The sequence below is a fragment of the Xiphophorus hellerii genome, chromosome 20, assembly GCF_003331165.1.
Source record: "Xiphophorus hellerii strain 12219 chromosome 20, Xiphophorus_hellerii-4.1, whole genome shotgun sequence".
NCBI classification, from domain to species: Eukaryota; Metazoa; Chordata; class Actinopteri; order Cyprinodontiformes; family Poeciliidae; genus Xiphophorus; species Xiphophorus hellerii.
Genome location: NC_045691.1, coordinates 34,204,556 through 34,781,271, shown reverse-complemented (window position 1 = coordinate 34,781,271; position 576,716 = coordinate 34,204,556). Strand labels below are relative to the sequence as shown.

At 39.5% G+C, this 576,716-nt stretch overlaps 6 protein-coding genes and 5 long non-coding RNA genes across 20 annotated transcripts; 5 read left to right on the top strand and 6 right to left on the bottom strand.

The window, feature by feature from the left end:
* Positions 1–17,137: 17,137 nt before the first annotated feature.
* Positions 17,138–18,002, top strand: LOC116709772 (uncharacterized). The gene is made up of 3 exons (XR_004336958.1): positions 17,138–17,563; positions 17,641–17,829; positions 17,911–18,002. It is a non-coding gene; the product is annotated as an uncharacterized LOC116709772 (long non-coding RNA).
* A 73,435-nt stretch (positions 18,003–91,437) lies between these two features.
* LOC116711121 (uncharacterized) lies at positions 91,438–91,934 on the bottom strand. Its single transcript, XR_004337166.1, has 2 exons — positions 91,745–91,934; positions 91,438–91,538 (listed from the first exon to the last, which is right to left on the bottom strand). It is a non-coding gene; the product is annotated as an uncharacterized LOC116711121 (long non-coding RNA).
* A 19,507-nt stretch (positions 91,935–111,441) lies between these two features.
* Positions 111,442–129,787, bottom strand: LOC116710140 (uncharacterized). The gene is made up of 2 exons (XR_004337047.1): positions 129,417–129,787; positions 111,442–111,575 (listed from the first exon to the last, which is right to left on the bottom strand). It is a non-coding gene; the product is annotated as an uncharacterized LOC116710140 (long non-coding RNA).
* An 8,727-nt stretch (positions 129,788–138,514) lies between these two features.
* foxp1b (forkhead box P1b) lies at positions 138,515–448,174 on the bottom strand. 9 transcript variants are annotated; one of them, XM_032548975.1, is made up of 20 exons: positions 447,912–448,174; positions 410,114–410,171; positions 385,565–385,608; positions 348,723–348,788; positions 301,103–301,266; positions 241,966–242,088; positions 214,337–214,474; positions 213,509–213,604; positions 204,211–204,355; positions 191,706–191,898; positions 182,437–182,544; positions 173,653–173,740; positions 171,898–171,981; positions 155,565–155,769; positions 153,762–153,838; positions 153,122–153,223; positions 149,636–149,757; positions 148,682–148,751; positions 148,314–148,480; positions 142,747–142,891 (listed from the first exon to the last, which is right to left on the bottom strand). In XM_032548975.1, the coding sequence occupies exons 5-20, from the start codon at positions 301,253–301,255 to the stop codon at positions 142,747–142,749; spliced, it is 2,016 nt and encodes a 671-aa protein (XP_032404866.1). In that variant the 5' UTR covers positions 301,256–301,266; positions 348,723–348,788; positions 385,565–385,608; positions 410,114–410,171; positions 447,912–448,174. The 9 variants fall into 9 exon arrangements, with proteins under 9 accessions (XP_032404861.1, XP_032404866.1, XP_032404862.1 ...); XM_032548971.1 differs by having other exon boundaries at positions 204,211–204,358; positions 447,912–448,169; XM_032548974.1 differs by having other exon boundaries at positions 204,211–204,358; positions 213,509–213,601; positions 447,912–448,169.
* Positions 164,363–189,814, top strand: LOC116710137 (uncharacterized). Its single transcript, XR_004337044.1, has 3 exons — positions 164,363–165,266; positions 179,206–179,214; positions 189,804–189,814. It is a non-coding gene; the product is annotated as an uncharacterized LOC116710137 (long non-coding RNA).
* LOC116710138 (uncharacterized) lies at positions 226,229–234,429 on the top strand. The gene is made up of 3 exons (XR_004337045.1): positions 226,229–226,454; positions 234,361–234,365; positions 234,417–234,429. It is a non-coding gene; the product is annotated as an uncharacterized LOC116710138 (long non-coding RNA).
* On the top strand, positions 310,294–380,456 carry LOC116710442 (uncharacterized). Its single transcript, XM_032549461.1, has 3 exons — positions 310,294–312,115; positions 312,839–313,665; positions 380,325–380,456. The coding sequence occupies exons 1-3, from the start codon at positions 310,294–310,296 to the stop codon at positions 380,454–380,456; spliced, it is 2,781 nt and encodes a 926-aa protein (XP_032405352.1).
* Positions 448,175–453,796: 5,622 nt separating the features above from the next.
* LOC116710136 (eukaryotic translation initiation factor 4E type 3) lies at positions 453,797–462,530 on the bottom strand. The gene is made up of 7 exons (XM_032548987.1): positions 462,207–462,530; positions 458,620–458,692; positions 457,074–457,168; positions 456,876–456,936; positions 456,729–456,795; positions 456,478–456,633; positions 453,797–455,089 (listed from the first exon to the last, which is right to left on the bottom strand). Exons 1-7 carry the CDS (start codon positions 462,389–462,391, stop codon positions 455,043–455,045), a joined length of 684 nt encoding a protein of 227 aa, XP_032404878.1. The 5' UTR covers positions 462,392–462,530; the 3' UTR covers positions 453,797–455,042.
* Positions 462,531–469,024: 6,494 nt separating this feature from the next.
* gpr27 (G protein-coupled receptor 27) lies at positions 469,025–474,913 on the top strand. The gene has a single exon (XM_032548984.1). The coding sequence runs from the start codon at positions 470,273–470,275 to the stop codon at positions 471,386–471,388; it is 1,116 nt and encodes a 371-aa protein (XP_032404875.1). The 5' UTR covers positions 469,025–470,272; the 3' UTR covers positions 471,389–474,913.
* Positions 474,914–481,863: 6,950 nt separating this feature from the next.
* prok2 (prokineticin 2) lies at positions 481,864–491,055 on the bottom strand. Its single transcript, XM_032549460.1, has 4 exons — positions 491,001–491,055; positions 485,264–485,319; positions 484,068–484,193; positions 481,864–483,140 (listed from the first exon to the last, which is right to left on the bottom strand). Exons 1-4 carry the CDS (start codon positions 491,053–491,055, stop codon positions 483,015–483,017), a joined length of 363 nt encoding a protein of 120 aa, XP_032405351.1. The 3' UTR covers positions 481,864–483,014.
* A 40,598-nt stretch (positions 491,056–531,653) lies between these two features.
* On the bottom strand, positions 531,654–563,820 carry rybpb (RING1 and YY1 binding protein b). Of its 2 annotated transcripts, none has more exons than XM_032548985.1 (5): positions 563,656–563,820; positions 562,896–563,021; positions 540,549–540,866; positions 539,788–539,886; positions 531,654–534,872 (listed from the first exon to the last, which is right to left on the bottom strand). In XM_032548985.1, the coding sequence occupies exons 1-5, from the start codon at positions 563,679–563,681 to the stop codon at positions 534,623–534,625; spliced, it is 819 nt and encodes a 272-aa protein (XP_032404876.1). In that variant the 5' UTR covers positions 563,682–563,820; the 3' UTR covers positions 531,654–534,622. The 2 variants fall into 2 exon arrangements, with proteins under 2 accessions (XP_032404876.1, XP_032404877.1); XM_032548986.1 differs by having other exon boundaries at positions 540,561–540,866.
* Positions 563,821–576,716: the final 12,896 nt, after the last annotated feature.

The window sequence follows — 576,716 nt, the reverse complement described above, 5'->3', positions numbered from 1 at the left end:
CTGACTGGACCACAGATTTTGGCCAAGAAGAAGTCAGAAAAGCCTCCACAGACACCTTAAAAAACAGGCACTGCTCTGCCGTTTATCTTTGAGTCATTATTTTAATTGGTCGTGCGCGTGATGCAGTAGATTTTCTAGGCTTTTAAGGAGAAAAAATGTTTCTCTATGTTTAATTGATCCTCCCAAAGTTCTGCTGTAAGCGCTGTTTGGCGGCGTGAAAAATGACATTATTCATCGCATTAATGATAACTACAGCCGCGACAGAAATTAATGCATCCGCTGAGAGCATTTATTTACACACGGGAAAGAATATGCTGAATTACTTTTTTATTTTATTTTATTTTAAAGAAAAATGTCTCTGTAAAACGATTCTTTTTTCGTTTCTGCCCCTGTACTGCGCGGGGAATTATGAGGTGTAATGTCTGGTATCTAGCCTTAAAATGCTACTTAGAAATTACTTGGAACAGTGGCACCTTGCAGGATATTCACAGTATGTGTGTTTTTGCAGAGGAAGTAACAGTGCCTCGACAAAACAGAAAAGTAAATGCAGCTCAACTGCAGAACTGTGTTTTTGCTGGGATTGTACATGATAAACCAGCTCACAAAATTACGTTGAAAATACAGTTAAGCTGCATAGTGAGCTTCCATGAACATCAATTTTCAAGTCTTGCCACAAATTTTCAATTGTATTTAAGAGTATCAAAGTAAACGGACTAAACATAACACACGCAACATCTTTCAGATATTCCATTTTCATTTCACTCCACGGCGCTTTTTAATGCTCCAATCCTCTAAAAAAAATCAGGTGTATTTTAGTGTTGTAAAGTGTCAAAACATGGAATAAACAGTTTGAGTGTGAGTACGTTGATTGTATCTGCAGAGGGCTCCTCCTCTCATTGATTGCGGGGCCCCCACTGTTCTGGAATGTGTAAATTAATTAGACCATTTGTGTAATGGACTCCGACACATAAAGACAAGCGGGGTTCGGCGGAGCGGCCGATCCCATTGTCCTTGAGGAACTCTCATCCAGGTGTTCAAAGGGATTGGGAGGTGACCCCTTGACGTGCTCCTAATTATCATCTGAATGACAACACTGCTCCGGATCAATAGTTCCCAGTCGCAGTTTGAAGATCGCAGATAAAAAGCCACCTTGTTGTCAAGTGAGAAAATGCTAATGTAATTAACGTCCAATAATCCTCTGGCAAAAGAATCCGAGTGTGGATCTTGGGAAAGAAGGGTGGGAGCGGGGAAGAGGGGATATTTACAGCAAACACAAGGAGAAGGGGGTGTGGAGAACAACGCAATAACAACGCAACCTGGTTCCTTCTTTTTTTCTGGAACTTGTTCCAGATTGTTTGCGCCGACTCGCTGCTGGTCATGATAAATTGACGCAGGAGCAGCTTCCTGCCGAGGCTGCGACTACTGACGAGGTCAATGGAACTCTTTAGAGAGGTGTCGGACTCTCTCGCTAACCTTCGCCGCGCTGAGGGGTGCGCGTGTGTGGCCGGCCGCCGCAGGCCTCCCCGCTTCCATCACACACACACACACTCACCACCACACGCACACAAATTACATTTCATCATGGCGACATAATGTGCGTTGCTGGAGTTTCTATAACCCTTTTCCCCGACAAATTGTTTTTCTTATTTTGCAGGCGCCTTCATTTAAAAGCAGTGCGGGTTTTTGTCTTTTGTCATATTTGTTTTTAAGTCTTGCTTATTCTGTAGATTTATAAGTTTATGTGACCGAATTTTCTTTTATACGGTGAAATAGTGTTGAGTCGATACATGTGGAGAACAATTTCAGCCAAAATTAGCATATGATTAATTGGCTTCTTTATTTAATCACTTTTGCAATAATTGCGCTCTCTCTCTCTCTCTCTCTCTCTCTCTCTCTCTCTCTCTCTCTCTCTCTCCATATATATATATATATATATATATATATATATATATATATATATATATATGAAAGTCCAACGTCAAATGTTCGGACTTTACGTATATTTTTGACAATCTATTTTTGTCTATTTAGAATGTCTAAAAAGACATTCTAAAATGTATTTTTAATTTTTAGAATGTTCTTGTACCTTTGAACACTCTCAAAGATAGGATGTTCAGAATGTCAGAACGAACGTTCTGTAAGTGGTCTGAACGTCCGTGTGTGACGTTTGTATAAAATACAGTTACTAACTTCAATACCACATTTAGGCACTAGGGGGCTCCACGCCCGGCTAAACCTTATCCTCTCCAGTCAAATAACGGTTTTAAATCCGATTTTTCTTATGAGGGGCCGTTTAGGACAAAAACTATGTTTTGTCTCTCACACACTACTAAAAACTCATACACACACAAAATACTAAAATTGCACATATACACTATTAAAATGTCACGCACGCATACAATTTTTTTTCTCACGCGTAGGCTACACACAAAAGACTAAGATTGCGCATATAGGCCTACACTATTAAAATATCACACATATAATTTTTTTTATCTCACACACACATACCCAGCTGGCAAGCAAATATTAAGACAAAGTCCGTCGAAAGTACTCTGAAAGTCGAACGTCAACTGTTCGGACTTAACATTCGCCGAACGTTGTCTGAACGTTCACTCCGAACTTTTGCGCATTATGGGAAAATATATATATATATATATTTGCTGTAATTTATTTAATCAATTTTAATACTTTTAAAACCTTTATGGTGGTCAATATTTTTGACAAAATCTTTATTTTTTATCCTTTTAGAAAGTCTTCATCTCTGAATGTTGTCTGAACGTCCGTGTGCGACGTTTCTATAAAATGCTGTTACTAACTTCAATACCATATTTAAGCAGTAGTGGGCTCCACGCTCGGCCAAACATTACCCTCTCCATTCAAATGATGGTTATAAATCCGATTTTTCTCATTCCCTTTCCTGCATAATCTGCATTGCATTTATTCTAATGTATTATTCTAACGCATTGCATTTATTCTAACGTATTACTCTCCTTTGTATTTCAAAGGAGAGTAATACTTAAATAAAAGTCCAAGAAGTACTTTCATTCACTTCCCAACCCGGGTTGTATTCGGATTTCTGCAGTCAAGAAACAACGCTTCTGTATTTCAAATGAAACCGATGGGATCTACCTTGTTCGGTAAGTTATTAGTTTCCATACTTATTTATATTATATTCTGACCAAGCACGTGGTTAGAGCGTAAAAACCCATATAGCTTGCTACCGACGCCTTTTGTGTTTGTATAACGCCAAACTTCGTACTCCTTCGTATCGAGCACGTGGCGCCATTATCTTATGACTTCTCAACTTTTATTATAAAGTTTGACGCGGCCACACATATTTTTCTGCGTGAAATGTCCTGCTCTTTTTCCCTTAATACTGTAGTTTCCTGAACCACAGTGTCAACATAGTTAAGCTGTACGTCCGCGAACTCTCCTGATGCTTACCAGTTGGTAGTTCGCGGACGTACAGCTTCGTTCATAGACTGAGGGCCTTAGAGAAAAAAAAAAAACAAACAAACATCAAGGCGTCAGTCCGCATGTCTAGTCAGGCGGAGTGAAGCTGCTGGTTAACAGTACAAATGATGGGAGAAACTGAATGCGAATTGGCTTTTTCAGCGCATCAAATGGTAACATTTATGTTTGAGATGTACATTGTCCTTTTTAAAACGCCAGGTTAAAGAAAATAAATGCATTTATACTTTATACTGCCAAATGTGCAAGGCTTGCTGACATTTTCGAACACAGCCATAAGAATCGGCAGCTGCTAATGGAAGTTACAACATTTAATTTTCCTTTGGGATCAATTAAATATTTTGGAATTTAATAATTTTTCACCCATAGGTGAAATCTAACTAACAGCAGAATCTACAAGACCAGTAAGCACTGAAGTGGACTAGTTTCTGTAAACTAGTTAATGGTTGTGGATGAACAAAAAATCTAAATGTTCAGTCTGATCCATAATAGCATGTTGTTTAGCCTGTGGTTTACTGTGTGACCTACTGTCCCCTCAGTAAACAGTCTGTCTTTTCCTTCTCTCTGGATCATCAGTTATGAAATAATATGCAGCTGGACATATTAATGCCACATTAGTTGGTATCACAGTACAAAGTACTAAATGATGTTCTGCTTAAAGCCAGTTGTAGTTAAATTACCAATTAGATATAATGTTTATCTCATTATTTCAAGGTCCTTCAAAGAGTTGCTGTTGATGCTGATGGCTCTGAGCAGGAAGGATCTCCTGTAGCAGTCTGTGTTACATCCTCTGACTGAAGACACTGTTTTTCTATGACAGTCTCATGAAGAGGACTCTCAGGGTTGGTCATACTTTTCCTTAATGAACATTATTGGTGTTTCATAATAACTGTTTGAATGTTTGCGTTAATAGATTTGATTAAAGTAACTGTTTTTTTCTGATATGTAAATTCTGGTGACAACTTGAAAGTAAGACAGAAATGTCGCCTGTCTGAAGATGTCAAATCTCAAAAGCAGAAGCCCAGGAGGATCAGGGTTAAAAGTTTTTGTATGGCAGTAATTTGGATTATTAGCTGCAAAGAGAGAGAGTTGTTCATGGCTTCCTTCAGCTTGATCCCTTTATGTTGCTTCAACATGATTAGGAGTTTTAAAAATCACTGGCCTTTACTACAGTATTACAGACCACTTAGAAATCAAGTATTAAGGGCTAAAACTTGCCTAAATTAAATAAATTACGCAGATGTTTATGCAGGTTTTTAATTAAATAATTTTGTTACAGGTGACCTGAGATCTATTAAGATTCTGAGGAAAAGCCACAGATTCAGAGAATCTCCCCCATGACCAGCAGCTCCATGCAGCCACAGCCTCCCACATGTTCTCCACCCTCACCATCTCATCCACCTCTGTGTTCTGTGTTCACCTGTAGCTGTTTAATCCACCCAGTAATTCCAGTAACCAACTCCCTTCAGCTGGAAACTCCTATATTAGGTAAATTTAACCAACATGTTAAAAACAGTGACTACACTTTGTGTATCATCATATTTTTATTTAATTATTTATAGACGCAAGGCATTTTTGGATTTGATTAGCTGACAACCTGACGCCATGAATAAGAGAGTTAAATGCAGATAAAGGTTTAGGGTTTGTGTGGTGGGAGTTTTGTCTGTTTTAGGAGTTTTCCTGCGATAATCCAGGTGAGCTCCAGCATAGACTCATCTAAAGCAAGACAGAGGGTCCTGACCTCCAGGACTGAAGACCCCAAGCCTACATTGTTTTCTTAGGGGTAATAAATGATTAGAGTTATTTTACATTACTGAGTTTTTTAATCATTCTTTGCAGACTTTAGCATTCAGTGTAACATCTTCAAAGCCTTGACAAAGTGAAGGAGACGGCCTTGGAAAACTGGGGTTTTCCAAGGATGCTGTGAGCTGTTCTGACCCAACTTAACAGTCCCTTGTTCTGCTGAAGAGATGAACTCCCTGGATGAGCCTTCCAGCCTCCACCACAGAAAAATTAGAAGTCCTAAACCAAAAAACATGAAAACAGTAAGTATGGGCCCAGCTTGGCTTTTCTTCTACAATTTATTACAACATTGTATTAATATGTCTTGGAAATGGAAGGCAACTGTTCCACATGTAAACCTTGCATTCCAATGAAATTGCTGCTATATTAGCAGCAATTTCATTGGAAATTGCTGTAGCATTTCAGTGGAAATGCTGTAGCATTTTATTTTCACCTACTGCTAATGTCCGCCGAAAGTTGTCAGCAAACTTTCGGCGGACCTATCAACTGAAAGTCTGCCGAAAGTCTAATGCTGGTTAATTTTGAGTCCAGAAAATTTCCACACGAACGTCTGGCGGATGTTCAACTGAAAGTCCTCCGGACGTCTAATGGCGTTTCATTTTGACATTTGGAAAGCGTAGTCGGCGGACGTTGAAGACAACATTCAGCGAACGTCCTCTGAACATTCAATGCTAGCTGGGTACAGACTAAGATTGTGCATATACACTACTAAAACATCACACACACATACAATTTTTCTATTTCACACACACACACAAAAGACTAAAATTGCATAAGCACATTATCTTGCACAAAAGACATCCTTGCATACACACAAGGCATACAGACATATTATTCTGAATGATAGGTCGAAAATGTATTTGTGTCTGTGTGATGGCCAAATTCATGGCCACACTCTGATGTCGGTAACTCTTTTTTTATGCACAGTTTATTTTTTCATATAAACACTTTAGTTTCAATAAAAACATTTATTAGTTGATTTGAATGCATTAGTTCTATTTGTTAGCGCGCACATTTAGTTAGCATATGTATTTATATCAACTTAAAGTTAATTTTGTTTGCTTAAGATTAATTCTGTTTGTTTTCCCACCGGTACTTACCTGCCTTGGAGTTGCCAAACAAAGGATGGGGGCAAGGGCTCAGCAGGCTTAAATGCTGATTGGACTGCACCACTAGTTCCTGCTGGCAGGGGAAATTGTAGTTTCTTTGTTTAGATAAGTTTTGTATTTAAGTAAATATTAGTATGTAAAGTTTAATATTTTTGATTTTCATTTTTGGGTCTTTAGTTTACCCAAACTTAGCTGTACTGTTATTTGTTTTGTGTTATTTGTAATTGTATTCTGTTTAGTTACCCTATTGTGTCTTAATTGGTCTGATCAGCCAGTATATAACCCCTGTGTGTCATTTCTTTGTTAGGTCAGTTATGTTTGTTTGTGCAGCCAGTTTGTTTACATTTTTTTGCCTGAGTTCAGTTTTGTTTCTTTGACCTCTTTTATGAGCTCAGTTTATCTTTTGTTATTTATAATCTTTGGGTTAAAATAAAAACCCTATTTTTCTAATATGTCCTGTGACGATTCCTGTTTTTAACTCGGTCCATCACAGTCTGAACTAACACTAGGCTGAATGAATGACAATCAATGAATGAATGGGGACGAGACTTGTATTTGTATGTGTGAGAGGCTCGTATTTGTCTGTATAAGAATTGTCATGGAAGAGGCGGGGCATAATCTGGAGATCAGATCGAGCATGCGTTGATACCGCAGAGCTTTGGAACCAACGTCATTGCTTATGACGTTTACGTCTGGTGTGGTCGCTCGGTGCCATCTTTAAAGGCCACAGACCAAAACAAACTTTATTGCGGTGTTTTTATTGTGTGACCGACCACAGTGAAGTTGTTTCCAAGTTGGATATTGGATATTCGCGCTCCGCAGAGCAAGCGTTTAGGTCAGGGTTGATCTGATTTATGAACACTAATTTCGGCCTGTTCTCTACCGCTCCCTCTTCAAGCACTTGGAGGTTAGCTTAGGGACCGTCAACAAATTTCCGAACCAAACACTCCTGACAAACAAATGTAAATAAATGCCTTGCCTTGTGACCAACTGACACAAAAAAGTGGTAGTTCATGCTATTACATGAGACACTCTATCCTCTATTAAAATTTTAAGTCATATTCAATATTTTAAATAATTTTAATATGAAATAATATAATGTTTTCTTCAATAACCTCCAAATCATGTGCTTCAACATATTTTTACTCAAGTAAAAGCTAAAAGTAGATGTCCAAGAAATTACTCAAGTAAGAGTAAAAAGGTATTTGGTAAAAAGTCTATTCAAGTACTGAGTAACTGATAAACTTATAATTTAATATTTAAAAATTACATAATCAAACTGACCAAAAATATAAAATTAAGTGAAAATGTTGGTATTTTTAGGACAAAATGACAATACATATAGATAACAAAATCAGTTTCCTTCAATTAAAAAACTTCTAAAACTTTAACAAAAACTGCAGGTCTATGTCTGGTGAATTTTTGGTTAAAACATGTTTATCATCCAGTAGGTATAGAATCCAGAGAAGAGTTGGGCCAAACATCAGAGAAAATAAATGCTGTTGTGCTCAAACAAAGCCTCTTTTCTTAAACCAACTCACCATGTTGTAGTTTGCATGGTAAAAACCTCTGCCAACTTAACTTTTACTGAAACCAGGGGTGGAAATTAGCAAAGTATGAAGTGAGTGAGTCCGGGAGGGGAAAGCCAACCATCAGCTAGCAGCCAGTCAGAAAAACACTGGAATGACACAGGAATGACGACGGCCCATGGAATTAATAATGAACACTTTTTGAAATATTTTAGTAATAAGAATAATTGTTAATTTCAAGAGAAAACATAATAACTAAGAGAAAACAAATAAAACAATAGGAAAACAGCTATTGATACCCTTTAAAAATGACTAGACACATCTTCAGTAAATACTACCTGGGGGAGTTGTAGCCAAAATGTGGAAATGCTTAACATAGAAAATGATTGCAAGAATGTTCGGGTTGTGTAGTTAAAGTCTGCTGTTAGTAATTACTTCAAGTGAACTTATTGCACTACACCTCTGCTAAGGTATTCATGCTTTGTTATGTTAAATTAGTCCGTATGAGTATGGTAAACTTATTGTCAGTAAATCGGTTTTCATAGAGTTAAGAATAAATCATATTTTATATAATTTGCTTGTACTGGTGGGGTTTGTGATCAAAAGAAAAAAAGTTTCTCCACCAGGCTGGTGGAGAAAATTTTTTAAATTAATGTGTCCTCAGTGCATTCGGTCCATGTGTTCCCTGCTCCAGAAAGGTGAAGGTCTCAGGACATCCTGAAGTTGTGAACCCACTGTGAGTCCAGGAAGGAAGTCACTGAGACAGACTCTCGGTGTCTGCAGGATGGTTTGCTGTGACAGTTTACAAACATCTGAAAAAATACACAATAGGAATATTAATTAATGTGCATCGCCAACATGTCATACTTCTGACAAAAACAAAATAAAACAAGATTTCATAGTATTGTCATATTGAATAAATTAGAATGAGTTCCAAAGAACCTTGTATGTTAGATTAAAAGTACTTTTTGAAAATAACCTTGAAGCAGGTATTATACATATCTTTCGCTGCTGATGTAATATTCTAATCTTAAGTGCCAAGAAACCATCCATCCATCCATCCATCCATCTTCTTATTCTTAGCCAGAATCGGGTCGTGGGGGTAGCAGCCTAAGTAAGGCAGTCCCCAGCCAGCTGGGCCAGCTCCTCAGGGGAATCCCGAGGCTTTCTCAGGCCAGCCGAAAAACCTAGTCCCTCTATGTCCTGGGCCCTTCCCTGGGTTTTCTCCCTGTGGGTCGTACCCGGAACGTCTCACCAGGGAGGAGTACAGGAGGGATCCTCCTAAATGGATGCCCGAGCCACCTTAACCGGCTCCTCTCGAGGTGAAGGAGCAGTGGCTCTACTCTGAGTCCCTCTTGGATGACTGAGCTTCTCACTCTATCTCTAAGGGTGAGAGATAGGGTGAGATCTCTCACCTTACTCTCTATGGAGAAAACTAATATCGGCCGCTTGTATCGCAACCTTGTTCTTTCGGTCATGACCCAAAGTTCATGACCATAGATGTGGGTAGGAAAGTAGATCAACTGGATCAAGAGCTTCACTTTTTGACTCTGCTCTCTCTTCACCACGACAGACCGGTACAGAACCCACTTCACTGCAGACACTGTGCCAATCCGCCTGTCGATCTCCCACTCCATTTTTTCTTTATTTGTGAAGAAGAAAGAGAGATACTTAAACTCCTCCTCTTGGGGCAGGACATCCTCCCTGACACAGAGAAGGCACTCTTCCCTTTTTCAGCTGAAGACCATAGTCTTGGATTTGGAGGCACTAATACTCAGCCTGGCTGCAAACTGCTCCAGTGACAGCTTTCGATCATGACCTGATGAAGCCAGTAGAATCACATCATCTACAACAATCAGAAATGCGATCCTAAAGCCAGCAAAATGGATCCCCTCAACATCAGGCCTACACCTACAAATTCTGTCTATACAAGTAATGAACCAACCAGACTCTGATACCAGTTCTACAGGGACCTACCAGCCTGTATCAAAGGGCCCGGTACCCCATACTCCCAGAGCACCCGCAACAGGCTCACCAACGCCTTCTGCAAGTCCACAAAACACATGTAGACTGGTTGGGTGAACTCACATGCACCCTCCAAGGGTGTAGCACTGGTCCAGGGTTCCACGACCAGGACAAAAACCACTCTGCTCTTCCAGTATCTGAGGTTTGACTATCCAACGGATCTTTCTCTCACAACTCTACAACATTCAGAGCCTTAAGGAGCTCCAGGCGAGTCTCATCAGCTGCTTCTGGGGTCCCACAGACCAAAAAGACCCGGTAGGACTCCTTCAGCCTGACACCATCCCTCAATGAAGGGGTCCACCAGCAGATTTGAGGGTTGTCCAACTGCAAGGTACAGACAACTTTGAGGCCATAGCTCTGATGAGTCGCCTCAACAATTTCCCCTAGAACATGTTTAAAGTTTTCCCAGAGGTGGGAGTTAAAACTACATCTCACGGGAGACTCTATCAGATGTTCCCAGCATAATATCTTTGGGCCTGCCAGGTCTGACTGGTATCCTCTCCCACCACCAGAGCCAACTCACCACCAGGTAGTGGTCAGTGGACAGCTCTGCATCTCTTCACCCACTTGTCCAAGACATGTGTCCGCAGATCCGATGAGATGACAACAAAGTTGATCATCGAACTGCAGCATAGGGTGTCCTGGTGCCAACAGCACATATGGATATCCTTATGCCTGAACATGGTGTACGTTATGGACAATTAATGATGAGCACAGAAATCCAACAGAACACTGCTTGGGGGGGGCTTTCCTCCCAACCAGGTCTCATTGTCATTGTCCACCTCAGCCTTGAAATCTCCCAGCAGAACAAGGAAATCCCCGGAGAGACACTCTCCAGTACCCCTTACAAAGGCTCAAAAGGTCAGTCAGAATCTGTCCCCCAGTAGTAGGCCACCTCTTCTCTTCAGACTGTGCCCAACTGGACTGCATAGGTTAAAACCTGGCCACCAGGCGCTCACTAACATGCTCCACTTCCAGGCTTGGCCCCGGTGACCCACATACGGATGAAGGAACACTGTTTCCAATGGGTGTATTAATCATAATGTTTCTTTGGGCTGCACTTTCTCTGGTGCCTTTGGTGACCTTACCAGGGACATTAATTAAATAAATAAGCCAGTTCATCATGTGATTATTTATTCATTTATTTAACTTTAGCTGATATGGCTCTCCATATTTTCAATTTCCTCACTTAAAAGTTTGTGAATCTCCTGCTTAACAGGCCTCATTTGTTCTAATAAGGATAGGCTTTTGTTAATCAAATGCAGCTGCTCCAGTCTTTTTAAATTTTCCTGCAAGTCTGTTAGTTTTTCCTCTCTAATCTTCCTCAAATTAGCACATTTTGCAATTATTTTACCCCTAATATATGCTTTAGCCGCATCCCACAGAATTGTAGGACTAACTGTCCCATTATCATTAAATTTTAAGTAACTTTTAAGCTCCTCTTTCATTTCTGTTTTCAATGCAGTACTATTTAATAAACTTGTGTTGAGCCTCCATAAAGTGTTTTTAGGATCTCTAGTTAAATTAATTAATTTTCATATTTAAACCAGAGTGATCAGAAATGTCTCTTTGGCCTATTATACAATCTTTCACTCTGTGTAGGTCCTTATTGAACATAAAAAAATAATCAATTCTAGTATGTATATTATGCCTAGTAGAGTAAAAAGTAAATTCACTGTCATGTGAATTTACAGAGTCATACACCCATTGGAAATATCTCCATATATCTGTGAGTCCCAATTCTTGAAGGATTTTATTGAATTGCTTTTCTAAGTGAGTCCTTCTTCTCTCTCTGCTAGTTGTATCCATTTTTGGGTTTAGGAGTAAATTAAAATAGCCTGCACATATACATGTGTCGTCTGCTTCTGCGGCCACAAGACTAAATACCTCCTTAAAGAAATCTGTACTACTACCGGGGGGAGCATATATATTACATAGGGTGATCTTTTCCTGTTCCAACTTCCCCTATAACAACAATACAATACAAATCTGCCTTCTTTATCTTTATGTTCTGAAATCAAATCAAATCTGATATTGTTTGATTTAAGAATGGGTAGATGACCATGCCGGAGTCAAAGTGAACGCGCATTTTGGCCATCAGGGTTTGGAACCGGATAGCATTTTCTTTGAGTACTTTCTAACAGAGCATACTCTCTCCTCTTCAGTTGTATGTTTTCAGCATAATCGTGGTCGAAGAATATGCGTTTTTCCTGTATATATATAGGCTTCTTCCACGCCACGCGGAGAATTTGTTCTTTAACGTTAAATTTCAGGAAGCGCACCACTGTGGACTGAGGTGGAGCACCCGCTGGAGGCTGCGTACCCAGTGCTCTGTGGGCTCTCTCTATCCCCAGATTCTTCTCACTGCCTAGATCCAAACTGTCCCCAAGTTCAGTTTTAAGCATGTTTTCCACGTACCTCTGCATTGAAGTACCTTCTGCATTTTCAGGGATGCCATATACCCGCAAATTATTCCGGCGTGAGCGTCCTTCCAAATCCGTGATCTTCTCCCGAAGTAATTTCTGGTCATTTTAGCAGCTGGACGATAGCGTCTGTCACTCCAATGTCCCAACTCTCTTTCTCTGCCATGCTCTTCTCCATTTCTCCAAGGTGCTTACCCATCTCCTTGGTCTTGTTGATAGCGGCGCTAACAAGTTGATTTATTTCGTTTGTCAGCTCGTTCAATAGGACTTTAATTTCCTCCTTTAAGCTCATTCTCAGTTGCGCTAACTCCTTCTTCATTTCTGATTTGAGATCCTGCATGCCCTCCGCCATTACTTCACCCACCACCTTTCTTAGTGAGCTAATTGTAGCAGGCAAGGCCTCATCCGCCATCTTCTCTCCTTTCTCGACCGCGTGTGTTCCGCAGGCTTTGCTTTCGTGTCGCATTTACGAGTTCCGAGACTGGACTCGTCCCTTCTTGTTTTTATCCCCACCCGTTCTTCTTGAGAGAGAGTAACTTTTAACCCCTAACACCTTGGATTTAGGGGGGGGGGGGGTTATATCTAGCAATGCATGACCTCTTTTCTATGCTGCCACACTGTTCGCCATGACACCGGAAGTCCCAGTTGTTGACATTGTTGAAAAATACTCTGCATGGATCATTGGTGGAATGAAACTTGTTAAAAAACTGAAAGGTGATGCTAGACTAACAGGTATGCTAATATTACTTAATGCATTCCTTATGTAGATAAGGATGCTGTTGTGGATTATAGGTCCATATATTATAGATTATAATATAGATTATTATAGCTTTTAACTCCATCAACTCCTGACAAACTGGTGGAGAGGTTAGAGTCACTGGTACTAGGAGCAAGATTCTGCTGGTGAATCAGGGATTTTTTAACCAACATATCCCTGCATGTCCAAATCGACTCCCATACCTTCTCCACAGTCACACTCAGCACATTTATGCCTCAAGCCTGTGTCCTCGGCCCCATCCTCTTACTCCTTGTTTACCCATGACTTCAATGCTACCCAGAAACCAGTACTGTCTTGTTCAAATATGTAGATGATGCAACTGTTGTCTGCGACAACAAAGAGTGAGCCTATCGAAGAGTTTCAAAAACATGGTAAGCAATAGTGAAGGCAGAATGACTTTACCCTGAATACCAAGAAGACAAATAAGATAATCCTCAACTTCAGGATAAAGAGGACAATCCATCCAGGGCTGAGCACAGATGATGAGCAAGTAGAGAGGGTCAGCAGCTTCAGATTTTTGGGAGTCCACATCTCAGAGAATCTCACGTGGAGCTTCAAGACCAAAAACCAAGCAGAGAGTTATGTTTTCTGAGAACTCTTTGTTTGGTGTGGTCTGTCTAAGGAGTTGCTGACCAGATTCTGTCACTGTACACTGACTTACTGCTGTACAGTGTAGGTAGTCCAACTGTACAGAAGCAGACAAGAAGAGGGTTACCAAAAGAGCACAGTAGATCATTAGATCCTATTTGCCCATTAAAGGCATCCTATTAAAGGCATCTACTAAGCTCACCTGTTCAAGTGGGCAAAGAGCATCCAAAAAGACCCTTTTCACCCAGGATGTTGCTGCACTTCTCCATGCTACAGTATGTAACTTTTACAAAAAATATATTTTTTTACAAATTTGCTAAAATTGCCACCATGTCATGATAGTGTAATATGAGACAATCTATGAAAAATAAAGCTCTTCCACCTCCTCCGTGAGCTACCATTGCTATTATTATTTGAGTCAGTTCCTGCATTTCAGCTACAGAAGGAAACAAACAGGAACTGAACTTAACCTTCAGCCCTAGGTGCAACACGCCTGTGACTCAAAAGAACAGAAGAAGCAGCAACGCTATGTAATTAACTCAAGATAACAGAATAAGCTATGTAACTAGGGACTGCCCTAAGGAAATAAAAAGAGAGGGTGCTGCAGAACGTGCCTTAGAACAGTGGGAGACTGTAACTGAAGCACGCTCCTGTCCGTTCTCCTTGCAAGTAAAAAAACTCTTGTCTTTCTCCTTTGTGTGGTGTGTGAATGTTTTAGGTCTGCGGTTTTCAAAGTGTGAGGCACGCCTCCCCTAGGGGGCGCCAGAGCACTTTAGGGGAGGTGCGGTGCGAGGGAAAAAATAAACCGGAAAAGAAGCTATCTGCTTGCTGTCTACTGATGTGAGAGAAAGAATGGACACATTTTTAGTAAAGAGAAAGGCAGGGGAGACGAGCTCTGGCGTAAGTAGAAAAAAGAGGAAGTATGACCACGACTACTTAAAGTTTGGATTTTCCTGGACTGCTCCCGATGATGCTCCAAGGCCGCAATGTGTAATCTGCAAGGAGGTTATGGCTAATGATAGCATGAGACCCTGTAAGCTCCGGCGTCACATTGAAACAAAGCACCCAAGTTTAGTGACCAAGCCGCGGGAGTTTTTTGAGAGGAAGCTGAAGGAGCTGTGCACACAGAAAAAAACAAATGAAAAAAAATGAGTTTGGGGCTGTTCTTGTCAGGATCGGTGTTTTGTTTTGTTTTTTGTGGAAGCCTGCTGCTTCCCACTTCCTCCACCAGATGCCGCCTAGGAGCAGAGCCCCTGGAGAGGCGTGGGGTCGAACCCGGGGACACACCTGTGGCGCATTGTCTGACTGAGGCTGGGAGTATTTAAGAAGCGGCGAGCGACACTTCCTTGCCTGAGTGTTTGTTTACCTCGGTAACAAATCGTTCCTGAGTAGGCCCTCTGAGCATTTCCCAAGATAATCGCCTCCTGTGTTTTTTCCCTGTTGTCAGGTTTACCTGGATTCCTCCGGAGTTTTCCGAGAGGAGAGTTCTGTGGGTCGTTTGTCCCGGACTCCGACCAGCCGTCAGTTCGCTCCTCCGCTCAGTCTGACTTACCTGTCCGCCCTCCAACGGTTCGCTGCCTCTCCACGCCGCCCCTGGGTCCGTTGTTGCTCCAAAGGAAACATCCATCCGCTCCTAGTAAGCCTTTCCCTGCGTCAACATACACATTCATCCACCTTCCTGGATTCGTTTATTCTAACAGCTTCTCCTCGTTGACAGTGGCTGAACTGGTTGCCCCTTCCAGACTCCTGCTCCGTGTTTTCTCCCCAACCCTATTCCCTCTTGTCAATAAACTCCATTATTGTTTTGCACACGCGTCTCCTGATTGTGTTCGTGCATGTGGGTTCGAAAACTGGAACCAAACATGACAGAACACTCAGGCCAACAGTCTACCCCTGCAGACGCAATTAGGAGAGCCTTGGCTGAACAACAATCTCTCATTCAGTCTCATGACGCAGCCCTGCGAGAGCTAGGTAGCCGGCAAGCAGAAACTAACCGCCGGTTAGCCGAAATATCCAATTTCCTCCAGGGATCCGCCCAACCGGACCCGAGCGCACCGCCAGCGACAGCTCAAGCTCCGGATCCATCTAGCCACGCCACGTTTTCGGAGGTACGACCGCCAGCACCTGAGAAATTCTGTGGTGAGGTGAGGAAGTGTAAAGGCTTTATTTTACAATGTGGAATCATTTTCAACCACTCACCTCAGAGTTTTCGCCATGATAATGCCAAAATAGCTTATATGTTATCCTTGCTAACTGGACGTGCTCTGGAGTGGGCTGAGGCTAGGTTTCCCTCCCCCACCAATTTTGGGTGCACATTTTCTGAGTTTGTGAAGGAATTTAAGCAGGTTTTTTGTCGTGACACCGACAAGACTTCAGTTTCCCGAGAGCTGTGGACTCTCAAGCAGGGTCAAAGAACAGTTTCTGAGTTCGCTATTGACTTTAGAATTAAAGCTGCAGCATCTGGTTGGGACGCAGCTGCGCTAAAGAGCGCTTATTTCCACGCTCTGAGTGAGCAGGTAAAGGATGAACTAGCCACTTTAGATGAACCAGAGACTTTAGAAGATTTCATTAAACTCACCATAAAGATAGATAACCGCATCAGATCACGTGCTAAAGAACGAAACCGTCGTGACTCACCTTTTAGATCTCATTTTCAGAACCTACCTGCTATTTCTCCTGTATCCCCTGCATCAACACCTCTTCCCGAGCCTGAACCCATGCAGCTGGGGCGAACTCACTTAACCCCGGAGGAGAGACGTAGGAGGTTACATTCACGTCTTTGCCTGTACTGTGGTGAGTCCGGCCACTTCATTGCCAACTGTCAAGTCCGTTTAAACCCCCAGATCCGACAGTAACGACGAGGATGAACCAGGAGATGGAGGCTACCTTACGCTGCATCTCCTCCTCCAACCCCGAAGACTGGGCTCAGCATCTCCCTTGGGTCGAGTACGCCCACAATAGCCACATCTCTTCTGCTACAGGGTTGTCTCCGTTCGAGGTCTCCCTGGGGTACCAACCACCTTTATTATCCGTTGACGAGGGCGAGATTTCGGTAACCTCAGTTCAGCATCATATCCGCCGTTGCAATAAGATATGGAGGGAGACTGTAACCGCACACAGCCGCACGAAACAAACGTCTGGCCGACCGCAGGAGGACGCCGGCTCCAGTCTATACAGCTGGTCAGAAGGTTTGGCTGTCCACTAAGGATATTCCCCTAAAGTCATTGTCCAGGAAGTTGTCACCTAAATTTATTGGTCCGTTTGAGATTTTGTCGGTTGTCAGTCCGACGGCTCTACGACTTCATCTGCCCCCCTCCTTACGTATTCACGCCACCTTCCATGTCTCCCAGATCAAACCGGTCCGGTCGAGCCCCCTTTGCCCTCCGGCCAAACCCCCTCCTCCCGCCCGTGATGTTGACGGTCACCCGGCATACTCCGTCCGCCGGATTGTGGACTCCCGTCGGCGAGGTCGTGGGTTTCAGTACCTCATCGACTGGGAGGGCTACGGCCCGGAGGACCGTTCCTGGGTTCCCCGTTCTTTTATTCTTGACCCCTCTTTGATAAGGGACTACGCCGCCTCTCTGCCGTCCACCTCTTCTCGGCCGCCAGGGGGCGTCCGTTGAGGGGGGGGTACTGTCAGGATCGGTGTTTTGTTTTGTTTTTTGTGGAAGCCTGCTGCTTCCCACTTCCTCCACCAGATGCCGCCTAGGAGCAGAGCCCCTGGAGAGGCGTGGGGTCGAACCCGGGGACACACCTGTGGCGCATTGTCTGACTGAGGCTGGGAGTATTTAAGAAGCGGCGAGCGACACTTCCTTGCCTGAGTGTTTGTTTACCTCGGTAACAAATCGTTCCTGAGTAGGCCCTCTGAGCATTTCCCAAGATAATCGCCTCCTGTGTTTTTTCCCTGTTGTCAGGTTTACCTGGATTCCTCCGGAGTTTTCCGAGAGGAGAGTTCTGTGGGTCGTTTGTCCCGGACTCCGACCAGCCGTCAGTTCGCTCCTCCGCTCAGTCTGACTTACCTGTCCGCCCTCCAACGGTTCGCTGCCTCTCCACGCCGCCCCTGGGTCCGTTGTTGCTCCAAAGGAAACATCCATCCGCTCCTAGTAAGCCTTTCCCTGCGTCAACATACACATTCATCCACCTTCCTGGATTCGTTTATTCTAACAGCTTCTCCTCGTTGACAGTGGCTGAACTGGTTGCCCCTTCCAGACTCCTGCTCCGTGTTTTCTCCCCAACCCTATTCCCTCTTGTCAATAAACTCCATTATTGTTTTGCACACGCGTCTCCTGATTGTGTTCGTGCATGTGGGTTCGAAAACTGGAACCAAACATGACAGTTCTTATCATTAGAAAAATGAAAAAAGGGCGTATTTGCCATACAAAGGCCCTGATAAAATAATTAAAATGGGAGGAAATGTTTTAAAATGTTCATGTGTTAAATTTCATTCAGATAAAGTGTCATTTTAAAAGATGAGATGGTTCTAAAATAAAAGCAATTAGAAGGTGTTTTGTAGTGGCATTTGTTTGTGTGTGGGTTGATTATTGGGGGGGGGAGGGCGCAGCAGGGATTGTGCTCCTTGGAAGGGGGCTCACCCTTTCATACTTTGAAAACCCCTGTTTTAGGTTATTTGAACCTGACAATATTATCGTAATTTTTTTACCTCAGAATTTCTCATTTGGTATCATATCTCTATGTGATCATCATGGGCTACACAATGGTAGCCCGGGATGGAAAACTCACAAAATCTGATAAATAGGTCTATGTACAGCATTATAAAGTTAAATGTAAGTGTAAATTTCTACTATTGCTGATTTTATAACTAGAAAATTAGACACGTGTGACACCCTACACAGTGTTCTCCAAAAACCCCCATATATTAACTAGAGACATGTAACCTTTCAAAAAATATGGATAGACTTTGCTACCTTGAAATGAACAAAAATTTGTCTGGCCCATGAACTTGGAGAAAAGAATGCCATAAATATGTAAAATTAGTGTTCTGTCTTTCCTCAATCATCTTGACAGAAAAACTTTCCTAAGTCAAGGCTGGTTCTGCTAGTCATGATCAACACATTCAAGTAAATGACTTTTTGGGCATATTGATTTTTGCAGGGTGTGAAAACATTTTTTAAAAAACATTTTGCTAAACAATACAGCACAAACCACTATTACGCAAATGTTTTGTGTATTGTTATCTAAGTCAACGGAATTGCTGCATACACAAAAAATTGCGGAGATAAAAATACAGTGAACCCTCTGTATATCGCGGTTCACCTTTCGCGGTCTTGCTGCTTCGCGGATTTGCATCGTGCATTGTGTTCTGCATTCTGATTGTTAAACTGTCTATCCGTTTCTTCTCTACCTGTGTGTCAACAACGTTGCAGTTTAATATGTACACGTACTTAAAACAGCTTGCCAGATTTAACATAATCGATGGTGGCATGTCGGTATATAAAAATATTTTTGCCCAGAAGAAAAAAGAGCGATCTACCGATACATCTAAACATCTACCGATAACTATGTTCTCTCGAAAAAACACACCTGCACTGCGGGCTTTAGAAGAAAAAAAAACCCGCTACAGAGCGGAGTCAGGATGCAGCGGCTCAGTCAGAAGAGCAGTGAAATACACCTGTCCTACTGTACTTTATTTTGTTTTTTTTCATAATCATTTTTTATTTTCTCCCGTTCTAATCCAATGACTCAGGTCGCGGTGGGGGGATTGCTGATCTCCGCAATTTGGGCACGGGAATCCGCCTTCAGTTCGTATTAAAATTATTATTTTACAGTACAGTAGTTATTTGTAAAAAAAAAATGTTTATACAGTACTTTTTATTTGTTAAACAAATGTTTGGGCCTGTAAAAAGGTTTTGTTCTTTGGTTTCAATGTATTATGGAGTATTTCATTGTTTAATAATTGTAAAAAAAATAAAGGTTGCTACTTCACGGATTTCGCCTATCGCGGGTTCTTTTTGGAACGTAACCCCCTCAAAAAATGAGGGTTCACTGTAATCCAATATGTAACCGAGTGTTGGATGCACAGCTCCTCCAGGTGTTTGTTTATTGCTGCTGACTACAGTAGTTTGAAGGAGCTGTGTGGGTGAGTCACTGCTCTATGAGGTGGAAGCATGGAAGCTTGGAAACTGCATCTCTGAGTAGTTGTGATTTCATTCCTTACTTTCATATAAATATTTGGTTATGCTTCAAAAGCAAAAGCTTGTTTAACAAGATGTTAAACAAGGATAGTGAGCAACCAGCTACAAAGAATTTTCTTCAAGTTATAAAAATGTAAAATGTGAATGTACAATCTTTGAATCATGCAGTTCACTTTGTATCAAAAGAACCTGAACAATTTGTGAGCGAGTGTGCCTTAATACCAGAGTTGGATTTCTGTTTATTTTTTTTGCAGAAAATCTTATTGTTCATCGGCTCACTTCTTCTGCTGCTAATGACAATGACCTCCTGACAACACAAACATGCAGAAGTGTTCTTTCCCGCTGTTCTCCCCTTTAAGGTGTTCATTTCGCAAGCCCTGAACAACTGAGCTCATGATTAACTTGGTAGGGTTTTTTTTATCTCTAGATCCACAGCTTCCCACTGAGCCAGTAAGAATTTCTCTGGGCAAGTTTCACTCTTCATGATTCAAAATCATGAACACAGCAGGAATCACAGGTGATCCTACTCGTTTTTCATGCAAGGATGAATAAAACAGGTTCTCTGGATGAATAAAACAAGTGACAACTTACAAGAAATTGTTGCTGTAAAATAACAACAGTTTCTATGGAGAGTTTCCCAAGTTTCATGATCTAAAGCAGTACTTCTCAAATAGTGGGAGGAGGGGCCAGGGGGCAGGTCCAAGAAGCAAGACTGTATAATTGTTCCCTTTATTCATGCTTCACTGATAAACAAGCCTCTGGTCACTAGGTGGCATCAACAGGGTGGCTGTTCAAGCCAGTAGAAGAAGAAACCTACACAGACAACACTAGTGTTAACAGAGCTGAGGATCAAGCGCGGATGTTTTGAAATATATCTACCACCATAGAAGGGAGATGGAAAAGTTTGTGACAGTGAAAAGAAAAACAACAGCAGAGTTTGGTAAAGAAAGTATGATGGAGTTTTATGGCCAGACTAAAAGATTTTTTTTTAAATACAAGAATAAAGCCATAATATTGCGAGAACAAAGTTTTCGTAATATTCTGATAATTCTCGTAATATCATGGCACACACACTCACAAATTGCTCAGGCTCTTTCACTGCAAAGTGAACTGCATGATTCAAAGAGTGTACATGCACATTTTACATTTTTACAACTAATTAGGAGATTAGTTATACAGTTATAGCATCTTTATAGAATAAAGACACTACAGAAGAAAGTTGTTAAATTATGAGTAATAAGTAATTTTAATAAGAAAAAAGGTTTTGATAGAGTTACCTGTGATGTAAGTCTCACCAAGTCTGCTTCTTGCTTTGAAATAAACAATTGTTGATTTATACAATCATTTCAGCAGATAATTTGATTCTGAGGTGTCAAAAGATTTCCTTATTTCAAAAAACAATACCAACTATAACTTCACAAATGCTCAGCATGCCTTATTTTAGCGCAGTGTGATGTAGAGTTATCATAAAAGACCACTCAGGTCTTCTGGTTCTGGTCTGCTCTGCATCCCCAGAACCAGAACCAAATGAGGAGCAGCAGCTTTCAGCATCTATGCACCACAAATTTGGAACAAACTTCCAGAAAACTGTAAAACAGCTGGAACACTGACTTCTTTTAAATCTCGACTAAAACCCCACCTGTTTAGAATTGTATTTGAAATGTAATCAATTACAAATTTATTGATGGAACTTTACTTAATGCTGTGTTTTGATTGTTGATTCTATCTTGCATTGTGTTTCTGTGTTTGTAATGATGTAAAGCACTTTGAAATGCCTTGCTGCTGAAATGTGCTATACAAATAAAATTTGATTTGGGTAAAATTACAACTTTATTCTTGCACAACTTATCTCATATTTAAATCAAACAAGTAAAAAAACCTTTAGTCTGACCCAAGTAACTGTAGCTTGCAGAAAAAGGCCAGAACATAGATGAATCCTACCTACTTACTGTTGATGCCAAATGTTAGTCATTTTTCATCTCTTTTGATAAGCTGAAATATAAGCATTATTGTTGCAAATTTTGCACAATAAATGTTAAACTATATACTTTTTGAAAAACAATAAGTTGAAGAAGCAGACAAGTGATCACTGATTACAGTTTTAAAAAGTTTTACTGTGTTAAGTCTAAAAATATTATCTGAATAAAAAGCAGTGAATCATTTGCATTTTTTATCTTTCAGACTTCATAGTCTTGATAAAATGTTACTGATTGAGCTAATGAACTGAACTTTGAAAATCTTTTGAGATTTAAAACAATAAAACAACTGTTTTGATAATCAGGAAGGCTGGAGCCAGTGATTTGTACAAATAAATTAATAAATGTGATCAGATTTGCAGTAGTATTGTACTTCAGAGGAAGGAAGGGCACTGGGGAGCATGAAAAAATTTATCATCCCTGGCTGGCATGACAAAAAACAATTGAGAAACACTTATCCAAAGGAAGGAATGGTAGAATGTTTATGTGTCAGAGGAAGAGTTCATTTCAAAGATGGAGAAATATAATTTATTCCTTGTGCAAGGTAAGGACTCACCATTAACAAAGCAGAATGCCAACACAGGTGGCAAATTAAGTAATCCATGAACACATGAGCAATGTGGGACAATCCACTAACATCCAGTGTTCCTTTGCCACATCAAACCACTTGCAACTCTCCTACCTCTCGACATCATTTCAGATTAGACCAGAGAACATTATTGCATTGTGATTTGAAACTGTGTCTGTGGTGGAAAATATTCTGCTCGCAGCCCCAAACTAATGATTCCAGAGAGATGAGCTCATTTTAAACATTCACGTCGCCTGTCACCCTCTTCAGAGCAGTTACTTTGGCTTTAGCTTAATATTTAGTTTGAGAACGGAAGGTTTGTTTTAAGCGTTTTTTGGGTTTTTTTTACACTTTCTTAAATGACATTAATTTGATGAATTTTAATTGAATGAATGACAGGCATGTATCAGTTTATGAGTTAACAAGATTATAGTTAGCCACTTAATTTTAACCGCTAACAGTACAAAAAGGGATTCAAGATGATTTTAAATATTACCTATTAAAGATGGTATTTTTATAATGCAATGTTGAGTTTTGGTTAAATTCCATTTTTATTAGAATAAATTGAAGTTATTGGTTTAGTAAAGTTAGCTTATTTTGTTGAGTGGTGCTGTCACTCAACAACACCACTGTTGGTGAAAACAGTAAGGCTAATATGTTTAAGTGCTGCAGAATAAATTAATAAACTTAGTAAGAGATAATAAGTAAAGAACAGTTATATGAATTTTGGGATATAAAGTTTTTTTGTTGGGGCAAGATTTTAACTTAGTATCCAGCTTTAGCTAGCTTAGCAGCGAAGCTAAACTAGCTAATTCTGCTAGCCAGCTGAACTTATCCCTGTTGCTAAACGTGGGCATGTCTTACCTCTGGTTTCCTGGAAAAAATATGTAGTTGTCTTAGAATAGATTTAAAGGACTTGTTACTACTTCAGTCACTTCATATACCAGTTGGACGAAAGCAAAATTGCGTCACTCATTAGTTTGAATCGATTTAGTTTGACTAAAGTCCATTTACGCTAGGAATTTAACTGATGATTTTATATTTCTGGTTTTAACACAGTCATAGTCTGTAAAAATGCATTCCGAGAAGGCTCGTTGGTCAAATTAAAAGTACCTTTTGAAAATAACATGTAAGCGGTTATTAAACATACATGTCATTAGGTACACATTTCTATATAAAAATGCTTTAATTGGTCTGTAATATTCTAAATTAAGTGTAGTGTTTCCATTGTGATGAAAATCATCTTAACAGAAATAAAGACTTGAAAACATCAATCTGTAATTAATTTATATAATGTGTTTCACTTAGTGAACTGAGTTATCGACATATATAAACTTCTCAATAATATTCTAATTTAATTGTACAAATTGGTTAAATAAATTGTAGCCTACACATTATATTTGGCTAGATTTTATTCCACTTTTCTACAATTAAAAGATCCAAAAATTCCAATTCTTCTCTGTGGCAGTGAATGCAAATGGATATACAGTGAACCCTCGTTTTTCGCGGGGGTTGCGTTCTGAAAAGAACCCGTGATAGGCGAAATCTGTGAAGTAGTTACCTTTATTTTTTACAATTATTATACAGCATAATGAAATACTCTACAGTGAAACCAAAGAACAAAGCCTGTCTTCAGGCCTAAGCAATTTTTTTTTAACAAATAGAACGCTTTCTTACAAATAACTACAGTAAAATAATCATTTTAATCATCAATACGAAGTACAATAGGACAAATTGTGACTCGCGTCACTTGGATCTGGGTATTCTATCACTGTTCCTCTGACTGTGACGCTGCGGCCTGACTCCGCTGTCTAGTGTCTTTTTTTTTTTGAAGCCTGTAATGCAGGTGTGTTTTTTCGAAAGAAGAACATAGTTATCGGTAGTTGTTGTCGCTGTTTTTTTCTTCTGGGCAAAAACATTTTTAAAAATTTGCTGTATTACGTATTTTTAAATACCGCAACATTATTGGCACACAGGTAGAGAAGATGCTCGGAGAATGTTTAGCCAATCAGCACGCAGAATACAATGCTCTGTGAAAAAAATCTGCACAAAAAATCCGCGAAGCAGCGAGTTCATGAAAGGTGAACCACTCTGAAACACACCTTTAATATATATATATATATATATATGTATATATATATATATATTTTTTTTTTTTTCAAAGTGTGAATGTTTCTCCCACAATAAAGTTCAAGTCGTCCCTCTGCATCACACGCAGGAGCTTTAACGCGCCCATGTTCTGTGTTTGGGTAAACTGCATAACAAATTGGAGAGAAAAGGCTTGAGCCAGAGACAGAGAGTAAACTCTCTGTTGGACAATTCCTTCCTGTATTATTAATGAAGCAGCACTGGTCCTGGTGTGGTACCCTGCAAAAGATGGAGGGAACATGCTCATTGATGATATCAAGGTGACTGAGCACACGCACACCAGCGAGCCAGCTGCTGTTCAGGCAGCACGATGGAACTCATGCTGTGGACTAGGTGCTTGACTGCATAATTGGAAATTATTAAACAAGGTTCTTGCAGTGAGGTGATCATGAAATTGTATTTTCAGTCTTGAGGGACAGAAGCAAGAATTAAAATGTTGTCGTATGTTAGGAAGTGAGGACAAAAAAAAAAAATTCAAGACTCTTGTTTTAAAACATCCAATAACTGTTTATTTTTAAGGAAACAATGGAAATACATTTGGACATACAGGGGAGATAGATGATACAAAAGGCTGTTGTAATTTGTATGTTGCTATTGATCACAATATATATAAATATTTCAACAGCGAGTCATCCAACATGATGAAATACGACAAATACGTTTTTCTGCAAGTGAGACAACCAAACTTGTCCTCCAAAATAAACTAAGAGGAAAATTAAAGAAAAGCATCAAACAGACAGCAATTTTAGAAATGATTATTTTAAAATTGTAAGTTGTATAGAAGAAATATTAAGTTGTATTTATTCCAGATTCTTGAGGGTTTATGTGCTAAGGGTCTAACTAAATGTTAGAAAATGAAAAAAGTACAAATAACAAAATATGATGAGACTCTTGAATTTCATGTTATGATATTTACATGCAATTTTTAAATAAAAATAAATAACATGACTTAATACTCAAACAAAAGCACAAACTATTCCTACAGAAACTTTATGCCATTTAACTTTGTCCTTAAATACATGTAAGATCATTTTATTCAGATTTGTTTGAAAATTATAATTTTGATTTATAGATTGGTATAGATAGCTTGGTATATGTCTTAAACGACCTAATTTACGAGAAAACGAGATTTCGCTGTTTTTGATTTGTCTCTGGAGTTGAATCATGGATCTAAAAAGTAACATCATATCCACGTGGGGGGGGGGCATTCTACGCTACATGTTGTTGTGGTGCTTACTACTATTACCAATAAAAGATTGGTAATAGTAGTATGTAGTAGCTTGTGTTGTCATGGTTATGACAATACAAGCAATGCAAGCTAGTATTTAGGTTGACAAATAGAGTTCTCATAGGAATGTCATTACTATAATATGGGAAATTTAAGGGAAAATGCTAATATGGGAGCACGGCAGGAAAGAGGGGTAAAATATGGTAGTTTCCCGGCCATAACGGGAGACTTGACAGGCATCCATTACACTGCACATTTACAATGTACAAATTGAGCAAAATCTCATTTCAGGGCTCCAAAATAATCATAAATTAATAAAAACATGAAAACTAGTAAGAAAAAAAAAAGTATGTATGTCTTTGCTCTGTGTGACTGCATATCCACATGGGGACAAAGCTACTTTAGCAACTTCCTAACATTTAAAACATGACTTTAAGTTATGCCACCTGGCATGGTTAGTTGTGATAGAAATGTGAGTTGCACTCACTCAGAAACATCAAAGTGTTGGTCCGTTCTTCAGCTAATTTGCTGCACTAATCAGCTGCCTTCTTCTACATGTAGTCACATAAGGGTTTACCAATACTATATAGTTTGTCCTGTTGGTCTGCCATTTTGGCAAAATACTTTCAATTAACTCTTTTGCTTTTACCTTTTCAAATAAAGATCCCAAACTTTTCTACTGGAAACTTGCTGTGCAGCAGGAATATGAAATTTCAATCAACAGCTCATTGTTTTGATTCACAGCCAGTAGTTGAAGCTGCTGCTAGCGAAAAGACAAGCTTAGTTACTATGAATTTACAGATACTATCACAATATCAATTATGATACGATATATATGTAGCTCTACTAAAGCATGCGTTTGCTCCTTCCCCGTCCCTGTTCCCCCCTCTGAACAGCTCAGAATGTTTGAGAGGCAGGAGGCAGCAGCAGAGTCAGAAACTCCTTTTGAAATTAGGTAAAATGGTCTGTCAGGAATGTTGCTATTAGGCCTGTCACGATAGCAAATTTTGCTGAGCGATTAATTGTCTCAAAAATTATTGCGATAAACGATAATATTGTTTGAAGATCTTTTTACACTGATTTAATGGAAATGATGTAATAATGCATGCAATTTCCTGCCAAAGATAAATACACTTTATTTTCAAAAGAACACTAAACACTGGAACTGATAAACAAAATAAACAAAACAACCAAAAACAAAAATAAAATGGATTCTCAGTCTCCATTAACAAAAAACTGACTTGGAAAAAAAAACTAAACAACATAAAGCCAAAGTGGAAATAAATACTGCATTCAACCAAAAGAATGCAGATTATGAAGTCTGTATACTATGTTGCCCTTCAGTAATAATTAGATTTAAATAGAGAAGATGGGCACATCGACTACCTGATGCAATAGTTCACACTACATGATTTTTTGCTCCTATTTTTCCCCTTACAACAATCTTAGATCGTTGGTCTTTCTAAGATTGTGTGGTGTGTTACGGTAGATCGTCGTTGCCGCTCCGATCTAAATCAGGGGTTTTCACCGACTGGGATCTTAACGCAGCCTGTTGAATGTGACAGGCAGCCAATCAGAAAGCGCGGATTCTCCTCCGTGTTTTCTGATGGGAAATTACGTCGGGGAATCCCAAACAGCTGACACGGCGCAACCCGAAGTCCAGCGGACATTGGAGATGATATGTGGAAACAACATTAATGTTTATTCAACATGCAAAGAATATAGAAATGACAAGAGGAGGAGTTGGAGCGAAACTGCTACCGCAGTTGATAAACCCGGTAACTTTTCAGCTGTTCTTCGTTAACGTGATGTTAACGAAGAACATCACGTTAACGAAGAACGGTTATAATGATTTTCATTCGGTCAGGACTTTACGCTGACACTAGCCACATACATTGCAGGTAGATTGTAGTAAAGCATTGATTAATGCCTGGTTTTAAAATTAGTTCACTGGACTTGCAGCCATTATTTTGTGCCCATTGTTGGACACCACACGGCAGGACCGAACCGGATCGAACCGTTTCACCTAGGATTTCTGTCGGCTAATGTGTGGTCTCTCAGATTTTGAAAATGAGCCGACAATCGGCTGGCAGCTCTAAGATCGTGCAGTGTGCGCTGGGCTTTACACTAAGGAAATGAGGAAGGGAGGCACCGGAGTTGAGCCTTTTTTCATAGCTGAAAGAGAAAAAGGTTGGAAGAGACGATAGTGCCGATAATTAAAATGACGTCGATAGCTTTAATTTATCGTACGATTAATCGATTTATCGTTTATTGCGACAGGCCTAGTTGCTATGAATATTGCTTGTTTATAACATCTTGTCATTTTACTTTCATATATAGGAACCAAATCTTTTTGGTTAAGTCATTTTAGTTCTAGAGTAATGACACATCCAATATTTTACTCTTAACCTTTGACTAAAAGTTAGATACTCTAGCCACAATGTTTAGTTATTTTCTTACAATGAAACTGAAACAGCAGCAAAATGGCCCTTTTTGTTGTTGTTTGAAGTGTAACGTCAGGGTTAGGAATGTCTACACAACACCTGACCCATATATCTAATCATCACTACTACTCTAGCAGTGCTATATATATATATATATATATATATATATATATATATACACTGCTCAAAAAAATAAAGGGAACACTTAAACAACACAATATAACTCCAAGTAAATCAAACTTCTGTGAAATCAAACTGTCCACTTAGGAAGCAACACTGATTGACAATCAATTTCACCTGCTGTTGTGCAAATGGAATAGACAACAGGTGGAAATTATTGGCAATTAGCAAGACACACTCAATAAAGGAGTGGTTCTGCAGTTGGGACCACAGACCACTTCTCAGTACCTATGCTGTCTGGCTGATGTTTTGGTCAGTTTTGAATGTTGGTGGTGCTTTCACACTCGTGGTAGCATGAGACGGACTCCACAACCCACACAAGTGGCTCAGGTAGTGCAGCTCATCCAGGATGGCACATCAATGCGAGCTGTGGCAAGAAGGTTTGCTGTGTCTGTCAGCGTAGTGTCCAGAGGCTGGAGGCGCTACCAGGAGACAGGCCAGTACACCAGGAGACGTGGAGGAGGCCGTAGGAGGGCAACAACCCAGCAGCAGGACCGCTACCTCCGCCTTTGTGCAAGAAGGAACAGGAGGAGCACTGCCAGAGCCCTGCAAAATGACCTCCAGCAGGCCACAAATGTGCATGTGTCTGCACAAACGGTTAGAAACCGACTCCATGAGGATGGTATGAGGGCCCGACGTCCACAGATGGGGGTTGTGCTCACAGCCCAACACCGTGCAGGACGCTTGGCATTTGCCAGAGAACACCAGGATTGGCAAATTCGCCACTGGCGCCTTGTGCTCTTCACAGATGAAAGCAGGTTCACACTGAGCACATGTGACAGACGTGACAGAGTCTGGAGACGCCGTGGAGAGCGGTCTGCTGCCTGCAACATCCTTCAGCATGACCGGTTTGGCAGTGGGTCAGTAATGGTGTGGGGTGGCATTTCTTTGGAGGGCCGCACAGCCCTCCATGTGCTCACCAGAGGTAGCCTGACTACCATTAGATGAGATGAGATCCTCAGACCCCTTGTGAGACCATATGCTGGTGCGGTTGGCCCTGGGTTCCTCCTAATGCAGGACAATGCTAGACCTCATGTGGCGGGAGTGTGTCAGCAGTTCCTGCAAGATGAAGGCATTGAAGCTATGGACTGGCCAGCCCGTTCCCCAGACCTGAATCCGATTGAGCACATCTGGGACATCATGTCTCGCTCCATCCACCAACGTCACGTTGCACCACAGGTGCACGTTGGACTGTCCAGGAGTTGGCGGATGCTTTAGTCCAGGTCTGGGAGGAGATCCCTCAGGAGACCATCTGCCACCTCATCAGGAGCATGCCCAGGCGTTGTAGGGAGGTCATACAGGCACGTGGAGGCCACACACAATACTGAGCCTCATTTTGACTTGTTTTAAGGACATTACATTAAAGTTGGATCAGCGTGTAGTGTTATTTCACTTTAATTTTGTGTGTGGCTCCAAATCCAGGCCTCCATTGGTTAATAAATTTGATTTCCATTGATGATTTTTGTGTGATTTTGTTGTCAGCACATTCAACTTTGTACAGAACAAAGTATTCAATGAGAATATTTCTTTCATTCAGATCTAGGATGTGTTATTTGAGTGTTCCCTTTATTTTTTCGAGAAGTGTATATATATGCTGTATATATACTGTATATAGTACAGACCAAAAGTTTGGACACACCCTTCTAATTCAATGGGTTTTCTTTATTTTCATGATTATTTATAAGGCAAGAAATTCCAGTTATTAACCTGACAGGGCACACCTATGAAGTGAAAACCATTTCAGGTGACTACCTCTTGAAGCTCATCGAGAAAATGCAGAGTGTGTGCAAAGCAGTAATCACAGCAAAAGGTTGCTACTTTGAAGAAACTAGAATATAAGGGGTATTTTCAGTTGTTTTACACTTTTTTGTTTAGTGCATATTTCCACATGTGTTATTCATAGTTTTGATGCCTTCAGTGTGAATCTACAATATCAATAGTCATGAAAATAAAGGAAACTCATTGAATTAAAATGTGTGTCCAAACCTTTGGTCTGTACTGTGTATATATATATATATATATATATATATATATATATATATATATATATATATATATATATATATATATATATATACTTGAAGGTTCGCTTTGCTGGATCACCAAAGGGTATTTTTTGGTTTCTGGGGGTGAGTGGTTGATACGGTGTTGTTCCTCTATTTTGGCTGCCATTCGCACCCCTTGCACTGTCTGGAGCCGGTGCTGGAGGGGGTCGACCATTACCACCACCTCCCTGAACACGTAGAGGTGACTGTTGTTCAGCCATAGTCACCACTCCATTTTCTGCAACGGACTGGGCTGTGCTCCCTGGCAAATCTGGTGACTTCAGTCCTTGTACACTCACTCGTCTCATGCCTTCGTTGTTGGCGGCCACAAGTCCCCGTTCGAGCCCTTGCCAAATCTTCTTTCGGTAGTCCTAGAGATCCTCACCTTTCTTGTAGGCTTCAACTGGGACCAGGATAACCGCGCCGTAGGTGAGATTGTAGCCGTTTATCACAACTACTTCCCTGCTGGCCACTCCATCAACAGCGGCCAGCAACTTTGTATCTTGTTGGTAACCCTGTCCGGCTTTAAACTTGAGGTCTGCTTGCTACCGTTGTGGATCTTGTATTTATTGTTGGTAAACACTATCAGTCCATCGCCTTTGATGTCCCATGGCTCCCCAGTGAACCGATGAACTTTATGTCTGGTCTGCATCGTGATGCTGATGGTTCCCGGTGGTAGTGGTGCCAGTTCTTGGGCCATCTTTCGGGAACATGATTTCTGGGTCTTTTTTCTGGACCCCCAGCCCTCACCTTTTCTCGTCCGAGTTGTTTCTTTCGTCATCTGAGCTGCTCTCAGCCTGGTGTCCTGGGGGAGCTGGCTGCTTTTTTCTGTACTGCGGACCGTTGGGTGGAACCCGGATCGTTGGGTCCGCTGAGCGGACTAATCCTCGGCAGCTTCTTTCAACTGCTGCCCCAGGATTATACGGAGTGCTTTCTCGGCTTCCTCCGTGGATGTTCTTGGGGAACTTTCTTGGTCCTGCGATGGGTTTACAGTTAGATCTACGACGATGTCCATGTCCGACGGCACACGCAGTCCCTTGGGTGTTCCCGACCTGCTAGGGCACTGGGTAGGGGGCTCGTTCGTTTCTGAATCATCCTGGTCCATTCCCAGTCTTGGTGCTTGTTCTTTCTCTTTGCCCTTCTTGTAGGCAGCAAGCCGCTTCAGCACTTCAACACATTTGTGGTAGTGGTTGGTCCTTCTGGCCTCCTGGTTCACCAGGATCCCATCTATCCCAGTGGCCAGGGTCGCTGTCTTGACTATGCTGTCATACTTTTCAGAGCAGCAGAGGGGCTGCAGATGGTTTTTATTTTAGTGTCCGTCCAGTTCTCAAGCAGGTCAGCCAACCACTCCAGCCATACTTCGACCTGGCTCCTCTTGCTGACCTCTACTGGGCATGAAACAACACCCAAATGAACACCGCCGTAGAATCTGGAGCAATAGTAGATGCCTTTGTTTCTTATCATAGCATCCATTGATGCTTGTAGGTTCGCTTCTTTGTCAGTGAAGTAATGGTTGATTCACTTTCGTCCAGGAGTCGAATCCTTCCCCGAGCTGCAGCAACATCACTGGAGTCCTCTGCATTAGGGACGTGGAGGGAGCAGACTGTCCTCGCATTCCACTCCATCCGCGGCTGGAGCAACTCCACAAGGTAATGACCTTGTGGAGTTGCTTGCATCTGTTTGACAAATGAGTATGCCTCTTCTCTGGCATTCATATCCGTCTTTGTCCTCGAGTTGCCTGTCCCCAAAGCCTCTCGTAACGTTATTGAGTAGCGATGGGTCCAGGCTGCTTTGGCTATTGGATTCACTGTCTGGATCTGGTCAAGTATCCTCAGTAAAAGCTTTCCCTCAACTGTACGCCATACATTTGCGGCAAGGGTTGTGACTGATGGCCTAGTCACCACTAACTCTACTTCCTTAGAGTTATCACACTAAGTGAGCTATTCAGGATCGAACTCCTGTTTTTACACACTTAGAACATAGGGCCCTCTTACTTTCATTCGGAACCGCCCCACGTTGGGCGCCAAATTTGTCGTTACGCAATAGCCAGCCCCGCCCTAAACCTCACATCATCCAGGGACTAACTACTGACCAACTCTCCGTCTAACGGGTCTGGAAAACCTCTAAACCTTCGAGTATTACCCTGAAGCAAGTCTAGTAGAGATAATCTATTCAAGCTGGTGTCGAGGGAGACTCAACTAGATTTTAACTACCTACGATCCAAGAGCTACGACGTTTTTCAGTTAAGAAGCAGTCAGCTGAGTAGCCCTCACAACCGCATAGCTTCAATAACCTCTCCTGTTAACGGTAGCTCTCCCTCTATTAACAACAAGCACTTGTTACAGAGTAGTCTATTTTTAGTGCTCAGCATGAGCCCCAAGGTCATTATTTTACCAACACTAAAGGAATTTCTGAAGCCACCACATTCCTAGAAACATTTTTCATTAACTAGAAGAATCATTAAATGACAACTGACTCAATTAATTTCAATGTCCACAATCCTTATTAGAATTTTTGATGCATCTTTATTAAGCAAGCGTTTAGCAGGGGTAAATGACAGACAGTTTAATTATCAACGATTACAAAATAAAAGTAAAAATCAATTCGAATATAATCACCTTAATAATTTTCTAACTTCTTTCCCTAATATGTGTCACTAATTTACTGAAAGAGGCTTTGGGGGGCAGTTCAACTCATACCCAGATGGATAATGATCTCAGCAACGGAAGGTTCCAATGTCCTTGGTCAGGTCCTTGTCTTTGTATGGAAAAATCCTCTTTAGAATAGAAGCAAAGCAGAACTGGCTGTTATCCTCCGAACACTCAGATCTTTGTCACTCGGTGACCTTTGTCTTTCCTCCAAGTCCGTTGCTGCAACTTTGAGATCTTTGGGTTGAGGCAGAGTAGGCAGTTGAATCAGGAACCAGGGCTGAGGGTCGAGGGGTCTTGTCCCTTCTGGCGGTGCAGAGTCTCAACTTCCCCGTGGCTCCAGGGTGCGGTCCTCTGCTGGTCTTCTATCTGCGTCCTCTTGTTGACTCGTCTTCAGCACCACGGCTAAGAACGTCTCTTCTTGTTCTTCCTGGCCTTTCATACCCTTTCAACCCATGCGTTTCAACCCATAAGGCGTATGTGACTTCTCAAGTATTCACTTACTTCATGGAAAAACCCCATCATCCACATTTTGGCCAACGCCAAAATTATGAAAATTATTGAAAATAAAAAAGTCAGTTAATAATGCTTACTCATTTGAAAATTTATCTGTATTTATTCTTACTTGTGCCAGTTGTAGTCCTCCATATGAAGAAAGTACAATCAGAATGTTTCACAATTCATCTCTTAATATATGCTTTATTAAATGTTATAGAAAACTGTCTTTTTAGAAAAATTGAAAGTTTTCTTCAATGTGGCTTTTTGCCCCTGCAAATCAAATGTTTTATTTAGCTTAATTTTTTCAGTCTTATGCTCCTACAATAAATGATTAATTCATTTCACACATTTTTAATATGAGTGTCAATAACTTTTCACACACCACATCAGCTAGTTATAGCCTTAGGTCAGATGATTTGATGCATTTTCCCTCAGCAGGAATCCTGTGCTTTTTGTTTCTTGGAAGCATGTTTCTGTCTGTCCTGAGAAAATCTGCCTGATGGCACTCAGCAGGACTCTGAGTGCCATCAGGCAAGTAGTGTTGGGAAGAGTTGACTGCACACCATGGCGGCTGCACTGTGACACAGAACAAGAAGTTCTGTGCCACCGCTGTAGCCTTCAATTGCTCTGAAAAAGTGCATGCCTGAGATGTTGGAGAAATTGTTAGCCTCAACCAAAAAGGAAACCAGGCTCTCCACGTCTGACACTGGCAGGTTTTCTAAGCGTGTGTGCAACACAAGCCCAAGATCAACAGCAGAGAAGGGGAAACCACCTGGGTGTTGGCAGACTGTTGGGCCTGTCGCCAAGGGAGTAAATCCCATCTCATTATTGGGGTGGAAACAAGGAAATTTCTTAAGCATAATTTTGGGGGGGTCAAAAAAGTTACAGTGAAATGTAGCGTGGTTTAAAAAGTTCTTAATGTGATCAAGCTGCAGGACCAAAAATGACTAGTCAGTGGTAATGTACAACAAATGTGTGTTTTTCTCAGTAAACAAACGGTTGAGACCCATAGAAGTCAAAATAAAATTCAAATGTTGCTTAGATATGAGCTTGGTTCAGTGTCACCGATCTAATCTCTGCTACACCTTTACAACAATTTAAGACTCTAAATAAAAAGTTTTAATGAGTGACTCCACTTAATAAAATTCTTCATAAATATTGATTTATTATAGTGGCTTTCAATACAAGTTATGTGTTATTTAAATTTTCCCATGTTCTAGATGGCAAGTACCAGGGTTTTTATGAAAAAATGTTCATTTTTTATTGTGTGATTTTAAAGGCTCTAAGTCAGGCATGTCCAAAGTCCGGCCCGGGGGCCAATCATGGCCCGCGGTCAGATTTCATACGGCCCGTAGCTTCGGTCTTATAATGTATTATTTATGGCCCGCCTGCACTGTCAAACAGAATAAATAAATCATAAAACTTGAAACTGTAATTCCTCCTTTCACCAAATGGTGGCAGCACCACTTTAATACTATCAGTCTGCCTTCGTGCAGCGAACCCCTCTCCACTCATTTCTGCCATGGCCACTGCAAAGAAAACAAGTTAACAGTGAGGGCCGCCGCTTTCAAGAGAGATGGGAATTACAATACTTCTTCACTGAAAATCAAGGCAATTGTGCTTGTCTAATTTGTGAGACGGTTGCCTTGTTCAACGTAAAGAGACACTAGCAGACTAAACATGCTAACGCATACAACAAGCTAACAGGGAGTGACCGTGCTGAAAAAGTGAAGCAGCTCCAAGCTGCACTGGCATCACAACAGCGATTCTTCACGCAGACCTGAGTCAAAAGAAAATACCACCAAAGCAAGCTACGAAGTGGCCATGTTAATAGCTAAACATGGCAAACCTTTTACTGAAGATACTTTTATCAAAGACTGTGTTATGAAAATGGTGGAGAACATTTGCCCTGAGAAGAAGCAAGAATTTGCGAATGTTTGCCTGGCACGTAACAGTGTGGCACGGAGAGTTGAGGACATGAAATTGAGTATTTTGAACGATAACCGTCTGTCACTATCAACAGTGAAAAGCCAAAAGAACATTTATGCACTTGGATTTATGGCCCTTATTTTTATTAAACTCTTGAGTAAGATTTGGTTATTACTGTTGATGTTATGAACCTGTAGATGTGACACAAACTATTACTTTCTGAAAGATATTCTAAATGACAAGAGCAAAATTAACTTGTTTTAAGATTTAATAATAACAGACAACTTTGCATTACTTATAACTCCTGTTTAAGATGTTCTTGAGGCAAAGATATTTTTAAACTCATGTAAATTTAAGGTATTTCATACAGTTTGTTCAATGTTATCTGACTCTCCAGATATGAAAGAAAAGCAGAATTTGTGTTTTTAGAGTTGTTCTCATCTGCCTGAGTGGCTTATATTTGGTTTTTTTGTCATTTGAAAGATAAAGATAATTGTGACAATGAAAATTGTTTTATAACAGAGTGTATTTGCATGAAACTTTTGTAGTTAAAAAATGTCCGAACAAACTATTGGCCCCCGGGCATCTTCACTTGATCAAATCTGGCCCTCTTTGCAAAAAGTTTGGACACCCCTGCTCTAAGTTGAATGTAGTAAGAAATAAAGGCATACTTTATTTTTTTAACTGTCAGCTGCTCTGCAATATCACCCCTCTGCTCTCGGCTTCCACCGAGCTGACGGCTAGTAGTAACGCTCAGCCGTTCCTGCCTGTTTCAAACTCTTAACGTAAGAGTTAAAGGGCTAAATATAATTGAGATATTTTCTACCTTTAAAAAAAAAGAGCTAAGTCTATCAAAGCAATGTAGCCAGTTTAGTTTTAAGGAATAACAATGCAGTTTATCATGATTCAGCCAGTAATGACATTAACAAACTAAATTAAAAACATAGCTAATATGGTGTGATCTGGAAAAAGCTTTGATGCAGGAACTTTACAAATAAGCCCCTGTATGCCATATGGTTTGCATTCATCCCCTAATTTATTTCCTATAAATGTCTGTTGAATGTTATGCAGAGCCAACACGTGTTTTAACCAGACTTGGAGAAACAGAAGGCTAGGGACAGCAGTTTGTGGCAAAGCATAACTTTTATAATGTATCTGTTTTTGGGAGATGGGGGTTTTCTTCCCCTCTTCTTCCAGTGTGATAGAGGGGCGGGTGTTTTTATGCCCAGAGCCGCTCCACAGCAAGCAAATAAAACAAGTTCCAAACACTCTTCGTCCCTGCAGCACTGAACTCTTCTTACAGATGCCAGGGCCCCGAATCAAACCATCTTCCACTGAGAAAGCAATTAAAAAGCAATGATTGTAAGCTTCATGGTGACTCAACTGACAGATTTTTGTCCCCCATTAAGTTGGATATTCAATTACCACCGAAGGGGAAGTCTACCGACAGCGGTGGATGACATGTGGAAGTGAAGACATCTAAAAAAGGCAGCCGACTTTTCCTATAACCGCTTCCAGCAGGCTGGAGATCTAAACCTGCTTTCCACGATCCGAAATTGACCAGCAGCTGCTGTTGTAGGCGTCTGCTTCACAAAACATGTTTTGTTCTTTTATTAGTTGTCTGCATGAAAAAAACAAACAAAAACATCTCACCAAGGATGTCAAAAGTTTACTTTTAAGCAACAACAAATTTACCTATGTAAATTTACCTATTTACATAGGTAAATTTTTCACTTGCTGCAAATGTTTAACATCTGCAGCTGTATGGAGACAGACAGGAAGTGAGTGGGGTGTTTCGTGAACTCCTCCAAGTGAGTTTCGTTTTCTGCTCGCTGATATTCTGTGAGCCGCAGTAGAAGTAATAACCAGGGTGTGAAAATATCACACCTTGACCTTTGTAACATTTTATTACCTCCAAACCACAAACAACGTAGGCCAACACAAAGTAGCATTAGATGAGTTTCACAAAGAAAATAATTTCTTTTAACACTTTTGTTTATGGGGATAATCAAAGAAACATCAAACAATTTAGATTTTCACTTTTATAGAATGTGAAATGACAAAGATTCTTTGTCTATTTATTTTTTAAAGTTTTTATATTAGTCAGAAGAAGTCTGCACCCTTATATGTGTATAATACACGTTTCCAACACATCTTACTACTGTTGATGCAAAGATGATAAAATGTTCTTTCTCTATTATGCTGTGTTAGTTTATAAGAAGTTCTGCTGCACCTCAGTCAGAAGATTTTAACAAATGTTTTCGGGATAATCAAGATGTTTTTCTGGTAAGTGAGACAGGTGCTCAATAGTGGTTTTTGTCTCAAAACCGTTATTAATGCAATTTTTGCTGAATTAGTCTTGTTGAATCATGAACTCTGACTTTAAATGACTTTGCAATCTTTTCCAGATTGGTTGATTATGATTCCAAAAATTTAGAAGTTCCTTCAATTTTTGGAACTTCCTTAGAACATCTTTTTAACCTACTTCATTTAGAGGTCTAAAAGTCCATCCATCCATCCATCCATTTTCTGTTCACCCTTTGTCCCTAATGGGGTCGGGAGGGTTGCTGGTGCCCATCTCCAGCTACGTTCCAGGCGGGAGGCGGGGTACACCCTGGACAGGTCGCCAGTCTGTCGCAGGGCAACACAAAGACATACAGGACAAACAACCATTCACACACACACACACCCCTAGGGAGAATTTAGATAGACCAATTAACCTAACAGTCATGTTTTTGGACTGTGGGAGGAAGCCGGAGTACCCGGAGAGAACCCACGCATGCACAGGGAGAACATGCAAACTCCATGCAGAAAGACCCCGGCCGGGAATCGAACCCAGGACCTTCTTGCTGCAAGGCAACAGTGCTACCAACTGCGCCACTGTGCAGCCCCAGGTCTAAAAGTAATCAGTTAAATATAAAAATACTTTATGGACCCTAGAGAGAAATTAAGTCAGGCCTGGTTGAGAGCAACACTGTTCTCTTGACTGCTCTCTAGCCATATTTTGGATAAGTTGGCTACTGAATTTAGCCAAAATATTTGGTGGATTACAGATTATAAATAATATAACAAAAGAGCAATAACTTATTCAAGGGTCAGGGTAGTGTTGGATAGCCTCCTTTAATAAATGTAATGTATTTTTATTCATTTAGGTGGTCTTTGCTTAACATAAATATTGTTTGATGATCTGAAAAATTCCAAGTTAAAAAAAGCAAAACAAAAAAATCTTTAAGGGTGTTCTTTTCATAGCACTGTAAGAGTTGGAATATAATATAAAATCCCAATAAAAAACCTTAAAACATATTTTCCTAACTTTCTAACTGGAGCAAAATGGGTAAACCTGCTATGGGCTTGAATACTTACAGTACATGGCCATTAGTTTTGACTTTTCTCTTAAGAAGGCGATTAGTGCCAACAGTGCTTGTGCTGGACAAATTTGCTTTGAAAAATGTCATGTGGCATTCTGTTAAGTCGCCAAAACCAAAATCCGATATTTTAATCAGATCAGTCTTCTGGCGTTTTTAGTACAGTACAGTGTAGTACACAGCCCAGCAGTCTATAAAAGGTTCCACTTAATATTTTGTAGCACTTAGATATGCACTACAGCGAATATTCATGTCTATCCCAGTGGTCCCATCGAATGTAGTTTAGTGGAGTCCTGTATTTACTTTCAGCCGGCTGAGGGGAGAAGAGGCTATAATCACAGAATAAAATGTAAATGTGAGGGATCTAAGTGAAGTATTGAAGCCGACCAGAGCACAGAGTGGAGATATAAATTACAATCTGTCTGATAAATTTTTCTCATCTGACATTATGTAAATGGACGTGAAGTGACTGGTAGAATTGGAAAGAGAAATCAGTGCATGAGTCGATAAGTGAGAGTGGCTGAAAGAGTGGTTCAGATACACTGAATTTAGGGGTTGATAATTTGATCATGCAAAATATATTCATTACATAAGTGTCTGTGTTTACTAATAGAAGACAGTGTGTTATATAAAGTTAATATTTACTGAAAGTGAATAAGAGCTGGAAGTGAATTTTTGATTCATGGGATGCTTTTTGTTCTTGCTTTCAGGATAAATTAAAAGTGTATTCTATGCGATTGGCTTCTGGTTTGGTCAATATTGGAAGTAGAACATTTCAGTGGCTTAAATAATATTACAATATAACATGTAAGTGTGCCCGTGGTTCTCCACACTAGATCTTGCCAGTGGATATTGACAGGTGGAAATGGATTGCAGAGATTGTAAAGAAACTGCTTTTACAACCCCATTAGGCGTATACAAGTTTGATCGGATGCCGTTCGGGCTTTGTAATGTCCCTCCCACATTCCAGCGCTTAATGCAGCAGCACTTAAGTAGCCACCTTTCTGAATCTGTGTTGGTCTACTTGGATGATATAATAACGGACTCACCTGATTTCTCTACCCATCTGCAGCATCTGGAGAGTGTCTTGCAGAAGCTGTGGCAACACATGTTGAAACTGAGGCTGGATAAATGCAAACTGTTCCAACAAGTGAAGTTCCTCAGACATCATGTTGACCGGGAGGGGGTGAAACCAAATCCAGAGAAAATCCAGGCAGTCTAGGACTGGCCTGTTCCATCTACCACCCATCAGGTCAGAGCCTTCCAAGTGCTGACTGGCTACTATAGACGATTTGTCCCTGGATTTTCTAAATTAGCTTAGCCTTTAAATAACCTTTTAAATGGAAGTTCCAACCATCCACCAAACATGCAGGTCCATGGTCCACAGAATGTCAGGAAGCATTTGAACATCTGAAACATGCTCTCATTGAACCCCCTGTTTTGGCCTTTGCAGATTTTTCAAAACGATTTGTGCTCTACACTGATGTCAGTAAGTTTGGGTGCTGTGCTGGTCCAGGTACAAGATTGCCAAGAACATGTAATTTCATATGCCAGCAGGAGTTTACATCCAATCGAGCAGAATGACAAGAACTACAGTTCCTTCAAATTGGAACTTTTAGCCCTTAGATGTAAAGCCGTGGAGGAGACTTCAACTTCATGAGAAGATGCTGTGCAGAGAGGTAATAGACTCAAAGACACATGAAATCCACTTTCAAATCCTATGTCCTACAGAAAGAAGCAAGGAGGTGTGGCAGAGGTACCACAAGGTGGCTGCTCTAGCCGGGGTGGAGAGCACTCTGTCCAGGATATGCTGTTTCTTTTATTGGCTCAGTATGAAAGTTGAGGTGCGTGGATTCCAGCTAGGTTGCGCTGTCTGTAGCCTGCGAAATATAGATGGGCCCAGACCTCCTTTGCATCCCATTAAAGTGTCATATCCCCTCGAGGTTGTAGCTTTGAACTTTCTTATGTTTGGGAGGCCCACAGACAGGTATCAGAACAGGTTATGACAGACCTTTTCACAACTGCACAAACTGCAGTGCATGCCATATGGGCTCATGTTATCCAGACATTTGACTGTCCTGGTAGGCTACACTCAGATAGAAGAGCTAGTTTTGAGTCAGCTTTGATGTACCAATTATGCAGGGGCTATAGTATTACAAAAAGTAAAACTACACCATATCATCCTGCTGGAAACCATGGGGTCGAGCGGTTGAGCCAGACCCTGTTGCATATGCTTTGTGCTCTTGAGGACGAGAAACCACAGAGGTGGCCAGAATTTGTTCCAGAGCTGTTACAGGCATACAATAACACTGTCCATAGTGCTACAGGGGATGCACCGTCATACTTAATGTTTAGGAGGCATTTGAGACAGCCAGTGAACCTGAGTGTTGACCAGGAATCCTTCTGCTATGGTGGGTTAGGGACCACCGTCAAAAGTTATCGTTTGCCTATGAAACAGCCAAGAAAAACATGAGTGCAGCAGCTAGCCAAAACAAAAGGGTTTATGACAAAAAGCCCAAGCCCTGCCTTTAGTGCCTGGGGACAGGGTGTGGATAACGGACAGGAACAGGAAGGGGCAAGGAAAGCTCCATCAAGATTGGAGTTCAAACCACATGTTGTATTAGAATGTGTTGGTGATACAGGTGTGGTGTATAAGATGTATCCACAAAAGAGGGTCCCCTATTGGAATGCATTAAAGTTGTGTATTACCCAGAGGTCAGGCTAGACTTTTTTGTTCTCTGTCATTTTGACCGACAGCATTAAAAAAAATCGGTCATATACTATTTTTACCCATCCAATTCTAATCATATTAACATTAGGCTTAGTTAATAGTCACCTTGTTGAACCGTGAATGCAGATCCATCATCACACATAAAGCACATGAACACATCTAACTTTTTCTCCACAGTGACAAAAATCACTGACTGTGGCCCCAATAACATATAATAAATTAAATTAAATGACTCCACTTAAATTACACCGCTGGTGAAGTGCTGGTAAATACCTCATAAATTCCTCCTGGTTCGCATCTACAGAAAAATCTGTGCTAGTTCATCAGTCAGTTGGATCTGTCTGATCCAAACCGATCAATTGAACTCTGAGCTTTTTACCCTGTATGGTCCAGAAATTCGCTTTTACGATTATCTTTTTGCGTGGTTTCGCTTCCCTGAAATGGACAGGTGTTACGTCTGCCGCGCTCCTCCCGAGCCCCGCTCTCCTTTTGTGCTAGGGAAGGTAATGTCTTCCAGCTCCATTGTTAAAACCGCAGGGTGAGTTAAGCTTAATTCTTTGCTGCACATTAGCTGTGCAGCGGACTATGCATGTTACGGTCTAATTAACTTCTGCACCTTTATTTATATTCTCAAGATAAACTGCAGATTCCTCTGTTAAGTCTATAAATGGATTAACACAACATTTCATTGTCTTTAGTTTTCTCTGTTCTGTATGTACTGGAGACTGGAATTAAACGAGCCATTTCTACCAAAGGATTGGAATGCGCCTCTGAACCAGACGCACTCCACAGCGTCCAGTCCATAACTCTTCAACACGCTGTCAGCTCCCGGTCAGACAAAGGCATTTAGTTCAGTGTCCATGACATGATATTCAGAAAGGATTTTTTTATTGATTGATTTTAGTTGCCTCTACGATGAACTCTTTGCTTAAAGTCTATAATACCTGCCCATGTGCAACAGTCAAGAGTGTTAATTATAACCTGTTAAAATGACCGACGGGCTTCAAATGTTCCCGGTCAAATACAGAAAATATTCGGTATTTTCCGTATTTACCCCTGCAACAGACAACCACTCACCTACAGCCGAGGTTAACTATGAGGGGCAGATGACAGTTGAACCGCCATTTTATTGTTTCATGCATAGTGTTCCACCTCTGCCTGAAGGTCTACCAGAGCTGCAAGGCTCAACAAAGTCAAATCTTGGCCAGTCCCCTGTACGGCATAGACCAGGTGTCGGCAACTGAACATGTTGAAAAAGCCATTTTGGACCAAAAAAATAACAAAAACAAATCTGTCTGGAGCCGCAAGAAATTAAAAGCCTTATATAAGGTTTATAATGAAGGCAAAACAGACTTTAAGTGTTTATATTAGCTATTTTAGCTTATTATCAAAACGATAACGTCCATAATTAGTATTCATGATTAAATGTTTATTTTCCCTGCAGTGCGTCCTGGACGGAATGATGCACCATGCAGGGCCGTGCAGAGACCTTTGGAGGGGCAGGGGCTCAAATTTAAAAAGGGGGCACATTGAACAAAAACTCCATACAACAACATAGCAACAACCCATATTAATCAAGAATGTAATTGGATCCTATTATATCAATGCCATCATGCGGGGAAATGCAAAGCAAATATAGTGTACATTTTCCCCAATAGGTATAAAGTTGCTGTTTCTGCTGTTGACAGTCCTGGAGGTCTGAGATGATCTGAGACTGTAGCTGTTAAACAGAGGAGAGAAGGTCTCTGGTTATAAAGTTACGAAATAAGCTAATTTGCTGCCATTTTACTAATTAAGCCCTAATAATATCTATTTAACCTGTAGAACAACATGACTGCAGACTGATTTATAGATCCAAAAAGCTCAAAGGGACACTCTATATAATAGTTTGATGTTAGCACCTCTGAGACCTAGAATTATAAGACTAGAACATCAAGGCAAAGAAAACTCAGTAGCTGCTGGTAGGGGCCATTCAGGGGCCTCCAGACATTCAGGGGCCCCTAGAAATGGTTTAATTGTAACACAGACCATAGATCTAAACCTGTGGCATCATTTATAGAGAATGTCAATGTTATTACATTTTATTTAATGCAGTCAGCTGAGAAAAAATGTTACATTTAGGATTTAATTAGGACGTTTACTTTGTCAAAGTTTAAAGAATCACCTTGATAGTTTGATTGTTGTGTTACCATGGCTACATTATGGTGTAATCTTTGTGTTTGAATTGGGTTTGTTCACAAATGCATCACAGCAAATAACCAATAATCAGTGATTGATTTTAAACTCAGCCAATAAACCTGGTCTTGTCATGTTTTGGTTTACTTGATTAACCCACATGCGCAGAACACACTAGAGAGACCAAGGTAAGATCAGTGGTTTATTATAAACACGGTGTAAAATGTGAAAGACGTCCAGGATGGGACACTCGGGAGGGCGGAACCGGACCAATGGTCTTCCTGAAGAGGAACACAGAAGTGAGAACAGAATGCCGGGAGGGAAACGGAAGTGCAGCGGTTCGAGGCCTTACTTGCTGGTGGATAAAGCGGAGCTGAGAGGGATAGGCAGCACGGTGGATCAGGGGTTGGAGCAGAGAGGACGGGCGACGGTGGCGTTGGAGGGCGGACAGGTGAGACAGGCTCTTCGGGAAACAAGGAGGATCAGGTTGTGTGGTCTCGATGATTCCTCCGGCCACAGGGAATCCGGACGGACAGGATGCCGGCAGCTCCGCGGCAACGAAAACCTGAGGCGAGGCCACAAGAGCAGAATATTAGACTAGAGCAGGTGGTCTGAGGTCAGCAATAAAACTGGATCTACCATTTACGAGCTAACACTCTGGCACAAGAGTGTTGACGATGTCCTCCTGAAATACTCCTCCCAACAAGGTAAGTGGCAGCAGGTGTGCCGGCAGGATCCGCCGACCACGCCCACCACGAAGTTCCTGAACGCCCCCTGGTGGAGAAGGCCGCAGGAACCTCCTCCAGTCCTCCGGAGATCCACAACAGGTCTCCCTCTCACATACTTCACCTTATCTATATTTAAACATATTAGCGATGCTAAAGTTCTTAGTAGGACGGGTTCTGGGGGTAGTGGGGTTCTGTCTAAGGCCCCATATTACCTTGGGCAGGCCCTGCATGAACAGCCGCTGCGATGAGCATCTCAGGAATCTACCTGAAATCTACCTGGAATCTACCTTTAATCACCCGGTGGCCCCTGTCAGTCCCCCGATGCTTTGGAGACATTTTGATTCATTTCATTGTGGCATGTTTGGCTTTTTGCTGTGGTTCTAATTATTGCTACAATATTTTCTCTGATGTTTATTTTGTGAACTCTAAATGCTCTGGGCCGAATCTTTGTTTAACACTGGAGGTTCTGCAATAGCTTCTATTTACAGCCGAGAACCTCCAGCCCAGATCCCCTCAGCAGAGGCTTTAACCCGCCTGGTAGAAACGTTAAGGAGAAGCAGAGCGAACAGAGAGCAGGTGGTACCAGGTGGTACTGGGGCTTTAAGCTGTGTTGCGACTCGCGGTGACAGTCGCAGTACCGTGTCTTATATCAGGATGTCTGATGTAAAGACAGATATTCTTTATATCTGTCAGTGGGACCGACTCAGACTGCCTGTAGCGAACCGGGCATTTAGCAGGAGGATGAAGTTAAAGTCAGAAGTTTTCTCTGGAGCCGAAACATTTCAGGTGAGAGGCGGGTTTTGTCCCACTATTGCAAGAACGATTATGAAAATATAAATAGAAACAGTTTTTCTAACGTCAACATCAGACCTACGTCTTTATTCACAAACCAGTGTATGAAAAATATTCTTGTCCATAATTTGATAGTTAGAGGACACAGATCCGCCCCTTCCTCCTCACCATGGTCCCGGAGTCTGAACAACTGTCATGTTCTGTGTTTTCTGTGTATTTATTTAGAGTTTTCTGTGTCCCCGAGTCTTCGTGTTGTCCTGTCTTCCCCTTGATTGTTTCCCAGGTGTGTCTCGTTTCTGTGATTACCCTCCCGTATATTTAATGTCACCTGTGTCTCAGCGTCTCTGTCGGGTCCTCGTCTATTGTGCGTTCTGTCCTCCGTGTTGTCCAGTCGTTTTCACGGTTGCTATCGGTGTCGAGCCCTGGCTTCCGCTCGGCTGTTATTAAAATCATTTATTCATCTTACCTGGGTCTAAAGCGTCTGCCTCACCACCTCTCACCACCAATTCCTGACAGAAGGACCCGACCAGACCGAACGGTGAGGCACGCTACCTTGTCGTTATGGACCCAGGAATTCTGTGGAGTACGATCGAGGACTATGTGGCAATTGTGGCAAGCCCGTATTCGGCTCATCGGCGACTGAATATAGCCACGCGCATGGTCATTTTGCTGGACTACTGGATCCCGTGACTTCCGCACCTGGGGCTGGCGGAGTTGCAGGAGGAGGCAGAGTGGGAGCGCCTGACGGCGGTTGCCGTTCTGAAAGGCAACACTCTGCCTCCCAAGCCGCACGGTCTCTCCGCCAGTCCAGCTCCATCATCTCCGGGACCAGCAACTCCAGCCGGCGTTCCAGCCGGCGCACCCGAGCCCGTTCCAGCCAGCGCATCCGAGCCCACAGCCGCTGCTTCTCCGCCCCTCGCAGCCACTGTGGTCTCCGCGCCACCGGAGCTTCCAACGCCCGAGCCCGCAGCACCTCTGGAGCTTCCGCGGCCAGAGCCCCTAGCAGCCCGCGCTCCAGAGACTGCTCCAGCCACTGTGGTGCCTGCGCATCCTGCCCCAGTAAGAGGGTCTCCTGCCCCATTTAGTGGGTTCTCTGCCCCAGTTAGTGGGTTCTCTGCTCCATCAGACTTTCCCAGTGTTCCTCCAGAGCCCCCCAGTGTTCCTCCAGAGCCCCCCAGTGTTCCTCCAGAGCCTCCCAGTGTTCCTCCCGAGACCCCGCCTCTCAGTGCTCCTCCCGAGACCCCGCCCCTCAGTGTTCCTGAGTCTCCGCCCCTCAGTGTTCCTGAGTCTCCGCCCGTTAGTGTTCCTGAGTCTCAGCCTCTTAGTGCTCCTCCTGAGACCCTGCCTCTTAGTGCTCCTTGTCGTCGCCGCCTCTGTGCGGCCCCCGGGACTCCTTGTCGTCGTCGCCGCCTCTGGGCGGCCCCCGGGACTCCTCGTTGTCACCTCCTGCGCCGCGGATGGCCGCCGGACCACCTCCGTGGTTCCCGCTTCCTGCGCCGCGGACGGCCGCCGGACCACCTCCGTGGTTCCCGCCTCCAGCGCCGCGGACGGCCGCCGGACCACCTCCGTGGTTCCCGCCTCCTTTACCTCTGCCCACCCTGTGGGTAGTTTTTTGTTTGTTTTTGGACTCTTGGCCCTTCCTGTGCCTCCGCCCACTCCGTTGGGTTGTTTTTTGTTGTTTTGAACTCTTAGTGTTCCCTGTGTTTCCGCCCACAATGGTGGGTTGTTTTTTGTTGTTTCTGGACTCTGGCCCCCCGTCCAGCGCCCCTCCGCCCACCCTTGTTGTGTGTTTTGGGCGTCTCGTAGCCGCCCTTGAGTGGGGGGGTACTGTCATGTTCTGTGTTTTCTGTGTATTTATTTAGAGTTTTCTGTGTCCCCGAGTCTTCGTGTTGTCCTGTCTTCCCCTTGATTGATTCCCAGGTGTGTCTCGTTTCTGTGATTACCCTCCCGTATATTTAATGTCACCTGTGTCGGGTCCTCGTCTAATGTGCGTGCTGTCAGTCGTGTTGTCCATTCGCGTTAACGGTTGCTACCGGCGTCGAGCCCTGGCTTCTGCTCGGCCGTGCTGCCCGTTGATTGGACAGTGTTTGCTTTATTAAAATCATTTATTCATCTTACCTGGGTCTACAGCGTCTGCCTCACCACCTCTCACCCTACACCGCACCGCTTCGTGACAACAACATGGAGGCTCTAAGAGTCATTATTTGACTGAGGGCAGCCAGACTAGTTTATTTTTACTAAATTATTATATTTAGCTAAATATTATTGCTGAGCAGCACAAACAGGCCTTCTGACATACAGATAAACCCCCCCCCAAAAAAACTCAAAAAGGGCATTAGGGGCATCAAGGATAAAAGGGGCAGGGGCTCAAGCCCCCTTCGCCCCTGCCTCTGCACAGGCCTGGCACCACGTGACTACTCTTCTGTACAATGGTGCTTTAAGTTTACCTTCTGTTACAATATTATTGTGTTTTGTTGCATTGATAAAATTAAAGAAATGCAATAAAGAAATCTGATTTTTGGTGTCATTTTTATTCTGAGGATCAACAGGGAAAGGATCTTTTTTTTTTCCTTTTGGAACTTTGCTCCCAAATGCAATTTGCTCCCAAATGCAGTTTGCATAGTGATCACTCTTTGTAAATAATCACCGTTAAATGTGTGATCGAAAAAACAATTACAAAACGGAACGTGCATAACATGCCCCTTATCTGGGTAACAAATGGAGTACAATAAAACGCAACCTGCAGTTATAAAAATGAAGCAGTTGCTTTTTGAAAAGGTAAAATATATAAAATGAAATTAATACAGTTTAAGTTTGATTTCCGTGCAAATGCCAAGCAAGTCAGTGCATTGGTAAAACATAGCAGCATCCTCTTCTCTTTTGACAGGCAACCATCCTCGGACTTGAGCAACAAAACACAATAAGCTTAGTGTTAAGCTAAGTGTCATTCTAAATACAGTACAGACCAAAAGTTTGGACACACCTTCTAATTCAATGGGTTTTCTTTATTTTCATGACTATTTTACAGGCAAGAAATCCCACTTATTAACCTGACAGGGCACACCTATGAAGTGAAAACCATTTCAGGTGACTACCTCTTGAAGCTCATCAAGAAAATGCAGTGTGTGCAAAGCAGTAATCACAGGAAAAGGTTGCTACTTTGAAGAAACTAGAATATAAGGGGTATTTTCAGTTGTTTTACACTTTTTTGTTTAGTGCATATTTCCACATGTGTTATTCATAGTTTTGATGCCTTCAGTGTGAATCTACAATGTCAATAGTCATGAAAATAAAGGAAACTCATTGAATTAAAAGGTGTGTCCAAACTTTTGGTCTGTACTGTATATACTGATAAAAATCACTAATCAATTTATAAAAACAACCACTACGTTACTAAATATATCTGCCTATGGCAGAGATTGTGTTCTTACATGTTTTATGTGATTCTAACTGCAGTAATTCCAGCTTTTCAAGAGTCCTTTAGCTGAAGATGGAGAACTATTGTACCTGGGACTGAGGACGTTTTGGGACTATTTTACTGTACAGTTTTTAACAAAAGAGAACATTACTTTTCATTCCTTTGGTGCTCCCGGTGGGAATAAAATTGTTTTTATTTATACCCTTACTGGTCTCTGTCTCCCTGGATTCTGACTCATTGGCTCCCCCTTGTTGTCATTGAACTTGTTGGCGTGACAGTAGGTCATATTAGCCTGGTGCCTAGAATGAAAACACATGAAAATCTATGTGATTAATCAAAATTAACATGTTGTTGTTTACATCTGGAAATTTTGCATATGCGCACAATGCTGGAGAGCTAAAAGAATATTCCTTATCTATGCCATCAAGAGCTGAGCTACCATGGTAGAACAATTTTGTCACCAAAATGGGTATTATTGCAGGTGTATGTATTATTAATTTAGTACAGTGCAACACAACGAAGGGAAAAATAACAGAAAAATTAAAGAAGAATTCAAAACCACCCTTATTCTTTTTTTCTGGCTCTCGCTGCACACAGACTCGTTGCCAACGTAAATGCCACTATGTATCTGGTTTCAAACACAAACACTCAAACATTTCCGACACAAAGCACACAACATTCAGCCCCGTTACAGTATTATGTTTTTTGGTTTGATGTTTATTTTGTGATTATTAAAAAGTGACTGCAGTGGTAAATTAGCTGCTATTAGGTAATTTAATACTGCGGTGGTTTATTATCTAAATACCTGCTCTAGTGATGGTCAAAGTTGGTGTGAGGGTCGCATTTTTTTATACTGTAACTGAAATTCCACAGCAGTGTTTGTCAACATAAACATAGACACCCCATGGACCGCTCTTTCCTATTGTCGCCTACGTGACATCTTGGAGTGGTCAACCACTCCACTCGGTGCTATATGTTTGGTAGGCGCAGTAAAGTATCCATGCATTTAATTTATTGTATCCCGCTAAATACCAAACAGATTTTCATGCCTTTTTGCTGGAAACGTTTATGAAACAGCTATTACAGCTACATGTACAAGGACATTTTTAAAAGTATTTTTAAATTGGACTGATACATGGTTCGGAATATTTTATTATTCTTAGTGGTGAACACAGAATAGAATAGGAATAGAAGATTCTGATTTGATGTATGATGAGCATTTTACAAAGCACACAGCCACTCATACATTATATATATATATATATATATATATATATTTATATTTAGTAATGCACATATTTATATACAAATACAACACATAATACAATACAATACAATAGTATAGAATAGAATAGAAGTACTTTATTCATCCCAGCAGGGAAATTACTTCGCAGTTACAGCATAGAGAAAAGACACAATAACAACTACCACTGAGTAGTAGTTGTAGATAAAATAAAAAATAAAAATAAAAAATAAAATATAAAATGCTGTTAATATAAGAAACAACTTAAGAGCAGTCCTTGCAAGGATTCAAAAAATGCAGATATGTATATGTAAATATATGTACAGCAAGTGTGCCACAGTGCAGTTGTGCAAAATTGGACTGATTAGTGCAGACAATGATTTAGCTTTTATTGTACAGTGAGATGGCATGTGGCAGGAAGAATTTCCTGTATCTGTCCCTACGACAGCGGAGCTGGAGCAGTCTATGTGAGAAGGTGCTCCGCTGTCTGTCCACTATGTGGTGGAGAGGGTGCTGTTTATTGTCCATAATAGACAGAACCTTCTTCAGTGTCCTCCTCTCCACCACAGTTTCCAGGGACTCCAGCCTTAGTCCCAGTACAGGCCAGCTTTCCTGATGATTTTGTCCAGTCTATTAGAGTCGCTGGCTCTGATGCTGCTTCCCCAACACACAGCAGCAAAGAAGATGGCATCGGCAACAACACTGTGATAAAAGGTCTCCAACATCTTGCTGCACACATTGAAGGATCTCAGCTTCCTTAAAAAATAGAGTCTGCTCATCCCCTTCTTGCACACAGCGTCAGTGTTAGATGCCCAGTCCAGTCTGTTGCCGATTACAACTCCCAGGTATTTGTAATCCTCCACCTCCTCCACCACTTCCCCTTTGATCTTCAGTGGCCGTGAAGATGTCTTCTTCCTTCTGAAGTCAATCACCATCTCTCTGGTCTTACTAATGTTGAGCCTCAGGTGATTCTGCTGAGACCACTCCACAAAGCCGTCCACCAGTGTCCTGTACTCCCCCTCCCCTCCATCCCCTATACACCAGACAACCGCTGAGTCATCAGAAAACTTCTGTAGGTGACATGACTCAGAGTTGTACTGGAAATCAGTGGTGTACAGGGTGAAGAGAAAGGGAGAAAGCACAGTTCCCTGTGGAGCTCCTACGTCACTGACCACCACATCAGACAGGACACTGCCCAGACGGACAAACTGTGGCCTGCCTGTCAAGTAGTCAGTAACCCAGGAGATCACTGAGTCGTTGACACCCATCCTCCGCAGCTTCTCACCCAGTAGCAGAGACTGGATGGTGTTGAAGGCACTGGAGAAATCAAAGAATGTGATTCTCACAGTGTCTCCTCCACCATCCAGGTGCGAAAGTGCTCGTTGCAGCAGGAAGATGATGGCATCGTCAACTCCTAAGTGGGGCTGGTAGGCAAATTGCAGGGGGTCTAGAAACGTCCTCACCCGAGGCCTCAGCTGGGCCAGGACCAGTCTCTCCATGACCTTCATCACATGAGATGTGAGAGCAACTGGTCTGTAGTCCTCTGGGTCGGATGGCCTTGGCTTCTTGGGAACAGGAACCACATGTGATGTCTTCCACCGCAGCGGGACTCTCTCCAGCCTCTAGCTCAGGTTGTACATGTGTGCCAGTACGGTGCACAGCTGGCCGGAGCAGGTCTTCAGGATCCGTGGTGTAATGCCATCAGGTCCTGCAGCCTTCCCCTGGTGTAATCACTCCAACTGTCTCTTAACCTGGCCTGTAGTCACCGTTAGCTGGGGGTAGGTGTTGTTGTCTGCAGTGGAGATGGGGGAGGAAGGTGGGGGGGGGGGGATGGGGGGATGAAGGAGAGGTGGTGTGCAGGAGAATGCGGTAGGTGGGTTGAACAACTTGGGACAGTGTGGATGTGTGCTATTATGGTGGTGGTAGGGGAGTAGCAGGAGGTGAGCTAAACCTGTTGAAAAACTGGTTAAACTGGTTTGCTCTATCCAGGCTCCCAGATGTCTGTGTGTCTTTCCCCTTCATCCCAGCGATGTGCTTCATTCCTTTCCACACATCTTTCACACTGTTCTGCTCGAGTCTGGACTCAAGCTTCCTCCTGTAGTTGACCTTGCATGTCCTCAGTGTCTCTCTGAGTTCACGCTGGACTCTCCTCTGCTCCTCCTTATCTCCAGGCCTGAAAGCCATCTTCTTTTTGTTTAGAAGTGCCTTCAGGTCACTGGTAATCCAGGGTTTGTTGTTGGAGAAGCAACGCACGGTCCGGGCTGGCATGACAGTCTCCTCACAGAATCTGATGTAATCCGTGATGCAGTCAGACATGTTGTCGATGTCCTCCCCATGAGGCCCACAGAGCACATCCCAGTCTGTCAACCCAAAGCAGTCCTGCAGTGCCTCAGCTGCCTTCTGTGTCCACCTCCTCACCGTCCTGATGCGCACAGGCTGCCTACTCACTAGAGGGACATACTTGGGAGTCATCCTTACCAAGATGTGGTCCGACCTGCCAAGGGGCGGCAGGGCTGTGGCGCTGTATGCATCTTTGGCATTAGCATACAGGAGATCCAGCATTTTGTTTTCCCTGGTGGGACAGTCAACATACTGCCGGAAGTTGTGTAGAGTTTTATCCAATGAGGCATGGTTAAAGTCACCTGTGATGACCATGAAGGCGTCCAGTTGTTGAGTCTGGAGTTTGGCTGCGGTAGAGCTGATGACGTCACAGGCCACCGCTGCATCAGCTGATGGGGGAATGTAAACAGCGATCAAAATGGTGGACGTAAACTCCCTCGGTAAATAATACGGTCGCATTCCCACAGCCAGAAGTTCAATGTCCGGGCTACAAATCTGTTCCTTCACGTTAACATGACCGGGATTACACCACCTCTCACTCACATAAAGTGCAATCCCGCCGCCCTTCTTCTTCCGACTCTTGGAAAAGTCCCTGTCCCCCCGCACCAAGGAAAATCCAGGGACCTCCACGCTGTAGTCCGGAATAAGCGAGTGTAGCCAGGTTTCCGTGAAGCAGAAGATACTGCACTCCCTGTACTCCTTCTGGGTCCTAACCAGCGCCGTGAGTTCGTCAGTCTTATTCCCCAAAGACCTCACGTTCCCCATAATAATCGCCGGTACCGCTGGTTTGTGCCGTCTCCTCTTCTCCCTCCATTTAACTCCAGACCTGCAGCCCCGTCGTCTCCTCCGTAGCTCCTCTGGGACCACAGGCCTGTCTCAGGGCAGCAGCAGAGGCTTACACAGCGCAATCAGCTGTTTCACGCGAGTAAACAATGCCGCTACTCCGTTCAGCAAGGTTCTCCGTAACAAAGAGTATAAAAAGTAGCAGAAGAACGCGGAGAACAGCGACAGAACCACATCCAGCCATTGTGGGAAGCTTAACTGATGATCTATGGGTTCTTTAAGCACGGATCCTTAATCGGTTACAGCAAATATACACAGATTAACACACACGACGGGAGCTGCGCAGCCAGCTGCGCCGGCGCCAAAAAAAAAAAAAAAAAAAGAAAAAAAAAGAGAAACAAAGATGATTCAATAATGATTAATACAGAATATTATGAGAGCTGAACTACTTGTCTTTCCCTCGCTATTTGTTTCTTATTGAAAACTTTTTTTTATCCTTGTTATCTAGCTGTCGTAGTGTTGACAATTAGTAGCAAAACACTGCATTGCTTTTTCTTTCATGTATCACACATATACTTAAGATTTTGCACATTATGTAAAAAATGGGTCAAACCAATGGTTGTCATCGTCAGCGAGCAGCTTTTTGCTCTCCAGCAGAGATGGCGGTCAGACCATTGTTCCCAACAGCCCGTCATCTGAGAGCAACATTTGTGTCAATTTATCCCAAACCGTCTCCCTCTGTTTTTCTACAGCAAATTTATGAAAAGCATGATCACAACATGAGGACCCTCTTATTTTATTATTGCCGGGTGTTGTTAGAAAAGTATTTCAAACAATATGTCTCATGGGACCAAACATCATTTACAAACCACTAATGACTTGCAAACACTCGTCTAGCCTCCAGTGTTGATCAGCACCTCTGCTCACTTCTCTGCGGAGATGCTTCCCGAATCCCACCGTACCCTATTACTTCGGCTCAGGCCTTGCAAACAATAATTCTTAAAAGTTGTCCCATTTATACCTGTCATTACCATCTGATGGTTTTTAGGTGTGTTTGCTGCCCATATTCAAATGAGACACTATGATGTGCACATATTCTTCACAGAGATGGATTAGGTTTGGAGTATTAATAATTAACCAGGTAATATTATTATTACACTCTGCATCCTCCGTGTGGATCAAACTCACCTCACCGTGGGACAGCTAATGATGAGTCATCAATAAAACATTTTCATAATGTCAGAGACACGTGTGTAGATGCGGCATCTAATTTTACATGGGGCCGACTTGGTCATTAGTTCACTGCAGCATGAACACGCTACCACCATCATACATGGAGGAGGTTACAGAGGTGGCCTGATGTGGCCTGACAGTTGGCCTCAAACCGCTTACTCCTTCATTAATGTTAATCATTTTAGTACTGCGAATAAACCAATTCAGTGCACCTATATGCAAATACCCTACATTTTATTTTTTAATGGAAAATGTGTTTTTGTTTCCAGTACTGTAATTTGCATAGTAACCAGGTCTATAGTGTTACGTTTCCTTAATCTCAGTCTGGCCTGGATGAACAGCAGATAAGTCGACCGTTCTTGGAGCTGTGCACACAAAAAGTAAATATGGTAAAGTTGCAGAAAGGAAAAAAATGAATATGTGAAAGTTTTCCCTCTTCTAATCGGAAATCATGCTGGCTTTTGGATTTGGAAGCCTCAAAAGTGTTTGATGAGCTGTAATGAGGAGCTAAGAAAAGCACCTACCAGAGGCAGAGACAGGCAACTTTATTGCCACCCAGACATAATAACTTAATGCAAATTGTAACTAGTTAAGCAAAGCAAAAATAATATGATAACATTGTCAGAGGCAGATTGGTATTATAATGTTAGCTTGTGCAAATAATCACATTTTGGAGCTGATACAATTACATTATTTGTTCTGCTTGTATCATACACCAATAAAAAGCAAACATCATATTAGGATTCATGGCACTTTTCGCATTGCGTTATCAATATGTGGAAATAATTGTCTGCTGAGAGATGAAATTACATTATTGTGTATCTTTTTCATGCCTAATAAATAATGATGGATGGCTCTTATTTTCATCACCACCTGCAACCATTTTGTCTTCTTCTTCCCCTCACCCCCGCAAGTTAAAAATGAAAGCCTAAATAAAGGAATAAGAGGGGAGAGCGAAGAACCCCGAGCGACATGGCTCCTGAGGCACTCTGAGATAAAGTTTCAGCATCTGATGAAGGAGGGGGAAAAACTGCACCAATAAGCTACACAGTTATCAACAAAAGTTGACTGTTTGCTTACTGTTTGTTTTCAGGTAAGTATGACTAGGAGGAGCAGCCTGACAAGCAAAGTGTTCCATAAGAGATTTTACTGTGACTGTAAATGTTTGTCTTACAAAAGTAATATTGTTTTCTAGCACTGAGATGTCAAAAATGCCTTTATAAAAGTCAAATTGTAACAATAATAAATTGTAAGTGCTTAATATGATCTAGAGATTGTAATAAATTCTATAACAGAATGCATTGAAAAGCTTTAAAATAAAGAAATATATCTTCTGAAAAAAGTCTAATATTTTGTGTAAATATTTCTCCCTTTTTGGGTTGAATTTCATTTACAAAATTTTGGAAAGTTCACCAAAATTCACAGTAGTTTTTACGGCTGTAAATCAAACTGGAGTTAAAAAAAATCTAATTTTGAATCTGTTCCCCACCCAAAAAATCTCAATGCAACACAAATGTAATTTGAGAAAAAAATATCAAACTTTAATGTAAAAACTGAGGTGATCCCATCCAACCACCGCTAGACCATATCTTGATGTAAGATATGGTGGATGTACAAAAGAGTGTATCGCCATGAATTACATTAAATTTAACAGTCACATACTCACATTGTTGTCGTAGTTTGTTGCTTCCATACAGTCTGAGTGCAGTGAACCCTTTAGCGTAATTTTTTCTCACCCCTGACAAATGTCAGGGTGGAGCAGGCAGAAACCTCATGCTCCTCCAGCTATTTTTTAGTACTGCCTTAATTTCAGCCACTTCATTTGCACCTTAAGAGATAACAGAATTGATTAGCGGCTGCTGCCTTCATATAGACCGTTTTTCCCTCAAGCTACCACCAATCTCAGCTGTCAATACACTCCTCAGTTCAGTTGCCTTAGTTTCGTTATATCGCAGCGAAACAAGGTGAGGACATTAACACCCACACACACACACCTGCCAGTTAAATGGCATCAGAGAAATTTCTCAATAACTTCATAACTTCTTAAGTAATGCCTTGTGCACAGCTTGATGTACCAGCTAGTAGAAATTTACATTTTAATGAAATATTTGAATAAGCACTAGAAATTCACTCTGGCAGGTCTTCTGGTTCTAAAACCAACATTTCATGTTTGTGCTTTGAATGGCAGCATCAGGGAAATTATAATGCCACTCATCCAGATTACAGGAGCATCAGCGTAAAGTCACAGGATTCCTTAATCAAGCTCCGCTGCAGGTAAACATCAGCCATGACATGTTTAACTGGTTTTTCACTTTATTTTAAGAGTAAAGGGACTGAGGATAGGCATCAAAGTAATACTATTCAAATATAAATACAAAGGCAGTCAAGCTAAACAGTAGCTTGACTTTAGTCTGCAGACAGATTTAGTCTGTAGACTAAAGTCTTGTTTGTTTGGATACTTACAGATAAAACTGTCACAAATTTTAAATAATGAGTAATTAATAAAATAGACAAACAAAAACAGCATACCCCGCAGGACTGAATCCATAAGTCTCTGGCTAAGCAAACTAAGCTGCTAAGGGTGCTGGACAGGGAGCAGATTTTTTTTATAGGAATAATTTTTATATGAGTGATAGTAATAATTTTCATTATAAACTTGAGATGTTTTTTACAATAATATATATTTTGTCATGTAGAAAACATTGTTTATATGGGCAAAAGGAAAAACTAAATTGCTCTTGTGGTCCCCTTAGTGGCCGCAAGAGCACTAAGAGCGATGTGCGCATATCCAAACCTCCAAAGCAGTGGTGACATAAATTATATGTAAGTGTAGCAGGATGAAGCCTGAACTCCAGGATTGAGGATACCTGGCATCCAATTAACTCACAACAGGGGTGTGAGTATAAAAGGAGGCTCTTTCACCTGTCTCTTTATGGCCAGACATGGTCACGCTTCAGCATGAGTGTAAGCTTGTTTGATTTGTATTGGTCATAACTTGACTAACTCCAGTAAGTATTGTTTCTCCTGCATAAGATCTGAGATGGCAGTTGTTTAATTCAAATTGTTTGTGGATTTAGAAACTGCTTGGAGTCTCCTGCTTGCACTGGGGTGTGGTGGTAATTTCACCTCCCCAGTTGATCATAGCAACATAAAAGGAGTATGTACTGTTCCGTCCATATAGTTCAATAGTACAAAAACCCTGACAACTGTTTGTACATAGAAATCACTGGCAAGCTGATCCTCCTCCTGCTGTTCGGACAGAAGGAGCTTTCTGGTTGGGGTAGAGTCATCCAGCTATGGTAGGTGAAAGCTGCTTCTCCCTCTGCATGCTACCATTTGCCTAAACCACCATATTAAAATGTCTTTTCTTTTCAGATAAAAAGCTGCCGCAGCTTGTTGAAGATTGTAGCAGCTGTAATTGTGTAGTGTCTCTTTAAGATACTCTAGTATCGCTAATGTTACAAGTATGCGCCACTGCTTCTCTGTAGAGAGCGTGGGAGAAACGTGCTACAGATGGACACAAGAACTGAAACGGACATGTTAGCTCCCTAACTTTTAGTAACGTTACGGGTTGTTTGGACTCTGCTCATTTTCATGTTAATATAGCAGTCGTTCAACCGGGCTTTGTAAGGTTGGTGAAGAGTGTGTTAATTAAAGGACAACGCTGTGGAATTCCCAGTACCAGTGTGGTGAGTTTTTGACCGTCCTGACGAGTCTGCGGCCTCCTCTCCTCAATTAAACACAACCCAGGCGTTACAAGATCTTGCTGCTTTGTTTTCCCAGTTTTGTGATTTTGTCTTGTTTGCTTTGGGTTATATTCTGTATGGGATTGTTCTGTGTGGCCTCTGGCCTTGCTGCTGTAGCAGCTTTGGGTTTAGATCTAAGAAACTAAATTGAGCAAAAGTCAATAACAAACAAATGAATTAGGTTCACAGAAAAATAACAAATCTGGTTGTTACAACCAGGGTTGTTGAATAGATGGAAGCAAAAATTCACATTTTTGCTTGTATGGTGCCATATATGTTCTGAGATTTTTTATTTTTTTTGGTAGAGTCTTGTATAGAAGAAAACTATTTAGTCTATCAAGGTGGAAATTTTCCTTAGACTTTAAAACTATAAAATAAAACATATTCATAGAACCACAATGTAAACAATTTGTGCATTGAGTAAAACACTTTGGATGCGATAGGTAAATGTTATCATTTAGTTTGGTTAAAAATTATTGCACTGTCAATAAATGACTTCTAATCAATGTTCTTAGGTACCAAAGGGAAATGGTAACCCCTTCTTAAAGGTAGATTCAGACTGCTTTAGTGGCAATCCACCAACATATAACCCAACCAAAGGTCAAACTCGCACCTCTGACTGCATGCAGCGACTGGTGTAGCAGCCGACGCCTGGAGAACCAACAACTTGGCGTGCACACCCGGTGCCCATATATACTAATGAGCCAGGCAACGCTGCAACCCGGCAGTGAAGGTGGGGCAACGGGGCATGGAGTGTTCATAGGCCCAACACAGGTGGGAATTTCCAGCCACTTCTGCAATAGCCCTGTTTGAGTAAAACAACCCGGTTACACAAGAATCACCGGAAATGAACCAGGACATTTGGTCCATGGTGGCTTACCCATGGCTAGAGCAGGAGCCAAACCTGGAGAGTACATTCGATCTCCAATGTAGCATGATCAGCTGATAAACCGACCAAAGTTGATAAAGATTTCTGGAGAAAATCCACAAGCGGAGTGACATCCTCTGCTTTCTCTGGTAGATTAGTGATTTTCAAGTTTTTACACATACCACAGTTCTCCAAGTCGTCAATTTTTAGCTGTTGATGTTCCACTGACTTCTCCATGGTGGCTATGTCTGCCCTGTGGGCACTGAAACTGTCCTCTTGTCTCTCCCCTCGGCCTCCTTCATACATTTTTCCAAATCTGCCACTCTATTAGAAAGCAATGATAAGGCTCTCCACTGAGCTAACAGAAGCTCACAGGTTGCCCAGTGCAACATCAATAGTGTCCAGTCGAGTACTGATTGATACATCCATGTCAATCGGTGTAAAGTCGGTGATCCCATCCGACTTTACACCAAACAACAGTTGTTTGGTTGGTTGGCGTTAGCTCTGAAATGTTAGCACTAGCTTTGGCCTGACTAGTCTCCTTCAGAGAGGTTTTCTCCTTAGTGGAGGAACTCAACTGGAAAAAAATGGGGAAATCTTTTTCACGCTGCGGCCTAGGCATCGCCAGAGTGTTTCCAAACTGACAAGGACGTTTTCGACTGGAGGAAAGTATATGAATATTTTAAGCCTGGAGCAAAGAAGAGACTCAAGCATCCATCTTGATCTGGACCACATGATCTCTCCTCCTATTTTAAAAGTTTTATTTGGATGCACTGGGGATAAAAATATCGCTGTTCTAACCTGACCAGGCTATGTTGTAAATAGAGTTGCCGTATTCTAAAGATGGAAACTGTTGAGTCCTTCCTTAATGAGTCCCAACAAACACCCGGTGCACCTTTGCTTGTGCTTCCCATTTCCCTCCCTCCCTGAGATGATTTGGCACAGAATACATCATGTCTTTGTGAATTTTGTGAATAGAGAACCATGCCTTTGCTCTGACACTATGTTGCCTTGTATTTTTATGACATGAACCAGCGGCCCGGAGATCAATAGGCCCCCACAGTGATTGTGAACAACACTCCCGGGGCCTTATCGGTCCTCACTGCCAATCTGTGGCAAGCGAAGCCTGCACTTTCCCTGGATACACCATTGGTCTTTGAAATTAAAGTTGACGCCTGTAATCCAGGGAAATGGTCCCTCTATTCTCTCTTAGCGCCGGTTTAGTTTCACCCAGTTGATGATAAAGCATGACAGAAATACAGAACACTATCTTCTGGCGGGGAGCTGATGGGTTCTGCCAGCTTATCGAGACACAGCCAGCTAACCTTCTTCAACTTGGCCTATGGACAAAACTAAAGAGTCAATTTTCACAAAAAAGCCACGCAGGGTAGCTTGTAAATAAAACCATTCTGTTTTCTTCCTGGTGGAGAAACTCAAAGAAAATAACATTTTTTTTATTTTTTTTTTACCTCTCCCAAAACTGAGCGAATGTATAACACAGGAGGCTAAGCGTTACTGATAGAGTATTCATGTAAATCCACCCAGGCACTGCTGCAGGAAATTGACAGGGATCTACTGAAGCGCTTTGCCTGTAAAGGGTGGGATTTACATGCCTAACTAGGGCTTACCCATCCTCCCTTGAGTTTACCTGTAACTCTCCAGCCTGTGCAAAGTTTGGAATGCTTATTCCTAAAGCCGTTTCATCCCCCTCATATCTGTCAGTCTCAGAGATGAACTTATAAACTCCACCTGGGCTATTCCAAGTAGCAAAAAAAATCAATTTGGTGCACAAAACAGCAGGAGTTTTGTTTGCTTCTTTTCAAAGCTGTGAAAATTTTATTGCTGTCTTACCTTTATTTATAAAAGAAGTCCATGTGCCGCTTATTCTGCATAAGTTAAATTATGGAAAATCAGTTCATATATTAAATGTTTTTAACCATTTTATTGGTGATGTACAGACAGGAGGAACATGCTCTCCTCGAATGGAAGCCAGCACAGTTAGAAAGGGATTACCCTAGATTGTAAAATGGGAAGCTATTCCGGTAGCAAATTGTATGAGCACTGGCAGCTTTATTTTTGAAAAGACGTCAGATCCTTTGCAAAACAGTGTTTAACTTCCTGTTTGGAAATTTTGATTTTGATTTGAATTTAGTGTGTTACGAATGTAAATGTGAATTATTATCTTTTACATAATGAATTCATGGATTGTTTTGAGTGTCAGTTTGGAATTTCAAAAGACAAGTTTAACGGATCATACCATTACAGTCAGGGCCGGATTTGGGAGGGTGTGGGCCCCTGGGCTTGAGCCAAAGTGCAGGCCCTACTTAAACATGGTTATACAATTGGATATTAACATGCACAAACATACACTGGAGGCTAAAACCTGATTTCCTTCCCTTTGGGTGGTCGGTGGTTGGCCGTGACTTACTTGTGGAACCTGTCCTATCCATCAACGTTATCTACCTACAAGGTCACAAAAATCAACCACTGTCCACCATGAGAGAGGGCTGATGGACAGTACCACCCACCATGCAAGGTTTACAACAGTCACCCCATGGTTGCTAACTTAGTGACTTTTTTCGCTATATTTTGTACACACACAAAAAAAATGTCAGGTTTTTTCAAGATCGGTGATCGGCTGGAAAATTGCCATCAGTGCACTGCTGCTTACTTTTAAAAATTTTAAAATGTCTGTAGAACAGTTGATTAATCAATGTAAAGACCATTATTACAAACAAAATATATTTAGTAGTTATTAAAGAAGTATTTAAACATCTTGAATATGTCTACATATTTGACAGAACATTCCTAAGGAAGAAAAACTTGACATTGTTCTCTATCCATCCTCTATGTACTGTATTTATTTATCCTTCTTCATTTCTATCTTTTTCTGTTTCCCCCCCGTCTTTCAATTTTTATCAACTGAATCTTTCTCTCTAATTATGAGGTTCATAATCCCACAGTCTTAGAGCGAATCTCAGGAAGAGTGCAGTAGATGTCATGATCAGCCAAACGGGTGATCTGGCAGCTTTTTAGTTTGCAAAACCACAAAAAAAGCTACTAAACCAGTGACCCACCAGGAACATACAATGATAATGACACTGTAAAAAGCTTAGACTTTTTACAGTGTGTGTGTGAGGCCCAGTTATTGGGGCCTTCCTCATGCAAATGCATGACAGACACATAATAAGGTGTCACTTAATTTATTTTTCTTCCACCTCTCTTAAAACTACATGAGGGTATAAACTCCAGATTATCCATTTTTAAGTAGCTTCACTACATAGTCAAATTTAGCTTACAGAAAGAGTTAGGAGGGGCGAGAGGGCCGAGATCCATTCATATGTTGATTTTCATGGCGCGTCATGCATATTGATTCTGCAGATTTGGTACCAATATAATAATAAAGCTCACAAACTAATCTTTGTTTTTAATACCCATTTTGTGGGGTTTATTTTTTATAATTCATTGACTATTTGACGATTTGTTCAGAGGTTTTGATTCTTTTATGATTTACAAAAAAGTAAATCATAAAATCTGGTATGTTTAGAAAGCATATGATTTACATATGATTTACAGCTGAATGTGACATCAGGGTTGGCTCAATTGGTTATTTCCTCACAATGCGCAATGTCCAAGAAAATCGGTGCCAGGAGGGGCTCGAATTAGCATAAACCAGGGATGCCCAAACTTTTTGAGACCAAGATCTACTTTTTCTCTCCTCAGCCGGCTGAGATCATGACACGAAGATATAAAAATTGTAAATGAAACTCTATTGACTTATTTTATATGCGAATATACATCAGTTATAGCAGACATATTAAAGTTTCTCAGTTAAAAGCTGATTGCAAACCTGAGGCCAGCAGGTATCAATCAGTTATGGTAGATCTGAAATTTGGTTTGATGACCTCAGTATGAGAAATTTCAGACTGATAGAAGGAACCAAAGAGCACTGTTAAGTTAAAACCACATCTTTTGAAGTTGGGATATTTTTCCTCCAACAGCAGATTCCAGAGGTGTCACCTCAAACCAGATGTTGGACTGGATTTTATTTCAATGTCATTTGTGAATGTCAGCTCTTCATTTTCAACAGTGGAGCTATACAGGTTGAAAAAGCTTGTCATTTTGGAGAAAGTCTCATCAACATCAATATTTCCACTAAATAAGACACAAAAGCATGTTTGATAGAGAAAAAGCCAGGAAGGTGCTTCTCACACTCCGTGCTCAAAGCAAGATGCCAGAGAGCACAAAACAATTTTTAAAAAAAATATTAAACAAGTAATTTAATTTGATATAATTGTTGCGGTAGGAGCCATTTGTTTGTTAAATACTTAATGAAATATATTTGTCCTATTTGATGTTTGTTGTAAATGAGGTATACTTGCAAACAAACATTGGTAATTGCCAATTACTAATTGGTAACCAATTACCAATTTGGTAATTAGTCCAATTTTGTCGTTTATTGAATGTTCGGAAATTACAGTGAATGGAATGCACCACAGCAAAGGTAAACAAAGGTAAAATAATCCAAACAGGTGATCAACTCAAAACCACTCCTATCTTTTTGTTCTCTCTCTTTGTCATTTAAGTATACCCGTTGCCGTTGCAACCACCTGCCAAGTAGAGATTACGTTGAAACATGACATTCAGTCCGTTACATATTAAGTTTCCAAGCTTGATATTTATTTTGCAATTATTAATAAGCACTTTCCTGAACACAGCGGTAGTTGATTAGCTAATTTAAACTCCTGCTCTGCTAGTCAGAGATTCGGTCTTTGAATTGCCTTTTTTTCGGTGATGGAACTGAAACGTACAGAATTGTTGAAAGAATAATTACTGAGATAATTATTTTTGTTGGGTCAATAATTTGGACACGTTTTAATGATTTTGTTGTTCTTTAATAAAGTTACAAACGTTTTGGATCTTAGTGAATATTTTTGATAAGCTCTCCAGAAGAGGATGTGCTGGTCTTAGCCTCTTGGCTGCGTTCAATTTGTCACTTACTGCCAAGATTAAAGGTTCTATTGGGAAATTTAAAGTGTTTTATTAGCTTCAACATATCTTCATATCATTATCTTTCATTAGAGCCCTCATTGATGACTGGATGTTGAAGCACTGAGGAGTTAGTCATTTGAAGTTTTTATATCAGATGTTGTCCACTTGGACAACACCTGTACATCCTCAGAAATAAACATGTCCAAAATGACATTTCTTTTTTGTGCTATTTTGATCGGTCTTGAAATCCACGAGCAGAATACTTTATTCTACAGATTTATTGTATTTTCTAGTCCATATATTCAACACTCAATGTGCATTTACAAAAGATAAAAATAAAAAGTCTGGATGAAGCAAAATTTTTCAATTTCTTTTGTGTTACAAATGTAATAGCTATGAACTACTTACAGTTAATGTATTTTTGACTGCAAAAATAGAAAATTTAGCTTGTCATCTTCATAAAGAGACCAAGCTTTTGCATGTACTCCAAATTGTTCAAGAACAGCTGATTTAATTTGGGTATACCTTTTCAGGCGTTTTTGGTGATTTAGGGGGTAAGGGTTAAGGGGTTAGGAATTTATTTCCAACAGACTAGCACTACTGCAAATGGACCTCACACGTGTGACAACTCCAATACAAGATTGCCACATCCGACTCGTCCATCTGTGAGATTGGCCAAGACCAGCAACACACACAGTTGCTTAGTCTGCACAACAAATGCATCACGTCTCAGACTGTCCGTAACCGCCTACGAGAAGCTGTCGGGTCTATTTTAGTTCCCCAACCTGCAGTTTTTTTTAAATTAGTCTGTCTCCTCAACCACCAGTGGAACTGCCTCTCATTGTCTGCTTGCAGTTTTATGATTACTGCTGACCAAAAGAGAGCTGGAGAAACTTCACTCTGGGAAATTCCAGGTCCAGACAATATCAGCCCAAAGGTCCTTATGGCATGTGTTCTGATTCTCTGCCTGCTCTGTTTTCCTCCTCAGCTCTCACCTCTGAAATCAAGATCACCTGATCCACCTGCATGCCGCTGCAGTACAATCAGGCTCATGTCATCCACCTGTTCACCACCAGTTACATTCAGCTCTCAGACAAGCAGACAATACCAGATTTTTGGAAGCCCACATGTGAGTAGATAGCCAATGTTTCCTTCTTTGCCTGATCACGACCATGTTTTGCTTTTTGGATTTCCCTGACTTGCCTTGCCTACATTGGATACTCCACTGACTTCTAGTGATGGTGAAATGAAGCTTCATGAAGCACTCTATCCAATTGTTTGACTTGCCACAGCACTTCATTTGCTCTACTGTGACAAAGTAAAACATGAAGCCTTACAATGAGTTAACAAGTAAATGTTTGTGATTATGATACATAAATCCTGATTATAGTCTCAATATGTTTAAATGAAACAATGGCTGGATCAAAGAAAACAAATAGGAAGCAAATAGGGGAAAGAGTTGTAAGTGACTTGTTACCTTAGCCCAGTGTTTCTCAATTCTGGTCATCAAGCCCCCCGTGCCTTGCATGTTTTAGGTGTTTCCCTTTTGCCACACACCTGGATTGAATCTGTGGGTGATTAACAGCCTTCTGCAGTACTTGATGGTTGCAGGAGTGGTCATAGAGGCTTATCTAAAACATGCAGAGCAGGGGGGCATCAGGACTGGAATTGGGAAGCACTGCCCTAACAAAACTATGTCGCTAAGAACAAAATTGCATTATTTACTTAAAAATAAAAACTTTCACTGTGCTCTGGTTTAGGTGATTCTCTGTTTTGAGATGATTCCATTTGCTACACAAAATATCCATGCTCAAAGAACATGGATGAAACGCTTCATCTGCACTCTGTGAGTGTAGGTGAAGCAAGACACTCATCAGCAGGTTTATAGAAGTTGTGATAAAACATTTTATCACCTTCCCAATGTTCAAGTAGATGTATGTATTCTCATCTTTGCATCCTAAAATGACTTGGCTTTGCTTGGCCTACCTGATTACTATCCTTGTCTTTCTGCAGAGTTCAATAATGCCTCAGCAGAGTTGAGGTTTTTTATATACATCATTAAAGTTCATTTGGACATGACACTTGTCCTTTTAAAACATTAGAAATTAGAACACAGGATCCACTGTGTTGATGTTTTTTGACATTATAGGCAATGGTTTATTATCACTGTGTGAAACTAGAATAGAATAGAATAGAATTCAACTTTATTGTCATTGCACTGTCACAAGTACAAGCAACGAGATGTAGTTTGCATCTATCCAGAAGTGCTCTATGAGATATAAATATTTATTTACAGATGTACAAGACTACGTACAGTATGTATGGACTATAAGGGATATGAAATATCTATATCTCTTTGACTATATCAAAGAGATATAGATATTTGACTATATCAAAGAGATATAGATATTGTGTATAAATATAAATATGGGAGCTATATGCACAGATTATACAGATTATACAGAATATACAAGAATGTTAGGGAATGGATTATAGATAAATAATGGCAGATAAAATTTACAGGTTGTATGTGTGTGTGAAGAAAACAGTCCGTGATGTGTGTGTGTGTGAGGATAGTCCATGTGTTATTGTTGTATGAGAGGATAGGGGAGTACAGTCCTTATAGTTTATGTTTTATGTCAGGAGGCGTTCAAAAGCGTGACAGCTGTGGGAAAGAAGCTGTTCCGGTGCCTGGTGGTTCTGGTCCGTAGGCTTCTGTAACGCCTCCCAGAGGGCAGGAGGGAAAAGAGTGTGTGTGCTGGGTGAGTGGAGTCCTTTGTGATTTTTCCGGCCCTTTTCAAACACCGCTTCCTGTAGATGTCCTTGATGGCAGGGAGCGGTGCCCCGGCGATATACTGGGCAGTTTTCACCACCCTCTGCAGCGCCTGCCGGTCGGAGACAGAGCAGTTCCCGTACCAAGCTGTAATACAGTTGGTGAGGATGCTCTCAATGGTGCAGCGGTAGAAGTTCATGAGGATCTCTGAGGACAGGTGGTTCTTCCTCAGGTTCCTCATGAAGAAGAGGCGCTGATCAAAATCAAATCAAATCAAATTTTATTTGTATAGCACATTTCAGCAGCAAGGCATTTCAAAGTGCTTTACATCATTACAAACACAGAATCACAATGCAATATAGAATCAATCATTAAGTCAAGTTCCATCAATAAATTTGTAATTGATTACATTTCAAATACAATTCTAAACAGGTGGGTTTTCAGTTGAGATTTAAAAGAAGTCAGTGTTTCAGCTGTTTTACAGTTTTCTGCAAGTTTGTTCCAAATTTGTGGTGCATAGATGCTGAAAGCTGCTTCTCCTCGTTTGGTTCTGGTTCTGGGGATGCAGAGCAGACCAGAACCGGAAGACCTGAGAGGTCTGGAAGGTTGATACAATAAAAGCAGATCTTTAATGTATTGTGGTGCTAAGCCGTTCAGTAATTTATAAACTAACAACAGTATTTTAAAGTCTATTCTTTGAGCTACAGGGAGCCAGTGTAGGGACTTTAAAACTGGTGTTATGTGCTCTATCTTCCTGGTTTTAGTGAGAACGCGAGCAGCAGCCTTCTGGATCAGCTGCAGCTGTTTGATTGATTTGTTGGACAGACCTGTGAAGACGCTGTTGCAATAATCAATACAACTGAAGATGAACGCATGGATGAGTTTCTCTAGATCTTGCTGAGACATTAGTCCTTTAATCCTGGAAATGTTCTTCAGGTGATAGAAGGCCGACTTTGTAACTGTCTTTATGTGGCTCTGGAGGTTCAGGTCAGAGTCCATCACTACTCCCAGGTTTCGGGCCTGATCGCTGGTTTTCAGTTGTAATAACTGAAGCTGTGCATTGACTCTAGATCGTTCCTCTTTAGGTCCAAAAATAATAACTTCAGTTTTGTTTCTGTTCAGCTGGAGAAAGTTTTGGCACATCCACACATTTATCTGTTCTAAGCATCTGTTCAGTGACTGGATGGGCTCTGAGTCACCTGGTGACATCGTAATGTAGAGCTGTGTGTCATCTGCATAGTTATGGTAGCTAATATTATTTCCTGTTATAACCTGAGCTAGTGGGAGCATATAAATATTGAATAAAAGGGGCCCTAGGATTGAACCTTGGGGTAACCCACATGTGACCTTTGACCTCTTTGATGAAAAGTTTTCAATTGAAACAAAGAAATCCCTGTTCTTTATGTAGGATTCAAACCAGTTTAGCACTGGACCGGAGAGTCCGACCCAACTCTCCAGTCAATTCAGTAATATGTCATGGTCAACAGTGTCAACAGCTGCACTGAGGTCCAACAGAACCAGCACTGTGGTTCTGCCACAGTCCGTATTTATATGGATGTCATTGAACACTTTTACGAGGGCGGTCTCTGTGCTGTGGTGAGCACGAAAACCAGACTGGAAGGAGTCAAAAAGGTTGGTTATAGTTAGGAAGCTAGTTAATTGTTTACACACAGCTTTTTCAATAACTTTGCTGATGAATGGGATGTTGGAGATTGGCCTGTAATTCTGCATTAGTGATTTGTCCAGATTGTTCTTTTTTATCAGTGGTTTGATTACTGCTGTTTTCAAAGCCTGGGGGAAAACGCCTGACAAGAGCGATGAGTTTACTATTTGGATCAGATCAGCAGCAATAACAGGCAGGACTTTCTTAAAGAAATGTGTGGGTAAAACATCCAGACAGCAGGAACTGGAGCTTAGTTGACTTATAATTTCCTGTAGGGTTTTATAATTAAGTAGTTGAAATTGGGTCATTTTTCCTGTATTTGTTTTGTTTGGGCACAGCATTGGTACTGACTTTATAGTGGATGTACAGATTAATGCTCTGATTTTTTGAATTTTCTCTGAAAAGAAGCTGGAAAACTGGTTGCAGGAGGCAATACCTTGGAATTCAGGCGGTAACGTCACAGGAGAGTTTGTGATTCTGTCAACTGTTGCAAATAAATCTCGAGCATTGTTAATGTTTTTGTTTATGACATCTGCAAAGAAAGCCTCTCTTGCATGTTTTAGTGTTAAATGATAGTTATGTAGTCTTTCTTTATAGATGTCACAATGAACGTGGAGTTGAGTTTTACACCATTTTCGTTCTGCCCTACGGCAGAGTTGTCTTGCAGATCTAACTGTTTGTGCATTTCTCCATGGAGGTTTCTTTTTACCAAACAAAACCTTCATTTTAATTGGGGCAATGGAATCAATAATATCTGAGACTTTAGACTGAAAATCATTTACCAACTTATCTACATCATTACAGCTTAAGGGTGAGGAAGAAGAGTAGATTTGATTAAAAGTTTCTGCTGTGTTTTCAGTGAGAGAACGTTTTGTGATGGTTGCTGTTTGTCCAAATGAGTTAAAAGATAAAGAACTTTAAAAGATAACAGCGAAGTGATCCGACAATGCGACATCAGTTACAGAGACATTGGAAATATTCACACCCTTACTGATAACCAGGCCCAGTGTGTGTCCTTGAGTGTGTGTTGCTTGTTTGACATGTTGTGTTAGACCAAAATTCTCTAAAATATTAGCGAGCTTTTTTGCCCCTCTGGCTTGGGGGTTGTCAACATGAATGTTGAAATCACCGACAATTAATAAACAATCATAATCAATACATATGAGAGATAGAAGTTCATTCAAGTCAGTAAAGAAATTTTCCACAAAAGTTGGAGTTTTGTATAGAGTTACTGTCAAAGTTCGTTTGTGGCCTTTAACCTCAATTCCAAGATACTCAAAAGAGGTGAAGTGACCCAAAGAGATTTTACTACAATTTATGGTATTCTTAAATATTGAAGCCACGCCTCCTCCTTTTTTGTGTTTTCTATTCTCACTGAAGAAATTGTAGTTAGGAGGCGCAGATTCCATTAGTACGATCGATTCATTATTATCATTCAACCATGTTTCTGTCAGAAACATAACATCGATGTCATGCTCAGTGATGAAATCATTAATTAATAGCGCTTTAGCACAGAGAAATCTTGTATTTAAAAGAGCTAGTTTAAGTGACTTGGAGGCCAAGAGTTCTTCAGTCTGGGGTTCCTTTAGGCAGGGGAACAGTCTGATGTTTGAATTAGGTCCCCTGTATTTTATGTTTCTGTTTCTTGTAAATTTTCTTGTAGTTATCCAGACAGGTAATGTCCTGTTCTGCAGTGCCGAGGGGCCAGACACATTCTGGAGCAAGAAGGGTGTAAAGATAAACTCTGGACCCCGGCCTCAGACCTCAGAAACGCAGAGTGATGGATCCTCTGGGACGTTAGAGTCAGGTGGCTTAAATGAAGGGAGGTCTGCTACGTGAGCGCTAAGGAGAGACGTCCCAAGTACAACCTGTTGATTCATTCCATCTGTAAATTTAAGAAACTCCGGTCCAGAAGACATTTCTCCATGTGTATTTTGTGAATCCTGTGAATGAGTGGGTGAGCAGAGAGGGGGGGGGAAAGGAGGAAGGGAACCAGTCGCTCCGTCTCCAGTCGATGTTCTATCAGCTGCTTTTGAAACTGTTCCTGATAAGCCGACGGTTTCTTCCTAGTCAGAAATCCTTGAGCCTGTTCTTCTGAAGCGATGATCACGTTGCTGTCCTTGTTGATAAAGTGAAAAAGATTTGCAGTGAGCAGCTTTATCCCATGCTTATTAAGATTGCGTCCGCTTCTTCCAAAAAGGTGAAAGCGCTGCCAATAGATCCAGAGGTTATCGATGAAGGTCACTGAACTGGCGAGCAGCTTTTAATCAGCCATTTGTTTATCATGTCCAGCCTGGAGTGTTTTTCGTCTCCCCATTGAGGTGATGGAATTGGACCACTGAGAAATAACTTCATTTTTAACTTTCCCATAGTGTTCAGAAGAATATTAAAGTCCATTTTCAGAATCTCAGATTTCTGCTTTGCCACATCGTTGGCTCCAACATGCACAACTAAGGACTCAATATCTGGCTGATCAGCGGTTAGCGAAAGAACTTTACGAGTTAAATCAGATACAGTGTCACCAGGAAAAGAAAACACTCTCGTTTTCTTGGGATTGCAAACGTGACTGATTCCATTTACTGCCTCATCTCCAACAATAAGCACTCTTGGCATACCTTTCGTTTTCCTGGTAGCCGCTTTGTCCTTTGGAGCTTTGGGGGGTGGATGTGTTGGACTTGCCTCATTGTTGATGTTTGAAAGCGAGGTTTCACTCAGAGGCTCAGGCTGGAGTACAGAAAATCTGTTTTTCAGTGGGATTCCCACAGAGTCAGAATGTTTTGAGGCTCGGGCTGGTCGCTTTGTCCTTGGGTGCGGGGTCGGTGGAACCGTTTTGGTTGCAGCTGCTTGTTTGTTTTTCTTTGGTGGAGCAGGTGTTGAGGTTGAAGGTGGGTTTCGGCTCAGAGCCGGCCACGCTGATTCGTCCAGGTGAGGGGTTCTCCCTGTCAGTCGCCTCATCGGATCTGCGGTGTGAGACTTTTGCTTTGGCTGGCACCCAGAGCGTTCCAGGGTGAGCTGCTTGATGCGAGGCGTACAACCTCTCCGTTGATTTGAGGAAGAGTTGTCTGATTTCCACAGTTAGCGTTGATTTCAAAGTTCACCTCCAGCTGTTTGATCTTCATTTCTATAGACTGAAGTCGTTGTATAATACTGCTAATGTCTTTGGGGTCGGCCGGAGGCATTTTGTCCTGGTTCAACTTGGAGATGAAGAAAAGTAAGGTAAAAATAAAAGTAAGAAAATCCCCCAGTCCTTAGGTTTGTAGTAATCCAGTTATGATGTTGAAAATGTGAATATAACTATAAAAACTGTCACTTTAAAAACAGCTCAGGCAAAGTTATCAGCAAAGACGGGAGAGAGCAGGACAAGCTGTTCGTCCTTCAGCTTCTGTTGAGGCTGATGCGTCTTCTTAATGAGTCTGGAGCAGCTGGTCGTCCAAGTCAGGTCCTCGGAGATGTGGACTCCCAGGAACTTAAAGGTGTCCACACACTCCACCACTGTTCCCTTAATGTGGATGGGTGGATGTGGGTCAGCGTTCCTCCTGAAGTCCACGATAAGCTCCTTGGTCTTCTCGGTGTTCAGCTGCAGGTTGTTTTTGTCGCACCACTCAGCCAGACGGTCTACCTCCTCCCTGTAAGCGGCCTCGTCATTATCTCTGATGAGGCCGATCACCGTGGTGTCGTCTGCGAACTTGATGATGGCGTTAGAGCCATGGACAGGTCTGCAGTCGTAGGTGAAGAGGGAGTAGAGGAAGGGACTCATCACACAGCCTTGTGGCACTCCGGTGTTTATGATGATGGTGGATGAGAAGTGGTTGTCCAGCCAGAGATGTTGAGGTCAACTGGTCAGGAAGTCGAGCAACCAGTTACACATGAGTGGACTGATGCCGAGGTCTGTGAGTTTGGTAATGAGTTGTGATGGGATGACAGTGTTGAATGCTGAACTAAAATCTAAGAAAAGCAGTCTGGCGTAAGTGTTCTTACTGTCCAGGTGAGAAAGGACAGAGTCCAGCGCTATAGAGACTGCATCCTCTGTACTCCTGTTCTGCCTGTATGCAAATTGGTGGGGGGGTCTAGTGTGGGGGGGAGACAGGATCTGAGGTGTGCTAGGACCAGCCGCTCCAAGCACTTGGTAATGATGGGGGTAAGGGCTACCGGGCGGTAGTCATTGAGTCTGGTTGGGTTGGGATTCTTGGGGATTGGGACGATGGAGGTAGACTTGAAGCAGGTTGGTACCACAGCGCGGGCCAGGGACAGGTTGAAGATGTCCGTCAGCACTCCTGCCAGCTCCCCAGAGCACGTTCTGAGGACACGTCCAGGTATGCCATCAGGACCCGTAGCCTTGTGGGATTTAATCCTGCTCAGAGCCGCTCCTACATCAGTGGGGAGGAAAGTCAGTGGCTGTTGGCCTGGGGTGGTAGCTGCTTTGGTTGCAGTTGTGGTATTCCCTTTCTCAAAACGAGCATAGAAGTTGTTAAGTTTGTTGAGGAAGGAGACATCAGTAGAAGTGGGGGTGGTATTGGGGTTCTTGTAGTCTGTGAGAATCTGAAGGCCTTGCCACATACGTCGGGGGTTGGAGTTAGAAAAATGATCCTCCACCTTCCTTTTGTAGTGGTGTTTGGCCTTCTTGATTCCCTTCTTCAGCTCAGCCCTGGCTGCACTGTAAGTCTGTGCATCCCCTGACCTGAAGACAATGTTGCAGGCCTTCAGCAGGAGACGAACGTCTCGGTTCATCCAGGGTTTCTGGTTGGGGTACATGGTAATGCGTTTGCAGGTGGTGACACGTTCTATGGTGGTGGAAATATGGTTCAGTACAGATGAGGTGTACTGATCCAAGTCTGTATGGTGGAAAACAGTCCAATCTGTATTCCTGAACCAGTCCTGGAGCACAGCGTCTGAGCCCTCTGGCCACACCTTTACTGTCCTCACGGTAGGTTTCACACGTTGGATGAGTGGTAAGTACCGAGGTGTGAGGAATAGGGAGAGATGGTCTGATTGTCCGATGTTGGGGAGGGGTGTCGCATTGTAAGCTCCAGCCAGATTGGAGTAGACGTGGTCCAGGGTCTTGTCTCCTCTGGTGTGGCAGGAGACATGTTGGTGGAATCTGGGAAGAACTGTCTTCAAGTTGGAGTGATTGAAATCACCCGCAACAATAAAAGCAGCCTCGGGGTATTTGGTTTGGTGTTTGCTAATAGCCGCATAGAGTTCTTTCATGGCTAGCTTGGCATTAGCATCCGGGGGGGTGTACACGGCAGTGAGGATGATCGAGGTGAATTCCCTTGGGAGGTAATAAGGTCTGCATTTGACCATTAAAAACTCCACATTCTGTGAGCAGTGACTCTCGGTAGTAGCAGAGTCTGTGCACCAAGCTTTATTAATATAAATGCACAAACCTCCACCTCTGGTCTTGCCGGAGTCATCTGCTGTCCTGTCGGCTCGGTGTGTGTGGCGTCCACTTAGCTGGATAGCATTGTCCGGGCAGCTGTTGTTTAGCCATGTTTCGGTGAAAAACATGACATTTGAGTCCATAATCCGTCTGTCACTCGTGATGGATAGTCGTAACTCGTCCATTTTATTAGCCAGAGAACGGACATTGGAGAGGAAAATGCTGGGTAAAGGGAGCCGGTGTGGTGTTAGCTTTAGCCTAGCTCGCACCCCTCCACGCTTACCCCGCCTTTGTTTACATTCTCGTCACGGCCTGCGTACACTTCCACCTAGCCGGGAGAAGTGAGCAGCCTCTGGTGTTCTGGAGATCTCTGGGATGAGTCGGAGATCGGCGATCATAGAGTCAAAATTGTAGCTCCAAAGGTCCAGAAGTTCATGTCTGCTGTAGCGCAGCAACGCTGTGCAATTCTGAAAAAAAAGTCCAGTAATGAAAAGATAAAAAAACCACTAAAGAGCAGATTCTGGAGAGACGCTGAGCCTCGCGTTGTTCACGCGCCGCCATCTTGGACTATTTGGAGAGATTGAAATGTTGCCAGATGGGGGAAAATTTGGTCCATCGGAAAAAAGATGCTCCAATGAATTGCAAATGCACACCCAATAAAATCCTAAAACAAGAAAATGTGATGGAAGATACAGCAGCGTTTTGCCATTTATTTCAATCCGCAAGCAAACTGACAAACCAGTTCCTGAATCAGTCACATGGTATGGCCCACTTGCAAGGCTTCTAGTGTCACAACCTGCTCCACCAACACAAGCTTTTATACACATTTCATGTATATTTTGTATGTATCTATGTATAATTTAATGAAATTTTGTTTCCTCTAGAGCTGTGTGTTTTAAATGTTGGCAATATCTTTAACAATATATTGAGCGATATGTGTGTCTTTAAGGCTGTCACTGCTAATGGTTATTTATTGCATATTTATTTACTTATTTTAAATTTTTGTTGTGTGCTATGCTGGGACAAACAAATTTCCTCCTTCGGGGATCAATAGAGTAAAGCCACATTATCTTGTGGCTTTCTTTCAACAATTTTTCTCGTCTTCTTTCCAAGCACGCCAAGGTTTGTATAGTGGTTGACTACCAGTTCTCCCATTGACATATTCTTCCACCTGAGCTGTGGCACTCAATTTTTTGTGAAGACGGTGCAACACAAAGCTAAGCATAAGCAAAACAAGAGCATTCATGTGCAAAATGTCTGAGTAAGAAGTCAAAGGTGAGCGTCTATTGTGGCATGTGTGCAGTATGGTGCATTGTGTACTGGGGCATGCGAGCCTCTTCAAACAGGTTTCTTTCCATATGCCATTTGGTGCTCTGAGGGGGTCAATTTGCAGCACAAATCTGAAGTGCGTGTATAGGGTGTGTTTCTGCCCATTGTCTGTCCACAGGGCCTGCGGAGAGAGCCTACTGCTTTCAGGACATCACCGCCAGTCCCTAATAAGACAAATGAATGCATGAGTGAATACAAGGGTGAATAACTGAATGAATAACCAAAGAGGATTTACATAATTGCACGTGGAATGTGTGTTTTCTAACGTTTGGAGCAGACATTTGCATATGCACACTTTCTATAGAAGTTATTTAGTCAATACAAAAGATCTATCATGTAAATACAACTCCTTTGAAATAACAGGAAAACATGGGTTAAAAAAAGTAACTTGTATAATAATCCTGTTAATGATGTTCCGTGCCCCAAGAGAAGCTCTTGCTTCAGCCTCCAGAGCAATTACTGTCAGACCGAGTGGAGTGATCCGAACAAGCTCTACTGTTACATGCTTGCTCATTATCAGGTAAATATAAGGTAGAGTGGGTGGAGAAAAAAAAAAACAAACAAAAAAAACAATCTTTAGTGTAGTTTTTTTCATCTTTGTTTTTTCCTCTTCTAGGCCCGCAGCAGTGATCTACGTTCAAACAAACCATCCATTTCACCTGTCAAGGAGGTCTTTCTTTTACACATGTGATCAGTTTGCAAAAAAAAAAAAACTCCCTGCAAATTGTCACCACTGTCTTGTTACATCATTTGAAGAGCTATTTTCCTTCATGTCACCCCTCTTTGTGGTCAGGACAGACACTGGGAGGGACTTGAGCACGGGAACGTCTTTTCAACTATTCAGAACAGCTATTCCGTTATCACTCCACAGTTCCTTTTGTTGTCGATTGAGGTGGACTAAGAGGCCCGAGTTAACCCTTGCGTTGTCCGCGAAAGATAACAAATGCAGGTTGTGGTGTCGGACAGAAGGTGTTGAAGTGAAAGAGTGGCAGATGAAAAGGGACATGGAAGGGAAACAGAGTTAACCAGAGTATTGTTGTGACCCACTCATACCCTTCACCTTTTGTCTCGCAGTGTGGTGCTGCTATGAGTGCCGGAGGAAGGGGGGAAGAACCGGACTCTGGCCAAGAAAACGCCGGCCTGTCACCTGGGTTTTTACCTCTTTATGTTGTTGCCCCTCAGCTATGAGCACATATTTTTACCCATTAGAGTGGGAGTGGTGGGGGGGTTTGTGGTGAAGGTGGTGGATTCAAATATTCTCCAGCTACATAGAATATTTTTCTAGCAAAATCAACCTTCAGTAGTTGATGCTGCATATTTCATATATGTCTTAAAAAAAACTTGACTTCATAATTTAAGAACTCTGCCTCTAACAAACTCCTGCTCTTTCTGAAACTCTTTCTGAAACTTTTTCAGGAAGTCATCACAACATGGCTCCTCTATTAATCCTTTCACAACATTTTTACCAGCGTTGTTCTGAGAAGTAGCTCGTACAATGACCTCAGGAGATGTGTAGCTCCACCAGGGGTTTGCTAATTGCTGCTGGCTGGTCTGAAGGAGCTGAGGGCGGTGAGTTGCAGGGAGGGGAGATCTGTAATACGGAAGCTAAGAAGACTGTAAACTGCAACTCTGAGGAGGAGCTGTGTCCTCGAAAGTGATGCTGCCATGGGAGATTAAAGGATTTCTTAAACTCAACACTTAAAACTTCAACACTCAACACAACAAGCTCAAAAAAGTTGATTTTACATAATACTGCCAATTTCAAACAATGAGTAACTGAAAGTTACCTCCCTCTGTCGCTGAAGGCTGTAGTTGATTGGAGGTCTTTAAATCCTCGATTTGCTTGTTGTACTCAAGTTTGTCATAATTCAATGTCTCATGCATTAGTCATGAGAGTAACTGCTTTGTTTTGCAGGCGTTAAACTGCTAAAAATTCCCTTTTTGACTGTTTTTGTCATGCACATACTGGGTGGCTGGTGAAAACATAAAGGCATAGAGCCACTGTGGATCTTCACAGTCATGTCCTTAAAATGAGTGAGTTGATGGGGGAGAAAGTGTTGCAAATGAGATGGCCTGAGGGAAGCGGAAGGCACTGATCACTGTCCAGCACATTAGGCACCACTCATTCTCTCACATACAATCATCTCATAATATGCAAAACAGCAACTTTCTACGGTGGAAAAGCAAAAACATTGGTTTTAATGCAATTCTGAAGACAGAGCCATTTGGTAAAGATGAATGTGGTACTTGAAAAGGGATTATGGTTAAATGTGGTTTAAAATAACTAGTTTGGTATTTCCTTGAAATTTTTATTATTTAAGTTGTCTTTATTATTTGAGTCTCTGAGTTTTAAGAGGTACAGGCTTTAAGTCATCTGAACACACTTTGTTTCATCGGTGCTTCCGATGGATGAATGGGTGGGTGGCTCGATGGGATGTTCTTGGTGTTACAGACCCTGAACCACCGGAGCCTTTTTTTGTAAATAATCACTTCATAAAATGTCTTAAAGCAGCATTTGTATTGACTATAGAAACAACTGGCAAAAGACTGACAAAGACTATGACAAATTTTACATAATTTAAAGTAACCAAGTTCAGCTTTGATGATGTACTCTAAAGCTGGAGTTTAATATGTCATGTATGGCAGTGGTCCCCAACCACCGGGCCGCGGACCGATACTGGTCCGCGCAAGAAATAATGAACTACTTACGAAACTTTTATTTTGAAAATCCTAAACCGGATTTTACCGGTTACGTCTTGCGCGTCAAAATTGAGCCAACTTGAATGAGTAACAAAACAACATCGCCCCCCCTGGTCCGCAGCAAAATAGCGAAGGGCTGACCGTTCCGCGAGACTAAAAAGGTTGGGGACCGCTGATGTATGGTTTCCATGTAGGTCTAATCCTAAAAGTCCTGAAGAGACTCCTGTTGGCCCACCTGAGTAAACCAACAAGAACACATCCAGGCTCCTATAGAACACCACATAGGATGCTATTCTCCTTCATATCCCCTTGGCATGTCATTGAAGCTTAGGTCCGACCAGTTCTTTGGAGATGTGACCATCACAAGTTAGCATAACTATGTACACATCTCTACACTACAATATCACCAGAAGACTGAACAAGTTCTTTGAACAAATCAATGTGTGGAGGTGCCAAAGCTTTCTCCAGCTAAACAGAAACAAAACCTAAGTAATTATTAACAATCTAGAGTCAGCACACTGCTTTAGTTATTATAGCTAGACACTAGTGATTGGGCATAAAATCTGGACTCAGATCTGAGCCTTCATAGACACTGTACCTGTAAAGACAGGTTACAAAGTCGGTCTTCTATCACATGATGAACATTTCCAGGATTAAACAACTAATGTCCCAGAAAGATAAAAAGAAATTCACCCTGTGTTTATCTTTAATCACATTGATTACTGAGTATCGTAACAAAACAAAACAAAAAATCAGACTACTGCAATTGATTCAAACCAGGAAGATGCAGCTCACCCCACTTCCACTGTAACTCAGAGAATAGACTTTAAAATACTTCTGTTAGTTTATAAATCACTGGATGGCTTAGTACCAAAATACATTGAAGACATGTTGTTGTCATAGCAAGCTTCCAGACCACTCTGGTCTTCTGGTTTTGGTCTGCTCTGTATCCCAAGAACCAGAACCAAACATGGAGAAGCAGCATTCAGCTTCTACAAATCTGGAACAAATTTACTGAAAACGACAAAACAGTCAAAACACTGAGTTCCTTTAAATCAAGGCTAAAAATCCACCCTGTTTAAGAGCTGCCTTTAATAAGTCGAACATTAATCAATGTTTTATGTGTATTTGCTTCATGATTTTGATGATGTCATTTCACAAAATGTTATGTTTATTGCTTGTTTCATCATTTTATGATGAAACATACAATGTTTCATTATAACATTTTATGTTTATTTTTTATGATGTAAAGCACTTTGAACTGCCTTGTTGCTTAAAATGGGTTATACAAATAAACTTGACTATTTAAAGAAAGTGACAATATGAATAATATGTTGAGAATACACGGTTCCTTTACAAAACAATACCCCTTATGAATTATGGAACCATATATTTAGATTACTATCAGTGTCTGCTGATAGTAGACACTTCCTGAACTTATTTGTCAATAGAATTGACTTTTGACAATTGACACCAGAAGAGCTTGTGCGGAGGTCTTGCAGGCTCCCTACCAGACTTAAGTTAGCACAAAAGGTCTCGACACTGTAGCAGAAAGAAAGCAGAACATAAACTCCTACTTCTGTCAAAGACGAAAGAAACAAAAATTAACAACGCTCTCCTCGTTCAACCCAGCAAATATCAGCAGAGGTTGTTTACAGCCGCTGCGAGTTCTGCCATGGTTAACACATTTGTACTCCCTGAATGCTTCATTTATTAAACTGCGCAAGTGCAATTTGTTCACTTAGCTACATGCCCACCTATTTGTTCCTTTACATGACAGGATAGAACTTCCTGTCAAGAGTGGTTTTATTTTTCTCTCGGTGTGCTTCCAGCATTCAAATGTGCTGAACACACAAAGTGCATTGGGGCAGAAGAGGAAGAAAAAAGCAGCAAGACTAAGCAGAGTGCAGTAAACAACGCTTTGGGTCCTTAAATAAAACATTTGTTTGTGATTGAGGCTTCGAGTTGTGAACAGCGTGACCTGTTTTACTGAGAGTCTCCAAACAGCCAGCCTCGTCGCCCTCACAGAAACAGATCCCAGCCCTCCATTTGAAGTCTACGGGCATATTTATATTGCATGAGAACAAAATTTTTTTGACAACTTGAGTGATAGATTCATACGAGGCCTAAATGTTTTCATTTTAAGCACAGGGGGCTGGTCGGAGTCACACAAATGGCTATTAAAAAAAAATTTAACAATACACAGCAAATGAGCTTTTTCTGTTAACATGGCTTTGAGCAGGAGAAAATGGTGCCTGTTTGGAGATGGGGAATGGGGTGAGAAGGCTTCCAGGGAATACAAGCAGCTGTCTGAGTCAACATTTGAAGTAAGTTGTGGAGGAAATGCAGCATGCAGCACTGAGTCCTGCGGAACAATGGGAGCTTATGCATTGCTACCAATGGGAAACACGCAATCAGCACACCTAACCATCCACCATGACAATTTCTAATTGTTAAAATGCCTACTGTTAAAACAAGAAAAATTAAACCCTGACCCAAGTACCTTAAGATTTGCTAACATTTCTGACTATGCAGCAACAGCAACAAACATAGTATAAATCATTTGTTTTAGTATTATGTGTTTTCCAGGCAAATAATTCTACAGAAACACTCGAAAATTTGTGAAGAAATTTAAAAGCCTGACAAAGCATGCGTATCGGTTGCAGGCAGATTGGATTTTGGGGGGTCTTCAGCCCCTACCTCTTTAATCCTTAATGCTCCGGGTGACATTTTTGCGTTTTTTCAAATTTATTTATTTATTTGTTTATTTTTTCTACCTGTGCGTCAGGAGGCCTGCTTGAGCCACTCAACAATAGTATTAAACCCAAAAATAACAATTCAGCTAAATAAATTATTTTGGCTGCCCTTGGTCTAATAATGAGTGAACGGTTCTCAGTGCCTCCCAGTAAATCTACAAATATCTATATAAAGTAACGGCACCACGACTGTCACCACGGCGCACCTCAAAGCCCCAGAACTGCCTGCTCACTGTTCGCTCTCTGCTTCACCTTAACCCAGGGGTGGTCAATCCTGGTCCTCGAGGCCCGGTGTCTTGCAACTCTTAGATGTCTCCCAGGTCTAACACACTTGAATCCAACAGCTGAATCACTTCCTAAGTGCAGTCAAGTTCTCCAGAGTCCTGCTAATGACCTCATTATTTGACTCATGTGTGTTGAAGTAGAGATACATCTAAAGGTTGCAGGAGACCGGCCCTCCAGGCCTGGAGTTGCCCACCCCTGCCTTAACCTAACTTTACTACCAGACGGGTTTGCACAGCTGCTGACAGGATCTGGGTTCGAGGTGAGCATCTAACAGATATGCAGTGGAGCAGCTCAAGCTCTTCATGCAGGGCCGGCTCAAGACAATTGGGGCCTTAGGCAGAATCTAATTTAGCCTCCCACCCCTCTTCCTACCAATAACATCGGTAGGCCTGTCACGATAGCAAATTTTGCTGAACAATTTGCTGAATTGTCTCAAAAAATTATTGCGATAAACGATAATATTGTTTGAAGACCTTTTTACACTGATGTAGTGGAAATGACGTAATAATGCATGCGATTTCCTGCCAAAGATAGATACACTTTATTTTCAAAATAATATTTAACACTGGAACTAATAAACAAAATAAACAAAACAATCAAAAACAAAATGGATTCTCAGTCTCCATTAACAAAAAATGTACTTGATAAAAACTAAACAACATAAAGCCAAAGTGGAAATAAATACTGCATTCAACCTAAAGACTGCAGATTATGAAGTCTGTATACTATATTGCCCTTCAGTAATAATTAGATTTAAATAGAGAAGATGGGCACATCGACTACCTGTGTAGTTCACACTACACAATTTTTTGCTCCTTTTTTCCCCTTACAACAATCTTAGAACATTGGTCTTTCTAAGATTGTGTGGTGTGTTATGGTAGATCGTCGTTGCCGCTCCGATCTAAATTAGGGTTTTTCCCCGACTGGGATCGTTAACGCAGCCTGTTGAATGTGACAGGCAGCCAATCAGAAAGCGCGGATTCTCCTCCGCGCTTTCTGAGGGTAAATTACGTCGGGAATCCCAAACAGCTGACACGGCGCAACCCGAAGTCCAGCGGACATTGGAGATGATATGTGGAAACAACATTAATGTTTATTCAACATGCAAAGAATATAGAAATGACAAGAGGAGGAGTTGGAGCGAAATTGCTACCGCAGTTGATAAACCTGGTAACTTTTCAGCTGTTCTTCGTTAACATGACGTACATAGGTTCTAATGATTTTCATTCAGTCAGGACTGACACTAGCCACATGCATTGCAGGTAGATTGTAGTAAAGCACTGATTAATGCCTGGTTTTAAAATTAGTTCACTGGACTTGTAGCCATTATTTTGTCCCCATTGTTGGACACCACACGGCAGGACCGAACCCGATCGAACCGTTATACCTAGGATTTCTGTCGGCTGTGTGGTCTGTCAGGTTTTGAAAATGGGCCGACAATCGGCCGAGAGCTCTAAGATCGTGTAGTGTGCGCTGGGCATTACACTAAGGAAATGAGGAAGGAGGGTCAATGGAGAGCACCGGAGTTGAGCCTTTTTTCATTCGGTGTCATCAACAGAAAGAGAAAAAGGCCGGAAGAGACGATAATGCCGATAATTGAAATGACGTCGACAGTTTTAATTTATCGTACGATTAATTGATTTATCGTTTATCGCGACAGGCCTAAACATCGGCATTACTAACAGTGTTTAAAATAGATTTAAGGCACTTTTCCACTAGACCAACTCTATCCGGCACAGTCTCGGTCCGCCTCGGCCAGATTTGCTTTCCACGAGCTCAGCCCGGCTGTTCTCAGAATTTAGTACCTACTTCAGGGGTAGTACTAGCAGGACTGAGCCAGGTGCCACACCAAAACCATTTGATTGACAGCTGACTGCATTCATTGATTGGCTCACGGTTTATGTCACTGACAACTTCAAAACGACCTTTAGCGTTTAGAATTTAATTTTAGATGTGGACCTCGGACATGCTAGCTGAGAGCTGTATATTCAGGAGCAGCAGCAGGAATACATGCAGAATGACCGTGAATTAGCAGCGCTGCTAGCAGATTGTTTCTCTGAAACACAGACAGAACTAGAAAGCGTGCAATTCCTATGAAAATGCAAGTGTGAATGCTGAATGCTTATGGTGAAAATGGCAAAAGCGTTTGAAGTCAATTGCAACGAATACCAAGTGTTAAAGCAGGCATTAGGAGAGCAAGCTGAATAGTATGAAAGTTGAATGGTGAAAATAGCACAAAAGTATGCATGAGAAGAAGCACAGTGCAACCAGAAAACAGGAACTCAATAGTGTGAATGCTGCGTCGTAAGTATCGAGTCCGATGCTGTCGTGGGGGGGGGGATGTTGTTTTGTTACTCATTCTGCTGCAAATTGGCTCAATTTTGACGCGCGAGACATAACCGGTAAAATCTGGTTTAGGATTTTCAAAATAAAAGTTCCAGAAGTAGTTCATTATTTCTTGCGCGGCCTGGTACCAATTGGTCCGCGGCCCGGTGGTTGGGGACCACTGCTGTAAACCACATATGTGCAACCTCCAGATTCCAGGTTAATTGGCCGAGCTTAAAATCAATCACTGATTATTGGGCATTATTTGCAATAATGTGAACAAACCCAGCGCAAACACAAAGATTGCAGATAACACCATATTGTAGCCATGTTAACACAATAAGAAAACTATCAATATGATTCGTTGCACTTTTACAAAGTAAACTTCCTAATTCAATCTTAAATGTACAATTTATTATTGTATTTTATCTCTGCTGAACCCATTAAATAAAATGTAATAACATCGTCATTCTCAATAAATGAATGTTAAAGTTTTAGATCCATGGTCTCTGTTACAACGCAGTTATAAATAGGGGCCCCAGAATGTCTGGAGGGGCCTAACAGCAGCTACTGAGTTTTCTTTGCCAACATCAAAAAATTATATAGAGTTAACCCCTCTGAGCTTTTTTGATCTTTAAAACAGTCTGCAGCCAAGTTGATACGGAAGTTAAACAGTCAGATATTATTAGGGTTTATTTAGTAAAATGGCGACAAATTTGCTTATTTCATACCATACTTCGCAACCAGTGACCTTTTCTACTATGGTCTGTTTAAAACCTACAGTCTCAGATCAACACAGAAAACCCTCATTATATTTATTGGGGAAAACATAGACTACATTTGCTTTGCATTGCCCCCACATGATGACAATGATATAGTATGATCTGATTAAATATTAGATTTTTGATTAATATGGGTTGTTGCTATGTTGCTGTATCTTGTGTATCTTGTTTTAAGATCTTGTGCAATAAACTTTTTAGCAGAGAGACGCAAATTTATGATGATCAGATTATGCTTGACTCTGCATGGTCCTGGTCGATTGGAACCCAGTGTTCTGATCTGATCCGAATCATTATTGTGTTGAATAACATGGACTTTCTCCATTCAATATGCTAATATTAGTTTATAAACGAATATTATCCAAAATGCTATGATTAGCTTAAATGTTGTCAGAAGCATGCGGGGTATCGCCAGCATGTCGACTTATATTGACTTTCTCCATTAAATATGATAAACATAGCTAATAAATAAAAAAATAGCTAAAATGCATATTTTAGGTACTAAGCTAATGTTACCATAAGGTCTATCACTAGCATATTGAGTCACTAGAATGTTGATGCTACCAAATGTGAATTAGGTGCGATTTGTTTGGAGTGAAGCAACTAGGCTATGCAAAGCATAATTTTGTCAGGTGTGTTTGATGTTACAGCAGTAATAACCAGGAAGTAAAGGTTGCAAAGGTTCACACACATCTCAAGAAGATGGAAAGAGGTCTTCAGAAACATGTTGCTACTTCAACACATAGTTTTCCATAAAAAACTATGGAAATATGGCTACTAATGCAGACTAAATTTCCCCAACATGTGCAGTTGGATAATTATATTTTGAAGCTGTTGGTTCACTTGCAGTAAAGGTGTTATAAATTTAACTGCATCTAGATCTGCTTGGTTGGATAAACCACAGCATGAAAGCAAAATGACAAAATTGTCATTTTCAGTAAGGCAAAAATTGCTATACCTAATTATGCAATTGTATAAACATTTTCTATTTACTACCAAAATAGAACAACTATAAGTAGTGGCAAAAAATATTGCAGTTATTTCATTGAGAAGCCTCTAACTAACTAACTAACTAACTAAGATTACTCTTTTTAGTTGTCTTGTCACTATTTTTAACCCAAAACATTGGTTTTAAAAATTGGTGATTTTTGTTTACCCATTTTTTGACCCAAAGCAATATCAGCAGTTCACTTCCTTACTGCAGTTTGACAAATTTGAGTTTGTACCTTTTCTTTACTAGCAAAGAAACATTAAAAATAATTTTGATTTTCTCAAATTTGCGTCCCCATTTTGCAACAGCACAAAGCACCTGTGTATACAGGATTATCCAGCTGTCAGGTGTGTTTGATTTCTATGAGTTCACTACATAACATTTGGTTTTTCAAGTTTTCAAAGTAAAGGTCTTTCTCTTTCATTTTTATTTAGTTTTGATTCAGGGCTCATTAAAGGCTGTCTGTTCACACACAGTCACCAGCCAGAATTCCACAGTTACCTCTCCATCTCCCCTTTCTGCATTTTGTGCTGAAATAATTGACTGTGCCTGTTTGGAGGCGGATTTACAATTGTCTAATTGTAGCGAGCGTCGTCATGGGGACTGTCAGCCCATCAGTGAATAGCCCTACTTGGCAATGTTTGGCTAAAACAGGGCTTTGTGCAGAGAGACACAAATTTATTATGGTGAATCAGATTATGTTTGGCAGAAAAATCAATAGGCTGACCACCACTCAGGACTGGATGCTTATTTTGATAAACAGCTCTGTGGAAGTAACCTGCTCTGATGCGTATTTACTCTGAATTAATGAACGAAAGTTTACTTTCCAGGGGATCACAGCTGGGTTCAACTTCAATACCCTCAAAATTGCAAAGTTTTCATACAAACAACCTTAGAATTTCAACACAATTTGTCAATATGGCTTTCATTCATTAGTAGCTCAACAGGAACATAAATAGAGAAAGAGTGAGAAGACAATAAATGTACTATGTCTGAGAATCAAACTCAGGACAGCTGCATCACAGACTGTAGCCTCTGCATATGGTACACATAATAATAATTTATTGATTTTGTTTTGTTTTACATGCTTGTTTAGAAGCAATAAGTTTTTCTTTACCGTTACATTCTAGAGTGTGAAGAGAACCTTTTTCTTTGCGAAATGTTTGTTACCTTGTGGGTGTGTCATTTGTAGCAGCCATCTTGGGAACCTGCTAAGAAGGAGGCCTGGCTCAAACCCAGCTCCTCTATCAAAATAGCAGTGCTAAGACCTGGAGTTTAATTGGCTCCAGGGGTAAATTGAGAAGGCAAGGTTAACCAGTACATAAGTGGACTTCTGGATGTAGCAGAAGGACTGCTGGCAGGACTGCCATTTTGAACTCTGCTGTGTTGCTGGAGTCTTAATAATTCAGCTTTGTTTGCAGTACAGCCAAGTTTGCTGACTTATTTTTTCCCTCACACTATCCCTGTGTAGTTTAGGTTCTCTGTTTATGATTTTGTTCCATTTGCAATTTCACTTGACTCCTGTAAAGTGTGTTTAGAAAAGCGCAATACAAATCAAATTTACTATTATTATTATTATCTGGGAATACATATCCATTTATATGTGTTTTGGCCAATCATACACACCAAAACTCAATTTTATGTCACTAAAAACGATTACTTATAAAAACTCCAAATAAATGGAATCATATAAATGTAACATTTGCTACATTATTGAGAATATCAATGCTGCTAAATGTGAATCCGTTTTACAAAGTTAGTGTTAATGGTTTCAACATACATAAGTTAAAAGATTTGTTTAACATTTAAATTTAAGATTTTAAGCTTACTTTGTAGAAGTTTAAAGAACAATCTTTATAATTAAGATTGTTTTGTTACCACAGCTACAATCTGATACTGTGATTGTATCTTCTGGTTTTAGCTCTGTTTGCTCACGAATATATTTCAGTAAACTACAATTGTCACTGTTGGCCAATTAAACTATGGCATTCTCCCAGAATTTACTAAATCCATGTTCAAATGAATTTTTTAGTGGTGCTGATGTTCTTAGCAGCAAAAGGGACCCCTAAATCAAATTCCGCTCAAGGCCTCATACAACCTTGGACTTGTCTTGAGCTCTGCACTGCACATCTCTGCTGGATGTAGAGCGGCAAATGGAGAGATTTAATTTATGTGGCTCTTCCATTTCGTGTCTGTTGAGTTTTTAATAATTGCCACAGAGACTATTTTGGTTGCCCAAGCTTTATGGGATGAGTTTTTCTGATTAAGTAGACAAAGCATTTGATATTTGATCCATCATGTAACTGGAAAATTAGTAAGGAAAAATAAGAAAATAAAATAAAACCAGCGGGATGGGTGACTGCGAGGGGGGCGCGAAAGCTCCTCCACTCAACCGCTTAATCACTAGCCAACCGGACCACATACATAAACCTTATCAGCGCAGGCTGAGCCACGCACTGGGCAACGTGTTGAGATGTAAACGCACACGCCGCACATAATTCTTTGTTCACAAAGATAAATCATTTTGAGTCGCTCAACCCGCAACTCTGAATGTGTGACTAAAGATTATACCATAGAGCTGCATAAGCAGAGCAAACGTGGTGGTAGGCCTGTCACGATAGCAAATTTTGCTGAGCGATTAATTGTCTCAAAAATTATTGCGATAAACGATAATATTGTTTGAAGACCTTTTTACACTGATTTAATGGAAATGACATAATAATCCATGCGATTTCTTGCCAAAGATAGATACACTTTATTTTCAAAAGAACACTAAACACTGGAACTGATAAACAAAATAAACAAAACAACCAAAAACAAAAATAAAATGGTCTCCATTAACAAAAAACTCACTTGAAAAAAAAAACTAAACAACATAAAGTAAAAGTGGAAATAAATACTGCATTCAACCAAAAGAGTGCAGATTATGAAGTCTGTATATTATGTTGCCCTTCAGTAATAATTAGATTTAAATAGAGAAGATGGGCACATCGACTACCTGATGCAATAGTTCACACTATAAGATTTTTGCTCCTATTTTTCCCTTTACAACAATCTTAAAACGTTGATCTTTCTAAGATTGTGTGGTGTGTTACGGTAGATCGTCCTCCGATCTAAATCAGGGATTTTCCCCGACTGGGCGCTTTAATGCAGCCTGTTGAATGTGACAGGCAGCCAATCAGAAAGCATGGATTCTCCTCCACACTTTCTGAGGGGAAATTACAGAGGGGAATCCCAAACAGCTGAACGGCGCAACCCAAAGTCCAGCGGACATTGGAGATGATATGTGGAAACAACATTAATGTTTATTCAACATGCAAAGAATATAGAAATGACAAGAGGAGGAGTTGGAGCGAAATTGCTACCACAGTTGATAAACCCGGTAACTTTTCAGCTGTTCTTCGTTAACGTGACGTAAATAGGTTATAATGATTTTCATTCAGTCAGGACTTTACGCTGACACTAGCCACATTCATTGCAGGTAGATTGTAGTAAAGCATTGATTAATGCCTGGTTTTAAAATTAGTTCACTGGACTTGTAGCCATTATTTTGTCCCCATTGTTGGACACCACACGAACCGATCGAACCGTTATACCTAGGATTTCTGTCGGCTAATGTGTGATCTGTCAGGTTTTGAAAATGGGCCGACAATCGGCCGACAGCTCTAAAATCGTGTGCGCTGGGCTTTACACTAAGGAAATGAGAAAGGGAGGAGTCAGTGGAGAGCACTGGAGCTGAGCCTTTTTTTCATTCAGTGTCATTAACAGAAAGAGAAAAAGGCCGGAAGAGACGATAATGCCGATAATTAAAATGACGTCGATAGTTTTAATTTATCGTACGATTAATCGATTTATCGTTTATCGCGACAGGCCTTTTAAACTTGACTCCTACCTTGAAAAACTCTGCAGAGAAACATAAGTCTTCACAGGGGACTGATGTAGATATTCATAAAGGTCTTTCTGTGTCCAGTTTAAGTCAAAGGAAGTGATCAACGTCGAGGTAAACTGTAACGGGTACCAGGGTTCCAGACCCGTCAGCAGCAGATGAAGGTGAAAAATGTAAATGGAAATGAGCACATGGGAGACGCAGTCTGTGTTACTCCAATTTCTCTCATCTTATTTATTGAACAAACCAGCTCATTTAACTGTCAATACAGCCCAATTTATAGTTCGGTAATTTACTGTACAAATTACACATATTCATCATTGACATAAACATCAACATTTGCTTTCCTTAAACCAGAAATAATCAAATAACATCATATTTTGTCCCAATTCCCTCAGGTAACATGTACCTTCCATTCACTGCACTTTATATGTATATTTAATCACACACAGTGACATATTTAATGGGAATGCATCTTAAAGTTATTGTAAACTGGCATAACTATATTAGGATTCAAACTACTTTAATTAAGTGAATGCATTACATCACAATTTAACCTTTCAACATTGTTCAGAACACAAATAAACCCTGGAGTCTGATCTACATATCCCAATAGCCTATTATCTGCCGCTACAGTGTGCTAACCAACTAGCATCACGGCATGTTAGCTACTCCCTCTAGCCACTGCTGGCTCCGAAATACAACAAAACTCTTTCGATATCTTTACACTTTGACGCATTTCCTTAAACATTTCTCTAACGGTACCAAATAATAAAAAAGTACTTTCTTAAAACGAACTTGAAGGTTATTCTCACCTGAAAAATGTATGGAAATGAGCACATGGGAGACGCAGTCTGTGTTACTCCAATTTCTCTCAGCTTATGAGAAAACGGCAGAGCAACAGGCAGCTCAGAGCCTCCATGCGCCACCTACTGGTGAAACACCATTACTACACCCATCGTCAAAGAAATGCATGCTCCTTTTTTCCTATTGTGAGCACACACCCGTGGGCATCACAAAACGTTAGACATCAAGCAGCAACGGTGCACGATGCAAGGTGCATATAGGCGACCGTGGTGTGATTGGTATGCGCTCCAGGCGTTGTGGCTATTCTATGTAGTGATGATGTTGGTAAGAGGGGCATGAGTTTATTTGAACAACTGCATACATGAGTGACATAGTGTTCGACATCACTCTGTATATTTGGCCAATAGCAGATTACATAGGCATAACTTCCTTAAAGACTGGTGTGGACGTCTCCCCACCAACTTTGGCCTGACGAGGACAGTCCGCACCAATATTTCCTGCACCTTCTTTTCTTTATATGCCTGCATCTAGTGCGTACAGTAATGTTGTTTAAAGCATAAACAGCCAGTTAATGCTTTTTAAAATTCCTTTGTAAAATGTAAATGGCAAGTTCGCTCAGTGATCTAGTGGATTGGACATCACGTGACTTACTGTGCGCCGTGGCAATGCGCCACATGCGCTGCTGCTTTGCATTGAGTCAGGAATATCGTGGTCGGAGAAATGACACAATGGACCTTACCAGAGGGGCCGCGTTTCTTTGGCTGATGCCCATTCTACATGGTCACGTGCGTGGCCGTCTCACAAACACACTTAGCTTCCCGTTAGCTAAGTACAGCATAATGGCAGTAGCTACTGATACAACTTCTACACCTTGAAGCCTGTCTGCTACACAGTCTTACGTTAGCTAAACAGATGTGTACTGTATCTGACATACACTAAAGATTTTATTTTAGCAGAAAAGGCTTTGGACTAAACTGTTACTTGTGTTAGCCACTCTGGCACCAAGTACAGCTAGTCAATCAACCTGCGCTGATTAATAGTCGAGAAATAAATATCAAGCCTGGAAACTTGATATCGTAACGGACTGAATGTTATGTTTTTAACGTAATCTTTGCCCCTCTTGCGGGGCGCAGGCAGTTGTCACGGTAACAGGTGTGCTTAAACTACAAGGAGAGAGAGAGAGTAAAAAGGACGAGTGGTTTTGAGTTGATCACCTGTTCGGGTTGTTTTACCTTTGTTTACCTTTGCTGTGGCGCATTACAGCAGCTGTAGTTTTTAAACGTTGGACTAATTACCTCGTTCGTTTGTGAGTATACGTCATTCACAACAAACATCAAATAGAACAAATATTTCATAAAATTTTAACAAACAAATGGCTTCTACCGTGGTAATTATGTGAAATTAAATTAATTATATCCCAGCTTCTTAAGATTTGCCTTTACCTTTACAGAGCACTTTGGTTCCTCCTATCAGTCTGTAGCTTCTCTTATTGAGGTCATCAAACCAAATTTCAGATCTACCATAACTGACTGACACCTGCTGGCCTCAAGTTTACAACCAGCTTGTGACTGAGAAACCAGTAACCTCCTCCAGATGATGACATGAACTTGTTAGTTCCTCTATCCATTGAAGTAGCTGATATATTGTGAAAATCCGGTAGAAATGATGCACTAATCGAGTCATGTTTATGTAACCGGTGTATACCATTAGTGTTCTTTACTGATCACTTGGTCTTATACAGTCGGTTAACCTTGATGTGTTCTGCGTTGTGTTCAGATGAAGAAGGGAGTCAGACCACAGGAGTTGTTGGTTGTTCTTTAATGCAGGTTGCTGGCAGAGGCCTGCACAAATAGAAATAAAAATGCCCTTTAACATGCAGCTCTTCCATTCACAGGAGTCGGAATTCCCCTAGCAGACAAACACATGGAGAAATCCTGTGACTAACTAACAACAATATCTGCTCTAACATTTAAGAAAAATGTTTTTAACTTGTTCAAAAGAATACTCCTCTGTATGGATTTAAACAAATTAACATTCACAGCTGCATGTACTTACAATTATTTTATATATTTCATAAAACGTGAGCGTAACCTAAAGCAAAGAAATGTTCCTACCTCTTCTCAGGCAGCCTAGCGCCAACTGAAGGTAGTACAGTGCTGATGTCATAAGACACTCTCTTAAAGTGACAGTACAGGTACTAGTGCTTATCAAAATAAGTAACATAATAAAATTCTTAAAATATAACAAAGAAATAGGATTCTTCAGTGTTAATCAGGATTTGGTGAAATTTCAAACATTATAATAATAAAAAATAAAGCACATTTTCTAAAGTTGTTACATTTACATAGAAACAACCAGCGGCGAGGCTTTGCTTGTGAGACGTGCAGTCACGTGGGTCGGTTGTGGGCGGAGCTTGGTAAGGTCCATCAAGCAAAGAATCTGAAAAAGGGACGCAAAGTTTTGATATTGTCAACACTATTATAGCAAGACAACAAGGTCCAAAGGGATCACATTTCACAGGTTAGTAAAAAGTTTTAATAAAAAAAAAAAAAATATATATATATATATATATATATATATATATATATATATATATGTATAGAGAGAGAGAGAGAAAGTAGGTTACCTATGCTAGCCTAACTTTTATCACCTTAACATGTACTCTTGCCGCACAGTTCGGAGTATTTCGGTTCAATAAACACAAAAACAAGGCGACCTACATAGATTTTGTGACAGATAATCAGGACAGCAGGTGTTTAAGTTAGCTAATCAACCACCGCTAGTGTTCAGGCTATCCCTTGCTAATGATCGCAAAATGGAAATTCAAAAACATAAATCTGCAACCGATATAAGGTTCCGTTTGGTGTTTTTTTTTTTTTTTTACATACTTTTTTGTGTGATGCACTTGAACTAATCTGTGCTCTGCGCTCCCGAGGCTTTTGTTTACTGGTTGCCATGGCAACGAGTCTGGGTGACGTTACCTCGTCACCGACTCAGAAAAAAATAACACAGTCACTGTTTTACTGCATTTTTCCCTGGACAAATTGCATCATTTGTTTGGAGAACGTGGACATATTCAGAGCAATCATCAAATAGGATGAAATATTTCATAAAGCATATAGGAGTCAAAGTTTGTTACATTTTAAACCATGACTCAGACAGCGACAATTAAGTAAAATTAAATTATTGGCCAATATAAAAGAGAAATTAGTTTTGTTCTGTCTTGTATCTTTACAGAACTGACAGAAACCAAACTATTTATAGAGTTTTATGCAGAGAGAATATATATATTTTTACATATCCAAACATCAGCATCTCAGCTTTAAGCCACATTTTATAGAATCCAGTAATATTGATGGTCACTCAATTGATGCCCCAACCAAACCCAAAAAAGGTTTTGCGTGTTTAATTTTAAAGACACATCATATCTCATCTGCTATGTGTGAGTCAGCAGGACAAAAGGTTTTGCCAACCAACTCAGGGACAGCTGTGGAGTCAGAATCACATAATTGAAAAATACAAAGTTTGCACAAACAATGATTAATTTGGTTTACACAGAAGTTACTTCTGCTTTTGAAATGTTTAATAACATTTTGATTGTTACAGAATCTCATGTTGTTTGTTATTAGCACTTGATAAAATCAGACAATAAAAAGCAACTATGTGATAATTTTTCACAAAAAATATTGATGAATTGTGAAACTGTTTAACTGTAGGCAAGCAAATATACAGACTTATTCCATAAATTAGAATATGACTGAAAAGTTTCTCTCTCAGCAATTCCATCACCAAGTGAAAGACTTTATATAGATTAATTAAATTACTTCAGTTTTAATATTTATATTTCGTAGTATGTTTAATACCTGCTAAAAGGTTATTTTTGAAAGGTACTATTAATCTGACAAGCCTGATCAGGATGCATATCCTAATTTATTGAATAAGACTGCCTGTCATTCACATGTAAGTTTTGGCCTTATTCTTAGCACTAAAAAGAAAAGGTCTTCCAGTGGGTGCATCAGCCTGCCTCGCCTCTCCTCTCCCCCGGGGCTCCTCCTCCTCCCCACCAAGTTGCAACACAAAGTTACACCCTTGAGCAGATATCTCTGATGAGATGCAACACCCTCTCAACTCTGAGATAACCCATCTCCTCATGAAGCTCCTTAAAAACAAGTGCATGATACTTATTTGGAAGGAGGAGTTGGGAGCGACTTGCTGTTTTGCGGTGGAGTAATTCATTTTCATCCATATATAATCTGTGTTTTTGTCTTATCAGAGCAGCAGTCCCCCTGTTCATCTTGTGCCAGCCACCTTTTGGCTTTTTCTGTGCAGTAACACATCTCAATACTTAACTAATCACTGGATCATCCTGTTGAACTTGTCTTGGAGCCATTCTACTGATGTCTTTGTGTTGCTGGGTAGTTTCAGACTCCTGAAACTGAACAGCAATTGTTTGAATAACACGTTTCCTCACCTCTGGATGTACGATATTTGTGCAGGTTTGCATGTGTACTCCTCCATGCTGAGTGACATCGGGGAGAGACCATCTGCATCTCCATTTACTTTGCTGAACTGGAAATCAGCCAGTTCAGCAACCCATTGATGAGTGGCTATAATCAGTTTAGCTGTGGAAAGCACCAGTAACGTGCGGTCAGGGGAGGCAGGTGTCATCATGGAAGAATAATATAATAAGATAATTTATATTGCTATTTTCATGCTGTGTTTTGTACTGTACCGTATTTATTTTTCATTTAACTTTACCAATTTTGTCTCTCCTTTTCCACATTTTCCACTTCTTCCTCACATCGTTGCCTCTATGAAACCTTCAAAACAAAAACGGGAGCCATCTTACTTTTGACAGAGTGAAAGAATTACAAAATTACAAAATCTCGGTTAGCCTTTATACGGGGGCTGAACTCCGGTATTACACCAACCACTATAGCTAATATCAGCTGGTATTTTGCCGGTGGACATAAATACAGTATAGTTATCGCGTTACTATTTCAAATCCAGTAATCAGATTAAAGTTACTTACCCAAATCTCTGTGCGTTACCATTTTCTTTTGTAATGTAATTTTATTTCCTCTACACGTCGAGTGAGCGCCATTTCTATGCGACAGCAGCACCTGATCGCCGTGACAGAAATGTAAACAGTGGAAAAAGAGAGAGATGCGCATTTTGTTGCTGGAAAAACAGTAACTATTTTGAGTTTCTGTCGCCAAGTCCAATTATTACAAGCAGTTTTGGGCTTGTTGTTTATAAAATCACTTGCAAATTTAATGAGTCGTGGTTGCGCTTTTTTGGGCTTGTTTTTGAATGTGAAGTTGCTTATTTGGGTTTTGAAATAAGTAGAGGCACATAAAAAGCCCCATAATTTGTCTGACATCCATTTAGTTTTAGTCAGGCTCTCCCTGTCCATCATTTCCCGGATGGTCCATTCCGCTGTATCATTCTTAATGTCAAGTTAATATATTTGCTGTGAATGACATCGAACTTCGCATTGCGCTTCAAAAAACTGCAAACGTCGAGACTAATATGAACAGCACAATAAACGTGAAAACAGCCACAAATGAACGTGCCCAACTAGAGGCCATTATAATCATTTAAATTAAGATAAGTGTCACAAATCTATGCAGCGGGCTATCTGAGTTGTGTAGCCACAGGAGGATCACTGAGTTCCGCTTGTTGAGGAAAAATGATTATTTTTAGTGCTTAATACAGTTAATCTTACTGCATGTGTAAAAGGTATATTGAACATTCTTATTTTGAACAAATTTCTTAATTTTGAACAGGTTTGTGTTAAGGATTTAAAACTAAACTATTGATGGGTAAGTATTCAAAGTACAGGAACCAAATGCAGATCAAAGGGGATCTCTCAATGAGGCTCCTGTTGTGTTATCAGAGGACAGGAGGCCATAAAATTAGCATCTCCTGGAGGGCAGTATCACTTGAGCCTGGAGGAGAGAAGTCTGTTTGGTTCACAGAAGATCAAAAGTCTTCCAGAACCAACATCTGGGATGGTGTAAAACTGAATACAACATAGAATGTTGAAACCACTAACATTTAATTTCTAAGACATTTTTCTAAGTACTAATAGGATGTTTTTAACGAAGATTGTATTATCTAATTCTAGAACTACTAATCTAGTAAATGATGAATGTATTTGAAAATTGTACTATCTGTGACAATATCAGAATCAAATGGAAATTGTTTGAATGAAAATGTTTTGTTTAGTATTAGAAAATTGCTCAGGATTTATGCTAAATGGGGTTTTGGAAAATGATTGTGTTAACTTGTATACTTAGGATTGAATATTATGTTTCATAGGTTAGAAAAGGAATTATACCTCATTTTGTTCTGTTGATTTTATGTGTTATTTTTGGCAAGACTCAATCTTTTGAGGTGCTGGGTGCAGAGGAGCAAAACTGGGTTTTGTGAAGATAACCTTTCCTTGAACCAAATTACTGGATTTAAGTTTGTCCTGAGAATTTATGTAAGGAGAGATAACGGGAGAGACTCCGGATTCCACAGGTATCTGTGAAATCTTATCTTATGTTTTTCTTTACCCAAAACAGTTCTTTAGAGGGAACTGAGGTTGAGGTCGTGGACTCCTACAAATATCTTGGGCTGTGGCTGGACAGTAAACTGGATTGGTCAAAACACACTAGCCACCTGTATGGGAAAGTGCAGAGCAGGATGTACTTCCTGAGGAGACTGCGGTCCTTTAACATCTGCAGCAAACTGCTCTGGATGTTCTACCAGTCTGTGATTGCCAGTGTCCTCTTCTACACCGTGGTGTGCTGGGGAGGCAGCATATCCAAGAAGGACACGTCCAGACTGGACAAACTGACCAGGCGTGCCGGCTCTGTGGTCGGCATGAAGCTGGACTCTCTGGTGACGGTGGCAGAGGCGAGGACACTGAACAAACTGCTGGACATCATGAACGATAGCAGCCACCCTCTACACGTCGTCATCAGCAGCCAGAGGAGCCTGTTCAGTGACAGACTGCTGCTTCCAAGTGCCGGACCAATAGATTTAAGAACTCTTTTGTCCCCCATGCCTTCAGACTGTACAATTCCTCATTGGGGGGGGGGGGGGGGGGGGGGGGGGGGTGACACAGGACAGAGGATGGAAGGAGTAGTGACCCCTTGTATTTTTCTCCATACTTATCAGGTCAAACCACATAGTGCAATACGATATCACTGGTCAATCTATCCGCCAAATTCTTATATATTTTTTTGTGTTGTATTTATATTTACTTATATTCTTATATTCTATATTCTTATTCCTTGTTTCTTGCATAATTTAAGGTTTTTCTTGCATAATTTAAGGTTTTGGTTACTCACATTTGGTGTGTACCTTAGTATTTAATTTGTATTTTGTATTCTTTTGCACTTTTGCTTACTGTGTGTTAACTTTGTTTTTTTGCCTGGGAGCTGCTGGTAACTTCAATTTCCTGAGGGAGTCTTCCCAAGGGATCAATAAAGTACAAGTCTAAGTCTAAATGACCGTAGAACCCAGAAGGCCAGGATGCAGCTGTTTGCTCTTTTGTTGAACCAGAGAGCAAATGGCCTTTGATCTTTGGCGTAAATTAGGGGGAGTTCTAAGTTTTTCTGAGTGTCCAAGGTAGCTTCCAGTTGGTCAACCAGAGGTACGCCTTAATTGAATATATTAAAAAGGAAAGACACACCTTCAGTATAAGAGTTTGTGCACAGGAGTAATAATTCAGATAGCTGCCACTATTTTGCTTTTTTGCATCAGCTCTCTCCAAAGACGCATCTTTGCCTTTTCTTTGTCTTTTCTTTCTCTATTTTTTTGCTGTCTCAGGTAATGAATGTATATCTCTGTTCCTCTGCGGTTTTGTTGTTAATTCATACGTTGCTTTGTATGGGATTAAACTCTGTAATTCTGTGACGTCAACACGCATTGTTGTTTTCCTTGTGGCCGCACGTCGCCCGCTGAGAGGACCTGGGATCCAGAGGAAGAGAGAGCCAAACTGTTTTTCCAAAGTTAATTTATAAATTATTCTTCCTTAACACGCTAAAACATCAATCGCAGGGCAGTAACACAGAACCTGGAGGTTGGGGCAGGGAGGGAGGAGACTCTAAAATCCTACTTGTAGAGTTTTCTAGACAATAGTGGATTACACAAAAACATGCAAAATTACTTTTTTTTGTACTGTGGTAACCATTAAACAATCTCCCCTTCAGTTCAACCTTATAAATAGACACATAATTGATGTTACCATTATAAAATAATTTGCAATTAAGTACTGGCAAAGCTCAATGTAATTTTGACAGGTGGTGGAACATTATTGTCAACAGCTGCTGAAAATAACTAAAAAAGTTACTTTTAATGTAACTTAGTTACTTTCCAAATCGAGTAATCAGTAATCTAAGTTGCTTTTTCAAGAGTAATCAGTAATCTGATTAAAATTCCTTTTTCAAACTAACCCTGCCATCACTGCTGAGATCTAGGTTTCAGGTGGATCAGAGTTCACTCTTTTTCGTCCGCATCATTTTTGAGTGTTGATTTCATACCTCCCCAATTTAATGCAACTTTCCACTCAAGCAAACTAGAGTTTAATTAAAGCAAACTAATCAAGGCTGGTGTAAATGCGCCCTTAAACAAAGAAATGTTGGAGCCTCTTGCTGGTCTCTTGACCCTCTTTATATGACTCCCAGTATCACCTAATTACAGTTTGTGTTTTGAATGGGGCTGAAGAAAATAAGCTGCAACACAAATAGAGAAATTACCTTTATTTCATCTTTTAAATATGGATATTACTGGCTTTGAACACAGCGGGAGTCCAGGAGCCCTGCACTCTTTCTATTCATTATGCCGTGGTACCTCAGCAACGGCCTATAGTGCCCTGAAATAAAAGACCAATGAACGATGCACATCCTGTATTGGTTTGCTTGCTGAATACCAGAGTGAATTTTCAAATGTATTTATAATGGCCTTATTAAAGCCTCCTTTGATCTGAAGAATGCAACAATAACAGAATCGTCTATGTTGTTTGCAGCTAAAACCCACAGTGGTAAGAAATGGCAATATTAACTGATTCTTTTCAGGGGTATTAACTTCTTATTTTCTTTTAATCATGAAAGGTAATCTGTATCAAAGGTGAGAAATGAAGGGAGGAGGGCTATTGCAGTTATTCTTTTCTATCATTGATGTAAAGCTGTTTCTTTGTAAATGTAATATTCTATTTGAAATACAAACAGCTTTAATTATTGAAACTGACACTTCATCCCACTCGGAGAAACCGCCAGCTGTTGACTTTGAATAAAGGAACGAGTATTCGAGAGGATTTCTGTGCTCAACACTGATGATGAAGATGGTATTTGGAAGTGGCTCATCTGTGGTTAAGAGATACTGAAACAGGCAGAGACAAAGACAAGTGATCTGATGAAGTCATGATTAATGTGAGAGGGTTTTATTGTAAGGCTGAGCGTCCACCGTTTCTGTGCTTGATTTTTAAATTATGTTTGAGTTTAGTTAGATGGAAGAACAAACAATCAGGACAATATCAGATAAATCTCAGGGTCATTAGGAAAGTGTTGCATGTTGAGATGTTACAAATAAACAGGAAGAAAAAACAATGCAGATAACTTATTTGCAAAACTACAGATTCAAAGAAAAAAGCAAAAACAATATATAAATCTAAACATCTGTCCTTTGTTTCCATGTCACAGGAAGATATGATAATAGGAGGAAATAACTCCTAATTCTGTAGGAAACAGTTTGACAACCACATAAACCAGACTACCATGACTTTATGTGAGTGTAAAATAAATTCTATCATAACATTTCACTGTATGCAATGTAGATACTTCACTCACCACAACATGCTTGATGCTCAAAACTACAAGCGAAACTGGTGGCTCTGGACAATTCAGCTCGAGTCAGGGGATGCGACTTCAAGTATTCAGATTTAACCCTCACTTATAAAGCATTGACTTTTCATTCAGTTAGCCTGTTGATCCTTAAATACACAACAGTACCTAAAGGAGTGTTTTGCACCTGACGCAGCGAAACACTATGAATTCCACACCCTTAATCCTAGTGCATACATGGATTACATCAATAGACATACACAATTTTCAAAAACATGACATGTCTCAAAATATTTTAATTTTAATTTCAATTTATTTTTAAATTTTAATTTTAATTTCACTGCTCTGTTAGACTCATGAGCCAATGCACTCTGGTGCTTCATTTGCTCTACTGCGCCATCAAGTGGACAACATATGTAAAATAGGCAACGTGAACATTTATCTTTTCTTGTGCTTATTGCCACCAGAGGGCGTATTTCGTTTTGAGTTCTGAGTGTGTCTGAAGGGGGTTGGGTTATTTAAGGTCAAGTGTGATTCTGTTCAGGTGTTGCTAATGGGAAGAGGCAAACAGTTTTCTTCTGTGCTTGATTTTGATTTATGCCAGATTTATATGGAAAATGGCAAGACAAAGGACATTGTTCTGATAATAAATGACTTTATTATAAGTCAAAGTGAAGAACAGCAGGACGAACCTTAACTGAATGCACGTAAAACCAATGCCTACCAGGAACAGCAATCAGTAGCCTAAAATATAGGATTTTAGCCGCTACAGTGAAAACAACATGAAGCCTTACAATTAATAAACAAGTTTTCCTCTGCTCCATTCCTACACACCTGCTTGCTCTGTCTTATGTGCTGCTTTTTTCACACATCCTCCGAATCTACAATTTCTGGATCTGGTTGTTGACCATTTCTCTGGTCAACTGCATCTCTCAATGCAATTGATCAAATTTTCTGGGCGAAGGATAGCCCACTTGTCCTGCGGGGACATACCTGGCGGGATACATCCTGGATTTATTTGGATTCATGATAACAGGATTTCTGCTATTTGAAGTTAGCGGATACCTGGCATATCGACAAATTTGTGATGAACTGGGCCGGCTAACAAACAGACTGACATGCTGTGGGACAGAGGTGCAAGTTGGATGTGATTCTTGCCAAGATTCGCAGGCAAGCTGTGAACCCTAGAACTGACTAGTGGGATGAATCGATCTTGGAGAAATTACCAGTTTTGGTCCAGTGGGAAAGGCCACACTTATTGGGATGACTGGAATCAACAGAGATGTTCTGGTGAGACTGTAGGGCAGATTGAAATTTAAAAACTACCTGACATAAAGCATATTGTCTGTATTTGAACTGGGTCCCCTGTCTCAGCCTTGGCTGGCTGACCATCTCAGATCTCCTGGAAGATATATAAACAGAGACACTCATGCTTGAACTATTTGAATCTTGCTGCATGTGCCTGTTTTTCCTGACCTCATTTCTTATCATTTCTTTGCCCTGTCTGCTTAGTTTGTTAATTTTTGAAATTGTGAAGTACTCATTACTTTAGACCAACAATTAGCTTTACACTTTTTAGTTGATTACTTTTATAAACTGTGGAGCACTTATTACTTTAGAGCAACATTTAGCTTTATACTTTTAATGTCGGAGCAAGACCTAGAGAAACACTGATTAGTTTACAAATCTAGAACAAACTTAGAAAATGCCATCTATTTAACAACCCAGAATAAGAACCAAACATGGATCACCAACATATATCTTTAAACTGCACAAATCTAGAACTCAGCCCAGAACAACTGGAACCAACATTTTTCAGAACAAGAATCCAGAGAAACCCCTACTAATTTATAAATTATGGACTACTTATTCTTATTAAATATGTAACCAGTATGTAGTTTTACACTTTTGGTTTTTTGTCTTTCCTTTGGCTTTTGTGTTTTGTATGCATTTCCTTCTAATTCATGTTAAGGACTTTGAACTGCCGTGTTGCTAAAGATGTGCTAAATAAATAAAATTACTCAGGAACATTCTTGAGATCCCGAGAAACTATCTTGAGATCCCTACTTACTTCCTTGAGATCCAAAAGGTCAGAGATTGTCAAGTGTTCTACAACGTCATGGCTTCCCACAATTGAAAAAGGAGGACTTGAAGAGGCTTCAGGATTTCACTCAATCTTTATTTACACTGGTGAACGGGAATCAATGAAGAGGTGAAAAACCTGCAAAACATATACAAAATTTTTAAACATACATTTTAGACATTTGATTTAAAGTTAATTTATCTTAATTACCAATTCCATTATTAACTTCAGACATACATTTCTTTCACAGTTTTAACCATGGATTCAAGAATTAAATGATTGAATCCTTTGTTTGGTTGAATCAAACAAATCCTACATGAGGTAAAACATTTTGCTAAATCAGAATTAAACTTTTCTTTTCCTCATGACATAAGTTTTTACATTAATTACATATTTTAAATATGCATTTAATCAAGCTGTAACAACCAGCAGTGCAAACTGTTCCTTCAATAAATTCTACATTTCTTTTATTCAAATGCAAAACCAAAGTCAGATGTCATTTTCAACTGAGTCCAATGAAAGGCTTACCGATGGTCCTTATTTAAGCTAAGTCCTTTCCCCATGAATTTGATCTGTTTGACTTTGTCTGCCTTCGGCTCTTTTGCAAAACCAGCCAAATAGTTGGTGGAGTCCTTATATTACCCAAATTTATGGTGCTGCTGATTGGACCAGATTTTTTCCACCTGCTGAGAAGTGCTGCAGAATGGCACATAGATGTGTGTGTTTATGCACCAACATCTGCACCCATAAGCAGATCTTCCACTCGATCTTGTAAGGTTTTACCTGGGAAGAAGCGAGCTGGTCCCCTCTGCTAGTGATGGTCAAATGAAGCCTCGTGAAGCAATAAAGCTTCCCAACCCATTGCTTTGCCCAAAGGTTCATTACTCGGTGGTTCATTCATTTCTCACTAGTGACATCTGCTGTTGAAACTGTGGCAGCCTTGTCACTCAGATAGACATATTTTAAAAAAAATTAGTAAATGCAATATTGTCACAAAGTTTTTGTCAAACTTATGTTTAGTAACAGGAGAGTCAATTAAATCCTATTTAACTAATCTTTTTAAGTTATTAAAATTATTTTTAGCCAATCCTGATATACTGTATGTTGACTGTCAGTGGCTGTTTTCTTTTGTCATTGACTGATTTGACAATAGACATTTGTTTTAGTGTATTCGGAGTGCAGTGCTTGTTGGGGCAGACAGTATTCTTTGAGTTTTGATTTGCCTCTTGAAAAACTAAAATTCTTCAAAAATTCTCTTTTCCTTGGATTTCTAGTTGGCTCTCTGATCCCTTATATTTTTACTCATCAGGCCAGAAATTTACTCTTCCAACAGCTTTAAGTCTGTGTCTGCTGTGCAAGACTGATATATCTTTGCAGAACAAGTTCAAGAAGGTGAGAATTTTGGAGGTGAAGGGGTTAATTATTTTTATTTAAGAATCTTGTGAGTGATCATCTCAAGTCTTCCCAGATGTCAGATTTTTTCTTCTTGCTGGCTCCATTTCAATCAAGTTTATTTGCGTAGCACATTTCAGCAACAATGCAGTTTCAAAGTACTTTACATAATAAAAAACACACAAATATAAAGTCATAAAATATACCATAATCAGCAATTGAGAAAACCGGTAACAAACATTACATTTTGATGAGTGCCATCATCAAAATTGTTAATACACATGAACTATAAAAGGTTATTTTTATTTCGTCCACTGCTGAAGACAAATACTCATCTGATGCGCGAATCAAATACAATAACCCATGCCATGAAGCTGCACGGCTCATCACGCTTTTATTTTGAAAACCGACACGCAAAAGGAAGTAGTAACGTGATCCATACAATGCGAGGCATCGTTTGTTGCCAGTCACGTGGTTTTCAGCAAGACGACACAAGCATCGAAGTGGGGCTTCATCTGACATGCCCCCTCTTTACTCTGTACACGCCTCGATGCCTGGCTTCAGATGGCCCATCACTACCCTCTGCTTGGTCTTCTGCTGGATTGGCGCATTCACCAATCCAGAACATTTCATAGGAGGTTTTGGCGTGTTCCCCAAAATATACCCACTTGGAGAAATTTTCACATAAACATCCCAGACTATGCCTTTGCAATCAGGATTCACAGCAACAACTCTACCTATCTTGAATTGCCCCCTTAGAGCATTTTGGTTGGAGAGCCAGACTACATCTCCAATAGCAACATGTCTTTCAGCAGTATGCCATTTGCTATGGACAAACAAGTTGGAACCTGCAAGTTGACTCAAGTCAAGTTGTAAATGCAACAAAGACTATTGCTGCCTCCAGTTGTTGGAGGCAATAGTCAACTTGAGTTTGTATTTCTTGCAGCCTTTTAAAGGGATAAGTGGTATACTTGAATGTCTTGAAATCTACACTTTGTGTATCTTGACTGAGCAACAGGGTGTTTGGAGTTATATACTGGATTCGGTCTTCATGGCTCTGTACTCTAGCATCAATAGGTCTTTCGTTGGCTAGATTAATCGTCGAAAGGAACTCACTGAAGGTAAGGTCTTCCTATGGAAGTAAATATGTGCCATCAGAATTTGAATAAAAAATGCCTCTGAAATTTGAATGTTGTATATTAGTGCTTACTTTTTCAGTGTTAAAATAAATTCAGAATATATTTTTAACCTAAAAAAAATTCAGTGTCATTATTTGTACATGGTTGCAATTTTCATTTATTAAAAAGATTCACATTCCTATTTCAAAGTGATCAAATTTTCAATATACATATTTTTCACAGTTTAAATTTTCAGTGTTAAAAAACTACTAGGACTGGAGTTTGAGACCCCTGTCCTACAGGGATGTTTCATTGAAAAGTTATCTGAAAATCTCCAATCAGACATTGGTAACATTACCATTTGCAATTAACTGTTTCAGATATCCTGAAATGCGGCATCTGGTTTCCTTTGAGCAGTCATCATCTTCATCACTTCCGTCATCTGTTTCTGGCCAAGTGATACGCTGAAGTACCACCTAAGTTTAGTAGAAAAAACTAATTGCGTTGTGTTTAACAGAAGTTTGCAAAGAAAATGTTTTATATAAAAGGCATTTCATTAAAACAACAACAGATGCAACACCATAATTCCAGTTATTTAAATATACCTCTGGACACAGGGATGCTTCCTCCCTTGGAAAAAGCAGCGGTACAGCATCAGGCCGCCGAGTTACCAGTGACCATTGTTGTTGCGCAACACCCCCCCCCCCCCCCCCCCCCCCTTCTGTCTCTACTGTCTCACTCTCTGCTTCCTCTTCTGAGAGGGGAGATGTGCTACCAGCTCTCCTTCTAACGGGTTAATTGAGTTTCCTAAATCTGCTGGGATTTACCCTGCCCCGAACTGAAGTAAACTCTGTTTAAGCTGGTTTCGAGAAACAATTCGCCTGGTTTCTGACGGCCAACATCCAGGTGTCCCACCCTTCTTCCCCCTGTGAATTAGCCAGACTGAGCAGCCTACAGCCAACTAGTTTCACAGAGCACACCTGTTAACGGTCGCTCGTTCTCTATTTTACAACTTGCATTTGTTATTGAACCAGGTAGGTTTTAGTGACTCGGGCGAGTCCCAAGGATGACGTTTTACATTTGGGCTACCAGCAACTTAAAAACATTTTAAACTTTTTCCTCTCCAGAATCAAACATCACAGCTATTTTACAACCATCAAAGAACTTTAAGGTGACTCATTAACTGAATGTCCACAACATCTTTTAGATTTTCTTTATACTAAATATTTTATTAGAAAGGCATTTTTGCAAGGGTCAGGACAGCTTAATTCAGTAGCAGAAATAATCAAATAAGTAAAATCAATCATCTAGTCTATCTTTCCCTACTGCTGATACTGAGAACTAAAAAAGAGAACCTTTGAGAGAGACGGACGGAGTTTGGTGTTTCGAACCCCAGACCTGGCCTGATGATGAAGAAGGTGTTGCAGCAGGAGGAAGATGTTGATCGGCGAAGGCAGGAATCTCTGTAGGTCTGATGAGCTTCTTCTCCGCATGGATGGTGAGGTCACACAGGACTTGGTGCTGGCAGGAAAAAAGGCACCAGTTCTTCTTCTTTGTCTTTGCCTTTGTCTTTGTCTTCATCTTTGTCTTTGGGGTCTGAACCCAGCCGATGAGAGAAGTGCGATTTGAAGCCACATGTTGTAGGCCAGACGGGTTGGTCCCCATGGCAGGACAGTCTTCGCCTCCGTGGCCCCGGCTCTTCTTCAGCTGCAGAGTTCTTTGTCCATCTCTTGGCTCGAAGCTGCCCGGAGGATCCAACAAAAGGTTCCTCTTTTGCACCCACCTTTTATAGGGTTTCTGACTGCTCAGACAGATGATCTCATATCCATCACTGTCTTACAGACATTTCCTGATGTCTGTGCTAATGTCAGGGTTGCTCAACCTCCTATGTCCATTGCCTGCACAACCTTTTACCTAAATAAGGCGTTGATCATCTCTGCTCTCCTGTTAGTTCCCCTTTTTCCCTTCCTTTCACCTTTCACCTACTCTCTACCTCCAACATATCAGTGATGTTTAATTGCAGTTACACCTTTTACACCATTTCAAGTTCAATGTCAAAATCACATTTATATCACATTTATTTGCTTTAGCTTCTCTGATTTAGCATTCATTTATAATTTTATAACCATAACTTATATCACATTTATTTTCTTCAGCTTCTCTGATTTATCATTCATTTATGATTTTATAACCATAACTTATTAATTATCCTTATTATAATCCTAATGTGAGTTATTACAGATGTTCTTCTGAAAAGAAACCAAGAATAATCCATGATTCTAATTATTTGATGCCAAAGTTACAGTTACTTGTTTTTCTTGTAAGTGTTCCCACAAATGTACGTGTAAATATTATTACAAGTAAACCAATATTAATATAAGTATTTTACTTTGAATCTTATCAAATTACCAAAATGTTTAGATTTAATTCTTTAAAACTTTCATGCTTCAAAATAATGAATAGTCTCAGCTATTTTTATAAATCTACAGGCTGAAAACTTCCTCTTTTTCCAGGAAACCTGCTTTTCCTGTTTAATGACTCTCTCTGTCTGACTATGATTTCTTATGATTAGATAGAAAAAAGTAGAATTAAAGCAAAGTTTGCTGGAGACAAAAACAACACACACAACCAGATTTATTTTATTGACACCTAAGTCTACTGTTGGGCCTAGATGTCACTTGAGTGATTCATTTTAAAGATAACTTTATTTATTATTACTGTTAAACTAAAATCTCCAGCATGGGGAAGTGGGATGAGCTCGGATTTTCTTGACACCATATTGGGGTTTCTTTCAAGCCTCGTCTAAGCTGCTTTATTTGTCTTGCGACACGTCCAAGAACCTATTTTAGAAAATGGTAATAGTTTATTTCTAAACAACTCATTTCATTACAGTCATTGTGCTGCTCTGGTAATCAAAACTAATAACAGGGATCAAAGCAGTATACAGTAAAACAAATGTATATAAAAAAAAATGTAATTCATGTGACACTGAAGATATGACAATCTTTACAATTAACAACTAATGTAAAAAGATTAATCTTTAAAAGTGAATCACTTGAGTTTTGCAAGACCTCAGAGAAAGTATGAGACTGTTCCTCAGGATAGGAGCGTAAGCTTAAAAAGCTATCATTTGTCTGAGGCAATCTAAAGAAATTGAAATAAAACAATTTGTTTGAAAGATTCTACCTGTTACCTTTGATTATGTTTATAGAAAATACTTAAGATAAATTGGTGCCAGACTATTTCAAAAATGTTAAAACAATGGCAAACCTGCACAATTCTTTATCCTTCTGTGTATCAAAATTGGATTTTAAATAAAATGTCATTTAAAACATAAGTTAAAGAAAAAAATACATGCAGTAGAAATGAATGCTGACTCACTGCATGAAGTAACAGCTTCTCAAAAAGCCACTTCCTATTGTTCTCTGTGGGGCAAAGAAGGTCCCATGAATATGCCAAGCTCTGTACTCTTTCCATTTGAGTATCAGAGAGCCTGGATTCTCCTTTGAGCTGCAAAAGACATCACAAATGACTCAGAGGGGGAAAAAGCAAGAAAGAAAAGAATGTAAATTAATATTGTATATCAAGAGAAGCAGTGTTTTGGATGATGTTATACTGACAATAAATTTATTAATTAATTCATAAATGAAGTCACCTGAACAATACAGTAGCTGAACAGAATGGGGTTGTGGTTATAATTAATGTCGGTAGTGTTCACAGCCCCTCCTTGAAGCATACAAGGCAGCCATATTAGCTTAGTACATTAGCGGTAGCATCTCCTGAAAAATTACACTTTACTAAGACTGCCTGTCTCAGTCTCACCTAAGACAACATACAAACAACCCAGAAAGTCGCCACCCATCAGTTCTCTTTCAAGATTCTAGACTTGGCGCAAGTGGTATTTCTTTTTAAATAAAACGGGGTAAATTGGGTGTGGGAGAGCGGAGAGGGGCTGGGGGGGCTAGGAGGTAGCGAGAAGTAATATGCTAGCACTACATGGTGTAAGATTAACAACGGCCCAACCCGTGTTTTAAATCAAGATTTAAGATAATGTATCAAACTTCATGCGCAAAATAAAATATACTACAGAAATATGAAAGCATTAAACTCACCGTTGGGTTTGCGTTCGCCTCCATGGTCGCCAGCCTCGGTGACGCTGGTATTTCTTCAATATGACGGTTGTGTCACGTGATTAGCTGGGAGCTGGAATCTGACATCCATTGCTAATGTCTGTGACCTGAAGTAACCTCGCCATTTTTACAGCAAATTTTTAGACGTTGAATTTGAGACAGCGAATTTGAGCAAGTTGAATTGGAGGACACTGAAAATATTGCATTCGAATTTTGAAAAGTTGAATTTTTTTATATGCTGAATTTTTTAACACTGAAAATTTAAACTGTGAAAAATATGTATATTGAAAATTTGATCACTGTGAATCTTTTTAATAAATGAAAATTGCAACCATGTACAAATAATGACACTGAATTTTTTTTTCATGTACAAATAATGACACTGAATTTTTTTTAGGTTAAAAATATATTCTGAATTTATTTTAACACTGAAAAAGTAAGCACTAATAAAGCACTACACATTCAAATTTCAGAGGCATTTTTATTCAAATTCTGATGGCACATATTTACTTCCATATCTTCCACTCTGCCAAGACTTTGGAGCGCTCTCTTAGTGGTCTTGAAAGCAGCTTCAACTGCGATGTGGAGAATTGGCTGGAAGAATTTTCAATTTCCAGTAAGTCCCATTTTTTGCAGGATACTCTTCAAGTGAGAATTTGTCTTGCTGTGTCAGGTAAGCATATATTTCTTGTAGAATGAGTTGTGTGCCCCATTAAAGTTTGTACCTCGTCAGACCACACCTTCTTGGGATGACCTCTGATAGGCATGTAAGAAGCTCTATAGATAGTGTGTTTGCCAGTTCAACGTGAATGGCTCTGCTTGACATGAAATGGTGCACTTGGACTAGACCTTTCTTCAGGCAAATTCCCCATTATTTGCTGACAGGTTTTTGCTTTTGCCTTTACACTTTACACTATACACTTATCAACAACTTTTCGGGCAATGATTCGTCCTCTGATGACCCATAAGCAACAAAGTCCCTGCCACTCCATCATGTCCTTCACTGTGTGCTGCCCAGGCTAGAAGAGTGGAGATCCAAGCCTGGAAAGGTAACAAAGGAATGGCTCTGTGGTCCTCCTTAAAAGTCTGAACCCTGCCTCGACACATCAGGAGCCTGCTTGTTTCATCTTTGTAGACAACCAGTCTATCAGTCGTTGTATTCAGAAATTGTAAACCTTCTTGTGCTGCCAGGCATAGGTCTCTGAACACATCCTCTCTTTCGTCAACTGTAATGACACCAGATGAGTGCCCTCCACTTTCCTTAATCACTTTCTAATCACTTTATTCTGGACTGATTGGATTTTGTTCCTTCAGCTGACTTTGGGTAAGTACAGCAATAAATGTTTTCTTCTGTATTTTTATAACATTATCTCATAAGCAAGAGATGATGTTTTAAAAATGATCTCAAGCAAGAGATAGTGTTATAAAAATGCAGAAGAAAACATTTGTTGCTATACTTGTATTTGTTGCACAGCAACATCATTTTCAGATTTTTCTGGCCACTCATTTTCAGAAAATTGAAGGAAACTTGGACCCAACTGCCTCTTTGGTTAAGTAAGCAGGACTTGCCCCTCTGATGATAATATCAGCAATATTTGCTGATCCTGGAATCCACCACCAGTCTTGGACATTAGTGCTGCTCTGGATCTCACCAACTCGGTTTGCGAAGAAGGTCTGATATCCATAACTCTCTCGCTGTAAACGACTGTCAACGAGATGGAACCACTGCTCAACTTTCATTCAGCAATGTTTCTGGAAATAGGTCTTTAGCCAGGTTGCAAAAACTGCTCCGCATATCTCCACTTTCATGGGGCCACCGTTGCGGTTCAGAGAAGTCAGTTTGGCTTTGGACTCAACCAACCTCACAATGTCACCATTAGTGCAATTCCATCGTAGGTACAACACAGCCTGCTGGTAGCATATGGTGCTGTGCTTACTGCCATCAGAAAATGTGATGGCAATTGAACCTGCATGTGGGTCTGGTCGTGTCAGGTATCTGATGAATCTGAGTTGGCTCAGGTCAGCATATTCTTCTAGAATCTTCATGGCATCCTTTCAGAGTTCTTTGGACAGAGCAGCATCCCAGGTGTCTTTTGTGCAGTATATTAGCTTTGCTTCTTGAAAAGGCATTCGAACCAGAATGGCTCCTTCTGCTTTGCAGGAGTCACAAGACAAAGTGGATCATAGAGGGCAGAGACTTGACTTAACAGTTCTCTTCTGGTAAGAGGATTTGGGGTTTGTCCTTTTACTTCTTCTATCAGCAGGTCCTGACCAAGGCGCAATTTTTTCTTCCTCTTGGAAAAGTTCACTGCAAGCATGAGTGGTGTAACTCAGACCGAGGGCTTAGTTATCTTTTTCAGTGAGCTGGTTAGGCAAGATCATGGTATTTAACTCCATGTTAACTTCTCTTGACTCTTCCCTCCTGGAGTAAACCCAGGGCTTCATGAAAAATTCTCCAGCTTTAAGGATTTGCTCAATGTTGGATGTGAGGAGTTTCAGGTGGTCAAGGTTGTTGTGAGATGTGAAGATGTTGTCGACATAGACATCTTCCTCCAGCACACGTTTCTCCTTTTTGAATTGTGTGAATGGAGTTAGGATGGCAGTATCCTGCATGGCGACTTGGGATATAGAGCCAGCAGGTTTATCTACGATATTGACCCTTGTTATGTCAAAATCTTCTATTTCAGCATCCTTACTGTCATGCCACAGAAACCTATGCAAATGAACCTCTTTCTCCTCCAACCAAACAGAGTTGTAAATTTTTTGGATGTCACCAAGGGCAGCAAAGACGCCTGCTTGGAACCTCAGGAGGACAGCTTTGATCAGATTTAAGACATCAGGACCTTTAATCAACAAGTCATATGGAATGTGGATTAGTGCAATCAGATGACTTATATACCATACTGGCCCAATCCAGCTTTGTAGTACTTCTTTGGATAGTTTCACTGCAGCTTTGTCATCGACCATTCAATGGACTAGTGTAGCATAAGCCAATCTCCACTCTGGATCCGTTGCCAACTGTTTTTGAGGAATGTAGTGTCTACTGCTCTCCTATTGTTGGTAAACTATCGACTAGTAATATGTCCAAGGTATACCGCTATCTCTATGTGCACTAATGCACCATATTAATTAATTAATCAGAACTACCTGTTAAATATGTGTGTTTATATTGGTGCATTAAAACCCTGCATCAGAATATCCTTTGGTAGTTCAGTTAGTGTAATAAAGCTACAATAAATGAATTTCTAACGATTTCTAAGAATGAAAACAAGTTTTTATTTAAATTAAACAGACATCTGATCCCCACAAACTCTTTTTACACATTAATATGTGTCTGGCAGTCTTCATAGGCCACCAGGTCACTGGAACTGCACAGGTCACTGCATCTGAAATGACAGGGTAAAGTTTATTAATATGCTGCTTATTAATATATATATATATATATATATACAGTACAGACCAAAAGTTTGGACACACCTTCTAAATTCAATGAGTTTCCTTTATTATCATGACTATTGAAATTGTAGATTCACACTGAAGGCATCAAAACTATGAATAACACATGTGGAAATATGCACTAAACAAAAAAGTGTAAAACAACTGAAAATACCCCTTATATTCTAGTTTCTTCAAAGTAGCAACCTTTTGCTGTGATTACTGCTTTGCACACACTCTGCATTTTCTTGATGAGCTTCAAGAGGTAGTCACCTGAAATGGTTTTCACTTCATAGGTGTGCCCTGTCAGGTTAATAAGTGGGATTTATTGCCTTATAAATAGTCATGAAAATAAAGAAAACCCATTGAATTAGAAGGTGTGTCCAAACTTTTGGTCTGTACTGTATATATACACACACACACACACACACAGAAGGTGACTCTATATATACACAGCTTCAATCACCAGCTGCTCTTCCAAGCATTTGAATTGAAAAGTGCAAAAATTCTGCAATTTGGAAGAGAAAATAATCAACATTGGCTAAGCTAAATGAAAAGTAAATACTTTATAGTACAAACCACAGGGTGAATATAGCAATATAAATTATTGCTATATATTATTTTTCCATGACCTCATGTCACTATTGTACAGTTCAGTGAAGTGCTTCTTCTTTTCGTCCTTTTTACTCAGATAGAATTGGGGTGAGAGGACTCTCCTTCACTCTGCTCTGTTTTCCTGGAACTTGCTAGAGGAAACTTTGACATTGATTGAATTGATCTCTTTTTCTCCTTTCTTTTTCATCTCTGTGTCCATTACATTTGAAGTAAACCCATACCAATTTCTAATAAAGTTGGAGCATCATGGTGAAAGCCGTAATGCTCCGCTGGTGGGCCTCATCTTGACACAACAATTGTGAATGGCACACTGCTGGGTAGGACAGAAAAATAAATGAAGTTTGAATAAAATAAAAATTCTCTTTTCGCAAACGACCCTTACTGAGTTGGTTAGTATGCTCCCATTAATAAACAAAAACATTGGAAAACTGCTAAAATTATATGACATTCTAAAACATTTATTTTTTTTCTCCCCTCCAGGGAGGGCTCTAGTGTCCCTGATATGATATGATTTCCCCCTTTCCTGATAGGAAAGGGGGAAAGACATGCGGCAAATGTCGCCAGGTCCTGGAATCAAACCCGCGACAGGCCTCCAAGGCCTCCAAATGTGGGTCGCGCTATCCCCTACGCCACCACAGCACACCCTTTTCTAAAACATTTATAAAGCAAAAATGCAGAAAACTGTAAGGGACAACCACTTTCTCATTGATTAAGGAGCCCAAAAATGACAGGTTGTGATCAGCATCTCACAAAGAAGTTAGGTGTGATACCTGTTGCAGGATGGATTTATGGGCAACAGGTAGCTTTAATATCTATCTGTGTTCTTCCTGAGGAGAACAAGGTGCAAGTCTTTTCTTTTCTGACAGGATGTGGCTTTGGGGCAGTTAGGGATGGAGGGCATAGCTCCTGGGCTCCAGAGCCCTCAGCTGAATCTCAGTCCCTCCAGGCAGATTTTGCAGACAGCTGAGAGCACTTTACAGTAAGCAGGGAAAAAAACTGTTTGGCTTTCTTTTTTTCTGTCCCCTTTCTTTTATAAGTAATACATAGAGCACACAGCAGCAGCAGACCTGATGCCAGAGCAGGCCTAACAAAAACATGTTTCCCTAGTGTTTTGTTTTTCTCCTTAGCTAAGATCCTTGGAAATAATTAAAACAACACAAAATACGTCCATCAGTTCTATTAAAGCATGCATCTGGGCACAGGAACTGAGCCCAGATGCAATGAGTTCACACACCCTCCCCCCACCCTTTCTGTGTTTTGTATCCCTCCCACCCCCTTCAAAACAATGATTTTTCAAAACAGGAGCCGCCAGGAATAAAATTAATGGGAAACTTGTAGAGTCCATGCCGGAAGTGAGCTTTTAAATAAACACATTGTTTCCAAACTAATGCACACCCTATTGTTTACAGATGGGGGAACTGGGCTGGGTGCAGACCGGTCCACCCCAGCGCCGCCTCATGCAAAGGCCACTTAATTTCTAAACACAGCAGGAAAAAGATAAAACTGTCGAACAGGAGTCTGTTTTGAAGTTATTTTAGGGGCAGCGTCTGAATCTGTTTCTGTGGTTATTCTATGTTCATTTACATTTTGCCATGAATTGATTTCATTTATATCAGACAAATTCAGATGAACTCTGTAGAAAACCTTTCTAAACCTTCCAGCTCCTGCCAAAGGGTGGCAGGAGCTGGAAGTACCTCATCAGTGTGTAACACACACTGGAAGACATTTTATTGTTTCAATGACAATAGATCCCCCTTGCAGCATGACATCACATATGTGTGAGTCAGCGTCTCAAACTGAGGTGAAAAAAGTAGAAAAGGTTCCAACTCATGGATCTGCAATCTGTGACTCCGGAGCCACAAGTGGTTCATTTGATTCGTCAAATCAAATGAAATTGGTGTCAAAATGTATAATCTGGTAGTTTCTGTCACTCTTTAATCAAGTTTAATAGATTAAAACGCCCTAGCCAAATAAATAATCGATCTTTATCACATTGACCATCTGTTTTTATTACGTCAAACACTCAGTGGCCATTTTATTAGGTATAGCTTACTAGTACCGGGTTGGACCCCTTTTGCCTTCAGAATTGCCTTAATCCTTTGCATAGATTCAACAAGGTACTGGAAACATTCCTCAGAGTCTGGTCATATTGTCATGACAGCATCACACAGTTGCTCCAGATTTGTCGGATGCACATCCATGATTCGAATCTCTCATTCCCCCACACCCCAAAGGGGCTCTATTGGATTGAGTTCTGTTAACTGTGGAGGCCATTGAGTTCAGTGAGCTCATCGTTGTGTTCAAGAAACCAGTCTGAGATGATTCACATGATTTATGACATGGGGCGTTATCCTGCTGGAAGTAGCCATCAGAAGATGGGTACACTGTGGTCATAAAGGGATGGACATGGTCAGCAACAATACTGAGGTGGCATTGACACGATGCTCAATTAGTACTAATGGACCCAAAGTTTGCCAGGAAAATATCCCCCACACCATTTTACCACCACCAGCCTGAACCGTGGATACAAGGCAGGATGGATCCATGCTTTCATGTTACTGATGCCAAATTCTGACCCTACCATCCAAATGTTGCAGCAGAAATTGAGACTCATCAGAACAGGCAACTTTTTTCCAATCTTCTATTGTCCATTTTTGGTGAGCCTGTGCAAACTGCAGCCTCAGTTTCCTGTTCTTAGCTGACAGGAGTGGCACCTGGCAGTGATGTGCGGTCAGGAGAGGCAGGTGAGGCAGAGGCACTTGTCATCATGGAAAAATAATATATAATGATAATTTATATTGCTATATTCAGCCTGGTGGTTTGTATTATAAAGTATGTAATTTTTCATTTAGCGTAACCAATTTTGGTTGTTTTTTTTTTCAAAATCGCAGAATTTTTACAATTTCCCATTCAAAAGATCGGAAGCGCAGCTGGTGAGGCAGCAGTAAGCTGAGTCTCACCTGAGATTGCTCAACCTCTCACTAACTTTGGTGACTGCCATTCGATGAGAGCATGTTCCTCCTGTCTGTACGTCGCCAGTAAAATGGTAAAAAATATTTAATATATTAACTGATTTTCCGTATGTATATAATGTACAGTGTTTTTTGTCACCAACTGTGTGTGCAACGTGTTTCATGTGCAGAAGAGTGATCATAAACGGCAGAGAACAGATTCGAGGTGAGGCAGGCAGTTTTCTTGCCTCATGGCAGGGGGCGCTCATGATCCCAGACATTGGTCTTGTGACTGTTGGAAACCAGGGTTTGGCTCTTTGTGGGGATTTTCTGTTGTCTGCTGCTTCCCTCTTCATGCACTTGATGGTGCCTAGAGGCTGAACTACCTGGAGGGCGTGCCTACTGACTGGTGTCAGCACACCTGTGATTAATTACCTCATCATCTAGGAGTATATGAGGGACAGACTGCCAGCACTTCGACGCCTGAGTGCAAGGGCATAAATCCCATCTCATTTTTTGGGGGGACCATAAACAGGAAAATTTCTTAAGAGCAATTTTGGGGGGGTCGGCGAAGTTACAGTGAAATGTAATGTAAGATATGGTTTAAAAAGTTTTTAAACCACATATAAGCTGCAGGACCAAAAATGACTAGTAATGCACATCAAACATGTTTTTCTCAGTAAACAAACTATTGAGAAATAAAAGTAAAATTCAAATGTTGCTTCTATGCAAGTTTTGTTCAGTCTGACTGATCTAATCTCTGCTACACCTTTACAAAAAATTAAGGTTCTAAATAAAAAAGCTTTAATGAGTAACTGCTCTTAATTAAATTCCACTTTAATATTGATTTATTGAAACCCGCTGTTTTCAAGCAGAGTGCCGTATACAAAAAAAGGCAGGCTTTGTCAGGTTAGCTAATAGCAGCAGTAGCTATTATCTACAACAGCGATTAATAATTGCCAAATTAACAGTAGGCCTAAAAAAGTGGTTTTGAGTTGTACGTACTTCAATGGTTGTTCCCTTTGCTGTTGATCATAGCGCTAAATTAATAATACATACATTTCCAAGAGCCAACAGCTTGATTGCAGAGCAATAATGTGATTTTCCTTCAAGAAATGAGTCCTTGGGGAACAGGCTACAGCAGTGGTACAGATTTCATAAAATGCTGAGGACTAGAGCTGCTGAAATTAAGGGATTATTTGACACTGAACCAGCTGCTCTGGAGACCCCTCCCCCAAAGATGGCCATTGACCAACAGACTGAAATGGTGGAGAAAAATCACAAAAGGAGGAGGTGCCATTCTAGACTCCGAACAATTACGTGGCGCTGGCTCCACCCCTATACTTTAGTTGAGCAACCTTCAAACAGTATTGAAATGGTAGTATACATAGAAACAAACTTACGTTGGTTTCAGTAATAGTTATTTTATCAATTTTATTGCGACTTTTATGATTATTACTATATCAATCATTCAGCTTCATGTTATAACTGCATGGAGGCTGTTTGTTGCGACTTGATATAAAGTGATTCTTCATAAACCTAACCTGGTTTTAATTAAGCTCAGTATGCCAAAGAGACTTTGATATTGTGAGGCTGTTGTTATAACTCGTTCATCATTGTTTTTATCTTCAACATATTTTTGCAGTCTAAGCAAATGAAGTTGAAAGAGGAAGCCAGGGATCAGGAATTAGAAAACCTAAAGACTTTCCTGTCTCAGTAAAGGCTCTGGCTCCACCAGATCACCAACCAGTTCTAAGGATGAACCTCCACATCATCTTCATGGTGGAAGGATGTTTTTTTGTTTTTGTTTTTTTTTACCAAGCAGCGGGCCAGTTTTAACAGCAAAAACTGGTGTGTTTCCAACACAAAGTGCTTAATAAACATGATTTAATTTGAAAATAATTGGACAGAATTTATTCCCCTTGTTAATCTACCATTTCTCTTTCATATATTTTATTCTTTGTTAGCTTTGAGGGCCCTGTGATGGACTGGTGACCTGTCCAGGGTGAACCCCGCCTCTCATCTGATGACTGCTGGAGATGGGCACTGCCAGTCCCCTCACCACCCTGCAGGGATCAGCGTGTTTAGATCATGGATGGAAAGATTTTAAGGTAGTTTGTCTCTCTTAAGTCCACACTTTAAACAGTTTCATAACTGATTCTATGATATTAGTGACTATTTTTTCTACTTCTAACATAAACAGGCAAAGAAGACACTCAGAAATGTTTTTCACTCCAGGCATCTGGTCCCAATCATCATCAGTTCTGAAGTATGCTAAAATTTAACATACTTAGTATATTTATTTTTCACTAGGGTACATTTTAGAAGATCCCTATTCTAGTGCCTTATTGCTCACCATTTCAGTCTTATTTGGAGGGACTTATTTGGAGCTGATCTTTCTGAGAACAAATTGCCTTAATACTGCTCCAGCACAGGCTTTTCCAAGCAGGCCAAAGGTTGTAACTCCTACCATGTAGCCTACCATGGTAGACTACTTCCTGGAGGACATGGGATGGGAGTCAAAGCTGAGGAGCTCCTTAAACTGCTCTTGCCACCCACCAGCCATCCTCTGAACCACTGCCTGGAATAGTTCCTACTGATTGCTTTTCCAGAGTATAAATATTTTTTGCCAATGCAGCCACAGAAGCCATAGCCCTCCTGTTCGCTCTTTCTAGAACTCCCAAAGCAAACCATAACCTTAAACTTAGCAGTGACAATAGCTATCTTTTTAGTTATATGAGCTAATTTTCATCTGTAGTTCCTGCAGGTTGATGTTATGAAACACAACTAAAGCAAAAGATTTATACAGCTTACAATAACTTGTAAGGAATTTAGTTGTTTTTGCAAACTTCCTCCCCATCATTATCACCAGATTGTGGTTCATTGTTGCCATTTATCAGAAGAGATAGTGCTAACATTCACCCATGCTCCACACCTCCACCCCACTCCATGGACATAAGACAAATCAGTCACACTTCGAAAGCCCCCCCCACATATGAGAATATGATTGCAAAAACAGACATGGCCGAATGCTGCTTGTTTCCTTCTAATTAAAGTGCTGCGCAGCCTCATCCATTCACACAAGAGCTGCAGTGAAATAGTCAAAGCTGGCAAACTCCCAAACTTTTCAGTGTGCAAATTAGCAGTCCTGCGGTGTTTGTTATTCATGGTTTGATGTAACAATTTGTTTATTAAGATGGGCTGCAGGCGGTACTGTGCAGCAAACCTGCTTGTAATTAGATTCCAATTATTTGTCTGTTTCTGATATTGTAAACTGGCACTTACCACATCAGTTAAATTGACACAGTGCACTGCTTGGTTTACTCTGTAATTAAAACGTGTTCTGTTAATTAGATGATGACCACTTTATTCCAGGGCTCTTGTGTTTGGGCTCCTCGGTGGCGTGCTGTTTGGATCATGAGCTGCCAGACGTTTCCCTAATCAGCCCTTGTTTTGTTTCAATTACCACCTGCTGTTCAAAGGCATGCCTCGCTGGCCTCTGCCTCCACATACACATACACACCCACACACACACACCCACACACACACACGCCCCTACACACCCCTGCACGCAGACATACACACCCCTACACAACAATATGGCGAGGCCTTCCAGCTGCAACACAATCTCATCTGGGCCTGCTTTCTTCTTTCAGTACCGCTCAGTTTCAAAGAGGAGAAGCAATTAAAAAGGTAACTAAAAGAAGATGAAAGCATAATGGTGCTTATCACATCAGTTAGCAAGGCCAGTGGTAATGATGCTCATTGAGTAAATAGCTTAGATATCTCCTTTGCTTGGAAAAAAAGAGGGTGAAGGTTGGGGAAGATGTTGGATCAATGAGAGGATTACTAAGTTGAGTTGACTTCTAATACAATGGAAGTGCTGGGATGAACTTAAAGGTGAACTTTGTGTTACAACACAAAGGACCAACAGTCTTGGAGGCTCTGTTTCTAAATCAGCAAACTCTGATGCGTTGGTCATCTCTCCTCTCTTTTTAGTTCCTCCTTTCCTTAACCTATCACCTACCATCTACCTCCAATACAACATCAGTGATCTTTAATTGCAGTTACACATTTTACACTATTTCAAGATCAATGTCAAAATCACATCTATAACCTCTTTAACTTCTCTGATTTAGCATTCATTTATAATATTATAATCATAACTTATTACTCTTATTATAATCATAATATGAGTTATTACATTAACTCTCATTACCATCACCAAGAGTCATTCAATATTCTAATTCTTGACCAAGGGAGTAAAGTGGGGCTTTAAATTTTCAATTGAAAAGACAAAAGTAATGTTTTTCACAAATAAAAAAATAGGGGTTGAAAAAAAAGTTGTGTTTATATGGGAAAGAGTTAGAAAGGGTTGATTGGTTTCGTTTTTTGGGAATAGTTTTTGATAAGAAACTAACTTGGGGACATCATATAGAACATATTATGGAGAAGAATAAAAAGGTTCTAAACATTATGAGGTGTTTAGCTGGGTTGACATGGGGTGCAAATTTCGATTCCCTTAAAAATATATATGTGTCTCTAATTAGATCAAGAATAGATTATGGGAGTGTGGTGTATGGATCAGCAGCTAAAACTAGGTTAAAAAAGTTAGATGTTATTCAAGCCAGAGCAATGAGAATATGTTTAGGGGCAGTTAAATCAACACCAATATGTGCATTACAAGTAGAGTCAGGAGAAATGCCATTAAGCATTAGAAGACAGCAGCTAATGGTCAATTATTGGATAAGTTTAAAAGGACATAATGCAGATCACCCAGTTAAGAAAGTATTAGGAGAGTGTTGGGAAAGAGGAAAGAAACAAATTGATAGCTTTGGGTGGGTTGGGGATGATAGAGCGAAAATTTTTAATGTATATTATAAGGAATTTAGTCCAACTGTATTGTGGCCTTTGAGACCGACATGGACTTGGAAATATATTAATGTAGACAGAACACTAACAAATATTAGGAAAAGGAACACATTAGATACTTGCCAAGAATTTTATAATCAAATGCAGAATAAATATAATGAATATTTGCAAATTTATACGGATGGGTTGAAAGACCCTAAAAGTGAAGCAACCAGTATAGCCGTAGTGATTCCTGAATTAAAGATTAGTATTTCAAAAAGAACATCTGATTATTTGAGTGTATTCGCGGTAGAACTAGGTGCTATTTTAGTAGCTTTAGAATGGGTGGAGGAAACTGATAGGAATAAAATAATAGTTTGTAGTGACTCTCTATCTGCGTTGATGAGTATCGGAAAGGGACGTACAAAAAATCATCAAAATATTTTATATGAGATTATGGCGGTTCATCATAGGATATGTGAACAAAATAAAAATGTTGTATTATTCTGGACTCCTGCTCATGTAGGTATTATGGGGAATGAAAGAGGGGACAGGCTGGCTAAGGAGACAATTAAAAAAGATGATATTGATATGCAAATAAAGTTATCTAAATCTGAAGGCAAAAGTATAATTTGGAAAGAAAGCAAGAAGATATGGGAAGCTAGGTGGGTAAATGAAATAAATGGAAGACATTTATTTAGAATACAAAATACAGTTGATGTAGAAAGGATCAGAGGATTAAACAGGAGGGAAGAGATAATTATAAATAGAATAAGAACTGGGCATAGTTTCCTAAACGGAACTCTTTTTAAGATGGGGAAACACCTTACTGGTTTATGTAGATGATGTGATGAAGTAGAAACAGTGGAACATGTTTTGATTAAATGTAGGAAATACGCAAGTCAAAGAAGATTATTAAAAACAGAACTAGGTGTTAGTAGGGAATTGAAATTTGAGAAGGTGATCGATCAGCTGAATAGTATTGAGGGGAAAAATAAGATTTTTCGTTTTTTAAAAAACACTGGGATTTTTAAGAGAATTTGAGGTGTAGGTGGTAGGAGTCAATAGAGGGCAGTAGTGCAACGTAAATGGATGCAAGCTGCCGTTAAAATCTGAAGAAGAAGAAGAATTCTTGACCAAGATGGCGGCGCGTGAACAACGCGAGGCTCAGCGTCTCTCCAGAATCTGCTCTTTAGTGGGTTTTTTTATCTATTCATGACTGGACTTTTTTTTCGGAATTGCACAGCGTTGCTGCACTACAGCAGACACGAACTTCTGGACCTTTGGAGCTACAATTTTGACTCTATGATCGCCGATCTCCGACTCATCCCAGAGATCTCCAGAACACCAGAGGCTGCTCAATTCTCCTAGCCGGGTGGAAGGGTACGCAGGCCGCGACGAGAACGTAAACAAAAGCGGGGTAAGCGTGGAGGGGTGCGAGCTAGGCTAAAGCTAACACCACATCGGCTCCCTTTACCCAGCATTTTCCTCGCCAATGTCCGTTCTCTGGCTAATAAAATGGACGAGTTACGACTATCCATCACGAGTGACAGACGGATTATGGACTCAAATGTCATGTTTTTCACCGAAACATGGCTAAACAACAGCTGTCCGGACAATGCTATCCAGCTAAGTGGACGCCACACACACCGAGCCGACAGGACAGCAGATGACTCCCGCAAGACCAGAGGCGGAGGTTTGTGCATTTATATTAACAAAGCTTGGCGCACAGACTCTGCTACTACAGAGAGTCACTGCTCACAGAATGTGGAGTTTTTAATGGTCAAATGCAGACCTTATTACCTCCCAAGGGAATTCACCTCCATTATCCTCACTGCCGTCCCCCACCCCGATGCTAATGCCAAGCTAGCCATGAAAGAACTCTATGCGGCTATTAGCAAACACCAAACCAAATACCCCGAGGCTGCTTTTATTGTTGCAGGTGATTTCAATCACTCCAACTTGAAGACAGTTCTTCCCAGATTCCACCAACATGTCTCCTGCCACACCAGAGGAGACAAGACCCTGGACCATGTCTACTCCAATCTGGCTGGAGCCTACAATGTGACACCCCTCCCCAACATCGGACAATCAGACCATCTCTCCCTGTTCCTCACACCTCGGTACTTACCACTCATCCAACGTGTGAAACCTACCGTGAGGACAGTAAAGGTGTGGCCAGAGGGCTCAGACGCTGTGCTCCAGGACCGGTTCAGGAATACAGATTGGACTATTTTCCACCATACAGACTTGAATCAGTACGCCTCATCTGTACTGAACCATATTTCCACCACCATAGAACGTGTCACCACCTGCAAACGCATTACCATGTACCCCAACCAGAAACCCTGGATGAACCGAGACGTTCGTCTCCTGCTGAAGGCCCGCAACATCGCCTTCAGGTCAGGGGATGCACAGACTTACAGTGCAGCCAGGGCTGAGCTGAAGAAGGGAATCAAGAAGGCCAAACACCACTACAAAAGGAAGGTGGAGGATCATTTTTCTAACGCCAACCCCCGACGTATGTGGCAAGGCCTTCAGATTCTAACAGACTACAAGAACCCCAATACCACCCCCGCTTCTACTGATGTCTCCTTCCTCAACGAACTTAACAACTTCTATGCTCGTTTTGAGAGAGGGAATACCACAGCTGCAACCAAAGCAGCTACCACCCCAGGCCAACAGCCGCTGACTTTCCTCCCCACTGATGTAGGAGCGGCTCTGAGCAGGATTAAATCCCACAAGGCTGCGGGTCCTGATGGCATACCTGGACGTGTCCTCAGAACGTGCTCTGGGGAGCTGGCAGGAGTGCTGACGGACATCTTCAACCTGTCCCTGGCCCGCGCTGTGGTACCAACCTGCTTCAAGTCTACCTCCATCGTCCCAATCCCCAAGAATCCCAACCCAACCAGACTCAATGACTACCGCCCGGTAGCCCTTACCCCTATCATTACCAAGTGCTTGGAGCGGCTGGTCCTAGCACACCTCAGATCCTGTCTCCCCCCCCACACTAGACCCCCCCACCAATTTGCATACAGGCAGAACAGGAGTACAGAGGATGCAGTCTCTATAGCGCTGGACTCTGTCCTTTCTCACCTGGACAGTAAGAACACTTACGCCAGACTGCTTTTCTTAGATTTTAGTTCAGCATTCAACACTGTCATCCCATCACAACTCATTACCAAACTCACAGACCTCGACATCAGTCCACTCATGTGTAACTGGTTGCTCGACTTCCTGACCAGTTGACCTCAACATCTCTGGCTGGACAACCACTTCTCATCCACCATCATCATAAACACCGGAGTGCCACAAGGCTGTGTGATGAGTCCCTTCCTCTACTCCCTCTTCACCTACGACTGCAGACCTGTCCATGGCTCTAACGCCATCATCAAGTTCGCAGACGACACCACGGTGATCGGCCTCATCAGAGATAATGACGAGGCCGCTTACAGGGAGGAGGTAGACCGTCTGGCTGAGTGGTGCGACAAAAACAACCTGCAGCTGAACACCGAGAAGACCAAGGAGCTTATCGTGGACTTCAGGAGGAACGCTGACCCACATCCACCCATCCACATTAAGGGGACAGTGGTGGAGTGTGTGGACACCTTTAAGTTCCTGGGAGTCCACATCTCCGAGGACCTGACTTGGACGACCAGCTGCTCCAAACTCATTAAGAAGGCGCATCAGCGCCTCTTCTTCATGAGGACCCTGAGGAAGAACCACCTGTCCTCAGAGATCCTCACGAACTTCTACCGCTGCACCATTGAGAGCATCCTCACCAACTGTATTACAGCTTGGTACGGGAACTGCTCTGTCTCCGACCGGCAGGCGCTGCAGAGGGTGGTGAAAACTGCCCTGTATATCGCCGGGGCACAGCTCCCTGCCATCAAGGACATCTACAGGAAGCGGTGTTTGAAAAGGGCCGGGAAAATCACAAAGGACCCCACTCACCCAGCACACACACTCTTTTCCCTCCTGCCCTCTGGGAGGCGTTACAGAAGCCTTCGGACCAGAACCACCAGGCACCGGAACAGCTTCTTTCCCACAGCTGTCAGGCTTTTGAACGCCTCCTGACATAAAACATAAACTATAAGGACTGTACTCCCCTATCCTCTCATACAACAATAACACATGGACTATCCTCACTCACACACACATCACAGACTGTTTTCTTCACACACATACAACCTGTAAATTTTATCTGCCATTATTTATCTATAATCCATTCCCTAACATTCTTGTATATTCTGTATAATCTGTATAATCTGTGCATATAGCTCCCATATTTATATTTATACACAATATCTATATCTCTTGCTATAGCCCCTTATAGTCCATACATACATAGTCTTGTACATCTGTAAATAAATATTTATATCTCGTAGAGCACTTCTGGATAGATGCAAACTACATCTCGTTGCTTGTACTTGTGACAGTGCAATGACAATAAAGTTGAATTCTATTCTATTGTATTCTAATTATTTGATATCAAAGTTAGTTATTTGTTTTACTTATAAGTATCCCCACAAGTGTGTTTTACTCTTATGAGTAAAACAATATTAATACAAGTATTTTACTTGCAGCTGTCCAGCTGTCATAGGCCTATATGAATTAGTTCATAAATTTGTTTTTCATCAGACTGATTTTAATATCAACCAAGAACAACTGGAGTTGATTAACAACACAGCAGTAGTGGGACGCATCATGAACAGTGATGAGAAGGTGGAACACTTGGTGCAGTGGTGCAGAGACAATAATCTCTGCATCAATGTGAAGACCAAGGTGATGGATTTCAGAAGGGACAAGGATCCGTCTTCATCCCCTATACATCAAAGGAGCAGCTGGGAAGGTGGTCTCCAGCTACAGGTACTTCTGGATGGACTATGACTGTGTGCATATCTCCAGTCACCTGCTCCGGAAAGCGCCCACCAGCTCTCTACAGAGAGCTGAGTTTCCTCATAGACTGAGGTCTGTTGGTCAGGAAATCCAGAATCCAGTTTCCCAGTGTGGGACTCAAGAGAGGAGAGCTACTGCACCAGGGTCTGTGGGATGAAGCCTTGGAGAACTGCATTGAAGGCTATCTGTCCAGCACCCTGACATCCACAGACAAATCCAGAAATGTGAGGAACTTCAAACACCGAGTAAAAATAACACGAGATGAAAACTTTTAAAGTTGTCTACATTACAGACTGTTATAAAGGACATTATCAGTGTCCTTTATAACTTTTAGATGTGTCTGTTCTAGAACACCTGATACAAATACTAGCCTTACCTCATCCATTCCATCCAGTACTCCAGAAGCAATGGATGGATCAGCCATTTATTCAGGCCAGGTGTGTGGCAGAAAGGAGACACCAAAAACATGCAGAACAGGCCAACTTGAGGATCAGGATTGAGTGGTTTAAAATGGTGTTTCCCAACCCTGGGCCTCAAGGCACACTACTCTTCATGTTTTAGATGTTTCATTGCTTCAGCCCAGCTGATTTCAATTGATGACTAATCAGTCCAACAGGCATTTGCTGAACTGCAATCATCTGAATCATGTAGATCACAGGTGTCAAACTCCAGTCCTCAAGGGCCGGTGTCCTGCAGTTTTTAGATGTGCCACAGGTACAAAACATTGGAATCAAATGGCTTAATGACCTCCTCCTTGTGTAGATCAGTTCTCCAGAGTCTTAATGACCTAATTATTCTATTCAGGTGTGGTGCAGCAGAGGCACATCTAAAAATTGCAGGACTCCGGCCCTTGAGGACTGGAGTTTGACACCCCTGATGTAGATAGTAAAGTTTGCAGATGGCACAGCAGTGGGACACATCATGAACAGTGATGAGTTCAAATGCAGAGAGGAGGTGGAACACCTGGTGCAGTGGTGCAGAGAAAATAACCTCTGTATCAATGTGAAAAGACCAAAGATTCAGATGGGAGAAGGGACAAGGTTCTCTTCAGTCCTGTACACTGGAGGAGCAGCTGTGGAGGTGGTCTCCAGCTACAGGTACCGTGCATATCTCCAGTGCCAACAACTCCCATCTGGTCAGGAAGGCCCACCAACATCTCTACTTTCTCAGGAAGCTCTGAAGAGCTGGACTTCGGGGCTCAGTCCTGAGGAGCTTCTATCACTTTGTGGTGGAGGGTGTGTGATAGTGCATCCCACTATCACCAGATAGAGATAAATCTGTCCTCTCAGCAGATGCACTGCTGCTGAGAGGACTGTGGGGAGCAGTCTTCCCTCCACCATGGATCTCTACAAATCATGATGCAGGAGGACAGCGCTCCTCATCATGAAGGACTCCGTTCATCCTGCACACAGACGGTTCCAGCCGCTTCCCTCAGGCAGGAGGCTGAGGAGCGCTCAGTTTCTTCCCTTCAGTCATCAGACTGTTTAACTCAAACTGCACTTATTTCAGCTACATCTTACTGTTTTAAATTTATTTATTCAATTTATTTAGTCATGTATATATTATAGACCATTATCTGGGATCTGAATTTGAATTTTGTACCACAAGCAAACAATTGCGAAAAGGTATGACAATAAAAATCTTTCAGTTGTAAAGGAAGAAACATGTAAAACATGCAAGCCAGGTCCTCTTTAAAATGAAACCTGGATCTCTATGGGGTTTTACCTGGTTAGATAAAGGAAATAACTAAACAAAAAATTCCAAATGAAGACATGCATAAGTGAACATATGCATTATTCAATAAATCAAACAGTTTGAAATAACAGGTTTGCTATTAAAAAAAAAACAAATTTCATGTTTGTTCATTTCTACCTTGTGCTGCTTACTGTTTAGCTATCTTGTTGGAGAATCATCAGTGTAATATAATTTTCCCTTTGATATCAATAAAGTACTTTAAATTTGAATTTTAAAAAAATAAATAAAATGGGTCCAAAACGTTCAATCATTAGAGCTAATGACTGAAAGTTTTGTATTCTATTTTGCTAACCTTGTTCAGTGAGTATTATGTTTAAACAGTTTTAAGCCCCAAACGATCCGTTTTAGTGACTCTGGCATATGTGAAAACATGGGAGATTTGATTAAATTAAAACTACACCGTTTAAAAGGAACACAGCTGCATTAGAAGCTGATCAGATTAATCATAATAAAACATTTAGTTCCTTCAAACCAATAATATATAGGTTGTTCTTGCATGTCAATGCTATAAGAACATAAGTCAGATTTTTTTAAATTAATGTGTCATCAGTGCATTCGGTCCATGTGTTCTGATGTGTTTTTCCATGTGTTTTTAAGGGGATTTCTGACCATTCTTCCAGAAGCACATTTGTGAGTTAGACAAGAAGGCCTGGGCAATAGTCTCCCCTCTAATTCATCCTAAATGTGTTCTATCGGGTTGAGGTCAGGACTCTGTGCAGGCAGCCAAGTTCACCCACATCAGACTCTTCCCTCCATGTCTTTAAGGACATGTTGGCGAAGAAAGAGCCAGCTCCAAACTGTCCCCAAAAAATTGGGAGCATGGAATTGTCAGAGTTCATTTCTCTAGAACTAACGGGACAAGCCCAGCTCCTGAAAAACAATTCCACATCATCATACCCCCTCCTTCAAACGATACACTTGGCACAATGCAGTCACAGAAGTACCGTTCTCCTGGCAACCGCCAAACCCAGACGCTTCCATCAGATTGCTAGATGGATGCGCCTCAACTTCTACTGCATCCGACGCTTTGCATCACTTGTATGGCTTGGATGTAATTGCTCCACCATGGAAACCAATTTCTGCACACTGTTCTTGATCTAATCTAAAGCCCGCATGAAGTTTGGAGGTCTGTAGTTACTGACTCTGCAGAAAGTTGGTGACGTCTTAACACTATGTGCTTCAGCATCTGCTGAGCCCGCTCTGTCAGTTTACATGACCTACCACTTCATGGCTGAGTTACTGTTGTTTCCATCCATCCATCCATCCATCCATCCATCCATCCAGCCATCCATCCATCCATCCATCCATCCATCCATCCATTCATTTTCTTACACTCTTCTCTCGTTGGGGTCAGGAGTGTCTATCTCCAGCTGTCAACGGGTGAGAGGTGGGGTACACCCTGGAAAGGTCGCCAGTTCATCGCACACACACACACACACCTAAGGAGAATCTAGGTGTGAGTGTGTTAACAATTAACAGTCATGTTTTTGGACTGTGGGAGGAAGCCTGAGAGGACCCACACATGCACATGCAAACTCCATGCAGAAAGAACCTGAAATGGGAATCAAACCCAAGACCTTCTTGCTGCAAGGCAATAGTGCTACTGTGCATCACCCCCCAAAATACTTCCATTTTATTATAATACAGATGACAGTTGACTGTAGAATATGAAACCCGTAGAATAATACAAGATTAACAGTCCCGCCACGACAAATTTAAGATGTGGGATTAATGTATTTAAGACATTTTAAGACCTTAATTTTATTTAAGTGTGCATGGACACCCTGCTTACAGACAAGTTAAGGAGTTTGATTAAGTTTTAGCTTAAATGCAAAGCCCCATGCTTTGCTATCAGATAGTTTCCAAGTGATCAGTGAAAACTGTTTGCAGAAGAACAAAGATGCTCTGACTTCTGTTTCTAGGTAAGCTGCTAATAACAGAAAAGGAAAGGAATGCGTACATGAATTACTCCTATCATATGAGGGGCCGTTTAGGACAAAAACTATGTTTTGTCTCTCACACACTACTAACGACTCATACACACAAAAAAATATTAAAATTGCACATACTATTAAAATGTCACACGTGCATAAAATTTTTCTCACACACACGCAAAATACTAAGATTGCACACATACACTAATAAAATACACACCTAAATTATTTTAGTTTAATTACACTCTTTTTTTATTGTTAAACTTTTCTTAATAGATGTTAGCGATACTATGTAGGATTGAAGCTGTGTAACAGCCGTGTAATATTAGTGTATATTAATCATATCCTATGTTAGAATAATTATGTTTTGTTATCATTCTTACATAAGTAGTTACCAGTTTGCTTTTCATTCATAGGTTTAGTATTCACACCCCAGAGAGGAGGAATTTGTTAAACCATGTGAAAGACAAAACTTGCTTTTTCCCTAAACCTTGAAGGTGCAGCTGTTTCTTATCTTGGGATACTCCTTAAACTGCTTGTGTGTAGAATGTAGTTCTTCCTTGTTTAGAATAGGCCCCCCTTGATTTATTACCTCCACATTCCACTCTTGACTCCTTTCTTTCTTTCTCCTGCTTAATAAAAGACAGGCTCTGCTGCAGGGAATCAGAACGCATGGTAAACACCTTGGAGAAGTGGTTTGCTATATTTTCTCCTTCTGCAGAAGCTTGGTTGAAAACTCATAAATGTTGTCTATGGTTCTTTCTTTGTATTTAGGTAAACAAAATACCTATCATTTTGGTGCCGTGACCCGATCTCAACATATCCGTTTGTTGACAGGCGAAGAACGACGCGCTGAACAGTGCACGGCCAGACTTGGAAGCAAAGTCCCGGGAAGTAACTTCTTCGCTGGGCCAGCGCCTAGGTCCGACTTCGTTTGTCAGCAGCGGATTGAAGAGATTCGACTGGACAAGATGAACCGACAGAAACGTGAGTTGATAAGCGCTTTTAACTTAGGGTTGAAGTCCCAACAATATAAAATAAATAAAAGGAGGGTTGGAGTCCCATCCGTAATTGGGTTCAAGTCCCAATTTGATTGAAAATAACATCAAATAAGAGACAGGAGCGGGTTTGAGTCCCCTCCTTTTTGGAGCCGGCACGATGTTTTGTGTGTGTGTGCGGGTGTGGGTTGGTGTGTGTGTGAATGATGTAAGCAGAGAATTAAGATTCTCTGATAAACTTTCTGTCATTGGAATTAGAATCCAAAGTGAAGAACCAGGTCAAAATTAGTTTAACCTAGAAGACTTCTTCTTCAAAGTACACTAAGCGCTCACTTGGAGTACTTTCTTTGAAGAAAAAGCACAAAATGTTTATATTAAGCTAAATCGCAGAGTACTAAAATTATGGGAATATAGTGGATGGTTTTTTAGCATTTCTACACCTTCAAAGAAAGAAAGTCAGTGGAGAGACGTCTCACTGAGATAAATATATATGTGTGTATGTGTATAAATATACTGTATATATGTATATAGGAACGACTATTTTGCATGCTCAAAGTGGAATCATGACTTTCCTAAAAAGGGAAGTTTAAGTGTAAATGAATTTTAACAGGTGCAAAAACAACTTGATGAGAAGTGAAATGAGACTGTGATGGACCGAGCAGTTAAGGAACAGCCAGGCACCCGTTTAAAGTCAAAATAGTTGTTTTTTATTTAACCCAAAACAAAACTTGGGTAAATAATAGAAAAAATGACAAAATTTGGGCCCATAAAAGAGGTCAAAGTAACAGACATCCACTCAGACTAACTCAAAAAACAGACCTCCCAAACAGAGACAAAAGGGGACTTAAATACTGGCTGATCAGGCCACATACAAAACACAAAGGGGAAAATACACAGAAACCTAACTGAAACTAACATAGCAAATCCCATTCCCCCCCTCTGGATGATGAGTAATGGTGTGAACCAATTTGCAGTCTCAGCTGGCTTGCTCCACCCCTTCTCCACCTCTCTGCTCTCCTAAGGATTGGGCAGCCAGCACTTAAACTCAGAAACAAAACAAAGATTAAATCAAGCAAAACACAACAATGTAAACTAAAATGTGCGCACTTATTCTAGAATACACTGTGATGTGTTGCTTTCTAAACAAAACCAGTTATTCTGTAAATTAAATCCTAAACTTAAAGAAATCCAAATATAAGTGAAATGAACTTATTGCGTGTGGTGAGAGTGAATATTACCACATTTGTGTGGCTGTAACTGCAGCCATCACAGAGACAATAAAAAAAAGAACATTTTTCTCAGAGAACAATGTTTTTTAATGTATTGATTACTGGATAGAATAATTACAAAAGTTTAAAACACCAACTTGGTGCTATGCTCCTTTTTGGTTGTATATCTGGAGGGGTCAGCGAACAGAGTTTGCTACCGACCTGGACTGTATCCAGCCTCATATCTCACTTAAGTTCCAAATGAGAGGAGGGCTGTTCGCTGGCTTCACAGCCTCAGCATTAAGGATCAACAAACTTAAAGTAATTCATTGGTCTCTGATAAGATGTTCACTCAGACTAAGTTAACTTAAACTTAAATTAACTTACATTCTACATTTTAAAATCTAACATGGCAAGGGGATAAAAGGGACTACGGGTTTTAACATGTTTCATGTTTATATGTGTTCTAAATGATTTATAATTATAAAATATAAACAATGTTGGGTAATAAGTGGCTAAAACTATACAATCAAAAAAGAGAAAAGATATATGAAATATATATATTTAAAAATAAAAAACACAGAAAGAAAGACAAACCCTAATCAACTTCTGTTTGCTTCTTTCCTTTTCCTCTGTCTGAGCCTTGCTGCGGTGCATCTGACCTCTGACCTCAACTCAAACCTGTCCTGCCATGGATCAGATGAAGTCCCTCCTTCGTCACTAGCTAATGACGGGAATCAAGAAGACAAAGACGAGTTCCATAACCTCCAGACACTAAAGTATCTGCTGATTTTAATTCCTTGACATCTGGGAACTGCCATTCAGCAAACTACTGCATGGTGTCTTGCTGGACATTGGACTGAAACTACATTCCTGTGTTTGGATGCAACTGAACTCTTACAACCTCCGCTGATCTACTCCCTGACATCAGCGTGGAGAATGGAAGAATAATGTGCTTCAGAGACGAAGAAAACAAACGGAACTATTTGATGCTTGTTTCATTTGTGGACAAGATGGACATTGACTGAGGGACAGTCTGGACAGCTCAAAGATCCAACATCAGAGACGGGGGGCTGGAGGAGAGAGAGGGGGGAGGATTACACTGCAGCGACGCCAGCACCAGGAAGAAGAGGGAGAAGTGAGACAGAAAGAACATCCAAAGATAAGTGTATCACACACACACAGCTGTTATACACTGCTATTGCAATGGAGACTTGCTTGCTTACTAACCCTGTTCCAGAAAATAAAGTCTTAGAGGCTTTTATGTTCAATGATAGACAAATTTTCTCAGTTTGTCCCTGTTAACTCTGAGTCCTGAACAGCAGGACCACTGCTAAGGATCCTCTTAGGGTCCACGAACCATAGGTTGGGAAACCTGAAGGGAAGACTGCAATCACTAAAAGTTCAGCAAGGAACTAATAAACACTTATGCCTCTGAATTACACCAACTAAAAATGATCAAAGAGTCTAAGCTAATAATGATTTGCAAAAGCTTTCTTTTCCTTTTTAAAAGAACTATCCTGGTAATACATTTTAGTTTGGAATTAAATTAAATATCTCCAAGTGTTGAAAATAATTGATACTGCAGTGTTTATATACCATAACGTATTTGTTGCATTTAAACTGAACAATTAATTTAGAATTTAATTCTATAAATGAATTTACATTTTATTAAAATGGGTGAAGTGTTCTAGCAACAGGAAGTCCAGTTACTGCTGGTTTCTAACACATGTCTGAGATAGATCTTTTAAAATGTGCATGTTACCTAAAACAGGATCCTGACAACTAAAGATAAATATTAACACATTAAAAATGTTGTTAACAAATATTGGAAAATTCTTGAAGCTTCAGAAAATTTTATAACTTGAGCACGGAAAAACAATGAAAACAGACTGAAAATTTGTGACTAACTGAAAATCTGATCGATTTTTCTGTTTCTGTTTTTGTCGCTTTGCGTTGATGAAAATGAGTGTGATTATGAGAATAAACAAACTGTATTTAAGAACTGAGTAGCTGATCAAGTTACTAAGTATTTATTATTATTAATAATAATAATAATAATAATAATAATAATAAACATTTTGTCAGCTGTTGAAAATGCAAGGTTAAAAGAAACTTTGACATTTTAAGTAACTGGTTACTCCAAACTGATGAGTGTGAATAAGAGTAATATTTTCTAGACTAAAGTTTCAAACCTTTTATCTAGGTTTGATTGATTGTTGATCATTAAATTCATAAAGAAATATTGAATTAGAGGATTTGAGATTTTGGTTTAATTTCAGGATGGTCATTTTTGTATAAAAAGAGTAAAAAACAATGTTGTGCAGAAGAGCCAACTCTGGGTTATGCCATCTGTCAGGAGTAAGACAGAAGTGTTCCACCTTGATGAATCTAACAACATCCACATGTAAGATCTCTAATACATTGCCTCTTTGCTAACAGCTCTCCTACAAACAATATAACTGCCAGCTAAAACTAGCAGTTTGTAAGTGTGCAGCGCACACCACAGGAAAGGATAAGGTTTTATAATGAAAACGGGTCAGCTGATCAAATGTTAAATAAAAGAAGCAGCAAAGCAACAGGATAACATAGAACTGGAAACTTCCTAAAATAAGATGAAAAAGAACAAATAATAGATAAAATTGTTCTAGCTGACATGCAGAATAATGCTCCAACAGCAAGGAAACAAAAGAGAACAATTAAAGGGGCAAAACTGAATGATGATCAAATTTTTCAAGTAAATAGACAAACCTATTCTACCAAAATCCCTGTAAGGCAGCTGCAATTTTGACACATGGATATTGGTCAATGTGTCAACAGGGAGGAAAATTACTATCTTACTACCAAATATGGATTAAAATTATGTATTAAAAATGAAATTCCTACTTAAAATTTTTGTACTGCATGACCAGTCTATGTTAAAAACAATCCTCAAGGAAACATGAGGCCAAAAAGAGGAAGTTTCCCAAAACTTCCTCTTTCAGATGGAGTAGAGAGACAGGGGAGACTATGGGAGGGTACTAGCAGAGAAACTATCATCCTATCATTTCAGGAACACAATGACCTGCGCAGTTCGGTGGACACATTGTGGCTGCGCTGCATTTGATAGTCTGTCATACAACGTATTAATACGCAAAAAAGAGCTGCAGTGATCTGTATTTGTCTGTGTTTAATTTAATTCCAATAAAAACTTGTTTCCCCTGTTTGATACTGTTTTATTCTTACAAACACCTTTGTATTTAAAATATTTTTTAACAGGTAGGATATTCTAGTAAAATGATTAGTGCATACATCCAAGGCTTTTCATTTTAAACGGGTAGAATATTCAGATAATATTAGTAGTATAATTCTAGTAGTGTATATGTGCAATTTTAGTCTTGTGTGTGTGCAAGAGAGAAAACAAAATGCATGCACGTGCAATATTAGTTTATATGTGCAATCTTAATCTTTTATGTATGCGTGAGAAAGAAAAATTGTATGCGCTTGTGATATTTTAATAGTGTATATGCGCAATTTTAGTATTTTGTGTATGTGTATGAGTCTTTAGTAGTGTATGTGAGACAAAACATAGCCAACGGCCCCTCATACTATCAAGTGCCACACATCTTCACTAATTCCAGGGCTCTACCTCAACATGGGGTTTCATCTTGGCAGGGGAAACGTATACAGACAAATTTTTCCTCAGTGTGTGCATAAACAGGATACTGTGCCTGGAAAATCCTTTCCCACACAGGAGCAAAACTCAAGTTGATTAAAAAAAAAAAAAAAGCCAAATACTCTTCATGACAACATCCACATCGTAGCACCAGACACTAGAACGAGTGTCCAGATAAGCAATTTATTTGTCTTAGTACTAACTAACAAGACAAATAAAGGATGCTAAAGTATGTGACAAATTTGCTGAAATCAGAAGTTTATTTCAAAAAACATTTCTGTCATAGTCCGTATTCAGGCCTAAATGCAAAATTGAAACTATTGTATTAACATTCTGTCAATAAAGCCAGATTTTTCATTGTGGGATCAGTTTTTACTTATTGCATGAGAATTTCTCATCCCATATTTCAGCCATCTTTATGGAGCAAGGAGGACCCAAATATTGGAGGTCAGTGTGAAAGTTTTTCTGGTTCCTACAGACTGAAGCAAGTAAAACCTGGGACTGAGTCTAAACTTGAACACAAAGCACAAATACAATAACAACCACGTTACTTGATCCCACATGTTTGTGCTCACTTTAGCTTTATAGGATGGGATCAGTTTGTGATCACATTCATGAAAACAACATGGATATAAAAGAACCGGCGTTTTCTGTGAAATATTACCCACAGAAAAAATGCTTGGGATTTTATATCTTTTACGTTCAATCTTGTCCTCTCACAGGTCTTTTTTAATAACACACTTGACATTTATATTTTCCAGCAAGAAGCTAAGCAAGAAACGATTTATGTCACCAAAAGCTTTTGAACAAATCAATGCAACTATTTGTAATTGCTTGTCTCATAAGATTAAAAGTGCTTAGACTTGATCTCTGTCTTCTGTTTAGTGGCTAATGTGACCTCACACCTCTGTCATTAAAAAATAAAAAATCCTCATGTCAACATAAGCTTCCAGCTTCGTGTTGAATTTCTGGGATTTTAATGCAGTTACAATTTACAGCTTATCAAAGGCAGTTACCTAAATTGCTGTTCAGGAAAGATAGTTAAACTGTCTTTTTAAAATGATAATTTAAGGATAAATTATAATTTATCCTTAAATTAAGTTATTACCGTAAGGTTGTCAGTGCCTGTCGCGGTGGCAACCCTCGAACCCGTTGGTGGACACCTTCGGTGAGGGATGCCGTCAGGCTGAAGAAGGAGTCCTATCGGGCCTTTTTGGCCCGTGGGACCCCGGAAGCAGCTGATGGGTACTGGCGGGCGAAGCGGCATGCGGCTCGGGTGGTTGCTGAGGCAAAAACTCGGGCGTGGGAGGAGTTTGGGGAGGCCATGGAGAAAGACTTCAGTACAGCTTCGAGGCGATTCTGGTCCACCATCCGGCATCTCGGGGCGGGGGGGGGGGGCGTCTCAGCAGTACGGCACCAACACTCTTTATAGTGGGGATGGTGTGCTGCTGACCTCTACTCGGGACATTGTGGGCAGAATACTTCGAAGACCTCCTCAATCCCACCAACATGCCTTCCATTGAGGAAGCTGAGCCTGGGGACTCTGGGTTGGGTTCTCCAATCTCTGGGGACGAGGTCACCGAGGTGGTTAAAAGCTCCTCGGTGGCAAGGCCCTGGGGGTGGATCAGATCCGCCGGAGTTCCTTAAGGCTCTGGATGTTGTAGGGTTGTGTTGGTTGACGCGACTCTGCAATATCGCATGGACATCGGGGGCAGTTCCCCTGGATTGGCAGACTGGGGTGGTGGTCCCCCTGTTCAAAAGGGGGACCGGAGGGTGTGCTCCAATTATAGAGGGGTCACACTCTTAAGCCTCCCTGGCAAGGTCTATTCAGGCGTCCTGGAGAGGAGGGTCCATTGGATAGTCGAACCTCGGATTCAGGAAGAGCAGTTTGGTTTTCGTCCTGGTCGTGGAACACTGGACCAGCTCTACATCCTCGGCAGGGTCCTGGAGGGTGCATGGGAGTTCGCCCAACCAGTCTACATGTGTTTTGTGGACTTGGAGAAGGCATTCGACCGTGTCCCTCGGGGAGCTTTGTGGGGGGTTCTCTGGGAGTATGGGATACCGGGCTCTTTGATACGGGCTGTCAGGTCCCTGTATGACCGGTGTCAGAGTCTGGTCCGCATTGCCGGCAGTAAGTCGGGCTCATTTCCGGTGAGAGTTGGACTCCGCCAGGGCTGCCCTTTGTCACCGATTCTGTTCATCACTTTCATGGACAGAATTTCTAGGCGCAGCCAAGGTGTTGAGGGGATCTGATTTGGTGGCCTTAGGATCTCATCTCTGCTTTTTGCAGACAATGTGGTCCTTTTGGCTTCATCAGGTCATGATCTGCAGCTCTCGCTGGAGCGGTTCGCAGCCAAGTGTGAAGCGGCCGGGATGAGGATCAGTGCCTCCAAATCCGAGGCCATGGTCTTGAGCCGGAAAAGGGTAGAGTGCCTTCTCCGGGTCAGGGGGGGTGTCCTGCCCCAAGTGGAGGAGTTTAAGTATCTTGGGATCTTGTTCACGAATGGGGGAAGAAGGGAGCGGGAGATCGACAGGCGGATTGGCGCAGCGTCTGCCATCAAGCAGGCGCTGTACCGGTCCGTCGCAGTGAAGAGAGAGCTGAGTCAAAAAGCGAAGCTCTCGATTTATCGGTCGATCTACATTCCCACCCTCATCTATGGTCATGAGCTTTGGCTCATGACCGAAAGAACGAGATCGCGGATACAAGCGGCCGAAATGGGTTTTCTCCGTAGGGTGTCTGGGCTCTCCCTTAGAGATAGGGTGAGAAGCTCAGTCATCCGGGAGGGACTCAGAGTAGAGCCACTGCTCCTTCACATCGAGAGGAGCCAGTTGAGGTGGCTCGGGCATCTGGTCAGGATGCCTCCTGGACGCCTCCCTGGTGAGGTGTTCCGGGCACGTCCCACCGGGAGGAGGCCCTGGGGAAGACCCAGGACACGCTGGAGGGACTATGTCTCTCAGCTGGCCTGGGAATGCCTTGGGATTCCCCCAGAAGAGCTGGAAGAAGTGGCCGGGGAGAGGGAAGTCTGGGCCTCCCTTCTGAAGCTGCTACCCCCGCGACCCAACCCCGGATAAGCGGAAGAAGATGGATGGATGGATGGAATTTAAGGACTTTTAGGCTTAGAGAAGCAACGAACACAAAGCTACATAGAAGGGAAAAAATTTTGAACAAAACAGAACTGAGTGGACTTTATGGTCAGAACTTTAAATTGTTGTTACCTTATGTCTGTTATTTAAAAAAATATATTTTTAAAGTACCTACAAATACATTTACTACGTTGTACTATGTCCACTTAGTCTGAAGATTTAGGGAAAAATCTAATTCTTCTGGGTTCAAGTTCAAAGATTGAGAACCAGCTGATATGGTAATTGACAGGACTAGCTGCTGCCAGTACAAGTTAAACAATTGCTTTGTAAAGTTTTTTTTTTCAGTTGAGTTTCAGAAGGGGGTCATATTGGACTTTGAGATCAGAGTGAGAAACTTACAACATTCTCATTGTCTGACTTATGGAATCTTTCAGTTAATTTTTAACTTCAAACCTGGGAGATTTTAATTTCCAAAATTTAACCCATATTTGTACTGCATTGTACAACAAACTACTAAGTGCATTCTTTTTCTCCTTTTCTATGATTTGTCCATTTTTTATAATATTACATATTCATGTGTTGGAATGCAGCAGAAAAACATCAGTATTTTTTGTAATTTAATACAACATTCATAGATAATATCACAGTTTTCCTAATATTATGGCCCCTTACTTAAAATGTGACAAAATGCAAATAGATTAAAGCTGGCTGCTAAGGTATTCACACTGCTTGTTTCAAGTAAACATTGTTTTACCATTGAACTTTTTTATTTCAACTAAATGTTTCAACATTTAATTGAAACAAATTACACTTCAGGTTTGGCAACAGCTAAGAATGAAAAGGCGATACCATATTAAAATGTGAAGGCAGTGTAAAAGTTCTTCTTATTAATTAGACTCAAACAGGACTTAAAAATCAACCAAAGCAAACCAGGAGGCACAATTTCAACAACCAGCATTTTATTGCATGTTTAGAATGCTCACGTCAGTCATTGCCACTGACTACAACAAAGTGGCCTACGTCCAGCAGACAAGGAATGATGAGTTTACAGACTCATGGAAGTGATGAATAATCATATTTCTCTGTTTAAAAAAAGCATATGAGAGGGGAAAAGAAAAAAAGAAAAACTACACAAAATGTCTAAAAAAAAAAAGAAACCAAGAATAGAAACTGAACACCTTCTGCAGGATGAGAACACCACAACAGTTCCTGGGTTAGTGCTCACAACCCCGCCTCTCCTTGCTCCTGCGCTTCTCTTTCTTAAAAGAAACAAAAGCGTGATGTGAGAACTGGAGAAATGTGGGGGGACGGAATGATGGCAGGTTGGATGTTGGTGAAGGATGAAGTGATGACATTTTTAGTAGGGGGGTGTGTGTGCGTGTGCATGTGTGAGAGAGAGATATTTAGAGGATGGACTGTTAGCAGGGCGTTTGTAAATCCTGTGACATGCCTGCTGTGCTTGGAGTTTGACTCTGGAAATGACCAGATTAGGGAAATTGAATGAAAAAAAATTTGCTTAATCAACACGACATGAGCGAGAACACATATTTGATGTGTGGGGGCTGAAAAAGAAACATGAAAAAAAAAAAAGTTGTTAATATTTTTTACACCTTGGCACTGCATATTTTTCTTACTTTTTTTTCTAATAATTTCATAGAAAATATCATTAGATAGTGCACCCTTAATAGTAATGATATGACCTTCCCCACAAAATCTCTGTGACCCTGGGTTTAGTCATGCAATGTACCTCCGCCTTGGAGCGGAAACACGCCTTCTCTAACATACGACCCACAGAAGGCAGTGGTTGGACCGTTGAAAGGAAGTATAAAAAACAGCTCAACACAAACAGGGAAGGAAAACTGTACAAAATGCTCAGGTCAGTGACAGAGAAAAAAATCTGTTTTTCTACAATATACAATTTGAAAATCCAAAATCTGGCCCATTCCCACCCACAAGGATTTTTTTCCCCTTTCATTTTGATGTAAAGCAAGGATTACTACATAACACATTTGCAGCAATCTCCTATTCTGACACATACAGCAGTTTCTTTTTTCTATTTCGTACTTGATGCAAAAGCAGACGAACGAATGTGACCTCAGAGAGAGAAAAGCAAAACTGGAATTTTGAGCTCCCTTCAAACAGAGCCATCAGCCCAGAGAGGAAAAATCACTGGACAGGGGAGACACCGCCACACGCAGCTGGGTGATGTACTTCACATTAAGTCATGGTTTTAAAAAGTTCAAAGAAAAAGAAGCTCTGATTTCTGTCCTTTTTACTTCGTTTCTCTATACATGCAAGCCGCACAGCTAAGCGAGGCTGAGTAAAATGTTTATTTTTCTCGCCGAACCTAATCGCTCCCTGTAGGTTTGAGCCGAGGTATGCATCCTAACTGTTTTCTCATGCTGTTATCTTTAGTAATGTTGAGCTACACATGCTGAGAGTGATCTAATCTACCAGTGCTTCCTTTTACCCCTCCCCCCGTTGTTACAAATACCAAACAAACTTGGAGTCCGAAGGCCGAGGTTCTGTGGATCAGCTCGGCCCCATTCTCACGATCCCAGCCCGGCTGGAAGCGACCCGGTCATCCCACAGCTGCCTGGATATTAAATATGTCTTCTGGAAAACCACAGATCAACTTTCTTCAGGTTTTTTCAGTTAATGAGGACAAAAAGCAATAACTGCCATAAAAGTACCTTGTACCCAGCTTATTAGTTGACAGGAGTGTTTTTTTAATATAAAAAGCAGTAAGTTGACAAAAACTAAACACAATCATAAAGTCTTGACCAAAAAATCCAAAACAAAATTAAAAAAAAGTGAGAGTGATATACAATCATTTTAAAGGATACGAACACAGGAAAGAATAAAAGAAGAGAATCATGGTGTGGTCCAGCTGAAGCACATGAATTTGTTCACATTGTTTTTCCATGGACCAAAATACTTTTTGTTCCCACATAATTGGCTCCAAAGACAAAAGATTTCTCTGTTTTGGTCATCATGTAGTCAAGCCTGCCAGCTCCTCCCATTCACTTTTGGACTGCAAAGCGTTACCGCAGCTCTCCTGTTTGAATCAACCCCCTTTGGTTTAAACTAATAAGAATAAAAAAAGAGTGAAAACACCACTTTGAGAAGTGTTTTGTTTTGATTTTGTAGGCTGGCAGAATGAATGGCGAATATTTGGCCTTATTTGATATTGCATCAAACGAGGCATGGGCTGGTGTGAGATATAATGGTGTGAAGCTACCACTATATCCTGGAACTTAAAAAATGCCTAATGTCATACATTTTTTGCCTGTCATTTAAAATGGAAAACTAAAAATATTTACAACATCAAATATTTCCAAATAGCTGAATTTGTCTTTTGCGCGACATCACCTTTGTTCTGTATTTCATTAAAAGAACTTTACACCATTTGAATGTTACGACGGAAACATAATTTGCTTTTAAAAACCTCAGTATATGTTGAAACCAGCAACCTGCCCATGCCTACATGGAACACACAACATTTACTTTGTAGTTTATCTTTGGTAGTCACATGACAAGATATCAAAACACACTGACACAAAAAAAGCCAGAGGTGACCCAAAATAAACCTAAAACTAAGAATAAATAAAAGATTTAAAGTGGTTCATTGCAGTCTTGAAATTAACAATCTCCTATATGTCTAATTTACACGGATGAAATTTATTTTTGCTGCATCACAAATCCACTAATTCTCATTTCTGGGGGCTGAACAGAGAGTCATCGGTGTACAGCTTTATATTTGCTGTCAGATGCTGGAATGTGAAACGTTCGCCGACGCCGGGATCATTACTCTCCGTGTTCCATCTGAGGTTGCGTATTATTAACGCTCGAGACTAGTCGTGCACGTGATATGTAAAAACAATGGGAAACAGGCGCGTGAAACACTTGCACAGGGGGAAGCAGATGCATTTGATTAACAACAGTGGCTGTGTTCAGAAATCACAATTAGTTGGTCTATATCATTATCTTTGCCAGTGCACACCTGACATTTTCATCATTTTCATTTGGCTTAAAAAGAAGAGAAAAAGAAAAAAAGACACCTTGTAAGTGATCAAAAATTGTGTTGCAGCTCAGCACAATGTGCTATGAGGGGCAGTTTTAAAGAATAATTTCATAAGGATAAATCATAACCTGCATGATTTCTCTGTCATTCATTCGCATCTTAAATTAAACTTCATTGAAGCATGGAGAGAGCCTTCATTACGAGTAGTGCATTGCTGATGGACTTCACAAGCAGGAGGGACAGAGACGCAGAGGAGGGCAGCTTTTCTTCTTCTGTTCTTTTCTTTTTTTTATGTTGTTTGGAAAGAAACTGGAATAAATGACAGAAAAATACTACTTGGTATCTACCATTCTGCTTAATGTGTGTAGATTTTTTCTTTTTTTAAAGAACAGCATGAGAAGAAATTAAAAACATTCATCATCAAGTGGCGACCGCACAGAATCTCCACAGCACGGGCATGAGGTCTGATCAGTTTCAAAAAATAATCACAAATAAAGATGCAATATGTGAAACAGCATTGAATAAATTGACATTTTAGAACCCTTCCTCTTAAAACCAACAAAGGACCCTCCCACCTCCCAAAGAAAGAAAAAGGTCCCTCCCATTTTTGATGGAATTAAACATGATGAAGGCAGTGACAATGAACTCATTCGCTCTCCTTCACACACACAAATACACACGCACGCGTGGGTGCACGCCCACACACACACACGCCCATACACCGTGAAAATAAATGTCTTGTCTTTATTTCTCTCTCTTCAGTTTATGGTCACATGTGTTTCTGAGAGTAGGGTGGCAGAGTGTGGTGTTGGGAGGAGGGGAGTAAAGAGACCCTCTCACAGTCCGCTGAGTGCAGTCCGTCATGGCTGCCCAGCGAGGGTTTGACCTCAAACACTTTCGTCCCCGCCCCCTCCCCGGTACCAAGCCGATCCATCCACAACGTTTGTCTTCACTTTTTAAGAGGTTACTGAAGTCAAAAGGTAGAAAGCAATCTGAACTCAAAAGACCCCCCCCTCCATTTTTCCCACATTTTTACTTTCTTGCTATGTTTTGTAATGGCACTAAAACGTCAGTCTGCTTGGAGAGACACTTGAGAGACTGAAGTCCAGCATTTCCGTCTTCCAGAAGGTCCGCATCCGTCCCTGGCCTTACAGCATGTCGTTATGGCCCACGTCATCATCGTAATCTCTGTGGTGGTCGAAGTCCGGACTGTGATTGGCGGTTGTGACCAGGGAGAGGGGTCCGTCGTGGTCTTCAGGGTCCAGTGGTTCCTCCTTAACGCTGATGTGATGCCTACCGGAGAGGTAGGAGGAGAGTAGTGAAAGTGGTTAGTGTCTGACACACAGTCTAATGGTTATTATGCCGTATTGAGTTTAGAATTTGTTAGAAACATTTCCAAGGTAAGTAAGAAACACTTTTGCTTTGTAAAAGGACAAAAATGGATTCGTTTTAACATTGATTTCTTGTTGAAATAACAACTTATCTTTGATTTACCATGTCACATTTTACCCATCAGTATTTTAACTGATTTTATGAGGGCCATTTGATTTAATTTGGGAACACTAGAAAACTTTAAATTCAGATTGAACTAGACTTACATTTAACACCTAACCAAGGACTAATGCCTTCTTTTCCACAGACGCTTTGTTATGCTATTTTGTCTACTTCCATTGTAAAAGTGGAAATAAAACTGACCCGTACTGTGCAGTTCCTGGGCTGGTATGGGTACCATTCCACAATGGTACGATACGGTTAGAATGGAGCTACTTATGTCACACAACACAGTCCATTGACTGGGTGACAAAAAAACATCACTGCTTTTGACAATCACGAGAAATACTAGTACATCACATTTGTCGCTGCATTAGTATGACACCTCATTGGGAGGCCCAGTGAGAAATGCTATATGGAATATGCCGGACCAGAAATTAGCATAAAGAACTTCACTAATCCAATGGAAACAATGAATATAATGGCCACTTTTGTATTTTTATGTAGCCATGTTCACAAACTAAAAAATCTGCATGTAGTCTAGTATTTTACAACCTTTATTTGACCTTTCATGAAAGAGATGGGTTCTTCATGTCACAGAAAAGCAAAATACTTTGTGAAGATGCTGACTGATGCATCTTTGCTAGAGATTCTCAATATTAGGTGGACTGAGAACCGTACGTGTTAGGCTGAAAGGCCACTCAGGCATTTACCAAATAAAAATAAAAAAGTGAATGCATTCAGGGAAGAGGCGTGGGTTATTTTTGGCATTTAGCAAATAGAAATAATTCTGGTAATTATTTCTTTTCCCATAAAACAGGAAAAAGGTTAGCCTGATTTAATGTCAAAAAAGTGTTTTGTCTTTTTATAGACTATGTAAATATATGATTTCAAATGTATTTTAGCCCAGGGGATAATAATCAGAATGCCTTCATTGTCATTGTGCAAAAGCACAACGGAATTTCATTTCAATGCAGCCCGTCCAAAAAACCTGTGAAATGGCTAGGGGTGCACTGCTTGCAGTTTTCTGTCCGATTGTCTATCTTTAAAAAGCCTCAACTGCTCGATATGGTTTTTGCCTGTATGCCAATACCTATTTTTTGGTGTAAAAAGTCTCTAAATGTAGTGAGAAAGTAACTGGAGGAGTGACTTCACTGTGACCAGATATGAGCTGGTGGTTGGGGGCAGAAAGTAGCAGATTTTCAGATCTTTGGGGAGGTAGATCGGTTTCTCACGCAAGTATTGGCTGATCTCCCAAAATTACACTTAGAAAATTTCCTGTTCTAAACTCTGGAAACTAAAGGCCAATTCCAGTATTGTGCTTAAAGAATAATAGTTTGAAATTAAAAGCCCAGAATATTCTAAAATCACCATGAAAAAAAATAGAAATTTAAGTCCCGACAAGTGTACGCTTTTGAAAGCGGGAATATTTATAATGCTGACACCGGGTCTAAGTGATACCTGTGTTGATTCTCTATATAGACGAAGAGGCAGGGGAACAAAAACAAATGTGTGGCTTTTGTGGAAAAGAGGTGGGAGGACACTGGGGAGGAGGTTTGCTGGAACTGATGATAATTTCAAGCTTTCTTTTGAGGTATTCCAATCCCCAGCAAAAAAAGCTGCAGGCTTTTTGTTTTCCACTTCCATGGCAAGCGACAACAGAGTATTCACTTACGAATTGATAAATGAGGAGGATTAACAACGCGATGCGAGCAGAGTGGGTGGCAAATGGACTCTGCCGTTGTCAGCCTCCTGGTGGTGGAGGATCAGCTGCACACTGTGTGTTGGCCCTACCCCTTCCACCTCCTCCTTCCTGTTCGTTAAAATGCACAACCTGCAAGGCGGGTCTCAGGAGGACAACCCCGAGCCAGGCTTCTATCATTAATCAACTTCAAGCAAAAATACAGCAACCAGACACTGGCGTACATGCTTTAAACTCCGGAATTAATGCATATTTTCAACAGCGTGTCAATAAAGGCAGGATGAGGGGGAAAGAAAAGGCGCACGAGTACGCCGCACAACATGGTGATAAGAAACAGAGCCTTTATGAGAATAATAACGCTGTCACTTGTAAACAAGGCAAAAAGCACGAACCGCCTCCCTCTACCTTATCGTTGTCGTCGCCTAGGAAAAAGAGACACTGAAGAGATGAGATCTGCCAAATTTCTCATTACAGAAACAGAGCAGGAATAAAGCGCAGGGGGAAGAGGAGGCCTGGTGGTGGCAGAGAGAGAAAGAAAAAAAAAATATGAGCAGCTGCAGGGGACTGGCTTGAGGCCTGTGGTGCCAAGATGCTAACAGAGGAGGCTGAGCGGTGTCAGGATGAAGTGCCGGGCTCATTTACTACAGCAACAAGGGACAACTGGCACCTCGCTCTTCACAAAAGCCCATATTTGATTCTCATTTTTAAAAATGTTTGTTTTCACACCAGGATGCCTTGTGTTGATTTGAGACTATTGTGATGGAGGCACTCATATGCAAATGAGCTGCCATATTTTGGTGTTAAATTATGAAAAGGAGGGCAAAAAGTAAAGTCAGCTTTTCTATCATTTTCACATCAAAGTAACTCCACAAGTGCCGTAGCCTCGGGTCTGACTGTTAGCTGCGGGGCAGACATGAAATTGTTATTATTATTCTATTGAACTGCGTGCTGAGTCTACACTTTACTCATAATTAGCTTTCTCTGGATAGTTTCTTTTTTTTAGCCAGTTGTTTAGAAGTGTGGAACCTGCAACACTTTGAAACGGCCCCATAGGTACACAACAAAAACACATGGTGCAGATTAACTGGAGTTGTTCAAGGTAAAGTGAGTCAAAGACATGAAGAGAAATATTTTCCCTGTTTATTGGATCTTGTTTACAGCAGACTGTGTCATATGAAATTATTTGTACACCTTAACCTTTTCAATACTTTGTCACTCAGTTGCAAACTTTCATGCTGGAAACTAACACAAAGTGGTGCCTAATACTCTGCATTCCCCAGAACCGGAACCAAACATGGAGAAGCAGCATTCAGTTTCCATGCTCCACAAATCTGGAACAAACTTCAAGAAAACTACAAAACTGCCAAAACACTAAGTTCTTTTAAATCAATGCATTCACTAACAACTTTCCAAGTTTCAAACGTGTCCTGTATTTAGCTCCTACCATCTTTGTATCATCTCTGACCTGCCTTTATGTCTCTGCTAGAGACAAACCCTTCCACAGCATGACGCTGCCATCACAGTGTCTTTTCTCAACTAATTTCCACCCCACATACCACTTCAAATATTGGTCAAAAAACTGGCCCAAATTACCTTTGTCAAGTCGAGTCAAGTTTATTTTGTATTATTTAATTCTTCTATGGGATCAATAAAATAGTTTTGAATTGAATTGTATAGAACATTTCAGCAATAAGGCTTACAGTGCAAAAGCATAATATAGTAACCTCTAAACAGGTGGGGTTTTAGCCTTGATTTAAAGGAACTCAGTGTTTTTGTCATTTTTACAGTTTGTTCCAAATTGTTGAAGTATATAAACAGAATGTTGCTTCAACAAGTTTGTTTCTGGGTCCTATTGCTGCAGAGCAGATGAGAACCAACCTTGCTGTATCACAACTGACAGCATCAGATGTTATTTATAAAAAACGCAAATCATTTTCCTTCCACATTACTTTCCTTTGCAAGCACTTTAATTTCTTTTCATTCTTTTCCCAATCCCAATCCATAACAGAAAGTTAATTTCTTCATAGAGAAAGGTTGTGAGCTTCTAAAGGCTGTATCAGCCTAAACATAGCATAGCAGCAGAGGGGCAGATGCAGAGCAGGCTGCCTTCAGGCCAGCACACCCATCCTGTCTCTGCCTTTCCTGTTTCACAGCTATGCTCAGAGCTGTGTTCATAGTGATTAAGGTTGGCACTTTCCCCCATTTGGCCATGAGCTTATTACTGTACCTATCTCTATCTCTTTTTTTTTGTTTTCAGGCAGAATTTTCCCCCCTGAGCTCTTACATTTCATCCCTCAGTCTACCCGTGCTGCTCATCGGTGGTCCGCCCCTCCACCCCCACATCTGGAAACGATGCAGCGTGTGGGTTGTTATTTTAGGCTTGAAGCAACTTAGCAGTAACTCCTATGCAACAAGCAAATGGGGGAGCTGTGGTTTCCAGGCCCACCGCAGCTTTTCCTACAAGACAATCTTGGTAGCTGTCTTTTGTGTTTTTTTTTTTTTTTCAGAGGTGTTTCTGGACGCAACACAGCTCAGGTTCGTCTGTGCTGCGTCGGAGGCCAGGCCGCTTCGTCACTGTACATTCTCAGATTTTGTAAATTTTTGAACAAACTGGGCTGATGATGTGGTTGAGTCTCTGACAGTCAGCGGGATGCATGAAGCAAAGTTCATAACTTGCTGTTAGAATAACAGAGGGTGTGGGGGCGTCCTGTCTTCTCTTCCTGGCTGTTCTAGCTATGAAAAGGTGGAGTTTCCTTTTTCTGCTGGGAGGCCTGCCACCACAGTGCTGGCCGTGACCCGACACACACCACTAATACAAATCCTCTCCCTTAAATTTATTGGCACTCTGACGGTGCGCTTTCTGTCTGATCTATTGCCACAGATCAGGATTATTTAGAGAACTCTGCATGGACAATAAAAGTGTTTTACCTACAGTGCCTTCCAAAAATATTCACATGCGCTCTGACTACTTCACATTTTGCCATGTTACATATACAAACTTTATTGTATTTTATTATGATTTTATGTGACATACAGAGAAAAAGCAGTGCAGGATTGAGAAGCACTACTGGATGATTATATTCTAGTAATTTAACAAAAATGTTCATAGGCTGACACTAATTCTAAATTGTATAACTCATAGAAGGGATGATTAAAATGAAAGCCATTTTTTGAAAATATTTTTCAAAAAGTATAATTAGTATGAAAAAAGGCAGAGATTTTATTTTTAAGCCATATCTAAACCTAGTCTGTATTTGTGTTGCACTCTTTCCATTTTTGGATGATGTATTGCACTGGACTTTACTTGTGGATACCAGTGTAAAGAGGGCTGAAGAAAAATGCTAAACTTTTCAGTATTTTTCCCATATATAACCCGAATAAAAAATACACTATCAGATGTTGTAACTAAATGTGAAAAACATTAAAGACTTTTTCAATGCAGCTAGATTTCATTTTTTCTTTCGTCACACCTGGATTTGTTCTGCTAGTAAAAAAAAAACAAAAAAAGTGCATGTCACTCACATAGCTGGCAGGGGCGAGCGTCCCGGGCTGCTGTCACTCCCGTTGCTGTTTTCATGGTCCATCGCTCCATTCATCTCCTCGCGGATGGCGTTGGCCAGGGAGTTGAGTGTGGGACTTCCAATGGATGCAGTAGTGTATAGAGGTATGTTGTTTTCTGCCATTGAAGCCTGGAGATAAAAAAAAAAACACAACAAAAGAAAAAAGCGTAAAATGTGAAATGGAAGATGGTTGTCAACGATTTCACAGCTGCTCATCACTCTTGGAAACCTAAAACACAAAGCTTGTGTGGACAAGACAGAGGAAGACTTCTTTCTCTCCATTTTTGAAGTTTTGAAGCAGCATGAGATGAAGTCACTTATTATTTTTACCTGGAAGGCAGCAGAGAGAGTTGGACCATAGCCCAGGCTGGTCTGAATGTTCTTCACTAGGGCCGGACTTCTGTGAACAAAGAAAAATTAAGTTATGACCCGCAGACTCATGTCTCACCTAGCATACAGGATCTTGTTTCATAAAGAGAAATCGATGCACTTTAAACTAAACACATTTACTGATGTAGTAATGTGGATATCAAGGCTATAGTTCTGAGATGTTCAATCACTTTACAATGCCACACTACTGCTTTTCAAAGTTTAGCTTTTCATGGGAAGGAAGATGAGGGCTTGTGAAAGCACGATGGCTGATGAGCTCAACACAAAAAGCATGATAGCAATATTGAGAAAGAGGGAGGAAAGCATGCAGGGTGGGAAGGCACCAGGGTGGGGGGTGCTTACTGTACAAGCAGCTCCTCAAAGTTCTCATCGGGGGCGCATTTCCGAGGGCGGCCGTGCTGAAAGTGTCGGCCGCTTTTAAACTCCTTGTCGTCAACGGTCCAAAAGGACCCAAACTCATCCTCTACTCGCACAAAACACTTATGCAGGGAAAGGTTGGTGCGAATGGCACCCTGGGAAAGCAAGCCAGCATGGAGTTGAAGGAAAGTGGGTGAAGGTGGTGGTGGGAGAAGGGGGGAAAGGGCGAGCGATGCAGCCAGATGCAGATGCAGGGCGGCAGAGATGAAAGACAAACACACAAACAGACACAAGGAGGAAGGGAAAAGGATCACAATGAAAATGAGCCATTTTGAGTCATGAGGCATCACCAAAAGGGCTTCCAAAAGCATAAGTGGCAAGGATGAGGTGAGGTGAGAGGGTGGGCACGCCAAAATAAGAAGGGACTTTGCACATTATGGCACACAAACAATAAAATTGAGCAGCAGCGGGCCGGCGGTAGCTCCCCCCCAATTCTGTCAGTCATCTGACGAGACAAGTCACAGAGGCCAAACATACCCACTGATTTTTTGAGGCCGTCTCTTTTGGAACTCTATTTCGTCGACTGTCCACACTGCCCCTTTAACGTTTTCTACTCGCACAAAACACTTGTGAAGACTAAGATTATGCCGGACTGCATTCTGCGGTTGATGTAAAGAAAACAAAAAAAGAACAACAGGGATACAACAGTATATTAAAACATTTTGACAGAAAACTGATCAAACATATATCAGAAAAATAAAGATACAAAACAAAAACTTGTAGAGGGTGGTCCTTAAAGTTCTTATTAGCAGTGAGAAATTAGCTGGTCGCTCAAACCAGCTAATTTCAAACCAGGTTTGCTCAAATCAGCAAACCAACTGATCAGCCAAGAAAAGATCAGCTTGGCCGATCTTTCCTTGATCCTTAAACGCACATATATAAGCACTGCCAGTCTTTCCACAACTTACTACACCAAAGATAATAAAAATTGATAGAACATTAGAAGCCTCTAGCAGAACTTGGCTCTTGACTAAAGGCTCTCCCTACTTCATCTTATGTATTGAGATCAGCTGCAATTGATGAAAATTGCAGCATCTTGTTTATAGGAAGGCATCACTGGCCCAAGTTGAACTAATTTGCGCAGAGCTCTATGCGTTGTGTTGTGTGATTGGTAATAAGTTCAGGGTTTCCTCCAGTGTATTATAAGCCTGGCTGCCTGCCATGCTTTACTAGCCCCCCGCCAGGCTAAGCATTGCTTGTTTTTATTTTTAGGAAAATAATAATCTAAAAAAAAAAAAATTGCGTAATTTATTTATTTTTTTTGCCAGAATGCAAGCGTCTCTGTTGCTCTGAGCGTTTCACTGGTGGAACAGATTTGTTCCTAAAAGTTATGTTTATAGAAGATAGGTTTATAGTTTATGCATTTAAAGCTGGACCAATCACACCGTTGGCAGCGCTGCAGCAGCTGAATGTCTGAAGTTTAACTAAGCTCAGATCGCATGCGCCTACTTTCACTCAAACTGGACACAGGCTGACCTGTACAGATATTTACATCAACCTCCTTTGTGGAATTATGTTTCTTTGGAGTAGCCTACTCCACATCAAGGTAGGAGTTTAAACCCCGCCGCGTTAGCTCTGGTTGTGAACCGCAGGAATAACTTGTAGTCGCGCTTTCTGTGGTGCACCTTGAGCGAGAGGTGAGTTTGACTAATCTTTGTGAACTAAGGATTATGTTGGGCGTTTACATCCCAACACGCTCTGTTTGTGATGATAAAGTTTATTTATGTGTACGGTTGGCCGGTGTGTTAGTGACTAAAGAACCCGCGCTAACCTCATCATGCAGGTTCAGCCCGGTGAGGAGCTTTCGCGCTCTCCTCATAGTCACGCATCACGCTGGTTTTATATTATTTTATTATCATTTTTCCGGTTACACGAAGCATCAAACCTTATCAAATGCTTTGTCTACTTAGTCAGCCAGAGTTAATGCATTCGGCCACGTGGAGATCAAATATTTCCTGGTTCGTTAACTTGAGTTAAACTTCAGACATTCAGCTGCTGCAGCACAAGCGACACGGGGTGATTGGTCCAGCTTTAAATGCATCAATTATAAACCTATCTTCTATAAACATAACTTTTAGGAACAAATCTGTTCCGCCAGTGAAACGCTCAGAGCAACAGAGACGCTTTCAATCTGGCAAAAAATAAAATAAATAAATAAAATAAAATTACGCGAATTAAAAAAAAAGTATTATTTTCCTAAAAACAAAAACAAGCAACGCTTAGCCTGGCAGGGGGCTAGTAAAGCATGGTGGGGCGCCAGGCTTATAATACACTGGAGGAAACCCTGGTCTGTTAAAATATTAGCATATATGGGGCCCTCAAGCCCTGGGAGCCTTATGGAGCCGCTGACATAATTTGGATTAAACAGAAGCGCAAACAATTAATATTCATTTTAATTGTATTTTTTTATTTGTTATTTTTAAGACTGGTTGTGGGTTTAGACAGCAATTCACTGGCGATGTCTTCCAGTAACACCAAGTAACATTTTTACATTTCCTGCTTACTTAACATCTTTTAATACAAAAACACGGTGTAGCACTGGTGGAACACCTCGGCGCCCCGACCACTGGGCTTAGCAAGTTTTATGGGGGAAACCCTGAAGTTTGTTACTGTATTTTATGCAGCCATATGCTCTGACAACAATGTTGATATTTCGCTTCAACTAATCCAATTCCATCATCTGGTTTTTGTATCCGGAGGAATGCTTTTCAGACATTGTGAGGAATTACATACATTTGTAAAATTCTTCACAAAATGCCTACAAAGATTGTGAAATGGCTAAAAACTGGTCTGGCCCAGTTGGTCTGTGCTATTGTATGAAAGATGTGGGCGAATAACGAATGTCCCACAACCACGTTACTGCGCGGCAACCGTTTTGTTTTGGGTGAAGTACAGGAGAGTTGCACATACTGTGCAAATCACTATCATAAGATGCTCAGCAAGTTTAAAATTTGTTTTGAAATAATAGAAAAAAATAGTTTTTTATGGGGAACCGCTCACTTTCTCTTGCACAGTGTGATGTCACCCTCATTTTTGTAATAAAACAGTTCATGGCCAGCTGGTTGGTTATTAGATATGTTTTGGATGATGTTCTTATATCTTGTTACCTTATAGAGAAACTGGCAGGTCAAAGTCTCCAAAATATGTTGCTTATTTCACAGCACAACAGGGAATAGGCAGGAATAGGCATAATCCTGCCACCATAATTCTGCCTATTCTGGCGGCAATTAGACCTAAAATCCCAAACATGTTACGCAAAATATTCTTACTGACCAGAACACGTTGGGGTCATTTTGGTTTCCTTACCGTAGTGCCAGGAAGAGCAATCATAACCTAAAGGTTCAGCAAAAATAAATAATGAAAGGAGATGTTCATAAATCATCCTTTTGTTATTCCAGAAGCAGGAGAGTGGGGAAAGAATCCAGTGTTTATAACGCCAGCACGCCCCTATGGAAGTGCTGTCAGCAACTGTGAGCTGACGGAGGACACGGGTGGAGCGGGGTGGTCTGTGTGTGTCAGAATGTATTTATGTTTGAGGTGTGGTTCAAGCTGCTTGTGACTGATCAGTCTTGGCTCAGGTGGTTGTGGGGTGGGGGGGATATTTCAGTGTTTCATCAGTGCTTTTCTACTCGGTACGGTGAGTGTTTGGGGCCAATGAGGAGCGCCACCTTCTAAAGAAGAGTGCAAGGGGCTCAGCCAAGGCTTGTTGGCAGTGAAGCGTCATGTTTGGCCAATGCCACCCACCGACAGCACATCCAGGAACACATTACCAGACGACTGTTTCTTTTTCTTCCTCTTTTTTCCCCTACATGCTGGTTGTTTTTCTATTTGATTTTGTATTTGTACAAAGGGTGGTTCCCCTGGACGGAATAGGTGGTGCACTGTTAGAATCTGAGTAAACTCTTTTTCTTTAGCCTTCATTGGTTCACATTCAAAAAAAGATTAAAGACATAAATGTTTTACCTTCCATGTTGCTGCGTTGCGCCTAAAATATGCAAACATTCGCGTGAACCAGTTGTAGATTTCGTTTAGAGTTAGCTGCTTTTCCGGAGATTCAAGGATTGCCTGGATGAGGAGCAAGCAAAAAAGACAAACATTTTATGCTTTATGCCTGCTTCACAAAAAAAACCCCCACAAACCTAAAAAAACATTAAGAACTTTGAGAAAAGTTGAGCAATGCACGTACGAGATGCCCTTTTGAGGAAAAACAAACAACACAGATTGGGAGTGTGAGGAACTTTTAATTTCAAAAGTCTTTGAATACAAATCTGCCATTTTCCTTTTGTGGGTGCACATGAAGGGGCGAGCAAAAACCATTTCTTAGGCAGATTACAGGACGGCAATTATGGACGGCTCAGATTAATTCCTGAGATCCCAGATTACTTGGTTGGGCGATAATTGACTGGCATCTTAAAGCAGGTTGCATAAAATGCACTTGGTGGCAATTGCCCTGGCTAAAATGTCCTAATCAAAGTAAGTCATCAGATATCTCTGTTATGGCTAAACTGTGCTCAAATATGAGAAAAAAGGGTGGATTCAACTGAGCTAATGTAGGGTGTAAACAATTTCAGTTATTTAAGAAAGAAACAAGTGGACTACTTACCTGTCTTATTAGTGAGGCATAGGTGAATGGTGGCCTAACATCTGCATTCATGTAAAACTCCTTGTTCTGACTGATATCTGTACACATTAAACAAGATCAAAACATTGTGAAATACACAAGAGAACAAGGTAATTTTATGTATTTTATTGCCTCTGAACTTTTGACGTTTTGGTGCGTTATTTGGCGTTAATGTCATGTTTTCAGTCACATGAAAAAGTTCCTAGTTATGAGGTGGAAGGAAACCAATAAATGGCTTTTAAAATCTTTATATGAGAAGTGAATTTTAATGCTTTGTACAATTATTTATTGCTGCAATCACAGCTGCACGTCAAATTTTTAGTTTTGGACGTTGATATTAGAGTGAGTATTTACCATTTATCACTTATCATAAAAAAATTCTTACAAGGATTTTGACAGTTTGTCATAATAAATTTCAATTAGACTTAGGCTTATTTTACTGTCATTGCACACAAAAAACATAAGTGAAATTGGCAATGAAATGTCATCGCTTATTATAAATTAATTAAATATTGATGATTAATAATAAACACTGACAGTATGATCAGAGATGTTATTTTTGCTAGTTTTTCTGCTGTTCCAAGAAAGCATAAATTAATATATGACCAGAAATATGATTATTGACATAGATAACACCTTTTTAAGCAAGTGACGTTCTGAAGAAGCCTATAGCCTATTCATGTTTTTCAAGAACAATATTTGCCACACATTTACTTAATCTTCATCGTAACACAATATGTCAAATTTGTCAATGTCAATATCAAATTTATTTATATAGCACTTTAAAAGCAGGTATAAAACTGCACCAAAGTGCTGTACAAGAACGACAGTAACACAAATTAATAAAAACAGAGTTATTAAAACACTACTTTAAATAAATGCCAAAGAATAAAAATGAGTTTTAAGAAGCGATTTAAAATGATCCAGGCTGTGGGCAGATCTAATTTGGAAACGTAGATTGTTCCATAAAGTAGGACCAACAACAGAAAAAGCCCAATATCCTTTCCTCTTAAGTCGGATCCAAGGAACTGAAGCTGATTATTTGAACGTAGGGTTCTGGACACAGACTGAAATTTTAAAAGGTCCTGAAGATAAGGGGGAGCTAATCCATTTAAAACTTTATAAGTTAATAACAGAATCTTAATAGTACCACAAGATATTGCAATAAAATTATAAGTCCATATTACTTGCCGCTACTTTGGCTAGGGCTTTTCTAACAGGTGAATGTGCTTTGATCTAAACCATTTGACATTCTCTGGCTGTATGTTCAGTCAGAGGTTAACCTGCACATCAGTCTGCAGTATTCAGCAGGCTGTAACACTTTTCTTCAGTATTACTCTGTATTTATTTCCATCCATTTTCCCCATTGACTAGCTTTCCACCACATATAAATGGGAACATTCGGAATATGGTTGAATTAGATAAATGTACTTTAATTGTCCCATTATTTAGCTCAATTTAACACAAGTAGATTTACTAATTAGGTGACTTGTAATGGTAGTTAGTTGCACTAGATGTTGTTGAGCGACATCACCGTAAAGGAAGCTTAATATAAATGAATCACACTTTTGAGATTTTCACCTGTTAAAAAAACCCTATATACCCTACCTTAAAGCTAACCCTATATACATTTTTAACCTTTTCCTTATACCTCAAAATCTGATGCTAACTTTTCTTGGTTTCTCACATAAAACCCAACAAAAACATTCAAGTTTGAAGTTGCAACTTGACAAATGTAAAAAAGCAAAAGCAAACGATACTTTGTTTTGCAAAAATCCGCCATACCTGGGGAGATGGGCATGTTGTACTTTTCTGAGTAGCGTCGTCGCATCGGCCCCACACTGTGGAGGCTGTTGGCTGTGATGACGGAGTGAGTCTGGGAGAGGGGCGTGAGGGGCGCTGTGGGCGTGGTGGGGGTCTGCGGGAGGCTCAGGGGTGGAGAGGCCTCGGGTGCTGACTTGGACAATGTGACGTTGGACACGAGGTTGAGCTGAGGAAAGGAAAACCAGACAAAGCAGAGACCTTTGAGATTAAAACACCATTATTGACCTTTCAGCAGCATTGTTCAATTGAATTTGATTTAGGTGCGGGCCTTTATCGTATCGTTTATCATTTAATGTGATAAATTTGGTTCTCTCGCCACTGCCTTCACCTCATATCCAAATATTTGAAATCCCCCAAAATTGTCTGAAATGTCTGCATCGCTTGTTTTACTATCCACTGTTTGTTTAATGAGAGTATTCTATCAATAACTGTAAAGATATGATTTAATGCAGTTACTGTGTATAGTCTAATAACAATAATCACTTTATTTGTGAGACTGATAAAAAATTGTTCTTATCGTCACTTTTACCATTTTCACAGCAGTATCACAAAATATTCTGATAAAGCTGTAAAGAGGGAGTCGTGTTTTCCAACCACATAATGCCATTTTATAGCACAGTAACTATGTTTCCTTGAGTTGCTATAAATATGCTATATAGGCCTATATCAAATATGGCTTAAATTTGACTTTGTAATTTAACGTCTTGAAATTGGGCCTCTGTCTCTTTCTCTTTCTGATGCTCCACCTTCAGGAAGTCAGCACAACATGGCTCCTCTATTAACTCTTTAACAATGTTTGGACCAAAATTGCACTGAGATGTACTGTAGCTTGCATAATGCTACATCTGCTGAATTAGCAAAAATCTGCTGAGATTTTTGCTAATTGTTGCTGGTTAGTCTAAAGGAGCTGAGTGGAGGAGCACGGGGGAGGGATGCTCTGTAAAGCTGAAGCTCTGAGGCTTCGAAACTGCAGCCCTGAAGAGGAGCTTCGTCCTAGAAGGTGATGCTAAGTCCACACAGGCATTTTGCACAACTATATGGTTGCCTTGGAGATTAAAGGATTTTTCAAACATGCATGAAAGAATTAAGGTAACCCTGCAGGTGTGTCTTTGATGAGGAAATAACATAGCATGACATAAAACTCAATAAAAGTCAATTTTACATAATACCGCCCCTTTAAGTCTGGACAACTCATCCTGATTCTCTCCTATTGCTTAATAAGAACACCAGAGGAAGAAGCCAATCTGGGCTAATTACAAGCTGAAATTGTATTGTGAGGACTCTAATTAGGAGGTGCTTACAGAGGTGATGTGATGATTAACTACTGGGCCTTAGCGTCCTCCATCATTAGGTCCATGATGGCCATTGTTAAGAAGAACCTATAGTGTCTTCAGAGGCAGTACTTTGAAGAGAGTCTTTGGTTACAGCGCCGAGCAGGGATGGGTCAGGTCAGCCAAGGCGAAAGAGGGATTTAAGAAATAATGGCTACAAGGTAAACTAATTATGGCAAGTGCTCCAAAGGTACAACATGTTTTTCTTTTTTCCCCTTCTCCTTCTGATAGCCGCAGCAGCAGCCCTGAGAGCTAAGCCTCTGTACTGGAGCAGTCAAGTGGAAAATTCTTGCCTGACCCCATGCTCCAGCTATTAATTGGCAGGAAAACTAATGACACATATACATATTCTTGCAAAATTGTTCTAATTGCTAATTTGCTTAAGGAGGCCAGTTTCCAAATTAAACATGATTTAAGACAGAGAGAGGAAAAAGGAGAAAATAATGAATGTGAAATGAAAAGAAAGCAGGCTTCAAGAATCTTACATGTTGATTGTAAGGGATTGGAAGTTGGATTTTTACACATAATCAGGGTGAAAAGAAAACAATTTTTGATACCTGACACTAGTGGGTAAAAATGTGTCACAAGAAGAGACGATATAGCTTTGACAAGAATGAGATAAGACAAGGATTAGCAATATTTTGGGGAAAATGAAGAGTTCTGATTATTTTGTTTACTCGGCCTTGACAATTTTTAAAAATTCTACAACCAGTGAACAATAATTCAATCCATTTCTGACTTATCTTAATAAACTTGAGAAACAGTGAATCAATGTAGAATCTGCTCTAAAGCAGATACAAACTTTAGAGTCACTATCAGATAACGGTTCATTTTTGGAAGGTTTCATATCTCGTCTGTATGTCCACTGTTTTTTCTTTATTCTGTGGAGAACCCCAGATGAACAATTTCAAACTGGTGGGCACTTCTTCACTGCTGTTGGGCAGCTCGACGAGCAATGGGATCAAATTGTGTTGATCCAAATTAACAAGGCAGAAACTACTTCCTTTCTAACTTCAAAGTACGAGTCTAAACCCTTCCCGAGGTACCAACAGGGTTTCAAGCATAAATGACGAGTCTCGAACTCGTAATAGTCACCATCCAAATTTAGGGGATACATCTTTTGAAGGCCGCATTTGAAGCATGATTGCGCCACACTACGTAAAGCAGTTGTGTTGCTAGGCTTTTATTATTTGCCGTAGGCATGTTTTTCATTAATTTAATCAATTAAAAAGGCTTAAATATGCAATAATATTTTTTTAAAATCAGCAAGATTACGAGCTCCAATTTTATCAGTTTAGAACACTCAGTTGCTAGGTGACATACATCAATGAAAGGACAGAAATAGATCTGGGGCTAAACTGTCCCATTTCATAGTTACCCTCTATGTTTCTTTGATGCCTATGTTGACCAGGATCCTTCGGATGGAAACACACCTTTATACGTACCGTCTGGATTAATGGGTGTTTAACGGGGGCTCCAAATGTCATCAACTAATGTTAATCTTTATTAGAACAAATTCTTTACACCGGTGGCGGATCTACAAACATATCTATATCTATCTATCCATCGATCGATAGATCAGTGACGTGCGGTGAGGTTCATAGCTGGTGAGGCACTGACTTAATCATAATGATATTTACAAATATAGACCCCCTGCATGTCATTGTTTACATGAAAAAATTCCTCGCATGCGGACAATGCTGGAGGGCAGAAACACTATTCTTTTACATATCATCCATAGCAGCGCTGCTGCAGTAGAATAATTCCGTTAACTCAATCACACTTGGAAATAGATATTATTAATTTCGTGCTGTGCTCCACAGCAAGGGGAAAAACCGTTAACAGTGGAAGTACCAGAGAAGGGTCATTTGGCATTTCTACCTTTGGACCCCAGAGATGGGTCGATTGACCTGAAGGATTTTATCTAGCAGGTGCTTTTGTTCTGTAAATAAGGCCATTACCTTATAAGTACCCTGGTAATGGCCTCAACGCATCTCACAGTTGCACAATTGTTCCTTAGACTTGGACTTAGACTGACTTTGTTGTCATTTTGCATGCACAGGGTGTATACAGAATGAAATTTCGTTGCATACGGCTCAGGACAATGTTTGAGGTTCCAATGTTGTGAGTAAAATAAAATACAGTATAAAATATGAATATAAATCTAAATATAAAATATAAAGTGCAGGACTGACAGTAAAATAGAAGTTATTTAGCTCTGTACATGTGCAAGGTATAAAGTGGAGACCAGTTTTTGAGTGCAGTCCAGTTAAGAGTTCAGCAGTCTGGTGGCAAGTGGGAAAAAGCTGTTTCGGAACCAGGTGGACCTGCACCGGATGCTGCGGAACCTCTTTCCAGAGGGCAGCAGGGAGAACAGTCCATGGTGGGGGTGTGAGGGGTCACTGATGATGTTTCGGCCTCAGGACACGCATCCTGCATCGATGGTTGACCTGACACTTCGCCCTTTTGCCTGAGCTGGGTGTGGAAGGTTTTTGCCGAAGCAGTTTCTCCTTGTGTGCCTTCTTCTCACTCACATGAGAGTTACCGAACTCTTTTGCAAGCTCAACCAGGAAGTCCACCCGTCTCTCCTGCACCCCAATGCATGCCTGATAAAGCACATGTGCATTCAGTGCTGCCATGTCAATCATGTTTGCCAGGTTTGCTGACCAGCTGTCACATAGTGATGGAACCTTGGTCACCCCCCGCAAGATAATGACTGAAATAAATGCCATTAGTTCTTGTGAACTAAATAGGTGAAGCAGTCACCTATTTATCCTCCACAGCACAAAAGGCTGCATGCAAATTTGCATGTGCAAAGTCTCCCAGATTTCTTTTGCTTACACTTTTTGCATGATTTTTTTGAGGTGGATCAACACAATTAATTTGGTTAGTTTATTTCTAAACTGTCATTTTAAACCCACTTAGCTTTATTTAAAAGAAAAACATTACTAATTTCTTTTAGAAAAACCTTTGCATATTTCTTGAAACAGATTGTATGTTTTGCAAACTCTATGTACATTTGGCAAAATGACCTGGATAATGCAGCACAACATCATGGATCAGCTGCAAAAGGTCACATCTCTCCAAAAACACTTCATGTATGCTTCAAAACTAAACTGAAGAGTATCATAGATACCATCATAGATCGCACCCACCCCCAACATGGACTATTCACACTCCTACCTTCTGGCCTGACTGTCAATGGCCATATTTACAATTGAAGAAGGGATGCTAATTTGAGCCATCAGAGTCGTCAGTTTGGACTCAAGGTCTTTTGACCCTGTTTCGGTAAGTCAGGGGAGAGGTCGAAAACCCTGGTACTCCCAGTGCACAAATCAAAACCATGTCTTTCTCGCTCTCTGTATCAGCACAGCTACGCGTAGACTCGTTGCTATACCAACTGACAACAACGCCACATAAAAAACACTCAGATATTTCTCACACAAAGAAGTGAAAATTCAGTCTGTTGCAGTAGCATATTTTTAGGCTTAATGTTTATTTTGCGATTATTAAGTGATTGCTGTGGTAAGAGGAGAAAACTATAAATATATCGCTGCACTTGACTTACTGTATGGCTAGCTCGCTGTTACTGTCTCTTACTCTGAAGTTGTGGAGTCACAATATCTGGATCATGAGCGCCAGCTGCTATGAGGCAAGAGAACCGCCTGCATCACCTCGAATCTGTTCTCTGCCGTTTATGATCGCTTCTCCGCACACGAAACACGTTACACACAGTTAGTGACAAAAAACACTGTGTATACATAAGCTAAATTATGGAAAATCAGTTCATACATTAAATGTTTTTTAACCATTTTATTGGCGGCGTACAGACAGGAGGAGCATGCTCTCATAGAATGGCAGCCAGCGCAGTTAGCGAGAGATTGCGCAATCCAAGGTGAAGCTCAGCTCGCTGCTGCTTCACCTGCTGCATTTCCGAGGATTTGAATGGAAAAATGCGAAAATTCAATGATTATGAAGAAAAAATAATCAGAATTGGTTAAGCTAAATGAAAAATAGGTACTTTATAGTACAAACCACAGGGTGAAAATAGCGATAGAAATTATTTTATCATTATATATTATTTTTCCATGATGAGGCAGATGAGGCAGTGCCTCACCTGCCTCATCACTGATATATATATATATATATACAGTATATATTCTGCTGCTAATTGATATGTATTACTGGATTGGACAGCGCCTATTAGTTGCTATGTGATGCATTGACTCCAGAAAACCATTCTATCCCAATGCAGGACGAGCAGAAATCTATCACAAAAATATTAGTAGCGCCATCTTTTATTATCAGATATACAGTATCTATTAAATGCGACTTAAAATAAAGCTGAGAAAACTGATGTTTGATACATAAATTCTCTGTGATACAAATCTATAAACAGTTTGGTTTCTGTTAATTATGTCAAGATGCAAGAAGGGGAAAATTTCTCTTATATTGGTCAATCGTTTTATTTTAAATATGCCGTAGGAGCCGTAGTTTGATGACTGTTATAAATATCGGCACGATTTACAAACAAAGAAGGGAATTAGTTTGGTTTTTGTCACTTGTCTAACTTTTAGGAATTGCAACGGCTGCAGTACGCCACAATAAAGGTGCAATAAAGTTGAAGAACAAAACTAGACAAAAACACTTCTATTCTGCTGTTTCTCGCTCTGTTGGCATTACCCTACATGCTGATCCATTGCCATGGCAACCGACAGACAACTCAACGAGCAGGTAGAGCAGAGATTAGATTCAAGCCTATGAAGAGGAATCAACACCTAAAACAAACCTTTCCCACACAAAAAAGTTTGTAAAAACACCAAAACAGAACATCAAATCCATTACATTATGTTGTCAGGCTTGATGTCTATATTGTGATTATTAATACATTTTCGCCTGAGCACAGAAGTGGTTGATTAGCTGATTTAAACACCTCCTCTACTGATGACTTGGTGTGTGGGTTGTCTTATTTTAGTGCTGATGGAACAAAATACACCGAACTGCCCAGCACATGTTACGGTTGCCAAAGTCAATAGCAGGCTAGCAACAGTTAGGTTGGCATAACTGACTCATTGCTTAGACTTAGACTTAGACTGACTTTATTATCATTTTGCATGCACAGGGTGTATACAGAACGAATTTCGTTGCATACGGCTCAGGACAATGTTTTGAGGTTCCAATGTTATGAGGTTACTCCAGAATAAAATAAAATACAATATAAAATATGAATATAAATATAAGTATAAAATATAAAGTGCAGGAATGACAGTAAAATAGAAGTTATTTAGCTATGTATATGTGCAAGGTATGAAGTGGAGACCAGTTTTTGAGTGCAGTCCAGTTAAGAGTTCAGCAGTCTGATGGCAAGTGGGAAAAAGCTGTTTCGGAACCTGGTGGACCTGCACTGGATGCTGCGGAACCTCTTTCCAGAGGGCAGCAGGGAGAACAGTCCATGGTGGGGATGTGAGGGGTCACTGACGATGTTTCGGCCTCGGGACACGCAGCGCTGGGATGAAATGTCCTGAATGGAGGGAAGGGGGGCCCCGATGATCCTCTCTGCTGTCCGCACCACTCTTCTCACGTTCTTCCAGTCGGAGGCGCTGCAGCCTCCACACCACACAGAGAGGCAGCTGGTGAGAATGCTCTCTATGGTGCTTCTGTAGAACGTCTTGAGGATGGGCGGGGGCAGGTGTGCTCTTCTCATCCTCCGCAGGAAATACAAGCGTTTCTGTGCCCTCTTGACCAGAGACGTGGTGTTCACAGTCCAGGTGAGGTCGTTTGTGATGTACACCCCCAGGAATTTAGTGCTGCTGACCACCTCCAAAGCCGAGCTGTGGATGAGCAGTGGAGCGTGGCTGGGCCAGTTCTTCCTGAAGTCGACGATCATCTCCTTCGTCTTGTCAATGTTCAGGATCAGGCTGTTGTCTCTGCACCAGTCCACCAGCTGCTCCACCTCCTCTCTGTAGTCCAGGTCGTTGTCGTCTCTGATGAGGCCCACCACCGTTGTGTCGTCCGCGAACTTCACGATGTGATTGGTGGCAAACCTGGGGGCACAGTCGTGTGTCATCAGAGTGAACAGCAGAGGGCTCAGGACGCGGCCCGAGGGGAGCCTGTGCTGAGGGTGATGACATCGGAGGTGTGTTGTCCGATCCGGACTGACTGAGGTCTGTCGGTGAGGAAGTCTAGCAGCCAGTTTCGCAGGGGGGTGCTGAAGCCCAGGTGTCCCAGTTTTCCTGCCAGATGATGTGGGATGATTATGTTGAACGCTGAGCTGAAGTCCAGGAACAACATCCGCACATGAGTGTTCTTCTCCTCCAGGTGAGCCAGGCTCAGGTGTAGGGCGGAGGAGATGGCGTCCTCAGTGGAGAGGTTTCGGCGGTAGGCAAACTGGAACGGGTCGAATGTGGAGGGGAGTCTGGAGACGATGTGTTCTTTTACCAGCCTTTCAAAGCACTTCATCATGATGGGAGTCAGTGCCACAGGCCGGTAATCGTTGAAAGAGGTGACTTGAGGTTTCTTTGGCACCGGAATGATGGAGGCAGTTTTGAGACAGGCTGGCACTGTGGCTTGGTCCAGTGAGGTGTTAAAAATGTCTGATAGGACACCAGCCAGCTGACCTGCGCATTCCCTGAACACCCGCCCAGGTATGTTGTCGGGGCCTGGGGCCTTCCGTGGGTTGACTCTTTTCAGAGTCTTCAACACATCGGCTGTGTCCAGGCAGAGTGCCTCCTCTTCCTGGTGGGGAACAGTTTTCTTTGCCGGAGTACTGTTCAGTGCCTCGAACCTCCCAAAAAAGTTATTGAGTCCATTGAGAAAGTCAGCATCAACTTCGCCCACTGGGGGGAAGGATGGATTGTAATCTGTGATCGCCCGTATGCCTTGCCACATACTCCTGGTGTTGCTGGTGTCGTGGAAGAACTCCTGTATTTTCTGACTGTGGGTTCGCTTTGCTAACCTGATAGCACGGTTCAAGTTAGCTCTCGCTGTCCTCAGTGCCTCCTTGTCGCCAGACTTGAAGGCTGAGTTCCATGCTTTTAGCATTTCCCGTACCTCCTTAGTCATCCAGGGTTGTTGGTTGGCCCGGGTGATAATGTTCTTAGTGATGCTGACGTCCTCTGTGCACTTGTTGATGTAGGCTGACACAGTCATTGCGTACTCATCGATGTTGATCTGGTCGTTGTAAGTGGCTGCTGCCTTGAACATCTCCCAGTCAGAGCACTCAAAACAGTCCTGGAGTGCCTCCATGGCCCCCTCAGTCCACACCATCACCTGCTTCACTGTAGGTTTTGTACTGATCAGCAGGGGCTTGTATGCAGGAATTAGCATGACAGATAGGTGGTCTGAAGAGCCAAGGTGGGGGAGGGGGGCTGCTCTGAATGCTTCTTTGATGTTGGTGTAGGCCAAGTCTAGAGTATTCACTCCCCTGGTTGGAAAATCCACAAACTGGTTGAAGTGAGGGAGAACAGTCTTCATGTTGGCCTGGTTAAAATCCCCAGCAATGATGAAAACGCCCTCTGTGTGTGAGGATTGCAACTCACTGATGGTCCAGTAGAGAACACTCATAGCCTCTTTAGTGTTAGCACTGGGGGGCACATACACAGCAGTGATGCTAACAACAGTAAACTCCCTGGGCAGGTAGAATGGTCTGCAGTTAACAGTCAGAAGCTCGATGTCCGGGGAGCAGTAACTGGCGACAGTCATGGCATTTTTACACCAGTTGTTGTTGATGTAAATACACAGCCCCCCTCCTCGGGTTTTACCGCTGAGAGCGCTGCTCCTGTCTGCGCGGAATGTAGCGAGCCCCTCCAGGCTAATAACGTTGTCCGGTATGGACGAGTTGAGCCATGTCTCTGTCAGAATGAGAGCGCAGCAGTTCCTCAACTCTCTCTTTGAAGACAGTTCCAGTTGCAGATGGTCTATTTTGTTGTCCAGAGAGCGGACGTTGGAGAGGAGGATGGACGGAAGGGGCGAACTGTGGGGGTTAGCGTTTAGCTTAGATGTTAGTCCACTTCGACAGCCGCGCTTCCGCTGCCGGTCGCACCGCCTTCGCTTGCTCCTCCTCCGACTAGTGCTGCTAGGCGAGTCCGCTGCGCTGTGGGCCGCTGGGTCTTGCCTCCGTAGCACTCCAAGGTCACGTAAACACTCCAGAGTAGTCGTATTTATGAGTCCAAAATCACTTGATGATCGTAATTCCAGCAGACGCTGGCGATCATATGCTAACTTACTGAGTGGATGCAAAGTTTGTAGTGTTTTAGGCGGCGTATTTTGCTCAAATACTCGCAAGTTGTCGAGAGCCCATGCAGCCGCAGCCATACAGGGCGCCGCCATATTGGTCAAACCAATGAAATTGGTTACTTTTTCAATATTTTCTTTAAACTAAAACTTTTTCCTCACCTGTTAAATGTGAAACCCTTGAACCTTGTTATCTATGGCTGTCATAAGGTTGAATTAACCGCTAAACATTGAGTCCTTTTTTTCAGATTCTTTCCATGATTGTGGTATTTCCCTGACCAGCGATATTCCCGACTCAATGGACAACAATGGTGCATGTGTGGAGCACAATAAGTCATGGAATGTCTAATCCAGTAATATATATCCATCCATATATATCAATGCTGCTGCCTCGCCTTCTGTCGTTGCAGCTTCTTGCCGCTACTTAGCAGTAGGTGTCAGGTTAAATTGCATTGCAGTCAATGTTGTCAGAAAAAAAGAGATTCATGCGCTTAATGTCCGATTTGCCATGACTATTTATTGAATTCATAGTTGCCAGCTGGGGTGGCAACAGGGGTGGTAAGGCTCTCAGTTGGGGTGGCAACTGCCACCCCCTGACAACTCCATTAGATCCGCCCCTGCTTCACACTTTACATTGCTAATCCCTAACCAGAACCAGAATCTTTTTCGATGACACGACATTAACACTGGCCTCCCAGGATTTAGACAAATTGCGACATCTTTGTTCTTAAAAGTATTTATCTGATTTTATTTCCTCCTGTCTCCAAAATTAGTGACAACTGTGTTCTGTGAATTCCCTCCTGCCCCCACCTTTTCATGTCCAAACCCTCAGGATGTCTATTTACATTCCGCAGATCGAACGTTGCCTTTTTTTTGGCAAGAGTCTGCTCAAATAATTTGGGATTTTGGCAGCTCTGCACACATGCAGGCAAATGGCAGCAGACAACATATTATTCTGGAGAGAAAAAAATATGAAGAAAATAAATTACTCTTGGGTTTGTGTGTTTCTGACACAATGCTATCAATAGAAGGAGGCTGTCATGTTGACTTCTCTTCCTGTGGATTAGCGGGCTTTGTTTCATGTTTCATCCATATTCCCTGGCCATAAACACAGAGAGCTCCAACAATAGGCCCGACAGGCTGGTAATAGCCTTGCCTTTGTTTGCCTTACCATTTGGGCTCACTCCAGTTCCCAGACAAAATGAGACTTCAAACTGAAATTAATTAAATGGTAATTGGTGATCTAATTATACTGGCTTTGACTCGCAAGCTGCTAAAGAAAATAAACAAAAAGTCCCTCCTTAATTATGTATGGCGAAAAAGGTCAGATTTCTGACAAAAATGCTTGGTGACACCCGCCCACTCACGCTGAGACAAAAACAAATACACACACAGAAACATGCATTGCTAATGTGGCACATTTAGTTTTCATCTTCTGCCCGCCCTTATCCAAATCTGATCCTGTTATAATTTATGAGCACGCTGTATTAGTTACATTTTGCCAGCAGAGCACAAATATATCCAGTTGCTGAGAGGAGTCGCTTCCTTATATTTTGGGGAAAACTAGGAAATCAGCTTTGACCATTACGTATAATAGGTTTTTTATGCTCCCAATTGTAGGGTTGTCATCACACCTTTCTGTTTTAACAAACATATTAAAGCTTTAATTAATCTGTGTTACATGATACTTGGGCTGCGTAAACAATCTGGTTCAAATCTGACCAGACAGAACCCAGAGTCACAGTTATTAAGAGAAATTTTGCAATAGAAATTTTTTCCTTTTTTTTTTTTTAAATGGCTCCCTGGACTCAAATAAATTTTTTTTGTAATTTATGCTCTGCTACGGTGGCCATTTCCTTCATATGCAATTCTCATCTCCTTTCAGTATTCCATTGATTCCATTGAAGTGGATTCCACCAATCAGCAAACAGAAGGAGAAGTTGTGAAAGATGACTTCATACTTCCGAATATTGAACTATCATGAACTCTGTCTCGTTCGGATCTGCAATTCTCTCTCCACAGTGGAGGATTGTTGTTTACAGCACTGGCAATTTCCAGTTGACGTTAACTGTAGCAAAATTCAAAAGAAAATCCTGAGCTTTGCTTGCTTTTATTTATCTTTTTTTTTTTTCCACTTTTTTCTCCGAAGAGTTTTTGCGGCGCTAGTGGCTCGTATTTTATTTTTTTTTGCGACAGTAGGCAGACAGGAAAGAGGGCGAGGAGAGCGGGGAAGACATGCGGGAAAGGTCGCCGGGACCGGGAGTCGAACCCGCGACGTCCGCGTCGACGACTAAGGCCTCCAAACGTGGGGCATGCTAACCCCCCCCGCCACGCCACCACAGCACACCCCCTATTTTAAAAAAAAAAAATTCACGTGCCCAAAGAGCACTTGTATGTATGCATAGTCACACATAGTTTTTCAATATTTTTTCTATGTACTCCAGTAGCCAAGCAACAAAATTCTGTTGCCAATTTCACTATTGTGCATTTTGTAATGACAATAAAGTAAGTATACATGTAAGTCTGTTGAAGATTCTCCAAACATAATGTCATCCTTTGTAGCCTTTCTTCTCAGGAATCACTGAAAAACTGCAAAATAGCCCAAAGCAGTTGCTAACTTTAGCATCTATCAGCTAACAGTTAGCAAGCCTTGGAGAGTGGTAATGGCTTTTTCAATGTAACTAAATGTCATCAGTTCAGAAGTCATTATTAGCTCATTTTGTCAACACAACAGAGAAGCTCAGAACTCAATTGCTTTCTTACTTCAAAATAAGAAAGATATCAAATCTTTGTTAACAAGCGCAAATGTTGATAATACACAATTTCACAATTGTGATGTTCCTGGTAAGTATGAAATGCAACTAAAATTACATGTTACACAGGTGTTGGAGCAACAGCTTTTTAAACTTGCGAGAGGCTACGATTTTGCAGAAGAGGGATGGATTCAACACATTGGAATGACAACTTTTTACAAACTGTGCAATGCTGAGAGAGCTCTGGTGGAGCCAGCTGCACTTTGTCTTAAAAATTACAAAACCATCATCCTCCTACTACTTTCTGTCGTCTTATTCGTCATTTCCGCCAGTAGTAGCATACCTTTGTTATGTTAGAGACTAGTGTGATGCACTAGTCACTAACAATGCTTAAAGCCCATACCCTCATATAACAGCGTAGAGCTACAAGCTAGTGTTCAACGAGACAAGACAGATTTCACTTTAACAGGAAATATTGTGGTGTTATGACAACGTGAGATCTCTTCCTACAAATTCTATCTAAATGCTTTGCTGTGATGTTCCTCAAACATCGTTTATACATAAATTTCTAACACCAAAGGAGAAGCTGCAGCAGCATGTACAAGAATGACTCATCTATATTCTTCAAAAGGGATCTATTTCAGGTCATCTCTGGAGATGATTTCACTCTGCGTCCTATCTGTACGTTCCTCTGATGCAGTCTCCTTGAAGCCTCAATGGGACCACCAACCTTGACCTGTGGAAGTCCTCCTCCACTCACCCAGCCAAACACAAGACACTTTCATCATCACAGCAGCTCAGAGCAGGCAGAGCTGCCCCAGAGAACAGGAGTCTATTTATTTGAATAATAAAGAGGAAAAAAAGAAAAAAAAATCCCAGCTTGCCCCCTCGAGAGCATTAATGCTGACACCCATTCTACCGGGGGCCCAGAGAGAGACGAGAGGTAGCAAACTTGAGATGCTATCTGCCACCCCAACCACTTTTTGTACACAAATGTCCCCCTGTGTCAGAGCCCTCGTTTGACGCCCCAATCTACACAATCGCACAGGTGCTGCTTAAACAGACAGCTTATTGTCAGTGAGAGTCCCCAGAGTGCTTACCGTCGACTAGGTGCATCAAAAGCGCGCGTGAGTGGTCTCTGGATGTCAATAGTCTCCTCACTGACTAAAAAAATGATCCAAATGGCACATGGACAAGACTCCTGCATGTTTATGTCCATTCGCGTGCATTTGTGAGCGGGACTTCACATTTATGCCCCGCAGTAAAATTATATCTGCTCATTTGGCTGGCTGAATGAACTGTCATATGGACTGAAATATGACAGTGAGGCTCCCCTTCCCCCATCTTAAATATGACAAAACAGAGCCAACACTTAAATGCCACATGCCCCTTAGCCCTGTAGGATAGGGATTGAGAAGAGAACCTTATGGTGGAAAATAAGAAGTAGAATGTTTGTAAAAATTTAGTTTTTTTGCTTCCTGAATGAAAATATTCTGGTTCCTTTTTTGTCATTTACATGTTTTACATGTTGTACATGTAGAGATGGAACTAAAACTAAATATTTTCAGGATTCTTTTTTTTCCTAGAAGAAATTACTACGGTCTAGAACAGGGGTGCCCAAACTTTTTGAGACCAAGATCTACTTTTTCTCTCACCAGCCGACTGAGATCTACCACGACACAAAGATATAAAAATTGTAAATTGAAACTATGTTGACTTATTTTATAGGCGAATATACATCAATTTAGCAGACATATTAAAGTGATAGAAAACCTAATCCAGTTTCTTCCTCAGTGAGATTCTGAAACTGGGAGGTTTCTCAGTCAGACGCTGGTTGCAAATCTTGGACCAGCAGGTATCAATCAGTTATGGTAAATCTGCCATTTGGTTTGATGACCTCAATATGAGAAATTTCAGACTGATAGGAGGAACCAAAGAGCACTGTTAAGTTAAAACCACATCTTTTGAAGTTGGGATATTTTTCCTCCAACAGCAGATTCCAGAGGTGTCACCTGAAACCAGATGTTGGACTGGATTTTATTTCAATGTCATTTGTGAATGTCAGCTCTTCATTTTCAACAGCAGAGCTATACAGGTTGAAAAAGCTTGTCATTTTGGAGAAAGTCTCATCAACATCAATATTTCCACTAAATAAGAGACAAAAATAAATATCATGTTTGATAGAGGAAAAGCCTCTCAGACTCTGTGCTCAAAGCAAGATACCAGAGAACAGCAAATATATATTTTTTAATGTTAGACAATTTCATTTCATATAATTGTCATGTTAGGAGCCATTTGTTTGTTAAATATTTTAAGAAATATATTTGTCCTATTTAATGCTTGTTGTGAATGACGTATTCTCGCAAATGAATGAGGTAATTAGTCCAAGTTTATTGTTATTGAATGTTCAGAAATTACAGCAGCTGTAATCCACCACAGCAAAGGTAAAAATAAGGTAAAATAATCAACTCAAAACCACCCATACCTTTTTACTTTCTCTCTCTCTTCCTCTCTCCCCCATCTCCCTCTCTCCCTCTCTCTCTCTCTGTTTCTCTCTTAAGCACACCCATTGCTGTGGCAACCACCTGCGCCCTGCAAATTGGGCAAGCCACCCAGAGATTACATTAAAAACATAACATTCGGTCCGTTACGATATTAGGTTTTCAAGCTTGATATTTATAAACGCTCCCCTGAACACAGCGGTGGTTGATTAACTAAATTTAAACTTTTGCTGTGCTAGTCAGAGAGTCAGTCTTTGAATTGCCTTTTTTTTTAAAAAATTTTATTTTGGTAATGGAATGCACAGAATTGCACCTTGTTGAAACAATAATTACTATGATTATTATTTTTGTTGGGTCATTTTGAACACATTTTGCTGATTTTTTTATTATTTAATAAAGTTACAAATGTTTTGGATCTTAGTGAATATTTTAGTAAGAGCGTCAGAAGAGGACGGGCTGGTCTCAGCCTCCTGGCGGCGTTCTGTTTGTCACCTCTTGCCGAGATCAACTCAAAACCTTCGACCGGTCGATCAACGTCTTAAGCCCCCCTGATCTAGAACTAGTCTTTTCTGAACATGCTTTAACTGTGCCACTTTTTTATTGCTTTCAAAAAACAATGAGCTTTTCTACAAACATCCCATTTGTATTTATAAGAAATTTGATATAAATGCTAAACATGCTCAACTTTTTACTTATTTTTGTTAACATTTTTTAACCCCACTGTAAAAACACTAACTCTTACTAAATCTTAGTAAATATACTTACTAAGTATTTTTGGTCTAGTTCTACTGTATCTTAATACTCTGGAAAAAACCAAAACTAACAAGAAACTTTTCAGCAAAAATATAGGAGCTTATTTTAAATTACAAATTTGTTAATATTAATTTAAAAAGTACTAGTCCCACTGGCATATTTTTTTCACTTATAACAAAACATTTTCCCCATTTTACAAGTGAAATAATCTGCGAGTGAAACTAATACTTTTTTTTATTAATATTAAGGAACTATTGACTTAAAGCTCCTATATGTGGCTTAAAAGTTACTTGTAAGTTTGATTTGTCTTATTTCAAGTGTACTGAGATACCAGAAACTAGACTGAAAATACTTGGTAAGATTTTGATTTCACATGTTTTTGTTTTTCTAAAAACATAACATCTCTTCATTACTAATTTTTTCGGTGCCGTTTCTCAGTTTTTTTCCCTCTGTATATTTCTCTGGGGGTAGGTATTGAGACGGGGTTGGGGGTTGGGGGTGTTATACTGCACATCCAGTTCATCACAGAGACACCAAATTGAATCTCAGATGTCAGCAGATGTGCTCCAAACTACATTTACTGCTTCCCTCAACAAACAGCTGTTTTTATTTAGCAGATAAATAAGAAGATGGAGGAAGGGATTAATGAATACATGTGTCCCAATTAAGACAAACAAAAGGAATGGGGAGTGGGAGGAGGATATATGACAGGGTTGCTGCTCACCGGCTGCAGGGTGGCTTTGGGCTCTGTGGACTTGACATGAAGATGCGTCATCATGGCTTGCAGACGCTCTTTGTCCTTCGCTAGCTATTAGAAGAAAAGACAAAAGCACAACGATTTTATAAACAAACACACACACACAAATCTTTAGATATCATTTTAAACTGCATCGTCTTTGACTTAAAATGCTTATTTGAGCTGTGAGTAAGACTCCATTACAAAATAAGGAGTTTTATTCTGATTCCTACTAAAAACCCAGGTCCCTTCTCCCTGTCTGAAAGTCAAAATAGTTTTAGCTGCCAGCTTAAATTATGGTGACAGGCTGCATGCGGAAGAAGCCTGTGTGTGGTAAAGCCTCACCGATCCCTTTTGGATAATGAACCAGCAGATGAGAAAAAACAAGATGTTGGCATGGTGAAAAGTATGAGCAACTGAAATATCATTGTTTTAGGTTAACTTCTTCTAAACCAGAACTGTTTTCTAACAATTGTCAGGCATTTTGGGGGCAATTATGTCACTGAAGTGTGAACCGCAAGTGAAAAAAGCCCCAAACGTCTAGAACACATCATTTGCTTTTAGGCTGTTGCACATGCTAAAACGTTCAACAAGGATTAGTAAGATTTTTAGTGAATGACTGTAAAAGTATTTTTGGATAGTCATTAAAATGATTGAAATTTTCATTTTGAACAAAATATGATCTTGTAAAAAGTAATGTCATGGTGATTGAAATCTGACAGCATTAGATACTTTATTTTAGTAACAAATTCCATTTGACCATTTTAAATACATTTGTGGGGTTTAGCCAAAAATGGTAAAGTTGATATATTAATATAGATTTTATTATGTCTAAATGTATCAGCTTAGTAAAACACAAGAACCTTTGCAATACGTGGAGTTGATAAAGGTTTTGTTACGCTAAAGTCCCATTTGCCAGCATGCTGGGAAGTTGCTCACTAGTTAGATGAACTTTTAAACCTTTTTGGTTCTTGTTAACAACATGTTACTTGTTCCCATTCCATCTTTATGATACTTAAAAATATTTTTATTTCACCAATAGTGAAGTGTTTATGTTTGTTTTATGTTAAGATGCTGTTAATCTAGAATTTCAAAACTAGAATTTCACTTATTCAAATGAGTTTCTTTTATCTGCTAAGCTTACATAATTTCTGATTCAAATATACCTGAATACATGTATTCAGATTGTTACACCAGTTGTATCAATTCTCTGTTTTATAAGTGAAAGACGACATTAGAGAAACAATTATCTTTGTATGTATATTTGCATTGATTTTTATGGAAAATCAGCATTATATTAGATAAAAAAGTAATACTAAGAGCAGCAATAACTTTTTCGGTTCCTCTAACTCACTAACCAATGACTGTCTGTCCACACTATGCAGTTAAGTCATTTCACAAGTGTTATATTGTTGGTGCCAAACAGTTAAAGTCATAAATAACTTTAAAATCCTGTAAAATTTAAAATGCAGTTATCTTCTCTACTTAGCCCCAGGCTATTCATATATCTTTTCCTGGCTGTCATGCATACATAACACATTTTTAATGACTGGTTACTAGTAAATGCACAAAAGCATTTAATTCTACTGAACACCCCCACCTCCCCCTTCCACCTCTCTCCTCTGCTGGTGACCCACGGTTCGAGTCAGACAGACTGGTGGAAGGCGTTCGGCAGACACAGAGGAAGTGTCAGCAGGAGACAGAGCGTAAATATTTTGATTAAAACAAGAGACGTGACAATACCTGGAGCTCGAGTTGCTGGACGACCTGCATTTGCACCCGACACTGGGCCGTGCTCCTGTCGTCCAGGGCATGCTCGTTGTTGAGATGCCTGGAAACCACAGAAAGAGAAGATGCATACAAAGATTAGATTTATTTTCATTTCTTTAAAGATTGTTTATCGTAGCTGAACAGAACATCATAATTCCAGCATCAAAATTCAATCATTTTCCAAATAATTCCTATCCAATCCTCGAGAGCTTGGTACAATTAAGCCCAAAACTATTTACACCCTTTTTAGGATAAAATTTTCTGTTTACTTTCTTATGTTCTCAAACAATGAAATAAAGGAGATGGCTTGTTTGTGCCACCAACAGTAAAACAACAGCGATGCTCTGCTACTTGCTTTATTTACTTTTTCTACTTCTTGTTCCACATGAACATCACTATCTTTCTGAAAAGAAAGGAAGCCTAAAAGACTCAAAATCATATTCTTACTAATAAGCAAAACTAAACAGAAACCCAAACTAAGGATTCAGATCTTTAGATTTAACTACATTTTACTATAAACAAAGATTACACCGTTAGCAGATTTAGGCTAAAATTGATAAATTTTAATTTGACCAAGAAATGATATTACATTTTTGCAGTGACCCAGTCAGAATCCACCCATCTGTGAGATGAGCTAAAAATTAGGGTGATGACAAAGAGGCCTTCCAAATCTGAAGACTTGGAGCTCACTATCAAAGAAATAATCTGAAATCCAGTGGAAACATGCAAAAAGATGCTATATCTGACAATAAAACAGCAATTTTTATTGTCAGATAAAAATTTATAAAAGTGTCAAAAGTGACACTCGTTTTGCCAAGGAGTGTCAATTTTGCCAAAATTGACATTCCTTACACATTGCTTTATAATCTTGAGAGATTGTAAAAAAAAAAAAAAACAATGTAAAAGGATGTCACTTTAAAAAAAAAAATTCTGTAACAAATTTAAAAAGAAAAATAAATCTGCCAGCTGTCTAAATAATTCTGGGTTTTAAGTGGAGATGTGCTATGTTAACATCTGTCAGTATTTGCCTGTTTTCAAACAAATAAGAGTTCTATCATGTTCTCTCATGTGGCTTCAGTCCCATTGCTGGTCATTGGATCAATAAGGTAAGTGAGTGTGGAGCCCCTGTAATAACATTTATGTTAATAGCGTCACATATTACAGTGATTGCAAAATGTCTCCAGAACAAAGGAATACTTTTTTATGTGAAAGAATGACAGTCAATATTTCATGCTGATCATGCCTGCTCTCCCAGCTCACTGATAACAGGGAATGATTGAAGAATTTCAGGTTGGATTCTCTTTGCTAAATTATGAACCGGCACCCTAACGCCATGCCTTCCTGCTGCTGCTCCACTCTGCCTTGCTGTGTTGACTTTGCCACCCTTTTTTGCTGTTTGCATTGTTCATTTTTATCATCAGAATTAAGGGGAATTCAAATAGAGCCGGACCAAACGTAGAGGACAACAGGACGAGGAGATGGGGATCTGTCCCAGGCTTGAATTATGGATATAATTACGTGCAATTATTTTATTCAGGAAAGACGTTCTCTTTTCATGCACATTTATTACTAATCTAAAGTAGCTTGCTCGGGTACGTCCTTTTTTTTTGATTTATATAAAATGGTGGAGATAAGGCTCATGAGTGAAGGAAATATGATTGGAGGAATTTTATCAGTTGCCGCATGAATTACTGTTTGAAAATGCTTATGCAGGGGCATTTCATTAATCATTTAATCATAATCCGAGCAGGATGTTTGAACTGATTTCACAAATACCCTTTCATTTCACTACTTCATTATGCTCGTTAATGGATCCAATATATTATATATATCATAAATTATATCACATCTGCAGTGACCATGTAGGTCACTGTCATCAGGCATGTCTGTGTGTGTGCAGGAAGATGGGAGAAAGGTGTTTTAGTTTTTATATGTATACACCGTTTCTGCTGTGTGCTGCAAATCAAAACGAGCCACCGCCAACTTGCAAATGCACAACGATGGCTTCAGTGCCATTACTTTATGTTCAGACAACAACGCTTGCGTAATAAACACCATATTTACAGTCCAAATAAAAAAAAGAAAGACATCAGAACACAGTTGGAAATATGAAGGCTCCTATTCTTATTCTTCAAGTACTACCTGAACCGGACATTAGAAACAGCTTACAGTGGCAGTAACCCAGAGCTTGACTTTTGGGGGTGCATCAAAGGTCTTTATTTATTTTTTAAGTGAATGCATTTTTTGCAAAGAATTGTAAAAACTCATAGGCCCAAATTAGGTGAGTTGTATTAATATTTTGGGATCAATACGAATATAAACACAGGGGCAGTAACCCAGGGCCCACTTTTTGGGGGCACTCCTGGGGTTTTTAAAAATTTATTTCATGAGTGAATGTTTTGCAAAAAATGTACTTCATATAAAACTCATAGGTCCAAATTAGGTGACTTGCACTAATATTTTGGGATTTATATTATTGTAAGCTAACCCTAACCCTAACCCCAGGTCCAAATTTGTGGGGCACCCAAAAGGCTTTTATTTTTTTTTTTTTATTTAATTTTTAAATGAACACATTTTGCAAAAAAAACCAAAAACAAAGCAAAACGTGTTCATATATGCCCACATCATTGTAAATCTAGCCCTGGCTACTTCCAACCTTGAGAAGAACAAAAATGTTTTCAGGGTTGTGTTTCCGTAAGACACGCTTCAGGTCGACTGAGGTGCACATTAATCACTTGAAATTAATTGTTGTTGCGAAAGACAAAATTAAAGAGGAATATGTATATATATATATTAAAAAAAAAGCATGACTGAGAACCCTATTTGTCAAAATTAATAGAGACTTCTCTCTGGGCCTTCCATTTGTTTGAATCATATAAGAGCCAATTTAATTAAGTGGGTTGGAAAATGAAACCAGTAAACATTTCAGGACATCTTACTATATGTCAAAGAGGAAAATAATAGGTAAAGACATTTCAACTTCAATTTAACCAGCCCCCAGTCTGAATCATCAATGAAGGGGCTGGGGGGAGTTTGGCCTACGTGAGCAGCTTTGGAATCTCTCGGCTCGTACGAGACATGTGCCCCGCTTCTTTTCATCCTTTGTTACATTCCACTTTATTTCTTCTAATGACATGGAGAGTCACAGTGCATAATTAATAGGAAATGAAATATTCAAATGGCCCCTAATGCAGCCTTGAGAGGAGTGCATGGACACGGGGAGCAGAGGGGATGAGGGAGGGGTGACATCGAGGGAGGCTGTGAACGTTGGCATGTGTCACTTTCTGGAATTCAAATGAAGCCACTTTTAAAAGCTCTCTGGCAGGATGACGGAGCCTAATGTAGATTGTCACAATAAAACAAGTTAACCAGATATTCACACAGCCTGACTTTTTTCCCCTTCTCTCTCTATCTCTGAGTGAATTGCGGAGTGAATGGAGCTCAAGACGGGAGTGTCAGAGTGAGTGGATTTTTGGGTCTTTTTCTACATTTTCTGCAAGGTGTTTTGAACACATTTCTGTTACTTGATCTTAAGTTTAGTTTTGGTTGTTCCAGTCTGATCCAGTAGTTTTTTGGCTGTATTTCTTCTGCAAAAATAAACTGGAGAAAAAGTGAGGCTATAACTGTTGGAAGTCGGTTGGGGGATCAACTCAGTCTGCCTGGAGGCCTAGTGTGGAAAAAAAGTGAGTTAAAATATTTAGGCGTGTTTTTAGGTAATGAAACTGTTGTGCAAAAAGATTGGGAAAATGTATTGGATAATGTGAAGGGAAGACTTTTGAAATGGAAGTGGATTTTACCTAAAATGTCATATACTGTACATCTTGTCATTAATAATCTAGTTTCTGCCGCCATGTGGCACCGGCATGTGTTGATCCTCCAGTTTCTCTTTTATCAAATATTCAAAGGGTTCTGGTGGACGTTTTTTGGGATAAACTTCACTGGATTCCTCAAAGTATTCTCTTTCTGCCGAGAGAAGATGGTGGACAAGGCCTGGTCCATTTGGCCAGCAAAGATGCTGCTTTTCGTTTTCAGTTTATTCAGAAACTGCTCACAGGATCCACAGATCTGGTGTGGAGGAGTATATCATACTGCATTCTTTGAAGATTTGGTGGCATGGGTCTGGATTTGTCTCTCTTTCTGATGGATTCCACAGGTTTTCAGTATCTATAGTGTTCCCTTTTGGCTGATTATTATGAAAGTACTATGTTACCAAATCACCTGGACTCTTTTCCATCCATCAGACTGTTTCCTGGGATAAAGAACTGCTCTGGTCGTTTATTGAATTTGGTAGACAGTAAAGGAATCTCCATAGAAGGAGTTTCTGGAAAAATTATCTATAGACTGATTGTAAAAACTCTCAATCAAAACAAATTGAATCGATGCAGTGACAGTATGGAGAATTCATCTCTTGTTAACACCTGAAATCAAACCTGAATGGAAATCTTTATATAAGCCTCCTCCAATGAAAAAAAACATGCAGATTCACAATGGATAATCCTTCTTGGTATTGTAGCTGTAAACTCTTTATTTTCTGTTATTAATCCTGCTGTGGAGGAAAAATGTCCATTCTATGAACAGAGAGAAACACTGTTTCATTGTTTTTCTGACTGTGTTCATCTGTCATCTCTTTTCGTGCTTTTGAGAACGATCTCTAACAGATGTGCGGAAGCTTTCACTAACCATATATTTATTTGTGGTTTTAAATTTACATGCAGTGAAAGAGTAAATGTCAATTGATAAACTTTTATTAGATAGGCTAAAACGGCCATGTACATAAGCAGAAAGAGAGGTGGAGAAAGAGTTGAATATTGATGTGGTTTCTTTATTTGTTAACATGGTGAAGTCTAGGCTATTGCTTGAATTTAATTTTTATAGATCAGTCTCAGACTTAGATACACTGTCACATCTGGAGTTATAGAGAAGTAATTTGTAGTGTGATAAAAGGAGAACTAATTTTTGGATGGATGTTAATGTGATTTATTCTATGGTGTAGTATACTTTTTTGATTTTTGTTCTATTTTCTGTTACATAGGCTGTGATACGTACTTACTGAAAAATGAATTAAAAATCAAAAAATCTGTCTCTCTCCTCTCTCTCATATGAGCCAGAGCGTCGGGTTTGAAGCCATCTCTGAAGAATGTTTTTATCTTCCTTACTGCTGACTGGCTGGGACTTAAATTACATGCACACAAGTATACAGAGGTATTAGATTTTAAATGCATCAGAATTTCCTTTTTAAAATGTTTTTTAAAAGTTTTTGTTTTGATCTGGGTTTATTTAGATTTTTTTTCAAAGAGATGTTAGGCTGAAAAAGCTCAAAGGTTTTGAATTGGGAAGTTTTTATGTGGTTCACATCACTAGAGGGCACTGTAGTGTTTCTCTGACCTCTAACTGGACGTTAAAGAGAAAAGGGGTCTTGACCTTCAACATAAACCCCACTGGGTTCGGATCCCCATCCCCTCCCACCTGGAACATAGAGGGCTGGGGGTGTGGACGGATTTAGAGCTTTCATTTTTATCAAGATAGTCAGCATAGGTATGTCATGTTTTTCTTCACAGATAAAACAAATACACATGCTGTTTAAAACAACATTCGGTTCCAGTGTTGGTTGTTGCTGTTGGCGTGCGCACTGAAATCTGCTCCACGTTAGGAGCTCCTCCTCATCTTTCCATCTCCACAGCGTTCCGCTGACTCTGCGCCGCCGTGGTCTCTCTCCGGTCGGACTTCCAACCTTGAGAGACTTCTGAAGCAGCATTAGAAAGTCTGATGTACTCCTTTTTTTGTTTTTGATTTGGAATCCTTTTTTTTGTGTCAGAGGCCTGCAGAGGTGTCGGTTGCCAGGTTTCATGTGGAAGTGCTTAAGGTTTTGAGCGTTAACACCTTGGTGAGCCACTCATACTGCCGAACAAAGGCAGCTTTGTGGAGACTCTCCTCCCAAATGTTTTCTTAACATGTTCCAAGCAGTTTGAGCAGGCAACTAAAGTAAACAAGATGTTGCCATGATAAAAACACTTGTAAAAACAAGAGCTGAGTGCACTTAAGAGTTTTTTTTTCAGGCAGAGCTCTGCCGGGCACACCAACTTTAATTCTCCCTTAGTTCTATAAACAAAGGGTGAGGCAATGTCAGAATACAATAAATACTGATAGATTTAAACCGACACTCCCTGATTTTAAGTGTGCCTGTCTTTGTGGGAAAATATGAGCACATGCTTTAATAACTATGTATTGCAGGATGTTTATTAAATGAAAGTAAGAACACATAGCAGACAGATTTTTCCCTGAGACAGGAACTGAGGCGATTGTACATTCTGACGTGATAAGGAGGTTCAAAGAGGATTTATGAAAACGATTAAAAGAAGATTCAAGATGTTGAGGAAGTTCAAGCATTTTTTTTGCCACCCGAAAAAACTTTCTCTATGAGCTGACAGTTTGTTTTTGGATAACAGAATCATGTCATGTTTTGCTTAAAGCGCAACTAATACCAGGTGACAGCGAGCCATTGATCTGCTGCCACTGGTGCAGATGTTTTCACCCTGTGCTGTAACCATGTAACTGTTGTGTATTGGGTTACCAGGTTGATCAGTAAACCAGGAACTAGGCAGGCATGTTAGGCTTGACAGAGTCGCATAACTCTGTTAAGCCTAACATCTACAGTACAGATTGCAAAGATGCTAACAGATTCGACTATAGCTCTGTGTGTACAAGTTTAGTGTATTTTTCGGGGGGATTATATGCAATATGCCAACACAAAGTGCTGTATAATTGCTTAAAGAAAGGATTAGTTATATAGGCAGGCGTGTCATGTTAACAAATTAAGGACAATAAATTGTCCAGCAAATGTAATATGCGATAGTATGCAATAAACAACACTGTTTTTGTTTTGAGACCATTTTCAAGTACTACAATGGAAATGACATAATAATGCTTGTTGCTCTTCTCTTGAAGAAGGATCAACATTTCTAACAAACATTTAACTCTGGCAATAGAAGACATTTTAAATATCCAAAATAAATAAAGCAAAAACACCAGAAACAATAAATAAAATAGAAACTCTGTAAATAAAATTGTCTTTCAAAAAAGGGACTAGTTGAGACCAATACACCAGACTGAATCAATGACTTTCTCTCTTTAGTAGAAAGGAGAGACACGAGAAAAACAATCACACAAACAGTCGTAAATTAAATTGTTTTAATTTAAGCATATTGAGAGTGCAGTGAGAATGACTTTGTGAACAAGGAATTATGTGGTGTGTGCGTTTACATCTCACATGCTGCCTAGCGCATGTCTCTGTGTCTTGATAAAAGTTTATATATGTGTTTCCGGTTAGACAGTGCGTTAGTGAGCTGGTGGTTCAGCCAGTGGAGGAGCTTTCGCGTTCGCCTCGTAGTCCTTCAGCACACTGGTTTTTATTGTTTTATCATTAGTTTTGTCATTTTTGCAGCAACACGATGCATCAAAAGGCGTCATATCAAATGCTTTGTGTACTTACAGTCAGGTAGAGTTGCGGCACGTGGAGATCACACAAAAAAGCTCGAGCAACCTAAACAGTCTCTGTGGCCCTTATTAAAAACTCAACAGACACAAATTGGAAGAGCTACTAAAACCATATAAATTAAATCTCTCCATTTGTCCCTCTGTATCTGGCAGAGGTGTACAGTACAGTACAGATTTAGCTCATCATGCAGGGCAAGTCCAGGGTTGTGAGGCCTTGAGCAGAATTTGATGTATGAGCCCCTTTTGCTGCTAAGAGCATCAGCACCACCAACAGCATTTCACCATGGATTTAGTGAAATCTGAGACATGGGAGCGTTGTTTAATTGGCCAATCTTAAAAGCAATCAGTAATAACTGTAATTTGCTGAGATGTATTTGTGAGCAAACAGAGCTCAAACTCAAAAGTTAAACTGACAGCGTAAAATGGTTGCTATGGTAACAAAACAATCCAACTATGAAGATTGTTTTTTGAACTTTTACAAAGCAAACTTGCCAGCTCCTTAAAATCTTAAATTTTAATGTTAAACCATTTAAAATTTTTTAATTTATCTATGCTGAAACAGCATAGATAACAGCATTGATATTCTCATTAAACAAATGTTACATTTCCATATCTGTGGTCCGTGTTTAAATTGTATTTTTTTGATTTGTTGTTTAAAAGACTCTTGTCTGCAATATCTTCCAGTAGCATAATTATCCAGTAATATTTTTACATTTCCTGTCAACTTAACATCTTCTAATACAAAGACACTGCGGCCCACTTCTGGACCGCCTCAGCGCCAGGACCTGCTAAGCCCCAGGCAAACCCTGGTTTGGTATTGTGAAAAAAAAAACAGAAAGAAAACTTAAGGCACAGATGGAAGGCAGGAGATTCATGAGCCAAACAAAGGGCAAACTAAAAGAAAAATTTGGAAAGCACTCCCTCTGACCGGTGACAAGGGCAAACAGGCAGGGCTCCCTGAGCGCAAGCTGCCACAGATAAACATCCCACCGTTGTTTGTTTGGGAAAAATGGCCCCTGGTCACCATGGGAACTGCACTTATCACAGGAATTAGAGGCCCATGCAGTTCCCAGAAGGAGTCCCCACTGCATTGCCCTTTTCAAGAGCAGGCTAACACAGACTGAGGAATAACAACCGGCTGCACCTGCAGTGCATCTGCGTAGCCAGGGGTCACAAAACATGTAATCGACCCCCCCACTCCCTAAAAAAAAGACAAACAAACTGAGACAGAAAACATACCTCTGACCGCGGCGCTTTACTTACTTGAGGAATGACTGGAAATCATCAAAAACAGCCTCGCACCCGGGCCACTTGCAGACGCCATGGCCGTAGAGAGGGTGACTGTGGGGGGATGGCTCCTCCAGCACCGACCTGCAAGACAGAAACTTCTGATTGAAAAAAAAGGAAAACAATCTCAATTTCTTTTCACTCAGAGGTTGAGAAAAAAAAAGACAAAATGTCAAAGATGACAGTTTCTCTTGTTAATCCAAATCTTCTCTGTGTGTACTCTGTCTTGTTTTCACTGAAAAAGAATTGACTTCTACTTCATCTGTGAACTTTGGCCTTTGCCAGAATCAGCTTACCTGTGCGATCATTACTCTTCCCTGCTTTAAAACAGGGTGACACTCATTGTGTGAGCCTGACTGGATCAATACATAGTGATTCAGAATCACTGAACCACATTGCAATTCTCTTTAATCGGGACGGTCTTTTCCCTGCTGTGTCACATCCAAGACCCCCCCACCTGGCGGAGGCCTGAGACACAATCCGGACCCTTCCACAAGGCAGGGAAGATGTAAACATCCCCACCTGGAACCAATTTATCTCCCGACCCAATTCATGACACCTGGGGGGGCTGACAAGAATAGGTCTACTGGGATAGATTGGTACTATCAGTCTAAATAGTGGGAATGTCGCTGAAAAACAAACATTACAACATCTACCATATGGCGCAGAGGTGCGGAACCACAGCTAACCACGATCAGAACTGAGAGGAGAAGCAGCGGTGTCTGCTAGAAAGGGGGGACAGGCGGCCATATGGACACAAGACACACAACTTTCAAATACAAGAGCCTGGGGGACTGGCCTACATTGCTGCCACCTGTGCTTCTGGTGGATGGCAAGTGAGCCAGAAGCACACTGCTGCTGCTTCTTCTCCAGCATGAGCCCGTGCTTTAAGACAGAAGGAGAAGATAAGGAGATTCATGGCACAACAAACTGTTGTGTTCCCCACATGAGAATAACCCTACCTCATTGATATGCATGTATTCAATAAGAAATAATGCCCAATTTGTGCTGAACCACTTTGGTGGATTAGCTTTTGGAACATGATTCATGTGGCATGGTTTAAAAAAAAAAAAGATCTAAAAACAAATCGGCAGATAAAATAAAAGTGGAAAGATTTGCTTATTTGGCGGGATTAAACACGCATTTAAATTAAAGCATCATTTGGGTCAGTGTTCGCAAAGCTGTACGTCAAGGAGGAAATTTTAGAGGTCAGCTCAGGTTTCCTTGGGTTATAATTACTTACTTAAGAGTTCACATTGTTCATTACATGCAATAATTGTGTAGCAATTAGGAAGCAGTCGAGCATTCATAAACCCAGTTAGTGAAATTTTTTTCACCCTCTTTCAAAAATCTGATTTTCTTTATTCAATTATGAATTATGCATTCACATTAAGACTTCTGTCTTGATACAACTGATAAATAGATGGCAGACAACCAATTATAATGAGTTTTTAACAAGGAAATGTGCGGCCTGGTGCAGGTGATGCTGTTTTTAATTTAAAAAGATCAATTATTTTTCCATTCTTTGAGAGAGAGGCTTGTTTGTTAATTCTGTATTAACAAAATATTAAAATGCAAAGTGTGCAAGGAATCAGAGAGCACAAAGTGCTGTGATTGGCTGGTGGTAGAAGAGACTTTTTGAACTGCGGCTGCCTAAATAGTGATAATATACCAGAATTTATATGAAATGAGCTACAGTACATTACTGTAATCGGAGAAGAGTGCAGCGTACACAGGGGCTCCTGTCATTACAATCCAACCAGAAGAAAGACATAATTAACCGCTGTTTTTTCAGGGTTTTGTAGTTGACCTGTGGTAGCAACATAACAGATCAACTACAACAGGTTGATATTAATAGCGCTCAAACCGACGTACCAATTAAAAATGTAATCCTTACAGACCAAATAGCAGGTATTATAACATCCTGAATATTTAGTGAAGAACATTCATCTTGAAAATGTGTTCACTCAAGTCAAGTTTTAATACTACAATGTTTCACAAATCAGAAAGCAACAAAACGCTGAGGTAGCTTCTGATTCCATAGTTTGGTACAAGGATGTTTTACTGTTTTCTTGTTACACTTCAATGTTTTTAATACTTAAGTCTTCTCAAATATCTAAATGTGCAGTTTGTGAGCTTTACCTTTAATCTGTTTGGAAAGATGAAGAAAGATGAAGAATGTTTCTATTCGAAACATTGTGTTTCGAATAGAAACAGAAGGCTTGACAAACAGTGGCAGTTTGTGTATGTTTCAAACTGCCACTGACATCTAAGAACTATTCTTAATTTAGTTCCTACATTAAGAATAGTTCCATTCTTAATGTAGGAACTATGGTTTTGGTGGTATAGGATCAGATTAAATCAGGGTTTTCAACTAAATTGGATCACTTTTGAAATGTTAAATACTGAGCATTTATTTTTATGTTCTTAGCAGGAGACTCAAAAATCAAACTAATGTTAAAGTTAATCTGAAAGGTGGCAAATAAAAATTTAGTGTTGTTATTTAAATTTTTATTAATTTACTTATATAGCTTATACAGCCCAATATATTGAGTTCGTGAGAAAGTTTAAACAAAGTTTTAGAGAAAACTTATTTGGTTTTCCAAAACAGAGTAAAGGTTTTACAGAGCCCAAGTTTGATTAGTCTAAGTAAGGTGGACTACCCTGTAGTAACGAAAACAAACACCTGTTAGCTATTAAAATAGGTAGTTATAAGCATTTTTAAAAGTGCTGTGAAGTATTTCACTACTTCAGCTATTTACCGGAGGCGGCAGACCCTAACCCCGAGAATATTGGAAGTCTACTGTAAATTTGGTTTTGAGCTAGAGTGTTAAAAAATAGCACTTTTTTGTACCAAAAAATGCTGCCACACAAACAATTCAAAAGAAGTGGAGGTTTTTCCAAAAGGCTTTGCTAACTACACAACAGGGCAACTCAAGAACATTCCTCTCTTACTTCAAAATAAGACTCTGAAACTTGGAAATTACATTAAAGAAAACTATCAAATTTCAATGTTTACTTTTTTACACCTTTGCTTAAAACAATGATGAAGGGAAAGTTAAAGGAAGAGTTCCCACATGGAACAGAGTGTCAGACTGACTAGATGACCCTCCATTAGACCAGACTTTGTTTTGACGAGAAACATTTCAACATTTCAATATTGCAAGAACTCATTACACCCTCATTACAGGTAATTGTTTTCCCCCAAATTCTGTTCATTTCTCTTTTTTCCTCCAAATGTTGAAATTCAATCAAATTCCACACCATGAAACATTAAATAGTAATCCTCTATTCTCTTATTTTAAAGCATCTTTGTTCAAAAATACTCTAATGACGAAAGCAGTGAGGTTTAACCTTTCATTGCCTTCAGCTTCCTTTAGAGGACCAGGATGTCCACATAGACTCTGACAAGGTGCAAAAGCTTCCAGGGGGAAAGAAGAGGATGTACTAAGACGATTCCGACAGCTGGAGGCCAGTTGTTTTCATGCCCACTTACTTTGAATGGACAATTTGGGCCATAGATAAGTCAAGATCTACGGCCTCCCATCTGACGGACTCAACCCGCCAGGTTGAAGTCAGATAGAGGGCCCTGTCAATACAGCAGTGTCAGGTTTATATTCTTCCCCCTCCGGTTCACTCCCTCTTTAATGTTCCAGATCTTTCCTGGATTCTTCCCTCCTTCTGGTACCACTGCAAGCTTTACCCTAAATGATTTAATTAGCTTTTTTTTCCTTGTGTAAGACAAATGAAAGGCATGAGAGAGAGAGATGGGAAGCGCTGCCAAATCTGATTATTTATCTCCTTAACAGACTGCTGTGTTACAGTCCCTGAGCTGTTGTTACTGATGGTTGTTGGGAAGTAAAGTGGGCCAAGTGCTTTGTGAAGATACCCCTCCCTTTTTACCTCCCTCTTTGCAAAGCCATTGCAGCTCTGGATTGGGAATTGGTGTCATATACAGATCAGGCATTTGATTTAAATAAGCAAATCAGCGAATAAAGATGACCCCGATCACTGGGGTATATCGCCATCTATGCATCATGCATTCATTGACATGGAAACAACACCGCCTGACAGATAAAGTGACTCGGGCTCTGGGTCGTATCAGGGACGTTATTTAGACAAACACACCTCCCCGCCTCCCGCCTCTCTCGGCATGTTCCTAGCAACAACTGGAAGCAGGAGGAACACATACCTTGTCTTCAGTGTGTCAAGTCGAGCTGTGATTGAATTTCTCTGTCTTCCTTAAGACGGAAGTGCAAAGCCCCGTGAGTGATTCCTGTGGATGCACTTAAAGGTTTTAGTTGCAGGCGTCGTTGTGCCTGGGCAGATTTTTATATGACACATGAAACTAAGTACATGGTACTTAGGGCCTGCTGTAAACTAATCTGAAGTCAGTCAGGGAAGGAAAAACCAGGGGCCCCTGTCTTGCAGAAAAGCTTGTTTCTGTTGCATGACAAAGGGACTCACGCAAAACCGCATAAATTAAAAGTTCATTAAGTTCAGTGCAGGGAGGATGAGTGGATGTTCTCTATTTACGCCCAGGATCGGCCCAGCCCCATTATCTTCAACCTGATTATTCAAATCCCAGGATTATAACACAGACGTTCTTCTCAGAGCCTTGCTTAGAATAATCATACTTAATAATATTTCATTCTTCCTCCCATGGAGTTTGATTAGAACTGAGCACGCATCATCAAAAGAGAGCCAGGACGCTTCTGATACTTGCGTGATATATGCGTTGCCAAAATTAAAACGAGAAAGGATTATTGGTTGTGCATGGATCTAAATTAGCATCATGCGGCACTTAATGGGGGAATGTTTTGTAGCTCACTTTATTCCAGCACAGCTTTCCTGGTAATTTGAGCATTTTGAAAGTCCGCATGGGTAATTTGCTTCCGTGAACAGATGGGGTGTGGGGAGAATCACCTGCTCTTTTTTTTATGACAGATCTAAAGATGCTACGAAAATATTCAGACCAAGACTGCCTTCTTCACTTAATCTCGTGTTAAACTGCCACTGACATCTTCTTTAATCTCTGACAGTCGGCGCGAGGCAGCGATGCTGCCGGCTCTTGCATTATGTCTTTTCTTATGTTTCATGGAGCCTTCAAATTCGGGTTGCTTCCTGCCTTTTGCTGCCATCAAGGCTCACCTTGCTTTTGCGACACTGTGTGATGGAGTTAGTGAGTCAATATCGTCCTCAAGCGATTTGTCAAAACACAGACATTCAGTTTGACAATGAAGGGCCGGAACCCTGTGGGTTTATTGATGCAACAATGAATGCTTAGATTTGACTTTACTGCAGTTTAGACCTCAAAGAGCAGCAAATAATAGAAATCTGCCAGAGCTGTTGTAATACTACACATAGCATTTACAAGATTGGAGAATCACAGAGATGATTCCTGTTTGAATTATTAGGGATGCACTGATTGCAGCTGGTCACTGATCTCTAAGAAACCTGACATGTCAGCATGTCAAATATGAATCTGACATGCCGATTCAGATTTTGGCCGATACAATTTTTGTATGGACAGCTTTTTTTAGTCTGAATAGTTGAAATGACTAAGTTGGAAACAACTTAGATACTTTAGTTAACTGCTTGTAGGTGCTGCTTGTAGGCCCCTACAAAGCCTACAAGGCAGCTTTTTAACTGCCTACAAGCTGCAATTCCATTGACCACATAATTGGGCAATTTAACATTACAATAATATGTTTGCTTCGTGGAAACATGCTAAATTGGAAAATAAATTGTACCATTTTTGGCCAAAAACGTCTTGGCACTATGGTAGGTGTTTTTTTGGCCTTATCAAAATTTGTTTTAGGTCACAAAACTGCAATGGAAATACTTTTGTCACATAACACAAGTTACGTGACATCTGGTTGTTGATCTGGTGTTGTTGATCTGGTGATCAACATCTGGCGTAAACCACAAAGAAGAGGACGACAAAAAGTGGTAGGAGGATGATGACGTTTTTTTAATGACAAGTGAACAAACTTAACGTTTTTCTTATTTAATAGAAACACCACAATTTTGAAATTGTATTTTTTTTTTGACAAAAAGAAGGTATCGGCACAGGTAGATAAGAATGGTTTGACATGTAAGTATTGGCCCTGTGATGAACTGGTGACCTGTCCATGGTGTATCCCGCCCCTCGCCTGTTGACTGGAGATAGGCACCAGCGCCCCTCCTGACCCAATGGGTTAAGCGCGTAAGAAAATGGATGGATGGATCGATGTAAGTATTGGTCAATTGCTAGTCTTCCAAAATGAAGTAAATCAGGGGCAATGTATTGGTGCACTCCTTTTTTTCTTTAGAATGTAGGTCTGAGAACTGAGATTTCCATGGAAAAAATTCCTTTATGTAATGATTTGACCATATGTTCTGTACTAAAACCTTTTTGAAAGAACTAAGACCTTAAATTTTCTGTTTAAGGTAGTACCATCAAATTTGCACTTTATTTTGTAGCACTTCATAATGTCCTCCAAGGAGATTTTTAAGGTCTTTTAGAGAAAAACAGGCCCACAGAATTATACGTCTTCCAAAGTACTTGCAAATTTGACTTGTATATGTATATGAGTACTTGTGTATGAGCCGCTTAGACCTAAGAAAATCTTTCACTCCTGTTCATAATATGTGTTCCTCAACCAAACAACCACACTTTCAGCCTCTTAGGGGATGATAAAGCACTAGTTTGTACAAAGATCATTCAGAAAAGAAGCAGAAGTTGAAAAACTCATTGTGCACCCCACACAGCAATTATGAATTAGGCTGTAAGAACTGACATGAGAGGCGATCACACTGATGCACTTTTTCTTTCATTGCTGAGAAGTTCAATCTTGACAAACTACAAAGTTACAGTAAGAAGAAAACTCTACACGTTTACGTTTTCGATTGTAGGACACAAGTCTTTTTCCTAATAAGACCTGGTTGCTTACTGCTAACAGCTAATAGTTTTGATGAATATAGCTGGCTTTGGACATTTTTAGCCCTTATCCTTGATGTGATGATGGCACTAGTGTCACATATTATTTATTCCCACAGAAAGTCATGGATTGTTCATTTGAAGTTGCTAGAAAGTATTAAAAAACTTAAAAATGTATAAATTAAAAATACTTTTGTGAGGCTTATGTTCAAATGGAATTTCAGAGGCAGCAGCGATTCTTGCAAAAACAGATATTTCTGATTATTTTTTTCTCCCAAATGAATACAATTACACAAAGGATGTAACTTTAATTTTTTTAGATGAAACAAAAAAAGTCAAGTAATTTCAAGGCTTTTCACAATCTCTTTAATCCCTTACCATGCAGCAGAATGCCCGTGTGCCGTTTCTCCATTGTGTGGAGGTGTGAATAAATATGACCGGCATCGTTTTTTATTTTATTTTTCTCCCTTGGCTATTCAGAGAACATCGTCTTGATGATCACTCCCCACCAGCATCCCCCAACCTCTTCACCTCCACAGGCCACCTGACTTACTTTGCTAAATATGTTTTCATCTGCATCACTTTCATACTGACACTTAGTTTTGATCACTGAAGCACAAGTCAGATGTACAGCGGTGAGCTCATGGTGCCTGGAGGCTCCTAGCTGACAGTTCAAAGATCACTCTTGTGTGCAAGAAAACAAGCAAACGTGTAAATGCCAAATTAATTCCTTCCTTAAAGACACATTTTCTCTCCTCTTTCTCACATACACACTCTACTCAGAATCAAATATCTCTCATAGATGATTTATCTGTGTTTGAATGTTACAATGCGTGCCAAGTTTGTTTTATCCTTCAGCCATATGATAGTTTTCTGTTCTCGTTATGTTTAATTTAAAACAGAAACTAACAATATGTGTCTGCAAGTCAGCAAATTCTTGAGATATGAGGAAATGTGTGTTTTTTTTTTCTTTTCTGACAAGACTGGGGCAAGTGAATGCAAAGTGAAAAAGGAAATTAATATTAAGTCAAAGTCTTTCTTGTTAGTAAGCATTTCAGCTGTGTATGTTCTGCTAGAGGACTTTATTTTCACCAGGAGTTGAAACAAAACCACCAAGTGCAAAAGAACAGAAAATGACTGTCAATCCTTGAAAAAAAAACAAACATACACACAGTTGCATAACTGAGAAGTCTCTGAACATATGAGGATTATGGTGATTGGGGACCAAAATTGCAACATTTGTTACATTTTTAGCTGGTGCGGTTTGCTTTCATATTGTACTGTGTCAAACAAACCAAATCCTTTGAGAAACCCGTTCCTCTCCTCACCTGGGGGGCATTGCACCAAGAACCACAGAAGAAAACAAAACAAAACAAACAACAATAAAAAAAAAAAAAATAGACACTGAGAACAACGTCCTTTGCAAAATGTAAAAAAAATGGAGTGGCTGTCACTGCACGATGCATAGTGTTGGCTCATTTCTGCATGTGCTAAAGGAAATACTTACATTGATTTGGCACAGTTTAATGGGGTCTGAATACTTTCTCTACCCACTGTACACTATTAGTTAATCTCATAAGAGCTGTAATTATTATAAAAATAAGGTCTTTTTTTGTCCATGATGAGCCCGGCAGAGGACATGTTGATGACATAAATAGCTAACAGTCCGGTAAATTTTTGAATGAATTATAATCTTTAAACTAAATTATGACAATTATTATCCATTAAGAGAATTATAACATTTTCCAAGAATACAGATTATCTTATAACATGTAGTATTTTATTTAATATGAACTTTACACTTTACATTTTAGGAATAATGCCGAATTATTTCTTCAGTGTATGCATAAATGAGTCAACAGTACACATCGTGCTTCAAGTACAAATTGGGCAATGATAGTAGTGTTTGATTTTAGCAGTTGGAGAATTTCTCTATTGTTTTGTAAAATACCACAAGACATTTCTTCCACTAGCGCTAAGACTAGAGCGTTTTTATTTTTTTTTGTTGTATTTGGTTGTATTTATCCAGAATGCCCTGCGCTATGCCACTTCCTGATTTTGGGGCAGGCTCTGGTTTGCTTGGCGTTCAGATATGTGGTTGAACCGCACCAGAGTTCACTTCAAACTGAACAGAAACCTAGGTTTTTAGGCAGACCACAGTTCCCCAAACAAACCGGACTTTCTAGGCAAACAAACTAGAGTCCAGTTAAAGCAGACTAAAAAGGGTGAGTGTGAATGCATCCTCAGAAAGAATCTATAAAAGAATATGTTTTAGTATTAAAGAACTCCACCACCTAACATTGTAGTCACAAACGAGACTCACCCATCTCTTTTGTGACTCATGTACTGGCCGTTGGTGGCAGCATGCTGGTTGAGGACCGGGTTCTTTGGTGCCGCCGAGGAAGACAAGTCGAGGCCCCGGTGGCCATTGTTGCTGCTGCCATTGTTGTGCTCCTCCTTTACGTGGGCATTCGTCACCTCTTTCCACAGTTGCTGGAGCTCTGCTGGAATCATGCCTGAGACAAACAAATTGGATAATTAAATCAATTAGCAGCTAATCCAATGCTCTTCTTCATCGCCTAATTAAATCAAAGCGTCTGTAAACAAAGCTGGAGTATTAATTAGGAAATACTCCACTACAGGGTACAACAAGAATCTCAACAGCCCTCCCATCCATTGCCTTCATCTCTCTTTCCATTTTCTTTTTCAATGTGATTCAAAGAGTGTTTGTATACACAAATCCCTGGCATTCACGCACATTTCATGCCTAGAGTAAATTAACATCCAGACAAGGCATGAAATCTGAATAATCATCGTCACTGTCTCCCAACAACAGAGATGTGAAGAAGAAAAAACAAAAAGACTTTCAGAATAGCAACACTGGAAAACATTCCAGCCTCTGTCTCCTTGAAAAACAGGACCCGGGGGTAATATTCTCAAAAGCGCATTAATGTGCAAAATACTTAAGGCTCTGCACCGCCTCCAATTGACACAGACGACTTAAACCTCATTTAACGAGTCAAGCACGCTGTGGCACTCGCACTGCTTTGAACAAAAAAAAAAAAAGTAAAAATCACCTGAAGACAGGGAGGAATTTTTCTGTTTGCTGGAAAGGTGTCAACAGGATGTATGTATTCAATGCCTGCAAGTGATGGCGGACGCTCAGGCTAAGACCAAGAATTGAGATGAGATAATTCTGTGTTTATTCAAATGACTTTCCGTGTCATGAAGACAGGAGACCCAGTTGTCAGATGCGTCCGTCTTGTGAATGTCTGATTCTCCGACTTAGAACGTTACAGAAAGGAGGATAAAGTTGATACAAAGAATGAGGTAAGGTCTTTTTGTTCAAACAAAAAAAAATTCAGAAGTGACTAGGAGGATCCAGTGCAAAAGTATTCATACACGTTGAGGTTTTCTGCAGTTTGTCAAGTTATACCACACATTTTGGGGTAAAGATTCTGTACTTTTTACTATCATACCATTGAATAAAGTCCATTGCAGCCTGGAACTAGGTAAATATTACACAACAACCTTTTTTCCTCTTTTTTTTTATTCCAGCTTTCAGTCAAACCTCTACACAAAACCAAAATTCTTGGTTTTAATTGCTAGCAGGAGTTTTTGTTTAAGGATCTGTTTAGAAGAATATAGTGAGATATGAGAACCATATATTGGCATCTGCATTGGTGTCGGCCAATGTTGGTTATTTTTAACATTTTGGTACTGGTTCAATAAGTAAAACTGGTATCAACAAATGATTTTTATTTCTACCTTGACATTGATATTGGCCTAAATTTTCATATCAGTGCATCCATAGTGGAAAATCTGCTATGCAAACCTCCCTGACCTCATGCTAACCACTAAGAAACAAGGTAGTGGGAACATTATGCTATTGGGATTCTTTTCTTCAGTGGACAAAAAGAAACTGGTCGGAATTAATATTACTGAAGGCAATACCGGAAAAAGAGCCGAGACTAAAAATGCAAGGAACTGGAGTTTAGGACCCCTAAACAAAGATACAATTTAAATAGTTTGTATTAAAAAAAAAAATTATGAATGAGACTCGTCTAGTTAAAGTTCAATTAACGAAATTTGAAAATTGATCAGACACTCTCCATTCACTCTGACAGCAATTAAGTAATTTTGAATAAAAGACTGGAGCGTAATTTAAGTTTCTAGATATTTGAAGCTTATGCACACATATGCAGACTTGCCGCTGTTAGTTAAACAAAACGTGGTTCTATTAAGTGCTAAATCAGAGGGGCTGGGTGTAAATGCAACCTAAAACTTTCAGATCTTTATTCGCAAAAGAATTCTGACAAAGTGGATCCTTCACTTTTGCACAATTATACCCAATTCAATGTCTTCAATGTTTAAAACACACAGACATCTGAGGTTGGAACGGGACAAAACATGGAAAGGCTTCCAAGGGTTTGAATACTTCTGTGAGGCTCTGTGTCTGGATTGTTGTTTTTTTTAAATCTGTAAAGCAAGCCACATATTTTCGGTGTGGTGAAGGAAGCCTGCGGATGTGTGGTTGGTTGAACCGCAAAGTAAATGGGAGAGACCATTCATCTAGAATTACAATTAATTAAAGTCATTCTCAAAATGAGCACTGCCAAATGAATGATTTGCACATGATCCCCCTTTTACCCATGCCCCCACTTCTCATCAACATCCCTACAGATAGCAGAAGTGCTCCTTTCAAGCGCCAGATTGTTAATACATTGTGTGCAAAATGCTTAGTCTTAATTTATTCCTGTTGTGAAAAATAACTGAGGTGAAGATCTCAATGCGATCAGCAGAAAAATATTTTTAATATGATAAGCTACTAAAGATTTTAATTACACTGGTAATAGAGAACATTGGCCTAATGAGGCGCAGGACTCCGAAGAGACGTGAGGGGCTAAGAACTGTGAAATGATTCTGATAGGATTGCTGTAAACTCACACTAGATCGTTTGCATATCAAAGAGCAGGAACTGATTGCAGGACAAATCAATAACCTTTCCACGTTCCAAGGAGCGTCTTTCCTCATCCCCGTATCTTGCCGCTCTCGCTCTATTCTGTCTGACTGTATTCGCCCTTATTCGCCTCAATGCCTTGATGTGCCTTAATCGAAGCGCACGTCTATGACAGGCTAAACATGCTTAACATTGCTGCCTGTGTTATGGCATACTAATACACTGCTTGTTGATTTCCAGCTGCAATATTTATAGATCCCTCATTGTTTTTGGTGATGTAAAGACATTTGGGAGTAGAAGTTGGTTTTTCCTTCAAAGGGTTTCGAAGGGGAAGGTCAACACTGACGTGAGTGTCCAATGCTCTGACAGCGGGGGCAATCATTTCCTCCCCACACCTACTCAATTCTCGGTGACAGTGGGTGATGTATTTTTAGCCGGTTTGCTTGACGGGGCAGCCCAACATCAGCTCAATTACCCAGCAGTCCAGGTGACCCCCTCCGACTCCGCTGTTTTGTCAGATGAAACCAAGGCGGATCGACCAGTGTGATGAGAGAGGTAACGGACTGAGACCAACGTGCCACCGGCTTTATTACTCTTTGTTCGCACCAATCTAACCCCCTAACCTCCTGAAACCCCAACAACAGCTATACCTCATGATTCCTCATAAATGACAATAAAAGATCATTACACAAATGTCTCCCCGGGTATTATATTTTTCGTTTCCTTACATCTGATTACTGCAGGACAACATAATGACATTGGAGTGCAGAATCTTTTTCTTCGCTGCCCAGTGTTGTGCAGATTGGTTTATCTTTCTTCTTTCCATTTTTCAACACAACTCTTCCGGCCTATTACGACTGGGAAATACGGACAAGCACTTTAAAAAATGTATGTCGTTGGGACACTTGATTGATCACCGCCCCAGCAACTCAATTTTACCTCTGCAGGTAGCTCTGGCACAGAGACAGGCCGAGCTCTTCAACCTTTTCCTGTCCTTGTCCTTGGGTACCCAGGTGACCATGTTCAAGCAAGCAGAAAGTTGATTTAGGGTTCATAATGACATCAGTTGCAGGCCATCATCCCCCAAAATAAAAAATGGCCCCCCAGTGCATTGGGCTCTTTGAACCGCACTGTTACTTCTCGCATGTGGAGCATCAGTACCATGGCGGGGAGGACAGTGACACCGCAATTAGTTTATTGTTCCAGCCGACTGGGACCTTTACTGCACCCCTGTTTATGTTACCGTAATCACCGGCCTGCTGATACTCACCCCTTTGCTCTGAAATATGTCCTGTCTTCGTGCGGCAGGAAGTATTACCAGCAGCCCAGTGTTGGACGTATCCATCACTGACAGGTCAGCCGCATTACCCGACACGGTCCCCAACGTGCCGCTACTCTGAGCACTTCATGGCTTGCCACATTCTTTGCTTTCGTCCTACCAGCAAATTTGTCTTGTCACTGTTCTCGAGCGACTTGAATGATATACAGGTAGAGGAACTCTCTCTCTAGTGGTGTAACCTCTGAAGGTGTATTTAAAACACTTTGTGAAACACGTGACACATGGACAGAGATGTAGAAAAAAGTATTCAGAAAAAATATTTACCCCTTTTCGGATTTGGTGTGTTTTTCTTTTTTGGCACACTTCAGGAATGCCCCGATTAAAAAAAGATAACAGATTGGAAATAAAGTAACTTCTTTCAGTCTCAAGCAGAAGTTTAAAAGCCATCTCTAAGGGTTTAGGACTTCTGTGAATTATAGTGAGAGCCATTATATACAACTTGTGAAAAGATGAAATAGTGTTGTACGTTCCCAGGTACAACTCATCCAGACAGTAATAAAAGGACCCAAAAATAGTTTGGTTAAAAGTTACTAAACTGGTGCTGTGGTGGCGCAAGGGGTTAAGCACAACCCACCTAAGGAGGTCTTAGTCCTCGACGTTGCCTTCGCAGGTTCGATTCCCAGCCTGGTGACCTTAGCCGCATGTCTTCCCTTTCTTTCATTACCCTACTTTCCTGTCATAGCAGTTTCAAATAAAGGCCATTAGAGCCACAAAAAAAAACTTAAAAAAAAAAAATAAATTTACTAAACTGGACTAAACAAACCTCAGAGAGTGTTGTTTGCAGACATTCAGCAAACGTTGGCTGTACGTTTGTTAGACAGTCGCTGAATCTCTGTTTAATGGCATTTTATTTTGACATTCGCTAAACGTTCATAGCCATGTTCAGGGGACATGGTCTGAACATTAAATTGGTTAAATGCAGAACGGAGCGCTCCAGAATATCCTTCCTCCCACCGCCTGTCAAAACTCTATAACCATCACTGATCCTAAGAAACTCAATAAGTGTTTACATCCTGGATGTTATTTGGACAGTTTCACTCATCTTAAATATCATTTCTGCCATTATTTGAACATCTCTGTTGATTGCATTTTTTTTTTTTTTTCATAAATTCTAAATAATCTGTTGTCTTTTAACAGACAAGGCATTGTTATATGAATGTGTATAACATTATTCTTATTTAGGCCCAAGCAACGACATCTGGTCTCATTCTTTTAGTTTAGTGATGACTACTCACTCTTTTGTGTTCATTTAACTTAAAAGTAAAAAAAAATGTACTTAAAGGAACTTTTTAGGTTGACTTGAATGCCTCATTCGTATCCTACGTCTGACTTCACGATGCAAGTTTTTATTAAATTATAAATAATTAAAAATAACTATCCATCTCTTTATGCATGACATTAACATTTGTTGAATGAACTCAAATACTTAAATGTGACAAAAAAGACTAAAATACTTTTCAACTTCTGTACAAACCACAAAAACTCACTTACCAGGCCAACAGGATGAGCTTTTGAGAGGTGAGGGAAAAGGGTGTGTGTGGAGAGGCTGGGTGTGTGAAGGGGTACTGCTCAGACCAAATTCATATTTATGAGAGTTACATTCTAACCAGCACACTGCAGTAATTTATAACAGATACCGTTAATGTTCAACACTTTGACCATTAATGTCAAAGGAATTTACAACAAGAGAGACAAATTATACATCTGATAAAGTGAGCAATTGTTTTTCACTCAAAACCTGCTATCTATAAGTTTATACTTAATTAGTGCTATCTGTGTTTTTGAAAAGCTAATTCCAATGCTCTCTTTTGGACCAATGCTTCGGCAGAACAATTGCTGTAATTTGTCTCAGCCAAGAAAGAAATAAAACAAAAGGAATCAAACTGTTCTGCAAATAGCATCACAGGCACTAAAAAGCACACCTAATTTCTTAATTAGTGTACTACAGCGAATTTTAGTTTGTAAACCTTTTGATGCTTCCATTTTCTCAGCTTTAAAAAAAGAAAATCCCAGTGACTCTGATTACATGCATTAACAGTGGCCTTTTCAAATAATTACACTGATATCCACATTTCTCAAATGAGAGAAATAAAAATAATCGGCTAAAAAGTCATGGCAATTTACTGCCCCCAAATTAGAATCCATAATCACTGGGACACAAATGGAGCAGATCAACCCATCACTTCCGAGACAGTGCCAACAGCTATCTGCAAACCGTAGATTAGATCTTAGCACTGTGGGCCCGACCCGGTGAAGCGTGAAAGGGTTTAGTGATGTGGAAAACAGAAAGGTCATCAATAACTTCAAACAGTCAAGCAGAAAATGTTTAGAATAAAAGGACAAACTGGGGGCCGGGAGCACTAACCTGAGTGTTGTAACAGCTGTCAGACGGAGACACACAGTTAAATATCAGCAAAAAACAAGCCGGCTGGACATAATGGAACAACCTGGAATGATGGCCTAATCATTTAGGGGACAAGCCGGTACCTCATCCTTGCGACTAAAAAGAAGTGTCATTCAGTTTTTTTAACAACGAGAAAATTTTACTTGCAGTGTCTTGTAAAAAAGGATTAGTTTTTACATTAAAACTGCAAGCCTCACTGATTTTGTATTGGCATCTGCCCAACAAGGAGAAAATGTAACTGAAAAGCAGCTATCGTTACCAGGAAAAAGGTGGTTTGATCAGTTAGTATCAAACCACATTTTGTTGCCCTATATGACGGAAAACCAACCCGGACCATCCCTATGGCGAAACATGGAGGTGACAGCACCATGCTGTGGGGATACTACTCTGACAGTGACAACGAAACTGGACAGAGTAATTGGATTAGAGATGCAAGTAAAAATAGGACAATCTTGGAAGGATACCTGTTTAACAGGAAAACAACGCTAAACATTCAGTCAGATCTAAACCAGGGGGATCAGCAAGTTTCAGGAAGCCGAATTTAAGACTTTTAAGACCTTTTTAATACTACCTTAAGTTAAATTTAAGACAAATAAATGGTGAAGTTTCTGGGGTCTGTTTGTGGCTCTTGGCAGCAGCTTTGTGATTCTAAGACTGTACATGGCTTTCTACAGCCAAGCTTGTGGAGTTACAGCCCCTTTGCCCCACAAACTTGTTATTCAGAATGCACATAGCATTCTATAGTGCTATGAATAGCATTTTATATGAGTTGCCACAGAAACAATCTGATGGCATAAGCAAACATTGTCAAGCCAACTGGCAAAAAAGTTGAACTTATCTCATGATTTGTGTAAAAAGCTCATCATAATCCTCTTCTGTCCCCAGCCAAACAGATATCCCACTTACCTCTGACTAACAGTTTTCCTCTCAAACCTCATTTGAGAGGAATGAGGTTCCACCTCTATCTTCCACCTCAGTTCCATGCCTGAAGACAAACTGAAGATTTAGTTGGTTAAAGACAAACTTGTGGAAGCAGAAGTGCTTCTCCTCATTACTTTCATGGAGAGAATTTCTAGGCACAGCCAAGATGTTGAGGGGATCCGTTTTGGTGGCCTTGGGATCCCATCTCTGCAAAAAGCAGAGATGGGGTTCTACTGCTCCATCAGGTTGTGATCTACAGGTCTCACTGGAACGGTTCGCAGCCGAGTGTGAAGCGGCCGAGATGAGGATCGGTGTCTCTACATCAGAGGCCATGGTCTTGAGCCGGGAAAAGGTAGGTTGCCTTCTCCGGGTCGAGGGGTTGTCCTGTACCTCGGGATCTTGTTCACGAATGAGGGAAGAAGGAAGTGGAAGATCGACAAACGGATTGGTGCAGCGTCTGCAGTGAAGCAGGCGCTGAACGGGTCTGTCGTGGTGAAGAGAGAGCTGAGTCAAAAAACGAAACTCTTCTACAAATTTTTTGTTGAGAGCGCCATCTCTTCTGCCATAATCTGTCGGTGTAGCACCATAAGAGCCAGAGACCTAAAACGTCTGAACAATTTGATAAAGAAGGCCAGTTCTATTCTGAGGACAGCCATGGGACCTTTGGAGATGATGATGCAAAGAAATATTCTTCATAAGGTCAAGAAACTATAGACAACCCTGACCATCCTCTTTATGAGACTGTCTTGGGAAGACAGAGTGTCTTCAGTCTGAGGCTTCTTCAAATTCACTATAACACAGACCGCTACAAGAGATCTTCCCTGCCAAATTCGTCACAGTCTACAATTACTTATTGAAGAATCTGAATTAAAGAGTTACAACAACATTTAATTTCCCTTTGGGATCAATAAAGTCTTTTTGAATTTGGATTGTTGTAGCATTAACTGCCTCAATCACAGAATGCAACGACAAAGTCGGCACATACAAGAATATGCAATATAAACTAGTCCTTCCACTGCTAAATTTAAGACCTGATATTAATGCATATAAAGCCAACTTTAAAAAAAGAGTTTTAGAAGTTTTAAGACATTACATTTTAGAAACATGAAAGTAAGAATTTTTAAAAATGTGCCAACATCCTATAAACTGATTTAGATCAAATCACTTAGTCCTTGAAGGATCCAGTCAAAGTTCAGATCTGAATCCAGTTACAACCATGAAATTGATTATCCTAGATGCTAGTCAGCCACTATGACTTGAGCTATTTTGTAAAGGAGAATGGGCAAACATTTCTGTGCACAGCTGGAAGAGATAGACCCCGCAAAACACCTACAAATCCCAAATTGTCAGATTTCATTTGATTTATTATTAAAAACAATGCATAATTTCCCCTCCGCAACTCCCAAAATATACTCTTGAAATTTGCTTTAATTTTTGAGAGTATGAACCCCTTGAAAGTTTCTTCTAAACCTGACTGCTGTATTAAAAATAGGAAGAAGCTACAGAATGTTTTTACATCTGACTTTCCTTTAATTTTTGACCGCATATTTTTATGTAAGTTACTGGTGGCCAAACTGAACTATATTGATCAAAAACTTCTGTACATTTTATTGTCTGGGAGTAAAAATACCCTTACAAAAATGGCTCAAACGTGAATGTCCAACAATTGAATACTGGGTTAACGTAATGAAAGAGATCTATGTACTGGAGAAACTGTACTTTTCTGTCAAAGTGCAGAGGGACATTTTCTACAAGATACGGTCAAAGTGGATAGATTTTGTCAAGCCTGATAGGTCTGAGTTTTTGTGAACCTTACTGTCATTCAGATTGATGCTTTGATTTGAAATGTAATTTCAATGATTGAATATACTAGCTACCCCACCAACCCTGTCCAAGTTCTGGTTTTTGTTTTGTTTGTTACTTTTTTCTTGAAAAACAAAGAGCAAAAAATGAGTAAAAAAGAAATATAATTATATTATTGCCATGTAATGTCCTTTTTCAATAAAAAGGTTAAATAAAAAAACAGAATAAGAAGAAGCATCTTTATTTCAGACCTCCATAATTCATACTTAGCTGTTTGACAACTTTAAGGATGGAGTCCTGATAAATCAAACAGTTGTATCAAAAAACAATGGTGTGAAATGAAGAAACAGGACAGGACAAGCATCTGATGTCTCAGAGGTATTTGGAGATAAGACTGAATAAACAGGATGTTCTGAGCCTGTTGTGAAATCCATCAAAAGTACCTGACCTTATCACTCATATGTGCTTTACTCATGGGGTGTGTGAGTGTTCGCCAGGCGTCTAACACACACACATGCAGCGATTCAACAAAGTGCAATTGGAACAACAGCAAGAACCCCACCCCTGTGCCTTTGGCAATCGTCTACAGGCTGATAACTGATTCCATGGCCAGTCCAAACAATAACACCACTGTACAAACCCTGTTTGTGTTTGCCTATTACCTAAGTACACTCCCCTCCCCCTATAACCTTCTGTTTTATCTTGTTATTTCAAAACTGTTTGTCTTAGCTGGGGAATGAATAGTCAATGTCATGCTCTTAAACCCTTATGACGGCGTCTTTGTCACGAGAGAGCCACTCCTTCGTAAAACATAAATAAAGAAATAAACTTTACGGCCAAACAGGACCGACTGCCGATCGAGTAACAGTTTCATGAAAACAAGTTCACAGGCAGTTTAGGAACAATAAACTTCTTTGATAAAGGAAGCCAATCACAGGTAAAGTGTGGATCGTCCCTTTCTTAGGTGATAATCAGCAGCGGGTTTAAAAAGCTAAAGTGATTTAAGACAGTAGGAGAAGTTGCATAAGATCTACTGAATTATTTATAACAACTCACAATATACTGTAGTAAAATGGTTAATTATTAACTGGAGATTTTCAAGTTAGGTGAGTTTTTGAATATTATAAGGCCCCCAAGAAGCCAATTCATTTGACGGAAGAATTGTAATAAAAAGAAGAAACAGTATGATTACAATAGGCCGTTGCGGCGCTTTCGCTGCTCAGGCCTAATAAATAGAACTTTCTCTTCAGTTTATCCCTTTCTTACATGAAAACAGCCAGACTGAGCCCTCACGCTTTGTTCCTATATTTAACTCAAACAATCTAGACACGAATCATGTTATCGTTTACATTCAGAAATTTTACACATGCGCACAACTCTAGAGGGCAAAAATATGATTCTTTTACTTGTCATCCATTAACTGTTAACAAAATGAAACCTGGAGATGTAGGTATTATTCGAATTTATTGCAATGCACCATGTAAAGGGACAAATAACTCAAAACCACTCATATTATTCTTTTTTATTGATCTCTGTGTTGGCTATGCTACACACAGACCATTGCCCTAGCAACTGACTGACAACAGATCCACAAGCTCATTAGAATTCAACACATCAACATTTTCCACAAAAAGAACATAACATTCAGTCCATTACATTTTTATGTTTTCAGACTTATGTTTATTTTGCAATTACTAATAAGTCATTGTCTGAACACATCAATGGTTGACTAGCTAATTTAAAGACCTGCAATACTGACGATCTGTCAGAACTGGATCTTCCCTTTCTGTGGTGTCAGGTCATCTGCAAGTCATTTAGTACCACGTTCTCCGCAAACATGCGTAAACAGAGAGGGGTGACCATCATCCAGCCACAACCCAACTCAGCCCAGTCACGAATGGCTCTCTTCACTGGCCAAAGCCGATAATAAGAGACCAACTAAAGTGATGCGGCGATATGGTATTGTTTCGTCAAGGCGGGATTTTGACTTAGAGGTGTTAAGTCATAATCCCACAGATGGTAGCTTCGCCCCATTGGCTCCACAGCCAAGCACATACGCCAAATGTCTGAACCTGTGGTTCCTTTTGTACTGAGCAGGATTACTATTGTAACAACACATTATCAATAGGGTAAAACTAACATCTCTCACAACGGTCTAAACCCGGTTCATGTCCCCTATTAGTAGGTGAACAATCCATTGCTTGGTGAGTTCTGCTTCACAATGATAGGAAGAGCCAACATTGAAGGATCAAAAAGCGACGTCACTATGAACGCTTGGCCGCCACAAGCCAGTTATCCCTGTGGTAACTTTTCTGACACCTCCTGCTTAAAACCCAAAAAGTCAGAAGGATCGTGAGGCCCCGCTTTTAGGGTCTGTATTCATACTGAAAATCAAGATCAAGTGAGCTTTTGCTAATGAAAAAACAGGGTCGCTTTAATTTTTTTTAATTGAACCAAAAGACACCAAATTCTACAGCACATCTATGTGCCAAGGTTGTCAAAGTCATGCTAGCATAACTGACCTACTTCCCTTTCCCTCACAAATTTATTTTTATTCAAACTCTTTTCTGAAGTGTGTCCCCTCCTATATAGCATGCATTTAAAATTTAGCTGACAACTTCACAGCTGAAACAAATGCCGTCGTTGTCAGCAGCCCCGGCTCCATATGAGTTTAACCGGGGGGGCATCAACTTATTTGGGGGGGGCAAAATGAATCTACGTAGCTGAACATAAACAACAACACCAGTAGCCTACAGGCTACTTGTTAACAAGCTTAAGGTGCTGTATTGGTAATAGCTAGTCATCATTTAGCTAACATTACCTGTATTGAACAGCATTACTCAACTCACTGTTAGTTTGGGGGGTAAAATGTGCCAAGTTCTTTTCATTTTGCTGGTTTGCTGCCATAATTCTAACACACACCTGCGCAGCAGGTCTCCGCACAGGTATAATCCAGCGCAAGCGTCTCAGCGTTCATGTTGCGTTTAAAGATGGCTTGGAAAGACAGGTTACGACGTGTTAACAATTAAACAGTTTTAACTGCTGAAAAAAATAGTGACAGAGGACAAAGATATGGGAAGTGCGGAAGTCTATATTGTATCAAATTGATATAGGAATAACAGAGAGTTGGCCACTCTGAGGTAAAAACAACAAACAGCTTCCAGTCCAGGGGGGGCACAGCTGAATCTGTGGGCAGGCAATGCCCCCCAATGCCCGCCCATGCTGCCGGGCCTGGTTGTCGGAAAGCAATTTTATTTTTTATTTTTTTTGTGGGATCTTGCATGCATGATGTCACAGTTCAACATGATGATACTTTAGTTGAGCTACTGTGCACTGGTGGAGAGGTACATGGTTGAGCTACTGTGCACTGGTGGAGAGGCAGATGTAAAAGTGGTACTAACCCTGAGTGAGCGAGTGCAGCGGCAGGCTGGTCTGTCCTGGCTGGATGGTGAGCAGCCCTTGTCTCTGAAGGTTGAGGAGATGTTGCTGCTGAACCTGCTGGACCTGTAGGAGCTGCTGCTGGAAGGCCAACTGCTGCGGTGACACCTGCTGCAGGAGGCACAAATGAAAAACATCTACCATAAGCCAACAAACACACACTGTATTCTATACAATCCACGTGTCCTCTCTTCCACTTTGGTCTTTCTTCGGTCCGGGCTATAAACGTGTCACTTTGGAGTCCTAACGCTGATTCATAAAAAAGCAGTTTAGGCCTTCTCACACAACGGAGCAATACAACTTTTATAGATTTCGTCTTAAGAGGGAGTCTTTTTCTGGGCCCACTTAAGACAGGTAGGTCTCTGCTTTTCTCTCTTTTAATTAACGCCAGTCAGGAGGCAAATGACAAAGAATGAAACAACACAGTTAATCATTCATAATTAGAGCCACAGGAATTTAATTACAGCCATTCATAATTCAGCAAACAATGTACGACTAAATCAAAGTGCTTAATAACCACCCTAGAAACTCACAAGTCTCCCAGGCATGGTGCTGAGCTCGGGGATATGCGCTTCCCCCAGCCAGCCAACCAGCGCAGCAAGCTGCATTCAATCACACATTGACGGGAGGAGAGAGTTGTTTGCTTCATCTCGCTGGGGTACATAAGACATGTTGTAAGTCTTACTCATTATTTATTTATTAGACTTCTTGATCTGGGACCTGAGTTCAAATTTTGTACCATAAGCAAAAATTGTGAAATGGTAGGACAATAAAAATCCTGGAATCCTTGAATAAGATTTTTTTATTTGTCATTATGTTTCTAGAACACAACGAAATTGGAGTGGTACCCTCAGTGATAAATAGATAAATAAATACAATTTTAATCAGTCCTCGGGGTGCAGCATAAGGGTGTGGGTGTCTGCAGGGGTGCAGAGAGGATGGAAAGTGGAAATTAATTCCACAGCTCTTGGGAAAAAGCTGTTTCTTAGCCAAAAGGTTGTGTGCTGTATATATTTGTACATTGTCCCTGACGGCAGCGGTACAAACACTTTGTACTTTGCCCTCGGTGGGTGGGATCAGTGGCAATACAACTGGCCTTCCTTTGCAGTCTGCCTCATATATTAGGTCCAGGTTTGGTAACTGACTCCCCACGATCTACTGGGCAGTTTTCACCATCCTGGCCAATTTCCTGAGGAAGAAGAGTCTTTGTCGGGCCATCTTCATCAGAAGAGGTGTTCAGTGGCCAGGTCAGGTTAGAGGTGATGTGGATACCCAGGAATTTGATTTTGTCCATGTGCTCCACCTCTTTCCCTTGAATTGTAAAGCTGGGCACACTGTCCTCCTGGATCTCCCATAGTCCACTATGACCTCTTTGGTCTTGCTGGTGTTGAGCACCAGGTTATTTGATTAACACCACTGGGACAGGTTCTGGATCTTCTCTTTATACAGGGTCTCATCATCATTTGTTATCAGACCCACAATGGTGATATCATCTGCAAACATTAGAGCCCTGTTAGAGGAGTGGATGGCTACACAGTCGTGGTCGGACAGAGAAGATTGTGAAGAAAAGAACCAGACTAAGCATACAGCCCTGTGGGATGCTTGTATTGAAGACGAGGGTGGATGGAGTTTGGTTCCCTATTCTCCAAACCTGAGGCCGATGAGAAAGTCCCTGATCCAAAGGCACATTGATGTTAAAAGTCCCAGATCATTGAGATTCACTATCAGCTTCTCCAGGACGGTGATGTTAAATGCTGAACTGATGTCAACAAATAGCATCCTAACATCAGTGTGTTAGGATGCTCCAGATGTGTCAGGGCTGTGTGTAGTTCCATGGAGACAGCATCCTCTGTGGACAGGTTCCTCCTATAGGCAAACCGGTGCCTGTCCAGACCAGCAGGAAGGTTATCCTTGATGTGTTTTAGGATGATCCTCTCAAGCACTTCCTAATGACTGGAGTTAGTGTGACTGGGTGGTAGTCATTTAGGCCAGTCACAGCAGATTTTTTGGTACAGCAGCTGCTTAACTTCTGTAAGTTAACTTGAAAAAGTGAAACGTGTGAACTTTGCTCATATGAAAAAGTAATATGAACAGAAGGAAATTATCTAATATCACTCAAAACTTGTAGGAGTCAAAACAAATGAGAGGTTCTATTTAGCTAACAGGGCCACAGAAGGGCCCTGTTAGCTGGACTCCCTGGTCAGGGTCATTTCCTTGAGACAGAAAATTGCTGTTTTGAAGGCTCTGCAAATTTTAGCTACATTTAAGACTTTAAAAATGATATTTAATTTATGCAAGTTAAATATAATTTTGGTTTTTCAAATCTAGTGTTAATTTAGCTATTTTTACACACACAGTATACAGTAAGCTTCATAACTGTTGTAATGGATTTAAGTCAAGTCATTACACAGCGCAGCAAGAAAGTGTTTGGCTCCTCATGGAATTAATCTGTTTTGATGTATTTGTCAAACTTCAATCTTTCTGATCAACAAACAAATTTAAATGTCAGTCAAAGATGAGCTAATAAACACAAAATAAGGGAAAACAAAACGCTGTCCAAACTAATGTGGACCTTTCTGAAAAAGTAATTGCACCTAAAACCTCTTTTTGTCTTGGCGGAACCTATGGATGCCATTTTCACCCAGTCTCATTGGGGCCTGCCATAACAATGCATAGGAGATGCAATGCCTGGACTTCACTATTTTTCTTCACTTCAAAATAACTGCCACTTCCTTTCACCGTTTGTGTGGCCCAAATGGCAGCGTGCACCCCTACAATATATCAAAATGTGCGGCTTGATCCTGTGAAGTGTGCTAATACTTCTGTTGGCATTTCAAGTAACCATGGTGACGTAATTAGTGAAAAACGAGCCAAAATCAAATCAAAACAAACTGTTTTTTCTTTTCTAACTGAAAAGAAAAAAAACTGAATTCTGTCTGTTTTTTTTAGATGAGATTTAGTTTGATGAGATTTAGAGATGACAATAAATCTCATCAAACTGAGATTTAGGGGCATCTCAGTTTGATGCCCATAACTGAGAGACACAATGGACTTTCAATATAAGACCAACACACCAAAAGGGTTTTGAGTGTCAGGCGTGTCTGGGTTACATTCAAAGTCTATGTGGAATCATGTCGAGGGTCGTTGAGGTGTGTTACGAGCATCTAGCGCAGCGTCATTTAACCCATTTGGAGCGACCGACACTCCGAATAGACTTTCAATGTAAACGAGACGCGCTTGACTCTCAAAACCCGTTTGATGTGAACACACCAAAAGTGCACACGCGTTGATTTTGAAGCATCAGACAAGTCTTTGACACGCATAACGCATTTGGTGTGAACGCACCATTAGGGCTATGAAAACGCCATCTTAGTTGGAACCCTTGCTACTGAGGAGGGCAGGGCTAGAGATTAGAACTATGAAGATGCCATCTTAGCAGAAAACTAACTGCAGGCAGGATGGCAGAAGACCAAAGTAAATTCAATTTAACCTATGAAACTTGATGCCCCTAAACTAAGAGACACAATGGACTTTCAATACAAGACCAACACATACCCTACAAAATAAGAGCCTTAATATTTTAAACAGAAGTTAATTACTGTTTAAGGCTTTCATATGACTTGTATTGACTCTTTGTACGTGATGTTACACTCTCCAGAACTCCGGCCACTCCGCCACGATGAACATCAAAACAGCCAATATGCTCTTTTAAAGCCAATCTACAACCAAACATCTGTAACCTAATATTGCTTGTATTTAGTTGATTTCACTTTAAAAATTGTGATAGGGTGCTACACGAATGGCTGCACAAACAACGATGCAAACCACACTTGTCATTTTATTTTATAGCTTTTAATGAGGAAAGATAAGGTGGCGATGGATAACAGCCATGAATCATAATGACTCGCAGCTGTCAATGATAATGACAGGCAGCCCTCAGCGTAATCGCGGAGTTGCAGTTAACACTTTTTATAAGGTAAAAAGACTAACAGTCATAGATTTATAAGTATATGAAACATATCAAATATCGCATTATGGAAAATAGGGTGTCGCGATACAATAATCACACGATATTCTACTCACTATACGATATATATCATGATATTCGGCAAACAATACGAATATCGATTTAATACACTTTTATGATTTTCTGGAAGATTTTAGAGGGACAGAGTGATTTTGGTGACATTTTGCGTACCATAGACTTGGATTTAATTAACTGAAAACTGATTAAAAGCCCCAACTACACAATACCTCGCTCCAATGGGACAGAGACGTAAGAGTCTACAGCTGGACAAAATGAATCAAAGATGCAGTGAGAAAATTAGTTTAGTCATGGGAAATAGGCTTTTCTACCTTGACTCCCGAAGTTAGCCGTGGCTGCAAGCTGTTTACTGCTAGCTGCTGGGGGAGTGGCTCTGCCTCACCCCGTAGTGATCGACTCCTTGCAGCTGCGCAGCGCCACCATTCCCCTTCTTGGATCTCTGAGTAGCTGCCTCTCAAACTGCCAGGATCTCATCGTACTCTCCTTCTCTGATACTCTTTGTCAGTTGCTAATAAGAATAATCAATCAACCATCGTCATCATGGCAGTGTGCGCAGACTCTGGCTGCGGGTTTCCCCTCTTCGTCTTCCGGCTCAAAACAGACCGCCACTACCTGCTGCGTGTTCATTCTTCAGGTAATCCTTTATATACAGAACAGAAACCACTAAGCTAAAAACAAATCATGAAGTGGATGCCACCACTTCACGATCGCTCCAATTTAAATAAAAACCCTGTTTACTTATTTTAGCATAACTCTGGTTTTACTTGGCCTATTAACACAATTTAAAAACTGGTGTGTAGTTTATAATATGTACTTTCAGCACAAGCTTAAAGTAAGACTAGGGGAGGCGGAGTCTTGCTGCTACGCCGTCACAAATCAGACATGTTAAAGAGACGTGTATAAGCCTATGGACCCCTATGGTTTAAAGTATCGATACTTGCGAATAAAAAATCGATACCTTCCAAGGGGGAAAAATTTATAAATATCATAGTATTGATTTAATTATACAGCCCTAATGGAAAAGGTATGTGTCTAACCATTAGTGACCTTACAAACAGTGGCGCACCGTCATGTAACCTAACATGTGTGGAAAAAACTTTTTAGCGTCTCGTCTTTCGTATTTTTAAGGCTGCTCCTGTGTAAGGAGAAATGCGGTTTATGACAGTGATATAAATCACATAGTGTGAATTCAGGCAAAGTCGACAATTTGATCAACAGGGAGGGAGAATGTAGGGTTCGGTTCCTAAACTAGCTATTTACAACTTTTGTAAATACCACAGTCTATGAGCCTCGCCCAGGTGTGTTACCTTCGCAGATAAATGAGCTCAAACAAGTAGAAGCCATGAATAAACTGGCAAAAACTTTGGAAAACAATTTCAATCGCTCTGTTCTAACTTCCAATGTCTATCAAAGCACCTAGAATGATTAAGAGACGTGGTTGCAAAAGGTCAATATCCCAACCAGTGTTACACATAGGATTTGTGTGGCCTTTTAAAATAAAGCTAACTGAAAATTTCCAAATTAAAGCCTCATTGTTCCTTACCTACTACCTACATATTAAGCTGAGAAATGCAGAAACTTGAAAGGTTTATAAAAAAAAAACTTGATGAACTTTCAAACTGAAGACGCAACTAAATGTAAATTAAAAAAAATACTATCAATTTAAGACTTTTATGAGCTAAAACTGAAATAATTGAAGTCAAGACTTCTTCCAACCTGGCAGAAATACCGGTTTTAACTATGAAATGAACTGAAAAACCATCACTACGTTCGCACAGTTAAAGTCAAAATAAGTCTGACTGAGACCCAACAGGATACTTGGTCTGTTTATGAGTACACAAGACCAGTTGTCAAATCGGGTGTGGAGCGGGGGAGGGAACAGGGCACTAAAAGCATTGCCGGGGCTGCCAGGCTGTGCACCGCACCCTTTTACCAAACACAGGACACACCACTCTGTTTACTTCTCACAATTGAGCGAGTACAGAAAAAAAAATCTCTGTGCAGCATGGTAGACAGGTCACAGACTGGCGGCTCTGAAACCACTGAATCAGCCAGATAAAATGGGTCCCCCCTCCGCAGTCACTGTTTGCTCTGTCAAAAGGGTCTCAATGGTGTTCCCCTGCCTCACGCCCAGCTCAGGCTAACTGGAAACGTTGTTTTATTTCCCCTGGATTCACAAGCGACATCTCACACAGGTCGACCCGGGATCTCATCTGATCTTTCCTAGTCGGTTATTTTTCTGAAGTTTTTCTGTGTCTGCAGTTGTTCATTTTTCATCACCTCTCTTCCCTGACAGCCCCTCGGATGGAGATAATAGTGCTTACGGGGGCAGGACTTCACATGGAACAATGTCTTTCATCAGAAACATTAAATAAATAGAAGGCGTCTCGGCGGAAAGAAAAAGAAAATTGAGCACGGCGAAGATGAATTTAACCCTCTCCCCTTCACAATTTTTCCCCTCTCTCTTTTAGTCCCATCAGCTGACAGCGGCTCCTGTGAGCTCCCAGCATGAAGGCACATTAACCCCTCCTCTACCCCACTGCTCCACCCCACCCTAAACCCACTAGACCAAATAAGAGGTTAACAAGAAGTGGCACGAGGGAGAGAAAAATACAGTCTCTGACAAATGATAAAGAGTGGCAGTGGCAGGCCCCTTTATTGTCGAGTTTCAAATATAAAGTTAAAGATCTTTGAAAAACAAAATTTTGATGTCTTTAAAATAAGAGGGGGCACAAAGCAACAACAGGGGGTTATTGTCTGGCAGCCACAGGGGAGTCGCTGCATAATTCCCCATTCTGTCTTTTGATGGCTGCTGGAAAAAGTGGGCAAAAAAAGAAGAAGAAAAAAAGAAGCAAGCAAGCTGGCGCGTGGGGAAGAGAAAGAAAAGAGAATCTCTTAAGACGGCATTCATTTCCTGTGATCATACATAATATGGTTAAAAAGTAGACTTTCTTTTCTTCCTCTTTCTTCTCATGCTCCATTCAACTGATCAATGCATCCCCCCTCCTCGTTCCCTTCTTTTGCTGCACTAATGTTTACATCAGATGTGAGTTTGGTGACAGGTCTTATCTGAGGCCGAAGAGCGCCGCTGTCATGTTGATTTATGGGAGCATCACACTACAACTTGTCCAAACTGAAGCCCGCAGTTCATTAATTAGGGAACTAGAACTTTGAAGTTTGTCGATAGGGGAGGGCAAGATGCTTTTCGACAGCATGTGCATTGAGCAGCGCGAGAGGCTAGGCTTAATTTTTTTCGTCATCCCCCCAACACGCCAGTTTTTACTCTCCAAATACCAAATTCAACGGGGACAGGAGCGTAAAAAAATTCCAGTTTGTCTTTGAACTTCTTCTGACCATGGACTAATAATTTACTTTGTCCAAAGTGACGTCCATATCCGCCCGTCGTTAACAAATATTAAGCCGTTTGGCTTTGAGCAAGTCCCGTCACAAGATGGAGAGGTTATTGGCGTAGGGGGTAGAGGAGAGAATTCAAGAAAAAAAAGAAGCTGGGAGCGCTCTTTGCGCTGATATCTCACAATTACATGCCTTTTCTCCCTCTGCATTTCCATGTTAATTACCAAGAAAAACCTCTCTGATTTATATGCGCCCTGTTATTTTTCTTTTCCGTTTAGCCTTTCATTTTGTCCTACACACAGTTCACAAGAGCGGTCATCTTTTTTGTTTCAGACAACACGTGTACTGGACAAAAGGGTCAGTCTTCTCTTATAAAATTTGTCTGTCATCAGCTTTAGCATCTTAGTTAATAAAATATTTAACAGGTGTGTGTAGTAAGGGGTAGTAATTTTGGTCTAGTTTCTTCTCTTGAAATAAGACAATTCTAGCTTACAAATAACTTTTCAGCAAGATACAGAAGCTTGTTGTAAGTGAATAATTCCTTAATATTGCTAAAAAAAAAAAAGGTGGTAGTTCCACTGGCAGATTATTTCACTTGTAACATGGGAAAAATGTCTTGTTATAAGTGCAATAAAATGCCAGTGGAACTACCACTTTTTAAAATCAATATTAAGGAATTATTGACTTAAAACAAGCGTCTGTATTTTGCGGAAAAGTTACTTCTGCAAGACAGTATATAAGTTACAGATAACTTAATGCACTAAAATCTGCACTAGAAACTAGACTAAAAATAAAATAGATTTTGTGTTTTTGTTACTAACCCCTCAAAGTTTGAACGAGATTCTTAAGGAGTGGAGCCAGTGACCTCAGAAAAATCCTCCCCTATTAAGGAGAAAAATGACTAAACTGTGATACAAAATTCAGATTAAACTTAACTCTTTAATTACAGGAACCCTATCATAGAAAATCTATGGCATATCATTAAAAGGAAGATAAGAGACACCAAAGTAACCTGCACTTCCTTAACATGTTTGATGCACTATTCCATGCAATAGGAAGCCTGGCCAAATCCTGAGTGCATATTCTGTGCAGGTGTGTAAATATACTAATACATAACTGTTTTAAAGGGTTTTTTTTTTACATCAATGACAAACATGCAGCAATTGTCGCTACATGATCGTCGAGGAAGAGTGAATGCTGCAAATCAATGACTCAATGCAATGTGCTGGATTTCCTAGATAGAAACTTTTGATTAAATATCTAACTGAGCATACTGTCATGTTTGAGATCAATAAGAATGTCTGTGTGTGTGATGGAATTGAACATATTTTTTCAAAAGTGCCTTGTGAAGAGAGTTGAAATTTGGCGATATGTAAATAAACTGAACTGAACTCAATTTTGGGCTTTTCCAACAAAATTTACAGGAACAAGCCATTGAAATATATCACTGTAATTAACAAACCTACATACTATACCAGCTTTCCTTTTTTGAATTGAGTCATTTGAAATTGGTGAACCTGTACAATAAATTTTTGACTCTACCAGAAGAAACCCCCTCACCCCCCTAAAAAAATTGGGAAATAATCCATATTTCACAGGGAGACAATTTCACAACTAGAGGCACCGTATTCTTAGCACAGTATCAGTCAGTTGTTAACATTTACCCAGCAATTCTGACATGCTAATCAGAAGCATGAGTGCACTTGATTCCCTCCCTCTCTCCTTCCTCGTCAGTCTGCGCTCTAAACCATAGTCTGAAAGACTGATGGAGTTCAGGGAGAACACACACATGCCTTCCATGCTCTCTCCATCTGGCCAGTCATTTTGGAAAAGGCAGGCGGTCAGAGTGATGTCAGCCTTACCTCTTTGCTCTGCTTACTGCCTGCATGTTGCTGCTGCTGGAGGAGCTGGAGATGGAGCTGTTCCTGCTGCTTTTTGTAAAACTCTTGAAGTTGCTGCTGCAGAGGAAATGAGAAGGATGACCGAAAGAGTCAATGTTTTGCTCGCTTTGACGGGAAAAAAAAAAATCGAAGTTATTGCAGTTAACTAAAACAAACAAAATAACAAAAACATTGAGAAAACATTTTTGTTAACTGAAGTAAACAAAAAATTTAATTAATGTGGTAAAACTATAACTACCTGGAAATCTGTCATGTGCTTATAAAGCTAAAACATATTGAAATAGGGGTATGACACCCTTTGTTTTTGTGACTATATAAGCTTTTCAAACTGATGTGAGTTTCATTTATTTTTTCCCCACACAAGTAGTTTACGCCAGCAAATTACGGCACACCATAATCCTCCTTACACTGAAAGTTGTGACAAAACACCAGTCAGTAGGTTGCTTAACAATAATTGAATATATTTTTGAAAGTGGTACTTTCTGTTGCGTATTCATTACCCAATCGATGTGTACCGTACATAATCACAACTCAATACTTTGACCTTTTTGAATTCTGCACCTAAAAATTAAACAAAGTCTGAAAAAAACTAAAATTACAACTAATGAAATCTAAACTGAAATTAAACAATATTTACTTAATAAAAGCTAGCACACTCTGAAAACTAATTAAAACTAACTCAATCAGTCAAACAAAAAGTCACAAAAAAAATAAAGCTAAACTACAATGAAAAACCCAGAACTATTGTGTCTGAAAGAAGTGAGTCAGCGACAGAGTGGCACATTTTACCTGCTGTAGCATGAGGGCCTGCTGCTGCTGGAGGAGGACCTGGAGCTGCTGAGGGCTCAGGACTTGCTGCTGAAGAATCTGCTGCATTTGCTGTGGAGTTATCACTTGAGGTGTCATCATAGCCACTGACACTGGAACCTGCACAGACAAGTTGCAGTGAGGGGAAAAAAAATAAGCAAAAGCCAACTTACATTGTCTAAGGATACTAAATACTGAGTTACCAAATCCGGCCCACCACAGCTATTTCTGTGGCCCTCTAAACCTCTGAGAACATCAAGATAACAGTTGTGCTTAAATATAATTTAATAAATCAAATCAGTTTTGATTGATATGGCCAAATGGCATCAATGTGAAAAGATGTCAAATAGTATTTAATCTTAAGGAGTACAAATCGAACGCAGAGAAAGATATATTTTAATAATTTGTCAGTTCAGCCTGTCACAAAAAGCAATTAAACAATTAATTGTACAATTTTCATTTTGATGATTAATAAATTTTGACGGGCAACTTTGTTTACAGAGAGTTCACAATGGATTTTATTTATGATTTTGCTTGTGGTTTTTTTTTCTGTTTCATTTATTGTTTTTGGTTGATTGATGTTTTATTTTAGATATTTAAAATGTTGCCCATTTCTAGTATTAAGTGTTCTGTACAAAATTATGGTTCACTAGTGTTTAAGGCAGTGAACTTGCATTATTAGCTGTTATAAACATATCACTTAAAAAAGGTCTCAAATCAACAGAATTGTCCTATTATAATAATAGGATAATGATAATTATATCGTCCAGCAAAATTTAAGATTGTGCAACCCTGTCGTTAATAGGTAGTTTTATCAAAACGTTCTGCCATAACCGGCTCTTTGAAATTGAGTTTGCCATTCCTGGTGCAGAGGGATCCTTTGACTAAATCATGAGTCATATCCATTCCCTATCTTCACAAGTCAATCATTAAAAACAGAAATGTACTGTACATAGTCAAAAATACAGTCAACAAATAACAGTTTCAATGACTACTTGATCTGAAATCCCATCTTTAGACCCCTCTTTCTCACTCTCCATTTATTCGATAAGATCTGTTTTTGTTGTAGTACCCTCTGAGATTGCTCTTTAAGCTACAGTAAATGGACTGAAGTTAAATTGTGCTTTTTGTCACAGTCGCTCCGTTGAAACTCACAAAGGCACACAGATTCATACACACATATACAAATCTATGAGAAAACTGGGGTTAAGTGCCTTTCTGGGGGAAACCCAACACTTTCCTAATGCAAAACAACTTCTCTTCCCATTGATAAAGCACGGTGGCAGCAGCGTCATGCTATGGGAATGTGCTTGAGGTTGAGTTATGAACAGAAATGGACTCCATTTATAAGCCAGGCAACTCCTGAAAGCAGCTAGGTGGACTAGGTGTTTATTTAGTATAAATAAGCATTGATGAAGTTGCTGTTTCAGTTAACCTCCCCACAATGCTTTGCTACATCACTGTCACTTTCACATGAACAAACCTGCTCCACTTCCCAAACGGCAACAAGTTGGAAATAAATATTGGTTGTTAATATAAGCCTGGTTTTATTTACCAGATCAATTTTGATATGTTAATAATAGACTAATATTGAACCAATACTGATCAGTTAAAAAATTACTAACATCGGCCGATATCCATATCAGTACCACTATATTGTTCTTCCCTAATTTAGGTGGATCAGTTCGTCATGTAAAGCATGATCATGGTTTAGAAAATTAAACAGCAGTCATTCTAAATATGAACTTGTTATACTTTACTATATGCAGAGCAGGCAAAAGATCCTAAATGCTATAAAATGGACAAACAAAAGGAAAAAGGAAAATACTACTGAATTAAAATACAGATCAAAACAACAAAAATAACAGTATAGATTAGATCATTATGACTGTATTAAACAACATGTTTTTTTCTATTACGTTTTTAAATTAAAAGTGTTCTCACCATGTTGTATATTTGTGTCAATATCTTAAAACTGTGTGTGTGTGCTTTTTTAAGCATTTTGTGAGTTCCCACTGAGGATGTGAAAGACTGCATCCAAAACTCCTGTGGTTCACTCGCTGCACCCACTCGCCGTGTCATGTCCGACTATCTCATTAGAGACGCTGTCAGCGGTGATGTGCTGTTTTAAAGATGCAGATAGCCCCAAGGAGGAGCAAGAAAGGGAGGACTAGGAGGAACCGCGGCAGCAAAAAACTCTAGAGGGCCTCTAATTCTTACAGGAAAGGTGTAAGTGCATGACTCCTCCAAACAAGTGATTTGTTGTGACAATGAGAGAGTGTCCACAGTTGTCAGAGAGCCTTAATTGCTCCGATGACACGAGGCAGTCGGAGTGTGTCAGGGAACGCCGCCACTCGCCTCTGTGATGTGAAACGCCATTAAAATCCCCTTACCTTAACATTCAGATGACAAACAGCGAGGCACTGCGCTGGATGTTGTGTCTATTGTGCTTTTTTTGCGCGAAGACAGCGACAAGGAATACACAAGCACATCTCTGCTCCTGTCAACAGTCCATGCTGATGCTGACACCCCATCGTCACAAAGGAAGCCACATTTCCGAGCCTCTCAGAGCTAATGACAGCCCTTTGAATTTTTCATGTGTTTCTGAATGTAATTTAGCTGTTTAAGACTTTTTTTTTGGACATCCGTATAAGCTTAATTATTTTTCTTAGCATAGCGTCTAAACAAAAACAAAGCCGTGCCATAGTCAGCAGAAGAAAGGAGCTGTGATATGAAATGAAGAAGCAGCTTTGATGCTCTCCGCTAAGTTTTTTGAGCTGGACTACGGGGCCAGGGCCCCACCCAGGACCAACGGCTCCACTTTTCTCATTTCCAGCATCGAAGCGCAGGGAACAAAATGCAATATTAATTCCCCCCCGTGTTCCGTCTTAATATGCAGTTCATCTTGTCTTGTTATTTGCGTAGCCACATCCCCCCCATTTCCTAATTTCACAGCCATTATCCACTGAAGTCCTTTTTTTCCCAAGCATCACTAATTTTGATGAACATTTTGAAGGTCAACGGAGAAGCCCCCGTCTTGCTGAGATGCGAGTCCAATATGTCCCATTACTATTATTAATGGATGCCTAGAGGATTAGAAATACTACCTGATTTTTTTTAGGTGTTTAATTCTACTGCATGTTTGTCTTTTTTTTAAGCAGGAAAAAGTTGCACATATTTGATGTGTATTTGCCTCATGATTTTGATGATGGTATGTAACAAAATGTAATGTTTACTGCTCGTTTCATAATTGATGAATGCATAATGTTATGATATAAAGCAATTTGAACTGCCTTGTTGCTGAAATGTGAAATACAAATAAAATTTTCCAAAAAAATATACATATTTTAGGGGGCACCAACTGCAGTAGGTGGCTCATTTAAATAGCCTGGCACGCCAATTTTTACCAATACCAATTTATTTATTTTTTTAATAACTGATAATCTTAGTTAATTGAAAAACATTAAAAAATATCTGGGAAGGACTGGGTTTGTAAATCAAGCTGTGACTAATAAACCATCATACAAAACCATGCCTGATTTGGTTTTATCATGTCCTTGATGAAATACACTGGAATTGAATTGAAATATCTGAAAAGTTAGCCAAACTAATAAATTAACTAAACTAACCTAAAAACAATCTGTTCCTTTAGTCTTTAATTTTTCAAATTTGGAAAACAAACCAAACTTGTACAACAAGGTCTGTCTATCAGTCCTTTCTCACAGCAGATGGAAAAGGAATAGTGTCTCATTTTCAGAAAGTTGCAGATGTAGATAAGATTGGTCGATAATAACATGCAAGTATCGTCTGTGCAAAATCAGGAAAATCGGTTCACTCCTACATTTGTTTTCTTGTAACTCCACAATAATGCATAGCTCAGTAGGAGAAAATGATAATAAAACTCAAAGGTAACAGATGCTTTACAATCCTAGGCGATAGTCCATCCTTCAGCGTAACAGTGTGAATTCATGGTTTCACACTTTGTTTTTGTCAGGCTCATAGTAACTACAGCAAGAGCAGCTTCCTCTCTATGCAGAGGCTATTACAGACCCCCATTTTATTACCCATTACTACTGAGGTCATTAGCAGCAAGAGGGATTGTGTGCTTCTTAACCTATTGATCAATGTAACTACTATCATTTAATCCTGTGCTAAAGGAGTGAAAATCTCTCTGAAAGGAGGGCAACGCGGGGGGAGGAAACTATTGAGTAGAATGTCCAGGGGCGGGGGTGACATGGGTGGGGATGGGCCAAAGGGGGAGAGGGTACTTTAACTGTTAAATACTGGCTTGGCCACTGTATCGTGCCCATTTAACGCAAAAAACACACAACGCCAGTCGCCATTTAGAGCACTCCCTCACAGTGCCCCCACCCCTAAAAAACAGGATCAGAAGCGGGCTAATAACTGGAGGAATACACGGAGCCTAGCTCTACGAGAGGTGTGTGTGTGTGTGTGTGTGTGTGGGAAAAAGAGGACACTCCGAGGATGCCAGAAATAGCTGACGTTTATGAATTTCACGAAGGTGTGGCACTCTCCAGGTGCCTCCCCGTACGTAAACATTCAAAAGAGCTGGAACATTCTCACACAGCTGCAGAGTAACTGGAGGCAAAATACTGTACCAGCACGGGCCTGCTGGCCAAACATACACACACACGCAGATAGAAACAGATGCACAAATGTAAACTGTGGTATGTTCGCAGCAACCAGTACATACAGACATTTGCAGCTCATAAAATACTGCATAGCAAAAGAATATAGGAAACATATGTTGTATTTTGACTTATATATATATATATATATATATGTAAATCCACTATACTTTCCCTACTTAAAAAAAACAACAAAACACTTAGAGAAAACAAATTCAGCTATTTGGAAATAAGTCCACAATCAAAACTAGAGCTGGCAAGCTATAAGTGGTGGAACAATCCACTAATTAGAAACCTATTAGCATTTTTTTAAATAAGGTTGAGTGATCAGTGTAATAAATTCCCCTTCAATAAGCTGCTAGCAAATCTAGAAAGTGCTTTTGCTATGAATTCCATCAAAGTAGCAACAATGAGTCTTATAGATAATAATTTCATAGCTATAAAACCACATTTATATTTATAACAATACGTGTAAATCTATAGACATAACTATAATAGCTCATATGTTGAATCATTTTGGCAACAGAAGGAATTTTAGTTGTACTTTGATCATTTTTGCTTTCATAACTTATCAAATATATGTGTTAATACAGGGATGCCATCATATATTTTTCAGGGTTATAACACTGGGAGAACCTCATGGATGTCTATGCTTAATCGCAAGCCAGAGGCCAAACTAGGTGTGAAGGAACAGCGGAAAGAGCTACGTGACAGTCGCTGTCAATACGCACATATGCACGCACACATTAAATGAAGGAAAAGAAGGTGAACATCAGTGAGACAGTCTCCTGCACTGGTCAAAAAGGTACAGCAAGGCTGATACAGAAGTAAAAAGAGAAAAAAAAATGTATCAAATTTTCTTTCACGCTCCCTGGGGTCATCTTGTTTTCTGGGTGGGGGGAATTAATCAAATAGAATGGAAAAGAGAGGGAAAAAAAACCCTCTCCCCCAAAAGAAACAAATAAGCCCTGAAGAAATCAGACCGGAGTCCGTTCGTCTGTTGTTTTTTTTTTTCTACCTTGGCCGACTGTAGCGCGACAGGAAGGGGGTCGTGGGGAAGAAACGGCTTCCCATGCCGACTATGATCTCCTGCGTGGAAACATTGCCAAAATGAGGATTTCACGGCAGCTATTGTATTCAAGTGATGTGTGAACATAATTAGCCGCTGACAAGACTGGAAGGACTAATTCCATATTAGCCATTCAGGTTGATTGAAATCTCTCATGTGGAGAGCATTTTCTTCCCTCAGACAGACACTGCAGATTTTTACAGTACAATAATAGCGTTTTTTTGTTAAACGGAATACAGAATATTGAAAATTCTTCAGCAGGACAATCATTTCTAATTAGAACAACGAGTTTAAAAACAATAAAAAATGAGAGAGCAAAGCAAAGCAATTTGTCAGCTCACCTCATCTGAGGGGTGTTTGCTTTTTCCTCGTCATCCACAATCAGGAAGTTTGGTAAATATTTACAGCCAAAATAATCGGGGTGTTCACAGCCACGTTTAGTTTAGTTGCGCTGTATATTCTGGGTTTTATTTCTAGAGGCCAATGGGGCCACAAAATATCAACGGCAACTGTAAAAATAAAAAGCTTCAAACTGCATTTTAATTAACGTGTCAATTATAAATAAACAAGTTCTTCTAGCAGAGCCCCCCAAACCCAACGTTCGGTTTAAACAAACTCCAGAGTGAAACGAGTCAGCCAGCAATATTGAAAGCAATACTGAAGGCAGGTGACTTTTTTGACACACACATTTTGTCCCTAACATGAAGAAAATTTTATATATTACAATATTACATTGACATGTTTCTTAAAACTAAGCATATTTTATTGAATTTAAACTAAAAAATGAGAAGTTCTGACTAAATCTGATGCACTGATTAATTTAAACTTGAATTGTTTTAGAAGTGTCCTGTTATTTTTTATTTTTCAGGCCATTCTTCCAGGTATGTATTTCACACCTTTTAGATAAATATAAGATTTAGCTAATATATTCAGTCTGACTGTTTCTACACACACACCGCTGCTCACCGTCTTCACCTTTGCACTGTCGCCGTAATCTGCGTGCCCGTATTCCACAGTTCACCACCTCGGCATGGTCGCAAAGTGCCACACGCTTTCAGAGGCATTGTTTGAGTGGGTTGAGATTTAATTATGATGGCAGCCCCTAAAAAAATCCTCCTCATCTGGAACTGTAGTCAAAGCCTCATACAAGGCGGATACATCCCTCGTATGGATTGTTTCTATTTTCTGCCGGCTAATCCTCGTTTCCATGACAGCAGACGCAAGTTTTTCCGCTTCTTTCCAAGTTTCTTTATGCCGTTCATATTAAAATTTTATTGAAATATGCAAACAGCAACTTAAAAAGTGTAAAAGTGAATAATTTTCTCTCTAACATGTCAACAACCTGACATCCTCATAACTTTGGATGAGAGATAAAAGCAAATTTCCTCATTGTGTTATCTTATTGTCATTTGGCATCTCGACCTTTTCAGGCATATGTCAGCTCGAGTGTAAAGTTAATGGCCTTTTTTGTGAAAGAGAGATGTGCATACTTCAAGCGCAACAGAAAAGGAAGGTGTGGGGGAAGCCATTTCCAAGTGAAAACACGTTTGTTTTCACTTGGAAATACCAGCGAGTAACAGAAGACGGCAGCTGGTGATTCCCTATATCACTTCCAAACTATTCCCTTGTCTGGAAGGGACTGCTTTGTACTGACAGGGGGTCAGTACAAAGCAGACCCAGTAAGTTAAATGGGTGGGGGTGCATCCCACCACCCCTTCTTTTTCTTTCTTTGGGTACACAGCTAATATTTGATTCCCTATGTGGTGGTTTTAGAAATGACAGGTGCTGCAACTACACATGTAACTCTCTTGCCTGAAAGGGCTAATGCACTACTAATGAACAATAAATCAACTTTGATTACAAACTGTCAACCCAATCAGCTCGCAGTCCAACATTCCCCTTTTTACTTGCCCCCCCCCCAAGTAAACTTCGCTAGTCCCGGCCACACGGCATTACGGCGAGAATGCTGCAGCTCCTCCGTTCTCCATCCCACATCTTTTTTTTTTTTTTTGTTAACTGATGCAAGGAGTTGAAACTTTATAAAAAACAAAATAAAGCAGAAACAACGTTAAATGTAAATGGACAATAAACAACAACACTTTTCTTAGTTTTGTTTGGAAGAGAAGTAGTGAAAAAGTTTTTTTTTAAGGGAGAGAAATCTCAAAGAAAAGCTTCATGCACTCTAAACTTTACAGCGGGATGACATGTGGAGTGACAACATAGTTTGTGGTGACTGTGTCAAATATAGAGCTGTCTCCAACCTCTGTTTTAATTCACTCTGGCACCCTGAAGAGAGTGAGAATTAGCCAGTACTGCAGCTGGGAGTGAGAAAAATATATGTATACAATCCTCACAAATGCACACTGAAGAAACCCCAGAGGAAAACATGTTTCAAGGTTTTACCCTTGAGGATTTTCTTCAACAAGAAGTGAAGAATTAATAGTAATAATAATAATAATGAAAAGTTACGTGTAAAAAACACATCGCAACCCATTCCCTGTTTTTCTAAGAACTTTCCGTAATTCAAAGAGGCAGCAGACCACCAGATCCTAGAACTGGTTGACTGTCAGCAAAGTAAATAAAACTAATCAAACACTGCCAGAAGTTCATAGAAAAGCTTGTATAAAGCTTTTCCATAAAGAGCATATGTTTTTTAACTTTCAATAAAAACATTCACTTCCATCAAGCAATAAAACAGCAGCGCAAACAAGTAAACAAAAACATCTGGATGAAATTTTCTAAAAAGCAGCACATGCACATTCAGTTTCCGTGTAGAACCCGGCCCAACACAATACGATGATATCACATCTGCTATCATCTTTCTCTTACTGGTCTCTGTGACAAACTAAATCCCGGGATAACTCCTCTGCTTCTACGAAATGGCATGACAGAAACAAGCAGTTACTATGACATAATGTCAGCAGCGGACAGACAACAAAGCTCCTTCCTCCTTCACATCCTCCGGTCAAATTAAATTGTCAAGTTCTTTTTTTTTTGTTAAACACAAGAAAGCTGGCAAAAATCAGACAAATCAATCATATTGACAAACCTGACAAACTCCATTTAGCTGGCAGGGTAAACAAGAGTGCCGGGCCACGCGGTGCGGAGTGAAGCAGAGCGGAGAACTCAGCGGAGAGCGAAAGAGAGAGAGTGAGACAGTGAGCGAGCGAGAGAGCGAGTGAGAGAGAGAGACAGAGAGTGAGTGAGAGAGGCGCTCAGTCGGGCTTGGAGAGCAGGGCAGGTTGAGGAGAGGCGCTGCCGAGACTCCAGCCTTACTCGGGATACGGACAGATTGCACGCGCGAGGTTGTTCCCCGGCTGACAAGATACAAAACTACCCAATCAACCACGCCCTTCTCAACCAATCACAAGCAGCCCTCTCTAAACATAATCAATTCAAATCGGGGTGAAAAAAAGGCATGTGGGGGTGGGGGTTTGGGGGGTATTGCAGGTGAAACTGTGTCTTTGTGAGGGGGCCCCTTTAAAAAAAAGAGAGCAATGAAAGAAAGAGAGAGGGAAGAGAAGGGTGTGTGTGGGGGGGGGGGACGGAGGAGGGGGGGGGGGGGAGTCACAGTTGATGGCTGTTAACCCTTTGACCCTTTTCCTGGGACTCTGGCCGTGCCACTGAAACAATGGAGGCTTAAAGAAAACAGGCCTTTAATTAAAGAGTAGATAAGTAAACACAGCTATGCGGTAGAAAGAAAAAAACCGGCAGCCGCTATCAGTGCCTTTATTGTTCGTTTAAATGGTAATGTTTACACAGCCGCAACAAAATCACGACTCATTTGAACACAGCAACTACACACAGCAACTTCATAAAATTCTCACAAGAGACAATACACTATTTATCTTAACAAACAAAACATAGCATATGTACTTCTGAAAACTTTGTTTAAAATGCAACGTTTTGAGTAGTCAGCAAAAAAAAAAAAAAAAAACTTTAGTATTTTTGCAGTTTTTTAAACTTATCCTGCAGTTTGCCTTCAGAAAAGCTTAAACCCATTTACATTAACAGCTAAGGGTAGAGCAGCTACAGTGCAATCCATCTAATTCCACCCCCAATGAGAGCAATTAACTGTCATGATATCATCACACTCTCCAACACCCCATGTGCACTCAGCTAGGGTAAGAAAACAAGACCCTGCCACCTACTGGGGATCTTGCTGAACTCACCTTGAGGCATGAGTGAGCACCCCCTCCCTTTACTCCCCCCATCATTTCCTTTGATGACGCTGAGCATCTCCGAAGGGTCACATTTGTTCCCATCCTAATAAATTTAAGTAAAAAAAAAAGGAACAATCCTCTAATGAGGTGTTACGGAGTCTGAGCGAATTGAACTTAAAGAAGTAAAGATAAGATTAACACCTTGCGTTGTTCATAATCGTGACAAACACAGAGCGGAACATAACCCCTCACACCTCCCCGGCTCACGTTGAGAGCCATAAACTTCTCTTTTTGGCCAAGGATGAAGGAATGTTCCTGGGATACAATCCAGTCAGCAAACACCGCTGGTAAAATAAACAAAAGTGTCTGCTTGAGAAGCCACCACTCTCCTATGCTAATAACTTACAATAAGCTCAGGGAAAGATGGCTTGACCTATATAAATTATTGACTACTACGCCTTCAAGTGTCAAAAAGTGACAATTTCAATAGTCGTCATATGGAATAATTAAATGGAGGGGGCGGGGGCTTTTATTTTCTATATAACAAGCAAAGAAAAAAAAAGACAACTGACGCACTCACACTCACACAAAGTGGTTTAAGCTGCGGCCATACTCCTCTCCCCCAGCGTCCTCCCTGGGGTGGCATGTCGGCGTATTCTCAATAAAACACCTTCTTAGCAGTAATAGGCCACTGTTCTCATTTCAATGCTCCCAAAGGCCTCATGATAAATTTAGCAGACATACAGTTCAAGCTTCTCCTCTCACACACCGTCTTTCTAATCCATTTCCTCTGTGTCTGTGCCGTGTAAAATAATTACATGTATGTGACGATGTGATACACACGTTGTATAGATTTCTTCTTCTTTTTAACACGGAGTGAAAAATCAATATTCCTGAGGCTTGAACCAGCGTCCCTAGTGATAGTTTACACAAGGGAGCTGAGCGATTGCATTCATGACAGAGTGGATGACATTATAAAATACTCCCATTTCCTGCTTGAGTTAGAGTGAAAGTATGAGTTAATGTCTGGTCTGGCCCGGGCCGCACTCTGCTAAGATAACGACTCGGCTCCGGTTACAAAAGACCTTTCCCAAAAAACAAACACAGGCCGGTGAATAAGCCACACCGGTATGCTAGCTTATGTGTCACGGCTGCTTAGGGAAAGGAAAGAAAAGGAAGAAAAAAGAAAAGGAAAGAAAAAGGAAGCAAAGAAAGTGGTGTAAAAGAAAAAAATGTGAGACTGTAACTGCTGCTTTTGTAGGAAAGCCCTGGTGACCGGGTCATTGTCAAGAGAGAACAAACACAAGCTGTTTCTAAGTGCCTTTTCGAGTAAATGACTGTTTACTAGCAGAGAGAGTCAAGCAGGGCAGGTGTGGGACCTTCATAAATAACACCTGCTCTACATAAAATTGCCAAGGTAAAAATACTGCCTAGTTCTGCTATTTTTTATAAGGTGCTTAAAATATAAAAGATTTAACTCAAATAATTCAGGAAACATTTAGGAGGCAAAATTCAACTTGCACAGAGGCAACACTTGAGTGGGTTGCTTTGTCCATATTAGGCATGAGGCAGTCAATGTAGATCAGCTGTTTTTTTATTTCAAAACGAACATTGTTTTTATCATAACGTAACTGCAGTTAAAAAGTTTGTAATAAGATTACAAAGAAAGTTTCCAAATCTGTGCTAGTGCTTAAACGTGTAAAGTGCTGAGGAATACAGTGTTATCTTCTTTGGCTAGTAGCTAGCATAGGTATTTAATATCAAACCAAGAATTTAAAAAGATTTTTGCTACTTTGGTACTGGCTGCACAGATTAAACCTACTTTAAATGAAATTCCAGAGAAATTCCTTCAATATGTTCCTTCATGGTTTATGTAGAATGGTACATAATATTAGCTTGTTTTGCTAATAGTAGTTAACCTGGTCATGAAACATCAAAAGTTACAAAATAGCTAAAAGATTTATGTTTATACTCTGGCTGGACAACAAAAAAGTCAGCACCAAAAAATAAATATTTTGTTGGACTGCCTTTTGTCTTGACTACAGCACACATTCGCTGTGGCATTGTTTTAATAAGCTTCTGCAATGTTAGAAGATTTATTTACAGCCATTCACCAAGATCTTCCATTGATGATGGTAGATTCTGACTGCTGTGCAAAGCCTTCTGCAGCACATCCCAAAGATTCTCATTGGGGCAAGGTCTGGACTCTGTGGTGGCCAGTGATGTCGTGTTACCGACCACTTTCGTGAGTAATGAGTAATCGAACGCGTTACTATTTCAAATCCAGTAATCAGATTAAAGTTACTAATCCAAATCACTGTGCGTTACTATTTTCTTTTGTAATCTTATATTATTTCCTCTGTGTGTCTTTGGGAGCAACCACCGTTTCTATGCGACAGTCAGCAGCAGATCGCACATAGCGACAGAAATGTAAACAATGGAGGGAGGTGAGAGATGCGCATTTTGTTGCTGGAAAAGCAGGAACTATTTTGAGTTTCGGTCGCCAAGTCCAATTATTATAAGTGACTTTGGCCTTGTTTTTTTCTAAAGTAGCTTGCAAATGTAATGAGTCATGGCCTGCATTTTTTGGCTTGTTTTTGAACGTGAAGTTGCTTATTTGGGCTTGGAAATAAGCAGAGACCCATAAAAAGCCCCAGAATTTGTCTGACATCCAGGTAGTTTTAGTCAGGCTCTGCTGTTCTTCTATTCCTGGATGATCCGTCCCGCCGTGTCTTTGTTAATGTCAAGTTAATATATTTACTGTGAATGACGTCGAGATTTGCGTTGCACTCCAGAAAACTGCAAACATCGAGACTACCATAATATGAACAGCGCAATAAATGTGAAAACAGCCACAAATGAACGTGTCTGTAAAGTTGCACAAATAAATGGCATTATAACTATTAATATTAAGATAAGTGGCACACATCTGTGCAGCCATTTGAGTGGTGGACCTGCAGGAGGATCGCTGTGCGCTGGGCTCTGACAGCAAATGCAGAGCCGTAACACAGAACCTGGAGGTTAGGGGTTGGGGAAGAGGCTCTAAAATCCTATTTAGAGCTTTCTAGACAATAGTGAACTGCAAAAAAACACACAGAAATTACTAAAGTTTTTTTTTTTTTGGACTGTTGAAACCATTAAACAATCTCCCCTTCATTCAATCTTACAAGTGGAGACACATTTTTGATGTTACCATTATAAAATAACTTGCAATTACGTAAGTATTGGCAAAGCTCAATGTAATTTTTACAGGTGGCAGATGGTTGTTGTAAGCAGCTGCTGAAAGTAACTAAAAAAGTAACTTGTAATCTAACTTAGTTACTTTCCAAAGCAAGTAATCAGTAATCTAACTAAATTACTTTTCAAGGAGTAATTAGTAATCTGATTAAAATGACTTTTTCAAAGTAACTATGCCATCACTGGTGGTGGCCAATCTATGTGTGATTCTTTGATCACAAACTGTTGCTAAACCTAAACCTGACCAGCTGCTGGAACCTCAGATGATAGGACTTTCCCCCACAGTCTTGTACAGTAGACATTAGGATGAGTAATGACTTCACCTGCCTCTCGTCTTACCCTGATGCACCCATCACCTGGAACTCTGGGTAGATCTGGACTCATCAGATTATATGACCTTCTTCCATTGCTCCACAGTCCAATCTTTGTGCTGCCTAGTAAATTGAAGCCTTTTTTTGGGGGTCAGCCTCACTGATTTGTGGTTTTCTTAAGGCTACACATTGGTTCAGTCTTAATCCCTTGAGTGAAAGTAAGAGCACACAATATGCTCTTACTTTCACTATTAAACATAGCCCAGAGTTCTACTGTTGTCTTTATTCAATTTGATTTCACCAAGCGTTTAAGTAATCGCTGATCACGATCATTCAGGATTTTTTTCTGGCCACATTTCTTCCTCGAAGTCAATGGGTCCCCACCATCCTTCCGGTTTTTAATAATGTATTGGACAATTCTTAAAACAATTAGCAGTTTCTGCAGTATCCTAAGATGTTTTTCTGTGCTTGATGCATGCCGATGATTTGACCATTTGCAAACAGACTGACATTTTTTCCACGACCGCAGTATACGTCTTTCGACATGGTTGTTTAAGAAATGACAAGGAACTTATTGCACCAATTGTGGTTAAATAACTTGTTTCCAGCTAAAACATAATCGCTGATACAGTAATTATCCAATAGGAGGCACGAGCCTAACCTACTTGCTTAGCTAAATCCAGGTGGTGACTTTTTTTTTGGTCAGGCAGATTATTATTTCTACAATTTAAAGTTTGTTTACTGATATATAAGAAAAAGTGACCAGAGTTTTCTCAAGCTGTATGGAGCATAAAGTTGCCTCCCCAACCTGTCACTGTGCACTGCAAGTAAGCTGGATGAAATATGAGTACTAGAGTTTTGCAAAACTTACAAGAAAGTCAAGTTTGGCCATTTGGAAATATTTCTTTTTCTAAAAAACATGAAAATTCATGATGTGGAAGCTACAGCCATACAAGCAGTTAGTCTCATTAAGTTAATGCTCTTTTAAAATTACAGCTAGCAAGCTAGTGGCATTTGGTGCTGGCTGACTACTAAAGCAGACCTAATAAGTGTCTGCTTCACTACATTACCAGGCAACATTCTAACTGTGTCCATCCTCCTCTCTTTATCCAGGAAAACTTCAATGACTGACAAACAGCTTTCAATTCCATCAGCAAGTCCTTCTCTATCTGATCTATGCTGTATTCCTGGATAATCCCAGTCATTTAATCTGCAATGCTCTCCAGAATCTGTAAGTAGTATCGCTAATGACTAAGATCCCCAGTCTTTACGACTTACAGTCTTTTAGAAAAAGTCCGTCGTGAAATTGACTTTTTAAATATTCCTGAGATCAAATCAATTTTTCCATCTCTGTCATTATATATATATATATATATATATATACATACAGTACAGACCAAAAGTTTGGACACACAGTTGTGTCCAAACTTTTGGTCTGTACTGTATATATATATATATATTTTTTTTTTCAAATATTAGTATGAGCACCATACTCTAAAAGCTGATTGGTCAAAAGCACCATTCCTCTGCTATATTGTTTAGTTAGTATACACCTGCAGTACCTATTCTGATCACCCTGGGCAGATTTGACCTCCCTTGGAAACACATAGATACTGAAATCTGATTGGACGGAACATCAATAATTCACACAATGTATGGGAAGAGGCAAGAGAAATGTTATAAAAAAAGAGAATAGACTATTGGAAGTAATTTAATAACATTTAACTGAACAAATATTATAAATTAGGTTGTTGATATATGTTAGTGATTTTGATTGTGCTTAGGCCTGCAGTGAAGGTTTTGCAGGCCCATATTGATATGACAGTGTGATATTTTTAACTCTCAGTTATCACACAATGAGAGGCCCATGCCTAAACCATACTGCCAGAAAGAACCTTTTCAAGGTGTGTTTGTTTACCATTCAATGATAACCGAACAAATGGTATCATGTTTTTTCAGGTTAAGGGTATTGCATAATATTGAATATTGCTTCTGCATTAAATGTTTATATTGATTTAACAAGGCAGATTTTTATCTGTTTGCGTGGTGGTTTAGCAAGCATTAGTAAAATAAAACCTCATGTTCATGCTATGATTTGCCATGACAAGACAGCAAATCTATGCAGTCAGCCAATCCGCCTGCAGATACCTAGAATAAGTCATATTTATTGTGAACAAAGTTATCACCCGAAGCAGAGTGGAGTTACAGTAAGTCATGGCTGACTCACTCTCTTCCTCCTGGTCTGTTTAAATGGGTTTGGTTATTTACTTTTAATTTCAGCGTTCAGGAACGCATTGTTTAGTCAGCACATGTGAACTCTGTATTTGCAAAATATTTCCTGAGGTAATATGCCAACCAGAGTATAACGAAGCTTGGTTTCACCGTGCACTGCCTTTGCTGTGGTTTTTCACTTAGTCAAAACAAGAGCACTCATGGCTTCGAGAAAGCATCGATTTAAGGTAGGTGGGGGAATTTCTGCCAAGTCTTGTTCGGCAATTGATTCACCTCTGATTTAAATCGAAAACTAAATTAAAACAAAGAAACCCTGTGCTGAATATTTTAGAAAGGCAACAACACTGATTGTAGGGTGTATGGGGAGATAAAAATAACTAATTTTTTAAATCTGAAGCTTTATTTAAGCTTACATAAAAATAGCATAATAAGTAGCTCTTACATCTCTCACTATTGACCAGACTAGAGTAGAAATCTAGAAACATATTTGTCTGGGGGTGGCTCATGTCATCACTTTTAAAAGAAGGAGGTTTTGTAAACCTACAGCACAACTAACCACTATGATTAATTGCTTAGCTAACCTTTTTTACTGTATTTGTAAGCTTGTCCCATTTCCAACAATAACCAGAGGAACCCAGCAGAAATATTCCAAAAATAATTTACAGACGGGTTCTCGTTCGGAGCATTACTTCCTTTATTTCTGAGGATTTATTTTATTTTATTTTTTGATTTTCACAGAATGATAACTTTGAGTAAAAAATAACATGATTTTATTGTTGTATCATCAATGCAAACAGAAATGAAAGGTGCCTGACTATGAAAATAAATACAATTCAGATTATTTTTGTCATTAAGGAGATCAAAATTATTTTGACTGATAATTATTCAATTATTATTATTCAAGATTGGAAAAAATATATAGGTATTGCAACTGAAAAACAATAAATTGCAATACCTATATCTTTCCCCTGATAATTCCATTTACAAACCTTGAAGTTATTTAATATTTATTTATTTTTGTATACAATTAACATTGCCTATTTGAACAAACTGAAAACACCCAAAAGAAATAGTGATTTGTTTTATTGCAGTAAATTGTTTTAGCCAAAAACAATTTTATATTTACGGTATTAAATATTTATAATAACATCAGAAGCACCTGATATTTTTCATAAAAATTTGCTGGATTTTCTTTGGGAAAAAAGAAAAGAAAAGAAAAAAACTCTGCAAGAGGTGTGTGAAAAATAGTCAGTTTTTCAAAAGTCATTGACCCTCAAAAAAGGCAAAAGAATGCAGAAGTTTGGATACATTTATAAATAAGACCATACCTATCGAGAAAATATACCAAATCGTAATGTAAAGAGAAAGTTTATATGTTATTTTTGTGACCTCAAAGTCAAATTAAATAATACATTTTAACAACTTAACAAAAACAATGTTAAGTTGTGCTTGCTAGCCAGGTAGTAGTTTGCTAACACTATTTTGAAAAACATGACTTAAAAATAAGAGTGAATCATGGTGCACAGTGTGAACACACACTGTGTGTTCACAATATTCAGTGAACACACACTGAACATTGTGTGTTCAGTTTCCACACAATGACTTTCCTCATACTTTTCACTGAAAAATTTGTAATTTGTAAGAAGAATGTATTAGCTTTCTTTCAGCCAGCTGAGTGGCAGTCAGCAGCAGCAGGTGACGGAGGGGCAGTACCATACAGAAAACTCAAGAGTATCTGGTCCTTGCCTTTGCAACTCATTAAAAAATTTACTTGTAAGAACAGCACAGTAAATCTAAGCGATTTAATATTTTAGAACTTTCCTATACCGTCACACAGATGGCCAGCTTGTCCTTACTATAGAAATCCCAATATAAAACAAAAAAAAAGCCAAACCAATTGTTTGTTTTCTCTAAAGTTTTACTAAAAAAATAAAAAATGTTTAACAAAAAACAAAAGTTAACAGTTTTCTCTCCTTCGAACAAAAGTGAAAATAGACTTAAGAGTTGCCAAGCTGCCAAAAATGTGTAGTGACACCCCAGGAGAAATTGCTTTGTGAGCTAATGCTGACTTGACTGCACCTTGCATAGCTGTTAGTGTTTATTAATGCCATGCCTGACTGTGCTCCCATCCATCCTTCCACCCCTCGGCAAAGGGCGTGTGAATCACTCTAAACAACACATGCCTGACATCAAGATATAATGCCAGAGCATGACATGGAGATAAAACAAAATTTTAAAAGGGGAAGTGTGTGCCTGTGTGTTGCAGCGCAGATCATTCAGTAACGGAGGTGGGGAGTAAGGGGAGGATGGGGGAGGTTGTGGCTTGAGAGGCTTTGCTGCTTGAAGGGAAACATCGGACCTCCAATAAAAAGAGGGTCTTGAATATGGCAGAGTTGCTCCCAGCGCTGTGACTCTGGTCAATTAGAAAGTTATCGTCTTGGCTGGGAGGAAGCTCCAAACGCAACTGGCATTACTGCCGAGACTCAGCTTGCCTGCGTGGGATAGGTGACTCCTTCCTGACAGGATTCATCCCAAACCTGGTTTTAATCCGTACCTTTCAAATGATGCATTTTTACAACGTGACGAGGAAAACAAGCGGCAGAAGAGACAGCTGGCTGTTGGGCTAGACCAGGACTGACAAATTGCATCGCCTCAGAGCAATGCAGACGCATTCATGTGATTTCATTACGGCCTCCCATGAAGACATTTTACGATCACAAAGAGCTCAGGTTCTTGTGGGGCTTGTGTAAAACCAATAGTATAGAACTGCAGGATTAATACATGACACCTTGAGAATTTTCTTTTCCTTAAAAGGGGCGGTATTATGTATTTTTCCAGGCATATATATATATATATATCTATATCTATATATATACTGCATGCGACAGACTGGCGACCTGTCCAGGGTGACCCTGCCTCTCGCCCAAAACATTCGCTGGAGATAGGTACCAGGACCCCTCCCGACCCCACTAGGGACAAGGATGTACAGAAAATGGATGGATGGATGGATATATATACTGCAAGTCTCTCTTGTGCGGTGAACATTTTACTGGCAGGGCAGAATTATCCCTGAAAGAAAGATGGGTTTTAATAGTTGATTAAATAATTGAATTGAAAAGGGAGCACGCACCAATCAGACCGCTGGCGCCTCTGCGGGTTTGCTGCTTTGCGCACACTGTCGTGGCTTTATCTCTGAAGTTTACTTCGGCACGGATCGCTCATATAGACTCACTTATATGGGCATGTATATCAACCCCCCATGAGGATGAGGATACATGTTTCTTTGAAGAATTCATCAAGGTAGGAGTCCTGTATAAATCCACCGCGTTTGTTCTTCTCGCGCAGCTCAATGTGAACCGCAAATGTTCAGATTGAGCTGTGCTCAAAGCCCACGGGTGCACATTTAGAGGTGCGCATTGAGTGTGCAGTGAGAATGATATATCTTTATGAGCAAAGTATTATATGCGACATGTGCATTTACGTCTCCACATGCTGACTCTGTTTGCCTTTTATAAGGCTTGACTTCCCAGTTAGCTGGTGCGTTTTGGACCGGTGGTTCAGCCCGCAGAGGAGCTTTCGCGCTTGCCTCATGACTAGTGCAGCACGCTGGTTTATTTTTATTTTATATTTTATTTTTTGCGGCAACACAATGCATATCAAATGCATTGTTTACTTAAAGTCAGGTAAAGTTAAAAGTAAAGTTACAAACTCCTTAAACTGTTAAATTGAATGTTAAACAATTGATAATCTTTTAATTTATCTATCAAATGTAACAGAATTGATATTCTCTTAGTTCATTAATGCCATGGCCCGGTTCTAAATGTGATCAACATTACATTATGTTTTTAGATTCACTAACTGATGATTTAATTTGGATTTAACAGAAGTACAGAACAGAAACCCAGTGGACCGCGTCGGGGGACCACCGGACTTAATAAGTTTTCTGGGGGCAACCCTGTATATATTATATATATATATACTTTCTATTGACTTCCATTCATTTCTATAGCCTAAACCTTACCCTTAAACCTTACCCTTTACCCTAACCCTACCCATTACATACCTAACCCTAACTCAATTCACACCTTAGTCTTAAATCTGACCCCTGACCCAAAAACAGTGTTTCCCCTTGTGGGGACCAGGCTTCAGTCCTCACAAGGAGCAGTATGTCCCCACAACATAGTATACGCCAGGAAAATGGTCTCCACAAGGTATTAGATTATTATTATTATTAGATTATTATTTATTATTATGCATTTTTTTGTTCTTTGTCATTTCTGTACAATAAAACTACTGCTCTAGAACATTACCCATGTTTTTGTCCCATATTTGTATGACATTGAAGCTCCAGTCAAACTCAAACTATCACCATATTGTTACAGTTTAATATGAGTCAGATAGTCTGTGAAAAGATCAAGCTCTTATGTATGTCTACAGAAATGCACCACTCCCAGTCAAAACCAACCAATCAGAGCCAGGAGGAGGGTCCTGACGCTGTCAATGAAGCTAGTGAACAGGCTGTTGTAGTTGGTGCTGGGAGCACTGCGAGGAGATGGAGGAGTTAAAATTTTTTCACAGATTATCTGTGTCATATTATCACAACATAGTGATAGTTTTAGAAAGTTTGTAAAAAAAACATATTTTTATAAAAGTTAAATACTGCAGCTTTAAGAAGAGTACTGGCAGTTATTTTTTCCACTTGAAGCACTGAATATATGTGTGAAGAAGCTAGGCTAGACAGGAATCAGCTTTTTCTCTTCATGACAACCACTTCTGTCTGAACCATTTCATGTTGTGTTTATGATAATAATCTGAACTAAATCCGATGTATGTTAAAATATCATGTCTCAAAGAACTGAAAACATTGATCCAGAGTTGTGTCATCTGTCGCTGTCATTTGGGGCCCTTGAAGGCACCTTAGAAGGCCGCCCGGGATCTGCCTGCAGCCAGGACTGAGCTCCAGATGACAGGTCCCGGCCTAGCGCTTTAATGACTTACACATTGGAACTCCGTGGTGTACATGTGTCAGGATGATTTCATGGGCCTGCAGCAAAAACAGTGGGAGAGGAGGGAAAAAAGAGATGGCAGCTACTTCTCCCCCGTTCTGTCACTGAAGGCTTGGCCCCTGGATTGTATCATATCACGCTTGGCCCCCAACAGACTACAAATGAAGGATGTGAAGAAGAGCAAACGCAAGGAGGAGGGAAGCTCTAAAAGACTTTCATCTTGTAAGCTACAAAACCATTAACTTTTGACCTGGTGATGCCCTCTGTGAGAGGTGGACACTAAGGTTTTAAAAAAAGAAATGGGTTTGCATACAGGATGCAAGTAAGAGGGGCTGTTTAGGACAAAAACTATGTTTTGTCTTTCACACACTACTAAACACCCCTACACACAAAAAATACTAAAATTGCACATATATACTATTAAAATGTCGCACACACATACAATATTTTTTCTCACACGCATACATAAAAGACTAAGATTGCACATATAAACTAGTATTGCACGCGCATGCATTTTTTCTCTCTCGCGCACACACAAGACTAAAATTGCACATATACACTACTAAAATATCACACACATACACACAAAGCATACAGACATACTATTCTGAACGATAGGTCGAAAATGTATGTGTGTGTGTGAACTAACACTAGGCTGTATGAATGAATGAATGAATGGGGATGAGACTTGTATTTTTCTGTGTGAGAGGTGTCACGGTAGAGGCGGGGCATAATTTGGAGATCAGATCTAGCATGCATTGATACCACAGTGAAGTTAGCTTCAAGTTGGATATTGGAGCTCTGCGGAGCAAGCTGCGTTTAGCTCAAGGTTGATCTGATTTATGAACGCTAATTTCAGCCAGCCGTTCTTTACCACTCCCTCCTCAAGCACTCAGAGGTTCACTTAGGCTCTAAGTAAGTGAGCCGGAGTAGGCGGCTTTAGTAGTGTGTGAGAGACAAAACATAGTTTTTGTCTTAAAAGGCCCCTCATTTACAAGTACTCCTGTATATATATGCTGGGGTGGACTAAATGCTGGAATGAAGTGCTTCTATCAGTGTACTTAAATTGGAAATTTTTGATGCAGTTCAATATAATCCAATACTCATGTTTGGTTGATATCGGTCCGATTTCCTATATCAATATTACATCAGAACACCCCTAACAAACATCTGTAATATGAATCTGTGCTAATTCAAAATTTCTTAGCGTTCTTGGACTGTTAAAAGAAGCTGGAGTACCTGCAGGGAATTTTCACATGCATGAGGAGAACATGAAAACTCCAACCCCTGGCAGGGTGGAAGAAAGGCTCCACTCCCTTCCCCCCTCCTCCTCCCATCCTTGTATTCTTCTCTGTTAATCGTTTTCTAATAGATGACTGCGTGTTTTTTAAAAACTCAATTGTTTGTAAAAGTTTTGTGTTTCTTTTTCTTTTTAAGTTCAGAAAGACCCCTATCTGGAAATTGAAACTAGAACTCTCTTGGTGCTGCGTTTCCATTACAAATGTGCTCTAAACATTGTGGACATTTAACTAATGTCAAAAAAACACAATTCTGCAATTGTGTTGTTTCCATTAAATAAGAAACACAATTAAAATCATACCTATGTATGTTAATACAAGTCATTGTCCTATTACCACCACCTGTCTTCTTTGTCATTTCCACCAGCAGTAACTTCTGGTTGTTGATCACGTGACTTGTGTGATGCAAAAAATTTGTTTCCATTGCAGTTTTGTGAAAAACAAATTTTGATACAGCTGGAAAAAACACAAAAACGTTTTATCGAAAAATGTGTTTTTTCAAAATTGCTGCATTTCCATTAAGCAAATTATTTTTCACAATTCCAATTTGTGCAAATGGAAACATAGCAAGTGTTAACCATTGTAGGCCCAGTCGTTCATACAGTAAAATTCAAACCGTATCTGCAGGGGACAAACTTCTTCTCTGCAGCAGTGCCATGTACATAAAATTCTGTCCAATGAATGAGGAACAAGTATAATCTGGTAGCATAGACATCATGTTGAAACAACATCTAGGCCCAGCTGAGGGTCACATAACCCCCTGTAGGGGGTCGATGCATACCTTGGATCCCTTGCAAAAGAGCTGTGGTTAACCAGCCTTTACAGCGTGCAACGCCACAGAATAGCAGAAACTCCCCTTGTGTGCCCCCCACTCACCCGTCTCTCCCTCCAACCCTGATGTTGGTGAACTATCAAGCGAGGGTCCGACAGTGTTCTTCCTAATTACCTATTTCTTCACTCCTGATCCTGCGGCTGGCATAATTAGTTACCTGGGGCTGCAATCCAATTTGAAGTGATGACAAGAAAGTGATCCATGAAAAAGTAATAAGTTAAATCCAATTTCAGCCTGCCTCTAATTAAATGCACATGGAACTAATGAGTCAAACCCTACCATTTCACTGATAATGGTAATTAGCGGGGTGGGAGTAGCTGGCTCTCTTCACTGTGCCACTGTAGGTGCGAGCACGAAAGTAAAAAAAAGAAAGAGCTAAAGCAGCATGGATTCTTTTAATTACACGTGTCATTCTGTCGATGTAATTTACTGTTTTTTTGACCAGTCAAGTATGTTTAGCTGCTTTCCAGCTGCTAGCATCTCTGCTCTGATTAGAAGGCCTTTGAGCTGCTGAGTGTACGGCATCTTCATCCAAGGCAGCAGTGGGCCGAGGGGAGACCCCAGTCGAAGACATAATACCAAAGAGCCATTTAACACTGATCAAGGATGCCGAGGTTTGTTTGACTCATAATTTTTCCCCCCTTCTGTACTCTATGCAGGTCATTTTTTTTCTATCTCTAACCAGATGTTTCATATATAATGTGCTTCATTATATATTTCTTTGACTTGAATGAATTGGAAATGAGTCACATCTCAGAATGAGTAAAAAAAGTCTTCCAGCACAGCTCCTCGTTCATGCCTAATAGGAAGACGGCTGAGATGAATGGAGCTCCGTTTGCAGATCAAGTGCTTTTATGAGTTGCTCTCTTTACTATGGTCTCATAATTGTTGGATCGTGTCTTTTGATGTCCCGGTCCACCTCGAGAGAGAATAATTATGCAGGCCTGTGTGATGGGGGTAAAATATGTTCCATGTATGTATGTTTGTGTGTGCAAATGGGGATCCTGTGAGCTCAGTTTTTATAAAGGGGAACTGAGATAAAACTGACTGCTGCTTTTAATTCTCCTCTTTGCCAATTCACATCTGTAAACAAATATAAATTTGTTTACAGATTTTGATTTTTAGTTGTAGTAATGTCATGAATTATGAAGATATTTTAGTCATAACTCAAATTTTATGTAGCGTTTAAGTAGGGCTGGAAAATAAAAAAAAATATCTGTATATGTTGCAATAGGCAGGTGATCAATATCAACAGATGGTACATCTGATAGAATATTCAATAATTTCACTGAACTCTGATCCAGTACAGCACAGCATTCTGGGGGATGTAGGCATAGGAAAGGCTTTAGCTGCTCAACCTCTCCCAGCCAGCTAAGGTAGGTTGGTGGCATCAAAGAACTCGCTTGGTCTTTGGTTACCTAGGAACAACCTGTTGAGTAGCTTGCACAGCAGCAGTTCCATGTTTTGTTACAGTGTTTCATAACTGCTCAACAAAACAAAACATAAACAAAAAAACAACAAGTATAAAAAAAACTGGATAAAACAGGAAAAGTCATGTCACTAGTTTGGTAATATTTCAGATATTTAAAATAACAAACTAATCAATAATTATCAATATTGACTGATATGAAATACTTAAATCATATGTTTTTCAGTAATAATGTCCAGCCCAAGTAATTTAATTGTACTACTAATATTCTGTCAATTTATAACCATAGCTTATAAAATTTTCAAAAATTCTTCCTTGTATTGTTTCTATGCCTTCAAGACTTTTTTACGAGATGCTAGAGAAATTACTGGAGTGAGCAGTTTTCTCTGTATCTCATCTGTTGCTATGCACTGCTTGTCAGCTGGCTGAAAGAAAATTACAACACTTTTTCCCTCACAAAAAATTGTCTGGTTGTAAAAAACAAGCCCAGTAATAATGTGGAAGTGAAAGTAGCATCATTCATCACTCTAATTAAGGTAACTGTTTTCAAACTACAGCTTTTTGGCTAAGAGCTGTATGTCAATCAAGCATAATATAAGCTATGACCACTATACCATGTCTATAAATTGCAAGGTAGCAAAAACATGTGAAATTTTACACATCAGTATATTTATACTAAGCCTAAGTAGTTTATCCTCAAGTCTGTTTAAATCAATATAAGAAATATAATAAGTTGCAGCAGTCAAAAAATGTGTCTTGAAAAAGAAAAAAACATGATTAGTTGCACCTGACTACAAATTGCAGGACCAGTTAAACTATGAAGAAAGGGCAAATTAGGGTGGATTCACACCAGCCCTGCTTAGTTTGTTTTAATTGATCTGTAGTTTGCTTGCCTAGGAAGTCTGGTTCATTTGGTGAGGTGTGAATGCGTAATCAAACTGATATGAACCAAAAAAGCAAACTCTGGTCTGCATACAAACCTGCGTCTCAGTTTGGTTGAAGTGAAGTCTAGGGCGGTATGAGTGCACATGTGAAAGCAAGCAGATCAGAGACTAATCAAGAAGCACAAAGCGGAATTAAGCACAAGGCATTCTGGGTAAACACTACTAAAACAAACGTGCTAGCGCTAATGGGAGAAATGACTGGTCCTTTATCAAATACAAAAGAGAAATCCTACAAACTCCAAAATTTAAAGCCACTCCATTCTTGTTTACATTTCTTGAAGAAGGAAGTTGAGCTCAGTATCTTCTTCAGATCTTTTTGTGTCTCTTCCTTCAGTAGCTCTTGGTGGAGCACCATCACAGACAAAGAAGTGAACATGTCTTTCAAAGGATTTGCTTTGTTTGACACAGCGCAGTGTAAAGTAGAATGGCACCAGCTGAAAATGCAACAAATGTTCCAGTTTTGGTCTCAAATCAAATCGAGTCTAACGGACTATCAGAAAAATCCCTTATTTTCCAGAAAATACAGCAAATACCATAAAACCCCAATGTTTTTTCTTAAGAATGTCATAGTGCCTGGTGTAGAGTACAAAAAAATCCCATTAAGTCGCTGAATGTCAAAGTATGTAGGGAACGCCCCCACAGAACTGTCAGTACATGACATTATGTGGCAGAGAGCTCCATCTTGTCCCTGAGTTTTTTGCAGACACGAACTGCAAACATAAGAAAAACGTGAAGAGACGAAACAACCAGCAGCGGAGACAATCTAACCACCATGAAGAACAACAGAAACACAAACGAGGCGTAACACATCCTCAGAACGACACTGATGTTTATTCATGAATGCTTTGGCCTACGTGTGTATGGTTGTGGGGTGTATTTAATTAGCAGAATACATCATTCAGAGATCAACAAATACTTGTTTGAACCTGTGGCTTTTCTTTTTTTTGCGTAATGTCAACAAAATGCAACTCACGGCATTAGAGAGCAGGCAATTTGCAACATTCAATAAGACACTCCGGCAAGACTGAGCTCTACCGCACGAGAAGTGTACTGAGGTGGGGAGTGAAACAAGGGGGAGGGAGAGCGAGCCAGACTCTCTCTCTCTTCAATAGCTGAGTGACAGCTTGGTCGAGCTCTCTGTATACATTAATAAATTAGAATTTTAATTTAGTCTTTGTCTGCAGGAGATGCTCTGGGGCTCCACTATGTACCAACAACTGGCTGTACGCTGGAATCCGCTGCTGCCGCGGTCCCCTCTGCCGACCTCCACCACACCGTCCAGGGGAAAAAAAATACTTCAGTTTGATCCTTTCAACTTTTTTTGGAATCCTGACAAATATGCACACCACTGAAAGATTATTGCAGTCATATTTCATCCTCCGGAGCAATTTCCAAGACATTTGCACAACAAAGGGGCTTTTCCACAACCTGACTTTAGACCCAGCTACAACAATAGCTCGTTAAAAAAAAAAGTCTGCCCCTGATGGGATAATAAGAGGTATTAAATATTATATATATCCACATGTGTGTGCACGCAGAGAATGAGGGCCTCTGTACGAATTACCAAGTCCCTAAAGTCACTTGTAATTTCGCACTGGAGCAAACAAGCGCTCCTTTCTTAAACATAGATATACATCTTTGAAGGCAAGTGATCTGAAATTAAGGTAAATATTGCATCACAGACGTGGCAATGTTGGAATTAAAATCAAATGAGATTAAGCCAATTTATGGAAAAGGATTCTTTTTTCTTTAACTCTTTATGTTTCTCTGTAACTCACTTGACTGTTACGGTTTTCTGCATCTATCCCTGCTTTTACTTGAAGCCCCCACAATCTGGAACATCTACCCCACCAGACGGGCTGCTCTGTTGCACCTCCTGCTGCTGGTGGCAGAAAGCTGCCACTTCCTATAATCCTACTGATTGTGATGAAAAGCGGGAAGGATGAGCACAGGCTGACTTATTTCTTTGCTTTTTTTTCTTTGCACAGACTTTTTTCTTTGCTTCTTCCCTTTTTTAAAAAAACAAAAAACAAAATTTCTTCTCCTTAAACTCAAACTTATGTCCTGTCTGAAAAGATTTGTTGATGATTTTGGCTGGAATTTTGTTATGTCTAAAAACCGGATTTTCACACACAATTTCTGCTTCACATCTTTTTTCTCACATCGGCGTGTGCATGTGTGTGTTATACTAAATCACACATAATGTAGCAAATACATAACTGCACATGTTGCACAGCTACTTCTAATTTCCTGTTTGTGAACTTAACCCTGTGCTGTACTCTTTTTTTTTGCACACTGTGTTCTTGCTACAAAAGTTCACTAGATTGTTTTTTTTTCCGAATTCAGCAAACCACAAAGTAAAATAAGCAAAACCACCTGATAACACCATGTTAATACAGAGGAGATTGTCTTTGAAGCTGATGGCGCTTTTGACAGGTTACCTGTAGCTGGCTCTGCTGCTTGTCACTGAGTTTGGGAGATTTGCGCCCAGGGTTCAGTCGAGTCTGCAGCTGCACCTGAGACTGCTGCTGCTGGAGGAGAATCTGCCGAGCGACTTGGAAGGCCTGTCAGAGTGAAAACCCCCCCAACAACAATGGGTTAAAAATGTGCTAAAGAAAAGTATTAAGTAGATAGTCTGGCAATATCTTCCAACTACAACTTTTTAAAGCCATCTTCTTACACTTTGTCACTTTGCAGCCACAACCATTCTTGTGTTTTACTTGTATTTTATTAAATAATTGTGAAAAACTAACACTGTACATAACTTTAACCACACAATCACCACTGTGAAACAAAAACATGGTGGTGATGGCAGCATCATACTTTGGGGAAACATTTTTTTTTCTATAGGAGGATGATGGAAAGTGTTAATTGAGCTAAATACAAGGGAATCCAGGAAACCAGCTTGGACTATAACAGGAAGTTGAGATTAGTGATGTATAATATATTAGGGTTAGGGTTAGTTTTCTTTTGCTATTGGCCAATGTAATTTATTTTTTTATATCGGTATCAGCCCGATGTTAGATTTCTTTTTTAAATATTGGTATCAGTATGCTAACAGTTGATGTGTATTCCATCTATTTGTTGTTTGTGTTTCAGGAGGATGAGGAGGTTGGTCATGTGACAGTGAAAGTGATGCAGCGAAGGATTATAGGGTGGCGATTATATGGACCTGAAATTTTATCATGATATTTTGTAGTAACTATTGTGACAACAAAATGATCATAAAATATATTTATTATTTCTTTTTTAGCTAACTGTATGACAGTAACTGCATGACACAGCATTCATAATGACATAAGCACAAACGCTGTTCTTGAAAAACATACCTATTTGAAATCAGATTCTTTAGGACACCAGTCACATATAGAAGTGTGATTTATATCACTAAACTGCTCTTAGAGACTATATTCAATTAGGCCTGAGCAGTTAATCGCTGCTAAGACCTACTGAATTTGAAGGATTTCTTCTTTTTAAAAAAACCCCCCAAAAAACAACATTTCTTTGCCACTTCACATGGCTCTTAGGAGGCCTTAATATATTGGAAAGCTCACCAAAATTGTCCGCCACACAAGATTTTTGGATTTCAATGAAATCAAAAGCAGGTATGGCCAAACTGCTCTGCAGCACCGAAAGTGAGATAGAACAAACAGTACATAGTACAGATCTGAAATTCAGTACGTAGGTATAACACCTAAAATGTACAGGGAGTCATCTATTTTGGGCCAAAGGTCACATTTTGGCCATTTTTGACATTTACACACCTCAAACTTTAACAAGCTCCTTCTAGGTATTTTCACCTGTTCAATTTCGGTCAGTATGCAGTTATGGGATGGGGGATTAAAAGCTATTAAAATAATTAGTTCTTTTAGCACGTTTAGGATACATGGCCAAGCGGTGGACCTGGCTTACTCGCCATCGCAAACAAAACACTGTAACTTTCACATGCAAAGGTCAAACTGTACCAAATTTGGTCATCCTTGTTGGATTTCCCAATAATTCAATGTGGACTATGTCATTTAAGACCTGCCTCCTCAGAACAGGAAGTCGCTTTTTTTTCTTGGAAAGTTCCATCTCTGATCCCCTTGACCTAATCAAGTTTATCTTGTCTCAGAAGACAGATAACATGTTCGTATCACTTGCTTTAAAACACAGTTTTTGCTGGAGGGCATGGCACAGCAAAGTCAGAGGTCACACAGTTGCCATACATTTGGCTTTAAATTACACATGTTTTAGCTGAGCTGCACCAATCTCACTGTGACCAATCTTAATCTGCCCCCCCAACAAGAATACAGTGTAATATTTGGTAGGTGTGGTCTAATTCCTCCACAGTGCCCTATGAAAATCTTTTAAAAAATTAGCCCCAATTGCCCCAATTTGGTACACATATCTTCTAAGGACAAACCAAAAGGTCTCCTGAAGCCATGGTCCAAACTCAACAAGAAGTCAACCATTTTGGATCAAAGCTGCCATTGAGTCTTTTTTACACATGTTGTATCTGAGCGAACTCTTCCTGCAGCTTTTGACATACAGACGTCAGAATCAGTCAGCAGAGTCTTGAGGGATGGAAGGTCAAAGTTATCTACATCAAAGCGTGTGCCTCAAAATCTGGTTACTGGCCATAAAAAAATAAGGTGGAATAACTTCCACACACAAGCTCCTGGCTGCATAAAACTTTCTTTCTGTTATAACAGACCAGAGCTCATCACATTCACATGGTCAAATGGTGACATCACCTTATCTCTACCCCCTTTCAACAGGAAGCCACCTGTTTTTCTGCTGGTTTTCTTCCTTTTAATCTTTGATTTATGGAGATATAAACCTGTTTAATGACATAGAACATGACAGTAAATCCTGCTCTCAACACTAGTTGATGGCTGAACCATGTGGGAGTGGTTAAATGGCAAATTCTAATTCCTCGACTTTTGCATATGGTTGGCTCTAAATCACACATGCATCATCCAATTTTCACAAAACTTGATATGATTGACCTTTGTTAATCTCCCGTGGTCACCAGGAGGCCAGAGGTGTGCTGAGCTATGAGGGCAGTAGAGTTGAAAGTGCTTATTGCTCCATGTCCTAAATCAGATAGTCCTTAAAAAAAAAAAAATCATATTTCACACATTGTTGGTAAAGCGGTGAAATCAGCACTGCATGGGATGGGGGCTACAAACAATAACACAGAGATGTCCATCACAGATGGAAGAAATGAAAATAAGCAAAGTTCCAGATCATTAGGAAGTGTGCACAAGCTTTTATGTACGATATATATTTTGTCGTTGAGCATTTTTAAAAGTAAGATATCCTTTTATATTAAAACACGATTCTTAGTTTTGTACATTATTGCAATTTTTTAAAATATGAGTACTTTTAAACATCTTGTAAAACGAATGTACTGCTGAAGCACAACAGTTAGTTTAATTTTGTATTTAAGTATTTAATTCCATTTGGTAGCTGATTTCAGACTGCTTTTGTTAAATTACTTTACATTACATTTATTTTGTATTTTCCTTATCATGTTAAGCATACTGTGTGATTTTGTACATATTTTTATATGAATATTTTTAATGTAGTGACTTTATAAATACCTCCTCATCCTCCCAAAACAAAGAAAAAGCAGAACATGTGGAATATTATTTGTGATATAGTTATCAAGGTATTGAAAATACATGTCATCATATCATTTTTTGGCAATATCACCAAACCCCTAGATCAAACCATATTTATTCATTAGAATGCCCCAGTCAGTGTTCAAGCATAACAAATAATCTGTAAATAAAATCCCTGAAATTTGATATTTATTTACAGTCAGATTTATTTACTTTAGACATTTTTTTAGCCACTTTTAAAGAAGAAACAAATGTCTTTAGATGTTAATGTCAGCAAAACATGAATGGGCACAACTTCATGCAATTTCTGACCTTTATTTGCAAAAAACAACAAAAGAAAATAAATGAAAATCATAAATCTTTTTTTCTTTATCTTCAAAATGCATGCATCACTTTATTGTGGTTTGTTACATAACATACCAAAATGATGTATAAATATGATAAAAAATGAAAAGGTTCTAGGGTTATGCATATTTTCAGACATCACAGAAACATCTACATGCTCTCCTGTTCATGTAAGGCAGGCATAAACAACCAAGAGATGTCCAAACAATTTCATTGGGACGAGAAAAGCCATCCAGATTAAATATTTGTCTGTTGAAAAGTTGCACCTACAGCAAAAACACACCATCAGAGATGCTAATCTGAACTTTTTGATCCTCCTTCCACTCGGCCCAACTCCCCCACTAGAAAGCAAACAAAAGACTTTATGGTCACTTCAAAAATCTGCTAAAGGACACAGCCTTTTTGGTGGAAAACAAAATACAGCGCAGTCACATGTTTATTGCTCCAGCTACTCCCTTTTTTCCCTTATGATAAATAATCAAACATGCCATCCAGAGCAAACAAAGCTGGAGAGCACCGGGGAGAGAAACAGAGTGGTCTCAAAAAATAGCTGGCGATACCAAGAAAAGCAAAGCGTTGTGTTCCCACAGTGTGCTGGCCGGCCCTCACACCTCCACCAGTAAACCATCTGAGTAAATAAGCTGCCTCATTCTTTCCGTGTTCCCCCAAGAAGATCGCCTACAACCAAACTCATCAACCACATAAGATCATCTCTACCTCTTCTTTTCAATTATTCGTTGACTTTTAACAATTGGTTCAAAAAACAAACAAACAAAAAAAAACGCTCATTGGAACATTTTTTTTAACGGTAAGAAAAGCCGGCAGAGAGGTGAAAGAGCGACATGTGAAAAAGGGAGTGAAACCCGTTAAAGACTGTGTGAAAGTAAGTTATCAACAAGGAAACAGAAAAAAAGGTTGGGGTGAGCGCAGACAAAAACAGATACAGGCGAGGGCTTGGTGCCAGTAAAAGTTTAGAGGCACAGAGGCAGTTGAAACCAACAGCTGTGTGGTGGCCTGTGTGTGGGTTGTGCAGACTGACCCCTCCCAGACACACGGCGGTGGGATGATATCATGAGGCACAAATACAACCGCAGGCTACAGAGAGAGGCCACGCTGCGTTTGACCAAACTTAACTCAGAAGCAGCAGAAAAAAAAAAACAAAAAAGCAACTTCTCTTTCTGCCTCAGTCTGGATGTGTCTCATGCAGGGACAAACACATTTTGTTCTGCATACCTAATTGTGTTGTTTTGCATTGAAATTCGCTGGGGAAACTCCCCTTCAAAGCACGGACACTCATATAGAAAGTCTTCAGATTCAAAGTAAGAAGTTTGTGAGCAAGTTTCACTCCCACGCCAGGGCCAATATTTACATCTTACATTTCAGGTACTGGGTTTTTACTCCGAAAAACAACTTTAAATGTGACAGAAAAACTGGAAGTATCCATACAATTAAGATGTTGGGCAGAGGAGAGTGGGAAATTATGAAAAACGGGTGATATTATAGTGTTTGAATGTTTTCATTTAGAATCATCTTTTTAAGTGAATACATTTCACATATAAATAATGACCTAAGTACATTTTTTGCCAAAAGATGATTTAGACAAAAATATCACTTTTGGCAAAAAATAAATGATTAGTTTAGGAAGGTAACAATAACATGAAGTTTGAACTAAGAAAATAAATTGATTCCTTTAATTAGAAAGATCTACATACAGAAATAATTGCAAACAATATGTAAAACAACAAGTTATAATAGTGTACATTTGGGAAAGGTGGTAATCATCTTAAAGTGGCCAAAATAATAATAATAATAATAATAATAATAATAATAATAATAATAATAATAACAATAATAATAATCAAAAACATCTTACAAATGTAATCCCACAAGTTCTGGCAAACTATTATAATGAATAAAAATAAGAAAGAAACACACACAGCCACAATATCGTTTAGTACACCCAAAGGTGGCTGGTGTTGCCTGGTGTAGCTTGAGTGTTTACTTGTATCTTTTTTTCCACTATCTGATGACACATGCAGTAAAATGTGTGTCTGTGTGTGCTTGTGCATCTGAGTTTACAGTCAAGGGTGTTCGAACACAGAGTTGAGTCAACAAGCTATGGTAGGAAATTCAGACAGTAATGAATGAAAAGATCCATTTCTGGGAAGTCTTTCTCCACAGTTGTCAATATAAAAGAAACGTAGAGAACACTGTATGAAAAGGTTTGTTGCTATGGCCAATTTTAACAGTTTTTAAAAGTACTTTCCACCAAGAAACATTGTAAAATAAGTACATGGATAAAAGACTGTTGGCGAAAGAGTTTCTGTCATCTAGAGATGCAGAGAGATACCCTCAGAATATCGGAATATGACAAATTTCACAATGACCAGCTGCTTTGAGGGGCTTGAAAATGAGATATTTTTCAAATCAGTCAGCATAAGGTAAGCCCCACCAGGTTTAACTGAAAACAACACTCCTCACTGTCTAAGTACTTACTGAGGGAAAAAGATGCTTCACTCCATTTCTCTCTATTTTGATCTTTTGCCACATTGGACATTTGAGTATATAAATTATTTGGGTATAAAAAAAGGAATATGGAACCATGATGTTAGTCTTTATCATACTTATCCAGTGACAGCAATCGATCAATGGAGGAAAAGAAAAAAAAGTCTCAGACACTGAAAGTGTCCTAAGTTAAGCCCTGAATTATTCCCAGTGCTCCGACATGAAACTATAATCCTGGTTTGCAAATTTGTTGTGGTTCAGAAAGTGATGGATTTTCAAAAATGCCTTGTGAAATGTCTTGCTCTGCAATAACCTGCAGCAGTTGCATATTGTTATACTTTTAATTCAAACGGGCTATGGCACATAGATAGCTAATCTTTTTGTTGCTAATATTACAAACAGAGTTAAACATTCTAGCTGTTTTTGTTAAACCCAGATCACTTCAAGAGAACTCTCAAAAAGGAAAAAACACAGTGAGTCACTGGAAACAACTGTAAAGGTTAAGAGACGTGCTTCTTAAGTCCTTGACAAACAAAATTTTATTTTTAGTAGTGTTGGTTGATTGGCTGGATTTTGAACAGCAATCGACGCGAGTCACACACAGAAAGAAACTGTACACGTTCTTGAAGCAGATGATCCGATATTGCCACAACACTTGCAATAGTGCATTTGTTACTGATTCTAATATACAGTGATTTGAAATGCTGAAAAAGCACAAAAAGGCGCAAAGATCGAGTCGAGATGATAGCTACGTTTAATACTGCTTATAATATTGAAGGAAGAACTTTCCTTCACTAAGTTGAGGTCAGAAATATTTCTTTATGAATGTAATAAAATGCTCAGATATTTAGCTCTTAAATTATTTGCACATTTTAATTTGATTTTCTTCTATTTTATCACTTCATTTTATTTATCCCAACAGTGTTTTTAAGTTTCAGCTCATTGAAGTACTTTAAGCACTTTTTCAATAATTACCTATCTTGAACAATTCTGCTTCAAATTAAGAACTTCATGCTTACTAAATTATTAATTAATAATTTACATCTCAATATTGACTTGATTGACATCGATTTTAAAAAAATAGTATACCTATAATTCTGTGATTTTAAGTAAAAAATGTGGGTACACATAACGTTTGTGTTTGCCTATCTAAGGAAAAGAATTTCACTGTAAAAACACAAAATCTCAACAAGTATTTTTGGTCTAGTTTCAAGTCCAAATATAGTATCACACTTCAAATTGCATAAAAATAATTGACAAGTACCTTTTCAGTAAGATGTAGGAGCTTGTTTTAAGTCAATAACTCCTTAATATTAATGAAAAAGTATTAGTTTCACTGACAGATTATTTCACTTATAACTAGGGACAAATGCCAAGTTATAAGTGGAATAATATGCCAAACGTAGCTTTGCACAATCTGAGTTCCATAGCTGTATAAAAAGTCAACACTCATCTCATTGATACATAAACAAAAACACCGTCATGTGAGCATATTTAAATTTCTGGTGGGCCTGACTTGGAATGCCGCCGTCAAGCTTGTGTTTTTAAAAAGAGCAGTGGAAGTGACATACCTTCAAGAGGCCTAATACTGGGCAACAATAACACTTTGTGAAGAATTACATGAGTGCTTAGGAAGAAAGCCACTCTTCTGTTTCAGAGCGTTCTGCTTCCTCCTCCGTCACCTCTGAATATGGTCTGCTTTGATCTAACATTCAATAGGTTCAGGACACCTGGTACAGATTTCAAAACTGCAGTGTGATCAAATGGAAATGAACATATGTTAGGTTTAAATAAACAGTAGGAAATTTTTGAGTTTCTACTTGTTATTCCTCTGACCTTAAAGCTTACTTGACATAGCTAAAATGTAGTTTGCTAACTTGTGAGATACAGTTTTTTGAAATACTATTTTAAAATACAGTGTTTCAAATGCAGTTTAGGTGGACTGTTTCAAAAAACTGCTTTTTGAAACACTGAGGCTTGATCCAAATCAAGTCACTGCAGTTCTGGTTGTGCTGTTTTCATGCGTTTCACCGTTTCCTCATTCTACAATGAGACACTCCTGGTTTTACTGTTTCCAATTTATTGATGCTAAGCAATACATACATGACTGACATGAAATCAAAAATTAGAAATTAGGTTTTACTTATATATGTATTCAAACCTGGGAATAAATACTTTATAAGACAACATTTCAACATAGTTAGAGTGGCCAGTCTTTTGGGGGTGCTGTACATTTATTATCATTCTTTACATAATAGCTCACGCTCAGACTGAATGGAAACCATCAGTTTTTATGTTTGGCCACATATTTTCAATCTGATTTAGATCTGGACTTAAATGAATATTCTTTAATCTAAACCAAGCCACTGCAGTTCTGATTGTGCTTTTTGAGGGTCAATGACCTGCTGGAAGGTGAACCACCACCTCAGTATTTTACACTTCTAATAGGTGGTAATGCCATCACCAGGTTTCGGTATGAGGATGGTAGGGTCAGAGTGATTTGCGATTTAGTTTTCCTTCATAAATTACATTTTGCGTGTAGGTTATAGATGTCAACTTTCATCTAATTTGACCACAGTTCATTCTTCCACAAATTTTGCTGTACCATTGGTGCAGTAAACAAGTACTACTTAGTATGGTAGCTAATTCTCTCTTTGCTCAGCCAATGAGTTTAGGTGGACAGTCATCTCTTAGAATGTTTGCATGGATTCTATAGTATATTTTCAAATTAACAACTTAGTGCTTTAAGAGATTTTCAAAACTTGGGATATTAACAATCTAATTCTTCTTTAAACATCTCTACAACATTATCCTCAGTCTATCTGCAGTTTCCTTCGCTCATTATTGTATAGTTTGATATCTGATGTTCTTTAACAAACATCTGAGGCTTCCACTAAACAACTTTAGTTATTCTGAGGTTACATTGCACAAAACAGAACTCTACTTATTCATCAGGTTACTTTTAAAGGTAACTGCTTGCACAGGCTTTTATGTAGGGTTTTAGATTATTGGAGTGGCTGAGAAAAATTACATTTATGGTTTTAACATGACAAAATGTGAAAATGTTCAACTTCTTCCATTCATCAACATTATTATCTTTTTTTTAATTTTTTTTACTTAAACTGAAACACGGGCTTGAACTACTGATGAATCATTTTTACAGTGGACCACCAGTATTTGTCATCCAGCAATAGCTAATATTTGCAATTGTTGGAATAAGTGAGATCACCTCTAAAATTGCTTGGAACTGACTATTTTAATCAATCAAGTTTATTTGTATAGACCATTTCAACACAAAAATGCAATGCAAAATAGAACACAATAAACAATTAAAACACTACATGTTGCCAAGTGTCATCATTACAAATCAAAATGTTGGTTAGTGTTTCATTTATTATGGTTTAAAAAAACTAATACATGAAATGTGGGTTTTTAGTCTAGATTTAAAGGTGCTCAGTGTTTTGGCTGTTTTAACAAATTTCTGTATGTTTGTCCCAGATTTATGGTGCATAGAAGCTGAATGCTGGTTCTCCATGTTTGAGTCTGCAGAGGAGACCAGAACCAAAAGACCTGAGAGGTCTGGAAGGTTGATAACAACAACAACAACAACAGATCTTTAATGTATCCTGTTGCTTAGCTGTTCAGCTATTTATAAAGTAAAAACAGCATTTTAAAATTTATCCTCTGAGCTCCAGGAAGCCAATGGAAGACTTTAGAACTGGGATGATGTGCTCTATATTTCTGGTTTTAGTGAGAACGTGAGCAGCATCATTCCAGATTAGCTGCAGCTTGAGGATTATTTTTTTTAGGCAGACTTGTGAAGACAATGTTGCAGTAATCAATGCAACTAAAGATAAACGCATGGATGAGTTTCTTTAGATCTTGCTGAGACATTAGTCCTCTAATCCTGTAAATGTTCTTCAGGTGATAGAAGGCCAACTTTGTAATAGTCTTTTTGTGGCTCTGAAGGATCAGGTCAGAGTCCATCACCACACCCAGATTTCTGGCCTGATTGCTAGTTTCCAGCTATAATAACTGAAGCTGTGTGTTGACTTTAAAAACAACAAAGCGGTTGGTTATTGCTAGGAAGCTATTTAACTGTTTTTAAAGCTCAATTGATAAAATATACTTTATTATGGATTAATATGCACAGTGGAAGCCTTTTTGGTACTAGTGCAGAAGCTAACTTCCACAGCCTTCCCTATCTGCTTTTGGAGGTAAAGGCAAACAGCTTCAAGGGAATTAAAAGCCACTGGAATAGTTGCTGTGCTAATGCTAGCCAATAATGTGTCAAGTAGTATTGTGCCAAAGTATTTCAGTATCCAAAGTGTATTTTCTGTCAAATATGTTAATTATAGCCTATGGAAAAATTCAGCAAACAGTTAAATCTTCTGCAAATAATTTCTAGTCATGTCCCACAGAAATATCTGCCAATAGATGGATTTCTGTTGTACATTTTTTAAATTTTTATTTCGTTTTCTGTAAAAAAAGTATTTTTCTCAAGACACAAATTAAGACATATTGGCTTCATGAGCACAATAGCACATAAGTTATCAATGATATGTAATATCATTGATAACTTATGTGTTACTGATAACTTATGTGTTACTGCAGTTACTGCAGGCAGTAAGAGGTAAGAAAAACAAATACATTTATATTCTGCAGTGGCGAATGTAAAAACTTCTACATGGGTGGGGCGGCAATGCTAAACATCATAGGTATGTACGTAAATAGAGACAACAAAAAGTCTGTGAAAATGCTAAAAGATCTATTTATTGTGTCAATGTCTCTTGGAAGAAAACAAAGACAAGTTTAAGATATCATCAGAGTGCCTGAACAGGAAGTTATGAGCAAATTCTGGTATTTTAAAGACAAAAAACAATAATGCAAATAAAAAACAATTACAAAATATTCAAGTGACATGGGATATTTATTCCATTACTAAATATTAAATCAGGTGTATTTCCAACATTTACTTTTTTTGCTCTTGGGTATTTTCTTGAGCAGCTACCTTTTTCTTTTACCTGAGAAAAAATTGGTCACAGTATTACTACTTCAACTCAGTTACAATATTTTGTTTATCTATCTACCTCTTTTATAATTCTACCTACAATTATATATTTTTGGTTAATTAGTATTTAATTTGAAGGCTAAAAGAGGCTTCGAGACAAAAGAGATTTTGTAAGTATGACTTTAAGGATAAAAGTTTGAGTGGGGGGAGGGGAGGTAACACTGTACTACAGGAGGGGGCAATTGGCCCCCTTTGCCTCCCTGTAGATCTGCTCCTGATATTCTGTTATTACAGAAACAGATGACAAGGTATGTGCACCAAGTATTGCAGTTTGGTATCCATGTCATTTGTAATCTTCTTTTTTATTTTCTACAGTTAAAATGTGTTCAAAGATCACATCCTCCCCTCCCCATGTTAACACTTCCTCAATAAACAACACACATTTTTATCTGTATCTACTTTCATACCACATTAGTGAACAGAGGCCAGAGCGTCTCTTATGTCCCCGAGGCTATCACTGTGTGATAAGTGAACTGCTAAGTACTGGATGCCTTTATGCGCAGTCTGCACATGTGGATTATTTACAGGCTTTGGGGTTTCCTGCTGCTAAAGCCAGCTCTGGGTGTCTTATAAATCCCAGCTCAGAGCGTCGCCACACAGTCAGGTCTGATTTCAGTTGAATCCTTCGCTTCATCTTTTCCTCCACCCAAACTGCAACCGAGATGCTCTTTTTCTGTTCAGCTTTCATCGAATTTACCTGATGTAACATGGGGATACAAGCGCTTCTGTAGGTTTCACCAACTCAACCCTAAGACTTTTTAAAACCTTTATGAATGTAATTTAAGACCTATATCTCCAGAGAAATGTACAAACATCATCCAGCCAACCGCAGCGATAAATTTGCACTTACCCATAACAGATGCAAAAAGGTAAGCTAAGTAGCTAACCTTTTTTTCCTAGCTATCTATTCTCGCAAGCTAGCTAACCTTAGCTGAGTTTTTGGTGGCCTCAACCATAGAAATAAGTTTATTTATCATTTAACTATAATGTCAGTGGCTTCACAGAACGCAATGTAGATCCCTGCATGTTACTCACACTTTTGCCTGACATAAAAGTCCCACTGAAAAAAAAAAAAAATAGAATTTACAAAAATAAATAGTTATGTCAAGACTAAATTTAAGACCTGTGATTAATATATTCAAGGATTTTTATTGTCACACTATTTTGCAATTGCTTGAGGTACAAAATATTAAGACTAACTTACTTTTTAAAAACAAGTTTAAGACATTTTAAGGCCTTAATTTTAGATACATGAATTTAAGACATTTTATAATGTAATATAATCCCTGAATAAGATGTAAATATAAACTATAAGTTAAAATTTGACAGAACACACAGTAAGAGGGTGAGACTTTCATGAGGTGAAAGGGTGGTCCAAATGGTTTTCCACTTGGACCCGCTTCCTTCAAGGATGTCTCTAGCTAGCACTCACTGAGAGCGTCTGTAATCAGAACTGTAACTATAATAATAATAATAATAATAATAATAATAATAATAATAATAATAATAATAATAATAATAATGGAGAAAGGGGGTTGAGGTCTAAGAGAGAAATTCAAATGATTAATTTATTATTTTTTTTTTTTGCAATGCGGTCAGCTTTATTGGAGCTGATCGCTCCAACTCCATACTTAGGACAGGGGTGTCCAAAGTGCGGCCCGGGGGCCATTTGTGGACCTCAGAGTTATTTTTTGTAGTCCCTCCGATTGCATGTGAATAATTCTTCATTTAATTCTTACAATGTAAAATGTTAAGTATTTGTGATTATATAACCAAGCTTTTATAATCATTACAAGCACAAGTTTCCAGAGGCCTTGACTGAACAGCTAATTTCAATATGCCAAAATCATTTTTTAAATGTATTTAACTAGTTGAAACCAAATCCTGCTTTTCTAACTAGAATACATTTGATTCCAAAAGATTTTAAAAACTCAATGTCTTTCTGTTAAGGGGAAATGTGCAAAATCCTTTGACGTTTTGAACAACATCTAATAAGCCGGACACCAGGGAAGTATGGGGCCAGCGGTAGTTTACCAATACACATCAACAGTGTGTGTCTCTTTGTGTGTCAGGGTCTTCTTGTTACGGCTGGGGAAGTCTTTGAACGTGCACTGGTTTCAAGCAGATTGCTCCTAATTGCTAGAAGATGTGCAAGCAGGTGTAACTGGATCCCTGTGGCCACCGAGAGATGAGGAGAAGGAATGAGATGTGCATCTGTTGGTGTGCGTGTGTGTGTGTTTGTGTGTGGATTCTTCTCTGTTTACTCCGCAATCGTGTTTCTCCAGGCTTTATTAGGCTGGAAAACATGGCTCAGACAGACAGAAACAAAACGATTAATAGGTTAGCTCTTAATGTAGTACAGCTCACAAGATAGCAGGCCTTCTCGTCTTTCTCTGCAGCCTCTTGGGTTGAGGGGGTGCTCAGAACTGGCGGCCTAAATGTCAAGGTTATCTGCCTGACTTTCTAACTGACTGTGCATCTCAAACTTACCTGACATTTAGAACTTATGCTCTTCCTTTTACAAAGCCACAGACCTCTGTTCCTGAGCAGAAACCAAGCTCATCTGTTGTTATACACATCTGCCAGACCCAATGCTCCCAATACTTATCAATAATAGTTTTAGAATAGCTCTACCTTCATTAGACAAGGTATAATAATAGATGTGTCATTGGTGGACAATTGTCCCAGAAGTTATTGTGATAAACTATATTATTTTGTTACCATTTTCAAGTAATATAATGGTAATGGCATAACAATGCAAGACCTCTGTCTCCAGGATCAGTAAGCTTTAATTTCTAATGAACGTTTCATTCTGGAAATGGAAAACATTTTAAATATTAAAAAAACACCCAAACAACAAACAAAATCTTTGTACACAAAACTGTCCTTCAAAAAAAGAAGAGAGACCAATGCATTAGACTGAAGAGTTTTGTTAGCCAGTCTTTGGTAGAAAAACAATCAAGCATATGGAAATTAGGTTTATTGAAATAATGCAGTTAATTGATTTATTACTTATAGCGATAGGCTTATATGATGCTTCAATTGTTTAAAAACCATAGCTCTCCATTGTTTTTTGCAATCTTAAATATTTAACAACTTAATTTTAGAAATCAAGGTGCAAGTATAGGAGTCTCTTTTCGGCCAATTAACTGGCACTGTACAGCAACGTGTGGGAGAGGGGCAGCACTGCTATACTCTATGCTCAGTGCAACTGGATAGAACTACTGAATTTTCTCTGGCACCTTACAAAATGACTTTAATCTGTGTACAGTTTTCAATGAAAGAGGATTAGAGCAACAGAAAAAGAAATCTGATTTTTTTTCTTTTTCTCAGAATTTACCAGAATTATTCTGACTTTAATCTTCTAAGATCAAAAGTCAGATTTCAGGGAGGAAGGCTAAATCAAAATTCTTAGAAAAAAGTCCGAATTCTGTGTAAGAACTCATAATTCTGAGAATTCTGAGGAAAAATAAAGATTTCTGAGCAAAAAAATAAATTCTCAGAAAAAAATTCAGAATTCTGGAAAAAAGGGCCAGAATTTAAGAAAAAAAAAGTCAAAATATTGATTAAAAAAAAGAGTCACAATTCTAACATGTTTTCTCAAAATTCTTACTTTTGACATCAGAAAACTAAAGCCAATTTATTTTTATTTATCTTGTGGTAATAATCTTCTTCCATAGTTTTCATATGTGTTCTGCCAAATTACATCAGTGTGAAATGAAACACATGGAGGAAGAGAATAACAGTGGCAAGCAGAAGAAAGGAGGGAGGCAGGGATGGGAAATACGAGAATGTGGCAGAGAAGAGGCGAAAGTTTCGGGAGGTGCAGAGGGGAGAGTAAACAGTGCCCCAACAAGGCGGTTCGAGGCACTTGGAGCCTGGTACAGGGGAGTGAACACCCCTCCACCCCTTCCCTTACACTCCCCATAACCCAGCGAGGTCAGCTCAGCTATGCGGACCTGACAGCTTCCGTTTGCTGTGTGTTCAGAGTTTGTTTGGATTACCCCAGTCTTGCTTAGCCAGCAGCTTAACAACAGATGGCTAAAGAGAAGGGCTCTATTCAGAGTTGTCTGGATCAGAAAAATCACACCAAGAAAAGTAAAGAAGCTGCAAACAAAACACACAGGCGTCCTGAGAGCACACACATGCAAATTACATGGATTGGAAGAGTTGCACATGCTGCAAAAAAAAAAAAAGAAATATGAGGGGAAAAAAGAGAATAAAGGAAATTGAGGGAATAAAGAGAAATATGACTCAAAGGACAGTTGGACCAAGATATGCCAACTACAAAGGAAAACTACGTGGTCTAATACAGTATATGGCGAGAGTTCAGTTGGAAGAACACAAGTACACCTAGCTACTGTCTCCAACAGTAGGATAGGTGGGGGTGATAGGTGGGGGGAGTTTTTATTACTGTGCTAAACTTTGTTGATACTACAAATGTTAAAAAAAACACAACATTGGCAGATTGAGGCTACTCTCTTGTTCACCGAGGTGAACCTCAGTGTACAGGCGCCAAGATGGGGGTCAACAAGTTTGCCCACTAATGCCCGGTGCCTCTCATCAGGTACAAATCCAGAGCGGAAGAGTGTCCAACACTTCTCAAGGAGACTAGTTCCAGAATCAGGTGACCCAAGTCTGGGCAAGGGAACACTGTTTCAAATGATTGTATTCATCATAAGGGGTCTTTGGGCTGCACTTTGTGTGGTTTGTAATCAATTAATCATCAACTGGAGTAAACAGACACTAGAAAGGCCATTTGCTGGAAGAATTACACAGTCAGAACAGTAATTAAACCAAAACTGTACAAATAATATATACATTTTGCTTTTAAGATATAAAAATACTTTATCTGTGATTATGTTTTACCCATAAGTCCTCAAGTGGCAGTTTTAGTATCACCTAGTTCAAATCGTATATTAAAAAAATACTCCTATCAAGCACCTTTTGCTATCCAATTATTGATTGGTTAATAGATTACAAAAAATAATAAACAGATCAGCTATACACTGCATAAATGTTAAGTCACGCAGATAGGGCTGAACTTTTCACATGTTGATGTTAAAGATTTTTTTTTTCTCTTTAGCAAACATTTTACTGCCTAAAATGTTTTTTTCCTGATTTAAAAAATGAATTGAATCGTTTATTTGCATCTTTTAATGTATTTCTAATATTATATAAAAGGCTTAAGTGGTTAAATAAAAAATCTGTACAATGTTCCAAATTTTTTATCCGATCCATCATCAGAATAATTGACTGATAAATCGTCAGACTAATTGATTACTAAAATAATCACTAGTTGCAGTGCTAGTTACAAATAAGAAAACTAGCACCATAACATGGTGGAAATGCAGTCTCCTATCACTGATGACCGGATAAACAAAATATATGTCACAGAAAAAATGTCTTTCTCCCTCAGGATGCAGTGAGTACCTGAAACCATCAAATTTCCTTTAATAATTCAATTCAGTACTCAAAACCTTTGCCTTATGATTGATGGTATGTTTCCTTTGACTGTTGTGTGTTGATGTACGTTTGATATCAGATGCTGAAAACACGACAATGTAAAATATCAAAAAATGCAGGCAAACACAACATATGCAGTCTGACGCAGTGAACAACTTCCTGAGACGGTCCCATAACTGGGGGACATCTCGCCCAAACAATGCCGTTCCCCCTATACTCCTGTCATTATTAAGTGAATGCCGCGTTCATTACAGCTTTAGTGCGGTGTAAACTCATAAACACCCTCCTCGAGTACAAGAGGAGCTGTCAACTAAATATTGTTTCTCTCAGGAGTCGCTCTTCCACCTCAATTACGCCTTTCAACTTCACGGCCTCAGCGTGATAAAGTGGCAGTTAAAATCATTCACATTAATACGCCATTGTGCATCTGCTGCTAAAGGTAATTAAAGAAGTAAATGACTCATAAGAATAGACGTATTAGCCAAAAAATGAACAGCAACTGGGCTGCCTGGTGAAAATATGTACCATTAAGATACTGCATTTTCATATTGAGGTAATCAGCTCCACTAGTCTGATGATGATTTAATCCACTCCAGTGGAAAGTCTATCAGCGCACAGCCGCGTGTCACTGTCTCTTATTCTTGCTTGCCAAGCAGGGGTGGATCTAGAGAAATATCTATGCGGTGGCAAGAGGGGGGCAATTTTTTCAGGGGTGGCAGCACATGCCAGTGTATTTAGGAATGTTCATATATATATATATATATATATATATATATATATATATAAAACATTTGAGACATCATCAAACACACACACACACACATATATATATGTGTATATATACGTATGTGTGTGTGTGTATGTTTGATGATGTCTGATGTCTGTGTTTAGCTTACACAGACCTAACATTGGTCAAGACTTAATTTGCTTGATTTACTTGTTGCAAAATATTGTTTTTAACTTTCAAAATCAGCTTCATGTAGCACTGAGGATTAAATATAATTTCTTAATGCAGTATAGTTAATTATTTTTATGTCTTTCTACTGCAGCTAATTGATATGAATTACTGGATTGGACAGTGCCTATTAGTCGCTATGTGATGCATTGAGTTATGCCCAGAAAACCATTTTATCCCAATGCACGATGAGCAGAAATCTATCACAAAAATATTAGTAGCGCCATCTTTTATTATCAGATATCTCTATTAAATGCGACTTAAAATAAAGCTGAGAAAACTAATTTTTGATACATAAATTCTCTGTGATACAAATCTATAAAATGTTTGGTTTATGTTAGTTCTGTCAAGATGCAAGAAAGGGCAAATTTGTCTAATATTGGTCAATAGGTTTATTTTAAATATGCTGTAAGAGCCGTAGTTTGATGACTGTTATAAATATCACCACGTTCTATGAACAAAGGAGGGAATTAGTTCAGTGTTCTCTGTGTGTCAGCATTACCCTACAGTTGATCCGTTGCCATGGCAACCGACAGACAACAGGTCAACAAGTAGATAGAGCAGAGATTACGTTCCAGCCCATGAGGGAGAATCAACACCAAAAACAAACCTTTCCCACACAAAAAAGTTCATAAAAACACCAAAACAGAACATCCAATCCATTACATTATGTTGTCAGGCTTGATGTCTATATTGTGATTATTAATACATTTTTCACCTGAGCACAGCAGTGGTTGATTAGCTGATTTATACACCTGCTCTACTGATGACTTGGTGTGTGGGTTGTCTTATTTATTATTATTATTATCCGTGCTAACAGGACCAAAACACAATGAACTGCGCAGCACATAGGTTATCAAAGTCAATAGCAGGCTAGCAACAGTTAGGTTAGCATAACTGACTCATTGCTAATTTTTTCTTTGAACTAAAACTTTTTCCTCACCTGTGAAATGGTAAACCCTTGAACCTTGTTATCTATGGCTGTCATAAGGTTGAATTAACCGCTCAACATTGAGTCCTTTTTTCAGATTCTTTCCATGATTGTGGTATTTTCCTGACCACCGATATTCCTGACTCACGATAAGTCATGGAATGTCTAATCCAGTAATATATATCCATCCGTATATATCAATGCTGCTGCCCTCTGTCCTTCCAGCTTCTCTCACACTTCCTGCTACTCAGGAGTAGGTGTCACGTTACACTGTGTTGCATTCAATGTTGCCAGAAAAAAGAGAATCATGCTCTTAATGTCCAATTTGCCATAACTATTTCTTGAATTCATAGTTGCCAGCTGGGGTGGAAACAGGGGTGGCTAGGCTCTCAGTTGGGGTGGCAACTGCCACCCCCTACCACCCTAGTAGATCCACCCTTGTTGTCAATACATTCTACTTCAGCACCGGCTGTGAAAAAAATAAGAAAAGGGGAAAGAGGAGGGCACATGGGAGTCACACGCAGGTAAGTTTGCTGGAAGAACCCAGAATTCTTACGTGTCATTTAGTCTGATTGAGAGGAGCACAAGAGCAAAAAAGGGGCAATAAAAAACGAGAGCTCAAAAGAGCAGAGGAAGAAGCCGAATGATCTGGGAACTCTGCAGCGGCAAGATCTCAGCCGCTCATCTTCCTCTCTCCCTGACCTCAGCTTTTTTTTTTTTTGTTGCCCTGAGCACACAACGCCTCAGGATGCCCAGCCACTGAATATGCCCGCTAATATCCATCAAGTTGATAAAGCGAGAGAAAGCAGGCAGAGGCAGGCCAACTGCGTTTGGGTACTTACGGCGGACTGTTAGGAAATGCACACTCCTTGTGATTGCATCTTCAGTTGGAAGTGTTGCATCAGTTTTCTGTAGTGGGGAGTGTTGTGCTTGGGAAAGTGTGTGCTTCCAAAGACCCAGCATGAGAGCTGGGATACTGCAAGAAAGATTTTATCATGCGTTGACGATATTGTCTAGAATGGGAAGATCAGTCTGCCTGGGTCTCAAAGACGGCGGACTCAGCGTTATCAGTACGGCTTGAGACTTCTGGATATGACCAGTAAAACCCTTAAACCTTCCCAATTTGGCTGGCATTGAATATAGATGAATGTTTTTTTCCACACAGATATGAGGGGAAGGGAGGAGAAGGCTGAGTGTAAGCCCTGGTCTGAGAGCGTCACAATGCTTGGGTAGGAAGGGTTGGCCTGTGTTGTTGGCTCATCATTATGCCACAGGGCATGTTGATTAACTCAGCATAGATGCAAAAGTATCTCATGTAGATGAATAAAGCCACTAATCAGTAAAGCAGAAATCAAACCTGATGCCTCCAAGAGCTTGTTTTGGCTGTTCTTTTAGATATGGATTGAAAATGACATCGGACCAAAGAGCAAAGTCATCAGAATCAGTTTTGAGACTAAAACATTTCTTCAGGTGTTGTGCATGAGACAACTTTTCCAGAGCACAAAGTGGAAAGCTAAAAAGAGATTAAATAAATAATTGGTGGGATGAACAGAAGGAAATGTTAAATAAGAATTTTTAGATTTTATGATTTTTGCCAATGATTCACCAAAATGATAGCCTGGTAAAATAAAAAAGAAAACAGCTCCTTGTTCTACACTTTGTTCCATACTTATGATTCGGACCCTTAACTATTGAAAAACAATTGCTTCCATAAGGCATGAACTTTGTTGAAGTTTAAAATTTAACCAATTGTCCTTGTGCAACTTTTAATTGACTTAAAAGTATAAATAAATGCAAACTCAACCAACTCGAGGTTACAAGTCTCATCAAAATATTATTTTGGGGATAAACTGAAGGGTTCAGTCAATGCTTCATCGTCAACTTTTGGCAATTTGCTAGTCTAGAACATTCAGCTGTATATTATGTGAAACCCATATTAAAAGATGACAAACAGCGGAAGTTAGTGACACATTGTCACAGATTTTTTTTATTTTTTTTTATCTTGTAACCAGGTTGCTATGTATTGCAAATTTTTTGCCCAGGTCCCTCTTGAAAATGAGATCTAGACCTCAACGGGGTTTACCTGGTTAAATAAAGGATTAATAATAATAATAATAATAAAAATTGTCCTGTAATTCCATGCAGAAAATGTGATTAAAATATAGCTAAAAAAATCAAGTACAACCTTTCAAGAAGCCAATTCTTATAGAACAGAAAAGATTTTATGGACATTGAATCAACAATCGTAAATATTTCTTAATCATGTGGCTTTGGAAAGCAGTTCACACAACGCTTTGGATTTTCACTAGAAACAAAAGACTGCTGGTTTACAACTATACACAATTTTGTGTTGATCTATTACATAAACGCAACAAAACATGCAAATGTTTGTGGTTGTAATGCTAAAGAATAGAGAATTCAAGGATTATGACTATTTTTGCAAGACAACTTAGGTCTAAATTGAAGAAAATAAGATTGGGTAGAGGTATGCTATTAAAGTAGCCGGTCGATTGATTTTCTTAATTTTGATCTGCCGATACATGTGAAAAAGATCTTATCCACCAATTTTATTTTACCTTCACAAAACGTTTGAAAATAAACCATTGTCCCATTTTGCTGAGGGCTGACTGAAGTTATAGAAGAATAGTTATTGTCAAAAATCGGAATCAGCAGGTTAGACTTTTTAAAGACCAGAGACTGGCCAGAAAACTGTAATCAGTGCACTGCTGGAAATGGGTTTAATTTGAGACTGACGTAAGTTAAGAGGTTCAGTTTCTTTAACTGACTCATGTAGTTCATCGATACAATGAGAAAAAAAATCCCATGATTCATTTCAACAAATAAATATTCTTTAAATATTTATTTGAAGGATAAACATTCTTCAAATAAATATTACTGCTCTTTTCAAATGCAATACTTTCATTTGATTTATAATGGAATAATCAATAGAATAACTAATACTGACTTCCAGTGTGGGTGTGTGTGTGTGTGCTGTAGCAAGAGATCCTCAAAAGAAGAGGATATTCTATAAATCACAGGCCAGTCCAATTGGGTATGGATTGAGTTGCACCGGGGAGAGACAGCTCCCTGGGAATAACAGCGTCTCTGCTGAAGTCATTCCAAGATGGGTAATATGATACCGGACTGGCAGATATAAAGAAAGGGAAGAAGAAAAGCGGGAGGGGAGAAGAAATCTGATTGCACTGGTCATAAAGAGGAGTGATTTCCAGCAGTGTCCAGACACATCACCCGTCACACCTGACCGTAACGCATTACAGTCTCACAGGCAGATTTTGTGTCACATGGAGTGCTGGACATTTTTTTTGTTGCTTCAATTATTCCAGGTATTACTAAACCTGACTGAACAGGCAGAAAGTTGCAGCAGTTCACAAAATGCAGGCTGGGAAAACCAGGAGAAGTATTTAAATTAGCTGCTAGCAACAGGTTTTCAATTAGTCCAACCAGAATATTTACAATTATGATGCATCTAGTGGCATGTAACCTTTCAGGTCACGCTGAAGAACTCATTCACAGCTCTGATTTACAAATCCCATTTCATTTAAGCCTTTCTCTGATGTGTTTATGGGCTAACAAGTCATTTTGCCTCTTTCAGTGTAAGTACTTTCGCGTTAGATCACCTTAAGCTTAATTAACATGCAGAGAGCAATGTGGTGACAGAATTGGTCGGCGTCAATCTGCCTCAGCCACCTTCGACTTTAGCCGCTGAGACCTGCAGGCTCCAGTAACTGTCGGAGAAGGAGATGATCACAACTCAAATTAAGCTGGAGAGCTTATAACGTGTGGTGATGGAAATATTAAACAGAAGGAAATAAGAAGAGTGGGTGTCTAACACGCAAACCGTCAGTTGGACGTTTACATATGACCACCATGAACACGAACAGGACAATATCTTTGTGCTTTTAATGATGCAGTTAAACTGTTGGATTTTTTTAATGGTAGAATGATGATACGACATAATTTAAAGTTAAAATTATATGTAGATGCTCAAAAATGTATTTGTATCCTCAAAATATCTGGTTAAACTCAATTCAATTCAAAAACATACTATTCACAACGGAAAATTAAACGTTGGAACTCATATTATCCATGTTCATACGAGCTTATCCATGTGTTTGAGATCACGTTAACTCTAACCCTACCCACCATTAAAATAGGCAACTAAAATTTGCACCTACCCCTACCCATATAGGTGTAGCTGCATTTTGAGACTGCTTAACGTCCAGACAAAACACACAATGAGCTATTTTGAAACAATTATCAAAATGTATTAGTAGAAAGCTTTCAAACCAATGAGCACAGTATCAACTGGCAAACATGGTAGTGGAAGTATCATGCAGAGGGATCAGTAGTTTTTTGCACATTTTACGAATAGGACTGAATGATGAAGGACAACTACCTGAAAGTTCTCCAAATTCCCCTTAAATCTTAAGTCAGTCAAAGCACACAATATACAGTAATTGGTCATGAAATAGACAAAGCAGGCTTTTATTAAGCCTTAACAGCCCCAAATTTAATCTTTCCCCTTAAAATTCAAGGAAGTGCCACAAAACTAATCAAATTTAATAAACCTTTTCCTGTTTGATAGGAAAATGTTACTAATATCTAGACAGGATTATGCCTGGACCAAATACTGGTCAAGACGCATGTACATATTGCAGTCTGTATGTATTGGACTAGAGACAAAATTCATACCTTTGTCAACAGTAAAAACAATTACAAGTTGTTTGTTGTATGATCAATCTACTCCAAAAAAAATAATGGTTCCAAAAATTATGTGAAAGTCAAAAGCTAGAACACTACCAATGATGGGTGTATTTGCAGGTTTCACCAACTCAAGCTCAAGACTTTCTAAGACTACTATGAAATTATTTTAAGACCTTTGATTTAATCGTGTGACAGAAAAGTCTCGTAATTAACATATTTAGGGTAAGTTCACATTTTTTCCAACAAATTTAAGACATTTTAAGGCCATACTTTTATAATAACTAAATTAAGACTGTTTCAGACTTTTAAATTCTAATGTAAACCTCTCATCAGAAATCTTGTATAAATACAAATCAGATTTTAATTTGTACAAAAATCAGTCAGGTTGGCAAAAAAATGTGAATGTCTTGCACCTGTGATCAACATCTTTAAGCCCAACTTACAGTTTTCTAGTAAAATTTAAGACACTAAGGCCTTGATTTTTAACTGAATTCAAAGCTTTTTAAGGACAAGGACATCCTGATGTAAACCACCAAATCCAGAAATCTTGAATAAATCAAAATCTGATTGATTCTGGGGGTGGGTGGGGACAAAAAAATCTGAAAGAATATCAAGCATAAATGTGAGGGAGACAGAAGAAGCCCAAACAAAAAGCACAGCAGGAACCAAGGGCATGTGGGCTATAGAGCTGCTGGGGTTGGTGGGCAGAGGGGATGACAGACTGCTGTTCAACTCCATTAGCTGCTATGTGAGAGGGGTGCATCTAGCAGCATACGACCTGTGAAGAATCTTAGATCTCACTCTACCTCAAAATGGGGACTGCCGCATTAATTCTAGGAAACTGTAATCTCTCAAGCAAATCAAATTACTCTCATTAAGCGCAAGAAGAAAACTGCCTCTGTAATAAGTATGTATAAAAAGTATTTATTACCAATAATCACCTCTTTAATATGAGTTGGCTTACAATGGCTTTATTTTTGCTGATTAAGTTTAAAAAACGAGGGGAAACAAGGAAGGGCATGGATTCATGGACACTTACACACACACACCCCTAATGGCGAAGCCACACTCATACACAGCTCATGGAGTTTATGAGAGTGGTTGATACAGTGATTAAAGGGGAGGGCAGAGGGATACAGTGCTTGAGGGCCTTGGAGAGGACATGCCTCACCTAGTCATAAAAACACACCTCTCTCTTTAAGGCAGCACCAGAATCGCTCTCTGTGGGTTCACTCGGAGGTGAATCACTGAAAAATTTACATGCAAAGCAGCACATGTCATCACCCAGCCACACATCGCTGTACCGTAACCTGGCGTGTGCTGACCACTGAACGTTTGAGAGGAAAGTAAGTGAGAAGTTATGTTGTCACATATGATCTCTGTAAACAATAACATTTCAGGTGTAGTAGCCAAAGTGAGGTGTCGTTGCTTAGCCTCCTCTTCCAGGATATGACATCACTCAGCAAAGTTCAAGCTGCCACATTTAATTGCCCTGCCAATAAATGGAGCAGCTTTTCATCTTTCCCTTGTTTTTCAGTCTTTATTCGCATAACCAATTAATTACAGCTAAAGTAAAAAAAAAGAGAAAAAAACTAATAAAAAACCCCACCATTTAACAAAACACATTAAAAAAAAACAAGAAAGAAGACTACATCTGCCTCAACAAAATCAATTAGGACAGAGGGTCAATGGGTCATTCATTTACTGGTTCAGCATAATTACCTGTTTTCTTCTCCTCATTTACTTCTTTACTCATCTGGGGACGCAGATGTCCCCGCAAACCCAAAACGAAACACACTTTTTTTGTGTGTGATTATTCAAATTAAACGTCGACTCCTGAGAGAAAACGTCTGTCAAACTACAATGGGGCACAGCTAATGTGCTCTGAAAACAAACTTCCCCCGGAGCAAAATGTGGGAATTCTATTAGACATCAGCCTACATACAGTAAAATTTCAATTTAACCAGCTCAGTTTGGTAATAAACAAACATGGAGGGTGGCTGGGAGAGAAGGAATAAAACAAAAAAGCAAAATTAGACATACAAATCCCAACAATTTGTTTTCTAAGACAATAAATTAGGAAGTAAATATGCTGTAACACCTGGATTTATGCATTTATTTGATGTGTGCTTGGCAAGAAGACAGGCTGCAGCAGCTCTGTTGCCCTGTGGCTACAAATCACTGCTGGTGCTTCTTTATCTGTCTGTCAATGAGGCTGCATCTGCTCCACTATGATTCACCAGACAGACGGAGGCGGCGAGAGAGAGCAAGCAGGAGGATCAGAGCTTGCTGTCGAATTTCTTCCCCGTTTGTTTTTTTTAGCGAACATCATAAAACAGTGCCAAGCAGTAGTATTCATACCGCAGAGCTCAATGTGTCTACTGGGGATTTTATGTGACAGAGCAACAAGGGTCTTTAAGCAGTCATCCATTTCTGTGATCATCATTTTCTTAGTTAGATTTCAGTCTGGCCTTTGACTAGACTATTTTAACACATTAATATGTGACTCAATCCTTAACGCCATCACTACTCCACATTCATCTCCATCAATCTTTCCATCTAATCTGACCAACTTCAATATCCCTGCTGAAGAAAGGCATTCCCACAGCACAAAGCTGACACAACCATGTTTCACCAAAGTAGTTCATAAGTACGTTTTTCATCATACGTAGTGTACTTGCAGATAAGCCAGACAGGTTCTCATCTGATCAAAGAACAGGACAAAGCATAAACCCAAAATTATAAATACCCCAAGATTTGGTTTTGATCCAGGATTAGACATGTTGGCCTAAATATTTTGTAATTTTCCTATTAACTTAAAAATTGCTGTCTGTAGTATGCCAAAACTTATAATTACATAAAAGAAATATATCTTTCATTATATTTTTTACAAATGGAGGTCACCATTTTTTCACCCAGTGGGTTGATGACACGTTTTGGTTGATTCTGTGCATAAATCTACAGAGTAAACACAGGGAGGTTAACTTTACCTGAGTTTTTGTTTACCATATTGTGTTTGCCTGGTGTAATTTTATGTAATTGACACATTATTGACAGTGTGTCTATAATGACACACTGTGTTATTATTGGCTGTAATTAAAAATAAATAAATAAATAAATAAATAACTGAGGTGAATCTATACAATTTCCCACATGAAAAAAAGAGTGGGAGAGAGCCGTAGCCGAGCACAACTTCCGAAAGACTTACATTTGTGTCCAAAACATTTATCTCCAGAGGACTTTGAGTCATTTGTACGAGCAAAACTGATGAAGGCTCAAACAGGTGATTGTTACCTTTACAAGCTAAAAATAAATGCAGCCATGCTGTGCTGAGATAGGCAGAGCTGGAAGCTTTTTGAAATGCTAAAAGAGCTTTACTGCCACCAGTACCGAGTATGAAACCACTGATCCAACCAGACCAAGACTAGACCCTATAGCTTTTGACTGGACTCAAAGCTATAGAACTACTTACCGGATCACACAGTCCGACCAGAGGTACAGTACAGACCTCTGTACTGTACAGAGGTACAGTACAGAGGTCTGTACTGTACCTCTGTACTGTACAGACCTCTGTACAGTACAGAGGTCTGTACAGAGGCCTCTGTACAGACCTCTGTACAGACCTCTGTACTGTACAGAGGTCTGTACAGTACAGAGGTACAGTACAGACCTCTGTACTGACCTGTACAGTACAGAGGTCTGTACAGGTCAGTACAGACCTCTGTACTGACCTGTACAGAGGTCTGTACCTCTGTACTCTGTACAGAGGTACAGAGGTACCTCTGTACCCAGAGGTACAGAGGTACAGAGGTAAACCCAGGTTGATGTGCAAAAATGATGGTTTTAAGGATGATGATAAACAAGGTGTACAGAAATCCAGGCAGCACAGGTGAAAAATTAGATTAGGAAGTCAGACACTGGCAGCACTGGAAACACGACTGGAACAGACATCAGGCAAGGATCCAAGGGAGCAGGGGACCTGGGTCCCCTGATCTGGGTCCCCTGGGTCCCCTGATCCAGGGGACCCAGGGGACCAGGGGGGAGTAGGGGACCTGGGTCCCCTGCTCCCTTGGATCAGGGGGCCTCCCTATTATTAGGGAGATAATCAGGGGAAACAAGAAACAGCTGGAATCAATCAGGGCAGACAAGACGATATAGGGACTAAATTAACTAGCAAGAGACAAAAATCCACATCTTCGCATCTTCTTCCATTTGGTCCTCCTCATCTTCATTACCTTTTATGATTTCTACATTTCCACCAATTTCAACACACTCCAGTTCAAATTTAAAAAGGTTTAATGATGTAACTTATTGCTGTTTTTCCTGGATGGAGCTAGTGCAGTTGGACAGAATGCATTGCAGTGTGAACAACATGGCGATGTTCGTGTGACAATAGTTTTATTAAAATTTATAAAAACCAAACAAACTGCAGTATTATTACTGCATTGTATTTACATCCAAAATAAATATTTCTAAAATAAAGTCTATTGTTACACCTAATCAAGGATCCCTGTAAAGTAGTGTTTTATTTTTACCAACATGTTTCTTCTCATTGTGAGTAATGGAGTAATTGGAGTACTTCAGCCAGAGTTAAATGGGAACTAAAGATTACTGTGATGGTAAGGGCTAAGAACTTATCAACAAACATAAATCATCAAAATCAAAGTAGAAACATGCTAAAAAGATGATTGGCAGTTTAAAAAGTTTGGTTTTTGAAGGGTGTAACTATTTTGTTATGCAACTTTTTACTTGTTTTTCTCAAAATTGATACTTATTTAAGATTGTTTTAATACCTTTGGAGAGATGACTGTCTCACTTTCTATCACAGACAAAATTGTTGACTAAAGCAACATATCTTATACATTTAATTTAGGAGTGGGACTCAGTTAAAATTTTGAGTAGAGTTATAGGCAGCGTCTGTAGTTAATTAAGCAAAATTAATTGCATTTCAACTGAAGCCCATATTTATTGACAAAATAAGCAACATTCTCAACTCCAAAACCCTATTGGCTGCTAGATTATTGAATAAATAGACACAAGAGCTCAGCAAAAGATAGATATTGTCTGAATCTGATATTTATGGTATTTAACCATCAGACTGGAGCAAAATGTTATTCTATCCATTTACCTTTCCAGTGTTTCAAGAGCCTCTTATTGATGTAATTTCTTTAGAAATGTGGGCAGCTTTAGTATTGGGGACATCTGTGCTGCTGCTATATGTTTAGCATTGAGATGCTATTTCAGGCTTGAATAGCTCTGGTGACAGGCTAATTCCTTTTAACACAACTTGAACACAACAATAGTCTTTTCAAGCGTCCCACCAGATCGATTAGAAGCAGAAATTAGCCGCCAGTGGAAAATCGCCTATTGCTGCTGTTTGTAGAAGTCGTTTGTGTGTCAGAAAGGTTCTGATGGAAGTGTTGTGATTAATTGCGAATAACATTTTTAACATGTTAAAAATTATGTGATTAATTGATCAAAATTAATGTGTTAATGTACTGTCCTTAATTAAAATTTGCAATAAGTATAAATAATATTGAGCTTAATTGTATTTGCTAATTATATTATTTCTGAAAGTAAGTAATGGTGAATTGTGCATTTTTTCAGAACTATGCACTATTTTCCTCCCGATTTCCAATTATGCAACACTTTGTGTTGGTCTATCACATTAAAATCCAGTTGAATACATTGGAGTTTGTGGTTGTAAATTTGACCATATTTGATGCTAAATGGTGTGAATACTTTTGATAACCAGGGTAGATCTTTAGCCACATCTTAAGCCACATGTAAATTAAAGTTGTTAGTCTTTTTAATAGACAGGAGTGTTTATCACATTTAGCACATAAAACCGACTCAATTAGTCCGCCTCAAAATATTACATTAACACTTTGTAAACATCCACTCATAAAGATAATTATTTTGATTTCAGGAGCCTAGTGAGGTTTTCCTTCCCTCCTCAACATCTGGTTAAAATATGGGGCAAGTGTTGACTTCTTGGCTTCAGCTCAGGTGGTTAAAATGGACTGCACACACACACACACCCCTACATGTACACAGAGAGAGTTTTTTTTTCTTGTTTTTCTTTACTTGCGGTAAGTCAGAAAAAAAGAAAAAGAAAAAGGCAATACCTGAGGCTCCCTACATCGCACCTGCCAGGAAGTGATCATTTTCTCTTCAGCCAGAAAAAGAGAGAGAGAGGTAGCTGGGACATGCCTGGACATGCAGCTGCAGCGTGGGCATCGGCCTCCACGCTCTCCCAGGAAGGGCACAGATAGACATGAAGGCACATGCAGCAGTTTTTCCCCCTTCATTACCAGCCAGCAAAGCCAAACATTTCTTTGGGCGATGTTCTTGACTCTTTAAGGAGAGAATGTATGAAACATTTGCTCATGCTAGAGGAGAGAAGGCCTCACCTCTCTGGCGGAACACAGCGTGAGAGATTGTGATAATTGACCAAGATGAGTCCCCCGTCCCCCTTCACCTCCAAATCCCCTCAGTGCCGTTTTCAATTTAACACAGCACTTGGGCAGATTTCACTCATTGTGAGACTAAGACACATCTTTGACACTTTTACATTAGAAGCCCAGCTTTGTGCTGATTAAAAGAAAAAAGTATATCTCTCTGTCTCTTTCTCCTGATGTACAACAGAGGGGGGGTAATGTGAGAGGGGTGTCCATTTCCTGTCCCTCCTTCTCTCCTCCACAACAGCCACAAATAACTCTCAGCCTCCTGTGCCTATCTTGATTTCATTCCATGAGATAAGGACACCATTTATTGTTTTCATTGAGCTTAGAGTGTTAAGACAGAGAGCACCAAATTACTCTCAGATTGAGATAAATGCGCCATAAATTGCTAATTCAATCCATCTTCGATGCTGGTGATGTTTTGAAGAGAGTGAAATATCAAAAGATCACACTGTGAAACCGGAATCTGGTGGTATGATAGCAGCTAGATACCTCATCAAATCGGGGGAAGAAGAAAAAAACTAACTGTAACCTGAGTTAGATTTCCTCTGGAGATGCAGAGATGGCACTACATTTTTGTAATAAAAACGAAGCACAATCCTTCAGAGGTATGAGTGAAAAATACATTTTGTATCCCAATTTGCATTAAGATGTTTATGACTGAAAATGGATACGTCTGCAGGAGCATCTTTGAGTATTTACAGATGTGGTTATCTTGTGCTGTGACAGGGGGGATCACTCCATCACCCTGGAGATGGCCCGGCTGGAGAAACCATTACGCACAAACATCAGAATACTTTCGGAGGGAAGGTGTCAGCTGAGCCAAATCTGACCTGCAAATGTAGTTCTTCTGTGCTGCAGCTATCTCAGATGATGATGATGACTTTAACTGGAAGTGATGGAGATGGCGTTAGGAGAAAACTGAGGAAGACACAAAAAAGAACCTGAAAGAGGAATGTCGTCTGAGATCCTGCTGCTTGTCTTGCTCTACTGGGAAGTAATGCTAAATCTTTAGTAATGCTAAAGATACAGCTCATTTTGACTTACATACGTCTGTCCAATAAAATATATGAAAGTACAATTTAAACCATGCGATCCTTACCTGTTAGAAAGTGGTCGCTCCAAATTCTGGCATTGTTAGTTTCCGCATATCCTATTTTTAACAGTAGATTATTGATCCAGTTTTCTTGTCTTTTTTCTGTAAATTTTTTTAAATTAACTCCCTTGAGACCAACTACATTTGGAACATGAAAATAACGTTCATCTTTCTCTCTATTATAATGGTTGAATTACAACCATACAGAACACAGACTTTAGAAGGAAACAGGCTGCATTTACTTCCAGAACCCCATCTGCATTGGGTGACATCAGTGCAGATGCTCATTAAGTATTTAGCTTAGTAAATTCACAAACAGTATTTAAATTTTATTTTATAATTATTGTTGTGTATGGGTTTTTATTCAATGTATTTTTCACTTGTTTTTAATAGCAGGTTTTAATATTGTCATGAAGTGCGGGTGTGAGGTGGTGAGGCAGACGCTGTAGACCCAGATGAGATGAATAATGGAAGTTTAATGATGAAAGTAGGCTCAAAAAATCCAAAAACCTGGCAGCACAGTTGAGCAGAAGGCTAGGGCTCAGCACTGGTAGCAACAGGCTACACGACTGGACAACCTACATTGACAATGACAAGACATAGACGAGGACCCGACGAGGAACAAGGAACACAGGTGGAGTTAAATAGGGAGGGTAATCACAGAAACGAGACACACCTGGGAACAATCAAGGGGAGGACAGGACAACGAAGAGACTTAAGGACACAGAAAAACACAGATCCTGACAAATATTTTCAATGGTGCTAATTCAGTTCATGGTGCTGCTATCGATGTAAAGTGCTTTTGTATTGGCATTGCTTAGGAATTTTCTTGCTGTTCTGAGTAGGTCAGAGCTAATGTGTGCTTCCAATCCACATTCTGATGTTAGATCATTATAGTGTCGTAGATGTACAACAACACTATAATGTTGTACATCCACATCAGTAAATCTGATACATCAGTGTTAGCTGAGTTGTTAGGTGATGTGTTTGTAATATGAAACTGTGATAACTTGAAACATGTTGTTGTACAACATGGGGAAACTTAGATAACAGAGGTCTGGACTCGAGTCACATGACTTGGACTCTAGTCAGACTCGAGTCATTAAAATCAAGATTTGACTTGAAAAAATGCACAAAGTCAAGTCCCAAGTCCCATTGACTTGGGACTTGACTTGACTTGAAGCTGTTTACTTGAAAAGACTTGGTATTTCACTCAAAGTCTTAAAATTTAAAACACATTATTTATAATGTGGCCCCATTAATTCATTTCACTCATTCCGTATTAACAGGCGCAAACCGTCTCTCTGTTTTTCCACACTCCGTATGTATAATGCATAAGCTGCAGCACAACCAACCAAATTAACAGGATTTAAAAATAACAACGGGGGAAAAAAACGAGAGACGGAAAAATGCTCAAAGCAGATATGCTCCTGTGAGTAATTTCTTTTGGGTACATCAATCATGAAATATCCAACTAAAAACAGAGTGAAACATGCAAAACCTGCAAGACCTGCAAGATCCTTCTGAGATCCTGGTCTTCCAACTGTTCGGCATTTGAAGTTGCACAAAGAGGTAAGCGGTACTTTTCTTTTACTATAAGACAACTGACTAGCTAACATCGTGTTAGCAACTCTGGGTTACGTTGGTGATACCGCTTACTTTTCACTTGTCTGCTATGTTTAGTCATGCTGTATAAATCCGGTGCTTCAAACGTATCCACATTAATGTGCACCGTGTTGGTTCAGGAAGCCGGTGGATCGTGAGCGGGGCTCTGGATCAGAAAGAAGGTTCTGGACCTCAAGTCAGGGAAGAGAGTTTCTCTCTGTCCCATCATAATGATGAACCGGGTCCAGTTCCATCACAGGATGGATAGCGTATTCATAAGGGAAACTACGTTTTCGTACATGCCTTTCCCACCCTGCTCCCGTATTAGTATCCCATAAATATCCCCTCCTCCCCCCACGGCTCTTACATTAGTTTTACCCCCCCCCCCCCCCGACAGTAGCACCGGACAGAGACATTTCCTATATTCTCAAATCCAAAATTTGACAGGTGTGAGTGTATTTGCAGACATCTATGTTGGGAAATTATATTGACAATAAATAAATCGTTTACTGCAGTCAGTGCATTAAGTCTACTGTTTTTTCAGTTATAACTCTTCAAATGGCGAAGTGATGGCCGTTGCACAGAACCCATTTCCAAGTTGTATATTTTTGCTAGAAAAACAAATCAAAATCCAATAATTTTGCTATCCTTCAGAAATTGCTGTAAAAGTAAAAAATTGTACAATTGTAAGGATCCTGAACGTAACACAGTGGGGTAGTTCTGAGTGTTTCTGGATGAGAATGCAGCACATTATTTTGTGTCTTGGTTAGTGATTCTGGCAAGTTTGATTCAGGCAACATGTTTTTATCAATACTGAGATGTGAAATTGACTGTAGATTTAACCCCACTTGGACTGACAGATATTTATTTTACCATCACATAAAAATTCAAAACCACTGTGCTTTATTTGCAATGAGTGCATTGCGTGTTTGATTTTAAAAAGAACACATGGTCTATTATTTACATTTCACATAATTGGAACATTGTTAAAAAAAAGAAAAACACGACTCGAAAGGACTTGAAATTCCAAGCTCCTGACTTGAGACTTGACTCGACTTTTGCCTGTCTTGAGACTTGCAAAACATTGACTTGGTCCCACCTCTGTTAGGTAATGACTAAGGACCTCTTTAAATTGTAACTTTAAGCTAATGGATATTAGCATCCTGTATTTTAAGTTGCTTTACTCTGGCCTTGTTCCAGGTCAGATTTTTTTCGTAGTAATTCAGAGACAACAGGATCACCTTTCCAGAACTGGATGGCGAGCCCAGCCCAAAGTATCAAATACATTGAACAAAATGACTCTTTGGATGAACATAAAAAAATTATGGAAAGGATTTCCACCTGATTACTTTGCTTTATTTCAGCACCATGTGATTCTGTTACTCCTATTTAAATCAAACATGTTGGCTCAACTTAATATATTATGGTTATTCTAATTTAAATAAAATGAGTTGGCTCAACTTAATTTATTATGGTTATTCAAATTTAAAGCAAATGTGTTGGCTCAATTTAACTTATTAAGGTTGATTCAACTCATTTAGTTGGACCCAATGTACCGGTAATTTAAAAGAGCCAGCCCAACTAATTTGCAATGTTTTGGACCAAATAATTTACTTTACTCGATTAAGATTAATGCAAATTTAGAAAATTGCATTAGTTGAAACCAACTTTTTTTTTTTTCCTTTTTTTTCTCCGAAGAGTTTTTGCGGCGCTAGTGGCTCGTATTTTTTTGTGACAGTAGGCAGACAGGAAAGAGGGCGAGGACATGCGGCAAAGGTCGCCGGGAGTCGAACCAGCGACGTCCGCATCGAGGACTAAGGCATCCAAACTTGGGGCGTGCTAACCCCACAACACGCCCGAGAAACCAACTTATGGTACGTACCTTCACACTACTTAATTAAGTTGATCCAACTCATGAAAATTAAGTTAGCTCAACAAACATGCTTCATGCTGAAAGAAAGCTATTTAATCGTGTGGAAATCCTTTCCATGATTTAAGTACGTTAATTCAAAGACATTTTTTTAAGTTACATTACATTAAGTGTTTTAAGTCACTTGTGAAAGGGTAGAAAGAACACTCAACAATTAGAAAAGGTACAACTGTATTTTCAAAACCCAGCCACCTTACTGTATTTTCATGCTGTAGTTTTTACAGAAATTTGTTACAGTGCAGTTCTTAAATGCCAATAGTGCCCTGCAGAGAAAAACAAATATCTATAGTTTAATGTGTAACTAAAACCGCTTTGAAGTTTTCCCAGGCGCAAAACAGTTATGTCGCGTGATCTTCCGTAATCTAGAGTGATCCCCTGATCCTCCTCGGAGAGAGATCAATCTGACTAAATTGAATCACGTTATCTCAATTTGAATACATTTTATTCAAGTTGAGACAAAAAACAATTGTCTTGCGTGGTCTCGTGTGATATCCCGTGATTTCCAATGATCTTGCGTGATATCCCGTGATCTCACTCGTCGTGTTCAGCACAAGATCAACCTGACTATAATGAATCATGTTATCTCAACATGATTAAATTTCATAAACGTTAAGTTGTTGAATTTCTTGTTTATCCAACATGATTTTATCACATTTTCGTTTCAAACATAAAATTATTGTGTTAAAAGTACATGATATTCTTTTGTTAATGTAATAACCCCCGACGTTCATTTTTTTCGGCGGGAGATCAATCTGACTAAATTGTATCACGTCATCTCAACTTGAATACATTTTATTCAAGTTGAGACCAAAAAACAATTGTCTCGCGTGGTCTCATGTGATATTCTGTGATATCCCATGATCTCGGTCGTCGCCTTCAGCACAATATCAGACTGACTATAATGAATCATGCTATCTCAACATGATTACATTTCATAAATGGTAAGTTGTTGAATTTCTTGTCTATACAACATGATTGTATCACATTTTAGTTTGAAACATGAAATTATTTAGTTAAAAGTACATGATATTCTTTTGTTAATGTAATAACCCCCTAAGTTCATTTTTTTTCAGTGTACACTGGCAAATTGTGACCCAACTGGTCGGTAACAATGAGACTGAATGAACATTTGACAGACACATAGAAAAGACTTTAAAGATTTGGTTATTTTCTTTTTTTAAAAAGCATGCAAATTTTGTTAATTTGTAAACTTGTATCCATAATGTTTCATATAGTAAACTCTACTCTTAAACTCTGTGTGCCTTCCTTTGTTGTTGCTCACAAATAGGCTCCCATGAATTCAGAATCTTCTGATCAGGCCCAACATCCTTTTTTGTGGATGTTGGAATTAGTGTATTGGAATTAGTCATTAAAGCAGCTTATCTACCTGCTATCTACTAACTTCAAATATCAAGAGTATTTGAAGTAACCTTACTTGTGGGTTACACATGGGTAATTATGTGGAGAAAAGTGAGACATACGCAACTACTGCATGTCTCACCTTTTTAAACTATGCTGTTTTGGTGTCAGATTTGCTGAAAGGAATGTATCTTCCTGTACATTCCTGTACAGAGTAACAACATGTGTCAGAAATGAATGCAGCTCGAAACACTGCTGGTAAATTACAGGCAAAATGAGCTTGTTAAGAGAATTTTTAAATTCTTTCATTGGGTACCAGTGTGTTATGTCTCCTAGCTAATCCTCTCAAGTAACACTTCTCCAGACATCTCCTCATTGGTGAAATCCATATAAATGAACCTAAGTTTAAGCAGGAGGTTTTATTATGCTTTAAGTGGAAACTGTTATGCAGTGTTAAGCAAGTTCAGTGTTTTGAGTGTACCATAAAAACTGTGCCAGCTTTTGTGTTTGTGCTTGCTTTTTTCTTGTATTTAAAATTAAAATGTTTTAATTTTTGTATATAAAGGAATTAAGCTATCCTGAGCAACAAGTTTGAAAAGGAAAAGCTATAAAAAGTAAGTGTCCTTCAAGGAATGTCTGCCCACATAACTAACAAATTAAAAACACAATAAAGATGACATTTTAAATGAGACATATTATACATGTTATTTAAAAGTTAAAGAAAATGCATTAATGTATGATTTAAAAAAATCCAGTGTTGAGTGTGCAGACAAGAACTCTGTAATTAGGAGGAGGCATCGCAGTGGTGGAAAACATTTGAAGAATAAACCTGGAATAGTTTGGTTTTTTCTCTGTTGCCCTACAGATATTTTACATTATTCAATCCAAAATATCATCTTTCAGATGCTAACTTTTCTTTTGCTTGTTAATGTTTAATAGGAGCCCTTGGCTATCCATGAGCACAATTATTAGATATCCTCGGAGAGAAATTGAAAAATTAATCATACTCTAAATTTTCTACTTCTCTCATCCATTGGAAGTAGGTTCAAGAGAGGAGGGTTGTGTGATGTCAAGGCCTCAATCTAAACACAATCAAGCCTCTGCCAGAAATGTGTTGCTTGTGCAAAAGAAAAATAGCTTTAATACGCTAAACAATTGATTATTTATATGTTGGTACTTGTGCTGATGATTTTACACACTGATAACAAGACTGCTGATTGTTACGTAAATGTTTCTCCCAAGCACTGTTTAAGAATACTGATTGTTTAGACGTCGAAAACACTACAAAATGGAGCATTGGGGCAGAGTCAAACATCTATAGTATCATCCCATCTATCACTGGCATATGAAAATACTGTCCAAACTATGCATGGAGTTTAGTATTTACCAAAAAGATATCTTTCTTTGATTTGTGTTCAATTATCCTTATGCTGACCCTTAACATCACTACAAGCACTTTATGCATATTTATTCTCAATATTAGGAGTGACCAATGTGGATTTAAAATATCTTTACAATATTTTGTGCTACTATTGTGATACTGATAAAAGTGACTATAAGAACTATTTATTACTTATTTTTTAGGCAGCTCTAATGTGCAGCTGTTACTGCACGGCACAGAATTCATAGCGTCACAAACACAAATGCTGCTCTTGAAAAACATTCCCATTTGTAATATGTTTCTTTGGGACACCAGTCAAATAAATAAAGTGTGATTTGTATCACTAAAATGCACACAGTAAATGCATTTGATCATATTTAAAAAATTATTGATATACCTTTATTGAATAAGCAATGGAGAAAATATAGACAGTTTTAGAGGCTATTTAACATCACTAATTGTAATTTATCATGGCAACAATAAAGCACAATATCACCATGAGAAATTTATAAAATTATTAATTTTATAATTATTAATTTTATATAATATTTTATATTAATGACCAATGTTTACCTCCATCTTGTTGGTAACTATGTATGTATTTCAGGAGGGGGTTGGCCATGTGGAATTTGTTCAGTCATGTGACAGGGACAGGAAGGTGTTTAACTAAAGCAGTAAACAATGTAGACTGTACACTTTTACACGTTGTAGAAAGTGCAGGGGAAAATATATACACTGCTCAAAAAAATAAAGGGAACACTCAAATAACACATCCTAGATCTGAATGAAAGAAATATTCTCATTGAATACTTTGTTCTGTACAAAGTTGAATGTGCTGACAACAAAATCACACAAAAATCATCAATGGAAATCAAATTTATTAACCAATGGAGGCCTGGATTTGGAGCCACACACAAAATTAAAGTGAAATAACACTACACGCTGATCCAACTTTAATGTAATGTCCTTAAAACAAGTCAAAATGAGGCTCAGTATTGTGTGTGGCCTCCACGTGCCTGTATGACCTCCCTACAATGCCTGGGCATGCTCCTGATGAGGTGGCGGATGGTCTCCTGAGGGATCTCCTCCCAGACCTGGACTAAAGCATCCGCCAACTCCTGGACAGTCTGTGGTGCAACGTGACGTTGGTGGATGGAGCGAGACATGATGTCCCAGATGTGCTCAATCGGATTCAGGTCTGGGGAACGGGCTGGCCAGTCCATAGCTTCAATGCCTTCATCTTGCAGGAACTGCTGACACACTCCAGCCACATGAGGTCTAGCATTGTCCTGCATTAGGAGGAACCCAGGGTCAACCGCACCAGCATATGGTCTCACAAGGGGTCTGAGGATCTCATCTCGGTACCTAATGGCAGTCAGGCTACCTCTGGTGAGCACATGGAGGGCTGTGCGGCCCTCCAAAGAAATGCCACCCCACACCATTACTGACCCACTGCCAAACCGGTCATGCTGAAGGATGTTGCAGGCAGCAGACCGCTCTCCACGGCATCTCCAGACTCTGTCACGTCTGTCACATGTGCTCAGTGTGAACCTGCTTTCATCTGTGAAGAGCACAAGGCGCCAGTGGCGAATTTGCCAATCCTGGTGTTCTCTGGCAAATGCCAAGCGTCCTGCACGGTGTTGGGCTGTGAGCACAACCCCCATCTGTGGACGTCGGGCCCTCATACCATCCTCATGGAGTCGGTTTCTAACCGTTTGTGCAGACACATGCACATTTGTGGCCTGCTGGAGGTCATTTTGCAGGGCTCTGGCAGTGCTCCTCCTGTTCCTTCTTGCACAAAGGCGGAGGTAGCGGTCCTGCTGCTGGGTTGTTGCCCTCCTACGGCCTTCTCCACGTCTCCTGGTGTACTGGCCTGTCTCCTGGTAGCGCCTCCAGCCTCTGGACACTACGCTGACAGACACAGCAAACCTTCTTGCCACAGCTCGCATTGATGTGCCATCCTGGATGAGCTGCACTACCTGAGCCACTTGTGTGGGTTGTGGAGTCCGTCTCATGCTACCACGAGTGTGAAAGCACCACCAACATTCAAAACTGACCAAAACATCAGCCAGACAGCATAGGTACTGAGAAGTGGTCTGTGGTCCCAACTGCAGAACCACTCCTTTATTGAGTGTGTCTTGCTAATTGCCAATAATTTCCACCTGTTGTCTATTCCATTTCCACAACAGCAGGTGAAATTGATTGTCAATCAGTGTTGCTTCCTAAGTGGACAGTTTGATTTCACAGAAGTTTGATTTACTTGGAGTTATATTGTGTTGTTTAAGTGTTCCCTTTATTTTTTTGAGCAGTGTATATATACAGTACAGACCAAAAGTTTGGACACGCCTTCTCATTGAATTCAATGAGAAAGTGTGTCCAAACATTTGGTCTGTACTATATATATATATATATATATTTGGTCTGTACTATATATATATAGTACATTTGGTCATTTTGGTCTGTACTATATATATATATATATATATATATATATATATATATATATATATATATATATATATATATATATATATATATATATATATAGTACAGACCAAATGTTTGGACACAACTGTGTGTCCAAACTTTTGTATATATATATATATATATATATATATATATATATATATATATATATATATATGTATATACACTGCCTGGCCAAAAAAAAAGTCGCCACCTGGATTTAACTAAGCAAATAGGTACAAGCCTCCTATTGGATAAGTACTGCATAGGCTGGCAACAAGTTATTTAACCCCAACTGATGCAATGAGTAACTCCTCATTTCTTAAACAACCATGGCAAAAGACACATCCTGTGGTCGTGGAAAAGACGTTAGTCTGTTTAAGAAGGGTCAAATCATTGGCATGCATCAAGCAGAGAAAACATCTAAGGAGATTGCAGAAACTACTAGAATTGGGTTAAGTACTGTCCAATGCATCATTAAAAACTGGAAGGATGGTGGGGAACCATCGTCTTCCAGGAAGAAATGTGGTCGGAAAAAAATCCTGAGTGATCGTGATCGGCGATTACTTAAACGTTTGGTCAAATCAAATCAAAGAAAAACAACAGCAGAACTCAGGAGTATGTTTAATTGTGAACGCAAAAGCATTTCCACACGCACAAAGCGAAGGGAACTCAAGGGGTTGGGATTGAACAGCTGTGTAGCTGTAAGAAAACCTCTAATCAGTAAGGCTAACCAGAAAAAAAGGCTTCAGTTTGCTAGGGAGCATAAAGATTGGACTCTGGAGGAATGGAAGAGGGTCATGTGGTCTGATGAGTCCAGATTTACCCTGTTCCAGAGTGATGGGCGCATCAGGGTAAGAAGAGAGGCAGGTGAAGTGATGCACCCATCATGCCTAGTGCCTACTGTACAAGCCTGTGGGGGCAGTGCTATGATCTGGGGTTGCTGCAGTTGGTCAGGTCTAGGTTCAGCAACATTGTGTGCCCAAAGAATGAGGTCAGCTGACTACCAGAATATACTGAATGACCAGGTTATTCCATCAATGGATTTTGTCTTCCCAAATGGAACGGGCATATTCCAAGATGACAATGCCAGGATTCATCGGGCTCACATTGTGAAAGAGTGGTTCAGGGAGCATGAGACATCTTTTTCACACATGGATTGGCCACCACAGAGTCCAGACCTTAACCCCATTGAGAATCTTTGGGATGTGCTGGAGAAGGCTTTGCGCAGTGGTCAGACTCTCCCATCATCAATACAAGATCTTGGTGAAAGATTAATGCAACACTGGATGGAAATAAATCTTGTGACACTGCAGAAGTTTATTGAAACAATGCCACAGCGAATGCGGACTGTAATCAAAGCTAAAGGCGGTCCAACAAAATATTAGAGAGTGTGACCATTTTTTGGTGGCGACTTTTTTTTTGGCCAGGCAGTGTATATATATATATATATATATATATATAGTACAGACCAAAAGTTTGGACACACCTTTTAATTCAATGAGTTTCCTTTATTTTCATGACTATTGACATTGTAGATTCACACTGAAGGCATCAAAACTATGAATAACACATGTGGAAATATGCACTAAACAAAAAAGTGTAAAACAACTGAAAATACCCCTTATATTCTAGTTTCTTCAAAGTAGCAACCTTTTGCTGTGATTACTGCTTTGCACACACTCTGCATTTTCTTGATGAGCTTCAAAAGGTAGTCACCTGAAATGGTTTTCACTTCATAGGTGTGCCCTGTCAGGTTAATAAGTGGGATTTCTTGCCTTATAAATAGTCATGAAAATAAAGAAAACCCATTGAAATTAGAAGGTGTGTCCAAACCTTTGGTCTGTACTGTATATATAACCATATATACAGTATATAACCCTATACATATACTGTATATACAAAATTTTTGGAATTTTAATATAGTCAAATATTGGTTATCGGTCATAACAGCAGCAATAATGTCGGATCTCGGTCCAAATTTTCGTATCGGTGCATCTCTACAATATACATAAAATATATGCATTAATTTAAGTTTATGTTCTACCCATTACAAAATTGGCTCTTTGAATCAGTTTTGCTGAGCAAGTTTCATTATATGATAAGTACACAGAAAAGCTAGCATTATGAGCAAGCAAACAAGTCACAGCAAAGAATCCAAACAGTAGTCTGCTTGAAAAAAACAAACAAGAAAACTGCAGTCACATGACTGGGATGACAAGTTCAGCTGAAATATATTGTTCTGTCAAGAAATGAAGCCTAGGCGCAAATTCAAACTGGAAGACTCTTTTATCTCCACCGGGACCCGTTAATTGAAGCGACCAGCCCACAATCGTCGACCTATCAACGCTGGACCAAGCCACGTCACGTCCAATCATCGACCAAGCCCCAGCTGATAAGGACCTTCATTCATGGTGTCCTTCGCTCTCCAGCCGAGCTCAACCCACCACCACCCCTTCTCCTCCATTCGCCCGGTCCTGAGGCCCGCACCCTTCTTCAACCTCCACCACCAGTGCCGGGCCCGGGGGATGACGTTCCTAACAGCATCGGGAATGCTCATCTGAAGCCTATCGCTAACGCTGCGATAACCGTAATCCCCAGCCGGGGCCCGAGCGCCAAAGACTTTAAATTCTGTTTGTCAATAAACTCTTGTAATTGTCTTCTTATCTCTGTCTGAGTCTCTCCAGATTGAATAGAAAGTATGTACATAATCATTGTTTTGCTTTCTAAAAATATGCATGTTTGCTTTTTTTGGACAGCAGACAAATTGTCCAAAAAACAAGCCACAGCTCAATTAGTGCTTTAATAATCTCACTTAGCATCTGCTAGTAAGTGTGTTGCTCCTCCCGCTGAGTCCTGTTGGTCTCAACACTCCCCACCACACTCCATACTAGATCACTCCATCTTCCTCTCTCACATACACACACAATCTTTCAAACAGCATTCACTCCTTAAACATCTCTTTCTGTAACGTGCCCAGAGGCAGCAACGCTGCCTTTTGTCCACTCACTGCCTCCTAGGCATGTCATCCAGCTCTAATCAAGCTGAAAACGGTCATAAATATTTCTTTATGCTAGATTTCACATTCGCATTTCATACAGGGACATGATATTTGCACCCTCTGCCCGCCCCTCCCTCTACCTGCAGGGAGTACTTAATGCAAAAAACAGTTACTTATATTCAAGGCTCGTGTTCCTTCAGTCAAATGCAGAACATATTCCTGTGTACAGGGGAAAGAGAAAATACAGAAAAAAATAAAATAAAGAAGCAGAGATACGGGGAAGACAAAAGGGACTGTCTTATTTTCTGTGCCATTTAATAGCTAGTATTTCCACAGCAATCCCATTACATCATGTCAAAAACAGTAAACAAGTAAATAACATTGTATCAGAAGCCAAAGAGAGAAACACAGAGAGAGAGTGAGTGAGCAGCACATAATGTTCTGGAGGTAAAAAAGCCTTGTTTTCATTATTCATTTAAAATACACCATATGGGAATCTATATGAATTGCTGTCTCTGGTGTGGCCAAGTATTTATGGCACATGTCGTTCATGCCGCCGTTATTTATCATCAGCCAGCCCATCACGGCATATCATTCTCTAAATGGTACACAGCAATTCAGCGGCAAACACTGACCCATGCCATTTTTCTCTCAAATAGAGGCCGTGTCACCGCTGAACGCACACTGGGTTGTTATTAATCACTGATATATACTTTGAAGGGTGAAAATATGTCAAACAATCAACTTCACTCGAACAGACCCCACACACGCTGCGACTGTCCGTGCATATTTACTTCAGTGAAGGCTCATTTGATCACCAGAACTGGTGCTTTATCATATTGCACGCCAAATGCCAAAATAGGAGCTGTCACTGTTCTTTAATGCACATATATATAAATATCGATGAAACAAGTACACACTGTATGTCGGTCCACTGATTTAAGACTGCTGCACAGTGATATATCTCTCTCTCTTCCTATATATAATATTATAGACATTTTATATATATATATATATATATATATATATATATATATATATATATATATATATATATATATATATATATACACTGCCTGGCCAAAAAAAAAGTCGCCACCTGGATTTAACTAAGCAAATAGGTACAAGCCTCCTATTGGATAAGTACTGCATAGGCGATTATCTTTCAGCTGGCAACAAGTTATTTAACCCCAGCTGATGCAATGAGTAACTCCTCATTTCTTAAACAACCATGGCAAAAGACACATCCTGTGGTCGTGGAAAAGACGTTAGTCTGTTTAAGAAGGGTCAAATCATTGGCATGCATCAAGCAGAGAAAACATGTAAGGAGATTGCAGAAACTACTAGAATTGGGTTAAGAACTGTCCAATGCATCATTAAAAACTGGAAGGATGGTGGGGAACCATCGTCTTCCAGGAAGAAATGTGGTCAGAAAAAAATCCTGAGTGATCGTGATCGGCGATTACTTAAACGTTTGGTCAAATCAAATCAAAGAAAAACAACAGCAGAACTCAGGAGTATGTTTAATTGTGAACGCAAAAGCATTTCCACATGCACAATGTGAAGGGAACTCAAGGGGTTGGGATTGAACAGCTGTGTAGCTGTAAGAAAACCTCTCATCAGTAAGGCTAACCAGAAAAAAAGGCTTCAGTTTGCTAGGGAGCATAAAGATTGGACTCTGGAGGAATGGAAGAGGGTCATGTGGTCTGATGAGTCCAGATTTACCCTGTTCCAGAGTGATGGGCGCATCAGGGTAAGAAGAGAGGCAGGTGAAGTGATGCACCCATCATGCCTAGTGCCTACTGTACAAGCCTGTGGGGGCAGTGCTATGATCTGGGGTTGCTGCAGTTGGTCAGGTCTAGGTTCAGCAACATTGTGTGCCCAAAGAATGAGGTCAGCTGACTACCAGAATATACTGAATGACCAGGTTATTCCATCAATGGATTTTGTCTTCCCAAATGGAACGGGCATATTCCAAGATGACAATGCCAGGATTCATCGGGCTCACATTGTGAAAGAGTGGTTCAGGGAGCATGAGACATCTTTTTCACACATGGATTGGCCACCACAGAGTCCAGACCTTAACCCCATTGAGAATCTTTGGGATGTGCTGGAGAAGGCTTTGCGCAGTGGTCAGACTCTCCCATCATCAATACAAGATCTTGGTGAAAGATTAATGCAACACTGGATGGAAATAAATCTTGTGACACTGCAGAAGCTTATTGAAACAATGCCACAGCGAATGCGGGCTGTAATCAAAGCTAAAGGCGGTCCAACAAAATATTAGAGAGTGTGACCATTTTTTGGTGGCGACTTTTTTTTTGGCCAGGCAGTGTATATATATAGGACGAGAGAGAGAAAGATCACTATGCAGTAGTTTTAAAGCAGTGCAGCAGTGTATATATGTATATACAATGCCTTGCGAAAGTATTTGGGCTCCTTGAGCTTTTCAACCTTTTGCCGCTTTTCAAGCTTCAAACATAAATATCTAAAATTTGTATTATTTTGTGAAAAATCAACAAGTGGGACACAATCGTGAGGCGGAACAAAATTTATGGGATATTTTTAACTTTCTTAACAAATGAACTGCAAAGTTGGGCGTGCAATATTATTCTGACCCCTTGCGTTAATACTTTGTAGCGCCACCTTTTGCTGCGAATACAGCTGCATGTTGCTTGGGGTATATCTATCAGTTTTGCACATGGAAAGTCTGAAATTCTTGCCCATTCTTCCTTGCAAAACAGCTTGAGCTCAGTGAGGTTGGATGGAGAATGCTTGTGAACAGCAGTTTTCAGCTCTTTCCACAGATTCTCAATTGAATTCAGGTCTGGACATTGACTTGGCCATTTTAACACCTCAATATGTTTATTTGTGAACCATTCCATTGTAGATTCTGCTTTATGTTTGGGATCATTGTCTTGTTGGAAGGTAAATCTCCGTCCCAGTCGCAGGTCTTTTGTAAACTCCAACAGGTTTTCTCCCAGAATGGTTCTGTATTTGGCTCCTTCAGTTTTAACCATCTTAAAACTGATGGTTAAAACTGTTTTAAGATGTTTTAACCACCTTAAAACATCTTAAAGATGTTTTCTTGCTTTTCTTCTCCCCGATGAAGAAAAGCAGGCCCAAACCATGACAACAGTATCCACAACCGTATCTTGGGCCTGTGTGGTGTGTTCCTTGTTCTTCATGAGAGCACTCTGCGCTTTAAACACAACCCTGAGACCATAGGCATAACTTTCTGAAGGACTGGTGTGGACATGTCCCCACCAACTCTGGCATGAAGAGGACAGTCCTCATCAATATTTCCTGCACTTTTTTTTCTTTATGTGCCTTCATCTATGTACCTCGGCATAGATGCCCAGTTACATAGATGTGATCTACACTCAGTGATCTAGTGGTCTGGACATCACGTGACTTACTGTGCGCTGGGCAGCAGTGCGCCACATGCGCTGCTGCTTTGCATTGAGTCAGGAATATTGTGGTCGTAGAAATGACACAATCAAGCAAAGAATCTGAAAAAGGGATGCAAAGTTTTGATATTGTCAACACTACTATAGCAAGACAACAAGGTCCAAAGGGATCACATTTCACAAGTTAGTAAAAAGCTTTAATTAAAAAAAAGTATATAAAAAAGTGGAGAGTAGGTTAGCTATGCTAGCTTAACTTTTATAACCTTAACATGTACTCTTGCTGAGCAGTTCAGAGTATTTCGGTTCAGTTAACACAAAAACAAGGCGACCTACATACATTTTCTGATAGATAATCAGAAGTGCAGATGTTTAAGTTAGCTAATCAACCACCGCTAGTGTTCAGGCGATCACTTCCTAAAGATCGCAAAATGGAAATTCAGAAACATAAATCTGCAACAGATTGTTCTGTTTGGTGCTTGTACGTCCGTTTTTGTGTGGTAAATGTTTTTGTGGGTTTTTTTTAGTCTTAATTCCTGATGCTTTTGAAAAGTAATCTTTACTCTGCACTCCCGAGGCTGTTGTTTATTGGTTGCCATGGCAATGAGTCTGTGACATTAAGCTGATAAACTGAGAAAAAAAATAATATAACCACCTGTTTTTCTGCACTTTTCCCTGGACAAATTGCATCATTTGTTCATAGAACATGGCAATATTCAGAGCAATCCTCAAATAGGATGAAACATTTTATAAAGCATAGGAGTCAATGTTTGTTAAATTTTAGATAATCTATTAAGTAAAATTAAATTATGGGCCATTATAAAGAGAAATTCGCTTTGTTCTCTCTTGTTTCTAGAACTGACAGGAACCAAACTATAGCTTTATTAGCAGAGAGAATATATATTTTACATATCCACACATCAGCATCTCAGCTTTAAGCCACATTTTATAGAATACAGTAATAACTCTATTCACCAGCTGCCACAACCAGACCCAAAAATAGTTTTGCGTCTTTATTATTTACTATATTAAAGACACATCATATCATAATTTATTGAATAAGACTGTCTGGCATTCACATGTAAGTTTGGGCTTTATTCTTAGCACTAGAAAAGAAAAGGCCTTCCAGTGACTGTGGGTGCATCAGCACCCTAACCCCTCCTTCACAGGTGGATTCTATTTATCATCATCAGTCACTTAGGACAACATTGGCTCATTCAGAGTTCCTCACTGAACGTCTGGAGTGAGTTTGCTGCACTGAAAGTAAAGGGGTCGAATAATATTGCAAGCCCCACTTTGCAGGTTTTTGTTTGTTAAAAAAGTTTAAAATATCCCATAAATTTTGTTCCATCTTATGATTGTGTCCCACTTGTTGATTCTTAACAAAATACTAAAAATTTTAGATCTTTATGTTAGAAGCCTGAAAAGTGGCAAAAATTTGAAAAGTTCAAGAGGGCCGAATACTTTTGCAAGGCACTACTGTGGAGAATTATCCTTCTCCATGCTAAGTTCTTGATGTATGAGGTTGAAGAAGAGCCAGTGAGTTGAATTTATGAATTCCATTTATTAATATGGACCAATTAGAATGGACAAAAATGCAGCTGGTCCGTTCTGATATTCTACCTTTGGGAGCTAACAGACAAAATGGCATCAAACAAAGGTTTTTCATTCTCTTTGTATTAAAGGTTCATTTTGTTAGTTTTAAAAGTTGTGCAACATAGTTGCCTGCCTGCTGCCCTTTTGTCATGTCATCAAAAGGGGAGAGGGACTTGGGAGAGGACTTGGAGCAGGCAGCCGATATGGTTATACTCTGTTGTTCTCATCAGGATAAACGTAGAAACCACCAATTTAAAAGAAAAAAGGTGTCAGGACCTAATCATTTAGCAAAATCAGCACAATCCATAAAAGAATCGGGTTACACATTCGTCTGTTTCACTTCCACTCTACTGAAAATTGCGTTTTATACAAGGTGGTTGCAAGACTTGCCCAATGTGATAATTAACAATATCCACCCCATTTGTAACTCATCATTTAAAACATGAATGGATCAATCCACTTTTTTCACCGATACTGATATCTCAGATTTAGTATTGGCCGATACCAACCTGATACATAAAAACAGTGCTAAACTGACTTTGAACATTTAATCTTTTAAAACACGGACATAAATGTACTGAATTACAAATTTGACACATCTGCAGCAGTCCAGCACACTTGTTTACACCAGTAGCTTCACAAGTTTATTCAAACATGAAAGAACAATACAACTTTACAATGTTACCAAACAAACCTTCTTTCAAATGGGTCAGAAAATGCAATCCTGAATTCTAAATATAATGTAAAATACATAAGAAGTCATGCAATTGCTCCAAGCATAAAGCATAGAATTAGATTGAAGAAATCTGCCCTTATTAATTAGGCACTTTGTCACCGATACCCGATTTAGAATTATTTTCAATATCGGGACCAATGCCTATTAATATCAGATCGGTGCATCTGTAATCCAGACCGTCAAAGAGAAAGCTTTAACACATGTGCTTCGTTTTACATCCACGGATACAAAGTTGAATCTTGTTTTGCTTAAATTTGTGACCAACATTAGCTTAAACTTATGCTAATAGGCATTATTCGCAGACATTGATAGCATGAAAATGTGCTAATAGACATTTGAAGGTGTTTTCACACCAGATATTCTGGTAGACTTGGTTTGATTGGGGACCAAAATTACATTTGTTACATTTTCAGTAGGTGTGGTTCACTTTCACACCGCACTGTGTAAAACTACGTATTTTGAGAAACCTGTTTACCTTCTTGTCTGTGGTGGCGCTACTCCAAGAACCACTGAAGACGACACTGAGTGCAACTTCCTTCTTCATTAAATATTAGTAAAATGGAGTGGCATCTGATTTTAGTGGTTGTAGCTTCTCTTCTTTGTCTTTAACAATATGATCTGAAATAATCTGGAAACCTTCCCTTTTTTATTTCTGATCATTTAAAACTTGCAAATTGCTGAGAAAATAACAAGATTCCCTTAATAACCAGTCAGCTGTACTGAATAATTAATTAATTAACTTTTGACAGGTATGAATGTGCAGCAAGAAGAAACAAAAGCAGAGTCCGGCTGGGACCGACAGCCGGGTCGAGGAGTAAGGCCTTCATACATGGGTTGTGCTTTACCCCTGCACCACCATAGCACCCTTCTCTCCCACTTCACAGAATTACTAATTACATCAAATATTTGAAAAAGAAAAAAATCAAAATCAAATAAACAAAAAATAGTTTGTCTGATAAAATTTACAATAAAGATTAATTCACTCTCACTCTCGACCGTCACTGTTGTTTGCAGGTGTTGCTTGTTCGTCAAATTTACAGGAATACTAGAAACATAATACAAAGATTCCAGCTTGGGACTTTTGCATGTAAAAAAATTGCAATTAATTATTAATGACCTCCAAAAAAACCCATTAAGTTTGTTGACTGTGACCATAACGCTAATCTTAGGTCAATAAACAGTGGTAGTCCTGTCTCTGACAAGCACAGTGTGTCGTTGGCAACTAAAGTTAGCATAGTACTGACAGCCTAGCTTAAGATAAGATGACACATGGACACTTGTTCTGATGTTCTGCTATGTGAATGCGCCCCTGTTTATGGAAACGCTGGGATTATCTCTCATCTGACTCATGAATATTAAATATCATGAGTCAGATGAGATAATTTACTGTCTCCAGAAAAGAAAAAAAAAACTAAAATAAAGCATTTGTAGTTGGATGCATGCAGTATTGAGTCAAAGTACTTGAAAAAATGCACAAGCAAATACTTGCTTTTTTTTAATTAATCCAGCTCAAGTATGAGTTGAAGAAACTTATCAACCACAGATTCCAAATAACTTACAAAAAGTGAGTGTGACCGCAATTTGAAGGAAACCGATTTAAGTCAAATTACTATTTTTAATTAAATACCATGTTTGCGTTTACAGTGTTCCTCTGGACAGGACAGGAGTAAAGATGGAAATGAAAAACACTGACCTGTGTCAAGAACTTTAATCCGGTAAGTCCGATGCTTTACCATTAGATTATAAATAAGATATAAAAGCCTGGCTCACTACAGGGTTTTCACATTAGCCTTTCTTTGTAGGTAATATTCTCCCTACAGACATGTCTGCTGTGCTCATGTGCTCTTGCACTTCAACACATATGAACAAGATTCTTTTTTTAAGGCGCCTCTACCTTTGCACCCGTACATAAAATCAGCTTCTAGCAGCAACGTGTACCAAGCTTACGGAAACAAATACTTGTTTGAAATGGGAGAGACGGTCCCAGTTTCAATTTCAATAGCTCATTTAACCCTTATCTGTCCAAATCCTTGGGGTCTATTCTATGTTAATTGGATCTACATTGCACTGGCGTTGGGGGGGTGTTAACAAGCACAGCCTATGAATATTAATTACCCTGAAGTTTTCTGCACAGGAAAATACTTCACTGATACATATTAATTCAGTGAAGTTTTTTTTTAAGTAGTGCTCTCATTAAAAATGAATGGACACTGCTCTTGAATGTTTTCCCAGGAGGAGCTGTGCATCCTTAAGTCTATCCTTAATAAATTGGGTCAGATTGGAAATGCTTAACGAAAAAACTTCACCCTAAAATGGCATCATTATTATTATTATTATTATTATTATTATTATTATTATTATTATTCAGCTAAATGTAAACATTACAATATGTTGAAAAAAGCCTCTAATTTCGTTTGACAATGGCCATTAAAGGAAAGTCATGTGTAAGTGTGTGTTTTCCCAACTCTCTCCTCTTCCCCATGAGGTCTGTTAAAACGGTTACTTATTTACAACTCTAAACACACAAGTTGCTCAGCTAAACAGCACAAAAATTACTTGTGTTCTGTGTGTGCTTTTGGAAAGGCAGCTCCTGACATTGCTTTAAATAAAACATTGAAGATGCATTAGTCCTCTGGCTAGCCGAGGCCTCCCTCTAAGCCATTTAATACAGAGCCGACGCAGACGCGGTTCCCTGGCTGCCTCCAACCAGCTGCCTCAGACACCTGCTCCAAGTTTAGAGTTTAGCCCAGTTCAGCACAAAACATGCAGCGCCATGGTCATCAAAGACCATCTGCGAAACGCACGATGAGAGCCACTTCACTCTGGCTAATGATACCAGCATACGCACGTAGCATTCAAATGGGAGGTGTTTGTTCGCTGGGTAAACCCATTCATGGGGGTTTAGCATTAGAGGCCCTTTGATGGAGAATAATGTCGCTTATAAAAAAGTAAATGAATATGAGAAATGGCTTTAGGTAAGCATTAATTTCCCTGAACATCATAGCTAAGAGATGTTGCAATTAATGGTAGATTTGGGTAAGTTAGCTTAGTATTTTGATGAATGTTGGAGATAAATAGTCTTAGAGAGGAAATGTTATAATCAAATAACTGTTACCTTAAGTTTTTATAAAAATGTATAACATATGACTTAGAGAAAAATTCACTGTAATTTAACGCCTTGAAATTGAGCCTCTGTGTCTTTGAAATCAACATATCAAAAACTCTCCAAACTTCACCCAAAATTGTCCCCCACATAAAATATTCAGATACCAGTGGAAACACAAAGTGGGCGTGGACAAACGGCTCTAGAGTGCCTCCTAATGTGAGATAGGACAAACTGTATGTTATAGAGATCTGAAATACAGTACATAGGTAGATCCTCCTGAATCAAGAAAAAAAAAAAAAAAAGTTTATTAGAGGTATGCCCTAAAATGTATAGGGAGGTGACCATTTTGGGTCAAAGTTCAAATTTTGGCCAGTTTTCACATTTACATACCTCAAACTCCTCCTAGGAATTTTCACCTGCCGGGTTCATTCATGCACTTAAGTTATCAAAATTGTGAGTTTTTGAGCATGTTTAGGACCCATGGCCAAGAGGCGACCTTGGTTACGGGTTAAACAAACTAAATAACTTTCACATACAAAGGTTAAATTGCACCAAATTTGGTATGAGTCAGCCATGTTTGATGTCCAACAATTCTGTGGGGTCATGTGAGGATATTAACTAAGCCCCGCCCCCTCAGAACCTGAAGTCTCTTTTTTTCTTGGAAAGCTCTATCTCTGACCCCCTTAGAGTCCAAAGTAACCTAACCAAAGTAATCTTGAGTCAGAAGACAGATAAGAAGTTGGTCTCACTTGCTTTAAAGTGTAAACAGTTTGGATCAAAATGACTTTTTTACACATATTGTATCTGAGCAAACTCGTTCTGCAGCTTTTGACATACAGACTTCAGAATCACTCAGCAGAGTCCTGAGGGATTGAAGGTCAAAGTTGTCAAAATCTTTTTCCTACGTCAAAGTGTGTGGGCATGGCTAAACCTCAAAATCTGGTCACTGGCCCATAAAACAATAAGGTGGAATAACTTCCACACACAAGCTCCTGGCTGCATAAAACTTTCCTTCTGTTATAACAGACCAGAGCTCATCACATTCACATGGTCAAATGGTGACATCACCGTATCCCTACCCCCTTTCAACAGGAAGTCACCTTCTTCCTGATGGTTTTCTTCCTTTTACTGTTTGAATCATAAAGATATAAACCTGTGTTTAATGGCAAAGAACTTGAAAGTAAATCCTGCTCTCAACACTGGTTGATGGCTGAACCATGTGGGAGTGGTTGAATGGCGAATTCTAATCCCTCGCCGTCTGCATATGGTTGGCTCTAAATCACAAATGTGTCATCCAATTTGCACCAAACTCTAAAGACACCAATGGCAATAAATTGGAGTTTGATGCCTCTGTGCCCCCTAGATTATTCCAGCAGCTATGTCTCCCTCAACTGTCATTAACCAGATCTTCTGTTCATCATTGGGGAGTACTGCTGAACACCTTGATGTGTATCGCCTTGTGGTCTATTACAAAAACTGTATGAGAGTGTTGACGATGGCGAGTGGGTGGCGTTGATGGATGTCAATGCTGCTTGCAGCTTTAATTTTTTTTTGTCCATGAAAAGAAATCAGGATCAGCTACACCTTGGTATTACCAGAAATCGTAAACCGGTTACTACTCTAACTGATTCATCTCTAGTGGGGTAGTATCCTTTAATCTTGATACAGAAACGTTTTGTACAAAAAGTTGTATATTTTATGTTGAGAAACATAGTTATTTATTCAGAGAGGGCACCTGGCAGATTTTCCAGCTTTGGTAGGAGATGTTTGAGTGTGAGCATGTGTCCACTTTGATTATGGCAGAGTAACACAATTCTTGTAATGCCCCTCCTGCCGCCCACATCAGCGGGGTGTGTAAACAGGATGTCAACCTAAGCAACACAATATTTTAAACTAGGGGCTTCGGCACACATGCAGCCTGTGCTCCGTCTCTTTTCAGCTGGAAAGATAGACTCAACAAAACGGATGAGTTCATAGGCAGGGTTCTATAAGACAAAGCAGAGGTGTTGGGAACTCACTAACAAAAACGGAGAGAGAAATAGATCACAACAACATAAAAAAGACTCCCATATTTAAAAATGAATGTATGTCACGATATAGAAGAAAGTAAACCGCCATATTTTCACTGACAGAAAAGGTTTTTTTCCCCACTTCCTTTAATAATGATCCCTCCCGCCCCCAACATGGCGACGCAGCACTGTTCAATTTTCACCTCCATCTGTGTGATTATTAATCAGATCACACATCAATTGCCAGAACCAGCACAGAAATCCAGCCTGTAATAAAACTGTCATGTGCTGTGGTATAAAGACAGATGTTGCCAGTTGTGTGATAACATAATTAAACTGTTCTGTGAGGGATTCCATAAAATTATTCAAATTGGACCAGCACTATCATTTTACCAATAAGCAATTTAGGGCAATATGCAGTGTCATAACACTGATGTTATCCTCTCTCCCAGCTTTTTCCAATAAGCCAGAGCCTCGGCTTGGAAATCCTGTGGCAATATGAACGTGGTGCGTGATGATACCTGAGCACTGGTGGAGGAGTTATGAAAAGAAAGACATTGGAGGATTCTTTTAGCAGGATGTGCTGCTAGTAGGTACACAAACCTATAATAAATGTTACCTACAAATTGAACTACGCTTATGTATTGAAATGTATGTTCAATTTGGTATTTCATTTGCCCTCATCTGGACCAGAAAAACAATATAAAGTCCTTGCTAGCTGGTAGTGCATTCAATCTGACTATTAGCCAACAAAAGGAGACTTTGTGCCAAAGACTGGCAAAAACTGTACTTGAGTGGTTGATCTTCAAGCATCTCTTGGATACCTCAAAATGCTCACTGCATATCTGTGAGTTCCTGTCAGGAAGGATTTGATGATAAATCACCTTATAAGATAAAACATGGAGAGGTTTTAGGAAAATGTTGGGGAAATTCCTCTGAATCCCCCTTTTGTTTGTTCTTACAAATGGAGTAAAGGTTTGACAATAAAAGTTGTGTTTTCAAAGAATATGTTATTACAGTAATATATTAAGCCTGAGCAATCTATAGATAGTTTTTTAATGTATTTCTAATTCTAAAGTAGCTCTAATACTAATAAAAAGTGCTTAGCTTGTGTTTCGCAAGTAAGTAAAGGCTTTATCAATCTCTAGCCAAGTCTAAAGAGCATCTCTTCAATGAAGAGATATTCAGTCCAGGATTTTAGTCTGAGTATTTTAGATGATCATATCCGATCCAGACACGCTAGGTATTGCTAAATCTGGCAAGTTGATTTATACTTGGGTATCATATTTTATTAGTTCCAAGTCGGAAATAATACAAATGTACTCTGACATAATACTGTTGTGTTATTATACTGTATATATTAATATTATATACATTATTATATATCTTGTTACATCCTTACTCGTCAGTGTTCTCTCTACTGTTCTATTCTGTAATCTCTAAAGAATAGAGCTGTTGGTGAATTAAAAAAAAACAGCATTTCCACCTTGTGAAGCCTCCGCAGGGGACGGTCTGTTGCATTATGCAAACGGGAAATATGGGCCCACTCAGCTCTTTGTGCAGCCACAGTAATGCGTGTCACTCTGTCCTCTCTTTACACGCAACAGGACCAACACCTCAACCAGAACAAGAGAAGAAAAAAAATGCCCACAACTGAATGGTTCACTGTCAAAACAGAACAAAACTGAGTGAATAACCCAACAAAATGAAAATTATATTTTCTTGTTTTGCATTTTCAGAATCACACAGTAAATAAGAGCAACTTCGGATCATCAAAACATGAAAAAAGAAACATCCAAAATACAGGATGTTAAAGTTTAATCCTCTGTCCGCTGAAATCGGGTGTGATTTAACAATGAGCATGAATAAACAGGTATGACAAAGCTGAGCATAAATCACAGGAAATACTGGGAGGAATATCCTGAGAGCTGCAGCTTCAGAGTCGACTAAAACGGCCAGATATCGTTACTGTCATCACCGTGAGTGTCGCAACATGTTTATCTGACAGCTGCAGCTTCACAACACAACTTCCCGTTACAAAATCATTTAAATCACAAAACAGGCTATTGCAAAAGCGCCATGTGTTCAGACAATTGGGGTTTTGGCATTTTATTCCTCCCCTTTCAGTATCTTCACTTCCTCATGTGAATAACGTTAAAACCACAACTTCTGCGGCGCAAACAACTACTGAGAGAAAATAAATACTCAGATTCTGTGGCAGGCGAGAGGATAAGGGAGAGAGAAAAAACTGTGGTCTGAAAACTGCTTGCAGACACTTTGTGTGATATTAAAAATAATAAGATGTATGAAAATATTTATAAGCACACTTAAATATCAAAGCATTACAACACAACCGATGGCACGCCAAGTTCCTTTTACAGTGAGATTGGTGTAATTTCAACAGCAGTAAAAAAAACAAAACAGAAAACAGACACCCCTCTCCTGCCCCCCCTTACTCTTGATTCTTAACAAACAGTATTTGACTAACTAATAAAGATGCTTATATCGACCTTATGGTCCACTTCCCCCAAATCTGACTAGTCCAACAAGATGAATTCCCCTGTCAGAATCAAGATGATCAAACAGATTACAATTATTTCATCCCCCGTCTTTATTAATGAGGACTGTCTTTCATAGTTATTTTCTCTAATAAGAATAAATGATATGCCACCACCAGGTTTGTTGTTCCCACTTACTCAAGGGACTCTCAGACATTTCCACTTTGAATCGAAGGAACGTTTGAGATTGATTTCTGGATCACGCTTGGATGTTTTTGAGGAGAACAAAGACACACAAAAAAGGAAGCAAAAAGCCTCTTTTGTGTTGGTTAAAGCTGTATGAGAGAAAGGCCGCAAATGAAACTTAAAAGAAAAGACAGTGAGTTGCCAGGGAAGTGGAAAGTTATCAAGCGATTATGAAAGGATCATAACTCCCCAAGGACAATTAACATGGTTTGTTGTGCAGGAATGAGAACCCTGATACACTGACTGTCTGCAGCCAAAGAAGCCAAACAAAGTATTGTGACAGGAGCTGAGAGAGACATCTCATCTTTTGTCTCCATCATTGTCATTTACCACCTCCATTCAGATTGACATGCTGCCCTTTATTTCAAATCCAGGCCAAGGAAATGAACAATTAGATCCTTTCTAGATGTAAAATGGAAGGAGTGTGAGTACAAATCAGAGGGCAGAAAATGTGACCCCTAGCAACAGAGGCATGCTATAGAGTACTTGCCCTTTTTCCTGTTGACAAAAAGTGCTCTTCTGAAATCATCTTCTCTTTAATTGTAAAACAGTGTTAGTGGGTGGACCAAGGTAGACCTATTTCTGGATTTAAAAACCTACACATTTTGTTATTTTTGCCCAATAAAATGGCAAAATTCTGTACTGTTGTGTTGCTATACTTTGCTCAGTAGTTGCCAATTTGATTGTTAAATAACCCAACCTGTAGAGTGTTGAACATTATTAAACATTTGCATCAGACCTCTATATAAATACATCATGTTTAAGATGTGTCTAATAAATCTCATACTTCTAAGGCAGCCAGTGGTTTGATCGTTCAAAATATTGTGCTTTTGTTACTAGAGTTGGTCCCGATTTAAATAAGGGAGAAACATAAAATCCATGTATTTTATTAAAGTTTTAAATTGTGGCAACAGAAATATCAGAACCAACCAAATGCATCCAAGCAGAACATTGCAAAGCAGATGCTACTTACCAACTTTAGCAGCTAACTGTTAGTGTTAGTGAGTTTTACTGTCCTCACAATACTAACAAGTCGCATGCATCTTGTATTTATTGCCACCCAACAATTTAAAAGTCCCAAAAACTTAATGAAAAGACATCGTAGTTAGAACAAAAAGGCAAATAAAAAACTAATTCCTTTCTTACTTCAACATACGAGTCTCAAACATAGATAGCTTAGAAGAACTCACTCTGGGATCATAAAAACACATTTTCTGTCAGGTCCTGACAGACAAATCTTGAGAGAGATTGTCACATATTGATTAAAATGTATTAACTTCAACTTAAAAAGATGTTTTTTTAAATTATTTTAAATGCTGTCAGGGCACCAATATTTACACCACTAAACAACTGGCAGCATTGTAGCCCAAATGGCTCTACTCTAGTACTGATGCCTTGTTTCCATCTTGTGGATGTGTCAAGTACGCATCCACGCCACTTTGAAATCCCCTTCTTTGTCCATCCGCCTCCCTGCCTCACATTTATCAAACTTGTAACCCCATTGTCTTTACGGAGCATATTAGAGAAGAGCCCCTGGCAAAGAATGAAGGAAAAGTCAACAGGAATTAGATTTCAGTGCAACTGTTTACTCAACTGTGGCCTGCAGTTATTGAAATTTTATCCATGGTTTTGTGTGACTACTGCGGTAATGCATTCAGTATGGTTGTGCTTTTCTCACTGACAACTGGAGCTGGAGAAAAAGGGATATGTGGGAGGTGAGATCAAGGATTGGGATCTAAGAGGGGATGGGAGGAGTTCAGGAGGATCCCAAGGAGCTGGACACACACTGACCCATCCTTGTTACAAAAAGCTTCCCATGCTCCAAGACAGACAATGTGACTAACAGGAAAATGTTTTTCTTGAGATTGTGTGATTGTACATTAGAAAATCACCTGCTGGCTGCTATGATGCAGATCAAAATGAGTCAATGAATGATTTCCATATAAAAATCCAAGGGAAAAAGAGTAGTAGAACACATTGTAGTCTTTATATAAGCTGACCCACACTCTACTGAATGTTTCACTAAAGGCGCTTTTCCACTAGACCGCTGTAAACTATGGTGAACTAGTTTACAGCGGGGTCTGATTTTCTTCCAAAGGCCGTGGGAATGTTTTTGGCATCATTAACACTTTGAAATCCAAGATTTAAAATCTACCTTTCATAGCTTCTTTATTTTTTTTTTTACGATTCTGTTTAACATGGAATATTTTTAAGCAAGAAATAAATGCAGCCCTAACCAGGGGCCAATAATCACACAGGGTGCTGTATCTATCATCATCAAAATACCAAAATTGCTCTCCTGGAACTTGATAAATGATAACACTAAGTCACTGCTCTGCTCCATATTCACCACTACCATCCCCCCTCCTCCATGTTCTGTGCTGCAGGACTGTTACACACACTGATGGATGTGCTGTGACAACAGACAACAGCAGAGAGCCTGTGCATCATCACCAAACAGTTCCTGACAACAACCCAAGTTGTGACTATATCGGAGACCAAGATAGCAGAAGACACACTGATCTTTTCTGTGCTGTTTCCTTAAACACACTGTCGTGTGCCACATATAACATTGACACCAACAGAAAGAGCTTGTCTATGTGTCTTAAGTCTGCCATTTGAGCTTCAGCTTCAACGACACCATGGGTCTCCACACTGCGTCTGAGAGTGTGAGGCTTGTTTACAACGAGCCAGAGGAAAAAGGCTGTCATCCTATTGGATGTGATCATTTCATAACTGTCTACAGAATCCTGTAGCACCTACAAGCTTAAAATATGTCTGAACATGATGATAAATATTTGATTAAGATGCAGATGCTCCGAGCAAGGATAAACACACTGGCAACCAAACAATCACACAGAAAAGAGCACTTCCCCTTCCTAAAATATTCAAAACGGGCCTCGATATACATAAATAATAATAATAATGTGTTTACGTGCCGGATGTACTGGGAGGTGGGATTAATTATTAAGTGGCACTTTAAGCAATAGGTTGGGCCTGCTGTTGACATGGCTTAATAAAGTGAAGACAGGTGTGAAAACAGAAGGGGTGGGGCTGTGCATAGGGTGTACCTGGTGCTGCTGGAGATGCAGGAGGTCTGCAGCCGTCACGTCCACCAAAGGTGTGGCACTTTTAGGCGTTCCCTCCTGTAGTACGCCATCCATGTTTGCACTTCCATTTTGATTGGCTGGTCCCACCGTTTCAGTGGTGGAGTCTTGCATCATGACTTAAAAACCTGCAAGGAAAGAAGAGGAGAGGAGACAGTCGTTATAATGGGAAGTTGTGAAGCAAAATCCGAAATAACACAGAGCAGTTATCGCTATGGAGATAAAAAGTTAAGCTTTTAAAGCAATGTTTTCAGTTTTCCTGAGTGACCAGAGTTTGTCTCTAGATCCTTCACCAATTGCTGCAAACTGGTGCAGGCAGAGACACTTTCCCTTGTCTACAAAAAAAGACTAATTAATCCCTTAGACAAATTGGAGGCTCACATTTTTCTTGTTTTTATGTTTCAAATGTATGCAATAAACTAACTTGTATTGAACGTATGGGATACTCGTTCTTATTTTCATCCATCCCACAGTTTTACCTTTTTAATTTTCCCTAGAGAACAAGAACAGGCTAATTTTTAATTTTGATCAGCCCTGACTGGCCAGTGGGAAACTCATAAATTCAACATTTGTCTTATATCTGATAGCAACACACTGATAATAGTGCTTTTAAAGGAGCGATATTATGTTTTAATATTGCCCCTTGTGCTATAAAATATGACATGTTATAGCACAATGAAACCGTCAAATGTTATAAAAATGCTATATACACCAAATATAACTTAAACAAATTTTTACTTTGACACTTAATGCCTTGAAATTGGGCCTCTGAAACTCTGCCTTCAGAAAGTCATCAAAACAGCGCTCCTCTATTAAAACTTTAACAATGTTTTTACCAGCATTGCTCTGAGAAGTAGCTTCTATAATAAACCCAGCAGATGTGCAATTCCACCAAGTGTTTGCTAATTGCTGCTGGTTAGTCTGAAGGAGCTGAGAGGGGGAGTGTAGCTCACAGAGCTTCCACCTCTGAAGTTCATGTTCATTAAATGGCAGCTCTCAGGAGGAGCTTCACCTCAGAGGCGGAGCAAACCCCACCCAGGAGTTTTGCACAAGTGAATAGTTACCAAGGGAAATTGAAGGATTTCTCAAACATGCATGAAAGAGTCAAGACAACAGTCTAAGTATGTTTTTAATGAGTAAATAACATTATAATCATGTTATAATGTAAAGCTCAGAAAAGTAAATTCTTCATGATACTGTCTCTTTAATGTGGAGACAGTGACAAAGAGAAAAACACTCAGTTACTCCTTACAAATTGAGTCAGAAAAAGCACAGACTTTTTAAAAATGTTTTTCTCGGAGTGGGAATAAAATCAGATACTGACAGCATTAGACCGATTTACAAATGTTAAAACTCAATCATTTTTGTGTTAAGAACCCAGAATGTGGAATTTGCAAGCTTGTAACTGCAGAACCCAGAAAGTCTATAGTGAACACAAAACCAACTCACAAGTAGACCGATGAGTAAGAACCTTGATGTTATGATATTACAGTTCTCCAAGAGAAACCTTATTTGGCTGAAATTAATATTGGCTTTACAAAAATTTAATCCACAAAGCTCCAATCAGTTGATTTTTATTGTATTTTTTTAAGGTTTTATTGGCCCTAGTGGTCGTTATTTGATAGTGAATTGAAAGGAAAGTGGGTAATGAGAGAAATGCGACAAATGTCACTAGGCCAGGAATCGAACCTGCAGCAGCCACTTCCAGGACTAAGGCCTCCACATGTGGGTTGTGTTTAACCCCTGCACCACCACAGCAACACCCAGTTGATTTCAAAATTCAAACTTTCTGTATGTTATGTAGGGGTGTACTGAATGCAGTTTCCTGGCCAGTCACAGGTCAGGCTGTTTAGAAAGCCTGACCTGCAGATTTCAATTTTGGCTGATACCAGTTTTTTGTCTAAAAAATCGTTAAGTTGCTAAGTTGACTACTGTTAACCGCACATGTGCAGACGTGACCTGTCAGTCAGCCCTATCTTATAGCAGAGCAAAAGAGGACAGTGGTGTCATGAAGCGGCTTTGTGATGATGAGGACTGACGCTGTCAGACCCAGGATGAAGTCGAGAAATGGGTTTAATGTTGTCCACAAAGTGCACAAAGCCAGGAACCACAGGTGAGCAACGAGACACAAACAGGATCTCAGGTCAGCACACAATGGTAGAATCAAGACAACTATGATAACGACAAGGAACCAGGGGGAACGGAGGAGACAGGTAAGTCTAAATACACAGGGGAAATAATCAAGGGAACAAGATTAAATAATAAATTAACTAATAATCACACACAAAACCTAAATCCACACAAGTGGCTGATTTTCAGACCTTTGCAGAGGTAGAAGAGGTCAGTTTCTCATGAACAGAGCCTTTCCAAAAAAAATGTAATATCTTGAAAAAGTTGTTTAAGTCCCATAATTCCACTCAAAAAGTTAAACTTTCACAAGTTATAGATTCAGGGGGCACAGTTTAAACGATTTCAAGTACTTGTTTGTTTATTGTTACATAATTATGGCTTTCAGCTCATAAAACCTACAAAAACAGGAATTCAAAAAATTACAATACTGTGAAGAAATCAGCCCAAATATTAGAGGGCATAGATGTTGTAAATTGAGTGTGACACACTAATCATCTACTGAGCTCAAAGCAAGGAGGCTGGCTGTGCACAGAGTGCTGTGTCCAAGTATATCAATGGAAAGTCCAGTGGAAGAGCAAAATGTGGCAGGAGAAGATGCACCAGCAAAAGAGATGACTGTGGACTTCAATGGATTATCAAGCTGAGAAGATTCAAGAATCTGGCAGAGATCCAGAAAGGGTGGAATGAGGAGGGGAGTCCCAACTTCAAAACCCACCACAATCAGACTCTACACTACTGTATTAGGTTCCCCAGGTCAAGCTGCTTCTGAACTTGTGCCAACATAGGAAGCTTCTCAACTGGGCCAAGGAGAAGAAGGGCGAGGCCATTGGCCAAGGGTTTGGAGGAGGACAGGTGAAGAACTGAACCCAAACTGCTTGAGGTCCATTGTGAAACATCCACAGTCAGTTATAGTTTGGGGCGCAGTGTCCGCTGCAGGTGTTGGTAAACTCTGCTTTCTTAAATCCAAGATCACTGCAACAGTCTAACACAATATTTTAGAGCACTACATGATTCCTTCTGCTGAGGATCTGTATGGAGATGCAGATTTCATCAACCAGCAGGAACTGGCCCCTGCCCATGCCACCAGAAGCACCAAAGCCTGGTTTGGTTAATAAGGCATTGACACACACTCACATTGCCTCTAAAAAGTAAATTAAATGGCTGTTTTTCTTTGCAAATCCTGTTCACAGTGAGACTGACACATTCAAGTGGGACTCAGGTTTTGTTTGTGTTCTTCATAACAGAGTCCTGGCAGGGCTGTATTGGTGGTGGAGAGGGGCTATAGCTCACATCACAGAAGAACCCAACCTGAGTTGAGGGAGAGCAGAGGAGCCCAAGAAAACACTGCAGCTCCAAAAACTAAACACTTTCTATGGAAATGGATATATTTACCCGCATGGCTCCCAGAAGAACCGCGGTAGAATGGCTTTTTAATGGGAAACAGGGCCACTGTGTGAGGCCTGCCAAAGGATCTCCTTGAGAAACATCCAATCTGTAGCCACGTGAAAAACATGCCGAGTCCAGGAGGGGTGCTCAATTAACAGCAAAAATAAAAAGTCAAAATATTAAGTAACCCTTGATGAGTAGGAAGAAATGTTGTCTTCCATAATTTAATCCAACTCCAGAGGATCACACATAAACACTAGCCATGTAGTTTTAAGCGTAAATGAATGCAATATGTAGAAAATGTGCCAGGAGTTATGAGTGTTAAAAGAGAATGTAGAGATATTTGTTACATCCTGTGATGTCTTTTGGATACATAGAAAAGCCAGACAGACACTCCTCCCTGTTCATTGCCTGGGGAAAGTGCCAGTGACACCAGCGTATGTATTTCTGCGCCTGCGTTCCTAAAATCAGCGGGATGATTTACAGCTATTGTGTGCCGGTCGCAGACCTTATTCACTGCAGCGCATCTAGCCTCCCCAATTTCAGGACAGTTAATGAAGCTGATCAAGTCAGGCAGAAGCAAATTAACTCAACTGATTAATTATTTATATGAAGCAGAATAAATGCCCTTAAAATACTGGACCTCATCATGTGAGAGTGTGAAAATGGCGCTAAACACAAATTTCTGAGTTTCAAAACACTCATGTACAGATCTGATCAGATCAGGTCTGAACAAGATGAAGGCCTCCACTCTTCTAGACACCACAGGGACCCACACTCAGACTGACAGACAGGAAATTGAGGTTGACAACTTGTCACACTAGAATATTTACAGAGCATATGTGAGACAAGAGACCTTGATGTAAAACTAACAAAAGAAATCAACCTGATAAAGAGGTGTTTACATCCTTGTTCAGTTTCCCAGCTCTGAACCATGTTATAAATAAAATGATTCTGTGTCCTTCCTCTGTCTCCTTTATCTGCTTATATGCACACTGCTGCAAGCTTGCATACCCATAACATATAAGACTGGTGACAGTCACAAATAAACAAAAACTGATTAAGCAGGCCAAACCCCTTAGAGAGGGTGCAGAATGAGGAGAATAAAAGCAGAACTCACTCTACAATCTTTGCTTCATTTGGTGTCAACATGGTGTGCTAAGTGGAGCCCAGCGCAGGATGGTGAGTGTCGCTCTGTATCTATTCCATTTGTATGACTTGTAACATTTTATCATTTTCGGCATTAAAAGTCTGTTTTATACTTAACCAAATCTCATTATTTCTCAAGGTAATAACACTGAGGGGTTCTGGTCGGGTCCTGAAACTGGTCAACGGATGTGGCTGATGCACAGAAGGGGAAATGGCTGAACTACAACAACCATTTCTAGTGGTTTTACACAAACAAACTGTCTTCAAATAAAAACTCATAGCTAAAGAGCATAGTGGTTTACATCTCCGTTACATTATAAGAACCCCTTGCAAGAAGGAGAACCAAATGAGTCATCTGACACTATGGCCTGTGCCGGTTCAGCTGTGTGTCATGACACCCCCTGCACTTTTGGGGCCTGTCTGTGCAACTCAGATTCATCCCACAGGTCCCGGTTTCTGGGATGGTCTTCGTTCACCCACCCACCCAATCTCACCCTCCTCCTTCCCACCCCAGACAGATGTTGATCCAATTCACCCCTCTCGTCTGGCACAGCCTCGCTTCGAAATGAGACAAAAACAAAGCAAAAAAACAAAGGGAGCAGCTGGAATACAAGCCTTTGCATGACCAATTAGAAAAACACATGCATCCTGGTAAAATAAAATCCATTTCAAATGGACCATGTACCTGCACTTACTTTTTCAAATAAATGCAAAAAGAGAGAAAAAAGACAGGGCCTCCCTTTTTTTCAGAAGGTACAGAAAAGAGCCAAAAGCAATGGTTATTATACATGCACTGTCGTTTTGTGCAGGGAGTTTTTCATAATTGTAACGGAAAGGTGTAAATGCACAGCATCTCCAAAAGTAATCAAGAGAATGAGCCGCGGGGCTATTTTAATGTATGCAAAAACTAGTGACCCACAATGAAGGAGAGAACGGCTCCAATGAATGCAAAGTAATGCATGCGAGCTTGGAAGCGGCACTGATGAGGGGACGGCTAAAATTAACACCCAATTAATTTTTGAATTGACAAACAAATGAAACCCATAAATCTACTTTCTCATTAATTTCACCACAGAATAATTCAAAGCTGCAATATTACAAATGAAAAAAATTTGAAGAAAAAAAAAGAAAATGAAAATGGAAAAAGGGCATTATCCATCATAAATATCAAGCAGATAGGAAAGAGCCTTATTAGAGAGCTGTGCTGATAATGGTGTTAATCTGTGAAGCACTGAGGCGAGGGGGGGCATTCTGAGCTGAGGGGCAGTTTGACCATGTGACGTTTGTTTATCTGCCTATTTATTTTCACTTCAGTTCAGTGCATATTCTTGTATTTGATGACTCAAAAGGCTCTAAAATTTTTCCATCTGATCTGTTTTAACAACACGCTTACATTAAGCAATAATTATGGGTCAAGCGGTCTGTGTAAAAGAGGGTGCAGTTGCTGGGGTGACAAAACATACATTGCGCACAAACATTTGAAAACAGCACAATGCACAAAGGGAGACATTTATTATTATTAATGGTGTATGTCTGTTTTTTTTCTTTTTGGGTGGAGAAAATATATAGCCTTTGCCAGATATATTGGCATGCTGGAAGGATGTGTAAATAGTTGAAAAATAACTCTAGTGGCAATAATGTAGTGGCATAATCTCAAACTGAAACTTTTGTTAAATCCGTAGTCAATGGGAGGAAAAGAAAATCCCCATATTAATAAATATTAGTTTCAAGAAAACTTGCCAGTGGAGCTTTCATTGGTATATTGGAATCTCTTCAAAATAAATGTAATAGAAGCATTTTTTTATTCATACTGTACTTTTTAAATTTCTCAAACTATTTAAGGGTTTGAGAACCCTTTCTCAATGTATCAATATGATATAACACAAACACCTGCTTTTCTCTATCATGTTTTCAAAGCCACATCATCAGGATGCCAAGTCCCTCAGCCTATCACCCAGCTTTCATGACACCAAACCCTAAAGTTTCTTCCTAAAGATCTAGTCTATGTTGTGGTCTGTCAGTCATCAAGATCATTGAGGCACTCTTTATCTTACCACTTCAATTAACCGTGTTTGTAACAGTAAACCCTACCAGAAGCCAAATCCCCCAGAGAGCAGGATCATAGGAGAACTGAACCTCTAAACCACATTAAGGTAGTGATTCAAGAAAGTTTGTAGGTCTTAAGCCACGGTTCTGAACTAAAAAAATTAAGGTTACTTTCTCAGGGTCAGGGACCAGTCTCTGTCTCAAGTGGAGCAGTTCAAATATCTTGGTGTCACTTGCTAGGATGCAATGGAAGAGACTGGGGTGTTATGTACAGTGTACAATAGTACTACAGTGTGACAAGGTGAAATTTGCTGGTCTTTCTATAGTCACTCACCTGTATTAAGGGATATGAATCAACAGTAAATTGAAAGAATGACATCTCTAATAAAACTGACTAAAACAAGCTTGGTCATCCAGTGGTAGTGTGGAGTCAGAGATTTAAGTCAAGTTTATCTCTATAGCCCAGTTCAGCAACAAAGCAGTTCAGAGTGCTTTACAACATGAAAATATCAGTCATCATGGATGAAATAATCAAATACATATCAAATATGTTGATCCGTGTTTCACTTATTACTAATCAAGGGCAACTCTAACCATGTGGGGTGTCACAAATTGTGGATTGTTTGAGGTGATGTAGAGAGGCGATGAACCCAGGTTATGGTGAAAATGGTGACAACCAAGAGTACAGAAATCCAGGCAGCACAGTTGAAGGATGAGGCTAGGAACTCACACACTGGTAGCACTGGAGGAACTCAACAGAGACATGACACACGACTCCAAAGACAAATGGCATAAGACAAGGATCCGACAGGGTGCAGGGGACACAGTTGAAGTTAAATACACATGGATATAATCAGGAGAAACAAGGGACAGCTGAAAACAATCAAAGCACATAGACTCAATGGGCTCTCAGCTTCCGCGTTCGGGGAAAAGCAGCTCAATCCTTTCTGATCTATTGAAAAAGGCTCTTTACACTGGGTGTTTGCAGGGCTTGTCCAAGGTAACAATTAATGATGTACATCGATCCGAAGCCCCGACAAGTAGCTGGAGAAAGGTTTTAAGATGTTCGCCTCTTTATACACAGACACGAAGGTGAGTTTTACTTTCATTAAACTTTGTGGCTAACATTAGCTTTAGCTTATGCTAGACATTTTTCTTGTAAAAATGTCCTATTTAAGTATCTAAACATTTTTCATCATTCATTAACGGACAATGTTTTTACCTTATGTTCAAGTATATTATGTGTGTTTATTGTCGTTAGTGTCAGAGACCAAGTAACGGGGGATTTTACGGTTCAGGCTTTTTGCTTCTGAAGCCTGAGGAACAACAAGCCCATAGCTTAACAATAGAGCAGCTCTGGTGTCAGAGTTCTAGTTCAGCTGACTGTTCAGGTTCAGAGTTGTTGCTTTTAGAAAAATATGGCCGTGTACCTTAAGGTCTCCGTGTTACTTCGCTTTATTAGTTTTGCATGCTTCTTGTGAAGCAGGATGGTGTTTACAGCAGTGTGTACAGGCGGATCAGTTGCTCGGCTGTCTGGCTCTGGTCTGCTCTCTCGTTCCCATAAACTCGCTCTTTCAGGCTGAATACAGAAGTGATTCCATGGAAATAACACAGGAGGCTCCTTTACCTTCTTCTTTAGGCTGAAGAAGTTGATCAGGAGTGAAGTGAAGGCTGTAAACTTTGCTGTGCGGAGTTAGCTTTAACTGGTAGCGACGGATATTTACAAGCCACCGTCTTCTTAATTCAGGATCGCTTGGAAATCCATGAAAACTTAAAAGCCCATTATATTAGGAAGACAGCAATGTTCATAGTATTGTTTTATTTGCGTCTGAAATAAGACTTTGTCTTTTCTAGCTGTCATGGTAACTGTGAGGGATTTACCCCCCCTCAACAGGTGTTGTTGTTTTTTGTGCTTCCTGTATTGTTGCCTTATTTAATATTTTGTTTTGATCATCCTCTCTTTCCTTTGAGGTCATGTGCTGCCATGGAGGCACGCCCATGAGCAGTGATGCCTAGGACCTGGTGTTTCCAATTTACCTTACTGGGAAGGTCCATTCTTTGAGAAGGAGAGATGTTTGTTTTATTTTTTGTTTGGTACCAGCTTATTTTTGTTTGTGTTAAATTGTTAGTTGTAATTCTGTGAATATTTGTTTAGGAATATTGTTTAGCACAAATGTTTGTTCTTTTGTTTACCTGGAAATGTAATTGTTGTCTCCGCCCCTTAATTAGTCCTGGCCATGCTTTAAAAGCCAGGTGGTTTGAATCAGAGGGGTGGCTCCCTCTTGTTTGGAATGTTTGTCAGTTTGTCATGTAATGTGCAAAGAACGGATATAAAGAAAAGTTTAGAGCTCTATAATGGCGGGACTTGTCTGATTTTGGATCGCAAACCAACATTGTGGTGTCAGAAGTGGGATGCGACGCTGATGTCCAGATAAGAGCTAATTATGGGTCCAAAGCAGCAGACAAAAGACCTCAAAGTGGCAGAAGCAGCTCCAGTGGAGGATGCAGAGCAGGATGGAGCTACAGGCCAGCCGACTTTGCAGTGCAGTGTTGAAACTGCGTCTGTGGACATGAACAGTATTTCTGCCATGTTGGAAAGATGTCTTCAGTTCCAGAATGACTTTGTTGACAGATGGGACAAAGAAGAGTGTAAGCAAGAAAGGAGATGGCACCAGATGCAGGTTGAAATTAACAATTTAAGAGATGATTTGGAGAAGCAGCAGAAAGCTGAAGCTCAATCAGGCCCCTCATCAGAAGCAGATGGCGAGCCAGCTTCTGGGCATCAATCTAGAGGTGAGCCAGTACAAAGAGCATGGACTCAATCTGATATTCCAAAGTTTGAGGAGGGAGATGACATTGAACAATACCTAACAACCTTTGAAAGGTTAGCAATGGCATACCAGTGGCCCGAGAGGGACTGGGCAGTAAGGCTGGTACCTCATCTTACCGGCAGGGCCCGAGCAGCATATGTGGCCATGGCTGCAGAGGATTCCTGTGAATATGTTGAAGTAAAAGCAGCAATCTTGACACAGTATGAGATTAATGAAGAAGTTTACCGACAACGATTTAGAGAACCAGAGGTTCGTGTGAATGAAACCCCTCGAGAGTTCTACAACCGTCTGAAAGACCTTTACCTGAAGTGGATGCAACCTCGGAGGAGAAGAAAGGAGGACATTGGGGAGATTCTCATCCTGGAACAGTTCTACAGTTCTTTGTCACCGGAGCTGAGAGTATGGGTCAAAGAGAGGAACCCAGCATCGGCACAAGAAGCAGCAGAACTTGTTGAGAACTTCCTGGCTGCAAGGCGGGGACCAAAAACCTTCCGATACAACCTGCAACAGAAGTCCGGCTTAATGCAGGGTAAGTCTGTGGGGTTTGGTTTGGGTGGTGGTCCAGGTCAGATGGCAGGTGTAGAGAAGCAAAGGGGGAAAATATTCTCATCTAAGCCTAAGTCAGAAACAAAACCTATTGTCTGCTATTTCTGTGGTCAAGAGGGTCATATAAAACCAGAGTGCCCATTGAGAAAAGCTAAATCAGCATATTTTTGCACTGTACCAAGGCCAGTATTTGCAGAAGACCAATTTCAGGGTAAGAAACAAGTCATGGAGGTTAAAGTAAATGGAAAGCCAGCCATTGCTCTTTTAGATACAGGAAGCGTACAGACCTTAGTCCACCCTGCTATTCTGAAAAATCAATGCTATCTAGGGGGCCCAGGCCTTGATATTTCCTGTGTGCATGGTGATCATAAAACTTACCCCACTGCTGCAGTCTATTTAGAGGTGGCAAACCAAACTTATCTATTAAGTGTTGGTGTAGTGGAAGGTCTTGCCTATAAAGTCATTTTGGGTCAGGATATTCCAGTTTTACCAGAACTGATCCAGGCCTGTAAGCCAGTGTATGTTGTAACCAGATCACAAACACAAGCTAAACAGTTAGCTGGCGATGAGGATTCCGAGCCTATACCTGAGGCTGTGGAGACAGGCCAACAAATAAACTCTGAGCCTACTGATGAGCCGAATCCTCTGCAAGAACTGCCCTTCTTTAATTTTAATATTCCGTCCGAGAGTGTGGTTAAGGTGAGGAAAAGCAAACAGCAAAGAAGGCTTCATAAAATGGCAGGCACAGTTAGGCAAATATCATTGGGATTGCCAGATCTTGATGGGAACATTGTGGGTTCACAAATTGACTTCAAGAGATTACAACAGTCTGATGAATCACTGAAGGGTCTTTTTGATCAAGCAATTCCTATCATTGATGGAGAAATTGGTAAACATCCTGATGGGGGGAATTATATCCTTAGAAATGGGTTGCTTTACCTTCATGGGGGGAAAACAGGATCTGAGAAACTGGTGGTTCCACAAAGTCTAAGGGAACAAGTGCTAAAGTTGGGTCATGGTGCTCCCTGGGCAGGACATTTGGGTTTTAAAAAGACCTATGACAGGATTTATGCCAGGTTTTATTGGCCAGGTCTCTATAATCAAATAAAAGAGTACTGCCAATCATGTTCAGTGTGTCAACTGTCAGGAGGAAAGAATGTCTCAAAATATCCACTGCAGTCATTACCTATTATTGATGTTCCTTTCAGCAGAATAGGTATGGATATCGTGGGACCACTTGAACGGACCCAGGCAGGAAATCGGTTTATCCTGGTTGTATGCGATTATAGCACTCGCTATCCAGAGGCTTTTCCCCTTAGAGATATAACAGCTAAACAGATAGCATATGCTTTACTCCAGTTGTTCTCTAGGGTGGGGATTCCATCAGAGGTACTTACTGACCAAGGTACTAACTTTTTGTCAAACAATCTTAAGCAGGTCTACAGATTGTTGGGCATAAAGGGTATTCGGACCACCCCCTACCACCCACAGACTGATGGGCTGGTGGAGAGGTACAACAGGACATTAAAGAGTATGCTGAAGAAGTTTATCTCTGTCAATGGCAAAGACTGGGATAAGTGGTTACCCTATCTTCTGTTTGCTTATCGTGAAGTTCCACAGGCGTCTACTGGCTTTTCGCCATTTGAACTTCTTTATGGCAGGCAGCTGAGGGGTCCTCTGGATGTTCTTCAAGAGTCCTGGGTTGGCAAGAAGGATCAGTCAACGAACGTCATTAGCTACGTTTTAAATATGAGACAGAAGATGGAGGAGACAACCAACCTCGTCAGAAGGCACCTGGAGAAGATTCAGCAGCAGCAACAGATCTGGTATGATAAAACGGCCAGATGCAGATCCTTCAAACCAGGTCAGAAGGTTCTCTTACTACTTCCAACATCTGACAATAAACTTTTAGCAAAATGGCAGGGACCATACACTGTTGTAAAGAAGCTAAGTGCTACCACCTATGAGATTGAGATGCCTGAGAGAAGGAACACAAAGCAAACCTTTCATATCAATCTGCTTAAGGAGTGGAAATCCCGGGCTCCGCCCCTTAGTCAGCAGTGCTTTGTGCGTGCTGTGGAAGAGGAAGATGATGATGAGGGTGAGTTGCCAACTGTAAAAGACTCTATTTCACTTGACGTCTCTCATCTGACCCTCACCCAGCAACAGGAGTTAGAGACCATTATTCCTTCAGATCTCTTCAAGGAACAACCAGGTTCAACAGACTTGGTGGAACATGATATTCGTCTGAAGGCCAGTGGCCCCATCCGGCAACGAATGTATCGTATCCCGGAGAAGATGGCTCCTGTGTTAAAGGAGGAAATTGAGGTCATGTTGAAGCTCGGCGTGATTGAACCATCCACCAGTGAATGGAGCAACCCAGTGGTTTTGGTAATCAAGAAGGATGGGAGCATCCGTTTTTGCATTGACTTTAGAAAGGTAAATGCTCAATCAGATTTTGATGCCTACCCATTACCAAGGTTGGATGATCTTATTGAATGTGTGGGCCAGGCTAAATATATAAGTACTTTAGATCTCTGCAAGGGATACTGGCAGGTTCCTCTGACAGATGCTGCCAAGCCTCTCACTGCCTTCAGGACCCCGCAGGGATTATGGCAGTTTACGAAGATGCCTTTTGGACTTCATGGTGCACCTGCCACATTTCAAAGACTGATGAATAAGGTATTGTCAGGTATGGAGTCATTTACTGCAGCTTACCTTGACAATATTGTCATTTACAGCAACTCATGGCAAGAACACCTGATTCATCTGAGACGGGTGCTGCAGTCCATTAAGCGAGCCGGCCTGACTATTCATCCTAAGAAATGCTCATTGGCAAAGAAGGAGCTCCAATATTTAGGCCATATCCTGGGTGGAGGAGTCATAAAGTCAGTGAAAGACAAGGTGGAGGCAATCAAAGCAGCAGAAAGACCAACAACCAGAAGACAAGTCAGGTCCTTTTTGGGCCTGGTAGGTTGGTACCGTCGATTTATTAAAAACTTTTCTGCTAGAGCAGCTCCTCTTTCTGACCTCACTGGGACATCAAAGGTAAAAATTGTGTGGGGAGAAGAACAGGAGAGGGCCTTCCAGGATTTGAAGCAGGCACTGTGTCAAGAACCTGTACTACAGAGCCCAAACTTCACTTTACCCTTCACAGTTCAGACCGATGCATCTGCCAGGGGAATTGGTGGGGTTCTTTTGCAGGGAGAAGCAGAGAAGAAACCAGTTGCCTACATTAGTAGGAAGTTGTTTCCGCGAGAGACCAGATATTCGGCAGTGGAACTGGAGTGTCTGGCTATCAAATGGACAATTGACTCTCCCAGATATTATCTTTTGGGGCGAGAGTTCACTCTTGAGACTGACCATCGGGCACTGAAATGGTTGGAAGCCATGAAAGACACAAACAGTCGCATAACATGATGGTTCCTGTCTCTTCAACCTTATCGATTTAAGATGGGGTACATTCCAGGAAAAGAGAACACAGTTGCAGACTTTTTGTCTCGCTGTGAACCACAGCGAGTCTCCTGAAGGGGAGAGAAGTGTGAGGGATTTACCCCCCCTCAACAGGTGTTGTTGTTTTTTGTGCTTCCTGTATTGTTGCCTTATTTAATATTTTGTTTTGATCATCCTCTCTTTCCTTTGAGGTCATGTGCTGCCATGGAGGCGCGCCCATGAGCAGTGATGCCTAGGACCTGGTGTTTCCAATTTACCTTACTGGGAAGGTCCATTCTTTGAGAAGGAGAGATGTTTGTTTTATTTTTTGTTTGGTACCAGCTTATTTTTGTTTGTGTTAAATTGTTAGTTGTAATTCTGTGAATATTTGTTTAGGAATATTGTTTAGCACAAATGTTTGTTCTTTTGTTTACCTGGAAATGTAATTGTTGTCTCCGCCCCTTAATTAGTCCTGGCCATGCTTTAAAAGCCAGGTGGTTTGAATCAGAGGGGTGGCTCCCTCTTGTTTGGAATGTTTGTCAGTTTGTCATGTAATGTGCAAAGAACGGATATAAAGAAAAGTTTAGAGCTCTATAATGGTGGGACTTGTCTGATTTTGGATCGCAAACCAACAGTAACTCAAAGCGGAAAAAAGAGAGCCGCATTTGCGCATGCCGTTGTGACGTCAGCGCAGCAGGTACAAAGAGCCCATTAACTGAAACAATACACACAAAATCCAAATCCTCACATGGGGTCTTAGGAATGCAGTGTTTCAGATGTTTTGAAGCTTTCTGAAAGTTTGTTCCAAATTTGCGGTGCATAGAATGCTGCCTCTCAATGTTTGGTTCTGCAGTGCAAAGCAGAACCAGAAGACCTGAATGGTCTATAAGGTTGATACAGCGACAGTAGATCTTTATTATATTTTTGTGCTTTATAAACTAGTTATAAAGTGGTGATTTATTTTAAAGTCTATTCTCTGAGCTATTGCTTTAGAACTTGAGTGATGTGCTCTATCTTCCTGGTTTTAGTGAGAATGCTAGCATTCTGGATCAGCTGCCTAGTCAATTTTTTAAGCAGACCTGTTAAGACACTGCTGTTGCAGTAATCAATGTGACTAAAGATAAACGCATGGATGAGTTTCTCCAGATCTCGCAGCGACAATCCTTGGAAGTGAGGTGTTTCAAGCTCATCCATGCTGATTAGGATTCCTCTAAGATGCCTCCATCTGGAGGTGGTCAATGCACATCCCACTGGGAGACAAACCCCAAAGCAGATCCATAACCAGCTTTTGGAAGCGAATATGGCTTTGGGACATTGGAACGCCAAGCGATTCCAAAAGGCCAGACAGAGTCTTTGGGGAGATGGGCATCAGTTTATTCAATCTTGGAATAACAAACACTTTAACCGGAACCACATGCTTTCATCAGCAACACTCTGAGTGGCTTTGGTGCGAATCAAAGGGTGAAAATATGGAAAAGTACCTCATGTCTAGCAAAGGATCTGTGCAACACATTCTCACTCCCGACTCGTCATATATTGACGAGTTAGGACAATTTCTGACCATGCGTCACATATTGACGACTTGGGCAGGGTCCTTCAGCGTCACATGTTGACGATTTGGGCAGGTCACATGTTTTACGTGGATTTTTCACGCGAAGGGTTCTCGTAACCGCTGCCGAACCTTCAAAACCCAACGATTTGGTTAGGTTTAGGGCAAAAATTACGGTAAGGCATAGTGTAAAACACCTCGCGTCACGTACCCTGCGACGAGGACGGACCGTCCCATGCGTCAATATATGACGAGTTGGGAGTGAGAATGGGTTGATCTGTGATGCTAAAGGCTATGGGAATCTTGTGTATGGTCTTCTAAACTATTTGAAATACCAAGATTTTACATGAAATACTGATGTCCTCTACCAACAAGCTAAAAATGGTTCTCCTTTTTGTGTTTCAGGAAGATAATTAACCAAAACAGAAAAAAAACAATAAAATCAACTTTCTTTCAATACTATTCCTTGTGAAATGGTATTGAATGAACTAAAACCTATTAGTAACAAAGGTTTTACTAAATATTCACAGGACTATTACTAATAACCTTTGCCATTTCTAACTTGAAAAATAAAAACAAAAAAGTGGAAGTCATGTTTCAAACAACATTTCTCCTGTTGTAGAAATAGAAAAACTGGCTGTGCTGCTGATTATTAGATGCCTCTCTGCTCTTTGGGGGGAACTAGCTGCAAAATGGAACAAGCATTTGGAACAAACACTGAAAAACAAAAAAAGGGGCAAGAGTTTCTGTTTGTTTACTGCTTGTTTTCTCCTGCTCTGCCTCAAATTGGGGCGAGTACAGTACAAACAAGAGTCACATGTGTTTCCCACCTGAGCAGACAGGTTGAAGGTTAAGAACACCCGGCGGCCAGAGCTCATCAGTCAACCCCTCACTGGAAATCTAATGCTGGTCTCCCTGTCGTCATGCTCACTTGAAATTCGACAACTCAAACAAGTCAGTGGTTGAATCAAGGTAAGGTCGGCCCGTGCAGCTGTGCTTTGACCCTTCTCCGTGTTCTGGTTTTCTGTAATGCTCATGACGATTAAGCCTCAGCAGCCACCTGCTTCTACTTACCAAGTTCTCACACGGCTTGTTTACACAAGCTCACAACAAAAGCACAACATTTCTTGGGTCGGAGATAAAGACACAAAAGAACAAACAATGGGGAGAGGTTCACTTTAGAGATGTTTAGGTTCAGCTTGGTTGCTAGACTAGACAAGACATTGGCGTGTACCAAAGGTGCAACAACATAATTCTTCTCAAGGTTTTTTAAGACTCTTATCTGTTACCTTATTTTGGCTCCTGAATCCGGAGAGGGAAGAAGAAAGAAAGAAAAACAGAAACTGCATGTTTTAAAAAAAACTGATATCACAGCCCTCATCAGTGACAACAAACTGCTTTTAGGATTAATCTTTAAAGTTTTATGCTAAACAACAGATGCAGGATTTGTTCCAAGCTGTTCCAAATTTTTTTTTTTTGGAAATCATCTGCAAAAGGATTCTTCTGTAGAGTTAGAACCACCCTGAGGTAAACATAAAAATGCTGATTGTGGACCACCTTACCATTCCTCTATTGGCATTTTCACACCACATCTGTTTGGTTAGCCTTATCATTCTACTCAGGTTGCCATTTTTAGGTAGACAGGGATATAATCAGGCATCATCGAAACTCTACCACAGGATGAAATGTTTCATCCTGACATTAGTATAACAATGCTAATATCAGTGGGTTGTGTTAGTTCACACCACAGAACTAGTTTGTTCATTTAAGCTAACAGTAGCCTTTTAGCTATGGTCACGAAGTCAACAAAGACTTGCTGTATTTATGCAGTGCTGTGGTGGCGCAGGGGTAAAGGACAACCCATAAATGGAGGTCTTAGTCCTTGACATAGCCCTCTCAGCCCCAAAACTGAGTCATTTTTAAACTCAACACCTTTAAGAGTGTTGTGACAGATAGCATCATTTCCAAACTCCTAGGAGACTAAAGTAACCCATTCCTCTCCTTCACACTCTGCAGGTATCGTCACAATATATGTGACTGCACAAACCAAAGCAAAACAAACAAAAAAACAAGAGGAACTGAAGTTTTGAGTTTTTCCCAGACTCCTCACGATGTGTTAGCAGACCATTCACAGTGGCAAACACAGCAGCTGTTTGTTTAATAAGTGACAGCTGCCATGGCTACAATAAACAAAAGGAGCTGTCGTTCGTGTTTATGAACAAACATGTCTTTGCATGAGCCGTTTAATATTAACCAGGTGGAATGATCAGCCGATTTCCTAGGTGACACTCAGGGCAAGCACAGAGTAAACAAATTCCAGGAGGGTGCGGGGGCAGGGAATCAATGTTGATGCAAATACAGCTTTGACTAGAATAAACAACAAGACAAATGTCACTATAAACAAAAAGTCATTTTTTTCTGACAGATACACCACTGCTGCATTGTAGCTGCTGAGCAGGACCCCCGTCAATGGGCGGACTGGTCGTCATGGTGGTCTCCAACAGAAACGTGTCGCTGTCGAGCGAAGCAGCTGTGTGTCTTGTTTTCCTCCACCTGACAAACAGTGGTGCCTCACAACAGCACAGAGAGGAACTCGTAAAAACATGTTAAACATTTACCTCCTTCAATTATTCAGTAACTGTGTTTGTGGAAGAAGCTAAGGATGTCTCCAGGCTCAGAGAAACGGCAACAGAAATGTCATGTTCCTGGTTTAAAAACAAAACAAAACTGAAATTAATGAAACTGATTTTTTTTAATCACCAGATGTTGGAAGATCAAACGAAAAATGTCGCTGTCAAAAATCAATGTACATGTCAACTTGACTACGAATTCTTTTATTGAAACAACAACTTGCCATCTGCAGATGTAACTTGCCTACCTCAAATCCATCGTAGTTTTTAAAAAAAAAATCTAATCCCCTCATCTAATCCAGTCTCCAAAACACAGCAAGCATGCACAAAACACATATTTATAGCACATCAGGATGACTGCAGTGTGAAATCTAGACCTGAACCTATTACTTAACACTCTGACATAGTTGACTATGATGCTTTATGTGAATAACAAACTATTATCACGCTACAGGCTTTGATAAATTAGCAAGGAAAGTGGAAGGAAGGTCTCCAGGAGAGAATCTGAGTAGCTGCATAATTTCGGAAAATATACAAACCCTCCTGCCTCCTCTCCTTAGCTGCAGCTCGGAGTGAAGGCCTGCTGTGCACAGACAATGACAGAATGTGCCAAAGTAAGGCAGGCCATGGTATTTTTAGTACAAGCGGGGCCCGATGGAGACTGAGTAAATAGAGAAGTCTAATGAGTTTAAATCTGGTTGTGCATGAATGGAATAGTAATTCTGGGATGTGCAGCCTCTTTTAGGAGTGGTTCGCCACACATTTCCTCTGTGACTGTCCTTCATCTGACTTTGATGGTCTTGCTCACATGTGGCTCGTTGGCCATTAACACTGCAGTGAGAGGACAGATACCGGGAGACGAGAAGGAGCGGGGGGCGTTTTCCTGACCACAGGCTCAACCCTGTTGCATTGCTTTGCTCAGGCTCATCTTACCAATTAGATCTGTCACACATGTACACCCAAAGAAACACACAGGACAGCATCCTATGTATCCCATGGGAGTGGTTAAAGCACCTACAGATGATCCACTAATTAAACTGTGCTGTATCTGTTTAATAGTTTTCTTAAAGAGAGAATGTAAAGATGGTGGAGGAAACGGATCATGCTATGATTAATGAATTTGTGTAATAAATGTTGCTATTCTTTACAACAGAGGACTATAATGATAAATTTACACCTTTTTGGTCGGAATCATTTTTCAGGTAAAAAAGATTTGCAGATTTGTTGAGTCATTGGGACAGATGTGTGGTAAACTACACCTCTCTGCACAAAATGAACCACTACTTATAGTAGAGTAAGTCCTCAACTCTGACATACATCTTATGTTTCTTTCCCCGCTGTGGTAACTGGAATCAGTTGTATGGTTTGGTCTTTATGTAATTAGAAATTGTGTTAAAAGGGTTTTCCTTCAGAAATAACTTTTCATAGATGCCATTTTTCAATGAGAATTAAAGAGCAAGTGTAATAAATCAAACAGTAGAGGTGCACCAAGAAACCTGTAGGTGACAGGAATTGGGCCAATTTTTTTGATGTTTGGGAGCTCACAAACAAACAAAACATCCTGTCTTTTGTGCTGCAAACCTAAAAAGTTGTCAGGCTGACAACAACCCTCTTCAGTGAGGAAGCAGTTACAAAAAGAAGAATAAAAACAGCCTGTTATTAATATTAGGAATGTGTTTTTGATAAAGAAGCTAAAGAAATGAGGAAAAGAGAGTTAACGTAGGTTGTATTTTTAAGCAGAAGGTGGAAGGTCAGCAAGTAAAACAAAGGTCAAATGTTCCAAATCAATCAATCAATCAAATTTTATTTGTATAGCACATTTCAGCAGCAAGGCATTTCAAAGTGCTTTACATCATAACAAACACAGAATCACAATGCAATATAGAATCAATCATTAAGTCAAGTTACATCAATAAATTTGTAATTGATTACATTTCAAATACAATTCTAAACAGGTGGGTTTTCAGTTGAGATTTAAAAGAAGTCAGTGTTTCAGCTGTTTTACAGTTTTCTGGAAGTTTGTTCCAAATTCGTGGTGCATAGATGCTGAAAGCTGCTTCTCCTCGTTTGGTTCTGGTTCTGGGGATGCAGAGCAGACCAGAACCGGAAGACCTGAGAGGTCTGGAAGGTTGATACAATAAAAGCAGATCTTTAATGTATTGTGGTGCTAAGCCGTTCAGTGATTTATAAACTAACAACAGTATTTTAAAGTCTATTCTTTGAGCTACAGGGAGCCAGTGGAGGGACTTTAGAACTGGTGTTATGTGCTCTATCTTCCTGGTTTTAGTGAGAACGCGAGCAGCAGCGTTCTGGATCAGCTGCAGCTGTTTGATTGATTTGTTGGACAGACCTGTGAAGACGCTGTTGCAATAATCAATACGACTGAAGATGAACGCATGGACGAGTTTCTCTAGATCTGGCTGAGAAATGTTGCCCTGTTTAATCGTTTTGATAATCTGTGGTTCATTCAAGCTGTGAGAAAGTGAAAGAAAGCAGAACTTAAAGCTGACAACGGGAACCCTGCACTGAATAAAACATTCTTTGGGTGGAAATGTTGTATTAAAGTAGAAGTCTACATTTTTAAGTAAGCATAGACAGAGACAGGTATTTACAGCTACTTACGCTAATATAGATAATAAATAACTTCCCATGACAAAAGAGGAAGAAAGAATATTCTTGGAAGGTTGCTAATAATAGTTCCTAAAGTGAAAATTTGTAATGCAACACAAAGGTTGAGAAAAAAAGCATAACATTCAGATTGGTACACTTGGTGAAAGAGTGGCAATAAGAAACTAATTGTTGACAGAGAGCCAAAAGTCGTCCAGTTATTTGTTTGTCACAAGCCCTACTGCATACAGAAAACACATAGAAGAAACTCTGCTGAGATGAGACAAATCTGACTGATTGTGATATAGAAAAATCCATTAATCTATTAATAATGAGAAGAAGAAGCTTAATAAAACTGTTTAAGAAGAATAAGGATGTATTTTCTGTCATGATTACATGATCCCAGACGCCAAAAAATCCAAGAAGAAGAACAACCTGACGTCATCGCCATCCAGTTGCACCCCTTTGAGTGCGTAGTGTGTCCGAATTCTCCACATGCAGTCTTCCCCCCCAACCCTTTTGGGTCCTATTTCTGCACTTTTGCTAAGTCCTGATCCCGGCAAGTACGACGTATGCTACCCACAATTCATAGCTGCATGTAATGCTTTGAGGCACTTTTTATGCCTTTCAAAAAATTAGAATAGACTCATCATCTTTGTTGCTAGGTCGTCAAATTCCGATGCTTACAGAGCGCTACAGCATTCAATGAGAGAATCCTGAACGTCAACTAATGACGAGAAGGGGGTACCCGATGTGTCAACATGTGATGTAGAGGGAACCTGACCAAGCGTCCAAATATGATGAGTAGGGAGTGAGAATGTGTTGCACAGACACATGCACTAACCCCTTCTATCGGGGTCATTCAAGCCTGAAAAGCCTCTTATGATCCTATAGAGAGAGGAGCGAAGGGGTTAAAAAGGAATGGAAATTTGTGATTTCCATTACACAGTTAAAGTGAAGATAAAAGGCAGGGGAGCTAAAATCCAAATACCTTACATGAATTTCAGCAGTTTAATGGACTCAGGTTTAAACAACTCCTATTTTTTGGGGGGGGGGCAGTGGGTTAAATACAACCCATGTCAGAATGATGCGTCCCACTCATAAAGCAGCACAATGACGACGTACAGTGGCACTAATACAAGGATATAGTTCATCATGACATTTTCTGCAATTCCCAACTGATTAGGGTCATTATGTTGGAGGCCTGATTTATGTTGTCATTTCCTCTCACCAATCCTGCATCAATGAATCTTAATGAATTGGTAAATAAGGGTGAAGATTATACCATGTGACACTGCAACATTTCTCACCCTCAGCGGCCCAGGATTTATGTAACCAATTAGAGACCAACAGAGAAAATTGGCTGGCAGCAAAAATAATATTCTTTATGACAGGAGCATTCTCTAGTGAACGCATTGTCGGCGTTAAAAGAACCATAAAGCATCCTCCTCTGGTAAGCCACCTTCAAAAAGCTGAAAAGCCAAAGTGCACACCTTCCTACCTTGCAGTCTCTAACATTCAGCACGGCCCGCCTCGCGTGTTTGATCAGCGTAAATACGGCCGGTATGACAAACATGTTTACCTTCTCACTGCAAAACATCAGACAATCGGGACACCGCTGAGTGCTACTTCTCTAATGAAGACACAGGAGCCTTTATCAAGGCCAGCCATGCCAGAAACATGCTCCTTTTATACGCACATCAAAAAAAAAGTGGACAAAGAGGCCAATTTATTTGTGCTAAACATACAATAAGGAAATGTTTTTAATTAGATTTTTTTAAAGAATATAAATATTTAATAAAAAAAGAAGCAGAGAAAAACCCTTCATCTTTTTTTCAAAGTGGGGATATCAAAACACAACCACCTCTTTGAGAGATATCTGATCAGCACATGAACAAAGATATATACAATCTGATTAGGAGCCCTTTAACAATTCCCCAGTACATCATTATTACAAGCGTGATAGTTTTTATTTCTTACAGGCACATTAAGGAGCCCTGAAGATGATTATGGTGAAGGGAAAAGAAAAAAACTGTTTTTGTGCATCACTATGAAGCACAAAAAGCTTGCCTGCTTATTAACAGTAACTTCTTAAAAGAGCACTTAGAGTTATAATGAGAGCCTTTATGTATTACATATTGTGACGGCGTGATTTAGTGCGAGGAAGCGGCTCTCCACATCAAACAAGCCGGCTTGCTATTAGGCGCAGGGAGCTGAGGGACGTCGTGTGAAAAGGAGTGGAAAATTAAAGCTGAAGCAACGCAGGAAAGGGCTTAATTTACTGGCATGTACAGTATGCAAATGAGATTACTCTCAGCTTAACTGCATCATTTATGTCCATAATAACAGCATCATCATTACAGGGCTCAAATTAAATTACACCATAATTAGCATATCAAAGTGATTGGTTAAAGTTTAAAACAAATATGCAATTTTGTTAATGAATTTCCACGGAGAGTCAGGAGTGAAAACATCCAAAATAAATATGTGTGTATTCAGAGATGGGGTTGGTGTGGTGGTGGGGCAGAGGGATGGGGGGGTAATCAAAAATCCGCACGTCAGTCTGGGGCCGCACGCGCTGTGCAGATGCACTGTGTAGGAGGGGCTGGGGGGGTGATCCACCTGGAGAGCTCCACGCACTCAGGATATATTTTCTCCAAACTCCAGGAGATCAAAGATCCAATTTCCCACAGTTGCCACTTCAGGAGCTCATCAATAAAATACTAATCACTTCACGGCTGATTCTGACACCAGAGCCTCAGTAAAAGGCTTGGAGAGGCTTCCAAAAATCACAAAGAAACACCGCCTCTCTGACTGCTGTTTAATGTGCACACTCTTCTGCACAGCCTCAATTTATTTTTATATACATGTGTGCACAGTCACAATTTATATATACTGTATATATACAGTACAGACCAAAAGTTTGGACACACCTTCTAATTCAATGGGTTTTCTTTATTTTCATGACTATTTATAGAGCAAGAAATCCCACTTATTAACCTGACAGGGCTCACCTATGAAGTGAAAACCATTTCAGGTGACTACCTCTTGAAGCTCATCAAGAAAATGCAGAGTGTGTGCAAAGCAGTAATCACAGCAAAAGGTTGCTACTTTGAAGAAACTAGAATATAAGGGGTATTTTCAGTTGTTTTACACTTTTTTGTTTAGTGCATATTTCCACATGTGTTATTCATAGTTTTGATGCCTTCAGTTTGAATCTACAATGTCAATAGTCATGAAAATAAAGGAAACTCATTGAATTAAAAGGTGTGTCCAAACTTTTGGTCTGTACTGTATATATACAGTATATATACTATGTACAGTATATATACTGTATATATATATATATATATACAATCTAGGAAAGTTAGAAATAATATTGTGAATACTCTAAAACACAAACTCAAGGTCCAGAAGTCAAATGTGGCTTGCCATAACTTTTTATGTTGCTATCCATATAGATGGATACATAAATAGACAAGAGTTGTGTGCCTAAATGTTATTTCATTAATCAAACCCAGAAGAATTTTTTATCTGTTTACTGCCTGATTACATAAATGTGAAAGATGTTCAATATTACTTAACTTTAAGGAGTGCTTACTGAATGGTGACACAGCTATTTATTAATATTTTAAGTACCCTAGAGGGTTTTATTAACACATTATGCCACAAGCAACCCTTTCAGGACATTCCCAATCTTGATGTGACCCTGAAATGAAAATGAGTTGGATACCTCCTGCTCTAAAAGATTAATCTAAATCAATGTAAATTTTTAAATATTGAAATGAGTTCTGTTTATAATGGATTTTATGTTTTCATGATGTAAAGCACTTTGAATTGCTGTGTTGCTGAAATGTGCTGTATAGCACATAAGCTTGATTGATTGAAATAGATTTAAACTTAAAAATATTGCATATTGTTGTTTATTTTCATTTTGTGAACTTCCATTAAAATACATCCAAAGAAGACCACAAATCCTTCCAACAAGCTTTGTTTTTCACTCTCTACTCCATTTTCCCCCTGCATTGTCAAAAATGCTCTTGTCAAATTTTCAAAAATTGCCATCTTATTTTATTAATTAAGAAATCCATTAAAACGCCTTACTTCTTGCAAGTATGTAAAAGATGTGCCTTTCAAGGTAGAGACAGGGCAAATCCACTCCATCAGCTAATGACGGTACTCATTATGCGAAGAAGCCGGTTAATGAAGGTGCGGTGGCCGGCCGATACCCCTCGCCCAGCGTAAAGCCCTATGAAATGCTAATATCTCACTTCTAATTAAAGCACACTATAAGTAAAAATGCACCTTCATGGCCAGTGGCTGGCAACATAAATTTTATTTTTCAACACTACACTACACCCAGAGATGAGCCTGAGCAACATTCCATTAATCCATATTTAATGCCCCTCACTAGTCCTGGTTTCATTTCTCTCTTCGATCAGCTTTACTTTAGCTGCTTTCACACATGAGACGCTCAGGAGAACGTGGCAATTTTTATTTTTTTTTTTTGCTGTTGTTGGTCAGAAGATTTAGAATAAGAAGATGGACTCCATCACAACAAGAAACATGAAGGAAAACTTTATTTTGCAGTAGGATGAGAATAATGGGGAGAGGTTCATTGATGACTATTTTGTTATTGGTATTATTCCAAGAATCAGAAAGAGTAGAAAGATTTCTCTCCATATTTTGGTTGCTGAAGCATCTTGTGTGGGATGGAAGTCACTTTTTGCCTGGTCCACACACCAATTTAAAAAAAAAATGTTGCCAGTTAATTTTCAAAACACAAGAGATGGCACACATGACACTTAAAAAACAAGGAACAAGTTTGGTCATACAGTGTGTGACACCAACTACAACACACCAGACACAGACAGATTTCACTCAAACATTCAGACGGTAAATCTTGAGTTGATCAAACGTGAGTTAAGAGTAAACAAACAAGGCCAAAGAGGAAAATGTGCAATCACGATAGTTTGTGGACTATTGTTAAGAGACTTCCTGGTGCGCCGTGGTAGTTGTTTTGTATTTTTAATTCCTCTCCATGTTTCCATCACTTCATTTTCTGACTGGCTACATGGCACATTCAATAAGCTCATTTGTCTTCTGGGTACACCATACTCTGTGATATCGGGCAAAAATTATCCAACATATGATCGACATCCTTCTAGATTAGATCACACCACAAATGGCAAGAATAGCTCAAGATTATCTTTAGAACCATCATGATAATCAGAGAGTCCTTAAGATTGTTGGAAGGGGAAAGTGGAGTCAAATATTGGCAAAAAATATATTGCCTTGCGAAGTAAGCTTTATGGTCTGGAAAGCCATCAGCTGAAGAATAAATCACAAACCCTAACCCTAAACAAACAAAAAGGCAAATGTTTTCTTTACATTTTGTCTACAAGATTCACTAGAACAGCAAGAAAGCAACAACCCAAACATGATGTAACCATATTAAAAGATCAGGGGCCCCATGTATAAAAGTGTGCACTGCTTTCACACTAAAAATTGGTGTTCGGATAAATTTAGAAAAGAGTGGTGCACTAAAAAATTCAGATGAATAAAGCCCTTCGTACGCACATACCTGCGCACCATTCTTTTTTAGATCCCAATTTGAAGGAAATGAAGCCTAGCCGTAAAGATGGGAGGCTATTGGCATCATCCAATTACCATGCCTCTGCCTCAGCCAACCAGCATTGGATCGTTGCTCCGCCTTAGCCAATCATCATGCAAGAGCTCCTTCAAAAGGCCAACCAACCACGCATCCACCTGCTTTTTAGCCGTGCTTGCACAAGCTTGAAGCTTGTGTGCGTGCTTTCCTTCCTCTCTGACTTGAAATAGAAAGCAGCTGCTAGTCCGACCTGTTGCCAGCCATAAATACATATGTAAATTAATATAAATACACGGAAGGCTGCCACCACATGAAGTAATAATCATGGCAACGTCCTTGTTTGTAGCAGTGTAAGTATTTATAATAATAATAATTACATATTTTATTAGCCATCAGGTCCAAAGTGTTCCAAGATTATGCGGCATACCTTTGCGCAGCTACTTATATACGTGTGATTGTCTACACGCCTTGTTCATCTTAAAAATGATCAAACCTGACCTGTTTGGAGTTAGCCTGCTGTTCCAACTCCATTTTCTTTTTCAGTGAGCATGAAAGGATTCCACAGATAACATGCATTTTATGCACTTCGGCGCACAGACGCGTTACATCTTTACATTTGAGTAAGGTTTTCCTTTTATTCTTAATTTATTTTTTTGTGTTATGTTATTATCTGAGGATAAATGTGGTTCAGTTTCAAAGTTTTAAGCTTAAACAATAAAATATTAAAATAAAAAAAAACTTTGGGTTCGATGCTTTTTGGTCTAAATCAGGGGTCTCAAACTCCAGTCCTCGAGGGCCGCAGTCCTGCAACTTTTAGATGAGCCTCTGCTGCACCACACCTGAATATAATAATTAGGTCATTAGCAAGGCTCGAGAACTGATCTACACAAGGAGGAGGTAATTAAGCCATTCCATTCCAGTGTTTTGTACCTGTGGCACATCTAAAAACTGTAGGACAGCGGCCCTCGAAGACTGGAGTTTGAGACCCCTGGTCTAAATAAAACTGAATGGACTCAGGTTTCTGTGTAGTTAGGTGAGTTTGGGTGCTTTGTAGTTTGTTTTGTACACTACAAAAAATTTGCGTGGCTGACCTCGTTCTTTTGGTCATGACCCAAAGCTCATGACCATAAATGAGGGTAGGAACGTAGATCGACCGGTAAATCGAGAGCTTCGCTTTTTGACTCAGCTCTCTCTTCACCAAGAAGGACCGGTACAGCGCCCGCTTCACTGCAGACGCTGCGCCAATCCGTCTCTCGATCTCCCACTCCCTTTTTACCTCATTCGAGAACAAGATCCCAAGATACCCCCCACTTGGGGCAGGAAATTCCCCCGAGCTGGAGAAGGCACTCTACCCTTTTCCTGGTCAAGGTCCCCAAATAGTGGGGTCCCCAGGCTCAGCTTCCTCAATGGAAGGCATGTTGGTGGGATTGAGGAGGTCTTCAAAGTATTCTGCCCGCTGGCCCACAACATCCAGAGTCAGCAGCAGCACACCATCCCCACTACAAACAGTGTTGGTGCTGTACTGCTTCCCCCTCAATGTCCTGCACCTCCTCCGGTATGTGGTCAAAGCTCTGCCGGATATGGCAGAGTTATAGCTCCATCTCACAGGAGACTCTGCCAGATGTTCCCAGCAGACCCTCACAACAGGTTTGGGCCTGCCAGGTCTGACCTACATCCTCCCCCACCACCGGAGTCAACTCACCCCCAGTGGACAGCTCAGGACTTCTCTTCACCTGAGTGTCCAAGACATGTGATCGCAGATCTGATGAGACAATGACAAAGTCGATCATTGAACTGCGGCCTAGGGTGTCCTGGTGCCAAGTGCACATATGGACACCATTATGCCTGATCGTGGTGTTTGTTACAGACAATCCATGATGAACACAGTAGTGCAACAGACAACCACTCGAGTTCAGATCAGTGGGGCCATTCCTCCCAACCACGCCCCTCCAGGTCTCACCATCATTGCCCATGTTAGCGTTGAAGTCCCCCAGCAGAACAAGAGAGTCCCCAGGAGGGGCACTCTCCAGTACCACCTCCAAGGACTCCAAAAAGGGTGGATAATCTGAACTGTTGTTCGGCCCGTAAGCACAAACAACAGTCAGAACACATCCCCTCGCCCATAGGCGGAGAGAGGCTACCCTCTCGTTCACCAGGGTAAACCCCAATGTACAGGCACTGAGATGGAGAGCTCACTCTTGCCCAGTGCCTCTCACCATGGGCAACTCCAGAGTGGAAGTATGTCCAGCCCCTCTCAAGGAGACTGGTTCCAGAACCAGAGCCATGCAGTGAGGTGAGACCGACTATTTCTAGCTGGAAGCTCTCAACCTCACACATTAGCTCAGGCTTTTTCCCCACCAGAGAGGTGACATTCCACATCCCAAGAGCCAGCTTCTGCAATCTAGGATCAGATTGCCAGGGACCCCTCTCTCGGCCACCACCGATCCCACACAGCACCTGACCCCTTTGGCCCCTTCCACAGGTGGTGAGGAGCCCATGGGAAGGAAGACTCATGTCTCCTCTTCAGGCTGAGCCCAGCTGGGCTCCATGGGTAAAAGCCCAGCCACCAGGCGCTCGCCAATGTGCCCCATCTCCAGTCCGAGCTCCAAGGTGGTGCCCCAGTGACCTGCGACCGGGGTCTTCGGGCTGCTCTTTGTCTGGTTCCTCACCTAGGACCTGTCTGCCTTGGCAGCAAAGCTCCTAGGATCAGTGGGACACTCAAACCCCTCCACCACTCTAAAATTTGACATTGGTCCATCCTTTGCAGCTAGAACAGCTCTTATGGAGTGGCTGTCCACAAGGTTTTGGAGTGTGTTTTTGGGGATATTTGACCATTCCTCCAGTAGTGCATTTGTGAGGTCACATACTGATGTTGGACAAGAAGACCTGGACAAGAATCTTCCCTCTAATTCACCCTAAATGTGTTCTATCGGGTTGAGGTCAGGACTCTGTGCAGGCCAGCCAAGTTCACACACATCAGACTCTTCCATCCATGTCTTTAAGGACCTTGCTTTGTGCACTGGTGCACAGTCATGTTGAAAGAGGAAGTACCCAGCTCCAAACTGTTCCCACAAAATTGGGAGCATGGAATTGTCTAAAATGTCGTGGTATGCTGAGGCATTCAATTTTGTTCACTGGAACTAATGGGCCAAGCCCAGCTCCTGAAAAACAACTCCACACCATAATCCCCCCTCCACCAAACTTTACACTTGGCACGATGCAGTCACACAAGTACCGTTCTCCTGCCAACCGCCAAACCCAGACTCGCCCATCAGATTACCAGCAGGAGACTCATGATTTGTCACTCTAGAGCAGGGGTCTCAAACTCGCGGCCCACGGGCCAACTGCGGCCCTCGGGACGATAGTTTGTGGCCCCCGCCTTAATATGAAAGTTTAATGTTAGTGAGGCCCGCGAGTTTGATATAATTGGCACTGTTCAGTGTTGTGTGAAGAGCTGAACGAACTTACCAATCACGGTGGAGTATATTGCTCTGGGGGGCGGGACATCGGCCGGGCCTATTTGATTTTCTTTTTTTTAAAGGTTTTATTGGCTCTAGTGGCCTTTATTTGATAGTTAATTGACAGGAAAGTGGGTAATGAGAGAAGGGGGAAGACATGCGGCAAAGGTCGCCAGGCCGGGAATCGAACCTGCGACAGCCGCGACGAGGACTAAGGCCTCCTTGTGTGGGTTGTGCTTAACCCCTGCGCCACCACAGCACATTCCTATTTGCATTTTCTATTTGTCATTATTTGCATGCGGTACATGCACAATTTCCGCGGCCGCTCCCGCTTCACGTGCTTCAGCATCCAGTCTAGACCCGGAAGTTGCTGATCAATGTAACGTAATTAAGGTTAGGTGCTGTAACGCTTGGGTTGTGTTTAAGGGAGGAGAGGAGGCGGCAGATTCGTCAGGACGGTCAAAAACTCACAACCACACTGGTATTGGGAATTCCACAGTGTTGTCCTTTAATAAATACGCTCTTCACCAACCTTACAAAGCCCGGTTGACCGGCTGCTATATTATCAGACATGAAAATTGAGCAGCGTCCAAACAATCCGTAACATTACTAAAAAGTTAGGGAGCTAACATGTCCGTCTAGCACCTTTCTTCCATGCTCTCTACAGAGAAGCCGTGGCGCATACTTCTGACATCATTAGCAATACTAGAGTATCTTTTTTTTTTCTCCATTTTTTTCTTTGAAGAGTTTTTGCGGCACTAGTGGCTCGTATTTTTTCTACAGTAGGCAGACAGGAAGGAGGGTGAGGAGAGGGGGGAAGACATGCGGCAAAGGTCGTCGGGACCGGGAGTCGAACCCGCGACGTCCGCATCGAGGATTAAGGCCTCCAAACGTGGGGCGTGCTAACCCCCTGCGCCACCACAGCACGCCCCAATACTAGAGTATCTTAAAGAGACACTACACAATTACGGCTGTTACAGCACCTGACTACGGCCAAATGGTAATAGGCAATCAGAAAGGTTCGGCTGAGGAGACCGTGTGTGTGAATGCGGCCCAGCCTCACCCAGACTCTACCTCCAGCGGCCCCCGGGTAAATTGAGTTTGAGACCCCTGCTCTAGAGGATGTGTTCCACTGCTCTAGAGTCCAGTGGCGGTGTGTTTTACACCACTGAATCAGATGCTTTGTATCATTTGGTGATGTATGGCTTGGATGCAGTTGCACCACCATGGAAACCCATTCCATGAAGCTCTCTGTGCACTGTTCTTGAATTAATCTGAAGACCACATGAAATTTAGAGGTCTGTAGTGATTGACTCTGAAGAAAGTTGGCAACCTCCTCACACTATGTGTTTCAGCATCCACTGATCCCACTCTGTCAGTCTACGTGGCCTACCTCTTTGTGGCTGAGTTGCTGTCGTTCCCAAACATTTCCATCTTCTCATAATATAGCTGACAGTTGACTGTGGCATATTTAGGAGCAAGGAAATTTCAGAACTGGATTTGTTGCACAGGTGACATTCTATCACAGTTCCACACTGGAATTCACTGAGCTCCTGAGAGTGACCCATTCTTTCACAAATGTTTGCAAAAACAGTTTGCATGCCTAGGTGCTTCATTTTATACACCTGAGGTCATGGAAGTAATTGGAACGCCTGATTCCGATCATTTGGATGGGTGAGCAAAGACCTTTGTCAATATTGTGCATCTTCGACGATAATCCGGAAACTTTTTGCACACAACAGAAAGCACTCACATATAAAAAAATAAATTGATTAAAAAAAAACCTTTTTCTGATAAGGTGCAATATTTTTACTTGCCAAATTGTTTGGCAGATCTATTTTCACCGCCAAAGCAGTGGAAGACAAACTTTAAAGGCCGGTGTTAAAAACATATCACATGATGACTTATTTTCATGTGAAAGGAAGGATTGTGTGGCTCTGCACTGAGCAAATCACATGAGCTGACTTTCCACATTCCTTATGTTCTGTCCTCCCATTCATCCACAGGCCCAGATAATACTAGGTAAATATCACAAACGTGACGATTTTAGGATTGAGGTGAGGCTTTCATCATCTTCTGCCAAATGGGGTGAGAAAAAGAAAATAGGTCTATGCATCTCAAAGAAGCCTTTTTCTAGCTCATGCCATTCTTGTCTGTGATGAAGTTATCCGACTCTCAAAGAATTTGTTGTTGTTTCTTGGATTTCAATAACTATACATCCCAAGTTAGTGACATAGGATGTTAGCTCTGGGTGCACCAATAAATAAACACCAATTTCCTTAATTTTGGGAGATTGGTGATCAGCTGATACTTACATGACTTGTCCACCTCTGCAAAATTCTAAAACTCAGCCACTGTTCTCCTTTGCTCTGATGTGAGACTGACAGAAACGACCACCAGATTATGTCTGCCTGTAACCTGCCAGCTTAGTAACTTTACTGCTATATTTTGCGACTTTTGAGACAAAAAGTCTATATCAGCCAAAATTGGAATTGTTAGGTAAGGCTTTTTAAAGATTGGTGATCAGAGATTGGCCAGAAAACTGCAATTGGAGCACCCCTAATTTATACCGCTTTGGGAATAAGTAAGTGTTTTTCTGTTGACTGCAAAACATCCTGTTTCAAACACCTCTAAATTGTTGCATCACAATTTTTTACCTAACAACCCCAAGCCAAGCCCAGCCCCTAAACTGGCAACCCAAGTGGAGCTCCATCAACTTTATTAAAAAAGACACTAAATTTATTTTGCTGGATACGCTGCACAATGACTGCTGAAAAAGGAAAATATTTTGGTGTAGTCTGGAATACAGACCATGTGTCCATGCATTTCCTCCCAGTCACGGAAAACAGAGCTGTGTGGCTTCATTCATGTCCCTATGATATTGCCAAAGAAAGTTGTAGTTTGCACAGATGATTTTATTAAGAAGTCTTTATAGTCTACATTGAGAAGATGCAGTGTTTGTGGAAAAAAAACTGCACACTTGGACATTATCGACATTGCCTGAAATTTTTTTATTTTTATATTTTACATGTTGAGAAAAGTGCTTCTCCTATAACCTTGCAAATGTATGTTTAAGAAAAATAGGTTGCATTTGAGAAAAAATCTTTTTTTGTGCTGGTGTCAGCTGCTGGACTTCATATCATGGCACACAGCCCCGAAGCAAAGCAGAATCCTCAGAGTTTTAACTAATAACAATATAAATGTGCGTCAGATCCACAGCCTTTAATCCTTCTGTGGTTGTGGCTTGATAGTTGTTCAGGAGGCTCTACTACTTCTGCTTCTTGGTCAAAGATGTATGGCTGTGCCACTGTTCATCTGTTTGTAGCCACTTTCACGTGTCTGAGGTAACAATGTAAACACTGAGTTTAAACGGTTTGGACAAGAGCAGCTCATTTGCATAATCGTGACATAGTGCTAAACCAGCACATTCCTTCATGAGCTAAAAACAGGCAGAACTTATCAGGTGAAATCTCAATATCTGAGAATAACTTTGTGGAATAAATCTAATGAACATGTTTTATATAGTCCACAGAGGTATCCCATAGCTTGTTCAAGAAAGCATACTCACAGAATTTTACTATAAGACCAACATTAGTTCACTATAACTAGAAAACCTTTCCATGTCTATTGTACACAAGCTGCTTGTGTTTATTTAAACAAACTAACACCTCAATCTACAACAAACCATCCCTGTTATGACACAAGGTGATAGCAGGAGGTCACAACTGAAGATGGATGGAGGTAAAAATAGGGAAAACCTGGAAGAAAAGCTGCTTGAACCTGCAGAAGACTTTAGCAAGTGATGGGGGTTTAACCTTCCAGCAGGATGACCTACGGTGGCCAACAGGTGCAAATGCGCAGCAAAAGAGAAACATGCAAACAAAAAAAAAAAACACGCGCACAAATTAAATGCGGCAAGCAAAAAGCGAATAAAATGCAGCAAACAAAAAGAGAGACGCAAACAAAAAAGAAGACACCCCCGAATGAAATGCAGCAAACAAAAAGAGAGACGCAAACACCCCCGAATGAAATGCAGCAAACAAAAAGAGAGACGCAAACACCCCCGAATGAAATGCAGCAAACAAAAAGAGAGACGCAAACACCCCCGAATGAAATGCAGCAAACAAAAAGTGTTGAAAACGGAAGTGCTCCAGACCACTAGGGGGAGTCAAAGAAAATAGTATTCATTTCTATGGGACCAGATGCAAGATTCAGAGAAAGAAATTTGAAAGAAAGTAAAGGTATCTCTCTGAATCTTGCATCTGGAAAGTGATTATTGTGAGAAGTCTGAAACAATAGAGCATGTTATTTTAGAGTGTTGTAAGTATGAAGAAGAGAGAAGATGCATGCTGAGAGAGTGTGTAGGTATTAAAGAAAGGTTTAATTTAATAAAATTTTTGAGGAGAGATTTCGGGAGTAGACATATTCAAATAATTATTCGGTATCTTAAAAAAACAAAGCTATTTCATAGGATATGAGTAGAGCAAGTTGGGTGTGAGTGTGTAAAGAATATCAAAGAGGGGTATATAAAGCTATAAGCAAGTTGGATAATATAAGCAGGTGTGTATGTGTGGGGGTATGTTTAATCAGGAGTTAATGGAGGGAAAAGGTAGAAAGTGAAAGTTTATAGACCATCTCGAACCACACTCCATACTGGTAAGTGGCGGTAATGCTACTGTAAGTTTGTTGCCAACCGCCAATAAATACCAAGAAGAAGAAGAATCTTGCATCTGGTCCCATAGAAATGAATACTATTTTCTTTGACTCCCCCTAGTGGTCTGGAGCACTTCCGTTTTCAACACTTTTTGTTTGCTGCATTTCATTCGGGGGTGTTTGCGTCTCTCTTTTTGTTTGCTGCATTTCATTCGGGGGTGTCTTCTTTTTTGTTTGCGTCTCTCTTTTTGTTTGCTGCATTTTATTTGCTTTTTGCTTGCCGCATTTAATTTGTGCGCGTGTTTTTTTTTTTGTTTGCATGTTTCTCTTTTGCTGCGCATTTGCACCTGTCGGCCACCGTAATGACCCCAAGCACAGAAGCAGAGCTACAAGCAGAACAAGCAAAAAGAAAATCTAAGTCCAGTAGAGAATCTGTGGCAAGATTTTGAAAATAGAAATTTACCAATATTTTTTAAAATCAGTCTGATCTTTAGCCAGCTTCAGGTTGGAAGGTAGAAGAGTAAAGATGGACGACACATAAAATTGCAAAAACATAAAATCTTACAGAGTATTTTCGTCCCAGTTTCTAGTGCAAATATCTTAGTACTTCTGAAATAACACAAAATTAACTTACAAGTAACTTTTTAGCAGTTTGCCTTAAGTCAGTAATTCAGAGTTGCACCATAATAAATGAAACATTAACCAACATTTTGATGTGTTAATGACAGCACTTAACAAAATGTAATGTTTACTGGTTTTCTCAATTGTTGACTGTGTGGTGTCTTCTATGACTTTGTGTTTTTATGATGTAAAGCACATTGAACTGCTTTGCTGAAATGTGCTATACCATAGGCATAACTTCCTTAAAGACTGGTGTGGACATCTCCCCACCAGCTTTGGCCTGACGGGGACAGTCCCCACCAATATTTCCTGCACCTTCTTTTCTTTATGTGCCTGCATCTATTTGTGTACAGTAACTCGGCAGCAGCTGCACGCTGTATTCAAAGCATTAACAACCAGTCAATGTTTTTAAAATTCCTTTGTAAAACTTAAATGGTAAGTCCGCTCAGTGATCTAGTGGATTGGACATTATATATATAAAGAAAATGGAGAGTGGTTTAGCTATGCTAGCTTAACTTTCTGTTTTTGAAATGTTTAATAACATTTTGATTGTTACAGAATCTCATGATGTTTATGTTTTTAGCATATGATAAAATCAGACAATAAAAGGCAACTATGTGATAATTCTTCACAAAAAATATTGATGAATTGTGAAACTGTTTTCAACTGTAGGCAAGTATTGAGCAAATATACAGACTTAAAATATCACTGAAAAGTTCCTTTTGTCAGCAATTCCAACACCAAGTGAAAGACTTTATATAGATTAATTAGATTACTTATGTTTTAACATATTTATATTTTGTAGTATGTTTAATACTTGCTAAAAGGTTTTTCAAAAAGTATTATTAATCTGACAAGCCTGATTAGGACATCTGTTCTAATTTATTGAATAAGAATGTCTGGCATTCACATGTAAGTTTTGGCCTTATTCTTACCACTAAAAACAAAAAGGTCTTCCAGTAACTGTGGGTGCATCAGCGCCTCCACGGCTCCTCCTCGTCCCCACCAACTTGCAACACAAAGTTACACCCTTGTGCTATACAAATAAACTTGATTGATTGATTGATTAATACTGATAAAAAAGTTGTTTTCTTACGACATGGGAAAAATGTCTTGTTTTAAGTGAAATAATCTGTCAGTTTTTAAAATCAATATTAAGGAAATATTTACTTATAACAAGCTTCTATATCTTGCTGAAAAGTTAATTGTTAGTTTTGTCTTATTTCAAAACAAATAGAACAAAATATTGAGTGTATGCAGTAGAAAATAGACCAAAACTATTTTTTTTGTTTTTGCAGTGTGCCCTAAAATATTAAGAGCTCAAAAAGACCAGATACAAATATGTTTATGTATTAGTTGTAAACATTTTTGAAAGTACACTGTAGGTTTTGAAATCCTTCTAATTCACAATTCTATCCAACTTTTTGTTGGTTTGTCATAGTAACACAACAAAATGAGAAAAAGGTTAAAGATTATAAAAGTATTAAAATAAAATAAAAAATGCATACTCCTCCTCTGCAGCACTTCAGCTTGGTTTTTTTTCTTCTCTCAGCTTGTGTATTCTTGATTTAATTATTATAAATGGCCTCTAAGCGTCACTAGGATATCTGCAGACCAAACGTGACAGGGCGTGACCTGCAGCTGAACCGGCCTCTGCTCAGCCCCTCCAAACACACACACACACACAACCGTCTCCCCCAAATCCCTGATAAAGAACTTCACACAGCAAACAGAGGCACATACGTCAGAGTGCACATAGTTAACAACAGGACTAGGACAGAGATTGATGGAGAGATACAGACAAATAAAGCAAGACAGGGAGAAGAGAGCAAGAGGGGACTGAAAAGGAAGATGGTGTTGAGGTGGGGGGGCATATTGTGAGGGCATCCAACACCGGAGAGAAGATAAAAATCACACAGGCAGAGCCAAGCGGTAGAGAAGGCCAAGTACCGTAGGCCTATGAAAGGCGGTCTGTGCAGCTGAGCTGTGACATTTGTTTCTTATTGTCTAAATGGCAGCTGCAAGCGCCACCCGGCCCCCAGCTTTGCTCCTATCCGCCTTGACAGGGAGAGAACCATATTAGGATGTGTATGGTAAAGTAAACAATAACATAGTTGCAATAAGATGGAAACTTTCAGCTAATGGTGTTTGTCATTCCTGTTTTCATAGCACCGAGCACTGTTTTTTGTTTCTTTTTTTTGCTGTTCGGCTAGAGAGACTTTGTTTCTGAAAACAACACAGGAGCCAAGGCTAAACTCAGAGCGCAGAGGGAGAAGAAAAAAAGGGACAAAAATATAAATAAATATCAGCTTTTTTTAAAAAAGCCCTCACTTGTGTCATTTGATTAAACAAATAAACCCACATTTGGCTAGAAAGAGTTTTTTGCTGGCTTTTGTAAATTTCAGGCCACGTCCATGCTGCTGCAGGCCAAGTTTGAAGCTTTTTTTCCCCCCATCGATGTTCCCATAAACTTGAGCTGAGTAACAACAAGAAATAAAAAGAATGATGTCAACAAAAAATATTATATAAGTTTTCACTGCCCCATAAAAAGTGATTGTGGGAGTAGATTGTTGGAGGGAAAGAAAAAAAAGCAGTTTTACTTTTCAATCCTCCCATAACATGATACTGGATATTCTAAACTTCATGCCCTGTAAAAATTCTTTATTTATCTCTTTCTGACCTTTACGCAAACCACAATGGTGGGTCAAGTTCGGATGAAACCTAAAGCTGGCGTAAAACGACTGGTGCATTCCCTCTAAGAGCCCAACAACAGGAAGTGAAACCACACCCATGCTTTTCAGCTCGACTTTCAGTTCAAAACTATTTAACTTTAAAAATTTGGACCAATGACCAGCAGTAAATTATCTGGATAAGTGCTGACCTTTGAGAGAACCACAGAAGAAACCACAAAGATGTGTCACAATGTACAACATTCCTAAAATAGAAAAAAAAATCATCTTAAAAAAAGAAAGAAGGAGGATGCATTTTCTAGATATGAACAAAATAATTTATTATATAAGCCAGAGCAAGAGAAATCAAGACTTTTTATTTTAAAAAATGTGACCAATATACATTGCCTGGGCAAAAAAAAAGTCGCCACCTGGATTTAACTAAGCAAATAGGTACAAGCCTCCTATTGGATAAGTACTGCATAGGCGATTATCTTTCAGCTGGCAACAAGTTATTTAACCCCAGCTGATGCAATGAGTAACTCCTCATTTCTTAAACAACCATGGCAAAAGACACATCCTGTGGTCGTGGAAAAGACGTTAGTCTGTTTAAGAAGGGTCAAATCATTGGCATGCATCAAGCAGAGAAAACATTTAAGGAGATTGCAGAAACTACTAGAATTGGGTTAAGAACTGTCCAACGCATCATTAAAAACTGGAAGGATGGTGGGGAACCATCGTCTTCCAGGAAGAAATGTGGTTGGAAAAAAATCCTGAATGATCGTGATCGGCGATTACTTAAACGTTTGGTCAAATCAAATCGAAGAAAAACAACAGCAGAACTCAGGAGTATGTTTAATTGTGAACGCAAAAGCATTTCCACACGCACAATGCGAAGGGAACTCAAGGGGTTGGGATTGAACAGCTGTGTAGCCGTAAGAAAACCTCTAATCAGTAAGGCTAACCAGAAAAAAAGGCTTCAGTTTGCTAGGGAGCATAAAGATTGGACTCTGGAGGAATGGAAGAGGGTCATGTGGTCTGATGAGTCCAGATTTACCCTGTTCCAGAGTGATGGGCGCATCAGGGTAAGAAGAGAGGCAGGTGAAGTGATGCACCCATCATGCCTAGTGCCTACTGTACAAGCCTGTGGGGGCAGTGCTATGATCTGGGGTTGCTGCAGTTGGTCAGGTCTAGGTTCAGCAACATTGTGTGCCCAAAGAATGAGGTCAGCTGACTACCAGAATATACTGAATGACCAGGTTATTCCATCAATGGATTTTGTCTTCCCAAATGGAACGGGCATATTCCAAGATGACAATGCCAGGATTCATCGGGCTCACATTGTGAAAGAGTGGTTCAGGGAGCATGAGACATCTTTTTCACACATGGATTGGCCACCACAGAGTCCAGACCTTAACCCCATTGAGAATCTTTGGGATGTGCTGGAGAAGGCTTTGCGCAGTGGTCAGACTCTCCCATCATCAATACAAGATCTTGGTGAAAGATTAATGCAACACTGGATGGAAATAAATCTTGTGACACTGCAGAAGCTTATTGAAACAATGCCACAGCGAATGCGGGCTGTAATCAAAGCTAAAGGCGGTCCAACAAAATATTAGAGAGTGTGACCATTTTTTGGTGGCGACTTTTTTTTTGGCCAGGCAGTGTAGAATAATCCAGTTATGGTGTAACTTATCCATATGCTATGGATTTTCTATTAATTTTGTGAAATAGCCTTTAGTGGCTATTTCATTAGCAGCTAAATGTTAGTCAATATGTTTACAATACTTCCAAATTATTTGTTCAGTTTCGTTTAGACTGTCAAAATATATTATTTTCCACTGCTCAGTATGCTGCCCAGTGAACAATTTAAAAGTAACAGCGGCTCACTACCCACCTCACAAAAAACGCCTTTAGTTATGACCTCTACCAGTGCAATTTGGGGACCACTTCTTTCCCTGCTTCAAAATATTAGTCTGAATTTCTAAATAGATTATCAAACTTAAAACTTAAAATACCAGAGGAAATTACACACTTAAAGCAATTATACTACAAAACACAAAATCTTACCAAGTATTTTTGGTCTACTTTTTAGTGCAAATATCTTAGTACACTTGAAATAAAATAAAACTAACTTACAAGTAACTTTTGTGCAAGATATAGGAGCTTGTTTTAAAAGTACTAGTTTCACTGGCAGATTATTTCACTAATAAGAAAAAAAAGTGAAACAATCTGTCAATGAAACTAGTACTTTTTTCCATTGTTAAGGAATTATTTACTTAAAACAAGCTCCAATATCTTGCAGAAAGGTTTCTTGTAAGTTAATTTTGTGTTATTTCAAATCTATTACAATATTTGCACTAGAAACTAGACCATAAATACTTGGCAAGATTTTGTATTTCTGCAGTAAGTAGCACATTGCCAGACATACTTGACTTTCCAAAAAATATTTTGTTTAGTAATAGTTCTGCTTATTTTTCTTTATTAACAGTAAAAAGAGCAACTGACCAGGAAGAGAAGAGGGAGAAATATAAAGCAAAGGTCAATTTTTTTTTTCAATGATATTTTTAGAGTGAAAGAAAAACAAAAAATCTAACAGCAGTAGAATATTTAAAGTAGCATTAGAGCACCGTCTCTGTGACTAATTCTTATCTTTAAGTGTTTACATAAAGCAGAGGTTAAGTATTTCAATAGGTGGTACATTTCACAAGAAGAATCTACAAATATACCATCATTATCTGAATGGTACTAAAAATAACTTCAGCCATCCCCTTCCCAAATCAACTAACGTGTTACGATCAAAGACTGCAATTGTGCAAAAATAAAAAGTGATTTATAGGTGGTAACTCCATTCTTTTGTCTTTAAATTCAATTCAACTTCACCTCAAGCTTCTTTTTCAGAAATGTCTCCTCCAAACAGTTTAATGTTTCACTGATCCCTTGTTTTCCTAACTGTTCACTCCCTAGACTTTCTTCGCCTTATCATTTATTTCCATGACTGCCTGTTTGTGTGTGTGCAGCTGAAAACAAAGTTTATGTTTTTTTCCTCTCTCCTTTTGAGTTACCAGAGCTGATTCACAGGCTAGGCCATTAAAAACAAACTTTTACCTTAGCACAACGGTGAAAATGAATAATTCCTCACTGTGTTCACTAAAGCAGAAAGCAGCCCTCTCCCACTTATGTCTACTCCACATGTTGACTTCTTTTGTTTGGTGTTCAGCCACTTTTCTCCAGCTCTCGCGCTCTCTCTTTCAGCCTCATTCTTAATCTCGCAGTGAAAAACGCACGCAGTTTATTTGCGAACGGCTGAAAGCCATAGTCCATTGGACAGCCGCCACCAGGTAACTTATTCCTAAAAAGGGATTTGTTTTATAAAATAAACAGAAGGAAAATAAGTCCCACACTGATATTTAGAATGTCATGAAAAGAGTTCCAACAAAGTCAAATTATCCAAATTGGAATGGCTGCAACTCATAAGAAACTTCCTTAACCCATCACAACATACCAAGAAACCTCAGTGGTAATACTTTTGTACACCGCAAGAACATAAATTCTTACAAAGTAATTTTTTGGTCTAGTTTCAAGTACAAATACCATAGTACAATTGAAATAAGACAAAACTAACTTACAAGTACAGGAGACTGTTTAAGCAAGTCATGTTGAGGAAAACACCCAAAACACTTTGCCTATTGAAAAGCTAACTAACTAGAGCTAAAAGCAGAATCAACGATCTCTAAAAAGGGGGCAGTTGATTCAATCTTTCAATTGAGAATCTGTAGCAAGATTTGAAATGTGGTATTCACCAGCAATTTTTTTACATTTATTTAAAAAATATATATCTTAAGCTATTTTATGGAGGAAAATGTTCAAGCTGTAGATTATGAATAATATAAATATTAATAAAATATCTACTTCTAAGATGAATAAAGATGGAGGACACATACACTACAAAAATCCTAAATTTTATAAAGTATTTTTGGTCTAGTTTCTTGTGTGGACAAAAGTAACTTTTCAGGAATACATATAAGAGCTTGTCTTCAGTCAATAACTCCTTAATATAGACTTTAAAAACTACTAGTTCCACTAGCAGATTATTTCACTTATTAGAAGACATTTTTACAAGACAGGAAATCTGTCTTGTAATGTGTGAAATAAAACTATTAATATTAAAAAATTACTGACTTAACTTTCTGTATCTTGCTGGAAAGTCACTTGTGAGTTAATTTTGTCTCATTTTATGTGTACTAAGATATTCACACTAGAAAAGAGACTAAAACTATATTTTGTGTTTTTGCAGTATGTAATATACTTTCAGTTGTAACTGCAGCAGCAAATATTTGTCAATAAAATATCAATCAAATTTTATTTGTATAGCACATTTCAGCAGCAAGACATTTCAGCAGCAAGGCAGCAAGGCGTTTGTAATGATGTTTGTACATCATTACAAACACAGAAACACAATACAACATAGAATCAATAATCAAAACACAGCATTAAGCCAGGTTAAATTTGTAATTGATTACATTTCAAATACAATCCTAAACAGGTGGGTTTTCAGTTGAGATTTAAAAGAAGTCAGTGTTTCAGCTGTTTTACAGTTTTCTGGAAGTTTGTTCCAAATTTGTGGTGCGTAGATGCTGAAAGCTGCTTCTCCTCGTTTGGTTCTGGTTCTGGGGATGCAGAGCAGACCAGAACCGGAAGACCTCAGAGGTCTGGAAGGTTGATACAATAAAAGCAGATCTTTAATGTATTGTGGTGCTAAGCCGTTCAGTGATTTATAAACTAACAACAGTATTTTAAAGTCTATTCTTTGAGCTACAGGGAGCCAGTGGAGGGACTTTAAAACTGGTGTTATGTGCTCTACCTTCCTGGTTTTAGTGAGAACGCGAGCAGCAGCCTTCTGGATCAGCTGCAGCTGTTTGATTGATTTGTTGGACAGACCTGTGAAGACGCTGTTGCAATAATCAATACAACTGAAGATGAACGCATGGATGAGTTTCTCTAGATCTTGCTGAGACATTAGTCCTTTAATCCTGAAAATGTTCTTCAGGTGATAGAAGGCCGACTTTGTAACTGTCTTTATGTGGCTCTGGAGGTTCAGGTCAGAGTCCATCACTACTCCCAGGTTTCGGGCCTGATCGCTGGTTTTCAGTTGTAATAACTGAAGCTGTGCATTGACTCTAGATCGTTCCTCTTTAGGTCCAAAAATAATAACTTCAGTTTTGTTTCTGTTCAGCTGGAGAAAGTTTTGGCACATCCACACATTTATCTGTTCTAAGCATCTGTTCAGTGATTGGATGGGCTCTGAGTCACCTGGTGACATCGTAATGTAGAGCTGTGTGTCATCTGCATAGTTATGGTAGCTAATATTATTTCCTGTTATAACCTTGTATCTATTTTTATTTGTAAACATTTTTTTTGTATAAAATCCCAACAAAAATAGTTTCATCATAACAAGACAAAGTGACAAAAAGGTGACGGAGTATAAAAATATTTTAAAAATTATTATTTTTTTAATCTGCAAGTGAAAGTTGTACTGGTGTGCATGCGTGCGTGCGTGGGCGTGTGTGTGTGTGCGTAGGTGTGTTTGTGTCTACAAAAACACACATATGCAACATTGTGCAGTTATTTGACTCCAAAGACAAAAAATCAAACCCAGAACTGAAGCAAAACTAAAAAGAATTTATCACTTTTTTCTTTTCCTTCTGTCATATTCTTCTCATCTTGCTGGAAAAAGCTCATCTGCAGATGGATTTTTGCTTACTTTTGTCACTTCGGTCAATCTCACGACGCAGCTCTGGCATGTTAACTGTCTGCACCTGCTAGCTGACTGACACTATCAAAAGCCAGACCGCACTCTATGAATGTGTCAATACATTTCTGACCAGGAGAAGACGTGCCTGTTTGTCACTGATAGAAAAATAGATTGAAACTTGACACACATTTTGTTTTTCTCCCTCCTTGGAGGTATTTTAAGTAATCTGAGATCACAGTATTATCAGCTCACTTCCACCCACCTCATCAACAGAAGATTGCCCTGCTGTGTAACTTTTTTTATTGTTGTTATTTAACCTTTATTTTACCAGGATAAAAACCCACTGAGATTAAAAACGTCTTTTTCAAGGGAGTTCTGGCCAAGATACTGTATTCAGCATGTAGGAATGCATTTAAAAGTGTGTAACCTGTTTAAGTCAAACAACAACAGTTGAGCAGGGCGATCTGCCAGAGCAGCGTCCTGATAGTGGCTGATGCGAGCAGTGGGAGCGCGGCATCAGATACAGACAGCAGACGGCAGCCAGGTGAGAGGGTGTTTAGAATCCTCAAACACATCCTGTGATCTCAATCAAAAGGGAAAAAAAGGGCTAAAAGAAGTAACAGCGTCGCTTTGTGTCACACGATCGTACGAGGATGATAATTTTTCATTTTCACGCCGCCCCGCGTCTATTCCGCCTGACACTGTTTGTAGCCAAGGCAGATAAGCTCGAAGAGTAGATTATGGTGCTTACGGCGCATGAAAAACACAGCAACTAAACTGCCAGTGACAGAAGCGTTTAACTCTCTAGCTGGAAACCTCTCTCCCTCGATCCCCCCCAACCATGTGGCACTTTTTCTACAGCGAGTTGTTTATTATGTTCCGAGCTACTCGCAAGTGATTAAAGGAGCTCTTAAGAATCAAAGTGTTATAAATGCATGGAAACACAGCCGGCTGTAAATGCCACAGAATTAGAGGCTTACCACGCCTAATTCTAATACATGGCAATTTTCAGCTTGATGCTGATATAAAGAAATTACTTTTTTTTAAAGTAACCAATAAATGCAGTGAGGGAAAATATTACAGAGGGCCTATTTTTCATACCAGTATAAAGCTGAACGTGCCCTTTCTGAGCGTCCAGCTGTTTGTTTATTCATAACACTTCCATAAAAAGTGGATCAGACAAATGGAACTTCAATATTAAGAAGGAGAGCAGCAGAAAAAAAGGAAATACCGCAAATATAAAAAAAACTTCTGGTGTACTGGTATCAAGCGATACAGAGGTTTAAAAAATATATGTATAGTTCAGTATTTCAGATATCAGTTTTAAAAAGACGGTTCAATTATGGAAAAAAATTAGTTTGACTGGATTTGACGTTCTTTCTTGATATGTTCTTAAGAGCTTGAGTCAGCAACAGTTTGCATCAGTTTTTAAATACATGGTTTTTGCATGCTTATTACACTGCAAAACACAGAACCTTACCAAGTATTTTTGGTCTAGTTTTTAGAGCAAATGTCTTAGTACACTTAAAATAGGACAAAGCTTACTGACAAGTAACTTCCAGCAAGATATAGGAGCTTGTTTTAAATCAATAATTCATTGATATTGATTAAAACGTATTAGTTATAAGTGAAATAACCTGCCTGTGGCACAACATTTTAACTTAGCATACGGAAAAAATGTTGTTCCACTGTCAGACTACTTCCCTTACAATTAGTATTTTGTCATCAATATTAAGGAATTATTGACTTATACCAAGCTCCGCCAATTTACTGAAAAGTTACTTATCAGTTAGTTGTGTGTTATTTCAAGTGTGCCAAGAGATTTGCACCAAATTTTAGTAAGAGTTTGTATTTTTGCAGCGAAGAAGTCATTGTATGTATATTTATAAATACTCCCTCCTGTGTTTTTCCACTTATTAAACCTCCTCTCTCTGGTGGGCTAGTTCAAGTCTTATTTTTTTGTACATTTTTATCAAACAGAGAGTAAAGTGGTAAGTTGAGCCACCCCTTACTGCTAGGAAACAGAAAAAACACTGATCATGTGACCAAATAGCTGGAAGAAAGGCAAAGTTAATTAAATTTGTGAAAGTAAGAACCTCAGGGGTAAAGTTGTTAGACTTATTTTGTAACAAATATTCACTCTTAAAAGTGAATTTAGTTTATAATAAGTTCCATAAGAAATGTGTTTAAACCAAAATATATATTTTTATGGAAGGAGTAAGTTGAACCCAGCTCAACCTACCCCTTACACAGACCGTTTTAATAAATTTGATGACTGTGAAGACCATTTATTTCAAGTGAGACATTATATAGATTAATTAGAGAATGGCTGATATTTTATCACCTTTATTTCTCTTAATCAATATGATTTTCTTCTAACAGCTAAAAAAACTCAACATTTAAAATTAAAATGTTACACCAGACCAATAAAGTATATTTTTAAAAACAGAAATGTGGGCTTAATGAAAAGTATGTTTCATACTTGCTTAAAGGTGTTTTTTTTTTTCAAATGGAACTTTTAATCTGACAAAAGAGACTCATTGGGGAGTATATTCTGATTTATTGAATATGACTGTGTACTGTCAAATATTTGACAGTACACAGTACACAATATTTGACAATAAATTAGAAGTCATGTTCTGGAAACTAGAGAGTGCCACCAATCCATCCATCCATCCATTTTCTTTACACCCTTGTCCCTAGTGGGATCAGGAGGGGTCTATCTCCAGCTAACGTTCAGGGCGACAGGCGGGGTCACCCTGGACAGGTCGCCAGTCTGTCGCAGGGCAACACAGAGACAGACAGGACAGTGCCACCAATCATTATTGTTAAAATAACATTAGGAGCTAATTTCAGGCTGCCAGTATTAGTGTGTAAAAGGCAGAGTTACTGTATACGTCAGAACAAAAAGGTTCCACATATATATGGCTAATAAATTGTTCATAGAAATGTTATTAATTAATTTCTAGGCACTTTATAAATCATTAGTGACTGCTTATTATGCACAAATTACGGGTGAAAAGGAGACAAAATCTCCCCATTTCTTGCCATATAATGAGCCATGTCTGTTCGCTTAAATATTATATCTAGAGTTGTTATGCTAAACATTAGCATAGCAAATCTTGTGAAAACAATAATCATTTGTAAATATTATTTTAATAGCAGTTGTTTTTTATTTAAATTCTAAAATAAAACTATACTGTGTTAAGCATCTTAGATTATATTTTCTTTTGTAAATACTGTGAGTATTTATACTCTGAGCGGATTTTTTACTCAAGGTTATCATACTATCACAGCCCAAGCTTACATTGTACAATGGGCTGTTTTGTTTATATAAATTCAGAACATCTAAATAAAGTTAATTGCCCTCAAAATAAAAAAAATATGACATCTGATGGATGAACCAGCCTCTATCACCCATAAACGCTCCACATATCTGGATCAAAACTTTTATCAGGCTGTTTCTGCAAGCCCTTTGTTCTCCCATATGGAGCAAAATCCCTGTCTGTGTTTCTCCCTTCTGACTCTGTTGTACTTAAAGATGCTTTTCACAACAAGACTAATGAATCATGTAAGCTGCCATGGGGATTTCTGCACAATCTCAAAAATCACATTGGGGCAATAATTAAACTGATTTGACCACATTAACATTAATTAGGCGATCGTTTGGAAGATTTCGGCACTGATCCTTCATCTGGAGCAAGCGGTTGAGAGACCCCAGTGAAGCCAACCTGGGTATGTGGAGAATGTGCTGCAGACAAACTGCACTGACCAAACTGAGATATCACACTTTCTGAAACTGTTGCACAGGACCAGAGCTGAGGGAAAACTAAGTCAATTTCAGAGAGATCCTGATCATGTCTTTATTTCTACACTTAAAATACTGAGAAAGGAAAGGAAACAGAAGGAATTATTCCAAAACACAGTGTAAATAGTGACACTGAACTGAAGGAAAAAAATATGACTCAACAAGGACGATCCTCTGCGTCTCTGAGTATTAACGCTGTCACACAGCTCACTTCCCTCAAACTTTCACGGCAGCACAGCTGATCATCAAAAGTTCCCATACAAAGCGGTGATGGGCGTGAAGACCTGATCAGAGCGGCAAAAAGAAACTAGCTGCGGCTACAAAGCAATCCCTTCTTGTTTAGCAAATAGGTAATTAACATACTTCAAACTTCCCCAAACTGAGCAGCTCTCCACATTTCCTTGCGACTCCTTCCTCTGCTCAACTTTGAGCTATGATTACGCTGCCAATCAGTACCTAACCTCTGTCCCTTCACTGCTCACCATGCCGAGTTCAGAACGGCGGCTTGTCCGTGCCCCCAATGGTGCACCTGTTCAATTCCCCAACTCACCCACCCGCAAATACACACAAAAAATACAGTTAAAAAACATGAGAAAAAACCCCACACACATACAGCGTTTCAGTTAATTATTAAGCCAATTCAATAGAGCATTCACACACACCTGTGCGAAAGCTGCAGTCTGGTGAATGATTGTGTGTTTACCTTTTGCAAAGACTTGCTTATTGAAAGCAGTCTCCAGTTCCAGCGGTAGTAAAGTGCCTCCTCACCCTGCGGAAAAAAAGACAACAGAGAATTATCCAGAGTTGGGCGAAATAAATTATAGCAATAATATTTGTTGTCAGAGGACTTAAGAGGCAGAAACGGCGAGCGCACGAAAAGCAAAACAGTCCCCAACGAGGCCAGCGGTTGATATTGATAAGACTGTGTGACGTGCACAAACCTGTCTGATATGTTCTGAGAAATCATCAGCGCAACTCTACCCTCTGGATTCCTGGGCTGTTTGCCTTTTCCCCCACTCTGTACCGGCCGCTAAGAATGGGAGCAATATCACCTGAGGTCTGTCCCAGTGCTACAGCATCCCTCGCATTCCCATCTGTCAGTTAACTAAAACTACACACCCACTGAAGATAACACGTGAACAATGAGCCCAGTCTGTGACTGAATGGTTTATTTGCAAGACAAAAACCATTCACATTAGTAGATGCTCCTTTGTCACCCCACTCCTCCCCTCATCCCCCCCCAACTAGTTTCTGCTCAACATCCTGTATCTTTACCTGCTCTACCCTGATTCAACTTCCTTGGGTTGGCCCTGATCTGCATGCACCAAGCTTCCCAAAAAGGAGCACTCAACCCAGGAGATGAAATACAAAAGAAAGAGAGAAGGAAACAAAATCTTATTCTTATGGTAAACCTAAAAGTGACTCTGGGGCTCTATAACAGGTGAATTTGAATAAAGGCATTAAAGCATATCCAAATATGTAAGAGAGAAAAAACCTCTCTCTCACTGTTCTTTTGGCCGTTTACATTTGACAGTCAAAATTGTGGCCAAGCGTTTTGCCCCAGTGTTTATCTAAGATAAGAGTAAAGCGAGGTTAATAATAAAAAAAATACCACAGTACACACTGTCCAGTTCTAGTTTAAAGCTAACAGGTTGACTGTTCTGTGAAATCCATCAGACTCCCTTCAGGTGCAGTGTGTTACCTACAGAACACTTTAGAAAATTTGAACAAATAAATCTAAAGAAAAATAATCAGCGGTTGGTGGAATTTTCAACCTGATCAGCCATGATTAGCTGACGAGAAACTCGAAGAACAAATCTTTTGCAATCAGGTATGAAAACATATGCTACCAGGAATAGATGAAATGGGTGTAGAAAGTATTTAGACCCCTTTAAATTTTTCATTCTTGGTTTTATTGCAGCCGTTTGCTAAAATCAATAAAATCATATTTTTTATGAATGTACAATCAGCATCCCATCTTGACAGAAAAAAAATTAAATTGAGTCATTATTGCAAATTTATTAAAAAAGAAAAACTGAAATATCACATGGTCATAAGTATTCAGTCCCTTTGCTGTGACATTCATTTCGATATTCATATTTCCTCTGATCCTCATTGAGATAGTTCTACTGCTTCATTAGAGTTCAGCTGTGTTTAATTAACCTGATTAGACTTGATTAGGAAAGGCACACACCTGTGTATATAAGGCCTCACAGCTCACAGTTCATGTCAGAGCAAATGAGAATCATGAGGTGGAAGGAACTGCCCAAGGAACTCAGAGAATGAATCGTGATAAGGCACAGATCAGGCCAAGGTTAGGTTGCAGCACTCAAGGTTCCTAAAGAGCACAGTGGCCTCCATAATCCTTAAATGGAAGAACTCTTCCTAGACCTGGCCATCCAGATAAACTGAGCAATCCTGACAAAAGAGCCTTTGTGAAAGAGGTAAAGAACAACCCAAAGATTACTGTGGCTGAGCTCCAGAGATGCAGTAGGGAGATAGGAGAAAGTTCCACAAAGTCAACTATCACTGCATCCCTCCACCAGCTTTATGGCAGAGTGGTCCGACGGAAGCCTCTCCTCAGTGCAAGATGTATGAAAGCTCGTATTGAGTTAGCCAAAAAACACAAGAAAGACTCCCACACTGAGAAATAAGATTCTCTGGTCTGATGAGACAAATATTGAACATTTTGGTGTTAATTCTAAGCGGTATGTGGAGAAAAACAGGCACTGTTCATCACCTGTCCAATACAATACCAACAGTGAAACATGGTGATGGCAGCATTATGCTAGGAGGGTATTTTTCAGCTGCAATTGAAGGAAAGATGAATGTGGCCAAGTACAGAGATATCCTGGAAGAAAACCTCCCCCAGAGAGCTCAGGCCCTCAGACTGGGCCGAAATTTCACCTTCCAGCAAGACAATGACCCGAAGCACACAACTAAAATAACAAAGGAGTGGCTTCGGAACAACTCTGTGACTGGTCCAGCCAGAGCCCAGAGCTAAACCCAGCTGAGCATCTCTGGAGAGACCTGAAACTGGCTCCACCAACGTTCACCATCCAACCTGACAGAACTGGAGACGATCTGAAGGGAGGATAGCAGAGGATCTCCAAAACCAGGTGTGAAAAACTTGTTGTGTCAAAAGGAGTCTTCTCCTTTTGACACATTTTGAGCTTTATCAGCTCAAAAGGTGCTTCTACTCAATACTGAGCGATTTCACACAGTCATACATATGACCATGTGATATTTCAGTTTCTCATTTTTAATCTGCAAAAATTTCCACAATTCTGTTTATTCTGTGAAGATGGGATGCTGAGTGTACAGTCATGAGAAATATTATGAATTTATTTATTTAGCAAATGGCTGCAATGAAACAGAATGAAAAATTTAAATGGGTCTACTTTCCATATTCACTGTATGTGTCTGGTAGCATATACATGCTACCAGACACAAGCAGATTTTATCTACTGTTCGATAAATCTATTTAACAATAGATTTTATTGTCATTAATAAAGTCTTTTTTTTATTTCAGCATCAGTGGGATACTTAAATGAAGTCAGTACAGAGACCACATGAAGTTATTTAAAAGAAACTGTTTCCTCAAACAAATTACTGTTTCTGTAATTTATTTGGGCTGTGAAGCAGCGATAGAGAGCAAAACTTTCAGGAGATTAAAAAAAACTCAATATATTACACCAAAGCTGTCTGTTTAATCTGTCTGAGCTTTCAAAGATTTTCAAGAATACTAAATTTGGAAGAATTGAATAATCTTAAAGTTAAGGTGATTAAATAATTACTTTCTCAAGGAAGTACAAGATTCTAGGATCTTTTATTCTCATACCAGCTTTTCTTGTTTGTGGTATGAAATTCGGACTTGGGTTCCAGATTAAGAAATATAATAAATAAATACACTCTACAATGCAATACCAATTCTTACTTAAATTATGTTTGTTATGCTTTACTTAAGTCTCACTAAACTGTATGGGGGAATTTTTCTGCCATAATTCAAGAGCACACATTTTCGGTTTGAAAGCAGGATTCATGTCTGTCTTCTCAAAACTTGTAAGCTTGTATTCAAAACTTCTGTTCTCTTTCAAATATTCACTGTTCTTTCTCAAACCTTTGTCCTTGTGCTCAAAACTTGTCTCTGCTCAGATCAAATCTCTGCTTGCAAACCTCTCTGTTCGCTTGTGAAAGAGGTGTCATCGAAGCTTCATTGCTGTTAGCACACAGCGGGATGTAAACAATGGTAACAAAAACCACAGTAAACTCTCGTGGTTAGAAATACGTCAACATTTCACTGTCATACGTTATATGGCCTCAGAGCAGCAGCATTTTATCAGTCTACAGTTAGTAATGAATATAACTTTTTCCTGCAGTGAAAAAAAACACATGCTGACTGTGGTCCCATTAACTGCATATAAATGATAAAATTAAATGATTGCACCTATGGGCTATCCATCTGCGGTAGCCTGTATATATAATCTCACATCTTCCTGGTCTGCATCTGTTGTACATAATCAAATATCTCAGGATTTTGAAGTTGATCTGGAGGATGAATCTATGCTACACTGGGATTACAAGCATAATTTCAGCCAAAGATTAACGGTAAATGTAAATAACATTCTTCCAAATGAATCTATTAGAAGTCAGCAAGATGGTGAACAAGGGGATTTCCGCGTCTCATGTCGCTCAAGTAGAGGAAATCCAGCAAGCCGCCATGGTAGTTCAGCAGGACCAAGCGCAAGTTCAGCTCAGAAAGAACACTCAGATGAGAATTATTTTTTAGCTTATGGTAAAACTGAGGTAAATGCTTCAGAATCAACTGGACAGGAAAACCAAGAGCAAAACTGCTCCACGGTTTTTGAGGAGATCACCTCGGCAGCTTTAGCAGTAATTTGATTAACAAGACAGTCCCATCCACCTTTGATGTTGTACTCCACTGAATGCAAAACCTCCAGGCCCAAAGTACAATAGAACCAGATTTAAGGGGGCCGGGCTCTGATTAGTTGTTTCTAGACAGTACTGGAAGAAGACAGAGGAGATATAATTTTTCTCATATTATTTGTCTCAAAGCATACTGTCTTGACATAATGACAGTTTCAACAAATATGTAAAAAAAATTATTAAAGTTACATACTGCAGCTTTAATTTTGATTTAAAAAAAAACAGCTCACATTCATGACTAGCACTATTAATTAGGGTCATGTTGAAAACATGAGTCAACACATAGCTCACTGAGAACTCTACTAAGGCTGGAACAATCTGCAGAAATGGACCATTCCCACATAACTACCCTATTATTGTGATTCATTACATTTCAATTAACTTATCATCAATGGAACCGTAAATCAATGGCGAGTGGTGACAAATGACAGATATTTTCAGCTTCAAACTACCAAACATCATTAATTCCCATCACCTGAAAGAGCCCCAGGAGCTAAATGAGTTTACCCAATGCATAACATCCATTTAGATAAATGTTCCATCATTTTAATGACGGAACAGTAGAATTGGTGAGAAAAAAGGCAAAAGCAGAATCCAGGTAGCAGCTCTATGCTTTTTCTTCTGGTAATATAAACGCCCATCTTGTAATATCTAAACAGATAATTGTCTCCATTTCCAACAGCACCAGGCGGTAATATTGCCATTCAGAGCTGTGGGAGTGCAGAGATCGCAGGCTGAGAATAAACAACCGCACGCTGCTTTACCCGGCTGGGAAAACCAAGCCCATCACACACTCCTACATCGAGATTTTAAGGAATAGAACAACTCCTGGTTGAGATAATTATCCTCCTAGGTGGGTTAAGTGCATACTCAGTGCGATGCCTGAGCTAGGAATATGATTCAAAATGTGACAATTTCAGATGACAAAGGAAGCTGAGAAGCATTTTTTTTGCAAACTTTTCTTGTAAGGACCGGATCTAATGTTGTGTTTCTGCTGCATTAAACAAGGTGGAAAATAGAAAAGTAAGTGATGTTTGACAAAAGAAACATATTCAAGCAACAAATACCCAGCCATTAGAGAGTTTCACAAGATCGGCTGAAGCAAACACATAGAGACGTCTTTAGATTTTTCACTCTTCGTTTCATTGCAGTCGTTTGCTAAAATCCAAAAAATCATATTTTCCTGATTATACACTCAGCATCCCATCTTGACAGAAAAAACAGAAATTTAGAAATTTTTGCTAAGTTATTAAAAAAGAAAAACTGAAATATCGCATGGTCATAAATATTCAGTCTCTTTGCTGTGACATTCATTTCTATATTCATATTTGCCGTCTGTTACAAAAAAGTTACAAAAGAATTTCTGCAGCACTCAAGGTTCCTAAGAGCACAGTGGCCTCCATAATCCTTACATGGATTATTATGGGTGCTTCTACTCAATACTGAGCAAAGGGTCTGAATACTTATGATCAAGTGATATTTCAGTTTTTCTTTTCTAATGAATTTGCAAAAGATTTTACATTTTTGTTTATTCCGTCAAGATGGGATGCTGAGTGTACATTACAATACAATACAAAAAACCCCAATACTGCTTAACTGGAAAAATAGGAAAATATCAGCACCTCACAATGCAACAGATACCAATGGAACAACAATCAGCAATAGATACAAATCCATTTGAATATGTCAATAAAATATACTCCATGGTTCTAAATGCCATTTCATTGAAGGTGAATTAGTGTCACTGCGGAAGCAAAGACCAGGAGAGATAAGAGAGATTTTTTAAGTTATTCTTTATTTATTTACTCCGTGTTTGGCATATACTTTTATTTATGCTTACTTTCTTTTTCTCTTTCTTTTCCACTTCTACTCAAAAATATCTTAAATCAAGCAATATTAGAGGACAGAAAAATAATTCAAATAAGAAAATAACTGCCAAGATTAGAAGAAAAAAGTATACCCTAATCCACATTGAACGATTTCGTTGTTTTTGTTGCGACACCAATTGATTATGTTCCATGTTTTGTTTTTGTTTTGAATGTATTTATTTATTTTTCCCTGTGTGTGTTTATTTTTAATTGCTGTTATTTGTTCTTTTGTCCTGTCAATTATTTTGTAGATCAAGACCGCTTTTTTCCTTTTTGTCAGTCTGTTTGTTGTATATACACTAACTGGTGAATAATAATAATAACAATAATAATAATAATAATAACAATAAATTTGCAAAAAATTCTACATTTGTTTTTTTCTGTCAAGATGCTGAGTGTACGTTCAAGAGAAATGACCTATTTGATTTCAGCAAATGAAACAAAGAGTGAAAAATTTTAAAAGTTCTGAATATTTTCCGTACCCACAGTATCTCTGTTCTTTATGCAGAGCAATGTACAGTACGCTGCTACAGTGACATTTTCTGCAAGTGTCAACATAGCAACAGCGGGGTGAGGGAAAACACATCCAAATGGCCTATTTTCATTTAAAATGTATAATCAGAAGTGTTTTTTTTTATTATTATTACTTTTTTTTGCGGTAATGAAATACAGTGGTTACATTCAATCATGAATAGAGACTCATTGTATTCCATCCACAAACCAGTGAAGTGGACTTGCCTATTTGCAGAAGGGGTCACAGCTTCACAATATGCTCTCTAGAGAACCCAGGTATGTTATCATGCCTTTGGCTTTGTTCAAAGATTGTATCCTCAAAATATGAATTAATACCTCTTCTCCACCTCCCCCACCGCCCATCCCCTGAAACCAGCTCTTCAGCTCCTCTAATGGACGGGCCAGCCTCTCTCTTCACACCAAGCGGACAAAAAAAAAAAAAAATCATGAGGGCCTCCTGAATATTTACTGCTAAGTTAAGTAAAGTTATTCCATTAATTACTCCAAGCAGGCCTAATACTGTATCTGTGGGTACTTGTGTGGTGGCTCGTTAACAAACCCTTCACATGTCATTATCATATTAATTAACTGTCATGAATAGAGTTCCTTTCCAGCCCATCACGGATGTTTTGAACCACTCAGTGTACTGGATAAATTTGAGGCATCTATTTATTTACCATGCCCGCACTCATGGTGTGTTTTGAGTACAACAAAAAAACAAAGTTGTGATCCTGGCTCAACACACTTCAGGACTTATGGATCTCTATTAACAGCCTTGTGCAAATAAATGTTAAAAAAGAGGACGTAGGGAGGCTGTGTAAAGTTGGCGATATCAATACGTGGGGTTATTGCTATTTGTTTTTAGGGAGTGTGCAAGGTATTTTCCGAGTAAGCATCTGCGCTCCAAAAAACATGGGAAAACCTAAAGCATGACTCACTTCTCAGCAAAAGCAGCTTCTGCTTCACTGTGCAATAAGATGACAGTAAAGTAACATTTAGGGGTTTTTTTCTCCGCTAAAAAGAATTGACAAAAATGAAAAGCATGAAAAACTCTCAGAAAGATGAAAAGCTTGTATTTGTATGAAAAACTGAGCAAAGAGACATTTTTTCGTTTTTTTTTCTTCTGATGTGATTGGCAGCATCTTTGGAGTAATATTGTAAAACCAAAACAGACTGTAAACCACATTTCTTTCTGAAGTGCAGACAGGCTCAGAACTCACCATTTAAACCCATTCAGTGCGCCTTTATTCTTACAAGTTTTTTTTTTCTTTTCAAATGCGATATTTTTCTGAGGTCAGAGTGAAACAGCACAGACTGCCCCATTTTCTGCGGGCATTCCATTGTGTTTTGCTGAGCAAAGGCAGTTTTGTTGGCTTATTGCTAAACCAGCAAATATTATGTTTCTTTATCCCATTAAAACAAGATCAATAAGTAAAATTGGCTTATTCAAATCAACAGAAAAACACATTTTACTGCCAAGAGTCATTGAAAGGTCAGTTCAGAGGAAAGAGTCTCAATCAATTATCCTCTTAAGGTACTGTCCATATTGACTCACTGTAACCACTTACTATCTACATAAACACATCATTCCATTATTTATGCAATTAGTAATGTTAATATTATCCATTTGGATTCTAAACAGTTTTAAGCAGCAGTTTATCTCTAGCATTTATGATCTCTGATTATTTAGAAATTGTGCTTTCAAAAGCAAAAATAGAAAGCAGTGGTATTAAGGAAGATATAACAGTTTTAGATTTATAGTTTACAGAAAAAAATTAAACATTAAAGAATTAAGTTTAAATTGCATTTCTAACAACTGTCATCTCTGGCCTAGTGGCAACAGTGATATAGACACTCCAGCCCAGTAGGTGCCAGCAATGCATTTCAGGTTTATTTGGCAGCTGTGAAGAAAATCAACAGGTTGCATAGCCATAGCCTTGAAGCTTGTCTCCAAACTCCAGAACAGTCCTGGTATATGTTCAGAGACAAAATAAATCTATGCCTGATGTGACTCGTAAGTTTATGATTACTGTTTGTTTATACACTGCCTGGCCAAAAAAAAAAGTCGCCACCAAAAAATGGTCACACTCTCTAATATTTTGTTGGACCGCCTTTAGCTTTGATTACAGCCAGCATTCGCTGTGGCATTGTTTCAATAAGCTTCTGCAGTGTCACAAGATTTATTTCCATCCAGTGTTGCATTAATCTTTCACCAAGATCTTGTATTGATGATGGGAGAGTCTGACCACTGCGCAAAGCCTTCTCCAGCACATCCCAAAGATTCTCCATGGGGTTAAGGTCTGGACTCTGTGGTGGCCAATCCATGTGTGAAAAAGATGTCTCATGCTCCCTGAACCACTCTTTCACAATGTGAGCCCAATGAATCCTGGCATTGTCATCTTGGAATATGCCCGTTCCATTTGGGAAGACAAAATCCATTGATGGAATAACCTGGTCATTCAGTATATTCTGGTAGTCAGCTGACCTCATTCTTTGGGCACACAATGTTGCTGAACCTAGACCTGACCAACTGCAGCAACCCCAGATCATAGCACTGCCCCCACAGGCTTGTACAGTAGGCACTAGGCATGATGGGTGCATCACTTCACCTGCCTCTCTTCTTACCCTGATGCGCCCATCACTCTGGAACAGGGTAAATCTGGACTCATCAGACCACATGACCCTCTTCCATTCCTCCAGAGTCCAATCTTTATGCTCCCTAGCAAACTGAAGCCTTTTTTTCTGGTTAGCCTTACTGATGAGAGGTTTTCTTACGGCTACACAGCTGTTCAATCCCAACCCTTTGAGTTCCCTTCGCATTGTGCGTGTGGAAATGCTTTTGCGTTCACAATTAAACATACTCCTGAGTTCTGCTGTTGTTTTTCTTCGATTTGATTTGACCAAACATTTAAGTAATCGCCGATCACGATCATTCAGGATTTTTTTCCGACCACATTTCTTCCTGGAAGACGATGGTTCCCCACCATCCTTCCAGTTTTTAATGATGCATTGGACAGTTCTTAACCCAATTCTAGTAGTTTCTGCAATCTCCTTAGATGTTTTCTCTGCTTGATGCATGCCAATGATTTGACCCTTCTTAAACAGACTAACGTCTTTTCCACGACCACAGGATGTGTCTTTGCCATGGTTGTTTAAGAAATGAGGAGTTACTCATTGCATCAGCTGGGGTTAAATAACTTGTTGCCAGCTGAAAGATAATCGCCTATGCAGTACTTATCCAATAGGAGGCTTGTACCTATTGGCTTAGTTAAATCCAGGTGGCGACTTTTTTTTTGGCCAGGCAGTGTATATTGACATCATTTTTAATCAAAATCTCTTTGAATTGAAATACTTGTATCTGCTGTGTCAAAAATTGTCATTTGAAAAATATGGGACTCAGTGATCTTGGGTTATTCAGGTGCTAACCCAATTGATTTGGATTATTCTAAAAAATGTGATCGTTCTAGAATACAAAGTTTCTAGTTCATTTATTTTCAATTGCTTAGCATCAAACAAGACTAGTATTTTTATGAAAAACTAAGTTATAACTGGGGGTGTATGATTTATTGGCCAGTGTCTTTATCAGTGCCAATTTCCTTAATTTTCAGAGATTGATGATTGGTGATCGGCTGATACTTACATGAGAAGCTGATCTTATCCCCCAATCTTAACTGTCTCGGCAAAGGTCTAAAAATCAGCAACTGTCCTCTTCTGCTTCCTTGTGAGAGAGGTTTGACTGACAGACCGGCCCACCAGGTCATGTCTGCACGTTTGCAGTTAATAGTTACCAAGCTGTTGCCAACTCAATGACTTTCTTGCTGTATTTAGACACATTTCAGACAAAAAAAAATTGGTATTGGCCAAAATTGGAACTGGTAGGTCGGGCTATTTAAAAATTGGTAATTAGCAAACGGCCAGAAAACCGCAATCGGTGCACACCTTATAACTAGTAAAATATTTAGATCAGTGTATATGCAAGTGTCTCATCCCCCTTCATTTTCAACAGTGCAATTGAAAAAAATCTCAGTTTGAAGAGCCAAATAGCACAACCCCACCGCCCTCCTTTAAAAACTCTTATTGCCCATTTGAAGGCACCAAGCACAGCGGTCATACTATAAAAGAAAGGTTAAAACAAGATTTGGAAGACCATCAGATGGGACTAAAAATTACCGTTGAAAGACTAGATGACCACTATGACATTATGGCCATAAGTAAAGAAACACTTTATGTTTGCAAAACAGAGAGATGTTCAGCCAACGGGGAAATGCTGTTGTGTCTTAATGTCACCTTTAACATTGCAGCAAAGAAAAAAACAAAAAAACATGCAGAAAAACTTGAACATTCTTTAATGCACATGCAGGCACCCTTACAACTCCTATTCTACTTGTATGCATACTTACTAAACAACCTGCTGAACGACTAGCTGTGGCAGTCAGCACTTTGCTCTCTACACCCGGAACACGCATTCAGTTGTGTGCAAAAGATAAACTCACATTCACCCCTGCTCTTATGAACAGCTTCTTAGGAGGAAAGAAAGAATGGTGGGGATATGTGGAAGAGGTCATGAAATCTTTAGACTTACTAATAAGCACAAACTTTAGACTGTTTCAGAAACTCTGCAGGTGCCTACTATTTGAAATCCACTTTTGAAGAAGAGGGGAAAGCAGCAGTCATAAGTAGCTGAAGTTATGTGTGATAGTTGAGTGTGTTTCACATGTGCATGTGTATGAAAGAGAGCAAGAGAAAGTGAGTGGTGAGAGAAAGGGGAGATTTGAGCCCAGACTGTGTTGCTGAGAGGAACCAGAGGGACGTTGTCAAAACAAACAAACAAAAATAAACAATTTCTCAATGCTGAAAAATACGCCAAACGACAGAGGAAGAACATGAATAACAAAGGTTAAGGGAGATTTTTTACACTGCTGCAATTGTGCTTATTTCACATAAGAAGAGTGTTTAATAGAAAGCAATTTGCTAATGGCAAGTTTTTCATCCTTTAAAACAAAATAAACAGCAAATTGTAGTGGCCGCTTCCTCTCATTGTCCATCAGGTATGAACAACCAGTCTTCAGTGAAGGAGAGAGAGTTTGTGCTAACAGCAGCTAAAACACAAGCATAAAATTTTAAGGCGTTCAAAAAACAAATTGCTACATTTACAAAGCAGGAGAACTTGTCTGCATAGGCATAACTGGAAGTACGCTGAATTATCAATGAGTCATATGAAAAGTCTATGCTAGGTCAGCATTAGCCTAGCATAGCAGCAAACTGCTCTGGTTGAAAACATCGTCAGCAGGAGCAAGGCGGGGTTTTAAGACTGAAGCTGACGTTTTGTTAGGACACTATGGACACGTTGCATGTTATTGTTTACATCTGGAAATTTCACAACATTTACAACACTGGAGAGCAAAAAGACAATTTTTATATGCAATCCATAGCTGCGCTGCTGTGGTAGAACAATTCCGTCAATTGACAAAAAGAAACCTGGAGATGTAGGTGACGTAGGCTATGCGCCATAGCAAAGGGAAAATAATGCAGAAAAATTGTAGAACTGTCACTTTTTTTTCTCGTCGCTACACAAGGACTTGTTGCCATAGCAACTGACAACAATGCCACTATAGAGGAATTATTTATTTGTAAACACAGTGGACAAATGTGTAACTTGACTTCAGAAAGAGCTGGGTCATCATTAATCGCTCACTGGTTACCCATATCAATCTTGCTGTTCTAACATCAGCTAACATGTTGTCGGTGTATCTCAAATGTTTAACGCAGCATGATAAAATAAGTTATTCTACCAAATAAAAAATAGTGAATGAGAGACGTCTTAATGACCTATTATCATTAAATGCAGGTGGCATAAATGACGAGAGGATATGGCACAAACGTCGAATACTACTTACTAGCAATATTAAAGCAATTTGTTCACAGTAAAATCATCAGCTCTCAGATATGTCGAGTCCCTATAAATAAGACAAACGTATACATGATGAGCAAAAAGGACACCGGAATAGGGTTTTCCTAAAATGTAAGTTTTTATAAAAAAGAAAGAAACAGAATTCATATTTAGCATGCTGACACAATGCGACATCGACTGATGATCAAGGTCACAGGATTCAGTACCAAAAAACACTCAAACATTTCCCACACAAAGGACAGAACATTCAGTCCTTTACATTATTATATTTTTAGCATTGATGTTTATTTTGCGATTATTAATAAGTAATCACTGTGGTAAATTAGCAGCTGATGCTCTTAGCTAATCTAACACTGTGGTGGTTGATTAGCTAATTTAAACTACTGGCAAACTTATGATCTGTCAGAAAGTTGTTGTGGGTCAGTTTCTTTTAATTGACCCACTTAACTTAACTGAAACACAGAATTTTACATCACATCTACATTATGGACAAAGTCAAGCAAGCATAACTGATCTACTTCCCTTTCCCTTGCTATTTTTTTCTTAATTCAAACTTTTTCTTGACCTAGTTATCTAGATGTTGTAGTGTTGACGATTAGTAAAAAAACACTGCGTCCCTTTTTTCTTTTATATATCACGCATACATTTAAGATTTTGCGTGCTATATTGACAACTTAACAGCTAAACCAATGAAGTCATTGTGGCCAAGCAGATTTTGCCCTGCATCAGGGAGATGGGAGCAGGATCTTATATTAATTAGGTATTTGGGGGGTTATTATTTCTAATCATTCCCTTACCTGTAGCAAAAAGTAGGTAGCTGTGAGTTTGCTGAAAGTGAAACTAAATCCAAAGAGTGGTGGACGCTAACAGCTAGTCTGACATACACTTAAAGTTTTAGCTCACTTTAGCCATTCAAAACAAGTCAAACAGACAATTTTCATGTCAGTTGGTTACAACAAAGTTAGCAAATATTAAAAGTACCATTGCCCCAAAAGATGATTTGATGCCATTTTCAACGTTCATTTTTCTTCATGAAGTTACGTGGTTGAGTCTGCCATCAATACCAGATTAAATAATCATAGCTCTACGACAAATGAAGTAAACTTCTGGAAGCTGCATCATATATCAGTTGTGCAACAGCGTCAAAGATTGTATGAGCCATTCTTTTTCCAGTTTGAAAATCACTTAGCAAGCTTAGTGTTAGCTGCCAGTTTCACTTTATTTGTGTTATATATATATTGGCTATCTTTCAATACATAAACTATTAATGGTTTGGATTGCATGCTGTATTAAGAATTTTTAATAGTAAGGTGCTCTATCTTAAATAACCTGGATCATAAAAAGCAACCAAAAGGTGTGACTAAGACATTGCCAGCATTAAAGATTCTTAATTGCCATGTAAAACACTAATTAAAACTTTAAATATTACATTTAATTAACTTATGTAGGTCATTTTTTGGTGCTGGCTTTCATTAGATGGGATTCAACTTTAAAACAAAGTATGTCTAGTGATTCCTTCACTCATTCTTTTATATCCTTCTGTTTAGCACACCATAAAAGATGAGGCATTTCTACCAACATCTATTATCCAACAACCTTCTTTCTAAAGATTCCCCACTCCCACTCCTCTGTTCTTCTCATCCATCTGTTTTTTCTTTCTTTTCAGTGAGGAATGCAGAGCAATACCAAGTGGTGGGGAAAACACTGCCAGTCAGAGTCTAAAAAAAAGAAAAAAAAAATAGGAGAGAATGGGAACAAAGTCCATCCAGAAAATCTAGAGGGAGTGACACGTACTGAGGTGGCTAGTCAGAGATGTAATTTTCATGTGAAACCCTCTCAGATGGATCGGGGTTGGGGGAAAGCGAGAGGTAGAGGGAGTGAGAGGGGTGAGGTGACACTGGCTGACAGGGTTAGGGGGAGAGAGAATGAAAAAAATCCAGGGGTGAAATAGGGAGGAAGAAAAAGTAGAGTAGGAATGAGCTCTTTGGAAAATAAACAGGGTGTACGGTTTCAAAGGCAAGGGGGGACACAGGCATTCCATTGTTCAGACCAATTATCAGTGGAAAATAATAACAACAGATGGATCCAGAGCGGCCAACTTGTGCACTGGCGCTGGAGAACAGATGATGAAATTTTAGAGTGCTGTTGGATATCAAGGGGTAGGGAAGGAGGTGGGAACGCAACCCTTCACTCACACTAACACATGCTCACCCCCATACACCAGATGTGAACTTCCACAAGGACAGCTTAATACATGCACTCTGGCCGACACTTGTGCAGCTCTCCAGACAGACACCTTGGTTGGATCATACATATGTCTCTCCCTTGTTGTCGTGTAATAAACTCTGAACCACGCATTCCTTTCGTGTTCAACAAAGCGGAGGGGGTTACTTAATGTTTTTACAATGCAGTAAATGTTTGCCAATTGGAATTAAGTCACATTTCCTCCTCTATTTCTGGCCTGGATTCCCCTCACCCCAACCCCCCTTCTCTCTTCCTTTATTGAAATTAGCACACATCCCTGATGACCCTGTTTGATGTCTTCCAGCATGCCAAATGTTCACGGACAGGCATACGCAATAGTGCAGCAGAGACAAAACCTCACTGACTCTGGCTTCATTCACAGGGTCCTCTCATATCAGCTGCAGACTGACAGGCAGCAGAGGGTGGTAGAAGTGGAGGGTTAGGGAGGGGGGTGGACTGCAACCTTAAAACAAAAAACCCAAGTCTCTGTGCGCCTTGTCAAGAATGGGAGATGTCTACAGATACCAGTACAAATGATATGCCTCTTTCTTTTCACAAGAAAAGTTTTCGTTTCATTAACTTCTTTCTAAAGCATAATTATCTCCCCATAGACCCTAATCACCAACAGAAAAGATAACAGAACAAAAAAGCTGTTTCTTCCTCCGTTGTTAAAGTTTTCCCCCTTTTTTAAAGTTGTTGTCTTTTTATTCTCTACACTTTACTTGAGTTGATCAAATAATGCAAAAAGATGAATAGGGTCGCAAATGAAAATCTTTTCAGCTTTCTGTATCTTTTTTATCTGCACATTTGACCCGCTTGACCAACAAGCGAGGGAAAACGCTGTTCTTTGCCTTTTGCTGGTTTGCTGCCATTATTCTAACACAGCTTTGTGAAGGTCTCCGTCGCAGCAGCACAAGTGAAAAACTGGTGTGAGCATCTTAGCACTCATGCTGAGTTTAAAGGCGGCTCAAAAAAACACGTTACAACATGTTAATGAATTAAACAGTTATAGTTGTAACAATTGAAAAACTGCGGAAGTCCCTACTGTATCACATCAAGATAAAAATAATAGAAAGTTAGCCACTCTGAGGTAAAAATTAAAAAAAATGCTTCCAGTCCAGGAAGTCACAGATGTAGAAATGTTTACAAATTTATTAAAAAAGAAAAACTGAAATATCACATGGTCATAAGTATTCAGTCCCTTTGCTGTAACATTCATTTCGATATTCATATTTGCCGTCTGTTACAAAAAAGTTACAAAAGAATTTCTGCAGCACTCAAGGTTCCTAAAGAGCACAGTGGCCTCCATAATCCTTAAAAGGAAGAAGTTTGGGACAACCAGAACTCTTCCTAGACCTGGCCATCCAGATAAACTGAGCAATCGTGAGAAAAGAGCCTTTGTGAAAGAGGTAAAGAACAACCCAAAGATTACTGTGGCTGAGCTCCAGAGATGCAGTAGGGAGATAGGAGAAAGTTCCACAAAGTCAACTATCACTGCATCCCTCCACCAGCTTTATGGCAGAGTGGTCCGACGGAAGCCTCTCCTCAGTGCAAGATGTATGAAAGCTCGTATTGAGTTAGCCAAAAAACACAAGAAAGACTCGCACACTGAGAAATAAGATTCTCTGGTCTGATGAGACAAATATTGAACATTTTGGTGTTAATTCTAAGCGGTATGTGGAGAAAAACAGGCACTGTTCATCACCTGTCCAATACAATACCAACAGTGAAACATGGTGATGGCAGCATTATGCTAGGAGGGTATTTTTCAGCTGCAATTGAAGGAAAGATGAATGTGGCCAAGTACAGAGATATCCTGGAAGAAAACCTCCCCCAGATAGCTCAGGCCCTCAGACTGGGCCGAAATTTCACCTTCCAGCAAGACAATGACCCGAAGCACACAACTAAAATAACAAAGGAGTGGCTTCGGAACAACTCTGTGACTGGTCCAGCCAGAGCCCAGAGCTAAACCCAGCTGAGCATCTCTGGAGAGACCTGAAACTGGCTCCACCAACGTTCACCATCCAACCTGACAGAACTGGAGACGATCTGAAGGGAGGATAGCAGAGGATCTCCAAAACCAGGTGTGAAAAACTTGTTGTATCATTCCCAAGAAGACTCGTGGCTGTATCAGCTCATAAGGTGCTTCTACTCAATACTGGGCAATATCACATGGTCATATTTATCTTTTTTTAATAAATTTGCAAAAATGTCTACATTTCTGTCAAGATGTACACAGCCCTCTAGAGGAATGGGGAAAATTTTTCTTTTGCGTTGCCTCGCAAAACTTTTGTGAACTTTTGTGAAGCAATATCCCTCACAATAAGTTTTGTGTTCCCTTGCAATGTGCTTACTGCGATATTTGCTGGTCTACTTTGTATACAGTCACAAATGTCAATTTAAAAATTTAAATATATACACATTTAAAGAGCCTCATTGAAAACTGCACATGAAAACAGCCCTATAAACCACTGAGACTATCAACACAAAAGAGACACAATCAAAACTATCAGATGACTTATTGCCACACGATAATAACTCAAATAGTCCAAATAGTTTGGATGTATTCATTCTTTTCTTTCTTTCCTACTAATTTTAAAGTTTATGTTCATATCATAGGTTTGTGGTGCATTTCTATCCTAAAGTAAAAGATATTAAACTTCAGGTATTTCACAACAAAATATAAAGATACATGGGAAAACCTCACGAGAACCTTATACAATAGCAGAAAGTATGAAGGCCATCACGAGAAAGGCTTGCAGTATTCAATTATGCCGCATGAACTTGCAAGAGAACGCAAAACCTATTTCGAGGTAACGCAAAAATACTGCAAAAGAAAAAAAATCCCCATGTCTTCTAGAGGGCTCCATAAAGATGGGATGCTGAGTGTACATCCATTCATCCATCCATCCATCCATCCATCTTCTTCCGCTTATCCGAGGTCGGGTCGTGGGGGTAGCAGCTTCAGAAGGGAGGCCCAGACTTCCCTCTCCCTGGCCACTTCTTCTAGCTCTTCCGGGGGAATCCCGAGGCGTTCCCAGGCCAGCCGAGAGACATAGTCCCTCCAGCGTGTCCTGGGTCTTTCCCGGGGCCTCCTCCCGGTGGGACGTGCCCGGAACACCTCACCAGGGAGGCGTCCAGGAGGCATCCTGATGCTGAGTGTACATTCATGAGAAATAATATGAACTTTTTTATTTTCGCAAATGGCTGCAATGAAACAAAGAGTGAAACATTTAAAGGTGTTTGAATACTTTCCGCACCCACTGTAATCTGAATCCTCCAACATTGCTTGGAGGAACTTGTGATAATATAGTCCAAATGACAAATCCCTGGAGGACTGCGAAGAAGGATTTCAACTTTTTTTTTCTATTTCTTGCCGGAGATTTAATTAGCTTAGGTGAAATAATTGCCATTAACAAGTCCTGTCAAATGGGGTTGAGACGTTTTTCAAGAGGAAAAAAAAAAAACATTTTTGGGCGATGAAGAGACAAAGAATTTTGAAACAGAAACTGGCAGGCCATCAGCCGTTTAGTGAGCTGACACCGAGGTTGAGTTAATTAGACTATTGTCATTTTAATCAGGACAGCTCAACGTCCATCACTTCCTGGACTTTTTTCTTGGTGTGTGTGTACTGTATATGTGTGTGTACATGTGTGAGCCTCAGGTGTCATCCAGTCATGTGTTACAGAGAATTGGTCTGGTTCATGACATGCTTACAACAGTAATGAGCTGGAGACACATGGAGGAAACACAGGAGCCCAGAGGATCGCCGGGGGAAACGGTTTCACTCATGTCTCTGTTCATTTGAAAATAATTTAAATATCAAATATTTGAAATTATTTGCTACTCCCTGACTATCAGATTTTGAATAGAGTCTATTTCATGTCTTTGTCAATATATTCTTTACTGGCATTAGCATTGAGAACATTATTATGCATCTATATTTCCAAGGGGCTCAGTGTTATATGTTGGAATAATGGCTTACTGTTTTAACTCTGATTTCCACATTTTATACACACACGCACGTACCCACGCACAAACACGCACCCCTACACACACACACCCCCACACACAGGGAAGACAATTACTACAAAATAAACACTGGATTAAACTTCATAAAATCTTTAACTTTGAAGTGCACAGAGAAATCAACCAGTGAATGAAATCATTTAATTTTCAGCACATCATCATATTCAGTTACTGACCCGCTGGAAAATAGGAAATCTCTCCGGTGTGGATGTTATTAATGCGTCAAGAATTTTTAAAGTCACTTTTTTATTTTTTAATCTCAGTGAAGTGTTAAAAAATGAAGATGGAAGTAAAACTCAGGTTTGAGAAGCATCTACAAAGGCGTTTAGAATATGTTGCTACATTTTCTTTTTGCGGTATTTTGTGTTTCATATGTTTAGCTTTTTTTTTCTTTCCTAATATAAAAAAATATATATAAATGCCCTTGTACAAGTCGCTATGATAGCTGTTTGAATAAGGTTTCCAGCAAAAAGGGTGAGAATCTGTTTAGCATTTAGCGAATTATGATTAATGAAACACGCCGATACTTCATTGTGCCTGCCAAACATAACGCTGAATGGAGCGGTGGACCGCTACAAGATGGCGGCCCTACGTCACGTCAGCGACAATAGGCAAGAGCGCTGCATGAAGCGTCTACTCTTTATTATGTCTACGAATTGAGGCCACCAACCAAGCTTGGCTCACAGTGAGAGGTTGAGTGGCTAAAGCCTTTTCTTGGCCTACATCCCTCAGAATGCTGCACAGTTCTGGATCGGAGTTCAATGAAATTCTATTGAACGTATTTTTGGTTAACATTGATCATGTGTCTACCGCAATATATATTGTTACTGATTTACTGCCCAGCCCTACTCCTACTTCCTATATAAATAATTGATGAACAAGTTAAATCTTTTAATCCTCTTTCAGCATCTTAAAGAAAAATAAATATTAGCCATAATTGGTGGTATTTTTCAAGTCAAAGCTTCACAAAAACTAGGGATTGGAAATTGAAAATTGTGATTTCTGCATCTCGATTTTAAAGATTTCTAATGAAAACGGTATTGTATTAAAAGTACTGACTTTGTCTCACATGATGAAACTCATTACAGTTTTTAAAAAATGAAAAGAAAGAGTATCAAAGGCCATGCCAGTGTTATTTTAGACAGTAGCCGCAAGCAGTAAAAGCAACATTTGGGAGGGGTGGCTGCCAGTGGAGCTCTGCCAATCACCAGAGGTGATAAAGGGACCAACTCAATATTAATCTAAAAACATCTTTTGCAGCTTTTCCCCATGACCACAGTTCAGGTCATCTGTGGACAAGGTGACAAAGGGAACCTGGAAGCAAATGCTGGCGAACCCTTCTCCCCTTCATTCCCTGTTGCGCCACAATCATCAGCCTGAGGGCAGGACTGGCCGGCAGACGTTAGAAGAACAAAGTAGGCTTCAGCAATATTTCATATTCAGTCACCTCAAAAGAAGGCGCGTTAAAAGAGGCCGCAGCAGCCCTGTTGTATTTGACAGGACGCCAATGCTGCTGTGTCTGTTTGTGATTAAATTAATGATTCTTTAAGATCATCATTTTAAAAATTAACCATAAATATTTTATAGTGATTTAATATTAATCTGATCAGAAATTATCTTCCTTCAATAATTCAATGTGCATATTAATAATTTAAAAAAAAGAATGTTATGCACAGCTGAAGGGGGAAGAGGTTGAGTAATACTTGAGACATTTAATCAGTTTGTGAGAAAATGAAATTGGAAACATTCCATTAATATCCTGATGTGACTGAAAAAAACAGTACATGAGCAACTAAAGAGAGCTAAAATGGACTGAGCATCTAAATAAGGACAACACATGTTGTAAAAACCAAACCCTGCCCAAGTTCCTCTACAAGTGATTTGTGGGGATTAAATGCTGAACTAAAGCCCTGATCTTTATTTGACAGGGAAGGTGGTCTCGGACTTCCTCACCAACCCCTTGTAGTAGGCCCCACTCTCTCACAGCCCACTTTCACTGCTGGACATCTCAGGCTTATTTAAAATCTACAACCAGGTTGCGTATTGTGATCCATATGAGGTCTAGACATAATGATCATTCAAACACTACAAAAATGTCATTGAATTAAAGTGTACAGTGGCACATAGCTTTTAAGACCTAGAGGATTAATGAGGTCCTTTATTTGGGTACAGCCCTCCCTCTACGGAGGGACACTTTGATGGTTTTGTCCTTTCATTTATCCCACTCTTTATCATCAAACAGTACACACGAGGCAGTCAGTGACACATATTTTTAAGGTATTTTAAGATGCAGAGTTCAAACTGTTAAGCCTTGAAACATCCCTCTCTTATTTAAATGATTCATCTTAACAAGATGTTACTGGACAGAAAGAGGAACTCCAAAACAACTACAGAAAATGTCCTTTTGGACTTCACAGTCTTTGGGCATGAAGGCAAAATTTAGCTGTTCAGTGTTGCTAACTCTACAACCGTATGGATGCTACAAACAATGAGCCGTAAACAGTCCCCTGAACAGTGAGGAGAGACTCTGCCTCTCGAACAGCGCTCCATTAAAGTGGAAAAAATGTCATCAAAGTTATCAAAATGAACATGATGAAATTCACCAAAAGTGGAATTTCACTCTTGTTGAAGAGACCAATGGTCTGTGCTTTGTCCAATGAGAGCAATGATTGTAACCTACATGGCTTTGTTTACAAGGTATAGTTCACTTGCAAAAAGTACAATGTGAAATACAACCTTAAAGGAAGAGGGAGGTATTATGTATTTTCCAGGAACATAGTACCATTTTATAGGACAATCAAGCTACTCAGTTACCTTCAGTTGTTATGAAAATGTTGTATTCATCAAAAACAATTTAACAGAAATTTGACTTTGCATCCGATGCCTGAAAATTGGCCTCTGTCTCTTTAAGAATGTCCCACCCTTGCTGACACTCCTTATTCAGCACATCAATACAACAATGTTTCTGCATGCTGTTCATTGATGCCATTTCTAACTGTTCTCAGATAATCACAGCAGACTGGTTCCATCAGGTGTTTGCTAATTGCTGCTGCTACTAGTTTGGAGGAGCTAAGTGGGCAAGGCAAAGGTAAGGCCCAGGAGCTCCTATTTCTGTGCAAATAAGTTTTGAGTACTTATTTACCCAAAACTCCAAGACGGAGCTTTGGGTAAATAGGTGGCGCATTGTATGAACAGGTTAATGGTTGCCATGGGAGATTCAAGGATTTCACAAGCATACATGAATGGGTCAAAGCAACATTCCAGGTATTTGTTAGATGAGGGAATAACATTATAACAAGTTATAAAGAACTAAAAAGCGATAGCAAAAACAGTGACAAAAGATGAATAATTTTAAACTTTATTGTGTAGTGTCGACAGCCCGCATGTGCACTTCTATGTGTATGACCTAGAAATTTCACATGTACAAAATATGCAGAAGTGAAGCAACTGTCGCCTCACCGCGCAAACTCCATAGAAATGAGTGGAGAGGGAGCAGCGCTGACTCCCGTCACCGTGTGACCATTACCTGAGTTACCTGTCAGGCTCCTGGTCTCCTACCACAGAGCATAACAAAAAGCCCAGTGAGGAAGAGCGGGCCAAGGAAACGCTGCTTTAAAAGCCGAACGTGACAGTTGCAGTATGGGAGCGCTTTGGATTCAAACTAAATAACCGTGGTGAACCACTGAACCAGTGGAGTGGCTGTGTTGTAAAACAGTAACAACAAAACAATACAACGAACATATCTGCACCTAAAACGCACCTATGTATGTTTCCTTGCTTAGGGACCATCCTACTGACAATCACTGAGGTGCAGTGGCGGTTTCTGATATGGGTGACATGGCCAACCACCCAGAGAGGCTTTTTGTGGGTGGCAGCTCCCTCTGCCATGAACGAGAGGATCTGAATGTGAACAGTGCCTAATGCAAACCCTCCAACCCCTCTCCCAATTTTTTATATTTAAAAGGTTTTCCAGTTCCAGTGCTAAATGTATGTTCAAAATTTGTTTATTGGCCTATGAGAGAGTGTATTTGCATTGTTATGCAATTTTTATGCTATTAGCTAACAATGGTTTCAAAATGACAATATTATAGTTTATCGCAATTTCTGGGACAATTAATTGCCCAGTAAAATTTGTTATCGTGACAGGTCTACATACTGTACATGTGGACCAAATTCCAACTGAAATTCCTTATTATGTTTAAGCCAGGCCAGGCTGAGTCCAAAACATCTTCCTGTCCTACAGTGTCCAACAAGAAGAACAAGAGTTACAATGTCTTGTAAAAGTATTTGTACCACTTAAACTTTTGTCAATAATTTTATTTTGTGATAACTACCATATGTGTTATTGAGGTTTATGTTACAGATGAACATTAAATATTACATAACTCTAGAGCAGTGTTTCTCAAACTTTTTCAGGCTGAGGTCCACTTAGCCCATTTAACCACCTAACCTGAAATTGCCCATGCGATAACACATCTTAATATATGATGCAACCTGAAAGGAACATATTTGTCTCTTAACTCACACATTGTTGTCTTCTTTGTTAATCTTAATGAGAAGAGTGATGCTGTTTGGTAAATGTGACTGGCCATGACAAACAATGAACAGGTCTACTTGGGCATTTTGACTTATTTACATATTCTGGAAGTGTCTAAACTTTCCAATGATGTCAAACACATGGAAATACAAAATAAATTGTTCTATACTACCAAGTGTTATGTGTAACGCACATAACATTTAGGGCTAGACCAGGAGTGGGCAATCCTGGTCCTCGAGGGCCGGTGTCCTGCAACTCTTAGATGTCTTCCTTATTCAACACACTTGAATTTAACAGCTATATCACCTCCTAAGTGCAGTCAAGTTCTCCAGAGTCCTGCTAATGACCTCATTATTTGACTCAGGTGTGTTGAAGTAGAGATACATCTAAAATTTGCAGGAGACCGGCCCTCGAGGCCTGGAGTTGCCCACACCTGGGCTAGACGCACAACTAAAGAAAAACTCACTTAAGTTGCTTTAACAGGAACAAAGGAATCCAATCACTAGTGAACAATCAGTCACTTATCCATTATTATTTTTAACACAATCGTTTGGTATGCAGATGGTAGCGTTGCACTTTGAGCTCACATCACGGCAAAATAAATGGTTGTTTACATGCAGTACCTTACAGACTCACCAGTGGTCACACACATTCATTTCCAACATCAAAAATGGTTTTAATTAAAACTAATTCATCTGCTAATATGGTCCACCGGATCCAAGGCCAACTAAAAATCAGCATTCAAAGAAGCTCTTCATTGAATCTGGCACAGCTATGTAAAACTGCAAAAAAAGTACATGCATCGATCTGATATTGCGATCTGTATCTGTATGCCTGAAAAATCAAAGGATGCCAAGGAGGTGCAGAGAGGTAAGAGAGTGATTTTGGAGTAGTCAAAAGAGACTTGGATGCTTGTCAAAGAGTGGAAAATCAGAGAGTTTGTCAGGGTGCCGTGAGGGTCAGTTGTCTGACTGAAAAGGTCCCGTCATTGTGTGCTTGCCGAGGTGTTGAGAGGGCCTGTGAAGACATCAGGTGTTTGTCGAGGGTGTTGATAGAAAAGATGGAGATGTAATGCCTGCCAAGGCATGAAAGGGCTTGCATAATATTCAGGTGCCCGCAAAGGCATTGATAAAGAAAGACGAAAAGAATGCCTGCCAAGGCGTAGAGGGCCTGCGTGGGCACGGGGTGCCTGCAAGGGCGTTGGTAAAGAAAGATGAAGATAGAATGCCTGCCAAGGCATGGAGGGCCTGTGTGGGCATGGAAAGAGAAAGACGAGAATGCCTGCCAAGATGTTGAGAGGTGCCTGCAAGGGCGTCGGGTGGCATTGATGGCAGGTGAAAAGAGACAATAAGAGAAAAATAACAGAGGAGAGTAAAGTCATGCCTGATAAATGGAAATAGCAGGACTAGCCGGCTTGACTGCTTAAAGGGGAAATGTAGGGACTGTCAACTTGAACAGAGGAAAAAGGTAATCGACAAAAACACCACCACCAGTTATTTGTCGACATGGGCTTACCTAAAAAAAGAGAGTATGTTGAGCAGAAAGCGTGGAGGAGCAATCTGGATGAATGTACAATGAAAAAGCCGAGGACAACAAATGACCGAGTTGCTGGAAGGAGACCAAGAAAAGCTGCTGTCACGACTCCACCAATCTGAAATGAGTGGTCAGAGAAATAACTAGGGGACAGTTGCATTCAGCTAGGGTTTGACGAAGAAATTTGATAAACCATGCAGCGGTCATGGAGAGCCTTCTGGTGTGAGGAGCAGGGGTGCGGAATGAGAACTTATCTTTTGACATTTGAGTGCGAATTTAAACATGGCAAGGAAGGGGCAGAATTGGCAATTAGAACCAGGACGGGACCTTTCCCTTTGGCGTGCTTGAGAGAGAAATGGTAATTTGGATAGAATGGATAGAATGTAAGGTCAAAGAAAGCTAAATCTCTTGAGCGATTGAATATGTTGTTCAGAGAAGTGAATTCACCAAGCTTAAGGAATCCAAAACAGGCAAGGAGAAAAGAGCTAGAGTGAAGAGATTTGACATAGGATTTTTTTAAAAGCAGCAAGGTGATAGGTTTCCTAGGGTCAAGTTGAGATATCGAGTTTCAGATGTCTTGATCGAGTGATTTGCGAACAAACTAAACGAGAAATCAGGTTGGAGACATTTGGCAATAAATTAATACTGGCGAGCAGCCTGCGAATGTAGGGAGATTTAAAGTGTTCATAGCAAAATGTGGGGAAAGCTATAATGGTGCTAATAAGCACAGGGATGAAAGGAATATGATGAGCAGTGCAAAATTTAGAGTATGAATGCTACTCTGAAAACCGTATGAATGCTACTCTGAAAACCTACATGAGTGTAGGTTGCTAAACCTGTCTTCATATAGAATGAAGCAGACTAAATTAGAAAATCCTGAGATGGAATGATTAATGTAGCAGCAGATCCTCGAATGGAAGAATGAGGGTAAGATGAATGTCTGCTGATGGACACATTCAGCAAAACACCTGGAATTCAGAACGAGACAAATAATGGTAATAGAGTAACAGGGGACGTGATGAACTGTAATGATAAAATTGTGAGTGACTGATAAAGCAATGAAGAAAAGGCATGATTGACTTGGATGAAGATTGGCCTTAGTTAATGGCTTCAATGACTGCGATGTCGCATAGCTCGGCAAAGCGCTTACGTTTTCAGAGCTAATCCCACAGGCAGCAAGCTACAGTGATGGGGATGATTTTGTAAAAAGCGGATGACTCAATGGAAGGAAAGAAAGGAGGACAAGCTTCGGCAAACCATCGTCCCTAAAAAAAACATCCAAAAGCTGAGGATGGGGCAGCATCTGTGTAAAACTGAATGGAATCAGCTGAGCTAACAATGTCATCATAAAAAAGAGATACCATTCCAGTCGTTGAGGAGCTTAGACCAGAAGGCAAGAACGAAACAGCACCCTTTGTCCAGGGTAACCGGGTTGAGCAGGGAAGGGACAAAATTGGCAAGGTCAAGCAAGTGGGAGATGAAAATGTGGCCCTGGGGAATGATGCGCATGGCAATGTTGAGGTGGCCTAAAAGGGACAGGAGTTGACATTTGGAAAGAACAAAAGAAGAGATATGAGACTGAAAGACTTTGCGAATGAGGGACAGTTTGTCCCCAGGGAGTGAAGCTATCATGGAATTGGAGTCTAGAGTGATTATCGAGAAACTAGGGCCGTTTGGCTGGGCCAATGGTTTTCTCCTCGGATCAAGGGACAGTGAAACAATTGCTGGAGAATACCTAAAGAAGGGCTGGGGGAAGTAAAAGGCTGATCAATGACAAGAAAGTAGTCAAGCAGGTGGAGGACTGAGGCGAGGATGGAGACATTGAGCAGAATCCAACAGGGTACTTCGGAGAGTTTGTTGAAGAGGCAAGGACTACTCCTTCACCTGATGGTGAGCCTGACTGCAAAGTAAAAATGGTTTTCCCATTTTGCTCCCAGCAGGTGCCACTGAGAAGGGTGCACAGGCATGACCTTAAAGGTATCATTAAAATCAGCCTTTTTGAGCCAAGCACCTTGACCCTAAATTTTTATGAAGGAAATGGCATGATTTATGGAAGCATAATACAAAATGAATGAGGGTGTATGAATGAGAGAGTTAATGCTTGGCTACAGGCCAGAATGAGGGGCTGACAAATCGAGGATGAGGCATTTCTTTCCAGAGTGAGTAGCGATGAGTAGCTATACTTGTGCGTAGCAATGCAGTCTGAGAAAGAACATGCGACGGGCATCGCATGCGTAGCGATGCCCATCGCATGTTCTTCCTCTTATAACATGAAAGAGGAAGAAAGGAGAAGACTTACAAGGACCAATTATATAACGTTGGGAAACTTTCCGCTGAAGTAACCGGGTCACAACCTCCGGCTTACAGAGCGCAGACTGGAGATTGGGGCAGAAAAGGGTGAAAGTGGGGGAGGAAATGCTGATATAGAAACCCTGAGACAACCCTTTGAGTAGGAACTTGACAAAGGAACGATCCGGATGGCGCCCGAGTAGAAAAGTTAATTCCAGCATCATAATTGCGGTTGCCAGGAAATGGAAAATCAGGTCCTGGATCCAGAATGGCCCTTGGATGGACAGCGTGGACAGATTGACTTGGAATGTGCTTCCTTGCACATCCCAAGATATGGAGACAATTACAAAGTGGAAATGAACAGGTGCTTTCGTTAAAGTTATTACAAATAGCAGTGTTATTAAAGACTTGTACTCTCCTACATGGTGATCCATGAGTTGATAGATAGAAGGGGCCGGAAATCAATGTCGGACGGGACTGGTTGGAAGCAGTGGCATGAAGGGGCAGAGCAAACTTTGAAAGCTGACAGAGCCGCAAGATGAACAGGAAAAAGCTTGGGTGTGCATGATAAGAATTTTGGTATCAAGGATGGACCAATCTAAGCAAATACTGGATTGAGATAGGACCAAAGCTGCTGTGGGAGCAACAGCCTTGTGGTAATGATAAAAAACGGAACACCTGTACTTAAGACGAAGGTCTGCAATTAGAGGCAAATAAGCATCAATCTTGACTCTACAATCCGGAAACACAGAGCAAATGACGTCCCTTTAAATGCTATAAGCGGCTACGAACTCTCTGATAGAAAGATCTTTAGCAAACCGAGGATCTGAGGACTTGAAAATGGGAGGGAGGTCAAATCAACATAAAGACCTCGAAGGATTTTAAAATGAAGTCTAGGAAAAATTCCTGCCAATCAGCATATGGAAGAGGGAGAGGGTTGATCCAGACAGATGGCCAAACGAGGTGATTCCTGTGAGGTGGAGGTGAAAGAAAGAGACCGTGATCCTCCATGACAAAATAGTCGGAATCCAAGTCGGACATGGCAGCAGACAAGGAATGGTCAAAGCTCGGTCAAGAAAGCGGGTGAAGACGGGATGCTGGACCTTATTAAGGGTGCGATGCTTTATGATTGGAGGAGATGAGGAAAAGACCAGCACCGATAGGCTGTGATTGAGGCGCATGATGACGTGATTGGCTGAAATGAATAGCGTCTTCCAGTTTGAATATACAGTATGCCTAGGCTTCATTTTGCACATTATATCCCAATGTTGTGAACTATTTAAAAGGTGGCTGTCACTTCCACAAATAAGCCATCTTATTAGATTATTTAATAAGATCGAAACACATGGATCCAAACATTTAAATACACTCAATATACTTCCTTGAAGAAAAGATTTTTTAAATGTGTCACTGCCGCTCCAGATAACTGATTAATCTGTGTCATTTTATGATGTGGTCTTTTCTAGGGGTGCACCACCTTATCGGCCAGCCTATTTGTCGGTACCAATTTTCTTAATTTTTTGGAGATTGGTGATCAGTTGATATATTTATATGTGAAGCCAATCTTATCTACCTCAGCGAAGGTCTTAAAATTTACCACTGTCCTCTTCTCCTCTTCCATAAGAGAGGTTTGACTGATAGATTGGCCCACCAGGTCATGTCTGCATGTTTGTAGTTATCAATAGTCACCCCACTGATGTACACTTAACTTTCTTGCTATTATTTAGCAACATTTCAGACAAAAAAAATTGACATCGGCCAAAATCGGAATTGGCAGTTCAGGTTTGTTAAAGATTGGTAATCAGCGATCGGTCAGAAAACTGCGATTGGAACCTAGTCTGTTCTGATAATGACTAAATTATTAGCACGTTTTTATTAATGAATGTTTGCTTGTTTTTAAATGTCATTTTTAAATAGAAAAGACAGCAACAACACTTAAACCCTTCTGTACCGTTAGTTTTTTTAAAAGAAGCACCACAAACAGATGTGCAATAGAAAGTGCTTTTCCTCTTTAATTGGACTGGTGTTGTAATATCTATAAATGTTTAAACTGAACGGGACAGTTATCACATGTCATTTCCTTACAACCAAAAGACAAAAGCTTTGTTTGTGTGCTCCACATCCTCCACGTAGTCTCTCTCTCTCTCTTTCTTCCAGCTCAGCAGCAGCAAACAGAGTTGTATGCAAATACTAAAAGCCATAATGCACTATATTGTTTGGTGTTAACATTTGAATATTTAAATGCTGCGCTTTAGATCTAGATATTCTCATTTCAATTTCCATACAGTGCTGCTGAATGCATACAGTTAAGCTTACCAGCCCGGCAGGTTGAAAACTTTCTATTTGCATTTTCCCAGCTTGATATGGTTTCAACAGTGTTTTTCGCAATTATGTGTCTTCCTGAGTACTTAGTTGTTAAGAACACGAGTTGCCGGTGGTTTAATAAATGACAAAGGCGTGTATGGCCTTGTGTCACAGCCACCCGAGTTGGATGTGTGAATCACCCACGCTGGTGTCACTTAACCAAATTGGTAAAGCTGATAAGCTGTATTTACATAGCAGTGTTGCTGGGCGTGATTACTATCAGTCAAACGTCCCTCCCCACCTCCACAAGCTTTAATGGAAAGTTGGAACATAACTTAGTCAGGCTGCCCTCAGGAAAATAGCTCAATTATACCTGTGGGTATAAACACTCGTGTGGCTGGCAGATAGATAAACAGATGTGCAGTGATGGCCTGCAGTAGTCAAGCAGCTGCTGCTCCGCCTTCATTCAGTCACTTGTCCTGATGGTGGATTCCTGTTTCTCTCCCCTGCAGCCACACTATTTGTGGCGGTTAACAAAAGCAGATTAGGGCTGAAACAATTATTCGGATTAATTGTGATTAATCAATTATTGGAATAACTGTCCACTAATTTTGGAATTGACACATAGGGATGCACTGAACCCTTCTTTACTACTTCCGATGCTGAGACAGATTTAATATCAGCCAATACAGAAACCGTGCTGAAATGACTTAAACATTTATTTATTTTATTTTTTTAAAAGACATAAATGTGCCGACTTACAAATGTATTTGAAAACTCTGCACCAGTACAGCAACAAATACACCAAAAACTTCACAAGTTTGGTCAAACATGTAAAACCAACACAATTTTAATTTGCTTACTCAGTGCAATTAGGAGTATAGCAACCGATGTAAAATAAATAATAAAGAAACTTACAAAAAAAAAAAGACAGGTTGACTACCTTGGTCAAACATGTAAAAAAAATAAGCTGCAACATACCTTTCAAATGGTTCAGAAAGTGCAACTAGAAATTCTAAACATAGTGCAAAATAAATAATAAACCATGTCCTCAAAACACAAAGCAGAGACTTGATCCGCCCTTTAGAATCAGGTACATTGTCAACATCGAGACCAATTCAGATATTCAGACAGATTCAAAAAAGGCCTTTTGCTGAAAAAACCCAACACCTCTGGGAAGTAATTAAGCCAAAACTGCAGGAAAATATATACGTTTAGCAATTACGCTGAAAGAAATGAAATAAAATAATCTGTAAACATGTCCCACCCAAAGTTCCTCCAGTGGTGGTTTTAGCTTCACCCAGTTCAAATTCTGTAAAAAATAAATAAATCTATTAAGCACCTTTTCCTGTCCAATTAATAATCAGAAAATAATCAATTGTGTTAATGTTAAGTCAAGCAAAAAAGGTTGAATTTTTCAAATGTTTTGAAAAGGTTAGATGCTAGAAATATATTTCCAGCAGCAGATCCATCCTTTGCTACAAATGATCCAGTGTTCACTAAATGAATGCAGTGTTATGGCATTTTCTTCCTATTTGATTAAAAAAATGGTTTGTTTATTTATATGTTTCAAAGTATTTCTAATATTATATATATAAAAAGTTCCAAGTGTTTGAATGAAATATCTGCAGAATATGCCCATTTTTAAAATCAAATTAGTCATCAGAATAATCTATAGAATAATCGATTACTAAAATGATTGTCAGTTGGAGTCCTAGAGAATATCTTTAATGCGTAAAGGTACTCTCTTAATGGTCGGTTTACGAGGCGTAGACATCAAAAGAGAACGGTCGCTGCCTTTTAGCTTCTCCCTTTCCGAACTTTCCTTTTCTAGTATTACAATATTCTTTCCACACTGACTAAAAAAGACAACATGAGAGCATTCAGAATGATGTCAAATGATGTTATTTTGTCTCAGTGCACTGTGCATTTGAGCTTGCACTTGTATTGAAAAGGACATCCCCCTCTGGCTGTTGTCTCATTGAGAGCCTACCTGTCACGAGGCTGATATGACGCTCTTTGAATGCAATGTGTACGTATGATCCGAGCTGTGGCGAGCCGATCCAGATGACAGAGTGACTGGAGTGTCAAAAGCGGCCCCACAAACAGACATGTCCCTTTTTTCCCCAGACAGGAAGCTGGGAGCAGCAGAGGCTCTGCCTTGTCTCATCTGCCAGCAGTCCTTGCTGCCTCTACACCCCCAACTCCACCCTCCGCCTCAACATGTCTGATGGTGTGCAGGAGTCCATGCTGGACGGCTGATTTGATTTCAGCCAGTGTGACACATCTGTTGCTTGTCATGTTGTGTTGTGCCAGTCTGTGAGGCGAGCAAATGGGGAGAACAGGCGTCTGATCGCTGCTTTCATGTTTACAAACAGGGGGCTCAGGATTACGTGCTGGCTGCAGCATGGTAGGAAGGTCAAGAGGTGTGGAGCGAGTACAACATACATCTGTGTAGTCCATATGCCACGAGCCATCACTTCTCCTGACCAAAGCTCTGTATTGAAATATTGTATGATGAGATGCACCGATCAGGCCTTTTCGGGCTGATACCCATTTCTGTTCTTCTTTAAGGCCTGACATGCTAATTCAGTTTTTTTTAAATTACAAAGACAGGGGCGTGCCGTGGTGGCGTAGGGGTTAGCGCGAACCATATTTGGAGGCCTTGAGTCCTCGACGCGGCTGTCGCGGGTTCGACTCCCGGACCCGACGATATTTGCCGCATGTCTTCCCCCCTCTTCTTCCCCGTTTCCTGTCAGCCTACTGTCATATAAGGGACACTAGAGCCCACAAAAGACCCCTAGACGGGTAAAAAAAAATTAAAATTACAAAGACAGTAGGAGTGCACAGGTTGCCATTTTCTGGCCCATCGGTGAACTTTAAAAAGCTTGACCAGGGCGCAGCAGTGGCACAGAGGATAGAGCATGGACTAGGCATGTCACGATAACAAATTCTGCTGGACATTAAATTGTCAGCATAAGTAATTGCAATAAATGATAATATTATTGTTTTGAGACTATTTTGAAGAAATATAATGGTAATAGCAAAATAATGCAATTACACATCCTCAAAGATCAATAAACTTTAAATTCTAATGAACATTTAACTCTGGAATTGGGAGATATTTTAAATATCCAAAATAAGTAAACAAATCAACAGAAACAACAAATAAAATGAAAACTAATGTCTCTGTGGACAAAATTTTACTTCAGAAAAAGCTTAGACCAGAAAGCAGAACGTATATATATATATATATATATATATATATATATATATAATATATGTGTGTGTGTGTATATCAGTGATGTGAGGTACATAGCTGGTGAGGCACTGACTTAATCATAATCATATTTACAAATATAGACCCCAACTCAAAACCACGTCTTTCTCGCTCTCTGCAGGCTACACACAGACTCGTTCCCATAGCAACTGACAACCACGCCCCTTAAAGAGCACTGAAATATTTCCCACACAAAGAGCAGAACATTAAGTCTGTTGCAGTAGTATGGTTTTAGGCTTAATGTTTATTTTGTGATTATTAATACGTGATTGCTGTGGTAAGAGGAGAAAAATATATTACTGCACTTGACTTTACTTTCACTCACTGTTACTGTCTTACTCTGCAGTTGATCATGAGGCAAGAGAACTCACCTCGTGTGTGTGTGTGTGTATATATATATATATATATATATATATATATATATATATATATATATACAGTACAGACCAAAAGTTTGGACACAACTGTGTGTCCAAACTTTTGGTCTGTACTCAGTTCAGACCAAAAGTTTGGACACACTTTCTCATTGAATTCAATGAGAAAGTGTGTCCAAACTTTTGGTCTGTACTGTGTATATATATATATATATATATATATATATATATATATATATATATATATTATTATATAAAATGGCACTATGTGTTTGGGTAATTCTACCAAAATGTAAGGAATTACAAAATTATCGCGAAGTATCAACATAGTTTTCTTATCTATGTTGTCTTTGAGATATGAAATACAAAACTGGAGAAAACAGCAAGTCTCTCCTCATATTTCATAAAAACAAGAATTTCTGTTTTTCTTCTTCCAATTATGATCTTATCTGCTGTGTCTTTGGCGCCACCCTCTGCCTGATTATTGCCCCTTTCGGTGCAATCACAAAAATCTGGAATTAGCGCACGCTACTCGGCAGGTATAGATAACCTCATTTACATCCCACAGGTTTCAAAAAGTGAAATTAATTAGGCATTAATATATCACAGCACATTTTAAAGGACCTAACTGATGAGAGCCAATCAAGGTAAAAATTGGCCAGTGCCAATCCCCAGCTGAGAGATTAGTGCACCTCCAACTGAGACACACTGGAACTCTTGGGGGGAGTTAAAACGCATAAAGGGCTGAAAGTGGAAAAAAAGAAAAGCAAAAAACAGTATGAATCTAGGTTCCACTAAAAGGTTTCTCTTTTCCTTTACATTACCTACAGAAGATCAATTACTTCTCTCTGATTTGCTACAGCTGTAAATCAAATTTGCATCAACATTCTTCACAGTGTCCTCTTTATGGACTTTAAAGTACGATGAACAATACAAAAAAAAATCTAAAAACCTACAAAAATTAAGGCTATGGTCTAAGCAAGACTTCTTCAGTCAGCTTCAACACACGAGCAACGACTAAGGCTAATTGGAAACATCCAGTTCATTCTCCTATGAAGTACACATGCTATATCAGCAAAAATCAAATGACAGTATTTCAGCCGGTGAAAGTAGCCCCACCACTAAAGAAGCAGAAAGGAATTTATTAGCGGGAATGGAGCGGTAAGTTAGGAGGTTACATCTCTGTGTCCTTGTCTGGGCAATAAATATTCAAAAGTGCCATGTAATTACGAGTTTAGGATTCATATCTATGCGCTGAGCTGCTCTAACTGTAAATTACTTGGAAAAAGTTCAGAGGGAGTTTTTTTTTTTGTTGTTGTTTTGCTTATTCCTAACTAGAATTCACAAATTATATTTAAATATTTTTGATTACCATACTGTTTTGATCAAAAAAGAAAAAAATTGCAATATGTAAATGCCATCCCTCTTCAGAGGGTGGGGGAAAAAATGTTCAGAGGGCTCATTTACATTGTCAAATGACTCAACACTCAATACTTTCCACTTGCTATCAAACTTTGCTCCTGAAGACGTATTGACCTGGAAATGATCACAGATTCTCAAAACATACATGACATAGAAGAACAGAAAGAAGAAAGGCTCGAACATAGTATCAAACACTGTGACAATTGGGGGCTCGTCCAACCACGAGTCAACACTTTCATGGCGCAGCATGGGGTGGAGGGGAGGGCTCGGTGCTTCTAATTTATTCAAAGAGGGATCATTTGCTTAGGGCTCTAATCCAAGGATCAGTCTGTCCTTCATTAGCCTCAATCTGACATAGATGTGAACAGCATGTAAGCTTGCCACATGAACGCTGCCCCTCCCTCCTCTCTTTCTCTGTATCTGTTCCCCCTCCCTTCTTGGAAAGGAGGGGGAACAGTAATGTTCAACCGTTGGAAATATCACAGGTTGTTAGCATTCCAGAGAGAATTTTACATGAGTGTACATTCGGGCTTTAATTAGAGACTATTTGATCATTCAGCAGCTGGGCTTTATTTAAAAAAACACAGGTTCATGTCGGTGTACGGTGACTGTTGGCACTGTGCTAAACAGTTAGCATGAAGACGATTTTATGAAAGAAGAGTCAGTATACAACTGAATGTAAAGGGAGAATGTGAGAAAGTATTCCAGCTTTATTTATTACATACAATGTTCAACCGTTGTAAACAATTCGGGTGAAAATGGATCATTTGGATGCTGATCGAAAGCTTTTTGTCTGTAAACTCTCATACTGAGCCTAGTAAAAAGTATTTTCAATGCTGGACTCTTTGAATGTTATTTTATAACCCTGAATCTAAATATGTTTCATTGAGACTATATAATAGACCAACACAAAGTGGTGCATAATTGTGAAGTGAAGATTTTCCATCTTTCCATCTGCTTCTTCAGCAGAGCTTTTTTATGTTCTCTGCTGAAGAAAAGCATCCTTGCACCATGCTGTTGCCAAAACCATATTTCACAGCGGTGACCATAACTTCCACACTTTCTTTTACAAATGTAAAAAAATCTGAAATTTGGGGCGCATATGTCTTCGACTCCTTTTGTTTGATACCCAAAATTAAATCCATAAAAATTTAAGCAAACAATCTATCAGAGTCTGTAAAAGACATCTACCTTGTTGGGTTTTAAAAGCTACATTTTTCACAAACCATGAGGTTCACTTCAGATTTACTAAAGAGGCAAAGAACACTGTTCAATAATTTATTTGTTAGAACAACATAAGCCCTAATAATAAGTTTGAAATCTGTGTTTGGCACCAAAAAAATTTTAAAAAGCTGATCTAAGGTGATCTAGAGCCCAAAGCAGAATGAATTAGAGCATTTTGTATTGTTGACAAAGACTTCAATGATCTTTGAACTCTCAGTAACTCAAAAAGCTTAACAAAACTAAGTTTTGATATATAACAAATCGGAAATAAAAAAAAATCTAACATAAATTCAAGTACAAAGCATTCTATGTTTTCAAAAATCAGATTTTATTTCCATCTTTTAGCTAATAGAATAAAGAACTGAAAACCGTTCTCCATTTTCTTTTTTTCTCACTTAACCAGACCTACAAACTGATTCAAGCAAACTTCTCTGCACAGGAACTCTTAATATCAAGAAATATGAAGAAGTTCAAGTATAACTACTGTTAGGTGCTGTACATGTAAACAACAACCTGGAACCCTAAATGTCAACACAGAACCACGTGGACCTAAAAAAACGAGCGAGATGAAAATCCGACCTGACCAAGGTCAAAAGGGGATGATAAAACAAACAGCAGGTTTAAGGTGAAGTCTTCCCTGCGTGAAGGTTAGCCGTGTTCTGTGTTTACACTACATCCCAGGCTTTGAAATTGTTTTGCTTTGTGGAGGCTCTGCCTTGGGGTCACGGTTTGTTTTTGACGTGTTTATACACCACATAAGGAGTCATGACTTCTAGGATAGTCCAGTGAAGGGGAGGTTGAGCGATGCAGACATGAGCGAGCAACAATCTGCAATTTCTTGCGCCTGTCAGGTTCATGGTTAACCTTTAACTCCCAGCTGCCCGGCCTGCGTCACTGTCTGCAGGACTCCAGCAGTCACAGCTGATGTCAGCAAACAGCTGCTGTCTGTTACTACACAAAACCCCTTTTCCTACAGTCTTGTGGTGATTAAAAACCTGCCGATGGTTTTCAATATAAAGTAGACTTCTATTTCAAAAGACGTGAGCAGCATCTCCACTTTGGGCACTTACTTTGATGTCAGGCTCCACAGGATGTCACTGCCGGAGTCTCCTCGCTGGTCGAGCAAATGGAGAAGTGGAGAGGAGATCAAAAGTGAGCAAAGGGCAGGATATGGGGCAGGGATGGAAGGTGTGTGTGTGTGTGTGTGTGTGTGTGGGGGGGGGGGGGGGGGGGGATGGGCAGAAAAAGGGAAAAACGGTGAAAATTTGTTTCACAAAAGTGTTAAAAAAATAAAATAAAAAACAAAAAAACACATACTTTTTTCCATAATCAGAAATGCCTACCATATCACCTCCAGTGCCTTTTTTTCCTACAGCATGCTTGAGTTAAGTTAAAGCAGTGGAGGAAAACTAAACAGGTCACTCTGAAATTAACATTCACTCCCTAGCTGCCTTTTAAATATTTGGAGATGCACGCATAATAAATATATACAGTATATATATACAACAAGACTATTAAAAAAATAATGCACTCCAATGACTGGAACAGAGCCCCCTTGAAATTGACTACTGCTCTAACTAATTTTAAACCCCAACTCCTCCTTAACCTTTGATCAAGCTTTTCTTAATCACTGGCTTCTAAACCTGCTGAGGGAAATAAAAAACAGATTACATCTATATAGAATCAAAGTGTACAGGAAAAAAAATTGTCATGCTGTTTCTCTGGTTTAAAGGCTTTTTGAATGAAAGAAATTGGGCAGAAAGGGAGCACACTCCCCACCTGTTGTTATGAACTACAGGTTAGCTGGCTTAAAAAAAACAACAAAAAAAACAATATTTCCAGCATACAAAAAATAAATAAATAAAAAATAATGCAAAAAGCAAGAACTGTTTTTCTTTAAAAGAGCATAGACAGTGTTATTAAGGTAACCCTGTTAGGATCTGGATCCGCTTTATTCACCAAGTTTGTGCAAACTAACGAGGAATTGGCCTTTGCTTTTACAGAAATTTAAAATATAAATATATCAAAAATGGAAAGTATTTCTTGTAAATATTTATACATCTAGTGTTTTTCCAAAAGCGGAAGATGAGGCTGAATTAATGCAAATATTTATGGTATCATACTGTGTGCTTAAATCAGGCATGTCCAAAGTCCGGCCCGGGGGCCAATCATGGCCCACGGTCAGATTTCATACGGCCCGCAGCTTCGGTCTTATAATGTATTATTTATGGCCCGCCTGCACTGTCAAACAGAATAAATAAGTCATAAAACTTGAAACTGTAATTCCTCCTTTCACCAAATGGTGGCAGCACCACTTTAATACTATCAGTCTGCCTTCGTGCAGCGAACCCCTCTCCACTCATTTCTGCCATGGCCACTGCAAAGAAAACAAGTTAACAGTGAGGGCCGCCGCTTTCAAGAGAGATGGGAATTACAATACTTCTTCACTGAAAATCAAGGCAATTGTGCTTGTCTAATTTGTGAGACGGTTGCCTTGTTTAAGGATTTCAACGTAAAGAGACACTAGCAGACTAAACATGCTAACGCATACAACAAGCTAACAGGGAGTGACCGTGCTGAAAAAGTGAAGCAGCTCCAAGCTGCACTGGCATCACAACAGCGATTCTTCACGCAGGCCTGAGTCAAAAGAAAATACCACCAAAGCAAGCTACGAAGTAGCCATGTTAATAGCTAAACATGGCAAACCTTTTACTGAAGATACTTTTATCAAAGACTGTGTTATGAAAATGGTGGAGAACATTTGCCCTGAGAAGAAGCAAGAATTTGCGAATGTTTGCCTGGCACGTAACAGTGTGGCACGGAGAGTTGAGGACATGAAATTGAGTATTTTGAACGATAACCGTCTGTCACTATCAACAGTGAAAAGCCAAAAGAACATTTATGCACTTGGATTTATGGCCATTATTTTTATTAAACTCTTGAGTAAGATTTGGTTATTACTGTTGATGTTATGAACCTGTAGATGTGACACAAACTATTACTTTCTGAAAGATATTCTAAATGACAAGAGCAAAATTAACTTGTTTTAAGATTTAATAACAGACAACTTTGCATTACTTATAACTCCTGTTTAAGATGTTCTTGAGGCAAAGATATTTTTAAACTCATGTAAATTTAAGGTATTTCATACAGTTTGTTCAATGTTATCTGACTCTCCAGATATGAAAGAAAAGCAGAATTTGTGTTTTTAGAGTTGTTCTCATCTGCCTGAGTGGCTTATATTTGGTTTTTTTGTCATTTGAAAGATAAAGATAATTGTGACAATGAAAATTGTTTTATAACAGAGTGTATTTGCATGAAACTTTTGTAGTTAAAAAATGTCCGAACAAACTATTGGCCCCCGGGCATCTTCACTTGATCAAATCTGGCCCTCTTTGCAAAAAGTTTGGACACCCCTGGCTTAAATGGTTTGTGTCCAGGATGTGTGGGGTCTGCAGAGATTTTTAGCCACCCTTTCCCTGACATCCCAGTTTTACATAATACACAGCAGAAAAGAGGTAATTTAGTGTTCAACATGCATTCCCTTGAAAACTACTTGCAGTATTGCAAGAAATGTCACCAATTATGGGACCTGGTCATAATTTCAATAAAACATGAGGAGTGACAGAAATGTTCCATTCATTCGTAAAGTTAAAAAAAGTATTTTGTAGTTATTTATAGTTTTAAAGAGAACCTGGAATCAGTTAAATTTGTTCAAACCTTTAGTAAAACAATGGGAATCTGCAGCAAAATTGGGGATCGGTGCATCTCCAGTGTGAATTACTATGTTATATAATTTTAGCTCCAAATATTATACATTTTCACTCAGGCTCTCAACCCAGGGTATTTTTGCTTACATTCAGGTTACATAAATGTCAGCAAATTAGATTGAAGACATTTTTAAACCAATTAATTAGTATAATATTTTGTCCCATTACAGTTATCAAATGTTAGTCCACGGCCTTTTATAGCTGACCTTGGTGATTCTGTCCCTTAGTGTGAAAACACACAGGGGATAAAAGGCAAGATGTGTTTCCTGAAAGGGGATGAGAGGTGGAAAAAGCCCATTCTGCCCCCTAAATCACCGCCTGCCCCGCCACAGCCGACGCCACCGGCTTTTCTGCAAAGCTAGGGAAAAGTTCCCCGAGGGGGGGTAGCGTCTGCCAATTCAAACAGTGTTTGACGCCCCCGCCTATCTCTGGCCTGCCTCTGTGGACCTGCCTTCACTGGGGCTTCCTGAGGGCTTGCTGCAGCTGGAGCACTTTGAATAAAGGTAACGGCAATGTCACAGCTACTGTAAACTCGGCCGGGTTTGCTCCTGTCAGCAGGACATTCCTAATAAAAGCAGAAATAACCCCACCTAAAACACAACGCATTGTTTTTTTTTGTTGTTGTTTTTTTTCCCTTTTTTTCCCACAGGCCTCCCAAGTCTAAACTTCCCATGAGTTACAAAGAGAGTACACAGGCGGGAAAGGGCAACCACTGCCTCCTCAATTCCTGCCAAACAAAATGCCAGGAGGAATGGCAGTTCCACTCGGCTCCAGGCTTTAAATATACGAGCAATTTAGAAAATGATTAGTCTTATTTTCTTGTTGAGTGCCTGACACCACAGAGGAAACCAGAACAATCATGCAAGCTGGTGCTCTTTTTTCTTTTTTTCTGCTGAATTTAGAAACACTAATTAGTTTTGCTCTTGTAAAAGCCAACCTGAAAACGACCAATTAGAAAGTGAAAATGAGATGTGCGGAGGAAACAAGAACTTGTCGTTTGCTCACTTTAAAGTCCCACATGTGCAACTTTGCCGTGATGACTTTCACACAAAAAATCGGGACTGACTGGCCCAAGTCTTGGTGTCATGTACACTGCTCTCTGGAGCCGTGCAGCCCCTCACTTCTCTCTGTCAGGAGCAAACTATTAAAGATCTGCGGGGCCACATCAAAACCCGTGGCTGGCCGGTTTGACCATGCAGATGTCTGAGGCGCCAGGCAGGGGAGGCTGACCACAGCACCAGCTGGTTTCAGCTCAGGGCCAAACCGCTAATACCCCCCTCCTCTCCTCACAGGTTCCTTGTTTCTATGAATTTCCTGTTTCAAGGGTAATAATTACTCCCCATAAAAGGTTCGTTTCAATCCAATGAGTGATGTTTCAGCCTTTGGGTGATTTGAGACCTCACCTGCTGAGTGGTTAATATGAAAAGTGAGTGTAAAACTTGTGGAAATTATCTTATTTTGCGAGAATTTCATCACTATTCCCAAAGCAAACAATAGCGGGCGTTTCATCACTGTCGGCCTGAAGACGGATGGGCTGTCAGCACTCAACCCCTCCCGCCGCCCCCACTTATCCGGGATCCAACTCCTGGACTATAAAGAAGTGGCTAAAAAAGGCCGGAGCAATCGCTTTCCCCAACCTGCGTTTTTTACTGGGGAGGAATTCTCAGATGTCAGATCTCTGCCAACGTCCTTGTAGCCAATGGCGGAGAGGCCAGCAAGTTCACATTAACTGTGGAGTGTAACTGCACTGAACATCTGCTCATGAATGAGAGCGCTGCCCGCTAAACTCCGCAAGCCCAGAGCCCCACTTATGAAAAATTCAAAGCTCTCCTCGTTGGCACGCTTGTTTTTTTTGGGGGGTTTTTTTGCACTATTCTCCCGAGCCCCGGGAATTATATTAGGAGAATTTCAGCGTGGTCTGGTGTATCCGAGGGAACAGCTGGCGCTGAAAAAGGGATGTGCTGCTTAGCAAGAACTCGGGGAGCACATGGGAGATCTGCCTTCTCCTGTACCATTTGTCCTTGAAGGAAAAAAACACTAAAAAACCCCATCAAGTTTAGAGACCTAGATAATGCTAATAAAGCAAAGGCTACAATTAACTGATCGCAAACCACACGCGAGTTCTACAGTAGACAGAGCAAAAACGGAGCCAAATCTGACAAAAGACACTGGAAAGTGAGGGTGTTTCATCATTTCACTAGGAAAAGTGTGGATGTTAAAATACCCTCATCCACCATGGATGTGACATAAGATTGCACCTCTAGTCCTGCCCTTCATACACTCTGATACTGATTAAAAATTCCTTAATACTTCTGACAACACTGAGTTCCAAAGCATATATTATATGTTTTAATGCAGGATGAGTCAAGTGCAGATCTTCTGGGATGACTGATTGAAAGGATCCCATCCCCGCAGCTTGAACAGAGCAAAGCAAAGCCACGTATACAATTGTTACAGTATAATTAACTCACTACTTTCTTGTTTTTAACAAGGTAAACTGTTCCATTTAAACAATAAATAGATTAACACATATAAAATAGTTTCTCGATTCTGTATGAACTGTAGGCTAGTTAAACGCACCACTTCAGCCAAAGTTTTTGATGCGCTTTTTAACCAGGCGCTATCCAAAGTTTCCTGCTCATAACTTTTCACTATGCTGTCATCTAAAGATGCATTTAATTCAGTGTCCATGTTAGAGATGATATTCAGAAGGGATGTTTTATTGACTGATTTAGTTACCACCACCATGTACTCTCTGTTTAAAGTTGAAAGTGTCCTAGGCATCTGCACCAAATATAGTCAGGGGAGTGAATTGTAATCTGTCAAAATGACGGACAGGCTTCAAATTTTTCCGCTGATTTAAAAAAATACGGAAAGTATTCCGTTAATGTGACCCCTGATCATTAGTGTCATTCCAGAAAAAACAAAACAAAGAAGGAAAAAAAGGTGGAGAGTTTAAAGAGCCACAGGTTGCAGACCCGTGGTCCAATACATTTTATTTTTTACCTGTTCCATAAAGATCAATGGATGAAATGAATATGTCTGACCTTGTGCAAAAAAAGGCATTATCATCTACTGTTTGTGATCAGATGACAGGTGGAGAGCGCTAAACATGAGCATGAAAGCCCTAAAGGCATATGGATGTCTCACCCACCAGACAAATGACATATAGCCACACAGGAATCCCCTTCTCCTGCTGTGCATGTAAAAACAAAGCACTATAAGCTAAGTGATGATGAAGCCTGTGTGTTATTTTTTCCAGGTCTTGCTGTGGGAGCTGCATCAATGGGTCATCAATATTGATATTGTTATTGGACCCATTGACCCCTGATCTTCTGTTTGACAGAAGAACAATAAGGCAAATTTTTTGCTTTTTTGTAAATAACAGACATCAATTTTGACACACCATTGTGCACCATGCTTCAAAGTGTTTGGACACAAACTAAGAGTCTCCCCCTCAAGATCGGATCATCTAGACACGCGTTTAATTGCAGGCGTGAACTTGAATGCACATGGCGATACGAGCCAGCGATACGTTTCTGCCAAGGATGATGAAACCTTTTCTCTGTTCTTAAGGAAGTGAGGACTCCTGACAAACACTACTAATAAAAGATTACCAAACTCAGTAATTTCACTTCTTCCTTTCTGGAAATACAGTTAGAGGATTTCTAGATGTCAGCACAGAATGAGAAGTGAAGGAACGTTCATGTTTATCCTTCCATTTATTAATCCTAATCTCAAAACCACTGTTCCTCAAGACTGGTTGAGGTGTGTTAACAATAACAAATGGTATGAAAACAAAGCAGTGCATAATTTGTGATGTGCAAGAAAAATGTTATGTGGTTTCTCAATATTTTTTTACAAAAAAAAAAAAAAATCACATGTAATCACTTGCATTACTTTGACACCCATAAATTAAATCCAGTGCAACCATTTGCCTTCACTGAACACTGAATGTTTGCAAAATATAAGGTGTGGGGGGAAACATGGATGTGGCAGCATCATGTTGTGGGGATTTAATTTTTTTTTTATTTTGGCAGGGTCATGGGAGCTGATGGAAAAAAGGAAATAACACCTGATAAGACGTAGTCTTCAAGTTCATATTTTATGTATTATAAAATCTATGACTAGTGATGCACCAATATGAAAATTGGGGCCAATAATGCTATTTGATATAACTATTGCTATTACGGCAATAGTTATATCAGGCCGATAACCAATATTTACCAATTTTATATATATTTCTTTTTTGTTATCTGTCATTTGATGGACAACATAAAAAAAAAAAAAAAACGGTCATGTAGTATTTTTACCCTTCAAATTATAATCATATAAACATTAGGCTATTTAGCTGCATTTTTATGCGCTTTGGTTAATATTCACCTAGCTAAACTGTGAATCCAGATCCATCACACAAAAAGCATTAGATGAACGCATCTAACTTTTTCTCCGTAGTGAAAAAGAAAACACCGACTGCGGCCCCAATAACTTATAATAAATTAAATTAAATGACTCCACTTTAATTACCAGCACTTCACCTGTCAAATGACCGACAGCCTTCAAATTTTCATGTCGTTAAAAAAAAAAAACGGTTGAATACTGTTACACAACCTCTGATTTCATTAGCCTTTCCAAATGACCCTCTACCTGCTGATATTGATTCTCTGAAACAAAATTAGCAACAAAATGGCAATGAATATTTCCATTTTTTTGAGTCAAACCAATATAGGTTCACTAATATTAGTGAACCTATTATATAGGTTCACTAATATTGGTTCACTAATATTAGTGAACCTATATTGGTTTGACTTATGACGCTGACAACGATATGTTTGAAACTGACTAATATCGGCCTAATCATTTCTGGTGTTTGTTGATGGCTCTCACCCTGTTTTATTTGTTGTTACTTTCTGTGAAAGCACTGTGTCTTCCAATTTATGAGTTATCAAACAGTGCACCAAGCTCAGTTTATTCTTAAAATTACTTTTACAACACATTTTTATAAAAAAAAAAAAAAAAAACATCCTTTTCCATCCACTTTCACATGAGATTACAACACACAGTAAATGTTGGTTGAAACTAGAGATGCACTTATCCGCTATTAATATCTACATTGATCCCAAAAAAAGTCTACATCAGAAACGACGACGGTGTCTCCATTCCATCAGGGCAGATCTATTTAGTCGTTTAGGCCTTGTGCTCTAGCTTTATTATTTAATTTACATTTAGAATTCACAACTCACTTTTTGAACAATTTGGAAGGTTTGTTGCTGTTTATTTTTTACATGTTTGACCAAGATAGTCAACCTGTTGTTTTAGTCAGTTTCAGTTTCTTTATTTTTTATTTTACATTGACTGTTATACTCCTAATTGAACTGACTGAACAAATTCAAGTTGTGTTGGTTTGATATGTTTGGCCAAGCTTGTGAAGCTATTTGTGTGTTGTAATGGTGTAGAGATAAAAAAAATTAGCAAGTCAGTACATTTATGTCTGTGTTTAAAAAAAGAAATATTTTAAGTTAATACGGCACTGTTTTTCTGTATCAGATCTATACTGGCCGACACTAAACTTCAAATATTGATATTGGCATTAAAAGAAGTAGATCAGTGTATCCCCACTTGAAACATGACAAAAAAGAGAAGGAATCCTTTAGCAAGGCACTAAAGTTGAGTGTTGAGCCTGTTTTCTACCTAATATAACCCACTCTCTTTATCTGGGTTTCCACACATAGAAGCCAGAAGACGATTAATGATTCCCACCCTCCAATTCCAGGCGCAGAATATTGTGGAAATTATGGCAATAGCCCAAAAAAATGGATCTGTGAGTGTGATAGTGGCAGTGAAATCCAAGAGGGTGTCTGCTGAGAAGCGCATTTAGCTGGTGACAAATGACAGTACTTTGTCTTCCTGACAAGGGCCCTCCTTCATCAAATGTCCAACTTCACATGGAAATAGGAAATCACACATTATCACACTGACAAACAATTACAACCATGTCATTAGCAGCCACCCTGGGCCATGGAACCATTAGCAAAACACAATGTTGCACACCATGCTAACCATCAGAAGGAACGCAGGATGTAGATGGAAATGTGCTGATAAATCAATCATGACACAAAACAACCTGATCCTCATATTGGAGGAGATTTCACCTTCTTGGAACAGTGCACACGCAAGCTAGCTAAATAAATCACAAAAAATTATCTCCAGTTATCAAAAAGTTCTGATGAAAGATTACATCTTTGTTGATGACAGCCTAACGCTCGCCTTATATTAAAAGTCAACATTTTATCAAGTTTCTTTTTTTCCTCTGTATGTGACTTGATTAGATTGAGCATTAGTATTTTTTTTTAATGCATCTCTCGGTGTCAGGCTTTAAATGAAAAAAAACAAGCAAGCCTCTGTAAATACGGCTGCTTACTTCTAACACAAAATTGTTGACACCTAATGTAATTTCAGCAGGATATCCAGCTGAAAGCGCATCGGGTAATATAATGCTCTTAATGAGAATTCCTTCCAGCTTGAGACCTTGGTGAGATAGGCATAAAGACTTGGCTTCTCTTTTTAATAAAATAATTGTTACAGTTATTAAAGATGAATCTCATCACAGAGGAGGTGACAAAATAATTCATTACTAAAAGCAAAGGCTTTAAATAGCTGCAAATTATAAAGCCCTACCCCCCTGCCTCTCAAAAGCACACTGCTAGATGAATGGGTTTGTTATTTCCTATAAATATTGGATATTTGCCATCCTTGAAAGGGCAGAAATATTGCAAATGTCTTTTGAGTTCTCGGAAACATAATGTATTATTTACTTTAAAAAATTTATAAAATTCACACCAAAAAAAAGAAAAGAAAAGTGTTTTTAGTACTCATTACAATAATAATAATAATTTTTTAAAAAAACATATGAGAAAAATTTGAACAGCATGGGTCCCACATTCACATTATCCAACAGTAATACTAGTTGAATAAAAAGAAAATTATAATCTCATGCAGAAGCATTCATATGCGTCAAAAACACAAAGATTCCTTACCTTTATTTGCAATTCTGATCAACTTTAAAGTTGAGAATTGGATATTTTACATTTTAGACTCAAATATGTATTCTAGAGTTTGACGTTTAGCCTTTATCCACCTCTCAGACTTTATAAGTAACAGAAATGAATTCTCAAGTTTTGTGTTGAATTTACATCCATCCATCGTCTTACACTCTTATCCCTAGTGAGGTCACCAGGGGTGCTGGTGCCTATCTTCAGCGGTCGTTGATTTAACATTAGTGGCAATTATGTCAATTGATATGTTGAAATACAATCAGGATTTAATTAAAAAAAAACACACCAAGGTTTCCCCCGTAGTATTATAAGACTGGCAGGCCACCAGGCATTACTTGACCCCACCAGGACAAGCATTGTTTGTTTATTTTGAATAAGGGTTTTTTATACACCAGTAAAAGTGACAGTAAAGACAGATTAAGATAGGTTTATAGCAGACACATTGAACTGGTCCCTGCACCTGCCCGTTAGCCTCACATGCTGTTATTTCCAAATTAAGATTTCTGTTTGTGCCCCTCCAAGTAACTTGTAACTTTTCACATTTATTAACACAAAAACACTGGTGGACTGCCTGGTGCCCCTACCACCGGGCTTAACAAGTTTTCAGGGCAAAACCCTGAACACTACTAATCTTGTGCTTTAAAGTAAACATAGTCTAAAAGGACCACTATTCAGTCAGTCTCTCATAGACCTTACATTTTCTGAGGATTAATCGCTTAAATTGTGTGAATAGAAGAAGCTGCCTTTTGAATTTGGCCAAAATAAAATACAGTTGATGTAGGAATGAAAGAGAAAGCACATAAATAAGCTAGTAGAGGCTAGCTTATTTATGCTATTTATGAAAGAGAAAGCACATAAATAAGCTAGTAGAAACTACATACAAATAATGTGCAAGTACATGACTGCTAACGTAAATGGTGAATGATGGCAATTTTATACTTCATTTCAGATAAAATATGATCAATGTTGAGAACTTGGCTCAGAATGTTAGGTTGGTGAACTATAAAGATGAATTGATTCATATTAGCCTGAATGAACAGCCACAGAAAGAAAAGTAACTGCGCTTTCTAACTTCATCCTGTGCAATACTTTGTTACACTAAAGTAGCAAACTGATTTGTACATAAGTAGTTAACTGTGTTAAAGTTAACAGTGACATGCTGCAAACTACATGCAGTAGTTGAAGGTCGAGTCATATCATCACGCATGAAATAGCAGAAACATGCAAGTAGAAACCGATCCCTGCCACCTCCACCCCTTCCTGTTCATAAACCTCTCCTACCTTTATTCATACATACAAAAAAAATGAAAAAAAGAGATATAATTTACAGCAGCGACACAGAAACTTCCCGGCATGCCTTTTAACTTGCCGTTTTTCACTCCCTCCGCAGCAGGATGTCCAGAGGAAATGCTTTATAAAGATCCTGCCGACATGAAGAGCCGCTTTGACTTACTGGTGCATTACTGTCTAAAAGCCAAAGTTATTTAGACCAATAAAAGGCTAATATATTGTTGGAGTGGAATTACAAAGAAGTTATCTCTGCCTTAATAACATCACCGCAACCCCCTGATGTTGTTTAGATCAATAAGGCCCATTAAAGCGCAGACCTCGAGCACAGATAAGGCTGCACAGTCACAGTAAAAAATAAAATAAAAAAAATTGCTTACTCTCTCTCTCTATAATACGTAAAAGCAGTTAAGATGTGGAACCTATATTCATTGACATTTAAAACGACCAACAATGACTTTAGATGCTGATCAGGAGAAATGAAGATGTTAAAACAAAAATTCAATTTAAATTTAATTTCCTATTAGGAAAAAAATTCCAAGAAAGGAGTTAAAATATTAAATTCTATTTTCTGCCTCTTTTCAATAAAAGGGCAAAGGTTCAAATAATTTAATCAAACTGAACAAGGTTGAGGTTTTGAATGTAGTTTCCCCATTATGCTGTGCTCTTCTTACCATTGTCCACCAGGTGATGCACTAAATCATCCAGAAAGATGCTGTCCATCTGTCCTTTAGGACTGATGACCAACAGCACCTTAAGAGGACGCCTCAGAGCGGAGTGCGCGTGTGTGCGTGTGTGTGGCGGGTGTGTGTGCGTGTGTGAAGGCATGTGGGTGTGCGCCGTCTGTGCGTGCATGCGTGTTTATGCACACATGACTTCGGGGAGTACAGACGAGACTCAAATTGCAGCATGCCGAGACATCAGAAGAAACCACAGGAAACAAGTTATGACGCTATCTCTATCAGCACACAAAATGACAAACAAGATTTTTTTTTGTTCCTTTTTAAAGTACAAAATGTCCCCTCAGGCGTAAACTCTGTCAATAGGAAGTTTACAGACATGGTGCATGTCAGGTGGCGGGGGGGCGGAGAGAGAGAACAAGCGTTCAACACACAAACAACATTTTAAAAAGAGAAAGGAAGAAGAGTCTTTTGCAAGCTTTCTCTTCCCTTGGCGTGTCTCTGTGGGGACCTCGCAGACGATGGCTTTTTAGTCCATGGTGGACGTTTTTATGACACAACTTGAGCTGCTGAAGTCACTACACCTCATCACCATAAGAAAAGTAAATCAGTGTGCATAAAAAGGTGCCTGTGTTCACTGCAAAACAAAATTGAAGAGATCAACATGCAAGTTCTTCCATTTGGAAATGATCGGGTCATTTCTAAATAAAATCAAGCTGCTGTCTTACAGAAATACTTAGACTTTATCACAATTATAACCACAAACCACAATGTTATTCAATAGGCCTTTTGTGTTGTCTGCAACACAAAGTTGCACAGAATTGAAAAGAGGAAGCAAAATGATACATCATTTTCACAATTTTTATTTTAAAAAATCTGAAAAAATCTGCTTTTGTTTTTAGTAGAAATACACCAATCTGAAATTAATATCTGTATTGGTCCCGATATTAAAAAACTTCTGGATCAGGTATCATGACAATGTTCCTGATTCATTAGAGCAGATCTATTCAGTCTAATTCTATGTTTTATGCTCTGTAGCGACATCATGCTTTATTATTTATTTTATATTTTATTAAAATTCCTAATTGCAATTTCTGAACCAATTGAAAGAAGATCTGTTTCAGTTTATTTTTTACATGTTTAACCAGCTTATTGTTTTAGTCAGTTTGAGTTTATTTATTTATTTTTGCATTTGCTGTTACACTCCTGATAAAACTGACTGAACTAATGAAAGTTGTTTTTACATGGTTGACAAATATTGTGAAGCTAGTGGTGTACTTAAATGTGTTGTACTGGTGGACAATTATCATATTTGTAATTCAGTACATTGTCTTTGTTTAAAAAATAGAAAAGCTTCGGCACTGTTTGTATCGGACCAGTATCAGTTGATACTCAACCTCAGATTTCGGTAGTCGACAAATCGGAGCATTCCTAGTTTTTAGTTTCCAGGACTCAATACTTATTTAAAAATTATCTTTTGGGGTGTCTCTTTTTTCTCATTCTTATGTGTGTCAAATAAAGCCCAGCTCACTCTACACAATTTTAGAACCGTCAGCCGATTGTCAGCCGATTTTCAAAACCTGAGACCACACACTAGCCGACAAAAAATATTAACAGTTTTCTTAAGTATTCATGTCCTGCAATTTTTCCTCTTCCCTGATGAGGCAAAGCATCCCCACAGCATGATTCTGCCACTCACTACAGCAGTTGTATTTATGCAAATCAAGATTTCTGATGGCAACTGGACACAGTGGATTGTATTTAGTGACATCAAAGTAAGGTGAACAAATCAAAAATGTACACATCTTTCTAGTTTTTTTTTTTATGATTTTCCTTCCACTTCAAAATATGTGTTGCTTTGCATTGCAATATCACCTGTATTCAAAATAAGGCTGGAGGTTACACTGTAACACAATGTGAAAAAGTTCAAAGAGCATGAATGCTCGTGTAAGACACCTGAACTACTCGCACAAACAAAAAGTTCCTTTTTAAAAGAAAAGATCTTAGCATCACAGTTAACTGCAGGTGCTTTCATTTAATCCTTTTAGGATTTTGAAGCCCCATTGTGCAGAACCGTGGGCCTAGACAGAGAACAAAACATTCATTACTTTGACAGCTGGGCATAATAATAAATCGGAAAATGATCAAACATGATAATGCGATATTACCCAACAATAAATACGGCGCCAATGAAGCAGGAGGAGAACAACGTGGAGAAACGGGAGAGGGGAGGTACCAGAAAGAGCAAATCTTCGAGCGGCAAGTGTGAACATAAATAAAGTGTGCCACATCTTTTACCTTCTTCAATTATGTGCCTTTTGACATGCAAGCTGAGCGCGGTGTAATTAACATCTCAGGAGATAATGGGGTCGCCACTCACTGATCAATCTCGCACATATATTATCGTCCTTTTACCAATTGGGCCGGCTGTTATTCTGGCAGGGAAATATTCCAACCTCTTTTTATTATTATTATTTTTCCCTTTTGGATGGATTGGGAAGGAGGAGGGGGGTGATTTAATAAAAACCCTGGTAATAGGCCTAATAACTCATCCAATTGAGCTCATCTTCCACAACATCAATTAGGCTAAGACCCAACTTCCAAGGAGCATTGTCTGTAACAATAAAAAGTAAATCTACCTCGATTTATGAAGGAGCTGATGTGTTTGCCATAATCAATAACAGGCTGTATCACAAGACAAGAGAGGAAACTACTGAATATGTTCTCAGCTGTGTTTCAGAGACCTGGTTTTAGAGCTAAATTTGCTGCACTGAATTAACAATTTCAGCCATATGAAGTGAAAATGAGTCAAAAATGAATTCTGAAGAACTGATCAGGAGAAATATGGATTTATGGATAAAAATTTAACTATTAAAAAGGTCATTGATGGGTTAGAAAAATTAGAAAAAAATCCAACAATAAATAGCGCCATGCATAGCATTTCAGTCCAACTCTGTTAGATTAAAATAAACATTTAACTAGCTAACATATGGATAATTGTATTTTTGTTTTAAACACCATGTAAGCTAGGCTGTTGCCAGCTTTGCCAAGTCCACTCATTATAGGGCTGGTAGCTTGTTTCTACCGCAAGATCTGGCAACACTGGCTGTTGCTTGCTTGAATATTTGCCCTACTTGGCGTTCAGCATGTTCCATTCTGTTTCAGGTTGAATGTGCTGAAAACATTTGTCTTGCATGGACTTTTTAAAATGTCTTTCAGCTTGTATGTTTATCCCAACTCTAGCTCAGGAGAGTGATGCAATTTCTCATTTATTGAGTTGGCAGAACGCATGTTTCATGCAAAGCTCTTGCTCTGTCAACATGAAAGCCACAGGATAAGCATGATAGAGCACTAAAAGAAGACTTAGAACTGAACAGTGCTTTTATATATAAGCTAGGTTGTAGCTAATCACGTACATTGTTTTATGGCATACATACACTTAGTGGTTACTAGTAGGCCTGTCGCGATAAATAATAAACCAATTAATCGCACGATAAATTAAAATTATCGACCTCATTTTAATTATCGGCTTTATCGTCTCTTCCGGCCTTTTTCTCTTTCTGTTGATGACACTGAATGAAAAAAGGCTCAACTCCGGTGCTCTCCACTGACTCCTCCCTTCCTCATTTCCTTAGTGTAATTCCCAGCGCACACTACACGATCTTAGAGCTGTCAGCCGATTGTCGGCCCATTTTCAAAACCTGAGAGACTACAAACTAGCCGACAGAAATCCTAGGTATAACGGTTCGATCGGGTTCAATCCTGCCGTGTGGTGTCCAACAATGGGCACAAAATAATGGCTACAAGTCCAGTTAACTAATTTTAAAACCAGGCATTAATCAATGCTTTACTACAATCTACCTGCAATGCATGTGGCTAGTGTCAGTCCTGACTGAATGAAAATCATTATAACCTATTTATGTTACATTAACGAAGAACAGCTGAAAAGTTACCGGGTTTATCAACTGCGGTAGCAATTTTTCTCCAACTCCTCCCCTTGTCATTTTATTCTTTGCACAAAATGTTGGATAAACATTAATGTTGTTTCCTCATATCATCTCCAATGTCCGCTGGACTTCGGGTGCCGTGTCAGCTGTTTGGGATTCCCTTCTGTAATTTCCCCCTCAGAAAGCACGGAGGGGATTCCGGGCTTTCTGATTGGCTACCTGTCACATTCAACAAGGCTGCCTTAACGCTCCCAGTCGGGGAAAACCCCTGATTTAGAGCGGCCACGACGATCTACCGTAACACACCACACACTACAGAATGATCGGTTATGAAATCACAAGCCACAATATTAGAATGCCCAACGTTCTAAGACTGTCCTAAAGGGAAAATTGGAGCAAAAAATCCCGAAAAGGATCCCGTATCCTGTCTTGCCTCAGATAGGCTGTGGTGTTTTAGGGTATTCTTACAACTGTTAGTCCGGTAGACTCTGTTCGATTGGTGATCAAAATTTTCGGCTGTTGCAGTACGCTTTCACACTGCACTGTGTCAAATGATCCAAACTAATTGAAATAAATGCCCCCCTGCCCCACCTTTTTGTTAGCGCTGCACCAAGAACTAGTGAAAGCAGCAACACAAAAACCTCAGAAGTTACTGAGCACAACTTCCTTCTTCACAAAATGTATGCAAAAATCAGGTGGCATCAGATTTTAGCAGTTGTAAGAATTCTCATTTGTCAATAGTAAAAGACAATTAACCACTAATCATGCCAGCGTTAGACTTTCACGTTTAAACAAAACACGTATAACCAAAACTGGTTATATTTACCCAGAATGCCCTGCAATGTACTTTGCTTCCTGCTTTTGGAGTGGTCTCTGGTTTGCTTGCAATCACATATGAATTTGAACCGCAGCAAAGTTCACGTTAATCGAACAAAGACTGAGGTTATTAGACGGGCCAGATTTTGTTATAGCTTAAATTATTATTTACACTAGACTAGATTTTCAACCACTGACCACTTTAATAGGCACACCATTTTGACTATTCAATAAGCCAAAATGCAAGTCAGCCAATCACATTGCAGCAATTCTATCGAGGCTTCTAGACAGCTTGCTAAATAGGGGGGAACAAAGGAATTGGTGTGTAAAAAAATAAATAAATAAAAATTTGCATTGTTTGATAGATATGTGCAATCTCTTGCAGGTTAGCCAGACCTCTTGCCCGTCTTGCACATCACCACTTTCTACCAACCAGATGCCTTTGAACAAAACCTTAAATATGCCCTTAAGTTTATGCTGTTGTGATTTCTGATTCCCGCCCTTCTTTTTGTAGAATTTCTGTCATGTCTTTCCCCATACATGACTAAACAATTGAGAGAAGCAGCAAAAAGGTTTACAGATTCCCTAAATGTACACATAATTTCACAGATAGAAGCTGACTGAAACCGCAATGGGGAGTAGTCATACTTCCTTTTTAAGTGACTTACAAACTGATAATAGTAAATTTTATCGCTACTAGATGTGTTAATAGCAGTCTCTTTATAGATCATCAAAGGTTTTAAATCGGCAAACTTTGCAAATAATCAGCCATTATTTTCTTATACTTCCTGCAGATTTCCTAATAGAAATCTATTTATGCTCAAGCAAAAAAAGGCAAGCTAAACAATTTTACCACTGTGACTCTTTGAAACTTTATTTTTGCTTAGCTTCATGGAAAGCTAAAGGAATCAAGAACCGCCGGTTTACTGCAACCAGCCATATCAACGGACAGTCTGTAATATAACACACTGCCTGTGAAGTTTAATATTTCTAAAAACAATAAAAAAAAAAGAAATAAATAAATAAAAGACACAGGGACTGTTATAGGTTGTACTTTGAGTGTGTTATTAACTCAACGCTGGGTGAACACGTGGGGGTTATTTTACAATTTAGACTTTTAACAGATGTGCACTTTATGTGGCATGTTCTCTCCAGAGTTTAGATGCCACTATCTTTATGGGGGAGGGAGCTATAAGACAGGTCATAAAAGTTGCCTTTGAAACTTTGGGCAGATTAGTGCAGACGTGACAGCGAGCGAGCAGAGATCAAAACAGCTCACCTTTTCAGCACCCTTCCATGCTTACTGTGGCATTTGACATCCCGGCAGGTAAAAGTCAGGAAAAGCAGGATGCAAACAAGTAAAAAGATGTTTCTAATGCATGTTGAGTTTTGTCTTACTGTCTTGAAAAATGAAGTCTTTGGTCATAAAAAGATGTTGGGTCCGTTAGATATCTAAATAAATAAATTAGCATTAAGGAGGATAACTGTGATCATGGGACTGGAGGCTTTTCGGTCATGGGAGCCCAAAACCTGTAAATATTTTCTTGCAAATGTTGCCACTACAACTTTAGGTTCCGAGACTTGGGGGACTTCAAGTATTTGGGGATTTCAGCTGTTGCCAGGTGTTTGTGGCTCCTAACCCCTGTGAATACAGGGGCACACTATGATTATATTTAATTATATTTTTGAAAAAAGTATATTTCCTGATTCTCTCATAGGACTAGATGGATAAAAATAGTAACAATCCTCACAATTCCCAACACCATAATTCTTTCCCCTCAATATTGATAAATGACACAATAATTTCCCATCCTTACTCCAAAACATCTTGTTTTATTTCAAAATTAGTAAAAACTACCACAGCCACTGTTCTCTTAGAACCACCAGGTTAACACTTTATTTAAGCTAAAGATTAGAAATTTTCCACAAATCTCTGGTGGATGCTTCTCTAATTGTAACTGAACTGAAATCCCAAAGTAGACTGCAAAGGTTGAGATGGCATCCTCACTTGCAGTATTTTGACTTATTGAGGTTGTGTAACAACTAAAGACAATCTGAGGGATTCACACTATTTTCTCAGTGACCTGTGTTGACTTTGGTACCACCTCCTGGGCCAGGCAGGAAGACCCACTGAGTGAAGTCTCTGGTCACCCAGAGCGCAGCCTCTTACACAATGCCGGCCGACAAGCCCAGCTTTCTCTCCAATAACTCATTTCCCATTCTCCATCAAACCTGGGGATTGTAGTGGAAGGGTGGAGACGAGAAAGATGGGAGGAGGAGGTGAGTGAGTGTATGTGAGTGGTAAAGGAGGTGGGGGAAGGGTGGTGGGAGGCACATCCTGCGTGAAACCGCATCCTGAACAAGCATCGCTGCATCTCACTGTAAATAAATACTCTCTCCTCCATGTAGCTTCCGTCAACTGTCACCGCCTTGGTTCCCAATCACCTTCAAGTCCAAACAGGAAAGTGCAGGGAGGCAAGGAAGATGGCAGATATGGGCTTTAATTTGCTTCTCGCTGCACTTTAGCCCCCTGTTGCACACTACTTCCTATACTCTCCCCGCTCCGACCAGCTGCCCCGGCTTCGCTCCAGACCCCGAGTCCTTCCTGTCACCTTTCATTACCACATTATTCTGGAGGACGCTCCCCGTGTAGTCGGGAAATCACCATTTGGCGGCAGCCTCCCCCCTCCGCCCTCTCCCTAAATCTCCTCGGTTATGTTGCATTGTGTGAAACGTTAAAGGCCATGCAAGACATCTCAACAACAGTTCAAAGGAGGACTGTTGCCTTGCTACCTGCTAATCCCCTTGCGTATTATAACAGGAGATGCAGGCGAACAGAGCATGGTGAAGATAATAACCAGAAAAAATTGATTTGTGTTACAACACTAGATCGGTGTGAGAGCATCTGTTACTACATTTGCTATGAAAATAAACCAACTGGATTATAATAATAATAAAAAAAGACACAAACAGAAAGAGAAAAAGCTAAATTCACTGCTGCATTAAAGTGCGTCCCGCTGCACTTTTTTCTCAAGGTGTGTCGGAGGATGGCCCATGATCTGCATTGTGTTATTCCACTTGAATAAGTTGAGATGAAAATTGCGTGCAGCTGCTGACTGCAGCACAACAGGCCTAAACCATCTCAAAGTAAGCACTCTGTCTAGAGAACACCACATGACACATTCATGCTTATTTTTAGGTTATTGTATGTCTGCAAAGACAAAATAGTTGTTCAAATTCAAACATGCAGGTACAGACAGAAGCTATAACTAGATGGCCAACTTCTTTAACACTAATTGGAAATTTTGCTGGACAATGAATTGTCTCAGAAGTTTTTGAGATTAACGATAATGTTGTTGTTTTTGTCACCATATTCAAGTAATGTAATGGTAATGGCAGAATAATGTAAATACACCTTCTCAAAGATCAATAAACTTTCGTTACTAACAAACATTTAAAAGGATCCAAGACTATAAATGTTGGCCTAAAAATGTTGCAAAAATAACTGTTTTTGATACGAAAAACTCATAATTACTTCAAAAATGTAAAGTTTTTGTTATGTTTTTCACCCATGAAGGTCGCCATTTCTTCACCGATGGGTTGATGACGCATTTTGGTCCATTCTGTACTGGAGTCTACAGAGTAAACACAGGAAGGCTAACTTTACCGGATTAGTTGTTTATCTTACTGCGTTTGTCTGGTGTAATTTTAGATAATGCCACACTGTGTCGCAATCGGCAGTGCTAAAAAAATAAATAAAGATAAAAATTGAGACGAATCTGGATAATTTCCCACATGAAACAAAATGTGTTTATTAGTCTCTGAGAGGTTGAACTTTGTCATTATGTTAGTTGAAAACAGTCTCAAAATGACAATATTATTGTTTATCACAATCATTTGTGGGACAATCTATCATCCAGCAAAATCTGTTATAGAGACAAGCTTAGCTGCAGTAATAAAATCAACATTTATTTGAGTTTATTAATTGATTTTTATAATGGGAAAATCAGCAAAAGTTCTATAAAAAAGGATGACCATTTAACATATTGTCATTTATTAAACATTTCTTGTCATGATGAGAATTTTGATTTACTGCGGTCACCATAAATTTTATACACATTTATACATTTTATACACAGACATTTTATAGCACAATCAATGCTGAAAGTAACAATGTGTTGATATATAGCATTCTAAAAATGCTGTATATCAAATACGACTTAAAATAAATTTTACTTCCTAATTTAACACCTTGAAATTGGGCCTCTCTCTCTTTAGAGAAACTCTTGCCTTTTCTGAAACTGCCTTCAGTAAGTCACCATAATATGGCTCCTCTATTAACTCTAACAATGTTTTTACCAGCGTTACTCTTAGAAGTAGCTCCTATAATGAGCTCAGCAGACAGCAGTTCCACCAGGTGTTTGCTAATTGCTGCTGGCTAGTCTGAAGGAGCTGAGTGGGGGAGTCACAGGGAAGCTCTGTGAGAAGGAAACTTGGAAACTGCCACTCAGAGGTGGAGCTTTGTCACTGAAGGCGCAGCTAGGTCCATTCAAGTGTTTTCCACAGCAGAGTGTGGCAAAAGGATTTCACCCACATGTATGAGAGAATCAAGGTAATACTCCAGGTATCTTTTACATGAGGGAATAGCATGATAGAACGCTCAAAAAGGTTGATTTTTACATAATCCTGCCTCTTTAAGTCCATAATGCCCACTCCTATTTGGAATTGTATCTTGGAATCTGGAACGTTCCGCTTTGCTTGCTACTTATCTGAACTTAGATTAATGGGATGGCAAATGAAGTGTATAATGCCTCTGTTAACAGGATTTCAGCAGAGTCCTGTTCACAGAGGCTAGCAGTGAGCAGTGTTGTCTTCAAGGCATCTTATTCAATGCCCGAGGAAAAAGCTCACTAGCCTGACTTGCTGCTTTATAGGGCAGCAGCTCACTGAGCACATCTCAGTGTGCCTTCGGGTGTGTCTGTGCGTTTGGGTGTGTTTATGTTTTATCCTCAGGACCCCCCAATTGTTGTTCATTTCCTGTACAAAGACAAAATAAGCACATAAAGGCCAAAATGTGCTCTTCCTCTGGCCTTCACCCACATCACACCACTTTTCCACCCAAGTGGCTAACCAAAGATAATTACACAATTAAAACAATTTTCCCCATCTATCTGTCAGCGTGATCTAATTCCCCCCAGCACCCACATTCGAATGATGCTGATGGAGTTTCTCCATTCCTTCCCAAACAAATCCTTTTCTCTCATTTGATCACAAAATGCACTAAAGCACAGAGAGGCGCAATGGTTCGTTTGTTTATGGAGACGTTGGGGAATTAAAGTTAGGAATTTATTAAAAGGCGTATTGCAGTGGGAAACTGCAAGGTTCAGTTGGATTGTTGGTTCAAATTAAACGTCAGCTGCGGGGAAAAAAAGAAGTGACGACCCTCAAATTTTCCTGATACAACCATCTTTTTCACCCATTTCTGACAAAAATCCAGCCTCATACAGGCTAAATGGGGCTAAAAGTGTTTAAACTGTCAAGAAAAGTTGCTAAAATTAGCCCGTTCTGTCCAGTTGCTGATCAGACAAAAGGATTTTGCCTGTTAGACAAACCAACACAGGGCGTGAGGAGAAAAGGGAGGATTTAAACAAACCTTGACCTGGATATCCTGCACCTCTGTCCCCCATGTGTGGACAAGGAACACAGATTTAGAACCACTCCCACACAAGTTCAAGGGAAATGCTTGCGTCTCTCACTCTTTTGTCTCGACAAAAACGACAGCACAAGAGGGTTTTTATGATTATGAGTCGACCTGATGAGTGGAAACGCATATCCAATAGATATGAGTCTGCCTGTAGAATGGGGTTTTGGTATTCAACCGCGAGCCAGTGCCCCATCAGCAGAGACAGAGAGGAGAAAGCTACTGCCTTTTACGGCCAGCGGATCTCGGACTCAGGCCGTTGGCCACAGAGCCCACAAATGAGGCGTTAAGTGTAGTAGCAGCGCGGCAGAGCAGAGGGAGCACAGAGTGGTGACCTTTTTCTCATCTGCGCTTGAGTCAGCTTCCCTTCCCTCCTATCACGAATGCTGGCACTCCTACAGAGGCAAGAATGTACACCACAACAAGCTGCACCAGCTTACTACTGTCTCCACTGGAACTGCTGCTGAATGGAGCGGTGTTTCAGAGAGGAGGAGGGCTGCTGAAAGATGACTCCTGATTTCCACATAAGAATTTATAATGTTAAATTCAAATTCAAAAATACTTCATTGATAACATTTAATTTCTGAAGGGAAATTAAATGTTGTTGCAGCTCATATCAATTCAACGGTGGCGACTGTGGTACGAGTTCGCCCCGTAATTGGCTAGTTGCTGGTTCAATCCTTCCTCTGTTGTTGTTTCCTTGGGCAAGGGTGCATGTGTGAATGGGTGAATGACTGTGTGTGTGTGTATATTATCTATATATATATATATATACTCTATATATATACTGTATATACAGTACAGACCAAAAGTTTGGACACACCTTCTCATTGAATTCAATGAGAAAGTGTGTCCAAACTTTTGGTCTGTACTGCATATATATATACATAGATAGATAGATAAATAGATAGAATGGCAGCCAGTGCAGTTAGCGAGAGGTTGCGCAATCCCAGGTGAGGCTCAGGTCGCTGCTGCCTCAATGGCTTCGCTTCCGAGCATTTGAGTGGGAAAATGTGAAATTTCAGCGATTTTGAAGAAAAAATAATAAAAATTGGTTAAGCTGAATAAGAACTTTACAGTACAAACCACTGGGTGAAAATAGCAATATAAATTGTTGTATCATTATATTTTTCCATTATGGCAGGTGAGGCTATATATATATACAGTATATGTCAGAGGTCGCGTTAACGGAATATTTTCCGTATTTGACCGGTTATCTTTTTAAATGACAAGAAAATTTTAAGCCCGTTGGTCATTTGACAGATTATAATTCACATCCCTGACTGATGCACATGTACACACATTATAGACTTTACACAAAGAGTTCATCACAAATGCAGCTAAAATCAATTAATAAAAAAAATCCTTTCTGAATATCATCTCATGGACTCTGAACTAAATGTGTCTTTCTGACCAGGAGCTGACAGCGTGTTGAGAGTTATGGACCGGACGCTTTGGAGCGTCTGGTTCAGAGGCGCATTCCAAACCTTTGGTTGAAATGGCGCGTTTAATTCCAGGAAAGTTAGAAGATTAAGAGCACAGAATAGAGAAAACTAAAGAGTTTTCAATGTTGTGTTAATCCATGCTGTCGCAGATTTGATTCCCAGCCTTGTGACCTTTGCTGCATGTCTTCCCCCTTCTCTCATTACCCACTTTCCTGTCAATTCACTATCAAATAAAGACCACTAGAGCCAATAAAACCTTTTAAAAAAATAAGGCAACATGTACTAAAGTCTCTGTCATCTAAGATGAACTCAGACTCAGACTCCATGGTGTGTAAATGAATTGTTCATTCCCAGTCAAAGCAGACTGGGGGTCTGACTAGAGCAACACAGTTAGAGAACACAACCTGACACAGAGATTTGAAAACGGAGTGATGCCAGCGGCCTGCTGGGACGGTTTCATCACTGCACTTGACCCCCCCTGCTGCTGGGCATGGCAGAAAATGGGGATGTGAGGCAGTGGAGATATACTCCTCTTCACAGTCGGAGATTTAATTGCACACAGATTCCATTACCTCTGCACAAATGTCACATTCTCTTCTGATCAGGGGGCACAGAAGCCACTGGCAGCACTGCTGGCAAGCAGTCAGGCTATAGAGCAGAAAGGGCTCAGCCAATCACAGCTCTCTGTTCCAACAGAGGTGAGCAGAGGGACAGCTTTGGTAATGTACAGCAAATATATTTATAAGAGATAAAGAAGAGTCAAAGTCTCAAAACAGCTGATGGGCAATACCTTCTATAAATGCAGTAATATTAATATCTTAAATTTCTTAATCTGGCATAAAAATAGCTGATCAAGGCAGACAGTGATAAACCGCTGTACATAACCAGAGAAAGCTTAGTGGGTGAAGTGATACATACATTACTTGAGTTGAGCAGATTGGCGCTCCATTACTCCTATCACTGTTCAGCTCACAGTCTTCAGGGGCGGGGCCACGGAGGTTTCGCAGAGGACACAGACACCGAAAGAGAGAGAGATAGTGAGAGAGAAAGAGAAGAAACGGGAAAGATACAACAATTACAAACAGGAAGTGAAGGGTGGGGAAAGCCCCTACCCTGGTCCACCGAGCCCACATGTACAGAAACATCAAAAGCGTACAAAAGTAAACGTGATCTTCGTCACCCACAAGAGTTTAATATGTTATGACACACTGATTCCTTTGGAATCTTCTGGCCTACATGCATGTAAAGTTGTCTTGTTTTTAATATTTAAAACATGTAGTCACCAGAGGAAAAAAAAATAGTAGTGTGGCTTCTGTCAAAACTTTGTTAGAATATGTGAAAAATACCACCAAACAACTCTAAAGAGCTATTTTCAATCTAAGTTTTGTGCATTCTAATAATATTATAATCAGAAAAAAATGAGATTTTTGGATTCTGGACTCTTAAGGGTTAGAGTAAGAGTCTCTTTAGCTATTTATTCATTTAATATTAAACAGCCTATATTTTTATGTATTTACAAATTGTTCTTTAGGTTGTTTTTTTGCGCAGTAGTGGGGAAAGTGAGGAAAGTTTTGACATTTAAGCACAGAAATGGAAATACTTGAAATTTTAAAAATACATTTATGAGAAAATACTTTTAAAATATTAATAATCAGGATTTCCTGATTTTTCTCTTACTCTCGGGAAAACACAGAATGAATCATATTGAAAACGGCACAACATTCAGTTGGAGTTGAGAAAAATTTTAAATTAAAGTTAACACAAGTTAACTATATTACAGGACAGAGCTTCAAAATTAATTAATATTTTAGTATGGTAGTATACTCTCTAAATGAAAGATGATGAATAAACCCACCTTTATTTTGAGTACAGTTATTTACAAAGGTGATTAAAGGTCATATTAACGTTTTTACTAACGTTTCACTGAGAAGTAGTTTATATAATGAGCTCAACAGATGCACAGTTCCATCAGGTGTTTGCTAATTGCTGTTGGCTACTACTACTCCTAGCCAGCAGGAATTATCAGGAGAGGCTGCTCTGTGAGGTGGAAGCTCTGAAACTGAGGTTCTGAGAAGGAGCTTCATCCCTGAAAGTGGAGCAAGGTTTACCCAAGCGTTTTCCATCACTGAATGGTTGCCACAGGAGATTAGATTGGATTTCTCAAACCTTTAATCTCAAATCAAGGCAACACTCCAGGTATTGTTTTGATCAAGGAATAGCATTATAACATGACGTAAAACTCAAAAAAGTCAATTTTACATAATACTGTCCCTTTAAAATAAAAGGAAATCTTGAATTTAAAACTGTATTTTTAGTCTAGTTTCCAGTGCAAATATCTTAGTACACTTGAAATACGATAAAACTAAGTTAAAAGTAGCTTTTGGAAAAATATAGGAGTTTATTTTAAGTCAGTAATTCTATAACATTGATGAAAAAGTACTAGTTCTACTGGCGAATTATTTCACTTGTAAGCTGGAAAAAATGGCTTGTTTTAGTGAAATAATCTGGCAGTGAAACTAGTACTTACCCTAATGGGTCGGCAAACAAAATTATCACAACATTTGGGAAACAGGCTTAACAAATAGCCTCCAAATTAATAACAAACCTCATATTTTATTATGTGACATGGCATCTCCCTACAGAAAAGAGCAATGCACCTTGTTATGAAATGTCTAAGACAAGCCAGACAAACAAGCTTGTGAGAAAGCTCAAAAGCAGTCATCTGTGGCCTGGTAAACAAGCGGAAAGATGTTAATGATTTTCTTATACAATTCACATCATGCAAAAGAGGAGGAATGGATGTGTTCTGGTTTTGTCCTTGTCCCAGGAGAAATGTGTGGCTTGTTGCCCCTCTGAGATATGTGCATACAACTTTGGCGTTTAATGTGGTTGTGTTTGGAACAGAGCAGCACGACAATTCAGCTCCCAGTTAATTGGGCTGTATAATAAAAAAAGTGTCAAAAAACAAAATCTATAACTCCACTTCAAAGTTAGGCCGAGCAGCTTGGCGGGCCAGACAAAACAAACCACAGCCACGACGTCCCAACTCCTCATAACTCAAAGGGGGTGAAATTCAGCTAACCCCCATTAGCATAGTCGTTGCTTTAACAGCCTGTCCGCATTCCTGGGCCCTCTGTTGGCCTCAGATCAGACCCTTCTGATTACTCACTGTTGCCTGCCCAAAAATATGCTGATCCGAACAGAGAGCCCCTCTCAACACAGATTTATTTTGTCAAAGCAGCAACAGAAAGGCATCTGCTGCACAACTCAAATGTTTTACTAAGGGGATATCGAGGGGCAACGTGGGCTTTAATGTTAACTCTGGAGTTTGGAACTTAATTGCAGATTAACAAGCGCTTGAACGTGGAAAAGTGGCTCATCTGGTGCTATTTGTCAATAAAAACACTGCATAAAACCTAAAATGCTACCTTCAACAGTAAAGTACACCCATTTTGTGGCCCTTTCTTGGCATGCCAGCTGCTCGGCGCTCACTCATTCCTACTCTGGGTAACATGTGTTTGTAATTTTGCTCTCTCACTTAAATTAAAAAAAGTGGCTTTTGCGGAGGAACTCTTCATCCAGTAACTTTACGACTCATGTTAACTGCAGCTCATTTGTGAGTTCTGAAATAAACGAGGGGATCCAGTAATATCCAGCTTCGGGTCGGTGTCCCCAAAGGTGCAAATGATGGTGTCGGAAAAAAGCAAATAATCGCGGTTCACCTGCTGCGTCTCATATCTGCAAATGGAAATAACTGTTGCAAATCAACAACTCTCAACCCAGTCAGGCTGTTAAAACTAACTGAATGTCAAATATGAACAAGGATGGGGATTAAAATGTTCCACAAACCTCAGGGGCTGACAAGCATAGCAACAACAGTATTTGGATGGATACTTCAAAGGTATAGGGCTGCACAGTGGGAACAGCGGGTAGCACTGTTGCCTTGCAGCAAAAAGGTCCTGGGTTCAATTTCTGGCCCAGGTTCTTGGAGTGCATGGAGTTTGCATGTTCTCCCTATACATGCATGGGTTCTCTCCGGGTACTCCAGCTTCTTCCCACAGTCCAAAAACATGACTGTCAGGTTAATTGATCTCTCTAAATTCTCCTTAGGTATGAGTGTGTGTGGTTGTTTGTCCTGTCTGTCTCTGTGTTGTCCTGCGATTGACTGGTGACCTGTCCAGGGTGACCCCGCCTCTCGCCTGAAATGTCTCTCTGGAGATAGGCACCAGCACCCCTCCAGACCCCACTAGGGTCAAGGGTGTAAGAAAATGGATGGATGAATGGAGGTCAAAGGTTAACTTGATTAAAAATTATTTAACTTAAGTCGTAAATTTTGAAACTTTTATTTGATTACATCTGAAAAAAAACATCTGAATAGGACACCTTTTTATACAAAAAAAAATTAACAATAACAAAACAATAACAACACTACTCAGCATTTTGAAGATATAACCTGTTTCAACCTTCAGAAGGGCAGTATTATGTGATTTCCAGGCAAATTTTATAGCTCAATCAAGTAACCATGTTACCCTCGGTTGTTCTAAAAATGCTGTTTATATGTCAAATATGACTTAAAACTAATTTTACTTTGTTAATTAAAACATTGAAATTGGGCATCTGTGTCTTTTTAAAACTCCTGCTCTTTCTGAAAGTCTGCCATCAGTAAGTAATCATAAATTGGCTCCTTATTAACCCTTTGAGAATGTTTTTACCAGTGTTTCACTGAGAAGTAGTTCCTATAATGAGCTCAGCAGATGCATAGTTCCAATATGTTTGCTAATTGCTGCTGGCTAGTCTAAAGGAGCTAAGTGGGGAACTCCTGGAGGAAGGCTGCTCCAAAGCTTGGGAAGCTTCCAGGAGGAAGAACTGTGCCTAAAAGGGTGGGGCTAGGTTCACATAGGCGTTTTAAACAGCTGAATGGTTGCCACAGGACACTAAAGGATTTCTCAAACATGCATGAAAAAAAAAAATCAAGGCAACAATCAAGGTATATTTTTGATGAGGGAATAACATTATAACATAAATCATGTATAGTGTCAAGGTTTGGGAATACTTTGCCCTAGCAGGACCATCATAGAATCAATCAATCCAACATGAATTCTACTATTAGGGGTGCCAGAGGAAAACGTGAGACAAAATGGGACCTTGTAACACACAGTCTGAATCACAGCAATTGCCTTGAGAATGACTCCAGTGCATCAAAGAATGGGTGTATTAAGAAATGGAAAGTTTTAGGCTGAGTCAAAGCCCAGATCTTAATCTTACCGAAGTGCTGGGCAGCAACATGAAAAACAGGCTGTAAATGCAAGAAAGCTCAAACATTTCACAGCTGAAAGCAAGGAATGGAAGGAATAAATAGCTAAAGAGACTTTATCACTTTATCAGAGACTAAAGAAACAGGTACAATTATCCCAGTAGCTGTTAGGGGGTAGAAAGCCTTAGTTTAGTACTAGGCATTTCTGCTGAATCGCAGCGATTGCCTTGAGTTCTTTTAACTCAAAATAATGTTTTTTAAAGAGGGGCGTTACATTAAGACACTGCTGGAGTTAGTCCAGTAATCTAGCTCAGCAGAGAGAGTGTCCACAGCACACGATATTGTCACTGTATCCAATCAATGGCTTGACCCTCCAAGTCCAACTGCTTCTCGTACCTCATCTAATAAGAGCCTATCTTTGGGAACATCCCCCAGCTGACCCATGCTGCTAGGGGACTATTACAAGAGAGTGGTCTTTCAGGACTGACCGCCCACTTGACCCAGCAGACTAAAGACGTGGAGGAGATCCACATGATTTAAACTCCTCCCTAAGACGTGCTGACAAGGTTACAGGGTCATTGCAGACATTAACAGGTCAGTGTGTGGCCCACTTGGGAACAATTACTCCCAGTCACAGCTAAGTGGACACTTGATTGAATACGACGGAGGCAGGACACACTTCCCACAGATAACAATCCCTGAAGCCATTTAGGATAAAAAGCTCTTGTGATCCAGCCTTTATGAGCAAAATTCATCTTCCATTTTCCCTTTTAAAAGAATGCAAGAGTGTGATAAAGTGGCACTCTTTTGGGAGAGATGAGTTGCTCAAACCATTTACCCTTTTCTGGTTATGACAGAGAAACGATTACAAGGTGACTGGGACAAAAAGCACTAAACAATGCGATTTTCATTTTTCATTAATGGAGAAAACAGACGTGGTTTATCTCACATTTTTGACCTGCACAAGAATCATTTTTTCACCATCAGCTAAACTAGAGCCAATGTAAAGAGGAGCTGCAACTCATGTCATTATCATCCACCACATATTTTATCAATACTATTAGATCGCAACTATTAATGCAATTTCACTCATCATTCGCAAGTTTTTGTACACACATGCAATTTTCACCTGTCATCGTAACTTTTCCACTAATCTGACCAATGACATAGTGGTAGGCGATAGAATTTTATCACAATACTTTATAGTACTATTCTGATAGCAATAACATTATAATAACAAAAAGTGTTTATTACTTATTTTTTAGGTAACTGCATGGCACAGCATTCACAGTGCCAGAAACATAATATGCTGCACTTGAAAAACATTCCTATTTGAAATCAGCTTCTTCATAAACAAAGACGTGTGATTTATATACCTAAACTGCACATAGAAACTTCATGTAATCATATTTTTGAACTTACTGATATTTAATGATGCTCTCCTAGGGAAAAAATGTGAGAAAATAGTAAAATTAACATTTTAGTCAGTTTTCTTTTTACATTAACTGAAATGTATTGTTATGACAATAAATCAAAGTTGTTGTCAACAATTGTCAACAATCATCGCGACTTTCCCGCAAATTACTTGAGTTTTCTGTACCTCTGAATATTTTGCAAATTGGCTGAATTCTGACCACACAACTATTAATGCAAATTCACTCATTCTTTGCAAATTTTGTTGCAATTTTCACCAGTCATTGCACCTTTTTTTTTTTTTTGCAAATTTAACCAATCACATTACCTTTTCTGCATTTCCATCTTTTCTGACCAGCCACTGCAACTTCAGTTGAATTTTGACCAGTGTCCTCCCTTCTAATTTTATTTCCTATTTCACAATGTCTCTTGAAAGCGTGTGTGAAGCTAAACGGCAATATTTGCCTATTTTTCCGTCTTTTCTGACCAATCAGTGAAACTCGGCTGAATTTTGATCACGTAACTGTTAATGCAAATTCACTCATTATTCACAAGTTTTGTGCGGAGTTGGAATTTTCACCAATCACCACAACTTTTCTGCTAAGCTAACCGATCGCCTTGGCATCTTTTCTGACCAATCACTGCAACTCAGCTGGATTTTAGCCAATCTCTTCATCTCTCTTGTAATTTAGTCTCTTCTAGTTACCATTTAGCATGTGTGACGCTAAATGGTAACATTTGCCTTATTTTTAGTTGTTTTGTTTTTTTTTGCAAAAACCATGGCATGGGTATAACTTCCTGAAGGACTGGTGTGGACTTGCCCCCACCAACTTTGGCCTGACAGGCACAGTCCCCACCAATATTTTGCACACCTATTGTCCTTTATGTGCCTGCATCTATTTGTGGACAGTAATTCGGCAGCAACTGTGCGCTCTGTTGAAAGCATTTACAGCCATTGCATCACTGTTTTTTAGAATTCCTTTGTATAATGTAAATGGCAGGTCCTCTCAATGATATACATTAGTGGATTAGACATCACGTGACTTAATGTGCACCACGTGCACCATTGCTTTGCATTGAGTTGAGAATATCAGTGGTTGGGAAAATGACACAATCACAATTGCAAAGAATCTGAAAAAGGGAAGCAATGAAAAAGAGACACAATGTTTTGCTATTATTGATCAATGGTACAACAGCAAGACAAAAAGGTCCAAGGGAATCACATTTCACTGGTCAGTAAAGTTTTAATTTGAAAAAAAAATACTAAGAAAGTGGGGAATAGGTTAGTTATGCTATTGCTTGAATTTGACAACCTTAATATATGTAACTTTGCTGCGCAGTTTGGTGTGTTTCAGTTCAATTAACACAAAAATAAGGCGACCCACACATCTACTTTCTGATAGATAATCAGTAGAGCAGGTGTTTAAGTTAGCTAATCAATAACCAGCAGTGTTCAAGCTATTACTTCTTAATGATCACAAAATAAATGTCAAGCCTGAAAATTCAAAAATCATAAAACTGTAATGGACTGAATGTTCTGTTTGGTGTTTTTACATACGTTTTTGAGTGGGAAATGTTTTTCTGTTTTTGATATTAATTCCTAATGCACTTGGGCATAATCTTTACTCTGTCGGGTGTTTGTTGGTTGCCATGGCAACGGGTCTGCATGTGATGGTAAGCTGACATAGATTGAGGGGAAAAAAAGAACACAACTGGTTATAAATTATTCTTCACCTGTTTTTCTATGTTTTTTCCTCTGGACTAATTGCATCATTTGTTTGTAGAACTTGCCGATATTCAAAGGAATCATGAAATAGGATGAAATATTTTATAAAGTCTATTCAATTTTAAACCACGGAGTAGCAACTAGGTAAAATTTAATTATTGGCCAATATAAAAGATTAATTCACTTAGTCCTGTCTTGCATCTTGACAGAACTGACAGAAAAAAACTGTTTATAGATCTGTATCCACAGAGATAAAGATATTTTACATGTCCAAACATCGGACGTTTTTTCAGCTTTAATATAAGCCACATTTTATAGAAATTGGAAGAGAAATATGGGGGCTACAACCACTTTTCGTGACAAATTCCTGCTCACCCTGCATTGGAACACTATGGGTTTGTGGACATGACTAAATCCTTAGTAATGGACGTCACAAGCTGTAGCGGCTCAGGGGTGATGTCCAATCTAATACGTAATATACTAGATTGGATGGTCACTCGGCTCCTTAATTGCCACAACCAGACAAATAAATCCCACTGAAAATCTAGACAAGAGCAGAGACAGAGATGTGACTTTGAAATTAATTACACTAGCATCACTGATGTTCGTACACATAATGCGCTTTTCAGCAGTGTAGCAGGGACAGCTACAGAACCTCAGGTGAGGCAGAAAAAGATATCTTATTGTATAAATTTACAGTTAAAAATATGTTTACTGTATTAAAAACATCATATCTCATCTGCGACATGTAATTCAGCAGGGCACAGCTTTATGCCAGCCAATTCAGTGACAGCTGTGGAGTGAGACTCACAAATGAAAAACAAAGTTTGCACTGAATGATTCATTTCACCTATAGCAGAAGTTGATTATTCTGTATTTTGAATTCTGGTTGACATTTTGATTGTTACTGAATCTAATGTTGATGTTTGATGAGCACTTGATAAAAATCAGGCAATAAAATGAAACTATATTATTGTGATAATTCTTCACAAAAAGTATTACTGAATTTTGTAACGGTTTACAACTGTAGGCAAGCATTGAGCAAATATACAGACTAATTCCATAAAATAAATATGACTGAGAAGTTATTTTTTAGTAATTCCATCACCAAGTAAAAGACATTATACAGATTAATTGGATGACGGATATTTTAGAATCTTTAAATCCATTATGATGTTTAATACCTGCTAAAAGGTTACTTTCAAAAAGTACTTTTAGGGTGTTTTCACCTGATAGTGCAGTAGACTCTGTTTGATTGGGGACCAAATTGCAACATTTGTTAGATTTTCAGCTGCTGTGGTTCGCATTCACATTGCTCTGTGTTAAACGATCCAAACTAACAGAAAAACCTGTTCCCCACGTCGCCTGTGGGGGCACTGCACCAAGAACTACTGAAGGAATCGACACAAAACCTCTGAAGAAGACCAGCCAAACTTCCTTCTTCACAAAATGTAAACAAAAATTGAGCGGTGTCAGATTTTAGAGTTTGTAGGATTTCTCCTTTGAAATACATTACTAGTTTGAACATCGCCTATTAGCCACTAACGCTAGCAACGCTCCTGCAGGTGCCATTACTACACGGTGAGTCTGTCTGCATTGGAATGAGCATTGCTGCTCATTCCAATGCAGACTGAGCAGGAATCTGTCACAAAAATGATCGTAGAGCCCATATTTCTTATGGCTTAAATTAAAGCTGAAGAAATTGCTGATGTTCTGATATGTAAAATATGCATTCTCCCTTGATATAAATCTGTAAACAGCTTGGTTTCTGTCAAGATGCAAGAGAGGACTAAGCAAATTGCTCTTTTATATTGGTGAATAATTTAATATTACATAACTGCCGCTGTTAAAATTGTGATTGTTTTTGGAATGGTCTCCAGTCCAGTTGCATTCACACTGCCTTCCAACTGTTTCAAAGTTCACTTCAGCCGGACCGAGTGTTACGGCCCCTAGCCTCTTGAGGCTGTGCAGGCTCCTTGTTTTTTTCTGTTATGCAGGATCAACTGTGCGGGCACACCTTTCTGATTGGCTGCCTAGAGGCTGCAGGAGAGCAGCCACCCCATTGGATCAGCAAAGCCAATCAGACATTGATGAGGCCCACCTGCACCATATAAAAGACATCTGAATCCATTCCTCCAGTGGGGCAGCTAGCAGGAAGAGGTTGTGTAAAGCTGACCCCTACCTTCTGTGTTTGGTGACTGTTTTCGGACAGTTTGAACAATTTTGTTCTTGCTTCTTTTGCTAAGTGGTGAATCTGCTTTAGATAAATCTTGAACAAGCTAGAGGCTTGTGTTTGGGAGGTTTTGGTGCTCTCTTTTGTCCTTTCTTTTGGGTTGTTTTGAGTTTCTTTAGACGGACGTGTTTGAACATCTTATTTAATTTGCACTCAGTGATTTCTGAATTTGTTGGTCCTTTACTTTTGTTTAATTGGGTTAAGTTGTATTGTGTTTTGGTTCTGTGAAAACCATCTTTTGTAATAAATCATTTTTTCATTCCACTTTTTCTCTGGACACATTTTTATGTTACCGCCCCTGAACCCCTAGACCTTGGGGGGCGTAACACCAAGCCTGAAGTTTACAGTGGATCAGAGTTCGCTTTTAAGTCCGTTTTGGAATTCTAATTTGCATTCACACTCCCCAAACAAATCGGACTTTCTAGACAAAAAAAAAATTAGTTTGATTAAAGCGGACTAAACAGGGCTCGTGTGATACACCCTTAAACTGACAAGCCTCATTTATTGAATAAAATGGTATGGCATTCACATTTAAGTTCGGTCTTATTCTTAGCACATAAAAAGAAAAGGCCTTCCAGTCACATAAATGTGGGTCCATAGCCCTCCAGCCCTCTTGCTCCCCTCTCTTCCTCGCAATGTGTCCCCACCAACTTGTAACACAAAGTTACACCCTTGAACCATGGTGAGATGTTTTATAGGATTTGTTAATACAGCTTATTCAGTTCACGTTAACTTGAATAAGCAATATGAAATCATTCTTTTGCACTTTGGCAGAACCTCAGGACATGATTGTATTTGAGTTAAGGGTACCATTTCAAGAAGGTAGTTGAAAATTTTATTTTAACTATAAATATTAACCATGTTAAAAAATTATGTGTTATTTGGGAAGGTTATATGCACCAATTTTAACTTCAACTTAAAAAAATAAAAGTATTGCTTTGGTCTCAACTTTTTGAAAATGGTGCCGCATTTTAGACTGCAGCAATCACAAAACTACATAAGATCTTGGAGGGACTGATAAATATCTCCTCTCTGATTAACTGAGTGGGTGCTGCATTTTGTGTGTGTGTGTTTAACCCTTGACTTACTGACAGTCTGACCTATCTCCCACCACAATGACTAAAAGTTTGCCTGGAACATCTGGCGTCTTATGAATCCATGCAGTAACAAAAACAAATACTTAGCATGTTTCATCATAATGTGTGGGTTTGACATGTACCGTACTGGGAGGAAAAAAACTAAGCAGATGTTTTTTGGGTAGCTACTGCAGATAAAATAACAGCTTGATATACACTGCCTGGCCAAAAAAAAAGTCGCCACCTGGATTTAACTAAGCCAATAGGTACAAGCCTCCTATTGGATAAGTACTGCATAGGCGATTATCTTTCAGCTGGCAACAAGTTATTTAACCCCAGCTGATGCAATGAGTAACTCTTCATTTCTTAAACAACCATGGCAAAGACACATCCTGTGGTCGTGGAAAAAACGTTAGTCTGTTTAAGAAGGGTCAAATCATTGGCATGCATCAAGCAGAGAAAACATCTAAGGAGATTGCAGAAACTACTAGAATTGGGTTAAGAACTGTCCAATGCATTATTAAAAACTGGAAGGATGGTGGGGAACCATCGTCTTCCAGGAAGAAATGTGGTCGGAAAAAAATCCTGAATGATCATGATCGGCGATTACTTAAACGTTTGGTCAAATCAAATTGAAGAAAAACAACAGCAGAACTCAGGAGTATGTTTAATTGTGAACGCAAAAGCATTTCCACACGCACAATGCGAAGGGAACTCAAGGGGTTGGGATTGAACAGCTGTGTAGCCGTAAGAAAACCTCGCATCAGTAAGGCTAACCAGAAAAAAAGGCTTCAGTTTGCTAGGGAGCATAAAGATTGGACTCTGGAGGAATGGAAGAGGGTCATGTGGTCTGATGAGTCCAGATTTACCCTGTTCCAGAGTGATGGGCGCATCAGGGTAAGAAGAGAGGCAGGTGAAGTGATGCACCCATCATGCCTAGTGCCTACTGTACAAGTCTGTGGGGGCAGTGCTATGATCTGGGGTTGCTGCAGTTGGTCAGGTCTAGGTTCAGCAACATTGTGTGCCCAAAGAATGAGGTCAACTGACTACCTGAATATACTGAATGACCAGGTTATTCCATCAATGGATTTTGTCTTCCCAAATGGAACGGGCATATTCCAAGATGACAATGCCAGGATTCATCAGGCTCACATTGTGAAAGAGTGGTTCAGGGAGCATGAGACATCTTTTTCACACATGGATTGGCCACCACAGAGTCCAGACCTTAACCCCATTGAGAATCTTTGGGATGTGCTGGAGAAGGCTTTGCGCAGTGGTCAGACTCTCTCATCATCAATACAAGGTCTTGGTGAAAGATTAATGCAACACTGGATGGAAATAAATCTTGTGACACTGCAGAAGCTTATTGAAACAATGCCACAGAGAATGTGGGCTGTAATAAAAGCTAAAGGCGGTCCAACAAAATATTTGAGAGTGTGACCATTTTTTGGTGGCGACTTTTTTTTTGGCCAGGCAGTGTATAATGGTCAATCTTGTACCATAGTCTTCTCGTAGACAAACTGGTCTTATCAGTTTGCTAGCACATTTACCCTGTATTTGCATAAGCTGGGTGATGTTTGCAGCATTGTTTCCTGTTCAGTTTGGGTTTTTTTTACATGGGCTTTGTTTGTTTATTTTTGTACATTAAAAAAATCAGTCTGACATTTTGCTGTTGTGGTTGATGCTGCAGCTGTTGGTTGTTAGTGACTGGAAGATGACACAGTTCACAACTTCTCCAGAAAACAGAGCGCCTAAACACAGCTGCAGAGGAGAGAGGAGGCTTTCACTCCTCTTTTTTTTAAAATGTGTAGATAAACAAATCAGTCCACTGATAAACTGATATCACTCCAGAGGCTCTGTTCATTACTTTTCCACTTTTTTTCTAAGAGAAAGCCAGGATGTTAAACCTCAGCTGCATAAAATGAAAATAAACAAATACATTAAAAAGGAAACAAGTTGGAATATCTCTGTTGTTTCTTTTCAAGCAGACGTCTGTTTCGGTTAAGGCAGCCTGATATTGGGAAAACATGCCATATTACTGCGGTGATGATTACGATTACCTCATATTTTCCTCTCTCTTCTCTTTCTTTTCCATCATTATGATTTCCTTTCCATTCCCCACAAGGTTCAGCATCTCAGTTACTATGATCTACATCAGGTAAGGTGAGCTGTGGAGCTCAAGCCAACTGTCCAGACAACATGCTAAGAAAAGATATTTTTTCTCGGGGTGAACCGATAAATCTGTCCTGATTTCTTTCATTTTGGGAGACTGTCGATGGGCCGATACTTACATGAGAAACAGTTCTTTTCCACCAATCTTATCTACCTCTGCAAATGTCTAAAAACGCACCACTTTCCCCTTTTCCTCTGCGGTGAGAAAGGGATGACTGACAGACCACCAGGTCACCCCACTGTTGATAACTTAGCAAGTTTGCCCCAATATTTAGTGACCTTTCAGACAAAAAAAAACTTGGTATCGGCAGAAATCGGAATCCAAATGTCAAGCTTTTTAGTGATCTTACAGAAAACTGCACTAGGTGCACTGCTAGTATTTGATGTCCAATTAAACAAAATTTAATACCAGACTAAAATAACCAGAGTAACTTAGTTTTTCAAACCAGTCCAAAATAACATTGCATTAAAGTGAACCCTCGTTTTTCGCGGGGGTTGCGTTCTGAAAAGAACCCGTGATAGGCGAAATCTGTGAAGTAGTTACCTTTATTTTTTACAATTATTATACAGCATAATTAAATACTCTACATTGAAACCAAAGAACAAAGCCTGTTTTCAGGCCTAAGAATTTTTTTTAACAAATAGAACGCTTTCTTACAAATAACTACAGTAAAATAATCATTTTAATCATCAATACGAAGTACAATAGGACAAATTGTGACTCACATATTTCACTGTTCCTCTGACTGTGACGCTGCGGCCTGACTCCGCTGTCTAGTGTCTTTTTTTTTTTTGAAGCCTGTAATGCAGGTGTGTTTTTTCGAAAGAAGAACATAGTTATCGGTAGTTGTTGTTGCTCTTTTTTCTTCTGGGCAAAAATATTTGCCAAGCTGTATTACGTATATTTAAATACCGTAACGTTATTGGCACACAGGTAGAGAAGAAGCATGGAGACTATAATGCTAGTCTTTTTTTTTTTCTACATTTAATTTACCTACACTGTTATGGGTGATGGTAGATAAATGCAGGACATTTGAGTTTCCTGCTGAACAGTGCTTTGGAGATATTTTAAACTTCTCCAAAGCACCAATCAGGACGCAGAACACAATGCACAGTGAAAAAAAACTGCACAAACAACTCCGCGAAGCAGCGAGGCCGTGAAAGGTGAACAGCGAGGGTTCACTGTCTATGAAAAATCTGAAATTAAATTAGATTATTTTGTATATTATCATTTTAAAAATTGGATTAAAGACTGCAAGAGACCCATGATTAGTTGTAGCTGTCACCATTACTCTCTAAGCTTCATTTTATCTCTAGGTGGGTCCCATGTGAATGCCCTCTGGACCCATTTTGATCAAGCAGGTAAAACTCCAGCCACAACAACTGTTATGTACCCCATTGCTAGGTTCTCCAGTCACCAAAAAATGACAAAAGATACAGTGAGTGTATCAAGATGTTAACCACATAAAATCACATTTACCACCCCAGCATATTAGCCGCCTTACATCCATTTACACCAAAGAAATCTCCCAGTGCATCGCACATGTCGCAGAATCCATAAACAGACAATAAGCACGTTGTAATTATGAACGCCAACTCTTTAATTACTTGTGTCATTTGGGGATGGCCAGAGCTTGCTAATTGTCAGAGCGATGGTGAAAGGACTCCGGGAGAAATGGAAGGAGAGCCTCGGGGCCCCGGCAAAAAAAAAAAGAATGTATTCCCCCGTCTCCAAGCGTGTTAGAAGAGGCAGAAAATTCAACTGGCATGACTCCAACAAGAACAACCCAAACAGCCTTAATCTGCAGGAATAAACTCCATGCAAATCATTTACACTAGCACATGAAGGGGAAAAAAAAAAAAAAATGAAAAGAGTAAAAACATTGGAAGTCTATTGTATTTTGAATATGATTATAAGGCAAACTCTTGTTCCTCCTCTAACCTCATTGCCAAAAACAATGTCTTTATTTGCTGCAAACCTTATACCACCAGACATAGGCGTAAGAACCGGTGGGGACGAGGGGTCAGGCGCATTTGTCCCACCCAAGTATTTCTCTGCATTTGTGAAAAATATTTTGTTCTGAAGTCTTCCACTCGTGTGCTTTTATTTTGAAGGCGTAACATGGTGCCCTCAACACAGCACTTCCTCCACACTCCCTGCACCCCCCTCTGAACAGTTCAGAGTGTTTGAGAGGCAGGAGGTAGCAGCAAGAGTCAGAAACTCCTTTTGAATGAGGTAAAACAGTCTGTCGGAAATATTGTCATGAATATTGATTGTTTATAACATCTGGTTAAGTCGTTTTAATTCTGGAAAAGATACATGTCCAATATTTTACTGCTAACCTTTGCCTAAAAGTTAGCTACTGTAGCCCAGGGAGTAAATCCCATCTCATTATTGTGGGGGACTATAGACAGGGAAATTTCCCTCTCTAAGAACAATGTCTTAAGAGCAATTTTGGGGATGATCGGCAAAGTTACAGTGAAATGTAACATCAAATGTGGTTAAATTTTTTTTGTGTGCTCAAGCTGCAGGACCAAAAATGACTAGTAAGTAGCAATGAATAACAAATGTGTTTTTCTCAACCTGTTGGTACCCACAGAAGTCAAAGATTCAAATGTTGTTCAGGTACGAGTTTGGTTCAGAGTTACTGATCTAATCTCTGGTACACCTTTACAAAAACTTAAGGCTCTAAATAAAAACAAGTTTTAATGAGTAACTCCATTTAATAAAATTCCTCCTTAATAAAATATTGATTTATTGCAGTGGCTTTTAATACAAATTATGTGTTATTTAAATTATAACTTCAGTTGCTTTAAACTTTTTTTTTGTTTTGGTTTTCCATGTCCTGGATGGCTGAGAACCTATAAATATGTAGAAATTGAGTATCTGGGAAGCATAATAACTTACATTTAAGGCTCAGCACCAGAGTTTTTCTAGAAAAATATTAAGATTTTATATTGTGGTTTTAAAGGCTCTAAGTTGAAGATGATTAGAAATAAAGGCATGCTTTTTTTTTTTTTTTTACTGTCAGCTGCTCTGATCTCGGCTCCCATACAGAGATGTTGGCTAATGGTAATACTCAGTCCCTCCAGTTTCAAACTCTTCTTATTAAAGTAAGAGTTAGAAAGCTTAATATAATTGAAATACCTTCGACAGAAAAAAGAGCAAAGTTTATGAAAGCAATGTAGCCAGTTTAGCTAGTTTTGATTTAAGGCCAAACGAGGCTGTTTATCATGATTCATCCAAATCAAACTGCAACTATCTGCAGTCTGATATTTATTGTTAATGTCTTTCACTCTATTGAGCAGTGAAAGTAAATAAAATGTGTTATATGTCTTTTGCTTTAAGTATTTATTTACTGGAGGGTTTTTTGTTTGTGCTGCAGAGCCACAGCTAGCTCCTCACTTCAGCGGCTCTGACTGAGCCTGTGGTTCAGCGCTGCTGTTGCTCCTCCTACAAGTTGGACTGAACCATTGTTCTAACAACGGTGTGTGTGGGGGGGAGGGGCTAAAAAAATCATTCTTACTTTTTTCTTAGATGAAAGGCCAGATTTATTTTGTTCTTTGTTTCTATTACCTTCTCATATTGACATTGTTTAAATACAAGGTTTGTCTTATGATTTCTTTGGGGTGGGGGGTGACCATTCTGGACTTTTCCAAGATTGGGGGTCCGGACCCCCCCCACTCCCCTAGAATTTACACCCATGACTGTAGTGTATTTTCATCGCAATGAGACTGAAACAGCAGTAAAATTAGCCGTTTTTGTTGTTGTTTAAAGTGTAATGGCAGTGTGAGCAATGGACCTTACCAAGCTCTGCCCACAACCGACCCCACGTGACCGCAAATCTCACAAGCCTCCCGGCGCGTTGTTTCTATGTAAACATGACTCGATTAGTGCATCATTTCTACCGGATTTTCACAATATATTAGCTACTTCAATGGATAGAGGAACTAACAAATTCATGTCATCATCTGGGAGGAGGTTACTGGTTTCTCAGTCACAAGCTGGTTGCAAACCTGAGGCCAGCAGGTGTCAGTCAGTTATGGTAGATCTGAAATTTGGTTTGATGACCTCAATAAGAGAAGCTACAGACTGATAGGAGGAACCAAAGTGCTCTGTAAAGGTAAAGGCAAATCTTCAGAAGTTGGGATATAATTAATTTAATTTCACATAATTACCACGGTAGAAGCCATTTGTTTGTTAAAATTTTATGAAATATATTTGTTCCATTTGATGTTTGTTGTGAATGACGAATACTCACAAACGAACGAGGTAATTAGTCCAACGTTTAAAAACTACAGCTGCTGTAATGCGCCACAGCAAAGGTAAACAAAGGTAAAACAACCCGAACAGGTGATCAACTCAAAACCACTCGTACCTTTTTACTCTCTCTCTCTCTCCTTGTAGTTTAAGCACAAATGTTACCGTGGCAACCGCCTGCGCCCCGCAAGACGAGCAAAGATTAGGTTAAAAACCTAACATTCAATCCGTTACAAGATCAAGTTTCCAGCTTAATATTTATTTCTCGATTATTAATCAGCGCTTCCCTGAACACAGCCATGGTTGATTGACTAGCTGTACTTGGTGCCAGAGTGGCTAACACGAGTAACAGTTTAGTCCAAAGCCTTTTCTGCTAAAATAAAATCTTTAGTGTATGTCAGATACAGTACACATTGCATATTGATCTGTTTAGCTAACGTAAGACTGTGTAGCAGACAGGCTTCAAGGTGTAGAAGTTGTATCAGTAGCTACTGCCATTATGCTGTACTTAGCTAACGGGAAGCTAAGTGTGTTTGTGAGACGGCCACACACATACTGTAGAATGGGCATCAGCCAATGAAAAGCGGCCCCTGTGGTAAGGTCCATGGCTACACAACACCTGATCATTTATTTATCAACATAACATTATAGTAGATATTATGTGTGATGTCTCATCAGGAGAATGGCAGTCCTAGAGTAGTAATGCTGTTGAAGAAAGGTGAAGAGACTGAGGAAGCTCAGATAAGGTCTTCAATTAGTTTATTGACATATGTATTAACCAGTTTTAATGTTTAAATAAACTAAACAATTTTATTATGAGAAGAGCAGGACAGGGAGAGATAAGAGAGCCAGGTGGAGCTTCAGGATGTGAACATATCAAAATCATATTAATCATATTAATTATGATTATGAAAGGAGAACAGATGAGGACTGATGTCATGTTGATTTTTTTTAACTTTCCAGTATTTTTTTTCTCCATTATTTCCACTACATCTATAAGGGTAATGTTAGGGGACATGAAAAGGAGAGAGCCTGAGGAGAGGTTTTAAAATAAATGCATAACCTATTTCAGAGGTTTTACTACAAGAAATGGGTTATGCAGTAAATAGAGTTGACAGTTTATGAGGTGTCTAATAATGCATACATCTGCAAATCAGTTGTTACAATTCTCATTCTGTATGACAAAAACTTTTTTATCTTTAGTTAGTTCACATTCTGATACTGTACAGTACTGTAGTGTTTGTTGTAAATACATGAATACCGTGCAGAGACATCATATTTTAATTAAATGTTTGTGGCTGAAAATGACAGGAGACAAAAAACATTTTGGATTTTTTATCCCTCAATCTGTGTTTTTCCAACCTTTTGAGAGCCATGGCTCATGTTTGGTAAGTTATTGATTGCAGGGTTGGAAAGTGAGACGACACACTGAGTTATCAGTGAAGAGCTAAGGTGTCTGTTAGATGTGAAAAGTATCATTTTTTATTTATTTTGTAGGGCAAACTGTTGCACTGATGTAGAGAGTTGTTCAAGAAGAACAAAACTTGGTTTTTTACACAATTTTTGTTGATCAAAGTGCTATGTTGAGTTTAGAACTCCTGAGTCCTATTTCAGTAGCTGTTTTTCACTTCAGGATTTAGAAAGATACAGTCAGTTCAATTGCCAGTCAACTTACAGCATGTCAATGCATTTTTCACCAATAATCAAATGTATTTTGACCAATAAAATATATCAGAATCTGTGTGTGCTACCAGAGTATTTATCTTGCTAGTTGTGAGGCAAATGATCAAGAAAGTGTACAGTCCCGGATTGACAGTAGTTATGCTTGATTAAAGCATAATGATGGCAAGCCATTCTGTTCAAGAGGAAATGGAAAAAGAAGTTTTTTGGAGCAGTGTGCCATCTTGAGAACATATACATACATAAAATGTATACTGTAGTTAATTTATTGCCATCTTTAGCTGACACAAATTGGTTTAGAAAAAGCACATCTCTCTTTTCCCTCCATTGATTGTTTTGCTGGTGTTACACAAGAGACATACTGTAACTCCCCAAGAAAAAAAAAAGAGGAAAGTAACATTTGTTTATACTAAAAAAATTACAAATATAGTACATGCAGTGACTTTGATACATAACTTTAATTTAATTATTGGATTGTAAATAGCAATGTGTTAGATTACTCGTTGCAAGGGGTCAGATTAGAGTAGTGCGTTACTAACTAATGATAGTAACGTGCTACTGGGTTGATGAAACTCAGCAACGGGTTGATGAAACCCTTGATTGACATTTCTGCTCAAGCTATTTACAGAACTGTCAGGTTTCCGATATGTGTTCCCCCCAATTAAACTCGTTCCTACCCCCTTGCCAACGGAAGAAGCAGTCAACAAACAAAACCTCAAGGTTGTATGGATCCAAACAGAAAAGAGTTGAAGTTTCATCTCTCTTTTGGCCAATGTACAATGATTTTGTAGACAAACCAGAAAAGTGTTTGATTGGTGCTAGATTGACGCGTGTGGCAGGGGCAGACGAGCGCAGACAGGTAGAAGATAACAGTAGACCAGTAGAGGAGAAACACAGTCACCTCTCAGAACACCCACAGCAAGCAGACTGGCTACAACATTTACGATGTGCTCTTTTTCTGATTGATACTTGTTACTCCTTCATAGTTACAATGATGAATTAGATGATAATGACGCTGAAACTTTATTATGTTGTGGATAAGAAATACTATCCAAATGAAACAAAGGAATATGAAACATTCTGATAGCTAAAAAATATTTGTAACATACATATATTTATACATGAAGTTTTTCATATCAAATTAAATATTCTTCCAGACTGAAAATTGCGAGAGTTGTCACAGACGAACTGTTTCAGACAATGGATGGGTAATAAACTTGTAAGTTCCATTGTTTTGGTTCAGTAACTTATATTATTTAAAAATCCATTGAGTTATTTAGAGAACATAAATGTGATTATGTCTCTTTGTAGAGCACTAGATTGGATAATCAGATCATGTTAGAAAGACTGAGATCAATGTGAGCTTCATCACCTTTTTAAAGCCTGGCCACAATCAGGAATAGGATTTCTTATTCATAACTACAAAACCAAACTGCAGGTAAGTTCCTTTGAAAAGGTTATGCTATTATGCACTTTGCATTACTCAGAGAAAGTGGTGAACAAAGATCACAGACTAAATTACTCAAATTACTGAAAATACTTTGTGAGACGATTCTCTGTGATGAGTCGCCCAGTGAACAAATGTCACCAAGGCAAATGTTTACATATTGACCGGCACCGTGTGGTTTTGCCCTGATGAGAACACCACAAACCTCCATTGGTTATGATGTCACCGAGTGGAAAAAAAGAGCCATCATAGTGATTCTGGTGAGAAGGTGTGGCGTCGCAATCAATGACGGCGAAGAGGCATAAAAGCAAACATAACAAATCTATTTTTGCTCACGGGGCATAAAATCATACATTAGCTGAGCTCTAAATGAAATAGTCAAATCGGTGACAATTTACAGCTCAAATTGTTCTCACTTGTGGCTTGTTTTTTTTCCATTCCTCTGTCTGCAAGATTTAAACTGAGCACTCCACTGTGTTCTGAGAGGTCTTTTTCACCGGATCGCTATTGATAAAAGCAGATCCAAGCAACTTAGTAAAAATGAAAGCAAGCATGAAGCATGCAGAATTTTTTTCATCCGCTATCCATCTCATATTCTAATGCAGCCATTATGCTCTAAAAACAGACTGCTCATCTATTAATTTTATGGGGGGCATTTGCAAAAAAGATGACACTGCAAGAAGGGGTGGGTTGGGGTGATTAAAGTTCCCTGAATTAGCCCCTTAGTCACAGCTTACAGCTGTACATGAAGTACACAGAAATGCACTCAAAAAGCCAGGCCTGCAGAATATGAAAAGATTGATTTACTCATATCTAAGTAGGAGGAATTTTTCTAGAGTGAGGAATTGATTGGTCTACACATTAAAGGTTTTAAGCCCCACATACGCAGCAGGAAAAGGCTTTCAGGAAAACCTCGGATTGCTGAAAAACAGCTGATTGCCTCGACCGACCAACTGTATTTGCTGCATTCATAACAGGTGTGGGGGAGTTTTCAATAAAAGGTTAGAAATAGTGGATCAATGGTAGAGGGCTGACAGAACTACTAAAATGTAAATAAACCAAGGTATATTTGACAACCCTAAAAGCCACAGCACCTCACAAAAGTATCTTTTGTCACATTTTAGCAAAAAAAAAAAAAGAATCTTCAATGTATTTTAGGGATGCTCCAATCGGGTTTTATTCTGCCAATTCCGATACCAATCAGCCATTAGGGCCGATCACTGCCGATGACATGGATTGGCTGTTAGTTTTTCTCTTTAGGTATAAATGCTTCTATGGGATCTGGCAAAGGAGAACTATAAATTCACCTAATTTAGACAAAAACATGCACAATATTTGGAGGCACAATGCAGCAGGTATTCAGTCAAAAAGACAACTGAAAAACCTGCAATCAGTAAAATAATATTTAACAATAAAATCAAATAAATATCACAACACTGCCTATATCAAATATTGTAGAGTAAAAAAGAAAACATTCATTCAAAATCAAATGCAAGTTGCATTAAAATAAACACTCCTAAGTCACTAAATCAAAACTGCCAGTGAGCATGGGTAATTGTTTTGTGCTGGTTCTGATTGATTGTTTTTGTACAAAGCAGCATAATTCTGCAGAACACAGGAGCTCGATTTTTTTCACAGATTATCTCATGTTAGGACAGCGAAAGTTTTAATACATTCGTTAAAACCGTTCTCTTTTTTTAAAAAGTTACATGCTCCAAAGGAGGCCTTTGATGTGAGAATACTGTGAAGCGCGAACAGCACTACGTCTATGAAATATTACTCCCCAATATCGTGTCGATGTGGTTCAACAGCGAGAATTTAAGTCACAGCTAGTTCAATGACTTAAATAATTTGTCAGGTTATTTGTTTAGCTTTCTGACCACCATTCTCATCCAGGTGAGTGCTGGCAATTATTATGCAAGACGCAAACTTCCCCATTCAGAGCATTAAGTTCCACACGACATTGCTTATTTGCTGCTGCGCACCTGCGCAGTATGAAGGAAAGTGGGAGACACACTCCACACTGGTTTTTGCAGGCTGCGAAGTATGAAGTGCAGGTGATCGGTTTTTGTGATCGGCAACAAAAGACAGTGATCAGCAATCACCAATCGTACACTTTTTTTTTATGGAAATTGGCCGATTATGATCGGTGGCCAATCGATCGGCACACCACTAATGTACTTAATTTTTTTTTGTGATATACCAACAAAAAGTGGGGCACGATAGTGAAGAGGGAGGAAAATAATTAGGTGTGAACAGATTTCCGTAAGTTTGGCAAATACGTAAATGAAAAACCAATCTTGCCCACCGATCTTATTTACCTTCATAAATATCTGAGAATCAGCCACTGCCTACTTATGCTCAGAGAAAGTGTTGACTGACTCCCCTCACTGTTTCCAACTTAGCCACTATATTTAGCAACTTTTTAGACAAAAAATGGGCACCGGCTAAAATTTAAATCAGTGCACCCCTAATTTTTTTGCTATTTTGGCCAGTTTTTTCAAACACATCTCAAGCGAAGAATTTCTTTGACCTGCAGACACCTTTCAATGTTTTCAAAAATGTTTTAACGGCATCTCCTGTCTTGTTTAAGGGCATAGTACATTGAGTGTTAAGTTAGGATCCATCTAAAAATCCCTGTGAAGAAAAAGAGGTCTGTAGCTTTCACATAGTGGCTGAGCAAATTAAGCAAAAAAAAAGAAAAAGAAAATGGTATCGAGCATTTTATTTTGGTCGATACCAAAATAACCTTACCTCGGCAGGTAAGGTTTTTTAAAGATCTGTTATCTGCCAGAAAACTTCAGTCAGTGTACCCTCTAATATTTTACTATTTTGCCCTGTTTTCTCAAACACGTCTCATGCTGGGAATTTCTTTTACCTGTCAACACATTTTAATGTTTTAAAAAATGCTTTAATGGCATCTCCTGTGTTGTTTAATACTATTAAATGAGCATAATTAAAATCCACCCAAAGGTCACAGTGAGGAATAAGACATCTATAGCTTCCACATAGCGGCTGAACATGGAAAAAAAAAAAAAAAAAAAAAAACGGTCAAAATTGGAAGAGTCAGAAAACTATTGGTGCACTGCTAAAACTAACATACTCGTTTTCCACACAATGTGCACAGACTCAAAGCTAAAATTGCCATGCTATTTATGTCGCTGATAAAACTTTCTCTCATGCTTTTACCACATGAGAGAATGGTTATGTGCAAATGGCGTATAAATGGCGTATAAATGGTTACCACACACAGTTTCAATTCCAGATTAGTTGTCTGTTGTCTCACCCGGTCCTGCTCTTCTATCTTTATTGAAGTCTTTAGGTTGATTTTTTCTGTCTGCCATTGTGCAGACAGAAAAGAAAAAACTTTCAAAATTATTTCCTGTCAAATTACTGAATTTTGTTAGCATTAACTACTGACAAAATTCAATAGGATCGTTGAATTTTGTCATGAAATGTGCAGCATGAGATGTGCAAACTCTTCCCTGGCATATACATTTACCACTTTTGAGCAAAAGCTGACTACTAAACTCTCAGTTTCTCTTCATCATGTTGTTTCTGACGGACAACATTTTACACTTGAGTTGTGCAGCTGATACTGCTTTTGATCATGCCACTTTATATACCTCCAATGGGACTATAACACATATTAGCAAACAAAAAAACACAAGCAGGATTAGATCATTGAAACAAAACGCTTGCAGAACCATCTCCCACAATCATTCAGAAAGTGGTAAAGGTGAAATGAAATGACAGGGTACTTCAAAATTGTTTAACTGTGAAACTATGATTAATTCCTTACCGTTTCTTTCACTAATTGTATTTGTAAGTTGGTGTGTGTTTAGCCTACCGAGTCTATGGTTGAATAAAACTGCTTTCATGAGAAATGAGCCCTGCATATTCAGTAGGGTTCTTACTCAAATAACTTTGCAATTGTTTTTTTTTTTTTCAGTCTCAAAGTGCTAGCAAATCAAAAGTCTGTTAGGTTGTGTGGCAGCAGCATTCGGCACACAGCTGAATCATGCTCTTTTATTTAATACAACAAGCAACAGTGGGATGGCAAGGTGGCAAGGTTTTCCACTTTTGAAAAACTCAACTATTTTAATGCGTCACCTACTGAGTTTTAGGAGATGTCTGTTTTGCTGGTAGCTTTATGTTTGTAGTTTGTAGGATCTGTGAGAGCCATATTGCCTCCTGTCTGAAAGGAACTTTACAGACATCTGCAGTTTACCGTCCTCAGCTGCTTTGTGAAAGCTACCAATGTCTTTCTCTACACAGGGATCTCTGGGTGGATCTTAACTTTATGCTCATGTATTGCGCCCTTAAACGAGACAGGAGATGCTGTTAAAACAGTTTTGAAAACTGGAAAACATTATTTTAAAAAACATTAGGGGTGCACCGATTGCAAATTTTCAGCAAATTACCGATCTTTAAAAAGCCTATTTTAGTCTGACATTAAATTTGTTTGATGATGTGAAACTTCTAAAATAAAGAATCACATACAAGAGGTGCACCGATTGCTGTCTTCTGGCCAATGACTTGTCACTGAACTTTAAAAATCACAGGTTCCAATCTTAGCCAATACAATTTTTTTTGTCCAAAAAACTTGATATAAATGTAGCAACAAAGTCACTATCTTGGGTGACTATTGTTAACCCTCAATGTGAAGACATGACCTGGTGGGCAGGTGTATCATTCAACCATAATTTTCTCATGTCAGAAAATGACGGTATTGAGCTCGATTTATCGGTGCAGTCACATAAAAAAATTATGCTGTTAATAAATTGGAATTGGCTAAAAACAAAAATGTTATCTCAACAGTAAATAATTGCATAATAAATGTGAAGGTGTGTATACAAGGCCTGAAATTGTATGGAGGAAAAAAGTATTTAAATCACAGAATAACAGTTTTTATGCAGCAACCACATGGTTAAGTCACATCTGCTTCATTATTCTGTCTAAAGGCTCGTCTACTGATCTAAATAATAACCAAAACAAACAACAAAACAAAACAACGTCCGACAGAGCAAAAAAAAAAAAACGTCTCCAACTGGGTGGTTTGGGAATGGAGCCCCACCCTGTTTACAACACTGAGAACAAAAACAAACTCCCTCAGAGGAGTCTGGGCAAATGCAAGTTACACACTGCAAGCAATACAGCTAAACAACAACGACCACTGAAGATCTACTGGGAGAGCAGGCGTTCAAACAGCAACCCTTGCACAAACAAGTTGTACATCCCCACATGCTCAGAGGGAGTGACACGGGAGAGTGAGAAAGTGCTAGCGAAAGACAGAGAGTCAGAGAGAAAAGCGAAAGTCGATGTGAAAGTGGAATTGGGTAGCAAACAAAGTCAAATACCACCCGCGCCACCCCGCTCTCAGGTCAACTGAATCATCAGAAGTCAGGGAAGATACAGTCACCACCTTCCACGAATAGCTCACAAAACCACATCAGTATGACTTCACCGTGGCTAACGCAGCGCTCTGAGAACACTCTGCCTCGATATCCAGGGAGAGAAGCAGTAATGAATCTTAGTTAACAAGGCTATTATCAGGGAAGGAGCAACGGCGTCAGGAGGGACTTCACATACACAAATCCCTTTCATCCACTTGCTCTTTACTGTTGTTTTTAAATGCTCAGGCATGCTGAGAGAGAGAGGGAAAGAAAGAAAGAAAGAAAGAAAGAAAGAAAGAAAGAAAGAAAGAAAGAAAGAGAGAAAGAAAGAAAGAAAGAAAGAAAGAAAGAAAGAAAGAAAGAAAGAAGGAGGGTTAACATATTTATTCAGCACAATTCCACAAAAAACACTTACTCACATTTCAATAGTAGAAAAATGCACTTAGCACTAGTATGATGAGTTTAATCTTAGGCTATGTGTCATGTCAGTAAACAAAGAGGCTGAATAAGGGACACGGGCCCATTTAGTCATCTCTACTCTAAGCTGACAAGTGTTTTAATGGCTCACATTGGATGATGAGAGTAACCTGCAGACTTTCATCTTTGCTCCACACTCATCAGCCTGATATCACCTTCACCTAAACGCAGCCTGTTCTGCATCTTGGGTAATTACTGCATCCCAATTACCTCCCAGTCTCTAAACATAAATTAAATAAACAAGCAGCAACCCGTCAATTAGGAGCAGCCTTTCATAATGCACATTTAAAATGATGTTTTATGTACAAACACAGGAAAAGCAGCGGTGAGAGAAGGGAGCGCTACACTTCAAAATGAACCGGTATATCCTCTAACTGCAACTAGGAGAAATCTGAAAATATCAATATGAAGAGTAATCAAACGTAGAAATGCACCGATTGTTGAGAAACAGATCAGAACCAAACAATTTTTTTCTTGATCGGCTAAGACATCATCAGGACTTCATACTATGGACTGTGGACTCAATCAGAGTGCACATAAGAATTCCAGTGAGAAAGTTGCAAGCGGGCAAAAATTTGAGAATTGGGACAGTACACCCCTGTGTTGGAACTTCAACATCCAAAATGGTGGGACTGGTCACTGTTAAGGCATTTGTGCTGCTATAAGTACAACTACAACAAAAAATATATATATTTTAAATATACAGTATAGGTATTTTTGCTTTCCAAAGTCATCATTGAACAGGGTTTCCCTCGTTCTATTACAAGCGCAGCATGCTGGTTTGTTTTTGTTTTGCTTTATTTTTTTACGGCGACACAATGCCTCAAACTGCACAATATGAAATGCTTTCTCTACTTAAAGTCAGAGTTGCTGGGCCAAGATCAGAAAAACTCGCTCCGTAAAACTTGAGTAACCAAAACCGTCTCTGTGGCACTTATTAAAAATTCAAAAGACATAAAATGGAAGAGCTAATAAAGGCACATAAATTAAATCTCCCCATTTGTCCTCTACATTCAGCAGCAGAGAGATGCGAAGTGAAGCGGGTCTAGCTCATCATACAGGGCCGGTACAAGGTTGCATGAGGCCTTGAGCAGAATTTGATTTAGGGGCTTCTCTTGCACATCAGCACCACTGACAGCATTTCAAAATAAATGTAGTAAAATCTGCGACCGGGCCATAGTTTAATTGGCCACGTTTAAAGGCAATCAGTGATAATTGTAGTTTACTAAGATGTATTTGTTAACAAACAGAGGTAAAACTAAAAGTTTAAACTCACAACATCAGATTGTTGTTATGGTAACAAAACTAAGTATGAAGATTGTTCTTTGAACTTTTACAAAGCAAAATTGCCAGCTCTTTAAAATATTAAATTTAAAAGTTAAGCAATTTAAAATCTTTTAATTTATCTATGCTGAAACCATTAAATCAAATTTAACAGAATTGATATTCGCTTAGTTCATTTATGCCTTGGGCCAGTTCTAAATGTGATCAGCATGACATTATGTTTTTAGATCCACTAACTGATTATTTAATTTGGATTTAACAAAAGCACAAATTGTTGATATTTATTTATTTATTGAAATCTTGCTGGTTATATCTGAATGTTCAAATGTGTTTTATGACTTGTTAAATATGGAACAAAATTGAATGTAATCACACGTTTAGTAGAGTGAAAAAAAATGTCAATACTTGAACATTTTTTTTTTCTTCTTTTGGCAACAGACACAGCTTCCTCTGTGAACGCTGCCATATGCAAAAAATAGACATTAAAATGTACTAATATTCAATTTAACGTCCGCGATTTGAATAATTGAATAAACATATTCAACAGCTGAATATGTTTTAGCAACATATTCAGCTGTTGTTAAAAAAATAAAGCATGTCTTCTTGTGGCTTAAAGGTAGTTTGGTAAAAAAGTGGAGCTAATCTGATAACAAAGATCAAGTTAAGGACAAACATACGGAATATATTAAAAAATAGGAAAAAAAGACAGATGCTGCATTGTGAAAAATAAAAAGACTAATGGAACTAAAATGTCCTTCTTAAAAGAAACTATGAATGTTGTTACTTTATAGACAAAAAATGTTACAAGAAATTTCTTAAGGGACTCTGACATCAATTTTCTTCCTTTCTACCCTGAGAAGAAAATGTGTGTTTAAAAATTATGAGATCTCTAAATAAAATAATCAAATAACTTTCAAGTCCACTCCTACAAAAAATTTAAGATGTCCATTTCAAAAATATGTATGAAATTTTCCGTGGAATGACTTTCTGCAAAAGAAATTCAAAATTAATATAAATTCCTGTGTATTTTGTGACTGAGATTTTGAGACAATAAACTTCAACTTGATGAATGTTTTTAGAAAGATTTTCAAAAGTGGATATTGTAAACAAAATCTATTCCATCTTTAAGTTTTAATATAATAAGATTTGGTCTTCTAACAAAGGATGAAGGATTAAATTGTGATATTAACAATTTAATCCTGTGGCTAAGTTTTTATCCACAAATACCGCTTTCTAAAAATCCCCTCCATTTTTAAAGTTAAATAATTTTATTTAAGAAAGTGCTTAAACATTGCAACTTCACAAAAGCCCAATATGTTAACAGTTTAATTTAAGATTTGAGTTTAATTTAAGATTTGAGTTTAATTTAAGATTTGAAATTCATCTTGCATTTCTTTCATTTTGTTTTACTCTTCTCACAGTTAGTTTGTGACTATTCTTTTTTCAGCTCAGTTTGTCATAATAAGCTTTTTTTTTTACTAATATGTGCCTTGTCATACTTGAATTTACTATAAAGACAAAAATAGACAAAAAAACATTGCCATAATTCCGCCTTTTAACTCAAAACATCACATGCAGCAATGATTGTGGGTAATACACTTAGCTGAAGTCCACTTAACGTAAGGGCAGAAATAGGACCTAAAATGGGCGGCGCAAAGGTCGGTTGTGGGAAATGTGGGTCACACTACGCACTTCAACATAAACGTGCATTAGGACACAAGGGCAGAGCAAGGGTGGAAGTGTGAATATTGGAACAAGGCCTATGGCTTCCCTATCTCATCTTTGATTATCTGCCTCTTTTCCCTCAGTCTTTTAGGCTGTTCCTGTTCAAAGCTGTCGTCTATCACTTCATTGTCATCAGCTGCAACCAATGCCACTCTCCCATTTTTGTATTTATAGCCCAGCCCGTCATCCAGGGGAGTAGACAAGCTCCCCAGGATGTTTCTCATTCCCATTATTCTCAAGCGACTGAGAATAATGACTTTTTCTCATAATTCTGACTTATTCTCAGAAGAATAATCAGAAATATTGTGTATATATATATATATACTGTATGTTCCAGGCTAGACACAGTGGCTAGACACAGTGGCGCAGTTGGTAGCACTGTTGCCTTGCAGCAAGAAGGTCCAGCCCGGGGCCTTTCTGTCTCTTTCTGTCTGTAGAGCTCTCCCTGTGCATGCATGGGTTCTCTCCGGCTTCCTCTCACAATCCAAAAGCATGTCTGTCAGGTTAATTCATCTCTCTAAATTCTCCTTAGGTGTGAGTGTGCATAATTGTTTGTCCTGTCAGTCTCTGTGTTGCCCTGTGATGGAATGTCCAGGGTGACCCACATCTCTCCCGTTGACCGCTTTAAATAGGCACCAGCACCCCTAGCGACCCCAGTAGGAATAAGAACATAAGATAATGGATGGATGGATTTTCAGTTTCTCATGAAACTCTTCAATATTACACACATGCCTCAGCCCTGCTGTCTTTGGGTTCTCTACTTAACTCTAAGCTGGTTCTTGTGTGGTCATGTGCCAGTGATGAGGCACAGGACTGTGGGTAGTTTAAGCAAATCACCAATATGCCCCCGTCCCCCCAAAGGTACTGTAAATGTTGTGAAATATATACAGTAGTCAGCAAATATTGGCTATAGGCCATGAAAGCATTAATATCAGACATCAACAAATGTCAGACATCACAAATTTTCAAATCTGTGCATTCCTACTTATTGTCCAGTTTTCCTAATGGCTACAACACAGAAAAGAGAAAAAATTGAATGACAAGGTCATTCTGGTGCATTGCACCATATCACACCTATTTGATTAGTCCTACCCTTGAAAATACATGAAAAGTTTCCTGTTAGCTAATGTGTTTACTGACTGAAAATAGTTTCTTGGTTCTCAGTTTACTCATTCATTGAATGACTGGAAAAAAACGACTTTGACCTGCAAAACGCTGATCACAGCCAATTGTGGAAAATCGGCTGATTCCAATTTCTGGCTAGTTGATGTGTGTATTTTTAATAATCTTGTATTTCATTTTCTACCACCCATAATCAAAGCCAACACTTTTTTCTTTTGCGTATTAGAATCCTTAAGAAAAAAAATAGATAAAGATTGCTAAAATTGGGAGGAATTTGGATTGGCCAGAAAAAGACTCATCCATATTTCCAATTAAATTGTATGTGTGTGCGCGTGTGTTTCAATCAGGTAATGTATGCTGGGAATTAAAAACGTTGAAACAGCCAACGGGTCCAAAGGCATAACACTGGAACAGAGCGTTCTACCAAGAAAGGTTTATTTTTTTATTTTTCTTTCATAGATGAGTGAAGAGGGACAGCAAGATCGTTGAATTCAAAGGCAAAAAAAAAAAAAGAGAAAGCAGCCGCAGTAAGAGTCTGTCAACAAAATCTGCATTGCCGTTCTCTCCTTGTCTCCATTATGCTCTCCTGTCTCTCCTCGAGCCCCGGCTGAGATCTGAGCACTCTGATGGCTTATCACATAGCAAGCAGCGGGCTAAGCCGGAGTGATGCGCCCAAAAGACATGATCAAAGCGCGCCGACTTTCCAGCCAGCGAACGATGATGGAAGAGCAGGCCCTGCCATGTTGTGTTTCTTATTAGGCTGCAACTGCCAACCGAAAAAACAGCCAAGAAGTCAAGGATGAATGGCCTCTAAGAAAAAAAAAAGCTTGAATTTACATTATGCTGCCTCCTACGTTTATCAGGGGCTTAAGCGATAGTTCATATTAGCGAATGTCAGTTTTTGCTCCTCTCGTTATCCCATTACTCAGATAAAACAGAGTAATGATTTAATCTTTCAGCCCAGGCCACACAAGCTTACATTTTCAAGTGCTCAACATCAAGCTCCGAGTAGCTTTTTAAGATCTGAACACTTTGATATAATTGAAGTCTGTTTTTTTTTTGTTTTTTTGTAGCGCAAACAGAAAGAACCTGCGAGATAGCACCAGAAAGCCACTGCAGCAGAAGAAAGAAAGAACAAAGTGGCGGTGAGAAAGGAGCATAAACAGACAAAGAAAATGCTTCACAGATCTAACCACAACAGTTTGACTGACGTGATTTCTGGCAGTGGCAGCACAAAAGTATCAAACCGCACAACCTGTTATGAGGAGATTAAAAAAAAGTGTTTTAATTGCTTTAAGCCAGGATTCCTGTGTGCTGTGTAAAATTATATTTGTTTGACCTACCCTACCAGTGTGTACTGCTATAGACTCTGTAACTAGTCCATTAAAATGGGAAGCACACCGTGTGCTATTCTGAGTCCGGTTTAAAAAAAAAAAAAAAAAAAAAACATGGCAAAAAGAGACAAAGGTCAATAAAAAAATATTGGGATTTTGGTTCATTTTTGTATCAAATCTTTGACATGTGTTATTAAAGCAGCATCACTTTCCTTTGCAGTAATGGTTCTTCTCCCACCCCACCCAGACTCGCTCCCTACCATGACATGGTTTTATTCTCAGATAAACTATAAATAATGTTCAAGTAAATCCACTGCTCTTTAGCTTCACACTTAAGGGACAAAAAAAAACAAAAAAAAAACACCCAACTCAACAAATATCCCCATTGCCAGTTACTAAAAAGCACAGCTTTGAAGTTAATAGAGACTAGAATAGGGCGATTTTCATATTACCTAGTTATAAGTTGTTACTATGAGACCCCTTACAACTTGTTCTCTTTCTCCCAGTCCATATTATCACAGGTAATGATTGAAACCAGCTGGCTCAGGTAAAATAATAATAATTGGTTAAACAGATAAAAAATGAAAAACTATTTTGAATCCATAAAGGCATCAATTAACAATAGTTGGAAGTTTATTTCCATCTTATTTTCTAATAGATCTGAAACTACTACATATATAAAAGCCACTGCATTTGTAAACATTTAATGAATTTTAATTATCAAGCTCTACATGTAAAGTTAAATCTAACAAGCTAACAGATCAAATATTTTGAGGGTTTATTTTCTACTTGCATACTAATCTGGGCAATGTAATATTTATAATTTTTTATTTTCAAATAAAAGGTTGTTTTGTTGCAATTTTAGGCATAGAAAAAAAATATTCAAGTACTGTGGTACAATTTATACTTTTCTAGGTTGTCAAAGCTTTTACTAATTCTAGGTTAGATTAGCTGTGGTGAAAATGTAAAAATGTATTAAAGTTTTTTTTTAATTAGCCAAAAATTTAGGATAAGGAGCTTAGAGTTTTGCTAGACTTTTGAAAGTGGGATGGGCCAGGAAAACTCCAATAAGTGCATCCAAGTAGTCTGTTTTAGAATTGTAGTCTGCCTGTAGCTTTAGCTATGTCAGAGGAGGAAGTGGACAAAGCTGTTTAGTCCATGTTGGTCATACTTCCAAATATTGAACAAACAATAACAGCCGCCTTGCTCGTATCAGCTCTTCTCTCTTCCATGTGGAGGATGGTTATTTACAACGCAGGCAATTTCAAGTAAGCTTTCATAGCGCCATAACTGGATCATTACATACATCACAGACAAACGTTAGCAAATGAGGAAAATTGAAAACTCTAACACACTTCAAGCAATCGTTTCTCAATAGCCAAGGGTCCAGACCCTATGGACAAAAGAAATACCAGATTAATTCGGGAAGCGCCACTGGGGGTTGTCCAGGCACACCAACCTTTTTACCCCGGAAATATTGTTCCGCCGCCTTCCTTTGTTGCTACATTTATGTAATGAATGCAGGAATGAGTGTGCTGCATTTGTAGCCATACTTAGTGTACCCACCCCCCAATTATTTTTGTGTCATGCGAATCAAACATGCAAAAAAAATAAAAATAAAAATTATACCACAAATTAATCTAGCAGAAACCTCTGCCACTTGTCTTGCTTCCGTCAAAACATGAATGGATTAGGGCTCTAACGATTCCTTGAATGATTTGAGTACCTCAATTATTAAAATTCCTCAAGGAAAATTATCTGCCTTGAAGCTTTGCTAAATTATGTTTTTTTTTATTTAGCACACCGTGTTGCAGCTGAGTGATTATTTGTGTTGAGCAACACTTTTACTTCTGCCTATGAGTCATTGACGAAAACAAAGTGCTTTCGTCAACAACTAGAAGCACAACATCCAATTGTCAAGTTCAGTCCGGGGGATTTCATTAATTCATGATAGCATCATTTTTCGGGGGACCAGTAAATGGCTGGGCATAAACTAAAGACTACAGAATAGACATTTTTTTTAGAAGTGTCTTTGTGAACCGGCCTATTTTTTATTACATTGAATGTAATTTGAGATTTTGTATAACTTTTGCCCAGGTAAACTTAAAAAAAAAAATTATTATTGTTACAGGTTAATTTTCTAAACTACATAAAAGTAATTGTGTCAGATGCACAAATATGAAAATTTGAGTCAATGTTGACATCCAATAGTAATGCTGATGTTATGGTAGAATTTACCAAAGTTTTATTTTATCACATTTTTATTCGATTACTAGATTGTCTGAATAATTTACAGAATACTTGATTACTAAAATAATTGTTTACAACAGCCCTAGAATGGATGAAATTAATATGAAAAAAGAAGAAGCAATTGAACAAATGCAGCCTCTTATTCCCACACTGGACCCAAAATAACTCCTTTTATCTCCAAGCAGGGGTGCTCAGCCAGTTTACAGCCCCTCAGTACCCAGCACAGGGTATTTCAATGTGTGTTCACAAATACTGAGCAGTCAGATGAAAGAGAGAGCCGCTTCATTCGGGGATGGGAGAGTCCACTCGTTGAATGCATGAGTGACTGATTATTTTCTTAGCTGCTCAGACCTGAGCTCTGTACAAAGCAGAGCTGTTTCAGCCTGAAGAGGCCAAGCAAGACACAAAGGTTTTCCAAATAACTCACAAATCACAGATATTGTGTCATAACAGTGGTCTTCTTCAAAGTTCAACTTCATTTTCTTAGCTGCTCCTTAGGCCAGGTCGGTATATATTCACTCATGGGATAAAAGAGAGCATATTTATCTCAAATGGCAATGCTATTTGAGACACAGGAAAGACTGTATGAAAATATGTGGCAGTCAAACACTGCGAAGAAAGCTCATCCTGCCGCCCTAAAACCTAGGTCAGCATTTGTGAAGGTCCATTTCTGCATAAGTGAGCACACAAACCCAAGCGCCTGTTCAAATATTCTCTCTCTCTCTTTTTCTCATGCAGCTCATGACAACAGCCTACCAGCAGCACTGTTTGATCTCCAATGTTTTCCTTAATCTAGGTTGTCAAGGTTCGCTTGTTGGAGGCTGTTTACTTTACTTCTCCTACAAAAAAAGTTACTTTTTTTCCCTCCCCTTCAGACAATGACTAATCCTAAGAAACAAGAAGGAGGGAGCACCGCCAGCAAAAGTTAAATCTGCAGTTTCTCTTTTGCAAAAATTTTCAATGGCTCACATTTACTGTATAAAACACTGGAGCGATTGAAAAATAAAAAAATAAATAAAAATACGGTGTTCCTGTCTGTTTGCTTGTTTTATTCCAATGTACAGATAATATCACAACAATTTTGATGTAAACACAATACTAAGCAGTCTGATGAAAGAATGCAATACAACAATAGTTTTGGAAAAAAAATCTATATAAACTTTGCATTAGATAGTATAATCAGTAAGTTGGAGGCGTCTTGATGAATAAACTTATTTATTTTAAGTTAGCTGAACATTAATAAGGGCATGTGAGAAAGAGTATTTGTTTTCTACAGTGGAAAGAACATAAAAATAATATTCCTCTGAATGGTGGAGATGCAGGGGTGTTATCTTTCATAGATAATATCTTTAAGTTAATAATTTTGACAACTAAGTGCAATAAAAACAAAATAAAAAAATACTGTAAATAGAATTTTGGTGGGCAGAAAATATTAACCGAAAAAATTATTTCCATTTTAATTGATTCACCACTTATAATGTTCAATTGCATTAAACTAAGATAATTCTTTTTGGTATTAAATCCTACTTAATGCTACTTAAATGTCAACAGTTCTTCTCTAACAATATGAATGAGAATGGTGGTGATAAACTGACAAAACTCTTAGAATATTCATTAATATTTCTCAATAAAGATCCTAAAATTTTACAGTTATAAAATTAACATTTTTATAAATGTACTTCTTTAACTAAATTAGTAAAATACTGACACATTTTTAAGATGCTATGCTAATCTAGCTTGTCCCCCTGTGCCTAAAAGAAAAAGAAACAATGAGAACAAGAAAATAAAGTAATATTATATAGAATTACTGAAATGACAATAGATTTTTAAAATCCATTTCAAAAAGATGATAATTTAACATTTTCCTTGACAAGCACACCTAAGAAACACAAAACGCTAGCAAGTTGACATTAGTGCTAAGCAAATTATATCTCACTTCAATGCAGAAGCTTTCTCAAAACCAAATTTCATAACAATTTTCTAATGCAGACACTAATCCAGTCCATATAAATATATCAGCTACAGTTCTCCTTGACATAAGGAATGAGAATAATGCTTGACTGCATCAACGTCTTTGGTTAAATTTTAATCAAAGTGTTCAGATGGGTTTGCTACCAAAATAAACAAGCTAATGTTGCTAGAAAAATAACAAGAATTAAACACTGGATTTACAAACTAACATGCAGGTGGGGAAACATGTATTAACCAATTAAAATTGGTAGCATTTAATACTCTTGACATGTTTTTTGGGTATGCGGGGGGGGGGGGGGGGGGGGGTGTTAGTCAGTGTAAGCATAAATATATCAACTTAGTACATACAATTTGAGATCTGTCATGAAACATGTGGTAGAAAATTTGAGTAAGAGAATTGAGAATGATTTAAGTTTGCATCCAGCTTTAGTTAGCTTAGTAATAGTGTTAATGCTTAAGTTGCTGGAGAGCTCAGCTCCTTTAACTGTAACGTGCTGAATAGCACGTTAACTGTGAATATTTAGTGGAAAGACTGACATGGAACTTTGTTAGTATGGATTTAAAAAGTTTATTTGTATGTCAGTAACATTTTAGTCCCCAATCACAGATCAACATTTTATTTAGTTTTTTGTTTTTTTTACAGTGGGAATTTGGAGCAGATTATTAGACTCATTTTAATAATTAGGTAGAATGAGTAATTTGAGAAAGAACATTTATAAAAATAGCTGCAAATTTATTCAAATTATTCAAATGTTTAGCTATTAAATTCACATATTTTCTGCTCAGAAATATTGATTTTAATCCATCTACAAAAATGTTATTGATAAAGTATGTTTTATCAGTGAACATTTACATTGAAAGTTGTGAAAATTGAGTATTTTTATCCCCACGCAGTAGTTCACAAATGCTTTGAGGCAATGAAAAGTTGACTATAAATGAATATCCGCTTTAGGAGAAGAACTATGCATAGTCTTATCTCCTTGTACGGACACCACACATAAAACAAACCCCGTCTTTTATGGACAGGTAAAAACAAAGCAGATGGAGTGATAGTAAATGTCATGACGAATCATAGTAAGTGCAGTTCAAATGGCTTTTTCTGCTGTTTTTTTTTTTTTTAAAGGGGACAGCTAGCACGTGGGGAAAAGTTCCTTCCCTGCTAAAGAAATCACAGCAAACTTTTCGATTCAACCAAATAAAGTTAAAGATTAACGGTGAAAACTTAAACTTATTCTTCGCAGGTAATTAGAAGAACCTGTAATTAGAAGCTGTGTGTGGCTACCGCTGCTTGTTCGCTCTTTCCATCTCCAGCTGTAACTAAAGAGTTGGTTGGGTTTTTTTCTCCAAAAGGTGCATTTCCCCCCAGGGTCTCGTGAGTAGCTTCAACTTAGTTAACTTTCTGAGAAAAAAACGGGACACCACGCCACACAACCGCGATAATAAACTGTGCTACCCACTAAGTTTTAGCAGCACGGTTAGTGAGTTTGATTCGCTATGTTTAATAACTTCAGGAGCGAAGTTAGACTCCGTGCGAGCAGCAGAAGGTATCTAAAGGCGAAACAACAAAGCTAATGTTAACATGATGAGAGCTGTGAAACTTACCGGTAGGAAAAAAAAGCTTTACAGCGGCGAACGAGCAGCGCACGCGGAGGGTTAAAGAGGAGGGAAGGGGAGGGGGCGATTTGCTGGAGAATAATGAACCTGTGCACGCGAGCCTGTGTACCGCGAACGCGTGCGACAACAAATCACACTGTAAACACCAACAAATATTATACTCCGCTCGCCTCAGTGTTGGACTTAGCTGCCATTGAAGGTGAGGAAGAGGAGGAGGAGTAAGAGGAGGTGAGGGAGTTCTCTAACTTAACTTATCTGCAAGGAAAAAGATATTATCTTACCGAGGGCGTCGAAATATGGCAAAATGTGGAGTTTCGCTCTTGCCGACTCGCCAGTGTGGCTTGCAGGGGGAAAATAGTCTCCTGGCTTTTAATGTTATTAGATTTTTAACACGCCGGGAGAAGAATTAGAGAGAGGAAGAGAGAGAGAGAGGAAGAGGAAAAAAGAAGAAACGAGGATTTGAATGTTTTTGTTTTGATCTTCCTAATCCGTGACGTCATACATCCACCTGCTGGGCAAAACAAGGTTCATAGCGTTTCAGAGCCTTGACAGAATTAAGTACATTTTAATTTTCAGGAGCACTTACGTAGATCCTTTCTGTGTGTGGAGGTGCGCGCGCGCGCGCGCGTGTGTAGTGGGCCTCAGGAAGGTGAAGGGTACGTAATGATGTGCATTAGTTTTAGAAGTAAGTGTGACGGGGAAAGAAGGGGGTACTGCTATCAGAAAAGCTAAATGCCGACTAATCGAAACTGAGCCAGAAGGAACTTTTTCGGAAAAAAATCCTTCTCATTTCTTTTAACTCTTAACCATGCACTAATAAAAACAAACTGCACTCATAAAACAAATTGTGATTTACCCAATAAAAATCAGTGTAACAGTTTGGATACGTTTTATTTGGATGGATTGTAATTAACGCTTATTTATGTTCACCATGAAAGTTACTTTAGTCAGCTATATGTGTGGCATACCTACTAAACAAGGACTGCACACGGCTCTCCTTAAGAGATTACTCACTTCAAAGACAACTTTTTTTTAGGACAAAGCATTTCATTTGTTTGGGAGTTTTTATTATTATTATTATTATTATTATTATTATTATTATTACTTTTTTTTAATTGCACACTAATACATCTAACTGCTAATATAACCAATAAAAATTGACACATCAATTTGCAGATATTTAATTTGAATAGATTTTATACACTGTTTATGATTTGATGTTATTTATGTTTGACAGCTTAAAAAAAACATAATAAATTAGTGAAATTGTCCCAGAAATGTTAAAACTTACTTATTCAACTAAATTACTAAATTAAAAATCAATTCTCATCTCATTCTAATCTGTCTCTGCTGTTTCTGTGTTAAATCTCCAATATAAATATGTTTCAGTAATTTTTAGGGGTTTCATGAGGTTAGTCTTTTTATAAGACACAAAAAATTGCTTTATGATCAAGTCTACATTGCTGAAATAGTAAAGAACATTTAAGATATATATTTGCAAGACAGTAAGATTTTAAGGAATGGCATGTAAGCCGTTTCCTTGACAACACAGCTAAAATGTGACGCTTATTGGCAATGACTGCTAAATTAGCTGCACTTGCTAGCAGATTTGACTTTAGCATTAACAATGTTGCTAACATAGTTAAAACAAATAAATAACTAAGCTAACCTATATCAAACTTTACATTAACAATTTCATTTAATTCAATTTAGATTGTTATACCTAATATTTAATCCCTTTAAAGATTTCTTTTTATAGTGTAACTTTTCAGAAATAGTTCCTTGTAATCCCAATAAAAGGTGAAAAAAGTGTGCTTATATACTTAAGTTTGACATGCTCAGAAAAATCTGATATGCTTTTGAAAGGACATGAGAGATAAGGAGAGTGTAGGTTCTTTTAGTTACAATAGCTACAATCTCAAACATATGGGCCAGGTTTTCTCAGTTCTTAAATGTCAGCTGAGAAGATTCATAAACACTCTGATTGGACTGAATGTTACATTTAAAATCTTCTGCATACTCTGTCAGAAGAAGAAAGTGTTTTTGGTGGCCGTCTAAAACAATCATGTGTTGGTCCAGGAGAAAAACATCCACTAGTGAAACTGTTGTCTTCATTCCCATAGCAACTTGTAGTTTAGCTGTTTTTTATTTTACTTATTTATTTATTTATTTATTTTTGCTTGATCAGAGTTAAGGGAGGATTATATCACTTTGAATGGTTTTAGCTTCCTCATGACTACATTTGAGAAAAAGAGCTGAAGTTGAGCCCTCCCAGGAAGGACTGTTCCTTGGTGGAGAGCACCACCTTCTGACCATTGTTACTAATAAGAAAATGTCTCTCTGTTAGATATTTGATATTGAAGTTATTACAGATCACATTAGAACATGGATTATGTTTTATAGCCATTTTCTTCTAAAACGTTATGTTTTTATTGTGTCAGTGTTTTTACAGATACATGTACTCATAAATACTTTTTATCATCTATAGGCTTCAACTAATAATAACTACAGCATTTTGCACATTTTTGTTTTTACATTTTGTCACATTATAACCCTAGCAACAATGTATTTCTTTAGTATTTAATTTGATTGTATAGAAAAAAGTGCATGTCCACCTGGGATTTTAGCAAAATCTAGTTGTTCTTTGAAGGTGTCAGAGTTTTTATTTTTAGAGAACATAAGTTTAAAACATAATTAAGTTATACTAACTTCCCATAGTTTAAACATCTCAATTAGCACTGATAAATGTATCATTTAAAATGAACTAAAATAGGGCACAGTAAACATGTGGAAGACGCTCTGCTAAGACGGGATCAAAACATTATGAGTTTTGGAAAAGTAACACTGCACTTCACCCTGAACACACAATGCCCACCATGAAACACAGTGGTGGCAGTTTCATGCTGCTGGGATTCTTTTCTTCTACGGAGACAGCTAAACTGGTCGGAGTTGATGCTGAATACTTGAAACTGGGGTAGAGTTCCTTCCAGCAAGACATCAACCCCAAACATTAATCCTGAGCTACAATAGAATTGATTACATCCCCCTAAACATTTGGATGCACATTCTAAATCTTTTTTTACAATTCTTCGATTTCTTGCTAAAAAGTGTATTTTGCTACGATGGACTTCACTATATGTCCCAACATTAGAATATGTGGATTACACAGATATCTGTCGTCCTTCCTTTGGAAAAACTGACTAATGATCTTAACCACAAATTGGATATATTTTTGAAGCCTTGGGGTTCACTTGAGTGTTTTCTACTTAATCCCTAAGATTTTAGTTTATTATTTTATTTTGCTGCTTTATTTTTTTCTTGCTTGTTTTTTTCCATCTTACCATTTATGGCAAATTGCTATTTACATATGTTCTTCATCCATTCTGATTGAGTTTGAATTATTTTGTGGATAAGAGCAGGTGAAGGATTCAATGTGCAAAAACTTGCAGCTGTAATTTCAACAGAAAATGGTTCTAGAAGGTAGTGATTGGTTCAGGAGTGCTGAAAACAGGATACACACCACACTTCAAAGTTTTATTTGTTAAACAACATGAAAATCATATACTGTATTCCTTCCACTTCTCAGTTCTATATTACATTGTGTCACATAAAATGTCAATAAATTACATCTAGATTCTTGGATGTATTAAGACAAAATGTGAAAAGTTTAAAGGTTTTTGTACAAAAAAGTAAAACAATTTTGATGTGGCTCATATTTGTGTTATTGCAATAAAGACTACACCAAACCTATAGAATACTGAGTGAGTGTGTATGGGTTTTTTTTTTTTTTTTTTATAATTCTTAAATCTATAATTAATTTTTGTCTTTTTTGAAGATACAGCAGAGTGGATCATAATTGGATAAAATAAGATTCTGTTAGAATTTGTATTTAACCTTTTTAGGTTTGACTCTAATGAATCTTGTGTTAAATTTTAGCTTTGTGGGAAATATATCTGAAAAAAATAGGGGAAGAAACTTTTTGCATTTAAAGTATTTACCTGTGATATTCTTGTATGATATCCTTTACTCTCCATATTGTGCTGTCACCGTGTTTCTCATTAAGCTGCTAACATGTCTGTTATAATGAACGAAAAGAACAATGAGTGAACTGCTTCAGAAAACAAGTTGAAAGAATAATCTAATTTACGACTAATTGTTCAGTGGCTCGATCTACATGTCAATAGGGATCAGAGGCGCCCAGGAGTCGACTCTGAATTTATTACGGTGTTGTTTATGTGTCACGCCACTGATGTGCTGGGTGGATTAGGATCCCGACTTGATGGAGTGTGGTCACAAATTAATTGTGGATCATCATCCATTGCATAACACCCTCTTCATATTTTGTGTGCACACAACAGGGTAATTAGCTTCCTGTTAATTAGGTAATTAAGCTAATGAACAGGAGCTGCTCTTGATTTCCAACGAGGAGTGTTGGTGGTGGGGGTTTAAATGCTGTTCTGCTGCCGAAGGCTGTGGCATTCACGGTGTGACGAGAAGAGAATGCCTGCCAGAAGTTCAATAATGACGAGTAAAAGAGGCAAAGTATCGGAAACCAGCTAGTGGTTAGCTCAGTTTAGTTGTTAGCAAAGTGGATAAAGAAGTATATACATCCCTATTAAAATGCCATGTTTTGTAGTTGTAAAAAGTAAGACCATAAGTAATTTCAGAATATTTTTCTACTTTTTTGTGGCATATATCTCTGATTAATCAGTTAAATTAATCTGTTTGATCCAAATCTTAAAATAAACTCTACAATAAGCTGAATGCCTTAAGTGTGCACAATCTTAAACTAACTCTATTTCGAGCCACCTTTTGTTCAAGAACAACTTTAGGAGGTTTTATTTGAACAAAGCATCTTAAAATGTGGGTCTTCAACAAATAATGTAATTATTTGAGAATTACACATGAACCATTCATTCATTTTAGGACAGAAGTTGTCAAACACAGACATGGATCAAACATGCTTTGGGAAAATTTCACTAGCAGTATTCTATTTCTAAAATGTGTACTTATTCTACTGCAGTATAAAAATTCAATATAGTCCCTTTCCTAAAATAAAGGAAAGGGACTATCTGGCCAAAAGTAATTTTTTTTTTTTTTTTTGCCAAAATCACTTACCAGGAGTTCCAATAAGAATGGAGCATGCTGGATGTAGACTTCAACTTAATAAAGTCACTTCTATCCTGTTTGGTCCAGTTTGGGTGCTGATTTTCATCTCAGCCGCAAACTTCTTAAGAGAAACCTGGAGATTAGGGGACGCCGATGAATCAGCCGTGATTTTCTTAATATTGGGAGAATGCTGATCGACCTGACACTTGTGAAACAAATCTTATCTACTGATCTCATGTACTTCAACAATTGTCTAAAAATCAACTACTGTCCTCTATTTCCCTGCTGTGAGAGAGGTTTGACCGACCAGGTCCTATCTGCATGTTTGTAGTTAACTATGGTCACCTCACTGTTGCCAATTTAATAACTTTCTTGCTATCTTAGCTACTTTTTAGATAAAAGACATCAGTATTGACCGAAATTGAAAATGGCAGGTTAAAGATAGGTAATCTGACCCGAAAACTGTAACCTGGTGGCTACTGCAATCGGTGCACCCCTACTGGAAATCAGTCTGACAAAGCCAACAGAACCACATCATCTGTAAAAGGCAGAGACCACAAAATCAAGTCTCTGATTTTGTTGTCAGAATCAGAGACCTGATTCTGACAAGTCTCTGATTCAGAGATTGACTGAGCCTAGAGATTCTGTTCATTAAAGTTATAAGCAGAATCAGTGACAAAGGGAAACCTTGGTTGTCAGGGTCCAACTCTCACCAGAAATGAGTTAGACTTACAGCCAGACTAAATACCTGCTTATACAACCCAACCATATAACAATCAAATCAAGAAAAAAAATTTAATCCACATATTTCTGAATAGTCAAATTCAGTTGATCTAAGTGTGATCTATCTAGGGAAGTCTAGCCGATTGCATCAAGTTTTTGATTTCAAAGTTTTGGATCCTAAATGTTGCAAATCAAACCATACTTGTAAAAATATGTAGTTTACGTTTACAATGTGTACTTTTTAATTCTGTTACAGAGGAAACAGAAAAGGTGGTAAAATAATTTTGCTCAGTGTTCTTAGTGTTCTCAGTGAGAAGAAAAACTCCAAAGAAAATATTTTTCAGCTCCGTTTTATTTGATCTGTCCATGTCACTGCAAAAAGACTTCACAGAGGGAAACAAAGATCCTTTTTAAAACTATCAACCTGACATGAGATTAACTACAAAGGTGATGTGACAAAACATGCAAGATAACTTAAATGTATACTTAATCAAAAACAACTTGAAGTTGTTGTTAAAAGATGCATATTGCATGGATGAGAGCCGATCTAGTTTTCTTTTTATCCCTCTAAGCAGCAGTCTACATAAAAACTCAGGTACTCACTCAACCTTCATAAAGCATAATCCATCTTCAAACCACTAGAACATGAGAACAGTATGACCTACACATAATCACTGACCTAGAAGGCAGAAAGAAAACTAGAAGATTTACTGTCAGTGGAAACATGTAGCGGCAGGTGCGAAGGGAGAAAAATGTGTGGCATTATCTCATTATCTAACAATCAGTAACTTCACTTCGGAGCTCAATTAAAAAGAATATTGAATCCTGAAGCTTGAGGAAAAACTAATATTAAAACATTCCCTGATACTTTTACAGCACTTTTTTTTTTCGCCCATAAAAATAACGTTTAAAAATAATTATGGCCACATCCATGCTGGACTTCTCTTTGATCCTTTACGATGGCTTTACGATGGGTGGACGAACATGTGCAACATTTTCCAGTTTAAAGTTCACACTGTTTAAGAAAGAAAATATTACATTCACTCCATCTGTGACGATAAAACCCAAAACAGACAAAAAACAAAATACTTGGAACAACAAAAACATCTTAAAAACAGCAGAAGAGCGCTTTGGCACTGAAAAAGCTGAATGGATCATGATGGGAAAGCAGCAAATCGCAGTTAAAAACATACTAATTGGTGCAGCTAATAGTCATATTCAACAAGTTAAAATTTTCAGCAATATTCTAAGATATTGAATGTGACTTGTAGTCTGCACCAGGAATGACGAGTGGTCCCAGTACACTTCTAGCAGAACAGGAAATCGCCACCCTCACTACTTAATGCATTATGGATGAGATTTACACAGTTTACAATCTCTGAACCCTTCAGAGCTTCAGGACCCATATTATGATTAAAACAAGGCAGCAATCATTAAAAGATATAAAAATATATTGATAACCTCTCGTCATTGAAAGCAAAAAAAAAAAATACTATCCTTAACTAAGTTGTGGACATTGCCTTCCGTGAAGGCAGGTGCAGAGTTCTGGGTTTTGTTTTTTATTTAAAGTGCTTCACAATCTAATGTCTTGAACGTCCTCCCTCAAAGGCATGATGATCCATATGAGCTGAAAGAGACAGAGCAATTTCATTTCATTAGACATCTGCCTGACAAAGATTACTCAACGTGAAGGGCATGGAAAGTTCCAGGTGCTGAAAGAAACAACCGCAAGGCCAGGATTTTCAAAATGTTAGCAATAGAGATGAAGCTTCTTGAGTCAGCGTTTAAGGGGGATTTTTTAAACAATTTGTATATCAAGCAGGTTTAAGTGTCAGGACATGAAAGAAAAAATATCGGTCAATGTCTCAAATGGGGTAAAAAGTCAGCCAGCAACAGGAATCAGCAAACTTGATGGGGTAAAATAATCATGTTTGTCTGGTCACTGAACGCACCACAATTCAGCACAGTTAGATCGACAAAACTCTGAGGGAAGAACAGTCAGTATTAAGTGAGAGGAAGGACAACATTATGTTTTCTATGGAGGAATGTTGGCTGTTCATTCATAGGCTGCCACTTTAATTAGGGCAAGAGTCTTGAAAGTGCAGCTCAGGGGCCATTTGCAGATCTCAAAACGATTTCAGGTGGCCCATCTGCCCAAAATTGGACAAAGTTTTTAGATACACTTTAAAAAAGTGCTAGGATGTAAGTTTCACTTATGGGAGACATTTAGAAAGAAATATTTTATTAAAACTGTACACTACACTATGCGACATTCATTATCAGTCCTGTTTTTAATTTCATTTTATAGTAAAACACAACAACCAGTTACATTTACTAAAGAACAGACCAAGGCACTCCCTCTTATTAAAAAGGGCAAAATAAAGCAGGAGTGAGCTATACTCTCTTCTTGTTGATGAAATTAAAAAATGTGTACAATATTGTTTTATTTTTGCTTTTTAAATCAGGCAAACAACCATTTTTATGTTTTGGATTCACAGTGTCTTACACATCCTTTTTTTTGAGAAATCAAACTGCTTGGCTAGTTTCTTTAAAACATTGTGTTTGTTGTTGAGAAGGTAAAAATGAAAAAATGTAAATCTTATGCTAATTATAACTATACCTATATACTAACATACGATGTTAAAGACAGTTTAAAATGTCAACTTAATCATAATTTTATCTTAAGTTTTGAAATTATTGTGAAATCCTGTGTATTGGCAGAGCTGTGCTATACAAACGGCTCTTCCTCTCACAGTGTGACATCACCTCTTTTCACAGAAACAAATATTTACGGATCATTGTAAAGCCGTCGTCAGAATAAGCTTTTTTTTAGCGAAGACCATGTGCACAAACCAAAGATTTGATTTGAAGGACTATTGAATTATAGCGAATTAGCTAGGCAAGCCTCTTAACAATTTTATTTGCCAACGCATTTTTCGCACAACTTGAAGAAAAAAAATTATTTATATAAATATAAGCATATACATTTATACATGTATATATATACACACTTACGCTTATAAAAAACTGCTTTAAATGATATATATGGGAGCAGCTCATAGACTTTCCCCAAAATACTCGCTTTGTCGGCAAGCGTTGCATCTCTGTTCCATATTTGTACAACATCCTCCCGATCTCGAACACTAACACTGACGCCGACAATCTCATCATCTGAAAAATGGAAGAGAAAAACAGGAAACTGTTCGCAAAGGATCAAACTAAACATCTTTCATCTTGTTTTAATTTATTAAATTATCCTACTGTACCTGATGTGCAGTAATCTGCAAACTGTTCCCCGATAGTAGCAAGTAACAACTCTTTCCAAACTGTAGACTGAGACATAAAGCAGAAACTCATCACTAATACATTACTTTTAGGAGAAGAAAAGTAGGTAAACGATGGACAGCGCTTACACTGTTTTCTTTTGGGATTTTCATTTTCCATACCCCTCCTTTTGCGTTGCTTTCTTCCTCCCTGGTGATGTAGAAGATCAAAGTCAAAAATCCCAACTGAGAGATTGCAATTTTAGCTAAATATGTCATTTTTACATAATTAAAAACAGGTTAGTCACTGTAAGAAGCTGCTGATGTCGTTAATACTATGTGACTCACCATAGTGGCCTCCTTTCACCACGCATTAAGTGGTAGCTACATCTCAAAGGCAGGGCGGTGACAGGAGGGATGTTGTTATACACACTCCAAAACATCTTCAAGCATAAAACCAAATAAAATCAATAAATTAATATCAGTTCTGGATTTTTCATAGTCAAACTCTGATCTTGTGACTTGTACAGCAGCGCACTCTGCTGGACAAACTTTGTCTTAATGTCACAGAATCACATTTTTCCATCCATATGCCCTGTGGCTGTTTCTACACTTCAGAGTCTTTAACAATCTCTAAATATGACAAACATGTTTAAGATTTTTTTAGACTTTCAGAGCCAGAGCTTTCGAAAAAATAATCTTCACTGCTCCTGTCACTCCAGCAACTTCTTTTGGGACCATTTAAAAGGGTTTTAAACTGAATGATATGTATAAATAAATATTTTTAGCAAATCTGAAATCCTAACTTTTAGAGCATGGTAATCAACTCATGCAAAGACATAAGTGCAATGAAACGTCCTGCAGAAAAGGTATTAGGACCACTTTTATTTCCCTAAAATGAAAAGTCTGAATTCTTTGTTATTTTTTTTCTGGGAACCAATTAAACTTTAAGCAAAAAACTGAAAACATTGTTGCTGAAGTCTTCTCAATAAAGCTTTAAATTAAATGCCATGTCTGCAAGAGGAAAGATTGAGCCATCCTGTAACAAATTTTATGATTATTGCAGGTAAGGAGGGTAAAGTCTCATTTTGTTTATGTCATAAAACTGTGCAAATTTCCATCAAGTTTAGTTTCCAGTGATTCTGTACATTTATAATCAGAGCATATCAATGTGAAGCTAGCTAGCAGCACACACTAAAAGTATGAAAGTATGTCACAAGCTGTTTGTTTCTCCACACATAAATATCAAAGGCGAGCCCAGCTGTCAGGTGCAGAGTTTTCCAGAATTTTTCAAGCTTGATTTCAATATGAAGCGGGCCTTCCTGGAACCTCACATTCCAGTTGACTTGGTTGTGTGCAAATACAGCTTTAAAAATCACACTCCATTATCTGACTGCAGCTTCTGCTCGACTTCGTTCAACAAAGCCAAACCTTGGCAATGTCACAACAGGAAATATCCAACATGTGTATCTATGTTTTTTCTCTCTCCTGGTGTCATTGTGGGGGTCTACGGAGGAGCTGTTGAATTTACGGAAGTTTCTGTCTTGTGTTTTGGTAACTTTTGGTAAATTGAGCCATGTTCACACACTGTGAAAATGGGTTTATTGATTCTTAGCTTTTACCAGCATCTATAACTAATCCCTCACCTAGTGCTCCACCCCACCATGCTTAAGGTCCTCCACCATCATCCCTCCGCAAATAAAGAACATTAGCAGTCTCAATGACTACCGACCAGTAGCACCCATCATCTCGTCCAGTCAGCTGACTGCAGCCCAGTATGCTTGGGGACTGGTCAGTCCCTCCCATCAGGGTGTCTTTTCCTAAACGAGTCAGTCAGTCCAGTCGTACTCCTGATCTCTTTCCTCTTTAGAGGACTGAGTTCTTTAAGTCTCACCTGAACAGTTTGCACAGTGTAGATCTTCTTTAGGTTGGATTCACACTCCGCAGCTGTCGTCCCTGGTAATGACCTGGAACGACAAGGACAAAAAAATAAATAAAATATCTGTTTCAGCTGCAATGGAGGAACAGAGAAGGAGAGAAGTATTCTTTCTGCAACCCAGGATGTCTATAGATAATCAGTAATATGCTCAGGAGTAAATATAGTCTGTCATCTTTGAATTCTAAAAACACCAGTGCAGAGAAACTAAAACAATTGCAATGGTTGGTCAGTTTGAGAGTATTGCTGCTGAATTTAACTAGATTTTTTTCTGGGGACAGTAATAGACTAACCAGAGGAAATAAAAGACTAACAGCCTCCAATTTGATGTTCTGACCCCACGGATCTTAATTCTGAAATATGTGTTGAGAGGAAGAAATTAGTTTCAGGTCAGAGATTTAGATTAATTTTATAATAACATTGACTGGTTAAGCAAACTCCTTAAGTCCATCTGGTTTAAAGGCTGCTAAAATGTGTTTTCTCCATTCAGCTAATGTGAAAAAAGTAGAATCAGAACAAGTCTGAATACAGATCCCTGAAGGACTGCAATATACACTCACTCACTTTATTAGGTATGCCTTGCTTACACAAGGTTGGACCCCCTTTTTGCCTTAAACCATTGTGGCATAGATTCAACAAGGTACTGGAAACATTCCTCAGAGTCTGGTCATATTGTCATGACAGCATCACACAGTTGCTCCAGATTTGTCGGCTGCACATCCATGATTCGAATCTCTCATTCCACCACATCCCAAAGGGGCTCTATTGGATTGAGTTCTGTTAACTGTGGAGGCCACTGAGTTCAGTGAGCTCATCGATGTGTTCAAGAAACCAGTCTGAGATGATTCACATGATTTATGACATGGGGCGTTATCCTGCTGGAAGTAGCCATCACAAGATGGGTACACTGTGGTCATAAAGGGATGGACATGGTCAGCAACAATACTGAGGTGGCATTGATACGATGCTCAATTAGTACTAATGGACCCAAAGTTTGCCAGGAAAATATCCCCCACACCATTTTACCACCACCAGCCTGAACCGTGGATACAAGGCAGGATGGATCCATGCTTTCATGTTACTGATGCCAAATTCTGACCCTACCATCCAAATGTTGCAGCAGAAATTGAGACTCATCAGAACAGGCAACTTTTTTCCAATCTTCTATTGTCCATTTTTGGTGAGTCTGTGTGAATTGTAGCCTCAGTTTCCTGTTCTTAGCTGACAGGAGTGGCACCTGGTGTGGTCTTCTGCTGCTGTAGCTCGTCCACCTCAAGGTTCGATGTGTTGTGCATTCAGAGATCCTTTTCTGCATACCTCGGTTGTGGTTATTTGAGTTATTGTTGCTGTTCTATCAGCTGGAACCAGCCTGGCCATTCTCCTCTGACCTCTGGCATCAACAAGGCATTTGTGCCCACAGAACTGCCACTCAAAGGATATTTTCTCTTTATCGGACCATTCTCTGTAAACCCTAGAGATGACTGTGCATGAAAATCCCAGTAGATTAGCAGTTTGTGAAATACTCAGACCAACCCATCTGGCACCAACAGCCATGCCACATTCAGAGTCTCTTAAATCTACTTTCTTCCCCATTCTGATGCTCGGTTCAGAGTTTGAACTGCAGCATATCATCTTGGCCATGTCTACATGCCTAAATGCATTGAGTTGCTGCCATGTGATTGGCTGAATCGACATTTGCGTTAATGAACATTTGGACAGGTGCACCTAATAAAGTGGTCAGTGAGTGTATACAACAGTCAACAGCATCCATTCCATTATTTTCACTTTAGCATAATTTCTTTTTTTTAAGTTAGCACTAGCAGAAACAAAGCATTCAAGGTTTTGTTTTCTTTTGCTTGAAAAAAAGAGCTGTTCAAAATGTTTATGGACATTTATTATTAACAATCCTTACTTTTTTGTCTCAATTTTATAGATTTAGTACAAATAATTAACCTAAACTCTGCTTGAATATGACAGCGTATTTAGGCCAGCCTGTTAAAATTCTGTTTGTTTGTTTTTTTTATTATGAGAATAATGTTGTAAGGAGGCCTAACACAATAACACTTTTTGTTGGATGATAAATTGTCCCAGAAGTTATCGCAATAAATTGTCTTTGTTTTGAGACCGTTTCCAAGTGATTTAATAGAAATGGCATAGTAATGCAAGAACTCATTCTCACTTAATTCTAATGAACATTAACACAGGAACTGGAAAATATTTTAAACATCCAAAATAAATAACCAAAACACAAAAATTGAATTATGAAGTCTCTGTAAACAAAACTGTCCTTCAAAAAAGGGTTAGTTGAGGTTGAAGCATCAGACTGAATACTTTTCTCACTTAATCTTTGGTAGAAAGAGAATAAAGAGAAAAACAATAAATCACGCAATTGGAAATTATTGAGCTTGTTCTAATTTATCATGCCATCAATTGATTTACTGCTTATTGCAACAGGCCTAGTAACAACACAAGAATACAGTTGTGTCATAAGGAGAATAAGGTCATATTACAAGAATAAAATCATACTAGTATGGCTTTATTATTAAACAAAGTTCAAATCTTTATTTTTAAGTTTATTGCTAAATACCATTATGTCACGGCACATTTACTCAAAAGTGACATACTTTATCAATGTCATGCTGTTCTATGTCTACTTCAGTCCTTACTAAGAGGTATGAACTAAAGTCAGGACAATCTTCTTCTACTCTCAAAATTTCATTAACATACTCAAATATATCAAGGGTGAGCATTTATTGTACCTATAATCATTTATTGTGATAAATTTCTTTTAAGATTTTTGATTTATCGATGTCACAGTAAATTCCTCTTAATACTGATATAAATCCCACTTTTTATTCAAGTGTTGTTCAAAAGATCCTTATTACAAATAATGTTTTTCAAGAGCAGTATTTGTTTGTGGTAATGTGATTGCTGTCAGTCAGTCAGCCATTTAAATTGTTATCACAATAGAACCACAAGGTATCATAAAAATTTAAGTCCATATTACCCATCCCTACAATACATATTAGCATGTGAGCTCTAAATGGCAATATGTATAACTATGACCTTAAAAAATGGATAAAAAAAGGAAGGCCCTTCACGCTAAGGTAAGTCTTTATATGGCAACACAGCATTCCAACAAAATACGTACTGGTTTAGCAAAGTAAAAAATGAGTAAAACTTGCGTTATTTATATAAGACAACAGAGTCTATTTCAGCTCAAAATCTTCCCGGTCCCCCTGCTGGATAACGCAAAGTAACTTCAGATGGACAGCGGGATAATACGGGGTCCCCTTCAGCTCCACTGTGCTGCGTAGGACCCTTTTCTATAGACAAGACAAAAGTAAAAGTCTTCAGTTGCACAACATAGCAGGGGTTTGGGGATAGGAAACTAAAAAAATGGTCGAAGAAGCCTTAAAGGCGAATATTTCTCCTGCTACGTTTCGCTCCTGGAGGCCTGTAAAGCGGTGGCCTTGCCTGCTGTTTTCCCTGCTCGTCCCGGGGCTCCTAACAAAAACACACGACGAATAAACTCTAAATGATACCTGTCGAGCCAAAAGGTCCAGGGCGAGTGAAGAGGCAGCGTCATTGTGTCGCCTTCTCGCTGTTTCTTTGTGATGTTTTCCAACTCTTTCTCGTCGATGTCAATGTTGTCCTCAGAGGGGACTGTCTGGTCGCTCAGGGCGCCTCTGTCCATCTGGACATCCGTCTGACCCGCGGGAACCGCCATTACCGCTGGAGACGAACCGAGGGCTTCGCTTTGTGCTCTGGTTAAAGCCTCCAGATAAGACGAACCGGTTTTGGTTTGAGCTTTATCTGCAAGTACAGTAACACACTACCGCTTTTCCGCCCATCAACTGCGAACGTCTTGACGTCATTCGGTAGGAGCGTCGCAGTTGGTCCACCCCAAAGACTACATAAAAATAGCAAGGACTCAGTCTTCCACTTTTTTTTTATTTTACCAAATGAATATGTCATAGATATTTCTAATTCCTGGCACTAATTTAGAATCAACATGCATCGCTTAGGAAGCTAGTACATTAAAACTTGTCGAGCTACTATGTCAAACATTTATAATAATATTTTACTTTCGGAAAGGCTGTGCAGTGACGCAGCTGCAATAAGAACCCTGGGCTTGACTCCAAAGTCCATTACAGATCCATTCAAATCAGATCATTATTGAAAAGTCCATTTATTTCAGGAATTTTATCACAAGTGAAACATATTATACAGATTAGACATACTAGTGTTTTCCAGCCTTTATTTATATTGATTATGATGATTTCTGCTTACATAATGAAAATATGACATTAAAATTAGAATATGAGACCAATAAAAATAAATTTTATCATGTAGAAATGTAAGTTTAATGAAAATTATGTTTATTACCACCTTAAGGATAGTCATTTTCAAAAGGTACTAGTAATCTAACAACTCTCCATACAGCATATTCTAATTCATTAAATTGTATTAAGTAGCAAGAGAGTCCAATAAAGAGAGGATTAAAGCTATGTTCCTTCTTCCAGGATTTGTGTGTTTTCATATATCCTTGTTTGATATATCAGAGGGTTTGACTTTACTTAAGTTATTTTAATGGAAATAAGATCTTGATAATTTCCCAGATTCTTACCATTTTGGACAATGATCATATACAGTACAGACCAAAAGTTTGGACACACCTTTTAATTCAATGAGTTTCCTTTATTTTCATGACTATTGACATTGTAGATTCACACTGAAGGCATCAAAACTATGAATAACACATGTGGAAATATGCACTAAACAAAAAAGTGTAAAACAACTGAAAATACCCCTTATATTCTAGTTTCTTCAAAGTAGCAACCTTTTGCTGTGATTACTGCTTTGCACACACTCTGCATTTTCTTGATGAGCTTCAAGAGGTAGTCACCTGAAATGGTTTTCACTTCATAGGTGAGCCCTGTCAGGTTAATAAGTGGGATTTCTTGCCTGTAAAATAGTCATGAAAATAAAGAAAACCCATTGAATTAGAAGGTATGTCCAAACTTTTGGTCTGTACTGTATATCTACAGTATATGATCATTATATATCCAGAATTATATCTACCCAGAATTGTTATATAAAATTATATATGCCCAGAATTATTCTCCTTGTGAGTCAACACTGCGGAACTGCAGAATAAACCTCTTCAAAAGTCAGTCAGTTTTTAAGCATGATTGAATTGCTTGATAGAAACAACAACCTGTTGTATTATCTGTAAAATTCAGCTATGTATCATCTAGATAGACACAGAAGGAAAACAATTAGATGTATAAAGCTCTATTGCATTAAAACCACTTAAGGCAATAAATGCATCACCATATCATTCAATAAACTTCTCAAACTGCAGTTATTGTTTATGGGCAGCTTTTGAAACCATAACCAAAGCAGAGAATTTTCCAAATAGCCAATCTTGATACGATTTGTCCACTAAAGGTCCTTAAATTCACTCAGTAAAGGCATCATTTTTGCTTTTGTTTTGCCTGTGCTATGTGTTCTGTTCATTGTCATAAAACGTAACATGTTCTTATTTGGACAAAGATTAATCAGTATATAAATGTACGCAATGTGGTGATTGACTATTACTCCACCTTAATGTCTTACCTAATAATCAAGATTTTGTGGAATAGAATATATGAAAAATGAGAATTAAACTAATATCAATGGGAGTGGAACAGTAGAAGGATAATAACTACAAATAACACAAGACAAGACTTCACGATCACTTTGCCCAAACCAAAACATATTTTTCTTTCTCAGAGTGAATCATCGTCTTATAGCAATATCTTCAGGCTCCAGTTTCCTGATCATGGTTCTGCAAAAGACTTGTTTCTAAAAAAAAAACAAAAAAAACCACTGCATAAAATCAAATTACAGTTATATAATGCCAGATGCTGTTTGTGAACATTTTTCCTCTCTTTTGCCCGCGTTACGTTGCTTATTCTTTGAAACCTTATTCTTTGATCCGCTGCACGGTTCGCATAATTTAAAAGCACTTCCATAACGTAATGGTTTCCCTGACTTATGCCAGCATTTGTCTCGGATCTGTGATGTTTTCGAACTTCTGCATTATCTGAAGCTCTGTGTGTTTATTTACCCAACAGATATTCTCTCGTTGAAACCTGAATGGAGCCTGTTAAAGGGGAGCCGTCTTATCCCCGCAGCGGTGGGTGAAGTTTGTCACATGATGGCAGCTCTAGTTCAGAGTACAGAATTTATGCTGAGAGCGAGATTTGATCCAAAAATTACTATAAATTCTATTTTTTAAAGCTATCAGCTCATTTATGTTTATTCAAAACCTACTCGACACTACAATTGATTTATCGTTGAGGATTTTCAGGAACTGAAACTCTCCAAACACTGAAATTTTATTGTATTTTCTCGACCTCTACATGTGCAGACAGGGATCTTTGTTGGTCCATTGAATTATGTTACACCAGTGTTATGGTTTCCTACCACCCTGACAGAAAAGCCGCCCATTTGTCCTCAAGCCTGGATCTATAAAGATCAAATCAACTGGTTTGATTTGATCTTTTGTTATGTTCTGCTAATGTCAAAAAATACAATTGTTTCCACTAAATAAGGAAATTAAAATCAGGTATGAATAAGCTTATTCATACCTGTTTTAAGCCATTAAAAATTATGGAGGCGACCGATGTAAACAGTTTCATGCACTATATTCATAATTCATCATGATGCTAGCGCTTATCATCTATCAGCCACCAGAGATGTCTGCGTTTTATTCAAGCTTTAGAGCAAGAAGTGAAAGAACTTGAAAAGGCCTGCATATGCAGCGTTTTAAGGAAATTGTAGTAGGCGATTTTACAGAAGAGCTATGAATTCAACACATTGGAATGACACCATTTTTCATGTGCTGTGCGATGCTGTTAGAGTTCTGAGGGCTGTTTGACAAAAGTTGGATTACAAACCCTACAATAAGAGGGTCATAAGAGCCAGACTTGACATAGCACCACCAGTTTGTCACCCAGTGGAAATGTATTATATTTTGTATGCGTCATGTTAGAGTTTTTAATTTGTGCATGATTTTTAATAATTTTGTATTGCATGTTTTTACATTGTTTTGATCCAATGTGGACTCCAGATAATGGACAAATTATTTGATGATGGTCTTTTGTTTTATTAGACAAAATGTTAGTTTAAAATACAAATAAAAACAAAGAAACAGAACACAAAATATGAAAAAGCGTAAATAAATACATTGGTATGAAAACAAAACCATGGTGAGGTCAGGGGGGTTGATGGTGCCTATCTCCAGTGAACGTTTCGGGCGAGAGGCTGGGTCACCCTGGACAGGTCACCAGTCTGTCGCAAGGCAGATTACAGACATGACAAATTAAAAATATTCAGAGATAGACTACATTTATGTGTCTGTCTCTGAATAGGCACAGAGATAGACAGCTTTTTTGTTTGTACTCTTGGAAGTAGTGGATACATACAGCTTGATTTGTGTAAAAAAAAAAAGTAACAGTGATGAAAATTTACATTTGTGAATATGAAATTTGGCTATTATAATTAGGTTAATTGCCAGTGTAACCCACAAGTAGGGTTGCTTCAAATACCGTTGATAGCAGTTAGATAAGCTGCTTTAATGACTAATTCCAATACTGCACACTTACAAGGGATGTTGGGCCTGATCACAAAATCCTGAATTCATGGGAGCATATTTGTGAGCAACAACAAAGGAAGGCACACAAAAGAGTAGAGTTTACTATATGAAACATTATCATATCAATGAACAAAATTGGCGTGCTTTTGAAAATAATAATTGAAAATAATCCAATATTTTTAGTCATTGGATGTCTGTCAATTGTTCATTCAATGTTTCACTGTTGGTGACCAGTCGGGTCACAAGATACCTGTCATTAATTCTTCAAGTAGTTTGATGTTTTGTGTTTTTATAGGTTCATGTTTTTATTTTGAAGTGCTTCCTTTTATTTTGAAGGAGGTTTGTGCCGTTTCTTTTCTTCTTCTTGACTTTCATCAGCTGATCTTTTTACTGTTTAGAGTGGTGGGCAGTCATTGATGATGTGAGTAGTGATATTAGTCATGATATGAATAGGTGGATGTTAATGATCACTTCTGACAGCTTTGCTTAGCTGCTACTATATTTCTATAGTTTTTTTAAGGTCTGTTTTATTCTTAAAATGGTTGTGATTTAGTATTGAAAGTGTCTTTTTTTTCTTTTCTCCCATGTAGGGGGTCTTTTGTGGGCTCTAGTGTTCCTTTTATGAAAGTAGGCTGACAAGAAAGGGGGAAGAAAATGGGGCAAATGTCACCGGGTCTGGGAATCGAACCAGCGACGGCCGTGTCAAGGACTCCAAATGTGGGTCGCGCTATCCCCTTCGCCACCACAGGACGCCCAACTGTCTTTATTTTTAACTGTTAGTCTTAAGATTTGGGCACTTTAAGCCAGATTGATTCCAGGTTCTGCATCGTTAAAATTTAAACAGCACTTATGACAAAGGGACTTAATGCTGATGTTTAGGTCTGTTTACTCACTTGTGTTCATTTTTAAATTTACATTAGCTCAATAGTGAGTTGGAACTTTATTTCTTTATTATGTATTTTCAGAAACTGCTTCATTGCATATGCACCGTTGTAAACTATAGTTCTTCAGTAATGCCTTTTTAAACATCTGATGACCAGCATGCTTTCTGACTGAAGCCCTGTAGTGGTCAATCAAGCACATCCAGCAACACAGGTCAAATCCTCAACAATACTGGTTCATTCGAGCCTTTGGTCCGGGCTCGCCATTCAACTCTGGAAGTGATCTGGTTGTCTCTGCAGCACAACAGGTCAAATAGTGCACTGCAACAAAAAAACCCGGAACAAGGCCAGAATAAAGCAGCTTAAAATACAGGTTGCTAATATCCATTACATGGCACAATAATGCGCCTGTACAAATTCAATATCCTTGGAATCTTATTTAAAATCCCAGATATATTTTCAGTGAGTACTGTTATCTGAACAGCCTAAATAAATAAATAATTACCGGTACAGCAAATAATAGCCAATAATCGGTGATTGATTTTAAGATGGCCAATTAACCTGGGCCCTTCTCACACAATTCTATAAATCTATATTTAATACTGTTAGTGATGCTGATGTTCTTAGTAGGCTCAGAGCCACAGAGACTGTTTTGGTTGCCCAGGCCTTGTGGGGTGGATTTTTTCTGATCTGTCAGCAGCGGTGCGAACCCCCCTGGTAGTAACACCAGAACCCCCTCGACCTCCTTAGCTGACCTGATTAATTCCTGAAGAAAATACGAGGTAGAAATCTAAGCATTTTGAAACCACTGATATTGAAAGACCAACATTTTTGTAACATCAAATAAACACTTTGATCAGACATGACCTACTTCAAAAATTATTAATGGCGAAGAGAACAGGCAACAGCAACACTGACCAAGGACAAGGACCAACAACATGAACTAACAGTATGGAACAACATCATTGACCAATCACAGAAGTTAAAGACATTCAGACAACTACTTGAACAAACAATAGGGGGTAGTAGCATCAACAAAACAACTGCAAAGGGTTCACTGCTTTACTGCAGATGAATTGACAAGATGACGGTGAGTAATAACCACGTTGCAGCTAGAGACATATCTACAAATGCAGCAAATGCATTTGCAAAATAGACATATGCAACATCTATATGCAGCAAACACATGTGCAACATAGATATATGCATCACCCACATATGCAACATCTATATGCAGCAACATCGACATATCCATAAAGCATTAAGACCATAGACATCAACCGAAGACACATAGCAACAACATAGATCAACAACATTTACACATATGACTTCTACTTATTTTTGATACAAATGGAACCCCATATTTTTTTACTGCTTTTCATTGGATGCTTATGTTAGTTATTGAGTTGCGATTTTATGTCGTTTTAAGTTTGTCACATTTTAAGAGGTTTTTATTAGTTCGGGTGTGGCCGTCAGGTGTGTCTGGCGGATGGCTGAGGTTTTCTCCACACTGACACAGAAGAATGGCATCAAGGTGGGTACTGGCTCTCCATGCAGCGTGGAGAAAGTTTGTTTGGCTGTTGGGGAGCTGATTGGACATGGCTCTATCAAGTCCGCAGCTTGAATGATATAATATCAGATGCTGCAGATCTTCTCTCAGTCTGTTGTTGAGAGCGTCATGTTTTTTGCCATCATCTGTTGGGGCAGAGGCATCAGAGCCAGGGACATAAAAAGGCTCAATAACCTGATAACGAAAGCTGGTTCTGTTCTGTGGCACCTCTAAAGATTATTATGCAAAGAAGGATTCTTCAATCAAGAAAATTATGGACAACCGTGGTCACCCTCTTCATGAGACTGTCTTGGGAAAACAGTGTCTACAGTCAGAAGCTTTTAAAGATTTGCTCTACAGACTGCTACAAGAGATCTTTCCTGCCATCAGTTATTTACAATAACTCTATGAAGAAAATGAATTAATATGAGTAACAACAACATTTAATTTCCCTTTGGAATCAATAAAGCATTTTTGAATTTTTATTCATAGATTCCTGTGATCAGTGTCACTGATCTTACAACGCCTTTACAATAATTTAAGGCATTAAAAACAAGATTTAATGAGTAACCCATTTTAAAAAATCCCTCATGAACATTGATTCAGTGTCTCTCGATACAAGTTATGCATTATGTAAATTATAACTTACCTTGTTTTATTTTTAAACCTTTTTTGGACTTGCCATGTTCTGGATGACTGAGAACAAGTAGATAGAAATAAATATCTGGGCAGTATTACTTAAACTTAAGGCTCAAAGCACCAGGGTTTTCCTAGAAAAATATTCAGATTTTATTTCGTGGTTTTAAAGGCTGTACATTAACGATGGTAAGAAAGAAATGCATGCTGTCTTCTTTTCAATCTACTGTCAGCTGCTATGCTCTCTCTCTCCTCTGGTCTCAATGTGTTATGAGACAGATAATCTGTGGAAAAATCAAGCTCTTCCGATCACAGCAGACGCGCGTCCAGATATAGTGCAGACGCTGATCCCGCTGCGCGCGCGCGATGCTTCGTTAGAACCCTCTCCTCCCTCCCTTCGGTTCTACTACCTCTCCTTGATTGCAGCAGGAAAATGAAGCAACACAGAAACATTTGCAGTTCATTCGTGATTCGAGCAGCAGGTTTAGGACGCTGCACGAGAGGCGAACCTCTGAGCTCCGACGCCATTGGGTGGAGGGAAGCTGGGATGCGCTTTCTGAGCAGATTGTCGCCTGGCTGTGTGGACGCCCTCTGAAAATGGTGTATAATAATAATCCCGGCGCAGGCAGGCCGCTTCTGCTCCATGGCGATGAGTGACGGAAGGGAAAATTGGGCTTTTTCTTCTTACACCGGACGCTTCTGAGATGAGGGATAAAAAGAGGAGGAAGAAGAAATTGGCGTTTGATTTTTAGGTTCGGATTACAGCACATCGAGATGGATTCTATTTAGGAGTAGGTTTATATTATTATTATTGTTATTATTATTTATGATTTCCATTCAAACCCTTTTGGGTGGGGGCGAGCAGGAGCGATGATTTGATGCGGGAGATACGCAACATTCATGGCGAACACAACAGAGTTCGGGGAGAGCAGCGCATCCTTCCACAGCTATGCATCCACGGCCTCTGCGGTCAAGCTGGCCTCCCTGGGGCTCATCATGGGCGCGAGTCTGCTGGGCAACGCGTCGCTGTCTCTGCTGCTGCTGAAGGACAGTTCACTGCACAAGGCTCCCTACTACTTCTTGCTGGACCTGTGTCTGGCCGACGTGCTGCGCTCGGCCGTCTGCTTCCCCTTTGTGATGGCGTCTATCGGAGCCGGTTCCGATTGGCCGTATGGCGCGCTCAGCTGCAAAATTGTCGCCTTCATGTCGGTGCTCTTCTGCTTCCACGTCGCCTTCCTGCTCTTCTGCGTCAGCGTCACCCGCTATATGGCGATCGCCCATCACCGCTTCTACTCCAAGCGCATGAACCTGTGCACGTGCGTAGCGGTCATCTGCATGGTGTGGACCCTCTCCGTGGCCATGGCCTTCCCGCCAGTGTTCGACGTGGGCACCTACAAGTTCGTGCCCGAGGAGGAGCAGTGCACGTTCGAGCACCGCTACGTCAAGTCCAACGACACTCTGGGCTTCATGCTGATGCTCGTGGTCATCGTGGGCACCACACACGTGGTTTACGTGAAGATGCTGTGCTTCGTTTACGACCACCGCAAGATGAAGCCAGCCCAACTGGTGCCGGCCATCAGCCAAAACTGGACCTTCCATGGGCCCGGAGCCACTGGGCAAGCTGCAGCCAATTGGATCGCTGGCTTCGGGCGTGGGCCGACGCCGCCCACGCTGGTGGGCATCCGGCAGGCGTCGCACCCTGGCAATAGGAGGCTGCTGGTGCTGGACGAGTTTAAGACGGAGAAGCGCATCGGGAAGATGTACTTCCTGATCACGCTGGCCTTCCTCGTTCTGTGGGCGCCTTACATTAGCGCATGCTACTTGAGGATATTCGTGCGCGGGGCTCCCATCCCGGAGCTCCACCTGACAGCCGCGGTGTGGATGAGCTTCGCCCAGGCGGGGGCCAACCCCATCATCAGCTTCATGTTCAATAAGGAGCTGCGGGTTAGACTCAGAGCCTGCTTTTCCTGCTGCCTGGGAACACAGACACCCATGGAGCCATACTGCATCATATGAACCCTCTAGGCCCCGCTCCCCAAATATACAGCCAAAGACTGACATTTATGCACTGTAAAAACTGCTGACTCAAAATGAACCGGATGTGTGTAAGTTTGCTCAAACAGGGACCTTGTTTGGGTTATTTAACCAGCTTACACTGATAAAAACAAACTGGTAGGGTTTAACTAATCAAAGTGGTCTGTATACATTTTATTTGGGAAGATTTTAATCTAAAGTCTATAAGTTTCATACGTAAAATACAAATAAATTTAATTCTACAAGTTTTGAACATGCTTAAAAATTCTCTCAGATAAATAAGGTTCATGTTGGTAAGCTGTCTTTTTACTCCCAAGTTAAAAAGAAAGGGTTTGTAATTATGACACCATGTTATTAATATGAAATAGGTACATAACAGGAGTGTGACAACTTTATGGGAAAACCACAATTTTTTGTTAATGTTTACAAAATGCACTTGAAAGAATCTGATCAGTGTAGAAAAGTCCAATCCAGGTTTGATAACTCCAGTTATTTGAGACTTTTGTCAAAATAGTGGATTCTAACAGTGAAAAAGTTTGAAAATGTTTCCTTTTGTTTTTTCACCGATGTGACATTTTTACAAATGTCCAACGGGTCAGGTTCAGATTTCACCTTTCTACATATTTTAGGGCTTTTTCTCACTTATATTTTCTTAAGTTTTGTCCAAATCAGTTGAGTTTCTTTGCTTGTGACTTTCTCCTTTTGTTCAGTTTCTCCGTGAAAGTGAAAAGTGAAAACCAGTCTGATTATTGGTCAGTTGTGTCTGAAATGTAAACACAGGAAGCATATTCTGTGTGCTGAGCTTATAGAGAATACAGATAATTTAATCCTATTAGTAGTGTGTTTCTGGGTATTTCAGAAAAATCAAGGCCCTGATTTTTTGGGGGCAGCCCAAAGATTTTTCTTTTTAAAAAATACATGCTTTGCAAACATTGCACTTGATACAAAACTCACAAACTGCTACCAGGGGAGTTGTACTAATGTTTTTGGAGTTTTTATTAATATAAACAATATTCACTTGTTTGAAAAGGGGATTTAGTAGATTTCTTTGGAAACAGCATGAAAATATTGGCAGGGGATGTATTAAACCGACCATGCATCAATCCAAACCTGCTCATTTGTAGGACTATGTATTAATGTTCTGTAATTTGCATTAGTGAAACAATTTTTCTGTTGTGAATAGATCACCAAAACTGGCTCCAGCCCAGGGCCCACATCCTTGTAAATCCAGCCCTGTCTACAAAATAATTTTGAGAAGACATCTTGAAAATTGCATACAGTTCTATGCTTTATGAAAAAAAAAATGTTTAGCCAATTTTTATTACTCTTACACATCACACACAGTGTGCAGCTCAAACCTGGCTATGGGAAGCTGTTTGACTCAAATTTGCAGTGTACACCTGATATCCATGTTGAGATCGGATCACATTCAGACCATAAATTAACTGTTCTGGAGTTCATTTGAAACAGTACTGAGAGCGCCTCCTCTAAAACAGTCCTGGTACGGTTGTTTCATTGTCAACAACATGTTCACGTCTACCCAGACAAACTCCACAGGGTGGAAAGAACCATAGTTTGTCTTAGATGAAGTTCGTCTTAACTGGTATGAAAACACCCTTAAATTTAGAATCACAAGCACACAAATTAAGTTCAGGTTCCTTAAAAACCTTTTACTTTTAGGACTAATAGAAAGCTCTGAAGGAGATGCTAGTTTTTACATTGTGAATTATTGTTTGCCAGAGTCGGTATTCTCACAATTTTTACAAATCAATTTTATTTTGTTTGTCGCTATAACAAAATCTGACTGTTTAAGCACGTTGGCTTGAAATTTGTTTACATGCAAAATGGAAGTGGTAAGAGGTATAATATGAATGATAGTCACAACATGTAGGTAAGAATTATTAAATGAAGCAAATTGTCCCACAGTCCATGGATAACAAAATGAATAAACAAAACCAAGAATATGTCACAATCTGACCAAATGAAATAACAGAATTAAAAAATGACATTAAAATTTTGCTTCTATATACTGACTTGGTTCTCAATCAAAGTATGAATCTTGTACTTAGCTAGCATTAGCTTGCAGCAACTACTTAGCAGCTAAAAGGTTAATGTTAGCTTAAGGAAACAAACTAGATCTCTAGTGCGACACACCAACCACACAGTTGGTTGGTGTGTCAATAACCCGCCAACCAACTGAAATTAATATTATTATACCATGTAACTTTACCATCTTAACATTTTTTATTTCATGCTGGAGATGAAGCTCGGTGACATCTCATTAGGTCGTTCAAAATGTACAAAATGGTGAAGAATGATGCTGTTCATTCTGCTCTCTTTGCCAACACAAACAGTGGGTTTTTGGAGTTTTTTGCCTGATGTTTGATTTTAAAAAACTACTCAAGTTTTGTCCCAGCAGCATAAAACCAACATCTGAATAATAAAAAAAATAACCCAGCAGTTCTTGTGTGTGTAGCTTAGCTGTTATAGAACGTGCTCTCAATATGCCCTAAACACAGGAAAGGATGGACTGTGAAAATGATGGGGAAGGCAAACTCACTTTTAGTTTTGATACATTTTTATTTTTGGCCAAACCTTTTACTCATATTAATCCTAAAACGTTTATTATACTGTATACTAACCCTACACTTTAACTTTAAAATTCAGCTTAGCAATGAAGGTAGCAACAAAGGACCTGTATGACGCAACATTATGTCGAAGGACACCATGAGATAATTAGAATTTTCTGCATGTAGACTAGGTGATGTTTCAGGACAAGTGTTCCTTGGCTGGATTTTGATTTGCTCCACAATAACACATGCCACTGTCTTTAGGCTACATTCTGAAATGATTTCCCATGACTTGAAACAAGTTGGCTCAATGTTTCAAGTCATTGAGCCAACTTCTCAAGAGCCTAGGAGATGCTAACAGTTGTAATTTAATGTTATTTATTTTTTCTTTTCTGTCCCTTGTGGACTTTGTAATGTTTTTGAAAATAGAGGAACAAGCAATATTAATTTTTTCAGCGGTTAATACAAATCTACAGAGTTTTTAAGATAGTTTTAAAAAGTTATCTGCTACAACTTGAGGGCAGCTCTGTGGCGCCAACTTTGTCATCCGTGACAGATTTTATTTTACATTTGAATACCCAACATAAGATGTAGAGCTCGTTTTTTTGTGAATGAATGCAATACCAATAACTGCTGTAAATACTGTAAATCCCTGTCACCATTTTTTTCTAACTTTATTTCAAGCTGTTAGTTTAAATATGTTGTATATTCCATCATCTAATCTTTGTGTAGAGCAAAGTTTTCAAACTCGCTTTGAAAATACTTAGCAAACTCTTTCATCAGTTGCATCAAGAGACTGGTTGATTTACACTGGTTGCAATCGGACACACACTCCAGTCAGAGTCTCTTTTTCCATGGATGTGTCTGGGACTCTGAACAATTTGGTGCTTTGAAAACAACTTTGCATTTCCTAGCAAATAAATAGAAAATATACAATCCTTGGGCTCTGTTGTCAACTGTGTTTGAAGTCTTTCTGAACAGTTTCTGTATATTGTGTGGTCTTTATTTGTTCATCAGCTGACTGTCCCTAAATCATTCATAAATGAAAAATACTAAAAAGAAATATTGAAATAAGGGGTAATTATTAAACTATTTAGCTTTAATTTCTATTGACATGCCAACTTAGATGCATCTTGTTTCCAAGAATGTATTGATTAATTTATTATGTTCTATTTTTAAGAATGAGCTTGATTTTGTGTGGATTTACCACTAAAATCGCCATGACAATTTTAGCCATAAAATTCTCCATGTGCTGGAGACTCATGAGATGTGAGTCTCCAGTACATGGAGAAAGGATAAAGGCCGTTTTTTCGGGGCCAAAAAACTTGAGAGAAATTCCTAGGAACAAGGTCTGTTTGTCTTCAACAACTGTTATTGTTGCTACAGCGACTAGGGCTAAAATGAAGCCTAGGCGCAAATTCAAACTGGAAGACTCTTTAGCCCCACCTGCATCATCCAGTCGGCGCGTCCCGCTCATCACCACCGACCTATCAACGCTGGACCAAGCCACGTCACGTCCAATCACCGACCAAGGCCCAGTTGATAAGGACCTCCATCCATGGCATCTTCCGCTTTCCAGCTGCGCTCAACCCTCCTCCACCCCTTCTCCACCTCCACTCTTCAGGCTCCCATCCTTCACCGACCCCCACCACCAGTGTCGGGTCCCGGGGGATGACATTCCTAACCTACATCGGGAATGCTCATCCGAGCTGATCGCAATTCACAGCTCAATGTCCTCAGCCGGGGCCCGAGCGCCAAAGAACTTTAAATTCATGCATGTCAATAAACCTTTTTAATCGCTGTTTTTCCGTCTGAGTCTCTCCAGATTGAAATAGAAGATTAAGAGGAGAAATCTCAGTTACAGAACAAACCTGGGAGGGTAATGATACTTTCAGTTTATCATCTCCCTAAGATCAGGAGCTTTGACTGTGGCCCACATTTCTGATTGGTTGAATATTCACCCTAATTTCTTCAACTGTTCAGTGTTTTGTGAACTCTTAATTGAAAACCAGGAGCAATTTGTATCATTTATGAACAATGTTCAGTCCGTTTTCACACCAACACAGATTTTTCAAAAATACAGATTTTCCACAGAGTTTGGAAATTCAACAAAAAACAAGGAATTAAAATTTTCGACTTTTCAAACATAGAAATTTCCATGGTTTCTATCAATCTAAAACTTTCTGAATCTTTGGGGAAAAATTTAGTCTTCCTTTATTTCTATCTACAATTACAAAGCCCTGTAGGGGACATGAGAAAAAAAAACTTCTTTTGCGTTCCCTCGCAACACTTTTGCTCTTTAACTAATCAGTATATCATTATGAGAAAACTCAAAACCTTTTGCGTGGTAACGCAAAAGCATTGCAAGGTAATGTAAAAGAAGAAAAAATGTCCATGTCCCCTAGAGGGCTCCATATACAATGGCCCTAATATGCTGACATAAGGGGGATTTTTTCTGCCATAATTCAAGAGCACACATTTTCAGTTTGAAAGCAGGACTTCATGTCTGTCTTCTCAAAACTTATAATGCTTGTACTCAAAATTTTTGCTCTCTTTCAAATATTCACTGTTCTTTCTCAAACGTTTCTCCTCAGGCTCAAAACTTGTCTATGCTTGGATCAAATCTCCTCTTGCAAACCTCTCTGCTTGCTTATGAAACATTTTCTGCTGGTGCTTGGAACAAAAGATCACCGTCGCCTGGCAACCTCTCAGCCAATAGAATGAAAGTGTTATACTAGATGCATTTGTTTCCTTCTAGTGGGTGTGCCTGTGTGGCTACTATTGATCTCAGTTCAGAGTAATTTTACCTCTGTTTTAGAGCCTAACTACTTGTTAAAAGGAAGACTGGGTAACGCCGTTTGCAGGAAAGAAACAAGATTTTGGGGCAGAGCCCTTTAGGTCAGAATCAAAAAGACTTGTGTTGCACTGACAGGGACAAAAGCGAAGATAATCAGAAAAACACTGCCTGGAACCATGACTAATTCTTGCTACAGTCTTGGATTTGACATTGAAGATGCACCATTTGAAGTAGATTTGATAGATATGCAGTGCAACTGGTGGTCCTCTGCTCCTTCTCCACACGCCCCAACTGAGCCCACAGGAGCAGATGAACTTTGCACAGAAGCCGTAGATAAACTAAAGAGGCAGAATCTGAAGGTGGCAAACGAAGGGGGGTGAGTTTAATCTCCAAAAAGCCTCTCATTCACCGTTCTCAGCAGTGTGTTCATTCAGCAGGTAATTACACGTTTCTTCGGCACGCCGTGTGGCACCTGCCTTTTATTCCGCACCATCATTAGCTCCTTTTCTCCTGAGGCAGTAGCAGCCTATTGATTCGGTAAATACTGTGGCATTAACTAACACAAACTTTCACATGTAAAAGTGTTACTTGCTTTAGTGAGCAAAGGACTGAACCGCACTCCTTTCATACCTGCTGCAATTTCCACATGCCTGCTCACAGGAGTAGATATGCTCTTTTTTTGACCTGCCTGCATTTCAAATATTTTCATATTTTCTAAATGCAAAAACTAAACACCCACCTGCAGAAGCGTTTGTTTCTGCATGAAACTGCAGATTGAGTTTGTCACAGTGGTACAGAGGCTCTACGGATATTTACTTGCAGACATCATTATTGGTATTCTTAGTTTTTCCTATTCACCACTCAAAAGGGGCTTGCATTCAGAGGTCGCTTTAAAGGAATATTGTCCGTATTTGACTGGTTATTTTTTTATAAAATAAAATTTGTAGCCCGTCGGTCATTTTGACAGGTTATAATTCACACATTTGACTGGTGCACATGGGCAGACATTACAGACTTTATGCAAAATGTTTATCCCAGAGGCAACTAAAATCAATTAATAAAAAAAATCCTTTCTGAATATCATCTCATGGACACTGAACTAAATGCATCTTTCTGGCTCAGGGTGGTCTTCCCCCGGAAGATTGTTTGACCTTTCGAAGGAGCTCTTGCATGGTGATTGGCTGGAGCGGAGCGGCAATCCAGTGCTGGTTGGCTGAGGCGGAGGCGTGGCTATTGATGATGCCGGAAGGCTGAAGAGAGTCTCACAGCTTGAATTTATGCCTAGGCTTCATTTCAAAAGTGCTTATGTTTCATAAACAATTATAATAAGACATTTTAAAAGAGCGGAATAAATCCCATGTTTTTTGAATAACAATATTTGTTGTTAAGCTGTTGCTAAGAGACGAGTGTGTTTTCTTATAACGAATTGAAACGAAGTAAACGTCTGATATTTACTTTTGTAAAATTTACCTACTGTAAATTTCTTGTGTCTAAGCAGATAAGTAGTATTTCAAAAGCGCTTATGTTTTATTAACAATTATAGTGTTAAGACATTTCAAAAGAGCGGAAGAAATCCTATGTTTTTTGAACAATAACAATATTTGTTGTTAAGCTGTTGCTAAGAGATGAGAGCATTTCCGGGAAACGAAGTGAAACGAAGCAAACATCTGCTTTTAACTTTTGTAAAACTTACCTACTATAAATTTCTTGTGTCTAAGCAGATAGTAGTATTTCAAAAGCGCTTATGATGTTTATGTTTTTTGAACAATAACAATATTTGTTGTTAAGCTGTTGCTAAGAGACGAGTGTGTTTTCTTATAACGAATTGAAACGAAGTAAACGTCTGATTTTTACTTTTGTAAAATTTACCTTTTAGTCTTTTAAAATGTTCTAGCCTTTCCTGAGGCAGAGGGACCTTTGGAGATTGTAACAGCTGTAATTGTGTAGTGTCTCTTTAAGATACTCTAGTATTTTTAATGATGTCAGAAGTATGCGCCACGGCTTCTCTGTAGTGCAGGACCTGTCATCCCCCTTAGTTCTTGGGATGGACTTTATGACTCGCACTTCGCTAACAATTCATGTCCCAACCAGAACAGTAATTATGGATGACAATCCCCCATTTCTGGATGAACCCTGTGAAAACGACTTTGTGGAGGCTGATCTTGAGTGTGGAATGATGACTCTGCAGAACACTCCACAGGTTTCACTTAAGGAAAAAGTTGAAGACGCTAACTTAAATTCTGTGGAAAAAGGAGGACTGTTAAAGTTGCTAGATAACTACAGTGATCTGTTTGATGGTCACCAAGGTCGCACTTCTCTGGCAGAACATGTCATCGTCACTGGGGATGCAAAGCCAGTTAACCTACCACCTTACCGCACCTCCCCAGCTAAAAAGCAAATCATTGAAGAACAAGTACAAAAGATGCTAAAGGATAACAGCATTGAACCTGCATCTGGACCATGGGCATCTCCTGTAGTCATTGTGAACAAACCCCCCCCGTGAACCACGGTATTGTGTTGACTTCCGGGGTCTAAATCAGCTGGCTGTGAAAGACTCTTACCCACTCCCACGAGTGGATGAATCATTGGACTTTTTATCAAGAGGAAAGTTTCTGACAACATTAGACCTTGCTCGAAACCTCGAGCAAGGTCTAATGCAAGTAACCACTGGCAGGTCCCCATTGCTGAACAGGCTAAACCAAAGACTGCTTTCATCACTCATTGTGGTCTGTTTCAATTCAAAGTCCTTCCTTTCGGCCTATGTAATGCCCCTGCAACTTTTCAACGACTCATGAACAATGTTCTGGCTGGCCTGATTTATAAGTTCATGTGCAGTGTATCTGGATGATATTGTTGTCGCATCACCAACTTTCGAGCAGCATCTACTTGACCTAGAGGAGGTCCTTAGCAGGCTTAAATCTGCTGGCCTCTCATTGAAACTGAGCAAATGTCAATTCTGCCTTACAGAACTCACCTTCCTCGGCTACCGTGTTACACCATCTGGCATTCATCCTGACCCCGACAAGGTGAGAGCTGTGCCTGAGTTTAAAGTGCCAACCACTACAAAGTAGGTGCGACAGTTCCTTGGCCTAACAGGTTACTACCGCCGCTTTGTACAAGACTATGCCAGTCATTCAGAGCCACTCTTTGCTATCACAAAAAAAGATGTGACGTTCAACTGGAATGACAAGTGCCAAGCAGCTGTGGACTTTCTAAAACATTTCATAACTTTGGCACCAGTCCTCAAGTTCCCAGATTTTACGTGTCCGTTCTTCATCCACACTGATGCATGCGATGCTGGACTTGGAGCAGCATTGATGCAGAAGGATGAGGATGGCAAAGATGTAGCTGTGGCTTTTGCTAGCTGTGCTCTGCATGAATCAGAAAAGCCCTATTCGACTCCAGAAAAAGAATGTCTGGTTGTTATCTGGGCATTGGAACATTTCCGTCCCTATGTTGAAGGATTACATGTGACTATTTACACTGAACACAGCAGCCTCAAGTGGTTGATGTCTCGACCCAATCCCTCTGGTAGGCTTGCCAGGTGGTCTCTTCACCTTCAGGGCTTCGACTTCAGCATCATTCACAAACCTGGAGAATGTAATAAGGTGCCCGATGCCCTTTCATGTAACCCCCTCCCTGATGTGGATGCACCTATTGATCTTCTTCCTCCCTATGCCATGATCGGAAGCATGGATCTTCGCTCTCTGCCTTCTGTGATTGTGTCTGACCGTCCTCATGTTTGTCAGTTGCAGCTGGAGGACCCAGTCATAGGCGCCTTGCTCCGTCAACTCGAAAATGACCAACAGAGTGAGGAGGATAACCAAGATCTGCAACAGCACATTGTACAAGATGGACTCTTATATTTCATTGATCCAAAAACAAAGTGTGGTCTTCACCCACTAAAGCAGATTAAACTTTTTGCTCCTACTGCACTCTGTAGTTATCTGCTCAAGTATTACCATGATCATCCTACAGCTGGACATCTGGGCATTGCAAAAACTCTGGCACGCTTGTGTCTCAGATTCTTCTGGCCAAACATGAACTCTGATGTAAAAAATATGTGGTGTCATGTTGTTCATGCCAAACCACTAAGCCAATTCAGAGAAAGCCAGCAGGTCTTATGGTCCCAATCCAACCCAGCCATGGACCATGGGAGTACACGGGTGTGGAATACATTGGCCCACTACCCCGCACTCAAAGGGGAAATGCATATATCCTTGTTTTTGTGGACTATTTCTCCAAATGGATTTAAGTGAGCACTGTAAGGGAAGCAACAGCTCAAGTTGCTGCTAGGTATGCTATAGATGATATGGTTAAGTATTGAAAGTGATATTTGTGTATTGGTAAAACACCTGTTTTTTGGAGGCAGTGGCATTCACGTGACATATGCACCACTGGTGATTTGTATAAGGATGGGCAATTCATGTCCTACAACAAACTTACTCAGACATTTGATTTGGAAGGTAGAGTGAATTTTTGGAAATATCTACAGATTGTGTTACCTCAAAATTTTAAAACACTGTAGAAAATGATACATATTAGGATGCCGCGTGATTGACACACAGCCTCTCAATTTCATAACGTGTTAAGTTATAATTTGAGTAGTGAATCGTCAAATATTAAACTTTTATGGCAGAGAGATTTAAGAATAGAGTATACAAAAGAAAAATGGTCGAGTGTGCTGTCAAAGAGTGGTAAATATAACTTTGGTAGGCCCCGTTTAAATTTCTTCAGAAATGTTCTAGTTTCTTTCTTTAACTGTGTTTGATAGATTGCAACACATTCTCATTGCCTACTCATCATATATGGACACTTGGTCAGGTTCCCTCTGTGTGACATATTGACACATTGGATACCTCCTTCTCATCAGTAATTGGTGCTCAGGTGCTCTCATTAAATGTGACAGAACTCCCTGAGCTTTAGAAACTGACGACCTAGGAACAAAGACGATGAGTCTAACAAAAACAACATGTTACCAATGCCCTTTCCTCATTTGCATTTTCAAAGTAGTTTACTAAAATCGTAGTAAATGTTCAATAAGACTGCACATCAGTTGTTGCTGCAGAAGATTTTTATTTTTAGCACAGTCATCTTAATTAAATTACAATGTGCATTTCAGTGAAGCTCATTTGTCAGATTAAAAGTAGTTTTTGAAAATTGACAACCATTAAACACTTTTCACTAAAGCTGCATTTTTGTTTTAAAAATATTCTTTTATTGGTCTGATGTAATATTCTAATTTTAAATGTTATGTTGCCATGAACTATAAGCAGAATATCATCTCAATTAAAGAAATAAAGTCTTTCAAACAAAAATCAGTGTATTTAATCTATATAGGGTTTTGCTTTGTGATAAAGTTCTTGACATGAATGGACTTTTCAATTCTAATCTACTGAATGGGTCTGTATGGTGTTGAATTTAATGAGTTATCACTTCAAACTGAAATTGAAAGAAATGTAATTTTTATGTTCACCTTGAGAAACGAAATGCCTCAGAGCACTACGCATCAATGAATAATTTCGACATGACCATTTCTAGCGAGAGGCCATCTGCTTTTAAGGTCAGATCATTATTCAGCTTCAGACACCAATTAAAACGCCCACAGGGTTTTTCTTTATACACGGCGTGGTCAGAGAGGTGCTCATTTACTTAGCGTGTCATGTAATTTTCAACAGAATAATGTTTTTTGTTCATGCCTTTATGAGTGGGAGCAGAAAGGTTTGCCTAAAGTCCTTCAGAGCATCTGGTTTTATGAAGATAGCTTGTTTACACATCCATTTGTAAAGGTACACACTTTGAACTTTTTTCTACTTTTGTCACATTAAACCCACAAACATGTAAAGAGAATGGTAAACAGAGAAAGATCAGGCAGTAAAGATAGAAAAACGAAAATAGCAGCTGTAACGTCTTGTTGAAACGCTTTACTTCCAGAAGAATCAACACCTCTATTTACATACAGTAATACAAAAACAGTGGAGAAGGCCTAGAGGAAGACCTAGGACACGCTGGTGGGACTGTGTTTACGGCTGGCCTGGGAAAGACTTCCGATTCCACGGAGGAGCTGGACAAAGTGGCAGGGGAAAGGGAAGTCTGGAAATCCCTTCTTAAGCTGCTACCCCCTTCCATTTTCTTCCAGATAAGCGGAAGAAAATGGAAGGATGGAAAAACAGTGGAAGGTGGTTTTCATGGCAACACAAAGTCATACAGTAAAGATGTACAAGGCAAGGTCTTTTGATCTTCAGAAGAAATATTCTGGATACTCATAAGGTGAGAGGCATTTGGCTTTTCCCTGGCCAATGGCAACACAGGACAGGTTGGGCAGGCAGGGACAGGTGTGATGGAGTCTTTTCCCAAAGAAAGGAACCTATGAGGGGAGAAGCAGATGCAGCTCTAGTTTGAAAAATTACTCATTTTACTTGAGATATTAGATGCCCTTTACAAAGTGTCTTAACATTTTTCATGTCAAAATTTCATAGTATTTCATACTTGGCATGGATACTTATGGATGGATACGATTTTTACACAATACAGCAGGAAACTAATGAACTATGAGGGCCATACTAAGAACAAAATAAAAGAAAACTGTCATTAAATGACAAGAAGTCACAATATGAGAATAAACTCGTATGAGAATAAAGTCAAAGCACTATAAGAATGAAGTCATAGTGTTACAAGAATAAATTCATAATATTCTGGGAATAAAGTCAAAGTAGCACAAGAATAAAGCCGAAAGAATATGAGAATAAAGTCATTACCAGATTAAAGTCAAAATAATACAAGTGGTATTATGGAATAAAGTCAGAATAATATGAGAATAACTCATAGTATTTCAAAAAGAAAATGATATTTCAAGAATTCAGTTGTAATACTATGACTTCATCCTTGTATTATTCCAACTTTAGGCTCGTAATATTATGTTTTTTTTCTCATAGTACTACAACTTTATTATATTATTCTGTGTTTATTTTTGTACATTTATGACTATTTTATTAATACTATGGCTCTTAATACTACAATTATATTCTTGTATTATATTAGCTTTATTCTCATAATTTTATTACTTACTGCAAGTTTATTCTCACAATATTATAACTTTATTCTCATAATTTAATTTTTTTTAGAGTAGACCTAGTACTCTGTTGTAGGAAACAAAGTATAAAATACAATGTTCTGTAAGCAGTGCCTACAGAGTAACACATTACATGCCGAAAACACTTGAAAAGTTGCATCAGGATCACCATGACAACACGTTGTTGCAGATATATGACATGATGCTTCTGAAGTCTCTCACCTTGTGACTCAAAGAGTGACAGTCGGCTCCTTCCTGTCCCATAGGCATGCACACACGCAGGCTGTGGATCCATAAGCTGACTGCACAGCACGTCCCTCCTCCACACTGAGAGTCCTTTTCACAGGCCTGCACACATGCACATGCTAATTACACACAAAATGGCTTTAACTGTATCACTATTTTATAAACTCAAAGTAGTGCTGTCAATAGGGCTGGGCAATTGGGCTCGAAATAAAAACTCAGATTTTTCACACCAGATCCAATTTTAATAAAATTTTCCTTTTCAAGCTTTCTTTTCTACAAATGACAGAAAATATTTTCAAAAAGTGGCTTTTAGCATCAGTGGCGGAGCCCCTACTGCCACCCCACTGGAAATGGTAATTTTAAAATATAATACTTATGAGATCGGCAAAGATTTGCCAAGAAAACTGTAATTTCCGACTGTCCCTGAAGGCAGCCAAATGCAGTAGTAGCTACATGCTGCTCACTGACGCTGTTCATTGGTTAAGCTGACATGTGGTTCCTGCTTGATTCAAAACACACCCGCGGCTTTAGAGTACACCGTTGAGGAGTTTTGCAGGTATTTACAACATTTTACCGCTCAGCGGTAACCGCTGTGTTACCTTCCTAATGAGAGGCGGCACTTGTCATACATTTCTAAAAAGAAAAAAAAAATGGTTGTGCACCGCTCCGTAGTGCCTCGTTTATTATATTAGCCATGCTAGTGCTGATAGATCGTGTTTTAGACAGATTCTTTTAACATATGTTTTAGTGCACATGCTGCCCTGTAATGTTTTATTCATTTGGCCAGGATATATCTCCCAGCTCTTGCTTGAAATGTGTGTGGTAAGAATATGTGAAAAACCATTGTTAAGTTTTATAATGACTGAAATGTAAGTAGGCTATGTCATATGAAAGCTTTGAATTATAACCTAACTAGTTATATTAATTAATTTAATTAATCTATTTTTAATTTAGTATTATTTTAGCTAGCTACAGAAAACTAAAAACTATAGTTTAAATAATAGTTAAAATAGTGTTGTCTCTGCCAAACAGTCATGGAGTCTAAATACCAGGCTGTCTTATTTTGTGTAGAGCCCAAATGAAGAGAAAAGGGAATATCTCCCAGTTCTTCTTAAAGAGGCAAAAACCAGGGCCAGACCAGGACCAGACAGAACCCTGCAGCAGTGACCAACCTGGAGAAGCCAGCCAGGAGACACCAGGCCCAAGTGTATCAGCATTAGGTTGGAGGCTGTGACAGAGAGTTACAGGGGTTGGACAATGAAACTGAAACACCTCTCATTTTAGTGTGGGAAGTTTCATGGCTAAATTGGACCAGCCTGGTGGCCAATCTTCATTAATTGCACATTGAACCAATAAGAGCAGAGTGTGAAGGTCCAATTAGCAGGGTAAGAGCCCAGTTTTGCTCAGAATATTGCAATGCACACAACATTATGGGTGACATACCAGAGTTCAAAAGAGGACAAATTGTTGGTGCACGTCTTGCTGGCGCATCTGTGACCAAAACAGCAAGTCTTTGTGATGTATCAAGAGCCACGGTGATAGGTATTTTCCTTTCGAACCTAAATAAAAGAAAGAACCACAGACAACGTATATGAATTTTATGTAGAGCTTTTGCAAAAGGAGAACGCTCTATCAAAACCTCTCCTCCGATCAGTTCTACAGAGCGTTCTGACCTGTTCTCACAAAAACTCCTGTTTTTATTGTCAAAGAAGGACAGGCAAGGGGGCAGTCAGGAAAAACAACAGAGGTCGTAAAGCTTCTAACCCAAACATCTAACAACCCAGGTCCAGATGTGATATCTGATCAAAGGTCTGAGCCCGGTTCAAATCTCGGTCAATACTGTCAAGAAAACAATAGGTGTTCTTGCAAAAGGGTTTAAAGTCTGAGAAACTCAGTGTTATCTATTTATCGTAAAGTTGAACAGACAGTAGTGACCTCCAGGTCATTTAAAGAAGAGAACACTTTAAACAGAAAATCACTTTAAACAGAAAATCACTAAGATCTATAGACTTAAGGTGAACTAGAGTAAGAATAAAATGATAATACCAAAAAATCTCTAACACACGGTATCCAGGGTAATGTCAGCATACCACCAAGAAGGACGAACCACATCCAACAGGATTAACTGTGGACGCAAGAGGAAGCTGTCTGAAAGGGATGTTCGGGTGCTAACCCGGATTGTATCCAAAAAACATAAAACCACGGCTGCCCAAATCACGGCAGAATTAAATGCGCACCTCAACTCTCCTGTTTCCACCAAAACTGTCCGTCGGGAGCTCCACAGGGTCAATATACACGGCCGGGCTGCTATAGCCAAACCTTTGGTCACTCGTGCCAATGCCAAACGTCGGTTTCAATGGTGCAAGGAGCGCAAATCTTGGGCTGTGGACAATGTGAAACATGTATTGTTCTCTGATGAGTCCACCTTTACTGTTTTCCCCACATCCGGGAGAGTTACGGTGTGGAGATGCCCCAAAGAAGCGTACCATCCAGACTGTTGCATGCCCAGAGTGAAGCATGGGGGTGGATCAGTGATGGTTTGGGCTGCCATATCATGGCATTCCCTTGGCCCCATACTTGTGCTAGATGGGCGCGTCACTGCCAAGGACTACCGAACCATTCTGGTTCAAACATTGTATCCTGAAGGAGGTGCCGTGTATCAGGATGACAATGCACCAATACACACAGCAAGACTGGTGAAAGATTGGTTTGATGAACATGAAAGTGAAGTTGAACATCTCCCATGGCCTGCACAGTCACCAGATCTAAATATTATTGAGCCACTTTGGGGTGTTTTGGAGGAGCGAGTCAGGAAACATTTTCCTCCACCAGCATCACGTTGTGACCTGGCCACTATCCTGCAAGAAGAATGGCTTAAAATCCCTCTGACCACTGTGCAGGACTTGTATATGTCATTCCCAAGACGAATTGACGCTGTATTGGCCGCAAAAGGAGGCCCTACACCATACTAATAAGTTATTGTGGTCTAAAACCAGCTGTTTCAGTTTCATTGTCCAACCCCTGTATTAAGTAGTAAAATCCAATAAGCCTAATTCTAGAGGTTAGCATGATGCTTTTTGCATTTTTTATTGTGTCTGTTTATGCATTTCACAATTAAGTTCCAGAGAGAGATGAGGGTGATATAGATTCAGAGTCAGACTCTGGGGAGGAAGACAGTGAAGCAGAAGGAAATGGCACTGAACTCCCCCCACCCAGCACAACCTATTGCACACCAAAAGGACCAGTTGGTAGGCACACACTACCCATGTTATGCTACAGAAACTTAACTAATTACAACTTAACTTATTGAGATGTCTGCCCAAAAATACTCTTAAAATACTTAATATAATTACCTAATATTTATTCCAGACATCTCAAGAACTAAAGCAGAAGGTCCAGCTCAGCCATGTCTGTCAAAGTTCCCAAGAACTCAGCATGGAACAAGAACAAGGGCTTTCAACAGCTACAGCAACAGCCATGGTACAAAGACAATCCATGGCTTGAGTACTCTGTATCTCAAAATGCCAGTTACTGTTTTGCATGCAGGCATTTCTCCCTCCCTAGTTATACAGAATCATCCTTCACATCTGAAGCAGGGTTTTTCAACTGGAAAAAAGCCTTGTTTAAGGATGCTGGGTTTAAAGTTCATTCAAAATCAGAGCAGCACATAAATGCAATATATGCCTGGACTGAGTACAAAAGGGTCAATGAGTGTAACAGATTTATTCTTGATGCCTTAAATGAGGGTAGGAAACAGAAAGTTGAAGAAAATAAAAAATACATTAAAACAGTTGCTGAGGTGTTACTATTAACAGCAACTCAAAATATTGCACAAAGGGGTCACAGGGAGTCTGATGACTCTGACAATAAAGGCAATTTTTTAGCCATTTTTAATGAAATTGCAAAGCATGACCCCTTTGTGCAGAGAAGGTTAGATGCACATGGCAATGCAAAGTATACTAGCCACCAAATCCAAAATGAGATTCTGCAGGGATTGGCTGAAATGGTTCAAAAAGAAATCATAGCTGAAGTTAAACAAAGCGAGGTGTTCAGTGTTTTGGCAGATGAGACTAGAGATTTACAAAAGAAAGAACAAATATCTTTAGTAGTTCGTTACTATTACAGTGGTGCCATACATGAAAGCTTCCTTCACTTTCAGTCGGCAGAAAGCTTGGATGCTGAGGGTCTGACCAAAATGATAGTGGGGTGTCTGGAGAAGCATGGTCTGGACTACAGAAACAACCTTGTAGGACAGGGTTATGACGGTGCCTCTGTGATGAGTGGGAAGCATTCAGGTGTTGCTGCACGCATTAAAAACGATGCCAAGTTTGCATTTTATGTACACTGTAACGCACACTGTTTGAATCTCGTTCTTGTTGATGTGGTAAAGTCAGTGCCTGAAGGTGAAGACTTTTTTTCTCTTCTTCAGAATATTTATAAATTTGTAACTGGTTCTGCTGTTCACACCAAGTGGCTTGCTGTCCAAAAAGAGCTGTATCCACAAGAGAAGCCTAGGGAGCTCCAGAGACTAATAGATGCTAGGTGGGCATGTAGATACCTGGCATGTCACAATGTGAGAGACAGGCTTCCAGCGGTTTTGAGGCTTCTGCAAGATATTTCCCTTGAAAATAACAGTGGAGATAGAAAAGTGGAAGCAAAGGGTCTTTTGGCTCAGATTGATTTTCAGTTTATAGCACTTTTAGTTACTTTTTGTAAAGTGCTCGGGGATATCAAAATCCTGTCTGACATGCTTCAATCTAGCAATCTTGATTTATCAAAAGCCGTAGATTTAGTCGGCTCCCTGACAGACACATTGAAAAGCTACAGAAGTGAAGCTTGCTTTGGTGAACTACTGAGGGACACTCAAGAACTAGTAGAACCCTGCAAAATAAGCACCCTGCCACTCAGCAAGAGACAGCCTAAGGCCAGTTCCAGGTTTTTGGACTCACTGGTAATGACTACTGTAGGACAGAGGCATAATGACCAAAGTAATGAGGATTTTAACAGAGGTGTCTTTTATCAGATACTTGACTGTCTCACAGCTGAGCTTGAGAGGCGTTTTTCACAGAAGAATTGTGAGATAATGCTAGGGGTTCAGTCTCTAGTCCCAAAAAGCCCATTATTCTTGAAAGAGGAAACACTGTATGCTTTTGGACAGACATTTGAGTCAGATCTAGAAGATCTTAAACATGAGGTTCACCAAACCAGACGACTTCTTCTGAGGAGAGAAAACGGTGGGTTAGAGAGACCCTCTACTTTGCTTGACTTTGTTGTGTTCCTGGAACCTTATAAAGAGTTTTTTCATGAGCTGTTTAGACTTTGTAAGATTTCAGTTGTTATCCCAGTCAGTACTGCGTCCTGTGAGCGAAGTTTTTCTGCTCTAAAACTGATCAAAAACCACCTTAGAACAACTATGACAGGTTAAGTCATCTTGGCATTCTCAGTGTTGAGTCAAGGAGGGCACATACCCTCAACATGGATGACTTTGTAAAACATTTTGCTTCTTCCCACCAAAATCGGAGAATTATGCTCTCTTGAGTGTATCCTGGCTTTGAGTTTGCAGTATGTTGTTCCCATTCAAAGCTTATTTGACCGTAGCAGTGTTTCTCAAACCTTTATAAATACCACCAGGGTAATGCTGGTCAGCTCTGGTGGTATTGTCTTGCAGTTTACTATTTGGAGCCAGTTTTATTTATTTATTTTTGAGAATTTGTTTTTGGTCATATTCTGGGCTCTGAGTTTACATTTACATGTTCACTGTTCCATAGTGCCGTTTAACGTCTTGTTTGGTCATGGCAAATCTTTGTTAAATAAACCATTTTAATTTGAGTGTGTGTGAGAAAATATTTGTTTCCTTTCGTTCATCATTTGTATATGGACCCCTCTGATAAAGCCTTGCTCACCCTTTGGCCACCCCTTGAAAAAAAGTCTAGCTCCGCCACTGTTTAGCATCCCTTCTGTGAGTTTTACAATGGAGAATCAGGGCCAGGCCAGCCAGGCGGAAAAGTTATGACAATTCTAAGGGCCCCTCACCAGCAGGGGAGAAGACACGAACGACTGTGGTAGTTACTATGCTACTAAGAAAAATTATAAAATCAGGTTTTCAAAAAAAAAATAAATAAATAAAGAGAGGGAGAGAGAGAAAAAGGCAAGAGTGTCACTTTATCACCCAGTTTTTCTCCGAGAGAGGTGGGTAGACTGTGCGAGATTATCAACCATTCGCTTAGCTTAGCTACAGACTGTTTGCCTCCATTTAACTAGCATTTAATGAATTAAGGAAAAAAATTACCAAGACATTCATATATTTAACTTGTCCCTGTAGCTTTTACCACTTAACAACAGATGAGTCAGTCAGCAGCAGCTCTAGTCCCTCCTGACCCGTCCTCGCCTGAGTGAAATTAAAGCTGCAGTATGTAACTTTTATAAAAATATTTTTTGTTCACATATTTTTAAAACTGTCATTATGTTGTGACAGTATGGTATGAGAGATTATCTGTGAAAAATCTATTTCCTCTGCTTTCTCAAAGTGCTAGAAACAACCAGTCAGTGGCATGAAAGTTTTAGTGCTGTCAATCACAATCTGATGTGGCTGCTCATCCTTCCTCCCCCTCGCTGCTATGCTGCAGCTAGCATAACCTGTTGTAAATGCTCAGTCTAGTTAGCATAGCTACCAGTGACGGCAGATAAATGATTTTATTGTAATGATAAGTTGTTTCTCCACCATTAGCGCATTTAGCAGTGAGTGAAGGAGGTTGATTGACAGCGCTAAGACCCTCCTACTGGTTCTGATTGCTTGTTTTGGCCAGAATGTTGCATTACTTTAGCTAGCAATAGCAGCTCAAGGAGGAGGTGAAGGAGATTGATTGTTTTCACAGATTATCTGTCTCATAACAAACTGTGACGTGTTACCTTGGTAAGTCCAGAACAGGCTGGTGTCTGAGGCTGGGCCTGTAACAGACGACATGGCGACAGCTTCAACAAATATGGAGAAAACATATTTTTTTATTAAAGTTATATACAGCAGCTTGAATAAAATGTAACTACATAGCATGTTTTGAGAAGTCTGGATTGCTTCATGTATATTTTGCATGTTGCCTATGACTGTTGCTGGTGGGGAGAGACATTTCAGTAATCTAAAACTAATTTACATTGAGGAGGGCATTAAATTGTAATTTGACTCCACTGCGCCCCCTAAGTTAATCCATCAGCTATATCTTCTCGCCGCATTAGCTGAGCTTCCGGGGAAGCTCCCCCACGCTTCCCTGGAAGCGTCAGGGAGCATCGATGCGTATCGCCTGGTGGACGGGCCCGGAAACTGTGCGAGAGTGTTTGCGGTGGCTGGCGGGCGGCGGTGCCAGAACCCCCGCGGTGGCCAATAGGCCGGAGCGGCGCTGAGCTGAGAGGGCCGCCCGACGCCACTTGCGGCTTTAATTGTATTTCTTCTTCCTTGGTTGGGTTGAGTAACAGATATATTTGTCAGTGTCAACCAAGTGCCTACAGTAGCTCTTGTAATTGTCTTGTTTTTGGAGCACACTGGTCTTTCTCAGACCTACGCTCTGAAAACTTGAGGAGCCAGCAAGTTGGAACTATTAACTCTCATTAAGTCCCCATTAATTGGACAGAGCACTGTTGACACCTGCATTGCTGTGAAGCCCAGCTGTGTTTGCTGTTTTAAGCTTTTTGTTGTTTACTTTCCAGCAGTGAATCATATAGATGCAGTGGAGGAAATTAGCAGCAGCTGAAAGCCAAATGCTGACAGCTTAGTTTGTGTCCCTGAAGTTTCTTATTCTCTGCTTCGCTGACAGGTTTTCTTTCTTCCTTTTTTAAATGTCTGGCGGAGCTACTTGGTGTGAAAACTTGGAAGCTTAACAATCTGCCTTGCCTGCAGGTTGACTCTTTAGAGATTAAAATTGCATCAGCACAGGTCAGAGTTAATCATTTCAAAATTCATAATTTCTACATGAGCTTGACATGTAAAATTCAACAGATTGTTTCATATAGAAACAAAATTCAACCTTGAATATGCTTATCTGTGGCACTGTATATTTTATAATTAATTATCGCATGAACAAACTTATTGATTTTTATTGCGTTTGTTATTTAAATATTGCCATTTCAAAATTGCTTTTCCGACATTAGCAGATTATCAACAAAGTTTTACCCACATTTTTAAGGGAAACACTAGAGGCCGCACTTCCTTCTTCCCATAACTTCAGCATCGTATCCGCTCTTGGTTCTGGTGGCTTCTGGTTTGCAGATTCTGCTCTGTGTGATGCATGTAGTTTCTAAGAAGTTTTAAAGATTCCCTCTCTAAATGCAGACCTTGAGGTCTACATTTCCTTTCTCAGCTGAAGGACTTCTTGCAGATTGATTGTTCATATACTGTATATTCAAAGCAGACTCTGGTCAGACCTGCAGATTGATTGGCATGGCTGTCCTATGGCGGCTGTTGAATCTTAATGTTCATTTCTGTGTAGGTGTTTGTCATTGTGCATCATTTTGTCCTTTTTCTTATAACTTTTTTTCTGTACTATATTTGAGTAATTTAAATGTTCTGCTTGTGTAAAACTTACCATCCTCTCCGTTTGATAGCCTGTCCTCTTGGTGTGGATTTATGTGGGAGTGCATGGGCGGGTACACAGCCCAGTATACTAAAAATGTGACTGTCTTTTCAAAAAGCCCATTCCAAAATCTGGTGCGTTCCTGTTGCTATGCATTTCAGAGCTGCCTCGGTGATTTATTCACTCAAACTGACCAAGAAGCTGTTTGTGCCGGCTTTCAGCATTCTGCTTTAGTCTTAGTGTGTCACAGATAAAGGGGCATAGTGGTGACCAGTTTAATTTTAAATCTAGAGTCTTGAGTTATCACCAGTGAAGTGTGTTTTTACCACTGTTTCTGAACGGTAGCCAGTGTTTTCTGCACTGTAAAGACTGCAGCTGTAAAGACGACAAATGAAAATAGTGTAGAATTAGAAAACCACCCATGGGGTAATCAGAAGTAGAGCTACAACAGATATATTCTGACTTGTCCTGAAGTGATTAACAATAAAAATAAAAACAAAACTCCATCACTTATAATTCCTTTCATCTCATTTTTTAAAATTTATTTTCTCTGAGGAGAGACATGGAGGAAATTAGGGGTTGAAAACTCCATACACTTGCTCTGTCCTTTTGCAATCAGTTGTCTTATAATATTGAACTTCTACTCAATGAAGGGGCATTCAACTCCCTTCGCAGACTCCTTCCATATATTTATCATCACTGTAGTCTGCTTTTCTTATTTAAATTTGATTATAAAGTTGTGATTTTAATTTACATTAGTGCATATTTAATCACGTAGAAACCTATTTTGATATGGGCAAAAAGAAAAAAATCACTTGCTCTTGTGTTCCCCCTGGCGGCTGCGGTAGGTAATGTTTCACCGGTGATTTGAGCTGCCGTTCAATGCGTATTCAAACCTCCAAAGCACCGGTGGAAGATAACCAAGCAAACCAATGTCGCAAAAAATAACTTATTCTTCAGGGAGAGAGAAAAAGAGGAAGAATAGAGAAAAGCCAAGATAAAGGTATGTTTGCATATCTCTTGGTAGAAGAGACAAGAAAATTAGCTAAAAGAAAATTAGCTTGATAGTGACCTTGAACCGTCCCGCTCAACAGCCAAATATTTATTCTAGCTTCCTTGTATTTGTGTGAAACTGGGTTTGAGTTGATTCTCGAGCTTGGCCCTGTATATTTCTGAGTTTTTTGGCTTCATAATGTTTAAAAATGAAAACTTCTCAATGTTTGACATTGTCTAGCAAAAATGTTTTTTATGTCAGGTTACAATAGAATGTTCAGTTCCAACGGTATCAATGACATCAGCAGTGATGTCATCACTCTATGATACCACAAAGGAATATCTCTCTTGAATGTAGCTCACAGACAGCGTTTTCTCAGACCTGTTCCACAGTTCTATCGCGACAGATCACTCTTCAGAGCACGTTTGAAATTAATCGAAACGAGCGGGATATCGATTCCAGATATTACGAGCCTTTCAGAGAAGCAAGAATTTACCAGAATATAGACATGAAGCAACAACAGATTACTTGTGAACCTGAAGCTTTTCCAGCTGAACTTTCATGGGTCGACATGATGGAGCTCAACATCCAAGTTGACTACGACGTTATCATTGTTTTTGAAGATGACAGTGAGCCGGAAGATGAATCAGCAGAGATCCAGGGGGAACCAAGTCCTTCCGGCGACTTTGAGAGTCCAAGATCATTGGAAGTCGAGCAGAAAACAATTTCCTCTGCTGGCTTCGAGATCACCCCCTTAGTGGAAGACGTGGAAGAGACTAGCCAACACGTCATCGATCTCATAAAGCAGGTAGACGATCTTACAACAGAACTGCAGAATAAGATTTTTGAACTCCATGAGGAAAGAGACCAAAGGATTGCATGTCAGGCTGAAGTGAAATCACAGCAGGAGGAGATTCAAAAACTGCAAAAAATGTTGGAAAAAGAACGTCACCTGCAAGTCAAACGTGAAGATGGATCAAAGGTTTCTTGCTCTTCCAAAGTTACAGCCGACAAGAGCATTCTTCAACAGCTGGATTACTTCAAGAGGGAGGCTGAAAAATATGCCTCCCGCAATAAAGGTCTGATAGAAGTAATGGTTGAAGAATACAGAGTGAGACTTAAATATGAGGAGCAGCTCAAAAGTCACACAGAGCAAGCTTCCAAATTCAAAGAACAGGAGGAAACAGTGAAATCTTTGCAGGGTCAGATTGCACACCTGAAGATGAAGTTGAAACTTTCTCTGGAAAACAACCATCCGAGAGTCTCCACCCAACCAGAGGCCCTCCTTCAAACAGAAGGCTCCCTGCAAACAGAGGAGACCAAGGAAAGACAGACCTCCAATCAACCAGGGAGGTCTGAAGAAAGACGTACCTTCAATCAACCAAAGTGGTTTGAGGAAAGGCAGACCTCTAATCAATCAGGGAGGTTTGAGGAAAGACGAACCTCCAATCAACCAGGGAGGTCCGAGGGAAGACAGACCTCCAATCAACCAGGAAGGTCTGAGGAAAGACAGACCTCCAATCAACCAGGGAGGTCTGAGGAAAGGCAGACTTCCAATCAACCAGGGAGGTTCGAGGAAAGACGGACCTCCAGTCAACCAGGAAGGTCTGAGGAAAGACAGACCTCCAATCAACCAGGGAGGTCTGAGGAAAGGCAGACCTCCAATCAACCAGGGAGGTTCGAGGAAAGATGGACCTCCAATCAACCAGGGAGGTCTGAGGAAAGACAGACCTCAAATCAAACATGGAGGTCCATGCGACCAACCTCTACTTGTTGCATGGAGGGCCTTCATGTTGGCGTTGGCCGGAAGGCCAATCTATGCCCGGCTCGGCCTTTACGCCGACCCACACCCAGGTGGAACTAATCTAGGTAACTATCCAAACCCAGGTTTTGCCAACACTGGGCATCATGAAAATTCAATGCTTTACACAAATTTAGGAAATCAAAACAGACACAGGAAAATAATATTCCTAACTCAAAAATCAATGGAGAAAACACAAGATCAATTTCAGAGTTTAAAACACCAAAATAAACATAATTAAAACTTTCCTATATATAAAAACTGCAGCAGGTAGAATTTCTAAAAAATTAATTGATCTCTCTAAATTGTCCTAAGGTGTGAATGAGACAGAGAATCTGTGAAAATTACTCTGACTCTGCTGCTGTCCAGAAACAACCAATCAGAACCAAAGGGCAAACTTTTGGTTCTGATTGGTTTCTAATGCGTTGAATGTGTTTCAGCACATTCAACGCATTAGACTACTAGTGTATTGCAGCTATGTAATTGGCAGAAATACAACCTAACATTATATCATCATTATTTATAGAAGGATTTAGAAAACAAAATGTTATACAGATTTGTCAAAACTATTTCGATCCATATTAGAACTTTGCATTCATTTCCCTTCATTTTAGTAGCTGCGATTTTGCCTAACCCAGACATTTTTCCTAACCCTATCCCCTACTAGTCTATTCCTAACCCTATCATTAACTAAACACATCTTACCTCTAAACGTTACCCTTGACTCAAAGCAATGAGTCATCATATTAGGATCAGGCTTTGGTCCTAATATGATGGACATAATATGATACTGGACATATAGTGGTGCGTTCACACCAAACACGTTTTGAGGGTCAGGCGCATCTGGTTTACATTCAAAGTCGAGGGCCGATGTGGCGCGTTTGAAACGTCTAGCGGCCGTTTGAACTGTTTGACGCATCAAGTGAGTCCATGGCGTCCAACATTCCACATACACTTTGAATGTAAATCAGACTCGCCTAACGCTCAAAATGAGTTTGATGTGAACGCACCATTAGAATGTTCAGTTTCATTGGTAACAGTGACATCAGCAGTTATGACATCACTTTTGATGCATCAAAGGAATCTCTCTCTTGTGTAGCACACAGTTTTTTCAGACCTGTTCCTGTTTCAGACTTATGAATCTTCTCCAATTATTTGAAGATACAGAATCAGCCCATTCTCAGGTGAGAAAGACTCACCTGGTATAAAGTTAAATTTTAGGTACTGGAATTACACTGGAGATAAAGTAGTTTAACCAAAGCATGTCATGAATATGTGTTCGTGTACTCCGTGTTCAGTCCAGAGCATACTAGTTTTATTTTTTTTCACTTTTACCACTAGATGACATTATGTATATGTATATACTGTATATATGTTACCATGGCGGCGCCCTATATGGCTGTAGCTGCTTTGCCTCCTGGTAATACAACCAATTTATTGCTTAATTAATTCAATATGCATATAACATAAATAGCTTTATCCAGAGATGCAATGAGTTTATAGCAGCTGTGTGAATTATCTAATCGTCTGTTGATTTTCAGCAATCCACATTAATAGCAGATATAGAGGGCTACAAAACCAAATTTCGCTTAGTCCCCATGGAGCAGTGCTTCTCAGTTCCAGTCCTCAGGCCCCCCTGCTCTGCCTGTTTTAGAAGTGCCTCTATCAATCCAGGCAGAAGGGAAACACCTAAAACATGAAGGGCAGCAGGGGGGGCGTGAGGACTGGAATTGAGAAACACTGCCATAGAGGCCTGGCCCAGCGGCCCCGATGCCAACATCTCCAGAAAACATATTAAAGATTATATTGTAGCATGGCAAAACATGGAAAACAATTAAGGCTGTGAAAACTTTTGCATGACACTAGTAAAATGCGAGGAGTCAGCAGATAATCGGGTAAATTGGGGAGAAAGGCACTACATGCACAGAATGTGAGGCGTCTTGTGGCGCAGTGGATATCTGGGGCACCCAGCTGTCCTGAGTCACGATCCCATCCTCGGTTCTTTCCCACTCCACCCTCTTCTTTCCTTCCCTTCAGATCACTGCCAAAATAAAGACACTAGTGCTGAAAAAAGCCTTAAAGACAAATAAACAAAAAGCAATATTTTATTGCTTCTTAAAGCAATAAAATATGTCTACTGCTATGCTGAAAAAGAGAACAGAGCTACAACTTAAAAAAAATAATAAGTTGTTACAAGTTATCGAATTAAGTTTGTCAAGCTTAATTTTTGTTTGTGACAACTTATTAAACTCTATATTTACTTGGATAAAATGTATTTGAGCACTTGTACAAATGAACATATTTTTTTATAAAGTTAGATCACCTGTTTTCTTCTTCAAGTGTATGAAAGTGAGATGCTCCCATCTGTGATTTGTACACTGTGTTCCAAATTATTATGCAAGTGATATTTTCTCAGATTTTCTTAAATGGTCAATGCAAATGATGGTCAGTAAAATTTGCAAGTCATGAACTATTACAGTATAAATCAAATTTTACTGAACAAAGCTCCTCATGGGAACAGTATTTTAAAAAAATAGAGAATGCTGTCTGTCATTAAATTTGATAAAAAACTCAAAATGCACTGTTAAAAATTATTATGCACAGCAGATTTTCTAAACATTTTATGGATTATAAAGAACTGCAAACGGTCATTCTTTGAATGTGCAGCATTAAGTGTTCACATGTACTAAAATCAAAAGGCATTTCAATCAAAAACATCTTAACAGACCAAGTTCCATGTTAACATAGAACCTCTTTCTTTGATATCACAGCACAATTCTTGATCCATTGAACTTGTGAGTTTGTGGAAAGTTTCTGCTTGAATTTCTTTGCAGGATGTCAGAAAACCTTCCTAGAGCTGCTGTTTTGATATGAACTGCATTCCATCCTCAGATCTTCTGCTTGAGGAAACTCCAAAGGTGCTCAATAGGATTGAGGTCAGAGGTCAGAGGAGGATGGTGACCATGAGTTTCTCCCCTTTGATGCCCATAGCAGCCAATGACACAGTGGTATTCCTTGCAGCATGAGATGGTGCATTGTCATGCATGAAGATGATTTTGCTACAGAAGGTTCGGCTCTTCTTTTTGAACCATGAAAGAAAGTGATCAGTCAGAAAGTCCAGATACTTTGCTGAGGTCATTTTCACACCTTCAGGGACTCTGAAGGGGCCGACCAGCTCTCTCTCTCTCTCTTTCTCTCACTCTCTCTCTCTCCTCATGATTTCAGCCCAAAGCATGACTCCACCACCTCCTTGCTGACATCACAGCCGTGTTGGGACTTGGTGGCCATCAAACACCAATCCACTACTGCGTCCATCTGGACCATCTGAATTTATCATCAGAATTATACATAAACAGATTTGTGTAACAAGATGGCAGCTGTAGGAGTCCTGACATCACTTTTAACTATGGAAAGCCAAAGACTGCAATGGTGGAGGAAAAAAATTCAAGTTTTCCAAAATTTAAATCTTCAAAAATCAAAATTTCAATTAATCAATGAAATCTATTAGCACCCAGTCCTAACTGCCAATATTTTTATTGTTATTTTGAATGACTATTTCTGCAAAGACAATTTTATCAGCTGGTTAACAAATGAAAATCTCTGCAATTTAATAGCTACATTAACAAGAAAAGGCAAAATCTTTAAATCCCCCAGAATATTAAAACATTTGTGTTCATTTTTTATTTATTTTTTGAATGTTTGGATGTCAAGTTGAGTGACAGCTCCACTTTTGATGAGTTGAAGGGAACGCGATGAGGAGGACAGCTGTGATTTTAGGAGACAGTTGCTGCTATACATTGAATGGCTTCACCACAGAGTTGTATTGACAGATATAACTGTTCTGTCACTACATGCTATGAATGGAAGTTATCTTTTCAGTGGATTTTTTTTTCCAACAGATTTGATATGAATAATAAAATACATTTAAAAAATGCTTGTATTTTTATAGCATAATTTAGATTTGCAGTTTATTTTACCTTTCAGTTGTGTCCTACACAGTGATGGCATAGTTACTTTGAAAAAGTAACTTTAATCGGATTACTGATTACTCCTTGAAAAAATAACTCAGTTAGATTACTGACTACTTGATTTGGAAAGTAACTAAGTTACATTAAAAGTAACTTTTTTAGTTACTTTCAGCAGCTGCTAACAGCAACGCTCCGCCTCCTGTGAAAATTACATTGAGCTTTGCCAATACTTAATTGTAAGCTATTTTATAATGGTAACATCAACAATGTGTCTCCACTTATAAGGTTGAACTGAAGGGGAGGTTTTTTAATGGTTACAGTACAAAAAAAACCAAAAAACGTTAGTAATTTGTGCATATTTTTGTGTGGTCCACTATTGTCTGGAAAACTCTAAGAAGGATTTTAATGGATTCTGTGTTTTCCTCCGTCTCTTATCTACTTGCATGCAGACTGCTGCTGCTTACATAACCATAATGACATAAGCCTGGCGACAGTCACAAACAAAATGAAACTGGTTACACTACCTTTTACGGAGGTACAGAATGAGGAGACAAATAAAAGCTAACCTCATGCTACCATCTTTGCTTCACTTGGTGTCACCCCTAAGGTGTGCTAAGTGATGCCCAGCGCTGGATGGTAAATGTCACTCTGTATCTGTTCCATTTGTATGACTTGCATGGCTTGTAATATTTAAATTTTTTGCCAAAAGTGATTTTTAAAAAATCTAAATTATCTTTTGGAGATGAGAAATTGGTGATTTATTTTGTTATTGTTTTCCAAATTTCAGTTTTAGGAAAAAATTACTTAGGCCATTATTTTAGAAAAGTCACGATGTATCATGGTTTTGTTGAACTTATCAAAAACATTGAACATAAAATAAAGAAGAAAATTTCCCATTTTATGTTTTATCTATGCATTTTCAGCACTACTAAATGATGCAAAAGTATACAGTGGAGTTTTTCCAACTTGAGTATTTTATTGTAAAAAAATCTCCATTCTTCTACTGTATGAACAAATCCATGCAATAAGTGGAATTAAACATGTTTCATTTTAAAGACAATCAAACAGCAGGCACAACTTTCCAGCTTCCTCTGAGGAATCTACCTGTTTCTACTCACCCCCGTGATGACAGCCGTCGATCCATGGGACACCAGGAACAAAGAAAGGAGCAGAAGGAAGAACGACCTCATGACGAAGAGCTGACTGTGTTCCTGTCCCCTCAGGAAAAAGAAGACGGATGTTGTGGCTGTCGGACCTTGCTGAGCATGTATCTATGACTGACCGCTGAAGAAAGTGGCCTCCTGCACTGAAGGCTGGTTGAAGATTATAATTCCAGCCTGCCTTTCAGAAATTGTGTGACTCACTCCCACTAGCATTCCCTCATAAGAACTGCTAAAAAAGCAGACCAAAGTAAACTGATGTTTTCACACCAATGATGAAGCACTTATGTATGCCAACGCTGACCCAGGATCAATGACAATGTATTCAACCCAGTCTTGTTCTAACTCCATGCAACATCCTCTTCACCCCCATCACCACTTCTGTCACCTTTTCAGACTCCAAGGCTGAAGTTCTGAATATTCTTTGACAGCTACTCATGGTGGTTTTAGTAATGAAACATACTGAAAGGGGACTAATTTTTATAGTTGGTACAAAAGATCCAGTATAACTAAATTCTTGTTTTAACCTTGATCTTTGTGATGAAGTGCAAGGAAAAGAATTTACTCCGTTACATAAATCTTATTTTATGTAACTTTACTTTTTGCCACATCTAAATGTTTCAGATCAGTTTGAAACATAGATCATCATATTTTTTTATCTATCTTCAAACTATTTTTAAAAAATAAGGGTCCAAAACATAGCTGATGAAAGTTTTCATGTTACCTCTGTATCATCTAAGAATTGATCCAATTTTGTGTCAATATTGAAAACAATTTTACCACCTTCCATTTAACTCTTTGGAGAGTGTTTTGCAGTGTTTTCACACCTTATAGTCTAGGAGACACAATTCATTTGGGGACCAAAACTGCAACATTTGTAATATTTTCAAGACATTTGTAATATTTTTTACATTTAACAAAATGTAAAAAAAATAGAGTGGCATCAGATTTTAATGGTTGAAGTATTTCTCTTTTGTCGTTGGTAAAAAAACCATGAACCATTTTTTCCACTAGTGCTAGACTCTCGTGTTTGTTTTGGTTGTACTTAATCCTCCCTCACGGACGAAGTATATGAAGGAGCACATGAAGTACATGAATCATGACCTTTGATTACAGGTTCACCCTTTCACTTGTCTACCCACAATCTCTGTAGTCATTGCAACTTTAGAGAATATATAGAATTTTTTAATGTCACATTTTTCTATGAAACTTCAAATATATCTGTCTGCCATGACCAATCAGACAAATCTGTCTTCATCCCAGCCACAGTTCAAGATTGACAACTCAGTCATGCAGCAGGACAAGAGTTCAGGATGTAGTCATGTGTCATAAACGCCACGTCAATATAACTATTGTATTCAACAAGAGAAGGTGTCATCAATCTAAACAGAGAGGCAGCTAGATATTGTTGAAATAACTATTACTATTGATGCTGGTGATAGTTTTCCATCTCATTTGTCTCAGCTTTGCAAAAATTTAATCTAATACAATTACATAATGTATACTGTTTTGTACACATTCTTTGAAAATAAAAAACTGCATATTTTTATACCAAAATGAGTTTTGGATATCATTTTTCTCAAGTGTCAGACTGCAGCTTTTGTTCAGGGCTCTCAGTGGGGTTTCTGTTTTGGTGTTTATTTTGTAATAGAGCAGATGGTGCATTGGTACAGTTTTTTGATTTTACATCATCTGATTTTTTGCAAAGTTTACAGTAGATATAGGTTTTTATGATATCGAGTTGGAGGAATTGTATTTACCTATACATTTTTAGAATTACATTTGAGAGGAGAGGGTCAGATGTCAAAACAACATAGGCAAACATCAACTCTAGTCAAGATTTTCAAAAAACAGTCTTATACTACTTTTATTTAGATAATTTTACTGTAAAAAAAAGTCATAGGGTGCTGCATGATTGGTTTCACAAATGGACAAGGATGCAAACCAAGCTTGTTAAACTTTTGATGAGGAAAGAAGACAGCTCTGGATAGCAACTGTCAATCGTAAGGACAGGCAGCCCTCAGTGTATGATTTGAGGTGAACACTTTACAAGGTAAGAACAGCAATGTTCATGCACTTCTTAAGTAAGATTAATAAGATACAATGAAGCATGGCATTATGGTGAAGGTACGCAACTAATCATTAGTAACCATGGAAAAAATGCTCCACCATTATGTAGCCTCCAATGTCCAAAAACCAAACAAACTGGATAACAGTTTTTATACTTTTAAGACTGCTCTGAGGTACAAACCCAATGTATGGGTTGGTTTGTAAGCTAACTATTCCCAACTTTTGTAAATACCGGTGTCTATGAGCTCCAACTAGGTGAGCTCATGTCAAAAACAGCTTAAGAATGCAATCGATACTCTGGGATCTCACTTCCAAAGTCCATTATGGTGCCTCATTCTGATCAAGTAACGTAGTTGCAAAGTATCAAGCTCTACATTTGGTAGATTTTCCCATGGTAATAGCTGGGATAAAATGAAGGGACACACAGAGGGCCTTACAAAAGAGTCCAGCCATTTCTCTAGCTGGATTACCTAGTGGTACACATGGGGATGAATTTACCAATGAGAATGCGCAGCTATGTAGGATTTTGAAAGCTAAAGCCGTCATTACTCTCTCTTTATCTAAAACCATCTTTCTCTTCTACCTCCTAGTCTCATTTCCTCTAATATCTGAAAACATGTGGGACCGACACATGCCACATGATTGGAAATAGAACTGATTTTGCCAGAATATGTTGTTGGGACTCTAGCTCCTTAGATGTCACAATATTGCTGCATCATGTTCCTAAATGTTTCTTCTGTATTACAACATAAAATCCTCAAAAAACCCCAACAAAAAACAACAAAAAACTTTTTAAAACTGTATTACGCAAGCCTTCATCATTCAGCAATCAGCATTTCTGAATTTGCTCAATGCCTTTGTGTCCATCTGGTGGGACAATCCTAAGGGAGTAGGATGAAGGATATGGGTGAGAATGTGGTGAATTCAAAAGTAATTTGTGTTGACTTAAGACTGAATTCCTTTCCTTTAACCTGATCATCTTGTTGTAAGATCAGAATCCTAACGAAGTGGTTCAGAGTCTATGCATGGCTTCGGGGTAGTGTCTTGTCATAATGAGAAAGTTTCTTGTTGTAAGTCTTTCCTAGTCTTAACAAGATGTAACCACTACTTAACCAAGTGTTTCTTAGACGTTTTCAGGCTGAGGACCACTTAACCCATTTACCAAACAGTCTCAGACCACCTAACCTGAAATCACCCCCACGATAACACATCTTAAAATAAAATTCAACCTGAAATGAAAATTTCTTTGTTCATCCAGATTCTATGGAATTGAAGCTTTACAATGATGTCAAACACATGGAGATAAAAAAAATTGTTCTTTACTACCAAGTGTTATGTGCATTAATAACAATTAGGGCTATTTTTGATTTAGAAGTACAATCATAGAAACATAGACTTGAGTTGCTTTAACAGAAACAAAAATCCTTTTCCGCACTATTAAATATAAAAATAATCCACCAATTTCTACCAGTTGCATTTATTTATAGTATTTGATAATTGTAATCATTTTTAATTAAATAAAAATAACAATAGTTGCAGACATGTAAGCAGAGCATCATAAGCAAACAAAGTCATAAAATACAAAGAATAGTTCTCACTAACTGAGACAAGTCCTGCAGTTCACTGCATATAGCTGTTCAAATGAATCACTCTGACATTTGGATTTGTTAAAAGTCATAAAGGGGCTCAAAAGGACTTTCCTTTCAGCAAAACTGTTTATTTTCATCTACATCAGGGGTCTCAAACTCAATTTACCCGGGGGCCGCTGGAGGTAGAGTCTGGGTGAGGCTGGGCCGCATTCACACACACGGTCTCCTCAGCCGAACCTTTCTGATTGCCTATTACCATATTTGGCCGTAGTCAGGCGCTGTAACAGCCGTAATTGTGTAGTGTCTCTTTAAGATACTCTAGTATTGCTAATGATGTCAGAAGTATGCGCCACGGCTTCTCTGTAGAGAGCGTGGGAGAAACGTGCTAGATGGACATGTTAGCTCCCTAACTTTTTAGTAATGTTACGGGTTGTTTGGACGCTGCTCAATTTTCATGTCTGATAATATAGCAGCCGTTCATCCGGGCTTTGTAAGGTTGGTGAAGAGCGTATTTATTAAAGGACAACACTGTGGAATTCCCAGTTCCAGTGTGGTTGTGAGTTTTTGACCGTCCTGACGAATCTGCCGCCTCCTCTCCTCCCTTAAACACAACCCAAGCGTTACAGCGCCTAACCTTAATTACGTTACACTGATCAGCAACTTCCGGGTCTAGACTGGATGCTGAAGCACGTGAAGCGGGAGCGGCCGCGGAAATTGCGCATGTACCGCATGCAAATAATGACAAATAGAAAATGCAAATAGGCCCGGCCGATGTCCCGCCCCCGAGAGCAATATACTCCACCGTGATTGGTAAGTTCGTTCAGCTCTGCACACAACACTGAAAAGTGCCAATTATATCAAACTCGCAGGCCGCACTAACATTAAACTTTCATATTAAGGCGGGGGCCACAAACTATCGTCCCGAGGGCCGCAGTTGGCCCGCGGGCCGCGAGTTTGAGACCCCTGATCTACATCCTTCAGGCCTCATCGATGACAGACACACACCACTCTCTGTTATGTGTTTGGTTATCACAGAAATTCACTGTAAAAATACAGAAAAGTTAGTGTTTCAATGTGACCATATCTGAAAAGGAGTGAGAATAATTTAGCTTAGAACTATCTTCCTTTCAGGGATTCTCTGGTTTTTTTTTATTTTTGCTACTGTATCTTACTGTGTCATCTTGTACTGGAATTAGGTTCCAGTTAAAACATATTTACATCCCTCTTCAAACACGTTTGTTTGAGGAGGGATAATAACCTGATGCACATCTCCACCCAGGGAGACTGAGCAGCATGTCAAACACTCTCAGCAAGCAAACACACTCAGCATCCTGGAAAAGCTCTTACAGAGCATAAATATGCAGGTAGCCCTGGTGGGTGTTAATGAGAGCTGTGATACATGCACAGAATTACAACGGTTGACTCAGCTTGGCATTGTTAATTGCAAAGAAAACAGCAAGATGGGAGGGAGGGGAAAAAACAAAGCGTACTGCAGTACTCCTGAATTTGAATTGTTCCACAGCAAATCAACAAACACAAAGCCAAGATTCCTCTTACATACAGTAACCAATGTTACTGCTGAAATTTTGTGGCAAAAATATCACTATGTAATTTGAACCATTTGGCAAACACTGGGCAGATATATTAGTTTTTTGAGGATTAATTTCGTTCATGACGAACAACTTTTCCACATACGTTTACGCTCTACTCTGAATTTGGTCTGTCATATGAAATGCCATTAATGTGTTTTACAGTTTGTGGTTATAAGCAGAGGTAGGTAGAGTATCCAAAAGTTGTACTCAAGTAAGAGTAGCACTATTTGAACATATTTTACTCAAGTAAAATTAAAAAGTAGCCATACAAGAAATTACACAAATAAGAGTAAAAATGTATTTGGTAAAAAGGTCTTCTGGCTAACTGATCAAAACATCATTCATTCAATATTTAAAAATTACATAATCAGATAAATCAAAATATAAAGTTAAACGTAAAGCTAAGTGGAAATTTTGGTATTTTCCATCCATCCATCTTCTTCAGCTTACCTGGGGTCAGGTCGTGGGAGAAGCAGCCTAAGTAAGGAGAACCATTGTTCTAATGGTTAAGATTAGAACAATCCCTTTCTAGGAGGGAGGAACCTAAAAAATAATTCTTATCTTTTCATAAATGAATATCGATATTGTCCAAATACAAAGGTTTCTTTTATGATTTCTATGGGGGGTGATTCTCTTGGAGATTAAAAATAACACAAAATTGTGTAAAAAGAACCCCACACAAGATCAGATATATTTAGAGTTTTTTCTATTATTTTTTGTAACAGAAGCTGTCAATTAAACTAAATGTTACAGTTTTGACAAGATTATGTGAGTCGTTTTACCGAGAATCGATCAGAAGCGCCGTGAATTTCGCCAGCTGTGTTCGAAATTCTCTTCCTCCCGTGTTGGGAGCGCGAGAGGCGGATCCGACCATTTTCACGGCGCTTCTGATCGATTTCTCGGTAAAACGACTCACATAATAATGTCAAGACTAACTTTCAGTTTAATCGACAGCTGCTGTTAAAAATACTAACAAAACTCTAAATAAATAAACCTGGTCTTGTATGAGGTTCTTCTTATGCAGTTTTGTGTTGTTTGCACAAGACCCCGTCTAACGGCGGCCTGTGATCGCTTTATAAGCGGAAACCCTCAGGTGCAGCGTGTCATATCCAATTAAGGTAAAGGAGAAGCGGAGGACAAACTAGCCAAGAACCAGGAGCGACATGTTCCCACTGGGTGTCACCACCGATCAGCTCATCGATCTCCTTCCACCACCTGACTGCTCAATCACTACATTTCTGCGAGGTGAGATGATGGCTTCTCTGGTCCGAGAGTCTCCAGGCTGCAGTAGCGATTAAGTCAGAGATTAGAAAGGATTTACAAGAAAAACTCGTTTCACCGCAAGATGGCAGAGTTGGACCATGAAATGCGTCACGCCTGTCTCTGTGTTTTTCTCCTCATTGTTATTCGTCTTTACCTTTATTTTATTGCTGACCGTAAAACTTTTATGAATCCTCATAAATTTCTGAAGACTTATGGTGAGATTTGGCAACTTATACACCCTCTTTTTGTGAACCTTTCTTGCTGAAGCCAAAATGTTCCCTTCAGTTTCAAGAAAATGCATGAATTGGAAAGTGTGAAAAAACAAGAGTCCCTTTTTCTTGTTTTTTCACAAGAGAAAAAAAAAGAAAGAATAAAAGGGGGCGGGGAGTTATGATTCTTTTCTATCCACAACCATTGATGTATTTTATGAGATTGTATGTGAGAAGACAACACAAAGTAGTCCATAAATGTAAAGTGGAAGGAAAATAATACATAGCTTTGAAATTGTTTTCCAAATAAAACTCAAAAGTTATTTGGCCATTGTATCCAACCGTATCCACTATGAAGAAAATCTAATACAGCTAGTTGCTCTGTTGTTAGAAAATATAGAGAACAAACTAAACTACTCCACAACTAGACCTGCTCTGCACTATAGGTTAAACTTCCTAATCTTTGAACATCTCACAAATCACCATTCAATCTATCATCTGAATATCAAAAACGTCTGGCATAACCGCAGCCCTGTCTACTTAGACTTGACTACCATGGGGGAGCTGCAAGGATCGACTCCAGTGGAATTTGTCAAAAGGACGAATATCTCCACAAATCTGGTGAGGAAGGTTGGGAAGCCCTGTTTGCCAAAAACCACAAAGCTACATAGCAAACATGAGGAGTAAGGTGCTCTGGTTGGACAAGGCTAAAATTAGACTTTTTGACTTACTGTACAAAGTGGAAAAGTTAACACTTCAAAACACTCTGAACACACAGTACCCTGAGAGAGGCTTACCATCCCTCAAGGATGCCAACACCAGAAACTTTTTTCTTTAACAGAGAACGGGATAATTGGTCGATAGATGGTGCTAAATTTAGGAGACCCAAAGAAAATCTTGTTAGATGCTGCAAAAGGTTTAAGACTTTGGAAGTTGATTTTCATAGGATAATCACCTTAAATATACAACCTGAGCAACCTGATGACATCATATTTACTGTACGTTTTATTGGCATAGTAAAGACCTAAGTCAAATTGAGAATCTGTTACCACAGACTGATTGGAAATTGATGTCTACAGGTACTCTCCAAGCAATCTGTCTAAGCTGTTATATTAAGAGGAACACAGAATTTCAATGGAAATGGAAATGTGGTAGAGATTTAAACCACAGTACTTGCAGCTATAACTGTAATGATAGGTGGAAAATCATATCATTGATTCAGAAAGGGTTGAATACAAATGCACACCACTCTTCTCAGATATTTCTATATGAGAAAATATATAGAAATTGTGTTGAATTTCTCATTTATTCCAAAATAATGCAATGCTTTGTGGTGGCCTGTCATAAAATCTACATAAAAACATTGAGGTTTGTTGTTGTAATTGTTAAAATAATGTAAGTTCAGTAGTTTTGCAAAGTATTGTATGTCTTCTGCTATTTATTCAAAATAACAGTAATACCCAATAATTGTGGTGGTTTTTTATGACACTTTAATTGTCTCAGTTTTCAGTTTTCTTGTTTGATGTTGGTAATGCAGGCATCTGGCTGTGATTACACACTAAGCTAAAGTGAGTGTGTTTGTGGCTCCCCTACTATGTGGGCGAGAATGAGTCGGGTTGGCTGCTAAACAGAGACAAGGTGGGGTTGACTGACTGAGCCTTCACTGCACTGTCTGCCTCCTCTTTGGCAGCTTGATGGGTAGGAGTCCAAAAACAAAGATGCTCTCGAGGACATTGTCCCATCTGCCAGGTTTTCTGTCTGCAAATTGTTTTATCTCTTTTACATGGGCCAAAAAAAACAAACCCAGACATAAAGGAAGCTTCAAACGGGTGGATGGAAAGCCATTTGCCGAGTCTAAATAAGAAGCTAAAACATATTAACTGAGCACTTACTGTTAAAAATGGACAAACATTTTTATGGGCTACCTTTATTTATATTCATTGTAACAAAGAATTACTTCCAGTTTCCAACCAGACAACACTCCATTCAAACAGCTTTACAAAGACCACTTCCTGGAAGAGGTAATGCTCCAATCCCAGGGTTAGGAACACTTCGAGTTGGGACCAAAGTTTGGAAGAATGTGCTCAACATTAATAATGCTTGACTCCACAGAATATACCAAAACTAGAAAATTTTGTTCAGCATCTGCACCAAATTGCATATATTAAATTAAATGGCTGCTAACGATGATGTTGTTCAAGACCTTATTAGAAGTGATGAAACTATTATGCAAAGCTCTTGACTCACCCTTCACACTTTCCATCTTGTTTGTTCCATTGAATCCTCAAAAGCTTTTGGGGAAGCCGCCTGTTTGCATTTTCTGGATTCTGTGAAAAACAAGGGAATTTTTATTAGGTTTTGGTGGAGAATGGAACAATTATTTAATGTATTTAAAAATATAAAGGGGTTAAAATTACATTGAATGAAATAACATTATCATTACATATGTGGTGGGAGTATCTAAGAAACAAGGGACATTTTCCCAAGATTTTAACATTTCACAACATCCTTTGATGGAGACTGGTTTATTCCAAAGATAAAACACACAAGCAAAGGCTTGGCATTGTGTATATGCAGGTGAATTCTTCAAAGAATATTCAGACCTGAACTTTGAAGAAACAAATCAACAGCTACACTAATAGTCCAGCATGGTAGAGAAAATTAATCAGGTGAAAAGTTATCATCACTTTACTGCTCCAGGACAAGGGACAGTAACAGGTCAACAATGTACACATTTAAACCGGTTCTGACAGATGGTTTGAGAGGAAATCGAAAAAGCGATCTATGGCTGCTTTTTATTGACCATCTAATTGTGCAAATTGACATTTCAAAAATAAATTTGCTTAATGGAAACATGCTAATGTTGAAAAAATCTTGATTTTTGATTTTTAAAAAAAGTTTTGGCAAAATTAATTCACTTTGCAAAACTCCAATGGAAACACTTTTTTTCGCATCACATCAATCACCAGATCAACAAGACAGCAGAAAGTAGTAAGAGGATCATGACGCTTAATGCTTTGTAATGACTTGACGCATGTACAAATCATTTATGATTTTAATCATTTAATGGAAAACAGCATTTGCAAAATTGTGGGGTTTTTTTACGGTAGTGTAATATTGAAGTTTTGCGCACATTTATAATGAAAATGCAGTTAGATGTTGTAGTTCACTCATTGTCCTCATTGTGCAACACCCAGGTGTGTTTACCAGTTTCAAAACCCCTCAGTGTTATTACCTGGAGAAATAATGAGATTTGGTCAAATATAAAACAGGCTTTAATGCCAAAAATGATCAAATGTTGAATGTTATAAAAGTCATACAAATGGAACAGATACAGAGTGACATTCACTGTCCAGCTTTGGCTCCACTTACCACATCTTTGTGTCACCAAGTGAAGCAAAGATTGTAGTGAGAGTTCAGCTTTTGTCTTCTCTTTCTGCACAGGATGTGGTGTCAGGTTTTATCTTTCTAACGCCTATCCTGCAATCCTGACTCGTCTCCCTTGGTGATTTTACAGCAGTTCACACTTAGGGGCATGTAACTAAAACAACCCACATGGCACCGCTGAGCAGGGGTGCCTGCTCGTTGGGGATGTGGCTGTTTTTGTGTGGATTAGATGCAATGACAGTTTTGTGCGTACCCTCCGATAATATCCTGCAGGCACCCCTATCGCCAAGGACATGTTTGGATCCTCAGGCAGCAATGACCAAAACATTGAGGTGAATCTCCTCATCGTCCCATAAGTGACCTAATAGCCCTATTATTGTAATTGTTCTGCCTTCAAGTTACAAGACTTCCAATCATGTTCAGAACTGAAGCAAACAAGAAAAATCTATGAATTTTGTATGCTTTCTTTCTGTTGATTTTTTGGGAGGCCTAAAGCAGTATATAATGCCACAGGCAAGACAGACTATATTATTTGCAAAGAATGACTTGTAGATGGCCCCTACTCTGTATAGCACCAAACAGCCTACCTCACTAATGACCCTTTAAAAAAGTGTTGAGCCCAACACCAGACCTCAGGGAGAGGAGATCCATGAGAGACCCAGGGATTATCGAGTGGCTCAGATGGCCCTTTTGACCCGACCCTTGTTCTCACTAATACAATGCCTTTATGAACAATCCCTGAGGGAGAATCAGCAAGCAGGGTCAAACAGAGAAAAAAGAAGCTTCACTACTGTATGAGTCTATGCGTGTGGAGGATTATTAACAAAGTCCAGATAAATCTTTGACCAGTACAGACAGATTTTTCTTGTATGAAGCTGGGGTCAGAAAGGTGATTCTGCACACTTAGAGCTGATATAAAAAATTAGAAGAAAATTCTAATACGTCTTGCTTTAAGAATATTTTTAAAACAAAGGAAAGCCGCTGTTATGTTTTCTGTCATGACAATAAATTACAACACTGATATTTTTTTTAGTGAATAAGCTGTGTTCAGCCAACTCTGAACACAGCCAACTCATCAAAATAATGATCTACAGGTCAAATCTATATTTGACCTGTAGATCAACTAGTGCAGGCAGTCAACTAGGCCTGCACTAGTTGAGTGCAGGCCTCTGTGGCTCGTGACTTTTTGGCAGCAAAATTAATCCTGTTTACTTTGACAGGTTTTAAATAATTTGATTGTAGCTGTCTCTTATGAAAGAGGAATAAAATCCTTCATTAAAAGATATATTTTATGACGTTAAGCCATGTTCAGAATAATAATAATAATAATAAAACAAAAGCCCACTTGATTTTTAAACAGACCCTTAAAAGAATGGGAGCCAGAGGAACATATTGGCTAACATGCTGCTAGTGAGTCATCTGCCATTTTCCTCTCTCTTCTATGTGGCTTGATTAGTCTGTCAAGGTTTCAGGAGTGTGATGGGTTTTAGAGTGCCTTCACACCAGCCCTGTTTAGTCCACTTTAATTGAACTGTAGGTCATTTGCCTCGAAAGTAATGTGGGGAGGTGTGAATGATTCAAACTGTGATGTGGACCAAAACAGCAAACTCTGGTCTGCCTAAAAACCTCGGTCTCAGTTCGCTTGATGTGAACTCTGGTGCCATTTGAATTCATGTGAACAGCAGAAGGGAATCCGCTCTAAAAGCAGGACGTGGACTATAGTCCAGGGCATACTGGGTAAATACAACCAAGAGTTTAATGAGAAAAGTCTTGTGGTTTTCTGTCAAAGACAAAAGAGAAACCCTACAACTGCTAAAATAGGACACTACTTCATGTCTGTGCACATTTTGTGATGAAGGAAGTTGCTCTTAGTCAGAAATTTTTTGTCATTTCTTTTAGGGGTTCTTAGTGCAGCGCCTCCACAGGCAAGGAGGGGAACTAGTTTTTCAGGTTTGGTTTGTTTGACAGTGCAGTGTAAAAAAGAACCGCACCATCTGAAAATCAAACAAATACTGCAATTTTGGGCCCCGATTGAAACAAGTCTATTGACTATGAGGTGTGAAAAACCCTAAGAAGTGTAAGTTTGAGTTGTTGACTTCCCTCCAAATTCCACAGATCCCAATCCAAACGAGGTTCAGATAAATAGAGTCTTTTTTGAATGATCTGTTTGCATCCTGGTACCAGACACCACGAGTTCAGCCGTTTCGCTTTATATACAGTACGTTATAACTCTATAGTGCCTTTGAAGCTCTATGCCTTTGAAGCTCGGAGTGTTTCACAGAAAGTGTTTTCTCCGAAGAGTTTTTGCGGCGCTAGTGGCTCGTATTTTTTCGACAGTGGGCAGACAGGAAGGAGGGTGAGGAGGGGGGGCAAGACATACGGCAAAGGTCGTCGGGACCGGGAGTCGAACCCGCGACGTCCACGTCGAGGACTAAGGCCTCCAAACGTGGGGCGTGCTAACCCCCTGCGCCACCACCAGAAAACATCTTTAACAAACTTCTGACGCTGCCTGTAAGCAGGGGGAAGAGACTGCTAATGATTTTTCTTTTGGCTAAGGGCCAATCTGCTTCAGCCGGCTGCCTCCCTGTTTCCACGGAATCACGAAGCAGCAGAGGCACATAACTGCACAGCCACCTGCTTTCACATTCATAGAAATTTTAACCATTAATTCGCAAGAATTGAGGTGAGTTCCAACGCTGATGAAATATATGAGAGGAGCAGAAGCAATTTCTATCTTTAAGCCAACAGACCCTCCCCCCTCCCTCCCCCTCCTCCTTTGCTTGGTTCTGCTGCTGCTGATCGGGGTAACTGGAGGTCAAGCAGCTGATGTGCCGAAACTAAACTGAAAGGTTTTTTCTTACTTTCTCTGCATCTCAGGCAATCTATGAAAACATCACCCCCGATAGAGGCTGGGCTGAGAGGGGAAAGCAAAGTGACGTAAACAAACGCTGTAATTCATGAGTTAAACAAAGCTGCGTTCCAACACTCCCCCCTTTTCTCTCTGCAGATATTTTTGTCTTGGTTCTTAAATCTCCCTTTACAGTACATCGCCAAAAGAAAAAAAAAAGTGTGTCATACACGCGTTGGCAAGTTGGAGCAGGAACATAAATGATTCACTGGCTCACTGACTCCGAGGGGCCCACGGCTGCTCCGTGGGCACAGCAGGAGACACGCTCAGTATGCAGAGCTGTTCTCGCCCGCAGGCAGCGGGATGCCGCCGGTTGGCACATCTAGTAGATACTGACATCTTCAACAGGATTGTAGCAACCCACCAACCCTGACACCCCCACAGTCATCCTGGAACCAGACAGCCCTCCTCAGCAGAGGCTGAAATAAGACGAAGGCTCCTTCATACAGCTCTCTGTCTCATGATTCCTGCAGAAGAGAAAAGCGGTTTTCACAGCCTCACATCAACCTCAGCAAATCATCAGGCTGGAGTCGCGGCTCTTTTCCATCACACCAGTGCATAACAACCTCTCACATGTGAATTAGATGTCTCAGCAGACTCCCTCTGTCCTGTTATTTTTGCCTCTCCTCAGATCTCAGGTGAAGATCTTCCTTTTTTCCGATTTCTTCAACTCTTTTTTTTTCTTCATCTGCAGCTCCCTTATTATCAGTTGCAGCAGCTGCTCCTCCATGAGCATCAGGAGAGCAAAAATCAGGAGGTAGATCAAGTCTAACATCAAGGTTTTTAACTTCAATCAATGCATCCAATCCACTTATTAAAAGCACATTTAAAAAGAAGTTTGCCAAAGTCCCGAACATCCTAACAGTATAAAAGCAAAACAAAAACAAAAATCAACTAACAACTAATCAAAGGCAATGGCGATGTTTAAAGGCAGTTTGTGTGCTACTACAGAAAAGGCTCGATCTCCTTTAAACGTCCACCTAAAAATTTTAGAGGAATAATAATAAAAAAAAAAAGAAATTAGACGTAGAATGTATTCAGATGGAATCTGGTACTCCACTAATTCTGATGCACAAGTAATATCCGCAAACATCGATGAATGACGAAGCCGATTTTCTTCGGCCACTGGGATTAATTTTTGATTCCAAGAATGATCTGCTGGGGCCCTGAAAAAGACTACTGTTTGGTAAAGTTGTCTTAAAGGGAGTTAGCCTTTGGGCAAAGCTAACAAGCCAAAAAGAGCATCAATGGTAAACATGTAACAGCATCACAGACGTCCAGACGTCCCCGATGCTCAGCGCCCACGGTCCCCATTTCTAAAGAAATTCCATGAATAATGAGGAGTTCCTGAAACACTAGAAAGTAACAAACTGATATACTGAATATCTTAGCAATTTCAAGACTGCTGGATCAATCTGAGAAACCTTTGGACATTTTTGACTTTTTAGAGTGAGTTAAATCTTTTGTTTAAAGGAAACAAACTGTCTCATAATTATGCACATCTTAATCCAGGGTGTTGACCTCCTTGGCCCACCCTCCCTCATTACACAGATACACATCACCTGCAGTATTTAAGTTCATCCAGTATGGAGTTAGAAAATATGCCTAAAAAATAGGATATGCTCAAAATACTCATTCACCTAATAATTGTGTACATGTTGTATTTAAAAAATAGCAGTGAACGTGAATCTTTTATTTGGTTACATTTTACTCACATAAGTCCACATAAATTGTCACCTTATGTTAGATAACTACTGTAAGTTGCAAAACATACAATATCCATTTGATGATTTTGTATTAGGCTGCTTAATTCAATGTGACTGTGAAAATAAATCAAATACAAGTACCGGTAGTTTTAGTTTCCCTGATGCTTACGGAATGAATGAATTTGGCACACATGTTTTTAACATTTTGAAAGAACAGTTGCTTGCTGTCTCGAAGGACTTTTGTTCCTATTGAAGGGGCCAATCATTAATTCTTCTTTGGTTAAATTTGCATCATATTTTTATTGATGCATTGTACTCTGTACTGTACTCTAGTATTTCCTATACTAGAGTACAGAAAATACCTGAAATAAAATTTTTTTTGTAATTGGCCTTTGTGTGTCTAACGAGTAAGAAACCTGAACATTATAATAATGTTTATCACCTGAGAGGATGACAAACTAGACTGAACTTTCAGAAAGTTTAACACAGTCAAAGATTTTTATGTACATCAAAATAAAAAACAAAAAAGTCATTTTAGCTTTTAAATTTTAAATTTGACCTTTTACATGCAGTTTAATCAGTCTAACAAATCGAAATACGCTGCATCATGTGCTTAATGACATTTTCTCTTTAGGTGTTATTATTCTCTAAACTTCTAGATGTGTAGCTCAGAGTGAAGTTGTACTAGTCATGGTGGGAGAATCCAGATTACTGCTGCTTGCAGAGAGGAGGCAGATATTTAGATCTGGTAAACGTTTAATTTTATTGTCATTTCATTTCATGTCATTGTCTACTGGGTCCCCCCAAGTCTGTGTCCTTTTCCCTCTTCTTTACATTATAGACGATTGTCGCAGCCGGCATGATAACAGGTTAATATTAAAATTTGCAGATGATTCGGTGATAGTTAGCCTTCTACATTATGATGAAAATGCCCATGACCCTGTGGTCGATGAATTTGTTGACTGGTGTGATAAAGCTTTTCTTTTATTAAATGTACAGAAAACAAAGGACGTGTGCATTGATTTTAGACAGAAGCCCCATAACACAAATCATACAGTAATTAAAGGTCAGACAGTGGAGACAGTAGAAAACTGCAAATATCTTGGATAATAAGTTAAAATGTACCTGCCATTTAGAGTACCTGCAAAAAAAAGGCCCAGCAAAGATTGTTTTGTCTAAGAAAGCTTGCAAAGTTTCAGGTTGATAAGTCAATGATGATCTTATTTTATAGTTCATAAATTGAACTGACTTTTTCTTTCCTCTGTTGGTTTGGAAATCTTAGTATTAGATCAAAAATGCCCTTAGCAGAGTAATACATACTAGCAATAAGATCTTAGGAGTTGAGCAATGCTCACTTGCAGAACTGTTTAATAAACACATCATCAAGAAAACTAATACCATTCTTACTGACAGCTCTCAGCTCTCACCCTTTACATGCTGAGTTCCAGTTTCTGCCTTCTGGCTCAGACTTCTTAGTTTAAAAAGTTACAGGTACAAGCACTCTTTTGTTCCTAAAGCAATTCCTCTTTTTAATGCAGGATGAGGTAGAGAGACTCACACCTGATTATTAGTGTTCGTAGTAACTGTCGGTCAATAATGAAATACACTGCTCTACTCTTCTCATTATGTATTGATTTGTATTTGTTGTCCTTTTTGGTATGTTTATTTATTTATTTGTTTTAACTTTGATACTTTGCCTTTTAGTTTTTATGCTTACTGTAACATCAGTAGAGTGTGGGTGAAGCGTGTTACAGACAGACACATGGACTAAGACGGACATGTATGGTTGATCTTCCTAACTTCAGTAACACTACGGGTTGTTAGGACTCTGCTTATTTTCATGTTTGATAATAACAGCAGCAGTTCAACCAGGCGTTGTAAGGTTGGTGAAGAGTGTGTTTATTAAAGGACAAGCCCCCAAGTTGTTAGAGTTCATTCATTTTTGTCTCTGTGCTCCACCAGGTCCATTAACCAGTTTCAGGACCTGACCAGAACCCCTCAGTGTAAATTACCTTGAGACACTGGTAGTTTACCGGTGGTAAATCCAGTGGTAGTTTACCAGTGTCTCAAGGTAAACCCTGAAGGGTAGTCTAATCAGTTTCAGTCTATTCACATATGACTGTCGGGAGTTACACATAAACATGGTCATGTAAGCTGCAGCGTGTGCGTGTAAGCAGATTAAAGAGGCTAAAAGAGAAAGAGGAAAAGATAGAATCTACAACAACTGTGGAATTCCCAGTACCAGTGTGGTTGTGAGTTTTTGACTGTCCTGCCTCCTCCTCTCCTCCCTTGAACACAACCCAAGTGTTACAAACTCAGACCTAGGAGATGATGGTGGATTTCAGAAGAGACAAGGATCCTCTTCATCCTCTGTACATCAAGGAGCAGCTGTGGAGGTGGTCTCCAGCTACAGGTAGCTGGGTGTGCATATATCCAGTGACCTCACCTGGAGAACCAACACGAGCCCACCCGCACACACACCCACACACACACACACACACACGCCCACACTTTTTTAAATATATGTATCCATATATCTCATATATTACTTTATTCATTTATTTTTAATTTATGTATTAACTTTCTTAATCTGGGACCTGAGTCTGAATTTCATACCACAAACAAACAAAGGTGTTATGACAATAAAAAAAATCCTTGAATCCTTGAATCTCTTCCTTCAAACACTGAATGACAAAGCTGTCAGGCTGTGTTCTTTAAAAACCACTGATTGTGTGATATGAGCACATCTCAGAGAAATACGATGCTGCCGCAACTCCAGGCTGCAAAATAAAAGTCCTTACTTGGGTCACCTCCAAGTGAATGAGTTCATATTAGCCTAACGACAGTTCCTGGATTGCTTATTAGGAGTTTGGCTGAACTCTCAAGGTTTTATTTGGATGGCTCCCAAATGGAAACACAAACGTGGAGCGATGCCAAGCTGTCAGCCCGGGAGGCACAGCGTAACTGATGGCTGAATAGTTGAGCGTAGTGGTCCTCTGGGACCGGCTGTGGATCAAATCATTCAGAGCAGTGTGATCAGGATGAAATGTTCTTAATAAATTTTGCACAGAATTAACATGAAGCCATTCAGAGTTCACTTAACAATTTTCCAGATTGCTCTGGTATGAGGAGTTTTTTCCCTTCACCTTTTTCAACATTTTGTCACATTCCAACCACAAACTTTGATGTATTTTATTTGGATTGGATGTGATTGACCAACACAAAGAGTAAAAGGATACAAGGTTTTCACTATCTGCGTTTTTATTACAAACATGCACAAAACTTTGTAGATGTTCCACTAATGTCGGAAAACACAATTTTGCTGCTGCGCTTTTCCATTAAGAAGGAAACGCAATCTGGTGCTGAGGTGGCGCAGGGACAAAGCACGACCCAGGTATTGAGGCCTTAGTTCTTGTGGCGGTGGTCACAAGTTCGATTCCCGGCCTGGTGACATTTGCAGCATGTCTTCCCCATTTCTCATTCGTCTCCTTCCTGTTGAACAACTTCCAAATAAAGGCCACTAGAGCCAACAAAACCTAAAAAAAAGATGCAATTAAAATTCAAATCAATAAGTTTGTTCTTGTGAAAAGTCATTGAAGAGCATGTCGTGCCATGAATGATCCTCCAATTACTTCTTATCTTCCTCATGGTTTCCATCAGTTGTAACATCCAGTTATTGATCATGTGACTCACATGATACACAAAAATGCTTCTTCTGCAGTTTTGCAAAACAAACCAATTTCAATACAAATAAACCACCTCATCTTATCACTAAAACATTTTTATATATAAAAAAACAGTATTTTTGAAATTACTGTTTCCATTAAGCAAATTTATTATCAAAATATCAAACTTTTATCAAAACTTTTTTATCAAAATTATATGGTCACCTCTGTAAGTGAATGCTTACAAATAAATAAATGTATTTATTTAAGTGCGTGGCGGGGGGGTGTAAATATTTGTATTAAACTTAAACTTAAATAAAGTTGTTCAACATTCACCCACAGAGGTGACCTTATAATTATATTTTGAAAATAAATGTCACCCGTCCTCCTCCAAACCCTTGGCCGATGGCCTCGCCCGTCTTCTACTTGGCCCAGTTGAGAAGCTTCCTATGTTAGCTCAGGTTCAGAAGAGGCTTGACCCGGGGAACCCGATGGTGTCCTGCAACTTTTAGATGTGCCTCTGCTGCACCACTTCGCTGCTGAATAGAATAATTAGGTCATTAAAGGAGAAATGATCTACACAAGGAGGAGGTAATTAAGCCATTGCATTCCAGTATTTTCTACCTGTGGCACATCTACAAACTGCAGAACACCGGCCCTTGAGGACTGGAGTTTGACACCTGTGTTGTAGCCCGTCTCCCAGATGCGTCTGATTGTGGTGGGTTTTGAAGCTGGGACTCCCACCTCATTCCACCCTTTCTGGATCTCTGCCAGATTCTTGAATCTTCTCTGTTTTATAATCCATTGAAGTCCATGGTCATCTTTTTTGCTGGTGGATCTTCTCTTGCCACATTTTGTCCTTCCACTGGACTTTCCATTGATAGGCTTAGCATACTGTGAACAGCCAGCCTCCTTAGCTGGCTGTTCACTTCAGAGGTTTACCCATCAATGATGGTCTTCTGGCCTTTGTTAGGTCTGCAGACTTCCATATTGGACTGAACCGAGAAAACTGAACCAAACTGAAGCAATTTAATTACAACTGGTGGTGCTTTGAGCTCAGTAGATGATTAGTGTGTCACATTCAATTTACAACATTCATACCCTCTAAAATTTGGGCTGATTTCTTCACAGTATTCAATTTTTTTTTGAATTTCTGTTTTTGTAGGGTTTATGAGCTGAAAGCCCAAATTTTGTAATAATAAACAAACAAACCCTTACCAAAAAATCCCATGAAAATCACGTTTTCACATGTTTTCACATGTGAATACATGTGAAAACGTGATTTTCATGGGATTTTTTTTGTAAGGGAATACTTGAAATCATTTAAACTGTGGGCCCTGAATGTGTAACCTATGAAAGTTTAACTTTTTGAATGGAATTATGGGAATTAAACAACTTTTCCATGATGTTCTAATTTATTTGGAAAGGGTCTGTGTAGATCTATCTTGGTTCATGGTCTCTTTGTGATTGAGTGTGAATCAGAGTGAAGATTTATTGTTGTTGGCATGGACAATGTTTTACAAATTGAAAACATTTTATAATCTCAGTGGATGTTCCATTCTGTCTGTAACTGGATTTGAAAGACTTCAAAAGAGTGAGCTGGGTGGAATTGGATTGACTTGGTCCTGTTTGTCACTTAAAATGACTTTTGTGGTGAACTTTTGCCCTTAAGGTGAGATCTCCCAATCAACATCATTTGTCCCCAAGCCTGACACATGACTTTTCAGTTTGTCAACTGCTGTACCACAGAAAGAAAAAAAAAAGACATAGGATTTGTTTTGAGGCTACAGATTGTATTGTTCTTTGCCAGTTACATGGAGGGGACATTGATGGCATTGATGAGGGGACATCATGCCATGACTATTTAAACTTTTATGTGGGTAACACCATAACCATCATAACAGTGAGTTGCTTCCCTAATAAATCCTGGATCACCAGTGAGCTAAAGGAAAAAAAGTTATGGTATTTCCATACACTGATTTGTTTTAAGGATCTGTTCAGTGCTTGGATGGATTCAGAGTTACCTGGAGGCATTTTATGTACCTCGTTCTGATGCTCTTGTCATGGTTTTGGCCCACATACAGAATACTCTCAGGAGGTAAGAAGAAAAAGTGAATAAAGTTTATTGAACAAAATGATACGTTACTGAGTGACGTCTTCCGGGTGGTTGGTGATAGAGGGGAACAGGATTCACTGGAAGCAGAGTAGATAACAAAAGATGAAAGATTCTGGGTCTTGAGTTCTGGTGGGGTCTGGCCAGATGGATTGGTTATGGAGGGCAAGAAGACTGCTTGGATTCTGACAGATGGGAGCTTCTGTATGGAGGTGATGACGGAGGATGGACAGGTAAGCGGTGATGGCTTGGGGTTGCCAGTCATGGGAAATGAACCAGACTGTGAGTGGAACTCAAACACCACTGAGGGTACTTTGAAGGAGATAAGAGAGGTAAGCACAAAGTCAACAAGAAAAACTTGAGAAAATATAGAGAAAACAAACTCTAGGGGCACAGAGTACCATGGATGGTTAATATTCAGGCACAGGTGGACTGGCAACCTGCTCCTCTTAAACCCTGGGTGATTGGAGGAGATGATCAGCAGGTGTGTGATAATCAGCTGGTCCACCCTCCAGTGACACCAGTTCCATGGTTCCATCTGGTGGAGAAACTGAGGAGGTGGAAGGAGATAGAAACAACCAACACAGAACCCAAAACTCTGGTTCCCAACACCTCTTATCCTAATAGATTATGGCAGTAGACATTATACACTGCCTGGCCAAAAAAAAGTCGCCACCAAAAAATGGTCACACTCTCTAATATTTTGTTGGACCGCCTTTAGCTTTGATTACAGCCCGCATTCGCTGTGGCATTGTTTCAATAAGCTTCTGCAGTGTCACAAGATTTATTTCCATCCAGTGTTGCATTAATCTTTCACCAAGATCTTGTATTGATGATGGGAGAGTCTGACCACTGCGCAAAGCCTTCTCCAGCACATCCCAAAGATTCTCAATGGGGTTAAGGTCTGGACTCTGTGGTGGCCAATCCATGTGTGAAAAAGATGTCTCATGCTCCCTGAACCACTCTTTCACAATGTGAGCCCGATGAATCCTGGCATTGTCATCTTGGAATATGCCCGTTCCATTTGGGAAGACAAAATCCATTGATGGAATAACCTGGTCATTCAGTATATTCAGGTAGTCAGTTGACCTCATTCTTTGGGCACACAATGTTGCTGAACCTAGACCTGACCAACTGCAGCAACCCCAGATCATAGCACTGCCCCCACAGGCTTGTACAGTAGGCACTAGGCATGATGGGTGCATCACTTCACCTGCCTCTCTTCTTACCCTGATGCGCCCATCACTCTGGAACAGGGTAAATCTGGACTCATCAGACCACATGACCCTCTTCCATTCCTCCAGAGTCCAATCTTTATGCTCCCTAGCAAACTGAAGCCTTTTTTTCTGGTTAGCCTTACTGATTAGAAGTTTTCTTACGGCTACACAGCTGTTCAATCCCAACCCCTTGAGTTCCCTTCGCATTGTGCATGTGGAAATGCTTTTGCGTTCACAATTAAACATACTCCTGAGTTCTGCTGTTGTTTTTCTTCGATTTGATTTGACCAAACGTTTAAGTAATCGCCGATCACGATCATTCAGGATTTTTTTCCGACCACATTTCTTCCTGGAAGACGATGGTTCCCCACCACCCTTCCAGTTTTTAATGATGCATTGGACAGTTCTTAACCCAATTCTAGTAGTTTCTGCAATCTCCTTAGATGTTTTCTCTGCTTGATGCATGCCAATGATTTGACCCTTCTTAAACAGACTAACGTCTTTTCCACGACCACAGGATGTGTCTTTTGCCATGGTTGTTTAAGAAATGAGGAGTTACTCATTGCATCAGCTGGGGTTAAATAACTTGTTGCCAGCTGAAAGATAATAGCCTATGCAGTACTTATCCAATAGGAGGCTTGTACCTATTTGCTTAGTTAAATCCAGGTGGCGACTTTTTTTTTGGCCAGGCAGTGTAGTTTCAACAACAGACTTATAGAAGATATGAAATGTTTTATTGCAAACCTTGAAGGATCCAATCTTCCCCAAGAAGTACAGTAGAACAACCCATTGATTCAAACTCAGCACATAAAAATCCAGATTAAACTCTGTAAAAATACACAAATATCAAAAACTTAAATGTAAGCATTTGGTAATGATCTTCATTACATGTGTTAGTAATGTAAATGGTTGCAAATGGAAAACAAGGTATGGAAGTTCAGTCATTAGTAGTAGAAATTAAATGAGTGGATCATCCCACACTGTTTGATCCTATTAATAAATAAGCAGTGCCAGTACCATATGGATAGCACACTTAAAACACAGAGTTCATTGAGTACGTTGAGAATGATTACTCAATGTAGACTGACAGGCAGCAGGAAACCTTTTATTCAACAGCAATTAGCTTAAATGATAAAGTAATACACCCACATTAAGGGATGAGAGGCAGAGCATTCAGCACAGGGGTAAATCTGCAGACACAGCATCCACACTGCATACAGGGGGATTTATTTTAGTCAGGAGGACGATATCATCTTCTGATTTCTCTGTTTAACTGAGACTTATTCAAATACGGTGTGTATCCTGATCTGAAACAAAGAAAAACACTGGTCTGAAAACTGAACAAAACCTACAGGAATGATAATAGCTGCATTTATAATCCTGAATGCTGTGAGGAAGCAGCATTCAGGATTCCTCATAGTTTTTGACCTTGAGGTGAGGCTTCTTCACAAGCCTCTATGAGTCTGGGCTTTATCAATAATTTACCACACCTACAGTAATGATAACACTATCTTTAAGGCTTTGCCTACTCTCAAACACACACACACTTTCTACAAGTTTGTAAAGCTCACTACTACAAGCTCACAAACAGCACAGTGAGAAATTTAGAAAAATGCTCCTTGTTGTCTTGTATCATCTTGAGCTGTGCATAATAGGAACTTGGTTGACTTGAGATGCCATCAAACTTTCAGGGATGCACAGAATCGTCTGTGAGCAGCATTTCTTCTTAGAAGAAAATAGGAAGAAAATATGCAGCAGCTGTAAAAAGAAAGAAAAAAATCTCCTTAGTGCGGCTGGAAAAGAAAAAAAAACACAAACTTCTTCCACAGAGATTCACTGTTCCACTTTATGAGCAGAGAGGCTGCTGCTCAATAAATCCTTTATCATCGTGCTTTTATAGAGAGATGTGATCTCAGCAGACAGATGTTGTTAAAAATCCCTCTGCTTTCGTTCTGGCTCTGTAGTGAACCAGAGCAGACAAACGCGCCATTGTACTTGGAGCGCAAGCAAACATGGAGGCTGTCATCGCCTCGGTGTCATGTTGTGGCTGAGCGAGGCGCGCGCATGTTGTGAGGAATCGCGGCTCGAGCGGAGCTTTTCTGGAGAGGGGACTCCGTCTGCTTCCTGCGCGAGCCCGCACCGGACGCCTGCGTGGGCTGTGACCTGACACGAGTCCGATTGAGAAATCTCTGTTAGCTTCATATATTATCAACACCTTCACAATCAAACCGGATGTGTGGTTATCTACAGGCCCGAGCTATCAGGTCCGTACAGGATAACTTACTTGAGTAACGTTTTGAAAATAATAATAATAATAATAATAATAATAATAATAATAATAATAATAATAATAATAATAATAATAATAATAATTACTGTGCATACTGTGAGTAAATTTACTGAATGAAGAGCAAGTTTATTTAAAACAAAAAATCCACCAACTTATGAAACTTTCACTAGTTTTATATTGAAAGAAATTATTTTTTTAAAAATTTTATTTTGCCTAATTTTATTTTGTTACTATTATATTTATATGAATTATTTTCGTTCTGGTCTTTTGAAATGCCAAAATTTCCATTATACTATATATTTTGGTCCATCTGATGATGTTATTTTTAAATGTTAAATGACTGATGTTTTGATCAGTTACAACATTTCTTGGATGGATATATCTTACTTTTCCTTGAGTGCTAAAGTAGTAGGCCTACTGCTCTTACTTGAGGGGTCAGAGCCACACTTTAGAGCATCATTTCCTCTGCAGCATCCATCCATCCATCCATCCATCCATCCATCCATCCATCCATCCATCCATCCATCCATCCATCCATCCATCCATCTTTTTCCAAGTGTCCGGGGTCAGATCATGGGGGTAGCAGCCTAAGAAGGGAGGCCCAGACTTCCCTCTCCCCAGCCACTTGGGCCACTCTTCGGGGGAATCTCCAAGGCCTCCTCCTCTGCAATATCTTTTTTAAGTAATCATATATCTTGAACTTTTTTTTTCCTTTCGTGGCGTTACTATTGATGATGATGATAATGGACCCAAACCAGAGATGAAGGCCGGATTTTAATTGCAGAACTGAGGAAATCAGGCTGGCAGGAACTGACAGAGGTTGGATCTGACAATGATTGAACAGACTTAGACCTACTAATGCTGGTAAGGTGATTATATATATACTGTATACAGTATATATATATATATATATATATATATATATATATATATATATATATATATATATATATATATATATATATATATATATATAACTTATTGAATAATTAATAATAATTTATTGAATTATATTCAATAAATTAGAATATATGTCTTAATGAGTCTTGTTTGTTAGATTAAAAGTACCTTTTGAAAAAACAACATTTAATGAGGTATTAAACAGACTGTTCATTTAGCCCACAATTCTGTTTTAAAATAGTTTTTTATTGGTGTAATTTAATATTAAAATTTTAAATGTCATAATTTCATTAAGTGTAAGTGAAAAATCATCTCAACTAACTAATAAAGGCTTTCAAACATCCATCTGTGTAGTTAATCTATATAATGTGTTTCACTTAGTGATAAATCTCCTAAAATAAATAGGCCGGTGTTTTTCAATAATTTTCCATTGGGTCTGTATGTGAGAAAGTGAAGCATTAAGAATTAGGTGTGGAAGATCAGGGAAGTGAGGCACTGAAAAATAATCACAGAGAATAAATTGACAAAACTAAATCCAAGCATCTAATAAATTGTGATAGGAACCATAACCCTGCAATTTATGTTGGTTTTATGCAATAGACCAGTATTTTTCAATGCTGGTCCTCAAAGCACTTATTTACCAATTAGTACCAAATATTACAGAGCAACAAATTAGTGCAAAATAACATAAGAGAACAAATAACAGCAACAAAAAAAACAATGAGGTATAAATTAAGATGGACACATTCAGAACAAAGAACAAACATTTACTAGATAAGTAAATAAATAAAAGTATAGACCCGAACAAAGAATAAATAATTAAATAAATGCTCCCATTAAACCTGCAAGTCTTCTGTGGTAGGTCTTTTGCAATTTTCCATAACTATAAGCTTGATATATTAATTTTTTTTTTGCTTTGCAGATTAACTTAAGCTGGTCAGAAGGATAAAAATATTTTACCATATTTTAACAACAATTTTAAAGTATTGGCAATGATTTTCAATTTGACTTAACTCCACTTTGTGGTGGAATGGCACATATCTGTGCCAAACATGTCCTTTGATCTAAAGGATTCTATGGTAGCATTAGCTGTATGTTTCTCAATAAACAGCTGCTGTGGTGCAGCTTTTGAGTTTCACACAATTTGGTGACAACCGAAGGCAAAAGGTTGAACGGTAATTTAGGCTAATTATAGTAAAGGGGGCTTAATATAAAAGCCACTTTTTTCAGTTTCACAAATTATTAATGTAATTAGGCTGTGTTTATTTTTATATAACTAATTATAACTACATAATTTTGTGTTGGTTTATTACCTCATAAGATCATGAGAAAATATAAAGCAGTTTTTGGTTGTGATTAGACAGTAAGAACACTATAAAAAACATTTGCCATTGAATCTAAGAAGCAGGAGAGGCAGGTCAGCAGGTCAGCAGGTCTTACCCACTCGTCAAGAAACAAGCAATAAGAACATCAATTCCAGCAACAGCAGGAATGGTCTGAAGTGTTTCTGCTGCTTAACATCATTCCTAGGGTGAGTGCTCTCTTTACCTGGGAGGCGCCTCTGATACACACAGACGTTTGCTCCATCATCACAAAGAGCAGCAGTTGTCTTGTGTTTAGAGACAGAAATGAGCCCTCTAGACAGATATGTAGCTTCTCAAAGATGCACACACAAACATAAAAAGTAATGAGACAAAACAGAGAAAAGCTGTACATGTAGAGTTAAAATGAGTGGAGGTGGTTACCTGGAGGAGGGGGTCATTTTAGCCTCCAGGACTCGGTAGAGAGCTAGTGTTCAGAACGAGTCATATGCTGAAAGGAAGTCGTTTATGTTCTTGTCTTGAGCCTCTATCAGTGTTGAAAATGAAATGTACACTTCCTGTCGGGTGACAGGTGGGCATGCTCACCACTATTCTAAACAACTTGTGACTGTTGAAAATGTAAAATTAAGATCTAAAGGAATTGGCAAGATTGTTTGTCCTGTCAGTCTCTGTGTTGCCCTGTGATGGACTGGCAACCTGTCCAGGGTGACCTCGCCTCTCGCCCGTTGACCGCTGGTCATAGGCACCAGCACTCCTCCTGACCCATTAGGGATAAACATGTAAGACAATAGGTGGATGCTACCTCTTCATTTCTTCCCTGGAGCGGCTACCACCAGATGCTAGCTATATCACCAACCTGAAATGTTGAGACTCTGTTTGCCTAGTGGTGTGTAGAAAAGACTGGTGTCACAGGCCAAGAATGTTATCTTCCCCCTGATAGAAAACTAGCGATAGATTTGGTTCCAGGTCACAATGTGCTCTGCTAAATACCATCCAAACAATAAAAAAAAATACTGCTCTGTGCAGTCCTCTGACGGTAAGACCTCGTGCATAATGGAGCAGGATTACTGTAATTATCAGGCTGTGTGTGCGTGCAAAGTTTCAGCCTACTGTTGGGATCTATGCCAGGGACGTTCTTAGGATGCTGACAGATCTAAAGAGAGCTGTAAGACAGATAATTATCTAAATTGTCTTAGTGTGATGACTAGTGACATAAAAAGCACATTGTTTATTAACTGCACTTACTATTTAGTCTTTGCCAAACATTTAAACATAAGTGTGCATGCAATGTCCTATCACTGCTCTATTCACTCAACATCCAAAGAAGTGCTTACACACAAACTAGAATTTGCACAGATTTAACTCAACCTCCACACAGCTCACTAAGACTTTACCCTTTGCTCAGGAGGTTGGGGGTTTGTCCGCTGGGTTCCCTCTCCCTCTGTCTCTGTCACTTTACTCTTCACTGTTTGCTTTCACCTTGGGTGGCCATTGCATTACGTGTATTCTGGGAACTTTTGCATGTGTTCTTGGTCATTTTGTGTTTGGTTTATGTCTATTTTGCTAATACATTTTTCAACTTTGGACATAGACAGTGTTACAGATGCGCAGTTCCACCAGGGCTTTTCTAATTGGTGCTGGCTAGTCTGAAGGAGCTGATTGGAGGAAGGCTGCTCTATGGGGTGGAAGCTTGGAAACTGCAGGAGGAGGAGCTTTGTCCTTGTAGGCAGCACAAGGTCCACCCAGACGTTTTGCACAGCTGAGTGGTTGCCATGGAGATTAAAGGATTTCTTAAACATGCATGAAAAAATCAAAGCAATACTCCAGCTATATTTTGTAAAGCTCAAAAAAGTCGATTTTACATGATACTGCCTCTTTAAAACTGATGGTGTACAGATAAACTTGTGTGGTGATGAGGATTTACGTTGAATCACAAGTTGAATCTTCCTCTTTCTGCCGATAAGCTTAAAGCCCCAGTGAGCAGAAGTCGTAAATGATGTTAGACATCTTCTAGGACTTAAAACCCTCCATCTTTCTCAGCACTTCCTCAGAGAGAGCACAGCCCCAGCTGTAAACATCACAGAGTTTGCGGCTTGAAAGGAAGCGTGGCTTCACTTCCTACTTCACACCCTGTAGATCTTCAGGAACTATCAGGCCTCAAGGATCAACAAGGTAAGTCAGATCCAGAACAATAACATTTTTAGCATGTCAAGTCACTGAAGAGAAACCAAAAGAGTAAAGAAAAAAGAAACTGTATAAAGTTGCACTGGATCTTACACCTGCTTGCTATAAAACACATGAAATAAATTTGCTTATTAGCTGTGTTTCCATTAAAACTGCACAAATTGAAATTACAAAATAAATTTGCTTCATTGAAACACGCCTATTTTGACAAAAACACATTTTTTGATCAATTTTGACGGTAGGTCAGGTGGTTTTTTGACTTTATCGAAATGAGTGTATTCTGTAAAACTGCAATGGAAACACTTTTCACATCACATGAGTCATGTGATCAACAACTGGATGTTACTACTGGTGAAAACCATAAAGAAGACGACAGGAAGTGTCACTAATGTTTCTTGAAACATTTGACTTCTCTAACATAGACCAAATTAGGAACTGGGCTTAGGACCAACTTCACCCAAGAACACTGCTGTTAATTAAGAGCGGGATCACAACGTCCTGTGAGAGCAACTTTTTCTGGCACAATTTTGGAGTAATTTATATTTTTCAGCAAAATATAAATTGACTTAAAGTCTGGAACAATGAAATTTAAGACCAGAGGCTGGAAAACTTCCCAGATCTTAGTGCTATTGAGAAGATGGTGGGTTCTCAAAAAAGTGGTGGATATGCAGAAACAAACCAACTGTAGTGCAGCTGAAGCACATAAAAGAAAATAATGGTCGTCCATCAATCTGGATTTGATCTGTTGATATTCAAGATGCCAGATGAACTTCTGTAAGTCATAAAGAAGAAGGATTAGCACTTAAGAAATTATTTAAACACAGTCAATATATTTACTCAAATATATCTGCTTGTTGTCGCAGCTTGTTATTGCATTCCTCAGGACAACTCCAGCCTGTTCTTTGGGAAAAATGTCGAAATGCTGGTTGGACTGGCTTAAAAAACACAAGAGGTTAAAAAAGAAATCAATCTAACAAACGTACTAATTTTAACTGGTGAATGAAAGAATGGCCCATATATGTGTATATGTGTTGTATGAGAGAATGTTTTTTGCCACTACTGAGGTGTCTGAAGCTACACCTTCAGACACCAACAATGTTAAAAATGTTAGCATTTTTGGCATTGAAAAAATGGGAAACCCATCTTTTGACTAACTGCCAACAGACAAACTACATTATAAGCCATGACAGCAGTCACATGACTGATAATAACTAACCTCTGGAGAGACACACAGCGACTGTAAGCTGCTGTCAATGTGAGAGTCATTCAAGTGTTATGTTGCTATTCCACAAGAGCAGCCTTAACATCACAGTCAATAAGTTCAGTCAATCCACCGCTCACATTATCTGAATGAGTAAAGGAACTTAATAAATATAACTCAGGATTTTTGAAGTAAAGTTCTGCTTAAAAAAGGAAGAAGTGCCACCAACAGTCTTCCTGCATGAAATACATATTGAGAGGAATTTTCTGATGTGAAAGCTAAGTGGTGTAAGAAGCAAAAATATAATCACTTTAAGTATATACAGTAGACCCCAATTGACCACAGTTTTTGTTAGTACATCTATTTGTGAATATATTTCCAACTTTGGAGTGTGGAAAGTCACTTCAAAGTTTTTGTGGAATGACTCTTAGTGGAATTTTCTGTTGAGCATACTTGAAAGAAAATGCAATTTGGGAAGGCAAAATATCTGGGGGCTATGCTACAGTAGTTGACACAATTCAGGTGTACCATTTCTTTTCCTTGGAGCTGATTGGCTGTACCCCTAAGTAGGTGTGCAACATTGCAGTTTTTTGGCTGATTGCCAATTACCAATCTTTAAAAAGCCTGACCTGCCAATTCCAATTTTGGCTGATGCCATTTTTTTGTCTGAAATGTTGCTAAATATAGCAAAAAAATTGCTGAGTTTGCATCAGTGGGGTGACTGCAAACATGCAGACATGACTTGATGGACTGGTCTGTCAGTTAAATCTCACTCATGAGAGAGAGAGCAGAAAAGGACAGCGGTTGATTTTTAGACCTTTGTCATACTTCATATGTATGTATTGGCCGATCACAGATCTCCTAAAATTAAGAAATCGTCACTGATAAATCGGCTGGCTGATAAATCAGTGCACCTCTACCCCTAAGAGCAGAGAAAAGGAAGACTATAGCCGTTAGCTTCTGCAGTAGCACTAAGCCGGTTTCCAGCTGTCCGTATCAACACATATTGAGGTATATTTGGTGCATAAACTATTAAAATATGCAGTTTAAATGATTTTAGACAATGTATCAAGTATTTTTATAGTTTAACTATTCATGGGCACTCCCAGTGTGAATTACTTCAAAAAAAAAACAACCCCTGAAGTTGGAATTCTAGGTGGGAAGGTCAAAAGTTGCTCAGCATTCCAAGTTCAGTCTGCTACATGTAACATACACACACACACACACACACACACATCTATCCCTGCCAAAGGCAGCAGGTGTGAAATATTTAGTAATTCTTAAGACAATATACATTGGGGGAGGATATTCCTTTGTGTTTTGTATGCATAAAATGGAGAGAAACATGTTGCTTTTGATTTGTGTTGCTAATAGCCAATAGCATCAGTGCTTTATCAGAACCTCACTTAAAAACTCTTTACACACGTGAGAGATGTCAATGAGAAACCCGAGGCAACCAGAGGACAGGTTACTTTGACAGTTTTATTTGTGAAAAACTACAAGCAAAATTCATAAATAGACATTTCTATTTGAAACGGAGGAAAAATTATCAGGTTAGCCTAGAAGCGCAAAGTCGTGCACATGCCAGAAACATGTATTAGTTAACATCATTAGCTAGACAAGGAGCCGTGATTTGCTGAAAATGCTGCGTACATTTCCACACCAGGAACATAAGGTGACCATTTCACAAGAAGGAAACAATGACACATCAGCTGGAAGTCGAACAAAAAGGGAGGAAACAACAAAAAACTGGACTAAACAAAGAATGGATACTTGTACTGTCCCTAAAAGTTTCTCTCTTTTTTCTTAAACCAAGCAAAAACTTTAAAAGTATTGTACAAGACATTGTTACAGGAAGAAAAATTAGTTTTGTATAATACACTTAATTGGAAGTTCACGTTTAAGGTTATACAGTAAATAAAACAAGCATTTTATATTTGGGTCTCTGAACAAACAAAGCTAAAATATGTAACCATCTTTACACAGTAAATTAAGGTTACTGGTCGCACACAAGAACAGAACTGCTTGCGCGGGAGGGGAAAAAACCTGGAAAACTAAAAACAGAAAGAAAGGACCTCAGCTTAGTTACTCATAGTGTTTGCCTTTGCACCTTTTTAAAATTCTATTTACAAGCAATAATTCATATACCCAGCAAAATGGCCATCTGTTAATTTAACAATGAATGCCGTGAGTACTCCATCCCTGTGAATGTGGTTACAGCTGAGGCAGGTGAGAGAAAGCAGCTTTTCCAGACCTCATCGGTTCAGATTGTGTTTAATTCTCCCTCCTTCTCAGCCTCAGCATAATTTTTACAGTTCCGTTTCTGCTCAACACTGATTCTGTATGCAATAAAGCACAAAACTGTAGCTGTAGCTTAAATGCAAGGGTGGTTAAAAAAAGAAAGTTAACTCCTGGACTTGTTGGAACAAGATTATCGTTCTTTTGTGAGAATCTGCAGAGCAGATTTCATCCTCCCCTCTACGGTTCCTGGGAGTTTCTATTGCTCTATTGGTGACCTGTGGGGGGAGCTACGTGTTGCTGCACTGCGTGAAGCTAGCTTCATACTTAACGCGTTAACCTGGGCGCGAGGGCTTACTAGGCCAACGCGTTGGCCTCGCGCGTGTCACAGTTGTGCGCCTCTGAATTTTTCTGTGAACGGCGCCGCGCGCGCCACCGTTCATACAAACTAGAGGTTTTGGACGGTTCCGGTAACACCACACTGGCGTTGATGTACTTCCTCCATGAAGGCTCATTTTAGGAGAATACGGCTACAATGTATGCGCCAATTATAAACGCGGTAGCAAATGGCTTGTCTCGCGCGCTGAACACAAACTTTCAAAAGCGCAACTATAACTTAGCTTTTAGTCAAGAAGAATGAAGCTTTTGTTTTTTCTTATTCCATTAAGGCAAAAGTCTACAGTACAGCAGCCCGTTCCTCCCCCTTCCCCCACGCCGGGTTAGCCACACACAGAGACACTGAGTGTACAATAAGAACACCATTTACATGGATTATATTAGTCTTTATTTAAACTGTTATTCATCTCACACATTAGATAATTGCATTTCAAATTGTTATTCATCTGTCTATGTATCATGTCATTATGAAATTCCTTTGGTCCTTCAATAAATAAAACTAAGATATCATATACACATTTATGCTTTATACAATTTCTTACAGGTTAAAGGAAATTATGTTGGTCTATTCTCAGCTAAGGTGTAAAGTTCTTTAAAATTCTTATATTAAGCCTCGTTGCTATAAAATTTTATTCGCATTCCAATAAGTACTGTCATGTTTTTTGCCTTCAGTGACAGGAGTCTTAAATTAATACACATAAAAAGACAAGTCAATTGAATTGTCAAATCTGATTTTTTTTTCTTTTCACTTTTCTAGCATGCACTTTCCGTGTGAAGAAGATGAAGATCCAAACATTGTCTTCAGGACCACAACAAAAATAATTAAAATTATTAATTTTTGACACCATAAGGTCTGCTTTTACAGTGTGACTTGGTTTCACCAAGAACTGCATCCTTCAGTCAAAGAAACCAGAAAGCATGGCCACTCCAAACTCTGACCTTCAGCCACGAAACTCAACGTGTGAAGCATGGAATGCAGAAAATATCAACAGCTTTTAGTGTTTTACACAACAGCCTACACTGTACAGTGAGAGGACAGAAGGTATTGTACAATCTGCGAGAGCATACTAAATGGGAGTCAAGCGGGTTAGAGAATAAAAAAATTGCTGAGGTTTCCACAGTGCTGTTGAGAAACGTGGAGGACAGTTTGATTCATAAGCACTTTCTCACATTGAGGAAAAAATGGGGACTCCCAGATCTGTAGAATCACTTCACAGTGTATCTAGCACCTGTGTGTGTGTAATCCTAACATTTTTAATGTAGTGAAAACACTGATCAACCAGCAGAGCTACGCAGCAAAAGCCTGAACGTAAAAATCAGAAAATATCAAAGCATATAGGTGCAACAGGTAATAAATAAGGGTAATAATAGTTATTCAAATGGTGGTGGTTATTGTGCCCAGCAGAGATTTCTTCTTCACAAAAACAGAACAAACGGAAAAAAAAAAAAAGACTTGGCCTCACACCCATGTACAAATATAAAACAATACAGACAAGTATTTGGATGCTACCAGAAGGAGGGGAGGGAGGTTAATCCCTGCGGCCAGGACGACACAGGTAAGTTTGTTTCCCCTTAAAAGGCGCCACACACCGTCTCTCATCCAGCCGACTCCGTTCAGCATCCAGGGGGAAATCATGGAATGGAGGGCAGGGCAGCAATGGGAAATGGTGACAACTCCCTCTTCACCCCCCCACCTTCAATGGGATCCATAGTGTTCAGATGTATGGGCGAAGAGGAGAGGGGGAGTGAAGCACTGGGAGGCAATGGGGATACACAAAAAAAAAGAGAAGCAGGCGCTCAGAATGACTCGTCGTGCCCCACAGACAGGTCCCCTTTGGGGGTGGAGGCACGCGACGAGCCCTTGTCCATGCTTTCGGAGCCAGAGCTCTGATGCTGCTGTTCAGAGCCCGCGCTGGACGTGATGGTGGATGAAGACGTGGATGAGGAGCGGGTCTTCTCCTTAAAGTCCGTTATGATCACTGTCACGTTGCCTACGGTGATGGCCAGCTGCTGGGCAGTGCTCCGATCAATGTTCTTCAGCTTGGGCCTGATGGCGTACACAAACAGAAACGCTTTTAAAAAAAAATACATTTACAGTTTCACAGAGGGGGAAAAAAAATTGACTGATGAGCAAAATTAAACCGCCAGTCCTGATATGTCATCTTTTAGATGGTGCCGACTAGAGATGCAACAATCTGATAGTAATATCTGTATCAGTCCCAAAATTTCAAAAAATTCTAGATTGGGTATTGGTGACAATGTGCCCAACCCATAAGGGCAGACCTGTTCAGTCTAATTCTATGCTTTGTTCTCTGAATGATGTCTTGCTTTATTATTTATTTTACATTACATATAAAATTCCTAATTGCACTTTCTGAACCATTTTATTATTTTACATTGGCTGTTATACTCCTATTTGCACTGACTGAACAAATTCAAGTTGTGTTGTTTTTACATGTTTGACCAGGCTTGTGAAGCCATTAGTGGATTTAAGGATATTGTACTGGTGCAGAGATCAAATTAATTTGTAATTCACTATATTAATGTCTTTTTAAAGCAAGAAACATTTTCAGTCAATTCAACACTGTTTTTCATCTGTATCGGCTGATTCTAAACCTCAGATATTGGTATCAGATGTGAAAAAAAGGGTATTATTGCGTCCCTAGTGATAACACTCTTCAGTGTGGAAGTTGTTACTGAGAGAAAAAGAGTTAGTTGGCTATTCTTCCAATCACTGAGGTAAAATTCTTTTACTAATGCAAATCAAGGTGCATTTGTAGGTAGATTAGCAGATATGAATTAATGACTGTGGAGCCGCTTTGTTCCTGAAAAGAAGTTCTACAATTTCATAATTTATAAATAGTTGAGTAGTGTTTATATTTAGACATTTTAAAAAACTACTAGTACAGCTTACATGGTTTGGGCCAAACAGTGTTATATAAAGTACAATATTTCCAAAAATTCATAGCAAAAAACCCCCAACAACTTTGGGACGCTCCAAAAGATTGGGGCCCTGAGCTACTGCCCTATAAGCCCTTTCTAAAGTCTGGGTGAAGAGGAGAGGGTGTTATCATTTGAGGCACCAGATTAAATCTTCAATTTAATCCACATTCCCATGCACTTAACCTAGTCTGAATAAAGGAATAAAATACAGAAAAAGAATAAGGTTGATACAACAAGAACAACAGATCTTTAATGCATCCTGGTGCTAAGCTGTTCAGTAAAAACAGTATTTTAAAATCTATCCTCTGAGTTGACATCATAATGTAGAACTCTGTATCATCTGCACAGTAATGGTGGAGCTACCTATTGAAACAAAGAAATCTCTGTTCTTTAGGTAAGATTAAAACCAACTGAGTAGAGGACCGGAGACCACGGAGACCAGACTGAAAGATATCAAAGCGTTTGGTTATCGTTAGGAAGCTATTTAACTGATGAAACACAGTTTTTGCTGATGAATGGAAGGTTGCAGATTGGCTTTTGCACTGTTGAATTACAACAGTGTAATTCTGTAGTTGTGAGTTGTCCAGATTGTTCTTTTTAATCAGTGGTTTGATAACTGTTGTTTTTGAAGCCTGGGTGAAAACAACCAATGAGAGGAATGAGTTTACTATTTACTATTGAGTCAGATCAGAAGTAATGACAGGCAAAACTTTTAAAAGGAAAGTTGTGAGAATGATATCGACACAGAAAATTTAGCTTCATTTATTTAGAATAACTTATAAGCTTGTGAGTAGTTAACATCGAGTCATTTTTTCCTGCATTTGTTATGACTGGGCATAGCATTGGTCAGTAGGTAATTGAGCCATTAGGAGTAATAAATATATATTACATTGAACAAATCAGTTTGTGTTAAGGTACATGATCTTCCTGCTCAAATGAAATGCTTGAACATAAGAATTATCACTGGACTTTCTGAAAGGCGGTTCGTCTCCTAAAAGTTAATTAAAACTTTATTACAAAACTGTGCAGTGTGAATATTAAGTACTTTCAAACACTTCATACAAAAATCAAGCACTTTCCAAACCTTAAAAACACCTTTTTTAAATGCAAACATTTTCAAGGATTTCAAGCACCAATGCAAATCTTATTGGTCTGTTCAGAGGTCGCGTTAACAGAATATTTTCCGTATTTGACCGGTTATTTTTTTAAACGACAGGAAAGTTTGAAGCCAGTCGGTCATTTGACAGGTTATAATTCACACCCTTGACTGAAGTGAATTATAGATTTTAAGCAAAGAGTTCATCGCAGAGGCAACTAAAATCAATTAATAAAAAGATCCTTTCTGAATATCATCTCATGGACTCTGAACTAAATGCCTGTCAGACCGGGAGCTGACAGCGTGTTGAAGAGTTATGGACCTGAGGCTTTGGAGCATCTGGTTCAGAGGCGCATTCCAATCCTTGGTAGAAATGGCGCGTTTAATACCAGTTTCCAGTAAAAACCAGAGAAAAACAAAGAGTTTTCAATGTTGTGTTAATCCATTTATAGTCTAAACCAGGGGTCTCAAACTCCAGTCCTCGAGGGCTGCAGTCCTGCAACTTTTAGATGTGCCTCTGCTGCACCACACCTGAATAGAATAATTAGGTCATTAAGGCTCTGGAGAACCGATCTACACAAGGAGGAGGTCATTAAGTCATTTCATTCCAATGTTTTGTACCTGTGGCACATCTAAAAACTGCAGGACTGCGGCCCTTGAGGCCTGGAGTTTGAGACCCCTGGTAAACAGAGGTGCTGGCAGTTTATCTTGAGGAAATAAATAAAGGTGAAGAAGTTAATAAGAACGCAACATGTGCAGTGAGCTGCAAAACCAATGCTGCGAAGAAATAAACTTAACTAATCCAGCGGTTTTAACAAATGGAGCTGCCCACCAGGAGAGCGGTGCTCAGGAGGAGCACGGCAGACGTAGCATCTGTCCATTTCGGGAAAGCAAAACCACGCAAAAAAAAATTTTAAATCCTCGTAAAAGTGCACGCCCGGACCGCACAGAGGATAAAAAACTCGTAGAGTTCCAAAGATCAGGTCCGGGATGGTATCCAGTTCACAACCATGCTGGAGACTCTGTGGCCAGACTGATGTAGGCCATACACACATATTCTGGTCTTGTCAAAAGCTAACTACATACTGGCATAATGTTAGCCTTATCTTGAAAAACATATTGGGATATGGAATACCCAGATCATGTAAAACACTCTACCTGGGATGCCTCACACACGATGTAATTCAGAAGGATGATGAATATCTGTTAAAAATATTACTTTCAGCATCAAGGAAAACCATCACAAAATTATGGTATAGACAAGACCCTCCTGCAGTGGAGCAGTGGCTGAACATTGTGGAAGAGATTTTCGTAATGGAGAAAATCACATATAGACTAAGATTGCAGGAGGACAAGTTTGTTGTTAAATGGGAAAAATGGAGCGACTACAGACGCAAGGAGAATGCCATTGTTGTATCCAGCTAAATATGGACACGGTTGTCCAACATTGTATATGAAGTTGAATGTATTGATACCTCTCCACTGTATGTGTTCAGAAATGTTCAATAAAAAATAAGTATTAAAAAAAAAAAAAACTCGTAGAGTTCAACTGATCGGTTTGGATCAGACAGATTCAACTGACTAATGAACCAGCGCAGATTTTTCTGCAGATGCAAACCAGGAGGAATTTATGAGGCGCTGTGCGTTCAGGTCCCAGCAGGTGAAGTGCTTGTAATTTATTTGGAGTCATTTAATTTCAGTTATTCTAAGTTTTTGGAGCCACAGTCAGTGATTTTTGTCACTATGGAGAAAACGTTAGAAGCGTTCATCTGCTTTATGTTTGATGGATCTGGATTCACGGTTCAACTAGGTGAATATTAACTAAATCGCATAAAAATCCAGCCTAATGTTAATATGATTATAATTTGAAGGGTAAAAATATAACATGACCAATTTTCTTTAATGCTGTTGGTCAAAATGATGGAGAACAAAAAAGTCTAGCGTGACCTCTGGGTCTGTTGATTAGAAATTTGGCCGACACCAATTTTTTTCCGCCTGAGAAGTTGATAAATATAATGACAAAGTTGCTAAGTCAGCAATAGTGGAGTGACTATTAACCACACGTATGCAGACGTGACCTGGTGGGCATGTCCGCTTTGAAGTTAGAGGAAAAGGACACAGTGGCTGATTTTCAGACCTTATGTGGAGGTAGGTTAGATTGGTTTAACATGTTTGGAAGTAAATGAGAGCGTTAAAATACTTAAATATTGTTATTTAAGAACATATTATACTTTGAGGAGATCTTTTAGAGGGTGGGGAAGTACATTGGGTTATAGTGCAGTTTTATATTCCAGTTCTTTTCAACACTGGTCCTCAAGGCACACTGCCCTGCAACTTTTAAGCATTCCTCTGCTTTAGCACACATGATTTCAAGTGATGGCTGATTAACAGGATTTTGCTGAATTTGAATGTGGTGTGTTGAAGCAGGGGGACATCTACACACATGTAAGTGTGCCTTGAGGACCAGGGTTGGGAACACTGCTACATTTTATGTATGCAAAAATATAAAATAAATACATTTTAAATGTACAGATACTACTATTCCATAGCTCGGAGGAGATAAAAACAGTGAAATAAAGTACACTTTTAATTTTTCAACAAGTCAGAATAATATATTAATTTTTAAATAGCATTTAATCAATTACGGAAATCCAAAAAGCTTTACTAAAAATCCAAAATCAAGCATATCTCTGGTCCCAAGGGCATGTGAGGATGCTTACCAGCATCATGCAGGTGGTTACTAGATTACTGAACTCACTGGGTGACACATCAAGAGTCAGAACAAGTGCATGAAAAACAGAGTGGGTGTTTAGTATAAGAGATCAATTGTGAATCACTTCACGCTTCCACGCCTCTTTACTGGATGAGTTTCATTAACCAGAAGTGCAGTCGTGTGCTGAGCCATAGAAGGCTTACTGCTCACCTGGAAATGTGAGAGTTCTTGTTGGACTTTGTTGCCGATTTCCCAGACTGTATGCTCTGTTTGTCACTTGGAGGACTCTGATTGTTGTCCGATTTGGGTCTGCGGGAAAACAGAAATGAGGTGAGGAGTTATGGAAAACTGCCATCCACAAGTCAAATTTATCTGTGTAGTTTAATTCAGAAAAAAAGGCAGCTCAAAGTGCTTTACATCATAAAAACATCATACAGTCACCAATTATGAAACAAGCAATAAACATTACATTTTGTCAAATATCATCCAAATCAACAAGCAAATACACAAATATCTTTATCAATGTTCCATTTATTACTACTCAAAAGCAACTCTAAACAGTTGAGTTTTAAGTCCAGACTTAAAGGAACTCAGTGTTTTGGTTGTTTTGCAGTTTTCTGGAAGTTTGTTCCAGATTTGTGGTGCATAGAAGCTCAAATCTGCTTCTCCATGTTTGATTCTGCAAAGCAGACCAGAACCAGAAGGCCATAGTGCTCTGAAAGGTTGATACAACAACAGATCTTTAATGTATTTTGGTGCTAAGCCGTTCAGTGATTTCTAAACTTACAACAGTATTTTAAAGTTTATTCTCTGAGCTCCAGGGAGCCAGTGGCAGGACTTTAGAAGATGAACGCCTGAGTGTGTTTCTCTAATGCTTGGACAATAATTTCAGTTATGTTTCTGTTCAGCTGGAGAAAGTTATGACACATAGACGCATTGATTATGCCCAAGTGACAACCCAGCATATTAACTCTGACACTGACTTGGTCTTTTTGCTGCTGGGCTTCTTTGTGACAGCTGGGGTGATGTCCTTCTCCCTGTCAGGTTTGTCTTTGACAGGCTGCTCTATCTCGCTCTTGTCCTTCTCTGTGATGTCCCCCTCTGGTACAACGCTCTCAGGGCGCTCTCCCTCGGGGCGTCCTTCCCCACCGGCCCGCTCTCCTTCGCTGTGTGGACGCTCCTTGTCAGTGCGCTCACTTCTCTCTCTCCGGTCCTTCTTGGGCGGGGGAGGCATGGTGTACTGCTGAGCTGCCTGCTGGGCGACAAGCTGGGAGTTTATCCGGGGTTTCCTGTGGAGAAAATCCGAGGCACAAACATGGATTACTGTCGTAGTGGAACCGTAAGCTGACCCTCATCATGCAGCAACATGGTCACACTGCAGCAGACAGGGGTGAACAAACACAGGTACCTAGTCCTAGTTGTAGAGTTGCTTATTAGCATTGCACCTCTGTCTTGAAGGCAATCTCATTAACTCAGGGTAGTAATAAAACAAATGCACGGGATCACAAGGTGGAAAGTTGGCAGAATGTCGCAACGGTTCTCTAATCTGATTACTGCAGGGTTGGCCCTGTTTGTCACAGACTAAGATTCAGTCAGTCATGGTGTTTGCTTTCTAGCAACCACAGAGCACTCCTGAACTCTAATCACACTATTATGTTGACGCATTTAGAGTGTCCACACAGAAACTGTGACCTCTCCCTCATTCTGCTCTGCAAAGACCAACTGTAGGGAAGTACAACATCTTGCAAAATTGTTTATACAATTTTTTCCACAAACTTTGGTGTATTTGGGGTGACGGTGGTAGGAGTTCGCCCTGCAATCAGTGGATTGCTGGTTCAATTCCTGGTCCGCCTGCTTCACCCGCCTTGCCTTATGGTGTGGGTCAGAAGGGCCAATGGCACAAAAATTTGGAGCCTCACTTCTGTTAGCCTGCCCCACGGCAGCTGTAGCTACAATCTAGTAGCTTGTCATCAACAGTATGTGAATGAGCCCTTTCAGATTTCAATTGGAGATATAAAAGGGTTTACAAATAAAATTGATTATTATTATTATACTGGGATTTTATGTTATAAATCAACACAAAGTAGTTTATAATTGTGAATTAGAAGGAAAATGATGCATGGTTTTCAAAATTGTCAAATTTTAAAAACTAAAAAATTGACAAGCGTTTGTTTTCAGCTCAACTTTGTCAGTTCTTCACAGAAACACTTTGGGCACCAATTGCAGTTTTTTAGCTGATCACCAAACTTTAAAAAGCCCGACCTGCCAATGCCAATTTTGGCCGATACCATTTCTTTTTGTCTGATTAGTCACCAAATATAGCCACAAAGTTGGTAAGTTGGTAACGGGGGAATATTGTTATCCACCCACATGCGTCCTGTGGGCTGGTCTGTCAGTCATCCCTTTCTCGTCTCAGAGCAAAAAAGGACAGTGGCTGATTTTCAGACCTTTGCTGGGATAGATACGAGCGGTGATAAGATTTTTTAATTTTTTTATTTAAGCATTAGCCAATCGTTGATCTCTCAAAACTGAGGAAATAGGGGCCAATTTATTGGTGCACCTCTACTTTTGTCATCTTTCTTGGTTCAAACTGACATTTTGGCCCATTCTCCTTTGCAAAACACCAAGGATTCAGTCAGATTGTATTAAGAGAGTTCAAGTTTGATAACAGATTTAGGTCCAGACTCGGACAGACTAGGCCATACTGCCATATGCTTTGATCTTTATCACTGCCTTGCAGCTCTGACAGTTCTACTGGTTGATTAAATTAATTCTCATCATTCACTTTTCCAACTTATAAAAAAGGTTTTCTTCCAGAATTTTCCCAGTATTTAGCTCCTTCCATGTTCCCCCGTGATGCTGCCACCATCTTGTTTCACCATAAGGTTATGTGCATACCTTGTGCACATGTAGCCAAGTCTTTATAAAAACAAATATGTCTGCCGCATCGTTAAAAAAAAAAAAGAAAAGAAAGTTTCAGAAAGGTTTTCATCCACATGAATCCTAGCAAATCCACCCCTCAGTGTTTTAAACATGCCAAACCTACGTACATGGGGCAGTGTAGCAAAAGACTAAAATTCTATCAGCCAATCAGAATCTTTCAACACAACCATGGTTTTTTGGTAGGAATTAAACATAGAGGTTCATTTGTATGGACAAATAGGTTGAATACTTTTAAATAGCATATATAAAGTTAATAAAACACAAGACGATGTTGATTGGAAATCATATCAAAGCAAATATGTAGATACAGTATATTAGTGCCTTATTTGTTGCAGACTGTAATGCGATAAATGGACCCTACAGCTCTGTTTTCCCACGAACACACAAAAACACAAATTCAGAGTTTTCTTAAATCTCCATTTTGGTCTTTCAAAATAATTTTTTGGGGGACATTAAACTGAATTTTCATGTTAATGAAAGACCGGTGTTCTAACTACTTGTGCTACCCATGAATCCGTCCTACCTTGTGGTAATGCGCATATCGATATTATGTTACATACTGCTTACTCAGCAGATTTATAAATACATCCTGCCCGTGGAAGTTTTGTTTCATCGGTTTTATTTTGAAAGATTACAGTAAGCTTTATTTAATTTATTTTATAGATGGTTTTCATTAAGCTGCTGTATTACTTCATGTTTTAAGTTTATATGACAGGCAGTTTGTAAACATATTTATAAATGGCTTTAGTTTGCCTGTACACTGTAAAGACGAATTGGCGTCAACTATGTTAATCAGGACAAAATATGTTGCTTTGTGGGCTATTTTGTCCCTATACTTTAAAATATTTTGGTGTAATAACACTTTTTTATTAAACCGTGCTAAATAGAGTATGTTGGTAGCGATACTATGTGAGATTGAAGTTATGCATGTCTACGATGTAATATTAGTGTATAAGAAGATATCCTATCATTTCAGGTGCACAGTGACTTGCGCAGTTCGGTGGACACATTGTGGCTGTGCTAAAGACTGCCATGCAACGTATTAATGCGCAAAAAAGATTTTGCGGTGATCTGTAGATGTCTGCGTTTAATTTAATTTTCATAAAAACTTGTTTCCCCTGTCTGATATTGTGTCATTCTTACAAACACCTCTGCGTGTAAAATATTTTTATAAAGATGGGATATTCTAATAATTAGTGCATACATCTGCGATAGCTTTTCATTTTAAATGGGTAAGCTATTTTCCTTCATCAGGATGTCTCAATCCTCAGTATTGTTCGTGGCTGGACTGAAGCTTCCACTTCAGTCTTGTCACTTAAAGAATGTTATCAAATGATATTTAACATCAACACAAACCGCTATAATTTTCAGTTTGTTAACATGATGGTAGCATGATATAGCACTGACACATAGCTATCTATCCGTGCTACGGTACGAAAATCTGAAGAGATAGCACTGACAGTAAGAACACTGGAAGACCTAAACGTGTATTTGTTTCCTCAGATACCTGACTACATGTGAACTAGACCTTAGTTATCATCAAACATATCATGTTTTGCACGCAGGCCATAAAATTTTATCTTGGTCTTATTTGGTCAGAGCATCTCTGCATCACCGAGTATGAACACTTCTGCACTAATCCAGACATCTGGGCTTAGACACACTCATACACACACACACCTGCAACCTAATGGACAGCAGCTGGCAACATCTGTGGAGACCCCTCAGGGAGAGGAGAGGCTGACTGCACAGCCCAAACTGCAGCCAGCAACTGCTGGCTGCAGTTGCCAGCAGTTGACGAGAACAACTCCCTTCTCTTCATGGAGAGAAGGGAACCACTGCTGCGTTCCTGCATCAAACCAACACCTGTAGGCTGCTGAAGTAGCTAGCCTCTTATCAGGAGAATCAAATGTATACCAAACCCTTCAAATTCTAGCTCAGACACACAAGCAAGCAGGGATATAGAAAATCAGCAAGTATTTTTTCTATATCCCAGGAGAGGAGAGTCCTTGATCTTCTCACCACCAGTTTACCTGCAAACCTGCAGTCAAATAAAGAGCTGAGAGTTTAGGAAACACACGTGTTGAAGAAAGTTGTCTGATTTGAGCACCACTCCAGATAAACAAGAGCTGCTGCTGAACAAATTAGAACTTCACGTTTCGTTTTAAGTGGCTTTCTGCTGAGAGTGGCTTTCATACAGCTGTGGTTGAAATAAAGTGGTTAGCCTCAGTGTTTCGATTTGATGATAGTCCGGTTACTCAATTCTGCTCTCAAAACATTCTCAGGTTCTTTCACTAACTGACTCTCTCCACTCTGCACATCTCTCTGTTTCTCGGTAGAGGACTTTGATCCTCTGCATTTGTTTAGAAATGTCTCAGCACGTTTCTTGGAAAACCCTCCCCAAGAGCTGTTACACACTCGAGAAGAGCCTCCTTAGAGAGGAGGAGGGGACACACGGCTCATCAGAAGGTGATCAATTACAGAATAATAGAGCATCATGTTGTAGAATTTACGCTACACAAAAAACAATAATGCGAGCTGCAGTGAGTACTGATGAGTGTTTGGCAGTTGATCCATCAGATGCAGAACCCTGGGGTTTTTCTACCTGTTGCTCTGTGTGAAACCTCCATGGAAGGGATTAAGAGAGTGGGAGCCAAATATCCTTCTATTCTATATTCATTATTCCCATCAAATAATGATGAGAATCATTATTCTCATCATTATGAGAATAATCACTATTACAACTTGTTACAACTTTTAACAAATTATAATAGTCTTTTTAGTAGCTTGCTTAACTGCCTTGCACCTAAGGATTCTAAGAAAGTGCTCTTATAAAATACCTAATTATTACTTTAACCACCTCACAAAATATGTTTAAGTCTCTTGAACGTCTCAAAATTTTTTGTCACATTTCTACCACAAACTTCCATATAGTCTCATTTTATGTTATAGATCAGCATAGGCCTGTCGCGATAAACGATAAATCAATTAATCGTACGATAAATTAAAGCTATCGACGTCATTTTAATTATCGGCATTATCGTCTCTTCCGACCTTTTTCTCTTTCAGCTAATGAGACTGAATGAAAAAGGGCTCAACTCCGGTGCTCTCCACCGACTCCTCCCTTCCTCATTTCCTTAGTGTAAAGCCCAGCGCACACTACACGATCTTAGAGCTGCCAGCCGATTGTCGGTCCATTTTCAAAACCTGACAGACCACACATTAGCCGACAGAAATCCTAGGTATAACTGTTCGATCCGGTTCGTTCCTGCCGTGTGGTGTCCAACAATGGGCACAAAATAATGGCTACAAGTCCAGTTAACTAATTTTAAAACCAGGCATTAATCAATGCTTTACTACAATCTACCTGCAATGCATGTGGCTAGTGTCAGTCCTGACCGAATGAAAATCATTAGAACCTATTTACGTCACGTTAACGAAGAACAGCTGAAAAGTTACCGGGTTTATCAACTGCGGTAGCAATTTCGCTCCAACTCCTCCCCTTGTCATTTCTATATTCTTTGCATGTTGAATAAACATTAATGTTGTTTCCACATATCATCTCCAACGTCCGCTGGACTTCGGGTTGCGCCGTGTCAGCTGTTTGGGATTACCCGACGTAATTTCCCCTCAGAAAGCGCGGAGGAGAATCCGCACTTTCTGATTGGCTACCTGTCACATTCAACAGGCTGCGTTAAGCTCCCAGTCGGGGAAAACCTCTGATTTAGATCGGAGCGACCACGATGATCTACCGTAACACACCACACAATCTTAGAAAGACCAACGTTTTAAGATTGTTGTAAGGGGAAAAATAGGAGCAAAAATCTTATAGTGTGAACTATTGCATCAGGTAGTCGATGTGCCCATCTTCTCTATTTAAATCTAATTATTACTGAAGGGCAACACAATATACAGACTTCATAATCTGCACTCTTTTGGTTGAATGCAGTATTTATTTCCACTTTGGCTTTATGTTGTTTAGTTTTTTTTTCCAGTACATTTTTTGTTAATGGAGACTGAGAATCCATTTTATTTTTGTTTTTGGTTGTTTTGTTTATCAGTTCCAGTGTTTAGTGTTCTTTTGAAAATAAAGTGTATTTATCTTTGGCAAGAAATCGCCTGCATTATTACGTCATTTCCATTAAATCAGTGTAAAAAGGTCTTCAAACAATATTATCGTTTATCGCAATAATTTTTGAGACAATCGCTCAGCAAAATTTCCTATCGTGACAGGCCTAGATCAGCACAATGTAACAGATAATTGTGAAAAGATGAAAGAAAATTACATTATATCCAACATTTTCTTACTTCAACATATTGTGTTTGTACAAGAATTTCCTTTATCTACAATTAAAGTAGAGGTGTGCCGATAGATCAGCCACTGATCATAATCGGCCAATTTCCGTGAAAAAGTGCATGATCGGTGATCGCCGATCACTGTGTCTTGTTGCTGATCACCAAAACCGATCACATTTATCTCACTTCGCAGCCTGCGTGGGCAGCTTATCTCCTCTTTTCTTCACACTGTGCAAGCACGCAGCAACAAAGCCTGTCACGTGGAACTATAACGCTCTGAGAGTGAATGGGGACGTTTGCGTGTTGTGGCGGAAAAATTACCTCAGGGGGGAAGCACGTCTAAAGGCATCAACACAACGAGTCTAATATGGTATTTAAAAAATAAACACTTGACGGAGTTTGGCTATATCGAGGCTCACTGCAGGAAAAAAGGACTTCCGGAGCGGCCAGACAGAAGATAAAGCAGCACACAACTACAACACTCACCCGGATTAGCATCACGGTCAGAAAGCTAAACTAATAACCCAAAAAATAATTCAAGTCTTCAAGCTGGCAGTGTAAGACGCTGGTTCTGCTCTCGCTCTTGAACTGCCGCTACGCGCTACTGGTAGTAATATTTCACAGACGTAGCGCTGCTCAACTTCCACCAGACAGTGAACTCTGACACCGAACAGCTGCTTAAAGCTGCAGCTTGTAACTTAAAAAAAAAAGATTTTAGATATGTATTAAAATATGTCTATTATGTCCAAATTAGATCAATTTACTGCCAGATAATTTTTCCATTTTGCAAGATAACATTTATATCTAAAGTAAAAAATTAACAGCCATTCCAGGTGATCGGCAAGGATCGGCAGAGATTGGCCTCATGGATGATTGGTATCGGAATCGGCAGCAAAAAACCCAATGGGAGCATCCCTAAATTAAAGGGATCAGAGTTTAGTTGGAAAATATTAGTGAACATACAAAACCATGAAGATTTCACAATCTAGCACACAGAGGGAGAAGGTTCTAGAGGTTTTTAAACGGTTCATGATAACCTCTGGAGGAGCTGCAGCGATCCACAGCTCAGTTTGTGAATCACTGCAACATCTGGAGCAATCCACTGGCATTAAGAATGTGGCAACAAGCAAAAAGGTTGCAAGGAAGCCATAATAAGTACCATTTGCCTCAAGCCATATTGGGAAAACAGCAAACACGAGACGGACGGAGCTCTGGTTAAATGAGATCAGAACTTTATGGCATACATGCAAAGCACTAAAACAGGAGGAAAACTAACTCTGGACAGCACCCTGAACACATCGTTCCCACAGTAAAGGCCAAGATACACTGCTTGTGTCAGACTCTTAAAGCTCAGAATTTTTCCTGACGTACAGGGTCTGAATCGGGGTTCCTCTACAAACCACCCAACTTGTGAGATTGAGTATTCACAGTATGTGTCAGAAATCCTAGCAGCATAAGCATGTTTTTTCAGTCAAACTCAAAACTGTTCAAACAAAATCGCTGCTTCAGTCTTTCAAACATTTCTCTTGTCTTTAGTGTTCAATCTGTGTATTTTGTTGGGCTAAAAGATGCCTAATAGATAGTGGACACATGGGAGATGCAAGTAGAGGAAAGACTTTAGGCGCTCAATTTCTCACAGCAAGCTAAGCAAGTTGGGTGGTTATCAACTAACTCACTCTCTCATTGGTTGCCTACCAAGAATCTGCTGAGTAACTTGCGCAGCAGCAGTTTCATGTTTAGCCATCATGCCTCATAACTGCTTAAAAATAAAAAACAAAAGAATGGAATGAAGGGAAAAAATTTGTACCACAGCTGGAGAGGAAACTGTGGACAAAACAAGAAAGCTTACACCACCAGTTTGGAAAGCATTTCAGATATCCAAAAAATCAATCCATCAATTATCAATAAAGTGCTATAAAACCCTTATGTCCTGATACATATTCTCTAGCCCTGCATTAAACTTCAATAAAACACATTATCAAAATGCAAAAAGCTTAAGGATACAAATACTTGTTCAAGGCACAGTAAACCATACTCAAGTGATTCATGATATTTAACCAGACCCCTTAGTTGGGTCTTATTTTCAACTGAACTGAAAATACATCTAAATATCAAACTCTGCATTAGAAACTATTAAGAAAAGCTTTCAGAGGTTACTTGAGCAACAAGTTCCCACACCATGGATCTCTAGAGAAAGAAATGTTTCTCAAAAGAAAAACAAACAAAAAAAACAGCTGTGAATAAATGTATGTCAGCCCACAGGAGCAGCAATAACTGTCTGGCAGAAAGAGCAGTTAGTTAAAGAGGCTGTGTGTGAATGAGTGATTGATAACTAGAGGCCAAGTCAGAGCTTTAGATTTGTGTCAGCAGGAGGTGGGGGTGCATGGCGGAGGCATTCGTTGTTTGCTGCCCTGTGATTCAGAGCCAAGTCAACCACAAGTTGCATCTCCCATGACACAAATAGCAGCTCCCATGATAAAGCCAGCAATATTTATTAACTGACCACATCTAATGGCTCAGCACAGCACTGGCCTGAGAGTCATTACCACAGCTTGGGCATCCTGCTCTGTGTGTGATCCACTTTATCTTTATTAAGCTGTGGTGCTCTCGACTTTAAAATAGTCCTAGCTAATATATAAATAACTCAATGTACAGGGGTTGGACAATAAAACTGAAACACCTCTCATTTTAGTGTGGGAGGTTTCATGGCTAAATTGGACCAGCCTGGTGGCCAATCTTTATTAATTGCACATTGAACCAATAAGAGCAGAGTGTGAAGGTCCAATTAGCAGGGTAAGAGCCCAGTGTTGCTCAAAATATTGCAATGCACACAACATTATGGGTGACATACCAGAGTTCAAAAGAGGACAAATTGTTGGTGCACGTCTTGCTGGCGCATCTGTGACCAAGACAGCAAGTCTTTGTGATGTATCAAGAGCCACGGTATCCAGGGTAATGTCAGCATACCACCAAGAAGGACGAACCACATCCAACAGGATTAACTGTGGACGCAAGAGGAAGCTGTCTGAAAGGGATGTTCGGGTGCTAACCCGGATTGTATCCAAAAAACATAAAACCACGGCTGCCCAAATCACGGCAGAATTAAATGTGCACCTCAACTCTCCTGTTTCCACCAAAACTGTCCGTCGGGAGCTCCACAGGGTCAATATACACGGCCGGGCTGCTATAGCCAAACCTTTGGTCACTCGTGCCAATGCCAAACGTCGGTTTCAATGGTGCAAGGAGCGCAAATCTTGGGCTGTGGACAATGTGAAACATGTATTGTTCTCTGATGAGTCCACCTTTACTGTTTTCCCCACATCCGGGAGAGTTACGGTGTGGAGATGCCCCAAAGAAGCGTACCACCCAGACTGTTGCATGCCCAGAGTGAAGCATTGGGGTGGATCAGTGATGGTTTGGGCTGCCATATCATGGCATTCCCTTGGCCCCATACTTGTGCTAGATGGGCGCATCATTGCCAAGGACTACCGAACCATTCTGGAGGACCATGTGCATCCAATGGTTCAAACATTGTATCCTGAAGGAGGTGCCGTGTATCAGGATGACAATGCACCAATACACACAGCAAGACTGGTGAAAGATTGGTTTGATGAACATGAAAGTGAAGTTGAACATCTCCCATGGCCTGCACAGTCACCAGATCTAAATATTATTGAGCCACTTTGGGGTGTTTTGGAGGAGCGAGTCAGGAAACATTTTCCTCCACCAGCATCACATCGTGACCTGGCCACTATCCTGCAAGAAGAATGGCTTAAAATCCCTCTGACCACTGTGCAGGACTTGTATATGTCATTCCCAAGACGAATTGACGCTGTATTGGCCGCAAAAGGAGGCCCTACACCATACTAATAAGTTATTGTGGTCTAAAACCAGGTGCTTCAGTTTCATTGTCCAACCCCTGTATAGCTAAGCATGTGCTAATTAGATTAGTTTAACTGAAACTGTGAAAAACATCAGAGAAAGCAAATAGGAGCCATGTAAAGAGCACAAGAAGAGCTGAAAATGATACAGCAGCACAAGTGAACCCCAGGTGCAGAAAACTGCTTCAACCTCCTACAGCTGCCAAAATATTGCGGGAGAATGTGTGTGTGTTTGTGTGTGTGTGTGTAGAATAATTTCCCACTAAGAGCTTACAGTATATTAGCTCTCCCTTTGCAAAACAATAGAGCAATGATTGACAACTCTTCCAAAGTTCACTCCATCTAGGGGGGTGAGAGGAGTGGGGGAGACTCCCTCGGCAGGGCGCCCCTGAAATAACTACCATCATGCTTAAAAGCTCTTCATTCAGTCAGCCTGACACCGTGGTTAGCCCCCCGCTCCGTGTCTGGGCAGTGACCGAGACGGACGCTCATCCGTTCAGCTGCACGGCTTCGGGGAGAAGAGCTCAAACTGCTGTTTCAGAGCTACAGAGTCCAAAACAATGAGCTCAAGTACGGAGGCACATTTATCTCATTATTCTTCAAACAAAAACTAGTTTCAATAAAAAAATAAATAGTGACCAAATGTTTATAATTGTAATGAAATATTTTTTGTAATGAGACAAATTTACCTCCATATTATGTAGGTGTTATGGAGACAAATTAACTGAGGTAATATTTTAGTATTAGTCAAACATATAAAAACTAATTTTGATTTAAAAAATTAATTGTGATGAAAATGGCTAAAATTGTGATGAGCTTGTGGAATGAGAAATTTATTGTAAAGGTATATTTTGACTGAAAAAAAAAATTCAGACAAACAAAAACTAAGTCCAATCAAAAAAATAAATTGTGATCAAAACATCTCGAATCAAAATGACAGCATCAAAACCAAAAATTTGAGAATTGCAACCAAAGATTTCTGTTAAAAATAAGAGTTTGTTTTGCCAATAACAAAAGACAAAACCTTTGCTCAAAAATAAAATATTCTATTACAAAAATTTAAATTAGTTTCTGTCTGATTGTATATGGAGGTAAATATGTCTCATTATTACAAAAATATTTCATTACAATTCAAAACATTTTGATAATTTTTTAAAATTGGAATTAGATTCTGTTTGATTGAATAATGATGAGAAATTTTCCTCCACACTCAAATGTTTTGTGGAGAAATGCAGTTATGATGTCTGAGTGAGTGATGAAGAGTGTGATATAAACAGAGAGTGAGAGGCGAAGGAAAGCCCTCTTTTATTTCAAGTGTTGTGTGGAGTACGAGTAATTATTTCCTGCCGGGCTGAATGAATGCAGCCGCAGACAGCTGAGCAAAGAAGAGAGCGAGAGACAATGTTCTCCAAACCAAGGACAGCCTGGGAAAGGAAAGGTTGGAAAAAAATCTTCTTAACCAGATTCTGGAAATGGGCACAAAAAGAAGATCTGAGAAGAAAAATGATAATAAAAAAACACTTGTCTGGAAAAACCAGCACCTCAATCTGCATACATCTGGTGGAATGTGCTTTGTGCCAGTCAAAGACAACGCAGCCTGAGCCTGGAGCGCATGTCTTTAGTATCTAACGTGACAATGCCGCAGGGTTTCCGTTTGATTGCAGCAGCTCGCTGTGACGCGCTGGCAACCCTCTAGATGACTATCAACATGCATTCATCTGTGTCAACACTTGCTTTACGCCTTGGTCAATATGTAGAAACACATGTTGCCTTCCCCTCCAACAGCGAGAAAGATAATGGGAGCCGAGCCCAGAGCTGCCCATCCCGCTTGGTTTTGTTAACTACTCAGTTGGTGAATTTACATGCATGCTCCACTGTTCTGATCTGGAGCTGATTGGTTATTTTAGGAGCTTAACATTTTTAATGGTAACTATATTTATGTAAAAAAGCAACAACAAACAAAAAAAAACATAACAGCTAAATATTTAAAAACAACTAATGGACTAATAAAACACTCATTCAAAAGTGAAGGTCTGAATATATTTGATAATGTATGTTAACTGATCTGTATAGGTATGAGCCTTTAAAAAATAATTTTAAAAAAAGTACTTCTACTTCATAATAACCAATAAATTAGATCCCATTTCATTAATTTTGGGAGATTGACAGTCAGCTAATACCTACATGTGAAACTGATCTCATCTATCACCGCAAAGGTCTGAAAACCAGTCATTGTCCCCTTTTATTTTCCATGAGAGAATCGCTATATTTAGCAACTTTTCAGACAAAAATAAAATAAAATAAATAATAATAATAATAATAAATCGGTATTGGCCAAAATTGGAATCGGCAGTTCAGCCTTTTAAAAGACCGGTGATCAGTGCAACACACGCTTCATCAACAATCCAAAACTCAAATTTAGCAACGAAAGCACCAAACCCTACAAATTGTGATGTTATCCACTAATAAACTATTTCTTTTGTTTCATTTCTACATCTGAATTTATCACAACTTTATTAATTAAAAAAAATGCTGATAAGCATCATATGAATGTATTGCTGTGGGGCATCAGTTGTCAGAGAGGTCAAAGCAAGGAGCATTGTCAGCTCCAAACATGTGTGGGGAAGTTGAGCGAGTCCCAGGGAGCCCGGCTGAGAACAGCACCTAAAGAGCTGCCCCGGGCTATAAGCTCTGTTCAATCATTCCCACTGCCCAGAGGCATTAAACATTGCTCCCTTCATCTGCCCCTTGCAGGTTGGATTTAGAAGACTTAATATTTCCGTCACTTCTCTACCTCCTCCCCTAAGCGTTTAACAAGAAGCGAGAAATATTACTGATTTAACAGTAGCTACTAAATTATTTAGCTGTTTTGAGAAAATTAGATCACAATAGGTAAGCAAACTCATTTGACCTGTTCAATCAGTGGTCTCTGTTGGGTATTAACTGTGATTTTACACTTTAATTTAACACAAATAATTCCTGTGTGGTTTTCCTTGTTGCTTACTAACCTCAACTCTCCGCATTTACTGATTAACTTTAAAATGATAAACTAGAAGAGGGGAAGATGGGAGAGTAAGGCACATTTACTGAACGCACCCGATAGAGCAAATATATTTCAGCAGATAAGGTCTTTGAAAGATATACCAGCTTTTATGCTATGACTGTAAGAGCTGTTCAACATGTTGGTTGCTAGGATCATTATCTGTGCTTCACCGGAGCAGAGACTGAGGCAGACTGTCTGATTTCAGAGAGAGAAGTGGAAGTGATGTCTGGATAATCAGTGATGAAGCAAACATTTGACTTCCATAGACAGACCGGTCCGCATCGCTCATCTACATGTCTGCACACTTTTGTTTTCTTTCACCATTGAGTCTACTGTTCCACATATTCTTACTATTCCCTCCGTCCTGCTGCTTGTTTCACATGATCTGTAAAAGAGACAACTGCACAGTTTTATTTTGCACTGCAGTCATACTACCATTTGTTCAATGAAAATGCTTTTGGAATTTGTTTAAAAAAATAAAACCAGACAAACAGTCGTGGTAGATATGGCAAAGTTAAGGCTGCGTTTAAACAAGAATGCTGCCTGGAAACTGGCGCTATTTTCAGATATTGATTGGGGAAAAGTTCCAAATTTACTCGGCAGCTCCCCTGAGACAACTGGGGTCAGCTGTAGTTATCTGATGTCTGGCCAAAATATGGCGCAGTGATTTAAAAAAAAAAAAAATTTCTTATTGAGATTTTCCGCTATGAAAATACAATCATGTATCAGTCTGAACAACTTTTCTTTGTAGTTATTTCATGACAGTAATTATTCTCTCTCATATTAGATAAATGAAAAACAAAATAAAAAGTTAAAGTAACCAACATAGCAGCTAAAACACAGCTTCTCAAAACAAGGGTATTTGAGCAATTGCAACTAGGGTGGATATATCTGTATACATGGCACACTGCAGGTTCCAACAAATCAAAAATCAAACAACCCCTCTGACAACTGTAAGTCCTTAATAAAGTTAATTAAAGGACCCCAAATCCTCTAAAAAACATATTGTTTTGTTTTCCTAATATATACTATTCTTTCTAGTGGCAAATTAGATGACATCTGCTTTAACCACTGGGTGGCACTAGGTCTGTTGAAATTTTCAGGCTTGATGTTTATTTATGAAGCATTATTAATAAATAATGTTTGTACTAATATTATTAATAATAATATCACTTAAGTGATAGTCTGAACACAGTGGTGGTTGATTAGCTAATTTAAACACCTGCTCTACTAGTGATCTGTCAGAGAGTTGGTGTGTGGCTTTTTTTTCATTCTAACTGAACCACCGAATTCCTCAGAAGAGTTACACATTAAGATTATCAAAGTCAAGCTAACATAACTGACCTACTTATATTTTTTATTAGGGCTGTAACAATTCCTCGAGTGATTCGAGTAATTTGATTATTAAAATTCCACGAGGTAAATTAATCTGCCTCAAAGCTTCATTAAATTACGTCTCATTATTTAGCGCACCGTGTTCCGGCCAGGTGATTATTTGAGTTGCACAGCGCTCTCACTTCCATCTATGAGTTGTTGACCAAAGTTAAATGTTAGCAGGATAAGATCCAATTTTCAAGTTCGGTCTGGGAGGATTTTATTGAGGGATGATGATGCCTGGTTTTTATCATTTTTCGGGGGACCAATAGCCATCCTTAAAATGACTGGTGCGATGCCTTGAGCACAACAGCCTTTTTCCTCCCACAACTGGTGCCTTTATCAGAATGAACGGCAGGGAAGAGCACTGCATTTGTATTTATACAGGTGAGCGGACAGACTGAACATGGTGGGCAGCTGCGCTGTAGTCAATGCTTAATGTAAGTGTATCTTTACGGACGAACCAGAAAATAAATTTCACCTCATCCCGGCCGACATGGGTGGCGGCACGTCGCGGCGGTACGTAGCTGGTAGATGCGTTTCTATGCGTGATGAATGAAGGTGTGATATCCCGTTGCTCACATGAACACAAAAGCTATAAATGGCTGGGTGAGTTCATCTATTAGATTGCCTGAAGCTGAATACATAGACTAAAAATTGTTTAATATTAAATTAAATATAATTTCAGATTTTTGTATAACTTTTCTTCAGGTTAACTTAGAAAGTGAGCTATTATTGTTACAGGTTAGTTTTCTAAACTACAGAAAAATAATTGTTACGAATGCTCAAATATGAAAAATTGGACTGATGTTGATATCCAATAGTAACACTGCTGTTATGTTAGATTTACCAATATTTTATTTTGTCCAAAAATTTTTTATCCGATTACTCAATGAATCGTTAGAATAATCGATAGAAATATTAGTTTACAGCAGCCCAATTTTTTTTATTAAAACCATTTACTGACCTGTGAAATGTGATACTCTCTACCTTATGTAGTTGTTGTAATGTTGACTATTAGTATTAAATCACTGTGTCCCTTTTTCTTTGATATATCACATATAAATTTAAGATTTAGTGCGTTATGTTGACAATTAAAACCAACAGTAGTCATCGCCGGTGTGACTTCATGTTGCAAAGTGTTCATATATTCCATATTAAAAGTTACGTTAACTGAACAAATTAAGTAGCATAACAAAGCAAAATTATATCCACAATTGTTTCTGTTATTTGTCCGTGCATGTGTACAATAAACGTAACAGCTGTCCATTAAGAGCTGTGCACTTTCAGACCTGTGGAGTACTTCACACCTCTGTAGGGGGTGTTACAGAAAAGTTTCACTCTGAGACCTGGTTTCAAAAAGTGGCAGAGCCAGAGACACTGGTCACTGGTGTCCTGTAAACAGGCGGCTGGATTGCAACAAAATTATGGTTTACCTGAAGACGTGAGGAGAAACCGGAATCCATTAACTGAAATGCTGGCTACTCCTTACGGGACCTAAATGCACCAAAGGGATTCCTTGGTAGCATTGAACCTAACTAGAGATCTTTACCTTTCATCTGGAGCATTTGACACGCCAAACCTATTCTGGTTCCCAATGGCTGGTTTGTGGTGTAAATACAAAGAAGCCGTCCAGTCTGTCGATGATGTCCTCTGCTTTAGCCCCCCTGGGGAACTTTTGGTTGAGTGAGCACCGCATCTCTTCTTCTCACTTCAACCTAACGCCTCTCCCTGTTCCCGTCACTTTCCTGCTTTCCCCCTTTTGTTCTCGTCCAACAGTCTTCAACTCACATTTGAAAACACTCCCCACTCTCTTTCTTGTCCTCATGTGCCTTCCTCTGTGTTTTATGAAGACCCCCCCCATTCCCCTCTCTGCCTGTCATACTTATTCTCTCGTCTCATCTTTTCTCCCTCCACTCACTGGGTGGAGCCCCCCGATTCAACAGCTTTCTCATTGTTTTGTCAGATCGCCAAATTGGCTATTGTATTTAATCACTCACACACAGTCAAATCCCATGAAGTAATTAGGAACGTTTAAAGATAGCAATTAGCACGTAAAGATTAGGCCTACCCGGACTTCAGCACAGATGCTGATAATGCTGGATTTTTTCATCTGAGTGGGGGCTGCCGTCTGCAGGGGGGGTGGGGCGTAGAGACCTGTATTTAGAAATTGAGTGCCGGCGTGTTACTCTTATGTAATTCCATTATCCCAAACAATTTGCCATAATGTGACAGTGGTGGAATCCACAGATTATTAGAATGAGTCTAATCCATCATTGGAAAAGACAGACAAACCTGCACACACACACACACACCAACACACACAGTATGTGTTCATACTTTATCCATTCAGTCTCTACTTATCCTTATCTTTCCTGTTTAAAGCATGATGGTGCTGAGAGAAGCAAGTAAAAAGAAATAATCTTTACATTATAAAGAATGTGGAGGAATACAGAAAGTTAAGGTGTTCTACTTACAGTATGTCTACCATCTGGATCAATGAGATTTAATATCCAGGTTAACATATCCAGGTGGCTCTTGTTTTCAATTTAAGCTACTAATAAAAAAAAGTCTCATTCATACATAGATGCAACAAAGCTTAAAGGTATATTTTGCTCTAACTAGTCTGATTTTCCTGTGAAGTTATCTGGACTATATCATTATTAAAGCAAATTTAAGTACAACTGAATTCACATTTTATTCCAATATTTTATTCAAAAAGCACAAAAGCCTGGTTCAGCTTGGAACTATTTAACCCATAGATAAAAAAATTTAAAAAAAACATGAGCTTTGAAGATCTATACACTACAATTCTTTGATTTGGAGATTTCCGCATTAGTTATTATAAACTGTCATATATGAGGTGCTTCTCAATCAGATGAACTGGATTAGAAAAAAATACTTTACAATGGGATTAGAACTTTTTTCTGGATCTAGCAAGTCTGTGTGGTCTCTGGCAATCCAAGTATTTTTTACCCAGTAAGATGGGGCTCACATTAAAATACAGACTATATTGGCTGTTACAACTTCCTGTCTGTGTCATGTGTCCTAGCAACCCAACACAGCAAAAGCACTCATTAGATTTTACAGCATATGACAACTTTTCGATGCTGTAAAACAATTTTTCTGCAAATTATATCCGCACACAATTAGTCAGAACCACATTCAAATATTTTATGTTTGGACTTATCAACGAGTACATGAACCATGCATACTCTGCGTTATTCAATAGCACAGCATATGTATGCTAACAATACCCTACAACTTCTGCAAACTGGTACTCATAAGAAGCATTGTTAGCAAGAGCAACATAGGCTTTCTGAAGGCTGAATACGCCGAGTCAGGGAAATATTCATAAACAAATGACAGGGAGTCAGTAAAGCAGCTTTCTAAACTGAGTTAATCATGGGCTACAGCAACATATGATTGATGACAACCTGTTGCAATAAGCAATTAATTGCATTATTAATTAAAATGAGCTTGATCATTTCCATTCTGCTAATACAGTCATATGAAAAAGTTTGGGCACCCCTATTAATGTTAATTATTTTTATCTCTAAATATTTGGATGTTTGCAACAGCTATTTCAGTTTGATACAACCGATAACATATGGACACAGTAATATTTCAGTATTGAAATAAGGTTTATTTGACTAAAAGAAAATGTGCAGTATGCATTAAAACAAAATTTGACAGGTGCAAAAATATGGGCACCTCAGCAGAAAAGTGACAATAATATTTAGTAGATCCTCCTTTTGCAACAATAACAGCTTCTAGTTGCTTCCTGTAGTTTTTAATGAGTTCCTGGATCCTGGATGAAGGGATTTTTGACCATTCCTCTTTGCAAAACAATTCCAGTTCAGTTAAGTTTGATGGTCGCCGAGCATGGACAGCCTGCTTCAAATCATCTCACAGATGTTCAATGATATTCATGTCTGGGGACTGGGATGGCCATTCCAGAACATTGTAATTGTTCCTCTGCATAAATATCTGAGTAGATTTGGAGCGGTGTTTTGGATCATTGTCTTGCTGAAATATCCATCCTTCAACTTCTATAACTTCAACTTCATAGCTGATTCTTGAACATTATTCTCAAGAATTTGCTGATATTGAGTGGAATCCATTCGACCCTTAACTTTAAGAAGATTCCCAGTGCCGGCATTGGCCACGCAGCCCCAAAGCATGATTGAACCTCCACCAAATGTTACAGTGGGTAGCAAGTGTTTCTCTTGGAATGCTGTGTTTTTTGTCGCCATACAAAACGCCTTTTTTTATGATCAAACAACTCAATCTTTGTTTCATCAATCCACAGGACCTTATTCCAAAATGAAGCTGACTTGTCCAAATATGCTTTTGCATACCTCAAGCGACTCTGTTTGTGGCATGCTTGCAGAAAAGGCTTCTGTCGCATCACTCTCCCATACAGCTTCTCCTTGTGCAAAGTGTGCTGAATTGTTGAACGATGCACAGGGACACCATCTGCAGCAAGATGATGCTGCAGGTCTATGGAGGTGGTCTGTGTGTTGTCCTTGATTGTTCTCACCATTCTTCTTCTCTGCCTCTATTTTTCTTGGCCTGCCACTTCTGGGTTTAACAAGAACTGTCCCTGTGGTTTTCCATTTCCTTACTATGTTCCTCACAGTGGAAACTGACAGTTTAAATCTCTGAGACAACTTTTTGTATCCTTCCCCTAAACAACTATGTTGAACAATATTTGTTTTCAGATCATTGGAGAGTTGTTTTGAGGTGCCCGTGATGTCACTCTTCAGAGGAGATTCAAACAGGAGAACAACTTGCAATAGGCCACCCTGCCTTTTCTCATGATTGGCTACACCTGGCTATGAAGTTCAAATCTTTATGAAGTTACCAAACCAATTTTGTGTTTCAGTAAGTCAGTGAAAAGTAGTTAAGGGTATTCAAAACAATAAAATGATTAGGGTACCCAAATTTATGCAACTACCAAATTTTGTTTTAATGCATACTGCACATTTTCTGTTAGTCCAATAAACCTCATTTCAATACTGAAATATTACAGTGTCTATCAGTTATTAGATGTATCAAACTGAAATAGCTGTTGCAAACACCCAAATATTTAGAAATAAAAATAGTTAAGATTAATAGGGGTGCCAAAACTTTTTCATGTTACTGTATTTGAACGGCAATTTTGTTTACAGAGACTTCATAATCTATTGCATTTACTGTTTTTGGTTGTGTTTATTTGGGATATTTACAATGTCCCTCAGTTCCAGTGTAAATTGTTCTGTACAAAATAAAAATGTATTAATCTTTGAAAGGGTGGACCTGCAATATAATGGCATTATCAATATATTACATGAAAACTGTCTCAGAAAAACAACAATATTATTGTTTATCGCAATATCAGGCAGCAAAATTTGTTATTGTGACAGATTAAGAAAAGATGGGAAAACCTTTTAACCATGTAATACTGATTTAAAAAGAAAATCATGATCAGAACATTCCTAAATAAAATATTGACTAAAGTCAGAGCTCTCAGCTTCTCAGACACGAGGGGAAAAAATCCATTCTGTTTAAAATACAACGCAGATGAAAGCTACAGTATTTGAAATGGCTGATAATAGTGCAACAGTCAAAGACTGAGGCACCTCCAGACTTCCTGTGATCCCCACCATCCGTCAGCTTCAAACTTCTCCTAATGGTTTTCCTTTGGCCCCAAGGCTGCCAGAGGTGAATACAGTAAAATACAGCAAACCTAATCTGCAACAACACACAGTCATTCACACAGCAACAAGGTTCAGATGCCAGAAAAGGTTTAATACGATAGAAGCAACTTCACTGGATGTGTAAACTTATCCCCCCCCACCAAAATAATAATAGGCTAAACATTTGTTCCTACACAAACTTTTAGATTAGAGGCAAGTTCAGGTGCAAACAAGCAAAACACTTTTCCTGTTACAAGTCAGAAAGGGAGAAGAGTAAATTATTCCTCCTTGGGCATTGTGTTTCGGGTCAACAAGTGCCTCTGCAGAAAGGGAGGCCTCGTCCGGGATGTCCAGGCCTGAGTTAGGAACACTCATAAAGCTGGGTCCGGGGGTGCTGTGGTGGCTCAGGGGTTAAGCACAACCCACATAAGGAGGTCTTGGTCCTCAACGCGGCCATTGCAGTTTCAATTTCTGGCCTGGTGACCTTTGCCGCATGTCTTCCCTTTCTATCATTAACACTACTTTCCTGTCATAGCCTTTTCAAATAAAGGCCACTAGCGCAAAAAAAAACAACCTTTTTAAAAAAAAAAAAAAAAAAAAAAGCTGGGTCCGGCATTGGACAGGATTTAAACCAAAAGTTTTAAGAAGCTATGAGGTAATAACTTCTCAATTCATACCCCTGCCTTCATTAGCTCACATCACCTACTACTGCCAAGACCAGTATTGTGATTCCAGCTTCAGAGTGCAACCACTCTCTGCTAATCATCAGACAAATAAGACTGAACTCCATCTACTGAGTTCATCGTGAAGCAGTTACGTGGATCGCTCCCCTGTTTTGTGTGATGTCAGTCAAGTCACTTATTGTAAAAACCACAGCTAAAAAAAAAAAGGTTAGAGCGGAGGGACTTGTGAACAAAACCACACATGACTCATCTGTCTCTATCAACAAGCAACTGGTGATGTGAGTGAGCTGTGGCACAGGCGACTCATCACCAGAAAACATTCCCCAGAGCGGGAGTAGGTGTTGCCGTACGCAAGAAGCGAAAGGGAATCCCGTCGCGACGCACCCGTGTTTTTGAAGCTCAGTTTCCCATAAGAGAAGGTGCTGACGTTGCAGAGTCTTACTCTGCATCAGGTTCAGGGGGGAAAATGCCTGGGACATCTAAGTTAAGAATGGAGATAAAGCGTTGACTGAGTGCAGTTCTGGGAATTAGAGAGGTCTCTCAGTAAAAAAGAAGCTATGAGGGGATAACAGTAAGAAAAATCCTAGCAAAACAAGCAGTTATAGAACTACAGTTCAAAACTTATTTTTATTCATTGGCATTCAAATTGAGATCTGGTACTGCAATTTCTGTTGTAATATCATAAAAGAGAAGTTTTATTTTTATAGTTTTTATGTGTCTGTGTTGCAGTTTCAACCTGTTTTTAAAAGTTCCATACAAGTAAACTAATATTTATTACCTCAACCTTTTCTTGAACCTTTAACTACCACCTCACTAAATACTCCCCAAATCAAAATGTCCAACTTGCTAATGAACTGTCTGTGGCATACTGTGTTTGACAGCAATACAAGCAAAAATAGCAAAAAGGTAATAAGCTTGACCTTTTGGACAACTGTTTTAGAAACCATTACAAGATCAAAGTATAGCTGAATGACTCTTTTATACTTCCATCAAAGTAATAAATCACACTTGCTGGACCATTGCAATAACCTCCTGTAATCCTACAGGTAGATGCCTGCAATGTTTCACACCATGACGATAAGGACAGCCTTCACCACTGTATTCATCCAGCTATTATGAAGTATGGAGCCTCATACTCTACTGTACAAACAATCCAATCCATCCAGCCTACCTAGACGGATGCATAACAACGATGCGATTTCCGTCGCCTTCAAAAATCAAAAAACAGGATCCGAACAATGGCCACAATCAACAAGTATCCGCTCATAGACAGAAGAAGGCAGTCGATCAAAGTTGTCATTCCCATGAAGTGCGATGCAAAGCAGCAGCAGCAACAGCAAGGAGAGTAGGAGGAGGAGAGAAAAAAAAGAGAGACGCTCTGACAGAAGAGAGGAGGTAGAGACGGAGACTACGTTACCTTGTGGATGTGCCCTTCCTCACATCGCAGATGCTGCATTTGAAAGCCTCGGCGGTGTTCTTGAAGGTGCACACGCTACAGTCCCAGTAGCCGTCGTCCGCCGTCTGTTTGGCTTGTCTTTTTGGCCTTATAAAAAAACAATAACAACAAAAAAAAAAAAACAGACAAGAGACTATTAAGGGTCAAGTTGGGTTAACAAATGCCACCAACACGTTTCATTAATTAACAACAGAACAGAAGAAGACTGTGACAGCTCAAAACGGGCACAAAGGTATAGCGGTGTTGTCATTATCACCCCGTGTTCGAGACCCGGCCAAGGAGAGCTCCTTTGGGTTATACGTATCCACACAAAAACGGGCGACTATCCACAGCGTCCAACTGTATCGTCAGCTAGGCTAGCAGTGGGGCTGAGAAGCGCTGCTATATAAAAAAAATTCGGTACCGAAGCTTAGTGGGTCGGCACGCGAAACCGATACCAAACAAAGCCAATTTCGACATTGACCCTCCAAAAGGCTTCGTCGAAACAGAGTAGCGTTACATGGAATTCCCGGCGTCTCCTCGTAAAAATTTCTCTTTGTCTGTTAAGTGACTGGCTCGCAGGGAACGAGAAGCCGCCATAGTGACTGCACTATTCTAGCTAGCAGTGGCATACCCAACTGAAAAAGGGGAGAAACGATCTCTGCGTGAGAGAAACGCATCCAAATCTCGATCCCAGAAAGCACAAACCCGAACCTAAACCGACCGAGAGCGGTCGCATTACCTGGTAGGGCTCTTTTTGTCGCCCATGGTGACGAATAATCCTCGAAAATGAGAAGAAAGGGGGGCCTTCCTTTAATTGTCAGTGAGTGAAGTAGAATCCAGATAGAGCCGCTGCTGAAGCTGTTGGCAGACAGGCTCCACTCAGCGCTGGCTCGAGGCACGGCACAGCGACTGACTGCACGTGGTCATGTGACCAGGCGCTGGCCAATCAGCGGCCGCAGAGGTTTAAAAGTCTAGATGGATATTTAGTATCTATTTTAATAACTACTAGAGATATTTGACACTTCTCTCCCCAACTCACGCGCTTATCGCCAGCAGACACCGAGCTGCAATTTAAATATTGTTCATAATGCTTGTAGGTAAATCAAATGTTTGCCACGACTGAATAGAGGGGATTTAAAAGTCCAAAGAAGAAGGCGAGATTATTAAAATGAAGCAAAAATAATAGGTAATATACAGAAAGGTAAAGAAAGTTTATGTCAAAAGGGCAACTGTAAAACAGACATATCACTCAAACTGAAGCAGGTGCACCAGGAAAAGCTACGTCTGGATAATACCTTACCCTTTGGCTCGCTGACCTCAGCTGATGTCACTTCTCTCTCTGCCACTTGTTGAAACCGACAGCTTTCAAATTCCCCCGCAACGCATCTTCAGAACATGATCAGCATGTTTGTCATCATACAATTACAAAGTGATTGCAGATCATTTGGTAAATTATTTTTTACGTTTCTACTCTGTTTAAAGGGAGGTTTCAACTGTTTTGACCAGATTTTTAAGTGTTTTGAGAACTTCAACTTTTTTCATGTATTTACAGCCATTTAACTTTTTCACATGTTGCAACTACAAACCTCAAAGGACTTTGTGGAGATTTAATGTGAGTCAAACTGATGCATTGTTGTTATAAGTACAAGGTAAATGATGTGACATTTCACATTTTTGCAAAGTAGTTCTAAATGTATGGTGTGCATTTGTATTCATCCTCCTATTCTGAATACAATCAGTTTCAACCAGCTGATCATTTACTCAGGATGGCAAGAGCAAGAACAAAGGACAAAGCTACTGAAATGGAGTTACAAGGCAACATTTTTTTTTTCTTTATCTTCACATTTCTCATTAGCCTTTGTGGAGTAATTGAACACCACAAAATAAAAATAGTGAAGTTTCAACGACTAGCTGCAGAAACTCACAAACCAGAGTTGAAGGAAAACAATAAGCTCCTTCTCTAAGAAAGAGAACTAATTTTTCAGGTTTTTTTGGAGTATGTTCCAGACTTTACTCTGGATGAGCTGCAGAGATCCACATAAAGCCATTGAGAATGTGTACCAATGTAATATTTTTACTGATCCTCTATCTGGTCTGAATGAATGAGCTTTCACTAATTATGTGAAGAAAAATGAGCAGAAATGTCTTCAAAACTGTGAAAAGTTCAAAGAGTATGACTGTTTGCACTGTAGCTGCATGTTGCAGTTCAACTCCACTTTCCTCCAAGGACTTTACAGAATATCTTTAATTTCTTTGAAAAGCCTAATGGCCCTATTGTGCTCTGCTTTCTCGCAGAAAGGCAGTTTTATTCAGCAATATGCAGAAGACTTCAATTCAACCTGCATTAATAGCTCTTCTTCTCCCCCCACTCTGCCTTGTACCCTCTGGCCTCTGACAGGCTGCCATGGGATGTGTTGGCCCAAACACACCTTTCTTGCTCCTCCGCTCTGCATAGGACTTCGCTCACTGCGGGGGGAGACGGAGAGTGAATCATCTAGGCTCATTAGCTACTCTCCACGACCCCAGGTTCCCTCTGTGAATCCCTTGATTTCCCCCTGTTCGGTGTGAATGTAACTCCTCTCATCCCACTTTTCATTTGCCCTCCACCCAGAGATTTGCCTTTTGCTCATCTCATTGCATGCTGTTTTAATTGAGCTTACTGATGACTTTAATTCAGTCAAAACAACACAAGGTTCACCTTACTAGTTCTGTAATGAGCTCCAATGCTAATTTTTTGTTAAATTTTTTTAACTTGGAAGCCTTAGTAATTTAGCCTGACCATTACCTTCCTGTGCAATTCTGCTCGATTATAATCTCGCATCAAGGCATAGTCTAGGTTTTTTCCCATTCACTTGAATTCCTCTGGTAGAGTTTCAACCGGGTCACTGTTTAGAATTGTAGTTCTAGCAATGGGAGCAGAGAAAGTGAACAAGGTCATTCAGTCCATGTTGGTCACTCTTCCAAAAATTTAACTAACATTAACAGCCATCTTGTTCACCTCGGCACTGGCAGCAGTATTTTCCTGTAAGCTACATAGCATGGAAATGGTGCATTACATAAGCCATGGCCAAATGTTAGCATTAGGTAAAATCTTACATTTCAACAGAATCCACACATGCAGGAAGCAATCGTTTCTCAATAGTCAAGAGCCCAGATCATTTGGACAAAGCAAATACGGTAGAGCAAAAGGCTAGTTTTTAACCAGGCTAACAATAAATACCAGATGGAGTTAATTTGTATTCACTGGAAAAGCTCTTGAAGCTGCATATTTTGGTTTTTTTTCCCAAGAAAGAACAACTAATCTGAGCAGATTGTTTAAATCACAGGTGCAAAAGGGAAAAGAGGTGTGTAGTAAAAGAGACATTTAGAAACATTTATTGAGAGCAGCTGGTCCAAAGGTGAAAGAAGTGCAGATACTTTACTCCCTCACTGACTGCACCCTCTGAGCATGGGGCTTACATTACTTGGAAACAATTTTACAAGGCAAACAGTTAGTCCTCATTCATTATTTATAAGAGGTGTGAAGCTCCAGCAACACAATGAAACAAGATGCTTGTGACCTGCTCTGAAAGAACTTTAAAGACTTTTTCTTGTCATGGAAAAAAGGATGACTGAATTCCCATTCATGCTGGTGGGGGAAAACTGCAAAATTGAATTCCCTTGAGAATCTGCTAGTCACTGTCAGGATGTTGGTTTATCTAAAATTCAGTACCCCTCTTAATCTGACTGTGTCGCTCATCTTGAGCAGAGGCTTTGTTTGAAGTGTGAGGCGGACCTGACTTCCAGTTCTTACATAGAGCTGCTGCAGAAGAGTCTGGCCAATGAAGATTGAGGTGATACCGCTTATGGGCACGTACGATGTAACATTTCTCTAAAGTGCTGGGAGGAGCGAGGCGGGGCCTCTGTTGCAGTCTAAGCACCAATCAAACATCAGTATCGCTGCATTAAAAGTCAACTGACTTCACACACATATCAAGTTAAGTGACAACTTTATGGAGAGAAAATAGTCTCAATACCTGTGCGTGTATAATATTATATTAGATTTGTAATCCATGTAGGCATCTTTGTAAACACTTATGTAATTTTAAGATAAATGGAAAAGCAGCTAATGTTCCAATAATGTTGAAAAAACAAAATTTGGCAATTGCGTTGTTTCCATTAAATAAAAAATGGAATTAAAATCACACTTTAAAAAATCACTAAAAAAAAACATGCAGCTCCATGATACTCCAACCATTTCCTGTCATCTTCTTGTTTATGGTTTGTGTCAGTAGCTTAAGACTACTAACACTGATGGACATCTTCCAAGACATTTATAAGGTCAGACACTGATGTTGGACAAGAAGGCCTAATTTGTCTTCAAGGTTTCTGTTGTGTCAAAACCAGGACTAGATTTTAGTTGAGTTTCTTACTTAATGGAAACATTGTAATTGTGAAATTATGTTTTTTCAACATTAACATAGTATTGGCAAAGTTTTGTGCACATTTCTCATGGAAGCAAAGCTTGGAGGTCCAGCATTATTGACTTCAATTGACAAGTATTCACTGATCTAGAAGCCCATTCTTTCACAAGTACTAAATTTTATACATCTGTGCCAATGGATGTGACTGAAACACTCAATTATTTGGATGGGAGAGTGAATTCGTTGTGAATTTTAGTGTATCTGTAGAATTGAACAGCTCTGAGACTCATTTTGTGGTTATCTCCTATTCCTGCCGGTATTACAGTGCAGGATGAACACATTTAGAGGGCAGAGCAGAATTGGTATGATGTGTTTTCTGATCTCAGATGGAATGCATACACACTGGTTGCCATCTCCACATTTCTACAAATAAGTACCAGAATTTGGAGTGGAAACGCTTCCAACCATTGGCTCAGTTCTTATCTCATCCCAGTTTGGACCAGATGCAGATGTTTGAACAGCAGAGTCAAAGGGGGGTGGCAAAGGGGCTTTTCAACTAGTCAGCAAACACTTCTCTCTTCCCAGCGCAAAAGACACAAAAAAACAAAGCAAAGTCTTTACGTCGACCCAAAAACTTGTGGTTACCGTTCACCTTTAGTTAACCTCACTTTCACTTCCAAGTCTAATACAACTGTTCTACCAAAATCTACAACCGGGTTATATGAAATTGATGAGTTTGTGAAGCCTTTTGTGACATGTTCCTGGTACTGCTCAAATTATCTGCAGAAGGCAGAGTGAAAATAATACAGTCTTAACTTTCTTCATATTTGAATCTAGGAGATGGAACTCAGAAAATTCTGTTCTCAGGGTTAACCGACACAAGGTGTTCCGACCGTTCACCCAGCTGAAGCTTAAACACACCGACACAGTGCTTTACTCTTGATAGCCTTGATTTATTTTGAATTTTGTCAACTTCAATGTATTTTATTTGAAATTTTAAATTTCAATACAAAGTATTTTATAGCTATAAAGTGAAATTGTACACTGCTTCATAAAACAAAATCTGAAAAGAGTGGAAGTCATTAGTATAAAAATCGCTGGAGTCAATAGTGACCAGGGTAATTTTTCCCATTTCTGTTGATAATATATATTTTTTCCTTTACCATTTTATTTTTGTTATTGAAGTTAGGTTCCCAAAAATACATTTTCTTCAAGAATTATTTATTTTTATTCATTTTATTAATTTAAAGATTTATTTAAAAAGTCCTAATTTCCGTAGCCCTGTAAACCCATCAACATTTTTTAATTTGTTAGAACTCGGATCTGGATACAGCCTTGAAACAAAATCTAAAACAATATTTTGACACATCATTTAGTTTATTATATATATATTTTTGCATCACATTTGATATGGCAGGCTTTTCTTAGAACTTTTGGTTCTCAACAATGTGAGTTTTAGACGCAAAAACAAATGTTGCCTGTAATATTTAGAAAGTATGGAACATTTAAGGTAGTTTTTCCTAGTCATGGCACATCTGTTCTCTGTGCCTTCCTCAACACTGGCAATGACATCAACATATGGAGCTTGACAGTATTTTTCTCCATTTGTATTCTTTGCTTTTCACATTGGTCTTCACTGATTCATGTCTGACTGTGTCTAGAGTAGTTGTTTGAACCTCAATTACCATATTGGTCTGATATTTGATCTTGATACTCTTCATCATAGTCGGCATCTCAATACTTTTTATATCATCCATGGCTGGGGGACTTCAGTCATCATCATAATCCTCATAATCTTCTCCTAACTGATCTATGTAGCTTGAATTTCCATACATTGTCATGTTAATGACTTTTCAAAGTATTTTTTTTCTCTCTCTTTTTCCTCTTTTTTTAAATCTAAAATATACATAAATAACTGATTTTAATATGAATGAATATTGAGAACTCACATAAGTTTAATTACATTTATCGACACAAACCTACCTTGGTCCGATGAACCTAGGGTACATCGGACCAAGAGAACTGTCACATCCCCTCTACTCCTTCCAGTGTGGTAGAAGGTGATCAAGCCTACAGCCACATCCATATTCTCATTCTCTCTCTGGACTGAACTGAATTGGATCCCTTTCCACCATCCCTCTTACTTCTGTCAAGGAATTGAACTGTGAACTGTTGCCTTGGATAAGGAAAGGAAAAACTAACTTTCTGGGGGATTTCATGGTATTGAACATTTCAAGTATTTGTCTGTATATATTTTTGTAAATATCTAATACACTTCACTATATTTTGTGTTTACAAAGTTCCACTTCCCTCCAGCAGTCAAACCAAGAATCTTCTGGGGCCTCATGTATAAAGCGGTGCTTTAAGTCGGCATGTATAAAAATGAACTATCCGTCAAAGTTTGCGTAAATATACGCACACTTTTCCCTGGCGTGAAAATGTGCGGCAACCACACAAACGTTTTCTGTGAACAATATCCAACTACAAAGCGTCAAAACTCACCCAAATACACTTAAATCTGACTACATTTATTGCTATTTAGACCAAGAAGCATAAAAGCCGATGTTATTTTCATGATTTTAATATTTTCTTGTTTAAATGTAAACGATGGAACTGAACTTTATCCTCAGACAATAATGTAACACGCACATAAAATAAAGAAAATAAAAATAAAAGGATGTGAAAACCTCACTCGAATCTAAATAGTACTTTTCCTCATAAAGATGTAACGCACGTCGAAGCGCACGGAAAGCGTCTATGGGGTAAATTTATTCTCACTAAAAAAAATAAAACATGGTTGGATCAGCAGAGTGAGTCTAAACAGGTCAGGTTTGATTATTTTTAAGGTGACCAAAGTGTGTATACAATCACATATACTTAGCTGTGCTAAGGTGAGCCGCGTAATTGTGAAGCGCTTTGGCTCTGATGGAGAACATCGCCAATGGAAGGATTCAGAGAGAACGTGTGTTCAGAGATCATATTGATCTGCTGGGAAATGTTGATGATGGTTATTAGTGTTTAGATTGCCCGGACTGATCATCCCGGAGCTCTGAGCAAAACTTAAAGAAGGAGCCATACGTTAACGGTGCCGGTGTAACTGCAGTCAACCTTCAATCGAGCCAGGCCCATTTTGTTAATGCGCCTGTATGAACGGAAAGCATCTCTGTTCTGTAAATGTGCAACTTATGAACATGATTTCTCTATTTAGAATAAATGTCCACATTCCCCACTCAAATTCCTTTCTGACTCGCTGTCTGTCTTTAAATTCCGGCTGAACGCTCTATTGTTCAAACAGGCATTTGTACTTGGATCTCTTTATTTTCTTTTTTTATTATTTGGATTTTTTTTTTTTACTTTAAAATGTATTATTTTTATTTCTGTGAAGTGACCTTATGTGCCCTGAAAGCACCTTTTAAATCAAATATATAATAATTATTATTATAAATACTTATTCTGCTACAAACAAGGACGTTGCCATGGTTATTGCTTCACGTGGTGGCAGACTTCCGGTATTTATACTAATTTACATATGTATTTTTGGATGGTGACAGGGCGGGCCAGCAGCTGCTCTATTTCCCACAAATTGGGATTTTTAAAGGAAAGGTGCGCAGCTACGTGCCTGGCAACGGCTTTATACACGCCGATGTTTTAGTGCGCCGCACTTTTCTAAATTTGACCATACGCCAAGTTTTAGTGTGAAAACTGCACACTCTTTTATACTTGAGGCCCCTGGTGATTGAAACTTACCCGATCTTTTTTGTAAAATCACTCAATTTCAAATCATATCAAATCAGATATGATTTGATCTGGACCATTCACTAATAGCTTTGGGTGTATGAAACCTTTTCCTCAGTCTCAAGCTTTTTGAAGCCTTTGGTTTGTTGAAACTTTTAGTTCTACACACAGCTACATTCAAACATCATGGAATATTTCATGGTTGATTGGGAAATAAGATATTTGGCGATATTGTTTCAGAACCATGGTTTCCTGGGAGTACTTTCTAAGGAGGCGCTGAGAAGTAAAGGAGAGTTTGAGAGAGTTTGTGATGGTGAGTGAAGGTGTGTGTTTGATGTATTTGGTAGTGGGTAGATATATTTTTAATTTCTTAGGTATTATTCAGGTAGACTTACTTGGATATTAATGTTTGGTTGGCCCAGGGAGTGCTGATGTTCTCAGGTTGCCGCAGGTGGATATTCCCAGACTGCCAAGCATGGCTAATGAGGTGGTTTCAGAGTAGGACTCTTGGTCAGGTTACGTCAAGATTATTTGTATAGCATTTTTCAGCAACAAGTCAGTTCAAAGTTAGCTATGCCATTGCCTTCCTATGCAGTTCCATTCAATTCTAATCTTGTTTCACAGCTCAGTCTAGGCTTCCTCCTGTTTACTTGGAAACCTCTATTAGAATATATCCAATCAGCAAACAGAAGGAGAAGTTGTGAACAATGACATTGATTTTCTGAACTCTTTTAGAATTGTAGTCTGCCTGTAGATTTGGCAGAGGAGGAAGTGAACAAAGCCGTTCAGTCCGTGTTGACCACACTTAAAAATTTTGAAATGACATTGAGTCACCTCAGTTGGCTTGGCACTTCTCTCTTTGTAGTGGAAGATGGTTGTTTACAGCGCAGACAATTTTCAACAAGCTTCATAGTGTAGAACTTACACATTACATACACTCACCGGCCACTTTATTAGGTACACCTTGCTAGTACCGGGCTGGACCCTCTTTTGTCTTCGGAACTGCCTTAATCCATAGATTCAACAAGGTACTGGAAACATTCCTCAGAGAGTCTGGTCCATATTGTCATGACAGCATCACACAGTTGCTCCAGATTTGTCGGCTGCACATCCATGATTCGAATCTCTCATTCCACCACATCCCAAAGGGGCTCTATTGGATTGAGTTCTGTTAACTGTGGAGGCCATTGAGTTCAGTGAGCTCATCGATGTGTTCAAGAAACCAGTCTGAGATGATTCACATGATTTATGACATGGGGCGTTATCCTGCTGGAAGTAGCCATCAGAAGATGGGTACACTGTGGTCATAAAGGGATGGACATGGTCAGCAACAATACTGAGGTGGCATTGACACGATGCTCAATTAGTACTAATGGACCCAAAGTTTGCCAGGAAAATATCCCCCACACCATTTTACCACCACCAGCCTGAACCGTGGATACAAGGCAGGATGGATCCATGCTTTCATGTTACTGGTGCCAAATTCTGACCCTACCATCCAAATGTCACAGCAGAAATTGAGACTCATCAGAACAGGCAACGTTTTTCCAATTTTCTATTGTCCATTTTTGGTTAGTCTGTGTGAATTGTAGCCTCAGTTTCCTGTTCTTAGCTGACAGGAGTGGCACCTGGTGTGGTCTTCTGCTGCTGTAGCTCGTCCACCTCAAGGTTTGATGTGTTGTGCATTCAGAGATCCTTTTCTGCATACCTTGGTTGTGGTTATTTCAGTTATTGTTGCTGTTCTATCAGCTGGAACCAGTCTGGCCATTCTCCTCTGACCTCTGGCATCAACAAGGCATTTGTGCCCACAGAACTGCCACTCACTGGATATTTTCTCTTTATCGGACCATTCTCTGTAAACCCTAGAGATGACTGTGCATGAAAATCCCAGTAGATTAGCAGTTTGTGAAATACTCAGACCAACCCATCTGGCATTTGTGATAATTAGCAGTTGGACAGGTGTACCTAATAAAGTGCCGATGAGTGTATGTCATGGCCAAACATGAGCTATTGGGTAAAGTTTAAAACTTCAACCTCCAGGAAGAAATTGTTTCTCAACAGCTGAGAGTCCAGACCCAATCCTTCGAAGCAAAGCGTAGATCAAGAGCCTGGTTTTTACCAAAATAGAGCAATAAAAATATTATACAGTAACTGATTGGTTCTTGGTCATAGCCTGAAGTCATGATTTCCATGGAGGAGTCTTCAGAGAGGACTCGAGGAAAGATTCAATGTGGTTCCTAAGAAGACAATGACATGAAAGACATGGAGAGCAGGAGAAGAGGATTACCCCGTCTGCTGATTATGTAGTGATGAATGAGTATCATGTCTTGAGTGGGTGAATTGATGAGATGACTCTCAGGTGTGAAGCAGAAGCCCTGCACACACCACGGTGCCAAGCAGGAAGGAAAAAAAGTCACAACAACCCAAGAACTGAGACTCTTTCATTCAGGTTTGCCCTGCATTTAGCTCTTTCAATCTTCCAACCAACTTTGACCCTGATAAAAAAAAGGCATTCCCACAGCATGAATGTTGCCACCACTGTATTTTATCATGCGAATTAATGTGATCAAGGTGGTTTTTCCACCCGCGCATAGTGTTTTGCATGTACTTCTTTATTTGTGTCCACAATACGAGTTGTGGCAAACTGGAACTGGGACATCTTATGGCTTTCTTTCAACAATTGCTTTCTTCTTCCTCCTGCTCTATAAAGTCACGGTTTGGAGAGTGCATGACGAACAGTTGAGCCTAAAGTCTACCTCACTTTACATTTAACGGCAAAAGGTTGCAGGGTGTGTTACACACACAATTCACACATGGCATTCAGTTTAATGAAACTGTCGCAAAGAGTGTGCCACACCTTCTTTCAGGCACCTTCCTACGTGGACAACGTCTGAGCAATTTTCATCCAAGGCTTTGTAGTTATTTGACAATCTTTGTTGGTATTTTGTGAAGAATTGTACAAATGTAAGTTATTCTTTACTGCATCTGATAAACTCTACTCAAAAGTGTTCATGTCGCCTGCGAATGCAAAAACTGAGTAGTGGAAGTGAAATGTGAACATTACTGCATAAGACATGGCCACAAAATCTGACCAATCACACAAAACTTTGCAGCGAGCTTTGCGTCAAATAGTTTAATCCGGACCTGGTGTTGAGAAAAGGAGGTGGACAATTCCCTACAAACAAGATGACGCAATTTTGGTTACACGACTACGTCATTACAAATATGTGCAAAACTTTATCAATATTTTACTAAAAATATAATTTTACAATTGTGGTGTTTCCATTAAATGAGAGATTCCATAAGTCTTTAGAAGACATGTTGTGTCATGATCCTCCTTCTACTTCCTGTTGTTTTCTTTGTGGTTTGCTCCAGTATTAACCTCCAGTTGATGATCATGTGATGAGAAAAAAAGTATTTCCACACTGAATCTTATCACCTTAAATTTAAGGGAATTAAATTAAATTGTACCAAGTTCAGTTACTGGGGATGATGAGATTTGATAGTAAGAAGAAAACTTTAAAAACAGCAAAAACAAAAAAGAAAAAGAAAACATTTTTCAGAATTAAACTTTTATAAGCTCGAGTGATGTATTCCTGAAGGACGTCTGCTTCTGTCTGTTTTTGAAATCTTTTTTTTCCAAAGCCGTGCACAGAATATTACATGGCCGGATCCGAAAAGTTACTTCCATTCAACTGTATTCTTGTAGGCTTTCATAGGCTAACCACAGCAAGAAACAAAAATCTGCACAAGGACATCATCACTTTCGCTCAAGCAGCAAACAGTCTGGCAATTAAATTTAATAAAGCAAAGTCTGTTCCATTTTCTAAAGGCCCTCTTTTCTCAAGTACTTGAGCAGTGAGCAGCTCTGCAATTTAAACAGAGGAGCACACTGTGTAATTTCAATATGCTGCTAAATCATTTATGTGGGAGCTCGGAAAGATGCTGCAGCATATCATAGTCTGGAAAAAGCTGCAGAACCTGGGAAAAATAGAGGAAAAATCGTTTTTTTCTCATCTCAGCCTGGTCTCTATTCCCTCTGCTTCCCGAAATCATCCAACTAAAGAGATAAGTTGAATGAGTGGAAAATTAGAACACTAAAAAATGCAGAAGACTAGTGAAGACATCTTGCTCTACCTTTATCTATTTACCACTCTTTGAAAGAAAGCAAGTTGTTATTAAACACGTTTCACAGAACTCCCTGACACGTTCTCGGCCTAATCTTGCATGCCAGGAGAGAAACCCACAGAGATTGACACAGTTTTAAAGCCTTATGTTGGAGCATGCACACTGACATGAAACCAAGTGTTTGTTGACTTTGATGCAGTCGGTGTTATCATGACAGCATCCAGAGTCCGCTATTTTTCCATGTAGATCTACATCACCTCCCTCTTTCAACTGCCAGAAAACATCCACAGGACGCCGCCTCTGTCTGCTTTGGGAGTTGTTGCCTTCATATAATTAGCTCGCTTTTTTTCTGCCCATCTTTCTTTTTTATCCACACCTGCTGTCTGGTTTCAGAGAGCAATCTCGTGTGACATTACACAAATTTACTCTTCAAACAGATCCTCAAACAGTTCTTTGCTGCCATGCTCGCTTTGAACAGCCACTTCTGACTTGGCTCTCCGTTCAACCTCGTACAGTTCGAACAAGCTCTCCAACAACTTAAAGAATAGTGGGGTGAACAAGCACACTGAAGGAAAGTGTTTCCACTTCTGCTCTGGAGAACAGACACTTTGATGATGGTAGTTTTTAACTTCTCTGCAAGAAAAGCATTGCCTTGTGAAAGCATATACTGTGTTTGCCTTGAACTTTTCCACATTCTATCAGGTTAGAAATACAAACATACAATTTCAAAATCCCTTCAATACTGACATCACAATTGGCCAACATTGTCCCTCACCTAGCAACCCTAGTGGAGCTCTGCCTACTTCAACCAAAACAAATATGATTCTAACCCTAGTGGGAGAAATATTTTGTGTTCTTTTATGAAAGACAAAAGACCGCTAAAATCTGACACCTCTCAATTTTTGTTCACATTTTGTGAGGAAGGAAGTTGCGCCCAGTGTCTTCTTCAGAGGTTTTTATGGCATGTCCTTCAGTGGTTCATGGTGTAGTGCCACCACAGGCAGGGGGGGGAAACAGGTTTTTCAAAGCATGAACGTGAACTGCACCAGCTGAAAATGTAACAAATGTTTCAATTTTGGTCCCAAATCAAAACAGTCTACTTGACCATCCCTGGCTTAGAGTCATAGACACATACTTTGCTTCATAGCATTACTTCTCATCTCCAACCTGCTCTTCAGACAGACCAACAGTCATCTTTATCTCCATGCTCATTCTTTGCTGTGCCCTGTCTTGCCATGGTGAAACTCCAGAAGGAGCAGTATGAGACATGTGGACATGTCTGGAGGGACATTGTGGGGGGGACAAGTAGGCAGATGAGGAAGAAACGGGGGAAATTTGAGGACACAGTTTCCTTCAGCTTTGGAATGTTTTCATGTGTGTTCCTGTTTGGAGAGGCCGTTCACTGCTACCAGCAGCTGACAGGAAACCGCATACTCCTTACTGGGGGCTGATAAGAAGGGGTGAGAGGAGGAGAAGATGGGAGGGGTGCTTTAGCAAACCTTCAGGAAGGTAGATTATCCCACAAAATGCTGGC

Excerpts from the sequence above, each read along its gene's own strand:
- prok2 (XM_032549460.1), bottom strand. The coding sequence starts at position 491,055 with ATGTCGTCTGTTACAGGCCCAGCCTCAGACACCAGCCTGTTCTGGACT. Across the intron at positions 484,194-485,263 it reads CTCCTGGCTGGCTTCTCCAG|GCCTGTGAAAAGGACTCTCA; the intron begins GTTGGTCACTGC and ends GCATGTGTGCAG. Across the intron at positions 483,141-484,067 it reads GTCACTCTTTGAGTCACAAG|GTTCCTTTCTTTGGGAAAAG; the intron begins GTGAGAGACTTC and ends CTCCCCTCATAG.
- gpr27 (XM_032548984.1), top strand. The coding sequence starts at position 470,273 with ATGGCGAACACAACAGAGTTCGGGGAGAGCAGCGCATCCTTCCACAGC.
- rybpb (XM_032548985.1), bottom strand. The coding sequence starts at position 563,681 with ATGGGCGACAAAAAGAGCCCTACCAG. Across the intron at positions 540,867-562,895 it reads AGGAAGGGCACATCCACAAG|GAAACCCCGGATAAACTCCC; the intron begins GTAACGTAGTCT and ends TTTTCTCCACAG. Across the intron at positions 539,887-540,548 it reads AAGACCAAGTCAGTGTCAGA|ACCCAAATCGGACAACAATC; the intron begins GTTAATATGCTG and ends GTTTTCCCGCAG.
- foxp1b (XM_032548971.1), bottom strand. The coding sequence starts at position 301,255 with ATGATGCAAGACTCCACCACTGAAACGGTGGGACCAGCCAATCAAAAT. Across the intron at positions 213,605-214,336 it reads AGGCCCTCATGCTACAGCAG|CAGCAACTTCAAGAGTTTTA; the intron begins GTAAAATGTGCC and ends TTTCCTCTGCAG. Across the intron at positions 171,982-173,652 it reads TCCAGCAACTCGAGCTCCAG|CTAGCGAAGGACAAAGAGCG; the intron begins GTATTGTCACGT and ends TTCTTCTAATAG.
- LOC116710442 (XM_032549461.1), top strand. The coding sequence starts at position 310,294 with ATGGGTCCAAAGCAGCAGACAAAAGACCTCAAAGTGGCAGAAGCAGCT. Across the intron at positions 312,116-312,838 it reads TATCATTGATGGAGAAATTG|TTCCACAGGCGTCTACTGGC; the intron begins GTAAACATCCTG and ends CTTATCGTGAAG. Across the intron at positions 313,666-380,324 it reads TTTGCATTGACTTTAGAAAG|ACAGGAAGCTGGGAGCAGCA; the intron begins GTAAATGCTCAA and ends TTTTTTCCCCAG.
- LOC116710136 (XM_032548987.1), bottom strand. The coding sequence starts at position 462,391 with ATGGCGGTTCCCGCGGGTCAGACGGATGTCCAGATGGACAGAGGCGCC. Across the intron at positions 456,937-457,073 it reads GGTGAAAGGAGGCCACTATG|GGAGGAAGAAAGCAACGCAA; the intron begins GTGAGTCACATA and ends CTACATCACCAG. Across the intron at positions 456,796-456,875 it reads AAATCCCAAAAGAAAACAGT|TCTACAGTTTGGAAAGAGTT; the intron begins GTAAGCGCTGTC and ends TTTATGTCTCAG.